At 38.4% G+C, this 458,223-nt stretch overlaps 6 protein-coding genes and 4 pseudogenes across 12 annotated transcripts; all 10 read left to right on the forward strand.

Moving 5' to 3' along the window:
* Positions 1 to 6,209: 6,209 nt before the first annotated feature.
* On the forward strand, positions 6,210 to 19,735 carry SULT1B1 (sulfotransferase family 1B member 1). The gene is made up of 7 exons (XM_056111416.1): positions 6,210 to 6,451; positions 6,734 to 6,862; positions 7,590 to 7,687; positions 10,285 to 10,411; positions 13,935 to 14,029; positions 17,478 to 17,658; positions 19,182 to 19,735. The coding sequence occupies exons 1-7, from the start codon at positions 6,304 to 6,306 to the stop codon at positions 19,292 to 19,294; spliced, it is 891 nt and encodes a 296-aa protein (XP_055967391.1). The 5' UTR covers positions 6,210 to 6,303; the 3' UTR covers positions 19,295 to 19,735.
* A 47,295-nt stretch (positions 19,736 to 67,030) lies between these two features.
* Positions 67,031 to 143,908, forward strand: UGT2A2 (UDP glucuronosyltransferase family 2 member A2). 4 transcript variants are annotated; one of them, XM_056111403.1, is made up of 6 exons: positions 67,031 to 67,748; positions 130,243 to 130,391; positions 134,071 to 134,202; positions 135,492 to 135,579; positions 138,574 to 138,793; positions 142,352 to 143,908. In XM_056111403.1, exons 1-6 carry the CDS (start codon positions 67,031 to 67,033, stop codon positions 142,629 to 142,631), a joined length of 1,587 nt encoding a protein of 528 aa, XP_055967378.1. In that variant the 3' UTR covers positions 142,632 to 143,908. The 4 variants fall into 4 exon arrangements, with proteins under 4 accessions (XP_055967378.1, XP_055967377.1, XP_055967379.1 ...); XM_056111402.1 differs by lacking the exon at positions 67,031 to 67,748 and adding an exon at positions 98,488 to 99,259; XM_056111404.1 differs by lacking the exon at positions 67,031 to 67,748 and adding an exon at positions 123,964 to 124,696.
* Positions 143,909 to 173,802: 29,894 nt separating this feature from the next.
* Positions 173,803 to 249,017, forward strand: LOC130020616 (UDP-glucuronosyltransferase 2B31-like). Of its 4 annotated transcripts, XM_056111212.1 has the most exons (8): positions 173,803 to 173,965; positions 206,498 to 206,585; positions 228,938 to 229,207; positions 230,493 to 230,641; positions 235,334 to 235,465; positions 237,489 to 237,576; positions 244,814 to 245,033; positions 248,587 to 249,017. In XM_056111212.1, exons 1-8 carry the CDS (start codon positions 173,930 to 173,932, stop codon positions 248,864 to 248,866), a joined length of 1,263 nt encoding a protein of 420 aa, XP_055967187.1. In that variant the 5' UTR covers positions 173,803 to 173,929; the 3' UTR covers positions 248,867 to 249,017. The 4 variants fall into 4 exon arrangements, with proteins under 4 accessions (XP_055967187.1, XP_055967188.1, XP_055967185.1 ...); XM_056111213.1 differs by lacking the exons at positions 173,803 to 173,965; positions 206,498 to 206,585 and adding an exon at positions 228,487 to 228,798 and having other exon boundaries at positions 229,150 to 229,207; XM_056111210.1 differs by lacking the exons at positions 173,803 to 173,965; positions 206,498 to 206,585 and having other exon boundaries at positions 228,487 to 229,207.
* A 13,428-nt stretch (positions 249,018 to 262,445) lies between these two features.
* On the forward strand, positions 262,446 to 299,914 carry LOC130020583 (UDP-glucuronosyltransferase 2B31-like; annotated as a pseudogene).
* Positions 299,915 to 302,109: 2,195 nt separating this feature from the next.
* LOC130020615 (UDP-glucuronosyltransferase 2B31-like) lies at positions 302,110 to 324,775 on the forward strand. The gene is made up of 6 exons (XM_056111209.1): positions 302,110 to 302,849; positions 303,952 to 304,100; positions 310,637 to 310,768; positions 314,702 to 314,789; positions 316,670 to 316,889; positions 324,275 to 324,775. The coding sequence occupies exons 1-6, from the start codon at positions 302,126 to 302,128 to the stop codon at positions 324,552 to 324,554; spliced, it is 1,593 nt and encodes a 530-aa protein (XP_055967184.1). The 5' UTR covers positions 302,110 to 302,125; the 3' UTR covers positions 324,555 to 324,775.
* Positions 324,776 to 329,776: 5,001 nt separating this feature from the next.
* On the forward strand, positions 329,777 to 344,790 carry LOC130020771 (UDP-glucuronosyltransferase 2B31-like). The gene is made up of 6 exons (XM_056111453.1): positions 329,777 to 330,517; positions 331,881 to 332,029; positions 334,382 to 334,513; positions 337,726 to 337,813; positions 340,332 to 340,551; positions 344,293 to 344,790. The coding sequence occupies exons 1-6, from the start codon at positions 329,794 to 329,796 to the stop codon at positions 344,570 to 344,572; spliced, it is 1,593 nt and encodes a 530-aa protein (XP_055967428.1). The 5' UTR covers positions 329,777 to 329,793; the 3' UTR covers positions 344,573 to 344,790.
* Positions 344,791 to 347,339: 2,549 nt separating this feature from the next.
* LOC130020655 (UDP-glucuronosyltransferase 2B31-like) lies at positions 347,340 to 390,510 on the forward strand (annotated as a pseudogene).
* A 3,511-nt stretch (positions 390,511 to 394,021) lies between these two features.
* LOC130020772 (UDP-glucuronosyltransferase 2B31-like) lies at positions 394,022 to 416,893 on the forward strand. Its single transcript, XM_056111454.1, has 6 exons — positions 394,022 to 394,795; positions 395,894 to 396,042; positions 401,236 to 401,367; positions 405,717 to 405,804; positions 407,707 to 407,926; positions 416,380 to 416,893. The coding sequence occupies exons 1-6, from the start codon at positions 394,072 to 394,074 to the stop codon at positions 416,657 to 416,659; spliced, it is 1,593 nt and encodes a 530-aa protein (XP_055967429.1). The 5' UTR covers positions 394,022 to 394,071; the 3' UTR covers positions 416,660 to 416,893.
* Positions 416,894 to 422,035: 5,142 nt separating this feature from the next.
* LOC130020663 (UDP-glucuronosyltransferase 2B31-like) lies at positions 422,036 to 434,839 on the forward strand (annotated as a pseudogene).
* Positions 434,840 to 438,740: 3,901 nt separating this feature from the next.
* Positions 438,741 to 457,838, forward strand: LOC130020681 (UDP-glucuronosyltransferase 2B31-like; annotated as a pseudogene).
* The last annotated feature ends 385 nt before the right edge of the window (positions 457,839 to 458,223 follow it).

A 458,223-nucleotide genomic window follows, 5' to 3' on the forward strand; every position in this document is an offset into this window, starting at 1 on the left:
TGTATTCAATATGCCAAACACAGTAATGACAAGTCTCGAAATGGAGAGGTTACTTGGCCCACTTGAGCAAATCGATGAGCAGTGGGAGGACAGCCTGAGCCTGAGAATAAAAATATGTTATTAAAAGCTAATGAAAGTATACACCCTTGTCCATTGTTGTTGATATCTCTATTCATACTTCATAGTTATTTGCCTTACTTATTTTGATGTTCTTACATTTGGTGCAGATATTAATGAGTATTAAATCTTCTTGATGTAATGATTCCATAATCATTATGCAATATACATTCCTGATTACCTTTTAAAGTGGATTTCTAACAGAATTTTTCAAATATCTCCCTTGCACTTTCTCTCATGTATTTCCTCACTTCTATATTATACCTAGTACTATGTGAGGGCTAGGGACCAGGGTCTGATTTTTGATATGCCTGGACAACAATGTAAGATACTTGCATATTCATTTCAGTGTCTCCTCTTCTGAGTTTGCATTGATCTGGTCATCTGGGAATTTGCAGTGACCAGTGACTGCAGCCCCTACAGTACTCAGGTCTAGCAAACCAGGCTCTGAAGCTGGGTCCTTTGCTACAGGTGCCCGACAGTGGCTGTGGTGCTGATATACAGCAGATCAAGATGTAAATGGGAAGGTTCATGTTGGTGTTAGCCCTACAGCAATTGTAGCAGCAAGAAGATGGATGTGTCTATCACAACATTTATGTTTGCTAATACCTTATAGAAATCACAGTGCCAGACTAAAGCAATCCTGGGAAACCCTGAAGTCCAAGAGAGAGGTGTTTGGTGAGGTCTATGGCATCAAATTTGAGCAGGTTTGGGTTGCAATAAAATGTTCAAAATTAAGATTGTAACAGGTTTCTAGTTCCTGGCTGTCCCCAGGTTGCTATATTATGTTTACTATACAATAGCCCAAGGGGCATTCAGTAATTTGCAGTTGAACTTAAGAAAAGACTTCCAGGGATGGAAGAAATACTATTGAGGTTAAGGGGCTTATTTTGAATGCATTAGACCCTGCCTGGTTCATAGCCTGATTTAGCACCAGGTACCACATATGGCTTCCTGAGCACTTCCAAAAGTCCCTCCTGAGCACAGAGCCAGGAGTAGGTCCTGAACACCACTGGCTATAGTCCTAAAAGAGAAACAAAGACCAAAAAAAAGAAAATGAGGAGTGTTGTAGTACAGAAAGATGTCTTGGTAATTAGTTGTGTATGTTTTATATGCACAGGAATATTATTTCTAACACCACATGACTCCCTGAGCACTGCTGGGTAGAGAGTATCCCTAGAGATCACCAAGCACTGCTGTGCCTAATATTACAGAGACAGCTGGGATTTGAGCACTGAAATGTCTGGCCTGCTTAGTCAAGTATCTCAGAAAGTGACCACCAGAGTCTCTAAAGGCTGGTGCTGCATCTCCAGAAGGGACATAAGAAGGACACTTGCATCTAAGTCTCAGAGACGAGGGAGAAAGAAGGCAATGAGAGGTGTGTGGTATGCAGAAGCATTTTTGACTACAGAAAGTGTTTTCTGGTGATAGGTGTGGTGCTGTACTTCCATGTCAACCATTATTTGATAGCACTGTAAGCCAAAAAAACTAAAACGATAATTAAATAATCAATAAAAAAATAATGAGTCAGATTGACCGTACATGGGATAGGGCATTTGACTTGCAGACAGCTGAACAGATTCCCATATGCCGAGCCTGAGCCTGCCAGGAGTGATCCCTGAGTGTAGAGCCAGGAATAAGCACTGACCACCTCTAGGTGTAGCCCCCCCAAAACCAAAAATAAATATATAAATAGCTTTTTATTAAAAGCTTCCCCTGCCAGTAGAGCTTTTCCTGACTCTAGGTGTTCATTCACTTGCATATCACCAAAGGTTGGAATGAGTTTACATTTGCTTAGCTAGGAATAAGCTAAATCATTCAATTGCTCCACCCTTTCTTAACTTGAAATACTGGAGATTACCTGAAGAATTTTCCTTCAGGCTCTTTTTCTGTTCCAAGAAGGATCAAAGATGGTGCCATACAGCAAGTTTCTAAAAAATCATAGAGGTGTATCCTGACACTGGTTAAGACCTCTGAATATTTTGCTTCTAAATAATTTCTTGCATCCCATATAAGATCAAGTATAGTAAAAAATGTGTAACAGGAATATATTTCTAAGCAAAATTTCTCTCTACACATAAGCTTGTTCTCTGTGTATTGGAGATTCAGCATGACACCCTACCCTATCCCCCAGATAAAGGTCCAACGTTGCAGAAATAATTAAAATAACAGAAAATATTTTCTTCAATAAACAGTTTTTCTTTGCCCATTTACGGTGTTCAAATAGTTTTCTCCTTGTATATATGTTCATATGTTTATTTTTTCTATGATAAGGGAACTTTTTTTCTGAGAGAAGAATACACAGAGACCACTTTTATCTTCACCAAAAATTTACCTCATTTATTTATTGAATGGAAAATAATTATTAAAGTAGTTGCATGACCATGTTTAAATTATTATATAAATATTATTTTATTATAAATAACATTAACGTTTCATCATACATTTTAAGCTAATAAAATGTAAAATAGTCCTAAGCCATCGATTAATTTGTAAAGCAGCACAAAAGATTTCATGCAATGATCCCTCAGGTTCCTTTCCTATCCCGTTCTCTTAAATGCTTTGAAGACTGCTGGAACCTTCAGGTCTCAGCAATTTCTGAATTCCCGTACTTCGTGCTACCACCCTAAGCCACTTCCTTCCCCGTGCTTCCTGGTTCTGCCAGCTGTTGAAATATCAGAGCCTGCCTCTGTGTGCACATACATCAAACATTCTATATCTTAACTGCCTGGAAAGTCAGTGATTAACACATTCAAATCAAATCCTTGACCTTTGCTTTTTTCATTGCCAGAAGATTGCCTCGCAGAACTTCCTTTGCCCTGGATCAAGGACCACCCTGATTCCAGACTTCCTTTCAGCAACAGTTCCTTTCAGCAACTTATTGTGAAAACAGAAAAGGGGGATTCAATTGTAAGGTCAAACTTGCTTTTATAAATCTTTTTTCTTGCAGCTTCTGTTCCAGCTTCAAAGTTTTGGGTAAGATTTCTTCTCCACACATAACTTTTAGTCCTTCTCTGTGTACAGGCAGTCCCTTGAGTGAATGCTGTTTTAAACGTATTTGTGATTTGAATGTTTCCCCCTCATTTCAATTTTCTCACAGGAAATTTGGTGTAGCTTATGCTCTGCAGAACCTAGTCAGCTTTCAATGATCATTTTTATACCTGTGTTCACTGGGACTCATCTGAGATATGCTGGAGTTGGGTATCTTCTCATTAAACTGTTACTTTATTTCAGGGAAAAGGAAATCAATGTCAGGTAGTCCCCTCTACTTTTGTCTTCACTCCAGCCCTGCAGGTACATCCACGTCCCTGTGTACATGTGCATTATGGTAAGGGACACTCCAGAATATAGAATATGTTATTTATGTCATTGATTTCAGTTTCTGGAGATTCAGTGTAACCAAAAATTGCTAGCTGGACAATTTGTGGAAATTTTATTTCCTCATTAAAATAAGCCTAATTTTAAAGTAGGATAACTTTATTAGCTTCTCCTAAAATCAGAATTGCTTTATAATTCTTTCCATTTACTCAGTTTGGGCTTGGGGGCATACCTGCTGTGCTCAGGGCTTACTCCTGGTCCTATGCCCGGGGATCACTCCTGGCAGTGTTTGAGCAGCACACGGGGTTCAGGGGATCAAACCTAGGTATGATATTAGCAAGGAAAATTACCTACCTGCTATACTTACATTATGCCCCTAATTTTTATATTTTGAAGTAAATATCTTTATATTTTAAAGCAAACAGACCATCTTCCTGAGTATTGACACAAAATAAAAGATTTCTTATATCTTCCAGAACTTTCCACTGTTCCCAGCACCCCAGGTAGTTTGAAAGTCATCATTAGGTAGTCATGATGAGGCAATGCTGATTCGGCATTAAATATAGACAGGTTTCTAAGCTGGTTACACCCTCTGCTCAGACGTGATGAACTTTGTATTTTGACTCAGCAGCCTTATTTTCATCTTGTTCCTGATCTTCATCCTTCTCAGACAGCACTTTTACATCATACATAACTTCAGTTTGTTTGTTTTTTTTTATCACAGGGAAGTTTGCTTTGTCAAAAATAAATGAATGAATAAATAAGTAGGTGGTCTTTATTCAAATGAGACACAAAAGAGACATTTTCTGATGCTGAGTGTGCCAACACGTTGCAGATTTGCAGAATAACCAAGTGTGATCATATTGCAGATCAAAGGACTCAGGATGCTAAATATACTTCTGTGGTGTTACCTATTTTGTGCATCTTTGTCTACTAACTTGTGCATCTTGACCCAATTCTTTTATCTCATCTACAAATACATATAGAACTCACTTTCAGAATACACAATATAACATATACTAGGTGCTACCAAACAAAAATTATTTTCTGGATAATTAATTTTGATAATCTAAAGCCAATATTGTTAGAGCGTTGCTTAAAAGTCATTGAGTTTCAGGGGCTGGAGAAAGAGAACAGCTGATAGTAAGCTTGCACATAGCCATTAGAGCCATTAGCTATTTGGTTTCCAGCACTTCTAGAAGTGACTTTTTTTTTCATTCAAATAACTTGGGGATTCTTTTAAAATATGTATTTTCTGGATTGAGGGCTGATGGTTTTTGTTTCTAACAAACTCTCAGATGATGCCAATAGTGATTATATGGTACATGTACATGAATTTAACTCAAATAACAAGCATGAATCAATTATACACATATAAAATAATAATACTTCCTTTCAAAGGAATAAAGAAGTAAAAATCAAAAGGAAAGGTTAATGTTAAAAACCCATTGTTTGAGGGAACAAGTGTGTCTATATGGCTTATACCAGAAAATAGGAAAATAAATCTATGCCCTCAAGCACAATCACTTTGAAATCATAGTTGTTATGCATTAAAAAATTAGAAATGAAGTTTTATTACTACCCTATGTTATATAATAATGCAAACAAATAAGAGTTTCATTTACTTTCCTTACTTATTTCAAACTATATAAGCATTCAAATGAGATTTTGCTTTAATATTCAATTTATAAAATCTGTAAAGAGACATTTGCTAAATTGTCTACAAGGAAATGTTGGCATACCAAAAAAAATTAGAAGCAACCATAATACATAGAAAAATAAAATTAATGGAATATCCTAGAAATTTATACTGTAACTAATACAAAACTAAAATGGTCTTTAAAACTGTACTAAGTATGACTAAAATGTTGAAATAAAAAACCCATAAACACTTCCAAAATGATTTTCGCGGGAAGAAAACTACCAATCTGAAACGAAACTTGCCTGAATGTCAGGGAAGGCTGGAGGACTCGTTGAGAGTCCAGCGTTTAGGGCTCTTCCTTTGTGCTTGATCCACACAGGTTCTGACCACATATGGAAGGTCCTCTTAGTACGACCAGGAGGAATCCCTGAGCTCAGAGCCAGGAGAAAGCCCTCAGCATCACAGGGTATAGGCCAAAACAAAAAACAAACAAAAAATAAACTGAATGGGATTAAAAACACATTTCAGAAGAAAAGGCTAGTGAGTTAAATGTATAACAAATGTGATCTCAAAATGGAGCACTAATAAGGAAAAATATTTTAAAATATTACTAAATGATTAGTGAAACATGCAAGTTATTTTTCTCTTGGAAAGTGGCTCTTTCCAAGAAATTTAGTACTGCTGAAGCACACACATGCCAAGTTAAAGTAACACTTAAAATAGCTTCATAGTTCAGTTGTTAAAGCCAGTGACATTGAAAACTATAATCTTAGAAAGTAACTGAGAAAACAATGTATGTACACGTATGTACAAGAACAAACGTTGGAAAGATGATAGATTTCCTAAAAAGAAAAATGAGGTATAATGGAACTATAATGATGAATGGTAGATTTATTTTGTCTTAAATTCAAATACTTCTGTTCTGTGATAGGCGTTTTAAAGTAAGATATGCAAATTCAATTTGTTCAAATTTCAACTAAAGACCTTTGTTCTGTTTGTCACTAAGTCAGTTGCTGTTCTTGTAATCTACAACTTTACACTAGCAAACTACCCTGTGTATTTAGACCTGTTTGCTCAGTGTATTAAAGGTCAATTCTTCCTGGAATCAACTTAAGCTGTCTTAAGAATAACATTAGCTCTTCTGTCTCTGATCTTGGTTATATATTTCTTTTTTATTTCGTTGTTAATAAATGTTGTAGTTAGTATTTCTACAATTTGGTACAAAAATGTCATCCTCAAATGATTTCATAAGAAAAGACCTGAAGATGGTCCATGGTTATCCTATGATTTATGCTTTTGTGGACAATTGGGAGAATGTTGAACAGTTCCAGAGCAGGCCAGATGACATCGTAATTGTCACATATCCCAAATCAGGTAAGTTTTATGAGCCATCAAATTTTATATATGATTTTAATCTCTGTTTCCTGAAAACCAACTTACCTATAAATCAAAAATCATGTTAAAGAAAGTAAATATTTCTCTTTGCATAGACAAATATTTCAAGTGTGTTAAAATTGGCCTTTGGTGCATTTGATATACAGAGCAAAATTGCAGAATTTGGTTTGTAATTGAATATATTAAGATGAAAGATTTCCATCAAGTACATTTCCTTGATATTTGGGTGATGATTACAAACAATTTTGCCTTTTGTCACAGGTACCACTTGGGTTAGCGAAATTGTGGACATGGTTCTAAACGATGGTGATGTTGAAAAATCTAAGCGAGATTTCATCACTGCTAAAGTTCCAATGTTGGAAATGTCCCTCCCTGGATTAAGAACATCAGGTAATAATAACTTAACTGTGAATTACAATTTTGTAATATAGCTTATATAAAAATATATTTAATATATTTAAATTTAACATAATAGCATAATGAAATAAGTAACATTAATTCACATGACATCAGTTATTACATTTGTGATTTGCATTCAGTGGAAATGAAGTAGATTTAGTAAAATAGGATCCAAATTTGTGTAAGCAAAACAATGAAGGAATACAGAGAAACTGCATTTAGTTTATTGTGCCTTCATTTATAATTTATGTATCTTTACATAAAAGCACTACAAAAGATGAAAATATAGGTTAATAACATATGCTACAGTAAGAATATCAATAATTTTGGTACAAAACAATAAAAATATTACAATTATACTTACCAGTATAACTTGGACATACAGAAAATGTATTTGTTAATTACATTTCCTAAGCAGATATGACAAAACTATTGCTCACGAATCCTCATTTTGGAAGTAGAGAAAATGAGGTATAAAGATTGGAATAGTTTTAAATATTTTTTAATGAGTTTAATATAGACTTGGTATTTTAATCCAAGGAATTCAATCTCAAAATATATGCCTTATTTTTATATGACATTGCCTTTTTAGAACAGTCATGTCTATGACTTGTTCAAAATTAATCAGCATTATTTATTTTACAAAAATGTCTTGACATTTTGGTTGAGAAAATTGGAAAATTATAATACTTTTACATACCAAATTACAAATTCTCAGGTATAGAACAGTTAAAGAAGAACCCATCACCTCGTGTTGTGAAAACGCATCTACCAACTGATCTTCTTCCTAAATCTTTCTGGGAGAACAACTGCAAGGTACATTCTGTTCTGAAAGGCATTCTTTAAAAGTCACTTCATTCCTTTAATAACTCACCTTGTAAGTTATGGCCCAAATATTTTATTTATTTGCTACCATGCCTGGCAAGCTACCCGTGACATATTCAATATGCCAAACACAGTAACAACAACTCTCACAATGGAGATGTTAGTGGGCCCACTAGAGCAAATTGATGAACAATGGGAGTACAGTGCTACAGTGCTACATTGCTACTCATTAACATCCCAAATCCATAATTTACATGAAAGTTTACTTAACATGCTTAAATGAGCATGTTTCTAGAGTTCAAAATGTTTAATATATTCACATCATTATAGTTCCGTAGAGTGGTTTAATAATTTTTCTACCACCTATTAATTCTTCTTTCCCCTTCTCCCCTAAAAAACATGATCATTTTACTATATTCATAGTTCTGCATTTTCAAAATCTTTTGTAATTGAAACCTTATAATATATAAACTTTTCAGACTCAATTCTTTAATTTGGTAGCACACATTTAAGTTGTTCCCTGTTGCCCTCTGACTTGAGAAATAATTTCACAATCTGTGTGTGTGTATATATGTATATATTATATATACACATATATGTGTGCGTCATGTGTGTGTGTGTGTGTGTGTGTGTGTGTGTAGCACTGCAGCACTGTCCTCCCATTTTTCATCGATTTCCTAGAGTGGGCACCAGTAACTTCTCCATTGTGAGACTTGTTACGTTTTTGGCATATTGAATATGCCCAAGGTACCTTGCCGGGCTCACCGAGAGGGAGGGAGGAATCGAACCGGGGTCGCTGTATGTAAAGCAAACTCCCTGCCAGCTGCGCTATCACTCCAGCCCGTGTGTGTGTGTGTGTGTGTGTGTGTGTGTGTGTGTGTGTGCGCGCGCGCACATATATATGCATACATATATAGGGATCCCTTAAATATATATTTGAAATAGCATGTTTTATAATAGCATTAATACTATAATATTAGCTTACCATTCTTCTATACCAAACTCATCATCAAGAGGCCATTTATTAGTTCCTCTGAGGTCAACATTTTGGCTGATTTTTCTGTTTTTCTCGCTGTACTTTATGAGAAAAGATCTGATATCAAAGTATTTAATCCATTTTGAAATTAACCTCAGTGTATGATTGAGACAGGGGTGATTTTTTTCAGTTTTTCTTCTTGCCATAGGGATAATCATTTGTTACAGTATCATTTATTGAAGAAACTTTCCTTGTTCTACATAATTAACCTAGCCCATTTACCTTAAATTAACTGTACATATACCTGGATCCTTGCCTCTAAACTCTCAATTTTGCTTCAATCGTCTGAGTAGTCTTTATTTCAGTATTACACAGCTTTTGTTACTATAGCTAATAGTACTTTTCAATTCAGAAAATACAATGCCTCCTGTCTTTATTCTGTTTTCTCATAATTTCTCTGCCAAGTCTGATAGTATTATATTTCCATGTATGTTTTATATGCGAATAATGAGACTTAGCAAGAATATTCTTAGATTTGAGAGTAAGAGATGAACTCTTCCAACATGACCATTTCAAAGTGACTATCTTTTTATAAACCCACCACAGAAAATGAGAGTTTCAATGGATCTATTTCTTCAGTAACATTTGGTATTGTCAAAGTTCTACTCTTGTTTCTGGGGAGGGAGAGATAGCACAAAGGGTTTGGGTAGTTGTCTTGCGTGAGGCACCAGTGGATATGGCCCCCAAATAACTAAATAACAAATGTCCCAAATTTGTCATTTAAATGAGAATGCAGTGGTTCTTGTTTTTATTTTCATTTTTAAAAAATACGATATTGAGCATTTTTCATACTGTTATTTCTCTTTTAATAACTATAGCATTTGTTGTGAAACTCTGTTTCCACTTTTCCCGACTTTGTGTTTTCTCTATCTCTCCCTCCATCCCTATTTCTTCTCTCTCTCCCTCCCACTCTCTTTATCTCTCTCTCCTTTCTCTCTCTCTCCATCTACCTTTCTCATCCTTTCTTGATAAGAAGGGTCAGTCAGTCAGTCAAACTAAATCACAGAAAAAAACTTGACTGAAAAGAAACAAAAACCTTGACTTAAAAAAATAATAAGTAAAATGGTAATTTAACTAAATTGACAGTGTTTGAAAAGGCTGAGTATGACGCAGGAGTAGTCTCTACACACTTGAGTTGAAGGTTACTTGAGTTGAAGCTTCGAGTTTGATGCCTAGCATTGTCACACATGAATAGCGAGATCTGAGCAGCAACACTAATTCTTTGGGATCACCACAGAGTGTATGATTTTCAGAGTGATAAAATAATGGGTAGGGAGTTTGCCTTGCCCGTGACCGACTCGGGTTCAATTCCTCCCTCCCTCTCGGAGAGCCCGGAAAGCTACCTTGGGCGTATTCGATATGCCAAAATCAGTAACAAGTCTCATGATGGAGAAGTTACTGGTGCCCACTCGAGGAAATCGATGAACAATGGAAGGACAGTGCTACAGTGCTTAGTTTGATTGCTACACATATTTTGTAACTTGCTTACGAATTATTTTATTTTCTAAATTTGAATACCTTCCATTTGTTTGTCTTCATTCTCCCCCTTCAGATGATATATTTGGCTCGAAACGCCAAGGATGTTGCAGTATCATTTTACCATTTTGACTTAATGAATAATTTAGAACCCTTTCCTGGAACCTGGGGGGAGTATCTGGAGAAGTTCATGACTGGAAATGGTAGGAGTCCTTGTTCTAAAATTAATAAGTATCTTTATTCTTAACAATAATGTATATAATTATCAGTATTATTTTTCATTTCTAAAAATGTGTTTTAATTCAGTGACAAGATCACATTCAATTGAAATATATAAAAACATCATGTGAGTATCACTTATCACTTAATCACTTAATCCCCGTTATTCATCTATTTACTTGAGCAGGTGCAAGTAACGTCTCCATTCATCCCTGTTGCGTGCTAGCGTGGCCCAATGGTATCTGTTCATTCTAGGAACATGCAAAGCCTCAAATTGATCATTTAGGGTCTTGACAAAGAAGTCTGACCATCTTGTAGGTGGGCGTCCACGTGATCTTTTCATGTCCTGTGGAATCCAATCAGTAATGGCTCTAGTCCAGCGGTTGTCTGTAAACCTCATTACATGTCCAGCCCATCTGATTTTTGATGCCTTGGCAAATGAGACAGCGTCCCTGATTCCTGAGTGTTGACGAAGATCAGAACTCCGGATTCTATCTCTCATTTGAGTGAATCATGATATTCCAAGCATAGCTCTTTCGATTCCTCTTTGAGAGACCCGAATAGCGTTCTCATCCTGTTTTCGTAGGGCCCAGGTCTCTGAGGCATATGTTAATGCAGGAAGAACAGTGGAATCGAAGAGATGTGCTCGTAGCTGGAGGTTCTTTGTCCTCTTAGTTATTTCTTCAACGCTCTTGAAGGCATTCCAAGCCGCTCTCTTCCTCCTGAGCAACTCAGGTGCCAGGTCATTCATCATGTTGATTTCTCGACCTAGGTATATATAACTGTTGCATTCGGAGATGGTGGTTCCGTTGAGAGCGAATGGAGCGTCAGAAACAAGGCTGTTTCTCATAAACATTGTCTTCATAAGATTCAGCTGTAGTCCGACCTTTCCACATTCACGGTCAAAGTCGTTCAGCATTTGTGCTGCTTGGCTGATGTTTGGTGTTATTAGAACGATGTCATCAGTAAAGCAGAGGTGGTGTAGTTGCCGACCATCTATCTTCACTCCCATGCTTTCCCATTCCAGTCGTTGCATGATGTTCTCGAGGGTGGTACTGAAGAGTTTTGGTGAAATGGTATCACCCTGCCAAACCCCTCTCTTGACATGGATGATTACTTCTTTGTAGAATGGTGAGATCCTGGTAGTGAATCTGCAATAGAGCTCATGAAGGAACCTGATGTACTGAGTTTGTACGCCCTGATTGGCTAGGGCTTCCATGACTGCTTCTGTCCCAACAGAATCGAAGGCCTTCTTTAAATCAATGAACGTTAGACAGAGCGGCATCTTGAACTTCTGAGAAACCTCAATGAGCTTAGAAATCGTGTGGATATGGTCGATGGTACTGAATCCTTTGCGGAATCTGGCTTGTTCACATGGTTGTCCTTCATCTAGTGTTCTGCTAATCCTATTCAGGATGACTCTAGTGAACAGTTTGTAGATGACAGACAATAGGCAGATTGGGCAATAGTTGCCAATGTCGTGGATGTCTCCCTTCTTGTATAGTAGTACAGTCCTGCTGGTTTTCCATTGGGATGGAACCTTGCATGCAGACAGGTAGTGTGTGAAGAGTTGAGCCAGTGTATTGATGAGTACTGATGGTAAGTTCTTCAGGTGTTCAGGTCTGATCTTGTCTGGGCCAGGTGCTCTTTGTTTCTTTACCGACGAGATGGCATGTTGGATTTCGGAAGGGAGAACATTGGGAACGACATATCCATCATGTGGAATGTGGTATGTGGGCAAGTGGACATGGCTATTAAAGAGATCTGAGTAGAAGTCATGAATAATCTTCTCCATTGCCCTTCTGGAAGATGTGATAGATCCATCATGATGTCGAAGGGCAGTTATCTTGGTCTTGTAGTTGGTGAAGGACAGGCGGGCATTACGAATGCTTTTCCCAGCTTCTGCCGTCGGTGGTGTCGGTAGCCTTGTCAACACAAACTTAGCCATGAACATTGATTCATTCGAATGCCTAACAACCCGAATCCGAATCAGATGATTACACTTGAATAGATGTGACTCACTACCGGCAGTTTTTGTCTTTGTTGTCTATGCACCAACATCCAGTTATGGTGAAAGAGAAATTGAGAAGTTCTACATGGAGCTGGAGAAGTTATATAAAGAAGATCACACCTTCTACAAGATCATTGTCGGTGATTTTAATGCAAAGATAGGACCAAGAAGATCAGCCGATGAACTCCACATCGGGACCCATGGCCTAGAATGGAACGAACAGGGTGACAGACTGTCTGAGTTCATCATGTCAACCAAGACCTTCCATGGTAACTCACAGTTCCAAAAGACTGAATCTAAACGTTGGACATGGGAGTCTCCCGATGGACGGTTCCACAATGAAGTAGACCACATCATATTCAGTGGGCGGTTTTGCCTAACCGATGTTGCTGTTATCCCAAAATTCCAAACTGGATCAGACCACCATCTCCTTCATGCAAAATTCTACCTCACAGAATGAGGAGAAAAGAATGCAAAGTTTAAGAAGAGGACTCCAGAACGATCACCAACTGGGAGCTCTTTGGCTCTGTTGCGGCAACATGGGAAGAAGCCGTCGTTGACAACATTGATGAGGAATACGTTCGAATGATTCAGCACCTCCATGATTGTGCAAAGAATGCCAAGAGAGCGATAACCACAAAAAAACTGCCTTTCTTCGAACACTCGAACTTATTTGCCAACGTGGCTTGGCACATGCCTCAGGCAACCACAAGCGAACCTCCGAGCTGGCAAAACAATGCAGAAAAACCATCAAGGATGACCTCAAAAACAGGAGAGCAGCAGTGCTGGTAGATGCGGCAGAAGTTGGGAAAAGCATGTGATATACATAATTCAAATAGAATTTTTAAAATCATTGCAAATAATATTGCACGATAGAGTCTGGCAAACTTCCCATGTTGTACTCAATATGCCAAATACCAGTAACAATGATGGGTCTCATTCTCGTAATCCTGAAAGAGCATTGAAATTGCTCTTTTAAAATCTCAGGGCTAGGAAGAAGGAGACGTTACTGGTGCCTGCTCGAGAAAATCAACGAACAACAGGATGATCGTGATCGTGATTGCAAATATATTTTATTAATGGATAAACCTATTGTCATTCATTGGATTAACAAAAATAATTTTGAACTTTTTTCCATGTTACAAATACATTATTAGTTTCTGCTTATAGTACAAATACTTGTCAAAATCATTCAATATGATACACATATATTTACATTATTTGCATAAATATTTCATTTATAAACTTTGTAAAAGAAAGGTTTCCTTCCATGTGAGATTAGTGTTACCTACAGTAGATTAATGCATTTTTATTTATAATACAATTTGTATTTTATATATTTTTAATTGTGTTCAAATCACCTAATTATTTTTAAAATAGTAACCTTATTTAATTTGTTAAATTTCACAAAATGTTTTATAATTTGATTTATTATAATACAAATAAATATCTAATTTGATAAATACTTGTCAAAAATACCATTTTTCTGGTTTCAGTGGCTTATGGTTCCTGGTTTAATCATGTTAAGAGCTGGTGGAAAAAAAAAGAAGAGCATCCAATACTTTTCTTATTCTATGAAGATATGAAAGAGGTAAAATGGAACAAATTGTATCTGACTAACTCTGTCTCTTTCTTTTGTAGCAAAATGTTTGATGTTTGTTATTCAACCTCATCTGTAGAACCCAGATTTATTTATCTAGAAACCTTACCAGATTGTGCAAATATTGCTAAGATAATTCATAATTTTCTGATTATATAATTAATGGCAATCTTATTTCATTATCCTTTCAACTTTATGCTATACTTTGGCCACTTGACCATACTTTCCTTTTGAGATCCTAACCCTGACTTCCATTTGCTTCATTATTGCTCCCTTATTTGAGCAACAGCATAGTGGTAGGGCGTTTGCCTTGCATGCGGCTGGCCAAGCCAACCTGGGTTTGATCCCTCCACCCCTCTCAGAGAGCCCTGCAAGCTACCAAGAGTATCTCACCCGCGTGGCAAAGCCTGGCAAGCTACCCGTGACGTATTCAATATGCCAAACACAGTAACAATAGATCTCACAATGGAGACGTTACTGGGCCCATTCGAGCAAATTGATGAACAATAGAAGGACGGTGCTACAGTGCAGTGCTACCACAATCAGTGTTCAGTAATTTGCTATATTTTGATCATGAATTTCATGTCTACTGTTGACAAAATTTTGCAGGTGCTAATAACATTCATAAAACTTTATTTGTGCACAAACCTGAATCAATTTTATGTTTGCAATTAAAATTAACTTCGCATTTAACATTTTCAAAATTAAATTAATACTCCTACAATTGTAGGATGTAAACTTTGATCCACTCTTCATTAATCACATGATTTATCTGTTCAGTTTCAAAAGTTTCAAAGCAAATTGTTTTCAGCAAATTGTTTTCATTGATTTCCTCTCTTATATTCTGAACATCCTATTGATTCTTATACCCTTTCTACTGCTTCTTTCAAATGCATTTCCTTTTTTTCTATTCTTATTAGCTTTCTCCAAATTTAGGCAAATATAGATATTCATCTAGTCTCCTTATGGGGTATATTTCACACTGTAGCACTGTAGCACTCTCCTCCCATTGTTCATGATTTGCTTGCGTGGGCCCAGTAACATTGTGAGACTTGTTGTTAATGTGTCTGTCATATAGAATGTGTCACGGGTAGCTTGCCAGGCTCTCCAAGAGGGGCGGAGGATCAAACCCAGGTCGCCGGGTTCACTGAGTGCAAGGCAAGTGCCCTACCCACTGTGCTATCGCTTCAGCCCATACTATCATAATATTCTGACTCGGTATTTTGGTGCATTTTACTTAAATTGATCAGGCTCCACCCCCATTCTCTTCTTGCCTTTCCCTCCCACATACATAAATATGAAAATGTATAAAATGTTACTCTAATAAGAAGAACCTTGATAAGTGAATGAAGATTTTCAGATTATGATAGAATGTAGATTATTATCCTAGAACTGACACCCCTGGTACTTAAAGTTAGTGCTTACCACAAAAATAGGAATTCTTTTTGTTTGATTTTTTTTATAAGTAGCTACTATGTGGTAAGTGAATCTGCTTCAGATTTCAAAAAACCCTAAACACATCAGTCAGGACAGTACTCTAAACTGGAAATGAGCAACATCACAGGGTATGTCTGTGAATCTGTCCTGTGGTAAATGTTGATTCATATTGTTGAACAATTGGTTGCTTTAATGAATCATGACCTCAAATTTAAGTTGTATAATATATATCATATCACATGAAAAATGTATTTCTTGTTGTGATTATTTCTGAGAAATTCTCCAGACATTTCTTCTATCTTATCAAAAACTAGATTTTTCTGTTCTGTTCTGCTTTCCATCACAGTTACTTACCTCCCATAGAGAAGCTGGGCTAATCCTTACTTTTACCTCTTTATCCAGAATTTGAGACAATTAATGCCAATTTGCTGATAATACAAATCTGCAAAACAAAGCAGTTGTATAAACTACATTTTAGCTAGTGTTTGGTAATTCAGAGTTAAGTTACAAATTCTCTTAAGAAAGCAAATACATCCATCCTCTGTGCCAAATAATTGTATTCACTTCCTGGCCTTAAATCAAAACCACTCATATTTAGGAAAAGAGAAATTTTAGCTTTGGGATATAATCTCATCTCAGTAGAATGGGAAAAAATGTTGGCCTGGCATTAAAAACCTGCCATATATCATGCTGTGCTCCCATGTGACACTCTAGAAGCTAATTAGTTCCTTAATGAACCATAATACCTCCTTTCAATCAACTCTTATTTACTTAAATTCTGGTCGAATCAATCGCTGTAAACGTATCTGGATATTTTAAATCCCACTTTAATTTATTATGAGCATCACATAGACTGTCATTTCTGTCACACTGTCATTTAAGAAAATTTTAATAAAATAATCATCTCTGCAACTCTGTCATCACTGTCATCCTGTTGTTCATCAGTTTGCTCAAGTGGGCACCAGTAACGTCTCCATTCGTCCTGGCCCTGAGATTTTAGCAGCCTCTCTTTACTCATCCTTCCCAATGGGGCCACAATGGAGGCTCTTTCAGGGTCAGGGGAATGAGATCCATTATTGTTACTGTTTTTGGCACATCGATTATGCCATATGGAGCTTGCCAGGCTCTGCCGTGCAGGCAGGATACTCTCAGTAGCTTACCAGGTTTTCCGAGAGGGAGAACTAGACTAATAAAATAATAATAAAAATAATTATTTATCAAGAATAAAATTTAAAGAGAATTCTAATAACATACATCTGGTTTATGAGTATCTAGATAAGTCAATAAAACCAATAGAAAGAGATATTTATTAGAGGAATATGTTCAGTAAGAACCAGCAGTGCCTGTGTTACTTCTATTGGTCTATAGGCTATCATCATCATTAATACTTCAGTAATGTCCAAATTATTGTGCAAACACCTGAATCATTGACAAATCATGCTTTCAACTTGCCTATGCACCTAAGACAGACATTCCTCATCCCCACCAGTGGGATCGCCTTACCTAACCATATGCATGTGTCCGTGTGCACACAGACACAAAGTCAAAAGAAACATTAAATGTTATTCCCTCCAGGAAACAAAATTGACCTTGATGCCTTTGTGCCATCACTAGAGTTATTTCTTATTAATTATATCCAAGATAAATGAAATCCATACTTGTATTTTGTGAAAATATACTTGAACTTGTCTAAATCGGATCACAAATTAAACTTAAAAGATTTGTGATTTTTCTAAATAGAATGATGCATTTCAAATAATTTTCTTGTACTTTGAATATAAACTAAAATTACAAAAATTACAATACTCATTTTGATAAGTACACATTGTTTTTATCTTTTATGACCAATTAATGTGTAAACAGGAAATGCAAACTCAAAACTCATAACTAAACAAAAGGAATAAAAAGTAATACAACAAAATGTTATGAATGTTTATATTTTTTCATATTATATTAATAATTTACTTTTTCACAATCTGGGGGCATGTCTATTTACTGCTAGAATCCAAAGAAGGAAATTGAAAAGATTGTTAGATTTCTAGAGAAGAACTTGAATGATGAAATCTTGGATAAGATCATTCATCATACTTCATTTGAAAAGATGAAGGACAATCCACTGGTAAATTATACACATCTGCCAAGCACTGTGATGGACCATAGTAAATCCTCTTTCATGCGTAAAGGTAAATATTTTGATGAGTTGTTTCATTTTTTTTTCTTTTTTGTTTTTCTGGCCACACCCTGAGATGCTCAGGTGTAACTCCCAGCTCGGCATTCAGGAGGTGCTCAAGGGACCACAAGGAATGAAGGAAATTAAACTAGGGTCTGTTGCATTGCAAGACAAGCACCCTATCTGCTGTATTATCTCTCAAGCTCCAGGTTAAATTTCCTATTTAGCTGTCTTTTAAACTACCTGAATTACTATTTTTATTGTTATCTCTGCCAATTTCTTTATTCATCTTCAAAGTAAGACATTAAAACTACCTATCATAGAAGTTTCTTAATTGAATTAGAAATTATTAAGTGGAATAATGTATGAAAACTTTTATCTGAGTAACATATTTGATGCATATTTATCCAATCTATGATATGAGAGAAGTGTGTTTTTTCTTTTATTTTTCTTTTTAATTTTTATTAGTTGAAACACCATGAGGTACAGTTGTAGACTTACAAATTTTGTGTTTGGGTATCAGTTATACAATGATAGAGTACCCTTCCCTCTACCAGTGCCTATTCTCCACCTCCAATGCTCCCAGCATCTCTCCCAAACCCACACCCCCTATCCCACCTCACCCCTGTGGCAGGGCATTCTCTTTTGCTATCTCTCTCCTTTTGGGTGCTGTGGTTTGCAAAAGAGTCATTGACTGGCAATCATGTCTGGTCTATAGTGTACTTTCAGCATGCATCTCTCATCCGGAGAGGATCCTCCTAACACCCTTTACTCCCGTCTCTATCTGATCTGCCTTCTCCACCCAGAAGTGTGTTTTTTCAATTACCAGACATTTCAAGTTTTTATTTCTACATTTTCAATATTTGTATAAGACAGCATTGGTTTTCTTTTTTCCCTAGTGATATATATCACCCAATAGAGTACTGTCATGTTTAAGGACACAATATTGAAACTGGGGATAATGCTCAGTGGTAGGATGTATTTTATCCCCAGTGCGAGATCCAGCACCTAAATAAGTGTTCTGCCTTATTTAAAAATCAATGAACATTTTAAGAATGATTCACCAAGATAAAGGATTTGTTTTTATCATATATAAAATGTTTGCACTTAACTATTACAATCTGAATCATAGGAAATACAGAATCTAAATTTAACTTAGAATTAATACAGTGGAGAATCACTGATGAAACAGAACTTTAAACTGAAGAAAATTTTGTATGTTAAAGTTTCTTGTATATGATTTGTGTAAAAATGTTTTAATAATAAATGGAAAAATTATTACATTAAAAAATTCAATATTTTTTATAGCTTGGGTTACTGTGACAGTTAGAGTATTTTTCTTGCACACAGTCAATCTAGGTTTAATCCTCAGCAACTATACGGTCACCCAGCACCACATAAATGGTCCCACGAGTCTGGTCAGAAGAGATACCTAAATGCAGAGACAGGAGTAAGTCCTAAGCACTATAGGGTGTGGCCAAAATCAAAAATAAAATAATTCATTTTTTCATATATTTCTTATTTTTTTATTTTTAGGGATTTCAGGTGACTGGAAGAATTTCTTCACAGTGGCTCAAAATGAAAAATTTGATATTATTTATAAGAAGGAAATGTCTGAAACTACACTTCAGTTCCGCACAGAGATTTAGAGAGTCCTAGTCACAAATGAAGAACAACCAATAATATTTTAAAGAAGGATAGTTCTGACTGCTCTAGGTTGCCAAATAGTTTAATGAATCTGAAAATGTGTTTCAAAGTCTATATTTTAGTACCATTAATGAAACAATTTTTACTTTCCATAGTTTTCATTTTTGAAAATAAATCTCTGTAACTAAATATTTTTTAATAATGTAAAATTTCATGAAAACAACATGAAAGTGCCAAAGGAACTCATACCCTTCCTCCTTAACAACATCCTATCAACAGAGTCTTATTTAGACAGAGACAGTTTGGGTAAAGCTATATTATAAAAAAAAACCACTTTGTAAGAGCATGAAAGGCACATTCACCACCTTAGAGATTAGCTCCTGACTAGACATGAGAAATGTACACTCATCTTTTTCACCTCTAAAGAAGCCCAGAATACCTCCAACTCCCCCCGCCCCGCCACACACACACACACACACACACACACACACACACACACACACACCATTCTCTTCCCTCAGATTTCTCTAAATAAAACTATTGCACTTCAGTATTTGTCTCCTCCTGAAATTATTTCTTCAAATTATGGTGATATTCTTAGAAAACCTGGGCAGCATTTAGGAGTAAACTTTCTTTTCTTGCACAGAACAATTCTTCAATTCAGCTTAAGTCCACAGGGCCCAATAACTTGGATGATGGTAAGCAGTTCACACTCTCTACAGATTAAATGGATTTCAGGCACAGCTAAAAAACTCTCTTGTAGGGCCAGTGGCATGCTAGTTTCCATGCTGCGTAGGCAAATGCAGTGGATTTTAGCATTCAAAACCATCCCAAGGACTTCCCTACGTGACTGAGATGCGTGGAGCAAGAGACAGAAAACCCTCTTTCTCAAGGCACCTTCCTTGCTCCTTACATCACCTAAATCACATGCAACACTTGAAATAGTCAGGAGTCAGGTTCAAACATAATTTGAAGTCTACGCTGGACCTTATTTGAGATGGAATTGAGGAATTGAGGCCTAAATTCTTGGTGGAGCACACTTCCAACTGCAATCACAACAATTACATTGATTTTTGAAATGTGGTTCAATTTTGAATTGCAGTGATGATACTATTTGTCCATAGCACATAATGCATTTTACACAATGTTGGATTTACGTTGATAATATTTCACTGAGAGCCTGGCAAGCTACCAAGAGTATCTTGCCCGCACAGCAGAGCCTAGCAAGCTACCCGTGGCATACTCAATATGCCAAAAAACAGCAACAGTGACGGGCCTCATTCCCCTGACCCTGAAAGAGCTCCCAATACACCATTGGGCTACACTAACATGCGACAGGGCTGAATGGAGACATTACTGGGACTCGCTTAAGCAAATCGAAGAACAATGGGATGACAGTGATACAGTGATATTGTGAATATTTCACTGAAAATTTTCCTAATTTTATGAGAGATTCTGATTTTCTGCCTGAGCACTGTTTTTTTTTTGTTTTGTGTTTATGATGATTTTGCCTTCTTAGGATAATTTAAGGTGTGTTATTACAACTAACATTTTCTGTAACAAGAAATACAGACATAAGACTAGTTGTTCACTTGTGAACAACTGATCTAAGGCTCTGGGTCCAGTAGCTGAGCAGCACAAAGAGATTAGACATTAAAGGATCTGAGGAAGGATCTGACATTTATTCCACCACACACAGTCTTGGGGATAACATTGAACATCACTTGCCTCCAACAGTCAGATGCTAAAATAATGCTCACATTTCCAGGATCTCATTGAGCATGTAGTCACATGGAGAGTGTTTTTAGTGCTGTTGAGACAGTTTCCTCCATCTTTCTCTGGGGTCAGCAGCCTCTCAGCATCCCTGGGCTCTCTGGGTTCATTAAAAGCATCCGAGTTAATTCTGCCATGATTCCACAGTCTTCAAGAATGCTCAGAGGCAAGGAAACAAAGTTGGCACAATGCAAAGGTTTCCCTGCATGCTATCTCCAAAGCTCTGCAGTTTGCCTCTGCCGTCATCACAGAAAGACACTCCTTCAAGAGGCCAAGCATTTACTTATTCCAGGTCTATGGTCACCCATAACGTAATGAAAAATCTAACACATCTTCATTCTTCCTACAGCAAATAATTAATTGGAAGTTTACTGGAATTCACCAGTTGAACCAAAGAAGCTCAGTGATATTTTCTCTGGGAGGTCACCAGTTATTGACTGTAGCACGGTAGCACTGTCCTCCCATTGTTCATCGATTTGCTCGAGCAGGTCCAGCAACGTCTCCATCGTGAGACTTGTTGATACTGTGCTTGGCATATCGAATACAACACAGGTAGCTTGCCAGGCTTTGCCGTTCGAATGAGATACTAATTCACTTGATCACTTGACATCCTGTTACTCATTGATTTGTTCGAACGGGCGCCACTAACAACTCCATTCATCCCTGTCGTGTGTTAATGTAGCCCAATGGCGTATGCTCATTATAGGAACATGAACAGCTTCAGGGTCTTGACGAAGAAGTCTGACCATCTCATAGGTGGGCGGCCAAGCGATCTTTTGATGTCCCGTGAAATCCAGTTGGTAATGGCTCTAGTCCAGCAGTCGTCTCCAAATCTCATTACGTGTCCAACCCATCTGATTTTCTATGCCTTGGCAAATGAGACAGTGTCCCTGATTCTTGACCATCGATGAAGGTTGGAACTCTGAATTCTTTCTCTAATTTGAGTGAAATGTGATACTTCAAGCATAGCTCTTTCGATTCCTCTTTGAGAAACCCGAATAGCATTCTCATCCAGTTTTCATAGGGCTCAGGTCTCTGAGGTGTATGTTAATGCAGGAACAACAGTGGAATCGAAGAGATGTGCCCAGAGTCGGAAGTTCTTCGTCCTCTTAGCTATTTCTTTGATGCTCTTGAAGGTGTCCCAAGCCTCTCTCTTCCTCCTGTACATCTCAGGTGCCAGGTCATTCATCATGTTGACTTCTCGACTTAGGTACACATAACTGTTGCATTCAGAAATGTTTGTCCCATTGAGAGCAAATGGAACATCAGGAACAAGACCATTTCTCATAAATATTGCCTTTGTAATATTCAGCTGGAGTCTAACATTTCCACACTCAGTCGGGCAGCATTTGTGCCACTTGGCTAACGCTTGGTGTTATTAGAATGATGTCATCAGTGAAGCAGAGGTGGTGTAGTTGCCGACCATCTATCTTCACTCCCATTCCTTCCCATTCCAGTCGTCACATGACTTTCTCAAGGGTAGCACTGAAAGTTTCAGTGAAAAGTTATCACCCTGTTTTGATGTCAATGATCACCTCCCTGTAGAATGGTGAGATCCTGGTAGTGAATATGCAATACAGTTCACGAAGAATCCTGATGTATTGAATTTGAACGCCCTGTTTGACTAGGGCCTCGATGACCACTTCAGTCTCAATAGAATCAAGGACCTGCTTTAAATCAATGAACGTTAGACAGAGCGGCATCTTGAACTCCCGAGAATCCTCAATGAGCTTGGTTATCGTGTGGATATGGTTTATCATGCTGAATCCTTTTTGAAAACCAGCTTGCTTGCATGGGTTTCATTCATCTAGAGTTCTGCCAATCCTATCCAGGACAACTCAAGTGAACAGCTTGTAGACGACAGACAACAGGCAGATTGGGTGATAGTTGCCAATGTCGTGGATTTCTCCCTTCTTGTACAGTAGTACAGTCCTGCTGGTTTTCCATTTGGACGGAACCTTGCATTCAGACAGGTATCATGTGAAGAGTTGAACCAGTGTATTGATGAGTATTGATGGCAGATTCTTCAGGTGTCCGTGTCTGACCTTGTCTGGGCTGGGTGCTCTTAGCTTATTTACTGACGAAAGGGAGTGTTGGATTTTGGGAGGGAGAACACTGGGAATGACATATCCATCCTGTGGAATTTGATATGTGAGCAGGTGGACGTGGCTATCAAAGAGATCCGAGTAGAAGTCATGGATAATCTTTTCCATTGCTCTTCTGGAAGATGTGATAGATACATCAGGACGTCAGAGGGCAGTCATTTTAGTCTTGCAGTTGGCGAAGGACATGTGGGCATTGCGATGCTTTTGCCACCTTCTGCCACATCTACCAGCAGTGCTGCTCTTCTCTCTTTGAGGTCTTCATTTATCGCTTCTCTGCACTGCTTTGCGAGCTCAGACTTTTTCTTGCAGTTGCCTGAGGAATGTGCCAAGCCACGTTGGTGAATGAGCTTGAGAGTTTTCAAAGACAGGCATTTTGTTGTTGTTGTTGTTGTTTTGTGGCTATCTCTCTCTCTCAACGTTCTTTGCACAATCATGGAGGTGCTGAACCAGTCGCTCGTATTCTTTGTTAATGTTGTCAATGACGGCATCTTCCCATGTTCCCGCAATAGTTCCAAAGAGCTCCCAGTTGGTGGTCCTTCTAGAAGTTCTCTTCTTAAACTTTGAAGCCCTTTCTCCCCACTCTGTGAAGTAGAATTTTGCACTAAGGAAATGGTGGTCCAATCCTGTTTGGAATTTTGGAACAACAGCAACATCAGTCAGGCAAGACCATCAATTGAATATGATGTGGTCAATTTTTTTGTGGAACAGTCCACCAGGAGACTCCCATGTCCAATGTTTAGTTTCAGCCTTCTGGAATTATGAGTTACCATGGATGGTCTTGGTCAACATGATGAATTCAGACACTCTCTCACCGTGTTCGTTCCATTCTAGATCATGGGTCCCAATATGGAGTTCTTCGACTGATCTTATCAGTCCTATCTTTGCATTAAATCACCAATAACAATCTTGTAGAAGTTGTGGTCTTCTTTATAGAACTTCTCCAGCTCCATGTAGAACTTCTCAATTTCTCCTTCATCATAATTGGATGTTGTGCACAGACAATGAAGATAGAAACTGCCGGCAGTGAGCCACATCTATTCAAGTGTATTTGTCCGATTTGGGATTTTAGGCATTCGTGTAAATCAATGTTTATGGCCAAGTTCATGTTGACAAGGACACCAACATCACCGACACCTCTTTTATCGCATGTTCCGAGGAACAGATCTTCCCCAGTGTCGAAAATGGCATGATGTGATTGATGCCTTCTCATCTCGGTCAGTCCAATGATGTCATGCTTACACCATCAGGTCCTCAATGGATACATCAGATGCCAGCATATGTGCATTGAAAGTCCTGACAGTAATTTTCTCCTTCGTTTTGGCAGCCTAGATCGGCCCTGAGATTTTATCAGCCTCTCCCTCCTCATCCTTCTTAACACTGCCATATTGGTGGCTCTTTCAGGGTCAGGGCAATGAGGCCCATTGTGTTTACTTGTTTTGGCATATTGGAATACACCACGAATAGCTTCCAGGCTGTGCCGTGCAGGCAAGACACTCTCGGTAGATTGTCAGGCTCAATAAAAGGGATAGAGTCTTTTAGGGAGGCCTCTAATCATCCTTGCAGGTGTTCCCATGATTCAAAACATATTTGAACCCAATCAAATATGGTGCAGTTATCTTGTATTAAGTGTTTTATGATGTGTTGGGCAGGCGCTTTGCAGCTGGAAAGCATTCTGGAGCTTGGCGACGTTTGGGTAGTGGAGGTAGTGGATACTAATCATATATAATTAAAGTAGGCCTCTTCACAGAAGAGATAGCACAGAGAGTAAGGCTCTTGCCTTGACTTGGCTGACCTGTATTCAATCCCCAACATAACATATGGCCCCCAAACCCTCCAGGACTGATCCCTGAGCATAAACCTTGTCCACTGCTAGGTGTGGCACAAAAACCAAATAAGTAAAAGAGTCGACCTATTCAGTTGATCTAGTGTTTGTAGTTAAACTTATAGAAAGTGGGTCCTGAGTGAAAAAAAAAAAAACTGGCCCTAAATGAACTCATTCATGCTGGTTCTGGCCAGGCTTAATAGGATTTTTAACCTTCCTTAGTGATTCAATCTGAAACCAACTTGATCAACTCACCAGATTACTCACAGTAATCTATGTTGTAAGAACTATAGCTCTAAGGGGTCAAGCCAAGGTAGAGCACTTGCCTTGCACATAGCTGACCTGGGTTTGATCCTCAGGACTCCATTTGGTTTCCTGAGCACCACTAGGTGTGGCTCAAAAATTTAAATTAACAAAACAAACAAACAAACAAAAAAACCAAGAACCCTATTGCTCACATCTCAATCCTGAAGGAAGTCTTCACTTGAAAAATATCTTATCTTTTACTAATAGCTGCGTCCCACTCTCTTTTTGTCAACATAAACCTCCCTTTTATTTTCTTCATGGTATCTTATAGGCTTTTCTATTTGCTAATTGTTGTACTCAAAGAAAATTGAGGGGCTGGAGTTATAGTACAGCAGGTAGGACGTTTGCCTTGCATGTGGTCAACCAGGGTTTGATTCCCAGCATCCCATATGGTCCCCTGAGCATCACCAGGAGTAATTCCTGAGTGCATGGATCCAGGAGTAACCCCTATGCATCACCAGGTGTGACCCAAAAGAAAAAAGAAAGAAAGAAAATTGAAGAATAACTGACTGGAAAATAGAGGCTTTATCAGCAATGAAACCATGCATGTTGGTTTATCATTATTGACTATTAGTGTCCATCAGGGATGGAAGAGTGAGCAAAGAGAATGAAATTGTGTGTATTGAAAATTAAAATACAAAAAGTAATCTGGGATTTGTTCCTTTGTTTTGGGGTAAGGAAGGATAAAGGGCTGAAATATTAAACAGAGAATGTAAAAAGAAAATAATTTTCCAAAAGAAAACAAATTTCCAAAGAAAAAAGCTTGAAGAAACTTAGAAATTTGAGAAAGTTTGTATATGTGAAAGGAGTTCTGTGAAGGGAAAATGAGCTTTTAAAAAAGTAAATTTATATGGTCAAGCTTGAGGAAAAGTTACAGTACAAAACCAAGGTGAAGGAATGTGTAGTGGGTTTAGAAAAAGAAACCATGGTAAAATTTGATTTTTATAATGATATTATTATAAGGGAAGCCTTTAAACAGTTTCTGCAGAACTGTGCTAATACTTTTGCTTCTATAGGTAAAAGGTAAAGGTAAAGGCCCTCCCGTTGTTCATCGATTTGCTCGAGTGGGCCCAGTAACGTCTCCATTGGAGACTTTGTTGTTACTGTGTCTAGCATATTGAATACATCATGGGGAGCTTGCCAGGCTCTGCCATGCAGGTGAGATACTCTCGGTAGCTTGCCGGGCTCTCCAAGAGGGGCGGAGGAATCGAACTCAGGTCGGCCGTGCTGGCTGCGTGCAAGGCAAACGCCCTACCACTGTGCTATCGCTCCAGCCCTCGCTTAGATAGATAAATCTATAAAAATAGAAAATGAAGGCCTTAAACTGATACTCCAGACTTATCATAACAACACTAAGGACACGTTACAGTACTCATAAAATTGGACACTAAATTATAGAAGCAATGTCTTCCACATGAAACTAAAAGAACCAAATAAATGATTAGTTAAACTATATGTTCCACCTCTACATATTTTCACAGAGTTTCTTTTTGACTGTGACCTATGGCAAATGGGAATATGGCATCTTCTAGTGAGTAAAGTGAAATATTTGCTTTTCTATCTCCTTGGCACTCTCAGGACGGTTTTGATGCTTTATTGCACTATGTTGCCCCACATCTACCTAAATAGACAGTCTTTCCTGCCTGTAGAATGGTCTATCTCTCATCACTTGTATCATTTATATCACTTGTCATCCTGTTGTTCATCCATTTGTTCGAGTGGGCGCCAAGTAATGTCACCATTTGTGCCGTGCTGGTGAGATACTGATGGTAGCTTGCCGGGCTCTCTGAGAGGGACAAACTACATTGCTCTCCTCGGGGAGCTTGGTATTACTTTCTCTGGATCTTGGCCATTGATGAAATTACATGGCATTGGGGGCAGTTTTTTGGGTGTGATTGTCAATCTACTGAAAAATGGGGGATCTCTGTGGAGGGGGCCCAGACCCGATCCAAGCAGCCTTGGAGATCCATCCCCAGGTCCCACATATCTGGGTTCCTCTGCCAGTTCCTTCATATTTGAGGCTCCAAGCATGTGGACAGTGGCCTTGAGCATGGCTGTGGTTCGGTTTGGAGGTTTTTGGCTGCAGGGATTCTGCTTGGGGCAGGAAGGAAACTCAACCCGCTCCCGTCCTAGGGACCCCAATGAAGACAGCCAGGCACGGGGGCAGGAGTTTCCGCCTCATACCAACAAGAAATCCAAAAAGTCACCTATGGGACTCCAAAACTCTCTTTCAGGAAAGTCAAATTTCAAGAGATGTTTTCAATAATAAGAGTAGGTGAAGTAATAACAGATATTGTCACTAGTATTCTACAAAGCTCAGGCACACCTCAAAGGCCAGCTCAAGGAGGGACTAGAAATATTTCTGCTATAGAAAATAAGGAACATCTGAATTTGCAACCAGAGACCATCACCTGAACCCTGTTCTCAGTACTACAGAAAAGGACTAGAGACCAGAATCTCTCCCAGCTCTGGGATGGATGGGTTAGATTCCTTCTTGCAGGGCCACTTCTGCAGAGGCTAAGAGGCATGAGCCTCTTCCAGCTTATCACGCTGACCTGAACTTCACATCTTTCTAAAGCCTGGATAATCCTGATGTGTCAGGTGAAATAGTCATTTCTTTATTAATATGGGTTACTTCCTCTGCCCTTGTCCAATTTTCAGGCCTCGTCATAAATAACTGGGTACCCCGATAAAAAATTCTCTGACCTTACTGTGTTTATGCAAAATAATTAGCCAAGTTTATAAAAAGCAAATGTGGAGAGAAAATTATGTTTTAGCCACTTGCTTTTTTCATAGAAATCAGATTCTAGTTCTACAGAGGTCATTGAACATGTGTATTGTTGCAGGCTTGATTTAAAAGACCCTGTGGACAATCTAGATGAAACTTGATTTTCTGAAGGTAGCAGGCTAGTGCAAGAGAAGACTTGACAAGTTGTGCACATATGCTTTCATTAGTGAGCAAGACAGTGGAAATCCTAAGCCTCCTCTCCTGGCACTATCTGTTTAGCATGGAGAAACTTACCCAGGAAAGGAGAGGAATTTTTTTTTAATTTTTTATTTTAATGAATCACCGTGAGATACATTTACAGACTTTTATGATTGTGTTTCAGCGAAACAATGTTCAAGTACCCACTCCTCCACCAGTGCACATTCCCCACCACCAATGTTCCCAGTGTCCCTCCCCCAACTCCCACCCCTTCCCATCTCTTGCCTCTGTGGCAAGCACAATCCCTCTTAATCTCTCTATCCTTTTGGGTGTTATAGTTTGCAACAGGTAACTAAAAGCCATCATGCTTGGTCCATAGTCTACTTTCAACGTAAATCTACTATCCCAAGCAATCACTCCAACCATCATTCATTTAGTGCTCCTCTCTCCATTCCAGCTACCTTTCCCCTTGCACATGAGATCCGCTATCAAGACGTGGGGCAGAAGGACAGAAATCTTGGCTTCACACAAATATCTTGCAGAGCTTCAACTTTGTTATCCATGTTATCCTCATGGATAACACCTCTGCTGCGACCCTGCTTTATGGTACTGTTAACATTTACTTTTTGTCTCTGTCTACTCAGCATGATTACCAGTTTTGCCAGATCCTGCTTGAAGGCTGTCAAATTCCAGCTACTCCTGACCTCTTAAAAATCATTGGAAAAAAATATTGATGTCTTGTTCTTGATGTTCAAGTGCATCTAAAGGAGGAAAAAAAGAGGAAAATAATTCCCTGTCCTCATCTCAAACAAATGAATAACCAGAGGCAAGGAACTGCCAAGGGTTCATAAGCCTGAGTGATCTGATGTGACCGCAGGATGTGCTCAGGATGTCCTTGGGATGGCCTGGCCTTGCTTTGCAAGTTCAAGATGTACTCATAATGTGCTAATGTCCTTCAGATAGTCCTGACCTTGTTTTGCATATTTGCATGTATTTCATGGTTGAGAATTTTAGCTTTTGCCAGCACACACCACACCCATATCCCCTCCTAAACATAAAACATATCCCCTCCTCCTCCCTTTCCTGCCCATCTACCCCTCCCCTCACGCCCCCACCCCCCCGAAAAACAATTTATCCAAGGCCAAGCCCTTTGGCATGAACTCTGCTGGTCCACTGGGATAATCAGTTCCCCAAACTCTCTGATTGTGTCACTTGGTTTTTCTTTGCTTGGATCAGTGTGAATTCCACATTTCCTATCTTCTTGATTTTGATACATAGGGGTTAGAACAGTGGAGTGCCAAGTCACTCATGGAAGAGGTAGCCAATCAGAATAGATAAAGATGACTGAGGGTGGAATGTGGCAGCAGATATAAGGAGACCCCCCTCATAATCTCCTCTTCACTCTGTCTCTTTCTGCCTCTCTGTCTCTCCAACTCTGTCTTTCTCTGTCTCTGTCCCTCTCTCCTCTCTCTCACTCACTCACTCTCTCTCTCTATCACCCCTCCCTCCTTTTGGGAATTATAGTTTGCAATAGTTACTGAGAATTTATCATGTCTATCACTCTACCTCTTTTCAGCACTCAGTTCTTGTCCAGAGAGGTCATTTTCAACTACCACTGAAGCAGTGGTCTCTCTTCTCTGTCTTAACTGCTCCCAACTTCCACACAAACTGATTGTGTCAAGCTTCCAAGAACCAATCCTTCTGTCCCTTCTTTCTCCTATCCTGGACTTTCAGAATCAGGGAGGGCTGTGTTTCCAGGGAGATGGCCAGTACAGGCGTGCTGTCTTGGTCCAGACAGTGGCCAAATACAGGTTAGCTCAGAGAGCCAGGAGAGCTCAGGTTTAGGCAGAACTTTGACACTCAGATAGTGATGAAGTGCTGAGCACACATGTTCCAATCACATGCATGTGACCATGGCCAGAGACTACAACAGCTGGTATAAGATGACAGGAACTTCTGGGGTACAGCTGAGAGGTCCAGAGCAATGGATACAGGGCACAGGAATCACACTGGCATATGTGGCCAAGGTGGGAGACTGAGGAACATCCCCAGGGAATAGGGAGAGTGATGCAGGGACAGAATTGGACATTGTTTATGGAAAATGGGTAGAATATATAGCACGAGACAGGGCAGTTATTCACTGGATGGAGCAGCATGATGGACAGGACTAGTGATGTCATTCATGGGTAAAGGAACGGCCTGGACAGAAGAGGAGGGACGAGGACCCGTGTACTTTATCTGTACAATAAACTCACTTTCATCTTTTATACAGTTCCCAATAACACACCAGTGCAGAAAACTGCTTTCGTGCAGTTTTATGAAAATAAGTTTTGTGACCTAGCATGTGGTCTTTTTTGGAGAACACTTCATGGAAAAGAATGTGTGCTCCATTTTTTCTGGGGGTGGTGAAGGGTCCTATATATGTCTGCTAGTCTCATGTCTTCTATTTCTTCCTTCAATGTTCGCATTTCCTGGTTGAGTTTTTGTTCAATTTATATATTATGTGGTGAAAGACCTGTACCAAAGTCTCAAACTACTATTTTCCTGCTGTCACTATCTTCCTTCAAGTTTACTGGCAGTTGTTTTAGGTATTTTGATAGTGAAATATACAGTTTTAAATAATCAAAGCTTACTTTCAAATAACACAACTGTAACTCCCATGTTGTATAGTTTTTGACAGTTCTTCACTCCCATCACAAGGTACCTTGTGACACTGCTGTTACTCTCTTTACCTAAATGTTCTAACCATTAAATTATTGCATTGCCATTATTATTTGACTTTGCCTTTAAAATTCCTTATTAAAATGAAAAACAAGAGACTCCCTTTTACCTTCATTGAATTATCTTATGGTGTTCTCTCTCTTTCTGTATGTTAACACAAGTTCCTGATATATAATTCTCCATTCAGTCTGAAGATTATCTTTTTTATATTTCTTGCAAATATAGTCTGTTTTTTTTCCTTAATGAGTCTTTATTCTTCTTTGCTTTTAAGCTTACCTAGGTTAATATGAGTTTTAAGTAATGATATAAAACTTACTAATTGGAAAGGAATTTATTTGGACAATGCATAAAATAAAGTAAGTGACTAATAAGACAGTTTCTTCAAGGCAGTTTGTTCATATGATGAGGACTGGCTGTACTCTACCCTGTTTTCTCCTGTTCAAGGAAAAATAAAACAGCTTGCATAAATCTTAAGGGGATTAAGCAATTTTGAAAACTGGAGAAAAAAAAGAAAGACTAAAATATATCTCATAACTCTTATCACTTATAAATCTTCCTTTACTACTGTGACCATGAATAATAAAATTCTTGAGCTTATTAGAGATATTTGTAAAATACACTTCATGTTACCCCTAAAGATTCTGATAGATGGTCTGGACAGAATTTTCAAATTATGCATTTAATATAAACTAAAAGTTTAATATAAACTAAAATATTTTCAACAAATTGCAGAATTTTCAAATTATGCATTTTATTCAGGGATGGAGAGGAAGTAAAGCAGGAAGGGCTCTTGCCTTGTTCCCAGCCAACCTGAGTTTAATTTCTGTACCCCATGGTCTCTGAGAATAGAGTCAGGAGTAAGCCTTGAACTCTGTCCAGTGTAGCCTAAAAGCTAAAAAGTAAAAGAACAAAAGATGATTCACTGAATGTACTATCTATTCATAGATATAATTAATTAAGATTATTATTTGGGGGTGTGGACAGTAATTCTCGGGGCTTACTCCATGCTCAGCACTCAGAGATCACTCCTGGCAGTACTCTGGGTACCATCTGGGATTCCAGGACTCAAACCCGGGTTGGTCACATATAAGGCAAGCTCCCTATCCACTGTACTAGGTTCCAGCCCTAATTAATTAAGATTACCTGTCTTTAAATGAAGAAAATTGCTAGATAGAGATAGATACATACTTACATACATACATGTAACAGCTACTGATAAAATCTTTTGGAAGTGATCACATTTTTATCAGAATACAAATAAAACTTGAATGTGTCATTTGATATAATTTGAGATAAAGAAGGAAATTCTGTCAAGAATGCATTTAAATATAGAACTTTTAGTTCACCTAACTCCAAACCCAATAAATGTGATGGCAAATTTTTCCAGAATTTTGTTGATTATATGTACAAATTCACTAATTTAAAAATGGTATAAATCCTCTTCATTAATAACATTTTTCCTTATTTTCTGATTATTTCAGAATAAAAGATAAATTTCTAAATAGGTTAATAAATATGAAAACTTAAGTGAAGGTAGGCAAAAAATATTTATTGCCCAGTAATAATGAAGATTTACATGAAAATTAACACCAGTTTCAAAAACTGTGTACAACGACAAATCCTCCCTATTTCATAGATATGTGAAGCTATTTTCAACAAATTGCAATTATCCTTGTTAAGATGAGAACTTTATGTAAAGAAAGTAAGAGAAGTATTTTCTAGCATTGAGTTTTTAATCCCTAATTTAAAAAAAAAACTTTTTTGAAAAGGTAATGTTTCTTTTTGCCTGCAATATGCTGGCAAACCAAATTCTGAGAGCCAGAATTTGATGCTGATGTATTTTGTTTGGCCAGCACAGTTTTCAGTATTTTCATTAGTGCTAAAGGTTTTTTTGGGGGGCTGGAACAATAGCACAGAGGGTAGGGCATTTGTCTTGCATGTGGCCAACCAGGGTTCGAATCCAAGCATCCCATATGGTTCCTTGAGCAGCTCCAGGAGTAATTCCTGAGTGCAGAGCCAGGAGTAACCCTTGTGCATCTCCGGGTAGACCCAAAAAAAGCAAAAAGATAAAAAGATAAAGTAAATAAATTAAAAAATAAATAAATAAATAAATAAAAGTCTTGTTTTGTTTGTTTGAACATCACTTTTAATGAGTTTAAATATCACTAGCTGTGACATACATTTTTCAGTTGAACACAAAATCTTTCTTGTTGCTTTATTTGTTTATGTTTGACTACGAATCTCAAAATATATTATTTTCTGCTTATCCAGAAAAATTTCATCTATGATTTTTCCCTTGGGAATATTTCTTGCCTATATGCCTAATTTTAAAATACCTAATTATACAATTTCAGGTTACAAAATTAAAATTAATTGTTTTCAATTGTTTTTTCATAAAAAGCCAGAAGTGCAATTGCTATTATTATTATTGCAAATATATAATAAAGCAGTTTATTAAAGCAGCCACTGCAAGTCTTGCAGTTAGAGTGCCTATGTACAAATAATGGTCATGCCGCTTAATTATACAATGATTTTTGTCAGACCATTTAATATCTGACTCATTTTCCAACTTTGTAAAAATGAGCACAACTATCGGTACTACTCATTATAATGAGGGTGAAATTAGTAGATTATATGTCTAACTCCTAGTATATAGATTCATATGTAGAAGGCCTCAATATCATATTCTCTTCTCGTTAGTGAACTCAGTTCTCTGAAGAAAATTCATTTAAGATTATTAATGTTACCAAATCGCTCCACCAACTAAGAATGGCCATGCACCACCACCCACGGAATCGAGAAAGAGCTATCAATCTGTCAATCCTGTCCGTGTCCGGGCCGGGTGAGGTTTCCCGTGTTGAGTCAAATTAAGCCGCAGGCTCCACTCCTGGCGGTGCCCTTCCGTCAATTCCTTTAAGTTTCAGCTTTGCAATCATACTCCTCCCGGAACCCAAAGACTTTGGTTTCCTGGAAGCTGCCCGGCGGGTCATGGGAATAACGCCGCCGCATCGCCAGTCGTCATCGTTTATGGTCGGAACTACGACGGTATCTGATCGTCTTCAAACCTCCGACTTTCGTTCTTGATTAATGAAAACATTCTTGGCAAATGCTTTCACTCTGGTCCGTCTTGTGCCGGTCCAAGAATTTCACCTCTAGCGGCGCAATACGAATGCCCCCTCTTAATCATGGCCTCAGTTCCGAAAACCAACAAAATAGAACCGCGGTCCTATTCCATTACTCCTAGCTGCGGTATCCAGGCGGCTCGGGCCTGCTTTGAACACTCTAATTTTTTCAAAGTAAACACTCTAATTTTTTCAAAGTCTCCTGCCCCTGCGCCTGGCTGTTCCTCGCCGGGGTCCCTTGGAGGGGAGCGGGTTGAGTTTTCCTCCCCACCCCGACCAGGGCTCCGGCAGCAGAAGACCTCCAGGACCAGCCACCACCATGCCGAGACCACTCTCCGCACACATGAAGGTACTGGCAGAGGGACAAATCCACGCGGGTTCCGGGGCCGAGATCTCCAAGCCTACTCGGATTGGAGTTGAGCATCCTCCACCCAGATCCTCCAAATTCCAGTCGGCGGGGGTCACACCCACCACCTGGCCCCCTGGCGCCGTGTAATCCCATCAGCGGCCACGACTCAGAGACTATAAAATCCAGCTCCCGGAACCGCGTGGCCGTATTCGCGGCAGCGCGACATCTTATCAGGACATCTTTTTATGACATCTTATTATCTCATTTCTACTTTGGACAAACTTGCAGGCTATCAAATGTAGCCTGCCCACAGGGCAGAGTCTGGCAAACTCCCTGTGGCGTACCAAATATGCCAAATACCAGTAACAATGATGGGTCTCATTCTCCTAAAGAGCCTTGAATATAGTCTCAGGGCTAGGATGAAAGAGACGTTACTGGGGCCTGCTCGAGGCAATTGACAAATAACAGGATGAATGTTACCAAAAAACATGAATGTTACCAAAAATAGCTAAAAAAATAGTTCCCAAAACAGCAAAATTTTGTATAGAAGTAAATATTAGACAACTATATCTAAAAATCAGCATGACATAATGGGAACACATGCCAACAGTGGATTTTCATTTAGATGAAAGACAAAAAGACAAAATTCCACAGTTGAATCTGTTCTATGAAGAAAGAGCCAAGCTTAATATTAAGTCTTGCTTAGTGACTTGTAGTAGAAAATTCTTACTAGGTCTAATAGGTCTACATTTTCAACATTTTAATTCAGTATGTAAATGAGAACTCTAAAATCTTAAAAGAAATCAGTGACCTGATAATTCACTTTGAAAAAAAGCAAAAATTGCTACTGAACAAGTATCAGAAAATATTAGCCAATTATTGTACTATCATATCCTGTCACTTATATTTGACAAAATGAAAATTAAATCTGAATAATTTGACATAACAAACTGTGCAATTAAAAACATACTCAAGATGAAAGACAGGGAAAGAGAGGAAAAGAGAAAGGTGGACAGTGAATGCCAAAAATAGCAACTAAGCGGCTGGAGAGATAGCAGAGCAGGAAAGGCGTTTGCCTTGCACGTGGCTGACCCGGGTTCGATTCCCAGCATCCCATATGGTCCCCTGAGCACCACCAGGAGTAACTCCTGAGTGCAGAGCCAGGAGTAACCCATGTGCCTCACCAAGTGTGACCCAAAAAGCAAATATATATATATATATATATATATATATATATATATATATATATAGCAACTAAGTAGTGAACAATTTTAGGTTTCTGTTTTAGTTGTGTTGATTTTGCCTACTGAGCTGCCATGGGCATGTTTAGTGCAAATATTCATCCAGTGAAATTTTCAGAGATAGTGAGAACATTATGACATGAGTAATAATAAGCTTGTATGCAACGTCATTGTCAAGAAAACAATGCTATTGGATCCAGCATTAAGACTCTCAAACAGGTGGAGTTCATGCCCAGTTCAGTCAGCTTAATCAATTTCTGAATAAGTAGCAGTACTCCTACATTTAAAAAATAATAAAATAAAATAAAAATTTAATAAAAGGAGAATTTATGACCAGAATGGTAGATAAACTGTATGTAACCTTTTATTGTGATAGTACAGAATAATTTGAGATTAGTGTAATGTTCATCTTATTTAAGGAATACTACTTCTTTTGATTGCTTTACATAATTTTTTTCACATAAATTACTAAAACAAAATATTTTCAGTTAAATATTACAATTATTGGTTACAATAAGATGTCACAGTTTTTCTTACTGTATTTCATCAATTTGTAAAGATAAAAGTAAGAGAACTATAGATTTTCATGTTTTAGTATTTAATTAAATGTTTGCTTTTGTCAGTGTGTCATAGTTACTCTTGAATACCTTTGCCCTTTTTATTGTGCTTTCTTTAGTGGTCGGGAAAACAGTTTTTGAAAATTAACTGTGAAGTTATCTTTATTGGACAAAGAAAATATGTTAAACTCAAAAAAAAGACTCTCAAAGGGATACTCTGAAACCAACAGAAGTGAGTCTAATTTTTGCATTTCACACCCACTTTACTAAACACAAAAGAACTCTTACTACCTGTATTCAGTCTGACAAATTAGTTATGAGTTTTTGAAGTGAAAATAATTTTTCTATTACAATGTTACTAAAGATGTATAAAATTTTCAAACTGAATTTTTCTTAATATTTTTTATTTTGCCCTCCTTTTCAAAGACCATGCAAAATCATGGCTTAAAAAGTCACAAAATACTTCAATAAAGGCTTTTCTTTTTCTGTAAATATACCAAGTGTGAAAGATTTTTTTCTTCTTTCCACCTCAAGTGTCCATTGACATACAAGTATGTTCTTGTCTTTTCCTTATCACCACACATACACATAATCCCAGGAATTTTATCACATTTCCAGGTGATTTAAAAACCTAGATTTAATTCATTAAACACTCACAAGAATTAGGGTAGACAGTTTCCTTCTGTAAATTTTGAGCACATCAAGAACAGATGGACAAGGAATGGAAACATATTCTTTCAGCTGTAGCCTGCAATAAAATGTGCTTGGCCTGGGTGTTAATATGAATTTCTTAGATATATGTCAACCAAAATCTACATTGTCACAACTACTAAAACCCCAGATGTGTGTTTGGTGAGATTTATAAAACAACAACTGTAAGACTGAACTTCATGCTTAGAATTATATATTTTGTACTGCCAGTTTCCAAAAGAGGTGACATTTTATATTTCTGTAAAGATCTGGTTGATGGGAACTATTCATCAAGAAATTAAACACTTTCTCACAATAGAAAAAAAAATTGAGCAGATAATGGGGGATTCTGGGCACTATATTGGCAGTACCGTTTCAACATCTTTCTAAACATTTTATCTTAAACCTGAATAGCAAGAATCAAGCAGTACCTTCAGAACTGCAAACTGATTACTAATTTTGCTTAATTTGCTATATGATCAGTAAATATTAACTTTATTTTTCTGTGTCTAGTTTCTTTTCTTTTTTTTACAGTAGGCATAGTCTTATCTTTTTGACTTTAACTCTTACCATGACTCCCCACAATCACATCATCAGTTTACTAACAGTATTATTTAGTATTGCTGAAAAAATTAAGGGTGTCTGCTGGGAAAGCCCCAAGAGAAAGATATAGTTCAAATACAGTGATAGCTTGCATGAAGATTAAGAGAAGCATAGAACCCTTACTGTGACTAAATATGAAACATGCAAAGATGTAAAAGAAGAATATTCAAGATTTTAATATAAATTATGTGCTTGACATAGTGCTATATTTTTCACAATTCTTATAACAGTGCATAATTCTCTTACTCATCCAAGCTGAACATTAGTCAAATTTATTATTCAATAGCCCCCATATGCAAGAAAATATATATATATATTCCAAAGTAAGAAATGGTAGATATTAAAATTTTCAGATAAAGTGCAAAACTGAAATTCATTATTTAAAGTGAAAACAAAATCTCTCACCTTAAATTTAACAAATAAAAGACTCACAAAATCTATTTTTAAGGTATTTAAATCTAAAAGTACCATCTTCAACATATCATTCTTTACCACAAATATATTCATTAATTCCACGCCACAAATAAAAGTTTACTTTCTGAATTTGGTAAGAAAGTGAGATCAAAGGTTTATTAGTGTCATATTTATGCTTATCAGTGCACAGGAAAATAATAAATAAGATGACATTTATTGTTTTATGGCAGAAATTAGGTAAATGATCACTTATTAAGTATAATAGTTATGCAGAAAATGCTTGTAGGACCTATTGTAAACCATATCTTAGTTCTAAACTTCTACCATCATTGAAGAGACTAGAAAAAGGACTTTGATTTTTCCATCAACTGAATAACTTATAATTCAGTTTGTTTTTTATAGTAATTACCAAGAATTAGCTCAGGCAAGCTAAGACCCTAGTCCCTTTAGACTGCTTCTACTTCAGATGACAGGCACAAATGAGGAATCAAAGTTACTCTCACTTTGTAGGCAACTATAAATTCTGGAAGGTTCCCACATATATTGGGAACATTTTTGCTTGCAACGTTCTAAAAAATGTTTTTTTTTAAAGAATGACTCACACAAAAGTCAGGAAAGTACTATACTTAAACATTTATATAAAAACTTCAGCCAAATAGAAAAAAGTAGAAAGCCAAGGTATTGGAGGCAAGAAAGGTATCCACAGAAATCTCAAGCTCTTTATTGACTTAGAATCATCACAACTCATCAGCAATGTGTTCAATTACTTGGAAGGTACTTCATCTTGATCATTTCAGTTTTGGTAATAGTTCTATTACAGATATATGACTGATTTCATTTGCAGTTGTTAATTAAGCACACTCTCTAACTCCTGATCTTACAGGGAATTTCGAGGTGGGGCTAAATTTGTAAGTCTCTAGTGAGTAGAGGTGGGTTTTTTGTTGGTTGGTTGGCTGGTTGGTTAGTTTTGGAAATTGTAAAAAATACAGCATCATGTCAAACACATAAATTGTATTAAGATTTTGAATATCCCTTTACATCTTTGCATGGTAAAGACATAAAATTAAGAGTTTTATGTTAAAGACATTTAAATTAAGTATCTTGAGATGGTAGGTTGCATTGTAGAACTGTCCTCCCGTTGTTCATTGATTTGCTCTAGCAGGCCCAGTAATATCTCCATCTTGAGACTTGTTAGGCTGGAGCGATAGCACAGGGGTAGGGCGTCTGCCTTGCACCCAGCCAGCCCGGCCCCTAGCCGAGTTTGATTCCTACATCCCTCTCGGAGAGCCCGGCAAGCTACCGAGACTATCTTGCCCGCATGGCAAAGCCTTGCATGTTACCCGTGATGTATTCGATATGCCAAACAAAGTAACAAGAAGTCTCAAAAAAATATCTTAAAGTCATTTAATTTAAATTTAGATTTAAATTTAATTTAAAAGACATATTAAAGACATTTTTAATTTAATAACTTAAATTTAATTTAAAAGACATGATAAAAACATTTAAATTAAGTTAAATTTAAGAGTTAAAGAAAAACAAATGAAAGCCTCTGTAAATTATCACCTCATACAAAGGAGAATGAGCTATATCAAAATGATTAGAAACCAGGGATGAAAAGGACATGGAAAAAAATGAAAATCTGGAACATCAGTAACAGAAATGCATATTGGTGCAGCCTATATGGAAAGTAGTGTGAGGATTCCTTAAAAAATAAAAAGGGAGAATTTTTCTAATCTAACATGATCACTCTAGCTTTATTATTGTTGTTGTTTGAATTTTGTTTGGTGGCTACACTTGGTGATGCTCAGGGGTTACGCCTGGCAGTGCACTCAGGAATCACTCTTGGGGGACCATATGGGATACTGGTGACAAGGCAAAGTCCTACCTGCTGTACTATCCTTCCAGTCCCTATAGCTAAATTATGTTTATTTGTTTGTTTTTGTTTAGGGGCCACCTACAGCAGTGCTCAGGGCTTTTCCCTGGATCTGCATTCAGGGATCTTGTAGAACTTGGCAACCATGTGGCTGTGTCAAAGATCAGACCCAAATCAGACTTGACTATATTGTTTTTAAAGCCAATTTAGAGGCTGGAAAGATAGTATGTTTATTGCCTTGAATGTGGCCAATCTGGGTTTGATCCTGGCAACATTTATGTTCTCAGCGCCTCACCAGGAGAGATTCCTGAGCACACACAGAGCCAGGGGTGAGCCCTGAACACTGCTATAGGTGGCCCTCATACAAAAATAAAACAAAAATACTAATTTAAAGGGATTCTGCCCCCCTGTGTTCAGAGCATATTTTTAACAATAATCAACACACAGAGTCTACCTAAATGCCAGTTGACAGAAGATTAAAAAAAAAAAAACCTCAATGTAATACTATCTGTATAAAACACTTAAATGCTACTCTACCATTAAGTAAGATGAATCAGTGTCCTTTGGGACAAAATAGATGGATCTTGAGATAGTTAACCTAAGTGAAATAAGGAAAGAGGGATGAAAAAGACAATAAATACTTTCATTCATATCACTGTATCACTGTCATCCTGTTGTTCATCGATTTCCTCTAGCAGGCACCAGTAATGTCTCCTTCGTACTAGCCCTGAGATTTTAGAAAGTGCCACATTCGAGGCTCTTTCAGGGTCAGGAGAATGAGACCCATCATGGTCTATTGAAAATACCACGGGGAGTTTGCCAGATTCTGCAGTGTGAGCAGGATACTTTCAGTAGCGTGCCAGGTTCTCCAGAGTAAGAACTAGATAATAAGATGTCCACATTCATATGTGGAATATAAATCAGACAAACAAACTGGGAAGAAAAATGTCTATAACTCTAAATTCTCAGCCAGTTACTAAAGTACTTACTCATGGGGAAGGAAAAAAGAAAGCAAAAAGGAGAGAATTGGGGGTGAAGGCATCAAATGAGTATGAACTCATTGAAATTTGGTTGACATTAGGACTTCGGAGTTAAATTTTTGTTATATTGTAAAGCAATGATAAATCAGCTAAAATTATGGAGGGAAATGGCCAGCTATTCTAAAGTGTATTAGACATTTTAGATTTCAGTTAAGGGAAGGCATGTGTATAGCACCATCTCGTGACAAAATTAGGAACTAATGTACCAAAGTAAAATTTTAATACTTTCAAAATTATTAAAGAAAATTGCTTATCTTTTTCTTTTTAGTTACGATCATCTCTTGTAAAATGTATAAAATTAATGCAACATGAATTATTTTTCATAACATTTCAATCATATTTTTTCTATAAATTAAAAGTATAAAATGTTTGGGTGATATATGGTTTTTTATGAATTTGGAAATATGAAATTTAGAATTAAACAGATCAATTATTTATTCATTGCATTCTATAAAATATCAGTATTTTTATATTTAGATTCAATGTATTCGATTACCCAGTCCAAAGGTCCCAGTCCAAATGTATTTGGATTTTAGTGTGCATAAAATATAGTTGGAAGAGGAAAAAAAGAGCCCAATACACAGTAACGTTTTACCAAGAAAGTTTTTAAAATAATGACTTCTAAATCCAATCTCTTCCTGGAAACTGCTTTGTGTATAGTTGGCATCCCTAAATAAAGACAGTGAAATCACTGTCACTGTCACTGTCTTCCCGTTGTTCATCGATTTTCTCGAGCGGGTCCAGTAAAAGTCAATGAAATACAGAAAAATATTTCAGAAGCTTCTGTCCATGATTTAATCATCTTTTCAGGAATACAATGAAGTGCAAAAATGTGTTTAAAAAAAGCTGTAATTTCAGGTTTCATCTGTCTACAAATTCTTCATCTCTCTACCTTTGATTTCTCCACTTAAAAAATAAAATTAAAGTTACATTACTTTTGTGAGATTTCCAAAAACAGTTGTGTGTAAAAGCAGCTTCAAAATTATAAAATACAAGTGTATATTATTTGTATTTTACCTCAAGTACAATCAGATCTCCTTAGAATTCTTTTTACATTTAAGTAATTTGAATTTAGGATTTGCTGCCCCCGTGTGGACGATAGTTTATTTTGACAGTACAGAATCCTAATTTGATTCATTGTATTTTCATGATTTTGCTGACGGAATAATAATAAGTTTCCTACAGGTACTTAAATGCAGACTTTTGCTATATTTATTTAAATATGAGACATAGAACATGGATATATATAGAACATGGGACAAATTCCTTGTGTGTATATCTCTGTGAACCATATGAAGATACATACAACATGTATAGCTGTTTTCCAATGAACAGTTTCTTTGATTATGTAGAAGTAAAGATCTTTTCTGGTAAGATTTATTGCAATAAATAAGTTAGAAGTATAATAATTGAAAGTTTAACTAGATTTCATTAGAAACATACAAGTTTCTGTTAAGTGCTCAAAATAATGTTAAATGATTTTTTTTATGCATTATGTGTCCCTCTTGTGTCTCCTCTTTCTTTCTTCACAATCTGTTAATCAAACAATATATTTTTAAATTTTAGATATTGCAGTTTTTTAGCTCAAGAACTTTAACATACTTTTTAAGGGGGGTTGGAGCGATAGCACAGAAGGTAGGCTGTTGGCCTTGCACGCGGCAGACCCGGGTTCAATTCCCAGCATCCCATATGGTCCCCCGAGCACTTCTAGGAGTAATTCCTGAGTGCATGAGCCAGGAGTAACCTCTGTGCAATGCCAGGTGTGACCCAAAAAAGCAAAAAAAAAAAAAAAAGAACTTTATTTAGATAACTTATTTCTCTACTCACGTGCCAATGCTTACTTCAGATTTTTTTACCAAAAACTACTTTGATGGCTAGTTTAACAAACCTTATTAAACTATGTTTTATCATTTACCTATTAATTCTGTCAGTGTCATGACAGTGAATTTTTCTGCTGGATAAGATGCATATATAAAGTGTTTATATTTGAATTTTGCAAAATACTTCAGAACTTTCCATTGTGAATCTATTGGGTATTGGATTTTTTCAGTACTACCCACCTCTTTCACCCCTGAAGTGCCTGAGAAAAAAATTATGACTAATGGTAAGACAGCTCTCAAACTGAGCCTAAGTGTAATTGTGTTAGAGATGATACTGATTTCTCAGGAGCCATGAACTCAGGCTGCATCAGTCCTCATTCCTACCAAGGCGTTTTTCTCTGCAGCCTTTCTTTTACAGAAAAGAACTTCAGGAGAAGATGAATAACAGAGTGAAACAAGTCTGTTGGCGAATAAAGAGAGAGCAGGAGAGAGGTGTTCAAGAGAGAACATGGGCTTCTCCAGAATGCATAAAAGCCAGCATACAATTGAAGGTGGGGTATGTGGGTCATTTCTCCCAAATGGAAAGATGGCATTCAAGTATGAAAGTTCAGATATCACGAGAGAAGATGCAGGTGACTTGTGCCCACTTCTTCCTCTGTAAAGTAAGTTTATATACAATTTTCCAAACTGCAGCCCACAGTACCTTGGTAGGGTGCTTGCCAAGGGGAAGAGCATGGAGCAGAAGATGGTGTTCTTTTGATATTCTTGGCATGGCCTTTGCTCCAGGTAGAACTCTTCTTCTCCCAGGCGGTTCCAGTAAATTCTTCTCTTAGAAAACCTCCTCTCACCTGGCTGGGAATTCTGCATCTAAATGGCTTTCTGGGCTTCCAAGGTCTTTTGTGACAAAGGTTTCCGTGCCTTCAGGCTGGTTATGGTTTTAGACCGTGTTCTTCCCAACACGCATAGCCAGCGGTCCTCTTTCTTCCAGCATGTGATACTTGCCTAGTTGGGGTAAGTAGGCCTTTACTCCAGAGCAAGACACAGTATTGTGCTTTGTCTGACTTTAAGGTCTTTCTTAGATGTGGGCGTTGGTCCCACCCTTGGCAGGCTCTCATGTCTTCAGCCTATGAACATGACTACTATGAGAGTCAAGCCTGGCATCATCTTATCTCTCAAGTGCTACCTATATCCTACTAATACATATCTGAGTCTCTGTAAACTGGCATCTTTTTACTCGACCCCATATCAGGGCACGGGGATAGAAATCTGATGGGACATAAAAGCACAGGGTTTTATCTTCCCACTGAAGTTGCATAGAAACTTTTGACTTGTTATCCCTTACTGGGTTCCTTGCTAGTTTCCTGCATTCTAATTTGTGCCTGGGAAAAAGGAATCTATTGAACAGCGGCATTATTGTAACCGTGTCCCTCCTTAGCCTTAAAACAATAGTTTTGGGGGCTGGAGGAGTAGCACAGCGGGTAGGGTGTTTGCCATGCACGCAGCCCACCCGGGTTTAAATCCGAGCATCCCATATGGTCCCCTGAGCACCGCCAGGAGTACTTCCTGAATGCAAAGCCAGGAGTAACCCCTGAGCATCGCCGGGTGTGACCCCCCCAAAAAAACAATAGTTTTGCTCTTCAATACTCACCACCTCATTCCTGTTCATAATCTGCCTACTGGTTCTGATGTTTCTTTTCCTATCTCAATAAATTCTCCACATCAGGTATTCAGTCAAAGTCTTGAGAGGACTCAGATTGTCATTATAATTTTTCATTTAAAAAGACTCCATTCTTTTCTTAAGGAAATCTTTGGTGGTGAATTCCTGGTGCCTCTTCATCTTTCATGGACTGCATTTCTGAATCTCAATGGTTTTCTAGTCCCTGAGATGAGTCTTTTGAGTCAAAAGCCTCAGTGCCTTTGGACTGGTTTAGGTTTCAGGCAAAACCTAAAAAGTAAATTAGGTTTTCCCCGACCTAGTTAACTAGGGTTTGCTATCCCCTTGCCTGCAATATCTCACCCATTGTAGATTTTACCCCCTTATGGAAAATATCCACTCAGCGTTTAACCTACCCACAAAAACTACTTTGAGATCTCTCCAGTCTAGAGGATTCTATAATCTCTTCTGAGGACATATCTAAATCTACCTCTCTCCTTTCCTTCCCTTATTTTCCAAAAGACTTGTTTTGCTTCAGAGAAGGATGAAAGAGAGAAACTTTTCAAAGCAATGTATCTCTCACATGTCAGGAAAAAAGAGTTAAATTTTATCAAATATGAATTAGTTCTTAGTAATTCTGTGTATGCCAGTTTATTTTGTTTGTCTTAATTTCATGTCCTTAGATTAAAATGTCCTTAGATTAAAATCTCAACAATGTAGGAAAGTAGTTAATTGTTAAATACAGGGAAAATAATCTTCTTTAGAAGATTATAGTGCCCTATCATTAAACATTATTCCTTCCTTTGATTTGTTTCTCAATATACCACATATATTGCCTTTCAGACTACATTGTATTAATATATACACACATCTAAATCTTTTTGTTTTTCTATAATTATAGATATGGCAGTCTACTGATTTATGGGGAAAAAACACCAAAACCAGTCAATGTCATTTACCTTATTTACTAGTCTCTGCCAGTGTGGTAAAGATCATCTGGCATTCCTTTTCTTAGAACAACATATATATCTAATGCATTGATATGTAAACATATAAGTATATGTCAAATGTATAAATAGATACTATTATAGATATATAAATTACTGTGTTTTGCAGCAAAAAATTATTTAGCTTTAAATTAATAGGAAAGTAAAAGTTTATCTCACACTTTATTTCCCTTTATATTAAATATATTTATCTATATCTGTAGATATGTGTGTATATAGCTATACATATAAATATATTTGCATATATACACATAGATACCTCAAAACACAGAAACATTAATTAAAATGCTATATATACACCTATGTCACTGGAGATCTTAGTACAATATGCAGGACATGGAAGCAACCCAGATGTTTAATACAAGATGAGTAGATAAAGAAGTTTGGGGGGCTGGATAGATGGTATAGCAGATAAGGTGTTTGGTATGCAGCCTCTGGGTTCAGTCCCTGGCATTGCATAATCAGTTTCCCTAGCTCGGTGAGGAGTGATCCCTGAGCACAGAGCTAGGAGAAAGCTCTGATTCAGCCCCCACAAACTGCATCCACCCAAAAATGTTTTCTACATGTACACAATAGAAAATGAGGTCACGTAGTTTGCAACGACATGGGTAGAATTGGAAGGCATCATGCTGAGCAAAATAAGCGAATAAGCAGAGGCAGAAGGATAAATACAGTACAGTATGCTAAGAGTACTCTGTGGTATACTGAGAAACAAATCAAAGGCAGCAATAATATTTATTGATAATTATTCCTGAACACTGCGTTATAGACCAAAAAGTACCATGTTGGAGGGGAGAAGTGAAAAAAATGATTTTCTTGATTAGGAATAACATGAAAACATTGGTAGAGGATCTCCAACACAGGACCAGTGGATAAGTTTGATATATATATATATATATAGCAACATTATTAATGTAGATCAATAAGTAGTGGAGGGGGGTTAGGATAGAGGCAACCTAGGGACAGGAGTGAAGTTGTACAATAACTTTGTACATCAATACTGCAAATGTAACCCTTACTATAACTCTATTACATAAAGTATAATACTTATAAAAATAAATGTTTGATTTGAGGTATTCAATGCTATTTTCTAATCAGAAAAAGAAAAAATTAAAAATCAAAATTATCAATGATGATATTTAAATTAAAAATTAGGTGCAGAGTGATAGTGCAGTCAATAGGGTGCTGGCCTTGCACAGGGCTGACCAAAGTTCAATTACTTGCAATCCATATGGTTCCCTGAGCATTCCCACATGTGATCCCTGAGCACAGAGGAAAAGTAGCCCTGAGCACCACTTGCAGCCTCAAAACAAATGTAAATATACACATATTGAATGAGCTCATTATCTAAACATGTTATGAAAAACTAAGTCATAGGCATAAAACATCAAACACATATATGTATGCATGCACACAAACTGATCCACCTTGACATTTTTGGTAATTGCCAATTTTATTGTTGCCTTCTGAAATAAAGACTCAAGATATAGAATATGATCTAATAAACTGAAAATGAGGATACAATAAATCAAGTAGCACTCATGGTCTCATCTGGGTATGAAGAAGAAAAGTACAGTGTAAGGTTTCCTTAGACCAAATGGTGCCCTTAGAAACAAATGGCAATTAGCTGATGAGATAGTAACCCTTCTGGAATCAGAGATTACTCAGCCCCAGCACAGAAGGCAAAACTTATGACTCACCTGGTGCCAGAAAGCTATGAGGCTCATTTCATTCTTCTTCACATCGACCCCGTGCAAAAAAAAAAAAAAAAAACAGAAGGCCAGGCAAAAGGCACCAGTCCCATTGATCTCTGTTCCCTTTTCCCACCCAAGACAAATTAAAATCCCTTTTAGCCTTTCTCAGAGTGAAGTTCTTCAGTCTTGCTCAAGATTTGTAGGGTCTACTGGGAGCACATACCAATAAATTTCTCCTATTTCTTTACTTTTACTTGTCTCTGTCTCTCTGTCTATACCAGCTGAGGTCAGCGAATACTAGATGTACAACAACATTTTTAACCTGTTCTCTTGTCTTAAAATAGTAAACTATTTATCTGAGATATTAGTGATTTAATGGTGAATAAATTATTCTATAGAATCTGTGCTTATTTTCTTTTGGCAGTACCAAACTTGAACTCTTGGTTTTCTCATCTTGCTGCACTGTTACATCAACACAGTATATCAATGATTTTAGATTAAAGAAAGATTGAATGTATTATTCATAAACCTTAATTTTTCTTAATAGCTGGAAGTTTCTTTGTAGTCCCCCTAAAAGGTGAAATTAATCTATGTAAAAGTTACTTGCCCTGCACAGAGAGCAAGTAACATAATAAGAGGCATGGAAAATTTCAAACACAAGTTCTGATTAGCTTATTAAATGTACGGTCCAAATCAAAGCTTGGAAGAATTTCTTTGTTCTGTCAATTCTCACAGATTTTCTGCTTCATTACTTGAAAACTATAAATTGACTGAGTCATTCACAGACTCTATACTCTATGGGTCTCTATATGCAAAAAATTTTAGTTTCCCCTTGTCAATATTTCATGTGTCTCTTTATCATTGGGTTAATCAAAATGAACCAGAGGGATGCCTTCTGGAAATTTTTTTGATAAATCCATGATTAACAAATAATATATGTAATTATAACATAATTCCAAGTAGAGTTGGACATGCAGAGCATGTGATACTTCTTATATCTTCTAATTTTATCCCCATTACCATCATACAAAATAGAACTGGTGGAACTAATTTCTACTTACAATCTATATGAAATTTATTGCCACATTTGTTTGTTCATTAAAACAATAAATGGAGGGTCAAGGACATGGCTCTTAGTAGAGCATTGTCTTGCCCACGTGACTTCTGATCACATTGCCACCACCACAGCAAAAGCCATAATGAATTGCCAAATCCCATCCAAGTAATTTTTACTGAATGTGACACATTTTGTATACTAAGGAAAATAAAGACTGCATTTATATTTTCTCCAAAATGCTTGCTCAAAGAAAGTTAATTATAATTTGCCCAAGAATTTTGAACGATAATAATGCAAAGCCTTAAAACATTTAATCACACCAGCAAGTCAAACTGTACCTGTAAGGCGAGTGCATCAGCAGCCTGATGGCACCATCAGACTTTCAGATACCCCAAAATTGGTGCTGTGCCTTTGGCCAGACCCCAAAAACTTGAGGCAAAGTTTACCAAGAAAGTAAATGGCCAAAAGTTAGGTATGTGGGAGACACACCAACAAACCACCTCTGACTCAGCTATATAATTGGAGGCATGGCCTCTCTGGTTCCTGATCAAACTGCTGAACGGCCATGATCCCAGAGACTCAGAAACGAATCTCAGAACCCAAAGGCTTTTGGCAGAAATGCCTCCTGTTCCTGCAGTAGGTTACTGGGGCTGGGCCACTCCAGGTGGGAATAGGTTTCGTGCCTTGGCCTGTTCCCTTTGGTGACCCAGTAACCGCCATCCTCCAGAGGCTACTGGACAGTCAGGTTGGGACCTGCAGTGATGAGAAACACGGGGCCTCACCAGATGGGGTAGAACTGGCCCTTTCCTCCCCATCCCAGCGAGACCCCGAGTCACCGCCTACAAACGGCTTCTCTGGTTCCTGATCAATCTGCTTAACGGCCATGAACCCAGAGACTCAGAAACAAATCTTGAAACCCAGCGGCTTTTGGCAGAAATGCATCTGGATCGCATACAAGGTGGCCTCTGCCTCAGAGTTTATTGGAAAGCCAGGTATGAGCCGGCGGTGACAGGGTAACTGCAGTATCATGGGAATGGGGATAGTATCGGCTCATCCTTCATGCCCTACCCAGGTCACTAGTTGCCCCCCACAAGCCGCTCTCTGGCACGGCCATGGCTCCAGAGGCAAAAGGACTTAATCCAGAGCCCGGAAGCTTGCGGCAGAAAAGCGAATAGACCATGCATTAAACTACAGCACCATGCCTCCCTGAGAGGAAAAGGGTGTTGCTCCCTTCTGTGTTTCTTCCCCAACCCTCTGGCAGCAAGGTGGCCACTGACTCAGAGCTTATTGGAAAGCCAGGTATGAGTCGGCGGTGACAGGGCAACTGCAGTCTCATGAGAAGGAGGACGGTACTGGCTCCTCCTTCACTCCCTGCCGAGGTCACGAGTTGCCCCCCATGAGCGGTTCTCTGGCACAGCCATAACACCAGATGTACAGAAACCAATCTCATAATTATCTGGCTCTTTGCAGAAATTCAAAATCATTATATGATTCTCATAACCAGCTATAGAAAACAAAGTACTTCACAATGCCTTTTCAGTAATTCTGATTGTTGGGGGCAGAAATTCTAAACAATAATGGTGCATCTTTTGTTGAAATAATGAATGTAATCAATGTGGAGAAAAGGTAAGTGAATATCATCTGCCTCACAGGCATTGGAAGGGGTGAGAGGGGGTTATATTGGTGTTTTTGGTGGTGAAAAATGAATACTGGTGAAGGGAGAGGTGTTTGATCATTGTATGACCGAGACTTAAATCTGAAAGCTTATTACCTTTTCCCACAGTGATTCAATAGATAAATATAAGAAGAAAAATAAATAAATAAAACTATGAAAAAAAAAGTAAGGTGGAGTTCATGCCCAAATCAATCAGCTAATCAGTGGCTGAATAAATAGCAGTACTCCTACAAAAAAAATTAATCACCTAAATCAGTATGATTTTTAAAAATGAAAATAAAAAGAAGAATCAGCATGATATTCCTGGAATGGCCCTTCTTTTTTTCATTTCTTTCTTTCTTTTTTTTTTCTGGGGGATTGAGCTGGGTTCGGAAAGGGCTGTACCTCATAGTATTTAGGTATAAGCTGGGGGTCACTCCTGACAGTTTTCTGGTAGATCATGAGGTAAAGAATACAGAACTCAGTTTTCTTATGTGAAAAGGATGTGTGTCAGTCCATGAATATCTCTCTCCAAATCCCCAGAGCTGTTTTTTAAAATTATGTATAGAAATTTAGCTCTGATATATATCCTATATTTTGTTTAACATAGCATTTATTATCTTTAAAGATCTCTGAATGACATCTTACTATAATAATTTAATGGTGCTAAATTGAAAGACATTGCTTTTCACACATTTTAATAATAACAAAGTTTAATCATTATAGGTCATTATTTTAAAATCATAAGAATGTATTTTATTGGTGAGAAAAGGAGGTACAACAGAAATCATGATAGAAAATGAAATATTTAATGTAAGTATTTCACAAGTTTTACCTTTGACAAAAGATTACTGCATTTCATAATATATTGGGTAGGGAATGTAAAAAGTAATCAAATCTGTATAAGCTTTTATCCACTTAAGCTCATATTTCTTATCACATTACTTATCCTGCTAGAATTTACTTAAGTTCAACTTCCTAATGGCAAATAAGTGCTATTAAAAGTTCCAGCTGGGAACATTAGGTAAGAAATTTTAAATTTTCTCATGACAAGCAACATATAACCAGTGTATCTTGTACATTTGAACTTACATTACATTTTTTGCTAACATAAATATCAATTATTACAAAGTTGCGGATTAGCTTTTGTTTCAACTATGTCTTTGAAAATCTTTTCGCTTCTATTTTGAAATAATTTAAGGCATGTTTTTCATTTATGTGTTATAATTCAGAGCAACTTTACAGGTATCAAGGAGACTTTACAAAAAATGAAAATCTTGAGAGTTTTATTTAAGTGTTAGTTCTTTATTCTTTTAAAGTGTCATCTCTGACTTCTTTTTCAACACATAAACTAACAAATAAAATTTGTGCTTGTGCACAATGAAGGCAATGAATACCATTGCAACTGACCACTCTGGTCTTTAAAATAAAATATATGTAAGACAAAAAAGTAATGCTTCCCTAAGTATATTGTTTTCATGATATTTTATAGTTGATATCTTAGAGCACATATATATAGACATTTTATAATATCTACATTATAAAGCACACATATACATACAGGTATATATAAATTTTGTCCGAAATAAAAATCGATCTATTCATATAGAGAAATTTAGGCTTCTAAAAAATCCTGCTCTATATGATCAATTGTGGTATGATAAATACTATGAATAATTTTTTGTCTATTTAAGTATACTTTTTTATCATCATTATTGAATAAAAATATTTGCATACCAGCTTCTTTTCAAACACAGTAGGTTATTCTCTGAATTTGCCTGATTACATAGACGTTTTAGTTATAATTATAACTATATTCTCCAAACATTTTCTTGAAAAAGTGGGTAACTTCCTCAGTTCTCTTAGAATTATTAAAACCATGAGTCAGGCCCTAGTATTTGCAAGAGAGCTTTTACAACATCCTAAAACTTTGTATATTTTACTTCATTTTATATTAGATTTAAGAACACAAACATAAAAAATTTATCCTAAACAAATTAAGAAATGGCTTAATTCTGGTCATATTACTAAAAACTTTTTTAATCATAAAGTTTCAAATGTAACGTTGATTTCTTTTGTGCACATTACTTGTCATTCATGTCCAGAAACTTCAGGCTTTGAGATGAGAGTTAAATACTCCTCCTTCATTAGACCTTTCCTAGCCTCATCCTCACACCCTCCCTCTGCCAAAATAAAAACTGGAAACAGTCCTTACACTATAGAGCTCTAAGACTTCTTCCCTTTGTCAATCCACCTGAAGGTACTTGCCAGTTTCTCCATTTAGGAGGAGAAGAAATATGTTTTAAATTTGTTTTTTACTATAGTAATTACATGTCTTGGTTAGTTATTTTCATAATATTTGGCTTACTGATTATTTTAGTATGTATTTATCATACATATTATGCATAAGAACATGTTATCTTTATATATTACTATATGCTGTTACTCATTTTAGTTATATTGTCATATATTATATTTATTATATATTAAACTTATTTGGCTACTTTGGTTATTTTGCTATATTATCTTTGATTTATAAAAGTCTGTTAAATTATTAAAAGTCTGTTTAGTTATTAAAAATTCAGTTTTCAGATTATAAAACTGAAACATAAATCTGAAGAAGCATATTGCTCTTGCTTTTTTTATTTTGTTTGTTTGGGGGTCATACATGGTGATGCTCAGGCTTAACCCTGGCTGTACACTCAAGGATCACTTCTGGTATTGTTCAGGAGTCCATATGTGGTACTAGGAATCAAACTCAGTTTGGCCACACAAACCAAGAACCCTATCCTCGGTGCTATGATTCCCCACCCCAAGAAAAATATTGCTAAACAAGGAGTCTTATACTCATAACATCTATATTATTTTTGTAAAATAATTTTGACTTCAAAAGTCAATGATGATTCCTATAGTTATATATTCAATATTTTTATGTCACTAATAATTTATAAAATGAATATGTATATTAGTAGTATAATTTATCCTATACCTGTTCAGGGGCTCTAAATCAAAGTAGGTACCAAAAAAACATGCAAACTAAATAAAAGAGTATTTTGATTATCCTAAATCTGATCTGATTGTCTAGAATCTGCTTGTAAATAAAATGAATAAGAGAATAGTACATGTTGATGAATCTCAGTACATCATGACAGCAGTTTTAATTTTTCCTGACAAGTAACTACAGAGCATGTGAATACCAACAGGCAGAAATTTTATCCATACTACAAAATACTACCACAGGGTTTGGATTGAAATTCACCCAGGAAACTGTATGATTCTCCTATTTAAGTTTTGAATAGTACTTTGTAAAAGTTAGTAACTTTTTCAATGAAGTAGTCAATGTAATATTTCAGATTATCTTAGGTGATAGCAGCCTCTGAAAACACTCACTAAAAATATACCTGGTTTCAACAGAAATCTATTAAGATAAAAATTTATTTATTTTTAGAATAATTTATTTATTTTTATTTACAGATACATGCATAAGCATGCACAATTTCAACGATTAAGTGCATTAAAATAAAAAATTTTCCATATTTTCCACAGTGAATTAGATACATTTATATTTATTTTACATTTTTTATATAATATAAATATATTTGTGGAGTTTGATAGGTTTTGTAGATTGGTGTCTTAAGGTTAATGAGAAAATGTTGTACAGTCAATGAGGGCAAATCTATATAAGTGACAGATATAGTACCAACAAGGTATAAGGCACTTCCACATGTTCCTTTATTGTATTGCTCTAAAAACTTGGCAAGTTATGTCACTGCTCTCAACAACAATTCCTCTTTAATGTGGGAACAATTCAATTATAATAGCATAACTCACTAACTCTTTTTTTTAAGAGAGATAAATGAGCTTGTTATTTGTAAAATCTCTGATGCACAGTGTTAAAAAAACACTTGCAGATTTAAAGCACTGTATAGATATAACATAGTTTTTTTTTTTCAGAAGATATCTAGTTTTAGAGTAACATTTTTCATTAGAACATTTAAATTAACAATTCTCTCCAAAGAACCCTTTTTCATTAGTGACATCTGTCATTATCTCCTAGGTGTATTACTTGTCCATAGCTCAGTTACTTGTATTGCATTTCTCATTCAGTAACATAAATATTTCCTAAATATCTTTAGGATAACAACTAGAAATTCTATAGTATATAATTTGCTAGCAACGTTACACATATTGTATTAAATTTTGAAAAGCCTTTAACATTAACATCATAAATTTCTTAGTAAGTTCTGGTGTTATCCAAGGTTTCACTCAGATCTGAATGCAGAGTTGAGATATGCAGTAACTTCAAGCAGTTTAATGATAGCAGTTTAATATTTGAGACACAAATAAAGGACATAAGGGTTGATTCAATAAAAGGATCAGATAGCAAGAAAGACAACCAATGGGGCTGAAGCAATAGTACAGCAGACAAGACACTTGCCTTGCATGCAGCAGACTGGGATTTGATCCCTGGCATCCGATAAGGTCCCTTAAGCACTGCCAGGAGTCATTCCTGAGTGCACAACAAGGAGTAACCACTGTGCATTGCCAGGTGTAGCCCAAAACAAACAAAAAAGAAAGACAACCAAGGTAAAGCAATAGTTTGAGCAGTAAAACATGTTACCACTAAACTGTAATAGCATTTGGTAAAGAAAAGGTTGTTTAGGGTACATTGATTCGAATAAAATTGTGAAATAAGTTTTCTTTCCCTTTTTCTTAAAAGGAAGAGAAATTATTTCATGTAACAACTCTCAAGACTTTTACATCAAGCCACAATATGTCGTACAAGAAGATTCTACTGTTATCTGTTCAGATAAGTCTCTTAGGAATCACTCTTGGTGGAAATGTTCTAATCTGGCCAATGGAAGGTAGCCATTGGCTAAATATTAAGATAATTATAGATGAGCTGATTAGAAGAGAACATAATGTGACTGTATTAGTTGCCTCTGGTGCACTTTTTATTTCTCCATCTTCCAATAAATCTCTGACATTCGAAATGTACAAGGTCCCCTTTGGCAAAGAAAGAATAGAAGGAGTGATAAGAAGCTTTGTTTTGACATGGATGGAATATAGACCATCTCCTTCAACAATCTGGAAGTTTTATCAGGAGATGGCCAAAGTCATCCATGAGTTCCACTTAATATCTAGGGAAATCTGTGATGGTGTCCTCAAAAACCCAAAGTTGATGGAAAAGTTGAAGAAAGGCAATTATGGGGTCTTATTATCAGACCCAGTTTTTCCTTGCGGTGATATAGTAGCCTTAAAATTGGGAATTCCATTTATGTACTCCTTGAGGTTTTCTCCAGCATCAACGGTTGAAAAGCACTGTGGAAAGGTGCCCTTCCCTCCTTCCTATGTTCCTGCTATTTTATCAGAACTCAACGACCAGATGTCTTTCACTGACAGAATAAGAAATTTCATCTCCTACCATCTACAGGACCACATGTTTTATACTCTTTGGAAACCTTGGGACTCTTACTATAGTAAAGAATTGGGTACGTAACATTTTTCCCAGTTTTATTATTCTAATTTGAACAAATTTGAAAAGCTTGTGACACCTATTTGCTTCTAGTGACTATTCCTTTTTAACCTTACATATCTATTATTTCCTAAGTCTATCATTTCATGGCAAAAAGGGGAAATTCCAGGAGAAAATATAGTGTGAAGTAGAACTAAAGTGCATTACTTTCTTAGTTTTATGAACTTGATTATCTAAGTATAAAAAAAATCTGGGGAATAATTTAAATACTATATTAAAAATAGTAATTTTCATAAATATTCAGTGGGGAAAATAGGAAGACATTAAGTTTTCTTCAAGTCAATATTAGCATCGGCATATGTAAATAAGCATAAGGGAATCTATACTGATCTGTACAACTGATCATTGCTCATATTTTCTACTCACTTCTTACTACTTACCGTAGACAGGAAGTTTACAACATTTAGTTGAAGTCAATGCTCTCAAAAGTATCAGTCAAGCCAGGAATGTGACTCAGTGATAAAATACATATCTTGTATATATGAGACATGAGTTCTAACCCTGACACTAAAAAAAAAAAAGATGTTGTCAAGAAGAAACGGCAATATGGAACAGATTTCTTTTATAATATGGGTAATATGGGTAATGGAAATACAAACAGAAAGTGCTGAAACGTTGTAAAGGGAGATAGGTATTATGTGTCAGCAGCAATATACTTTAAAACATTAAGTTGTGTAAATGTACAAATAATTTTCTAAACAGTGACTATGGCATTCCCCCAAAACTAAGGATGGAAAAGAAAACAATGGAGTCAAAATACACGGGAGTTCTATGATGATTCGATATTTCTCAAGGTCAAAGTGTAAAGTGGAGAGAGGCAGGAAGAAATGAAGGATTATAATATCAGGATTATTATAATAATGAATTAAAAATTTCTAAAGCATTTTAATGTCTTTATATGCATTAAAATTTATCTAATGAGTAAATGAGAATTATATCAAGGGATGTAGTGTAATAACTATAAAATAATGCTTTAAAAAAATTCAGGTTACACACTCAGCAGTACTCAGGGCTTACTCCAAGCTCTGCACCTCAGGGGTCAGTTCTGGTGAGCCCAGACTTCCCTGTGGGGTGCCAGAAATTAAACCCAGGAAGGCTTCTTGCAGGACAAGAGCCCTGACTACTGTACTATTGCTCTGGACCTGAAATCAAGCTCTTGATAAACAATTTCTACTTATGGATGTGTGACTATGGGGAAACTTCTAGGCCATTTTGTACCTGTAGAGATAAGATTATCTCTAACAGATTCTTTAATTAACACATAAATATTTTTAAATAGTATCTAGGACCTGTAACCATAAATTATACAAAGTAAAACAAATAGAAACTGATGGATAAACAGAGAGGAGTGTTAAGAGCTATAAAATAAAGGAAAATTATTTCAAATTTTCTGACTTCAGTGTGGTAAATGGCATATTTGCAATGCTGACTTCGGAGAGAGAAGATTTAAGAATGGACATAATGTATTCAATTTTAGGCAAGTTGTGTATGAGATACTCTAGGGAGAATCTGGTGTAAACCAGCGAGTGGTGGAAAGATGTGATGAGATCTCTGAGGAAATGTTATGGGTGAGAGATTTAAGCATAACCTGTACAAAATTTGCATATGATGTAACAGTCTTTCTGGTGGTGATCTCATTCCCAAATTTTCAACTTTCCTCTTATCTGCAGGTTATTTTCTATTATTCTGCTTTCACATGTACCATGTTCACAAAAATCAAAATTCAAGTGATTTAAGTTAGACAATGCAACATATCTTATCTACCTACAAAGCTAAAATCAATTACCAATGTATCATTGTACTCATTCTTTCCCTGTGATCTTATTTATGGTATGTGGGGCAACAAAGTATTGCTCAGGAGTTTCGGGGGTCATTCTTGACAGTACTCTGCAGTTTTGTGTTGGTGCCTAAAATTTTAATCCTGTCCTGTGGTACTGAAAAATGCTGAGACCATGGGGATGGGATGTTGGTAAGTGTGTGGGTGGTTGGTCTGGATCACAGACCACAGACCAATTAAACCTGGTGATTTTTGTGAGGCCATATGATGCAGCGGATGGAATCTAGTCAGGCATTGTGAGGCATGTACCCTAATTTTGGATTATCTTCCCTGTCCTTCGTATAGTCTGATGTTGCTATACTCAGTATTTGACCTTGCTTTGGTGATAACCTGACTGGCTTTCGCTTAAAAAGAATGTCAATAAAAATGTAGAATGTTTCCAATTTTTTATAAGGCACACATCTCTATTCAGTCTTAAGGCTTTCACTTAACATGAACATCAACAAAATAATTTGTGTTCTCGCATTTACCTTTTCCCATTAATAAAACTGAGATGCAAAGAACATTTAAAGAATTGAATGATATTGTGCATATAATGTAGAGATTAAAATTTAATCTATTAGCAATGTTATTGAAGTCCATAAAAACATACCAGGTGGCATTAAAAATTACTTAAAGAAAATGTCAAGAGCAATAAATAATATAAAAGCATTTATAGTGATAAAAGCATAATAGTACTAAAACATTTGCCTTAGACACGACCAGCCCAATATTCAGCACCGTACATGGTTCTTTCCACCCCACCAAGAATATTCCCTGAGCATATTGTCAAAAATAAGCTTTGAGAAACACCAAATGGGACTCCAAAATCCACAGCAAAAACAGTTGCTTAAAGATGATCGATTACAATGTGCAAGACAGTAGACCACATATATGTTGAGAAGAGAAATTTCAAGGTCTCTATGTCATTATAGTTATTGGCTTATAGTTTTTTCCTACAAACCTTTGTTCTAAGATCATTATAAAATTTATCTAGGAGCTAGAGGCACAGTACAGTAGGTAGGGAGTTTGCCTTGCACACGGCTGACCTAGGTTCGATCCTGGCATCCTCTATGGTCCCCCAGCACTACCAGGAGCAATTCCTGAGTGCAGAGCCAGGAGTAATCCCTGAACATCGCTGGGTGTGACCCAAAAAGAAAAAATTGTTATCTATATAAATCAAATCAGTTGTCAAAATAGTTATGAAGAACATAGGTAGGAGGAGAATGTGAATTATTTTAGATTGGTAACAGTTACCAAAACTAATCAATCAATTAGGACTGGCCCTGCAAAACAGCAAATGTCATCATCTCCTCTGGGAGATGTTGAAGTCTGACACAAACGCTAAAATAAATATTTACCACTTAGTATAAAATCAAATGCCTCTTAGAATGTAATCAAACACCAAGTTGTTCTGTTATTTGGGGTAACCGTGACAATTTTATGTGACACATATAATCTCTATATGAAGGTAGAATATATATATATAAATATACATATATATATATGGTCAACACAGTAGAGATAAAATTGGGCCCTGAAAGTGAAGATAAAGAAATAGAAAATTTTTGAGGTGGCAGCTTTTAGACCATACCTAGAGATGCTCACGGGCTATTACTGACTCTGCACTCAGCAATTACTGCTGGCAGTGCCTGGGAGACTATATCAATTGTCAGGGATTGAAACTGGATTGGTTGCATGCAAGGCAAATGCCCAACCCAATGTACTATCACCCTGGCCCAGAGGTAGAAATTTTATGAGTGACTAAAGCTGCAAAGATTTACAGGAACTCTTCAAACTCCCCACACATAGCAAAATAACAGGAATTCATGTATATGCACAGCATCTCTGCTAATGTAATAAAAGTTGTTGCTTAAAATATTTTATTTCTTTTTAGATATCATCACATATTTCTTTATCTACTACCTGTTCTGAACCTTGTGATAATAATTGAACCCAATGCTCCTTATTCATATTGATGTTTATTCTAAGATAAACTTCCTCATTGTTAGTAGTTTCATATATACTTGTTTAGTTGTATTTTGCTCCCAGTTAATGCTGATAATAAAATGCTGGTATTACCCCCAAATTTGTAATATGAGACAAATCTTTCTTAACAATTTGCTTGTGGGAATGTAATAAATATCTCTATAACTTTACTTATCCTTTACTAGTGATACTATCTTGTTTCAAATCTAATTATACTCTTCCGACTAAAAATACTATTTAAGCTGTTTTACTTAAACATAATATTCTTGATAGTCAACTATGTGAGGAAAAGTGAACACAGGTTTCACACCCACCCAGGGATGCCAGATGTGAAGAAAAGTGAGTATTGGATGTGGGATGTTGGGGGGATTCCTTGGTACTACACATTCAGTAGCTGGGAGCTGTTTCTCCAGCACAGTAAAATAAAAAGATGGGAACCAAAGACTCATAGGTCAATGGATGTTTAATTCAGAACTGAATAGCATATTTAACTGAGGGTGTTTGAAGCATAGAACTGCATGTAATTGTGATTGATCATTTGCAGAGGTAAAGTGTTTTGATGGAGGCAATTCTTTTGGGGGGGATTAACTCAAAGAGACATTCTGTCTAGACAACATTTGCCCAGGGATGACATACACCTATATAGCTTTTTCTTTCCCTTATTGCTAGTACATATGAAACAATCATATTAACTTTACTTCTTACTAGTATATGCAGTTATTTACTTAAACACAGAAATATAGATTCCAAAATTTAGCTCTCTGGGCTCTGGGGTCCAGGGTTAAAAGCCAGCTGGGCTTTTACAGTAAATTCTAGACTAAATTCTCAGGCTAGTTTAGCTTTTCCTACCTTATGAAGTCTTTTAGGTCACTGTGACTTGTATTAAGAGTGTGCTTTAACATTACTAAACTATCTCATATTAAAGCCAGGGTAGCTTTGCTGCCTGCCCTGGGTCCATCCAGAAATCCCTCAGTGGGATCCAGTTTGGGGGGTGTTTGGAACTATTGCGATTGAAGCCTGAATTAAAAAATTATGAAGAATTCCCAGGAGTTGATATATTTCAGTATCAATTAACTCCAAAATATTAGGATTATAGCATTAACTGTCTGTCTATGTTTAAGCAAAGAACATTGCTTTAGAGTAAAATATAGAAAGGTTATAGGGGAAAGGCATAGCAAGCAACTCAAAGTCCAGAATCACCAGAATGTTTGACTTTATAACCAACCAACCCTGGCTTAGACAATCTAGTGGCTAGCAGAATGAGAGGTAAACAACAAAGGAAAGGTTAAAGATAAACTTGGGGACTAGAAGTGCTTGTAAGACTATTGTAAAATTCTCTGGGAAGAGATAAAGAGGTAATTCACTGATGAATCTTAAAACACTTGAGTTAATGTCAATTAACATGAATACTCAAATTTAAAAGACTAGATAAGAAAAAAAAAGTACTAACATGGATGAGTAATTTTTTTGTGTACTAGATTTTACATATATATAATGATAAAATCAATTCATAAACTTTATCTTTGGTGTGCAGTAATATATGTATCTTTTACTTGAGCATCTATGCTCAAATGAAAGAATTTAAAAATACATATTTCTCATGTCTCAAATATCACACCTGAGTGAATAAATAGGACCACTTTTTGTAAGATTTTGAACTGCAATAAGAAGCTAAGGTTAATCCCCTAATCTTTGCTAATTGGTAGGAATTGGGTTCTTTTGATTAAGCCCCTTAGTATCAGGTTAAAGCTCATGAACAAAATTATAGTGATAATAGTCAATACTGGTTGATATCCTTCAATGTGCTAGATAGAAAAATAAAAGACCAAAATAAAAAAATAAAAGACCAAACCATTACTCTTGGTCAGAGCTTGTTGCTTAGTGGAGGGACACTTGTGTTGCATATTTGAAGTACTGGGAAGAAAAAGGGAGAAAGAAAGAAAAAAGGCAGGCAGGCAGAAAGAAAGAAAGAAAGAAAGAAAGAAAGAAAGAAAGAAAGAAAGAAAGAAAGAAAGAGAAAGACTGAGGGAGGGAGGGAGGGATGGAGGGGGGAAAGAAGGAAATAAAGAAGATATGAAGGATGAGAAAATATTTAGATATACATATATTGAATGTGTTGAAATAAATTCATATAGCTATTATTAGAGAAAAGAGCTTTGAAACTAAGAGAATATTTGACAAAAAAAAAATCCAGCTGGTTTGAGAGATAGTATACTTGGTAAGGTTCTTGACTTGAATGCAGCAAACCAGGTTTCATCAGACACTACAATATGGTCCTCTGAGCCTGCTAAGGACGTTCCTGAGCACAAAGCTAGGAGTACTACTGGATGTGACCCCCCCAAACAAAAAAACCCCACAAATTTCTGGAATAAAAATGTCTCTTTTAAAATTTCAGTTGCAAATCCCTCAACTTTTCAGAGTATTTTAGAGTTAAACATTTTGGATACTGCTTTTTCCATTGTATTTAGTTTTGAAAACAATTATTCTATTTTTTGCCTTTTTAAATTGTTTGAGTGGCGTTTAATTAGAGCAGGTGATCGTTAGATAATTTGCTCTTCCCTTAAGCACAGATCTCCATGTGACCGTTGCCTAGGCTGTTACCTGAGAATCATTTTCTGGTCCTAAGAGAACTTCATAAGCAACCTTTAACTGAAAGTAAAGAAAGGCTTCTGCATATTGCAGATATATTTCCTAAATGCTCAACAGGTAAAATAAATTTTATTTTTTGACTTTTTGGGTCACTTTTGGAAACACACAGGGAGTACTCCGGGCTGAGCACTCAGGACTTACTCCTGGCAGTGCTCAGGGGACCATATGGGATGCCGGGGATAAAACCCAGGTTGGATACTGGCAAGGCATATTTCTACCTACTGTACTATTGCTCAAACTCCAGGTAAAAGAAATTTTTATGTTCACATTAATAACAAAAAAGCCAGTAAAATTGGGAAGGAAGTTAAGAAAATAATGTGTAAATTTACTATCATTTAAATATTTGTGATATATAAACAAATACTTGCCAGCAATAATTTCACCACTCTAGAAACAAGTGGCATTTAAGTCTTGATAATATTTATGTATTATAGCAAATACATAAAGCATCATTTTCTATAAATAATTAGGTGAGTGTAATGACTAGTATCCATAGTATCACATAGTATCATTGTAACATTTCAAATAAATAGTAGTAGAGTATTTTGCAAATATATTAAATGGAAAACGTTAGATGATCCCATACATTATGATTATGATAATCAAATATTTGCATAAATTATGTTTGTGAGCATAGACAATTAATGTAAAATAATGAACTAGAACCAAAATAAATTTTATTTTATGTTAGAGGATAAATATACATACATATATATGTATACACATACACACACACACACACACACACACACACACACACACATAGAGGCATCCTTTCCTTGAAGAGCAATACATTTTATTTTTTTTTGGATTTTTCTCTTTTTTCCCCCTTCCTTCTTCCTAGTTCTCTTCTTTTATTCTCTCCATCCCTCCTTTCTCCGTATATTCCTACTTCTTTCCTTCGATTTTTCCCTCTCTTCCTTTTCCCCTACCTCCCTCTGTCCCTTTCTTCCTCTTCCCTCTTTCCTTTATTTGCTTCTTCATATATTTTATTTTAGATGTGAATTAATCATAAGCTGATAGAATCTTTCAAAGAACTCTAGATCTAGAGTTCCATTTTCTACAGTGATCCACTAACATGATGTAAATTAATCACTATTTGTTAGAATCTTTGAAAGAATTCCAGTTCTAGAGTTACAGTTCCCACAGTGACACAGGAACCACATGATAACCTTAAACCTAACATTTCAAGGGGAATTCCGTATTGAATTCTCAGAGTAAGCTATCACTTTATTTTCTTTACGCTCGATAAAAGAGAATAAGGGTAGCATATATTTTAAAGGTTGCACTTCTTATGGGTATGATATTCACTTGTATATGTGCATTTCTTAAAATAATTAACTTAGGAGTTTTGGCACTGAATATATTGATAGTATGAGATCATCAGTGATTCATCTGGACACTGACTGTGGATACAATTGGGAGTATTTGATGCAAAGTAATAGTGCTTTGGAAGATTACTGACTAAAAAGTAGAAGAGACAAATGAACTGGATTAAATTGATTATTATTAAGTAATATTATTTTTTCATAATATATATGACCAAAATTCATTGAGCACAGACACTTTTCTGAATAGTTAACATGCAATATTCCATTAATTCTCACAATAGAAAAGAATGACCATAATTCTCCTCATTTAAAACTTAGAAGCTGAGTAATTTCCTGAGGTTCTGATCAATAAAGTGATTTTTTTAAGTTTAATGTCAAACTGGATATATTTTTTAAATCTCAAAAACAGTTATTATATTCATCAAAACTATTCAGCAAAAGACTACAACAGGATATCTAAAATTAGACTTTCCAAAGAATAATTAGGGAACTATAAAAATATTCAAGCACTAAAATGAACTTAAAACTTTTAAATTATAAAGAAATTAGCTATTCAAGTTCTTTGAACTATGTGGAGACAGATTTCTAGGGATTTTGGTCTCAATATCTAAGAGAAAATGAGAAATGAATCAGCACAAATTATACCTTAACCAAACTGTGCAATGCTCAATGAGCAGACAAGAAGAGATCTTCAAACCAGGCACGTTCTCAAGGAAATAAATTAACAAATTAAAGTCATTAAAGTAGATAAAATAAAATTCCTATATGATTTTAATTGCATCATACAATATATAAAATATTTAATATTAATTTAATTTTACACAGATGAGCTAAACATTTTCTAGCAACTGTTATATACAAAATATTTTAAATAGTATTTTATTAAGGAAAAATTACTTTGCATGACTTAAATGTTAGTTTCTGGGATATGTTACCATACTAGGCCCATCATCCAGTGGCAGTCATCTTTGGTGTGTTTGGTTTGGTTTGGGTCTTGGCCCCAAACAGTGGTGCTCAGGGCTTACTTGTGGATATCTGCTCAGGGAACACTCCAGGAGGACTTAGGGGATCTATGTGGTGTGTAGGATAGGCTTGCAAGGCATGTGCCTTACCTGTTGTCTCTCAGGCCATGCCATTCACCTTTGGAATAAGATTTTGAGAACTTTAAATATTCACTATTACCATATAAAATCCTTCCCTTTAGAGAAAACAGAGTTTGGGATATAAAATGAAATCTTGATTCAAAGACAGCTGCCTAGAGATAGTACAAGGCTCTTGTCTTGCATGTGACTGACCTTGTTCTCCACATCACACGTGGTTCTCCAAGCATGAGGGGACCCTAAGCACAGAACCAAGTGAGTTTGATCACCCCCAGATGTTTCTCCCAAACAGAGAAAAATAATTAAAACATAAAAGAAAAAAAAACAATATTTCAAGTTGTAGATATTTTCTTCATCTGACTATTTCTGCTTGTGATGCTCTTGCATCAAGGTTTCATGAGCATGTATCTTTTCATTGTTTTTTCAACCTTAAGTTTTATTTACAAATACTGTGTAATCAAATACTCACACTTGGGAAATGCAATATTGTTTTCTGATTTCTACTCTACTAAAACATATATAAACTACTTAATTTAAAACTTTCAAAATAGATGCAACAACATTGAACTAGTAGCTAGAATACTTAGGCATTCACGTAATATCTCTCTTGTTAGCATTCTGACTTTAATATTCCTTAAAAGCCTTTTATTCTTACAAATAAAATGTTGGACCCAATTTTAAAATATTTAAATCTAGTCTCTAGAATTCTAATGCTATTCAAATCTTACTCAATTAATTAATAACAGACTTATGAAATAAATATGTAATGAGTAAATTATTGTTTTATTTTTATCACAAAATCAGACATATTTGTAGGACTTATTTTTAGATAGACATAAATTTAAATTTAGGCTATTTACGTCACCAAGCATAATTTTTTATCTTAATAAAAGTTTTTATTGGCAAATGTGAACAATAATGGACATATGGAAAACTAGAGGATTAATGTAAAGCCTATATGGACCCAATGAAATTAATCACTTTATATCCAAATTTAATTTTAAAATAAATATGTATGTATACATGAATAAATAGAGTTATTTATAAGCTCTTTATATTTTATATTTTCTTCATTAACTTAGATAATGTCCTAAGCAGACCAACTTTTGGGAATCAGGAAGCCTCCTCAGCAGGGCATAGGAACCCAGTGCTCCTCCCCATGGTTATCAGTCAGGTTGCCTGGTGATTCTTGCGCAGAATATAAGGACAATAGGGTGCTTGGGATCAAACCAGCATCAGGTTTATGCAAACACATGTGTCACTCCTGTGCTACTTCTCCAGCCCCAAACAAACAACTGAAGAGTAATATATTGACTTTTAATTCCTCAATTTTCAAAAATAATTAGATAAATTTTGATTTGTGATATGCATCCTATGTTAGATTATGATATCAATTTGATGTTTTGAAGTCCTATTATTATAAAGTTCTAGTGATTAAGAACTAGTTTGTAATTTTGTTCTTTTCATAGGGACCTCAGTAATTTTAGATAAATTTGAGTATTTTCTTTTCTAGTCTTTTGAAGTATCCATTCTGTTTCCTATTTTTTCTAACTTTCTTTCATCTATTTATTCAAGCATCTAAAATTATAAAATTTAAGGTCAATTTAACATACACAGAGAACCTACAATAGTTTTCATTTTCAATTCCTAATTTCCATTCTTTACATCATTTTATTTGTTTGTATTTTGATTTTAATGTTAGCTGTAGCGATTTATAGTCTAGCTAAGTTATTTTTTATGCAGTCACAGACTCATCAAACAAGTATAAACTCTTTCTTGGAGTCAAGCAGTTGACAGAGTAGTTTATAATAATATGCAAAGAAATATAATAAAATGTCATCATTATTTTCTTTTAAACACATTGCACACACACACACACACACACACACACGCAACCCCCCCCCACACACACACACATACACATACACAAATCAAGACTAAATTTGGGTAGTTTTTCAGGGCCAAAGTACCTATAAAAGGACAATTTTTTGAGTTACTGAAGTCTTTGTCTCCCTAGTTTAAAGCCACAAAAGCTCAAAGTGAAACATTTCTGATTCTGAGAATGCTTAATTTCTGTTCAAAAATGTCACATAGGAGAAATTAAGCATTGTCATTGTAACAAGAGAGACAATGGCCAGATGCTTTATTGGAAAAGAAAACTATTACCTACTAAATGTGTGGCACTTACCCAACTAATCTAAAGTATCTGGAAATTTTTGAGCAAAAGTTCTGTAAGGCAAGCTTGTTTTTAATTATCCAAAATGTAAGCCATTGAGAAATGATAATAGTAGTGATAATTTTACAATGGCAAAGTTCTCAAAGTTACAGAGCCAAGACTCCTTACTGTAGAAATTCATTAATCAAATTGTGTTATATTCCCAAATATACAACTATGTTATATACTGAGAATACAACCCAGCATTAATTACATGATTAAATGGAATAACTAACTTTTGCTACACATGCTGGTAGAAAGACTAAATAATGCATGTAAAAATGCCTGGTAATAGAATTACCCAAACTTAAGTTACTGTAAGCTTTTACAAAGTGACCAGTAATAAGAAGATTATTTTCTTATAACCTAATTTTGAAATAAATATCATACTGTATATTTCTAACTCAGTTTTCATCACAGAGCACACAGATAAAAATCTTTATAACCTCATTAAAAAAGGAGTGAATCTCTTCTCTGGTGTGAAATAAATATAATAGTGTATAAAATAACTCAAATTGTTTTTCTTTAATCTATAGATCAATTTGCATACGAATGAGTTTAGCTGCACTAGCAAATATTATTTTCATTTGAAGAAATCTACCTAAATATACTTTGAAAGTTTCTTTTTATTTCAAATATTCTACAGTAAAACGGTTTTCATAATGGATCTTATAATGCCTAAGAAGTTTGTACAGCTGCTGATTTTAAATTTAACTCTGATTGAAATGGTTCTAAGTGGAAATGTGCTGATTTGGCCTACGGATGGCAGCCACTGGTTAAATATTAAGATCATTCTAGAAGAGTTGGTTAAAAAAAATCACAGCGTAACAGTACTTGCTGCATCAACAACTCTATTCATCAAGTCAAATCCTGATTCTTCTGTGAATTTTCAAGAAGTACCTGTTTCCTTCAACAACAACAACATAGATGATTTAATTGAACATATGATAGCTCTTTGGCTAGACCATAGACCAACACCTACAACACTCTGGAGATTCTACAAAGAACTAGGAAATCTACTAGATACCTTTTTCCAAATTAATATACAAATCTGTGATGGAGTATTGCACAACCTTGAATTAATGACGAAACTTCAAAGGGGTGGTTTTGATGTGTTGATTGCAGACCCAGTAACAATGTGTGGGGATCTAGTTGCTGTGAAATTAGGAATTCCATTTATATATACATTGAGGTTCTCCCCAGCTTCAACAGTGGAAAGACACTGTGGAAAAATTCCAGCACCTATCTCCTATGTACCTGCAGCATTGTCAGAGCTTACTGATCAGATGACCTTTGGAGAAAGGGTTAAAAATACCATGTCTTATTATCTACAAGATTATATTTTTCAATCCTACTGGGGAGAATGGAATTCATACTACAGCAAAATTCTAGGTAAGTCTCTAAAATATTTTGGTATCAATGATCTCTATCATTTTACTTAATATTATTAATAGAGTAATTAATACATCCCAGTGCATATGCCAGACTTGAACAAAGATTTACTACACATTTGTCTTTGAAAATTATCTTTGAATAATTAGATAAAAATCTAATGGAGTTATTCATGTGTGTTCTACCATCGCAGTGAAAATTCTTGTATGTCCATAGAAATATTAGCAGCAGTGTATAAAGAAACTTCAAATAAATATTACGGTAATTTTACTAGGATAACTTATGACACTTTCAAAACTATTTGGACAAACTTCTTGATGTAATAACATCATTTATTTTCCCCTTATCCATAGTCTTTAAATTACTTGAAATTAGGCACTGAATGATTAAATTTATAACTTCCTCTGTCATTTACTCTGTTTTCATACTATATCTAGCCTAAATTCTCAGCAGGCTCTAGTTAGTCTCAAGTTGCCTCAAATCATAGTTTTCTTGAGTATTAACAAAATAACGCAAGCTGTTAAGAGGTTTTTTTTTCATGACTCACATGAATCTTTCTAATTTTACTTTTTTATTTTCTCCTCCCTTGGATGTATTCTTGGCTGGATACACCAAAAGCAGCAGAATTTTTATTAGCAGTAGAAATGAACAATTGATGCTTCCAACATTATTTTCTTATGAAAGCGATGCATTTTTTCCCTTTTTTACATGCCTTTCAGCTTTGCTCCATCTTCTTTCTACTTTCCCTCCTTGTTAGCTTTCTTTCTGCAACTAAGTAGGCCCCAACTTATTACCTGCTACTTACTTGTTCTAGGAATTCAGTGGTTAGCAAGATAGGCAAGTGATGAAATTTACACTCCAAAATAAAAAATCAGGAAGTGACTTTTTAAAATTTTTTTTATTATTTAAAAAAAATTTTTTATTAGTGAAACACCTTGAGGTACAGTTATAGAAGAGAGCACCAAATAAAGGGTGTTGTGAGGACCCTCCAGGGTGGGAGAAGCATGCTAGAAGTGACTTTTTTTTAAAGAGAGAAAATTACACTGAATATCTGCTACATGGCAAAATTAAGAGAAGAGATGGTTCTTGGAATAGGTACACAGTTTTATCTAGGCTGGTCTTGAAAAAATTTGTGTTAAACAGTATCATTTAACGAAATTTGCTTATAAGTGGATGGTCATGGAGAGTATCATGCTAAGTGAAATGACTCAGAAAGAGAGGAACCAACAGAATGATTGCACCCATTTGTGAAATATAAAATAATGTAATATGAGACTGACACCTTACTTAGGACAGTAGACACAAGGGCCAGGAATATTGCTCCATAGTTGGAAGCCTGTCTTGTGAGCTGGGGGAGAAGGCAGCTGGAATAGAGAGAGGATCACTAAGTCAATTATGTTTGGAGGAATTGTTTGGGATGGGAGATGTTTGCTAAAAGTAGATTAAAAAAAAACAGGATAGCCTCTCAGTATCTATATTGCGAACCATAATGCCCCAAAGTAGAGAGAGAGAGTATTGGGGGAAGGTGTCTGCCATAGAGGCTCGGGGGAGGGCTGGAAAGGGGAGGGGCGTAATAACTGGGGACATTGGTGGTGGAGAATATGCACTGGTGGAGGGATGAGTGTTTAATCATTATATGACTGAAACTCACACATGAAAGTTTTGTAACAGTATCTCGTGGTGATTCAAGCAAAAAAAAAAAATTAAAAAAAAAACAACAGTATCATTTAAACAAAGATCTAAGGTAAGTGAAGGTCTTAGCCAATAGGTTTCCTGGTGAAAAAATGAGTCAGGCACAGATCAAGGACAGATCTTTGGCAAGCTATGGGTACATAAAATCATTATTTTCAACTTGACCTTAGTCATGACTTTTGTAAACATAAATTGATAGCTTTTCTTTCCATAAATTTGAAATATTATTTGTCTAATATTCTATCATTTAAAAATTTTTTAGTTTGTATTATTTACAGAAGGTAGCACACACTTAAACTTTTAAATTTCATCAGAGTATTGATATAAAATATTTTAACATATCACATATTAATAAGCTTAGACAAAGTAGTTAATTAAATTTTACATATACCTTTAAAGACATAGCAGTTGGCATTTTGAGAGTAAAATCCTATATTTTTATATTCATTATCCTGAATTTTACTATATTTTTTCCTGGATTCTAAAGTCTGGTATTGCTCAATAATATGCTGCCTTAAATTAGATGTCATTAACACTATTAGTTCTCTAGATTAATTTTTTTAGTAATAATGATGACGTTCCATATATACATCACACACTACATATGTCAGGTATTGAATAAAGACCTATATTCTTTAAGTAAGACAATAAAAAAATTAAGAAAAATAATAAAAAGTAAGAAATTTAAGGGTCTTGGAAAGCACATAGGTTCTGGGTTCAAGTTCCACTTTCTAATGATCTGATCTCAGAAAAATAACAAACTGAGTCAGAATGTTTCTCCTATTTAAAATGGACTAGTTTCCTATTTTATTTATAATAAGATAACACCATTTTTTGTAGACATACTCTACTCAATCAAAAAATAAGCTTATATTGCATATACTCAACCTTAGAAGAATTGTGCAATTGAAGGACACTATTCATAAATCATGAATTTTTTTAACATTGAAAGGATTTAGTAAATGCTTGTTGGAAAATAAATACCCGTGAAGGTTACTAAATTTTCTTTCTCAAAGTCAGTGACAATAAATTACATAATATGTGGGAAAGTGCTTGAAAACAGAATTTTCCATGCTTCTCTTTTTCACAAGAGAATAATCTAGTTTCAGAAGTATTACATTTCAAGAAATTAAATATGTTATTTATTTAAATCCTTTATTCGACTCCTTTTACAAAGGAAATTGATCTTGAATGTTTTATTTGACATTGAATTTTGTTATTTAAAAAAAGAATTGGTAGAATTCAATGCCTTTTTGTTTACGATTACATTCTTAAAGTACTAGTGGAACATGAGAATTGCAAACAGAGAAAAGGAGCTGTAACTTTATACCTTATTATTCCTTTGAGCATAGGAGCTCTCATAATATAGAAAATTTCTGTGGAGTTTTCATTACAACAATTGTTCTTCTTTTATGTGGGTAAAGTAGACGAAAAGAAATCCTGATCATGTTAAGTAACAGAAAAAAAAGTTCTATTGCAGAAAACTGAAGTAGAAGCAGCTACAAGCAATCTAACTGTCATGCTTTAAAACCAAGGTGATCTCTCAAAAACCTGGGGCACCTGGAGGCACGCAGAAGGTCTGTGTTCAGTTCCAGGTGTCACATGATCTCTTGAGCCCACCAGGGCGTAGCCCTTTAGCACAGCACCAAGAGTAGATCTTGCGTACAACGGGTGTTGCCTCAAACCAGAATAAATAACAATAACAACAATGATAATAATATATTTAAATCCTGTTTCCTATCAGTCAGAAAATGTTAAAAGTGTTCTGGACATAGCCAAACATCCAGATCACCAATTCAAGTTTAAAATTCTTTTAACTGACAATGAACGTGAATCGTTTGTAATTGAACATACATACCTGAGAATGTGACAATCATTGCTGAAATCCAGGAAGGGATCCATTCATGAATCTTTCCCGGGATAAATGTTCTATTGATTACTTTTAATTACGCTTAATCTGGCATCTCCTCTGGGTTCAGCGAAATCAGGTGCACAGCAAATTTGTTCTCAGAAAATTAGAATTTGCCAGAAATAGCCCCTGCTTCAGCTACACGAAGTCTGAACGTTGCGGTGAAAATAGTTCTAAGGCTTAGTTCCCGTTTATCTGGTCTCCTGGTTTCCCAGTCTGACTCTAATATTCCCAGATCAGTTCAGGAGTTTGGAAAGCATATTAATCTATGAATTTCTTGACCAAGGTAGCCTAAATTTACCTTTTCAGTGATATCTTTGTTCCTTTTCATACCTCCTGTGCCCTCAACCTCAGCAAAGTTAACTTAACTTTGGTTAAGTTTGGTTTCCCATGAACTAACTAACTTTCTCATCCATGGAGGAAAACTTTTTCATTTTATTATTTCTCTTTCACATTTGTATTTTACTATGAATTGCTTTGCACTGAGTTAGACTAATTTTTAAATTATCCCCCTATTCATGTTCCAGATACAGGGTTATTTGTATTTGTTTTTCTGTATGCTACCCCCAATTATAAATTCCCGTTGCCAGACTCCCAGCCTTTCCCAGGAACCTGCCTTCTTATATGCTATTTCCTGTGTTAAATTCTGTGATATTTTTAAGAATACATGTTTTTTATTTACTTTATTTCATTTAAAAAATGTGTCTTTTTTTTCTTTTTCTTTTTGGGTCACACCCAGCTACATACAGGGCTTACTCCTGGTTTTGCACTCAGGAATTGCTCCTGGCAGTGCTCGCGGGACCATATGGGATGCTGGGAATCAAACCCAGGTCAGCCACGTGCAAGGCCTAGCCTATCTCTCCAGCCTCAATATATGTTTTTTTCTATTGTTTCAAATATACATTAGCTTGCTTTCAAATTTTCTGCTGTTAGTAGGTCCCTTCAGCAATTCTGTGACCAAACAAAAATCATTCAGAAACTGGACTTCATTAAGAGTACAAGGAGATAAGGAGCTTTTTTATATTTTAATTTTTAATTCAGCGCCAGTGATTGAACAAGACTGGGAACTCTTTCAATTTTTGGATATGGCAGGGAAAAAAATGAGTTCTGAGTTGTATTAGATTACCCATTGAATGGGAACTCAAGAAATTAATAAATATAATACTAAAATGAACAGTGATCACAGCTTGGTGAATATGATTTTCCTGTTACTAAACCAACAAGACTTATAGTTTCTGGATTAAGGCAGTTGTTATCTTCAACTATCAGAAGAATTCTTGTTTTACCTTTGAAGTCTCATTAAAAAACTCATTGGTTTAACATATAGTAGTAAAAAGATTAATTGTGAAATACATAGATTGTGTATAAACTATTTTGAAGTAAAATAAAAGTCACAGATTTTACATATCATTGCAGTTTCAACATAATAGTTCACCATTCAACTAGTATCCAAATCAAGAAAAAAGACTATTGCATTATAATTTCTCATTCTTATTCCTTCTACCTTTTTCCTTTGTGTGTGCGTGTGTGTGTGTGCGTGTGCATGTGTGTGTCTAAGAGTATATTAGTATATTCTTCTCATATATATATATATATTCAGTCTAATGCTCTCCCAACTGAGCAATAGCACAGCAGGTAGGGCGTTTGCCTTGCATGCAGCCAACATGGTCAACCCGAGTTCGATTCCTCCGCCCTTCTTGGAGAGCCCAGCAAGCTACTGAGAGTATCTCTCGCACACGGCAAAACCTGGCAAGCTAACTGTGACATATTCGATATGCCAAACACAGTAACAACAAAGTCTCACAATAGAAATGTTACTGGACCCGCTCGAGCAAATCGATGAACAATGGGAGGACAGTGACAGTGACTGATTGTTCCATATGAATTTCAGGAGTGTTTTGTCTATTACTTTGAAGAATGACATGGATATCCTTATAGAGACCACATTAAATCTGTATTGTGCTTTGAGGAGTATTGCCATTTTGATCATGTTAATCCTCCCTATCCATGAGCAGGGGATGTGTCTCTATTTCCTAATGCCCTCTTTTATTTCTTGAAGTAGTGTTTTGTAATTTTCTTTGTGTACGTCCTTCACCTCTTTAGTTAAGCTGATCATCAGGTACTTGATTTTCTGAGCCATTATTGTGAACAGAACAGGGTTTATTTTTAATTTCTCTTTCATTATTTTTATAAAAGAAAGCCATGGACTTTTGGGTGTTGATTTTGTAATCTGTCACTTCACTATATAGACCTATTGTTTCTAGGAGCTTTTTTGTAGTCTTTAGGATTTTCTAAGTATCCACAAATAGTGATAACTTGACCTCTTCCTTTCCTATCTGTATGCCTTTGATATCTTTTCCTTGCCTAACTGCTATGGCAAGAACTTCCAGTACTATATTGAATATATGTGGCAAGAGTGGGCAACTTTGTATTGTCCCCGATCTTAGAGGGAAGGTTTTTTGTTTCTCCCCATTGAGAATGATGCTTGCTGTGGGTTTGTGGTAGAGGGCTTTGACTATATTTAAGGAAAGTCACGTCAATGCCCATTTTGCTGAAAGCTTTCATCATAAATGGGTGTCAGACTTTCACTTTGAGTCTGTTTGCTCTGAATATTCCAATGCATTTCTCATAGACAACAGAATGTTCAATTCAATTTTTAATTGATTTTGCCACCTTGTGTCTTTTAATTGGTGTGTTTAGACCATTGACACTAAAAGAGATTATTTCCATGGACCTTTTTCCATATTACTTTAGAGGACTGTTGTGTTTGTGGGACTTGACTTGCCTTCCAGTAGTCCCTTGAGTTTTGCTTTGTAGATCTGTTTTTGTCTATGAAGTTCCTGACCTATTGTTTATCCATGATTTTGTTTATTATTAATTTAAATCTGAATAAGAGTCTAGATGGACAAATTATTCTTGGTAAAACACCATTTACTTAAGTTTTTAAACTAAATCCCAGCATTGTCCTCTGGCTCAGAGGGTTTCATATGATAGGTCTGCTATAAATCTAGAGGATGCTCCCTTCCATGCAATTTCCTTCTTTGATCTTGCTGCTTTCAATATTGTATCTCTACAATATTGGGTATTCATCATTCTGATTAGGATATGTATTAGAGTCTTTTTATTAGGGTCTCCTTTAGCTGGTACCCTTTGGTCTTCTTGGATCAGGATGCCTGCATTCTCCAGCTCTGGGAATTTTTTAGCAATGATGCCTTTAACTGTTACTATCTCATTGTTTTTGAGTCCCTGTTACTCTGGGACTCCAGTGATTTTTATGTTATTCCTCTTGAATTCTCCATTGTGAGACTTGCTGTTACTGTGTTTGGCATATCGAATACATCACAGGTACCTTGCCAGACTTTTCTATGTGGCGAGATACTCTCGGTAGCTTGCAGGGCTCTCCAAGGGGGCAGAGGAATCGAACTTGGGTCGACAGGGTCAGCTGCGTGCAAGGCAAATGTCCTACCTGCTTTGCTATCACTCCAGCACAATTAATAAGTGTATTGTGAAAAATTCCCAAGCAATAAGCATTTATTTCACTGGTTGGAAAAAGTAAGAAATAGTCAATTTGTTCATTCCTAAAAATTTTAAACGTATCTTTAAAAAAGTAAAGGAGAAACATATTTAAGATATCATTTAGTACTCATATATCATTTAGCTAAATTCAAAAATTACTGAACCAGAGCTCTTGGAAGATAAATGAAAACACTAAGTACAAAAAATTAGAAACTAGTCAAAGTAAAACGGATTTTAGAAAAGCAATAATAATAAAGTAATTATAAGATAAAAATAAGACAATAAAATTATGTCGCACATCAATAATCGCTCTAAATATGAAGTATCAACAGACAAGACACAGAGTGAGCATGTGTATCAAAAGTCTGAACAGATTTTTGCTTATAAGAAACAGAATCAAGATTAGAGAAAAACAAAACCCAGTGGTGTGGCAGGAAGATATTTCCTGGAAGATATTTCCTGCAAGCTGGAGGCAGCTTGGGACACAGAATCTACCATAATTGAAGAAATGAGTCACACCAGTAATACATTTGGTTTAACAAAATGATGGCTGCATTGCCTTAATGTCTGGCTAGTCCCACAGGTGGTTGTGGGTTTTCAAAGTGGGCACCACTCATGTCACTGCCAGTTCATTTCTCCCTTACACTATCCTATTGAGGGAAGAAGAGACTAGCCCTCACCTTACTCCGCCAGATTTCTCCGATGTAGTGAGCGGAGGACACTGACAGTGTGTTAGAAAGAACTGCCTCCTGAGTATATAGGACCCATGAGGAAACAGTGTAGAAAAACACCAAGGGATGGATGAAGAGAGGAACCCTGATGCCTCAACAAGGAATGCCCACATACATAATTTTTCTGATAAAGAATTCGGAGAAATATTGTGGGGGTGTTTAATGAACTCAGAGAAACAGTGGCATGGAAATCCAATAAAATACAGGAGTATATGAAAGAAATAGTGGAACAGTCAATAAAATACAGGAGGAAATGAGAACAGAAACAGAAATGGCATTAACAATTCAGTAGATGATATGAATAATTCAATGGATACATTTAACAGCAGAGTAACAATGTCTGAAGACAGAATCAGTGAGCTTGATGATGAGATGCAGAAAACCTCCAGGGAAAAGCAAAAGATGGAGAAAGTCCTCAAAATAACTCAAGGCCAGAAGAGAGAACTATAGTGATAGCACAGCAGGTAGGACATTTGCCTTGCACGCAGCTGACCCTGTCGACCCAAGTTTGATTCCTCTGCCCCCTTGGAGAGCCCTGCAAGCTACTGAGAGTATCTCGCCACATAGAAAAGTCTGGCAAGCTACCTGTGATGTATTCGATATGCCAAACACAGTAACAGCAAGTCTCACAATGGAGACGTTACTGGGCCTGCTCGAGCAAATCAATGAAAAACGGGAGGACAGTGTTACAGCGCTACTTATTAATTGTGCTGGAGCAATAGCACAGCGGGTAGGGCATTTGCCTTGCACATGGTCAATCCGGGTTCGATTCCTCTGTCCCTCTCGAAGAGCCCAGCAACTACCAAAAGTATCCTGCCTGCAAGGCAGAGCCTGGCAAGCTCCCCATGGCATATTTAATAGGCCAAAAACAGTAGCAACAAATCTCACGATGAAGATGTTACTGGTGTCCTCGAGCAAATCGATGAACAATGGAACAACAGTGCTAATTTGGAAACCATAAAACCAGTCAAGTAAATCCACCCAGTCTTAAGAGTAGGGGACAAACAATGACAAGCTTAATTGGGTATCTAAAACACATCAGGCTTTTGTCAGGAAGGAAATATATACCACAGAGATAAAGGTGAAATGGAGAACAATCTGGTCACAGCCACGGAAAAGGATCAGAGATACCAGATGCTGTTCTGGACAGCCAAGGGTCTATCCTGGGCAGTTTAGAGTCTCTGGCTAACAATTTCAGTTTTGCTCTTGTAGCTGCCAGGGATGTCTCTGCCTTCAATGATAGGAGCTAGAAGGAATAATTGTGGGGGTAAATGAAGGAAAAAGCATCTTTTCTTCCCCCATCTGTTGCAGCATTTCCAAAGTATTGATATCTTTTTCATTTTCACCTGAACAAATACTGTAGTGTACTAAGTACCATCAACACTGCTTTCTAGGAATTTGTTCACACATACATGACTCTGTAATTAATTTTTAACTATAGACTTATCCCAGTTGTATTCCACTGTTGTGCTTAGCCAGTAGAGCTGCTGCCAAGGTTTTGAAAATGTGTTTTTTTGGCAATTTGCTGCAGTGGCTCTGGTGACTATTGAAAGGTTTTGGTGTGACTCTGTCACACAAATTCACTAAAAGTGAGAAACTTACAGAGACACTGTGAAGTGATTTATTAATTTTTCAGACTCATATTATTGACAGGCTTTCCACACTAGTCGAAATTTCCAGGTAATCTCTATGAAAAATGACAAAGAAATGTTATAAAAAAATGAATTTTGTAGCCTAGCTACTCAACATGGTGCCAACATTACCACACTAATAGAATTGCAGGAATTAATTCATGAGTTCACTAAATGCCTTAATCTTCACTGCAAGCATGTAGTCTACAAGTTTATTATAAAAAAAAAAACCAGGAGGTAAGTACAGTGAGTAGGGCTCTTGCCTTGGTTTCATGTCATGGACTTGATCACCAGATATAGTTCCCCACTGGTCCTGTCAGGAGTAATCACTGAGCAGAGACAAAAGTAAGCTCTGAATATTGCCAGCAGAGTCTCAAAAACAAGAAAGCAAAAAAAGAGAGAAATTCTAGAGAATAGCTATGATGCAATAACTTTTCATATAACTGATAGTTGAATTACTGGCAGTACATTTCTGTGGATACATTAGATCTCTGAATAAATGCTATGAAAACTCACACTCTTATACTGTGAAAAACATTACCATCTTCTCATGCACTTGCTCCCATAAAAAATGCTAAAAGGAAAATTGGCTTTTCTTGAGTAAACCATTTAAAATCTATATCATTCTAAATTGAAGCAGAATAGCTTCCATTCTCTCTTATAAGTGTTTTTCAAGATACAAAAAAATATTGTGAACTGTTTTATTGTGGCCGTTTATGTTGAGAAGTTTTCTCTTAAGTCTTGGGCTTCTTGACGAGTTTTATGCAGAAAGGCAATAAGTAGAACTCTCTAAAAATATACATCCCATGATATTGAAACATAAGCTTTTTACTTCACTAACTATATATATATGCTATATGTAATTGCCACTTTTGAAACATTTACCTTGTAAGGGTGGAGTGATAGCACAGCTGGTAAGGCGTTTGCCTTACATGTGACCGACCCGGGTTTGATTCCTCCGCCCCTCTCAGAGAGCCCAGCAAGCTACCAAGAGTATCATGCCCACACAGCAGAGCCTGACAAGCTCCCCATGGTATATTTGAAATACCAAATATGGTAACAAGTCTCACAATGAAGACGTTACTGGTATCCACTCGAGCAAATTGATGAACAACGGGAGGACAGTGCTACAGTGCTACTTTGTAAGCTTATTTTCCCCCTAATCAATTTAACAAATTTTATTTTTAAAAATCTTTTCAGAGAGATATCCAATAGGTTTTTTTTGTTTTTTAGTGAAACACCATAAGGTACAGTTGTAGACTTATAAATTTTTGTGTTTGGGTTTCAGTTATACAATGATCGAGTACCCATCCCTCCACCAGTGCCCATTGTCCACCACCATTGATCCCTGTAGCCCTCCCACCCCCGCACCCTATCCCCCCACCCCACCCCACCTCTGTGGCTGAGCATTCCCTTTTGCTCACTCTTTCCTTTAGGGTGTTGTAGTTTGCAATAGAGGTATTGAGTGGCCATCATGTTCTATCATAGTCTCATTCAGCACGCATCTTGCATCCCAAGCAAGTCCTTCAAACATCCTTTTCTTGGTGTTTCCTTCTCTATCTGGGCTGCCTTTTCCCCCAGTATGTGCTGCAGGCTTCCAAGCCCTGGAGCAGACCTCCTGGTTCTTATCTCAACTATTCTTGGGTGTTAGACTCCCATTCTGTTACTTTATATTCCCCAGATGAGTGCAATCTTTCTATGTTTGTCCCTCTCTTTCTGGCTCATTTCACTTAGCATGATACTTTCCATGTAGAACCACTTGTATGTAAATTTTATGATTTCATCTTTTTCTAACAGCTGCATAGTATTCCATTGTGTAGATGTACCAAAGTTTCTTTAACCTGTCATCTGTTCTCGGGCACTCAGTTTTTTTCCAAATTTTGGATTGTGAACAGTCCAGCAATGAACATAGAAGTGCAGATGTCATTTTGACTGTACTTTTTTGCCTCTCTGGGATATATTCCCAGGAGTGGTATTGTTGGGTCAAATGGGAGCTCAATTTCTAATTTTTTGAGAATTGTCCATACTGTTTTCCAAAAGGGCTGAACCAGTCGGCATTCCCACCAGCAGTGAAGGAGGGTCCCTTTCTAACCACATCTGTGCCAACACCCGTTGTTTTTGTTCTTTTGGATGTGGGTCAGTCTCTGTGGTGTCAGATGATATCTCATTGTTGTTTTGATCTGCATCTGCCTGATGATTAGTGATGTAGAGCATTTTCTCACGTGCCTTTTTGCCATTTGGATTTCTTCTTTGAGAAAGTTTCTGTTCATTCCATCGCCCCATTTTTTGATGGGGTTGGATGTTTTCTTCTTGTGGAATTCAACCGTGCTTTGTATATCCTTGATATACAAAGTGGTGCTTTGTATACCCCTTGTCAGATGGGTATAGGATGAATATTCTTTGACTTTAAGTCTGTGTTTTTTCTGATTGTTCAGATGTGTTTCTTGTAGGCAGCAGAATGTTGGGTTCTGTCTTTGAATCCATTTTGCCACTCTGTGTCTCTTAATTGGTGAATTAGGCCATTGACATTGAGAGAGATTATTGTTATGGGGTTTTCTGTCATCTTTTTGTAAGGGTTTGGTGTGCTTGTAAGGATTTCTCTTGTCTTACAGTAGCCCCTTTAGCCCTTCTTTAGGTTGGTTTTGAGTCTATGAAGTTCCTGGTTTGCTGTTTATCCAGAAAATAGTGTACCATTCCTTCGAGTTTGAGTGAGACTTTAGCTGGATCAAGTATTCTTGGTGAAGTGTTCATTTCAGTGAGTTTTTTCACTATATCCCACCATTGCTTTTGGGCTTGGAGGGTTTCCTCTGATAGGTCTGCTGTGAATCTAAGAAGTACTCCTTTTTATGTGATTTCTTTCTTTGACCTTGCTGCTTACAGTATTGTGTCTCCATCCGCAGCCTCCATCATTCTAACTATGATATGTCTTGGAGTGTTTTTGTTAGGATCTCTTTTAGCTGGCACCCTTCAGGCTCCTTGAATCTGGATGCCTGCATTCTCTAGCTCTGGGAACTTTTCAGCAATGATTTGTTTAACCATGGATTTTTCATTTAGAATGTTTCCCTGACCTTCTGGTAATACAATGAGTCTAATGCTGTTCCTCTTGGAATCATCTCCTAGGACTCTGATTTGCTCTAGAGCTATTTTGAGGTCTCTTGCCGTCGTTTGTTGTTGCCTGTAGGCTTCCTGCAGCTCATCTTCCAGCTCACTGATTCTATCTTCAGTTGTATTCATTCTACTGTTGAGGGCACACACTGAGTTTTTATTTATTTTATCTATCATATCTTTTATTCATGACATTTCTGTGCATAGCTTTCTAATTTCTGCTCTCATTTCTTCCTGTATTTTCTCAATTGTTTCTTTCATATCCTCCTTTAATTTACTGGATATCTGTCTCACTGTTTCATTGATTTCATTGAACATCTTCATTACTTCATATCTGAATTCTTTATCAGAGAGCTCCCTTAAGTGAACAATACCTAATGAGGCTTCTTGACTCGTTTCATCGTCCACTCCTCATTGTGGGGATTTGCGTTGTTTCTTCATGTTGGTGTAGTGGTATGGAGACTGCGATGTTACACGAGATTGCTGGGTATGAGTAATATACCTGTGACCTAAAACTACACCATGGACACTTCTGCAGATGCCACCCCCACTTCTGTAGAGGCCACGCCCCCTGCAGGTACCTGGTGTGGGGGGATATAACTCGGGAGAAGGAGAAAACCAGGTGCAGCATTGGGGATGAACAGGAAGAGGCTCAGGAATGGTGGATAGCTCAGAGTTCAAGAAGACGCCTGGGGCATGTGCGCACGGAAAGAGGAGTCCTGGGTTCAAAAAATGACTGACCTGGGAGAAGGAGAAAACCGGGCCCAGTGTTGGGGACAAAAAGGAAGAGGCTCAGGGATGGTGGATGGCCCAGGGTTTCAGAGGACGCCTGGAGTGCATGCATGGGGAAAGCAGAGTCCCAGGTTCGAATAATGACTGACCTAAGAGAAGTAGAAAACCAGGCGCAGAGTTGGGGACAAACAGGAAGAGGCTCAGGGATGGTGGGTGGCCAAGGGTTTGAGAGGATGCCTGAGGTGCATGTACGGGGAAAGCGGAGTCCTGGGTTCGAATAACGACTCTACCTTGTAAGTTTTATAAATACATTATCATTTGATTCGACAGATGATGTTGACTTCTATTTCACCTTCTATTTTTGAAAGCCAGGAAAATATTTAAAAATGATTGGGGTAGATTTGGTAGGGCCGACATAAATAAATGTCACAGAATGGTGGACTGAAAAACATTCACACTGCATTTTTTTTATGATATAACTTCAAGACTAAGTAAGAACTTTCTAAGGCCAGTTTGTCTTAAGACCTCTTTCTTTTGTTCTCCAAATTTTCTGTTGCTGCTGCTGTTCGTTTTGGGGGGAAGTGGGGAATTGGGTCACACCTAATAGTGCTCACCTAATAGTGTGTACTACTGGGGCAGGGATTGCTCCTGAGTGACCAAAACCCTATCAGTTCTGAACAAGTTAAGCACATTAACATCTGTACTATCTCTCCAGTCCCTCTTTTTTCTTTATACCAATTTAAATCAAAAGTTATTTATTTATCATTAGTTTATAATCTATACTATCTCAGGAGTATATTTTCATACCTTCTATCTCTTCCTATTTTTTCTCTCTTTTTCTTCCCTTATAATTGACCTATTTACTATGACCTGTCACATTCTGTCTTCTGTGTATAGGGAACATTTTTGTGTGTCCTTTCTTCTGCTTATTAACAGATCATTTGGAAGAGTTCAAGCTTATGCATATAATCTATTAATAACTTAAAAAATTATCTCCAAATACACTTAGTTCAACTTTTTTAAAATTTTTTTATTAGTGAGACATATGAGGTACAATTGTAGACTTACAAATTTTTGTGCTTAGTTCAACTTTTGAGTTTCAGAGGAACACAATTTAGTCCAATAGCTCTGATTTTCTAATTAATATTTGTTTTTCATAATTAGCTTTAAAGTAAACCACACTAATAATCCTTAGTTTAAAACATGACTTGAATTTATACTATAATGATTTCACAGAAAATTTGTAACTACATGTGAATAGTCCTTGAATGTAGACACATTTCTTTTTGTTTCTTTGTTTCAATTTGGGGGCCACATTTGGTGGTGCTTGGGGGTTACTTCTGGCTCTGCACTCATGGATTACTCCTAGCATATTTAGGCTACTAAAGATCAAACTCTTTTTGCCTACATGCAAGGAAAGTGTTCTTCCCTTCTGGGTTTGAGGTCTGGCCTGAGTGTATACAGGTTGGTTTGTTGTTGTTTTTTAATCATTAATGTGTGGTAAAGAAGATAGAATCTTGGCTCTAAAAGAGATTTATTAAAGTATTACTGTGAATCTTTGGTATGACTAGACTATAAACAAAGTCAACTGGTGTTGAAACACAAAAGTTGAATACAAGTGGAAACAAAAAATTATTATAACATTATAATGTAAAAAAGTAAATTTATACCAGAGTCCAAAGACATACCACAGGGGTTTAACATACTCTCCTTTAAGATAGCCAACCACATTTTTATCCCTAGCACTGCATGTGGTCACTAGAGCAGTGCTAGGGTTTATCCCTGAGCACCAAACCAGGAGTAAGCTCTTAGCACCACTGATGTTGTTCCCAAAATTAAATAAAAATAAATGTACATTAGTCCAAGTGTTTATTGACAGTAGCATTCATCCTTATGTGATTAAGATGCTTTGGAGACAGTAAACAATATATAATAAATTTAATGTAAAGGTAGAAATAGTAGTATTTTCTCCCTAATGCATTTATACTTATATAATATCACTAGCACAGTCAGTAGGGCATTTGCCTTGCATGCAGCCAAGCTGGCCGACCCGAGTTCGATTCCTCCACCTTCGGTTCCTCCGCCCCTCTCAGAGAGCCTGGCAAGCTACCTAGAGTATCTCATCCACATGGCAAAGCCTGGCAAGCTACCCGTGACATATTCTATATGCCAAACACAATAACTAGTGTCACAATGGAGACATTATTGGGCCTGCTTTGAGCAAAATCAATGAACACTGGGAGGACAGTGACAGTCACAGTCCTGTTTTTTAATTTCAAGGTTTTAATTTATTACTTTTATATTTTATTAAATGGTGCCAATATCTTTTCCCTCTTTTCTTCCCTTTGTGTTCTTCATTTTTCTCTCTCTTTCACTCTCTTGTTCTTCTTATCCTTGTGCAGTTACAGAATTTATACATTATTTGTTGAAAAATCTCTGCATTTCCCAACTTAAATGGAATGCTGGCTACATAATTCTCATGTTTCTTTGCTTAAAAAAATTCAGTCATATATATTGTTTAGGTCTTTTGTGTTTTAGAGGACCACATCTGGTGGTACTCAGGGCTTTCTCCTGCCTCTTTGCTCAGGGATCACACACGGCTGGAATTGGGGGACCATGTGTGGTACCAGGGATTAAACCCAGATATGAAGCAAGCACCCTGTCCTCTGTACTATCTCTTTGATCCAAAAACATCACATATCATTTTACTCTACAACTCATAGCCTAAAGATCTATCATCACTGCTTTATTTAAGAATAAGTGATTGTTTTCTAAATCTGATTTGAAATTTTGAGTAGGCATGTTTTAATGGAAATTAAAACTGAACATAAAGAATAGCAAAGTCTCTCCAAGTAACACAATTTTACGTAATTATTCTTTTTTCTACATTATACTGTATTAGCTTGTTTGGAGGTTCTAGCAGAGGCGCGCAGCTACTCCTATACCCTCGACTGAAGACTGGTCCGTCTCTATTCGGGGAAGGCCGTCCTCTTCGACCGAGTGCGCATGTTGGAGCGATAGCACAGCAGTAGGGCGTTTGCCTTGCAGGCAGCCAACATGGCCAACCTGAGTTCTATTCCTCTGCCCCTCTCAGAGAGCCCGGCAAGCTACTGAGAGTATCTCGCCTGAAGGGCAGAGCCTGGCAAGCTACCCGTTATGTATTTGATATGCCAAACACAGTAACAACAAAGTCTCCAATGAAGATGTTACTGGGCCCGCTCGAGCAAATCGATGAACAACGGGAGGACAGTGACAGTGACATACTGTATTAACATTAACTAGTTACATACCAAGGGATAATCAAATATTTTTCTCCGGACAATGCCTAAACATTTATCTAGAGCAATTTCCTGTTCATAATGAATGTACTATATCCAAAACTAATGTAAACTAAGCTGTGGCATTGCCTATTTTCCCCATAATAATAATATGGGAAATAATCTTCATCAAATATCTTTCTTCATAAGTTATATGAATAATTATTATAGTTATATGTATTCTTGTATCATCAAAATTTTGCAACTGAAATACATTGTTTTCTAATTGGACATTTTTAAGTGAAATTCCTACACTGCTCTGCAATATCAGTTAGTGGGCTGCAAATCTAAATCTTTAACAAACGATGCACAAAGAGTTACACACTAGCTTAATGTTTACCATTACAAAAGCAGGAGGTAAATCTAGGGTAAGCCGGTGGAAACAGGTAATAATTCAACTCAAGCCACAGAGCAGGCTAGTTCTTATATGCTGACCACATCAGGCTTTTGTAGAGACTGCATATACACCATAGAGAATAGACATAGAGAGTGAACAAACTGACCATAGCCATGGGAAAGATCAAGGAGACCAGATGACATTTTGAGAACACAGAACTTGTAATGAGAATTGTGATGTTGTTTTCTGTCCATGGTGATAGTGATAGCACTTCTGCTTAGTAGCACACTAGCACTGTCCTCCCATTGTTCATCAATTTACTTGGGCGGGCACCAGTAATGTCTCCATTGTGAGACTTGTTACTGTTTTTGGCATATTGAAGAGTCGTGGGGAGCTTGCCAGACTCTGCCATGAGAGTGGTATAGTATTGGTAGCTTTCTGGGCTCTCCGAGAGGGACAGAGGAATCAAACCTGAGTTGGCTGCATGCAAGGCAAACGCCCTACCTGCTGTGCTATCACTCCAGCCCCTGCTTAGTATATGTTGTTTTTAAAAATAAAATTTTTTTAACAATTCATTTAATATTATTTAACAAATATTAACTATCTGTAAAGTTTTAACTTTAGAACAATTTCAATTATACTATACTTCTGTGCTGGGCAGGGGGACAGCTGCTGTAATGTTGTCTGGAAGATGGATGCGAGCAATTTTGGTGCTTCAGTTTTTCTGCACTACCTGTGGATTCTGTGGGAAGGTCCTGGTGTGGCCGGGTGATGTAAGCCATTGGTTGAATATAAAAATGATTCTAGAAAATCTCGCTGCAAAGTACCATAAAGTGACTGTATTGGTTTTTACAGACTCTTATTTCGTTGACTACCTCAAGCCTTTCATACTAAACTTTCAGATGATCTTCGTGGATAATTGTAAATAAAATGCTATGAAATTAATGGATGAGTTTTTAGATACAATTCTAACATCATGCTAACATTACCACACTGGAATTCAGCAATAAAAATGCAAGAAATGATCTACCTATTCCCTGAATGTTCAAAACTTCAGTGTGAGAAAATGGTCTACAATAAGACCATCATGAAGAAGCTCCAGGAAACCAAGTATGATGTAATGCTTGTAGATCCTATGATGCCTTGTGGAGAGCTGATAGCTGAGTTACTGTCAATATCTTTGGCAGACACTTTTAAATTCCTTATGAGTCATGCTTTGGAGAAAAACTGCAGAAAACTTCCAGTTCCTACTTCCTTTGTTCCCATTCCCATCTCAGGCGTAACAGACAAAATGACCTTTGTGGAGAGAGTAATAAATTTTATGCTTTCTCTTTTATTTGACTTTGGAGTGAAACAAAATTATGAACAACTTTGGGACAAGTTGTATAATGAAGTATTTGGTAAGAAACTCTTCCTTCTTCTAAAATAATTATCACCAATTCTTACATGGTTCAAAAAAGTCTAAGAAAATGAAAATGGTATATGTTTATAAATAATAACTGTTAAGAGAAGGCAAGAAATATTATTCCACAATTAGTTTTTATTTTCAGTCACCTAAACATTTTGTAAGACATCTTAATATTTGTCTGGGTCTGTTGCAGTGTTAACTTCTTTCTGTGCTCAGGGACCATATGAGATACTGAGAATTAAACAAGGTTGACAACATGTAAAGCAAGTACTTTATCCTCTGCACTATTTTCATTACTCCTTCCATCTCCTCCCTTCCTTCCTTCCTTCCTTCCTTCCTTCCCTCCTTCCCTCCCTCCCTCCCTCCCTCCCTCCCTCCTTCCTTCCTTCCTTCCTTCCTTCCTTCCCTCCCTCCCTCTTTCCTTCCCTCCCTCCCTCCTTCCTTCCTTCCTTCCTTCCTTCCTTCCTTCCTTCCTTCCTTCCTTCTTTCTTTCCTTCCCTCTTTCCTTTCTTGCTTTTTGTTAACATTTTGACTTTAATATTATTTCCTTCATTCTGCCTCCTTAGGGGCTGCTATTACTCCTAGCTCTGCATTCTGTGATCACTCTTGGCAGGCTTACAGAACCATATTAGATTCTGGGAATCAAACACAGATCAAGTGTGTACAAGACAATTTCTCTACCCATAGTACAATTGCTCCAGCCCTAATATCTTAAGTTGTTAAATTAGGTTATTTATATGGACTCTTTTTCCCTTCCTGATGAGAGTTTGCATATCTATGAACATTCCTCTTAACAGAACTTTTGTTATGTGCCAGAGGGTCTGGTATCTCATGCTTTCACTCTCATTTGTTTTCAGAAATCAAAAAATTTCTCTCTGATGTTCTCTCTCTGCCCTGGTTGTTCAGTAGGGAGCACTTTAATTTTTAGGTGCTTCAGTTATTTCTCTCTTTCTGTTTGTAATTAACTTCTATTTTTAGTGAATCATGGACTGATACAATTGTTCATAAGATTTCTATCCTCGTGATTTTCTGGAGGTATGTTTTGTGCCCATGATAAGATGACATCTTATTATGACATCTTATCATGTCATTCCTACTTTGGACAAACTGGCAGGCTACCGAATTTAACCTGCTCACACGGCAGAGTCTGGCAAACTCCCTGTGGCGTACCCAATATGCCAAATACCAGTAACAATGAAGGGTCTCATTCTCCTAACCCTGAAAGAGCCTTGAATATGGCACTTTTAAAAAAATCTCAGGGCTAGGATGAAGGAGACATTACTGGGGCCTGCTCGAGGCAATCACCGAATAACAGGACAGTTGTGTTTGTGATTTGTGATGTTTTGTGCCCATCATGTAGTGTATCTTGGAGAATATCCCATGTGCAATGGAGAAGAATGTGCATTCAATATTTGGGGCATGAAAAGTCCTATATACGCTAATAAGCCCCTCGCTTCCAATTTCTTTCTTCAAATCCAGTATTTCCATTCTGAACTTTAATCTAGTTAATGTGTTCAGTGGCAATAGTACAGTGTTGAAGTGTCCAGTTATTTTTGTGTTTCTATTGATGTCTTCCATCAAGTCTATTATCAGTTGTTTTAAATATTTTTTGGGCCCTTATTAGGTGCTTATATTTTTAGGAGTATGATTTCTTCTTGATGTCTATATACCTTGATTTTTAAGAAATTACCTTTGCTATGTCTTATAATTGTTATCAGCCTGAGGTCTGTGTCAACTGATACTAAGATGGTAATCCTGACTTTTTTAAGGGACCTGATTGCTTAACATTTAACCTTGATCTTCCAACATTTAACCTTGAGTCTCACTATTCAAATATATTTCTTGCAGAGAAGAATGCAGAGTTTAATATTTTAATCCATTTTTCCCCTGTGTGTCTTATTTGGTGTATTTAGACCCTTAATATTAAAGAGATTATTATCATGAAATTTTGTTCCATTTCTGCGCGAGTTTGGCATGTTTGTGGGATTTATCTACTTTTTTAATTTGCTTTTTGCTTTTTGGGGGTCACACCTGGCGATGCACAGGGGTTACTCCTGGCTCTACACTCAGGAGTTACTCCTGGCGGTGCTCAGGGGGCCATATGGGATGCTGGGAATTGAACCTGGGTCAGCCGCATGCAAGGCAAATGCCCTATCTGTTGTGCTATCTCTCCAGCCCTGGGATTTATATTCTCTTAAAGTAGCCCCTTTAGTTCATCTTGTAAAGATAGTTTTGAGTCTATAAAGTTCCTGAGATGTTATTTACCCATGAAGTTCTATATTTCCTCAAATCTTAATGAGATTCTAGCTGGATAAAGTGTTCTTGTGAGGCGTTCATTTAATTGAGGTTTGTTGTTATTATTGTTATTGTTGTTATTGTTATTGTTGTATTCCACCACTGTCTTTGGGTCCAGAGAATTTTGTTTGGTAAATCTGCTGTAAATCTTAAGGATGCTCCTTTATATATTGTTTTCTTCTTTGGTCTTGCTACTATCGGTATTCTATTGTTTTCATCCTTTTGATTAGGTTGTGTCCTGGAGTATTTTTATTTGTATCTCTTTTAGCTGGTACCCTTTGGGCCTTCTAGATCTAAGTGCCCTCCAGCTCTGAGAAATTCTCACCATGATGTCTTTGACTGATGCTCCTTCATCAGGGATGACTCCTGGTCCTGTGGAGCCCCATTGATTCTTATTTTGTTCCTCTTGAATTCATCCCAAAGTTCTCTAGTCAATTGTTCATTTATTTTGAGGCTTTTTTCATCTTGTGCTGTTTGGATGTTTTCTACATCTCATCTTGGAGATCACTGGTTTTGTCCTCAGCTATTGTTACTCTACTGTTGGGGTCTTCAAGTGAGTTTTCAATTTCACCTAGCAAACTTTTAAGTTAAATTTCTACTTGTAGTTTGCTTATCTCTGTTATCATAATCTCTTGTGCTTTATTTGCTGTCTATTCCATTGTTTGACTTCTTTAACATTTCCTCTTTAAACTCATTATCAGAGAGGTTGATTGAGTGTTATTACCTACTTGAGTCTTCACAGCCATGGTATTCAATAGCTAATTGTGGTGGGGATCTGCATTGTTTTTCCATTGGCTTATGCAGTCTGGAGGTGTTTGTTGTGTGGTTAGGTTACTAGAGATAGGATATCTTTGCATGCACATGGTGAGATATGAAGATGTGAAGAAATGTGCAAACACATGGCAGCCTGTGCACTTCCCATAAGTGTCCTGACCTGGGGGGGAAAACTGCCATGCTGAGTTTCAAACTGGGATCTGATGCTGCCATGTCCCAGTTTCATGGGACTGTTGCTGAGTAGAGGATTTTTCTTTTTTCACAAGTTTTGTTCCATTTTCTTTCTGCATCCCATCTTAGCGTTCACTCATTCTGCCTTCAGCAGCTGTTACTCTGTGGCTGAGATCTTTCAGTGATGCTTTTGTTTGTTTATTTCATGTGGAGCATGGTGACAGGCACCAGAGATGGTAAGATCTATCCCTGCATAGTGACCCAGTAGGGAGTTTCTGAATACATTTTACAAGTACCAGGAATCTGTTGTTGAGTCCCATCCCCCAAGAATTATTACCTGGCTGCATTACTAACTGCAGCATCTAGCCTTCTCTGAGTTGGACTGGGCAAGGCAGAGTTGGAAAGATGACAGGCCAGTAATGCTAAAATTTATGTGATTGGAGCATCCTCTTAAGCCACAATCCTCTATAAAATATGTGTATAGTTGCCAATAAAGTGAGTGGCCATCAGATGTCTCCTAGAGTGGTTTCTTCAAGCACCCATCATCCTTTGCTTCATGTTTGCCTGGACCCAATGCACAACGTGTCTGGGCACATTGGGGAATAAAGGTCCCCAACAATTTCACCAATAATTTTCTTCAGTTCTGTCATTTCTGCTTATAGTTTTCTCATTTCTGTTCTCATATCCTAGTTGTGTTTTACTTGCTGTCCATTCCACTGTATCTTTGAGCTCATTAAACATCCTCCACATTTCTTGCTTAAAGTCCTTATTGAGAGGTTGTAAAGTTGGTTAATATTGGTTGAATCTTCCGGTTACTGTCTTCACTCTCTATACATGGTGAGGTTCTGTGCTCTGACCCATCGTGTCTGTTGGAGACTTCAGGTAAATTTCTCCATTTTATTGCTTGTGCCCCTCCACCATCTGGGAGCTCTCTGGGTGGACCAGTTGGTCGTTGCTCTCTTGTTCCCTGTAAGAGTTATCCAGCATAATTTGTCATTATTTGTATGAGTTTTCTTGTACTGAGCACAGGAAATATTATGTTCTGTGTGGGATATGCAGGTGAGGTGGAATTTCATGACTGCATTAGTACCCACAGCACAGGGACTGGGTTAACTCACCTACCTAGATATGTGGTAAGGTTGTTTGTGTCTGTTTGTGCACCTGTCAGGCACCCAGAGTCAGTTTTTTTTGCAGGTCGCCCTGACTTTTCAGTGTTAACATTTTACATCACCATTATAGCACAGCGGGTAGGGCGTCCGCCTTACAAGCGGCCAACATGGCTAACCCAGGTTCGATTCCTCCGCCCCTCTCGGAGAGCCCGGCAAGCTACCGAGAGTGTTCGATATGCCAGACACAGTAACAACAAAGTCTCCAATGGAGACGTTACTGGGCCCGCTCGAGCAAATCGACGATCAATGGGAGGGCCTTTACCTTTACCTTTATTATCAAATTATCAATACTTGTAATCACAATTGAAATTATGTCAGTAATCCACTTAATATCCCATTTTTCTGAAGCATGTAGGTAATGTCTGTCCTTTCATTTTCTTGTTCAGTCTGTATTCTCCAATAAGTGACCATTCTCATAAACACTACTAATTAGATATTTTAAAAAGTTATTTCCAAATTTTATTTTTTACAAAATTTCATGATGATAGTGTGAGGTCATAAATTATCATAGAAAATTAAAGAAGTGGTATAATTTCACAGAACATACATACATACTGGACATCTTCTCCCCCCCACCCCTCCACTAATTTCAATCACTTAATTAAGATAGTGTCTGCATCTTAATTATTTCAATTTCAGAATTCCAAGATCAAGCGGCTGAGATACCATATGCTATTTATAATCATCAATAGAAAAGAAAATGTCTGATGTCTTTTCAGCAGGTCTAAGCATTGGGGAAAAATTCCAAATAATAATGGTTGGACTGTTGTTGAAATATTGAATGTAATCAAAGTAGAGAGAATAATGTAGAAATTATCTGCCCCATAGGTAGGGGAAGGGGGCAGAATAGGGATATACTGTGGTTTTTGGTGGTAGAAAATGTGCACTGGTGAAGGCGCGGGTGTTTGATCATTGTATAACCAAGACTTAAACCCAAAAACTTTGTAACTGTTCTCACGGTGATTCAATAAATAAATTTATATATAAAAATAGTGTCTGCACATGTTGGAGTGATAGTAGAGTGGATAGGGCATTTACCTTGCATGTGAACACTACAAAAGCATAGTTTTTGTAGTGTCTCCCTATTTTCTTAGTAATTAATAAGCACCTTTTAGTAGTGTGTTGGGGTTACACAAATCATACAAAAAAGTGTGCAAATACTTTAGGGATACAGTACTACCATACGATGCTATCACCTAAGTGTCTTATCCTGTTTCTTTAGATCCTTTCTGAGGACTCCCTCCCCACTTATCTCAATTATTGCCAGAGTTTAAGATATTATTTTATTGAACAATGTCTATTGTAACATAATGAACTTAGATGTAGTGAATAAAGCAATGCATCTATCTTTTTCTCTTATTGCTCCTTATATCTTTACCCTGATAAAAGTATTTCCATCCCTAAATTTTCAAAGTTACTTCAATTGCCTTCACTGGATTTATAATAGTCCTATCTTTCTGTTTATGATTCTACTTTCAATCAGTTATCACCAGAACGTAAGTATATACTTTATACTAGATTAACTTGTGTATCTTCTAAACAAATATACCCTGAACCTTTAGAGCAACAGAAAAAACTTCATTGATTTAAATTGTTAATTGTATATTTATTTTGAAAAGCTAGATTGATGCAAATTTTCCAACTGAATAAAATATTCAGCAGAAACATATCACACTTATTAGCAAGTGTGATTACTATGCAATAATATTATTTCTACTTCCAAATGATGCCTCTGAAACAGTTAAGTACATAATTATAGCTGCATTTTTATTATTCACTTTCTCCCCAAAGCAGTCTCTTTCTCCTCACTTCATTACTGTCATCTGAGACTCATCTCCCTTACATTGTAAGATAAGTATTGGTTAACTGAGTCATTTGATAAATTATATGTGAATTAATTTTTATTTTTAACTGTGCTTTACATAAACCTTTATGTCCTGAATAGTACATCATACGGTATATACTAATGCTAAAATTGCTGGTTTAAGGGCTGGAGCAATAGCACAGCAGGTAGAGCATTTGCCTTGCATGTGTCTGGCCCAGGTTCAATTCCTCTGTCCCTCTCAGCGAGCCTGACAAGCAGCATACCCGCACAGTCTGGCAAGCTCCCTGTGGCATATTCGAGTATTTGATATACCAAGAACAGTAACAAGAAGTTTCACAATGAAGACGTTATTGGTGCCCGCTTGAGCAAATGGATGAACAACGGGATGACAATACTACTTCAAGGTATGAAATTATTGAAGGAGTTAGGAAAACAACAAACAAACAAACACTGTCCTCCCATTGTTCGTTGCTTTGCTCAAGCAAGCCCAGTAAAATCTCCATCGTGAGACTTGTTGTTACTGTGTTTAGCGTATTAAATATGTTACGGGTAGCTTGCCAGCTGAAGCTGTCACATGAGTGAGATATTGCCTGGCTCTCTGAGAGAGGCAGAGGAATCAAACCCGACTCAGCCAGGCTGGCTGCGCGCAAGGCAAACACCCTACTGCTGTGCTATTGCTCCAGCCCAAAGAAGTTGGGAAGGAATTGGAATATGATTAAATATGATTTGGAAAATTGAGTAAAAATCCTTCTCTGGAGGTTAAAGCTGAACCTAAAGCAGAGTATATAAAGCTCTTCAAAGCGACCTAATTTTAATAATATTTTTCTTTCCTGTACTGTTCTAGTTAACATCCAATTTTTATATACACAGAAGTAATAAACACACATTAAAGTGACCATGAATTATATGTTATGTTATGTCACCTTGACTTCTATACTCATCTGAATGATCTATGAACCCTAAGCTTTGTCTGATTTGTCTGGTGTGGTAACATCTCCTTGGAACATAGCTGAAACTCTATACTTTAGTATACTACCTAAAGTACTTCTCTTGGTTTTCTGAAGGAGAAAATTACTCTAAGTACTTTTTTCTGTGATATCCAAAACTAGTAACTGAGCTATCGTATGACCTATATTTCTGTTCCTCCAGATTATTAATAACATTTGTTCATAAATTATCATCAGTAGAATTACTTAAATGTATTTTCGTATAATCTTTAAAAGCTTAGTAGTAGAAATACATTTTTCTTAACTGAATGATTTTTAACTAAAATATATCCACAACTACATAATGCAAGTTACTGGGCTATAGGCCTAAATTGTTGGGAACTTATGGATAATGAGCTGCAGATGCAAAGAAAGCACTATGTGGCCAGAAACTTGAAGTGTGGATTTAATGTTTGTTTAAAGAAGGGAATAGACTACAGTAGCAGAGCAACGGGAAATGAACAACACAACCACCAGGTGGCAGCATGGTTGGGTTTTGCTGGAGAGAGCATATATACCATACTGAATAGAGAAAACAGGGAAATTTGTCTACAGCATGGGAAAGATCAAGTAGACAGTCAGGTGCTGTTCAGAACAGAGGGATGGTGATGTTCTTCCCAGTTTATTTTTTTATTGTTTCTGTGAATGCTGAGTGGCCATGGTAGCTACTGGGATTGCTGTTGCTTCCTTCCCAGAATACATAGAACACAGGGCCTGTGTCCTTCACTTTGCCCCATATAGATCATCATTCACTCTTAAATAATAAATAAATAAAATCACTTCTGTCACAATTATCAGATAGTACTTAGTCCACACTATTAATCAGGTTAAACGCATGTAATTATAATTCTAAAAAATATTTTTTAATTGAATTACCATGAGATGCACAGTTATAAAGCTGTTAATGGTTGGGCTTCAGTCATAAAATGTTCCAACACTGTCATCTCTTCACCAGTGTACATTTGCCACCACCAATGTTCCCAGTTTCCCTCCTGCCATCAACCTCCACAGCCTAACTCTGTGGCTGGGGCACTTATCTTCTTTCTCTCCATCCCTTCTTTTGGGCATTATGGTTAGCAATACAGGTACTGAGAGGTTATCATGTTTGTCCCTACTTTCAGCAGGCAGTTCTTATCCAGAGTGATCATTTCCAACTCTCTTTGTCATGGTGGTTCCTTCTCTATCCCAACTGCCTTCTCCCCCAGCATTTGAGGCAGGTTTCCAACCTTGGATCAGTCCTTTTGATCCTGGCTTATACTGTTCTTGGGTATTAGTCTCATACTATGTTTCTTTTATATACCACAAATGACTTCAATCATTCTATGCCAATCCCTCTTCTTCTGACTCATTTCACTCAGCACAACACTCTCTATGTCCATCCATTTATAAGCAAATTTCATCGCTTTATTTTTCCTATTAAGTGCACAGCATTCCATTGTAAATATGCAAATGCAGCGTAGTTTTTCTAACCAGTAGTCTGTTCTCAGGCACTTGAGTTTTTTCCAAATCTGACTATTGTGAAGAATACTGTAATTAACATAGAGGTGCATATGGCATGTATGCTGTGTGTTTTTGTGCTTCTGGGATATATTCTCAGAAATGTTATTTCTAGGTTGTATGGAAGCTTAATTTCTAGTTCTTTGAGGAATGCCAATATTATTTTCCAACAAAGTAGGGTAAGTCAGCATTCCCACCAACAATTAATGAGGAGTCCCTTTTTCTCACATTTCCACCAGCACTGGTTGCTCTTGTTCTTTTTGATATGTGCCAGTTTTTGTGGTGTGAGCTGATATTCATTGTTGTTTTGACTTGCATCTCCTTGAAGAATAACAATGTAGGACATTTTTCATAGTGCCTTTTGTCCATTTGTATTTCTTCTTTGAGGAAGTTTCTGTTCATTTTTTCTCCCCATTTTTGACGCTGTTTTTGTTTTTCTTGTAAAGTTCTACCAGTGACTTTTATATCTTGGATATTTACCCCATACCTGATTGGTATTAGGTAAATATTTTTTCCACTCCATGGGCTGATTCTGGATAATGGTAATGATTTCTTTTAATGTTCATAATCTTCTTTAGTTTAATGTACTCCCATTTGTTTATCTTTGCTTCCACTGCTTGATCAGTGGTGTTTCAACTTTAAAGATGACTTTAGAATCATCCATACTGTTTTCCAAAAGGGCTGAACCAGCCCGCATTCACATCAACAGTGAAGGAGTGTCCCTTTCTCACCACATTCGCGCTAGCATCAGTTGCTTTTGTTCTTTTGGATGTGGGCCAGTCTCTGAGGTGTGAGATGGTATCTCATTGTGGTTTTGATCTGCATCTCCCTGATAATTAATTATGTAGAGCATTTTCTCATGTGCTTTTTTGCCATTTGGATTTCTTCTTTGAGAAAGTTTCTGTTCATTTCATTGCCCCATTTTTTATGGGGTTGGATGTTTTCTTCTTGTGGAGTTCAACCAGTACTTTATATATCCTTGGTATCAACCGCTTGTCAGATGTGTATTCGGCGAATATCCTTTCCCATTCTGTAGACTGTTTGGGAATATATCCCAGAGAGGCAAAAATGTATAGTCGAAGTGACATCTGCACTTGTTTGTTTATTGCAGCACTCTTTACAATAGCCAGAATCTGGAAAAAACCTGAGTACCCAAGAACAGATGACTGGTTAAAGAAACTTTGGTACATCTACACAATGGAGAACTATGTAGCTGTTAGAAAAGATGAAGTCATGAAATTTGCATACAAGTGGTACTACATGGAAACTATCATGCTAAGCAAAATGACTCAGAAAGAGAGGGATAGACATTAAAAGATTGCATTCTTCTGGGGGACATAAAGTAGCAAAATAGGAGATTAATACCCAAGAATAGCCGAGATCAGTACCAGGAGGATTACTCCATGGCTTAGAGGCCAGCCGGGCATTCTAGGGGAAAGGGCAGCTCAGATAGAGAAGGGAGCACCAAATAAAGGGTGTTTGGAGGATCCTCCCAGGATGAGAGATGCATGTTGAAAGTAGACTATAGACCGAACATGATTGCTACTCAATGCCTCTTTTGTAGACCACAACACCCAAAAGGAGAGAAAAAAAAGGGAATGCCCTGTCACAGAGGCAGGGTGGTATGGGGGGATGGGGGTGGGAGGGATACTGGGATCCATGGTGGTGGAAAATGGGCACTGGTGGAGAGATGATATTTGATCATTTTATAATCGAAACACAAGCACAAAAATTTGTAAGTCTATAACTGTACCTCATGGTGTCTCACTAATAAAAAAAATATATATAAAAAAGATGACTTTAGCTTCAATGTCATGGAGGGTTCTACCTATGTTTTCCTCCATGTACCATATGGATTCAAATCTGATCTTCAGTACTTTAATCCATTTTGATATGAATTTTGTGCCTGGCACTAAAGAGAGGACTGAGTTTGTTGTTTTTGTTGTTTGTTTTTTTCTTTTTGCATGTTGTTGCCCAGTTTTCCAGCACTACTTGTTCAAGAGGTTTTCCTTGCTCCACTGAACATTTCTTGTTTGTTTGTCAAAGATTAAGTGATCAAATATTTGAAGGTCTGTGTCAGGGCATTCAACTCTATCCCATTGGTCTGTGGATCTGCCCATACTGTTTTAATTACTACTCCTTTGTAGTAGAGTTTGAAGTTGGGGGAGGTTATGGCTCTCATTTTCTCTTTTTCAAGGAGTGCTTTACTTCCTTCTTCGTGGGCGGGGTTTGCTCCTGATAGGGAGTGCATGTAGGGGGTGGGGGGAATATGGTGTTCCTAATTTTCTCCAGAGCCCTATGTCTTGCCTGCTGCTTTAGTGCTTGGGGACCTTATGTGGGCTGGGCAGCATCAAGACAACTAGCTTGGAAATTGATTTTTTTGCTCTGCATTGGTAAAGGTAAGGTAAAGGCCCTCCCATTGATCGTCGATTTGCTCGAGCGGGCCCAGTAACGTCTCCATTGGAGACTTTGTTGTTACTGTGTTTGGCATATCGAATACTCTCGGTAGCTTGCCGGGCTCTCCGAGAGGGGCGGAGGAATTGAACTCGGGTTGGCCATGTTGGCTGCTTGTAAGGCGAACGCCCTACCCGCTGTGCTATCGCTCCAGCCCACTCTTGAAAATTAGAGTGTTCAAAGCATTGGTAATCATCAGAAAGATTCAAGTCAAAACATGAGATAGCATCTCACACCACAGAGACTGGCACACATCAAACTGAACAAGATCAACCAATGCTGACAGGAATGTGGGAAGAAAAGGACGCTATTGGTGTGAATGACGACTGGTCCAGCCCTTTTTTGAAAAGCCATATGGACATTCCTTAAACAAAATAGAAATTGAGCCTCCATATGACCCAGCAATTCCACTTCTGGGAATATATTCCGAGGGTATACAAAAAAAAAAAAAACAGTAGAAATGACATCTGTACCTACATGTTCATTGTAGCACTGTTCACAATAGCTTGAATCTAGAAACAACCCAAGTACCTGAGAATGGATACTGGATAAAGAAACTTTGATACATCTACAAAATGGAGTATTATGCACCTGTTAGGAAAGATGAAGTCATGAAATTTGCTTATAAGTGAATGGTCATGGACAGTATTATGCTAAGTGAAATGAGTCAGAAAGAGAGGGACAGACATCGAGTGACTTCACTCACTTGTGGAATATAAAATATCATAATATGAGAGAAACACTGAGGGACAGTAGAGACAGGACCAGGAGTATTGCTCCATGGTTGGAAACCTGCCTCATGAGCTGGGGGAGAAGGCAGCTGGAATAGAGAAAGGATCGCTAAGTCAATGATGGTTGGAGGAAATGTTCAGGATGGGAGATCTGTGCTGAAAGTAGATAAAGGACCAAATGTGATAACCTCTCAGCATCTATATTGCAAACCATAATGCACAATAGTACAGGACAGTATGGGGGAAATTGTCTGCCATAGGGTTAGAAAGGGGGTGGGGATATACTGGGGACATTGGTGGTAGAGAATGTGCACTGGTAAAGGGATGGGTGTTTGTTCATTGTATGGCTGAAAATAAATCACGAAAGCTTTGTAAGTGCAGCTCACGGTGATTCAATAAGAAAAAATTAATCTTTAACTCTTTATCTATGCCCACTGCACTTTACTCCTGTGTGAAGCAAGTGGGAAGCCTCCTCAAATCAGTGTGTCAAGTCAGGGAGTTGCAGTCATGGCATTTGGAAGATGGTTTTTCACAGTTCTGCTGCTGCAGTTTTGCTGCACTGACCATGGATTTTGTGGGAAGGTCCTGGTGTGGCCAGCTGACATGAGCCATTGGCTTAACATGAAGACAATTCTGCAGAAACTCACAGAGAGAGGCCATGAGGTGACTGTACTGGTTTCTTCAGTATCCTATATCATCGACTATCACAAACCTTCTACATTCAACTTCCAGGTGATACCTATGGAAAATATCAAAGAAAATGCTACAGAAATAATGAATGATTTTTTACACCTAGCAGTTAATATTATGCCAACATTACCGCTCTGGAAATCAGCAGTGAAACTGCATGAATTTGTTGCACATGTTACTAACATTTTTAAATTACAGTGTGAGAATGTGGCTTACAATAAGGCAGTCATGAAGAAGCTCCATGAAACCAAGTATGATGTAATGGTTATAGATCCTGTGATTCCCTGTGGAGAGCTGATAGCTGAGTTGCTGGCAATACCGTTTATATATACTTTAAGATTCTCCATGGGTCACACTTTGGAGAAAAACTGTGGAAAACTTCCAGTTCCACTTTCCTATGTACCTATTCCTATGACAGCTCTAAAAGACAAAATGACCTTTATGGAAAGGGCAAAGAATATGGTGTTTTCTGTTGCATCTGACTTCTGGATCAAACAATACGATGATGAGGTTTGGGACAAGTTGTACAGTGAAGTATTAGGTAAGAAATTCTTCCCTTTTAAAGAAATTATCAAGAGAGTCTTTGTTCCAGGAAAATCTTGAAAAGTGAACAAAGTATAATTAAAAAGTTTTATTTTCTCATATGTCTTTAGAAGTGAGCAGAACAAATTGTCATAAATAACAACTATTGAGAGGAGGCAAGAAAGATCATTCCATGATTACTTTCTATTTGCAGTCAACTAAACATTTTATGCAACTTCTTGATACTTAATAGTGTTATCAATATAATATATAATAAATTACATAAATATAAACATCAATAAAATACAAAGCAAAATTTATTTTCAAATATAAATATCACAAAGAAATGTTTCCACTGAATTTTCACACTGGATCAGGTTTGAATCCATGTTAGTAGAGAATGCAGTAAAAGTAAGATAATCTTACCTGTTTTCATTAGTAAACAAACACCAAGTTATAATTTTTAGTCATGGATTATTGCATTCAAATCTTTATCATTCTGTGTTGAAGCAGAATACCAGTGATTCTTTGCTCTCATAGAAACTGTTTGCAGACTTCAAGAATTCTTTGTGAACTGTTTTGCCATGATTCTTCATACGAAAAGTCTCTCATAGTTTTTATTCTTCTTAGTGAGCATTATATAAAAATGTGAAAAGTAGATGAATTTATATCTTGTCATCTTGTAAGATAAGCTTTTAACATCACTAATTACATATATTAGATATTAAAGTTTTGCTGTATCTAATAAAGAATAAATTTGTTTTGTAATTTTTATATAGACAACTCTCATTTGTTCCTACAAATAACTCTGGTATTTACAAAGTTATTATATTGAAACACTGAGTAATTATCTCCCAGATTATACTAATTTCAGTAGGGTTTTACGTGAGCAAATGATGCATTGATTGTCTAAACACCAAATTTGTTTTTTTCTTCCGATACTTTTTATGAAACAAGTCCAAAACAAAGGTCATGTTTTTTTTATTTTTTCAAAACAAAGGTCTTGAAAGAATAGTTTTCTTTTCTTTCTTTCCCTTTTCTCACCTACACCCCTCCCCCCTTGCCTTTTTCCCTTTTGCAAGGTATTGAGAGGGTAGCCCTCCTACCACGGGGCTTATGCTTGACTCTGTCTGTTAATTTTTCTGTGTGCTCAGATAACCATATGAGATGCTGGGCATTAAACCAAAGGTGACTGCAAGTAAAACAAGTGTCTTAACCCCGTACTAGCTCCCTCATTCTTCCTTTCAATTTCTTTATTACATCCCTCCTTCTTTTTTTTGTTTCCTTCCTTCAACTATACCTAAATTTCATCCTTCATTTCTTCCTAATATGCCTTTTTTTGCATCCTGACTTTAATATTGGGAGCGGGTGAGAGCCCTCCCTGCCCCAAGGGACCCAGCCCCAGCAGCTAACTTCCACTACCCAACCACCGCCATGCTCCAGGCCTCTTTCCACATGATCGAGCTGAGCCTCAAATATGAATGAACATATTCCTGGACACACATAAGACAATACCTACCCATTTTTCATAATTACCGCACCATATTTGATTGTAGGCCACAAATCATAGAGAAATATATATATTCAATATGCCAAAACCAGTAACAATAACAGGTCTTATTCCCCTGACTCTGAAATCATTGGGAAAGATGAGTAAGGAGAGGCTGATAAAATCTCAGGGTTGGGACGAATAGAGACAGAACTGGAGCCAACTCAAGTAAATCCATGAACAATGGGATGACAGTGATACAGTGATAATTTAATATTATTTAAAACTCTTTTTCTATTATTAAACCTTTAATATTATCTAAAAATCTTTTCTATTATTATTAAGTCTTTAATATTATTTAAAACTCTTTAAAATTATTTTAAAATATATTTTTACATATAAAATAATGAATACATATGAGGTGGACCTACATATTCTCCAGAATGTTACTCAAACTTTATAGAACTAATTAATACTACACTCATAAATTGAACAAATATGATACGAGTAAACTGTTGACTTTTATTTATCCTGAAATCAGATGCATTTTGTAGAATCTAATTTTTATATTGAGGAAAATTTCTAGTTATTTATAGCATTCATCATAATTTTATCTTTATATAATCTTTATATAATTCTTGAATTTACAACTGTGAATAACTACAGGCATACATAAAGGAAACCAGAGAATAAATATAATACCTACACATGTCTCATTGAAAATTATCACTTTATAAATGTAATTTGAAAAGTATGCATATTTTAAAATTATATATGCTTTTCTATACCTTGTTAATTCAATTATTTTGTGTTTTCCATTGTTTATTTTTTAAATAAATCACTGTGACACACACAGTTACAAAGCTGTTCATAACTCTGCCTTAATGCTTGTGGTATTTCAGCAAACTCTGAAAAAAATTACACTAAAAAATTAAAAAATGACTCCCTGATTTCCATAAAATTTTAACAAAATCATGAGCAATGGAAGTTGTCAACATATCTTCGAATGTGGTACATAATTTAGTAGGTTTTTAAGTTCTATTATAATTAATGCTAGTAATCCATAACTAATTTATTATTATATTCTACTTACATGAAACTTTAACTTGGACAAATAAAATATTTAATAGGTCACTTGAATTTTTATTTATGGATACTTTTTTTAATTTTTATTAGTGAAACACCATGAGGTGCAGTTGTAGACTTACAAATTTTTGTGCTTAGGTTTCAGTTGTACAATGATCGAGTACCCATCCCTCCACCAGTGTCCATTCTCTACCACTACTAATCCCAGTATCCCTTCCACCCCTTTTGTCCCCCATTCCCACCCTGCCTCTGTGGCAGGTCACTACCTTTTGCTCTCTCTCCTTTTAGATGCTGTGGTTTGCAAAAGAGGCATTGAGTGGAAATCATGTTCGGTCTATAGTCTACATTCAGCATGCACTTCCATCCTGGGCGGATCTTCCCAACATCCTTCATTTGGTGCTCCCATCTCTATCTGAGCTGCCTTTACCCCTAGAGTGTGCGGCTGGCCTCCAAGCCATGGAGTAAACCTCCTGGTATTTATCTCGGCTATTCCCGGGTGTTGCTCTCCTATTTTGTTACTTTATGTTCCCCAGATGAATGCAATCTTCCTATGTCTGTCTCCCTCTTTCTGACTCATTTTGCATAAAATGATACTTTCCATGTAGTACCACTTGTATGTAAATTTCATGACTTCATCCTTCTAACAGATACATAGTACTCCATTGTGTAGATGTACCAAAGTTTCTTTAACCAATCATCTTTTCTTGCTCACTCAGGTTTTCTCCAAATTCTAGCTATTGTAAACAGTGCTTCAGTGAACAAGTGCAGATCTCACTTCGACTATACTCTTTTGCCGCTCTAGGGTATATTCCCAGGAGTGGAATTGCTGGGTCAAATGGGAGATCAATTTTTAATTTTTTGAGAATCATCTATACTGTTTTCCAAAATGGCTGAACCATTCGGCATTCCCACCAGCAGTGAAGGAGGGTCCCTTTCTCACCACATCAGCGCCAATACTGGCTGCTTTTGTTCTTTTGGATGTGGGCCAGTCTCTGAGGTGTGAAATGATATCTCATTGTGGTTTTGATCTCCATCTTCCTAAAGATTAATGATGTAGAGCATTTTTTCATGTGCCTTTCAGCCATTCGGATTTCTTCTTTGAGGAAGTTTCTGTTCATCTCATCACCCCATGTTTTGATGGAGTTGTAAGTTTTCTTCTGGTGGAGTTCAACCAGTATTTTTTATATCCTTGATATCAATCCCTTGTCAGATTTGTATTTGGCGAATATCCTTTCCCATTCTGTAGACTGCTTCTGTATTTTGGTCATTGTTTCTTTTGAGGTGCAGAAGCTTCTTCGGTAAGGTAGTCCTATTTGTCTATCTCTGTTTTCACTTGCTTGGCCAGTGGCGTGACATCTTTGAAGATACCATTAGCTTCAACATCATGGAGGGTTTTGCTGACTTTCTCTTCAATGTACCTTATGGATTCCAGTCTGATGTTGAGGTCTTTAATCCATTTTGATCTTACTTTTGTACATGGTGTTAGGCAGAGATCTGAGCCCATTTTTTTTGCATGTAGCCAATCAGTTTTTCCAGCACAATTTGTTTAAAAAATGGTTTCCTTACTCCACTTTACATTTCTGGCTCCTTTATCAAAGATTAGGTGGTCAGATGTTTGGGGGGAGATGTCAGTATATTCAACTCTGTTCCATTGGTCTGCTGTTCTGCCTTTTTTCCAGTACCATGCTGTTTTAATTATTACTGCTTTATAGTAGAGTTTGAAGTTAGGGTGGTTGATTCCTCCCATTTTCTTTTTCCTAAGAATTGCTTTAGATATACATGGGGGCTTATTTGGTCCATATAAATTGCAGGAGTGTTTGCTCCAGTACTTTGTAGAATGTCATGGGTATCCTGATAGGGATCGCATTGAATTTGTACAGTGCTTTGGAGAGTATTGCATTTTGACAATGTTAATCCTCCCGATCCATGAACAGGGGATATTTTTCCATTTCCTTGTGTCTATTGCGGTATGTTTTGTGTCCTAGCTCATGGTCTATTTTGGAAAATGTTCCATGCAAACTGGAGAAGAATGTGTATTCTTTCTTTTTGGGATGTAGAGCCCTTTACAGGTCTATAAGTACTTTCTCTTCTATTTCTTCTTTCAAAGCCAATGTTTCCTTGCTGAGTTTTGTTCTTGTTGATTTATCCAGAAGTGATAGGGCGATGTTGAAGTCTCCAACTACTATTGTGTTGCTAGCATTGTCCTCCTTAAAATCTGTTAGCAGCTGTTTTAAGTAGTTAGCTGTTCCCTCGTTAGGAGCGTGTCCATGTAAGCATGTGATTTCTTCCTGTTGTACGTATCCCTTGATGAAGAGAAAAAGGCCTTCGCTGTCCCTTCTAATCTTTTTTCAACCTGAAATTAATGTTGTTGGATACTAGTATGGCCACCCCAACTTTTTTGAGAGAGCTGTTTGCTTGCAGGATTGTTTTCTATCCTTTAACTTTGAGTTTGTCTTTGCTCTGATTGTTCAGATGAGTTTCTTGTAAACAGAAGAATGTTGGTTTCAGTTTCTGGATCCATTTTGCCACTCTGTGTCTCTTGATTGGTGCCTTTAGACAGTTGACATTCAGAGAGATTATTGTCATGGGATTTTTTGCCATGTTTCTATAGAGTTTGGTTGTGTTTCTAAGTGTTTTTCTTCTTATCTTACAGGAGCCCCTTAGTCCCTTCTTTTAGATTTGGTTTTGGGTCTATGAAGTTCCTGAGCTGTTGTTTATCTACAAAGTAGTGTACAGTTCCATGGAGTTTGAGTAAGAGTTTAGCTGGATAAAGTATTCTTGGTGAGGCGTTCATTTCATTGAGTTTTTTCACTGTATCCCATCATTGTCTTCGGGCTTGGAGGGTTTCCTCTGATAGGTCTGCTGTAAATCTAAAGGGTGCTCCTTTGTATGTGATTTCTTTCTTTGACCTTGCTGCTTGCAGTATTATGTCTCTGTCCACAGCGTCCATTGTTCTGACTATGATATGCCTTGGAGTGTTTTTATTAGGGTCTCTTTTAGCTGGCACCCTTCTGGCTCCTTGGATCTGGATGTCTGCATTCTTTAACTTTGGGAACTTTTCAACAATGATTTGACTGTGGCTTTTTCATTGGGGTTGCCTCCCTGCCCTTCTGATACTCCAATGATTCTAATGTTGTTTCTATTGGTGTCATCCCCTAGGTCTCTGATTCTCCTTAGAGTCTCCTTTGATCTTTTGCCATTGCTTGTTTTTTCCTATGGTATTTCTGTTGCTCATCTTCAAGCTCACTGATCCTGTCTTCAGCTGTACTCATTCCACTGCTAACGGCACTTACTGAGTTTTTAATTTCGTCCACCGAATCCATTATCTGTGACACTTCTTTTTGTAGCTTTTCTGTTACTCCTCTCATTTCTTCCTTTATTTCCTCTACTAACCATTCTATTGTTTCTTTCACTTCTTTTTTTAGTTTTCTGGATATCTGCTCCATTGATCCTTTGAGTAGATCCTTTAACACCTCTGCATTTCGTCTCGGAATTCTTTATCGTAGAGAGCATATTTGTAGGTCACCCAGGTTGAGGATTTGGAAATCTTTTCTTCATCTTCTCCTTGTAGTGGAGATTTGTGCTGTTTCTTCATGTTGTTTTGGTTGTGTAGTGGTAAAACCCTGAAATTTACTAGCACTGTTCCCTCTTATCATGGGAAAGGATTCTGGATAAGGCCATTCGATGGTGGACACCGTTCTCTCTTTCTAGGGTCTGAGCGTCCTCTTAGGCATTTGTCTTTGGCTTATGATGGGCATCTAGTGAAGCTTTGTAGGAGGTGTTCTTTTAGTATTGGGTTTATACACCTTCTATTGCATACCAGTCTTTTGTTAGAATTGGAGTAGGCCAGTGGATTGTTATTGTATTGTAGTGTAGGTGGCCAGAATTTTTTCCACAGATTTAGATGACAAATGCTGGGGTGAGGTTCCAGAGGGCTGGGGGTGAGAACTGCCCTGGAGAAGGTCACTCCCAGTTTTGAGAAAGTCACGCCCGCTTTTGAGGAGGCCATGCCCCTACAGTGATGTCCACACCCCCAGCCAGTCCAGATGCTAGTCCACAGACCCATTGGGGCAGTGGCAGCACTCCCTGCAGAAGTGGCTGCAGATGCCCCTACCCAGGGGTCTGGCGATTGCGGCTGGGTTTGGGGTTCCAAGTTGGGTGGGGAGTGCACCAGGTGGGTACCCTAAGTCACTTGACTTTTAACTTACTGGTTTTAGTCTCCTTTTCTTTCAATGAGTCAAGACAGCAAAATTTGTTTTTTTGTTTGTTAGTTTTGTTTCTTGTTTGGTTTGGAGGACTGACTAGTAGTACTTCTGCTCTGTACTCAGGGATCACTTCTCAGGGAACCATATGGGATACCTAGGATCAAACCCATTATACTATTGGCCTCCCAGCATGTATCTTTATGATGGTATTTTGCATTCTCAGTCTCTTTTAATATTCATAAATAACATTTACAGTCCTTCATTACCCCCATCCCTGCTACCATCATTTACTCTAAACTAATATTTCTGAGTCCAGAAAGATAGTGAAAGATAGCACAGCAGATAGAGCACTTGTCCTGCATGCAGTTGATCAGAGTTTAATTCCTGGAATCATATACAGTCCCCACCAAGCAACATCAGGAGGAATTTCTAAGTATAAAGTCAGGAGTAACTCCTGAACATTCTTAGGTGTTGTCCACCCCCAAAATTAATATTTCAATGCTCCTCCTAAATTGTAGTACTACACCCAGTCATACTTCTGATAAGTTTCTCTCCAAGATTTCATTAAACAATTCTAGAAATTAATTTCTAACTAAATTAGAAACTTTGGATCTATCCAAATTTCTCTTCTTTTCTGTGATAAGCAAGTGGACAGCCTCTGCAAATAGTGTGTCAGGGAGCTGCTGCCAGGGTGTTTCGAAGATGGGTTCTTGCAGCTCTGCTGCTACAGCTTTCCTGCACTGACTATGGATCCTGTGGAAAGATCCTGGCATGGCCCTGTGACATGAGCCATTGGCTTAACTTAAAGACGATTCTGGAGAAACTTGCAGAGAGAGGCCATGAGGTGACTGCAATGGTTCTTTCAAACACAGTTATCATTGACTATCACGAGTCTTCCATATTCAAATTCCACGTCATCTCCATGGAAAATAACAAAGAAAATGCTACAGAAGTAATGGATGAATGTGTAGATCTAATGTCATGCCAACATTGCCACTCTGGAAATCAGCAATCAAACTAAGGGAATTCATGCTTCAACTTATGGAAGTCTTAAAACTGCAGTGTGAGAATGTGGTCTACAATGAACAGTCATGAAGAAACTTCAGGAAACCAAGTGTGATGCAATGGTAATGGATCCTGAGATGCCCTGTGGAGAGCTGATAGCTGAGCTGCTGGCATTTATATACATTTAAGATTCTCCATGGGTCACACTTTGGAGAAATAGTGTGAAAAACTTCCAGTTCCACTCTCCTATGCGCCTACTCCCATGACAGGCTTAAAAGATAAAATGACCTTTCTGAAAAGGGTAAGAAACTATGTTTTCTGTCTTATCTGACCTTTGGATCAATCAATTTGATTATCAGGTTTGGGACAAGTTGTACAGGGAAGCATTAGGTAAGAAACTCTTGCATTCGAAATAAATCACCAACTGATTCTTAGGTGGTTTTAATTCTAGGGAAAAAATGAACAGAATGTATGTAAGAAATTTTTATTCTCATGTAAACTCTAGAAGTAGGTTCGAACCCACATTAGTAAAGAGAATGTAGCAAAAGAAAGCTACTTCTAGCTTGATTTCATTAGGAAACAGAAACCTACTTAGATGAACTATGATGTTAAATTTAGCATATAAATTACTTTCTCTAAATTTTACTCCAATTTTTTTAAAACTTGGATTATTGCATTTCAATCTATGTTATTTTGCACTGAAGTGAAATATCTGTCATTTTTCTCTCTCACTTAAACTCTTTTCAGACATCAAAGAATTTTTTGTGAACTTTTTTCCCCTGGTTTTCCTTACTGAAAAGTTCACTCATTTGCTTATGCTCTTGCTGAGCACTAGGCTGACTATACAGAGCTCTCTAAAAATTTTATATGATGTTCTATTAAAAGACATACTTTTTGCTTTACTAATTACATTACTATAGACATTCAACATTTAATATTTTAACATTTTTAATAAAGAATGAATTTTCTTTATAATTTTTAATTATACAACTGGTATTTGAGTATATAAAAGATTCTGACATTTAAAATTCATAACATTGAGCATTAGAAATATTGAGTAATTATCTCTCTGATTGTACAAGGTTGGGTAATATTTACATGGGCAAATTTAAATTGGTTGGCTAAAACACCAGTTTGCATTTTTTTCACTGTTCTGTGTAATGCAAGTTTAAGATTAAACTTCGAGGATTCTTTCTCTTGAGACCCCTCTTTTTTTCTTTTTTTCCCTTAAAAAGTTTTTTACTATTTAAATGTCGGCAAAGTGAGAATGCTTGATTCAATTCTAGAATTAAAATTGATCCGATTTTTAAAAAAGCTACGATATTGAAATCTAAAAGTTTAAATCAATTTCTTTGGGTTACAATTGTTACAGCTCACTGGCATTAAACCCTTGTCAAAGGATTTACTAAACTGTTTTTACTAGTTGAACCTTCTGTGACATTGTTTCTGTTGAGTTTGTTGGCTTCTATGTTACTTTCCCATCTAATTTCTTGTGCTCCTACTGGAATATTTTAGTACTGAGGAATTTGGAGGTGTAGTCAGTTGCGTGGTTCAGAGACTTCAGGATCTATGGCCTAGGCCAAAGAATTGACATGGTGATAAGTGTAGGAGGCACATGGCTGCCAGGGCTTCTGAAAGTAAAGGGGGCTGAGTCTGGCTGTCCACCCCCATTTTGAGAAGACCCCAGAGTTCCTGGCCTGGACAGCCCAGTACCTAATTTTTTAATCGTTTGTTATCCTACCACATTGTATTAGTGAAGCACTGGAGTTGAGCTGTTGGTGTGGCAGCAGCGGTGGAATGTGGGTGCAACTGCCAAGGCTTCAGCAGGGTGGGGCTCCAGTCCACCTCCATCCCGAGGGTGCCCCAGAGTTGTCAACTGGGGAGTACTTGTTTGTCTATTAATTTTAGCTTGCATCACAAATTGGTAGAGCAGCGCCAGTGGGTGAGCCAACCTTGCAGTGGTTGTGGGAGAAGGGTGTGGCTCTTTTCTTTATTCTATTTTAGGAAGAATAATTGTGTGGGTGGGCCACAGCTAGAAGTATTCAGGGTTTGCATCTGGCTCTGGCTCTATCTTATTTCCTGTCTGTACTCAGGGTACCATTTGAGATGCTGGCAATAAAACCAAAGTGGACCACATGTAAGGAAAGTGCCTTCGCTCCTATACTATCTCTTTTTCTTCCTTTCACTTTCTTCCTTCCATCATTCCTTTCTTCCTAATCTGAATCATGTTAGCATTCTCAATTTACTGTTATTTAAAATTCAATATCTTCTCTTCCATATGATGTTGATTGTATACAAGCTATAATTACATAGTCCAGAATGATAATGTCACTAAGTTGTTGCTCACACTTAATGAAGTAATTATTATGAAGTCATAAATGGAACAAATAAGTCAAGAATAAATAATTGATATTATTTGTATTATGAATTCAGAAATATTTGTAGGAGCTATCTTTAGATTGAGTAAATTTAAAGTTATAGCTATTTATATCACTAAGCATAATTTCTTGTCTTCATAGTTTGAATTTACAATTGTGAATCATAATAAACATATAGGAAGTCAGAGAATAGCACTGTAGCACTGTAAGATTGTCCTCCAGTTTTTCATCGATTTGCTCGAGCAGATCCAGTAACGTCTTCATTGTGAGACTTGTTGTTACTGTGTTTGGTATATCGAATACGTCATGGGTAGCTTGCCAGTCTTTGCTGTGTGGGCAAGATACTCTGGGTAGCTTGCCGGGCTCTCCGAGAAGAGTGGAGGAATCGAGCCTGGGTCAGAGTATAAATATAATATTTTCATAGATACCAATGAAATAAATCATTTAATATATACACATATATATAACCTATTAATTTCATGATTTGTGTTTTCTTCATTTAGTGTGAAAATTATCTTCTTGTCCCGAAATACTATTTGGGGGGTGGAGCCTGGGGTGATTCAAGCAGGGTTCAGTAACCCTGGTACCCTTTTTCTGATTCTCAGTCAACCTAGTTAACAGGTGAATGCCAAGTCCTAAAGGCTCAGTCACACATGGCTGTGCTATGCTGGCTCTGCAGTGCCTGGAATTATCTGGTCTACCATGAGTTGTCCCCTCCCCCAACAGAGCACTCAGCCATTCTTAGAGGCATCCAAGTTAGCATCAGCGAAGCTCAACGGACTATGTGCTTCTGGGGCTCAAATCAGGATTAGTTTAATGGAAGCCTGTGTCTTAATTTCTCCAATCTCTGAAACAAAAATCACTGAATAGTAAAAAAAGTGATTCTCTGAATTTTTCTAAATTTCTTTACCATTAAAGAAATCATGGTAAATATGAGTTGCTTGCATATTCTTGAATATAATATATAATTGGATCAGTTTTTTTAATTTGTATTTTTTAATGAATCACTGTGGGGTAGTCATAGATTTGCAAATTTTCGTGCTTAGTTTCCTCATACAATGATGGAGTGCCAATCCCTCCACCAGTGCCCATTCTACACCACCAATGTTCCCAGTAATACCTCCCATCCCCCCTCACTCTTCATGCCCTCCACACCTCTGACTCTGTGACGGACACATTCTCTTCTACTCTCTCTCTCCTATACGGTGTTGTGGTCTGCAGTGCAAGTATTGAATAACCATCATGTTTGGTCTATAGTCTATTATCGGCACGCATCTCCCATCCCGTGGGGACCCTCTAAACACTCTTTACTTCTCTATCTGAGCTGTTTTTTCCCCCCCAGCATGTAAGGCCAGCTTCCAAACCGTGGGCCAAACCTACTGATATTTATCTCCACTATCGTTGTGTTAGTCTCCCATTCTGTTACTTTTTATTCCACAAATGAGTGCAATGTTTCTATGTTGGTCCCTCTCTTTCTGACTCATTTCATTTAACATACTCTCCCCATTGATCCACTTATAAACAAATTTCATAACTTCATCTTTTCTAGCAGTTGCATAGTATCCCATTGTGTAAATGTACCAAAGTTTCTTTAACCAATAATCTGTCCTTGGGCACGTAGATTTTTTCAAATTTTTATAAAAAATTAATTTTTATATTATTTTAATTTATTTATTAGTTAAACACTATGAAGTACGGTTGTAGACTTCCAAATTTTCGTGCTTGTTTTCAGTTATACAATGATCGTGTACCCATCCCTCCACCAGTGCCCATTCTCCACCACCAATGATCCCAGTAGCCCTCCCACCCCCCCATCCCGCCCTGCCTCTGTGGCAGAGCATTCCCTTTGCTCTCTCTCCCCTTTAGGGTGTTGTGGTTTGCAATAGAGGTATTGAGTGGCCATTGTGTTTGGTCTATAGTCAACTTTCAGCATGTATTTACATCCTGAGAAAATCCTCCGAACACCCTTTACTTGGTGTTCCCTTCTCTATCAGAGCTTCCTTTCCCCCCAGCATGTGCTGCTATCTGCCAAGCCGTGGAGCAGACCTCCTAGTACTTATGCCAACTATTCTTGGGTGTTTGTCTCCCATTCTGCTACTTTATATTCCCCAGGTGAGTGCAGTCTTTCTATGTCTGTCCCTCTCTTTCTGGCTCATTTCACTTACCATGATATTTTCCATGTAGAACCACTTGTATGCAAATTTTACGACTTCATCTTTTCTAACAGCTGCATAGTATTCCATTGTGTAGATGTACCAAAGTTTCTTTAGCCAGTCATCTGTGCTTGAGCACATGGATTTTTTGCAGAGTCGCACTGTTGTAATCAGTGCTGCAATGAACATATGAGTGCAGATGTCATTTCTACTATGCTTTTCTGCATCACCTGGATATATTCCCAGAAGTGATATTGCTGGGACTAACGGGAGCTCAATTTCTGATTTTTTGAGAATCGTCCATCTGTTTTCCAAAAGGGCTGAAACAGCATTTCCACAAGCAGTGAAGGAGAGTCCCTTTCTCCCGACATCCGCGCCAACACCAGTTGCTTATGTACTTTTGGATGTGGGCCAGTATCTGTGGTGTGAGATGGTATCTCATTGTTGTTTTGATCTGAATCCCTCTTATGATTAGTGATGAAAAACATTTTTTCATGTTCCTTTTGCCCATTCAGATTTCTTCTTTGAGAAGTTTCTGTTCATTTCATCACCCATTTTCTGATAGGGTTGGATGTTTTCTTTTTGTGGAGTTCAACCAGTGCCTTATATATCCTTAACAGATGGGTACTGGGTGAATATCCTTTCCCATTCTGTAGATTATCTTTGTATTTTTGGTCACTGTTTCTTTCGAGGTGCAGAAACTTCTTACTTTAAGACAGTTCCATTTGTTTATATCTGTTTTCACTTGCTTGGCCAGTGGCTTGTCATCTTTGAAGATACCCTTAGTTTCAATGTCATGGAGGGTTTCACCAACCTTGTCTTCAGTGTACCTGATGAATTCTGGTCAGATGTTGAGGTCTTTAATCCAGATCTCTACCTAACACCATTTACTTATGTACATGGTGTTAGGTAGAGATCTGAGCCCATTTTTTTGCATATAGTTGTCCAGTTTTGCCAGCACAATTTGGTAAGGAGGCTTTCCTTGCTCCACTTAACATTTCTTGCTCCCTTATCGAAGATAAGAGGATCATATATTTGGGGTCTGGTGTCAGTATATTCAACTCTGTTCCATTGTTCTGTGACTCTGTCTTTGTTCTAGTACCATGCTGTTTTAATTATTACCGCTTTGTAGTAGAGTTTAAGGTTGGGGAGGTTGATTCCTCCCATTTTCTTTTCCCCAAGAATTGCTCTATCAATTCGTGTGGGTTTGTTGTTCCATATGAATTTCAGGAGTGTTTGGTTCATTTCTTTGAAGAATGGCATGGGTATCCTAATAGGGATGCCATTGAATATAGATAACGCTTTGGGGAGAATTACCATTTTGATAATGTTAATTCTTCCAATCCATAAGTCGGGTATATCTTTCCACTTCCTCATGTCTTCTTTTATTTCTTGAAGTAGTGTTTTGCAATTTTCTTTAAACAGGTCCTTTACCTCCTTTAGTTAAGCTAATTCCAGGGAAATTGTTTTTCTGAGGCATGTTGTGAAGGGTATTGCTTTTTCATGTCACTTTCTTCTCTCTCATTATTTGTGTATAGGAAACCCATGGACTTTGGGGTATTGATTTTATAGCCTGAGACTTTACTATACAAGTCTATTGTTTCTAAGAGCTTCTTAGTAGAGGCTATAGGGTTCTCTTAGTATCATATCATCTGCAAATAGTGATAGCTTGATTGATTTATTCCTTTCCTATCTGGATCCTGTTAATATCTTTTTTCTTGCCTAACCACTTTTGCTAGTACTTCCAGTACTATATTGAACAGAAGTGGTGATAGAGGGCATCCTTGTCTTATCCCTGAACTTAGAGGGAAAAATTTTAGTTTTTGCCATTGATGATAATGCTTGCCATGGGCTTGGGTAGATGGCTTTGACTATATTGAGGAAAGTTCCATCAAAACCCATTTTGGTGAGAGTTTTCATCATAAATGGGTGCTGGATCTTGTCAAATGCTTTCTCTGCATCTATTGATATGATCACATGGTTTTATTTTTTCTTTTGTTGACATGATCTTTTTCATGAGTTGTTGGATTCTATTTGCTAATATTCTGTTGAGGATCTTCACATCCGTGTTCATCTGGGGTATTGGCCTGTTATTTTCTTTGTTAGTGATGTCTTTGCTTGATTTTGGTATTAGGGAGATATGTGCCTCAAATAAACTGTTTTGGAGAATTTCTGTTTCTTCAATTTCCTGGAAAAGCTTGAGAAGAACTGGCAATAGGTCCCCTTTAAATGTTTTGAAGAATTCACTGGTGAAGCCATCTGGACCTGGGCTTTTGTTTTGGGGAAGACTTTTGATTACAGTTTCAATGTCCTTGATAGTAATAGCTCTATTTAGGTATTCCAAATCTTCTTGGTTCAGTCTTGGGAGATTATAAGAATCCAGTAATTTATCCATTTGTCTAGGTTATCTTGTTTTGTAGCATGCAGACCTTCAAAGTAGTCTCTGATGATTTTTTAATTTCTTTGGTTTCTGTTGTGATGTCCCCTTTTCATTTCTGATTTAGTTTATTAGAGTTCTCTCTCTCTTTCTTTGTTAGTCTTGTTAGTGGTTTATCTATCTTGTTTATTTTCTCAAAAAAAAAAACAGCTTTTGGTTTCATTGACCTTTCAGATTGTTTTTGGGTTTCAATGTCATTAATTACTGCTCTAAGTTATTTCTTTTCCTCCACCTGGTTTGGGCTCCTTCTGTTGTCCTTTTCTAAGATCTTGAGCTGCGAAGTCAGGTTATTTATATGGACCCTTGCTTCCTTCCTGAGAAATGCTTGCAGAGTTGTAAATTTTCCCCTTAACCCAACTTTAGCTGTGTTCCATAGGTTCTGGTAACTCATGTCATCATTCTCATTTGTTTTCAGGTATCTTTTGATTTTTCCTTGATTTCCTTCATGACCCACTCATTGTTCAACATTGAGTTATTTAATTTCCAGGTGTTTGATTTGGTTCTCCACATCCATATGTGATTAACTTCTATCTTCAGTGCATTGTGTTCTGAAAAGATAGTTGATATAATGTCTATCTTCCTGATTCTATTGAGGTATGTTTTGTGACCCAGCAGGTGGTTTATTTTGGAAAAAGTTTCCTGTTTACTGGAAAAGAGTGTATATTATTTCTTTTTGGGGTGTAAAGCCCTGTATAGATCTATTAGCCCTTTCTCTTCTATTTCTTCCTTCAAAGACAGTATTTTATTCTTGTTGATCTATCCAGAGGTGATAAGACAGTGTTGAAGTCTCCAAATACTATTGTGTTGCTAGCAGTGTCCTCCTTAAAATATGTTAGCAGTTGTTTTAAGTATTTAACTGGTCCTTCCTTGGGTGTGTATACATTTAAGGAGTATGATTTCTTCCTTCTATACATATCCCTTGATTAATGAAAAATGGCCTTTGCTGTCCCTTCTAATATTTTTCAACCTTATATCTATGTTGTTGGATACTATTAATAGTATAATTACTATTAGTATAATTACCGTACTATTTATAGTATAATTACCTTAAGGTTACCCCGACTTTTCTGAGGGAGTAGTTTGCTTGCAGGATTGTTTTCCATCCTTTGACTTTGAGTCTGCATTTGCTCTGACTGTTCAGATGTGTTTCTTGTAGGCCGCAAAATGATGGCTTCAGTTTCTGAATCATTTTGCCACTCTGCATCTCTTAATTGGTGCTTTTAGACCATTGGCATTGAGAGACATTATTGTCATGGGGTTTTGTGCCATCTCTCTGTCGGGGTTTGTTGTGCTTGTAGGGGGTTTTCTTGTCTTACAGTAGCCCTTTTAGTCCTTCTTTTAAGTTTGGTTTTAAGTCCAGAAGTTCCTGAGCTGTTGTTTATCCACAAAATAGTGTATTGTTCCTTCAAGTTTGACTGAGAGTTTATCCAGATAAAGTATTCTTGGTGAAGCATTCATTTCATTGAGTTTTTTTAATATATCCCAACCATGTCTTTAGGCTTAGAGGGATTCCTCTGATAGGTCTGCTATAAATCTAAGGGTTTCTCCTTTGTATATGATTTCTCTCTTTGACCTTGCTGCTTTCAGTATTGTGTCTCTATCTATGGGATCCATCATTCTGACTTTGATGTGTCTTGGAGTGTTTTTATTAGGGTTTCTTTTAGCTGACACTCTTCAGGCTCCTAGTATCTGGATGCTTGCATTCTCTAGCTCTGGGAACTCTTCAGCAATGATTTCTTTAACTGTGGTTTTTTCATTGGGATTGGCTACCTGTCCTTCTGGTACTCGGATGATTCTTATGTTGTTCCTCTTGGAATCATCCCCTAGGTCTCTGATTCACCCTACAGCTCTTTTGAGGTCTTCTTCAATTGTTTGTTGTTGCCTGTAAGCTTCCTGCAGCTCATCTTCAAGCTCACTGATTCTGTCTTAGGCTGTAACCATTCTATTGTTGAGAGCACCTACTGAGTTTTAATTTTGTTGTTTGTTTTTTATAAATTTATTTATAGAGTCACCATGAAAGCATTTACAAAGCTTTTGGGTTTAGATCTCGGTCATACAATGATGAAACACCTGACCCTTCACCAGTGCACATTTTCCAATACCAAAAACCCCAATATGCCTCCCATCCCATCTTTTCCCCTACCTGCGTGGTAGATGGTTTCACATTACTCTCTCTCTCTTCTTTGATTACATTCACTATTTTGACACCAGATCAAATCCCATTATCATTTGGGATTTTACCCCAACACTCACATCTGCCGAAAAGGAAACATTAGACAATTTGTTTTCTATTATTGATAACAAATATTATACAATGTGGCAAGGCCGTGATAGCAGCTGTGGGATTTTGGAATCCTGAAATCTTAATAGTTAAATCTGGAGGGATTTCTGCCAAAGGCCTCTGAATTGGGAGATTTGTTTCTGAGTCTCTGGAATCATGGTTTAAACAGCTTGTTGAGTAGCTAGAGGATTGTTCCTGTGCAGTGACTCGGGGTCTCATTAAGGCGGGGAGGAAAGGGCATCCCTGCCCCCATCCCCACGAATGAGCCCTCTTGCTTAACAAGTGACTTAAACCACTGAGGTTTTTTTTTATTCACCTACCAAATCCTTTATTCGTGACAATTCTGTTTGTAGCTTTGTTATTTCTGCTTTGATTTCTTTCTGTATTTTGTTGGCTCTCCGTTACACTTTTTCTCTCATGTCCTCCTTTAATTTACTCGATATCTGTTCCATCGTTTCTTTGAGTTCGTTGAGCATCCTCAACATTTGATCTCTGAATTCTTCATCTGAGAGATTACATTTATGGAAATTTCCTGATGAGGCTTCAGGGCTCTTTTCTTCATCCACTCTTCATGGGGAGATATGCACTGTTTCTTCATGTTGCTGTGGTAGTATTGGTGGTGGGTCCCTTCAGGTCATTATCAGTGAACGCCTCTTGCTTCAAGGAAGGATTCTAGATGGGCTTTTTCGTTGATGGTCTCATTTTACCCTTTTAAAGAATACTACCTCTTCAGTGATTCTCTGTGCTTTAGGTGAGGTCATTAGTGTGACTTCAAGAGATGTGATCTTTTTCTTTGAGATTGTTCAATTCTTTGTGTTCACTTTTATTTTCAATGTTTTGGGGAGTATTATAATTGGAATAGACTAGTGGACTATTGGCCTAATGTACTTGGAATAGCCAGGATGTCCTCTATAGAATTAGATAGTAGTGGCTGAGCTGTGAGTCCAAAATGCTGGGACTTGGCACCAGCCTCTTTACCTGTGCAGGAAGCTGCTGGTTGCCTATGTTTTAGCTCAGGTGTTGGCGCTCACTTCTGGTATTTCCGGGGCTGGCAGGGTTTCTCCAGGCAAGGTACTCTGGCGGGACTGCAGTCGGGAAGGGGGCTTCAGGGTCCTAATTGGATCAGTTTTTAATATTTTATTATAGCGTTGATAGTGAGTCATAGCTAGTTTATTATTATGATGATCGAATTACAATGACTTCAATTATTGCACAAATTGAAGAATTTTATAGTTAACTAAGTTTTTTCTTTATAGGGTTTGTTTGTTTGTTTGTTTTTGGAAGGGGACAAACTCAGTAGTGTTTAATGCTTATTCCTAGCTCTGCATTCATGAATCACTCCTGGCGGGGTGCTGGGTACAGTATGCACTGATAGAAATCGAATCCAATTAGGCTAACTGCTTGTAAGGCAAGTGCCATGCTACTCACTATATTGTCACTCTGCCCTAGTCACTTTTTATCAAACAATGATGAAAACAACATATATCTTTATAAAGATATTTAAAGTCTCCCCATTGGCTCTGTAATGTCCATTGAGATAGTTTATAGTTCTTTATTTACCCTACAGCTGCCATCGTTTACTCTCCAGCAATTATTTTAAAACTTTTTCACAAATGTTATAGTACAATGTCCAGTACATACACTGATAAGCTGCACTCCAAGACTGTCATAAAAGAATTCTGGAAATTAATTTTTAACTTTAGATCTATCTAAATAGCACTTATTTCTCTGGTGAGCAAGCCTCTGCAAATCAGTGGGTCAGGGTGTAACCATGGTGTTTGGAAGATGGGTTCTGGCAGTTCTGCTGTTGCAGCTCTCCTCCACTGACTATGGATCCTGTGGAAAGATTCTGGTGTGGCCCGTTGACATGAGCCATTGGCTGAACTTAAAGATGATTCTGGAGAAACTTGCAGAGAGAGGCCATGAGGTGACTGTATTGGCTCCTTCAAACACTATTATCATTGATTACAACAAGCCTTCTGTACTCAACTTCGAAGTCATCTCTATGGAAAATTACAAAGAAAATGCTACAGAAGTAATGGAAGAAACTCTAGATGTAATAGCTAATGTCATGCCAACATTACCACTCTGGAAGTCAGCAATCAAGCTAAGAGAAATCCTGCTTCAACGTACAGAAGTCTTTAAACTGCAGTGTGAGAATGTGGTCTACAATGAAACAATCATGAAGAAACTTCAGGAAACCAAGTATGATGTAATGGTTATAGATCCTGTGATTCCCTGTGGAGAGCTGATAGCTGAGTTGCTGGCAATACCATTTATATATACTTTAAGATTCTCCATGGGTCATACTTTGGAGAAATACTGTGCAAAACTTCCAGTTCCACCTTCCTATGTACCTATTCCCATCACGGGCCTAACAGATAAAATGACCTTTCTGGAAAGAGTAAAAAACTTTATGTTTGCTGTCTTATCGGACCTTTGGCTCAACCAATATGATGATCAGGTTTGGGACAAGTTGTACAGTGAAGCATTAGGTAAGAAACTCCTGCATTCTAAATAAATCAACAGAACCTTAGATGGTTTAATTCTAGGAAAAAATGTACAGAATGTATATAAAAAATGTTTATTCTCTCATAAATCTCTACAAGTAGGTTTGAACCCATACTAGTAACAGAATGTAGCAAAACAAAGCTAGTTCTAGCTTGATTTCTTTAGCAAACAGAAACCTACTTAGATGGTCAATGGTCTTAAAATTAGTAAATAAATTACATTCTCTAAATTTTACTCTAAATATTTTTTAAACTTGAATTATTACATTTCAATCCATATTATTCTGCATTAAAGCAAAATATCTGTCATTTTTCTCTCTCACTTAAAATGTTTTTAAAAATCAAAGAATTCTTTGTGAACTCTTTTGTCATTTTTTTTTTTGGTTATTTTGTTTTCACTGAAAATTTCACTCATTTGCTTAGTGCTCTTGCTGAGTACTAGACAGAATCTACAGAGCTCTCTAAAAATGTTTGTAATGTTCTATTGAAAGATATAATTTTTGCTTTACTAATTACATTACAATATAAATTCAATATTTTAACATTTTAATAAAGAATGAATTTTCTTTATAATTTTTAATTATAAGTAATGTAAGTAAAGGCCCTCCCGTTGATCATCGATTTGCTCGAGCGGGCCCAGTAACGTCTCCATTGGAGACTTTGTTGTTACTGTGTCTGGCATATCGAATACTCTCGGTAGCTTGCTGGGCTCTCTGAGAGGGGCAGAGGAATCGAACTCAGTTCGGCCATGTTGGCTGCATGCAAGGCAGACGCCCTACCCTCTGTGCTATCGCTATAAAAGATTCTGACATTTATTTGGTGTTCCCTTCTCTATCTGAGCTCGCTTTTAACCTAGGATGTGTGGTTGGCCTCCAAGCCATGGAGTAAAATTCCTGGTACTGGTAAAGGTGTTGTGAGGATCCTCCCAGGATGGGAGAAGCATGCCAAAAGTAGACTATAGACCAAACATGATTGTCACTCATTGCCTCTTTTGCAAACCACAACACCCAATGAGAGAGAGAGAGAGAGAGAGAGAGAGAGAGAGAGAGAGAGAACAAAAGGGAATGCCCTGCCACAGAGGCAGGGTGGGATGGGGAGGGGATGGGGGGTGGGAGGGATACTGGGATCCGTGGTGGTGGGAAATGGGTACTGGTGGAGGGCTGGGAATTTGATCATTGTATAATTGAAACCCAAGCACAAAAATTTGTAAGTCTGAAACAGTACCAAAAAAAAAAAAGATTCTGATATTTAAAATTTATAACATTGGGCATTAGAAATATTGAGTAATTATCTCCCTGCTTGTATGAGGTGGGTTGGGTTTACAAGAGCAAATGTAGATTTGTTGGCCATTAATAGATGAATGCAATTTGTACATTTTTCACTATTCTGTATAATGCAAGTTTAAGATTAAGTTCCTTCAGGGACTTTTTCTCTTCAGACCGCCCTTTTTCCCTTTAAAAATTATTTGTTATTTAAATGTAGGCAAAGTGAGAATGTTGATTCAATTCTGAATTAAAATTGATTAGATAAAAAAGCTAGAATATTAAAATCTAATGTTTAAATTAATTTCTTTGGGTGACAATTGTTATAGCTCACCAGGAAGAGTAAATTCTTGATATTATTTTAATTATAAAATCGGTGATTTGTAGAAGCTATTCTTTAGATTGAGTAAATTTAAATTAATAGCTGATTATACAACTAAGCACATTTTTTGTCTTCATATTTTTGAACTTACAAATGTGAATCATAATGAACATATTTGAGACAGAGAACAAGTATAATGTTTTCATAGATACCAGTTTAATTAATCAATTAGTATACTTTTGTATAACATTTTAATTTTATTATTTATATAGCACAGCAGTAGGGCATTTGCCTTGAACGGCAGCCATCACAGGCTAGCTGGGTTTGAAACCTCTGCCCCTCTCGGAGAGTCCGGCAAGCTACTGAGAGTCTCTCACCCGAAGAGCAAAGCCTGGCAAGCTACCTGTGTCATATTCGATGTGCCAAAAACAGTAACAAGTCTCACAATGGAGATGTTACTGGGCCCACTTGAGCAAACTGATGAACAATGGAAGGACAGTGCTATAGTGCTAATATGAAAATGATCCTATTGTCCTGAAGTCACTATTGGGGGGTGCTGGGAGCTAGGGTGCTTTAAGCAGTACTCAGTAAACTAGGGACCCTCCTCATTCTCAGTCAACGTAGTTAATAGATGAATGTGAGGAGGTCTAAGCTCAGGCACACATGGCTGTGCTACTCTGGATCTGCAGTGCCTGGAATTACCTGGTCCACCTTAAGGTGGCCATCCCCCAACACAACATCCAGGTGTCCTCAGAGGCCTCCAAGGTAGCACCAGAAAAGCTTGTTGGACTATGTGCTTCTGGGGATCAAACCAGGGTTTGGCCTGGAATCCTGTGCCTTTTCGTCGGTAAAGAAACAAACAGCACCCGGCCCAGACAAGGTCAGACTGAACACCTGAAGAACCTGCTGTCAGTACTCATCAATACACTGGCTCAGCTCTTCACTCACTACCTGTCTGAATGCAAGGTTCCGTCCCAATGGAAAACCAGCAGGACCGTACTACTGTTCAAGAAGGGAGACATCCATGACATTGGCAACTATCGCCCAATCTGCCTATTGTCTGTCATCTACAAGTTGTTCACTCGAGTCATCCTAAATAGGATTGGCAGAACACTAGATGAAGGACAACCATGCAAGCAAGCCGGGTTCCGCAAAGGATTCAGCACCATCAACCATATCCACACGACAACCAAGCTCATTGAGGTTTCTCGGGAGTTCAAGATGCCGCTCTGTTTAACGTTCATTGATTTAAAGAAGGTCTTTGATTCTGTTGACATGGAAGCAGTCATTGAAGCCCTAGCCAATTAGGGCATTCAAGCCCAATACATCAGGATCCTCCATGAGCTGTATTGCAGATTCACTACCAGGATCTCACCATTCTACAAAGAAGTGATCGTTGATGTCAAGAGAGGGGTTCGGCAGGGTGATACCATTTCACCGAAACTCTTCAGTGCCACCCTCGAGAACATCATACGACGACTAGAATGGGAAGGAATGGGAGTGAAGATAGATGGTCGGCAACTACACCACCTCCGCTTTGCTGAAGACATTGTTTTAATAATACCAAACATCAGCCAAGCGGCACAAATGCTGGCCAACTTTGACCGTGAGTGTGGAAAGGTAGGACTATAGCTGAATCTTATGAAGACAATGTTTATGAGAAACAGCCTCGTTCCTGACGCCCCATTAGCTCTCAATGGAACGACCATCTCCGAATGCAACAGCTATGTGTACCTAGGTTGAGAGGTCAATATGACAAATGACCTGGCACCTGAGCTGCGCAGGAGGAAGAGAGCGGCTTGGAATGCCTTCAAGAACGTCGAAGAAATAGCTAAGAGGACGAAGAACCTCCGGCTCCAGGCACATCTCTTTGATTCCACTGTTCTTCCTGCATTAACATATGCCTCAGAGACCTGGGCCCTACGCAAACAAGATGACGCTATTCAGGTCTCCCAAAGAAGAATAGAAAGAGCTATGCTTGGAATATCACGTTTCACTCAAATGAGAGAAAGAATTCGGAGTTCTGACATCTGTCAACCATCAAGAATCAGGGACGCTGTCTCATTTGCCAAGGTGTCGAAAATCAGATGGGCTGGTCACGTAATGAAATTTAAAGACGACCGCTGGACTAGAGCTGTTACCAACTGGATTCCACGGGATGTCAAAAGACCGCGTGGCCTCCCACCTACCAGATGGTCAGACTTCTTCGTCAAGATCATGAACGATCAGTTTGAGGCCCTTCATGTTCCCGGAGCGAACAGATGCCATTGGGCTACACTAGCACGAGACAGGGACAAATGGAGACGTTATTGGCGCCCGCTCGAGCAAATCGATGACTAACGAGAAGTTAAGTGATAAGTGATTAAGTGATTTCCCAAACTCTGAAACAAATGTCACTGAAAAGTAAAAAAGTGATTCTCTAAATTTCTCAATTTTTAAAGAAATCATGGTTAAACGTGAGATGCCTACATATCCTTGAATGTAGTATATAATATGATCACGATCACGATCATCCTGTTGTTCATCAATTGCCTCGAACAGGCACCAGTAATGTCCCCTTTGTCCTAGCTCTGGTATTTAAAAAAGTGCCACATTCAAGGCTCTTTCAGTGTTAGGAGAATGAGACTCATCGTTGTTACTGGGATTTGGCATATTGTGTACACCAGGGGGAGTTTGCCAGACTTTGTCGTGTGGGCAGGTTACATTCGGTACCCGGCCAGGTTGTCCAAAGTAAGAATGAGATAGTAAGATGTCATGTGAAGAGCTCTGGAAGAGAACAGCGCAGAGTCTCCTGCCCCCGCACCTGGCTGTCCTTGCCGAGCCCGTTGGAGGAGGGCGGGTTGACTTTCCATCCCGGCCCTGAGCAGAGCTCTGGCAGCCAAAGATCTCAAGAACCAGCCACAACCATGCTTAGATAATATGAGCAGTTTTTAATATTTCTTTATAGTATTGATAGATAAGCATGGCTAATTGATTATAATGATGATGATGATGATGATGATGATGATGATGATGATAGAATTACAGTGACTTAATTATTGCACAAATTTAAGTATTTGATAGTTAACTTAAGTCTTTAAATTTTGGGGTTTGTTTGTTTGTGGAGGGGGACACAGTGGTGCTTAGTGCTTATTCCTATCTCTTCATTTATGAACGACTCCTGGCAGGGTTCTGGGTACAGTATGTGCTGATAGAGATCGAATCCAGTTAGGCTAAGAACAAGGAAGGCAAGTGCCATGCTATTCACTATACTGTCCCTCTGCCCCACTCACTTTTTTTCAAATAATGATGATAACAGTATGCATCTTTATGAAGATATTTGAAGTCCCCCCATTAACTCCTTTAATATCCATTGAGACAGCCTATAGTTCTTCATTTACCCCACAGCTTCGATCACTACTCTAAAACAATTATTTTAAATCTTCTTTTTCACAAATGGTGTAGTACTATGTCCAATTCATACACTGATAAGCTGCACTCTAAGACTGTCATTAAGCAATTTTAGAAATTAATTTTTAACTTTAGATCTATCTAAGTAGCAGTTCCTTTCTCTGATAAGTAAGTGGAAAGCCTCTGCAAATCAGTGTGTCAGGGAGCTGCAGTCATGGTGCTTGGAAGATGGGTTCTGGTAGTACTGCTGCTGCAGCTTTCCTGCACTGACTATGGATCCTGTGGAAAGATTCTGGTGTGGCCCTGTGACATGAGCCATTGGTTGAACTTAAAGACGATCCTGGAGAAACTTGCAGAGAGAGGCCATGAGGTGACTGTATTGGCTCCTTCAAACACTATTATCATTGACTACAACAAGCCTTCTGTACTCAACTTCGAAGTCATCTCTATGGAAAATTCCCCAAAAAATGCAACAGAAATAACGGAAGAAATTCTAGATATAATAGTTAATGTCATGCCAACATTACCACTCTGGAAGTCAGCAATCAAGCTAAGAGAAACCATATTTCAACTTACTGAAGTATTAAAACTGCAGTGTGAGAATGTGGTCTACAATGAAACAATCATGAAGAAACTTCAGGAAACCAAGTATGATGTAATGGTTATAGATCCTGTGATTCCCTGTGGAGAGCTGATAGCTGAGTTGCTGGCAATACCGTTTATATATACTTTAAGATTCTCCATGGGTCATACTTTGGAGAAATACTGTGCAAAACTTCCAGTTCCACCTTCCTATGTACCTATTCCCATCACTGGCCTAACAGATAAAATGACCTTTCTGGAAAGAGTAAAAAACTTTATGTTTGCCGTCTTATCGGACCTTTGGCTCAACCAATTTGATGATCAGGTTTGGGACAAGTTGTACAGTGAAGCATTAGGTAAGAATCTCTTGAATTCTAAATAAATCAACAGAATCTTAGATGGTTTAATTCTAGGAAAAAAATGAAAAGAATGTATACAAGACTTGTTTATTCTCACATAAATCTGTACAAGTAGGTTTGAACCCATACTTGTAACAGAATGTAGCAAAACAAAGTTAGTTCTAGCTTGATTTCTTTAGCAAACAGAAACCTATTTAGATGGACAAGGTCTTAAAATTAGCAAATAAATTGCATTCTCTAAATTTTACTCTAAATATTTTTTTAAAAACTTGCATTATTTCATTTCAATCTATATTATTCTGCACTAAAGCAAAATATCTGCCATTTTTTTCTCTCACTTAAACTGTTTTTAAAAATCAAAGAATTCTTTGTGATCTCTTTTGTCATGTTGTTCTTTTTTTTTTGGTCCTTTTGTTTTCACTGAAAATTTCACTCATTTGCTTAGTGCTCTTGCTGAGCACTAGACAGAATCTACTGAGATCTCTAAAAATTTTGTGTAATGTTCTATTGAATGATATACGTTTTGCTTTACTAATTACATTACAATATAAATTCAACATTCAATATTTTAACTTTTTAATAAAGAATGAATTTTCTTTATAATTTTTAATTATACAACTCAAATTTATTGTATAAAAGTTTCTGACATTTAAAATTTATAATATTGAGCATTAGAAACATTGAGTAATTAATCTCCCTGGTTGTATGAGTTTGGGTAGGGTTTTCAAGAGCAAAAGTAAATTGGTTGGCTATTAATAGGTGAATGCAATTTGTACTTTTTTCACTATTTTGTATAATACAAGTTTAAGATTAAGTTCCTTCAGGGACTTTTTCTCTTTAGACCGCCCTTTTTCCTTTTTTCCCTATAAAAAATAATTTATTATTTAAATGTAGGCAAAGTGAGAATGCTTGATTCAATTCTGAATTAAAATTGATTAGATAAAAAAGCTACAATATTAAAATTTAAAAGTTTAAATCAATTTTTTGGGGTGACAATTGTTATAGCTCACCACGAAGAGTAAATTCTTGATATTATTTTTATTATGAAATCAGTGATTTGAGAAGTGATTTGAGAAGTGATTTTAGATTGAGTAAATTTAAATTAATAGCTGGTTATACACCTAAGCACATTTTTGTCTTCATATTTTTGAACTTACAAATGTGAATCATAATGAACATATTTGAGACAGAGAACAAGTATAATATTTTCATAGATAGCAGCGGAATTAATCACATAATATACTTATGTATAACCTTTTAATTGTATTTTTTATATAGCACAGCAGTAGGGTATTTGCCTTGCATGGCGGCCGTCCCAGGCTAGCTGGGTTTGAAACCTCCGCCCCTCTCAGAGAGCCCGGCAAGCTACTGAGAGTATCTCACCCACAAGGCAAAGCCTGGCATGGTACCCGTGATGTATTCGATATGCCAAACACAGTAACAAGTCTCACAATGGAGATGTTACTGGGCCCACTTCAGCAAACCGATGAACAATGGGAGTACAGTGCTACAGTGCTATTATGAAAATGATCTTATTGTCCTGAAGTCACTATTTGGGGGTGTTGGGAGCTAGGGTGCTTTAAGCAGTGCTCAGTAAACTAGGGACCTTCCTTCTGATTCTCAGTCAACGTAGTTAATAGATGAATGCGAGGTCTAAGCTCAGGCACACATGGCTGTGCTACTCTGGATCTGCAGTGTCTGGAATTACCTGGTCCACCTTAAGGTGGCCATCCCTCAACGCAAAACCCAGGTGTCCTCAGAGGCCTCCAAGGTAGCACCAGAAAATCTTGTTGGACTATATGCTTCTGGGAATCAAACCATGGTTTGGCCTGGAAGCCTGTGCCTTAATTCCTGTGCTATTTCTCCAATCTCTGAAACAAATGTCAATGAATAGTAAAAAAGTGATTCTCTAAATTTCTCAATTTTTAAAGAAATCATGGTAAATGTGATGCCTACATATCCTTGAATGTAATATATAATATGATCACGATCACGATCATCCTGTTGTTCATGAATTGCCTCGAGCAGGCATCAGCAGTAACGTCTCCTTCGTCCTAGCCCTGAGATTTTAAAAAGTGCGATATTCAAGGCTCTTTCAGTGTTAGGAGAATGAGACACATCATTGTTACTGGGATTTGGCATATTGTGTACACCACGGGGAGTTTGCCAGACTCTGCCGTTTGGGTAGGTTACATTCAGTAGTCTGCCAGGTTGTCCAAAGTAAGAATGAGATAGTAAGATGTCGTGTGGACAGCTCCTGGAAGAGAACAGCGCAGAGTCTCCTGCCCCCACATCTGGCTGTCCTTGCCGGGCTCCTTGGAGGAGGACGGGTTGAGTTTCCCTCAACAGAGCTCGGGCAGAGGTCTGGCAGCCGAAGACCTCCAGAACCAGCCACAACTATGCTGAGATAATATGAGCAGTTTTCAATATTTCTTTATAGTATTGATAGAGAACCATGTCTAATTGATTATGGTGATGATGATGATGATGATGATGATGATCAGATTACTGTGACTTCATTATTGCACAAATTTAAGTATTTGATAGTTAACTTAAGTTTTTTTTTTAATTTGGGGATTTGTTTGTTTGTGGAGGGGGACACTGTGGTGCTTAGTGCTTATTCCTAGCTCTGCGTTCATGAACGACTCCTGGCAGGGTTCTGGGTACAGTATGTGCTGATAGAGATCAAATCCAGTTAGGCTAAGAACAAGCAAGACAAGTGTCATGCTATTCACTATACTGTCCCTCTGCCCCAGTGACTTTTTTTCAAAGAATGATGATAACAGCATACATCTTTATGTAGATATTTGAAGTCTCCCCATTGGCTCCTGTAATGTCCATTGAGACAATTTATAGTTCTTCATTTACCCCACAGGTACCATCATTTACTCTAAAGCAATTATTTTAAATCTTTTTTTTCACAAATGGTATAGTACTATGTCCAGTTCATACACTGATAAGCTGCACTCTAAGACTGTCATTAAGCAATATTAGAAATTAATTTTTAACTTTAGATCTATCTAAATAGCAGTTCATTTCTCTGATAAGTAAGTGGACAGCCTCTGCAAATCAGTGTGTCAGGGAGCTGCAGTCATGGTACCTGGAAGATGGGTTCTGGCAGTTCTGCTGCTGCAGCTCTCCTACACTGACTATGGATCCTGTGGAAAGATTCTGGTGTGGCCCGTTGACATGAGCCATTGGCTAAACTTAAAGATGATTCTGGAGAAACTTGCAGAGAGAGGCCATGAGGTGACTGTATTGGTTCCTTCAAACACTGTTATCATTGACTACAACAAGCCTTCCATACTCAACTTTGAAGTCATCTCTATGGAAAATAGCAAAGAAAATACTACAGAAGTATTGGATGAAATTCTAGATACAATATCCAATGTCATGCCAACATTACCACTCTGGAAGTCAGTAATCAAGCTAAGAGAAATCATGGTTCAACGTACGGAAGTCTTAAAACTGCAGTGTGAGAATGTGGTCTACAATGAAACAGTCATGAAGAAACTTCAGGAAACCAAGTATGATGCAATGGTTATAGATCCTGTGATTCCCTGTGGAGAGCTGATAGCTGAGTTGCTGGGAGTACCGTTTATATACACTTTAAGATTCTCGTTTGGTCACATTTTTGAGAAATACTGTGCAAAACTTCCAGTTCCATCTTCCTATATACCTACTCCCATGACAAGCCTAACTGATAAAATGACCTTTCTGGAAAGAGTAAAAAACTTTATGTTTTCTGTCTTATCTGACCTTTGGATGAATCAATTTGATGATTTGGGAAAGGTTTGGGACAAGTTGTACAGCGAAGCATTAGGTAAGAAACTCTTGCATTCTAAATAAATCACCAACTGATTCTTAGGTGGTTTAATTCTAGAGAAAAATATAGTGACAGATTTGAATTTATCTAAATTTTTAGTTTTGTATCTATAGTAGATTAGATAATCAACTTTTACATTTTGGTTTTCCAATTTTATTTCCTTTATTTTTTCTAGACTTTGTCACTATATATTGGCCTATAAATATATAATCTCAATGAATAGCTTAAACCTGCTATTTTTTAAAAAATATTATTTTACTACTTACATGTAAAATTTTACTTAGAAAGTTAGTAATCAGGCAGAATGTCACACCATGAAACAAGACATCAAAAATATATGAAAACTTTAGTGGGGGGAGTTGCTTATTTGGAGGTCACACCTTGCAGTGCTCAGGTGTTATTCGTGGTTTTGAACTCAGAAATTATACCTAGTAGTGCTAAGGGAACCCTCTAAGATGCCAGGGGTTGAATAAAGGGAGGTCATATGAAAAACCAGCACCCTATGTGCTATACTATCTCTCTAGCCAACTAAGGATATAAATGTGTTATTATGAAACTTGTGAGGTGACTATCTCCTATAATCTCCATAGGTGTAAATATTAGTGTCCTTGAGAAATATTTGCCCATTACTAAAAATTTTGATAAAAAGTATGTCCACATTATCAGAAATTATTTGATCATATAACCTTATAAACATGTTGTATCACTACAAAGTAATCAAGGAAAGATAATATATTCTACTGTGCATATGATAATCAATTTTGACTTAATCCCTAAGGATTCCTTTTCTTTACATAGTACATTCTTTCTTTATATAAAGACTTCCTTTTTCATTTGCACTAGTCACAATTAATATATGACTTTATAAATACATATATATATATAAAACACTTTAAAAAATATCAAAGTTGTTTCAGTGATTGCACCTCATCTTGCTGTGCTGAGGAGTTTCTCCTGACTCTTCACTCAGGTATTGCTCCTAGTGGGGCTTCAGGGGTCCTTAATATCTTTGGGGAGAAATCAGGTTACCTGCATGCAAGTCAAGCACCCTACCCACTGTACTATCTCTACACCCTTTCAAAAGTAGAGTTTAAAGGTAACACTAAAATAAGTATACAATGTAGGTGACGTGTTGCCTGTGTAAGTCATGTTCCAAATGGAGATATTATTAGCTTGCTCATGAGTTATATGGGAATTTCTGCTGAGAAAAGAATGACAAATAAAAATAACAGAATTTGACTCAGAAAGGTATACTGACATTGGTAGGATTCTTCAACAATCTGACTAAAGTAGATACAAGGAGTGAAAAGTAATCTAAAAATAGAAATCCATTAAGAAGTGATGTGGCATTGACATAAAGGAACCATTCTATGATAAACCATTTCAATAGATAGAAAAGAGTATAAAGTTCATCAATACTTAGAATGTGACTGAATTTTGATTGACTTTATTTTTTCCCAGTATCTTTATACTGTACTTGTTGCTTTACTACCCAAATATTATCCTTCCCTTCTCACATTCCAACGTTTCTTCCTCCTCTTTTCTCTCTTTCCCCTTCCCTTCTTCTTTTCTACCTATTTCTTCTTCATTACTTTAATTTCCCCTTCCTTTTAACATACAGGTATGATAAGAAACATACAGGTAATCTGAACATTAAAATTAAAGTTCTTTTCCAAATATGCTAATAGATTCCACCCAACTTTATTAATTTTTTTAGGAAGACCCACTACACTATGTGAGACGATGGGAAAAGCAGAAATTTGGCTAATGCGTACATACTGGGATTTTGAGTTTCCTCGCCCTTACTTACCTAATTTTGAATTTGTTGGAGGACTACATTGTAAGCCTGCTAAGCCATTACCTAAGGTAGGTCTATTACTATAGAAGATTTTATATGCCTTGGGGTAATTTCTTTATTTTCCTCTTGAATTTTTGCCTCAATAATAAAAGTGTTTTATTCAAAAACTATTTTAAGTCATGAGAATTTCTTATAAGTGCCATCTTTTTTTTCACTTAATATTTGTTTGGGAGGAGAGGAGGTATTTAGACTATACCTGTGGTGCTCAGAGCTTTCTTTCAGTTCTGTGCTTGGGGGGGTCATTCTATCATTTCTGGGAACCATGGGGTGCACGGGATCAAACGGTGCATGCAAAGCAAGCAATGTGACTTCAATATTTTGATAGTCCTTATTTTGATATTTAATCTGAATTTCAAATAGTGTATTAAAACCATCATGGTGACCATATGATAGGCAGGAATAAGAACAGAGAGTCGTGGAAATCACCCATGGGACTGAGGTAGTCTTCCTAAAAAGCATAATAAAATTTTGAAGAGGCACATTTACTCATGCACAATTGCATCATATAATTTTTTGAGTGATAAAGAAGCTCTTGTGAAAATTCTTGAGTAGATTTCTTAAGCTTTGTTAGTGAAAAAAAAAGTATTGTCAAAATACTTGAAATAAAGTAGGTGAACTTTAGATAATGGTTATCTTTACATATATTAAAACAATTTTTAACAAACTTTTTAGAAGATGATTATAAGTTCAGGTTTTAGGGACTGGACAGTTCAGCAGGTAGAACACTTGCTTTGTATTTGGCCTAAACAGGGTTGATCCCAGCACTACATATGAACCCCCTGACTTCACCAGAAGTATCTCAGTAGTTTATAAGTGGTATTTTAAAAATTCATTTGGGTAACACAAGGTTTCAATTCTGACAGAGAGCATTAGAAATAGACTGAGTACTATTAATATAAAGTAGTCATTAGAGAGCTGCAAGGACCCAAAAGCTGAATTGGTTCTTTTTGTCTATGATGTAAAGATTCATGAATGAAAGAAAAAGTTGCAGTGTCAATGACAGTTATTAAAGAATTAATATTGACAAACAAATTTGGGGAAATAGAGTTTAACATTTGGCAAAGATGGTAAAAATCACTGTCACTGTCACTATCCTCCCATTGTTCATCGATTTGCTCAAGCGGGCCCAGTAAAGTCTCCATTGTGACACTTTTTGGAATATCAAATACTTCATGGGTAGCTCTCTAGTCTTTGCCATTCGGGTGGCTCTCTGAGAGGGGCAGAGGAATTGAACCTGGGTTGGCTGGGTCAGCCGCGTGCAAGGCAAACGCCCTACCCCCTGTGTTATCACTCCAACCTATAGTAAGAATATATATCTAATTATTTTAGTCAACAGGGATGACTTGGCAGACCTACTTTCAGAGTTACAGATAAAGAGACCCTGTAAAAGACTCTGTATAAGAGATAAAATTGCAATGTCATAAGATTTCTGGATATCTGTCTAGAGTAAAACTAGGGTCAGATTAAAATTTGAGTTTAGAATTTCATTAAAAAGGCCCTCCCGTTGATCATCGATTTGCTCGAGCGGGCCCAGTAATGTCTCCATTGGAGACTTTGTTGTTACTGTGTCTGGCATATCGAATACTCTCGGTAGCTTGCCGGGCTCTCCGAGAGGGGCGGAGGAATTGAACTCGGGTCGGCCATGTTGGCTGTGTGCAAGGCAGACGCCCTACCACCCTGAACGCGCCCGATCTCGTCTGATCTCGGAAGCTAAGCAGGGTTGGGCCTGGTTAGTACTTGGATGGGAGAATTTCATTATAGTATCTAAATATATTTTTTGTTTTTCCCATTAGTTTACTTTTTCAGAAAAGCCATTGACTATTATTATAGAAGATAACAAGCCAATGCCTAAATAAAGGTACAGAGACAAAGCATATCCTGTGATTCACTGCATAACACCCTTTATATTTCTACTATTTTCCACACGCAAACATTTTAACAAAATTTATGCTGGTGTTTTTACAAGAGGGAAAAGGTATTATTTCCTTTCAAACTCAACTACTAGTAGAGATATTTAGATGGTGTGAAAAAAAATGGCTTATACTTCTGGTGAAAAAGTTATGTCAGTCAGGGATTAAAAACTGCAAAACAGGGGCTGGAGCAATATCAAGGCAGGTAGGGCATTTGCCTTGCATGCGGCCGACCAGGGTTCCCAGCATACCATATGGTCCCCTGAGCACCACTAGGGCTAATTCCTGAATGCAGAGCCAGCAGTTACCACTGTGCATTGGCAGTTGTGACCCAAAAAGAAAAAAAGTAAAAGAATGCAAAACAATGAAAGTGAATCAAATCAAAACTTCATATCATACAGATAAATTTGTAAGTTTTTATAAACATGGGTGTTTATGAGCACATTTTTATGGGTACCTTTTAATCACCCTCTGCATAGAGGAGAAATCAAAATGGGAAAACAATTTTTTGGGATTTCAAAGATATTATCCAAATATTTGATGAGATTAAAAATAGTTGTTTATTTAATCTATTACCTTCTTCTACTTCAATTTTACTAGTCTTAAACTGAAAAACAGTGTTTGAAGAACTACAAATAGTTGTACAAGAAATTTATGACACTCTATATATGGTGACGTTTGCATAGATTTTAATATAAAAAAATCTAAATGCCAAGATAGAGAGATGGCCCAAAGATTAAGGTGTTTGTCTTTGACATTACTGACCTAGGATCAATTCCCATAGCCTATATAGTCCCCTGAGTAAGTACGGCTGGACATGGGCTAGAAAGGAAATAATAGTAAAACATTTTAAATCCAAATCCAGATTTTGTATCTCTCAACATTAAAATTACGTATGAGTAAGAGAGCTTATTTTCATAAATATATATATACATATATATTACCTCCATGCAAAGATTGTTATGATTTCCAGATAGAGTCATATTTTTATAGAATGGCAGATAAATACCATCTGATAACTGTCATCAAAATTACAGCAGAATATGTTCATCACATTTTGATTTGTTACTTTATAGCTCATTTTCAGTACAACTCCTTTTAAACCTATTAATAAGAATAAATGTAAACATGAATAAATATTTTGAATGCAGGAAGTTGGCTCAATTTATCAATAGTTCATTAGATTCCAAATGGGATGCTAAAAATTTATAAGGTATTTTATAGGATCCCTTTTTTGGGATTCCTTCCAAAATATATACTTTAGTTTGCAAAGAACTATGCAGATTCATAAAATTAAGTGTTGGGAATATCAGTTCCATAAAAATCTCTATTTCTTGATTCTTGTTTATTTTGGTTTCATGCATTTATTTTTGATCTTGGTAAATATTTGTCATTGTATTTAGAAATGGATTTTCTCTTGTTTCCTCTTTTTAAAAAAAAATGTTAACACTGGTTTACAAAGTTGTTCATAATACAGTTGCTTCAAGCATTCAATGTTTAAACACCAATTCTACCACAGTATGACCTTCTCTCCATCATTGTCCCTTTTCCCACCAACTCTTCAAACCTGCTCCCTAGCATGTACAGATGACTTATTTGGTACTAAGTTTTTTCTTCTTAGGGACTATAGATGATTCTGTGTGGTGGAGCACAGACTATGCTAACAATGTCTTACGTTTGTCTTCATCCTGCATCTTTCAAAGTGTCATTAATTCTCCTTCCATACCTACCCTGTAATCTTTCTTTTTTTCTTAATGAAATTTTTTTTTCATCTTAGGAAATGGAAGAATTTGCCCAAAGTTCAGGTAAAGATGGTATTGTGGTGTTTTCTTTGGGGTCAATGGTCAAAAACCTCACAGATGAAAAAGCCAACCTCATTGCTTCAGCCCTTGCCCAGATTCCACAGAAGGTCAGTACACACTTGAATCCAGGTCAGCTACTATTTTTCAAGTTGAAAATAGCACTGTAGCATTGTCTTTCCATTGTTCATCGATTTGCTTGAGTGGGCACCAGTAATGTCTCCACTGTGAGACTTGTTCTTACTGTTTTTGGCATATCTAATATGTCACGGGGAGCTTGCCAGGCTCTGCCATGTGTGTGATATACTCTTCATAGCTTGCCGGGCTCTCTGAGAGGACAGAGGAATCGAACCCGGGCCGGACGCTTACAAGGCAAACACCCTACCCGCTGTGTTATTGCTCCAGCCCCTACCAAACAAAAAACAAAACCTGGGCTCGGGAGAAACAGTACAGCAGGTAGGAGCTGGCCAAAAGTTGAAAATAGGGTGGGTTTTATATATTTCACTGACCATAACTGAGACACAGTATAGTAAACAGTTCAACTGGTACTGACTTTAAGTAAAAATTTCTCCAAACACTGAAACAGTGTATTTGGCCCCATTTATCATTTTTATGGAAGAGTATCCTTTTTTGAAGTTATTCATTTTCAGTAAACTGAAAGTGTCAATATCCTAATAGCATTTACCATTAGAAAATTTATTAAATGTACTGACCATTCCCAAAAGTTCTGCAATGTCTGAGACATAAAGTAGAAGAATGTTCAAGGTTACGCTTTACACCTCTGTGTCTTATTAGACCTCCAACAAAGTGTAGTTGATGTAGAGAAACATATTTATGAATTGAATTTCTATAATTAGAAAAGAATAATACTAATGTCAGGTAACTTATATTTTCTAATATACCATATACAATTATCTTTAATTTTTGTCATTACAATTCTAGGTTTCTACTCTTGATTTATGAAATATCCTAGGAGTCTTTATTTCTGCATTAAAGTATGTTCAAAACTCTAAATGTAAATGACACATATTTTACTAACTTACCCTGTTAAAACTTTGAATTTGAGAGTGAGGGATTTAGTCAGAGTATATTTCACACATCTATGACATCCTGGGTTTAATCCAAAATTTTGGATTTTTAATTATAAATGCTTTTATTAAAGATTTTCTTTCTTATTTTTCATTTTATCTGAAATTTGTCTTACAAGGTATCCAAAAGAAGAAAAATAACATTATAACCAAATATTTCACTTAGTAATGTAACAGAAAAAAATATATACCTCATTCTCCTTTTAAAGCATAGGAACGAAGGAAATGTCAAAAATCAGTAATCAGACAATAATTCCAGCTTGAATGGTTGAGCATTTATACTTGAAAAATTAAAACACTTTTTCCCACAGGTTTTGTGGAGATACAAAGGCAAGACACCAGATACATTAGGAGCCAATACTAGACTATTTGATTGGCTGCCTCAGAATGATCTTCTTGGTAAGAAGGGGGGAGCACTATTGTACCATGGATAATGGTAACTTAAGTAACTGTTTCCCACCAAGTAATTCCAACAACTAATAACTTTAAATTTTCACTATTTCAAGATTTTTCTTTTTAATTTTTTAAAAATAAGGCGACTAGCGGCTGGAGTGATAGCACAGCAGGCAGGATTCAATTCCTGAGGACTTCCAGGAGTGCATGTGACAGGAGTTAGCCCTGTGCATTGCTGGGTGTGACCCAAAAAGAAAAAAATAAAATAAAAATGCGGTGACTTGACTTGCTCTAGTGTGAATGTTTGTGACATTTTTCTCTGTCTAGTTGGCTTTTGGTTTGGGAGCCACTATTCAGGGATTACTCCTGCCTCTGTGTTCAGGAATCATTACTGGCAGGACTGGGGGCCATGGCCATGGGGTGCCTGAGATGAGATGAGCTGCACGAGAGGCAAGTGCTTGTCCTGCTGTGCTCTCTTCAGCCCTGATGTTTATGGGTTTTAAATGTACAATGTTACTATACCACAACCCACCCTCAAAGTTTTTCCATAACAGTACCAAGCTCAGTGGTTTATTTCAACTCACTCATCACTATGATAACCACAATTCTTCTGTTAGGGGCTAAGTGTTTGTTTTCACTAGACATTATCTCTTCATTTGTCTATCTATCTATCTATCTATCTATCTATCTATCTATCTATAATCTATCTATCTATCTACCTATCTACCTATCTATCTATCTATCTACACCACATATACACCATCTTTTCACATATATATACATATATATATATATTCCACATTAAAGTGAGGTTAGCTCTTTACTTATTTTTTCTCATGATGTCTTCTTTCATTTGGCATGATAGTTGATAATTTCAGGTTCCTTCAATGTTGTAACAAGAGGCAAGATTTCATTTTTTTCTAAAATCTTAGTACTGGGACCACAGAGACAGCACAAGGTAAAGCAGTCCCCTTGCACACAATCTACTCAGGTTCAATCCTCAGTTCCCAAGTACGGGCAGGAGTAGTTCTTGAGTGCAGAGTAAAAAGTAACCCCTGAGCAGCTCCACGTGTGGTCCAAAATCCCACACACATATACAAAAGCTTAGTATTATTCAAACTTTGTACATGTAAGATGAATACATGTATGATTATTCGCACATTTATCTATTATTGAGTCTTTGAGATTTTTTAAAATATAATGGCTATTTTCAATACCATAGTGATGAACAAAGATTTATATATACTTTAGAGGTTAGTAGTCTTTGTTGTTGTTTTGACCAATACTAAGAATTCTGGATCTTGTGGCAGCTTTATGTTTAATTTATTAAGAAATATCTATATTGCTTTTCATAGAGATTGGATCAACTTACATTCCCACCATTAGTTCATGAGAGTTCCTTTTTTATATAGACCATTCTTACATGTGTGACGTGAAATGGAAAGAACTCAGCACATCATAGTAAAAGGCATATACAACAAATATACATTCAACATATTCAATGCTGAAAAATATTGAAAAACTCAAAACTAATATCAGGTAGAAGACATAGATGTTACTATATAATTCAACATAGTATTGGAAGTCATAACCACATAATTCAGCAAGAAAAATAAATTAAAGGGAAAATTTTCTAAATTGTAAAAACAAGGAGCCATACTGCAGTGAGCAGTGTTATTGCCTAGCACATGGCTGACCCAGGTTCAATCATTGGCACCCTGTATGGTCCCCAAGTCTAGGCAGGAGTAATCCCTGAGTGCAGAACCATGAGTAAGCAAGATCACCACTGGGTGTGATCCCAAAAATCAAAACAACCAATAAACTCATTACTTGTAGATGTCATGATCACAAATGTGAGATACTCCACTGGAATTTTTAGAAACACTAGACCACTATAGTAAGGTGACAGTCTATAAAGCCAATATACAAAATTTATTTCGGGGCTGGAGAGATAGCACAGCGGGTAGGGCGTTTGCCTTGCACGCAGTCAACATGGCCAACCCTGGTTTGATTCCCAGCATCCCATATGATCCCCTGAGCACTGCCAGAAGTAATTCCTGAGTGCATGAGCCAGGAGTAACCCCTGAACATCGCTGTGTGTGACCCAAAAAGCAAAAAAAAAATTATTTCATTTTTATATGTACACAATAACCCAGCTCTGTAGCACTGTAGCACTATCCTCCCTTTGTTCATTGATTTGCTCAAGCCGGCACCAGTAACGTCTCCATTGTGAGATTTGTGTTATTGTTTTTGGCATATCAAATACGCCACGGGTAGCTTGCCAGGCTCTGCCGTGCAGGCAGGATACTCTCAGTAGCTTGACGGGCTCTCCGAGAGGGGTGGAAGAATCGAACCCTGGTTGGCCGCGTGCAAGGCAACCTTACCTGGGTTATAGCCTTACACGCTGTGCTACCCAGAAGTGAAAAAAATCAAGAAATCAGGGGAAAGAAATCTGTCCCACTGGCAGTTGCCTCAAAAAGAATTAATTTTCTAGATAACAGCTTGAAAAGGAGATAAGGAGATAAAACATTTCTATATTAGAAACTAGAATTCAATGTTGAAGAGAATAGACAAAAAATAGAAAATAGTCACAATCATTGATTGAAGAATTAACACCATTCCCAGTTTTAAGGCAAATATAATTTTTAAATGGCCATTATTATATGTTAATTTTTATGTGAGTCATAAAAGGAAAACTTGATTAGGACTAATTATTGTCAAATTTCTGTCTTACTTCAGATATCTTCTCTTCAATTAAGTCTTTCCACAAAATTAGAGTTAGTTAAATTCTCCTCTTCCTGGAATCCTAGTTTCATGACAGTAAGATCCCATATATTCAGTTTTTATATTTAAAAATATTGCTTTATTCTTTGAGCTATCCTACATTTCTCTCCAACTCTATGAATCTTGTTAATGAAATAAAAAATATCACTTTGAGGGTGGGGAGGCGGTGAAAAAAAAGAAAACAAATCCCCCATTTTTTTTCAATCCCTTAATTAGGACACCCCAAAACAAAAGCTTTCATCACTCATGGTGGAACCAATGGGATCTACGAAGCAATTTATCATGGCGTTCCAATGGTGGGAGTTCCCATGTTCGCGGATCAACCTGACAACATTGCTCACATGAAGGCAAAAGGAGCAGCGGTGGAGGTTAACATAAACACAATGACAAGTGCAGACTTGCTCAATGCCTTAAGAACAGTCATAAATGAACCTTCGTAAGTATCACTGGCTTGCAAATTTATGTTACTCTTCATAAGATAATATTATAGCTTGGGGTCCACGTTGATGGTACTTCGTGGGGGGGGGGGGCTACTCATGTCTCTGTGCTTGCGACTTGCTTCTGGCAATGCTTAGAGAGTCAAGTGGTACCTGGGATTGAACCTGGAACCCAGCATGCAAAGCTTGCACTCAGCTTGTGGAGCTATCTCTTCGGCCCCTATAAAGATTTTCTTGTTTGTTTTTGAAATTCAAAACCTTAATCGCCATGTATTCTTGTATATTATTGTGTACATTTTCCACAATTTAGTGTTATTTGCATAATCTTAATATAAAATTAAATTATTATTTTTTACAAAGTGGCTTTTTTTTGCTGAGAGGTAATTGTGTATTTTGGGTTAAAACAGAAAATACTGATGTCTTAAATAAAGATAACAACAACTAAAAATAAATAGTACCTGTATGACATAAGAATAATTAAAAATGTTTCTATCAAAAATACTCTTGCATTTTTAGGCACTTGCCACTAAATTTTCTCCTCTCCAGGAGTTTTTGGCACTTACCACTAAATTTTCTTTCCTCTAAAACCAATCAGCCCAATAAACCAAGTATGAACTCTTTTTCAAAAATGAAATGTGTTATTTAGCTATATTCAAGTATCCCTTCAAAAGAATAAGCATAAAATGAAAATTATCAAGTTTTTTTAGTTTAATTTTTGTATCTTTTTAAGGACATCTATATTTGTCTTTTCTATAAAAATGGCTTCATTATTCCTTAAGATTTGATGTCTCATTTTTCTAATGAATTTCTACTTTTTAAATCTTTCTGAGATTGCCTTAGTCTATAAATTAACAAATTCTCTCTTTCGCATTGCTTGGTGAAAAGAGGTGTTTGTGGTTTTTTTTTTTTAATTATGTTGGTATTTTACTTTTTTTTGTTTCAGTGGAGCAAACAGTTTTTATTTTATTTTATTTTGCTTTTGGGGTCGCATCCAGCAATGTTCAGGGGTTAGTCCTGGCCCTGCACTCAGGAATCACTCCTGGTGGTGCCTGGGGAACCATATGGGATGCTGGGAATTGAACCCGGGTTGACCGCATGCAAGGCAAACGCCCTACCAGCTATGCTATTGCTCCAGCCCTGCAAATAGTTTTTATTGAAATAAATTTATGTAGAAATATGTAAGGGAAGAGAAAGAGGAATATGTGTTCAAGAGAGAACATGGATGGGCCTCTCCAGAATCGAAAGAGAAAGTGCAGAGGGGAGAAATGTGTGTTCAAGAGAGAATATGGACTTAAACAAGCAAGCTAAATTGTATTTTAAAGAAATGTTTAACAGATCTTCCATATCCCTTACCTTTCATCATATCTTGTTTTATAATCTGAATTTTTTAATATTATATATAATATTCACCTTATAATTATAATTCAAATATCTCCTTTTTAAAGTGGGTGCTACAGCTAATAACATTATACACCTGCCATTTTATACTTATCCCAAAATTGTTTAATTTAGTGTCAAAACATGCTTTTTGTTTCGCTCTCAGTATTTATGTATGAGCAGACTTTCATTTCACACATCTTTTTTTTTTAGTAAGACTTTTTTCAAATTTTATTTTATTAAAGTACCACAAGTTACCAAGTTGTTCATTGTTGAGTTTTTGACATACAATATTCCAGCACCAATCCCACCACTAGTATTAACTTCTCTTCACACTGTCCCCAGATTCCCTTTCCTACCACTCCCCAGGACTACCACCACCCCCACCCCCTGCCAGCCCCAGCTGACAGGTTGACAGGAACTTCTTAAGTTTAGTTATTAGAGTTTGAATCTCACAATTTCATTGTTGTTGACTCTGGAATTTAGATGTTTAACTCTATCATTCTTTACCAGCACTGATGTATACCTGAATCCCCTTGACCCCTGCCCCTATTACTTCTCATATATCTGTTACCCCCTTCTCCTTCACTCTATTTCTTTCCTTTTTCCTTTACCCTGTGACAAGGCACCACCCTCCCACTTCAAACTACTGCATTTCCTCATCCAGATACTCTAAGTATTACATGTAAGTAATATCATTCTATCACACATTTTTACTTATCCTTTGTTATTTTTAATAAAGTATATATTTTTAATTTGCTTAGTTTTACTGTTTGTTTGTTTGAGGGCCACTCTTGGTAGTACTCTGGACTTACTCCTGACTCTGTGCTCACTAGTCCTTCAGTCCAAGAAATAAATTTTATTTTTAGAGTCCTATGAACAAGTTAATAATACAGTACACATGCATTTCCTATTTTAAATCTTTCTTTAAAAGGAGAAAATCTTGAACAAAAATATGATGTGTAGCCAAAGGTTTATATTGGTATGCAGTTTAGCTAAAATATACTAGGATGAATTAAGTAAAATCACTGTTTTGACTCTATCTATATTTTCATTTTGCTGTAGCAGAGCAGACTACTCTCAACCACAAGTGAATTGCTCCTGTAGTATCATCTAGTGTACTATGTCTACTGGTATATGATGAACATATGCCTCCTTTCCTATTTTCGACAATATCCTGCTTGGTCTAGGACAAATCTTCACAGGCCATTTTATCTTCACATCCCACATGGGAGGAAAAATATGAGATATTGGCCACATGCAAGGCAAATGTCCTACCTGCTACACTATCATTCTGGCCTCTGATTAAATCTTTAAAGGACAGTTTTCCACAAGATTGTGTTATTCACAAACTTGGTCTTTGACCAAATATTTAAGACTACATTTTGGACAATAAAATTTCTCCTTGAAGGAACAAATAGGCTATATATTGACAATGAGCTTATTTCATTTATAATGTTTGTGTTTGACTGCATTCTGCTAAGAATATATTTCTTCTAGACTCTTCTTTTTTAAGACTGTAAGATTTTATTTTTTTGATTATTAATATATAAACATTAAAAGAATTTAAATAAGTCATATTATAATTTGCAATTTTATTGTTATTACAAATTTTTATTTAACTAAAGAACCATGATTTACAAAGTTGAGTTTTACTGATAGTTGGGTATTAGGCATATAATGTTCTAGTATCAATCCCACCACCAGTGTAAACTTCTTCTACCAGTGTTCCTGTGTCTTCCCACCCCCTATCCCCAACCCTCAATCTGCCACCTTAACAGGTACACTTTATAGTTTAGTGATTGTCATTTAGATATCATATTTCAGCATTGATGAGTCTGTGCTTTGGATGTCTAGCTGTACCACTCCTCCACATTACCAGTACACCCATGTCTCTGATCCCTCTTCCCCATTACCTCATTTTCTCATTTTCTCCCTGCCTTGCCTGCCACCATTACTTTTCTTCTTTGTCTTTCTTCTCCTTATACTATGAGGACAAGGGTAATCTACTATATTACTATATTGCACTTACTATATTGCATTTCCTCATTCAATTTACACCCTTGTCTTTACAGCTTTTAAAATGCTATGAACCCAACAAAGTTCGCAGAACAGCAATTCTTTTTCTCACGATATCAATAAAAATCTTTAATTTCCCGTATGTCTCTTTTTCATACCAGTTATAAAGAGAATGCCATGAGGTTGTCAAGGATTCACCATGATCAACCTCTAAAGCCCCTGGATCGAGCAGTCTTCTGGATCGAGTTCGTCATGCGCCACAAAGGAGCCAAACACCTGCGTCCAGCTGCACATAACCTCACGTGGTTCCAATACCACTCTCTGGATGTGATCGGCTTCCTGCTGGCCTGTGTGGCAGCTGCTCTGTTCTTGGTCACAAAATGTTGTTTGTTTACTTGTAAAAAATTTGGTAAGACAGGAAAGAAGAAAAAGAGGGACTAGAACTTTCTCATTTGGTAACGGCCTAAATTGGCAATCCTATTAATTTTTGCCCAATGGCTTTAGGGAAAATGCCTTTCTCAATCTTATCTCAAAATTCTTTACTTCTACACCTAAGCCTGAAGATAAATTCTAAGAGCCGTCAATTGCATTGACAGGGAAATCCCCTTCTTCCTTTATCCTTCGCCACATGAAAACATCCTTTTCTGCTCACTTTTCTGATGTGACTGTACTAATTATTCTATGCACATTATTTTTATCAAATCAACTTGTTCTTTGTCTTTAACCTTAAATGATATGCTGACAAATGTGTGCTGAATCCCAGAGCTACACAATATACGACTTGAATTTGATAAATTTAGAGAAACTCTCTAAATAAAATTTTAAGTTTACCCCATAACATACAATTCAATAAAACATCAAGGGGAATTTTCTAATGATAATCAGAATTTAGTTTTACATTAAAATAAGTCTTTCTGTTCTCCCAGTATTACTGCTTTGAGTCATAAATTAATATCTGTTAGGGCATTGGAAAGTGCTACCCATTTCTATTGAACACAAAAAGAGCTATGAATAGATAGTCATCAGTACTCTGCATTGTGAAAACATTAATAATAGTGGACAATGTTCAAACTTTTATCAATAATGTATTCTCATGTACAATCTTCAAAAAGGCAGATTAAGTCATTGTTTTTTTTCTCAAGGACAGAGAGTGTCAGCAATATGTTAAAGGTGAAAAGATTATTCTTAAAAGACATAGAAATAATCATTTTATGAAATTTTAAGTTGGCAAAATGATTTATGACTTTAAATTTCAATTAATTATATTTAAAATGACTAATACTCATAATCTATTATCTCCATAAGCAAAAGACTAGATCTGTTAAAAGTAAAGGTTTATTTGATATGAAAATTATTTTATTGCTTTCCAATTTTTAAGTTCTATAAATTTTGATCAACTAAGCATTGTGTCTAGGATATGAGAAATTAACATATTTGTTTGACTATGGATGTGATATAGTAAATACAAATGCAAAACACTTCAAATTTAAATCAGGTTAGGTTTGTATTTGACAAATTAAAAATTAAGTATTCTTCAACTTTTATAAATAAAATAATGCGTAACTATATTTTAAATTTCTGTATTTGAGACAAATGAGTTTGGTTTTCTGTAAATTTTGAAATAATCTTTCATTTCAATATGTTAGATTAAATTTCTATTTAAAATATATACCTTTCTAAAATGCAAATAAATTCTACAACTGATGGTTGAAGGCTCATTATGTATTTGTTAATATTACACTTTACCAGGCCTGGAAAGGGGGGTGGACAGTGTTTGGGGATACTTCCAGCTCTATGCCCAGAAATTTTTCCCTGTGATGCTTTGGGGACCATGTGGAACTGGGATTTAATCAGAATCAGCTGCATTCAAGGCAAACATCTTCCTCCTATTCTATCTCCTTGGCCCCTTGTTAATATCAGTACTTTAAAGAGGTGATTCAGATTGTTATGTTCAGACTTTGATAATTTTATCATGTTTCGAGAAGAACTATTTAAGATGAATCTATGTGAAGTAGGTTTTTTGCAAATAGAATGCAGTGAATCCATTGAGAAATGGTCTGGCCATCCATAGCACTGAGCACTTTAAAAATTTAGACAACGTTTGGTTCCTGAGTTTAGTCATCTGTTTTACAGAGGAGTTAAATCTGCTCAGAGTCCACAATTCATCCAATTTCTACCCTCCTGTTTTCTAATTATCTGCAAATGTCTCCTTTGTGTGTATATCACCAAATTCTGGCCAAAAAAAAAAAATTCTAGGTGATGCTAATCACATTGTTGTAACTGTTTCTTTGGAGAAAGGCTCGAAATCAACTCCCCTTAGCTGCCATTTGTAAAACTGAGATGCTTGGGAGGTCAAACTTCATACTCTGATTTATTTTGTTCATAAATATTGTGTGTCCCTTATTTTCTGGAAGTTTTTGTCAGACTTGAGTTTCCTACATGTTAAGAAGATCCAAATATTTATTTATTTTAAATCACTGGTAAAGGTAAAGGCCCTCCCGTTGATCGTCGATTTGCTCGAGCGGGCCCAGTAACGTCTCCATTGGAGACTTTGTTGTTACTGTGTCTGGCATATCGAATACTCCCGGTAGCTTGCCGGGCTCTCTGAGAGGGGCGGAGGAATCAAACTCGGGTCAGCCATGTTGGCCGCTTGTAAGGCAAACGCCCTACCGCTGTGCTATCGCTCCAGCCCTGGGATAACATATGTCCTCAGTCAGCTTTCTAGTGACTTTAGTGTGGCCTTAAATATTAAGTCACTATCATTGTCACTGTCCTCCCGTTGTTCATTGATTTGCTCGAGTGGGCCAACTAACGTCTCCATTGTGAGACTTGTTGTTACTGTGTTTGGCATATCAAATACGTCACAGTTAGCTTGCCAGCTTTGCCATGCGGGCAAGATACTCTAGGTAGCTTGCCGAACTCTCCGAGAGGGGCAGAGGAATCGAACTCAGATCGGCCGTGTCGGCCGCGTGCAAGGCAAACGCCCTACCAGGCATACATTTACCTAGACTTGCATGCCAGTGATTTAGTTTATCTTTGGTGTTTTGAACAATCACCACATCCGGGAGAGTAATATCTTCTTTGAATTCTGAATCGGAGCCTAAGATTCTCAAGTAGCACTTGTGTAAGCAACTCAAGCACATACTCCTGGTTAGGTGGGGAAGATTATTCTACTACTGAAAAATGCAACCTTGGGCCGGAGCAATAGTACAGCAAATAGGGCATATGCCTTGCACAGGCCAACCCAGGTTTGATGCTCGGCATCCCATATGGTCCCCCAAGCACTGCTAGGATTAATTCCTGAGTTCAGAGCCAGGAATAACCCCTGAGCATCACTGGGTGTGACCCAAAAAAGCAAAAAATGAAAAAAAAAAAGAAAGAAAAAAGCACCTTGAAAATGCTCTGCTGTGTGGACGGGATACTCTCGGTAGCTTTCTGTGCTCTCTAAGAGGGTTGGAGGCTTTTGGGGCAGCCTCTAATCACCTTTACAAGTGGTCCCAGTCATGCATATATGCGGGCAGGAGACTCTTGGTAGCCTGCTGGGTTCTCTGAGAGTGAGAACTAGACAATAAGAGGTCTTCCGGGAGCTTGGTTTTATAGTCTCTGGATCTTGGCCATTGATGGGGTAACACAGCAGTTGGTGGGTGTAACTGTCTAGCTACTGGAAGATGGGAAATCTAGGTGGAGGAGGCACAGTCCCAAACCAAGCAGACTTGGTGATCTCAGCCCCGGGTCCCGCACACCTGGGTTCCTCTGCCGGTTCCTTCATGCATGAAGCCCATCCTAGGGTGTGGAGTGTGGTCTCAGCATGGCTGTGGCTGGGTCTGGGAGGTCTTCAGCTGCCAAGGCTCTGCTCAGGGTGGAGAGGGAAATTCAATCTGCCCCCCTCCGAGGGGCTCCCATGAGGACAGCCAGGTGCGGGGGCAGGAGACTCTGCCTTGTTCTCTTCTGGGAGCTTGGTTTTATATTTACATTTACATATGCTATATATATATATATATATATATATATATATATATGGGATGGAGCGATAGCACAGTGGTAGGGCGTTTGCCTTACAAGCGGCCAACATGGCCGACCCGAGTTCGATTCCTCCGCCCCTCTCGGAGAGCCCGGCAAGCTACCGAGAGTATTCGATATGCCAAACACAGTAACAACAAAGTCTCCAATGGAGACGATCAACGGGAGGGCCTTTACTTTTACCTTTACTATATATGTATATATATATATGCTATTGTAAAACCTATCCAAAAAATGTAAAGCCATTTTCTTTAGAAAAAAATATCGGATGTATGTTAATTTTCCCTTTCAAAGACATTCAGTTAAATAGCATACATGAAATGCTTGGAATCCATAAATACAGCTCTAAATTTTATAGTATTTGACTCATACCAAGAATCAAGGAGTGTTTTAAGTACTATACAGTTAAAAAAGCGAAATTATAGAACATCCTAAAACTTTTCCCTGGAAAGAGTGAGGAGGTTGGTTGGAGTTGACAGAAAAGAAAGAATTCAAGGAGAAAATTCAGGATTATTTTATTTGACCAAAAAATTTAAGGATAAACAAGGTTTATTCACAAAGTATATTCAAGACTTAGCATGGTTTCAAGCATGACATACATAGATAGTCTCAAATTTGATTTTTCTGGAAATTGTTAATAATGGGAAATGTAACATAATTCTTACCTATACTAATTGTGTCATTGCTAATTTATTTAAGGTTTTTATGGAAAAGCATAATTATCTTTGTAAACTCTAACACTGATTTTGAACTAAAAACTACATATTTTATATGTTGCACTCATAACTATTCTTCAAAGTACATTCTGTAAATTTGATCTAAGTACCTGACAGCTTCTGCTTCTTTTCTCCCATTCATCTCAATTCCAGATGAAATTAAAATAAACTTTTATGAAAGTTTTTCTACGTATTCATAGACTTTCCATTAGTCAGAAGCATGTAGCACTGTATCACTGTCCTCCCATTGTTCATTGATTTGCTAGGCAGGCATTAGTAATGTCTCCATTGTGAGACCTGTTGCTGTTTTTGGCATATCAAATACACCATAGGGAGCTTGCCAGGCTTTGCCGTGCAGGCAGGATACTCTCGGTAGCTTGTCGGGCTCTCTGAGAGGGGAGGATGAATCAAACCCGGGTCAGTCGTGTGCAAGGCAAACGCCCTACCCACTGTGCTATTGCTCCAGTCCAGAGTCAGAAGCATGGTCCCCTTAAATATTTCTGAAAACACATGAAATTTATTAAATAGTTTTGCTGATGCTGTCTACGTTTCCATGACTTGAAATTCTATTGCCAAACTCAAGCAGCTTCTACATTGCAATTAATACCAATAGTTTATTATGGCCATTCCTCCAAACTTGTAACTGCATCCCAGTTAATCATAAGTCCTTGTGATCCTTGCACTTAATTATTTTTTTAACAGTTACAAAGCTTTCATGTTTGAATTTCAGTCAAACAATGATCAAACACTCATCCCTCCACCAGTGTATATTTTCCAAGACTCCCCACCCCATCCCATGCCTCCCCCTGCCTCTGTGGCAGACAATTTCCCTATTACTCTGTCTCTACTTTGGGGCATTATGGTTTGCAATACATATACTGAGAGACCACCATGTTTGGTTCTTTATCTACTTTCAGCACACATCTCCCACCCCGAGCGATTCTTGCAACCATCATTGACTTAGTGATTCCTTCTCTATCCTGCCTTTTCCTTTAGCTCATAAGGCAAGCTTCCAACTGTGGAGCAATCTTTCTGGCCCTTGTCTCTACTGTCCTTGGGTGTTAGTCTTATATTGTGTTATTTTATATTTGAATATATAACCTATTCTTAAGTGGACCTCTGAGATTCTCCCAACTATACCTGTTACTTGAATTAAACATAAACCAGAATATTTATCAGAGGTAGTAAAATAGAATTCCAGGTAATGAAAACAAAATGAAATAGTCCTTTGTGTGACAGGAATTTTCTAGCTTATTCTGTCCTAATCTATTCAATGAAGTAAAAAAAATAGAAACCAGGTTATAAAATATAAAGTAAGAAATAAGAGAAATTATATAATCAATGTTTATAAAGTTTAGTTCTCTATAGGAAAAAAGAAAATATGAAACATGAATTTTTCCATCACTGTCATATATAATAGATTATCACTGTCACTGTCCTGTCACTGTCCTCCCGTTTATCGATTTTCTTGAGCAGAACCAGTAACGTCTCCATTGTGAAACTTTGTTGTTACCGTGTTTGGCATATCGAGTACGTCATGGGTAGCTTGACAGGCTTTGCCATGCGGGAAAGATATTCTTGGTAGCTTGCCAGTCTCTCTGAGAGGGCCAGAGGAATCGAACTCGGGTTGGCCATGTTGGCTGCGTGCAAGGCAAATGCCCTACTGGCTGTGCTATAGCTCCAAACCATAATAGATTATATTTTGTAATATTTAAGAATATGTATAAGTGGGCTGGAGCAATAGCACAGCAGGTAGGGCATTTGCCTTGCATGCAGCTGACCCAGGTTCGATTCCTCCACCCTTCTTTGAGAGCCTGGAAAGCTACTGAGAGTATCCTGTCCACACGGCAGAGCCTGGAAAGCTCCCTGTAGTGTATTCAATATGCCAAACCCAGTAACGAGTTCTCACAATGGAGACGTTACTGGTGCCCGCTCAAGCAAATCAATGAACAATGGGAGGACAGTGCTACAGTGCTAGTAAAACACTATATCAAGAACTGCCTCCAGAAATAAAGGATCAATCTTCATTTTCAACACCCAAGACAAAAGCAAAATAGAAAAAGCTTTCTCGGCTTTTCCAAAGTCAGTCATCAAGGTCAAGTCCCAAGATTCCAGATTGGATACCAAGTCTGTGAAATATGCCACAGATGGTGGTATCCAGGAGATCCTCTATGTTTGGGGTCCTTCCTGGCAGTACTCGGGGTATCATGCTGTGCCAGCAATCAAACACAGTTCTCATGCATGCAAAGCACGCACTCAAACTCAGCTGAACTCTTTTTTCAGCCACCAATCTTTATGTTTTTCTTCTTATTTAAAGTGTATTCTTACTCATCAGGCTGGAATGATAGCACAGTGGTAGGGTGTTTGCCTTGCATACAGCTGACCCAGCCGATCCTGGTTTGATTCCTCCTCCCCTCTCGAAGAGCCTGGCAAGCTACCGAGAGTATCTCATTCGCACAGCAAAGCCTGCCCATGACATATTCAATATGCCAAACACAGTAACAACAAGTCTCATGATGGAGACGTTACTGGGCCCACTTGAGCAAATTGATGAACAATAGGAAGACAGTGCTACAGTGCTACATATAATTTATGATGTTGCTTAGTGCTTGGTGCTAAATATTGCAAATATATTAACTCTATTAGTAGTTAATTTATTAATTTGCAGGAAAAAATTAATACATTGAGTCATAATTTGTAGGTAAGAAAACCTAGCACTGCACTGACCTCCCATTGTTCATCGATTTGCTCGAGTAGGCCCAGTAACATCTCCATTGTAAGACTTGTTACTGTGTTTGGCATATTGAATACATCATGGGGAGCTTGCAAGGCTTTGCCGTGCGGGCAAGATACTCTTGGTAGCTTGCCGGGCTCTCCAAGAGAGGCGGAGGAATCGAATCCAGCTCAACCGGGCTGGCTGCGCAGAAGGCAAACACCCTACCACTGTGCTATCGCTCCAGCCTGACCTAAGTACAAGATAAATAATTTTTCAATAAGATATTGGTGAGCAGTTTAGGGGAGAATTTTCTATAAACACATAGAACTTAGTCTCAATACTGTTAAAACTTACATTATGCATTTCTGATTTCTGTATTCACAAATATTTTTTTCCCTCTCTCCCTTCCTTCTTTTATCTTTTTTTCTTCCTCATCTCCCCTTTCCCTTCTTCTCCCTCATTTCTTTCTTTCTACCTTCCTTGTCTCCTCTTTCCCTCCTTTCCTTCTTTCCTTCCCTTGTTGGCTTAATAAGTTCCCTTGTTACCTGTCATGTCTAAAAACCATAATCATTCTAGAAATATTTTTCTCAATCTTTTACCATTCGACTAGTTGGCTCTTTAATAATAGTGCTGTACCCCATCTTCATTTGCAAGATTTTCACCCATGGCTCCCATGGAATATCCTGGGGACCAGGGAGATCATCACACACACACACACACCACACACACACACACACACACACACACACACATGCAGACTTACAATTAATTTTACTTTAAGTCACAAATTTTTCAATTTGGAGTACAAATTATCTAGGAAAGGAGGAAAGTAAAATAGAGAAGCACCTGAGGAAGACTAACTTTAACCCTAGTAAATCTCATGATAGAAATTCATTCCATGTAAACATGAGGAGAAGGTAAAAGAATATGCTTAAACCTTTTTTGAATTTGTAGTATCTGATTAGGAAGTGGGTTATTTGATTCCTGGCAAAGATTTTTTTTCTTTCTTTTGCATTTCTTTCAAGTTCCATGTGTTCTCACATCTTCAGCTGAAGCTACTCAATAATTTTGTTCTTCCATATACTGAGAAACACTGTTCCATTTTACCTATTATTGAATGACACCTAGCCTCAGTTTCAAAACCCTTCTAACATTCCCAGTAGTATGTCCCTTGACTCCTCAAAATTCTTAAACTTTTCCTCCTTCAATGAGGTCAGAAATAGTACATTGGAAAAAAAGCCAAAAAAGAAAAAAAATGTCCACCCATTTAGCTGTGAATGTGCCCAGATATTGTGAATCATTGTGTACCAATTTTCATTTTTAACATTGAACTGGGCTGGAGAGATAGCACAGCAGGTATGCCATTTGCCTTGCACACAGCTGACCCAGGTTCGTTTCCTCCTTCCCTCTCGGAGAGCCCAGCAAGCTACCAAGAGTATCCTGCCCACATGGCAGAGCCTGTCAAGCTCCCCGTGGTGTATTCGATATGCCAAAAACAGTAACAAGTCTCACAATGGAGACGTTACTGGTGCCTGCTCGAGCAAATTGATGAGCAACATGAGGACAGTGCTACAGTACTATAACATTGAACCACCTTCACATAAAGGTAGGAGAGTCTTGTATCATTTGCAGTTACCGTTTCTAGTAAATTATTTGGAACCCTATATATAAAAAGAATTGTTTTGATAGATCCAGAGACAAGGACTAAACCCTTATCAAAGTAAAAACTCTTCAATTAACATAGTTTTATTCTTTAAGTCATGTCCCTAAAATGCAATTCCATAGCCACTGTAGTGGTATGCAGGAAATATTCATTGAAAAATCAATGCTTCCTTTTACAACTTTTATTAATGCAACAATTGTTTAACTTCTTGAATATTGTTTACCCTCTTTGTTTGCTTTCATTGGATATAACTGCTGTTCCATTTGGAAGAGCAAATGAAGTAATTTTACTATATTAGAGACAGTAAAATGGAAATTTTTTATCTTGTTTTAGAGTTATGCATTTGGAGAATAGTCACATTCTTCAAGAACTTTGATCCCTTTTCATCTTTAGCTAATGAGTCAAAGTTTATTAATTTCCCAACCATATCAATAAATCAATTCAATTTTTAAAATGCAACCTTTATGAGGCCTGAAGAGATAGCATAGAGGGCAGGATGTTTGTTTGTCTTGCACAAGAACTCTTGTGACCAGTATGAAGAACTCTTGTGACCAGTATGAACTCTCGTGACCAGTATGAAGAACTCTTGTGACCAGTATGAACTCTCGTGACCCCATATGGTCCCCTGAGCCCACAATGAGTGAATCCTTCTCCCAGACCCAGAAATAAGTAACTGGAAATTACAATTTCCAGGTAACTGGAAATTACAAAAGAAGATCTCAATGTATTTATTTTATTTTTAGGCACTGCAGTGTACAATAGGATGTTCAGGCTTCCAATGCTCTAATTTCACACGCACCCCCAGTGTCCGCATTCCTCACCAGTGCCTCAGTCGTCCCAGCCCCCCATACCAAACCCTCAGAAAACTCATTCTGTAATTATTAGAGTTTGGATAACATGCTGACAATACTGTTGAGATTTGATATACACAGTTATTACCTCTCCAGAGTGTCCAAGACTTTGGATCTGTTTTTATGTCATCTTGACTCTACCTCATCATTCTCCCTCATTCCTTCCCTTACACTGCATTGTCAGTTAGGAAATCCAGGCCAACTGACTGACATAATATGATCCCTCCCACTTCCTTGTCTTCTGTCTCTTTATCCCACACCTATGTGAGAAAACCTCACTTTAGAAAGGGCCTTACATTCAGCGCTCACAGATGGTTTCTTCTTGAGCTCTGCTGCTTTCAATGCTTGTGACATCCTTGTAGATTATATTTGTCTGTAGCATTTTCCACCATTATTTGAAAGTCCGCTGGTATTTAGCTCTAAGCTGTTGTCTTAGAGACCCTGCAAAGTGGTGGTTTATGCAGGTCAATGCATGTGTGTAGAGCACAGTTAGCCCTCATTATTCACCCACTTCTACCCTGCTTATCAAAAACTTTGAGCACAATACTCTCCCTGTAGGGGCTGAAGCAATAGGACAGTGGGCAGGGCCCTTGCTTTGCAGTGGCTGACCTGGGTTTGATCTCCAGCACAACATCTGGTCCCTTGAACACAGCCAGGAGTAATCCCTGAGCACAGAGTTAAGAGTTAGCACTGAATCGTTCCAGGTGTGACTCCCCCCTCCGAAATATAAAATCTTTCCATAAGAAACTTGGACAAACTGGCAGGCTACCGAATGTAACCTGCCCACATGGCAGAGTCTGGCAAACTCCCCGTGGTGTACCCAATATGCCAAATACCAGTAACAATGATGGGTCTCACTCTCCTAACTCTGGAAGAGCCTTTAATATGGCACTTTTTAAAAAATCTCAGGGCTAGGACAAAGGAGCCGTTACTGGGGCCTGCTCGAGGCAATCAACGAACAACAGGATGGTCATGATCGTGATCAATAAATCAATTCAATTTTTAAAATGCAACCTTTATGAGGCCTGAAGAGATAGAATAGAGGGCAGGATGTTTGTCTTGTACAAGAACTCTTGTGACCAGTATGAACTCTCGTGACCAGTATTAAGAACTCTCGTGACCAGTATTAAGAACTCTTGTGACCAGTATGAACTCTCGTGACCCCATATGGTCCCCTGAGCCCACAACGAGTGAATCCTTCTCCCAGACCAAGGAGTAAGTCCTGAGCACTGTCATGTATGGCATTCCCCTCCCCCCCCAAAAAAAGACCCATTTAACTTTGTCAGTATTTTCTGCATTATTTACATTTTACCTTTAACTAGTTTGTTAATTTTCAGCATTGTAATAGCCTATCACATTCAAATACCAAACAGCTCTACACAAAATTTTACATTCCTGTTTAGTACATCTGATAATGGTGGGCCCCACATGTGGCTCATGTGAAGTGGGGAGGAGAAAGATGGTCACTTTCTCCTGGTCCACCTCTGCCACCTGGGATCCAGGATTGCTGGGTTCTTGTCTTGCCTCACGGAAAGGAATTTCAGGAGTAGATAAGCAGTGAAATTAGTTAGTTTTAATTTTGGGGTTTTGAAGGGAAGTAGGGAGAGAAAGTGGGAGAGAGTGGAGAGTAAAGTGCTCAAGAGAGAATCTGGGCTTCTCCAAGGGCAGAGAGATCCCCTACACACATCCCAGCACTGGGCAGGAAAGCATGAAAGTACACATCTCAAGAGGGGAGATGCGGGTGACACATGTGCTCAGGCACTGCATGTGCTGGCCTTATGAGTACAAGCAGCACATGGGCTCAGGCAGCATATATGCACCCTTATTTTGTTCAAGGTGGCTTTATAGGGTTTCTCCAACCTGCTCCCAGGTGGGGCTTCTACCTAAGTCAAAGTCTGTTGCTAAGGCGGTTACCAGGAGGATTGGAAGTAGTGATGGTCTTCTTTGAAATTTCTTTTTTGGTCTTTTCTTTCTGCAGGAATTTCTCTGGGACTGTTGCTTTAAATGGGTGAGGGTCTTATTGGGTCTTAGTTCCTGTTTATTCCTGTTTTCTTCTGAGGATCTTATTAGGCTCTCGCAGCAACTTCGAGGAATTCCCAGGAATTCTTTGCCATTGCCTTGGGAAAGGGCCTTCCCTATCCTGCCTACATCAAATAAAAATAATATTTTAATCCCCTCTCCCCCAAAAAGGAAGAAACAAATGAAAAGGATTCCAATTCCATAATTTCCTTGCCACAACACTTTATTGTCACTGTCACTGTCCTCCCGTTGTTCATCAATTTGCTCGTGCCGGCCCAGTAACGTCTCCATCATGAGACTTCTTGTTACTGTGTTTGGCATATCCAATATGTCATGGGGAGCTTGTCAGGCTTTGCCATGCGGGCAAGATACTCTCGGTAGCTTACCGCGCTCTCCGAGAGGGACGGAGGAATTGAACCAGGCGTGGCCGAGCCAGCTGCATGCAAGGCAAACGCCCTACCACTGTGCTATTGCTCCAGCCCACAGCACATGAAATAAAATAAAACGGTGACTTTAATTTTTCAGTAAATACTGTTTGTGGACCTCTCTACCAGAAATTAAATTCCTTTTTATGAGTTAATGAAGAAATATTTTACTGTATATTTGTATTGTAATAATTTTTATCAGGAATAACTCATAAATTTTTTGTCATCATGATGTCAGTGGGCCCCAAGGTGTCTTATGTGAAGCGGGGAGGAGAAAGACGGTCACTTTCTCCCTATCCACCTCTGCCACCCCAGGACCCGGGATTACTGGGTTCTTGGCTCACCTCACAGAAAAGAATTTCAGGACTAGAAGACAAGCAGTGAAGTAAAACAGATTTTATTTGGAGGTTTTGAAGTGGAAGAGGAAAAGAAAGTGAGAGTGGAGAGTAATGTGCTCAAGAGCAAACACAGACTTCTCCAAGGATGAAGAGAGCCCCTACACACATCCCAGCATTAAACAGGAAAGCATGAAAGTGCACATCTCAAAAGGGAAGATGCAGATGACACACACGTTCAACCACGTGGGAACAAGCAGCACATGGACTTGTGCAGCATATGCACACCCTTCCTTTGTTCAAGGTGTCTTTTATAGGGATTTTCTAACCTGTCCCCATGGGGCTTCTTCCTAGATAGAGCCATTGATGGGGTTGTTGCTAAGTGAGTAAAATTGGGTGCAGCCTTTGAAACTCCTTTTTGTGACCTTTGGTCCTGCTAGATCTTCTCTGGGAGGGAGGGTCCAGTCTTCTCTATTCTGGACTAGCAGAGGGTTAATAAGATTAAAGGAAGGAATTGAGGGTTCTCCAGTAATTTCCTTCAGGCTTTTTTTTGAAAGGAGGTAGGTTGCCCTATACAGACAGGGTTAAGAGAAAATCCTAGGGTGAAATTAAAGGGTTTTCTTTCTTCACCAGGAAAAAGAAGGGGCAAATGGTTAGAGTCATTAGTCCAAATCTGGGGTCGTCATGGAAGATTTTATACTTTATAATTAATGTTCTACCAAAAATGTTTCTATTGAAAATAATCAGTATTTTTAATATATACCTAATATTTTATCAGACTGAAACATATTGCTTGGTAATAAAAGAATACTGAAAGACTTATACAAAGAGACAAAGACCATTAAATCTCAGACTTTTCAAATATTGACATCTTGCTCCTATACACAGAATATTTGAGTTTTTCTTAGTTTAATTTTTTAATTATTAGCTAGCACATGACTTAATATATTGTATTGCCATATTTGAGGTGGAGGCACAGTATTTGGATGGAGGGACAGTATTTGGATATCATCTAGTCATGCCAAGGGTTTACTCCTGGCTTTGTGCTCAGGGATCACTCCCACAGGTGTTCTATGGATCATATCTTGTGTTCCTTTCCTGATTTGAAATGAAAGTAGTTTAAACCCTCTACTATATCTCTCTGGACCCGTATTGAAATTTTGTGTGAAGTTTTCCCAAGCAGTGCTCAGGGGGACAGTAGTCATTCCTAGGTAAACTCATTGTAGTGGCATAGTGCTAATCATGACCCAATTTTCCTTATATACTCTGAATCAATAAATTCTGGAGTAATCATGAGTCCCAAATAATTTTGGCTAGATCTTTCAAAAATTAATTCAGCTAACTGCCTTAGAGAGGAGCCTTTGTTGTAGTGTGAATTACATTTTCTTTGCCAATATGTTCTGGAATGTTTTGTTCTTCAGCTCGTAGATGTAATCCTGTATACCCTTTTATTGCTACTGCCAGAAATTAGGTCTTATGACTTTTCGTTCCCACATTTTGAGAAGTCTTAATGTAATCTGACATTGTCCCCATAATATCTCCTTTATAGAGGTGGATTCCTCTTAGAAGGACTACAGTCTCCGTTGACATTTTCCATAGCAGATAATAAAATTAATCTATCAGCTGCTTCTTGACTCTCTACCTGCCTTTAAAGAGTTTCCTGTAATTTCTTAATAAAGTCCATATAAGATTCAGTAGAGTCCTGCCTAACTGTGGCAAATTGTTGCTTGTGATATCCTTATGTGACATATGAATTGTGTGGAGGAGAGAAGTAACAACCTCAAATAGGAAATCTAAGGCTTTCCCTCTGACCATTCACACCATGAAAACACCTGGGAAAATGAAGGATTGGTGAAAATCTGTTATGCATCTTTGCCTGGCACCAACTTTACATGCCAGCAGCCCCTAAGGGCACCTGTCAAGCTGTACCTAATGTCCACTTGCTCTGCATGGCATGGCAGTTGATTGCTACTACCCAGTTCCTTGGGGAGCCAGGAAGGTTGGAAGGAGGAATTGTTCTTGCCAGAAATGTCAGTCCTGGCCTTTACCTAGGACTTTCCAGTCCATTGTCTTTCTCTCTCAGAAATGAATTACAGGAGGAGACGAACAGTGTAGTATAAGAAATTTAGTAGGAAATCAAGGAAGATCAAAGGAGGTAAGGTAAGATACATGCTCAAGAAAGAAACAGGCTGTTCCAGTGTGGAGAGGGCTAGAATATAGCTCAGTGTTAAAATAGAGAAGTCCACATATCAAGAGCAGAGATGCAGGTGACACGTGGGTGGGCACCATGCATGAGGCAGCAACACATGTGCTTGGGCAGAACATGAACTCATGCAGCAGATGTACTCATGTCCTTATTCAAGTTGATTTTATATACAGTTCTCTCAAACTAAATCATCCCAGATAGGATTATCCAGCCACCACCACCACCCCCACCACCACCCCATCCCCTGCCACACACACACACACACACACACGTGCGTAGTCCATTGCTAAGGTGGTTTCCATGGGGAAATTTGGAGAAGTTGATGGTCTTTTTTCATCTCTCCACCTGCCTTTGTTGCAGAGGAAGCCTCTCCCACCAAGGAGAGTGGTCTAAGCACCTCTCCTCTCATAAACCTCCTGCACTACACCTGGAATTCTGCAGCTTAATGACTTTCTTGGCTTCCAAGAAGGGTATATGGCGTCAAAGGCCTCCATGCATTGTGCTGCTTCTGTTTCAGATTTTGCACCCCCAAACACACGTTACCAAGGTTCCCTTATCTTCTGCCTGCTACAAACTGAAGTTAGTTTCTTTCCAGATGGAATCTTGGGGAAGAGTTTTAGAAATTAATTGTCCAGTTGAATATAAACTTTCACTGGCTAAGAGGCCTGCTTGCAGAAATTTGCCATTGCACTGATGCAATGAATTAATCTAAAGCAATTTGCTCTCCTCCTTCAGTGTTTGAAACAACTTGTTGAGTGCAGGTATCCTTTAATTCTGTAGCATAATCTCAAACTGAGTGGGAGTCTATATAATTTCCACAAGGGTACTCTAACATAAGTATAGAGGTCATGTTGTTCTGATAAGGCCTGCGAAAGTCCCTTACTGAAGAGCTCTGCAGTTCATACATTTGGAGGAGCCTTCTCTTGGTATGTCATGATAGATTGGAAATATCAACTGCTCAAGTCTAGAGAGAAAATGGAAAATCCTCGACTTCTGTATAAAACTTTGAAAATTAAAAAAGAAAAAATTGGAAATTACCTGATTCCCCTCTGATTATCATCTGGTAAGTCAGTTATTAATTGACATATTTGGTGTTGGCTGACCGGTTCTGCATGCTGGGATTTCCTGTTATGTAACTAGAATTATTGATTTTATGTGTTTTTAATTCTGGAGTTAAATACTGTGCATACAAAACCCGAAGTCCTGCAAACATTTATCAGATAAAGTGAATCATGAAGGAGATTTTAACCAAACTCATTTTAGAGATCTGGGAAAATGGGGCCAAATTCTTACCTCTAGTTTTATTAAGGTCTTGGTCTACCAACTACTGGGCAAGTTTACTCAAGAATGTGTTGATTGGGAAGGCCTCCTTTATATTTTCAAAGCTCTATACTGAGGTGGTAGCTGAAATTAACATGTGTTCTTACTAAACATTCTACAAAACCTGGAGGCTACTCAACAAAACATCCATGAATAGGTCTGGGAGATTCTTTGTTTTCCTTGCTCAATCTCTTTCATCTTTTTCAGCATGGGACCCCTTATTTGGGTAAAGAAATTCACCAAGAAGAGACTTATGTCTGTTCGGAAACGACCCTACACTGCCACCCCAAGTCCCCCCAGGACTGAAGGTCAATAGGATCCCAGCCTGGCTTCACCACGCTTAATTTCAACCAGCTCATATGAAATGGAAACCCAATTGACCTTGCACCTCTTAAAGATAAGACTCACCTTTCCAACCCCTGAACTCTTTATACTCTTGATTGGCCTCTAATGACCTGTGCGGGTAATAACCCGTATAATCCACTTCCAAAAGGAGTGTTTGAGTGTTTGAACTTAGAAATAAATTACCTGGGGAGGTCTATGCCAATTTCACTCCTGGGGTGTGGAACTGATTTCAAATGGTGAACTTCCTTCCCAGAACCTTTCCTGCTACAGACGCTTTCTGCTGTGCATTGGCTTGTTAAATTTTCTCAAAATGAGCTTGGACCTCCCCCACACTAAGGGACTCAGCCCTGGCAGCTGAAAACCAGAATTCAACCACCACCTGTTCATGACTGCTCTCCACAAGCTCAGGCCGATCCTCACCCATGGGTGCACCTATTCATGGACCTTAAACCACCCTTACTCCAAGAGTACTGCACCACATAGGGTTTAAAATAAAAGGCAACCAATCTTAGGGAGATTTTTTACATATTTATATCTATATCTGTATCTATATATATGTATAAAAGCACACAAGGTTCAAACATTAACAACATGTTAGAGATCTCTTATAGAAGAGCCAAATGACTCCTGGGTGAAATATTAACAACCTTCACACTTTTTCCTCTAAGGAAACCTTTGTTGTAGCATTTTCAGCAGTTTTTCATAATAAACAATACAAAATAAATTATTTTGGTTCTGCCTTGGGGCAGGGGCTGGGGTTCAGAATGGAAACATCCAAAATATGGTGGTGGGAAGGTGTAATGGTGGTGGAATTGGTGTTGAAATATTAAATGTAATCAAATACCGTGAACTACTTTATAAAATAAAAAAAATTAAAAACGAGCTTGAAACAGATTACTGCTTATATAAACTATCCTCATATCAATAGCCATAAGGCTCTTAACCTTACTTTTCCTAAGGCTGACCATAGGCCCTTGTCTGTTTTGCAAATTTCATCGAAACTGTATCAACTCAGTAAAAGCCTTAGTGCTGAGGAGGAAACTAAAACTCATTGTGGCAGAGGAAAACATGGAGGAAACACTGATTTGATCCTGTGTTCATAAAACCAGTGGGGAATGAGCTTAAAACCTCCTGACATAAGGGACTTTATCTTTATCCTTTACCCAGCTCTCAGAAATAAGGGCTCATCTCTTTATTGTTCCAAGAGTCAGGTGCAACCCATTAATAAGATCATCCCATAAATAAACATAGTTTTACCTGAAATCATGGCAACCTCTTTCCCGCACACCCAATCATGATTGTTTCCCATAATTGCAAGTCAATGGTTTTCCATGACCATAATGCAATGGTTTTCCATGACCATAAGGCAACTAAGCCATTAACTAGCTTGTTTTGCTTCTGTAACTTTCTTTGCACTGCTCCTGTAGCCTCCTACAAATCATATCCATTACCTGACTAGCACTGACACTTGCCTCCCGTTGTTCATTGATTTGCTTGAGCGGGCCCAGGATCTTCTCCATTGTGAGACTTGTTGTTACTGTTTTTGGCATATCGAATACGCCACAGGTAGCTTGCCAGGCTTTGCCGTGAGGCTGAAATACTCTTGGTAGCTTGCCGGGTTCTCCGAGAGGGGTGGAGGAATCAAACCCGGGTCGGCCGGGTAGGCCGCGTATGAGTTTTTTTCCTTTTTAAACTCATCTCTGACTGTACGAGGAGTTTTAAGTTCTTGGGATGTTATTCCTCTTGCAGTCAACTGCTTCTGTAATCAAAACCTTAAATTTGGCCTCTCTAAGTAGTACACATCTGTCTCTCATGAAACTCCCTTCTAACATCTTTTCATCCTGGACTGAAAGGAACACTGACAACATAGGTGTGTATAATGACTTCCTCTACCTCCTGGTTCCTTTCCCTTCTTGACTCTTTGCTGATCATAGCAATTTTCTGGTCTCAGACTCCTGCTAATGCAGAAGCTGCTTTACTGTCAGACTGAAGGAGTCAGTCCCTTTCTCAAATGACTGTAGCATGTGCCCTAGTATCCAACACATCATCAAACTATATTTCCTCGATCTAGAGTGGCATCTTGGCATCATTGTCATTATGAATAGGTGAGACCCAGAAAAATTTTTTAAAAAAAATTTGGAAACTCAAATCCTCTTTCTTCTCTTTATCCTTGACTTTGGGCACATGCTGTGCTATCAGAAGCATTTGAGCTATTTTCTATCCCTTTTCAATGGTTGTAAGACTTTGAATGCTAATCATGATCTTAATTCTCCTAATAAACACTGAATCAATTAATCCTGAAGTAAACTGATTTAGGCCAGATTTTTCAAAAATTAATTTAGCTAACTTCTTTGGAAAAGAGTCTTTATTGTAGTGTAAATCACATTTTCTTTGCTAGTTTGATCTGCAGTTACTTGTTCCTCAGCTGGTAGATTTCATTCTGAACTCTCAGTTGTCACTACTACCAGTAACCACATCTTTAAACTTATGAAATTTGACATGGGTCCCATATGTCTCTTACACAGGGCTCGGTTCCTCCCCAAAGGTATACAATCTGCTTTGGCAAGTTCCATAGTAGACAATAAGATTAACCTATCAGCTTCTTCTTGACTCTATCTGTCTCTCAAGAGCCTCCTGTAATTTCTTAATAATATCCATAGAAGGCGCAGAAGAGCCATGCCTAACTGTGGCAAATTGTTGCTGCTTGAGGATCCTGTGTGACTTATGTGTTGTAGAGAAGAGAGAGGTGACAACCTCTAGCAGGAAATCTAAGCCTTCCCCTCTCACTGCCATTCACCACGTGAACATATGAGAGGTGGAGGACTGGAAAAGTCTGTTATGAACCCATGCTTGTCACAGCCTTCGCATCCAGCTGCCCCGAAGTGCAGCTGTCAATCTCTACTGAATGTTCACTTGTTCTATGTGCCATTGTGCCTCTCCCACCAGAGACCCAGCCACCTGTCCTCTCAGGAACTTCCTGCAGTACTCCTAGAATTATGCAGATCAATGGCTTTCTTGGCTCCTAACAAGGGTACATGGCATCAAAGGCATGCATTGGGCTGCTTCCAGTTCAGACTTTGCACTTGCAAACACACTTTACCAAGGTTCCCCTATCTTCTGTCTGCAACAAACTGGTTAGGTTCTTGCCAGATGGCATCTTGGGGAAGAGTTTTAGAATTTAGTTGCCCAGTTGAATATAATTTTTCACTGGCTAAGAGGCCTGCTGTGCAGAAATTTGCCATTACACTGATGCAATGAATTTATCTAAGGCAATTTGCTCTCCTCCTTCAGCGTTTTGGAAACAGTTTATTGAGTGCAGGTTTCCTTTAATTCTGCAATACAACCTCATACTGAGTGGGTGTCTATATAATTCCCATAAGGGTACTTTAACATAAGTATAGAGGTCATATTGTTCTGATAAGGATTGCAAAAGTCCCTTAGTGAAGGGCTCTGAAGTCCATACACTTAGAGGGCCTGCTAATAATTATTTTTTTATCATCTAGTAAGAATCCCCTTTCTGTATCTACTGACGAGTAAGGGACTTCATGACTGAGAGAAAATTGCTCAGTTCTAATTATTCTTTCTTGCCTCTCTCAAGTGAAGTGATCTATAAAAATTAGATCCAAGATGCACAGACTGAGTATTTTGTAAAGGGAAGTGACCTAAACACCAGATTCAAATGGATCTTAGCCTAAGGTATGGGCAGAGTTTGCATAGTGAATACTGTGCTTTCTAGGCCAAAGGATCGAGAACTAAAAGTCAAGGATGAGCTTGGTTATCAAATATCTATTCCCACCACAGAGGCCCCAATAGTGTTTGAGTATCATGGAAGTCTCCTCTCTGGTGTGTCATGATAGATTGGAGATATTAACTGTCAAATTTAGAGAGAAGGTTGAAAGGTCTTGGCTTCTGTATTGAACTTTGACAATTAAAACAAAAATTTGGGTAATTACCTGCTTCTCCTCTGACCTTCATCTGGTAATCAAACATATTTGGTATTGACTGACTGGTTCTGCACACTGGGGTTTCCTGTTATGTAACTTGAATTATTGATATTATATGTTTTTTAATATTGAAGTCAAACATTGTACATACAAAATCTAGAGTCCCACCTATGTCAGGCAAATGAATTGAACCATGGAGGAGATTTTGACCAAACTCACTTTAGATACCTGGGAAAAGTGGGCCAATTTCTTACCTCTAGTTCCACTGAGGTCTCAGTGCACTCTCTTCTGGAAAGTTTCACCCCTCAGGAGGATATTGTTCAGGTGGCCTCCCTCTTTATTCCCAAAACTCTGTACTGAGATCCTCACTGAAATTCATAATGTTTTCTGACTCAAACTTCTACAAAACTTTTAGGCTATTCTACAAATGTTTCAAAAACAAAACAAAAAATTCCAATTTTCACGGTAAGTACTGTAGCACTGCACTGTCTGTAGCACTGTCCTCCAATTGCTCATCAATTTGCTCTAGCAGGCACCAGTAACGTCTCCATTGTGAGACTTGTTGTTAATGTTTTTGGCATATTGAATATACCACGGGGAGCTTGACAGGCTCTGCCGTGCAGGCGGGATACTCTCGTAGCTTGCCAGGCTCTCCGAAAAGGAATGGAGGAATCGAACCCAGGTCAGCTGTGTGCAAGGCAAACGCCCTACCCACTGTGCTCTCGCTGCAGCCCTCCATCAGACCTCGGCTGGTCCAATGGTAGTGGGTTATCAACTTATTAATGCTAGGACTGGAACATTATATGACAGAAACCCAGTTATGAACAACTTTGTAACTATGTATCTCACTGACAAGGAAAGTAAAAAGATATCATCACTGATTGCTAATAAGTACTATTTTCAGAAAAATTACAGAAATAATTGGAGAGTAGAGTTAGAAATTTAAGGAAAGAATATACACACATGGTGGACTGAAGAGATAGCTCAAAACTCAGGCACTGTCTAGGTCTTATGACCACTGAAATGAACAGAGAATAGCTCAAAGGCTTCTGATAACACAGCATGTGCCTGGAATCAAGGATTTGGGTTTATAAATTCTTTTAAAGAAATTTTCTGGGTCTCACCTATTCACTGTATCACTGTATCACTGTCATTCCGTTGTTCATCGATTTGCTCGAGCAGGCACCAGTAATGTCTCCATTCGTCCTAGCCCTGAGATTTTAGCAACCTTTCTTTTTTTTTTCTTAAATTTTATTGAATCACCATGAGAAAGTTACAAGCGTTTATGTTTGGGTTACAATCATACAATGATCAAACACCCATTCTTCCACCAGTGCACATTCCCCATCACCAATCTCCCCAGTATACCCCCTCTTCCCTCCCCTCCCCCTGCCTCCATGGCAGACAATATTCCCCATACTCTCTCTCTACTTTTGGGCAGCATTGTTTTCAATACAGACATGGAGAGGTCATCATATTTGGTCCATTATCTACTTTCGGCACACGTCTCTGATTCCTCCAGCCATCATTATCTTAGTGATCCCTTCTCTATTCCATCTTAGCAGCCTCTCTTTACTCGTCCTTCCCAACAGTGCCACATTGGGGTCTCGCCTACTAGTAATGACAATGATGCCATGATGCCACTCCAGATTGAAGAAATACATTTTGATGATGTTTCGGATACTAAGACAGCTGCTACAGTCATTTGAAAGCAGGACTAGCCCCTTCAATCTGACAGTGAAGCAGCCCCCTCATTAGCAAGAGTCTGAGACCAGAAAATAGCTAATTTCAGCAAAGACTTAAAAGTGTAAGAAACAAGGAGGGAGAGGAAGCCAATATACACCCCAATTTCATGAATATTCCTTTCAGTTTCAGGGGACAGATTCTTATAACAATTTCATGAGTGACAAAAGTGCATCACTGACAGTGGCCAAATTCGGGGTCTTGATTACAGAAGCAATTGATTGCAAGCAACTAGCATCCCAAGAACACAAAACCCATAGTACAGTCAGGGATGGGTTTATAAAGGAAAACCTCACCTCTTAGTCAGACAATGGGTACAATAAGTAAGAGGCTGCAGGAACTGTGGTCAGCAAAGAAAGTTACAGAAGGAAAATAAGCTAGCTAATCAATGATCTGCCTTATGGCAAGAAAATTATTGGCTTACTATTAAGGAGGATAAACATGATTTGTCATGATTCCAGGAGATTAACAGTTTACAAACTACTTGTTAATGGCTGCACTTGTTAAAGGGTTACACCTAACCCTTGGAAAAATGAAGATTCATGCCTTTCCTCTTGATGCCAAGATCCTGTTGATCTTCACATATATGGGGGATACTCAGGACAGCAGTGTAGGGGCCTTTCCAAGAAGGAGTAAGTCCCTCCTTCATAAATTTTCTTTACGCAAACAAGAGTCTCTATGCTGGAAAAGATGGAAGAGATTGGAGAAAGACAAAGGAAGAGTCTTCCAGAGCAGTTTATGGATGAGCAGCTTCCAGGTTTTGTAGAAATTTAAGTAAGATAGAATTGTGAATTTCAGCTATCATCTTAGTACAGAGCCTCTGGAATAAAGAAGGAGGAAGGTGTCCCAAACAATATCTTCTTAGAGATAAAACTTGCCCAGGAGGGTGTGCAGTGAGACTGTAATAGACAAAGATTTAGGAAATTAGCCCAGTTTTCCCAGGTCTCGAAAATGAATTTAGCCAAAGTCTCCTTTGTGGTCCAATTCATTTGCTCAACCTGTGCAGAAGCCTGGGGTCTGTATATATAATGCTTAACTCCAATACATAAAAACATAAAATCAATAATTACAGTTACATAACAGGAATCTTCAATGTGCAGAACAGGTCAAACAACACCAAACATGTCAAATGATAACTTATTTACCAGGGAGTAGATCAAAGAGTAGGCTCTTACTTTTTAGAAAAAATTTCAAAATTTATCTATATTTTTTATTGAATCACCATTACATACAGGGTTACAAAGCTGTTGATGGTAGGGATTCAGTCATACAGTGTCTCAACACCCAACACTACACCAGTGTTCATTTCCCACCACCCATGTCCCCAGTTTTCATCATGCCACACTCCCCGCGCCTGTCTCTATGACAGGCACTTTTCTTCTCTCTCTTTCTACTTCTCTCACACACACTCTCTCTGTCTCTCTGTCTCTGTCTCTAGCTCTGTCTCTCTGTCTCTCTCTCTCTCTATGCATTATGGTTTGCAATACAGATACTGAGAAGTTATCATGTTTATCCCTTTACCTACTTTTAGCACACAGTTCTTATCCAGAGTGAACATTTCCAATGATCATTGCCATAGTTTTTCCTTCTCTTATCCCAACTGCCTTCTCCCCCAGCACTTGAGTCAGACTTCCAACGTGGACCAATCCTCCTGGTCCTTATTTCTACTAACATTGGGTATGAGTCTCACATTATGCTTGTTTTTAACATATCACAATTGAGTACAATCATTCATGTCTGTCCCTCTCCTTCTCATTTCGCTCAGCATGATACTCTTCATTATAAGCAAGTTTCATGTCTTCATTTTCCCTAACAGCTTCATAGCATTCCATTGTGTACCATAGTTTCTTTATCCAATCATCTGTTCTTGAGCACTCAGATTGTTTCCAAATTTTGGCTATTATGAGTAGTGCTGCAACGAACATAGAAGTACAGGTGGTGTTTCTTCTATGTGTTTTGGGGCTCCCAGAGTATATTCTCGGAAGTGGTATTACTGGATCAAAATGGAGCTCAATTTCTAGTTTTTGGATAAATGTTCATACTGTTTTCCAAAAATGCTAGACAAGCCAGCATTCCCATCAACAATAAATGCCTCCCGGCATCTGCTCCAGCACTGGTTGTTCTTGTTCTTTTGGATGTGTGCCAGTCTCTGTGGTATAAAATATCTTATTGTTTTTATTTGTATCACCCTGATGATTAGTGATATAGAGCATTTTTTTCATGTGCCTTTTGTCCATTTGAATTTCTTCTTTCTGTAAGTTTCTGTTCATTTCTTCTCCCCATTTTTTATGGGATTGGATTTTTTTTCTGCCAGTGCATTATATATATGAGATATTAGCTCTTTATCAGATGGATATTGCATGAGCAATTCTTTCCAATCTTTGGTTTTCTTTGTATCTTGGTCACTGTTTCTTTTGAGGTGCAGAAGCTTCTTAGTTTAATCCAGTCCCATTTCTTTATCTCTGCTTCCACTTACTTGGTCAGTGGTGTTTCAACTTTGAAAATTACTTTATAATGCCCTAAATTGTTCAGCTCACATTTCCTCCATGTATCTTAAGGATTCAGGACTGATGTTGTGGTCTTTAATCCATCTTGATCTGACTTCTGGACCTAGAATTATAAAGGTGGCTGAGTTCAATTTTTTTCTTTTAACAATAGTTTTGAGTCTATGAAATCCCTGTTTTTGTTTATCTGAGAAGTAGTGTATTGTTTCTTCAAATATGAATGAAAGTCTGACAGGGCAAAGTATTCTTAGTGAGGCATTCATTTCATTGAGCCTTTTCTCTATATTCCATCATTGTCTTTGGGCCTGAAGAGTTTCACTGTAAGTCTACTGTGAATCTTAGGGATACTCCTTTATAAACAAATTTGTTCTTTGATCTTGCTTCTTTCAATGTTCTCATCATTCTGATTACATATGTCTTGGTGTATTTTTATCTGAATTTCTTTTAGCTGGTACACTTTGGGCCTCATGGATTTGGGTGCATGCACTCTTCAGCTCTGGAAACTTCTCAGCAATGATAGCTTTGACAGTTGCTTCTTCATCAGGGTTCTCTTTCTGCCCCTCTGTTACTCCAGTTATTCTTATTTTATTCCTCTTGACTTCATCCTGATGCTCTCTTGTCATTTGTTAGTTTATTTTAAGGTTCTTTTTCATCTTCTGCTATTGTCTGGAGAGTCTATGCACCTCATCTGGAAGTTCACTGATTCTGTTCTCTGCAGCCTTTACTCTGCTGCTGAGGCCTTCCAGTGAGGTAATTTTTTTTCACTTACCAGATTTTTTGGATATATCATATCTGCTTGTATTTTTGTCATTTCTGCTCTCATATCCTCTTGTATTTTATCAGTGGTGTGTTCCATCGTTTCCTTAAGCTCCTTATGTATCCTTAACAGTTCCATTCTAAATTCCTTATCAGAGATATTATATAGCTAATTGTTACTGGTTGGGTCAACTGGGCTAGCTTCTTCACTCACTAAACCTTGTGGGTTTCTGCATTGTTTTACCATTGTAACCTTTGCAATTTGAAGTTGTTTCTATTGGGTAGTTTTAGGGTACCTGTTAGAGAAGAGTGTCTCCTCTGTGTTCCAAAGTTGGCCCTGATGCCATGCTAATTGGCTCCCAACCTTTTGCTCTTCTTTTTAAATTTTTGTAGGTTCTGTACAGAAACCAAGACCATTCAATATTCTCTAGTGACTTCAGCAGAAGGTATTTCTAATTCATTATGAGACACCAATAGGGGATATCTGAGTGATCACTAAGAAAATCAATCTCGTACTTTTATCTAGAGATCTAAATGGACTTTCATGTTACTCAATGACTGTTCTGGCCACTGCACTAGGAATAGATATTTGATAATCCAGCTACACCTGTGACTTCTAGTTCTTTGATCCTTTGGCATATAAAGCTCAGTTATCACTATGCAACTACCTCTTCTCAGAATCTAGGCCCAGATCAAGCTGGATCTGGTGTTTAGTTTGTTTTTCTTTATAAAATAGTCATTTCTGTAGAATTTGGATCTAATTTTTAGAAAAAGGCAAGTGACCAACATACAGTTTTTCTCTTAATAGAGATAACCACAGTGATGGGTTGTTTACTTTTGAAATATATTGCTTATCACTTTGCATGAGCACTGTAAGAAATATACAGACTCTCTTTCTTTATAACTTCAGTGGGATAAGGAGCTAGAGATTAGAGCAGGAGGACTTTCCTAGGATATATCTTGTCATAGTTCCCACACTACAGGCTTTAGGCTTATTTGTTTTAACTTGCCCTAACTCTATAGGGTCCCTTTCAATTTTGAGTCCGAATTGCTTCATTTTTCCTCTGAGTCTCACAATAATGCTCTTGATGTGACACTTTGAACTTCTAGTGTCAAAGCCAGAATAACATATCACTAGACCCGGATTCCTCCAGGACCACAGTGGGGATCCATTCTGAGGAGTTAGGAATTAAGGCCAACTTCAGGGTTACTAAAGCTTAAGTTAATGTGATGAGTGCACAGAGGTTTAAGATCACTTGTTGTCATGATTCACCCAAAATACTGGCAGTTTGGAGTTATTTAATGCCAAATCATTTATTGCAAAGTAGTAGCATGTCAGTCTTCCTGTTTTTATGCAAACAAGACTTTGCCAAGAAGCAAAAGCCTACAAAAGGCATAAAGTCAAAAGAAAAGCAAATATTTGCTTTACATCATGATATTGTCCTCTTCATTGCTGCAGGTAATTAACTTTAAGCCAAACCAGTTTTTTAAATCACTTAAAATAGACACATTGTATTATCTCAAACCAAATTGTCTAAATTTATACTCATCAGTAATTCATTTATTCTCATGCAAAAATTTCAATTGCTTAATGATTATTAAAAGTCTAATTCTTATAACATAAGTTTGCACAAAACTTGCATATAAGTTATTATGAAATTTTATTTAATCACACACTTAATCAGAGTAACAGTTGCTAAAAACAGCGTAGGGGGCGGAAGTGATGGTATAGCTGGTAGGTTGCTTGTCTTGCATGGGTTTGAACCCTGGCATACACATGGTCCCTTGAGCACCATCAGGAGTAATTCCTGAGTGCAGAGCCAGGAGTAACCTGTGATTTAAAAAAAAAGCAGTGTAAAATTAAAGATTGCATGTAAGATAAATTCTATTAAAAATCAAGACTATGTTGACATGGTCTATGAAGTGATTCCAGCACTGAAAATTTCTTGACTTCTTTAATTTTCTTAAAAGAATCATTATGATGACCAAAATTCTCTTTATCAGTCCTCTTTTCACACAGTTTCTCAACTTATTGTGTTCTTTTCACTTTATTATCTCTATCAGAAGAGAAATTTTTCCATACTCGCTTTAAATTACAGTTCCTTGTCCTCCCTTATCTAGAAAAACAAATTTTCACATGCAATTTTCTTCATCTTCAGTACATAGATCATGTAGTCTTACACACAGTTTAAGACTGTACCTTTAAAGCAACCTTTAGAAATGCACAAGTTAGAGAAAAATGACAAATTTTTAGATTGCTTTTGTTTAATTCTTTTATTAAGGACCAATTTTCACTTGAGACTGAACTTCTCTACCAAAATTTTTTAAATACTACTTCCTTTAATCTTAAATACATTTTTGCTCTCCGTTACTCTCAAGTTTTATTCATAAAGCACTTAGAACTTTTAGCTCAAAACATCAACTTCCTAATTTCAAAACTGTAGGTAGCATAAAATAATGAACAGAAGTCATCCAGGACATCACTTGGAGCATATAAGTGTTTCTACTTGTTTGACTGTTTGAGGATGTACCTGTTGGGCATTTTCCTCTTTAACTGAATTGCCTTAAGATATTTATTTTTTTTTTTTAATTTATTTATTGAATCACCGTGGGAAAGGTTACAAAGCTTTCAGGTTTAGGTCTCAGTCATGCAAATATCAAACACATTTCCCTTTACCAATACTTTTTTTTTACCATGAAGAACCCCAATAAAACCCCACCCCCCACCCCTCCCAGTCCCTGTGGGGCAGATGAATTCTAGTTAACACTCTATCTGCTTTGATTAGATTCATTGTTTCAATAAAAGATTCGCCACTATTATTTAGAGTTTACCCCCCCCCCCAAATCAGACATGCTGAAAAAGCATTGTGAAGTGATTTGCTTTCTACAGCTGGGTTCAAGAATTAAATGTTGGTTTTGGATTTCTGCTATTTTACCTATTGACCCTGGAAGTATTTATACTGAAAGTCAGATAGTTAAGAAATTGGTTTCTGTGCTCTGGAGTCGTGGCCGTGCTGGAGAGCCGCTAGTGGGGGGCGACTGGTGGCCTCGGTAGGGCGTGAAGGGCGGACCGGAACGCCCCCCTTCCCATGAGGTTTTAGTCGCCCCCACTCCCCCGGCTCATACCTGCTGTCCACAAGGCTCCCATGCGGCCACCATCTTTCTTTCCAGAGAGGAGAAGGCGACTGGGACAACACCCTTTCCCCTCTGGCAGACATGATGGCCTGGATTAACGCATAGTCCTTTCACTTTTCTGCTCCAAGCTGCCGGGTTCTGCATTAAGTCCCTGTGCTTCTAGGGCTGTGGCCTTGCTGGAGAGCCGCTCGCAGGGGGCAACTGGTGACCTCGGTAGGGCGTGAAGGACGGACCGGAACGTCCCCCTTCCCATGAGGTTTTAGTCGCCCCCACACCCCCGGCTCATACCTGCTGTCCACAAGGCTCCCATGTGGCCGCCACCTTTCTTTCCAGAGGGAGGAGGGCGGAAGGGACCAACACCCTTTCCCCTCTGGCAGACATGATGGCCTGGATTAAAGCATAGTCCTTTCACTTTTCTGCTCCAAGCTGTTGGGTTCTGCATTAAATCCTTGTGTTTCTGGGGCTGTGGCCGTGCTGGAAAGCCGCTTGTGGGGGGCAACTGGTGGCCTCGGTAGGGCGTGAAGGACGGACCGGAACGCCCCCCTTCCCATAAGGTTTTAGTCGCCCCCACACCCCCGGCTCATACCTGCTGTCCACAAGGCTCCCATGTGGCCGCCACCTTTCTTTCCAGAGGGAGGAGGGCGGAAGGGACCAACACCCTTTCCCCTCTTGCCTTAAGATATTTATAAGTACAAAGTTGTTGGGTTTCAGTCATACAATGTTCCATCACACATTCCTTCACCAGTGTACATTTCTCACAACCAATGTCTAATGGGACTTTCTTTCATAGTCAAAAACTATTGCTTTTCTTTCCAGACAGTAGCATGTACATCAGAACAGCAGAGCATACTTTGAGTCTATATATTAACTTAGCTTTAGGGCTCTGATCAGAGTATGAATGTGGCTAGGGGAGCTAAACATTTTGGGGATAGATACATTCTCCACTGCAAGAGAAAGTGACTACTTCTTATCTGGAATTGCAGGTTTCTTCTTCCGCAAAACAACTGTCATCTGAGAACAAAATGAAGTTTATATTTTCCAGATTTTTCAGAAGGCTATGGAATTTCTATCAGGTCTACTGGCATGTGTTTTCAGGTGTTTTATTTTGTTTTGTTAGACCACATCTGGCTATGCTAAGAGCTTACTACTAGCTCTGTGCCTAGGGATCATTCCTGGCAGGGTTCGGGAAACCACAAATGATGCCAAGGCTTAAATCTCAGTCATGTGCTAAGGCAAATGCCCCACCCACTGCAATATTGTTCGGGTCACTTTCAGGAGTTTAGGAAAGAAAGTGTTCTAACTGTGAGAAATTTAATAACTGGGCATAGGTAGTAAGGAACCTGAATTCATGGTAGTATATGACTTTCAAGTCACATCTGTACTTTTCAATGGGCGTGCATGATATTTGAGGAGACAACTGTCAGGCTGTCAGAGGTTACCCTTGGTTTCTAGAAGGGACACAACTTGTTGAGGTGTATGGATGACCACGTTTCCTCCTAGATTCAATTTGAAGGCCTCCCGTGCTAGGAGGCAGGGAAAATGCCATGGTCACACTGTTTGTAATCAGTTGGCCTGAAAATAATTACAAAAAATATCACTGATTCAAAACATCAACTTCCTAATTTCAAAACTGTAGGTAGCATAAAATAACGAACACTGATTCTGTCAATTTATCCCTCTAGGAGAGCCCGGCAAGCTACTGAGAGTTTCCCGCCCGCACGGGCAGAGCCCGGCAAGCTCCCCAGGGCATATTTGATATGCCTAATACAGTAACGACAATAGGTCTCATTCCTCTGACCCTGAAAGAGCCTCCAATCGTTGGGAAAAGATGAGTAAAAAGAGGCTGCTAAAATCTCAGGGCTGGGAGGAATAGAGACGTTACTGGCATCCACTCGAGTAATTCAATGATTAACGAGATGACAGCGATACAGTGAAACAGTGATTCTGTCTGAGAAGCAAGTTTCAGAGTGCGCTACATTTTAAGGTATTGGAGTGATTAAGTCTACAAAGTGATTTAAGATGGAGTGTCTACTGACATTTTACAAGGAAAACTTAAGAACCCTCTGTCATTAAAAGCCCTAAAGTAACAGTCCATGGGAGACTTGTTGATCATGTTCTCGTATTATACTCAAAAGCAAGGAGATATGAGAATCTTCTGCTAAGGAATGCATAAATCTGGATGAATGAAGCACTCAGGTGATAGAGAAATGTTACACAAGGTTATATAGGTTTGGGGACTGATGGGTGGATTGGAATAATGCATTGATTATCATTCTTAATTCCTGCACCATCCTACATTCCCTACCAAATGTTCTTATTTATGCCAAAATTAGAGGGTTGGAAAAATAATAATAATATGATAATTATTATAATAATATAATAATAATTATAATATAGCAATAAGCAGAGGAATTCACAATGCCTCCAAAATCCATGAGCTAAGAGTTGGTCCATTATTAGCTGAAGACCTGCTTTAGCTTCTGGTTTTAAGGCATCTGAAGATCTATTTGGGAAATGACAGTAATTCTTGAGCTAGTATATGCTAGTTTTGCTTTTAAGGCTCTCCCTGGAGTGCTGCCTGCCCAAATGGAATTATCCATTTTTTTCTAATTCTAGTCCTCATTTTCAAAAAAATAAATAACCATACTTGTGTGTATACCCGTGGGTGGAGCGATAGCACAGCGGGTAGGGTGTTTGCCTTGTAAGCCACCAGCCTGGACGAGCCAGGTTCGATTCTTCCGTCCCTCATGGAGAGCCCAGAAAGGTACTGAAAGTATCTCGCCCGCAAGGCAAAGCCTGGAAAACCACCCGTGACGTATTCAATATGCCAAACATAGTAACAACAAGTCTCACAATGAAGACATTACTGGGCCTGCTCGAGCAAATCAATGAACAGTAGGAGGACAGCGCTACAGTGCTACAGTGCATACTTGTGTGTACAGAAGTTTTTAGTACACAGAAGCTTTTGAGACTAAGCATGTAGACGTTAAAGAAAATCTCTGGCCCAGAAATTATACAGAGTATCACTAACCACTGCAGTGATGGAAAAGGTGGTCACTCCACAAGCAGCAAACCAGGTAAGTACAGCATCAGGTCACATGGCTTTCTGTGGCCCCCAATAACTTGATAGATGCTTCAGGATAGGGATTCAGAACAGGAATTTAAAACTTCACCAGTCAGTCCATTGTCCTAAAGGAAGAGATTATCTTATCGATCATTCCAGTGTTACTCTGGTCTCCTCCTCGGTGTTTTTGATTGTCTACAAGCCTAACAAATCATTCTGGACTGTGACTCTCCTACTGTGTCCTTCAACTCTGGGCAAGTTTTTCAGCCAGTGATTTCCACACTTTGGGCAAGGTCCTTTGGGGCCTCTTGCGTGGCATGTTTGGGCATTCATTTTTCCAATGCCCTTCCATGACTCCTTTTTGAGGAGCCATTGGGGAAAGCCGAATGTGGCTGGAGCAGTTTTCAGAGCTGTGATCAAGAAGTTGGCTCTTCTTTGCCCCTCTACTGCTGCTTCAGTTCAGAGCTGTGATTTTGTGGGAGCCAATACCAGTAGCTCATTCAGGCTAGCCAAAGGGACATAAAGACTGCTTCTAAAGGCTTTAGATGCTAACTGGGGTTGCCCGTGTATGAAGTGATCCTTAAGAGTTTCCTTTAAGTAGAGTCAAGGTTCTTAGGCAGTATATTTCTTGAAAGTCTCTCTAAGTCTTTCAAAAAAGATGGTAGATTTCCCACTAGGGTCTTGTTCAGTGGCAGCTAATTTGAAGTCAACTAGGGACGTTGGTCTTACATATTATGAGCCCCTCCATGAGACAAAGTTGATAGTGTTCCAAGAATCTTACATCATCCTCCAAATTGCAATCCCCTTGTGAATAGGTCCAGGACAACAACTCCTGATGCAAAGAAACAGCCATCAGATATAGCTAATCACCAAAGGATTCTGCTTTGTCTAGGACAGGTGCTTCTCATTTAATGTCAGGACTTGATTGAAAATGAACATCAGGTATTTCTAGATGATTTCAAATATTTGTGCCAGACTCTGAAAGCCCTCAGAGTGCATGTCAGGAACATCTGAAAAATTTCCCAGATCAAAATTCATTTGCTTTAAGTATTTTTACGAGAAAAAAATCAATCCAGGCTTAGCCAGAGTGATCCCTGGAGGGAGAAGAGAGGTTTTGGGAGCCTGTGCCTTGCTAGATGCTGATGAGCTCAAGTAAGGGAGAGAAAACCCCTTCTTAGAAAGGAGAGAATCATGACTGCAGGCCCTAAAGAGAAAGACTTGACCGCAGGGGGCCCCTCAGAGGCAGGTTTCAGATTTGCAGCCAATATAGTCAGACCCAGCTGTTATTTTTTTGCAAACATTGGGTTTTTTTTTTGCAAATACAAGAAGAAGCGATAGACAAAGGGAACCTCCATAATCTTTTTATTGGCCTGAAAAGATGATCTAGCTCCAATAAAGTAAGATAATGTATGGTAATATGTTCTGTCCACTTAATTTTCCTATTAGCATTGTGGCCAGACCTTAATAGAAGAGGTTTCTTTTTCAGTTCATTTGTGACTGTAGCACTGTAACACTGTCCTCCCATTGCTCATCAATTTGCTCGAGCGGGCCCAGTAACGTCTCCATTGTGAGATTTGTTGTTACTGTGTTTGGCATATTGAATACATCACAGGTAGCTTGCCAGGCTTTGCTGCGCAGGCTAAATACTCTCAGTAGTTTGCCGGGCTCTCCAAGAGGGGCAGAGGAATTGAACCCAGCTCGGCCGGGCTGGCAGCTTGCAAGGCAAACACCCTACTTCTGTGCTAAAATTCTTCACAAGAATTCTCTTTCTTCCAATTTGGTAACAATTTTCCTAACATGTTGGAAGGAAGAACCAATGTGATTGCTTTAGCACTTGTTCAGAGTACACAAAAAAAGACCAAGTAACAAAACAATAGACTACTGAATGTTTCTGTTTCACTTGTAAAAGTTGTGACGATGGAAATTTCACATATTGTGATTTCTGACTTATCTCAGGTACCAGAGCAAATTATAATGTGTGACAGGGTAGAGTGGTACAAAGGTTTATTTTATGAAAATATTTTGAATTTAACATTATTATAAAAATTTAATATATTTTAGTGCTAGAAGGTGAAGATTTGGAATTAAAATAACTTGGGCAGGTACAGAAATCACCAGACCTACCCTGTCATATATTTCTTTATCTTGCAATATTTTAAGGGCACAGTAAAAAGCAGATGAACTAACAAAAGTAAAACTTTAATAGAAACCTTACACAAGAACTAAACTCTAGTTGGATAATCCATTTTTTTTTTACTTTCAAGTTTGGAAGAAATTTGCTGATGATGCAAGCTAGAGAGAAAATGTTCTTGCTCATTGAAGGGACTTCTATTTCCAAAGTCAACTAAAAAGAATTTTTATTGTGTAAAAGCTGAAGAAAATATAATGAATTAATTAGAAGCAAACTGAGCATTAGAAAGCATTAATTATATTGCTCCCTGTAAAACTTAGCTATGTGAATGCTGCATGGATGGATCTAAATAATATCATCTGAGTAAAGTTAGTCAGAAAGAGTGGGGCAGATATATGGAACAAGAAACATTGTGAGGAAATAAAAAATGACCAAAGGCAACAGAAATTGACAAACGGCCCTGAGGAGGAAGTTAACTGTGGCAGGGAGACGAATGTGGAAATGGAAGTTGGGGGTGTAGGGGGCAGGATTTGGATGACGCACTAGGACAAAGGTGGAAAGTAGCAAAAGCTCTTGTAGATGGTGTGGTGCTGGAATATTATATGCTTAAAAGCCTACCATTAATATAGTATCTTAAATAACAGAGCCTAAAATAGAATGTACAAAACAATTTAGCAACATATTAATCTTAAACTACTATACACATATATATGCATATATATAGTACTACATTTTCTTGGGGTTTTTTTGTTTCATCTCTCTTATTTTTTAATTTTTATTTTTAATTGAATCACAGTGAGATACACTGTTATAAAGTTTTTCATGATTGGATTCCAGTCATATGTAATGTTTCAACACCTGTCCCTTCACCAGTGTACATTTCCTGCTAGCAATGTCCCCTGTTTCCTTCCTGTCACTCTTCTCCCAGCCAGTCTCTCTCTACGAAAGGCAGTTTCCTTCTCTTCTCTCTCTCTCTCTCTCTCTCTCTCTCTCTCTTTCTCTCTCTCTCCCTCTTTCATTTTGGGTATTAAAGTTTGTAATACAGATACTGAAAGTTTATCATGTATATACCTTTATTTACTTTCAACACTCAGTTTTGTCCAGTGTGATCATTACCATCATACTTGTTCCTTCTCTGTTCTAATTGCTCTCTACCCACCTTTACACACACACACACACACACACACACACAGACACACACACACACACACATTTGTGGAGACCAGTTATGTCTGCTGACCTAAATTTTACCAGGTCTTGAATATTAGTCTCGTACTACTTTATTTTATATCCCACAAATGAATGTCATCTTTCTATGTCTGTCCCTCTCCTTCTGACTCATTTCACTCAGAATAATACTCTCCATGTCCATCCATTTATAAGCAAATTTTATGTCTGCATTTTCCCTAAAAACTGTGCAGTTCTATTGTGCAGATGTACCATAACTTCTTTTTTAAAAAAAATTTTATTGATTCACCATGAGATATAATTGCGAGCTTTCATGTGTGAGTTACAATCACACAATGATCAAACAACCATCCCTACACCAGTGCATATTCCCCATCACTTATATCCGCAGTATACCCCCACCTTTCCCACCCTCTCACTGCCTCCATGGCAGACAATATTCCCCATTGCTAGGCGTATTAATAATTGGGTTCCAGTCATATATAATGCCAAAAACAATAGCAAGAAGTCTCACAATGGAGACATTACTGGTGCCCGCTCGAGCAAATTGATGAACAATGGGATGACAGCGCTACCGTGCTACTCTCTTTCTACTTTTGGGAATAATGGTTTGCAGTGTAGATACTGAGAGGTAATCATGTTTGTCCTTTATCTACTTTCGGCACACATCTCCCATCTCAACTGATTCCTCCAACCATCATTTTCTTAGTGATCCCTTCTTTATTCCAGTTGTCCTCTCCCTGCCCACTCGTTAATCAGGCTTCCAACTATGGAGCAATCTTCCTGACCCTTCTCTGTACTGTCCTTTGGTGTCAGTCTTGCGTTATGTTATTTTATACTCCACAAATGAGTGCAGCCCTTCTATATATGTCCCTTTATTTCTGACTCATTTTACATATCATTATACTCTCCATGTTTATCCACTTAGAAGCAAGTTTCATGACTTCATCTCTCCTAACAGCTGCATAGTATTCCATTGTGTAAATGTATCAAAGTTTCTTTAATCAGTTGTCTGTTCTTGGGCACTTGGGTTGTTTCCAGATTTTGGATATAGTGAACAGTGCTGCAATGAACATACGGTAGAGATGTCATCTGTACTATGATTTTTTGAGCCTCGGGATTAAAGATCATAGCTTCTTATCCAATCATCTGTTCTTGGGCACCTAAATAGTTTCCAGATTTTTGCTATTCTAAATAGTGCTCAATGAACAAAATGTACAGATGCTGTTTCTTCTGTGTGTTTTGGGGCTCCCGTGATATTGCTGAATCAAGTGGGAGCTCACCTACTAGTTTCTTTAGAAATGTCCACATTGATTTGCATCTCCCTTATGATTAGAAATGTAGACTATTTTTTCATGTTCCTTTTGGCCTTTTGGATTTCTTCTTTGAGGAACTTTCTGTTCATTTCTTCTCTTAATTTTGATGGGATTTAATGTTTCTTCTTCTAAAATTCTACGAGTGCTTATATATCTTTAATCAGATGGGTATTGGTTGAATAATTTTTCCCATTCCATGGGCTGTCTCTATATCTTGGTCACCACTTTTTTGAGGTACATAAGCTTCTTGGTTTAGTGTAGTCCCATTTGTTTATCGTTGCTTCCACTTGCTTAGTCAGTGGTGTTTCAATTTTGAAGATGACTTTAGCTTCAATATCATGAAGGGTTTTGCCTACATTTTCTTTCATGTACTTTATGGATTCAGGTCTAATATTGAGTTCTTTAACCCATTTGATCTGACTTTTGTGGCTGGCATTAGATAGAGATCCGAGTTCATTTTTTTTTTGGAATGTAGCTGTCCAGTTTTCCCAGCTCCATTTGTGCTTTTTTTGCTCTACTTCAAATTTCTTGCTCCTTTATCAAAGATTAAGGAATCGTATATTTGAGGGTCTGTGTCAGTATATTGAATTCTATTCCATTGTTATGCGGAGTCTATCTTTAGTCCAATATCATTCTGTTTTAATTACTATGGCTTTGTAGTACAGTTTGAAGTTGGGGAAGATGATGCTTCTCATCTTCTTTTCCCCCAGAATTGTTTTCGCTATGTGTTGTTTCCATGTGAACATGGGAATATGTTGCTATATGTTGTTTCCTCAGAACTGTTTTTGCTATGTGTTGATCTCATATGAATTTTAGGAATGTTTAGTCTATTTCCTTGGAAAATTTCATTTTATCCTTTCAAGGACAGCATTGAATCTCTATAATCCCATTTTGAAAATGTTTATTCTCCCAGTTCATGTGCAGGGGATGTGTTTCCATTTCCTTGTGTCCTGTTATTTTGTGAAGTGGTGTTTTGTAAGTTTTCTTTGTACAGATCCTTTACATTTTTAGTTAAACTGATTCTAAGGTAATTAATTCCATGAGGAACAACTGGAAATGGAATTTTTTAAAATAACTTTCTTCTCTTTCATCATGTTCATATAGGAAAGTCATGAATTATCGATTTTATAATCTGAAACTTTACTATACAAAACAATTGTTTCTAGGAACTTTTTGGTATAGGATACTTTAGGTTTCTCTAAGTATATTATCATGTCATCTGCAAATGGGAGAGGATGACTTCTTCCTTTTCTATCTGGTTGCAATTGATATTCCTTTCTTCCCTGACTGCTATGGAAAGATCTCGAGTAATATATTGAATAGAAGTAGTGAAAGTGGGCAATCTTGTCTTGTGATTGATCTTAGAAGAAAGCTTTTAGTTATCGCCCAAGAGGATGTTTGCTCTGGGCTTGTGATAGATGACTTTGACTACATTAAGGAAGTTCCTTCAACTCTCATCTTGTTGAGAGATTTTATCATGACTGGGTGCTGGATATTGTCAAATGCTTTCATTGCACATATTGATATGATTATATGATTTTTTCTTGTATTGGTATGGTGTATTATATTGACTGACTTGCAAATATTAAACCATCCTGCATCCTAGCAATGAGTCTTATTTAATCATGGTGTATGGCCTCTTTGATGAGTCATTGGATTCTGTTTCCTAGTATTTTGTTAAGGATCTTTGCATCTGTGTTGATTGGGGATATCAGCCTGTAATGTTCTTTTTTGTTTTTTCTCTGTCTTATTTTAGTATCAGGGGTTAAAATTGCCTCATAAGGGAATATTTAAAACAATCGCAAATGTATTCTAAGGAGGACATTGCTAGCAACACAATAGTAGCCAGAGACTTCAACATCATCGTATCAACTCTGGATAGATCAACAAGAACAAAACTCAGCAAGGAAATATTGGCTTTGAAGGAAGAAATAGAAGAGAGAGGGCTAATAGATCTATAAAGGGCTTTACACCCCAAAAAGAAAGAATACACATTCTTCTCCACTACACACAGAACATTTTACAAAATAGACCACCATGTGCTAGGCCACAAAACATACCTCAATAGAATGAGGAAGATAGAAATAGTATCAACAATATTTTCTGACCATGATGTACTGAAGATAGAACTGAATCACACAGAGACATGGAGAACCAAAACAAACACCTTGAAATTAAACAACTCAATTCGCCCCTCTCGGAGAGCACGGCAAGCTACCGAGAGTATTCGATATGCCAGACACAGTAACAACAAAGTCTCCAATGGAGACGTTACTGGGCCCGCTCGAGCAAATCGATGATCAACGGGAGGGCCTTTACTTACTTTACTTTACTTTAATATTGAACAACAAGTGGTTCAGGTAGAAAGTCAAGGACAAATCAAAAGATACCTGGAAACAAATGAGAATGAAGACAGGAGCTACCAGAATCTTATGAGATGCAGCTAAAGGCATATTAAGGGGAAAATTAATAGCTCTGCAAGCATTTCTAAAGAAGGAAGAAAGGGCCCACATAAGCAACTTGACTTTACAGCTCAAGATTTTAGAAACAGACCAACAAAAGGAGCCCAAACCAGGCAGAAGGAACAAGATCATAAAAATTAGAGCAGAACTCAAAAATATGGAAATCAAAAACACAATGCAAAAAATAAATGAAACCAAGAACTAGTTCTTCGAGAAAATAAACAAGATATATAAACAGCTAACAAGACTCACAAAGAAAGAGAGAGAGAAAAAAACCCTAATAAACCGACTAAGAAATGAGAAGGGGTCTATCACAACAGAAACCAAAGAAATTCAAAAGATCATCAGACACTACTTTGAAAGTCTGTATGTCACGAAACAAGAGAACCTAGAAGAAATGGATAAGTTCCTGGATTCCTATAATCTCATAAGGCTGAATCAAGAAGATCTAGAGTACCTGAATAGAACTATTAACATCAAATAAATTGAAACTGTACTCAAAAGTCTTCCCAGAAACAAAAGCCCAGTCCAGCTGGATTCACTAGGGAATTTTTCCAAACATTTAAAGAGCACTTATTGCCAGTTCTTCTCGAGATTTTCCAGGAAATTGAAGAAATAGAAACTCTTCCAAACAGTTTTTATGAAGCCCATATCTCTCTAATACCAAAAGGAAACAAAGACACCACAAGAAAAGAAAACTACAGGCTGATATCCCTAATGAACATGGATGCGAAGTTTATCAACAAAATACTAGCAAATAGAATTCAACAACTCATCAAAAAGATCATACACCATGACCAAGTGGGATTCATCCCAGGGATGCAAGGATGGTTTAACATTCGGAAATCAATCAACATAATTCATCATATCAACAAAAGAAAAGATAAAAATTATATGATCATATCAATAGATGCAGAGAAATCATTTTACAAGATCCAACACCTGTTTAGGATGAAAACCCTTGCCAAATGGGTGTAGAGGAGACGTTCCTTAATATAGTTTAAGCCATCTACCACAAGCCTACAGCAAGCATCATGCTCAATGGGTAAAACTGAGAGCTGTTCCTCTAAGATCAGGGATGAGACAAGGATGCCCACTCTCTCCACTTCTGTTCAAATTGGTACTGGAAGTACTAGCAATAGCAGTTAGGCAAGAAAAAGATATGAAGGGCATTCAGGTAGGAAAGGAAGAAATCAAGCTCACTATTCACAGATGATATAATACTCTACTTAGAGAACCCTAAAACCTTTACCAAAAATCTCCTAAAAACAATAGACTTGCATAATAAAGCTACAGGCTAAAAATCAATACCCAAAAGTCCATGGATTTCCTAACCGCAAAAAGTGGGAGAGAAGAAAGTGACATAAAAAATTCCTTTCACAATTGCGCCCCAGAAAATCAACTACCTAAAAATTAGCTTAACTAAGGAAGTAAAGGACCTGTACAAAGAAAACTACAAAACGCTGCTTCAGGAGATAAAAGAGGACGCGAGAAAATGGAAAGATATCCCCTGCTCCTAGATCAGGAGAATTAATATTGTCAAATTGCAATACTCCCCAAAGCATTATACAAATTCAATGCAATCCCTATAACGATACCCATGACATTCTTCAAAGAATTGGAGCAAAAACTCCTTAAAATTCATATGCAACAATAACTCTCCACAAATAGCTAAAGCAATTCTTGGGAAAAAGAAAATGGGAGGAATCAACCTCCCTAACTTCAAACTCTGCTACAAAGCAATAATAATTAAAATAACATGGTATTGTAACAAAGGCAGAGCTGCAGACCAAGGGAACAGGATTGAATATACTGACATCTCCCCCCAAATCATCTAATCTTTGATAAGGGAGGAAGAAAGGTGAAGTGTTGTAAGGAAAGCCATTTTAGCAAATTGTGCTGCCAAAACTAGACAGCTACATGCAAAAAAAATTGGCTCAGATCTCTGCCTAACACCATGTACATAAGTAAGATCAAAATGAAATAAAGACCTCAATATCAGACCAGAATCCATAAGGTACATTGAAGACAAAGTGGGGAAAATCCTCCATTACAATAAAGCTAATGGTATCTTCAAAGGTGTCACACCATTGGCCAAGCAAGTGAAAACAGATAGAAAAATGGGACTGGGGCTGGAGCAATAGCACAGCGGGTAGGGCGTTTGCCTTGCATGTGGCCGACCCAGGTTCGATTCCCAGCATCCCATATGGTGCCCTGAGCCCTGCCAGGGGTGATTCCTGAGTGCATAGCCAGGAGTAATGCCTGTTATCACCAGGTGTGACCCAAAAAGCAAAAAGAAAAAGAAAAAAAAAAGAAAAATGGGACTATCTTAAACTAAGAAGCTTCTGCAGCTTAAAGAAACAGTGACCAAAATACAAAGAGAACTACAGAGTGGGAAAGGATATTCACCCAATGCCCATCTGATAAGGAGCTGATATCAAGGATATACAAAGCACTGGTTGAACTCCACAAAACAAAAACATTCAACCCCATCCGAAAATGGAGCAATGAAATGAACAGAAACTTTCTCAAAGTAGAAATTCGAATGGCTAAAAGGCACAAGAGAAAATGCTCTACATCATTAATCATCAGGGAAATGCAGAAAAAAACAATGAGATATCATCTCACGCCACAGAGACTGGCCCACATCCAAAAGAACAAAAGCAAGTGGTGTTGGTGTGGATTTGTGGAGAAAGGGACCCTCCTTCACTGCTGGTGGGAATGCCGACTGGTTCAGCCATTTTGGAAAACAGTATGGACAATTCTCAAAAAATTAGAAATTGAGCTCCCATTTGACCCAGCAACACCACTCCTGGGAATATATTCTAGTGAGGCAAAAAAGTATAGTTGAAGTGACATCTGCACTTGCTTGTTCATTGCAGCACTGTTTACAATAGCTAATCTGGAAAAAACCTGAGTTCCCGAGAACACATGACTGGTTAAAGAAACTTGGTACATCTACACAATGGAGTACCATGAAGCTGTTAGAAAAGATGAAGTCATGAAATTTATGTACAAGTGGTACTACATCAAAAGTATCATGCTAAGTGAAATGAGTCAGAAAGAGAGGGACAGACATAGAAAGATTGCATTTATCTAGGGAATATAAAGTAACAAAATAGGAGACAAACACCCAAGAATAGTCGAGATAAGTATCAGGAGTTTCACTACATGGCTTAGAGGCCACCTGCACATGCTAGGGGAAAAGGTGGCTCATATAGAGAAGGGAGCACCAAATAAAGTGTGTTGGGAGGATTCTCCCAGGATGGGAGATGCATGCTGAAAGTAGACTATAGACCGAACATGATAGCCACTTAATGCCTCTTTTGCAAACCACAACACCCAAAAGGAGAGAGAGAACAAATGGGAATGCCCTGCCACAGAGGCGGGGTGAGGTTGGTGGGATAGGGTGGGGGTGGTGGTAAGGACATTGGGAACACTGGTGGAGGAGAATGGGTACTGGTGGAGGTATGTGTAAATGATAATTGTTTCACTAAGAAAGTTCATAAATTTATATGAAGTTCGTAAGTTTATAACTGTACCTCACGGTGATTCACTAATAAAAAAACTAAAAAAAAAAATCACGTTTCTATTTGAGAATAAAACGTCACCAAGAAAAAAGAGAGAGAAATAATCTGGGCTGGCCTGTCTAAACTTTTTCAGCTTTGAATCTCTGTCAGTTACAAGTATGGTATACGTGGCCATTTTGAAGGACTTGTTTGCTTGAAGAATTCTTTTCCAGCCTTTGACTTTGAGTCCGTGTTTGCTCTGGCTATTCAAGCATGTTTTTTTTAGGCAGAGTAGTATTGGCTTCAGTCTTATCTTATTTTTATTCATTTTGACCCTCCGTGTCTCTTAATTATTCTATCTAGACCATTGACATTAACAGAGATTGTCATGGGGTTTTGTACAATCTTTCTGTAGAAGTTTGTTGTGTTTGTGGAGTTTGTTTTGTATTGCAATTGACCTTTCATTCCTTCTTTTAAAGTTGATTTTGAGCTATGAAGTCCTTGAGCTACTTTAATCCATGAAGTTTTGATCATTCTTTCAAAATCTGAATGAAAGTCTGGCCCAGTACTCTTGGTGAGGTGTTTATTTCATTGAGTTTTTTCACTACATTCCACTACTGTCTTCAAGCTCAGAGGGTTTTACCTGATAAGTCTGCTATAAACCTAAGAGATGCCCATTAGTACATAATATCTTTTTTCTCTATGGTATTCATTGCTCTGATTAGGATATGTCTTGGGGTCTTTTTAAAAGGGTTTCTTTAGCTAGTATGTGTAGGGCTCCTTGGATCTGCATCCCTGTGAACTCCAGTTTGGGAGCTTTTCAGCAACAATATCTTTAGCTGTCACTACCTCATTGGGTTTGCCCTTCTGTCCTTCTGGGACTCCAACGATTTTCATGTTGATCCCCTTAAATTCATTTCATAGTTCTCTTGCCTGTATTTGAGCTACTTCGAGGTCTTTTCCATCTTCTGCTGTCGTCTATAGGAATTTTTGGCTTCAAACTCACTGATTCTGTCTTCAGCTTTTGTTACTCTATTGTTGAATAGTCGAGGTAAGTACCAGGAGGTTCACTACATAGCTTAGAGGCCGTCAATTGAATGTTTCATTTCATCTACCAAATTTTTTATTAATGATACTTTTGTTTGTACTTTTCTTATTTCTTCTCTAATTTCCTTTGTATTTTATTGGCTGTCTGTTCCATTGTTTCTTTGGGCTCATTAAATATACTCACCATTTCATCTCTGAATTTTTTATCAGAGATCATATATGTGGGCATTCTTTGTTGTGGCTTCAGAAACTCCTATCTTCCCTATCTTCATCCACTCTTCTGGTGGGGATCTGTGCTGTTTCCCTATAATGTCTACGGTATCCTGGAGGTGGATCCTTCCAGTACCCTTTCAGTGTCCCTTCTCACTGTCAGGGAGGACTCTGGGGGAAGTCAGTGGGTGATGGAATGTATAAAATCTCCGGTGGCGGCCAGAGGGTGGCCCTGACTGCTCTTACCCTAACTGCCTGAGTTCGGATGGACCTGGGATATTCCCCCAGTTTGGATGGCCGGGCCATGGGGCAGATGGTGGAGGAGTTGAGGGCCAAGCCAGTTGGTTGATCAGTTTCCGTTTATTCCATTCTCCCCACATGGTGCCCAGTCTCTCTGAGCATCCTATTCTAGTCTCACATTGCCCCTCATTCCCGTCTTCTCCTATCTCTCCCGCTCATCTCTTCATGCTCCATCTCGCAGCCTGGGCTTTCTCTCTCCAAGTGCCTGCTCCTGTATTCTTCTTCTACATCCTTCTCTCTCTGTTCCTCTTGCTAGTCTAGTCTCTCCACTCTTCATCTTGCTGCCCTGCTCTGTCTCTCATCCTCTCCAACTCTCTTCAGCTCTCTAACTCCCCAGCACTCTGGGCTGACACTGCACTCAGTCTGGTAGCCAAATCAACATAAGAAAGCCTTTCCTGAGGGTCCACCAGGTTCAAAGGAAACACCACCTAAGTGGTATTGCAAAGCCCTTCCTGACTGCCCAAGAGAAAAATACCTCCTAAGGCGTTTTTCTCCTTTCCTCAGTTCAATAACTCTATCAACATCTTGCTCAAGCACTGGACTCCCATTGTTTGTCGATTTGCTTGAGTGGGCCCAGTAATGTCTCCATTGTGAAACTTGTTGATAGAGTTATGTTGATTTGGAAATCCACCTCCAAATACACAAAAATACGGTGAGTGCAAAAATCAGTGCAACCCCAATCTAAAAGTAACAGTAATTACTGTTACAGCAATTAATTAATTAATTAATACTGTTACAGTGAGTAATTACTGTAACAGTAATTACTGTCACAGTAATTAATTAATTAATTAATACTGTTACAGTGAGTAATTACTGTAACAGTAATTACTGTCACAGTAATTAATTAATTAATTAATACTGTTACAGTGAGTAATTACTGTAACAGTAATTACTGTTACTTTTAGATTGCGGTTGCACTGATTTTTGCACACACCGTATTTTTGTGTGTTTGGAAGGTACCTAGATTGTAGTAGGGGCTAGTCAACTATTGGCCTAATGTGGTTGTGTTAGTCAGTTCGCTCTTGAGAAAGTTTCTTATAAGAGGCCAAGACATGGATCTAGTGGAATACGGAAGGGAAATTAACTGGTGACCACTCCACTTAGGAGCACCGTGTTCACCTGTCTACCTGTGGGGGAAGGTCCTCACATTGGCAGAGATCCTGGAGTCACAGTTCAAATCCTATTGTCAGTGTTTGTGCTTCTGAAAAATGCAGGAAATTTCCCCTCATGCCTAGGTGATTTTCTGGGGGGCAGCAGCTGCAGGGAATGGTGATGTGTTCTTCTTCCTGGTGATGTATTCTTAATACAGCTCACTGTGAATCCTGATGTACTAAGTTTGAATACCCTGTTTGGCTAGGGCTTCGATAACCACTTCAGTCTCAACAGAGTCAAAGGCCTTCTTTAAATTGATGAACGCTACACAGGCAGCATCTTGAACTCTTGAGAAACCTCACTAAGCTTGGTCTAGGTGCAGATATGGTCAATCGTGTTGAATCCTTTTTGGAACTCAGCTTGCTTTCATGGTTGTCCTTTGTCTAGTGTTCTGCCTATTCTATTCAGGATAACTCAAGTGAACCACTTGTAGACAATGGAAAACAGGCAGATTGGGCAATGGTTGCCAATGTTATGGATGTCTCCCTTCTTGTACAACAGAATGGTCCTTCTGGTTTTCCATTGGGACAGAACCCTTGCATTCAGACAGGTAGCATGTGAAGAGCCAAGCCAGTGTATTGACAAGTACTGGCAGCAGATTCTTCAGGTGTTCAGGTCTGATCTTGTCTGGACTGGGTTCTGTTCACTTCTTTACTGATGAAATGGCTTGTCGGATTTCTGAAGGGTGAACATTGGAAACAACATTTCCATCCTGAGGAATTTTGTATGTGGGTATATGGATGTGGCTGTCGAAGAGATCCAAGTAGAAGTCATGGATAATCTTCTCCATTGCCCTTCTGGAAGATGTGATAGATCCATCAGGATGTCAGAGGGCAGTCATCTTGGTCTTGTAGATGGAGAAAGACAGGCGAGGGTTGCGAATGCTTTTCCTGGCTTCTGCTGCATCAGTCAACACTGCTATTCTTATCTCTTTGAGGTTTCCTTTACCGTTTCTCAGCACTGCTTTGTGAGCTTGACATTCGCTTGTGGTTGCCAAAGGCTCGCGCCAAACCACGTTGGCAAATGAGCTCAAGAGTTTCTGAAGATAGGCGTCTGTTTGTGGTTTTTCCATTCTCAGCATTCCTCACATACTCATGGAGGTGTTGATCCAGTTGATCTTATTTCTCGTCGATGTTGGATGTTGTCAATGATGGCATCTTCCCACTTGCAACAATAGTGCCAAAGAGCTCCCAGTTGGTGGTCATTCTGGGAGTTCACTGCTTAAACTTTTTAGCCCTTTCACCCGCTCCATGAAATAGATTTTCACACAGAGACAGTGGTCCTATCCCTTTTGGAGTTTTTGGACAACAGCAACATCGGTCAGGCAAAATTGTCAATTGAATATGATGTGGTCAATTTTGTTGTGGAATTGTCCACCAGAAGACTCCTATGTCCAACGTTTATATTTGGCCTTCTGGAATTGTGAATTACCATGGATGGTCTTGGTTGACATGAACTCAGTCATTCACCGTGTTCGTTTCATTCTAGGCCATGGGTTCCTATGTGGAGTTCATCAGGTGACCTTCTTGGTCCTATCTTGGCATTAAAATCACCAACTATGGTCTTGTAGAAAGTGTGGTCTTCTTTATAGAACTTCTCCAGCTCCACGTAGAACTTCTCAATTTCTTCTTCATTGTAGTTGGATGTTGGTGCATAGATGATGAAGATAGAAACTGCTGGCAGTGAGTCACATCTTTTCAAGCATAATCGTATGATTCGGGTTGTTAGATATTCTAATGAATCAATGATCATGGTCAAGTTCGTCTTGACAAGGACACCAACACGACCAATGCCTCTTTTGTCTAATGTTATGAGGAACAGTTCTTCTCCAGTGTAGAAAATGGCGTGATGTGATCAATGCCTTCTGTCTCAGTCAGACCAGTGATGTGTCATACTTGATCTTCTGCACTTGCACCATAAGGTCCTTGATGGATGATTCTGATTCCAGCATATGTGCATTGAAAGTACAGACAGTCATTTTAGTCCATCTTCATTTTGGCAGCCTAGTTCGGCTCTGAGATTTTATCAGCCTCTCTTGCTCATGCTTCTTAATGCTGCCATATTGGGGCCTCTTTCAGGGTCAGAAGAATGAGACCCATTGTTTTTACTGTTTTTTGCATATAGAATACGCCACAGGGAGCTTACCAGGCACTTGTGAATTACTTGTGAATTTTATATTTTATTTGTAAATCTTTGTAAAGATTTAGTTCTGAACAGGAAGCTAAAGAAAAAATTACAAGAAACAAGGTTTGATGTCATTTTTGCAGATGCTATTAGACCCTGTGGTGAAATTCTGGCTGAAATGCTTAAAGCCCCTTTAGTGTACAGTCTCCGCTTCTCTCCCTGATATGGAATTGAAAATTATGCTGGAGGATTTCCCCTCCCACCATCCTATCTACCTGTTGTCCTGTCTGAATTAAGTGACCAAATGACATTTATAGAGAGGGTTAAAAATATGATTCATGTACTTTATTTTTACTTTTGGTTCCAGACAGTCACAATCAATCAATCACAACCATCCTGTTATTCGTCAATTGCCTCGAGCAGGCCCCAGTAACGTCTCCTTCGTCCTAGCCCTGAGATTTTTTTTAAAAAGTGCCATATTCAAGGTTCTTTCAGAGTTAGGAGAATGAGACCCTTCATTGTTACTGGTATTTGGCATATTGGGTACGCCACAGGGAGTTTGCCAGAATCTGCTGTGTGGGCAGGTTACATTCGGTAGCCTGCGAGTTTGTCCAAAGTAGGAATGAGATGATAAGATGTCGCGCGGCCGCATTCGCGCCAGCGCGCGCTTCCGGGAACTGAGTGTGATAATCTCTGGATCCTGGCCGTTGTTGGGGTTACATGGCAGTTGGTGGGTGTAACTGTCTAGCTACTGGCAGGTCCAGACCCAAACCATGCAGGCTTGGAGATCTCAGCCCCGGGTCCCACACACCTGGGTTCCTCTGCCAGTTCTTTTATGCGTGAGGCTCATGCAAGTGTGTGGAGAGTGGTCCCAGCATGGCCTTGGTTCCAGACAGTATGTGACAAAAATGGGATGAGTTGTATAGTGAAGTGCTAGGTAAGTCATGTATCAGTTGGAAATAAGATGTCTTAAATGTCCTAATACCTTGACAAGTAAATTTTCCACCTTACTCACTGAACTATCTCTCCAATACCTTGGAACAGTGAATTATTAAAACTGATGAACCTAAACTGACTAATTCTTATTATTCAACATCCATGGTTTGCATTAGAGTCCCCTCTAGTATAATGGTGTAGTTTTTGACAATTTATGACATTTATTATATGATATGTTTATTATGTTTGATAATTTATGGAATGATTATTATACAGTGACAGCATAGCATTTGCCTTGCACGCAGCCTACCTGGATTTGATTCCTCCACCCCTCTCGAAGAGCCCGGCAAGCTACTGAGAGTATCCTGCCCGCAGGGCAAAGCCTGGCAAGCTACCCGTGATGTGTTTGATATGCCAAACACAATAACAAGTCTCACAATGGAGACATTACTGAGGCTTGCTCGAGCAAATTGATGAACAACGGGAAGACAGTGCTACTACAGTGCATTCTAAGATTTTTCTTTATTATACCTATTTATAATCTTTGTTTTGTTAATCTCTTTTATTTTTAAAAGCAAATATTAGAAGCATAATATCTTGTTCAAAGAGGATATGTCTATTGAAGAGTTACACAATTTTAGCACAGCTCTACTGAAACGTTGAAAAAATTATTTTTCTTCAGTTTTCTTATGTAGAATTGAAGCTATTTTGCCTGATTACTTGAAGACACCATTCATTCTGAAGAGAACCTTTATTTCAATCAGTACCAACAAGTTTACCTTCTAATAATTACACATTCTCTCACTACTATGTAACCACAAATCATCTCTTTCAAACCTAAAATCTTTTTGAAAAGAAACGATACAAAATATTCATCTATATTCTTTTAAAATGATATTCGCTAAAGAAAGAATCAAAGATAAAAGGCCACTGCTAAGTGCATATATTTTGTAAATATTTCCAACATGTTTTGCACTAGATTTAACATAAAATAATAAGATTTTAACATAAACCAATTTGGTAGTAAATATAAATAATTATCCCATAACCTCAAATAAAAATAAAACTTTAATTTACTTGAAAATTCTAGGGCCAAGGAAATATCTTGTTAAATGGTTAAGCTCCACAAGCACCTGTGGGAATGCCCACAGGTGTGTGGAACATGAATACAACTGTGTGGAACATCAATAATTTGATGATCTTTACATCTTGTACTACACAACTTTTCAGAATATACAAATGCATGTCTTCATTCCTATAGTTTATTTTGAACAATTACTCATGATTGTGAATAATATAATCATGTGATATTAGAGATGAGAGTATTAAACAGACTGGTATACAAATAATTATTCCAATAACAAAATTATTTTATTAAGAAATAGAGAACATAGATTGGAGAACACTTTTATGGAGCGATCAATGTCTCTTTAGAATGTCTCTCAGTTCTGCCAGAGGTAAAAACATCACAACTTCATCTAGAAGATAGAAAGTATACTGGATCCTCTGCTTTGCTAATTTTATGTGCAGAGCCTGGCAAGCTCCCCGTGACGTATTTGATATGCCAAACACAGTAACAACAAAGTCTCCAATGGAGACATTACTGGGCCCGCTCGAGAAAATCGATGATCAACAGGAGGGCCTTTTACTATGTGTAGGAGTGTATTCCTTCTAGTCATAAATATTTCAGGTGTTTCTGTGTGTTTGGGAGTCACTCTCAGCTGTGTTCAGGGATTACTCCTGATTCCAGACACAGGAAGTACACAAAGGACCATACAGAGTTACAGGGATCACTCAGGAAAGCCATGTGAAAGGCAAATGACCTATACATCGTATGCTGTACATCTCTCCAGCCATAGTCAAAAACAATTTAAATTCATTGTTTGTTTATTAATTTTCAAAAGTTTTTTTCACTTTACCAAAGGTAAATATACATGAACCACATGCAAATTATAAAAGCATATTATACCAGTAGCACTGTAGTACTGTCCTCTCACTGTTCATCAATTTGCTCAAGCAGGCACCAGGAAAGTCTCCATTGTGACACTTGTTGTTACTGTTTTAGCCATATCGAATATGCCACGGGGAGCTTGCCAGGCTCTGCTGTGCGGGCAAAATACTCTCAGTAGCTTTCCAGGCTCTCCGAGAGGAGCAGAGGAATCGAACCTGGGTCAGCTGTGTGCAAGGCAAATGCCATTACTCACTATGCTATCGCTCTGGCCCATTACAGCAGTATCTTAGGTATATTTTTATCACAGATGATAGAATTGAAACTGTATTATTGAATGGAGAGTATGTTATATCATACCAAGTTCTGTTCGGAAATTTTCCTAGAATATTGACTTTACAAACTCTCATTCTTTATTGTCTGTGTTTTCCCCCCTTTTCTCTGAGGAAGACCCACTAAATTATCTGAGCTGGTGCGCAAAGCTGATTTCTGACTCATTAGAACATAGTGGGATTTTCAGTTTCTTCACCCATTCTTACCAAATTTTGAATTTGTTGGAGAACTGCACTGCAAACCTGCCAAGCCCCTGCCTAAGGTCAGCCTGGTCCTGTTGTTTTATTTGATTTCAGTTTGTAGATTTCTAGTTTTGCAACCTAGCTAGATAAGACAGATACTCGCCCTCCACGAGCTGCTCTCTAGCACAGCCATGGCTCCAGAGGGACAAGGACTTAATGCAGAGCCCAGCAGCTTGTGACAGAAAAGTGAATGAACCATGTGTTAATCCACGGAACTGTCCCTCCCCGGGAGGGAAAGAATGTCACTCTCTTCCACCTTCCCCCGTCCCCACCCCAGCAGCAAGGTGGCCGCTGCCTCAGAGTTTATTGGAAAGCCAGATATGAGCTGGCAGTGATGGGGCAACTGCAACCTCATGGGAAGGGGACCATTCCCAGTTTGTCCTTCACGCCATACCAAAGTCACGAGTTGCCCCCCATGAGCGGCTCTCCGGCACGGCCATGGCTCCAGAGCCACAAAAACCAATCTCATAATTATCTGGCTCTTAGCAGAAATCCCTCCAGACTTAATAAGTAAAATATCAGAAATCCAAAATCATGTGGCTGCAATAGCAGCTGCGCAACATCATATGGTCCTCATAACCCGCTATAGAAAACAAATTATTTCACTATGCCTTTTCAGAAGTTCTGATTGTTGGGTGGAAACACTAAACAATAATGGCACATCTTTTGTTGAAGTGATGAATGTAACCAAAGTACATAGAGAGTTAAGTGGAAATCATCTGCCTCTCGGGCATTGGGAGGGTTGGGAGGGGGGGTATATTGGGTTTCTTGGTGGTGAAAAATAAGTACTGTGAAGGGAAAGGTGTTTGATCATTGTATGACCAAGAGTACCAAAGTTTCTAAAACCAGCCATCTGTTCTCGGGCACTCGGTTTTTTTCCAGATTTTGGCTATTGTGAATAGTGCAGCAAAGAACGTAGAAGTGCAGATGTCACTTCGACTATACTTTTTTGCCTCGCCGGGATATATTCCCAGTAGTGGTACTGCTGGGACAAATGGGAGCTCAATTTCTAATTTTTTGAGAATCATCCATACTGTTTTCCAAAAGGGCTGAACCAGTCAGCATTCCCACCAGCAGTGAAGGAGAGGCCATTTCTCACCACATCCACGCCAACACCAGTTGCTTTTGTTCTTTTGGATGTGGGCCAGTCTCTGTGGTGTGAGATGATCTCTCATTGTTGCTTTGATCTGCATCTCCCTGATGATTAGTTATGTAGAGCATTTTCTCATGTGCCTTTTAGCCATTTGGATTTCTTTTTTGAGAAATTTTCTGTTCATTTCATCACCCCATTTTTTCATGAGGTTAGATGTTTTCTTCTTGTGGAGTTCAACCAGTGCTTTGTATGCCCTTGATATCAACCCTTTATCAGATGGATATTGGGTAAATACCCTTTCCCATTCTGTAGATTGTCTTTGTGTTATGGTTATTGTATCTTTTGAGTGCACCTTCTGCACGAAGCTTCTTAATTTAACGTAGTCCAATTTGTTCATCTTTGTTTCCACTTGTTTGGTCAGTGGAGTGTTGTCTTTGAAGATAACATTAGCCTCAATATCCTGGAGGGTTTTGCCGACATTATCTTCAATGTATCTTATGGATTTTGACCTAATATTGAGATATTTAATTCATTTTGTGCATGTAGTTTACCAATCTATTTTCTCAAAGAACCAGCTCTTGGTTTCATTGAGCTTTCAGATTGTTTCAACATGGTTTCCATGTCATTAATTTCTGCTCTAAGTTTTATTATCTCTTTCCTTCGGCCAATCTTGGATTCCTTTTGTTGGTCTTTTCCTAAAATCTTGAGCTGTGTGGTTAGGTTATCTATTTTGGCCCTTTCTTCTTTCCTTAGGAATGCTTGCAACACTATAAATTTTCCTCTTAGCACTGCTTTAGCTGCATCCCATAGGTTCTGGTAGCTCGCATCTTCATTCTCATTTGTTTCCAGGTATCTTTTGATTTCACCGTTGACTTGCTTCCTGATCCACTCGTTGTTCAACATTGAGTTGTTTAATTTCCAGGTGTTTGATTTGTTTTTCGATGTCTTTGTGTGATTCGCTTCTATCTTGAGTGCATTGTGTTCTGAAAAGATTGTTGATAGTACTTCTATCTTCCTGATTCTATAGAGGTATGTTTTGTGGTCTAGTACATGGTATATTTCGGAGAATGTTTTATGTGCACTGGAGAAAAATGTGTATTCTTTCTTTTTGGCGTGTAAAACCCTGTACAGGTCTATTAGCCCTCTCTCTTCTATTTCTCCCTTCAAATCCAATGTTTCCTTGATGAGTTTTGTTCTTGTTGATCTATCCAGAGGTGATAAGGTGATGTTGAAGTCTCCAACTACTATTGTGTTGCTAGCAATGTCCTTCTTAAAATCTGTTAGCAGTATTTTTAAGTACTTAGCTGGTCACACGTTAGGTGTGTATACATTTAAGAGTGTGATTTCTTCCTGTTTTATGTATCACTTGATAAATAGAAAACGGCCTTGGCTGTCCCTTCTAATCTTTTTCAACCTGATATTAATGTTTTTGGATACTAGTAGGGCTACCCCAGCTTTTTTGAGGGAGCTGTTTGCTTGCAGGATTGTTTTCCATCCTTTCACTTTGGATCTGTGTTTGCTCTGATTGTTCAGATGAGTTTCTTGTAGACAGCTGAATGTTGGTTTCAGTTTCTGGATCCATTTTGCCACTCTGTGTCTCTTCATTGGTGAATTTAGACCATTGACATTGAGAGAGATTATTGTCATGGGGTTTTGTACCATCTTTCTGTAGGAGGTGGTTGTGTTTCTAAGTGTTTTCTTTCTTATCTTACAGGAGCACCTTTGTCCCTTCTTTTAGATTTGGTTTTGAGTCTATGAAGTTCCTGAGCTGTTGTTTATCTACAAAAAGGTGTACCGTTCCATCAAATTTGAGTGAGAGTTTAGTTGGATAAATTATTCTTGGTGAGGTGTTTATTTTATTGAGTTTTTTCACTACATCCCACTATTGCCTTTGGGCTTGGAGGGTTTCCTCTGATAGGTCTCCTGTAAATCTAAGGGGTGGGTGCTCCTTTGTATGTGATTTTCTTCTTTGACCTTGTTGCTTGTAATATTGTGTCTCTGTCCACAGCATCCATTGTTCTGACTATGATATGCCTTGGAGTGTTTTTATTAGGGCCTCTTTTATTTTTTTTTAATTTTTAATTTTTTAAAAAATTTTATTAGTGAGACATCGTGAGGTACAGTTGTAGACTTACAAATTTTTGTGCTTGGATTTCAATTATACAATGATGAAATACTGGCACTCTTCTGGCTCCTTGGATCTGGATGTCTGCATTCTTTAACTCTGGGAACTTTTCAACAATGATTTCTTTGACTGTGGCTTTTTCACTGGGGTTGCCTCCCTGTACTTCTGGTACTCCAATGATTCCAATGTTGTTCCTCATGGCATCATCCCCTAGGTCTCTGATTCTCCTTAGAGTCATTTTGTTTCCCATTGCTTGTTGTTCCCTATGGGATTTCTATTGCTCATCTTCAAGCTCACTAATCCTGTCTTCAGCTGTATTCATCCTACTGCTAAGTGCACTTACTGAGTTTTTAATTTTGTCTACTGAATCCTTTATTTGTGACACTTCTTTTTGCAGCTTTTTTATTTCTGCTCTCATTCCTTCCTGTATTTCTCGACTATCTGTTCTATAGTTTCTTTCATTTCTTCCTTTAGTTTTCTGGATATCTCCTCCATTGATTCTGGAGTAGATCCCTGAACATCCTCTGCATTTCGTCTCAGAATACTTTATCAGAGAGAGCATATTTGTGAATAACCCCAGTTGAGGATTCTGGACTGTTTTCTTCGAATTCTCCTTTAATGGAGATTTTCGCTGTTTCTTCACGTTTTTTTGGTTGTCTAGAGGTAGAATCCTGGAATTCACTATCACTGTTCCCTCTTATCGTGGGAAAGGATTCTGAATAAGGTCAGTCTATGGTAGTCATTTCTAGAGTCTGACCTTCCTCTCAGTTAGGCATTATTCTTTGGCTTATAACAGGCATTGAGTGAAGCTCTTTCAGATTGGGCTTGTACAGCTTCTTTTGTACTGGTCTTTTGTTGGAATTGGAGTATTCGAGGAGAATATTCTTGTGTTGTAGTTGAGGTGGTCAGAAATTTTTCATAGGTATTAGGTGATAAAGGGTGGGATGAAAGTCCAGAACGCTGGGAATGGGAAATATAACTGCAGTCGCATAAGCAGTCATCTAGCCGGGAGAAGGCCACGCCCACTTTTGGGGAGGCCACACCCCTACGTAGTGGCCATGCTCCAGCTGATACCAGGGACACTCCCCCCCAGGAACCTGGAATGGAGGTCCCAAAGAGGTGGATGGGGAGTCTGGCTGCGCTCTGGCAGGTGTTCCCCAATGTGTCCTCTGGTTCCCTGGTGGAGGAGCTCCAGGGGGGTCTGGGGATGGAGGGAAGAAGAGGCGCACAGGTCATGGGAAAGAGGAACGTTCCCCCAACACATTTTTATCATGAATGAATACTGAGGACCAAATTCAGGTGACAAAAACAAAAATCTCTTATGAGATATCTAGACATCAAAACTTACAAACAAAATGTAGAATGATCATTAACATGGAATAATGATGGTTAAACGGAAATTATTGTTTTATATTTTAGATTTCAGTTGTGTTATAATAAGAGTCCTGGAGGTTATTTACATAACTATGGGAATATAAATCATACCAAAACTTGTGAATTATTTATTTAGAATGGCAATGTACAAATGTAATCTTATTCAGTCTCTATGGAAAACAGAATTGACCCTTTGTAGGAAAACAAAAACATGTACAAACGTAGTCTTATTTGGTCTCCACGGAAAACAGAATTGAACCTTTGTAGAAAAAATAAAAAAAAAACTAAAACTTGAGTTTCCATGTAATCTAGTGATTTTAATTTCTTAGCCTATACCCCAAGAACATAAAAAATTATTCAAAAATATGCACACCTATGTCATGGCCTGTCCACTTAAAGTAGTCAAAATGTGAAAACAACCCATGTACATCGAAAGAAGTTGGGGTTTATAGACATAATGAATGAAATAAATAAAAAACATGAAAAGCATATATTTGCAACAGATTTTTGGACTTTGAAAAAGAATTGAGATTACCAGTTGTTGGTAGAAGAGAGGAAAGGAGTGGAACTGAGTAAATGTGACTTGAGGACGGTGATGGGGTTTAAACGATGATGGCGGAGCAGTAGGTATCCGAAAGCACAAATGCAAACACTGTTTCTACCATCTTGTCTCAACTATGAGAAAAAGGGAGAATTTCTAAGCTGGCAAATTTCATGTCTTGAGTATTCAACCATTTATTTTTAAAGGTCATAAACAATTTCTAAAATACTTGATGTTCTCTCCTTATACAATTTTTATAACAATTCTTATTATGTTTTATATTATTTTGTCCTTCAATAATGGGGCAAATTCATTCATTACAGGAAATGGAAGAGTTTGTCTGGAGCTCTGGAGAAAATGGTATCGTGGTGTTTACTGTGGGGTGAATGGTCAGTAGCATGCCCGAGGAGAGAGCCAATGTGATTGCATCAGTTCTTGCCCACATTCCACAAAAGGTTATGCAATATTAACACACAATGTGTAACAAGTAATTAATGATGTGTCTGGTGAATCTGTAATGGTGTGACTATAAAAACAACACATGAATGCTCAATTGTGATGATAAGTCTGATTTATCTTACATATCAATTCTAACAAAAATGTATATGACAGTTGCTAAAATCATGCAAACTTTTAAACCATAATAACTTGACATTAATAGTGAGATATATTTTATGGGTAAAGTTAGGTCAATGGTTATTATAATAACATTTTGGGGTAGAAACAGAAATAGCAAATTCTTCCCTGTCATGTGTACAATTTAGGAGAAAGTATGATAGGATAAGCACTGCAGATGTTACCAGAAAGGAATTAAATTTTAACATAGCCTTAATCAATGATTAATAAAATATTAGTGGTGTTTTGAAACAAAACTATTAAATCTTTCTGAGTAAAAGTTATGAATATAAGAATCATCATTATATAGCTTCATTCAAATCTCAAGATTGCTAAAATTGTTTAGAAGATGAAGGTAAGAGAGGAGTAATTAAAAAAAATAAAAAGTCAACAAAAAAGTGAACAAAAATATGCCTACTCTGGGAAAACTGAAGATGTACTTCACACCACAAACCGTTTAAAATTTATTTATTGATTGATCGGGGCCAAGATCTCCAAGCCTACTCAGATTTGGGCGGAGCATCCTCCACCCAGATCCTCCAAATTCCAGTAGGCGGGGGTCACACCCAACAACTGGCCCCCTGGCACCGTGTAATCCCATCAGCGGCCAAGACTCAGAGACTATAAAAACCAGCTCCCGGAACCACAATAAGATGTCTTATTGTGACATCTTATTATCTCATTCCTACTTTGGACAAACTGGCAGGCTACCAAATGTAGCCTGCCCACATGGCAGAGTCTGGCAAACTCCCTGTGGCGTACCCAATATGCCAAATACCAGTAACAATGATGGGTCTCATTCTCCTAAAGAGCCTTGAATATAATCTCAGGGCTAGGATGAAGGAGACGTTACTGGGGCCTGCTCGAGGTAATCGACGATTAACAGGATGATTTGTGATTTTTGATTTGTGTGATTGATTTATTCTTTTGGTTTGGGGGCCACATCCAGTGGTGCTCGGGGCTTATTCCTGGCTCTCACTTAGAGATCACTCCTGGAGGGGCTTGGGGGATTATTTGTGGTGCCAGGGATTGAACACAGGTCAGCTGTGTGCAACTAAGTGTCCTGCCTACAATGCTATCATTCCAGCCCCAACATCTACTTTTTTAGTCAATTTTTTTATATAGTTCTTGCTTGTCATCTGTGTTCATATTTGAAGAGGATATAAAGTCACTTAAACATGCACATAACAAGTAAAGATCTTTCATTTGTTTACTATAATTCATATTTAAAGAATTTCTGGGTAAATTCCCAAATAAGAATCTTTTGGTAATGTACAAGAAAGTTTTTGGCTATAGGTATTTAATCTAATGTCTATTTAATTAATTATAATTATGCTATAATGATAGGTGGTTGTTATAGTGGTAAGTGGAATGAAGTGATGACAATTCTGGATTTTTTCTCTGTTTATTCCATTATTTATAGACAATTCCTTCCTTTTTTTTTCCCCTTTATTTTATTTTATTTTTTTTAAAGTTGTAGATTTACAATTTTTTGTGCTTTGGTTTCAATTATACAATGATCAGATACCCATCCCTCCACCAGTGCCCATTTTCCACCACCATGGATAATATCCCTCCCACCCCCATCCCCCCCATCCTCCCTGTCTCTGTGGCAGGGCAATCCCCTGTGTTCTCTCTTTCCTTTTGGGTGTTGTGGTGTGCAAAAGAGGCATTGAGTGGCAAACATGTTCAGTCCATAGTCTACTTTCGACATGCATCTCCCCTCCTGGGAGGATCCTCCAAACATCCTTTATTTGGTGCTCCCTTCTCTATCTGAACAGCCCTTTCCTCTAGGATACCCGGCTGGCCTCTAAGTTATGGAGTAATCCTCCTGGTGCTGATCTCAGCTATTCTTGGGTATTAATCTCATACTTTGTTACTTTATATCCCCCAGATGAATGCAATCTTTCTATGTCTATCCCTCTCTTTCTGACTCATTTCGCTTAGCATGATACTTTCCATATTGTACCACTTATATGTAAATTTCATGACTTCATCTTTTCTAACAGCTACATAGTACTCCATTGTGTAGATGTACCAAAGTTTCTTTAACCAGTCATCTGTTCTTGGGCATTCAGGTTTCTTCCAGTTTCTGGCTATTGTAAAGAGTGCTGCAAGGAACAAACAAGTGCAGATGTCACTTCGACTATACATTTTTGCCTCGCTGGGATATATTCCCAGGAGTGGTATTGCTGGGTCAAATGGGAGCTCAATTTCTAATTTTTTGAGAATCGTCCATACTGTTTTCCAGAAGGGCTGAACCAGTGGACATTCCCACCAACAGTGAAGGAGTGTCCCTTTCTCGTCACATCCACGCCAGCATCGGTTGCTTTTGTTCTTTTGAATGTGGGCCAGTCTCTGAGGTGTGAGATGGTATCTCATTGTGGTTTTGATCTGCATCTCCCTGATGATTAATGATGTAGAGCATTTTCTCATGTGCTTTTTTGCCATTCGGATTTCTTCTTTGAGAAAGTTTCTGTTCATTTCATTGCCCCATTTTTGGATGGGGTTGGATGTTTTCTTCTTGTGGAGTTTAACCAGTATTTTGTATATCCTGGATATCAACCCCTTGTCAGATGTGTATTCGGTGAATATCCTTTCCCATTCTGTAGACTGTCTTTGTATTTTGGTCACTGTTTCTTTGGAGGTGCAGAAGCTTCTTAGTTTAAGATAGTCCCATTTATCTATCTCTGTTTTCACTTGCTCGGCCAGTGGCGTGGCATCTTTGAAGATACCATTAGCTTCAATGTCATGGAGGGTTTTGCCAACTTTATCTTCAATGTACCTTATGGTTTCTGGTCTGATGTTGAGGTCTTTAATCCATTTTGATCTTACTTTTGTACACGGTGTTAGGCAGAGTTCTGAGCCCATTTTTTTGCATGTAGCCATCCAGTGATGCCAGCACAATTTGTTAAAGAGGCTTTCCTTATTCCACTTCACATTACTTGCACTTTTATCAAAGATTAGATGATCATATGATTGAGGGGAGATGTCAGTGTATTCAACCCTGTTCCATTGGTCTGCAGTTCTGCCTTTGTTCTAGTACCATGGTGTTTTAATTATTACTGCTTTGTAGTACAGTTTGAAGTTCGGGAGGTTGATTCCTCCCATTTTCTTTTTCCCAAGAATTGCTTTAGCTATACGTGGGGGCTTATTGTTCCATATAAATTTCAAGAGTGTTTGCTCCATTTCTTTGAAGAATGTCATGGGTATCCTTATAGGGATTGCATTGAATTTATACAATGCTTTCGGTAGTATTGCCATTTTGACAATGTTAAGTCTCCCGACCCATGAGCAGGGGATATCTTTCCATTTCCTCATGTCCTCTTTTATTTCCTGAAGTAGCGTTTTGTAGTTTTCTTTGTGCAGGTCCTTTACTTCCTTAGTTAAGCTGATTCCTAGGTACTTGATTTTCTGGGGCACAATTGTGAATGGGATTGTTTTTTTCATGTTGCTTTCTTCTCTCTCACTGTTTGCGTAAAGGAAAGCCATGGACTTTAGGGTATTGATTTTATAACCTGCAACTTTACTATACGAGTCTATTGTTTCTAGGAGTTTTTTGGTGGAAGTTATTGGGTTCTCTAAGTAGAGTATCATATCATCTGCGAATAGTGAGAGCTTGATTTCTTCCTTTCCTACCTTAATGCCCTTAATATCTTTTTCCTGCCTAATCGCTATTGCAAGTACTTCCAGTACTATATTGAACAGCAGTGGAGAGAGTGGGCATCCCTGTCTCGTCCCTGATCTTAGAGGGAAGGCTCTCAGTTTTTCCCCGTTGAGGATGATGCTTGCTGTAGGCTTGTGCTAGATGGCTTTAATTATGTTGAGGAAGGTCCCCTCTATACCCATTTTGGCTAGGGTTTTCATCATAAAGGGGTGCTGGATCTTATCAAATGCTTTCTCTGCATCTATTGATATGATCATATGCTTTTTATCTTTTCTTTTGTTGATATGGTGGATTATGTTGATTGATTTCCGAATGTTAAACCATCCTTGCATCCCTGGGATGAATCCTACTTGGTCATGGTGTATGATCTTTTTAATGAGTAGTTGGATTCTATTTGCTAGTAGTTTGTTGAGGATCTTTGCATCTGTGTTCATCAGGGATATCGGCCTGTAATTCTCTTTCTTTGTGGTATCTCTGTCTGCTTTTGGTATCAGTGTGATATTTGCTTCGTAGAAACTGTTTGGAAGTGTTTTTGATATTTCAATTTCGTGGAAAAGCTTAAAGAGCATTGGGAGTAAGTCCTCTTTAAAGATTTGGAAGAATTCACTAGTGAATCCATCTGGGCCAGGACTTTTGTGCTTGGGGAGACTTTTTATTACCATTTCAATTTCCTTGATGGTGATAGGTCTGTTCAGGTATTCCAGGTCTTCTTGGTTCAGCCTTGGGAGTCTGTAGGAGTCTAGGAATTTATCCATTTCCTCGAGGTTTTGATGTTCCATGACATAAAGCTTCTCAAAGTACTCCCTGAGGATCCTCTGAATTTCTGTGGTTTCTGTTGTAATGACCCCCTTTTCATTTCTGATTCGGTTTATTCAGGGTTTTCTCTCTCCCTTTCTTTGTGAGTTTTGCTAGAGGCTTATCGATCTTGTTAATTTTCTCGAAGAACCAGCTCTTGGTTTCATTGATCTTTCGGATTGTTTTTTGGGTTTCCATCTCGTTAATCTCTGCTCTGAGTTTTATTATTTCCTTTCTCCTGTTCGGGTTGTGCTCCTTTTTTTGGTCCTTCTCCAAGCTCTTAAGCTGTGAGGTTAGGTTACTTATGTGTGCTCGCTCCTCCTTCCTGAGGAATGCTTGTAGAGCTATAAACTTTCCTCTTAACACAGCCTTTGCTGTGTCCCATAAGTTTTGGTAACTCGTGTTCTCATTTTCATTCGTTTCTAGGAATCTTTTGATTTCCTCTTTGATTTCCTGTCTAATCCACTCGTTGTTCAATAGTGCACTGTTTAATTTCCAGGTGTTTGATTTAGTTTTCTGTTTTTGTGTGTGATTTACTTCTAATTTCAGCGCATTATGGTCTGAGAAGATTGTTGATACAATCTCTACCTTCTTAATTTTATGGAGGCATGTTTTGTGGCTCAGCATGTGGTCTATCTTGGAGAATGTTCCATGTACACTTGAGAAGAATGTGTATTCAGCTTTTTGTGGATCAAGTGCCCTGTATATATCTATTAAGTCCCTTTCTTCCATTGTTTCCCTCAAATGAAGTATGTCCTTGCTAAGCTTGAGTCTGGTTGATCTATCAAGAGGTGACAAAGCAGTGTTGAAGTCTCCCACTAGTATTGTGTTGCTATTGATGTCTTTTTCCAAATCTATGAGTAGTTGTTTTAAGTACTTTGCTGGTCTCTCATTAGGTGCATATACATTAATTATTGTAAGTTCTTCCTGTTGTACAGATCCTCTGATCAATAAGAAATGGCCTTCACTGTCTCTTATGACCTTTCTCACTCTGAAATCGATGTGGTCTGATATTAGGATGGCTACCCCAGCTTTTTTATGGGAGCTGTTTGCCTGTAGGATTGTTTTCCAGCCTTTGACTCTGAGTCTGTGTTTGCTTTGACTATTGAGATGCGTTTCTTGCAGGCAGCAGAATGTTGGGTTCAATTTTCTAATCCATCCTGCCACTCTATGTCTTTTAATTGGTGCGTTTAGCCCATTGACATTGAGAGAGATTATTGTTATGGGATTTTGTCCCATTGTTCTGTTAAAATTTGGTGTATTTGAGGGGCCTTTCTTGCCTTAAAGTAGCCCATTTAGTTTTTCTTGTAACCATGGTTTTGAGTCTATAAAGTTCCTGAGCTGTTGTTTGTCTGTGAAACTGTGTGTTGTTCCTTCTATTATGAATGAGAGTCTTGCTGGGAAAAGTATTTTGGGGGAGGCATTTATTTCATTGAGTTTTTTTACTATGTCCCACCACTGTTTTCGGGCTATGAGGGTTTCATCAGAAAAATCAGCTGTGAATTTTAAGGATGCTCCTTTGTAAGAGATTTCTTTCTTTGATCTTGCTGCTTTCAGAATTTTGTCTCTGTCTAAGGTTTTGGTCATTTTGATCAGAATGTGTCTTGGGGTATTTTTATTCGGATTTCTTCTAGCTGGTACCCTTCGGGCCTCCTGAATGTGGTTACAAGTTTTCTTCAGCTCTGGAAATGTTGTAGCAATGATGTCTTTGACAGTTTCTTCTTCATCGAGGTTTTCTTCCTGTACCTCTGGGACTCCAATAATTCTTATGTTACCCCTCTTGGCTTCATCACGATGTTCTCTTGCCATGTGTTCCCAAATTGTGAGTCTCTTTTCCATTTTCTGCTCTTTTCTGGAGAGTCTCTGAACTTCATCTTCGAGCTCACTGATTCTGTTCTCAGCCGCTCTTACTCTGCTGCTGAGGCCTTCCACTGAGCTTTTCAATTCGCCTACGAGATTTTTCAGGTCTGACATTTCTGATTGCATTTTCCTCATTTCTGCCTTCAGATCCTCTTGTCTTCTATTGGCATTGCTTTCCATTGTTTCTTTTAATTCCCTAAGCATCCTAAGTAGCTCCCTTCTGAATGCCTTGTCAGAGAGGTTGTCTAACACTACAGTACTGTTGGTGTCATCTGGGCTAGACTCTTCAATATGAATGTTTGGTGGGCTTTTGCGTTGCTTTACCATTGTGAGAGGTGTGGTTTAGTCCTTCACGTTCAGTGTTACTATTCTGCTTGATATACAGTGTGAGTTAAGATAGGCTTATGAATTATTGGCAACTGTGTTTTAGTGGCTGAGCTAAAATAGAGAAGTTTCCATCTAAGAAGTTAGCTTATGGTTCCTATGGCACATGTAGTGGGAAAATATTTCGCGGCCGCGTTAGCGGCCGCGGCTCCGGAAAGAGTCCCTGGCACTGGGCAAGGAGTTGGGAATGTCTCCTGTTTGGAATTGGAGCCGTTCAGCTTTGTTGCCCAGAGCTGGGCCTCTGTGCCCGTCCCACGCAGATCAGGGGTTGAAAACCGGCTGTCTAGGGGCTGTTTCTAGCTGCGCGTGCCCAGAGAGGAGACAATTCCTTCCTTTACTATGAGGATATCCAAGCACAAAATGTGTAACAACGTTATTTTTTTTAATTTTATTGAATCACCTTGAGATACAAAGTAATAAAGTTGTTCATGATAGAGTTTTTGTCATACAATGTGTAACAATATTCTGTACTCATAAAAAATTGCTTCCTGAAGATTATTTCTTATACATTGCCTGTAGTTAGCAAGCAAAAAGGCAGTGCATTTTCTAAACAGAAATTACTTTATAGGAAATCGTTATTTATTTACCTAATTAATTTATAGTATGGACCAGCTATTTAAAATCATATAATATAAATTTCTGATAAAATAGTTTATCGTAAGGTATATTTAAGTAAATTTTTTTCTGTAACCCTGTGGGGAAAAAAGTTGTGCTTATGACATTGAGAGATGAGATAATTATGATAAATATCTACAATAAATATGTAGTTCTTACTAATTTCATACATTCTCTGAATTGAATTACAAAGTTTATTATTAAAAAACTTATCTGTTAAATGGCTCTGTGAGAAACACTATTATTGTATGCACATTTTTAATACAAATATAAGCATACAGTGAATCCACTTATATTATACCATAGTATTTTATTTAGGGGAGCAGGGCATACCTAGTGATGCTCAGAAACTATTCCTAGTTCTGTTCTCAGGGATCATCCCTGGCAGTACTTGGGGGGCCATATGGAATGCTGATGATCGAACCTCAGTTCGTTATATGCAAGTTAAAAGCCCTACCCACTGTCCTATTGCTCTACTTAACGTGTTTTCTATAGAATCTCTTGTGAGCTTAGCATTTGAACATACTGTAATTTTGACATTTGACTATTAGATTAACACATTTTCTTAATATTCACAGGTTATATGGAGATTTGATAGCAAGACGCCAGATACTTTAGGGGCAAATACTCGACCATATAAGTGGATCCCCCAGAATGACCTTCTTGGTAAGTTTCTGAAACATAAATACTGATAGGAAAGTAATTCCAAATAGATTGTCAATAATTCGCAGGGAAACAAGATTATTATGTATTTATTAGCTAATAATAACTAGTATATGCTTACTTATTATATGCTTTTTTATTATATAGACTCTTGCTATTATTTTCGAAGACCTCAATGGAAATTTGGTTATCACTAATCACTGTCCTCCCATTGTTCATCAATTTTCTCGAGCGGACCCAGTAATGTCTCCATTGGAGACTTTGTTATTACTGTGTTTGGCATATCGAATTCGTCACGGGTAGCTTGCCAGGCTTTGCCGAGTGGGTGAGATACTCTCAGTAGCTTGCCAGGCTCTCCGAGAGGAGCGGAGGAATCGAACTCAAACAACAATCATGGTGACTGAGTGCAAGGCAAATGCCCTACCCGCTGTGCTATCACTCCAGCCCTAGTTATCACTAATACTATTACTGTATCATAACTCTAACGCATAGTTGCCCATTATGTAGTTTTATATATATTTAGAAACCTAAATTTAAAAAAACATGCTTTAAATATTTTCATAGGAAAATTAAAGAATGAAAGTAAAGCACAAAGCATACAGTGATATAGTTTTAAGGACTGGAGTGCATGCTTCAGATGCTCAAGGCTCTGTGTTTGGTCCTGACATCACATGAGCACCAGACCCTGTTGAATGAAGCCCTGAACGAAGCCACAGATCCCAGCACTGCTGCACCTCTTAGCAGGCACAGAAGCATCAGGCCCTTGCTACCTAGCCAAACATTAGGAGACCCAGAATTAAATTAATTACTTTGTAAAGTACAAATAAAACCACATGGAAAGATGGTAGTATTAGAAAATGTTCTTTGTCTATGTGTGTTAAACATATTTTTACCCTTGTAGCACATTAGGTAGCAAAAATATTTAAAGATACACCAAAGTAATGGCAAACTGCCTATACATGCCACGTGCTATAATCTTCACCATGGCCAATCTCATCAGATATGCCAAAATAAATTAGTCTGTAGTTTTTATATAGCAAAATTTACTGAGTCTCTATGACATTCTATTATTCTAAGAACACCTGAAAATAGGCTCTTGTGAACAATGAATAGAATTTAGTGCCATATTTGTTCTTTTAAAAGTCTTCAATTTCTGTCCAATGTCCTAATTTTTAATCCTGGCCTTTCTAGTAAGTCAAAGTTTATGTCTGAGTATATTTTTATACCCACTAAGTCTTTATTTACTTACTTGTTGATCAGGCAAAAACATTAAAACTAGATTAATAATGAATATAGGGGCTGGAGTATAACACAGCAGTAGGAAATTTGCCTTGTACATGGCTCACTTGGGTTCAATCCACAGCACCCCATATGATCCTCTGAACACTAGCAGGAGTGATCCCTGAATGCAGAGCCAGGAGTAAGCCCTGAGAATCCTCATGTGTGGAAAAAAATCTCTTTTAATTTGATTTGTTCACCTGAAAAACTTGGTTTTATTTTGTAACTCAAAGTAAAGAGGTATTCTTAATTTATGTATCTAGCAAACTGAAATATTCCATCTCTGAGATCTAAAAAATACATTAATTTTGTGTAAAACTGTCACTGTCACTGCCCCCCCCACACACATTGTTCATCAATTTTCTCAAGCGGGCTCAGTAGCGTCTCCATTTTGAGACTTGATGTTACTGTGTTTGGCACATTGAATACGTCATGGGTAGCTTGCCAGGCTTTGCTGTGCGGGCAAGATACTCTCGGTAGCTTGCCAACCTCTCCAAGAGGGGCGGAGGAATTGAACCTGGCTCGGCTGGGCTGGCTGCATGCAAGGCAAACACCCTACCACTGTGCTATCGCTCCAGCCCTATTATCTGACTATAATGTCTACATCAATGTCTTATTCTATCCGTTCATTTCATCCAGAATCATGATTATTTCCAAAATTTCACCTAATGGTAGATCACCCAAAAACCAAAGCTTTCATCACTCATGGTGGGACCAACGGCATCTATGAGGCAATTTGCCACGGGGTCCCTATGGTAGGCATTCCTCTGTTTGCGGATCAGCCAGATAACATCGCTCACATGCAGGCCAAGGGCGCAGCTGCCAGGGTGAACTTTGAAACCGTATCATGCTCAGATTTGCTCAATGCACTGAAGACAGTCATCAATAATCCTTCGTGTGTATCACTACATTTTAATAGAGAATATCTATAGATGGGTAATTTTCTCAATTGTACGTCTTAGTTTTGGAGATTAATTAAGAAATTGCTAACATGACTAAACCCATAATAAGTGAACTGTTTTTCTCAAACATTTATGAAAATCTTGCATTTTAGCCCCATTGACTTAGAGGTCAATTGCAACAATTGTAACAATTATTGCAACAATTTGCTCTGTGAACAAGTGTAAAGATCCTTTAGGTGATTGTAAGAGAACAGTTTTACAACTACTGCAAAAACAGTCTATTCTAATAGAATAGACTTGATATTACATCTTAGATTCCATTTTATTTGTAAATTTTTTCTAACTATAAAATTCCAATTTAAGTAAACTATCAATGAAGATCCCCCAAATATAGTGTTGCATTTGTTTTTTGGGGGGCTTTCTTTGGGTCACACCTGGCGATGCTCAGGGGTTATTTCTGGTTCTGCACTCAGGAATTACTCCTGGTGGTGTTCTGGGGACCATATGGGATGCCCGAAATAGAACCAAGGTCCCCAGAGTGCAAGACAAACGCCCTATCCGCTGTACTATAGCTCAGGCCCCTATAGTATTGCATTTGTAAGCCAACGATTTACTTTGATTCATATATAACATTTAAATGGGTAAACAATTTGGATAAACAATTTACTGGGGTATTTCACGTCTTTCAGTGTGTCGTTTGGGGCTCTTCTTTAGATATAAGGAGAATGTGATGAAACTTAGGGCAATTCAACGAGATCAGCCTGTGAAGCCTCTGGACGGGGCCATCTTCTGGATCGAGTTCATCATGCGCCACAAAGGACACAAACACGTGCGTCCAGCTGCGCATGACCTCACATGGTTCCAGTACCACTCTCTGGATGTGATCAGCTTCCTATTGTCCTGTGTGGCGGCTACCCTGTAGCTCATCACCAAATGCTGCCTGTGCTGTTGTTTTCTATTGTTTTCTGGTGTTTTCTAAAGCAGGGAAGACGGAAAGAGGCATTAGTTGCATTTGAGCTCCCAAGCTGCTCTCTTTCACAGACAGGACCCCTACGGTTTATTTCAGAGAGAAAAGGGTGCATGTTTCTTTTCCCTGGTGACAAAATTACTCTCATGTTAAGTTGTCATGTCAAAATTTTCTCTCAAACTATTTACCTCCATTTGAGGTCAGAAATATGTGATCTTGAAAGAAAAAAGAAGCAGCAGCCAATAAGTGAAAATAAAATATATGCTTAAATACTGAAATTCATTGATTCCATTTTTTTAAATGTACAAAATAGTCACTTAACTTAAATCACTTAACTTCCCGTTAGTCGTCGATTTGCTCGAGCGGGTGCCAGTAACATTTCCATTTGTCCCTGTCGTATGCTAGTGTAGCCCAATGGCATCTGTTCGCTCTGGGAACATGAAGAGCCTCAAACCGATCTTTCATGATCTTGATGAAGAAGTCTGACCATCTGGTAGGTGGGCGGCCACGCGGTCTTTTAACATCCTGTGGAATCCAGTCAGTAACAACTCTAGTCCAGTGGTCGTCTTTAAATCTCATTACGTGACCAGCCCATCTGATTTTTGACACCTTGGCAAATGAGACAGCGTCCCTGATTCTTGATCGTCGACGGATGTCGGAACTCCGGATTATTTCTCTCATTTGGGTGAAACGTGATATTCCAAGCATATTCCAAGCATAGCTCTTTCTATTCTTCTTTGGGAGACCTGAATAGCGTTCTCATCCTGTTTGCGTAGGGCCCAGGTCTCTGAGGCATATGTTAATGCAGGAAGAACAGTGGAATCATAGAGATGTGCCCGGAGCCGGAGGTTCTTCATCCTCTTATTTAGAGAAGGATGTACAAAATAATACAAATAGCATTGAGCCAAAATGATGTTTAGTTATAAAGTTTGTCGCAGGTCTTTTCCATACAACTCCACTATAAATGTGGTACATTAGAAAAGAAATTAGAAGGAATAAAGTGCAATAGTAGAGTATTGTTAAATAAAAAAAGGCTCATTTAATGTTTCTCAAATCAATCTGGTGATGCACATAACAACAAAGGGCACATAATATGCATTTTATGGCAGGAAGAAGTGAAAACTAAACAGCAAACAATTAAAATTTTAAAAAGATGCTGATGAAGAGGTAATTTACAGAAGCAAAAAAAATGAATAATGTATAAACTGATTAAAGATATCAATATTTTGGAAAGGTGAATATTTCAAAATAGAGTGAAAATATACTTTAAAATTAGTGTCTCCCTAAACTTAGGATATATGCTCAGAGCCTCAGAGTAGTATTGTTGGACTATAATTTTCATTTTTGCATTTCATCATCCTGTTATTCGTCGATTGCCTCGAGCAGGCCCCAATAACGTCTCTTTCATCCTAACCCTGAGATTATATTCAAGGCTCTTTAGGAAAATGAGACCCATCATTGTTACTGGTATTTGGCATATTTGGTACGCCACGGGGAGTTTGCCAGACTCTGCCCTGTGGGCAGGCTACATTCGATAGCCTGCAAGTCTGTCCAAGTAGGAATGAGATAATAAGATGTCATAAAAAGATGTCCTGATAAGATGTCGCGGGGCTGCGAATGCGGCCGCGTGGTTCCGGGAGCTGGATTTTATAGTCTCTGAGTTTTGGCCGTTGATGGGATTACAAGGCGCAAGGGGGCCAGGTGGTGGGTGTGACCCCCGCCTACTGGAATTTGGAGGATCTGGGTGGAGGATGCTCGACTCCAATCCGAGTAGGCTGGGAGATCTCGGCCCCGGAACCCGCGTGGAATTGTCCCTCTGCCAGTACCTTCATGTGTGCGGAGAGTGGTCTCAGCATGGTGGTGGCTGGTCCTGGAGGTCTTCGGCTGCCGGAGCCCTGGTCGGGGCGGGGAGGAAAGCTCAACCCACTCCCCTCCAATGGGCCCTGGCGAGGACAGCCAGGCGCGGGGGCAGACTATAATGTAATTGTTATTTTCTTCAGAAAATACTATGCAGTTTTTCCGCAGAGGCTAAATTAATTTTTATAACCTTCAGCCATATTCTGGTATATATTTTTCCTTTGATCCTCACCAACGCTGCTTAAGTCTTTGTGTTATAAGTCATTTTTTGTAGGTGTTTGATATGTCATTGCAGTTCTTATTCACATTTCCATAATAATAAATGTTTGAATATTTTAAATTTTTTTCTATTTGTTATGGGAGCATCTGTATGTTTTCTTTGGACAAATTATATTTTCTGGTCAATTGCCCTTTTTTTAATGAAGTAACTTATTTGGGGGTGTAGGTTATCAAATTATTTAGATACTTTGACTAGTACCTCAATTCCATTTAAGATCAAGGATTTACATATACATTCTCTTTTATTTACTCTTTATGTCTAACCATTTTTTGTCTCTTTCCTTTTTGATGGTCTCATTTGTTGTTTTTCTCAATACAGTGAGAAAATTTAACCAAATTGTCAATTTGGTTTTTAGATAAAGGAGAACAATAGACTCTTACATCCTTGAAGTCTTTTCTGAGCTTTCATCATTATGCTTGAATGCAGGGGAAATCCCCCACTTCTTCCATTTCTGCTGTAATATAAGTAAGTAGTGGTAAGGGTGAGGTAAGGGCTGGAGCAATAGCACAGCAGGTAGTTCGTTTGCCTTGCACAAGGTCAACCTGAGTTCGATTCTTCCAGCCCTCTCAGAGAGTCCAGCAAGCTACCAAGAGTATGCCACCCACATGGCAGAGTCTGGCAAGCTCTCCATGGCATATTCGATATGTCAAAAACAGTAACAATAAGTCTCACAATGGAGACGTTACTGGCGCCTGCTTGAGCAAATCTCTGAGCAACAGGATGACAGTGCTACAGTGGTAAGGGTCTAGTTTCGTGCACTCTTCAGTGACTGTATATGGTCGCAATGTGCAGATTTCCCTCAGAGATTGGGCTGCTACTGGGCATTTGCTGTCACAAGTTGATTGACCTTTAACAAATATCTGATCATGCTATACCAGATAGTCCCTGCTTGACTATTAATATGTTATCCTCCCACTAACTTGGGTTCATTTTGATTCTATTTCTGAAGAATTTTTATTTGCCTTGGTCCTCCAAAGAGGACCGGTATCTGGTAAATGCTGTGTTTGCTTGAACCAGGCTGTGTGGCAGGCACTAATGGCCAGTAAAGCATTCAAGAATTCATGTCCCAGAGTTGGGCCTGCCTAGACTCCTGCTAAATTGTTTAAGCAAATCGAGATCCATCTCCTAGAAAGCCGGTTTTCTCCCCTGATCTGCGTGGGACGGGCACAGAGGCCCAGCTCTGGGCAACAAAGCTGAACGGCTCCAATTCCAACCAGCCCGCCCCCAAGGGTCTGGGACCCTCTTTGGGCATACGCAGCTAGATCCATCTCGTAGAAAGCCGGTTTTCTCCCCTTATCTACGCAGGACGGGCACAGAGGCCCAGCTCTGGGCAACAAAGCTGAACGGCTCCTCATTCCAACCAGGAGACGTTCCCAACTCCTCGCTCAGTTCCAGGGACTCTTTCCGGAGCCGCGGCCACATTAGCGGCTGCGAAATATTTTCCCACTACATATGCCATGCTCGAGCGGGCCCAGTAACGTCTCCATTGGAGACTTTATTGTTACTGTGTCTGGCATATCGAATACTCTCGGTAGGCTGGAGCGATAGCACAGCGGGTAGGGCGTTCGCCTTACAAGCGGCCAACATGGCCGACCCGAGTTCGATTCCTCCGCCCCTCTCGGAGAGCCCGGCAAGCTACCGAGAGTATTCGATATGCCAGACACAGTAACAACAAAGTCTCCAATGGAGACGTTACTGGGCCCGCTCGAACAAATCGACGATCAACGGGAGGGCCTTTACCTTTACCTTTTACATATGCCATAGGAACCATAAGCTACCTTATTAGATGGAAACTTCTCTAGTTTAGCTCAGCCACTAGAAACACAGTAGCCAAAAACTCATAAGCCTATCTTAACTCACACTGCATATCAAGAAGAATAGTAACAGTGAACGTGAAGGACTAAACCACACTTGTCACAATGGTAAAGCAACGCAAAAGTCCACCAAACTTTCTTATTCACGAGGCTAGCCCAGATGACACCAACAGTACTGTAGTGTTAGACAACCTCTCTGACAAGGAATTCAGAAGGGAGCTACGTAGGATGCTTAGGGAACTAAAAGAAACAATGGAAAGCAATGTCAATAGAAGACAAGAGGATTTGAAGGCAGAAATTAGGAAAATGCAATCGGAAATGTCAGACCTGAAAAATCTCGTAGACGAATTGAAAAACTCAGTGGAAGGCCTCAGCAGCAGAGTAAGAGCTGCTGAGAACAGAATCAGTGAGCTCAAAGATGAAGTTCAGAGACTCTCCAGAAAAGAGCAGAAAATGGAAAAGAGACTCACTATTCGGGAACACATGGCAAGAGAAGATCGTGATGAGGCCAAGAGGGGTAACATAAGAATTATTGGAGTCCCAGAGGTACAGGAAGAAAACCTTGATGAAGAAGAAACTGTCAAAGACATAATTGCTACAACGATTCCAGAGCTGAAGAAAACTTGTGACCACATTCAGGAGGCCCGAAGGATACCAGCTAGAAGAAATCCGAATAAAAATACCCCAAGACACATTCTGATCAAAATGACCAAAACCTTAGACAGAGACAAAATTCTGAAAGCAGCAAAATCGAAGAAGGAAATCTCTTACAAAGGAGCATCCTTAAAATTCACAGCTGATTTTTCTGATGAAACCCTCATGGCCCGCAAACAGTGGTGGGACATAGTGAAAAAACTCAGTGAAATAAATGCCTCTCCAAAAATACTTTACCCAGCGAGACTCTCATTCATAATAGAAGGAACAACACACAGTGTCACAGACAAACAACAGCTCAGGAACTTTATAGACTCAAAACCATGGTTACAAGTACAACTAAATGGGCTACTTTCAGGCAAGAAAGGCCCCTCAAATACACCAAATTTCAACAGAACAATGGGACAAAATCCCATAACAATAATCTCTCTCAATGTCAATGGGCTAAACGCACCAATTAAAAGACATAGAGTGGCAGGATGGATTAGAAAATTGAACCCAACATTCTGCTGCCTGCAAGAAACACATCTCAATAGTCAAAGCAAACACAGACTCAGAGTCAAAGGCTGGAAAACAATCCTACAGGCAAACAGCTCCCATAAAAAAGCTGGGGTAGCCATCCTAATATCAGACCACATCGATTTCAGAGTGAAGAAGATCATAAGAGACAGTGAAGGCCATTTCTTATTGATCAAAAGATCTGTACAACAGGAAGAACTTACAATAATAAATGTATATGCACCTAATGAGAGACCAGCAAAGTACTTAAAACAACTACTCATAGATTTGGAAAAAGACATCAATAGCAACAAAATACTAGTGGGAGACTTCAACACCGCTTTGTCACCTCTTGATAGATCAACCAGACTCAAGCTTAGCAAGGACATACTTCATCTAGGGGAAACAATGGAAGAAAGGGTGTTAGTAGATATATACAGGACACTTCATCAAAAAAGAAAGCTGAATACACATTCTTCTCAAGCATACATGGAACATTCTCCAAGATAGACCACATGCTGGGCCACAAAACATGCCTCCATAAAATTAAGAAGATAGAGATTGTATCAACAATCTTCTGGGACCATAATGCGCTGAAATTAGAAGTAAATCACACACAAAAACAGAAAACTAAATCAAACACCTGGAAATTAAACAGTGCGCTATTGAACAACGAGGGAATTAGACAGGAAATCAATGAGAAAATCAAAAGATACCTAGAAACAAATGAAAATGAGAACACGAGTTACCAAAACTTATGGGACACAGCAAAAGCTGTGTTAAGAGGAAAGTTTATAGCTCTACAAGCAATCCTCAGGAAGGAGGAGTGAGCACACATAAGTAACCTAACCTCACAGCTTAAGAGCTTGGAGAAGGACCAAAAAAAGGAGCACAACCCGAACAGGAGAAAGGAAATAATAAAACTCAAAGCAGAGATTAACGAGATGGAAACCCAAAAAACAATCCGAAAGATCAATGAAACCAAAAGCTGGTTCTTCGAGAAAATTAACAAGATCTATAAGCCTCTAGCAAAACTCACAAAGAAAGGGAGAGAGAAAACCCTAATAAACCGAATCAGAAACGAAAAGGGGGTCATTACAACAGAAACTACAGAAATTCAAAGGATCCTCAGGGAGTACTTTGAGAAGCTTTATGCCACGGAACATCAAAACCTCGAGGAAATGGATAAATTCCTACACTCCTACAGACTCCCAAGGCTGAACCAAGAAGACCGGAATACCTGAACAGACCTATCACCATCAAGGAAATTGAAATGGTAATAAAAAATCTCCCCAAGCACAAAAGTCCTGGCCCGGATGAATTCACTAGTGAATTCTTCCAAATCTTTAAAGAGGACTTACTCCCAATTCTCTTTAAGCTTTTCCACGAAATTGAAATATCAAAAACACTTCCGAACAGTTTCTATGAAACAAATATCACACTGATACCAAAAGCAGACAGAGATACCACAAAGAAAGAGAATTACAAACCGATATCCCTGATGAACACAGATGCAAAGATCCTCAACCAACTACTAGCAAATAGAATCCAACTACTCATCAAAAAGATCATACACCATGACCAAGTAGGATTCTTCCCAGGGATGCAAGGATGGTTTAACATTCGGAAAACAATCAACATAATCCATCATATCAACAAAAGAAAAGATAAAAAGCATATGATTACATCAATAGATGCATAGAAAGCATTTCACAAGATCCAGCATCCCTTTATGGTGAAAACCCTAGACAAAATGGATATAGAGGGGACCTTCCTCAACATAATTAAAGCCATCTACCACAAGCCTACAGCAAGCATCATCTTCAATTGGAAAAAACTGAGAGCCTTCCCTCTAAGATCAGGGATGAGACAAGGATGCCCACTATATACACTGCTGTTCAATATAGTACTGGAAGTACTTGCAATAGCGATTAGGCAAGAAAAAAGATAGTAAGGGCATTCAGGTAGGAAAGGAAGAAATCAATCTCTCACTATTCGCAGATGATATGATACTATACTTAGAGAATCCAATAACCTCCACCAAAAAACTCCTAGAAACAATAGACTCGTATAGTAAAGTTGCAGGCTATAAAATCAATACCCAAAAGTCCATGGCTTTCCTATACGCAAACAGTGAGAGAGAAGAAAGCAACATGAAAAAAACAATCCCATTCACAATTGTGCCCCAGAAAATCAAGTACCTAGGAATCAGCTTAACTAAGGAAGTAAAGGACCTGCACAAAGAAAACTACAAAACGCTACTTCAGGAAATAAAAGAGGACATGAGGAAATGGAAAGATATCTCCTGCTCATGGGTCGGGAGACTTAACATTGTCGAAATGGCAATCCTACCGAAAGCATTGTATAAATTCAATGCAATCCCTATAAGAATACCCATGACATTCTTCAAAGAAATGGAGCAAACACTCCTGAAATTTATATGGAACAATAAGCCCCCACGAATAGCTAAAGCAATTCTTGGGAAAAAGAAAAAGGGAGGAATCAACCTCCCGAACATCAAACTGTACGACAAAGCAGTAATAATTAAAACACCATGGTACTGGAACAAAGGCAGAACTGCAGACCAATGGAACAGGGTTGAATACACTGACATCTCCCCTCAATCATATGATCATCTAATCTTTGATAAAAGTGCAAGTAATGTGAAGTGGAATAAGGAAAGCCTCTTTAACAAATTGTGCTGGCATCACTGGATGGCTACATGCAAAAAAATGGGCTCAGAACTCTGCCTAACACCATGTACAAAAGTAAGATCAAAATGGATTAAAGACCTCAACATCAGACCAGAAACCATAAGGTACATTGAAGACAAACTTGGCAAAACCCTCCATGACATTGAAGCTAATGGTATCTTCAAAGATGCCACGCCACTGGCCGAGCAAGTGAAAACAGAGATAGATAAATGGGACTATCTTAAACTAAGAAGCTTCTGCACCTCCAAAGAAACAGTGACCAAAATACAAAGACAGTCTACAGAACGGGAAAGGATATTCGCCAAATACACATCTGACAAGGGGTTGATATCCAGGATATACAAAATACTGGTTAAAATCCACAAGAAGAAAACATCCAACCCCATCCAAAAATGGGGCAATGAAATGAACAGAAACTTTCTCAAAGAAGAAGTCCGAATGGCAAAAAAGCACATGAGAAAATGCTCTACATCATTAATCATTAGGGAGATGCAGATCAAAACCACAATGAGATACCATCTCACACCTCAGAGACTGGCCCACATTCAAAAGAACAAAAGTAACCGATGCTGGCGCGGATGTGGCGAGAAAGGGACACTCCTTCACTGTTGGTGGGAATGTTGACTGGTTCAGCCCTTCTGGAAAACAGTATGGACGATTATCAAAAAATTAGAAATTGAGCTCCCGTTTGACCCAGCAATACCACTCCTGGGAATATAACCCAGAGAGGCAAAAATGTATAGTAGAAGTGACATCTGCACTTGTTTGTTCATTGCAATACTCTTTGCAATAGCCAGAAACTGGAAGAAACCTGAATGCCCAAGAACAGATGACTGGTTAAAGAAACTTTGGTACATCTACACAATGGAGTACTATGTAGCTGTTAGAAAAGATGAAGTCATGAAATTTACATACAAGTGGTACGACATGGAAAGTATCATGCTAAGCGAAATGAGTCAGAAAGAGAGGGATAGAAATAGAAAGATTACATTCATCTGGGGGATATAAAGTAACAAAATATGAGATTAATACCCAATAGCTGAGATCAGCACCAAGAGGATTACTCCATAACTTAGAGGCCAGCCGGGTATTCTAGGGGAAAGGGCAGTTCAGATAAAGAAGGGAGCACCAAATAAAGGGTGTTTGGAGGATCCTCCCAGGAGGGGAGATGCATGTCGAAAGTAGACTATGGACTGAACATGTTTGCCACTCAATGCCTCTTTTGCAGACCACAACACCCAAAAGGAGAGAGAGAACACAGGGGATTGCCCTGCCACAGAGGCAGGGGGGGATGGGGTGATGGGGTGGGGGGGATATTATCCATGGTGGTGGAAAATGGGCACTGGTGGAGGGATGGGTATCTGATCATCGTATAATCGAAACCCAAGCACAAAAAATAGTAAATCTACAACTGTACCTCATGGTGTTTCACTAATAAAATTTTTTTTAATTTAAAAAATTGTTTAAGCAAATCAACTAAAGACAGAGCATTTGCATAGAAAACATATGCAAGCACTGTAACACTGTAGTACTGTCCTCCTGATGTTCATCAATTTGCTTGAGCGGGCCCAGTAACATCTCCATTGTGAGACTTGTTACTGTTTTTGTCATATTGAATACACAACAGGTAGCTTGTCAGGTTTTACCATGGGGGCGGGATACTTTCAGTAGCTTGCTGGGCTCTCCGTGAGGAATGGAAGAATCAAACCTGGGTCGTCCGTGTGCAAGGCAAACGTTCTATCTGCTGTGCTATCATATGCAAAAAGAAGAAAATTTTAATTGAGTCTTTTTTGTCTCCACTCTGAAGAGTCATGAAGCAGTATCCATGGCTGAAGCAGTATCTTTGCCTTTTACCTTTTGGGCTTATTTTACTCTGAAGCAGCTACTGTTAGCTGATTTGCTACTCTAGATTTCTCTGCTCAGAATGGAGAATGAAGACTATTGACTTTTGTGTTGCTTCAGGGAGTAAGAGAGTTAGGTTAACCAGTCATCTGTTCTCGGGCACTCAGGTTTTTTCCAGATTCTGGCTATTGTAAACAGTGCTGCAATGAACAAACAAGTGCAGGTGTCACTTCAACTGTGCTTTTTTGCCTCTCTGCGATACATTCCCAGGAGTGGTATTGCTGGGTCAAATGGGAGCTCAACTTCTAATATTTTGAGAATTGTCCATACTGTTTTCCAAAAGGACTGAACCAGTCAGCATTCCCACCAGCAGTGAAGGAGGGTCCCTTTCTCCCCAAATCCACACCAACACCAGTTGCTTTTGTTCTTTAGGATGTGGGCCAGTCTCTGTGGTGTGAGATGTATCTCATTGTTGTTTTGATCTGCATCTCCCTGATGACTAATAATGTAGAGCACAGCACCCAAAAGGAGAGAGAAAACAAAGGGGAATGCCCTGCCACAGAGACGGGGTGGGATGGGGAGGATGAGGGAGTGGGAGGGATACTGGGATCGTTGATGGTGGAGAATGGGCACTAGTGGAGGGATGGGTACTTGATCATTGTATAACTGAAACCCAAGCACAAAAATGTGTAAGTCTACTAATGTACATCATGGTGTTTCACTAATAAAAATTTGAAAAAGAGAGAGAGTTGGGTTAAAGGTTGGGCATGGCTAAACAATGAGAACAGAGTCCAGGGATACCAAGTCCAAAGCTCTGGAGTGAAGTTACTTATGTGACATACTATTAATAATGGTTTGTCAGACGTTGCCCAAGAGTCAATATTTGAGCTTCATTTACCAGAAACAACTATATCCAGGGCTTGTAGATAGGAGGGTTGCTCAGGAAAGCAGGCCACCAGATTATTTTATAGCCCTGTTATAGACCTATGAAAGATAGGTCTATAAGGTTCCCTGTGTTTGAATGGGAACTCCCAAAAAGACCCATTCTCCCTCATGCCGATGTAAGGATACAGGATTGTTCTGATTAGTCAAAACTAAAGCATGAGCAGAAGTCAAAGAACCCTTTAATGTCAAAGGAAAGGTCATATTTGAGGACCAATGTAGAAAGTTTCTCCCCTCCCCAAAGAGCTCAGGCTATCAATGTAAATTGAGATATCCAAGTACATAGTATCACGTGATGCCCATGAAAGATCTAAATTATTGTCAGGTTGCAGCAGCTGCCTTATTAAAGATGAGTTCAGTTTCTTTTATTGGAGAGGCTTCTAGATTTGACAGTAAGAATGTGACCTAAAATTTTTACTCTTAAATAGGAATTTTTACTATTCTCTTGAAAAGCCTCATAACCACAGTGGTAAAGGTCGGAAAAATTTTACAGCATTTTGGTCCAACCATACTTTGGAATGGCTGCAATTGACAGGTGATCCACCTATTGAAAAGGTGCTGCGTTTTTCAACTGTAAAGAGAAGAAAACCTTTCCCAGGACGTGGCCAAGTTGATGGGCTCAGTCTTGAATTCCTAGAGGAAGCACTGTCCAGGTTAACTGTGTTAACTTCCCATTCAAAAGCAAATAGATCTAAAGACTCCAAATCAAAGTATAGGGGGATGGAGAAGAAAACCTCTTTTAGGTATGAGGCTGAAAATTCAGAGAACGGTTGGAAGAACTTGGTCTAAGAAAGTATGTGGGTTGGGTACCATACAGTCTTTGGTACCACCAAGTTATTAATTATTCATAAATCCTACAGTAGTCAATAGAATCCAGTCAGGATAGGAGAAATACAGAGGGAATTAGAAGGCCAATGGAGTTTGGAGGTAAGAAAATGTCGATCTTCAATATTTCTTAATTTGCTTTGATTTATTTATCTTAAGGGGTGAAAATTAGTTGGCTTCCAGACTGGTGCACAGAAGATACAGGGGCCCAACAGACAATTCTTGGCCAACGAGAACAGTGGTTCAGTACAAAGGACATCAAGAATGTGAAACTACTGGGGACTGTGGTTTCAGAGATATCTGGGTCATTCAAGTGATGTTGGAGCCCTCCTTGGTCTCAGGGGGTGACTCCAGGCTTGCACCCAGCAATGCTCAGAGGACCATGTGGTGCTGGGAATCACACCCCAGTTGAGAGTATAGCCGCTATAGTATCTCTCACTCCTGTTTCTAGTTAAAAGGGGTGTTACAGTTTACTGGGGGATCTTGGTGATCCTTTTAGTGGTATATGAGGAGAGGTGGCAAAAAAATCTTTTCCTGAAACATAAATGTTTCAGACTTGAAGAGGAACTCCTAACATACTTGGGAGCTTTGTGAACTGTGTTAGGTTAGATCATAGTTGTATTGTAGTGCATCTTCTGAAGGAAGAGTAGAGAGTGTCACAAGATCAGAAAAGAATATGAAAATATTTAAATATTTAATTAATGTACAAGGAAATAGTGAGCTGAATTGTCCTATATGGGAGTTCCCCTCAATGCCTTTGTTTTTGGGTAGGGCGTTTTCCTTATAGGAGGTCGACCCAGTTTCAATTCTTCCATCCCTCTGAAAGAGCCCGGCAAGCTACCAAGAGTATCGTGCCTGCACAGCAGAGTCTAGCAAGCTCCCTGTGGCATATTCGATATGCCAAAAGCAGTAACATCAATTCTCACAAAGGAGAAGTTACTGGTGCCCACTCAAGCAAGTCAATAAACAATGGGAGGACAGTGCTACTTAATTTTCAGAAAGTTGTTCACAATAATGAATTACATTCAATATTTAAATACCAATTCTACCACCATTACACCTTCTCACCACCATTATTTCGAATCTTCCCACCACCAGTTAAGCCTGCCCAACAGGCAGATGCTAGAATTTTCCCTCAATCCCTATAAATAACTGAGAGTGGGAGATTTTCTATGAGAGTTAAATAAGGCCAGAAAAATGTGGCCCTGGTTTTGAACAATAAATTTATATTGGCTCTTGTGACTTATGGCATGTTTCCATTGTAGCAAACAGGAACCTGCCCAATGTCTGTGTTCTTTCTCTTTCAGAATGGAAATCAAAAGTGTCCTTCTGTGACCCAGTAAAAGTGAACTTTAGCTCCTACTTGTTGCCAGAATGCAGGTGGTTAATTAAACATGGGGTAGAGTTGAACAATGTTACCAAACCGTTGCTAGCAAGGGAGATGTCCCCTTTCCAAATCCCTGTTTGTTTGTACCTGAGACAAGCACCTGACAGTATGAGCAATCCTTTTGAAAGTGTGTAGATTGGTGATAATGGAAGCACATAGGCCTCACCTGCCCTGGTGACAAACTGATGGTGCTGGCTCCTTTGGGCCGGTGTCTGAAGGGGACAAGATACAACCACTACTGCCATAAATTGATCCCAGTGCCTAACTCCTTCCCTTTTTGTTGTTGTTGTCTTTTCTTTTCCTACTTTTCTTTTTCCTTACTAGCTGTTTCTTCTCTGTTAATGAGCACCTTGAAAGAAGTGTCCAATAAGATAGGGAAAGGTGTTTTTGTTTCCTCTTCTAGGATTTGTAACCATTGTCTGGCAAGTGTTTACTTGTGAAGTGAATTGCTAGAATAGTTGGTATTTCTTTCTATCAAGGTCTAATTTGGTATATTGCCTCATACCTTCAGTTAGAGAAGAAGGTGCTTTAGCAACATCCCAGAACTTAATAAACTGATCCAGCCCCTTTGGAAAACAATGTACATTCCACAAAAAACTAGAAACTGAGCTCCCATTTGATCTAGCAATACCACTTCTGGGAATATACCCTGGGGGTCCAAAAATACAGCAGAAACTCCACCTGCACTCCTGTGTTTATTGCAATATTATTCACAACAGCTATAATCTGGAAACAACCTGAGTGTCTGAGAACAGATGACTGGGTAAAGAAACTATGGTACATCTACACAGTGGAATAATACACAGCAGTTAGGAATAATGAAGTCATGAAATTTGCTTATAAATGGATGGACATGGGGAGTATCATGTTGAATGAAATGAGTCAGAAGATAAGGGACAGATATAGAATGACTGCATTAATTTATGGTATATAAAAATATGTAGTAGAAGACTAATTTCCAAAGCTAGGAAAAACAAGGACTAGGAGGACTGGTCAATGGTTAGAATCTCCCACAAGTGTATGTTGGATGAAGGGCAGGGAAGAGAAGGGACCTGTATGACAATAATAGTTGGAATTGATAGCAATGGACATGAACTGAGTGTTAAAAGTAGGTAAAGGGATATATATGACAACCTTTCAGTATCTGTATTGCAAACCACAATGCCCAGATTTGAGTGAGAGAGAGAGACAGGGTGGGGGGAAGGGAGAGGGAAGAGGTAGTGAAGGAGAGAGAAAGAGAGAGACAGAGACAGAGACAAAGACAGAGAGAGAAGTGCTTGGGGGTGAGGCAGACAATTTCCCCCCACACTTTGTCTCTACTTTTGGGCATTATGGTTTGCAACACAGTTCCTGAGAGGTTATGATATTTGGTCCTTTATCTACTTTCAGAACACATCTCCCATCCCAACTGATCCCTCCAACCATCATTTTCGTTGTTATCCCTTCTCTATTCCAGCTGCCTTCTCCCACTGCTCATGAAACAGGCTTCCAACTATGGAGCAATCTTCCTGTCCCTTGTGTCTACTGTCCTTGGGTGTCAGTCTCACCTTATGTTATTTTATACTCCACAAAAGAGTGCAGTCCTTCTATGTCTGTTCCTCTCTTTCTGACTCACTTCACTTAGCATGTTATTCTCCATTTCTATCCACTTATAAGCAAATTTCATGACTTCATCTCCCCTAAAAGCTGCATAGTATTCCACTTTGTAGATGTACCAAAGTTTCTTTATCCAGTTCTCAGACACTCAGGTTGTTTCCAGATTTTGGCTATTAGCAACAGTGCTGTAAAGAACATATAGGTACAGATGTCATTTCTACTGTGCTTTTTTGCACTCTCGGGATATATTCCCAGAAGTGGTAATGCAGGGTCATATGGAAGCTCAATTACTAGTTTTTGAAGGACTGTCCATATTGTTTTCCAGAAAAGCTGGACCAGTCAGCATTCCCATCAACAGTGAAAGAGCGTCCCTTTTCACACACATCCACTCCAGCACTGGTTGCTTTTGTTCTTTTGAATATGTACCAGTCTCTGTGGTGTGAGATGATATTTAATTTTTGTTTTGATTTGAATCTTCCTGATGATTAGTGATGTGGGGCATTTTTTTCATGTGCCTTTTGACCATTTGTATTTTTTTTTGAGGAAGCTTCTGTTCACTTCTTATATTTTGACAGAGTGGGAGGTTTTTTCTTCTACAATTCTACTAGTAATATTGTATATCCTGGATATTAATTCCTTCATAGATGGGTATTGAGTAAATATGTTTTCTGATTCCATGGGCTCTCTCTCTATTTTAGTCACTGTTTCTTTTGAAGTGCAGAAGCTTCTTAGTTTGATGTAGTCGCATTTGTTTGTTTGTTTCTATTTGTTTCGTCACTGGTGTTTCATCCCTAAAGATGCTTTTAGCTTTAACATCATGGAAGGTTCTGCCTACATTTTCCTCCATGTCTGAATTATGAATTCATGTCTGATGTTGAAGCCTTTAATCCACTTTGATCTGACTTTTGTGCCTGGCATTGACAGAGAACAGAGTTCATTTTTTGCAGGTAGCTATCCAGTTTTCCTAGCACCACTTGTTGAAGAGGCTTTCCTTGTCCCACTTCACATTTCTTGCTCCTTTGTCAAAGATTAAGTGGTCATATATTTGAGAGTCTATGACAGAATATTCAAGTGTATTCCATTGGTCTGTGGGTCTGTTTCTAGCTCAATATCATGCTGTTTTAATTATTTCTGGTTTGTATTACAATTGGGGATGTTGGGGAAGGTGATACCACCCATCTTCTTTTTCCCAAGGATTGCTTTAGCTCTTCGTGGGGGTTTATTGTTCTATATGAATTTCAGGAGTGTTTTGTCTATTACTCTGAAGAATGTTATGAGTATCCTGATAGGGACCACATTAAATCTGTATAGTGCTTTGGGGAGTATTGCCATTTTCATCATGTTAATCCTCCCTATTCATGATCAGGGGATGTGTCTCCATTTCCTAGTGTCCTCTTTATTTCTTGAAGTTGTGTTTTGTAATTTTCCTTGTATATGTCCTTCACCTCTTTGGTTAAGCTGATTCCAAGGTACCTGATTTTATGAGCTACTACTGTGAAAGGGATGGAAACAAAATATCTTCGACAATCTACAGGAGACGGGCCTAAAAATGTGGCCATGGCATATTCATCAGGATTTATAAATGAAGCTATCTTGGGAGAAAGTCAAAAAAGCTTGGATTTTGGAATTTTGGTCTACATCTCTAGTTTCTGGCAATAAAGATCTAACTGGAAGAGAGTAATCATTATCATGAAACCATATGGCCAATGTCCTGTAGAGCAGCTGGGATTCCTGATCTGGATGGTTATGAGATGGACAAACCTCATTCATGTAATATTAATTACTTTATTCTTTAGTTTGTGAACTGAATTCATACTAGTTTGTCAGAATGCAGCCTAAGGTGAGGTCCTGGGAACGGATAAAAGCCTAAGGTGAGGTCCTGGGAATGGATAAAAGAGAAACAGCTTTGCCTATCTTTGGTGGTCTGGCCTAAGGCATCCGTCCCTTACATAGAGCCCAAGTATGATCCCAAGTAAGTCGAAGTGGCATCTAACCTACTTTATGTCACATGTCACTACTTTGAGGATTAACCTGCTAGACTTGTTCTAATTACTTCCCAGGTGACCAGTCTTATGACTTTCTCAAATAAAATAAGGCATATGGGGCAGAGGTGACTCATTGATTTATCTGTGAAAAATGAAGTGCTGCCTACTAATCAGGAAACTATATGGGAGCTCAAAAAAAAAAGATAGAGTACAGAGAAGAAAAGGGAAGAGACAATTTCATCTTCAGCAACCGAAAATGGCAGAGGGAACAATCTGTAACCTGACTGATTTGTAGACTTGTCAAATGTTTTTCTCAAGTGTTCATAGAGCTGAGGGAAGGAAAAAGAAAAACAATGATATCAAGTTGTGGCTGAGTTAGAGAAGCATCAAGGAGTGAGGAAAAGGATCCCTAGCACTATGGGGCTATAGGGAGAGACCTGTCAACTGATCAGGTATGCCAATTCATGATTCCATCAGAGATCCAATCAGGAATCCCCTCATCCTAGTGAATTCTTCTCTGTACAGAGGTGGAATAGAAACAGTCTCTAACTCTTCTGGTATGTCAGCCAAAGGAGAAATTCACAAATCAGACAAGCTTCAGAATGCTACCCTGATAGAGACTTCTGTTCTTAAGCTGATCCAGTGAGATTCTTCTATCCTGAAAAGGAAGCAAGAAAAAGGCAGTAGAAAGGAGAGAGCTGCTTGTTTAAACCCCCTTGTTTGGACACCAAAATTAAGGTAGAACTCAAACCCGGAACCTTCTTCAAGTGGTTGAGTAGGTGAAATAATCTACCAGGAAAGTGAGTTGGATATACATGAACAAAGTAAGTTTCTTCAAGAGAAAAAGCATATGTTTCAAGCTGACACACTGCAGGTCTCCAGAATAAGTGGTTTCAACATTTTTCTGAAATGCTTTTTATTGTATGTCTCTAAACTGCTTAAGTGGGAACTTTCTGCTTTCTATGGATTAGTTAATTCAGGAAATGGTGAGCAGGATATCTATAGCCAGTTCTGGAAAGGGAGTGAGTAGTTTATAAAATGTTCTGAACCAAACATGAGAATAATGAGATGTATACAAAACATTTTGAGCATATCTTGGGATGAAACAGTTTAGTCAACTCTAGGAATCTGAGTGACAACAAGAAGTATAGAATATCCAAGATATTCTGGCAAAGGATACTCTGGGAAAGGGGCGCAGGTGTCTAATCTATTTTTAGGAATTTAGTAGCAAAATGAAGTGTTACAGGGATCTCTGGGCATAGCTAATTTTGTGATCAGACACAGTTTAGATAGTAGAACCTGACTAAGCATGTCAGGTATTTTAGAATGATAATTAAGTTGTGCATCTTTCTCATGGATGTTATTCTAGACCACTTTAAACACTGTTATAAATATATAACCACACATATTTTTAATATTATGAACTACTTTCTGATAATAACTGAAGTTCTCAAGGGGAAAAAAGGAAAAATTGAATTGTTTCATGGACTGTGTTGTAGAGATATTGGCACTTTGCAGGTGGATATAACATGATATTATTTTATCTCTGAAACATATAAATAGATTTTTGTAATGCAAATTTTTGCAATAAATGAGTAACAGAGGTAGAAAATATGAGACATCAAAGTTCTCAATAACAGGAGACAGCATTGAGCATGATTCAATTTTCAAGACGTCAAAAATTGGTCAAAACTATAAGGAATAATATTTTATTAACTGTTGACTAAAGATTATAATAAATAAGTATTAAAGTGTTCCATTAAAAGTGTAAAGGCTTACTTTGAGTATGAAGAAAATGATCTTACATTGGTAATCATGGTTGTTACACACTTCCTTAATACAGTAAAAGCCTCTAAATTCTACATTTTATAATAAGCAATTTGATGTATGAGAATTGTATACTATTATTATAAGAAGAAGAAAATGAATTATTAGTGTTTTTAAAAAACAATGTGAACCAAGTTCTTGACTCAGCATTTTCAAGACATTGCCATTGTTCTGTACAATAGTTTTTGCCTTACTTCCTCTGTCAAAGAACAGCACATAATGTTTCATCTCATCTCTACTACTCTTGACATATTTCTAAAATATAGGTGGTTTGCTTATGGAAGTTCATCAGCTTATAAGTTGATGAAAGCATTTGTAATCTTCAAACACTGACCAAATATATTTGCTTATAAACAAGTTCTTCTACCTCTGGAGTTTTTTACTGACTTGTGGTATGTTGACTGATCATATGATTTATTTGCTTTAGGTATGGGAGTTATATTTTTCTTTCCGTATTTGTTTCCCTTTACATATAAATAAGAGGTATGATAGCAGAAAACAGTAGTAGATTCAAAATCAAATTACATCCTGCCAGGATGTCAATAAAATGGGTTTCAGTTTTTCTGCTACTAAAGCTGGGTTGTTACTTTAGTTGTGTGAGTTGTGGAAAGGTGTTGGTGTGGTCCATGGAATACAGCCATTGGATCAACATAAAGACAATCCTCGAAGAACTCATCCAGAGAGGCCATGAAGTCACTGTTCTGACATCTTCCGCTTCTATTTCTGTTTATCCCACCAAATCATCTGCTATTAAATTTGAGATCTACCCAACATCTTTATCTAAGGATGACTTAGAAGTTATTTACAAAAAATTTGCAAATTTATGGACATATAAACCAAAAGACACAATTTGGACATATTTATCAAAAATGCAAGATGTCCTTTGGGACTATTCTGATGGTGTTATAAAGCTTTGCAAAGATGCAGTTTTGAACAGAACATTGATGACAAAACTACAGGAATCAAGGTTTGATCTTGTTCTTTCAGATGCGGCTGGACCATGTGGAGAGCTGCTGGCTGAGTTACTTAAAGTACCTTTTGTTTACAGTCTCCGCTTCACTCCTGGTCAAAAATATGAGAAGCATATAGGAGGACTTCCCCTCCCACCATCTTATGTACCTGTTGCTTTGTCAGAATTAAGTGACCAAATGACGTTCTTGGAAAGGGTGAAAAATATGATGTATGTACTTTATTTTGACTTTTGGTACCAAGGTTTTGATACAAAGAAGTGGAATCAGTTTTATAGTGAAGTGCTTGGTAAGTAATGTTTCCATTGGAATGTGAATTTTTATGAATATAAAGTCTAAATAATTTAGTCTTTATAAATGAGACTATAAAAGGTAATAAAAAAAAAGCTTCCTTCAGAACCAGAGTAATAGTACAGTGGTAGGGCATTTGCCTTGCACAGGGCCTACCCAGGTTTGATCCCTGGCATTCCATGCAGTCTCCCAAGCAACACCAGGAGTAATTCCTGAGTGCAGAGTCAGAAGCAACCCCTGAGTATCGCCAGGTGTGCCCCAAAAAGCCAAAAATATTTAAAATGCTCTTTAGTATCACAATTTTTATGGAATAACTAAAACTTTAGGATGAACTTTACAGTGCTGTGACCCATAATGGTACTGGGAAGTCCAGGCAGTCATATCACCAAGGGAATGACTAAAATGCATCTTGAAGCACTTGAATTTCTGTTATTATTTATGAGCTAGCAATAGGCTTTACTTTATATGGAAATTTGAGACCCACAGCAGTATTGAGTAGAAAATACATGGTTCTCAAGAAAAACAACATACCAAAATTTAAAACCATTTTATTTAGAATCAAAAAGGAATGAAAATGAAAAGTGAATTTGTGTAAATTCTCATTCCCCCAAATAAGCATAATAGCTTCCTACATAATATGGAGGATCATTCTCTCAGATTTATTCTCCAGGTTTAAAGCATTAACTTCTATGGAGCAGTTAGCATGGCATATTGAGCCCTGTTTTTTGCTGCTTTATATATGCAGAGTCATACATTATCTAATAATACCTGTATCTGTGGGGTCGGAGTACTGCAGGTAGGGCATTTGCCTTGCATGCAGTTGAACTTGGTTTGATCCTTGGCTTTTCTTATGGTCCCCTGAACTGACCAGGAGCAATTCCTGAGTGTCGAACCAGGAGTAACTCCTAAGCATGCCAAGTGCGGCCCAAAACACCAACAATTTTTAATAGTCATATCTATTTCTAAAATATCTATGTAATAGTTCAAAAATATTTTATACTTTAAAATAAATGAGCCATATTCCTATAGCATCTATATATGTGTATATAATATAGTTGTTTCACAGGTGTATGTTTCTCATATAGATTGAGACATGATTCTCATATAGATTGAGACATGAAAAGTATTCCATTTGCATTATCAAGCCAAGGTAGCTTTATATGTTCTACAACATCATACAAAGACCTTTTCAGAAAATTTTCTGAAAATTTATATTCTGCATACCAAAAAACACTTCAGTTTCTTGTTGTGGTTTTTGTTGTTGTTGTTGTTGTTGTTTTCAGGAAAACCCACCACATTACATGAAATGATGCAGAAAGCTGAAATCTGGCTCATTAGAACCTATTGGGACTTTCAGTTTCCTCACCCAATCTTACCAAATTTTGAGTTTGTTGGAGGACTGCACTGCAAACCTGCCAAGCCTCTGCCTGAGGTAAATCTGTTTGTTTTTGAGTTTATTTTACTTCCCAGTAATTTAGTTAAAAGGAAGATTGTAATTGAAAAACATGCATGTGTGCCCCAACATAATTTGTCACCAAAACAAAAGTTTATTTGCTGTCACTCTGTCACTGTTACTGTCCTCCCGTTGTTCACCGATTTGCTCGAGTGGGCCCAGTAAAATCTACATTGTGACAATTGTTACTGTGTTTGGCATATCGAATGGGGAGCTTGCCAGGCTTTGCCGCGCAAGCAAGATACTCTCGGTAGCTTGCCAGGCTCTTTGAGAGGGGCAGGAGAATCGAACCTGAATCAGCCAGGTTGGTTGCGTGCAAGGAAAACGCCCTGCCCCCACTGTGCTATCACTCCAGCCCACTGTCACTCTAATATTTAGAAAGAATCTTCAGGGCCAATTAAGCGGGTAGCGTGATGGCCTTGCCTGTGTCCTTCCAGATCCCCAGAACCCCAAATGGTCCTCTGAGCACCACCAGAAGGGGTCTATGAGCACAGAGCTAGGATAAGCCCTGAGCATTCCTGGGCATGCCATTTGCCCCACAACCCACCACACACACATAATAAAGTCCTCTTCATTTGAGAATCTTGCACTTGCCATCAAATATTGCCATTTACATAGGGTTTTTTTGCTATGAACTTGTTCTGCAGCAAATTTCACCAACAGTGCATTACAGAATGTGGTACTTAACATCACAACTTAGTATAAAAGGAAATGATAGGGTAAAGTACACTGCATTATATAGTAGAATTTTTAATTGGCTTGTATATTATAATCCAACAATTTCTGTCTATATCTTAAAAGTACCCACACTATAATACTGGCAAGAAAATATCTTGGTTACTATAGAGAATAACATATCTTGTCATGCAGAGCAAAATCTAATGTGGTCTACCATATCAAGATACCATATCTTGAAAATGCAGCTAAAACCTATAGCCATCATCAAATCATTTTATAATGTTTAAAGACTACACTTTTTTATCTTCAAATCAATAGAAACATACAGCTGAGATTGTTCCCAATATTTCAAAATATTGCAGAATAATTTGCATATAAAATTAATACATTTAAAGTTTATATCATGGTTATTTGAATGACATATCTTTTGTGGTGGATTCCCCTCTTCAAATTAATAAATATATGGGATCAAAGAAAGGTTGACTTCAGGCTAGGCAAGCACCGTGTTCCCCATACTATCCATGGTCCCTCAGATGGTTTTGATTCAGTGCCTGAAAGTATACACTGTTGACAGAAGAGGCTGAGATCCCAACTTCTTCTCAGACTTTCCCTATCATGAACTAACCAGTACCTGCCCTGCCTGTGTGAGCAAGACAACTTATCAATGTACAAATACTCAGGATTAGGAAGTAATTTTTACACAGACCCCTATCTTCATCACATTAGCTAAAGGCTGAGGGTAACTATGGTATTTACACTTGCAAATGACTAGCCTTGACTGGTGTGCTTGTCAGCATCTACGGTGCTAAACTAGCTTGGGTTTGGGCAAGAGCTATCAATGTAAGATCCTAAATTCCATGTCCTAGCTAATGTGATGAAGACGTGAGGTCTGTGAAGAAATTACTGAGATCATAATCCTGAGTATTTCAAATAAAGATTAAATAATTAAATAATAATAAATAATTTATAATATATTATTATATATGGGCTGGAGTGATAGCACAGCGGGTAGGGTGTTTGCCTTGCAAGCGATAATATATCATATATAATAATATAATGATAGCTGTCTTTTTCACCTTGCTTTGATCCCAGGTTCATCTTGGAGGACATATAGTCCCCTGAACAATGCCAGGAGTAACCCTGAGCACAGAGCCAATAAAAGTCATGAGTTCCAGTCTGTATGTGGAGTCCAACACCCCAAACACAAACACACAAATGAACAAGCCAGTCTCAGCGGCCACAAAAACAAATGTTTAACAGTTCTGGAAAGCTACAGTAGAGTCACTGTCATCAGCACCCAAGGACAGTTTTGTACTTGGCCAGGCATCAAGAAGGAAAAAATAATGTGTGTACAAAAAAAGCCTGGCTTTAAAGCAGGGTTTGGGCAGGTTACAAGTTATCAGCAGCAGTCAGATGGTGCGTACACATGTGGAGGCTGTGAAAACTGCTCTGGGTCATATTTTTGAGCAAATTGAGGCACACTTCCAACTGACTCTCAAGTTGTGCTCAGCGTCTATATCCTCAGACAATGTTTCAGGGGAACAGAGCAAGTCCAACAGAAACCGAGGGTCACCATATTGGTTATCTCTGCACATCTGAGAAGCAGCCTTAGTCATGACTGACAGCCACTAGGTGTGCGTGTTATGAGTGATAAGGGAGTTTCATCAAATTTTGGGTCCAGCTTAGCATAGCCGGGCTGGAGCGATAGCACAGCGGGTAGGGCGTTCGCCTTACAAGTGGCCAACATGGCCGACCCGAGTTCGATTCCTCCGCCCCTCTCAGAGAGCCTGGCAAGCTACCAAGAGTATTCGATATGCCAGACACAGTAACAACAAAGTCTCCAATGGAGACATTACTGGGCCCGCTCGAGCAAATCAACGATCAACGGGAGGGCCTTTACCTTTACCTTTACCTTTAGCATAGCCAGGTAGGTAGACTTTGGTCTCTAGCACTCTATTCGGTAAAAGTGATAGTCCAGAGACCTAGATAGCCACTAGTGGGCCCAAGATGAGGTGGGTATAAAAGCAAATTAAGGCCTCGAACCCTTCTGGTGAAAATGGGTACAGTAGACTTACAGGGCAGAGAGTGACGTCTGAGTCAATAGAGAATAATTACAGGAATCAGGGACACCTTGCTAAATTCTTATGGTTAGGGAGGTCTTTAGGTTAAGTTTTGCCCACAATATTATCTTACTTGCTAGCAATCAATGAAGTTATATATGAAAAAAGGAGCGATAGCACAGCGGTAGGGCATTTGCCTTGCACGCAGTCAACATGGCCGACCCGAGTTCGATTCCTCCGCCCCTCTCGGAGAGCCCGGCAAGCTACCAAGAGTATCTTGTCCCCACGGCAGAGCCTGGCAAGCTACCCGTGATGTATTATGTATTCGATATGCCAAACACAGTAACAATAAAGTCTCCAATGGAGACGTTACTGGGCCCGCTCAAGTAAATCGATGAACAACGGGAGGACAGTGACAGTGATGAAAAAAGGTAAAAATTCAAATAAAGGAAGCATCCATATGAATTTAACTATAGCGATAACACAGAAGGTAGGGAGTTTGCCTTGCATGTGGCCAACCCGGGTTCAATTTCTCAATCCCTCTCGGAGAGTCCGGCAAGCTACCAAGAGTATCCCGCCTGCATAGCAGAGCCTGGCAAGCTCCCTGTGGTGCATTCAATATGCCAAAAACAGGAACAAGAAGTCTCACAATGGAGACACTGCTAGTGCCCACTGAGCAAATCAATAAACAAGGGGAGGACAGTGCTACAGTGCTACATCTTGTTTTAAAACTTACAAGTAATAAGTTGAGTAACTGTTACCAGACAATGATAGAGAGTGTATTGGGAATTATTCTGGTACTCAGGGAACCACATGAAATGCTGGGGATGGAACTATAGCACAGCGGATAGGACATTTGCGTTGCATGTGACTGACCTGGATTCGATCTCCAGCATTTCATATGGTTCCCTGAGTACTTCCAGGAGTAATTCCTGAATGCAGAGCCAGGATTAACCCCTGTGCATCGCTGGATGTGACTCCAAAAGAAAAAAAAATTAAGTTAAAACTTCAAGGGTCATGGCAATGGAAAGATAGGTCAGTGGTTAGGGTACTTGCATCCCCATGAATTTCTATCCTCAGCACCCTCGGCACTGCATCTTCATGTCATCACATTGAATTGCTGGCCCAGTTGTCTGAAAGTCATCAGTAGGTAACCAAATTCCCAAGCAATGAAGCAATGTTTAGAATCCTGGCTGCCTCCCAATAAATACAAAGACTTGAACTCCCAGAGGGGCCAAGAAATTTCACTTTGGCATCTACCCATGAACACAAAGCAATCACGCAAAACATCTACACATCTATGTTCATTACTACTTTATTTACTATTGTCAAATTATGGGAAGTAGATAATGACAAAACACTTTAAACACTGAATACAGTATGAGGTTATTAACTGATGAGAGGAGAAAGTGTGAAGGAGAAATAGAAATGATGACTAGCATTAGGAAAGTGGTGGAGAGTCCGGGGCATTTTGATTGAGGTGCAAGGGCACAACTTCTGTATACAAAAATCAAAATTGTAAATAATACTGTATTGATGTCATCTCAACTACAAAAAAGGAATGTCTACAATGAATAATGTCATGTTTGTGTGTTTAACAATATTTTAAAAATATTACTCCAAAAGGGGCTGGCGCAATAGCACAGCAGGTAGGGCGTTTGCCTGACATGCAGCCAACATGGCCGACACAGGTTCTATTCCCAGCATCCCATATGATCCCCTGAGCACCACCAGGAGTAATTCCTAAGTGCATGATCCAGGAGTAACCCCCGAGCATCGCCGGGTGTGATCCAAAAAGCAAAAGAAAAAAATATATATTACTCCAAAAATTTCTAAAATGTTATGTGTTTTTCCTTTGTATTTATAGTAGTCATTTTGTTATTGCATTATACTATTTTGAGTTTCAATGAAGGAGTAAATTTTTTCTTCACAGGAAATGGAAAAGTTTGTCGAGAGCTCTGGAGAAAATGGCATTGTGGTATTTACTCTGGGGTCAATTGTCACTAGCATGTCAGAAGAGAAAGCCAATTTGATTGCATCGGCCCTTGCCCAGATTCCACAAAAGGTTAGACAATACTTATATAAAATGAATTTAAAAATACTGATAATGTGTCATGAAATCTTTAAATTTATGTTTATAAATTTCGTATGTTGATGGTAAGTTACAAAACTAAATATGATTTACCTAAATTATTAATTCAATACAAAATATATATAATAATTGCTAAAGTAATAGAAAGGACACTTCAGAAGACCAATTACTTCAAAATAACATTAAAAGCATAATTCAGTATACTTAGAAGGTACAATGTAATAACTGGTTATTATAATGACTTTTGGGGCAGAAACACCAAAATTCTTCCCTGTTCTTGCAGGGAGAATTATATCTTTTCCTTGCAGAATCTGAATACAGGATAAACATTAAAGAGGTTGTAATAAAGAAAATAAATTTTAGCTGAAACAATCAGGAATTGGTAAACTATAAAAGGCATTATAACAATAGTACTATGTGTGAATTAATGATTCCTTTCCTCAAAAATGTAAAGTAAGATTATCCCATCTGTTTTTCAGTATACAATTTAGAAGGCCAACTGTCAAGGCTACTAAGCTTTTTCCGAAGTCCGAAGCCAGCCATACTGGTTTTGAATATGAGAAAGTAATTAGAAACATGGAAAGAAACTGGTCTAGCATGGGAAAATTGAATACTCCATTTATTAAACTTCTTAGTTAATTAAGTTTTATCATATAAAATACAACTACAATATCTGGCTGGCTGTGTATCACTTTTTACTTTTTACCTATTAGTTTTGCTTATCATATGCATTTATGTTCTACTGACAATAATAAGTTAACGAAACCATAGCACAGATTGTCTATCTGTACATTATAGTTTAGATTTAGAGGAACTCTGGATAATTTCAATACTAATATATGTTAATTTTGGACATGGAGTAAATAGGACATAGGTATCATAAAAGTTAATTATATTCCGTTCTAGAGTGCATTGTATGTATATTTGTTAATGTCATTGGGATAAACTGGTTTCAAATTGGAACTTTTCATTATTCATTATAAGATTTAGACAAAGCACACTTACATCTTTCCTGCATTTCAAATATTTCCAATATTAAAAAGTATAATAATGTACTTGTTATCAGGAATATATAAAATACATTGGGAATATATACCCCACTAATGGGAACATATAAAAAGTGTTTAGTATTTTTTCTCATAGTGTGCCTGATAATAATGAAAATTATTTAATGCTTTTCCTAAGCAGAAAATACTTATTTTTAATAAACTGTGAATAAAATGTTTTATTCTCTTGGGTAACTAATGTTATAGATAAATCTTTATAAATAAAAAAGGAATACTTTACTAATAAAATATCAAACTTCAGGAGCACAAAATATAAACAAACTTATGTGACACTGAATAAAATGTATCATACTTTATTAGAAGGTGAGATAATTAAAATAAAGGAAAAGTAAAAGATGTGTAGATATTACTAATTTCTTACTTTGTACTAAGTTTTGAAAATCAGAAATCTTTCAAATGCATAAATTGGCTATTTATAATTTCAGCTGGAGCGATAGCACAGTGGATAGGGCATTTGCCTTGCAAGTGGCCCGACCCGACCAACCCAGGTTCAATTCCTCCACCCCTCTCGGAAGCTACCGAGCAAGCTACCGAGAGTATTTCACCAACAGCAAAGCCTGGCAAGCTACCCATGATGTATTTGATATGCCAAAACACAGTAGCAAGTGTCACAATGGAGTCATTACTGGGCCTGCTCAAGCAAATTGATGAACAATGGGAGGACAGTGACAGTGATAATTTCAGCTATTTAATGTACCATTGTAAAATAACATACATTCATTTATATTGTGCTTAATATAAAATAAGTTTATAGTGTACCTATTTTATTATACCAGTGTGTTAGTAGTTCTGTTCTTATGCTTCGTTTTCTACTTAAATAGCTTCTGTAGAAAAATTTAACTAGATTATCTCTTAATATCTTAGAATTTGGACAAACCGTAATTTTAAAGTTTAATTGTCTATTAACAAATATTCTTAACACTATTTAGGTTCTCTGGAGGTTTGATGGCAAGAAGCCTGACTCTTTAGGGGCAAATACTCGTCTGTATAAGTGGATTCCCCAGAATGACCTTCTTGGTAAGATTCTAAAATACAAACTCTGAAATGAGTACAAATTCAACCATAATTATATCCATTCACAAGAAAACAAAATCACTATTTGTTAGCAAAAACTACATCAATAAATTTAACTACCTTATATTTAATTTTCCAGTCCTATCGTGGGAAAAAATAAAATAATATTTTTGACACTTTCTAATACTTGATTATTTCCAAAGACCAAATCAAAATACCTTTATTTCAAGTATAATTAGTTTTCACAGATTATTTTCCATCAGTTTCATGGATTAAGCTTGTATGCTATTTTCCCACCTTCTTCTGCCTCTTCTTTCCTCTTTCAATTTTTCTTTACAGGTTTTCAGCACCACTGAAAGCTAACAACTATTCTTTATTGCCAGTGACTACTTTTTCTACAAAATACTTCCAGAATATTTTTTAGAAAATGAACATTTCAAGGAAAAAATTATCTTTACTTCCTCTGATTTCAGTATATTTCCTATAGACTTTAAGCTTTATACCCTAGACTCAGTCATTTTACTATTTCTTTCAAGAAACCCAATGGAAATTTTTATCTTCATCATTCTATTGCCCTCAGAATTAAAAGGATATCCTTTTAAAAAGATATCCCTATCTTAATATAGAGTAAACCAAACAAAACTCCATAGTTTAGGTATTTTCATAGAGTGAATAATGAATGCAAAAAAAACACAAAGATTCTAGAAATACGATATAGAAGTTCCAGTTGTGCTTATTGAAAATCATATGGGTATTCATTATATTAACTTCACAACTGAAATTCCAATTCTGTCCCTCAGCACTCATTTCATTATTTCACTATTTATTTTTAAATTTAATCAGCCATATTTTTTCAGTTAAAGAGATTTTTACGTTCTCATAATGTTTTCCTTAATGATAAAGTTTATTGTTGATGCAAAAGTAAATATTGTTAGGAAAATCTAACTAGTTTGATCGTACTTAGCAAGGGCACTGATCTATATCCTCGTCAAAATAATTTAATATATATTATTATTTTGGGGGGCACTCATATTTTTGCTATTGGGAACTATGCTGTAATGAACATAGGCATTCATGTATCTTTCTTGAATAGGTATTTTGAGACCTCTAGAGTAGATGGTAAGATGTGGAATTTCTGAGTCACATGGAAGTTTAATTCCTAGTTTTTTGACAAGTATCCATATTGTTTTTCTAAGAAATTGTACTAGTCAACATTTCCAGTAACAGTGAATATGGATCCTTTTGTTTCACATCCTCACCAACACCAGTTATTTTTGTTATCTGTGATGGGAGGCAATATCACAGGTGTGAGATAATATGTTATTATTGTTTTGCTTTGAAATTCCCCAATTATATATGATATAGAGCATTTTTAAATATACCTTTAGTTATCTATGTTTTATTTGAAGAAGGTTATGTTCATAATTTCCCTCTATTTTTTGATTGGGTTATTTGTTTCTTGTAAAGTTCTACAGTGCTTTACATATATATACATATGCATTTTTTTTTACCTGAGCATCTACTCTACCAGTTGGGCCATATATAGCCAGCCTTCACAATTGTAAATAACATAAGGAGATTGGGCAGATATGTAGGTAGCTAGATAAATCAGTGACCAATAGATAAGAGCTATGAATAGTACATAAACATATTGGCGAACAGATAAATTTGCAACTGGTTCAATTTACGTGGTGGAACACTTTGGGGCTTTATGTAAATTCTTCACAGCTTGAGGTTACTACATATTATCTTTAACCTAAAACAATGCTTAAGACAAGCCACTTGACTTTATTATTTAATACTGTTCTCATAAACATATTTTGATATATTAGTTTTCATACATACTTTCCTGCTCTCACCTTCTCTATCTGCAATAGTTTGTGAACTTGCTGTTCCTGTCAAATTGATCAACAGGAAATATGATTTAGCTGACATCTATAACTGACTCAGTAAAACAGTGTGATATTTGATACTTGTGTGATTTTAAAATAGAAGTATCACTTAGAATCCTTAGATCCTAGAATAGTTAGGATCCATAAAGCCTTTATATTTCAAAATAAACTGTACATTTTGAAATTATTTTTTAAAAATGGTATTTCTCAAAAAATCGTATTTCTAAATTCTTATTTTAGTTATACTGAACTGAACATCTAACAGACTAATAACACAGGACCTTAATTTTTACAAGCTTATTGTATAAGATTTCAATACACTAATGTTAGAAAATTAATGCATGAGGAGTTTCTGAGAAGGTTGTATCTCCAACTTTTAAATTTTGGGTATTTTGTAACATTGTATTTGAGAAATTTCTAGTATAACTAAAAGAATTCCAAACTTTGGAAACTATGACAAGTCTGCTGTAGTTTTTTTTCCATGCTGAAGAATTTGGTCCCACCCAATTTCTTTTATTCAAATCAGACTTATGAAATGATTACTGCTGACAATTAATTTTGGGGTTTTTTTTGCATTTTTTATTATTAGTGAAACACCATGACATACAGTCAGTAGATTTACAATTTTTTGTGCTTGGGTTTTGATTATACAATGATCAAATACCTATCCCTCCCACCCCCATCGCCCCCATCCCACCCTGCCTCTGTGGCAGGGCAATCCCTTGTGTTCTCTCTCTCCTTTTGGGTGTTGTGGTCTGCAAAAACGTCATTGAGTGGCAAACATGTTCAGTCCATAGTCTACTTTCGACATGCATCTCCCCTCCTGGGAGGATCCTCCAAAAACCCTTTATTTGGTGCTCCGTTCTCTATCTGAGCAACCCTTTCCCCTAGAATGCCCGGCTGGCCTCTAAGCTATGGAGTAATCCTCCTGGTACTGATCTCAGCTATTCTTGGGTATTAATCTCATATTTTGTTACTTTATATCCCCCAGATGAATACAATCTTTCTATGTCTAGCCCTCTCTTTCCGACTCATTTCGCTTAGCATGATACTTTCCATGTTGCACCACTTATATGTAAATTTCATGACTTATCTTTTCTAACAGCTACATAGTACTCCATTGTGTAGATGTACCAAAGTTTCTTTAACCAGTCATCTCTTCTTGGGCATTCAGGTTTCTTCCAGTTTCTGGCTATTGTAAAGAGTGCTGCAATGAACAAAGAAGTGCAGATGTCACTTTGACTATACATTTTTGCCCCTCTGGGATATATTCCCAGGAGTGGTATTGCTGGGTCAAATGGGAGCTCAATTTCTAATTTTTTGATAATCGTCCATACTGTTTTCCAGAAGGGCTGAACCAGTCGACATTCCCACCAACAGTGAAGGAGTGTCCCTTTCTCACCACATCCGCGCCAGCACCAGTTGCTTTTTTTCTTTTGAATGTGGGCCAGTCTCTGAGGTGTGAGATGGTATCTCGTTGTGGTTTTGATCTGCATCCCCCTGATGATTAATGATGTAGAGCATTTTCTCACGTGCTTTTTTGCCATTCGGATTTCTTCTTTGAGAAATTTTCTGTTCATTTCATTGCCCCATTTTTGGATGCGGTTGGATGTTTTCTTCTTGTGGAGTTCAATCATACTTTGTATATACTTTGTATATCCTTGATATCAACCCCTTGTCAGATGTGTATTCGGCGAATATACTTTCCCATTCTGTAGACTGTATTTGTATTTTGGTCACTGTTTCTTTGGAGGTGCAGAAGCTTCTTAGTTTAAGATAGTCCCATTTATCTATCTCTGTTTTCACTTGCTCAGCCAGTGGCGTGGCATCTTTGTAGATACTATTATCTTCAATGTCATGGAGGGTTTTGCCAACTTTGTCTTCAATGTACCTTATGGTTTCTGGTCTGATGTTGAGGTCTTTAATCCATTTTGATCTTACTTTTGTACATGGTGTTACGCAGAGTTCTGAGCCCATTTTTTTTGCATGTAGCCATCCAGTGATGCCAGCACAATTTGTTAAAGAGTCTTTCCTTACTCCACTTCACATTTCTTGCACCTTTATCAAAGATTAGATGATCATATGATTGAGGGGAGATGTCAGTGTATTCAACCCTATTCCTTTGGTCTGCAGTTCAGCGTTTGTTCCAGTACCACGCTGTTTTAATTATTACTGCTTTGTAGTAGAGTTTGAAGTTAGGGAGGTTGATTCCTCCCATTTTCTTTTTCCCAAGAATTGCTTTAGCTATTCTTGGGGGCTTATTGTTTCATATAAATTTCAGGAGTGTTTGCTCCATTTCTTTGAAGAATGTCATGGGTATCCGTATAGGGATTGCATTGAATTTATACAATGCTTTCGGTAGGATTGCCATTTTGACAATGTTAAGTCTCCCAAGCCATGAGCAGGGGATATCTTTCCATTTCCTCGTGTCCTCTTTTATTTCCTGAAGTAGCGTTTTGTAGTTTTCTTTGTACAGGTCCTTTACTTCCTTGGTTAAGCTGATTCCTAGGTACTTAATTTTTGGGGGGACAATTGTGAATGGGATTGATTTTTTTCATGTAACTTTCTTCTCTCTCACTGTTTGCATATAAGAAAGCCCTGGACTTTTGGGTATTGATTTTATAACCTGCAACTTTACTATACAAGTCTATTGTTTCTAGGAATTTTTTGGTGGAGGTTATTGGGTTCTCTAAGTAGAGTATCATATCATCTGCGAATAGTGAGAGATTGATTTCTTCCTTTCCTACCTGAATGCCCTTAATATCTTTTTCTTGCCTAATCGCTATTGCAAGTACTTCCAGTACTATATCGAACAGCAGTGGAGAGAATGGACATCCTTGTCTCGTCCCTGATCTTAGAGGGAAGGCTTTCAGTTTTTCCCCATTGAGGATGATGCTTGCTGTAGGCTTGTGGTAGATGGCTTTAACTATGTTGAGGAAAGTTCCCTCTATACCCATTTTGGCTAGAGTTTCCATCATAAAGGGGTGCTGGATCTTGTCAATATATATATATATATTATTTTTATTATTGTATTTTTGTAAATTTTTTTGTTATAAATATTTTTGTAATACTAAAGATCAAATCCAGGATCTCACACATTCTAAGAATATGCTCTGTTGCTTTATAAGTCTCAGATGTTGATTTAAGGTATTTTACAGTACACATATCAATATGCAGATCTATTACGCTAATACTATTAATTTATGTATTTATACATAGTATACTAATCTATACAGATATTCAATGTTTGTATACACATAGTTAAGTATATATATGTATTCATTGTGCAAAAAATTATTGCTTGCATGCAAAACAATAAGGATTAGAACACTAGAAAATAATCAAATTTAGAAGATACGGATTCTTATTTTAGCATTTGATCTTTTAGTTTTTTAAGAAATTTTATTGAATTAACTGTGAGATACAGTTACAAACTTCCATGATTACGTTTCAGTCAAGCAATGCTCGAGCACCCATCTGTCCACCAGGGCATATTTTCCACCACCATTGTTCCCATTGTAGCACCTGCCACCCCACTCCCTGCCTATGTGGCAGGAATAATCCTTCTTTTTTTCTCTAATTTTGGGCATTATGATTTGCAATACAGATTCTAAGAGGTTATTGTGTTTGGTCCTTGGTCTACTTTCAGTGCACATTTCCCATCCTTGTTGATCCCTCCAATCATCATTTACTTAGTGGATCCTTCTCCATCCCAACTGCCTTTTTCCCCAGCACGTGGGGCATGGTGTGATCCTCCTGGCTCTTATCTCTATTGTCCTTAGGTGTTAGTCTCTTATTATGCTACTTTATATTCCACAATTGAATGCAGTTATTCTATGTCTTTTCCTTTCTTTCTAACTAACTTCACTTAGCATGATACTCTACGTGTCCATACACTTATATCTAATTTTGTAATTTCATCTCTTCTAACAGCTGCATAGTATTCAGTTGTATAGACATACCAGAGTTTCTTCAACCAATCATCTGTCCTCATGCATTTGGGTTTTTTCCAAGTCAAGTTCTGGCTATTATAAATTGTGCTGCAATAAACATACAAGTGCAAATGTCATTTCTACTGTATTTTTTTGCATCTTTGGCATATATTCTCAGATGTAATATTGCTGGGTCATATGGAAACTCAATTTCTAGTTTTTGAAAGAATGTCCATATTGTTTGCAAAATGTGGACCAGTCGGCATTCTCACCAACATTGAATGAGAGTCCCTTTCTCCCACATCCGCACGAACACTGATTGTTCTTGTTCTTATTGATGTGTACCAGTTTCTGAGGTATAAGATGATAACTCATTGATGATTTGATTTGCTTCTCCCTGATGATTACCGATGTAGAGCATTTTTTCATGTGCCTTTTGGCCATTTGAATTTCTTTTTTGAGGAAGCATTTGTTCATTTCTTCTGTCCATTTTTTGATCAGGTTAGAGGGTTTTTTTCTTGTAAAGTTCTACCAGTGTCTTGTATTTCTGGATATTAAACCCCTATCTTATGGGTATTGGGTAAAAATTTTTCCCATTCATGGAATCTTTCTGTATTTTAGTCACTGTTTCTTTTGAGGTGCAGAAGCTTCTTAGTTTAATGTAGTCCCATTTGTTTATATATGTTTCCACTTGCTGGGTCAGTGGTGTTTCATCTTTAAAGATGCCTTTAGCTTTAATGTCATAGAGGGTTCTCCCTACATTTTCCTCCATGTACCTTATGGAATCAGGTCTGGTATTGAGCAACTTCAATCATGAGGCTTGGTGATTTTCTGCATTGTTTTACCATAGTGATCTCGGTGTTTTGGAGCTTTTTTTCCTCCTGTTATTGTATGTTATGGCCCCTGCAATTGAGCTATCTTTGTGAATTGCCGTGACTTACTGATAAGTATGAGTGAGACCTGGGATAACTAGTACCTCAAATGTGTGGTGCAGAGAGAATAAGTTCTTGGCATCCTCATGGTTTTGTGGTTAGGGTTTAGAAGGTATGCCGAATGAGTAGATGGGGGAGCAACAAAAGGAGTCCACAAACCTGATGGAGGAAGTTTTTGAAGAGGGGTGGAGGCAAGGAGGAGGATGTATATCACTATTTTTAAGATAACACTTTCTCTCATGTTGTCTCCACTTCTTGACTTCTGGCCAGGTTTTTTCTATTATATAAAGTGTTGTTTTAAAATTTAACCTGTAAAACTTGTTTTTATTTTCCAACTATAAGTTTTCCATGTTCTTTATTTATTGCTCTAGCAGGATTCCATCAGAGCCTTATTTCCTAGCAAGGATTCCATCAGTGTCTTGTTTGGCCCCTTGATATTATTTCTCTGATTAATGATTATTTCCTAAAATTCACTCAATTTTAGGTCACCCCAAAACCAAAGCTTTCATCACTCATGGTGGGACCAACGGAATCTATGAGGCAATTTACCACGGGGTCCCTATGGTAGGCATTCCTCTGTTTGCGGATCAGCCCGATAACATCGCTCATATGCAGGCCAAGGGCGCAGCTGTCAGGCTGGACTTTGAAACAATGTCAAGTTCAGATTTGCTCAATGCATTGAAAACAGTCATCAGTGATCCTTCGTGAGTATCACTATACTTTAATAATAATACATAGTGATAGGTCTTTTGTTAACTGTTTTATGACATTTTAATATTGAATATGACATTAACATGTTTAGACACATAACCAGTGTGATTTTTTAACTATTTACTTAAAATTTAAATTTATATTTGAATTTGTTTAAAAAGCAACAAATTTATCTCTACAGTTTTCTATTTAAACAATGAAAATATTTATATGAATTTATAAAAGAACATTATTGCAAATGCTATAGAACACACGGAAGTAATGAATGCAGACAGACATTACATTTACATATATATTTCTAATCAAATTCTAAAACAGAAAATATTTTTTTCAATAAACTTCATTTAATAGTTTGATTATATTGAAAGTCTTTCTAAGTAAGTTTATATATAAAATGCAACTGAACTATACCCTGAATATGTACAGTATGTTATAGAGTTATGAAAATAGCACCATAATCTAAATTTAAGAATTTTTCAAAGTCCTCCAAAATCTCACATATCAGTCCAGAGAGATAGTACAGCAGTTATGATGCTTCCCTTACATGCAATGGATCTAGGTTGGATTCCTGACACCACGTATACTCCCCCAGCACAGTCAAAAGTGTCTCCTGAATGTAGAACCAGGGTAAATCCTGAGCATTTGCCAAGTCTGGTTTAAAACACAAAAACAAAAATCTCACACATAAGACACTTCCCATTTTACCACCATAAGTCAAACATTAATCTATAGTCTGTCTTTATAAATTATCGTTATATGGATTTTTCATACAAATAAAATCCTGCAAAAAATTAAGTTGTTTAAATTAACTTTGTTTAAAGTAATGCTTTAGGTACTGGAGTGATTGCACAGTGCGTAGGGCATTTGCTTTGCATGCGGCCTATTCAGGTTTGATTCTCATCATCCCATATAGTCACTGCCAGGAGTAATGCCTGAGTGCAGAATCAGGAGTAACCTCTGTACAACGCCGGTGTGACCCAAAAAGCAAAAAAAAACAAACAAAAAATAAAGTAATGCTTTATTGCTTCATTTATGCGTTAATTTTATACAAAGTTGACTATGGATTGGATATACCACTCTTATTTATCCATTTATCACACATTTACTTTTTTTTTCTACTTTTAGCCAAAAGAGTAATTTTTATCACCCGTTTCGTTAGACAACTGAGAATTTCCCAGTGAGGACCCCTTCACAGAAAACCCTACAAACATACTAGAATAATATATGATATATAAATATATAAATCACTGTCTCTGTCCGCCCATTGTTCATCAATTTGTTTGAGTGGCCCAGTAACACTGTGAGACTTGTTACTGTGTTTGGCATATCGAATACGTCAAAAATAGCTTGCCAGCTTTTGCCCTGCGGGCGAGATACTCTCAGTAGCTTGCCAGGGTCTCTGAGAGGGACAGAGGAATCTAACTCGGGTCGGCCGTGTCAGCTGCATCGGATATATGTAAAAAAATGCAGATCAAATTATGTGATGAAATGAACAAAGATATTGCAGCTATTAATCTAGAATATAGAATGAAAAAACTATTCCTAAAAATAAAGACAAGTATTTTATAATGGCACTCGTCAAATTATTATACATCACATTAAAATCTTTAAATATTAAAGAAAAATGGCAAAAGATAAAACCAGCATACAGGTCTATAGTCACAAGAGAAAGCTTTTAATTGTCATTCTCAGTAATATAGAAAAAATATGCCAGAATAGTGGGATTATCTCTACAAAATATAATCTTGCAACCTGAAAGATTTAAAAGAAGAACTGAATGCTTAATATTTTCTAGAATTTAGCAATAATGAAATTATGAAATTGAATATATGATGAACAATAAGCCAACATCCATTAATTTTTAGAATATGGATTATAAACAGTATATCTTCTCAATGAAATCGACTTTCTGAATTTCACTTAGAATTCATCCTATGGAAAGATAATTAAAAGGTCTTGATAGATGGGAAATTAATATACATCTAAACTGGAAGTTCTACAACACCCAAAAGGAAAGAGAGAACAAAAAGGAATGCTCTTCCCTAGAGGCGGGGTGGGGTTAGGATTATGGAGTGGGGTGGGTGTGGTGGGAGGGATATTGGGATCATTGGTGGTGGAGAATGGGTACTGGTAGAGGGATGGATACTCAATCACTGTGTGACTGGAACACAAGCACAAAATTCTGTAAGTCTGTAACTCTACCCCATGGTGATTCACTAATAAAAAATAAAAATAAATAAATTGGAAGCTCCCAGACTCACTTGACAAAGTACAAGCTTTTCAGAAGAAAAATTATTCAGCACTCCTCTTGAAATTTCTCTTTCTAAACTTAAAAGCAGGAAGTCCCATCGTTGCATCCAAAGCTCCATACAGCATCCACTAGTGCCCTAGATGATTCTAGGGCCATCCCAAAGGGACAGTATCATCACTTGGGAACCGCTTTAAGTCCCTCTTTTAGGCGTATGTCCAGAAGAAATAGAGAAATATAGAGCTAAAGTTGTGTATAAGAAGTTTTTAACAGTTTGATTCTAATAGGTTAAAACATTGTCAGCAACAAAGAGGAATAGAGAAATATAGAGCTAAAGTTGTGTATAAGAAGTTTTTAGCAGTTTGATTTCTAATAGGTTAAAACATTGTCAGCAACAAAGAGGAAAATGATAATTAAATGAAGGAAAACTAAAGTGTTATTTTCATGAATTTAAATGACAAATTACAGGAAGTGAGACAGAAAGAGAACAATTATGTTCATATTATAGGACTTAAAAAATAGCAACCTAAATTCCAAAAGTTGGAGAGGCAATTAATACATGTTAGATCAGTGATCAAAAGAGTCCAAAAGACAAAGTGATTATTGATTGTTTATAGTATCATAACAATATCTTATTAGTAATTATAGTATTATACCAATACCATCTGTTTTAATTCTAGCAGCTTTGTAGTACAGTTTGAAGTTGGGGAAGATGACGCCTCCCATCATCTTTTTCCCAAGCTTTAGTTATTCCTGGGGGTTTATTGTTCCCCATGAATTTGATCTATTTCTTTGAAAAATGTCATGGGTATCCTTATAGGGAACACATTGAATCTGTATAATACTTTGGGGGATACTGCCATTTTGACGATATTAATCTTTCCAATCCATGGGCAAGGATGTGTGTACATTTACTCGTGTTCACTTTTATTTTTTGAAGTAGTATTTTGTAGTTTTCTTTGTACAGATTCTTCAAAGTTTTAAAATTCCGGTTGAAATGTATACTGGGGAAGAGATGTGTGTTGGAATATTGTTTGACGGAACCGAATCATGCACATCTTTGCAACCGTGTATGTCATGGTGATTCAAGTAAAAAAAAAGGAAAAGGAAAATAAAATTCCAGTTGAAGTGTTAAACTGCCAACAAAGACCTCCCAAATTGACATTCTCCCATATTGCATGTGTAATCCTATGACATTTAGTTTCATTCACAGGTGTAACACTCAAAAATCCTTTATGATAAAAATTTACTTCGGCTACTTAACTTTTAAATATCTTCTTTTTGTTTCCCTCCCTTAGCTATAAGAAAAATGTAATGAAATTAAAGGCAATTCAACGAGATCAGCCAGTGAAGCCTCTGGACAGGGCGGTCTTCTGGATCGAGTTCGTCATGCGCCACAAAGGAGCCAAACACCTGCGGCCCGCCTCCCACCGCCTCTCACTGCTCCAGTACCACTCTCTGGACGTGATCGGCTTCCTGCTGGCCTGTGTGGCAGCTGCTCTGTGGCTCATCACCAAATGCTGCCTGTGCTGTTGCTGGCTGTCTTCTAAAGCAGGGAAGAAGGAAAAGAGGCAGTAGTTGCATCTGAGGCCCCAAGCTGCTTTCTCTCACAGACAGCACTCTTCCAGTTTATTCCAGAAAAAAGGTGAAGGGCCTGGATCCATTTCTCCTCAGAAACAAAATATTTTTTCAGAATTTATTTTTTAAATTTATAATTTGCTTATCAATTATTGACCACCATTTAGAGTTCTAAACATGTCAGTCTAAGGAGAAAAATAAAGGAAAATAAAATATATTTTATATTAAACTATATTATTAAAATTTTTAAATTATACAAAATTACTGACACAATTAGCTGTTTTTTTCCTTTTTGGGTCACAACAGGTGATGCTCAGGAGTTACTCCTGGCTCTGCACTCAGGAATTACTCCTGGCAGTGCTTGGGGGACCATATGGGATGCCGGGAATCAAGCCCTGTTCGGCCGTGTGGAAGGCAAATGTCCTATCTGCTGTGCTATCACTACAGCCCCGGCACAATTAACTTTTGATATTGTCCATGAGCACATAAGCAGTTAATCATTGACAGTACTATTAGCACTATTACTATGTACTATTACTGTTTTGGCATATTGAATACATCATGGTTAGCTTGTCAGGCTTTGTTATGCAGACAAAATACTCTTGATAGCTGGCCGGCTTTCCGAAAGGGGTGGAGGAATCATACCGGGGTTGGTTGTGTGCAAGGCAAGTGCCCTACCCGCTGTGCTATGGCTCCAATTACTGGTGCCCACTAGAGCAAATCGATGAACAACAGGAGGACAGTGCTACAGTGCTACTTACTACGCACTATTTTGTACATTATTGTGTATATTGAGTATACTATTATATGATTTTGATCGTATTCTTGTATAGTCAGTAGATGCACAGAATATTTTATTGTGGACTAAAGTATGAAGTTAGTTTTTAAATTTTACCACTCTACTGTAAGCACTGCATAAAATAATTCATGTTTCTTCAGAAGCCTGTTGTTTCAATCCTCTCACTAACCTAACAGAAAACATTAAATGATTTGACATGAAAAATAATGTAATCATTAGCTTTTAAATGTAATCTCAATGTGATTGAACAATATTGATAGGTTTTTTTGAAATACGAAGGTTTCCTATATTGTCTGAATAGATTAGTATTATTTTCCCAGAATATATTTTATCTGGGGAACATACCTGGCAGTGCTCAGGGACAACTCCTGGTTTATAACTTGGAGTCACTCTCTGCTCTGTTGGCAGAGCAGTCACTCTGACTTAGCAACATCCAAACCAAGCACTTTATATAGCTGAGCTATCCCCTGACCCCCAAATTCTTGAACTCAACCTAAAAAATACACAGTCGATCATTAGATTGTGATCAAAGTGGTTAAACTTGAGTGACAGACACCTGTCTTTATATGTCAAAATCACCTATAGTCATGTAACATTCTTACAATAAACATTTTCTGGCCTAAGACAGAGATTTATTTTATAAAAAAAAGTTAGCCTAGTGATAAGGAAATTTTAGGAAGTTTGCCTCAGTATTTCTCATGAAATTTCTGTATTCACACGAAAAACTTTTAAGAAAAAGTAGATACAATAAAATACAATAGTAAAATATTCCCGTATCAGGCGTTCGCCTTACAAGTGGCCAAGATGGCCGACCCGAGTTCGATTCCTCTGCCACTCTCGGAGAGCCCGGCAAGCTACTGAGAGTATTCGATATGCCAGACACAGTAACAACAAAGTCTCCAATGGAGACGTTACTGGGCCCGCTCGAGCAAATCGACGATCAACGGGAGGGCATTGCACTGTAGGACTGTCCTCCCGTTGTTCATCAGTTTGCTCTAGCGGGCACCAGAAATGTCTCCATTATGAAACTTGTTACTGTTTTTGGCATATCAAATACACCACAGGGAGCTTTCTAGGCTCTGCCGTGCAGTTGGGATACTTTCGGTAGCTTGGGCTCTCTGGGACAGAGGAATTGAACCCGGGTTTTCTGCGTGAAAGGCAAACGTCCTACCCACTGTGCTATTGCTCCAGCAACATCATTATAATAGGTGTAATTAATGTTTTCAAATTCGTTTGGCAATTTATATAACTACAAAAATTTGATATGCATCTTATTTCAAGAAAACCTAAGATGTAACAGTGAACAATCCTAAGTCAGAAAAAGATGTAGATGAAAAGTTAGTTCACAGGAACAAAAATGCTTTGATAATTTGTGAACAGATAAATGATACCAATATTTTGGAAATGTAACTGTCTGTAACTTATTTTTACCAAAGAATGTTATATTTTAACATTATAAATTAAAAATTCAAAAGTATGTTGAGGACGCATGCACAGAATAATAGGGAAAGGTTGGGAAAAATTTTATGCAAATAAAGATAAATTAAAAGGCTGGGGTTGCTATAGTATATGAACAAGTGGTCTTTGCATGAAAGATTTTAGTAATAAGAAGGCTAACTAATAAAAGTAGAAAGCAAAATGCTAAGATAGGACACAATTTTTCATTTTTTATAGACTAATCATTGGTTTACAATTTTAAGGAAATTCTAGGCATCAACATAACTCCACTGCAACATAACTCACTGCAAATTTTTTTTTAATTTTTATTAGTGAAACGCCATGAGGTACAGTTGTAGATTTACAATTTTTTGTGCTTGGGTTTCGATTATACAATGATCAAATACCCATCCCTCCACCAGTGCCCATTTTCCACCACCATGGATAATATCCCTTCCACCCCCATCCCCCCCATCCCACTCTGCCTCTGTGGCAGGGCAATCCCTTGTGTTCTCTCTCTCCTTTTGGGTGTTGTGGTCTGCAAAAGAGTCATTGAGTGGCAAACATGTTCAGTCCATAGTCTACTTTCGACATGCATCTCCCCTCCTGGGAGGATCCTCCAAACACCCTTTATTTGGTGCTCCCTTCTCTATCTGAGCTGCCCTTTCCCCTAGAATGCCCGGCTGGCCTCTAAGCTATGGAGTAGTCCTGGTGCTGATTTCACCTATTCTTGGATATTAATCTCCTATTTTGTTAATTTATATCCCCCAGATGAATGCAGTCTTTCTATGTCTAGCCCTCTCTTTCTGACTCATTTCGCTTAGCATGATACTTTCCATGTTGTACCACTTGTATGTAAATTTCATGACTTCATCTTTTGTAACAGCTACATTGTACTCCATTGTGTAGATGTACCAAAGTTTCTTTAACCAGTCATCTCTTCTTGGGCATTCAGGTTTCTTCTGGCTATTGTAAAGACTGTTGCAATGAACAAACAAGTGCAGATGTCACTTCGACTATACATTTTTGCCTCTCTGGGATATATTCCCAGGAGAACTCAATGCAAATTTTTACTACTCTTTCTACCAAAGTTCTAGTGTCACGATGTCACCAAAAAAATCTGTTTATTCATTTTTAGTATCATCCTCTCATTTTCCTCTGGTAGCAATCATGATTTTCACCAAGTCTAGGAGATAACTATCCAATTACTTGACAGTTCATCCTCATACAAATTGAGTCATATCATCTGATGTGGAAGTCATTCACTTCATTTCTTAACTGAGTTCTCTCACTTTGTCATCTGTTTTCTTCACCCCCCAAAACACTGTCTTAACTTATTTTTAATAGCTGAGTCATATCTCTCTCTATATATATTTATGTATATCAGCTTCTTTCTTCCGCAATCTATTGTTTAGTGTTTAGGTTGATTCTATGTATTGTGAACAGTGCTATCAATTTGGAGTGCAATTGTCCTTTAAATTAGTGTTTTCCACATTTTTTTAATTTTTAATTTTATTTTTATAAAGTTGTTCACAATAATTTATTACATTCAATATTTCAACACCAATCCCACTACCATTTACCTTCCCACTACAATTATTTTGAATTCTTCCAACCACCACTCAAAGCCTGCCCCAATAGCAGGCCATAAATAATTTTTGTATTGCTTGCTATAAATAATCTAAAAATGATCACAATAATTTTCCTTAGAAGAAAGTATGTGAAGATTGTTGTGTCTCATCCTGGAGCCATTAAGTCCTGTCTAAGCAATTACTAACATGTTATTGCCCTGTGCACTAATTTTTTTTTCAATTGAGACTGGTTGCCTTCTACTTTATACCACATCTAATGTGGTGTAAGGTATGAGATGTCGCTCCATGAATTCTAAAATTTTAAATAGGGTGATACAGCTGGCGTTAAATTTTTAACTGGATGGTGACTTTTCAGACTGGAGGCATCTCTGCAACTTGTTGATCTCTTCCAATATTTATTTGTGAGTCTCTGGATCATGGCCATTAATGAGCTTTTACAGCACCAGGGGCAGTTTGTGGGTATGACTGCCAGACTCTTGGAAGAACAGGGGAATGGGGGGAGGTAGCCCATCCACGAGTCCAGGAAAGCCTGGAGATTTTGTTCACCAACCCTGCATGCCTGAATTTTTCAACAGATTCACTCATGGATGAGGCTCATCCAAACCTGTGTTTTCCACAGTTTTAATACTTAGAAAAATACTAAAAACTAAGTTCCCATATGATCTAGCAATTCCATTTTTTTGGCATCTACCCCCAGGACCCAAAAACTATATTCAGAAGAAATATTTTTAATTAAGAATTTAATTTAATTTAGTTGATTTATTAATAGTATTATTTTTCTATCATTTAGATAAATGCCTAGGGGTCACCTTGCTGGGTTCATTAAAATTTTTCTTTTTCTTTTTTTTTCTTTTGCTTTTTGGGTCACACCTTGCTATGCTCAGGGGTTACTCCTGGCCCTGCACTCAGGAATTACTCCTGGTGATATTCAGGGAAACATATGGAATGCTGGGACTAGAACCTGGGTTGGCCACGTGCAAGGCAAACGCCCTACCAGCTGTGCTATCGCTTTAACACCTTATTTTTTATTTTCTTAAGTTATCTCCACAATGTTTCCACAGAGAATAGACCAATTTTTAAAACCACCCCACCATATTACGGAGTTTATTTTTTCTCCCATCCTCACCAATACTATTTTGGTCTTTTTACTATAACCTGTTCTCATTGATGTGTGGTGATGTATCATTGTGGTTTGGTTTGGATTTCTGTAATAATAAGTAGAACTTAGCCTTTTTTCCCCACTTGCTATAGGAGCATCTCTGCCTTCTCTGGACAAGTATCTTTTCTAGCCATTTGCGATTTTTGAATAGGTAACTTGCCTTCTTTTTGCTGTTGGGTTTTGTAAGTTATTTACATATTTTAACTAGTACCTACTTTTAAGATTGATTATTTGCAAATATCTGGAGGCCCAGTTTGATCTCTCAGTTAGGAGAGTCATACCCTCACTCCAGTACAGAAGCAAAATGGCTCTTACAAGTAAATATATTTTAGTGCACCATCTCTACCCTCTCATTCTGCCCAGCTTTCTCTTATACAGAATGGTCACTTTAATACCATTAGCTAGCAATTTCAAATTTAATTCTAAACTCCCAAATCACACAGTGCTCTTCATTTATCTCTCTAATCTGCTAAAATATCTCATTCCCTGAGATCTGAAGGATCTTTTTTATGTAAATGATGTATGATATGTAAAATAAAAAATCGTGCATTAATATAAAATAATGACATCTACAACCATTTAGTGCCTTATATTGTCTATCAATCGAATTCTTGTTTATTAACAACATCCTGAAGTTCATCCAATCTTAGGCTAACTCAAAACAATATCTTTTGAAACTCAGGAGGATAAATGAGTTCATCCACCATGAGAGCCCTAAAGTGAACTTTCCTCTATTTGAAGAAAAGGCAGTAACTTTGCTCCTGTGAAAGAGAAGGGAGTAGGTGTCAGACTGGTCTTGGAAATAGTGTCATGTACAGATTTTCTTAATCATTTGAGTATGATCATTAATTATTCTTCATGCTTATTGAAAATTTTAAACATATAGATTTTTTTATATCTAGTATAAGCTTCATATTCCTATTAAAAGCATAGTATGTCAGGGGCCAAAGAAATACTACGGCAGTCAAGGCACTTGCCATACAGCAGCGTGTGTTCCTCAAACCAAAAACCAAATAAAGGATGAAATATTTAGTATGCTTTAACCAATTTTAAACCTTCAAAACAGCTTTCTCCCAAGCAAATATAGTGCATTCCTTCATAGTGCGATGCCTTAATTTACAGTTTTGACAATGAGAATAATTATATTCCATAATTTTCCATGCAAACAAATGAAAATGTTTCATAGATAATTTAAAGTACACTTAAACTATATTATATTATCCACAAATGGAAACAAATAATAACCACACATTATAAATCCTATATTCATATTAAATATAATGACATATAGTAAAATTAATAAAATTTAAGTGTTTAAATATGTTACTTCCGATTGTATCATACTAGGAAACCTGAATCAATTTTCTGTTTCTATAAATCACAATGTTTTCATAGAAGCACAGTCATATAAAATAAATGGTCTTTTTCAATTAGCATCTTCAGTTGATATCTGATCTTTTCTTTTTCTCCAAGAGGTTTTTTACTGGTAAAAATAAAAAAGTATTATGCGGTATGGTCAGATAGTTTTATTATTCACTTACCATTCACAAACAGATTGAATATTTCCATGTTTGACTATTGTAAATAGAGCAATATATGTTTTTTTCCTTGGGACTTTGTTTTTGATTTTTACCACACCACTGTACTCAAGTCTTACAATGGGTATCTGCTCAGGGACAAATCCGGGTGGGTCTTGAAGGGCTATATATGGGGGACAGGATCAAACCCCTGAATGTTGTATGCAAAGTAATCACCTTACCTTACTTAACCTACTGTTTGATCTCTCTTATGTAAACATACCTTTTTATTTCTCTCACTTCTCAATGTAGAAATGCTTGGTGAAATGGGAACTTTATGGAAGTTCACCATTCACATCTGACTGTCTAGAATGAAATCTAGTAAACATTTTCAATACTTATTACAAAGAAGATGGAATTTAAAATGGAGTCTTTTGAGATAAATCCATTACACATGGAGCCTTTTGAGTAAATCCATAAACGCTCTCACAATGACACAAGAAACGAAGACTCTCAGCTGCACAGAATAACCAATGACCATGCCAAGGTGAATCACAAGATTTCCAGTAAAGATAAACATGGTAAGCCCCTTTAAAAATGTCTTATAGGTGGAGTTCATGCAAAATTCAGTCAATCTAATTAGTGGCTGAATAAATAGCAGTACTCCTACATTAAAAATAAAGAAAAATGTCTTGTAAATAAGCATCGTGTTACTGTGGTGGTATATTAAAACCTGAAGAGAAAGCTTTGCCCAAACTGATTAAGTATTAAAGTTTCTTAATGTTTCTCTATTTTTTGCATGTAAGCTCATCTGTTTTGTGTATTTGTGTGTGTATGTGTGTATGTGAGAGAGAGAGAAAGTGTGTGTGTGTGTGCAAAAGTGATCTGCATAAATAACTCATTCATGAGGGGTCAAAGATGTGTATATATTCCCGCCCTCTGACTATTCGTTTAAATTTTATATTATCACAGTCTGCCTCCATGCTAATTTATTATTTACCTACTCATCCTCATGAGCTATCAGCCACAAAGGTGTAAATATTTACATTGTATTAGGAGTACAGTATTGCAACATTATACTACCACTGAAGAACAAATATGCCTCTAAGAGACACCTGGTTCCCAATAAGTTTTTTTTTATTTGTTGAATCACCGTGAGAACAGTAACAAAGCCTTTCAGTTCAAGTCTCGGTCAGTCATACAACGATCAAGCACCTTCCTTCAGCATTGCACATTTTCCACCACCAAGATCCCCACTATACCCCCACTCCTACCCACTCCCCACCTGTGTGGCAGATTTCCACTTTACTCTCTCTCTCTCTCTCTCTCTCTCTGTCTCTCTCTCTCATTCAATCACTTCACACTTAATCACTTAACTTCCCATTAGTCGTCGATTTGCTCGAGCGGGTGCCAGTAACATCTCGATTTGTCCCTGCCGCGTGCTAGTGTAGCCCAATGGCATCTGTTCGCTCCGGGAACATGAAGGGCCTCAAACCGATCGTTCATGATCTTGACGAAGAAGTCTGACCATCTGATAGGTGGGCGGCCACGTGGTCTTTTGACACCCCGTGGAATCCAGTCAGTAACAGCTCTAGTCCAGCGGTCGTCTTTAAATCTCATTACGTGACCAGCCCATCTGATTTTCGACACCTTCGCAAATGAGACAGCGTCCCTGATTCTTGATCGTCGACGGATGTCAGAACTCCGGATTCATTCTCTCATTTGAGTGAAACGTGATATTCCAAGCATAGCTCTTTCTATTCTTCTTTGGGAGACCTGAATAGCGTTCTCATCTTGTTTGCGTAGGGCCCAGGTCTCTGAGGCATATGTTAATGCAGGAAGAACAGTGGAATCAAAGAGATGTGCCCGGAGCCGGAGGTTCTTCCTCCTTCTAGCTATTTCTTCGACGTTCTTGAAGGCGTTCCAAGCCTGCTCTCTTCCTCCTGCGCAGCTTGGGTGCCAGGTCATTTGTCATATTGACCTCTCAACCTAGGTACACATAGCTGTTGCATTCGGAGATGGTCGTTCCATTGAGAGCGAATGGGGTGTCAGGAACGAGGCTGTTTCTCATAAACATTGTCTTCGTAAGATTCAGCTGTAGTCCTACCTTTCCACACTCACGGTAAAAGTCAGCCAGCATTTGTGCCGCTTGGCTGATGTTTGGTGTTATTAAAACAATGTCATCAGCAAAGCGGAGGTGGTGTAATTGCCGACCATCTATCTTCACTCCCATTCCTTCCCATTCTAGTCGTCGCATGATGTTCTCGAGGGTGGCACTGAAGAGTTTCGGTGAAATGGTATCACCCTGCCACACCCCTCTCTTGACATCAACGATCACTTCTTTGTAGAATGGTAAGATCCTGGTAGTGAATCCGCAATACAGCTCACGGAGGATCCTGATGTATTGGGCTTGAATGCCCTGATTGGCTAGGGCTTCAATGACCGCTTCCGTCTCAACAGAATCAAAGGCCTTCTTTAAATCAATGAACGTTAAACAGAGCAGAATCTTGAACTCCCAAGAAACCTCAATGAGTTGGTTATGGTGTGGATATGGTCGATGGTGCTGAATCCTTTGCGGAACGCGGCTTGCTCGCATGGTTGTCCTTCATCTAGTGTTCTGCCAATCCTATTTAGGATGACTCGAGTGAACAAGTTGTAGATGACAGACAATAGGCAGATCGGGCGATAGTTGCCAATGTCATGGATGTCTCCCTTCTTGAACAGTAGCACGGTTCTGCTGGTTTTCCATTGGGACGGAACCTTGCATTCAGACAGGTAGCGAGTGAAGAGCCGAGCCAGTGTATTGATGAGTACTGACAGCAGGTTCTTCAGGTGTTCAGGTCTGACCTTATCTGGGACAGGTGCTGTTCATTTCTTTACTGACGAAATGGCATGTCGGATTTCGGAAGAGAGAACATTGGGAACGACATATCCATCCTGTGGAATTTGGTATGTCGGCAAGTGGACATGGCTATCGAAGAGATTTGAGTAGAAGTCATGGATAATCTTCTCCATTGCCGTTCTGGAGGATGTGATGGATCCATCAGGACATCAGAGGGCAGTCATCTTGGTCTTGTAGTTGGCGAAGGACAGGCGGGCGTTACGAATACTTTTCCCGGCTTCTGCCACATCTACCAGTACTACTGCTCTTCTCTCTTTGAGGTCTTCCTTGATCGCATCTCTGCACTGCTTTGCAAGCTCGGACGTTAGCTTGCGGTTGCCTGAGGCATACGCCAAACCACGCTGGCGAATTAGCTCAAGAGTTTTTGAAGATAGGCGATTTTTTGTGGCTATCTCTCTCTTGGCATTCCTCGCACATTCATGGAGGTGCTGAACCAGTCAATCGTATTCCTCATCAATGTTGTCAACAATGGCATCTTCCCATGTTGCCGCAATAGTACCAAAGAGTTCCCAGTTGGTGGTCATTCTGGGAGTTCTCTTTTTGAACTTTGCAGCCCTTTCTCCCCGCTCTGTGAAGTAGAATTTTGCACGAAGGAGACGATGGTCCGAGCCCGTTCAAAATTTTGGGACAACAGCGACATCAGTCAGGCAAAACCGTCGATTGAATATGATGTGGTCTATTTCGTTGTGGAATCGTCCACCGGGAGACTCCCATGTCCATCGTTCAGATTCTGCCTTCTGGAACTGTGAGTTACCATGAATGGTCTTGGTCGACATGATGAACTCAGAGTGTCTCTCACCCTGTTCGTTCCATTCTAGGCCATGGGTCCCGATGTGAAGTTCTTCAGCTGATCTTCTCGGTCCTATCTTGGCATTAAAATCACCCACAATGATCTTGTAGAAGGTGTGGTCTTCTTTATAGAACTTCTCTAGCTCCATGTAGAACTTCTCGATTTCTCTTTCATCATAATGAGATGTTGGTGCGTAGACAATGAAGATAGAAACTGCAGGCAGTGAGCCACATCTATTCAAATGTAAACGTCCGATTCGGGTTGTTAGGCATTCGAATGAATCAATGCTCTTGGCCAAGTTTGTGTTGACAAGGACACCGATGCCTCCAACACCTCTTTTATCGCATGTTCCGAGGAACAATTCTTCTCCAGTGTCGAAAACGGCATGGTGAGATTCGTGCCTTCTCGTCTCGGTCAGACCAATGATGTTGTACTTGATCATTCGCGCTTGTATCATCGGGTCCTCAATGGATGCATCTGATGCTTGCGTACGTGCATTGAAAGTACAGACGATCATTTTTGTCTTCCTTCGTTGTGGCAGCCTAGGTCGGCCTTGAGATTTTGCCGGCCTCTCCTTTCTCATCCTTCTCAGTGCTGCCATGTCGGTGAAGCCTTCAGGGTCAGGTGAATGAGACCAGTTGTAGTTACTGGTTTTGGCATATCGAATACACAACGGATAGCTTGCAAGGCTCTTCCGTGCGGGCGGAATACTCTCGGTAGCTTGCCAGTCTTTCCGAGAGGGATAGAGGCTTTTGGGGCGACCTCTAATCACCCTTGTAGGTATTACCATATCTGAACCCTATCAAATACGGTATGACAATTCCGGAAGATAGGTATTTAATGTCTTATGATGTGTCGCGTGGCCGCTTTGCGTCCCGGAGTGTGGCGACGGCTGGGTAGTGGGAGTAGTGTCGATAGTGAAAGTCTGCCAGTGGGGTATTTATCTGGGTAGGGTGGGTCTCCTGTGCACAATTCGATCCCTGGGTGGTTGATGGAAGCAGACAGGGCAGGGTAGGGTGGGGCTCCTGATTAGAATCCCTTTGTCACCTGTTGTTGGTGGGAGCAAGCAGAGAAGCTCTGTCCCTGGGTCCGCCGAGCCTGGAGTCTAAGGTCTCAGAGAGTTCCGCTTATCTTGTTCTGTGGGTCTTCAGTCATGCGTGGGTCTCGGCCGGAGCTGCCACGGGGGTCCGGAAAGCATCCTGGAGTGTGGCGACGGCTGTGGTTGGTGGGACCAAGCAGAGAAGCTCTGTCCCTGGGTCCGCCGAGCCTGGAGTCCAAGGTCTCAGAGAGTTCCGCTTATCTTGTTCTGTGGGTCTTCAGTCGTGCGTGGGTCTCAGCCGGAGCTGCCACGCGGGTCCGGAAAGCATCCTGGAGTGTGGCGACGGCTGGGTAGTGGGAGTAGTGTCGACACTACTCTCATTCAATATTACAACAAAAGACCCACCATTGTTATTTGGAATTTTCCCCAACATTCAGACCTTCCAAAAAGACATCATTAGAAAAATAGTTTTCTAATGTTAATTATGAGAGCATATGACGTTGTGTGGCCAATATAGCAGCCACGCAAATTTGAATTTCTAATATTTTAGTAATAAACCTAGAGGGATTACTGCCAGAAGCCCCTGGGTTCTGAGATTGGTATGTGTGCCTCTGGGTTCATGGTCGGTCAGAAGCTGGAGGAGGCATTTGTGAGTGGCAACCCAGAGCATTGTCATGGCAGGGAACAGGGCCAATTCCACCCCCCATCCCATGAAGCACCACGTGCCTCCTCAATGCAGTCACATACCTGGCTGTTCATTAGATTCTAAAAGATGCAGGACACCATGTCGCTGTTGCAGAGGGAGACAGGCAGATGGACAGACACCCTTCCCCTCCCAGGGCGGCATAGCACCATAGTTAAATACATAGCTCAGATGTATTACAGTTGGGCATTATCTTTTGCTCAGATTTTCCCAAAACCATTCAAGCCTGATTTTCAGGGACAAATGCTGGATAATTTACTTTCCATTGATCACTTTGCATATCAGAAAATAGTGCATACACGGCAGCATGGTTCAGAAAAATTGTCCTGGTACCTGCATGCCAGAGCCATGCTCGTAGAAGCTCATGGTCACCGGGATTCCATCTGGAGAAGGAGGGAAGAGAGCACCTACGCCATCTGGGACCTCCTGGTGATATCGGCTCTGTTTGGGGCCTGGAGCATTCTCTGGGAGCTGTGGGGCCCTCCAGATGATTTTCTTCTTTGCTGCTGTGTGTCTAAGTTCTACTTATTAAATCCTATAATAATTTCAGTTAGCATCATAATCTAATAATTTGTTTTTCCCTTGATTTTTAAAAAAAAATCCACTTGCTAGTGGGGATATGGTGCTGGCAGCAGGTCAATCTGTACCTGTGAGGTGACTGCATCAGCAGCCTGATGGTAACATCAGACTTTCAGATACCCCAAAATTGCTGCTGTGCCTTTGGCCAGACACCAAAAACTTGGGGCAAAGTTTATCAAGAAAGTAAACGGCCAAAAGTTAGGTATGTGGGAGACACACCCACAAACCACCTCTTGCTCAGCTATATAATTGGAGGCATGGCCTCTTTGGTTCCTAATCGAACTGCTTAATGGCCATGATCCCAGAGTCTTAGAAATGAATCTCGGTACCCAAAGGCTTTCGGCAGAAATGCGTCCTGTTCCTGCAGTAGGTTACTGGGGATGGGCCACTCCAGGTGGGAATAGGTTTCGTGCCTTGGCCTGTTCCCCCTGGCGTCCTGGTGACCACCATCCTCCAGAGGCCACAGGACAGTCAGGTTTAGCCTGCAGTGACGAGACACATGGGGCCTCACCACATGGGGATGGGGCCAACTCTTTCTCCCCATCCCAATGAGATCCCGAGTTGCCCCCTACAAACTGCCTCTCTGGCTCCTGATCAAGCTGATTAATAGCCATGATACCGGAGACTCAGAAACACATCTTGAAACCCAGCAGCTTTTGGCAGAAATTAATCTGGACTGCATACTAGGTGGTCACCGGCTCAGAGCTTATTGGAAAGCCAGGTATTAGCTGGCAGTGATGGGGCAACTGCAGTCTCATGGGAAGGGGGGCAGTACCTCATAACTTGATGAAAGTATTCTTAATCTTCAAACAGATATTGAACACATATGCTAATAAGAAAGGTCAGCTAAGTTTTATTTTGCTGAAATGTGCTGACTATATATTTGCTTTTGACAAATGTTGTATTTTAATTTCTTTAATTTGCATTTTAACTTTCTTAAGTTGTATTTTAAACACTTTAAGTTTTATTTTAAAATTCTTATTGATTTATACTGGGAGAGAAATACAAGTAAATGAGACAGAAAATAGTAGTTTTCAAAAAAAAATCTCACTTTCTGCCATTATGCCTATGAAATGGATTTCAATTCTTCTGCTGCTAGAGCTGGGTTGTTACTTCAGTTGTGGGAGTTGTGGAAAGGTATTGGTGTGGCCCAAGGAATACAGCCACTGGATCAACATAAAGACAATCCAAAGAACTTGTTCAGAGTGGTCATGAAGTCATGGTTCTGACATTTTCAGATTCCTTCTTGTAGATCCCAACAAAACATCCACTATTAAATTTGAGATTTACTCAACAGCTTTCTCTAAGTATGGTATTAAGGGGAGCACTGTCCCCCCATGTTCATTGATTTGCTCGAGTGGGCCCAGTAACATCTCCATTGTGGGACTTCTTGTTACTGTGTTTGTCATAATACGTCAAGGGTATCTTGCCAGCTTTACTGTATGGGCGAGATACTCTCAGTAGCTTGCCAGGCTCTCTGAGAGGAGCAGAGAAATCAAATCCAGATTGACTGGGTAGGCCGCGTACAAAATAAACACCCTACCTGCTGTGCTATCGCTCCAGCCCAGTATTAAGGGTACTTTCAAGAAAATCATCAATACATAGGTATATGATATGCCAAAAATTTCATTTTTGGGATATTATTAAAAAATACAAGATACTTAATATTTTTTAAAAGCTTTGTGGTTTTCAACAAGAAACTAGTGAAAAGGCTACAGGAATCAAGATTTTATGTCGTTTTTGCAGATGCCACTGGACCCTGTGGTGAGCTTCTAGTTGAAGTACTCAAAGTCCCTTTAGTGTACAGTCTCCGTGCCTCTCTGTGCTCAACATTTAAAAAATATGCCAGAGGACTTCCACTCCCACCTTCCTATGTGCCTGTTGTTTTGTCAGAATTAGATGATCAAATGACATTCATGGAGAGAGTGAAAAATATAATATATGTGCTATATTTTGACTTTTGGAACCAGTTATTAAATGAGAAGAAATGGAATATGTTTTATAGTGAAGCACTCAGTAAGTCCAATTTCACTTAATAATATTTCTTAAATATCATAATATCTGGGAAAGTTTCTTTTATCACTGTAAATGCATAAAGATTTAGATTTTATACACTAATAAAATGTCATACAAAATGTCTGTCATGCTCACAATTATGAAAAGACTTAAAATTTAGCATTAATTTTAGAGCATTCTGACCCATAGTTACTAGCACATTCTACAGACTAATATGAAACAAGTTTAATAATTGTACATGTCAAAGTATTTAAAAATCCATTATTATTTATTTGTTTTCTGGAGACTTTTTAATATAGACACTTGAGACTCTTGGGGATGTTGAGTAGAGACATACAGTCTTCAAGAAAAATTATAAACTCACTCCAACAATAAAAGTATTTCATTTAGAAATGAAAAAAAAGCAAAGTTGGAGAATGCATTCATGGAAAGAACCATAGTCTCATTCCACAATCTGGGTAAAACTTCCCCATAAAATTTACAGGGCTCTCTCAATTCTGAGAGAGAAATAAAGATCACCAACTCCTACAGGAATGCCTGGTACATTTTGTCCTGGTTTTTGTTAGTTCACCATTGTAGGATATATCCTTTGAGTCCCATTAACAGTATACTTGATTTCTTGGTTTTGAGTTCATCGAGAGCACTGCATAGAGGATCTTCCTGGGTCTGTGCTAAGGAATTACTCTGACGTGCTCAGGGACCATATGAGGTTGCAAGAATAGAAACTGGTTGTCCATATTCAAGACAAGTTTCTATACTGTAAACCTGGCCCTGATTCACAAACATTTTTAGATGATTTATTGATATTTTAAACATATCTTTTTCTATTTTATTCTATATTAAAACTGTATGAAACACATGCTTGCAATAGGTAAATTCTATGCATGATTACAGTTGCATCACAAGTATATATTTTATGGTAGATGACTTGAAATTAAAACTTAAACATACCTAGATAATTTGCACTATTATCACCTGTGCAAAACCACAAGAGATACTGCACCTTTGACTCCACTGTATAAAGATCATGTCAGAAATTTTCTTGGGATATTCACATTTCTTACTTTCATTATGTATACACTTATGACTTACTTTGTTTTGGTTTTGGTTTGGTTTGGTTTGGTTTGGTTACCTTTCAGGATAACCTGCTAAGATACATGAACTAATGGGTAAAGCTGATATCTGGCTCATTAGAACATACTGGGACTTTAAGTTTCCTCTCCAAATTTTGAGTTTGTGGGAGGATTGCACTGCATACTTGCCATCCCCTGCCTAGGGTACGCCTGGTCCTGTTGATCTGTTTACTTTGAATTTCATCATCAGAAATCAAGCTAAAAGGAGAGTTTATTTAAAAAGACATAATTATATAATTATGCATCAATAAATTACCTGTAACAAAATCTAAGGATTACTTGGTATCCTTCTAATATTTTTTAAAAGAAACTTTATTTGGGTTTCTAGGATATAGGTTATATATAAATAAATGTCTATATAAATATATTTATTTTTATATATAATATAAATATATATAATATATAATATAAATATATAATATAAATATTATATAAATAAATAAATATATAAATATATAATATAAATATGTTTGTATATTTATATAGATATTTTTATATAATATGTAAATAAATATCTGTATAAATATATATTTATATAGAATATAGGGTTCATCAGCTATAACCATTTGAATGGTTCTTTTTAGCTATGCACCAAGTTTATAGTAAATCTCATAACAAAGCCTAAAGAACATTACTTTTAACAACAAATGGATGGTGCTGGAGTAGGTGTACAGCGAGTAGGGCGTCTGCCTTGCACACGGCCGACCCGGGTTCGATTCCCAGCATCCCATATGGTCCCCTGAGCACCGCCAGGAGTAATTACTGAGTACAGAGCCAGGAGTAACCCCTGTGCATTGCCAGCTGTGACATCCAAAAAAGCCATAAAATGGAATACAAAAGAATGCATGGGCCAAAGTGCACGTAGTGTGTACTCTGTGTGTATGTGTGTGTGTGTGTGTGTGTGTGTGTGTGTGTGTGTGTGTGTGTGTGTATCATGAAAGAGCTTTTCAGGCTGCAAGTTACTAGCAGCCAGTAGACAACCATCATTGCAGAGACAAGTATGTGACTAGCCAACAATGCAGGTGTATAGTTAGGAGCAAACTAAGGCTTTTCTTCCCCCTGCTATAAAGCTGCAGCCCCGAAGAGTCTGTGTGTCGAAGATAAGAGGCAGGGCTAGCACAGATCAGTGGCTCACCATTTTGATTATATGTGCCCTTCTGGAGCCAGTCTAGATGAGGTCTGATAGCAAACAGGTGTGCTTATTGTAAGTTCTCGTGGGCAGCTTCGTAGCACATTAAATTTTTACCATATGGGACTTAAGCCCTTATTTTCTCTAATTGCTGCTGGATTCACCAGTGGCTGCGGATCTCTGCGACTACTACCATCTAGTGGAAACCAAATATTCATGATCAAAACCCCCTCAGCCTGCTAATCTGGGAACACAGCGTCTTGAAGCTGCTGCCCCTTACTTGATAGAAGCCAGATGACATCAACAGAGGCTTATCTGTTTTTCCGTTAGACACAACAGCCTTAATATTTTTCTCTTCCCTCACAGAGAGTCCACCTATTTGTCTTGGATAGGTGGATCTGTGCTCAGCTATTTGCTGTAGGGACTGTTCATTGGAGCAAAATATCCAGAAATTGATTGAAGCTATTTTACCCAATTGTGGGGGGGAGGGAATCACAGCATGAAAGGCACAGTCAGAGAGACAGTAATGCAAGCACAAAGGAGTTTTATTCCAGTTAACTGGGGTCAGCTATCTCACCCACAAAGTGGTCTCTTGATTGTGACCCCGATCTCCAAGTGCAAGCAGTTTATATAGGTTCCAAAGTTGAGCAAGTGCTATGATAATAGTGACCAAGCAATAGTCCTCATTGATTAGTCAACATTTGATAATAGTTTCTATTTTTGCCAAAAAAGTGGAAGAGTGACAGTCAGTCAGTTTCTAGTTGTTCCCCAAAAAAGGTAATAGTGACCCCCTCATGACCAGTCATATTATCTAGCAGTTCCTTACTAGAAAGTCCAAGTTTAATTTCTGGGGAAAAGAAACTTAGGCCTACTCAAAACTTAATGTTAGCTGTGGCCTCTCATGGCTGCAGTCTGGCTCTGGTTCTGGCTTTTGGGTACCTAACAAAGCTTTCACCAGGAGTTTTTCCAACCAATAATTCCAAACTCCCTTTTTTATCCTTAGAATCTCTTCAACTTGTTTAGACTGCAGGGACAAGTAACAGGAAGAGGAAAGTGAAAATTATTGATCCGTAGTTATAGAATCTAATTTTATAAAATAAAATAATATTCTAGATATTATTTGCACAATTGTAGAATATGGTGAGCACTACTAGAATGAATATGTTTAGAACCTTCCCTATTGCCAGAAATGTAACCCGGTTCACGCACCTTGGAAAACAGTATACATACTCCTTTAAAAATTGACACATACTGAATAGGAGTTTCAGCACAAAAGCAAAGGTGAATGCTTTGCATGCTCAGATCCTGGTTCAATCACCAGCACAAACTCATGAGACATCTCTTCTGGCAGCTTTGGTGGATCCTGAGCATTTCCTGGTGATTCCCTGAAGTCTTTCGGAGCACAGCTCGGGGAGTTCATGTAATTCTTCACACTGCAGAGCACTTCATAAGACGCTTGCATTGAACTGTTGGCTAGACTGGCCAAAGATCATTCAGAAGAACTCCTGGCCAGCTTAGAAGCACTTGACAGACATCCCTAAATTAACTTAGCTTCACATGTGACCCAGGTATTTTATTCATGTGCACATACCTAAGAACACAAGCATGTTAATTAAATATATACATACACAACTATGTTCACAGCTTCTCTGTTTATGATACCCAGTTTCTAGAAAATGTGGGATGATGCAAATGCTTGAAAACTGAATCATCAATGAGGGTCTCATGTGGTGGCTGAGAAGCTGGTGAAAGAGGATGGAGGGACAACCTGAAGTGACACTGGGGAAGTGGTAGAAGGTCTCAGGCACTTTGACAGAAGAGGAAGGGCAGCAATCTTGCATGCCTAAAAGCATAAATGCAATATTGTAAATATGTTTAAATCAATCAGAAAGAAAATAATGTCTACATACATACATATATGCATACATACCCGCATACCTGGGTTCCTCTGCCAGTTCTTTCATGCATGAGGCCCGTCCGGACGTGCGGAGAGTGGTCCCAGCATGGCTGTGGTTGGCTCCGGAGGTACTCAGCTGCTGGGGCTATGCTAGGGGCAGGGGGCGGGGTGGGGAGCGAAACCCAACCCTCCCCCCTCCAAGGGGCCCCAGTGAGGACAGCCAGGCGTGGAGCAGGAGACTCTATTATTTCTTGCCTATTGTCTGAACCCCATCAAATATGGTGTGTTAATTATGGAAAAAGGGTAGGAAGTGTGTTGTGATGGAAAGCGACCTAGAGCATGGCAGCAGTTGGGTAGTGGAGGTCGGCTGCCAGGACTGGGTCCCTTGGGGCAGGGAGGACTCTCATCCACCCCACTCTGAGGTGCCCCGAGTGAAAAAAGGCTGGCATACAGTCCCACGCATTTTTTATGGTAACTTAAAACTTCTTCCCTAGTAATTTTGAAAAGAAACTATTCAATTTGCTTTATTACTGTGCAGTTCATAAAACTTTCTGGATTAACAAACTGCCTCCACATTCCCAAGCCACCCATAATGGTTTTGAACTAGCAGAAGGAACTAGGGATATGAAAAAAAGCCGATCAAAAAGGTATAGTTGAAGTGACATCTGCACTTGATTGTTCATTGCAGCACTGTTTACAATAGCCAGAATCTGGAAAAAACTTGAGTGCCCGAGAAGAGATGACTGGTTAAAGAAACTTTGGTACATCTACACAAAGGAGTACTAAGTAGCTGTTAGAAAAGATGAAGTCATGAAATTTACATAAAGTGGTACTACATGGAAAGTTTCATGATAAGCAAAATGAGTCAGAGAGGGATAGACAGAGAAAGATTGCATTCATCTGGGGAACATAACGTAACAAAATAGGAGACTAACACCCAAGAATAGCCAAGATAAGTACCAGGAGGTTTACTCCATGACTTGGTAGCCAGACGGTCATGCTGGGGGAAAAGTCAGCTCAGATAGAGAAGGGAGCACCAAATAAAGTGTGTTGGGAGGACCCTCCCAGGATGAGAGATGCGTGCTGAAAGTAGACTATAGACCAAACATGATTCCCACTCAATGCCTCTTCTGCAAACCACAGCACCCCAAAGGAGAGAGAAAACAAAAGGGAATGCCCTGCCACAGAGGCGGGGTGGGATGGGGGAATGGGGGCGGGAGGAACACTGGTATCCGTGGTGGTGGAAAATGGACACTGGTGGAGGGATGGGTACTTGATCATTGTATAATTGAAATCCAAGCACAAAAATTTGTAAGTCTACAACTGTACCTCATGGTGTTTCACTAATAAAATTGTTTTTTTAAAAAAAGAAAAGAAGCCAATAAGAAACAAGGCTAATGTAAGAAAATGGTGATGCACTGCAGATCATCAAAATTCCTAATGAATTAAGTTCTGTCAGATAGAATACACCTACAATATCTGGCTAAGAATCACTTTATATTCACTATTGTAGCTCTTTCTTAACCTCTGTGTTCATTTTATTGCTGAGGATCTAGAGTGAACAAAAGCACAGCAAATAGAGATTGACAATTTTTACATTCTACTTCAGATTGTGAGGATTACTGCTTAATTGTCACATCAGATTCTATTGGTATTGGATACAGAGAAAGTTGGCTTGAAGTACCATTAAGAAAGTGGTTTTTTTGCTGTATTGCAGATATGCTAATAAAGTAAAGTAAAGCGGAGTGATAGCACATGGCAGATATGCTAATACTCAGTGAAAAATATATGATCACAATTATTCCTTTTCACTATCCATTCCATTCTTTTATCACCAACGCTGACTCTTTTTCTACATTTTAACAATGCTCAACTGTTCAACTCTCAGTGAACATATATAAAAAATTACTTCCTGAATATTTTTTTCATAGTGGACCTGAACTACTAGGGCAAAATTTATCTAATATATTTTCTAAAACGGATATGTCCATGATATAATAAATTATGATAAAATATGATTTATTCTCTTGAGCAATTGATGCTATGCAGCAATCTTTATTTAATCCTAAGGTATTTTTGATAATAAAATAATGAATCTATGGATATAAGTCACTTGATCACTTGACATCTCATTATTCATCCATTTGCTTGAGCGGGTGCCAGTAACATCTCCATTCGTCCCTGTAGCGTGCTAGTGTAGCCCAATGGCATCTAACTCACTCCAGAAAAATGAAGAGCCTCAAACCGATCATTCAAGGTCTTGACAAAGAAGTCTGACCATCTCTTAGGTGGGCGGCCACACAATCTTTTGGAATGTCCTATGGAATCCAGTTGGTAAGGGCTCTAGTCCAGCGGTCATCTTCAAAACTCATTACGTGCCAGCCAATCTGATTTTCGATGCCTTGGCAAACAAGACAACATCCCTGATTCTTGATCATCAATGAAGACGGGAACTCCAGATTCTTTCTCTCACTTTGAGTGAAGCGTGATACACCAAGCACAGCTCTTTCGATTCCTCTTTGGGAGACCCAAATAGCATTCTCATCCTGTTTTCGTAGGGCCCCCAGGTCTCTGAGGTGTATGATAATGCAGGAAGAACAGTAGAATCAAAGAGATGTGCCCAGAGCCAAAAGTTTTTCATCCTCTTAGCTATTTCTTCAATGCTCTTGAAGGTGTTTCAAACTGCTCTCTTCCTCCTGTGCAACTCAGGTGTCAGGTCATTTGTCATGTTGAGTTCTCGACCTAGGTACACATAACTGCTGCATTTATGGATATAAGTAAAATACTTCATTTTAAACTTAATTTTAAAAATCATACAATAATGAAAACCAAACCGAAAACAAGGGCTAAAGGGGCTACTATAAGACAAGACAAATCCTACAACCACAACACACCCTTACAGAAAGATGAAACAAAACCCCATAACCATACTCTCTCTCAATGTCAATGGTCTAAATTCACCATTTAAGAGACACAGAGTGGCAAAATGGATACAGAGACAGAACCCAACATTCTGCTGCCTAAAAGAAACACATCTCAACACTCAGAGCAAACATAGACTCAAAGTCAAAGGATGGAAAACAATCCTGCAAGCAAACAGCTCCTGCAAAAAAGCTGGGGTGACCATACTAGTATGGGACAACATTAATTTCACCTTGAAAAAGACTAGAAGGGACAGTGAAGGCTATTTTCTCTACATCAAGGGATACATACAACAGGAAGAAATCACACTCTTAAATGTATATGCACCTAATGAGGGAACAGCAAAATATTTAAAACAACTGCTAACAGATTTTAAGGAGGACATCACTACCAATACAATAGTACTTGGAGACTTAAACATTGCCCTATCACCTCTAGACAGATCAACAAGAACAAAACCCAGCAAAACTCATTGGCTTTGAAAGAAGTTATAGAAGAGAGAAGGCTTATAGATCTATACAGGGCTTTACAGCCCAAAAAGAAAGAAAACACATTCTTCTCTAGTGCACACAGAACATTTTCCAAAATAGACCATGTGCTAAGATACAAAACATACCTCAACAGAATCAGGAAGATAGAAATAGTATCAGCCATCTTTTCAGACCATAATGCACTGAGGATAAAAGTGAATCACACACAGACACGGAGAACCAAATCAAACACCTGGAAATTAAACAATTCAATGCTGAACAACGAGTGGGTCAGGAATGAAGTCAAGGACAAAGTAAAAAGATACCTGGAAACAAATGAGAATGAAGACACGAGCTACCAGAACCTATGGGATGCAGCAAATGCCATACTAAGGGGAAAATTTATAGCTCTGTAAGCATATCTTAGGTCTGTAGAAACGATGCACATAAACAACTTGATCTCACAGCTCAAGACCTTAGAAAGGGATCAACAGAAAGAGCTTAAATCAGGCAGAAGGAAGGAGATCATAAAACTTAGAGCAGAAATCAATGACATGGAAACCAAAGAACAATCTGAAAGATCAATGAAACCAAGAGCTGGTTCTTCGAGAAAATAAACAAGATAGATAAACGACTAGCAACATTCACAAAGAAACAGAGAGAGAGAGAACCCTAATAAACTGAATCAGAAATGAGAAGGGGGATATCACAACAGAAACCAAAGAAATCCAAAATATCATCAGAGACTACTTTGAAAGTCTGTATGCCATGAAACAAGAGAACCTAGAAGAAATGGACAAATTCCTGGACTCCTATAATCTCCCATAGCTGAATCAAGAAGATCTGGAGTATCTGAATAGACCTATTAACATAAACAAAATAGAAACTGCAATCAAAAGTCTTCCCAAAAACAAAAGCCTGGGCCCAGATGGATTCACTAGCGAATTTTTCCAAACATTTAAAGAGGACCTGCTGCCAGTCCTTCTCAAGCTTTTCCAGGAAATTGAAAAAATGGAAACTCTCCCAAACAGTTTCTATGAAGCCCATATCTCTGTAATATCAAAAGGAAACAAAGACACCATGAGAAAAGAAAACTACAGACCAATATCCCTGATGAACATGGATGCTAAGATTCTCAACAAAATATTAGCAAATAAAATTCAACTACTCATCAAAAAGATCATACTCCATGACAAAGTAGGATTCATCCCGGGGATGCAAGGCTGGTTTAACACTCTGAAATCAATCAACATAATCCACCATATCAACAAAAGAAAAGATAAAAATCATATTATCATATCAATAGATGCAGGGAAAGCATTTGACAAGATTCAGTGCCCATATATGATGAAAACCCTAGCCAAAATGGGGATAGAGGGGACTTTACTCAATATAGTTAAATCCATCTACCACAAGCCTACAGCAAGCATCATCCTCAATGGCGAAAAACTGAGAGCCTTTCCTCTAAGATAAGGGATGAGACAAGGATGTCCACTCTCTCCACTGCTGTTCAATATAGCACTGGAAATACTTGCAATAGCGATTAGGCAAGAAAAAGGTATTAGGGTCATCCAGGTAGGAAAGGGAGAAATCAAGCTCTCACTATTCGCAGATGATATGATACTATACTTAGAGAATCCTAAAACCTCTACCAAGAAACTTCTAGAAACAATAGGCTTGTATAGTAAAGTGACAAACTATAAAATCAATACCCAAAAGTCCATGGCTTTCCTATATGCAAATAGTGAAAGAGAAGAAAGTGACATGAAGAAAACAATCCCATTTACAATTGTGCCCCAGAAAATCATGTACCTAGGAATCACCTTAACTAAGGAAGTAAAGGACCTGTACAAAGAAAACTATAAAACGCTACTTCAGGAAATAAAAGAGGATACGAGGAAATGGAAAAATATCCACTGTTCATGGATCGGGAGAATTAACATTGTCAAAATGGCAATACTTCCCAAAGCACTGTATAAATTCAATGCAATCCCTATTAGGATACTCATGGAATTCTTCAAAGAACTGGAACAAACATTCCTGAAATTTATATGGAACAATAAGTCCCCACAAATTGCTAAAGCAATTCTTGAGAAAAAGAAAATGGGAGGAATCAACCTCCCTAACTTCAAACTCTACTACAAGGCAGTTTTAATTAAAACAGCATGGTACTGGGACAAAGGCAGAGCTGTAGACCAATGGAACAGGGTTGAATATACTGACATCTCCCCCCAAGCATATGAGCATCTAATCTTTGATAAGGGGGCAAGAAAAGTGAAGTGGAGCAGGGAAAGCCTCTTTAACAAATTATGCTGGCAAAGCTGGATAGCTACATTAAAAAAATGGGTTTAGATCTCTGCCGAACTCCATGTACAAAAGTCAGATCTAAGTGGATTAAAGACCTCAACATCAGACCAGAATCTATAAGGTACATTGAGGAAAAAGTTGGCAAAACCCTCCATGACATAGAAGTTAATGGTGTCGTCAAAGATGTCACACCACTGGCCAAGCAAGTGAAAACAGAGATAGACAAATGGGACTATCTTAAACTAAGAAGCTTCTGCACCTCAAAAGAAACAGTGACCAAAATACAAAGACAGTCTACAGAATGGGAAAGGATATTCGCCAACTGCACATCTGATAAGGGGTTAATTTCAGGGATATACAAAGTGCTGGTTGACCTCCACAAAAAGAAAACATTCAATCCCATCAAGAAATGGGGAGATGAAATGAATAGAAACTTTCACAAAGAAGAAATCCCAATGGCTAAAAGTCACATGAGAAAATGTTCCACATCATTAATCATCAGGGAGATGCAGATCAAAACCACAATGAGATATCACTTCACACCACAGACACTGGCCCATATCCACAAGAGCAAAAGCAACCGGTGCTGGCGGGGATGTGGCAAGAAAGGAACACTCCTTCACTGTTGGTGGGAATGCCGACTGGTTCAGCCCTTTCGGAAAACAGTATGGATGATTCTCAAAAAATTAGAAATTGAGCTCCCATTTTACCCAGCAATACCACTCCTGGGAATATATACCAGAGAGGCAAAAAAGTATAGTCGAAGTGTCATTTGCAATTGTCTGTTCATTGCAGCACTCTTTACAATAGCCAGAATCTGGAAAAAACCTGAGAGCCGGAGAACAGATGACTGGTTAAAGAAACTTTGGTACATATACAAAATGGAGTACTATGTAGCTGTTAGAAAAGACGAAGTCACGAAATTTACATACAAATGGTACTACATGGAAAGTATCAAGTTCAGCAAAATGACTCAGAAAGAAAGGGATAGACATAGAAAGATTGCATTGATCTGGGGAACATAAAATAACAAAATAGGAAACTAACACCCAAGAATGGCGAGATTAGTACTAGGAATTTTACTCCATGGCTTGGAGGCCAACCACACATACTAGGGGAAAAGGGAGCTCAGATAAAGAGGGGAACACCAAATAAAGGTGTTGGGAGGATCCTCCCAGGATGGGAGAAGCATGCTGAAAGTAGACTATAGACCAAACATGATTGCCACTCAATATTTCTTTTGAAAACCATGACACCCAAAAGGAGAGAGAGAACAGAGGGGAATGCCCTGCCACAGAGAAAGGGTGGGATGGGGGGGGATGGGGGCTGGGAGGGATACTGGGATCTGTGGTGGTGGGAAATGGGCACTGCTGGAGGGATGGGTATTTGATCATTGTATAATTGAAACCCAAGCACAAAAATGTGTAAGTCTGCAACTATACCTCATGATGTCTCACTATTAAAAAAAAATTTTAATAAAAAAAAGATAGGCTGGAGCAATAGCACAGCGGTAGGGCGTTTGCCTTGCACGCAGCCAACATGGCCGACCTGAGTTCGATACCTCCGCCCCTCTCGGAGAGCCCAGCAAGCTACCGAGAGTATCTCGCCCGCACGGCAGAGCCTGGCAAGCTCCCCGTGACATATTCGATATGCCAAACACAGTAATAACAAAGTCTCCAATGGAGACATTACTGGGCCCGCTCGAGCAAATCGATGATCAACGGGAGGGCCTTTACTTTACTTTACTTTAAAAAAAATCATATAATCGTGGGACGGGCACTGAGGCCCAGCTCTGGGCAACAACGCTGAACGGCTCCAATTCCAACAGGTACAGCCCGCCCCCAAGGGCCTGGGTCCCTCTCTGGGCATGCGCAGCTAGAAACAGCCCCTAGAAAGCCGGTTTTCAACCCCTGATCTGCGTGGGACTGGCACAGAGGCCCAGCTCTGGGCAACAACCCTGAACGGCTCCAATTCCAACAGGTACAGCCCGCCCCCAAGGGCCTGGGTCCCTCTCTGGGCACGCGCAGCTAGAAACAGCCCCTAGAAAGCAGATTTTCAACCCCTGATCTGCGTGGGACAGGCACAGAGGCCCAGCTCTGGGAAACAAAGCTGAATGGCTCCAATTTCAAACAGGAGACGTTCCCAACTCCTCGCCCAGTGCCAGGGACTCTTTCCGTAGCCTCGGCCGCTGACGTGGCCGCGAAATATTTCCCCACTACATACGCCATAGGAACCATAACCTAACTTATTAGATGGAAACTTCTCTAGTTTAGCTCAGCCACTAGAAACACAGTAGCCAATAACTCATAAGCCTATCTTAACTCACACTGCATATCAAGCAGAATAGTAACAGTGAACGTGAAGGTCTAAACCACACCTCTCACAATGGTAAAGCAACGCAAAAGCCCACCAAACTTTCATATTGAAGAGTCTAGCCCAGATGACACCAACAGTACTGTAGTGTTAGACAACCTCTCTGACAAGGAATTCAGGAGGGAGCTACTTAGGATGCTTAGGGAATTAAAAGAAACAATGGAAAGCAATGCCAATAGAAGACAAGAGGATCTGAAGGCAGAAATGAGGAAAATGCAATCAGAAATGTCAGACCTGAAAAATCTCGTAGGCGAATTGAAAAGCTCAGTGGAAGGCCTCAGCAGCAGAGTAAGAGCTGCTGAGAACAGAATCAGTGAGCTCGAAGATGAAGTTCAGAGACTCTCCAGAAAAGAGCAGAAAATGGAAAAGAGACTCACAATTCGGGAACACATGGCAAGAGAAGATCGTGGTGAAGCCAAGAGGGGTAACATAAGAATTATTGGAGTCCCAGAGGTACAGGAAGAAAACCTCGATGAAGAAGAAACTGTCAAAGAAATCATTGCTACAACATTTCCAGAGCTGAAAAAAACTTGTAACCACATTCAGGAGGCCCGAAGGGTACCAGTTAGAAGAAATCCGAATAAAAATACCCCAAGACACATTCTTATCAAAATGACCAAAACCTTAGACAGAGACAAAATTCTGAAAGCAGCAAGATCGAAGAAAGAAATCTCTTACAAAGGAGCATCCTTAAAATTCACAGCTGATTTTTCTGATAAAACCCTCATGGCCCGAAAACAGTGGTGGGACATAGTAAAAAAACTCAATGACATAAATGCCTCCCCAAAAATACTTTTCCCAGCAAGACTCTCATTCATAATAGAAGGAACAACACACAGTTTCACAGACAAACAACAGCTCAGGAACTTCATAGACTCAAAACCATGGTTACAAGAACAACTAAATGGGCTACTTTAAGGCAAGAAACGCCCCTCAAATACACCAAATTTTAACAGAACAATGGGAAAAAATCCCAGAACAATAATCTCTCTCAATGTCAATGGGCTAAACGCACCAATTAAAAGACATAGAGTGGCAGGATGGATTAGAAAATTGAACCCAACATTCTGCTGCCTGCAAGAAACGCATCTCAATAGTCAAAGCAAACACAGACTCAGAGTCAAAGGCTGGAAAACAATCCTACAGGCAAACAGCTCCCATAAAAAAGCTGGGGTAGCCATCCTTATATCAGACCACATCGATTTCAGAGTGAGGAAGGTCATAAGAGACAGTGAAGGCCATTTCTTATTGATCAGAGGATCTGTACAACAGGAAGAACTTACAATAATTAATGTATATGCACCTAATGAGAGACCAGCAAAGTACTTAAAACAACTACTCATAGATTTGGAAAAAGACATCAATAGCAACACAATACTAGTGGGAGACTTCAACACTGCTTTGTCACCTCTTGATAGATCAACCAGACTCAAGCTTAGCAAGGACATACTTCATTTGAGGGAAACAATGGAAGAAAGGGACTTAGTAGATATATACAGGACACTTCATCCACAAAAAGCTGAATACACATTCTTCTCAAGCGTACATGGAACATTCTCCAAGATAGACCACATGCTGAGCCACAAAACATGCCTCCATAAAATTAAGAAGGTAGAGATTGTATCAACAATCTTCTCAGACCATAATGCGCTGAAATTAGAAGTAAATCACACACAAAAACAGAAAACTAAATCAAACACCTGGAAATTAAACAGTGCACTATTGAACAACGAGTGGATTAGACAGGAAATCAAAGAGGAAATCAAAAGATTCCTAGAAACGAATGAAAATGAGAACACGAGTTACCAAAACTTATGGGACACAGCAAAGGCTGTGTTAAGAGGAAAGTTTATAGCTCTACAAGCATTCCTCAGGAAGGAGGAGCGAGCACACATAAGTAACCTAACCTCACAGCTTAAGAGCTTGGAGAAGGACCAAAAAAAGGAGCACAACCCGAACAGGAGAAAGGAAATAATAAAACTCAGAGCAGAGATTAACGAGATGGAAACCCAAAAAACAATCCGAAAGATCAATGAAATCAAAAGCTGGTTCTTTGAGAAAATTAACAAGATCGATAAGCCTCTAGCAAAACTCACAAAGAAAGGGAGAGAGAAAACCCTAATAAACCGAATCAGAAATGAAAAGGGGGTCATTACAACAGAAACCACAGAAATTCAGAGGATCCTCAGGGAGTACTTTGAGAAGCTTTATGCCACGGAGCATCAAAACCTCGAGGAAATGGATAAATTCCTAGACTCCTACAGACTCCCAAGGCTGAACCAAGAAGATCTGGAATACCTGAACAGACCTATCACCATCAAGGAAATTGAAATGGTAATAAAAAGTCTCCCCAAGCACAAAAGTCCTGGCCCGGATGGATTCACTAGTGAATTCTTCCAAATCTTTATTTTTTTATGAGGTTTTTTTTTTATATTTATTTATTGAATCACCATGGGAAAGGTTACAAAGCTTTCAGGTTTAAGTCTCAGTCATGCAAATATCAAGCACATTTCCCTTTACCAAAACTTATTTTTTACCATGAAGAACCCCAATAAAACCCCACCCCCGACCCCTCCCAGTCCCTGTGGGGCAGATGAATTCTAGTTAACACTCTATCTGCTTTGATTAGATTCATTGTTTCAATAAAAGATTCACCACTATTATTTAGAGTTTATCGCCCCCCCCACCCCCCGAATCAGACATGCTGACAAAGCATTGTGAAGTGATTTGCTTTCTACAGCTGGGTTCAAGAATTATATGTTGGTTTTGGATTTCTGCTATTTTACTTATTGACCCTGGAAGTATTTCTAGTGAAAGTCAGATAGTTAAGAAATTGGTTTCTGTGCTCTGGAGTCGTGGCCATGCTGGAGAGCCGCTAGTGGGGGGGCAACTGGTGGCGTCGGTAGGGCGTGAAGGGCGGACCGAAACGCCCCCCTTCCCATGAGGTTTTAGTCGCCCCCCCAGTCCCCCAGCTCATACCTGCTGTCCACAAGGCTCCCATGCGGCCGCCATCTTTCTTTCCAGAGAGGAGAAGGCGACTGTGGCAACACCCTTTCCCCTCCGGACAGACCTGATGGCCTGGATTAACGCATAGTCCGTTCACTTTTCTGCTCCAAGCTGCCGGGTTCTGCATTAAGTCCTTGTGCTTCTGGGGCCGTGGCCGTGCTGGAGAGCCGCTCACGGGGGGCAACTGGTGACCTCGGTAGGGCGTGAAGGACGGACCGGGACGCCCCCCTTCCCATGAGGTTTTAGTCACCCCCATACCCCCGGCTCATACCTGCTGTCCACAAGGCTCCCATGTGGCCGCCATCTTTCTTTCCAGAGGGAGGAGGGCGGAAGGGACCAACACCCTTTCCCCTCCGGGCAGACATGATGGCCTGGATTAACACATAGTCCTTTCACTTTTCTGCTCCAAGCTGCTGGGTTCTGCATTAAGTCCTTGTGCTTCTGGGGCTGTGGCCGTGCTGGAGAGCCACTCGTGGGGGGCAACTGGTGACCTCGGTAGGGCGTGAAGGACGGACTGGAACCCCCCCCTTCCCATGAGGTTTTAGTCACCCCCACTCTCCCGGCTCATACCTGCTGTCCAAAAGGCTCCCATGCGGCCGCCATCTTTCTTTCCAGAGAGGAGAAGGCGACTGGGGCAACACCCTTTCCCCTCCGGACAGACCTGATGGCCTGGATTAACGCATAGTCCGTTCACTTTTCTGCTCCAAGCTGCCGGGTTCTGCATTAAGTCCTTGTGCTTCTGGGGCTGTGGCCATGCTGGAGAGCCGCTCGTGGGGGGCAACTGGTGACCTCGGTAGGGCGTGAAGGACGGACCGGAACGCCCCCCTCCCCATGAGGTTTTAGTCGTCCCCACTCCGCCAGCTCATACCTGCTGTCCACAAGGCTCCCATGTGGCCGCCATCTTTCTTTCCAGAGGGAGGAGGGCGGAAGGGACCAACACCCTTTCCCCTCCGGGCAGACATGATGGCCTGGATTAACGTATAGTCCTTTCACTTTTCTGCTCCAAGCTGCTGGTTCTGCATTAAGTCCTTGTGCTTCTGGGGCCGTGGCCGTGCTCCAAACTTAACTATGATTTTCAGAGAGAAACGGTGGGTCATTTACTTCCCATGGATCACTTTGTGTACAGAGAAATGTCGCGCGGCCATGTGAGCGGCCGCGCGGTTTTGAGGAAATGTCCAAGTTCGCGCATACTCGAGCTGTGGTTGTAGAGGCTTCTGGTCACCGCGGTTCCATCTGGGGGAGACGGGATGCGGTACCTACCCCATCTGGGGCTTCCCGATGATCTCGGCTCTTTTTGGAACCTGTTTTTTTTTTTTCCTTTGGGATCTGTGGATCCCGCCCTCCATGTTGTTCTTCTCTTTGGCTGAATGCTGTCAATATGGCGCTGGGGGGCGGGCTGTGGGCGTGACTTCCGGAATCTGAGGTTACCTGGGAGTTGCAGTCCTGGAGATTTGAGGAAAAGTCCAAGTTCCCGCATACTCGAGCTGTGGTTGTAGAGGCTTCTGGTCACCGGGGTTCCATCTGGGGGAGGCGGGATGCAGTACCTACCCCATCTGGGGCTTCCCGATGATCTCGGCTCTTTTTGGAACCTTTTTTTTTTTTCCTTCGGGATCTGTGGATCCCGCCCTCCATGTTGTTCTTCTCTTCGGCTGAATGCTGTCAATATCTCTTCCAAATCTTTAAAGAGGACTTACTCCCTATGCTCTTTAAGCTTTTCCACGAAATTGAAATATCAAAAACACTTCCGAACAGTTTCTACGAAGCAAATATCACACTGATACCAAAAGCAGACAGAGATACCACAAAGAAAGAGAATTACAGGCCGATATCCCTGATGAACACAGATGCAAAGATCCTCAACAAACTACTAGCAAATAGAATCCAACTACTCATCAAAAAGATCATACACCATGACCAAGTAGGATTCATCCCAGGGATGCAAGGATGGTTTAACATTCGGAAATCAATCAACATAATCCACCATATCAACAAAAGAAAAGATAAAAAGCATATGATCATATCAATAGATGCAGAGAAAGCATTTGATAAGATCCAGCACCCCGTTATGATGAAAACCCTAGCCAAAATGGGTATAGAGGGGACCTTCCTCAACATAATTAAAGCCATCTACCACAAGCCTACAGCAAGCATCATCCTCAATGGGGAAAAACTGAGAGCCTTCCCTCTAAGATCAGGGACGAGAAAGGGATGCCCACTCTCTCCACTGCTGTTCAATATAGTACTGGAAGTACTTGCAATAGCGATTAGGCAGGAAAAAGATATTAAGGGCATTCAGGTAGGAAAGGAAGAAATCAAGCTCACACTATTCGCAGATGATATGATACTCTACTTAGAGAACCCAATAACTTCCACCAAAAAACTCCTAGAAACAATAGACTCGTATAGTAAAGTTGCAGGTTATAAAATCAATACCTAAAAGTCCATGACTTTCCTATACGCACTGAGAGAGAAGAAAGCAACATGAAAAAAACAATCCCGTTCACAATTGTGCCCCAGAAAATCAAGTACCTAGGAATCAGCTTAACTAAGGAAGTAAAGGACCTGTACAAAGAAAACTACAAAACGCTACTTCAGGAAATAAAAGAGGACATGAGGAAATGGAAAGATATCCCCTGCTCATGGGTCGGGAGACTTAACATTGTCAAAATGGCAATACTACCGAAAGCATTGTATAAATTCAATGCAATCCCTATAAGGATACCCATGACGTTCTTCAAAGAAATGGAGCAAACACTCCTGAAATTTATATGGAACAATAAGCCCCCACGAATAGCTAAAGCAATTCTTGGGAAAAAGAAAATGGGAGGAATCAACCTCCCGAACTTCAAACTGTACTACAAAGCAGTAATAATTAAAACAGCATGGTACTGGAACAAAGGCAGAACTGCAGACCAATGGAACAGGGTTGAATACACTGACATCTCCCCTCAATCATATGCTCAGCTAATCTTTGATAAAGGTGCAAGTAATGTGAAGTGGAGTAAAGAAAGCCTCTTTAATAAATTGTGTTGGCATCACTGGACGGCTACATGCAAAAAAATAGGCTCAGAACTCTGCCTAACACCATGTACAAAAGTAAGATCACCTGATCCGCGTGGGACGAGCACAGAGGCCCAGCTCTGGGCAACAAAGCTGAACGGCTCCAATTCCAACAGGTACAGCCCGCCCCCAAGGGCCTGGGTTCCTCTCTGGGCACGCGCAGCTAGAAACAGCCCCGAGACAGCCGGTTTTCAACCCCTGAGCCGCGTGGGACGGGCACAGAGGCCCAGCTCTGGGCAACAAAGCTGAACGGCTCCAATTCCAACAGGTACAGCCCGCCCCCAAGGGCCTGGGTTCCTCTCTGGGCACGCGCAGCTAGAAACAGCCCCGAGACAGCCGGTTTTCAACCCCTGAGCCGCGTGGGACGGGCACAGAGGCCCAGCTCTGGGCAACAAAGCTGAACGGCTCCAATTCCAACAGGTACAGCCCGCCCCCAAGGGCCTGGGTTCCTCTCTGGGCACGCGCAGCTAGAAACAGCCCCGAGACAGCCGGTTTTCAACCCCTGAGCCGCGTGGGACGGGCACAGAGGCCCAGCTCTGGGCAACAAAGCTGAACGGCTCCAATTCCAAACAGGAGACATTCCCAACTCCTCGCCCAGTGCCAGGGACTCTTTCCGGAGCCTCGGCCGCTGACGTGGCCACGAAATATTTTCCCACTACATATGCCATAGGAACCATAAGCTAACTTCTTAGATGGAAACTTCTCTATTTTAGCTCAGCCACTAGAAATACAGTTGCCAATAACTCATAAGCCTATCTTAACTCACACTGCATATCAAGCAGAATAGTAACACTGAACGTGAAGGACTAAACCACACCTCTCACAATGGTAAAGCAACGCAAAAGCCCACCAAACATTCATATTGAAGAGTCTAGCCCAGATGACACCAACAGTACTGTAGTGTTAGACAACTTCTCTGACAAGGAATTCAGAAGGGAGCTACTTAGGATGCTTAGGGAATTAAAAGAAACAATGGAAAGCAATGCCAATAGAAGACAAGAGGATCTAAAGGCAGAAATGAGGAAAATGCAATCAGAAATGTCAGACCTGAAAAATCTCGTAGGCGAATTGAAAAGCTCAGTGGAAGGCCTCAGCAGCAGAGTAACAGCGGCTGAGAACAGAATCAGTGAGCTCGAAGATGAAGTTCAGAGACTCTCCCGAAAAGAGCAGAAAATGGAAAAGAGACTCACAATTCGGGAACAGATGGCAAGAGAAGATCGTGATGAAGCCAGGAGGGGTAACATAAGAATTATTGGAGTCCCAGAGGGACAGGAAGAAAACCTCGATGAAGAAGAAACTGTCAAAGACATCATTGCTACAACATTTCCAGAGCTGAAGAAAACTTGTGACCACATTCAGGAGGCCCGAAGGGTACCAGCTAGAAGAAATCCGAATAAAAATACCCCAAGACACATTCTGATCAAAATGACCAAAACCTTAGACAGAGACAAAATTCTGAAAGCAGCAAGATCGAAGAAAGAAATCTCTTACAAAGGAGCATCCTTAAAATTCACAGCTGATTTTTCTGATGAAACCCTCATGGCCCGAAAACAGTGGTGGGACATAGTAAAAAAACTCAATGAAATAAATGCCTCCCCAAAAATACTTTTCCCAGCAAGACTCTCATTCATAATAGAAGGAACAACACACAGTTTCACAGACAAACAACAGCTCAGGAACTTCATAGACTCAAAACCATGGTTACAAGAACAACTAAATGGGCTACTTTAAGGCAAGAAAGGCTCCTCAAATACACCCAATTTTAACAGAACAATGGGACAAAATCCCATAACAATAATCTCTCTCAATGTCAATGGGCTAAACGCACCAATTAAAAGACATAGAGTGGCAGGATGGATTAGAAAATTGAACCCAACTTTCTGCTGCCTGCAAGAAACGCATCTCAATAGTCAAAGCAAACACAGACTCAGAGTCAAAGGCTGGAAAACAATCCTACAGGCAAACAGCTCCCATAAAAAAGCTGGGGTAGCCATCCTTATATCAGACCACATTGATTTCAGAGTGAGGAAGGTCATAAGAGACAGTGAAGGCAATTACTTATTGATCAGAGGATCTGTACAACAGGAAGAACTTACAATAATTAATGTATATGCACCTAATGAGAGACCAGCAAAGTACTTAAAACAACTACTCATAGATTTGGAAAAAGACATCAATAGCAACACAATACTAGTGGGAGACTTCAACACTGCTTTGTCACCTCTTGATAGATCAACCAGACTCAAGCTTAGCAAGGACATACTTCATTTGAGGGAAACAATGGAAGAAAGGGACTTAGTAGATATATACAGGACACTTCATCCACAAAAAGCTGAATACACATTCTTCTCAAGCGTACATGGAACATTCTCCAAGATAGACCACATGCTGAGCCACAAAACATGCCTCCATAAAATTAAGAAGGTAGAGATTGTATCAACAATCTTCTCAGACCATAATGCGCTGAAATTAGAAGTAAATCACACACAAAAACAGAAAACTAAATCAAACACCTGGAAATTAAACAGTGCACTATTGAACAACGAGTGGATTAGACAGGAAATCAAAGAGGAAATCAAAAGATTCCTAGAAACGAATGAAAATGAGAACACGAGTTACCAAAACTTATGGGACACAGCAAAGGCTGTGTTAAGAGGAAAGTTTATAGCTCTACAAGCATTCCTCAGGAAGGAGGAGCGAGCACACATAAGTAACCTAACCTCACAGCTTAAGAGCTTGGAGAAGGACCAAAAAAAGGAGCACAACCCGAACAGGAGAAAGGAAATAATAAAACTCAAAGCAGAGATTAACGAGATGGAAACCCAAAAAACAATCCGAAAGATCAATGAAACCAAGAGCTGGTTCTTTGAGAAAATTAACAAGATCGATAAGCCTCTAGCAAAACTCACAAAGAAAGGGAGAGAGAAAACCCTAATAAACCGAATCAGAAATGAAAAGGGGGTCATTACAACAGAAACCACAGAAATTCAGAGGATCCTCAGGGAGTACTTTGAGAAGCTTTATGCCACGGAACATCAAAACCTCGAGGAAATGGATAAATTCCTAGACTCCTACAGACTCCCAAGGCTGAACCAAGAAGACCTGGAATGCCTGAACAGACCTATCACCATCAAGGAAATTGAAATGGTAATAAAAAGTCTCCCCAAGCACAAAAGTCCTGGCCCGGATGGATTCACTAGTGAATTCTTCCAAATCTTTAAAGAGAACTTACTCCAATACTCTTTAAGCTTTTCCACGAAATTGAAATATCAAAAACACTTCCAAACAGTTTCTACGAAGCAAATATCACACTGATACCAAAGGCAGACAGAGATACCACAAAGAAAGAGAATTACAGGCCGATATCCCTGATGAACACAGATGCAAAGATCCTCAACAAACTACTAGCAAATAGAATCCAACTACTCATCAAAAAGATCATACACCATGACCAAGTAGGATTCATCCCAGGGATGCAAGGATGGTTCAACATTCGGAAATCAATCAACATAATCCACCATATCAACAAAAGAAAAGATAAAAAGCATATGATCATATCAATAGATGCAGAGAAAGCATTTGATAAGATCCAGCACCCCTTTATGATGAAAACCATAGCCAAAATGGGTATAGAGGGGACCTTCCTCAACATAATTAAAGCCATCTACCACAAGCCTACAGCAAGCATCATCCTCAATGGGGAAAAACTGAGAGCCTTCCCTCTAAGATCAGGGACGAGACAGGGATGCCCACTCTCTCCACTGCTGTTCAATATAGTACTGGAAGTACTTGCAATAGCGATTAGGCAGGAAAAAGATATTAAGGGCATTCAGGTAGGAAAGGAAGAAATCAAGCTCTCACTATTCGCAGATGATATGATACTCTACTTAGAGAACCCAATAACTTCCACCAAAAAACTCTTAGAAACAATAGACTCGTATAGTAAAGTTGCAGGTTATAAAATCAATATCCAAAAGTCCATGGCTTTCCTATACGCAAACAGTGAGAGAGAAGAAAGCAACATGAAAAAAACAATCCCATTCACAATTGTGCCCCAGAAAATCAAGTACCTAGGAATCAGCTTAACTAAGGAAGTAAAGGACCTGTACAAAGAAAACTACAAAACGCTACTTCAGGAAATAAAAGAGGACATGAGGAAATGGAAAGATATCCCCTGCTCATGGGTCGGGAGACTTAACATTGTCAAAATGGCAATACTACCGAAAGCATTGTATAAATTCAATGCAATCCCTATAAGGATACCCATGACATTCTTCAAAGAAATGGAGCAAACACTCTTGAAATTTATATGGAACAATAAGCCCCCACGAATAGCTAAAGCAATTCTTGGGAAAAAGAAAATGGGAGGAATCAACCTCCCGAACTTCAAACTGTACTACAAAGCAGTAATAATTAAAACAGCATGGTACTGGAACAAAGGCAGAACTGCAGACCAATGGAACAGGGTTGAATACACTGACATCTCTCCTCAATCATATGCTCATCTAATCTTTGATAAAGGTGCAAGTAATGTGAAGTGGAGTAAGGAAAGCCTCTTTAATAAATTGTGTTGGCATCACTGGACGGCTACATGCAAAAAAATAGGCTCAGAACTCTGCCTAACACCATGTAGAAAAGTAAGATCAAAATGGATTAAAGACCTCAACATCAGACCAGAAACCATAAGGTACATTGAAGATAAAGTTGGCAAAACCCTCCATGACATTGAAGCTAATGGTATCTTCAAAGATGCCACGCCACCGGCCGAGCAAGTGAAAACAGAGATAGATAAATGGGACTATCTTAAACTAAGAAGCTTCTGCACCTCCAAAGAAACAGTGACCAAAATACAAAGACAGTCTACAGAATGGGAAAGGATATTCACCGAATACACATCTGACAAGGGGTTGATATCCAGGATATACAAAATACTGGTTAAACTCCACAAGAAGAAAACATCCAACCCCATCCAAAAATGGGGCAATGAAATGAACAGAAACTTTCTCAAAGAAGAAATCCGAATGGCAAAAAAGCACATGAGAAAATGCTCTACATCATTAATCATCAGGGAGATGCAGATCAAAACCACAATGAGATACCATCTCACACCTCAGAGACTGGCCCACATTCAAAAGAACAAAAGCAACCGATGCTGGCGTGGATGTGGCGAGAAAGGGACACTCCTTCACTGTTGGTGGGAATGTCCACTGGTTCAGCCCTTCTGGAAAACAGTATGGACGATTCTCAAAAAATTAGAAATTGAGCTCCCATTTGACCCAGCAATACCACTCCTGGGAATATATCCCAGAGAGGCAAAAATGTATAGTCGAAGTGACATCTGCACTTGTTTGTTCATTGCAGCCCTCTTTACAATAGCCAGAAACTGGAAGAAACCTGAATGCCCAAGAACAGATGACTGGTTAAAGAAACTTTGGTACATCTACACAATGGAGTACTATGTAGCTCTTAGAAAAGATGAAGTCATGAAATTTACATACAAGTGGTACAATATGGAAAGTATCATGCTAAGCGAAATGAGTCAGAAAGAGAGGGATAGACATAGAAAGATTGCATTCATCTGGGGGATATAAAGTAACAAAGTATGAGATTAATACCCAAGAATAGCTGAGATCAGCACCAGGAGGATTACTCCATAACTTAGAGGCCAGCCGGGTATCCTAGAGGAAAGGGCTATTCAGATAGAGAAGGGAGCACCAAATAAAGGATGTTTGGAGGATCCTCCCAGGAGGGGAGATGCATGTCGAAAGTAGACTATGGACTGAACATGTTTGCCACTCAATGCCTCTTTTGCAGACCACAACACCCAAAAGGAGAGAGAGAACACAGGGGATTGCCCTGCCACAGAGATGGGGGGATGGGGGGATGGGGGTGGGAGGGATATTATCCATGGTGGTGGAAAATGGGCACTGGTGGAGGGATGGGTATCTGATCATTGTATAATTGAAACCAAAGCACAAAAAATTGTAAATCTACAACTTTAAAAAAAATAAAATAAAATAAAGGGGAAAAAAAAAAAGAAAAAAAAAAAGAAATTTTAGCACCACACCCTCAAAAAAAAAAAAAAAAGTAAGATCAAAATGGATTAAAGACCTCAACATCAGACCAGAAACCATAAGGTACATTGAAGATAAAGTTGGCAAAACCCTTCATGACATTGAAGCTAATGGTATCTTCAAAGATGCCACGCCACTGGCCGAGCAAGTGAAAACAGAGATAGATAAATGAGACTATCTTAAACTAAGAAGCTTCTGCACCTCCAAAGAAACAGTGACCAAAATACAAAGACAGTCTACAGAATGGGAAAGGATATTCACCGAATACACATCTGACAAGGGGTTGATATCCAGGATATACAAAATACTGGTTAAACTCCACAAGAAGAAAACATCCAACCCCATCCAAAAATGGGCAATGAAATGAACAGGAACTTTCTCAAAGAAGAAATCCGAATGGCAAAAAAGCACATGAGAAAATGCTCTACATCATTAATCATCAGGGAGATGCAGATCAAAACCACAATGAGATACCATCTCACACCTCAGAGACTGGCCCAAATTCAAAAGAACAAAAGCAACCGATGCTGGCATGGATGTGGCGAGAAAGGGACACTCCTTCACTGTTGGTGGGAATGTCCACTGGTTCAGCCCTTCTGGAAAACAGTATGGACGATTCTCAAAAAACTAGAAATTGAGCTCCCATTTGACCCAGCAATACCACTCCTGGGAATATATCCCAGAGAGGCAAAAATGTATAGTCGAAGTGACATCTGCACTTGTTTGTTCATTTGCAGCACTCTTTACAATAGCCAGAAACTGGAAGAAACCTGAATGCCCAAGAACAGATGACTGGTTAAAGAAACTTTGGTACATCTACACAATGGAGTACTATGTAGCTCTTAGAAAAGATGAAGTCATGAAATTTACATACAAGTGGTACAATATGGAAAGTATCATGCTAAGCGAAATGAGTCAGAAAGAGAGGGATAGACATAGAAAGATTGCATTCATCTGGGGGATATAAAGTAACAAAGTATGAGATTAATACCCAAGAATAGCTGAGATCAGCACCAGGAGGATTACTCCATAACTTAGAGGCCAGCCGGGTATCCTAGAGGAAAGGGCAGTTCAGATAGAGAAGGGAGCACCAAATAAAGGATGTTTGGAGGATCCTCCCAGGAGGGGAGATGCATGTCGAAAGTAGACTATGGACTGAACATGTTTGCCACTCAATGCCTCTTTTGCAGACCACAACACCCAAAAGGAGAGAGAGAACACAGGGGATTGCCCTGCCACAGAGACAGGGGGGATGGGGGGATGGGGGTGGGAGGGATATTATCCATGGTGGTGGAAAATGGGCACTGGTGGAGGGATGGGTATCTGATCATTGTATAATTGAAACCAAAGCACAAAAAATTGTAAATCTACAACTTAAAAAAAAATAAAATAAAGGGAAATTAAAAAAAAAAGAAAAGAAAAAAATCATATAATAAAGAATGGTGAGTTAATTACAATAACTAGGAAGGAATACATATGGGCCTTAATAAATTCATACTACCTTTAATAAATTCATACTACCTTATCATTTAATTTTGAAAGTCTGATATTTCATATATGCATTAAATGATTATTTATAATCACTATTCTTTATGTGGGCTGGAGCGATAGCACAGCTGTTGGGTGTTTGCCTTGTGCACAGCCAGTATGGCTGAGCCAGGTTTGATTCCTCCACCCCTCTCAGAAAGCCCGGCAAGCTACCGAGAGTATCTCAATACTCTCACCTGCACAGCAAAGCCTGGCAAGCTCCCCATAACGTATTCAATATGCCAAACACGGTAACAAGTCTCACAATTTGTTGTGAGATGTTACTGGTGCCTGAGCACATCGATGAACAACTGGAGGACAGTGCTACAGTGCATTCTTTATCTATCGATGTGAAACATGACATTTATGTTTTCTTGAATATAAAATAAGCACTGTGCATGCATTTTTATTTTAGTAGTGTTTTAGCAGTGTTTACTTTAAATGCCCCTTTGACTATTGAAGTACCTTCTGTAGAAGATTTGTAAATGTAACTTAATTATCTTTTGTGTTCTTAGCATTGAAACATACTAATTAAGGATTTAAACTTTAAAGTTTAGTAGGTTAACACCGTTTTCTTAACATTTATAGGTTCTCTGGAGGTTTGATGGCAAGAAGCCTGATACCTTAAGTGCGAATACTCGGCTGTACAAATTCATCCCCAGAGCCCATTGCCTTCTTGGTAAGATTCTGTAACACACACTAAAATGAAAATAAATTCAAATGAAGTGATAGTCCATTCACAGGAAATTAAAAAAGCTAAACATTTATCAACAAGTATTCGATCAATTAAATTTAACTACCTTATGTTTATCTTTCCAGGAATATGTTAAGATGGTAATAATAATTTTTTTATTACCAGTACCTTATTTTAGGAATATGTTCATAGTATCTTTCATGAAAGGTGGCAAAGTGAGAAAAAATCCTAAGAGGAAGATTTATGTATTTATTTAGCAAACATTCATAGTTGTAACAAAACTTGAGCTACTCTTGGTACTTTGCTAGGCTTCTGAAGAAAATAAATATGCTCTCATTTACAAACAATTGTTCTTCTATTTATAAATAAAATTTAAAAAAACTATTGTGGGAGACAGTGATAGTACATGATAAGGTACTTGCCTTTCACACTGAGGGCCAGATTTGATTCCCAAGCGCTCTATATGGTCCCTGAACCGCACCAAGAGTGATCCTTGAGTTCAGAACCAGAAATTAGCTCTTTGCACTGCCAGGTATGGTCCAAAAATCAAAATATTAATAATTTATTAGTTGACTGATTAAAAGCAAGGAAGAAAGGAGGGATGGAAGGAAGAAAGGAAGGGAGGGAGGGATGGAAGGATGAAGGAAGGAAGGAAGGAAGGAAGGAAGGAAGGAAGGAAGGAAGGAAGGAAGGAAGGAAGGAAGACTTTTGAAACTGTATTATCTCTTCCTACCCAATTTTTTTTAACAATAACTACTATACAGTCCTTTCTAAAATATCACATACTGTGAGGCAGGAATAATAGTAAAAGTGGAAAGAAAAATTGTCTTGCATGTGGCTGACCAGTTTCCACCTTTCACATCCCTAATGGTCCCAGATGCACTGCCAGGAGTGATCCCTGAGAGCAGCCTGGTGTGCCCCCAAAACCAAACACAAACAAACTAAAAATAATGTAATCTGGTTATCAAAATCACATGAAACAATGATATCGATGTGCCTTTTGATGGTGCAAAAGTAAGTTTCCTAATGTCAAATTATTGTTGAACATAATTATAGAAGTCTCAGTAATGCATTCCTGAAAATAAGGATGACATGCATGGCATCACCTTCACCATGAAAGCTTAATTCACCTCAGTATTCATTTTCTTGTTTCATTGCTTTTAAGTAAAAATTACTTTCCTGACATCTCCATTTCTAGGAGATTTCAGTTACAGAAAATGTTTTCTCTTAATTTGTTCACCAAAAAAAATTGTTTATATTTACAATTCAAAATACTCAGTGCTCTTTGCCTATTCCTCTAATGGACTAAAAGAATTCTGGACCTGAGATCTAAAAACAACATTTATTTTGCATAGACTATGTTATCTGAATATAATGATAATATCAGTGCCTTACTCCGCCACTTCAATTTAGTAAACAGATGTCTTATTATTTCCTAAAATTGACTCGATTTTATGTCTTCCCAAAACCAAAGCTTTCACCACTCATGGTGGGATCAACAACATCAAGAGGCAATTTACCACATGGTCCCTGTGGTGGGCATTCCTCTGTTTGCGGATCTGCCCAATAACATCGCTCATATGCAGGCCAAGGGAGCAGCTGTTAGGGTGGACTTTGAAACCATGTCAAGCTCAGATTTTCTCAATGCATTGAAGATAGTCATCAATGATCCTTCGTGAGTACCACAATATCACTGCATCACTGTTGTCCAGTTGTTCATCGATTTGCATGAGCAGGCGCCAGTAACATCTCCATTCATCTCAGCACTGAGATTTTAGCATTCTGTCATTACTCATCCTTCCCAATGTTGCCATATTGGAGGCTCTTTCATGGTCAGGGGAATGAGACCCGTTATTGTTATTGTTATTGGCATATCAAATACGCTACAGGTAGCTTGCCAGGTTCTATGTGCAGGAGTACTATAATACTTTAACAAATAGTGTCTAGTATCTATACAAAGGAACTTTTGTCAATGTATTTTTATGTCATTTAAAAGATTAAATGTGCAACGAATAAGATGAGTAAGCCCATTTCAATGTAATTTTTTCTTAATCATTTATTTAAAAGGTTTCTTTCCTCTTTATTTTGTTCTTTTTTCTTACAGACTTAAAAAATTTCGTGCTTATGTTTCAGTCATACAATGATCGAGTATCCATCCCTCCACCAGTGCCCATTCTCCACCACCAATGTTCCCAGTAGCCCTTCTGCCACCCCCCACCTCAACCTCCCTCCACCCTGCCTCTGTTTCAGGCACATTCCCCTTTATTCTATCTCTCCTTTTGTGTGTTATGGTTTGCAATACAGGTAGTAAGTGACCATCATGTTTGTTCCGTAGTCTACTTTCAGCATGCATCTCCCATCCTGAGAGAGCCCTCCAATTATCATTTACTTAGTGGTACTTTCTCTATCCCAGCTGCCTTTTCCCCAAGTATGTGAGACTGACTTTCAGCCATGGAACGATCCTCCTGGCCCTTATCTCTAGTATCCTTCAGTGTCAGTCTCCCATTCTGTTACTTTATATTACACAAATAAGCACAGTCATTCTATGTTTGTCCCTCTTTCTCTCACTCATTTCACTTAACATGATACTCTCCATGATGATCCACTTATATACAAATTTTATGATTTCATCTTTTCTAACAGCTGCATAATATTTCATTGTGTATATGTACCAAAGTTTCTTTAACTAGTCATCTGTTCTTGGGCATTCAGGTTTCTTCCAGATTCTGGCTATTGTAAATGGTGCTGCAATAAACATACAAGTGCAGATGTCATTCTACTGTATTTTTTTTGCATCTCCAGAATGTATTTCCAGAAGTAGTATGTGCTGGGTCAAATGGGAGCTGAATTTCTAGTTTTTTAAGAAACATCCATATTGTTTCCCAAAACAGCTGAACCAGTTGGCATTCCCACCAGCAGTGAAGGAGAGTCCCCTTCTCCACACGTTCACACCAACACAGGTTGCTTTTGTTCTTTTGGATGTGTGCCAGTTTCTGAGACATGAGATGAGATCTCATTGTTTTGATCTGCATCTCCCTAAAGATTAGTGAGGAAGAGCATTTTTGGATGTGCCTTTTGGCCATTCAAATTTCTTTTTGAGAAAATTCCTGTTTATTTCATTGCCCCAGTTGCTGATGGGATTGGATGCTCTCTTCTTGTAGAGATCAACCAGTACCCTGTATATCCTTGATATTAATCCCTTATCAGAAGGGCATCACTGGAGCACTATTCTCCCATTGTTCATCAATTTGCTCAAGCAAAAGTTCCCATGATTGTCACCCATTGCCTCTTTTGCAAACCACAACACCCAATAAGAGAGAGAGAACAAAAGGGAATGCCCTGCCACAGAGGCAGGGTGGGATGGGGGAATGGGGGATGGGAGGAATACTGGGATCCATGGTGGTGGGAAATGGGCACTGGTGGAGGGATGGGCATTTGATCATTTTATAATTGAAACCCAAGCACAGAAATTTGTAAGTCTACAACTGTAACTTATGATGTCTCACTAATAAAAAAAAATTCCCTCAATTCCCATTTTGCTGAGAGTTTTCATCATAAATGGGTGCTAGATCTTGTAAAATGCTTTCTCTGCTTCTATTGATATGAACTTATGGTTTTTATATTTTCTTTTCTTGATATAATGGATTATATTGATTGACATATAAATGTTAAACCATGCTTGAATCCCCTGGATGAATCTCTCTTGGTCGTGGTGTATAACCTTTATAATGAGTTGTTGGATTCCATTTGCTAATATTTTGTTGAGAATCTTTGCACCTGTGTTCATCAGGGATATTGGCCTGCAATTTTCTTTTTTTGTTGTATCTCTATTTGCTTTTGGTAGGGTGATATATGCCTCATAGGAACTGTTTGGGAGTGTTTCTGTTTCTTCAATGTCCAGAAAGGCTTAAAAAGAACTGGCACTCAGTCCTCTTTAATTGTTTGGAAGAATTTGCTAGTGAATACATCTGGACCTGGGCTTTTGTTTTGGGGAAGACTTTGGATTACTGTTTCAGTTTCCTTGATAATAATAGATCTTATTAAGATATTCCAAATCTTCTTGGCTAAGACTTGGACAGTTATATGAATCCAGAAATTTATTGATTTCTTCTAGGTTCTCTTGTTTCATGGCATACAAACTTTCAAGGTAATTTCTGATGATCTTTTGAATTTCTTTGGTTTCTGTTATGATGTCCTTCTTTTCATTTCTGATTTGGTTTATTAGGGTTCTCTCTCTCTCTCTGAGTTTTGCTAGGAGTTTATCAATGTTGCTTATTTTTCTCAAAGAACAAGCTCTTGGATTCATTAATCCTTCGAATTGTTTTTGGATTCCTTTTTTTGTTTGTTTTTTTGGTCCTTTTCTAAGATCTTGAGCTCTGAAGTCAAGTTATTTATGTGAGGCCTTTCTTCCTTTACTTCCTTCCTGAGAAACGCTTGCAGAGCTATAAATTTTCCCCTTAACACTGCTTTAGCTGTGTCCCACAAATTATGGTAGTTCGTCTATTCATTCTTGTTTGTTTCCAGGTGTAAGATAAGATAAATCTTCCTTGATTTTCTCCATGACCCACTCGTTGTTTGACATTGAGTTATTTAATATCCAGGTGTTTGATTTGATTCTCCATGGCTGGGTGTGATTAAATTCTATCTTCAGTTCTTCATGGTCTAAAAAGAGAGTTGATACAATTTCTATCTTACTGATTCTATTGACACATATTTGGCCCAGCACCTGGTCTATCTTGGAAAATGTTCCATGTGCACTGGAAAAGATTGTGTATTTGGTTTTGGGGGATGGAAAGCCCTGTATACATCTAATAGCCCTATCTCATCCATTTCTTCCTTCAAAGTCAGTACTTCCTTGCTGAGTTTAATCTTGTTGATCTATCCAGAGATGATGAGGTGGTATTGAAGTCTCCAGCTACTATTTGTTGCTACCAGTGTCTTTCTTGAAATCTATTACCAGTTGTTTTAAGTATTTTGCTGGTACCTCATTAGTTTCATATATGTTTAGAAGTGTGATTTCTTCCTGCTGTACATATCCTTGATTGTTAAAAAAAATGGCCTTCCCTGTACCTTCTAATCTTTTTCAGCCTGAAATCTATGTTGTCGGAAACTAGGATGGTCACCTCGGCTTTTTTGAGTGAGTTGTTTGCTTGAAGGATTGTTTTCCATCCTTTGACTTTGAGTTTGTCTTTGATCTGACTGTTCAGATGTGTTTTTGTAGGCAGAACAATTTTGGATTCAGTTTTTCAATCCATTTTGCCACTCTGTGTCTCTTAATTGGTGCATTTAGACCATAGTCATTGAGAAAGATTATTGTCATGGGATTTTGTGCCATCTTTCTCTAGATGTTTCTTGTGCTTTAGGGGTTTTCTCTTATCTTACAGTAGCCCGTTTAGTCCTTCTTTAATATTTATTTTTAGTCTATGAAGTTCCTGAACTGTTTATCCATGAAATAGTGTATTGTTTCTTTGAGTCTCAATGAGAGTTTAGCCAGATACAGTATTCTTGGTCAGCCGTTCATTTCATTGAGTTTTTTCACTATATCCTACCATTGTCTTCAGGCTCTGATGGTTGCCTCTGATAAGGCTGCTGTAAAGGGATGCTCCTTTGTATGTGATTTCCTTCTTTGACCTTGGTGCTTGCAGTATTGTTTCTCTATCTGTGGTATTCGTCATTCTGATTATGATATGTCTTGAAGTTATTTTTTTTAGTGTATCTTTTAGCTGGTACCCTTTGCACTCCTTAGATCTGGATGCCTTCATTCTCCAGCTCTGTGAACTTCTCAGCAATGATATCTTTAATTGTTGCTACTTCATTGGGATTGCCTCCCTGTCCATTTGGTATTCCGATGATTCTTATGTTTTTCCTCTTGAGTTCATCCGGTATATCTAGATCTGATTCACCCTAGAGCTATTTTGAGGTCTTTACCCACTATATGTTGTTCCCTGTATGCTTATCTTCAAACTCATTGATTCTGTATTCAGCTGTTGTCATTCTGTTGTTGCAGGCAACCGTTGGGTTTTTAATTTCATCTAATGAATCCTTTATTAGTGACACTTATGTTTGTAGCTTTCTTATTTCTGCTCTGTTTTCTTCCATTATCTTTTTTATTTTATTGAATCACCATGAGATAGTTATAAGCTTTCATGTTTGGGTTACAATCATACAATGATCAAATATTTGATCATTGTGTTGGTGTCATTGTCAACACAAACTTGACCATAAACATTCATTCGAATACCTAACAACCTGAATCGGATGATTACACTTGAATAAATGTGACTCACTGCTGGCAGTTTCTATCATCATTGTCTATGCACCACCATCCAATTATGATGAAGTTGAAATTGAGAAATTCTACATGGATCTGTAGAAGTTCTGTAAAGAAGGTCACACCTTCTACAAGATCATTGTCAGTGATTTTAATGCCAATATACGACCAAGAAGATCAGCTGAAGAACTACACATCAAGACCCATGGCCTAGAATGGAATGAAGAGGGTGAAAGACTGTTTGAATTCATCATGTTGACCAAGACCATTCATGGTAACTCATAGTTCCAGAAGGCCAAACCTAAAGGTTGGACATGGGAGTCTCTCTGTGGACAGTTCCACAAAGAAACTGACACATCATGTTCAATTGACAGTCTTGCTACACCGATGTCACTGTTGTACCAAAATTCCAAACGGGATAAGACCACCGTCTCCTTCGTGCAAAAGTCTACTTCAGAGAGAGGGGGAAAAGGGCTGCAATGTTTAAGAAGAGAACTCCCAGAATGACCACCAACTGGGAGCTCTTTGAAACTATTTCGGCAACATGGGAAAATGCCATCATTGACAAAATTGACAAGGAATACGATCGAATGGTTCAGGACCTCCATGACTGTGCAAAGAACGCTGAGAGAGAGATAGCCCCAAAAGATACCCGTCTTCAAAAACTCTCAAGCTCATTCGCCAACATGGCTTGGCACAAGCTTCAGGCAACCAAAAGCAAAAGTCTGAGCTTGCAAAGCAGTGCAAAAAAAGAAATAAAGGAAGACCTCAAAGAGAGAAGAGCAGCAGTGCTGGCAGATGTGGCAGAAGCTGGGAAAAGCACTCACAATGCCCACCTGTCCTTCACCAATTACAAGACCAAGATGACTTGGTCATCCGACATCCTGATGGATCTATCAATCTTCCAGAAAGACAATGGAGAAGATTATTCATTGCATCTACTCGGATCTCTTCAATAGCCACGTTCACCTGCCCACGTACCAAATTCTGCAGGATGGATATGTCGTTCCCAAAGTTCTCCCTTCTGAAATCCAACACGCCATTTTTTTCAGTAAAGAAGCGAAAAGCACCTGGCCCAGACAAGGTCAGAACTGAACACCTGAAGAACCTTCCACAAGTACTCATCAATACACTGGCTCTACTCTTCACATGCTACCTGTCTGAATGCAAGGTTCCGTCCCAGTGGAAAACCAGCAGGACTGTACTACTGTACAAGAAGGGATACATCCATGACATTGGCAACTATTGCCTAATCTGCCTGTTGTCTATTGTCTACAAGCCGTTCACTCGAGTCATCCTGAATAGGTTTGGCAGAACACTAGATGAAGGACAACCATGCGAGCATGCTGGGTTCCACAAAGGATTCAGCACCATCGACCATATCCACAGGATAACCAAGCTCATTGAGGTTTCTCGGGAGTTCAAGATGCTGCTCTGTCTAATGTTCATTGATTTAAAGAAGGCTTTTAATTCTGTTGAGACTGAAGCGGTCATTGAAGCCCTAGCCAATCAGGGCATTCAAGCCCAATACATCAAGATCCTTCACGAGCTGTATTACTGACTCACTACCAGGATCTCACCGTTCTACAAAGAAGTAATCATTGAGGTCAAGAGAGGGGTTCAGCAGGGTGGTACCATTTCACCAAAACTCTTCAGTGCCACCCTCGAGAACATCATGCGACGACTGGAATGGGAAGGAATGAGAGTGAAGATAGATGGTCGGCAACTACACCACCTCCGCTTTGCTGATGACATTGTTTTAATAACACCAAACATTAGCCAAGCGGCACAAATGCTGGCCGACTTCGACCGTGAGTGTGGAAAGGTCGGACTACAGCTGAATCTTACGAAGGCAATGTTTATGAGAAATGGTCTCGTACCTGACATTCCATTCACAATCAAAGGGATGACCATCTCTGAATGCAACAGTTATGTGTACCTAGGTCAGAAAGTCAATATGATGAATGACCTGGCACCTGAGTAGCACAGGAGGAAGAGAGCATCTTGGAATGACTTCAAGAACGTCAAAGAAATAGCTAAGAGGATGAAGTACCTCTGGCTCAGGGCACATCTTTTCGATTCCACTGTTCTTCCTGCATTAACATATACCTCAGAGATCTGGGCCCTACGAAAGCAGGATGAGAACACTATTCAGGTCTCCCAAAGAGGAATCGAAAGAGCTATGCTTGGAGTATTACACTTCACTCAAATGAGAGAAAGAATCTGAAGTTCCAACCTCCGTGGACGGTCAAGAATTGGGGACACTATCTCATTTGCCAAGGCATCGAAAACCAGATGGGCTGGACATGTAATGAGATTTGGAGATGATCGCTGGACTAAAGCCATTACCAACTGTATTCCACAAGACGTCAAAAGATTACATGGCCACCCACCCATGAGATGGTCAGACTTCTTCATCAAGACCCTGAACGATCGATTTGAGGATCTTCATATTCCTAGAATGAGCAGACTCCATTGGGCTACATTAGCACGAGACAGAGACGAATGGTGACGTTACTGGCAACCACTCAAGCAAATCGATGAGTAACAGGATGTCAAGTGATCAAGTGATCAAGTGGCATATAGGCAAGAGAAATAAATGTAAACCTAAACTGCTGTGTAGTATGCTTTTAACTTTAGTTCAAACACACAAAACACCTTTTGATGCACATAAATAAGTGTTCATTCCACAAAGGAAAAACATACGCTATTTTTATGGAAGTAAAATGACAAACAAAAGAAAATAAACAGCAATGAATGTACAAAGAGCACAATTAAGTTTGTACTGTAGAATCTACATGAGAATACAAACATAATCTATTCTGTTAAACGCTATGAGAATAATTAAGTCAAATAACATTAATGATTAAAAGTGTTCAATATAAGGATGTGCTTATCAGTAACTAGTAGTTTTATCATTATATTCACTTCCCAGTAACTTTCTAACTCACTTTGAGATTATCATTCTTTAACTAGAACATACACACTTGTTATTTAGTTTATCCTTTAATACCTGGAATATTTTTGTGTGAATATGCAGAACAAAGTAACAAAGAAGCACTTGTGTTTCATAAATGGAGAACAGGGGTGCATGTTAGGCCCTGGGTTCAAGTAAAGACTAGTGAAGAGTCTTCTCATTCATATTGACATCATTCATCTCTAAATATACACTTCAAGAAGACTATTTAAAAAGTTATTGCCACTGTGGAATTTCCAGCTTCAATAATGGAATATATAAGTTATTCTAAGAATAAAGTTTTAATATTTGTCTTATACTCCTTCTTCATTGTAAAATAGCTGTAAGTTTAAAATTCCTATTTAACACTTAACTGCCAGTGAAGGCCACCCAAATATGCTGCTGCATCCATAATCCTATGACATCAGCTTCATTCATAGGAGTGACATTTAAAATCCCTCAAGGAACACTTCAGCAATCTCACTTCTCTCAATGTGCCCTTTGGGGCTCTTCTTTGGGTATAAGGAGAATGTGATGAAACTCAGGGCAATTCAACGAGATCAGCCAGTGAAGCCACTGGACAGGGCGGTCTTCTGGATAGAGTTCGTCATGCGCCACAAAGGACCCTAACACCTGCGGCCTGCCTCCCACCGCCTCACCCTGCTCCGGTACCTCTCTCTAGCTGAACTATGTTGATCCCCATATGATCCCCAAGTCTGTCAAGATTTAACGCTGATCATAGTCAAGACTGAGCCCTAAGAACTTTAGGTAATTCCCCCTAAAATGCATAAATGTACATATATGCAATGAAATTCAGTTGTTTAAGTATGATATTTCCCTTTTCTCCATCTAGGAAGTACTGAATATATTTTATATCTAAGCATGTTATCTTATTATGATATTCTGGTAACAAATATATAAAAAATAGCCTTTTGATTTCAGCGTCTTTCAGCTAACCTAGGTATTTTATTTTCCTAGAAGTGGTCTTTTAGCTGAAAAAAAAAGTTGATGCACTATAGTCATACTGTCTTTATCCATCATTCATCATTTGAATGCATCCATATATGACCTTTATGAGCATTAAACAGCATGTTTTATTCACTGGTGTTGTTTTATCATGAGGGCACACCAGTTGTGTTCAAGACTTGTTACTGGACCTATGCTCTGGTAGATATTTGAGGACCCTCTATGGTACCAAGGATCAAACTCCGCTGAGCTGGGGGCCCCTTTCCTGCTGTGTGGTTTCTTTGGTCTGCAATATGTGTTCTCACATGAATCAGGAAGCCACAACTGCCAATTATCATGCTACTTTTCTGCTGTTTTCTCTTCTCTCTGCCCATATTGAAGACTTGTGTCTTTAGGTGGGTACTATATTGACATGGCAGATATACAGAGGGGAAAGAGTCCTTGGGGGGTTTTACATTGAAGTTATAATGCCAGCCACTAGGTACCCATGACTTGGGATGAGGATGGAAAACTCCTGCTACTTACAATTCAGACAATGATAAATCCCAGATTTTGACAGTGTGTTGAATAGAGCCTTGTGCCAGAAAACTCCAGGGCTCACAGAATCTAAGTTACCCTCTCCCTTCTGGAAATGTGTTTCTGAGCTGTGTCCTCACTGCCCATCAGCACCCATTCCACTCTCAGGGATGCTCAGCACTCTCTCCAGCTAGTCTTGGTCAAGGAAAGGTACAGAACTATTCCCAATGGGGATTTTTGTATTTTAGGTAAGAAACACTTTCACTTCACAACCTCTCTCCCATCAAGACCCTACATTCACAACTTCTTTATCAACTCTGTGTTGGATATTTGGCTGCTTCCAGGTTTTATATAGTAAATAGCATTACAATAAACATAAATGTGTACATACTAAAGCAGTATTTGGCAAACTTTGATTATATATATAGGAGTGGACTTCTTTGATTGAGAAATACTCATACCTTTCATAGAGTTCACCACTTTAGACCCAATTCACATTAATAACGTAGGGGTGGTCCTATGACCACAAATTTATCATCTGTCATTTTGATATAAACCACTCATAAAGGCTTGTTCTTAATAGAGAGATGAGATTTAATAGTCTCTAACTTACATTTCATATATAAGACCTGAATTAAAATATTTTTCTGTGCCCTTTGACCTTCTTTGTAACTCAGTTATACAGTGGAAGAAAACTGTATGGGTCAGGGAACATTTATGGAGTTGTTGTGGGAATCATATGGCACCTGAGCTGAACCGGTACCGTCAATAGTCATGTGGTTAATTACATGCAGTGAATCCAAGTTCTATCCCCAGCATGGCTTCTGGTACCCCTAGTACTGCCAGGAGTAACTGCTAATCTAGGAGTGAACCCTCAGTAATGCAAGGTGAAGGAAAAGAAAAAAAAAAGCAAACACAAAATCCCAGAGTACACCTGAAAAACCACATGTAGTGTCACGAATGAAAACCAAGTCAGCTGATTGCAAGCTAAGTAACTTGCCTGCTTTACTAACTCATGCCCCCCCCCCAGCAAATAAAACACGTACTCAAGGCATCACTTCTAAGAAACTCATATTAAACTAGGCAATAACTTCTGATTGAATTAATTTGTCATGAAACAGTGTACAGTGTAATCTCATTAACACTACCCTTAACAGTCTTACAAAAATATCATGTAATATTGGTAAATTGAACACTAGGTCATTTCTCTATGAAAGTCTTCATAATCTTCAAAGAGATATTGAATACATTTGCTCATAAATGTATTCAGGCGACCTAGACTTTGAATTATGTCCTCATTTGAACTGATTGATAACGTTTTACATTTGATTTTGACATAAGTTATACATTAACTTCTTCACAGAAGAAAAATATCAACACTAAGACTGGAAATAGTAGTGTGAAAATAAGTCTCACTTCTGCATAATGCCTATAAAGTGGATTTCAATTCTTCTGCTGCTAGAGCTGGGTTGTTACTTCAGTTGTGGGAGTTGTGGAAAGGTATTGGTGTGGCCCACGGAATACAGCCATTGGATCAACATAAAGACAATCCTGGATGAGCTTGACAAGAGAGGCCATGAAGTAGTTGTTCTGACATCTTCAGCTTCCATTCTTGTAGATCCCAAGAAAACATCCACTATTAAATTTGAGATTTACCCAACATCTTTATCTAAGGATGATTTTGAGGATGTTTTCAAGAAACTCATTGATTTATGGACATATGATATGGCCCAAATATCATTCTTGACATATTTTTCAAAAATGCAAGATATCACTTGGGAATATTATGATGTAATTGAAAAGCTTTGTAGAGATGTAGTTTTTAACAAGGAACTGATGAAAAAGCTACAGGAATCAAGATTTGATGTCGTGTTTGCAGATGCCGTTGGACCCTGTGGTGAGCTTCTAGCTGAAGTACTCAAAGTCCCTTTAGTGTACAGTCTCCGTTTCTCTTTTGGCTCTACACTTGAAAAGTATGCTGGAGGACTTCCACTCCCACCTTCCTATGTGCCTGTCGTTTTGTCAGAATTTAGTGACCAAATGACATTCATGGAGAGAGTAAAAAATATGATGTATGTGCTCTATTTTGACTTTTGGAGCCAGATGTTCAATGAAAAGAAATGGGATCAATTTTATACCGACGTACTAGGTAAGTCACTTAGTAAGATTTCTTAAATATCATAATACCTGGGAAATTTTTATCACTATAAGTGCATAAAGATTTAGGCATTATACACTAATGTAATATCTTATAAAATGTCTGTCGTGCTCAAATTATTATGAAAAGACTTAAAATTTAGCATGAATTTTTAGAGCATTATGACCCATAGTTACTAGCACATTCTATACAGTGATACAAAACAAGATTAATAATTGTACATGTCAAAATATTTAAATATCCATTATGATTTATTTGTTTGAGGGAGGCTTTTTAATATAGACAATTGAGAGTCTTGGAGATGATAATTTGAGACATGGTGTTCAAAAAAAATTATAAACTCACTCCAACAATAAAATTATTTCATTTAGAAACAAAAGAAAAACAAAGTTTGAGAGTGCTTTCATGGAAAAAACAATAGTCTCATTTCTGAATCTGAGTAAAACTTTCCCATATAATTTAGAGGGCTCTCTTGATTCTGAGAGAGAAATAAAGATCACAAACTCCTACAAAGAATGCATGGTCCATTTTGCCCTGGGTTTTGTTAGCTCATAATTGCAGGATATACTCTTTTGAGTCCCATAAAAATTATACTTGATTTCTTGGTTTTGAGTCCATAAGGAGCAGTGCCTAGAGGTCACTCCTGGGTTTGTGCTCAGGGATTACTCTGAAGTGTTCTGGTACCATATGGGGTTGCAGGAATAGAAACTGGTTGTCTATATTCAAGAAAAGTGTCTGTGCTTTCACTCTGGTCCTGATTCACAAGCAGTTTTAAAATATTTATGGATTAATTTTTTCTATCTTTTTTCTATTTTTCTATTTTATCTATATAAAAATGTGTGAAACACACGCTCTGAGCATGTAAATTCTATGCATGGATTACAGTTGCATCACTAGTATACATTTTATGATTGATGACATGAAATTAAAACTTAAATATATCTAGATAGTTTTCATCAACAAACCGTAAATCCTATTGCACCTTTGACTCCATTGTAAAAGATCATGACAGAAAATTTTTTGGGATATTCACATTCCTTATTTTCATTGCCTAAAAATTAATGATTTACTTTGTTTTTTTATTATCCTTCAGGAAGACCGGCTAAGATGTCTGAATTAATGGGCAAAGCTGATTTCTGGCTCATTAGAACATACTGGGATTTTCAATTTCCTCATCCAATCTTACCGAATTTTGAGTTTGTTGGAGGACTGCACTGCAAACCTGCCAAGCCCCTGCCGAAGGTAAGCCTGGTCCTATTTTTTCTGTTTACTTTAAATGAGCAGAGCCCTGGCAGCTGAAGACCTCTGGGACCCAGCCACAGCCATACTGAGGCTACTCTCCACACACTAGGACGGGCCTCACGCATGAAGGAACAGGCAGAGAGATGACATGAAATTAAAACTTAAATAATCTAGATCATTTGCATCTTCAGAAATGAAGGAAAAAAGGAAAGTTTATTGTTACTGTGTTTGGCATATCCAATACGTAGCTTGCTAGGCTTTGCCATGTGGGAGGAACGCTCTCAGTAGCTTGCTGGGCTCTCCAAGAGGGGTGGAGGAATTGAACCCAGGTCAGCCGCATGCAAGGTAAACGCACTACCCGCTATGCTATCGCTCCACCCCATGAAAATAAGTGTACGACAATATTATTTGAAACAAGATATCAACTTCATACTCCCTTTAATATTCAAAAAACCCTTCATTTGAGTCCCTAGGATTTGACATCAAGCATTACCCTTCGAGTGGCTATACTTAGTCATAAAAGAAGTCTGTAGAAACTCTCACAACAAGCCTATAAAACATAGCTCTTAACATCATATGGAATACAAAATAATACATGGGTGAATCATAGTGGATATATAGACAAATATAGATAAATATAGATAAAGATAAAGGTAAAGGCCCTCCCGTTGATCGTCGATTTGCTCGAGCGGGCCCAGTAACGTCTCCATTGGAGACTTTGTTGTTACTGTGTCTGGCATATCTAATACTCTCGGTAGCTTGCCGGGCTCTCCGAGAGGGGCAGAGGAATCGAACTCAGGTCAGCCATGTTGGCTGCTTGTAAGGCGAACGCCCTACCCGCTGTGCTATTTAAACAAGTATATTAAAACAAGTATATTAAAAAAAATATAGATGTATAGATTTATTTAGATACATAGATACAGATATATATAGATTTATATAAACAGATTACATTGTGTTATAATAGAAAAGTTTAATAATTTTTTATGTCTAAAAACTGCCCATCATATAACATTGGCAATAAGATAACTTTGTGACTGCAAAGGATGAGATGATTTGTGCTGGAAAGAGAATACCTAATATGGTCTAAAATAAAAGCAGGTTTTTTTTCTTCGCTATTTGGGTCACACCTGATGATGCTTCAGGGTTACTCCTGGTTCTGCACTCAGGAATTACTCCTGGAAGTGCTCAGGGGGCCATATGGGATACCAGGAATTGAACCTGGGTCGGCCACATGCAAGACAAATGCCCAACCCGCTGTGCTATCATTCGAGCACCAAAAACATTGCATTAAGATATAATTTAAAATCAGTATCCATTAAAAAAAGTTGTTTTATAATATTTTAAGTTTGGTCTACTTTCCATCAGCAGCAACATAAAACTGAGATTGTATTCAAGATACTATTTCCTTAAAAACACAGCTTACATATAAAATAGCCTTAAAGCATATATCCTGATAATCAGAGTGAAATAATGTGTAATCCTTCTCTCTGCTAATTACCTAACACACGCATCATGGATTTGTTAGCTTGCCTCTTTATGAACATCAGTGTCGGTGGACTTCTGACCTTGAAAAGATAAGGCTCTCTCAATGGTGCGGATATTCAGACATTTGGAGGAGCAGACAGCAAGGACAGGCATAAGCTGCATGTCTAGCCTGTAACCCGTTCCAATATAAACACTGTACCACGTGCAACATTGTCTCCTGAGCATTGTCTGGAGTGATCTCTGAATAGAGAATCAAGAGCAATCTCTGAATATAACCCCAAACCAATGAGGCTGGCAAGGAGGAGGGGAGCACAAAACCCCAGTTCAACATACAGAAACAAGTCTGGTTAAGCCATTTTCCAACTATGTAATATATCAGGTCTTGAAAAGAACCAAGAATTCATGTCATAAACACACATAGACATCCATAAACCTGGTTACACAACCATGAAAGGGTTAGACAACCTGAGAGGATTTATTTCAGCCTGCAAGTTACCAGCAGCCAGTAGGCAGCCATAGATGCGAGACAAGTATCTGACTGTTACACCCTTGCAGTGTTAGGTTTAAGGGCAAGTGAATAGGATTCATTCCCACCTGGCTATAAAGGAGTATTCAAATAGTGTTTCACTAATAAAATTTTTTTTAAAAAAAAGCAGTATTCAACAATGCTTTGTGTCTCAAGAGATGGAAGAGGCTGAGCACAAACCAGTGGGTCACCATGTCAGCTATATGTGCTCTTCTGAGAGCCAGTCTAGATGGTGTCTGTCCACAACTGATAGGCTTATTATTACTTTTCAGAAAGCTTCAAGAAATTGTGATCCCCGTTGAGCATGCTGAGGGGGCTTGATCAAGAGTATGTGGATTCCACTGGGTGGTGGTACTTACTGAGGCCTGCAGCCTCTCTGGAATGCAGCAGCAGTTAAGAGGGAGTTAGGGTTAAGTATCTAAATAGTAAAAGTTGAATGCACTGCAAAACTTTCACAGAGACAGAATCACAACCCCTGAAACCATGTGAGGACGCGATAGGAATTGGAAGCCTTTACAGAGTTTTCAGGGAGGAGCTGTATAGGAGTGCTTTGTCTTGGCACTGTGACTTACTTACTATTAGTCAGATGACCTTTGGCAGAGGCTAATCTGCTTTACACTAAATACAGCACAAAATCTCTTAGATTTTTCTTGGATAGGTGGAGCTGTGTTCAAATATTTACTGTAGAGATTGTTTCATTGGAATTAAATACACAATAAAGGCTTAAATAGTTCACCAGAATCTTTCTAACCAACTCCAAGCCTCTTTATACCCTAAAGTTTCTTCCTTCAATTAAACTGCAGGTACAGGGACAGGAAGAGTGAAATGGAAATTATTGACTTGGGTTTACAGATTCTGCGGCCAACATGGCCAACCCGAGTTCGATTCCTCCGCCCCTCTCGGAGAGCCCGGCAAGCTACCGAGAGTATTCGATATGCCAGACACAGTAACAACAAAGTCTCCAATGGAGACGTTACTGGGCCCGCTCGAGCAAATCGACGATCAACGGGAGGGCCTTACTTACTTACTTACTTACAGATTCTAATATTAGAAAATAAAATAAAAATAATGTTATTTTTAAATTATTTTTCTACATATTATTTGCACAATAAAAGGGCATTATAGTTAGCCCCACTTGATCACTTGATCACTTGACTTCCCGTTTATCATTGATTTGCTCAAGCGGGCGCCAGTAACATCTCCATTTGTCCCTGTCGCGTGCTACTGTAGCCCAATGGCGTCTGTTTGCTCTAGGAACACGAAGAGCCTCAAACCGATTGTTCATGATCTTGATGAAGAATTCTGACCATCCGGTAGGTGGGCAGCCGGTCTTTTGACATCCCCTGGAACCCTGTCAGTAACAGCTCTAGTCCAACGGTCATCTCTAAATCTCATTATGTGATCAGCCCATCTGATTTTTCACACCTTGGCAAATGAGACAACATCCCTGATTCTTGATCGTTGACGAAGGTTGAAACTCCGGATTCTTTCTCTCATTTGAGTGAAACGTGATATTCCAACATAGCTCTTTCAATTCTGCTTTGGGAGACCCGAATAACATTCTCAACCTGTTTGCGCAGGGCCCAGGTCTCTGAGGCGTATGTTGATGCAGGAAGAACAGTGGAATCAAAGAGATGTGCCCGGAGTTGGAGGTTCTTCGTCCTCTTAGCTATTTCTTCGATGCTCTTTTATTTTTTTATTTCTTTTTAAGATTTTTTTTCCTTTTTTTTTCCAAGCTGCTCTTTTCCTCCTGCGCAGCTCGGGTGTTAGGTCATTTATCATATTGACTTCTCAACCTAGGTACACATAGCTGTTGCATTCAGAGATGGTCGTTCCATTGAGAGCAAATGGGGCGTCAGGAACAAGGCTGTTTCTCATAAACATTGTCTTCATAAGATTCAGCTGTAGTCCGACCTTTCCACACTCACGGTCGAAGTCGGCCAGCGTTTGTGCCACTTGGCTAATGTTTGCTGTTATTAAAACAATGTCATCAGCAAAGCGGAGGTGGTGTAGTTGCCGACCATCTATCTTCACTCCCATTCCTTCCCATTCCAGTTGTCGGATGATGTTCTCGAGGGTGGCACTGAAGAGTTTCGGTGAAATGGTACCACCCTGTCGAACCCCTCCCTTGACCTCAATGATTACTTCTTTGTAGAATGGTGAGATCCTGGTATTGAATCCGTAATACAGCTCACGGAAGATCTTGATGTATTGAGTTTGAATGCCCTGATTGGCTAGGGATTCAATGACCGCGTCCATCTCAGCAGAATCAAAGGCCTTTTTTAAATCAATGAACATTAAACAGAGCAGCATCTTGAACTCCCGAGAAACCTCAATGAGCCTGGTTATTGTGTGGATATGGTCAATGGTGCTGAATCCTTGGCGGAACCCGTATTGCTCGCATGGTTGTCCTTCATCTAGTGTTCTGCCAATCCTATTCAGGATGACTCCAGTGAACAACTTGTAGATGACAGACAATAGGCAGATCAGGTGATAGTTACCAATGTCATGGATGTCTCCATTCTTGTACAGTAGTACAGTCCTGCTGGTTTTCCATTGGGATGACCCTTGCATTAAAACAGGTAGCATGTGAAGAGCCGAGCCAGCGTATTGATGAGTACTGATGGCAGGTTCTTCAGGTGTTCAGGTCTGACCTTTTCTGGGACAGGTGCTGTTCATTTCTTTACTGATGAAATGGCATGTCGGATTTCGGAAGAGAGAACATTGGGAACGACATATCCATCCTGTGGAATTTGGTATGTCGGCAGGTGGACATGGCTATCAAAGAGATTTGAGTAGAAGTCATGGATAATCTTCTCCATTGCCATTCTGGTAGATGTGATGGATCCATCAGGACGTCGGTGGTCAGTCATCTTGGTCTTGTAGTTGGTGAAGGACAGGCGGGCATTAGGAATACTTTTCCCAGCATCTGCTGCATCCCTCTATGATTGTGTGAGGATCGCCAAGAGAGAGATAGCCACAAAAAAATGCCTGTCTTCGAAAACTCTTGAGCTTATTCGCCAACGTGGTTTGACGCATGCCTCAGGCAACCGCAAGGGAAGTCCAAGCTCACAAAGCAGTGCACAGATGCGATCAAGGAATACCTCAAAGAGAGAAGAGCAGAAGTGCTAGTAGATGCGACAGTTAGCACCACTAGACTCAATATATTTAGAAACTGCCCTGTAGCCAGAAATGTTATGTGGTTCTTGCTCAACGAAAATGGTATACAAACATTTAAAAATTAAAACAGCAGGGACAGGAGATGCAGTACAGAGGCAAAGGTGAATGGTTTGCATGCCCGGACCAAACAACACATAAATCTGAAACATCTCTGGGGACAGCCCTGGAGGATCCTGAGCATCTCCTGCGGATTCTCTGGAGTCTTCAGGAGCACATCTGGGGAGGTTCATGTCACTCCTCACACTGCAGAGCACTTCCAAATGCCCTTTCATTGAACCGTTGGCCACACTGACCAAAGATCATTCAAAGAGCTCCTGGTCTCCTCATCACCACTTGTGAGAACATGCTCTCCCAAGGTGAAACTTTACCTCTCATTCACTCAGTGATTTTGGTCCTGTTCCTGGACCCAAGAACACAAGCTCTTTCATTAAAAATATATGTGGACACCTATATTCACGGCTGCTATATTCACGATACTTCATTTTGGCAAACTGTGTTATGAAAACAAACTCTTGAAAATTGTAAACATAAGTGGGGTTCACTTGTGGTGGCTGAGAAGCTGTGAGAGAGGATGAAGGTATAACCTGATGTGACACTGGGAAAGTGGTAGAAGGTCTCAGGCACATTGACAGAAGCGGAAGGGCAGCAACCTTGCATGCCTAAAAGCATAAACGCAATATTGTAATTATGTAAAATCAATCAGAAAAAAATTGCCCAAATTCGTGGGACTAGTCAACGTGGATAACCAGGAGAGAGTGCATGAATGGGAAACGAGAGAGAGAGAGAGAGAGAGAGAGAGAGAGAGAGAAGAATGGGAGTAAGTCAAGATTCTGATCAAACTCAAATTTATTTCTCCCAAGCTAGCCTTATATAATTGATTACATGAGGAAGTGTGAAAAATGGGAAATTAACAAAGCATGCAGATTTTCAATAAATCATGGTGTGAGCCCTACTGGTGGGCTCATGGCAGTTATCCCAGGCATAGCTCAGAAACTTACGCAATGTATTTTAACATTTTTTCAAGAAGAGATTAGTTCTTAAATTGCAGGTCAGTCTGTACTGACATTTTGGCTCCTGGCAAAAAATTATGTCTACAATGATAATCATTTGTGTATTAGACAATAATTTTTAAATATCTCTTTTACTCTAATAGAAACATTAAAATGTTTTATTCATGTACTTCTCTGAAGAACACCTTTAGATATCATTTTGTGTGCTACTGGGTTTGAACAAAGATGCTCACCATTGCAAGCCAACTGCTCTATACCTGAGTCACTACTCTGCCCCAATAATGTATGACATTGTCTTTCTCCCCATGAATTAGAAAACTCTTTCTTCCTAGGAAATGGAAGAGTTTGTTCAGAGCTCTGGAGAAAATGGTATTGTGGTGTTTACTCTGGGGTCAATGGTCAGTAACATACCTGAAGAGAAAGCCAATGCGATTGCATCAGCCCTCGCCCGGATTCCACAAAAGGTTAGAATCAAGTAAAAGTACTAATAATGTGTGAAAGTTGTAATTGTATACTAAGGTTTATGAAAGATACTTGTATATTAAAGGTTTATAATTATAAACCTGTATAGTCTATAATTTGGGGTCAGAGATTGCATGTAGCAGTCCAGTTTTCCAAGTACCACTTGTTGAACAGGCTTTCTTTTCTCCAATTCACATTTCTTGCTCCTTTGTCAAAGAGTAAGTGATTATATGTTTAAGTGTCTATGAAAATATATTCAACACTAATGCTTTGGTCTGCAGTTCTGTTTCTATTCCAACACCACACTGTTTTAATTACCACTGCTTTGTAGTATAGCTTGAAGTTGGGGAAAGTGATGCCTCCCACATTCTATTTCCCAAAGATTGTTTCAGATATTTGTGGAGGGGTTATTGTCTCACATGAATTTTAGGAGTGCTTTTTCTATTTCTTTGAAAATGTCATGGGTATCCTTATAGGGACCACAATGAATCTGTACAATCCTTTAGGGAGTTTTGCCATTTTGATGATGTTAATCCTTTCAGTCCATGAGCTGATATGTCTCCATTTCCTCCTGTCCTCTTTTATTTTTTGTCTAAGGTTTTGCAATTTTCTTTGTTCAGGTACTTCACCTCTATACTTAAGCTGATTCTGAGGTACTTGATTTTCTGAGGCACTGTTGTGAACAAGTTGTTGTTTTTTAAATATCTTTTTCTTCTCTTTCATTATTTGAATGTAGGAAAATCATGGACTTGGGGGTATTGATTTTGCAACCTGCCACTGTACTATACAAACCAATTATTTCTAGGAGCTTTTTTGAAGAGTCTAGGGATTTTCTAAGTATAGTACCATGTTATTGCAAATCGTGATAGGTTGGCTCCTTCCTTTCTTATTCAGTACCCTTGATATCTTTTCTTGCCTACCTGCTTGACAAGAACTTCTAATTGTATATCGAATAGAAGCAGTGAGAGTGGAAAACCTTGTCTTGTCACAATCTTAGAGGAATAGCTCTTAGTTTTTCCCCATTTAGAAAAATGCTTGCTGTGGGCTTGTAGTTAATGGCTTTGATTATACTGAGGACAGCTCCTTCAACTCCTATTTTGTTGAGAATTTTGATCATGACTGGGTGCTAGATCTTGTCAAATGTCCCTTCATTGATATTATCATATACTTTCTATATTTTCTTTTATTGATATGGTGAATTATGTTGATTGACTTGCAAATGTTAAATCATGCTTTCATCCCCCAGACAAATCCTACTTGGTCATTATGTATGATCTTTTCGATGAGTCTTTGACTTCTATACCCAGTGTTTTGTTGAGAATCTTTGTATCTGTGTTCATCAGTAATATATGCTTGGAATTCTCTTTTTGTGTTGTCTGCCTCCTTTGGGGATCAAGGAGATAAGTAACCTCATAAAAACTGTTTGGAGTGTTTCTGTTTCTATAATTTCCTGGAAAAGCTTGAACACGATTGGGAGTAGTTCCTCTTTAAAAGTTTGAAAGAAGGCACTAGTGAATACATCTGGGCCAGGACTGTTGTTTGGGGCGAGATTTTGATTGCTATTTCAATTTCCTCCATAATGATAGGACTGTTCACGTGTTCCAAATCTTCATAAGGTCAGTCTTGGGAGATAACAGGAATACAGGAACTTACCCATTTCTTTAAGGTTCTCATTTTTCATTGCATAAAGATTCTCAAAGTATTCTCTGATGGTACTTTAAATACCTGTGGTTTCTGCTGTGATATCCCCTCTTTCATTTCTAATTTTGTTTATTGGGATTCTTTCTCTTTCTTTCTCTGTGAGTCTTGCTAGAAGTTTATCAATCTTGTATTTTCTCATCCAACCAGCTCTTGATTCCATTAAGCTTTTGGATTGTTTTTTGGGGCTTCCAGTCTATTAATTTCTGCTCTAAATTTTTTTCCTGCCACCTGCCTGCTTTGGACTGCTTTTGTTAGTTATTTTCCAAGATATTAAGTTGTGAAGTTAAATTACTTTTGTAGGCTTTCCCTTCCTTTCTGAGAAATGTTTGCAGAGCTATAAACTTCATTCATAATACTGCTTTTGCAGTGTCCCATAAGTTTTGGTAACCCGTGTCTTCTTTCTCCATTGTTTCCATGAATCTTTTGATTTCCTCTAAGAGATTGGTTGTTCAGTTGTGAGGTATTTAATTTTCAGGTGTTTAATTTGATTCTCCATTTCTGCATGTGACTCACTTATATTTTCAGTGCATTATGGTCTTAAAAGATCACTGATATAATGTCTATCCTTTAAATTTTATAGAGCTATGTTTTTTGGCCCAGCATATGGTCTCTCTTGGAGAATGTCCCTTGCACATTGGATAAGAATGTGTATTCAGCTTTTGGGGGATGAAATCACACACAAACACACACACACACACACGTGCCCGCAGACGCACACACACACAAAGTCCCTCTCTTCCACTTGTTTCGTCAAATAAAGTATGTCCTTACTGAACTTTAGTCTGATTGATCTACTGAGAAATGATAAAAGGGTAATTAAATCTCAAACTATGGTATTGTGTTCCTATCAATGTCTCTTTTCAAACCTCCGAGCAGTTATTCTAAATATTTTCTAAATATTTTATTGGTCCCTCATTAGGCACATATACATTTATGACTATGAGTACTTCCTGATGATCAGATCCCCCAATCATTAAGAAATCATATTCATTGTCTCGATATAGTTCTTTCTTAACCTCTGTATTCATTTTATTGTTGAAGATCTGGAGTGAACAAAAACATAGCATATGGATTGACAATTTCTACATTTTAATTCAGATCATGAGGAATACTGGGTAATTTCCACATTAGAATCTATTGCTCTGGATACAGAGAAGTTTCTGAACATCCCATAGAATCTGAGAAATGGTAGTGGTACCTTTAGCTGTGTGCTAATAGTCAGTGGGCGGGAAAAATCATAATCTTGATTGCTTTTCACTATCCATTCCATTTTTAGAGTCAATATTCACTCCTTTCTATATTTTTGCAATTTTATGCTCTAAAAATTTTAATGTTTCAGCCTGAATATGTAAAAAATTACTTTCTTAATATTTTTCTCATAATGAATCTGATATTAGAAGGGAAAAAACAAACAAACACTGTCCTCCCATTGTTCATTGATTTTGCTCACGAGGGTTCAGTAACGTCTCCATTTTGAGACTTCTTATTACTGTGTTTGCATATTGAAAACATTGCAGGTAGCTTGCCAGGCTTTGGCGTGAAGGCAAGATACTCTCGGTAGCTTGACGGGCTCTCCAAGAGGGGCAGAGGATTCGAACCCGGCTCGGCCAGGCTTGCTGTCTGCAAGGCAAACGCCCTACTGCTGTGCTATCGCTCCAGCCTATTTTCTGAGATAAACATGTACATGATTATTTAAAAATTATTGATAAAAATATTATTTACTCTAGGGAGCAATTTATGTTATGCAGCAATCTTTATTCAATCCTAAAGTATTAGTTGATAATGAAATGAGTCAGATCTGACAATGGATATTAGTAATTACTTTTTCTAAATATTAATTTAAAAATAAAATCATAATAAATGGTCAGTAAATTACAATAACTATAAAGGACCATGTGTGTACCTTAATAATTTTATGCTATCTCATTAAATGTTGAAAGTCTGAAATTTCATAAATGCATTAATTGATTATTTATAACACAATAACCTGACGTACTGATGTGAAACATATATTTATATTTTCATGAATATACAATAAGCACTGTGCATGTAATTCTATTATAGTAGTGTTCTAACAGTATTTACTCGAAATGCCTCTTTGCCTATTGAAGTACCTTCTGTAGAAGAATTCTAAATGTAACTAAACTATCTTTTGTGTTCTTAGCAATGAAACATGCAAATTCAACATTTAAAATTTAACTAGTACATTGACACGTTTTCCTTAATGTTCATAGGTTCTCTGGAGGTTTGATGGCAAGAAGCCTGATACTTTAGGGGCGAATACTCGGCTGTACAAATGGATCCCCCAGAATGACCTTCTAGGTAAGATTCTCGAACACGCACACTGAAATGAGAATAAATCCTGCTTGAGTGACATCCATTCACAAAATATGAAAATTACCAAACATAGCAACAAAATTCAATCAATAAAATTTAACTAACTTATTTAATTTTCCAGGTCTATGTTGGGAGGGTGATACGTACTAGTTAACATTTTCTAATGTTTATCTCCTTGTCGCCAATTCAAGGTATCTCACTTCAGATGTAATTGTTTACCACAGACAATTTTTCATCAATCCTAAATTAACTCTGTCTTCTAGTTCAGTCTCCTGTTTTAATCGTTCCTCTTTTTTGGCAGTCTTCAGCACAGCTGAAAGCTAACAGCGACTATTTTCTACTAATATCTACATTTCCTCCAGGAAAATATCCATGATCTTTCATGAAATGAACATGTCATGAGAAATATGTCATCTTTCTTTTCCTATAATTGCAATTTATTTCCTGCATACCTTAGACCTTCTATCTCAGGCAAAGTTGCTTTAATTTTTACTCTTAAGGAACACTATGAAAATTTTAACTTTAATCTTTTTCTTGCCCTCAAAATTATACAGCATCATTACTCCTATGTAGTTTTGTCAATATTGACTAAAATGAACAAAAACCCATGCTTTAAATATGTTCACAGAATAAAGAAAGAATGCAAGGTAATGCAAAAGCTGCAGTGATCGGAGTTGGGATACATAAGTTGCATTTTCAGTGGTCTTAGTAGGATTCCTAGCATCACAGGGTCCTATAGAACACTTGTGACAGTCCTGTGTGCCCCAGCCCAGCAGCATTTCATCACCTGCCCACTATATCTAATCCTCCCTGTCTGGCCAATACCACTTGAATAAACAGCCTGCTCTACAATCAGGACGTCTACAGAAAACGATCATTATTTTTTCAGTAAGTGCCCTGTAATACATTAAGAGGTGGCAATGTGAGGAAAAGTCCTAAAAGCAAGGTCTTATACGCTTATTTATAAAACATTAATGGGTTTAAAAAAAACTTGAGCTACTCTTTGTACTTTTCCAGGCATCTGAAGGAAAACACTAAAAAAATAAAATGACTTTGTGATACACACCTGAAATTCATACATAATATTATAATGCCTGTCACTTCAAATACAAAATAATCAATTAACTGAAAACTCTAGAGAAGTAATAAAACAAAATATATAAGGAAGCACAGTTACATAGATGACTCGTGTACAAAGAAAATTTATGTTAATGTTACTTTCTTTGAGAAATTGCATCTCTTTCAGTATATTATTAATGAAGCAAAGTCACAGAGACCCGACACACACAACTTGACTCAACACACAAGACTTGGTCCTAGAGATCACCCACAGTGACCCTGATGCAGAGGCAAGAGAAACCATAGCATAGCCATGCGTGTTCTAAACTGTCAAGCCAAAAAGAGAGAGAGAGAGAGAGAGAAAGAGAGTGACAAAAAGGAAAGAAAGAATAAGTTAATTTGTTTGTCAAAATTCAAATTGGAACTGTACTATCTCTTCCCATAATTTTTTTAGAATAGCTAATATACAAGCCTTCCTTATAAATGCTTTGGGGCAGGACAATAGTCCGGTGGAAAGTTAAGTTGTCTTGCATGCTTTTGGTTTCACCACTGCATCCCAAGAGGTCCCCCCTGCACTGCCAGAAGTAATCCAGAGAGCAGCCTGCAGTGTCCCAAATACCAAAACAAACAAATAAACCAAAAATCACACAATCTGCTTATTAGTATCACATGATGTAATGGTACCATTTCAATGATCAGTATAAGAGAATTAGTTCTTATGAAGTTACTGTTGTATATAATGTAATATCACAATATAGAAATCTCAGTAGTGAATGTCTTATTTCCTAAAATTCACTCTATTTTAGGTCACCCCAAAACCAAAGCTTTCATCACTCATGGTGGGACCAACGGCATCTATGAGGCAATTTACCACGGGGTCCCTATGGTAGGCATTCCTCTGTTTGCGGATCAGCCAGATAACATCGCTCATATGCAGGCCAAGGGCGCAGCTGTCAGGGTGAACTTTGAAACCGTATCAAGCTCAGATTTGCTCAATGCACTGAAGACAGTCATCAATAATCCTTCGTGAGTATCACAATACTTTAACAAATAATATCTATGCATTGGGACTTTTGTTAATGTATATTTATTCATTTAAAAGTTAAATGTGCAATGAAAAGATGATGAAGCCCATCTCACTAATATTTTAACCATTTATTTAATAGTTTCATACACCCATTTAAGCTATAAATGTAAATGATTACTGTTAAAGCTTGCAGATTAAGCCATGTAAAGTTTTATAAGAAATTGGAGAATATTCCAAATGCCATAGAAATCTCAGAAGTAGAGAATGAAGAGCTTAAATTTAAATAACTACTTCTAGTCAGAGTCAAATTCTGAAATGGTTATATGGTCAATCTCAATAAGTAACATCAAATGGTTTGCTTATATAAAAGTATTTTCCCAATACAGATAGTTAATGGATAGCGTTCACCTAAAGTATATATTTTGAATAACTACAGTAAAACTTAGGATATTTCAAAAGTCTCACACACTTGAGGATGGAGAGATACCACGGTGAGTAGGGGTCTTGTTTGCATGCAGCTGACTTGGTTCCAATCTCCAGAATACTATATATGGTTCCCTGGGCATTGGCAAGAACAATTCCCAATCTCAGAGCCAAGAGGGAACCCTGAGCACTGCTGGCTCTGTCTGAAGAACAAACAAAACAAACACACAAAAAAACTTATACACACTGTGGGACACTTAGCACTCTCCAATCTCATCAAACATCAGACTATATTCTATATTTATCAAATATTCTAGTAGGGTCGGAGCGATAGCACAGCAGGTAGGGCGTTTGCCTTGCACGCAGCCAACATGGCCGACCCGAGTTCGATTCCTCCACCCCTCTCGGAGAGCCCGGCAAGCTACCGAGAGTATTCGATATGCCAGACACAGTAACAACAAAGTCTCCAATGGAGACGTTACTGGGCCCGCTCGAGCAAATCGATGATCAACGGGATGGCCTTTACCTTTTACCTTTACCTAGTAGGGTCAGAAAGAGAGGGACAGACATAGAAAGATTGCATTCACCTGGGGAACATAAAGTAACAAAATAGGAGACTAACACCCAAGAATAGCTGTGATAAATACCAGGAGGTTCACTCCATGACTTGGTGGCCAGCCGCACACTCTAGGGATAAAGGCAGCTCAGATAGAGAAGGGAGCACCAAATAAAGGGTGTTAGGAAGATCCGCCCAGGATGGGAGATGCATGCTGAAAGTAGACTATAGACCAAACCTGATTGCCACTCAATTCTTCTTTTGCAAAACACAGCACTCAAAAGGAGAGAGAACAAAAGGGAGTGACCTGCCACAGAGGCAGGGTGGGATGGGGGGATGGGGGATGGGAGGGATACTGGGATTAGTGGTGGTGGAGAATGGGCACTGGTGGGGGGATGGGTACTCGATCATTGTACAACTGAAACCCAAGCACAAAAATTTGTAAATCTACAACAGTACCTCATGGTGTTTCAGTAATAATAATTAAAAATAAATAAATAAATAAATAAATAAATATGCACATTAAAACAGACCTACCATTAGGTTATAAATATTAGTAAATACAAGATTTAATCTATAATCCTGACAGTGAAGGATGTCTACATTTTTCAGAAAAAGTAGCTATTGCTTAATTAAAACAATAATTGTTTCCTGTGAACTAAAATATTTTCATTTCTAAAAAATTATTCTAGTAGGAACATTGCATACAAATGAAATCTTGTCAAATATGTAGTCATATGCATTTAGCTTTCTTTATTTAACATAATATACTTTTTTGCTTCATTCATGTGTTAATTTTATCACTGTATCACTGTCATCATCCGGTTGTTCATCAATTTACTCTAGCGGGCGCAAGTAAAGTCTCCATTTGTCCCAGTCCTGAGATTTTAGCAGCCTGTCCTTACTCGTATTTCCCAGCGTATTAGAGGCTCTGTCAGTGTCAAGGGAATGAATCCCATTATTATTACTGTTTTTGGCATATCGAATATGCCACGGCTAGTTTCCAGGCTCTGTCATGTATGTTTGAGCTGGAGCAATAGTACAGCGGGTAGGGTGTTTGCCTTGCAAGCTGACAACACCAGTTCAATTCCCAGCATCCCTTATGGTCCCCCGAACACCATCAGGAGTGATTCCTGAGTACAAAGCCAGGATCAACCCCTGAGCATCGCCAAGTGTGACCGAAAAAGAAAAAAGTGTTAATTTTATACAGCTGAAAAATAGTTCTGGCTATTAAAAATAAGTAATATATCACATTACTTATCCATTAATCATACATGAGCTTTTATTTTTTCCACTATGATTTTTATGAACAATTTTATGCAATTTTTGTCATTCAACAAATGTTTTCATTTCTCTGGACATATTTCTGAGAGCAGTTTTCCTTGGTTATCACTGGCAGTTTTCCTTGGATATCACTGTATCACTTCATTCCATTGGTCGTCAAATTACTCCAGCAGGTGCCAGTAACGTCTCTATTCCTCCCACCCATGAGATTTTAGCATCTCTTCTTACTCGTCTTTTCCCAATTATTTGAGGCTTTTTCCGAGTCAGGGGAATGAGACCTGTTATCATTGACCCAGTGACGCAGGGAGCGAGCCCCAGGGCCTCTTGATTCTGGTGCCAAGCACCCAGTTGTGAGGCAATCGGGCTCAACTTGCTCCAGGGACAGTGCCAGGTGGGGAGTTTGCTGGGGTGGTACACCTGTCAAATGGTAACTCAGGTGTCCTAAGACGAGCTCAGGGAAGACAGAAATGTACCGTGGAGCAGAAGGGTAAAAGCTCGCTTGATCTTGATTTTCCGTACGAATACAGACCCAGACTGTGAAAGCGGGGCCTCATGATTCTTCTGACCTTTGGGGTTTTAAACAGGAGAGGTCAGAAAAGTTACCACAGGGATAACTGGCTGGTGGCGGACAAGCGTTCATAGTGACATCGATTTTTGATCCTTTGATGACGGCTCTTCCTATCATTGTGAAGCAGAATTTTTTGGATATATGGTAACATTTATAAAGAAATGTCTATCTGAAGTCCAGAAACTTTTGCTATTTTATTTTTCTTTTAATTTTATATACTACAAAGTAATTCACAATATTTCATTACATTTACTATTCAAACAGCAATCCCACAACCATTACACCTTCCCATCACCATATTTCAATGTTTCGACCCCAAATCCAAATCACTGCCCCAAAGCAGAACCGAAATAATACATTATGTTTTTTTATGTTTTTTTTATGATAAACCACTGAAAATGCTACAAAAGAGTATCCTTAGGGGAAAGAGTGTGGAGATTGTTGTATCTCACCCAGGGGCCATTAAGCCCTTCCATAAGAGATTTCTAATTTGTGTTAAGTGTTGAGACTTGTGTGTATATATATATGTATATATACATACATGTGTATATACATGTATATATATGTATATATATATATATTATATGGGCTGGAGCGACAGCACAGCAGGTAGGGTGTTTGCCTTGCATGCAGCCAACATGGCCGACCCGAGTTCGATTCCTTAGCCCCTCTTGGAGAGCCCGGCAAGCGACTGAGAGTATCTCGCCCGCACTGCAAAGCCTGGTAATCTACCCGTGATGTATCCGATATGCCAAACACGGTAACAATTGTCACAATGGAGACGTTACTGGACCCGCTCAAACAAATCGATGAACAACAGGAAAACAGTGACAGGACAGTGATATATATTATATATATAATGTGTATTTCCCTCTAATACTGGTTGCCTCCTACTTTGAACTCTATCAAATGTAGTGCAGTAACCTTGGAGTGTGGATAGGGTGTGTGGGTTGAAGTATCATGCAGCCTTGAACCAGGAATAGATTCACTTTTGGGTGATACTCGGCCCAGGTGTGTGGAGAGCCACCTAAGCATGGTGGCAGTTGAGTGCTGGAGGTTTTAGGCTTCAGGGGCTGGGTCCCTTGGGGCGGGAGGAGTCTCACCTGTCACACTCCGGGGTGTCCCAAGGAAACAGCCTGGCATGAGGTCTCATGGCGTGGTTATGGCAATCATCATGTTATGCTCCCTCCAGGGGAGAAGGACCGACTTTTTGATATTTTAAACATTAGCTGTGAGACTTTTCCACACAGTGGCCAAAGCGTTTTATCAGAAGTCTTTTCTATTAGCACAACACCAGTAGGCACATATGGGTTTTCAGTTGTAGCATTGCTTTGAATTTTTCTTATACTTCAGTTATTAAATATCTTTCCATATGACTAAAGCATCATATATTCTCTTCTAAAAAATACATATGCTAAATTTTTACAAACTTTAAACCCAGTGTTTGTTTGAACCCAGAAAGAAGAGTTGATATTCACATTAAGAAGTAATATTGCTTCTTAGGACTGTAGCACTGTCCTCCCATTGTTCATCAATTTGCTCGAGAGGGAACAGTAACATCTTCATTGTGAGACTTGTTGTGACTGTGTTTGGCATATCGAATACATCAATGGTAGCTTGAAATGCTTTGCCATGCAGACGAGATACTCTGAGTAAGGTTGCCGGGCTCTCAGGGAGGAATGGAGGAACCGAACTCTGGTCAGCCTCGTGTAAGGAAAATGCCCTACCTGCTGTGCTACTGCTCAGCCCATTATAATTAATTATGTAATGAAAATAATGAAAAAATGCGGTACATTATTTCAAAGCATTTCCCATTATGAGCAAGTGATAATTTTGGATTTTTACTGTATTCATAGAAACAAATATGGTTTTATGTATGATAATATAAATGTTAAATGTTTATGTATTTTAAGGTATTCCAGTTATATATTTCACATAACGTGATAAGATTTGTAACGTTTAGTACAGCATTCATCAATTTAAAATGTATTTCTACTCTCATATTACAGCTGAATTAGAGCAATACTAAAAAATTTATTTTCTGAAAGAAAATTTTTATTAATTTAAAATATCAAAAGAATGAGTAGTATTAAAAAATAAAGGAAACTGGAAATATAAAAAGGACTACAACGATATAGTACATTTTAATAGGCATATATGGCATTAAATCTGTCCAGAATAAATTGCATAAAAATTTCAAAGTTGTCACAGGGTAATTAAAAATACACAAAATGTGATTGATAATACATACTTTTAATAAGAGCACACGCACAATTAAGAATTGCACTAAATAATGTTAATTAAAAAAGTGGGAAATGATCAACATCAAAGTAGCTGTAAAATAATTTAATAACATACTAATCTAGAATAATTTAGGCAAGAATGGTTACAAAATTAAATGCAAATAATTTATAATGATAAATGAACGGCTTCATAATTTTCTCTGGTAAAAAAAGGAGAACGGCTAAAAGATAAAAAAAAGTAACCATTTGTCATTAGAGAAAACTTTATTTTTTTATTTCTTTTGTTTGTTTTAATTTTTATTAGTGAAACACCATGAGTTACAGTTGTAGACTTACAAATTTTTGTGTTTGGGTTTCAGTTATACAATGATCGAGTACCCATCCCTCCACCAGTGCCCATTCTCCACCACCACTGATCCCAGTATCCCTCCCACCCCTCATCCCCCCATCCCACCCTGCCTCTGTAGCAGGGCATTCCCTTTTGTTCTCTCTCTCCTTGGGGTTGCTGTGGTTTGCAAAAGAGAAATTGAGTGGCAATCATGTTCGGACTATAGTCTACTTTCAGCACATATCTCCCATCCTGGGCAGATCTTCCCAACACCCTTTATTTGGTGCTCCCTTCTCTATCTAAGCTGCCTTTTCCCCTAGCATGTGTGGAAGGCCTCTAAGCCATGGAGTAAACCTCCTGGTACTTATCTCGGCTATGCTTGGGTGTTAGTCTCCTATTTTGTTACTTTATGTTCCCCAGAAGAATGTAATATTTTATGTCTGTTCCTCTCTTTCTGACTCATTTCACTTAGCATGATACTTTCCATGTACTACCACTTGTATGTAAATTTCATGACTTCATCTTTTCTAACAGCTACATAGTACTCCATTGTGTAGATGTACCAAAGTTTCTTTAACCAGTCATCTCTTCTTGGGCACTCAGGTTTTTTCCAGACTCTGGCTATTGTAAAGAGTGCTGCAATGAACAAATAAGTGCAGATGTCACTTCGACATTTTTGCCTCTCTAGGATATATTCCCAGGAGTGGTATTGCTGGGTCAAATGGGAGCTCAATTTCTAATTTTTTGAGAATCATCCATACTGTTTTCCAAAAGGGCTGAACCAGCCGGCATTCCCACCATCAGTGAAGGAGGGTCCCTTTCTCGCCACATCCCCGCCAGCACCGGTTGCTTTTGTTCTTTTGGATGTGGGCCAGTCTCTGTGGTGTGAAATGACATCTCATTGTGGTTTTGATCTGCATCTCCCTGATGATTAATGATGTGAAGCATTTTCTCATGTGCCTTTTAGACATTTAGATTTCTTCTTTGAGAAATTTTCTATTCATTTCATCGCCCCATTTTTTGATGGGGTTGGATATTTTCTTCTTGTGGAGTGCAACCAGTACCTTGTATATCCTTATTATCAACCCCTTGTATTCGGCAAATATCCTTTCCCAGTCTGTGGACTGTTTTTGTATTTTGGTCACTGTTTCTTTTCAGGTGCAGAAGCTTCTTAGTTTAATATAGTCCCATATGTCTATCTCTGTTTTCACTTGCTCGGCTAGTGGCCTGACATCTTTGAAGATACCATTAGTTTCAATGTCATGGAGGGTTTTGCCGACTTTGTCTTCAATGCACCTTATGAATTCCTGTCTGATGTTGAGGTCTTTAATCCATTTTGATCTTACTTTTGTACATGGTGTTAGGCAGAGATCTGAGCCCACTTTTTTACATGTAGCCGTTCAGTTTTGACAGCACAATTTGTTAAAGAGCCTTCCCTTGCTCCACTTCACATTCATTAGAGAAAACTTTAAATGAATTCTCAATAACATAAAATTTGTAAGAATAATGAGATTTTTCCTAAAATTTTGGCCAAACTCAGTTTGAGATTGTAATCTGCATGATATAAAATAATTGAAAACCTAATTTATTTCAAATATTCGTACGTGGACAATAAGTGAAGATGCAGTTAATTTGAAAAATACAAGTGGTGTACGGTGTATTTTCTTAATCAAGTCAGTATATCAATCAATCAGTTAATCAAATCAATAAGAGATTATCGGTATAAGAAAATAAGATAAAGCATATTTAATTTATACTCCTTATTCATTGCAAAATAGATGTAAATTTAAAAATTCCTATGAAACTCTAAACTGCCAATGAAGGCCACCCAAATATCCTGCTGCATCCATAATCCTATGACATAGCTTCATTCATAGTGGTGACATTTAAATGCCCTCAAGGAAACAGTCAAAACAAACAAACAAATTGCTGAAGTTAGCAATCTCACTTCTCTCAATGTGCCTTTTGGGGCTCTTCCTTAGGTATAAGGATAATGCGATGAAACTCAGGGCAATTCAACGAGATCAGCCAGTGAAGCCTCTGGACAGGGCGGTCTTCTGGATTGAGTTCATCATGCGCCACAAAGGAGCCAAACACCTGCGGCCCGCCTCCCACCGCCTCTCCCTGCTCCAGTACCACTCTCTGGACGTGATCTGCTTCCTGCTGGCCTGTGTGGCAGCTGCCCTGTGGCTCATCACCAAATGCTGCCTGTGCTGTTGCCGGCTGTCTTCTAAAGCAGGGAAGAAGGAAAAGAGGCAGTAGTTGCAGCTGAGGCCCCAAGCTGCTCTCTCTCTCACAGGCAGGACTTCTCAGGATTATTCCAGAAAGATTATTGCACAAAGAAGCTGGATTCATTTCTCCTCTGACAAAAAATCCTTTTCTAAATTGATTTCTTACTTTGAAATTTGCTTGTCAATTATTGACTACCAGTTAGATTGCAAAATATGTATTCCAAGATGATAATAAAGGTAAATTAAATGTTTTCTGTGTTATATGTGATTGGTTGACAATGGGTTGTCCTTGCTCTTCCTGCAGATTTATTGATCTACTCCCACAACAGTGCCTCTAAGGCACACCCAATTACATCAGGCATTAATAATTCTATATTGCTTTTCTCTTTCGTTTATGTCACTTTCACGGTTTAGGAAATGGCCTGTTTGTACAGAAACAGGAACACAACTGTTATGAAATGGGAGTTTATTGAGTCCAAAATAATATTTACTCCCGGGCATCCATATTTGCTTGACTTAAGCCTCAGCTGTCCTTAGTTCCTAGCACTCCAAAGCAGGGTCCCAACAAATGGACTGGATGGACCCAGAGCAAGCTGTGAGATACCTTGGCATGAAAAGGAGAAAGACGTAGACTAGATGACGAGGATGACTGGGAGTTAGGACTATGAGAATATGATGAGACAAGAAAGAAGATATAACAAAGTGGAGGACTTCGAGGTCTATATGAGGAGACTAGGATGATGGAACTATGATAACAGGGACTACGACTAAAACTATGACTATACTTGTGCAGTAAGGGGAGAGACCACACTACACTCAGGAGGAGAGAGATATAAACTGACTGCCCACCAGCCTGGGTCTCTGGCCCTGTTTCTTTGTTCCCTCATCTTCCATCCACTGCTGCCAGGGGCTGGCCTGAGAGGAAGCTCTCAAACAATGAACACTCGCATTCTATGTGTTTGACCCTCTGCACTCTGAACCTTTTCTTTTGAAACTCAAAATATGTAATGAGGTATATTATTCAATATTTTTTGAAAAACTGTATAGAAATTATGAAGATAAATTTCATTTTCAAAATTCACTAGGGGCAAATTACCAATTTTAAACAATTATTAAAGCTATTATATACAATATTATTGCTTATGATTGTGTATATTACTGTGGATATTATGTATACTGTTTTATGTGTGGAATAACACTGTTGTGTACTCAGTATATTAAGGGTATATCTACCCTTTTGGACTTACAGATGTAGTTTTGAATTTTACCATCGTATGTTTAAAAGTATATAAAATAATACACATGTTTCTGTTTTAGGGGTTATTAATGATGCTTGGCATTTGTGTGTTTCTGTGAGTTTAAAGAAAAATCTTTTGTTCAAGAAATAGCACCTTGAGCGCAAAAAATAAAGGAACTATGTGCACAAGAGAGAATATGGATTCTCCAGAATGCAAAAAGCAAACAAAAAAGTAGAAAAAAATTCTCCATAGGTATTATGAAGAAAGAAGAAAGAAAAGAAAGGCCCTCCCGTTGATCATCGATTTGCTCGAGCGGGCCCAATAACGTCTCCATTGAAGACTTTGTTGTTACTGTGTCTGGCATATCGAATATGTCACGGGGAGCTTGCCAGGCTCTCCGAGAAGGGGGGAGGAATCGAACTCGGGTCGGCCATGTTGGCTGCGTGCAAGGCAAATGCCCTACCGCTGTGCTGAAATATGTTATTCTTTCATATAGTACAAGTTATAAACTGCATTTTAAAATGATTATATTTGATATGTTTTAGCCCAGCTTAAATCTTTAAAATAGCTTTTCTCCAAAGCAAATATCTACTTCAAATCTGCATCTTACAGCACTGATGATACAAACAATCGCATGCCACAAAAATTCTCTACAAATAAATAACAAATTTCCCTAGGTAATTTAAATACAAATACTTTAAAATCTTATGGCAACATTCACAGAAAAAAAGTAAGAAAGAACTAGAAGTTATAGAACAATTCTTAACAGAGGCCAGAAAGACATATTGGTAGGGTGCTGGCTAGGTATAAGCTGAATCAATTCATCCCAGAACCCTAATGATTCCCAAGTCTATCAGGATTGATCCCTGAAAACAGTCAAGAATGAGCCCTAAGAATTTCAGGTACGTCCCCCTAAAATACATGAATGTAACTATATGCAATGAAATTCAAGTATTAAGTATCATATTTCCCATTTTTTCCATTAGGAAGCCCTGAATCAATTTTGTATCTCAGCTTATTTCCTTATTATGATTATTTTTGATAACAATATTATAAAATATATGGCTGAAGCGATAGCACAGCGGTAGGGCGTTTGCCTTGCATGCAGCCAACATGGCCGACCCGAGTTTGATTCCTCCGCCCCTCTCGGAGAGCCCGGCAAGCTACTGAGAGTATCTCACCCACACGGCAGAGCCTGGCAAGCCACCCGTGATGTATTCGATATGCCAGACACAGTAACAACAAAGTCTCCAATGGCGATGTTACTGGGCCCGCTCGAGCAAATCGATGATCAACGGGAGGGCCTTTTTTTACTTTTAGCTTCTCTCAGATAACCTAGGTAATATATTTTTCTAGAAGTGACATTTTAGCTGAAAAAAAAAACATTGGTACATTATAGCCATTCTGCCTTTATCCATCATTCATCATTTGAATGCATCCACATATGACCTTTATGAACATTGAACAACATATTTTTATTAACTGGTGATTTTATTAACTGGTGACCATCTCCGAATGCAACAGCTATGTGTACCTAGGTCGAGAAGTCAACATGACAAATGACCTGGCACCCGAGCTGCACAGGAGGAAGAGAGCAGTTTGGAACGCCTTCAAGAGTGTCGAAGAAATAGCTAAGAGGACGAAGAACCTCTGGCTCCTGGTACATCTCTTTGATTCCACTGTTCTTCCTGAATTAACATATGCCTCAGAGGCCTGGGCCCTACGCAAACAGGATGAGAACGCTATTCAGGTCTCCCAAAGAAGAATGGAAAGAGCTATGCTTGGAATATCACGTTTCACTCAAATGAGAGAAAGAATCCCGAGTTCCGACATCCGTCGACGATGAAGAATCAGGGACACTGTCTGGTTTGCCAAGGTGTCAAAAATCAGATGGGCTGGTCACATAATGAGATTTAAAGACGACTGCTGGACTAGAGCTGTTACCGACTGGATTCCACGAGATGTCAAAAGACCGCGTAGCCTCCCACCTACCAGATGGTCAGACTTCTTCATCATGATCATGAACGATTGGTTTGAGGCTCATCATGTTTCTAGAGCGAACAGATGCCATTGGGCTACACTAGCACGCGACAGGGACAAATGGAGACGTCACTGGCGCCCACTTGAGCAAATCGAGGACTAATGCGAAGTTAAGTGATTAAGTGATTAAGTGGTGATTTATCACGAGGGCACACCAGTTGTGTTCAAAACTTGTTACTGGACCTATATTCTGGTAGATATTTGAGGACCCTCAAAGGTGCCAAGGATCAAACTCAGCTAAGCTGGGGGCATGAGAGACACATTTCCTGCTGTGTGGTTTCTTTGGTCTGCAATATGTGTTCTCAGGTGTACCGGGAAGCCAAACTGCCAATTATCACACTACTTCTCTGCTGTTTTCTCCTCAGTCTGCCCAGAATGAAGACTTGTGTCTTCAGGTTGGTTAGATTGACATGGCAGCCATATAGATTGGAGAGAGTACTTTGGGGGTTTTACACTGAAGTTATAATACCAGACACTACGTACTGATGACTTCAGTTGGGAACTGAAAAATTCTGCTACTTACAAGGCAGACAATAATAAATCCCAGACTTTGTCAGAATGTGTTGAATACGAAGGCTTATAGCATTGTTCCAGAAAACTCTGGCTTAAATAACCTGAGTTACCCTCTCCCTCCTGGAAATGTGTGACTTATCTGTGTCCTTGCAGTCCGTCAACGGCCATTCCACTCTGAGAAGCTCAGCACTCTCTCCAGCTAGTCTTGGACAAGGAAATGTACAAAACTTTATTCCAGATTGGGATTTTCGCATTTGAGGGACTAAGGAACATTCTCACTTCACACCCTCTCTCCCATCAAGACCCTGCCTCCACAACTTCTTCATCTGTTCTGTGTTGGCTTCTTGGATGCTTCCAGAGATTTGTATGGTAAAAAAATATTAAAATAAACATACTTGTGTACATACCAAAGCAGTCTTTGGCATTCTTTGATTACATACATAGAAGTAGATTTTTGTGATTGAGAAATACTCATAACTTTCATAGAGTTCACCCCTTTAGACCAATTCACATTAATAAAGTGGGAGTGCTTCTATTGCCCACAGCTCTACCCTCTGTCCTTTTGATATAAACCTCTCATAAAGGTCTGTTCCTACTAGTGAGATGAGATTTCAGAGTCTTTGACTTGCATTTTACTTATAACATAAGAACTGATGTGCAATATGTTTCTATACCCTTTGATCTTCTACATATCTCAAATTTGGATAGGGTATGTTGAAAGAAAACTGTGTTATTCAGGTAACATTTATGGAGTTGCTCGGGGAATCATATGGTACCTGAGCCGAACCAGAGCCAAATGAATAATACAGTGAAATCAAATATATACTTTGCTTGCAGTCAACCCAAGTTCTATCGAACCATCAAACTCCTCCCACTGACAAAAGTAACTTTGCAGTGCCAATCCAAAAGTAACCCCATAGAATTTAAAATGTATCCCAAAACAAAAACAAACACAAAATCCCAAAGTACATCCGGCCTACCACATGTAGTGCCAAGAACCAAACCCAAGTCAGCTGCTTGCAAGACAAGTCACTTGTCTACTACACAATCTCATAGTACCTCGACAGTGTTTATAAAAACAAAGCAAACAAGTTTTCAAAGCATTACTTTTCAGACATGCTTATAAGTTAGAAAACAGAATTTGCTTGAATTAATGTGTCCTGAAATGGTACAATGTCATCTAACTACCACAACCCTTAACAGTCTTATAAAAATATCATGTCATGTTGGTAAATTGCACACTATATCATTTCTTGATGAAAGCCTTCCTAATCTTCAGACATATTGAATACATTTACTCACAAACCAGGTCACCTAGACTTTGAAATTTCTATGCAGTTGAAATGTGCTGATTGATGCCATTACGCACTTGATTTTGAAATAAGTTATCTATCAACTTCCCTATTGATTTGTTCATTGGACAAAAATATAAACAACGGGAACAAAAGTAGTTTTCAAAAAGTCTCACTTTTTGGCATAATGTCTATGAAATGGATATCAACTCTTCTCCTGCTAGAGCTGGGTTATTACTTTAGTTGTGGAAGTTGTGGAAAAGTGCTGGTATGGCCCACAGAATACAGCCACTGGATCAACATAAAGACAATCCTTGAAGAACTTGTCCAAAGAGGTCATGAAGTCATTGTTCTGACATCGTCAGCTTCCATTCTTATAGATCCCAAGAAAACATCAACTATTAAATATGAGATTTACCCAACATCTTTATCTAAGGATGATTTTGAGGGTCATATCAAAAAACTCATCAATTCATGGACATATGATATGCCAAAACAATCATTTTTGACACATTTTTCAAAAATGCAAGATATCATTTGGGAACTTTGTGATGTAATTGAAAAGCTTTGTAGAGATGTAATTTTCAACAAGGAACTGATGAAAAAGCTACAGGAATCAAGATTTGATGTCGTGTTTGCAGATGCCGTTGGACCCTGTGGTGAGCTTCTAGCTGAAGTACTCAAAGTCCCTTTAGTGTACAGTCTCCGTTTCTCTTTTGGCTCTACACTTGAAAAGTATGCCGGAGGACTTCCACTCCCACCTTCCTATGTGCCTGTCGTTTTGTCAGAATTAAGTGACCAAATGACATTCATGGAGAGAGTAAAAAATATGATGTATGTGCTCTATTTTGACTTTTGGAGCCAGATGTTCAATGAGAAGAAATGGAATCAGTTCTATAGTGAAGTACTAGGTAAGTCAGGTTACTCTTGATAAGATGTCTCAAATATCTTAATACCCGGGAAAATGATTTTATTACCATAAATGCATAAAAACTTAGATTTTATAAACTATTTACCTGTTATTAAATGTCTGTCATTCTCACAATTGTATGGAAAGACTTAGAGCTTAAGATAAATTTTAGACTACTATGACCTATAGTTACTATAGAACTTTCAAGATGAACATACAAAATAAGTTTAATAACTGTAACTGTCAAAGTATTTAAATACCAATTGTTATCTGTTGGCAGTAGACTTTTTAAAATAGACATTTCAGACTCTTTAGGATATTGAGTAGACATATTTAGGCTTCAGCAAAATTAAAAACTCATTCCAACAATAAAATTACTTTATTTTGAAACAAAAGGAAAGTGAAGTGAAGAGTGTATTCTTGGATAGAACCACGGTCTTATTCCTGAATCTGGGTTAAAAACTCCCCATGTAATTTAGAGGACTTTCAATTTTGAGAGAAGGATGAAGATCAGTCTCTCCTAGAGAATGCATGACCCATTAAGTCCTGCTCTTTGTTAGCTCAAAACTGCAGGGCATTCTCTTTCAAGTCCCATGAGCAGCATATTTTATTTCTTGGATTTGAGTTCATGCCCATCAGTCTCTAGTGTTTATTCAAGAGCCTGAGTTCAGGGATTACTCCATGAGATTTTCAAGGGGTTGAAATATATGGGATTGAGGGACAGAATTGATTGTCTGTGCTCAAGACAAGTGCCTTACTTTCTATGTCTCTATGGTCCTGATTCATAAACACTTTTAAAAGGAGATTTATCGATAGTTTTTTAAAATATTTTTTCTATTGCATGCTATATAAAGATGTGTAAAACTCATACTTAGAAGATGTAAATTATATACATCGTTTAGAGCTATATACAAGTATACATTTTATGGTACATGAGATGTAGCACTGTAGCACTGTCCTCCTATTGTTTATCGATTTGTTCGAGCAGGCTCAGTAACGCCTCCATTGTGAAACTTGTTGTTTTGTGTTTGGCATATTGAATACGTCATGGTAGCTTGCCAGGATTTGCCGTGCATGTGAGATATTCTCAGTAGCTTGCGGGGCTCTCCGAGAGCGGTGGAGGATTTGAACCTGGACTGGCCAGGTTGGCCGCGTGCAAGGCAAACTCCTTACCCACCGTGCTATCACTCCAGCCCACTGCTAAGATAAAATAGATCATTTGCATTATCAAACCACAGTTTATATTGCACTTCTTACTCCATTGAATAAAGATCTTGGCAGAAAATTTCTTGGGATAATCACATTCTTTATTTACATGACCTAAACTTTTATGATTTACTTTGTTTTATTTTGTTATCCTTTAGGTCGACCCACTAATATTTATGAACTAATTGGGAAAGCTGATATCTGGCTCATTAGAACCTACTGGGATTTTCAGTTTCCTCACCCAATCTTACCAAATTTTAAGTTTGTTGGAGGACTGCACTGCAAACCTGCCAAGCCCCTACCTAAGGTAGGCCTTGTCCTGGTTGTTCTCTTTACTTTGAATTTTATCATTAGAAATCAAGCTAACAGGAGAGTTTATTTTTTAAAAATTCTTAAATATGTGAAACACAATGCAAAATTTTCTTGTTCTCTTTAATATTAAGCAAAAAACTCTGTATTTTACATAAACTGTAACCATTTGAACGGCTATTTTCAGTCACTCACCAAGTCTGTAGCAAATCTCACAATATTTCTAGAACATGGTTTTTAGCATTGTATGAAATACAAAAGAATACAGGGGTAAAGTACACAACATATATGTATACATATATATGAATATATTTGAAAACTTTTATTTTGCTATAATATACAAGTCTAATAATTTCTCTATGTTCAAAAACTCCCCATCATGTAACAATGGCAAGAAGATAGCTTTTTGAACACAAAGTATGAGATGATTCATGATGGAAAGAAAAAAATCTAATATTTTCTAATGTGAAATCATTCTTTTTTCCTGGCTTTTTGGGCCACACCAGTGAAGCTCAAGAGTTGCTCTCAGCTCTGCATTCAGGAATTACTCCTGGTGGTGCTCAAGTGACCTTATGAGATACTGGGGATCGATCCTGTGTCAGCCACATGCAGAGAAAATGGCTTCCCTGCAGCATGATCATTCCGATCCTAAAACCATTTCTTTCAGATATAATTTAAAATCAGTCCATTACAAAATTATTTTACAATATTTTAAGACATTGTCTATATCGTATTGGTAGGAACATAAAACTGAGAATGTATTCAAAACACTATTTCCTTTAAAAAAAAAAGAGCTTATATATAAAATTCTAATAGCCTTAAAGGATATTCCTAATGATTTGAGTGAAATATTGTGTGAACATTTTTCTCTTCTAATTACCTAACACACACATCATTGATTTGTTAGCTTTCCTCTTTGTGAACCCAGAGGTGGTGTACTTTTGACCTTGAAGAAATAAGGACCTCTCGATGGTGCATTCAGGCACAAGCAAAAAACATTGGGGGAGGAGACAGCAAGGACAGGCATAAGTTTTTTGTCTAGCTTCACTCTTGCACCACATTTGATTGCAGTCTCCTGAGAACTGTCTGGAGCGAGCTCTGAATAAAGAGCCAACATAAATCTCTGAATGAAAGCCCTGATCACCACTGGTTGGGTTGGGATTGCTTCAAATCCCAACACCAAACCTGCAAAAACAAGTCTGGTTGGTCATTTGCCAATAAGCCAATACATCCGGCCTCTAAAAAACCAAGAATTCACTGTCATAAACATACACAGGTGGTGGTATTGGGTCTGAATTTCAGATCCCCTTTTGTAAAGAGACTAAGTCAGAAAATTATAATGCATAAGCAAAGGAATTTTATTACTAGGTCGAGCTAGGGTCCAAGTCTTACTCAACACAGTGGAGTCTTGACAAGGACCCTGACTCCAAGTCACAGCAGTTTATGGAGGTTTCAAAGTTAAGCAAGCACTATGGCAATAGTGGTAAGGAAACAGTTAAACAATACCAGTAACAGTGATAGTTTATGGTTACATAGGCTACTCATTCTTTACCTTTCACAAAAGACAATCTCTGGGGCATTTTGACTGGGAGCATAGGGATTGAAGAGCCCACCTACTGGGCCCAGGAACTTTCCCAGGGGTGCTTTCAGGTTGGCTAGTTACACATTGTTTCATTGCTGGGAAACTATGTCTGTTTCAGTTCCTGGAACTGAACCTGAGGTCCACCTGATTTTTCTCATTTTGCTGCCTGTTACAGGGTCAGTTTAGCTTATACAATGGGAAGGTATAATAGTGGTGGGATTGTTGTTTGAATATTAAATGAGAAGGCTTTTCAGGCTGAAAGTTACCAGCAGCCAGTAGGTGGCCATAGTTGCAGAGACCAAAATAGTGACTAGCAGACCCTGCAGGGGTATGTTTAAGAGCAACCTGAGGATTCATTCCCCCCTGCTCTAAAGCTGCACTCAAGAACAGTCTGTGTCTTCGGGATAAGAGGCAAGGCTAGCACATACCAGTCGGTCACCATTTCAGTTCTGAGAGCCAGTCTAGATGAGGTCACAAAACAATTTCTGTGCTTAGAGATGTCATGGGCAGCTTCCGAAAGCTGTGTTTCCTTCCAGTTTAGCAGTCTGAGGGGGGGTTGAGCATGAGTATTCGATTCCACTAGGTGGCGATAGTTGCAGAGACCTGCAGCCACTGGTAAATCCAGCAGCACTCAAAGGAAATTAGAGCTTCAGTCTGGTAAAAATTGAATGCACTACAAAACTTGCACACAGAGAGAATCACAACTCTGGCTCAATAACATGTGATATTATCTTGCTACCCATAAAGGAGAAAATTCTTTCTTCCTAGGAAATGGAAGAATTTGTTCAGAGCTCTGGAGAAAATGGTATTGTGGTGTTTACTCTGGGGTCAATGGTCAGTAACATGCCTGAAGAGAGAGCCAATGTGATTGCATCAGCACTCGCCCAGATTCCACAAAAGGTTAGAATCCAGAAAAAATACTAATAATGTGTTAAATTTGCAATTTTAGATTTATGGCTTCTAAAAGATGTTTGAATATTTATGGTTTATAATTATAAACCTGGATAGTTTATAATGGGATTACACGTTGCATAAAAAAATTGTAAATCTTAATGGTAAGTCTGTTTTATCTCTAATGAAATACAAAATATACATGAGGGTTGCTAAAGTTAAACAAAGGGTGTTGTTGAAGACCAATAACATTGCAGTAACATTGAGAACAGAATAAAATATAGTTAAGAGGTTCAACATAATCATTATTATGATATAATTAGTACAGGTTCAGAAATACCAAATTCTACCCGTTATTTGTACTGGATAGATTTTAATATTCTTGAGAGTATGTATGAGAAAACACTGGAAATATTATCAGAAAATAATTGAACAGCAACTGTAGTCAGGAATCTGTAGGCAATATGGCCTCATGTAATATGTCCTGTATGGTAACATAAACTCCTTTCCCAGTAATGTTGAAATGAAGCTGTCCAATTTGCTTTTCAATGTGCAGTTCAAAGAACTGTCTGTTTCAACAGGCTCCCTCCAAATTCCAAAGCCACCCCCATTGGTGTTACACTAGAGGAAGAAAGTAGGAATATGAAAAGAAGCCAAACAGAAAGAAACGAGGCTAGTATGAGAAAACTGTGATGTACTCCAGATCATGAAAACTCCTAATGAATTAAGTTCTGCCAGGAATCACTTTATTTTCACCAATATAGTTCTTTCTTTCTTTCCTTAATTAAATATTTTTATTGAATCTCCATGAGATATAGTTACAAAGCTTTCATGATCAGATCAGTCATTCAATGTTCTAACACCCATCCCTCCACCAGTGTACATTTCCCACCACCAATATCCTCCTGACATCACCCCCAATCATGCCTTTATGACAGGCAATTCTCTCTCTCTCTCTCTCTCTCTCTCTCTCTCTCTCTCTCTCTCTCTCTCTCTTATTGTTTTGCTTTTTGGATCACACCCAGCAATGCTCAGAGGTTACTCCTGGCTCTGCACTCAGGAATTACTACTGGCTGTGCTTGGGGATCATATGGGATGCCAGGGAGGGGAGGGGAATAGACCCTAGAGTTGGCTGTGTGCGAGCAAATGCTCTACTTACTGTACTATCTCTCAGGTTCCCTATCTCTCCCTTTCTTTCTCTCTCTCCCTATCTCTCTCTATCTTCTATCCATAAATATATATATATATATACATACTTCTCTCTACCTGTCTCTTTCTCCTTTTGGGCACTATGGTTTGCAAAACAGATACAGAGCAGCCATAATGTTTGGTACATTAGCCACTACCCACTTTCAGTGCACATCTTCCACCCAGAGAAATACCTTCCAACCATCACTGTCAAAACGGTCCCTTCTGTACTCCAACTGGCTCCTCCAGGTTTCGAGATAGGCTGCCAACTATATACCACTCGTCTCGTCCTTTGTTTCTACTCTTCTTGGTTATAAGTTACATACTATGTGTTTTTTTTATTCCACAAATGAGTACAGTAATTTTATATCTGTCCTTCTCCTGCTGTCTGATTTCACTCAGCATAATACTCTCCATGTCCATCCAATTATAAGCGAATTTCACAACTTCATTTTCCAAACATAGATGCATAGTATTCCATAGTGTAGAAGTACTGTAGTTTCTTTAACAAGTCGTCTGTTCTCATGCACTCAGGTGGTTTCCAGATTCTACTAATATGAACAGTGCTGCAGTGAACGTACAAGTACAGATGTCATTTATGCTGTGTGTTTTGAACTCCAGGGGTATATTCCCAGAAGTGATATTGGTGAATCATTTAACAGTTCTATTTCTAGTTTTTTAAGGAATGCCCATATTGTTTTCCAAAAAGACTGGACCAGTTGGCATTCCCACCAAGAATGAATAAGAGTCCCTTTCTTCCTGCATCCACCCCAGCTCTGGTTGTTCTTATTCTTTTTGAGGTGTGCCAGTTTCTGTGGTGTGAGATGATATCTCATTGTTGTTTTGATTTGCATCTCCCTGATGATTAGCAATGTAGAACATTTTTCATGTGCCTTGGGCTATTTTCATTTCCTTTTTGAGGAAGATTCTGTTCATTTCTACTCCCCATTATTTGATGGGGTTGGATATTTTTTCTTATAAAGATCTACTAATGCCTTATATATCTTGGATATCAACCCCCTATCTGATAAGTATGGATAAATAATTTTTCCTATTCTATTCCATAGGGTGTCTCAATATCTTGGTGACCATTCCTTTTGAGGTGCAGCAGCTTTTTAGCTTAATGTATTTTCATTTGTTTCTTTTTGCTTCCAGTGCTTAACTGGTAGTTTTTCATCAATAAAGACATATTTAGCTTCAATGTGATTGAGGGTTACCTATGTTTTGCTCCATATACCTTATGTATTGAGGTATCATATTGAGATCTTTAATCCATTTTGATCTGACGTTTGTTTATGGTATTAGAAAGAGGTCTGAGTTCTTTGTGTGTGTGTGTGTGTGTGTGTGTGCGCGCGCGCGTGCACGCACGTGCATGTAGTTGTCCAGTTCTCCAGTACCACTTGTTGAATAGGCTTTCTTTGCTCCACTTCATATTTCTTGCTCCTTTGTACAAGATTAAATGATCATATACTTGAGGGTGTGTCAGTATATTCAACTCTGTTCCACTGGCCTGCAGGTCTGTTTCTATTGCAACACATTGCTATTTTAATTACTACTAATTTATAGTACAGCTTAAGGTTGGGGAAGGTGATGCCTCCCATCTTTTAATTCCCAAAGATTGTTTTAGCTATTCGTGGGAATTTATAAAAATATCAAATAATAATGATAGTCAGTTAATTACAATAAATATAAAGGAATATATATGTGTCTTAATAACTTCATTAAGTTATAACCACATTAAAATTTGAAAGTCCAAAATTTTATAAATGCATTGCTTTATTGTTTATAACCATGTTACCTGATGTATCGATGTGAAACACATCATATTTATATTTTCTTGAATAAAAAATAAGCACTGTGCATGTATTTCTATTATAGTAGTGTTCTAGCAGTATTTACTCTAAATGCCTCTTTGTCTATGGAAGTACCTTCTGTATTACTAAACTCTCTTTTGTGTTATTAGCAATGAAACATGCAAATTCAACATTTAAAGTTTTACTAGTAGATTGACATGTTTTTCTGAACATTCACAGGTTCTCTGGAGGTTTGATGGCAAGAAACCTGATACTTTAGGGGCAAATACTCGGCTGTACAAATGGATCCCCCAGAACGATCTTCTTGGTAAGATTCTGGAACACGCGATATCCATTCGCAAGAAATGAAAATTACCAAACATGGCAACGAAATTCAACTGATAATATTTAACTGTTATTAATTTTTCCAGGTCTATAGTGGGAGGGTGATTGATACATACTAGTTGGCATTTTCTAATGTTTATTTCCTATGGCCGAATCAAGGTATTACATTTTAGATGTAATTGTTTTCCACAGACAATTTTCCATCCATCCTGAATTAATTCTGTCTTCTAGTACAATCTCCTCTTTTTTTTTTTTTTTGCTTTTCTTTGGCATTACACAGAGGTTACTCCTGGCTCTGCACTCAAGAATTACTCCTGGTAGTGCTCGGGGGACCATAGGGGATGCTGGGAATTGAGCCCGAGTAGGCCGCGTGCAAGACAAACACCCTACCAGCTGTGCTATTTCTTCAGCCCATCAACCTCCTCTTTCAATTCTTTCATCTTGTTTAGGGTCTTCAGCACAACTGAAAGATAACAGCCACTTATTTTCTACTAATGAGTCTATTTCCTCTAGGAAAATATCCATAGTATCTTTCATGAAATGAACATGTCCTGAGAAATATGTCATCTTTCCTTTCCTATAATTGCACTTTATTTCCTGGATACCTAAGACCTTCTATCTTGAACAAAGTTGCTTTACTATTCCTCTTAAGGAACACAATGAAAATTTTAATCTTTTTCTTGCCCTTAAAAAGGTAAAGCACCATTACTCCCTATGTAGTTTTGTCAAAAGTGACTAAAACGAACAAAAACCAATACTTTAAATATGTTCACAGAATAATGAAAGAACGCAAGGAAATGCAAAAGCTGCAGGGTGATAGGAGTTGGAATACATGAGTTGCGTTTTCAATGTTCTCAGTGAATTGCTGACCTCAAAGGGTCCCGTAGTAACAGTTATGTCAGTCCTGTGTACCCCAGCCTAGCAGCAGTTCATCACCTTCCTACTATATCTAACCCTCCCTGTCTGGCCAATATCACTGGATTAAACGGTCTGCTCCACGATCAGCACAGCTACAAAAAACCGATCACTGTTTTCAGTAAGTGCGCTGTACATTAAGAGGTGGCAATGTGAGGAAAAGTCCTAAAAGCAAGTTCTTATATTTATAAAACATTCATGGTTTTCAAAAAAAATAGCTACTTTTTGTCTTTTCCAGGCTTCTGAAGGAAAAGATTTCCTTCATTTAAATGACTGGTCCTCCTATTTATAAGGAACAATAGAAAAGAAACTATTCTGGGGCCAGAGTGACAGTACAGATGAAAGGGTATGTACCATGCAAACTGAGAGCCCATGTTCTTTCCCTGCATCCCATATAGTGGGCTGGAGCCATAGCACAGCCGGTAGGGCATTTGTCTTGCAGGAAGACTCTAGATCGATTCTTCTGCCCCTCTCGGAGAGCCCGGCAAGCTACCGAGAGTATCTCGCCCCCACGGTAAAGCCTGACAAGCTACCTGTGGCGTATCTAATATGCCAAGCACAGTAACAACAAAGTCTCACAATGGAGATATTACTGGCCCGCTCAAGAAAATCGATGAACTACGGGAGGACAGTAACAGTGACAGTGATTGCATATAGTTCCTCAGCCACAATAGAGTCGTCCCTCAGTGCTGAACCAGGAACAAGCTCTGAACACTGCCTGGTCTAATCCCAAAATCAAAATTCTAGTACTACTTGATAAAAAAATGAAAACTATAAAAATAAAAATATAAATAAAAAATAAAGCGACATAAATGCATACATAATATTATAATCCTTGTCACTTCAAATATTAAAATGATCAATTAACTGAAAAGTCTAGACAGGGACATTGTAATAAAACAAAATCTATAAGGAAGCAGAGTTACATAGATGACTCATGTACAAATAAATTCACGTTAATGTCACTTTCTAGAAGAAGTAGCAGTTCTTTTGTTTATATAATTAAAGACGCAAAGTCACAGAGAGCCAACACACACAACTTGATTCCACACACAAGACTTGGTCCTAGAGATCACCCACACTGACTCAGATGCGGAGGCAACAGAAGCCCTAGCACAGCCACATGAGCCTAAATAGCAAAGCAAAAAAGAAAAAGAAATAAAAAAGAAGAAGCAAATTTGTCAAAATTCAGATTGGAACTGTACCATCTCTTTCTTCCCATAATTTTTTAAGAATAGCCACAATACAAGCCTTCCTTAAAACTGCTGTGGAGCAGGACAATAGTCCAGTGAAAAATTAAATTGTCTTGCATGCAGCTGACTTTGTTTTCACCACTGCATCCCAAAACGTCCCCTGTGCACTGCCAGGAGTAATCCAGACAGCATCCTGCATGCCCCCAATACTGAAACAAACAAATAAACCAAAAGTCACATAATCTGCTTATCAAAATCACATGATGTAATGGTACCATTTCAATTATAATTATAAGAGAATTACATACTTTGAAATTACTGTTGAATTCAATATAATATCGCAATAGGAAGTCTTAGTAGTGAATTTATTTCCGAAAATTCACTCAATCTTAGGTCATCCCAAAACCAAAGCTTTCATTACTCACGGTGGGACCAACGGAATCTATGAGGCAATTTACCACGGGGTCCCTGTGGTGGGCATTCCTCTGTTTGCGGATCAGCCTGATAACATCGCTCACATGAAAGCCAAGGGAGCAGCTGTCAGTGTGGATCTAGAAACAATGTCAAGTTCAGATTTGCTCAATGCGTTGAAGATAGTCATCAGTGATCCTTCGTGAGTATCACAATACTTTAACAAATAATATCTGTACATAGCGACTTTTGCCAATGCATATATTTATGTCATTTAAAAGATTAAATGTGCAATGAATAAGATGATGAAGCCCATCTTACTAGTATTTTTCAAACATTTATTAAATAGATTCACCCATTTAGTTACATTGTAACAGACTACTGTTAAAGCCTGCATCTTAAACCATGTAAAGATTTATTAGAAATTGCAGAATATTCCTAATGCCATAGAAATCTAGTAGTAGAGAATGAAGGTTGAGCTTTGTGTGCATATATATACATATATATGTAACAAAGGTATATTTCCCCCCAAAATTGGTTACCTTTTACATTGAAATCTATCAAATGTGGTGCAGTGCTCTTGGAGTTAGGGTATGGTGTGTGGTTTGAAGATTCAGGTGGCTGTGAACCAGGAATAGATTCTAGTGGCTGATGTTCAGCCACAGTTTCTGGAAGGAGACCGTGAGCTTGGCAGTCATTGTGTTTTGGACGTTTTTGGCTGAGGATGCTGATCCCTAGGGGCCGGTAGTGGTTTCTCCCATCTGACTCCCAGACACTCCAAATGAAACATCTTGGCACGGGTCTGGAAGCATGGTTATGGCGAGCATGTTATGATCCTTCTGAAGAATAAGGACCAACGAACTTTTGGTATTTTAAACATTAACTGTGAGATTTTTCCACATTGCGGCCAAAGTATTATATCAGAAGTCTTTTCTATCAGCACAATCCCAGTAGGCATATATTAGCTTTCAGTTGTAGTATTGCTATAAATTTTTCTTATACTTCAGTTATTATCTTGTCATATGACTAAGGCATCATATATTCTCTTCTAAAAAATATTTATACTAAATTTTTAGAAAATTTAAAGCCAGTGTTTCTTCGAACCCAGAAAGAAGAGTTGAGGTTCACATTAAGAAGTAATATTGCTACTTAATATTAATTATTATAATTCATTAATGTTAGAGTTCAAACCAAGCATGTAACTCTGACTACTGAACCAGAGTTCTGGCCCTTGTATGTTCATTTTTTATTATTATCCATTTTTGGGGTCAGACCTGTCTGTGCCCAGGGCTTAATCTTGGCTCTGTGCTCAGGGACAGAGCAGACTACCTACAGACTTGAGGGATATTATGTGATACTAGGTCAGAGTTACATGCTTGGTTTGAACCCAAACACCACATGGTCCCACAACATCACCAGGTCTACTCTTGGGGGTGGGGAAGGGTGCCCAGTGACACTCATTGTAGTCTTAGACTCCCCCAGCACTACAAGGCCCCAGTGGCAACTGACCCCAGCCCAGCTGACTGAGTATCACAGGGTGTGACCTCCAGATACCCTTAGCAATGCTCTAAAAGCCCCAAGCAAATACACAAACCATGATTACAAAGGGGCTGGAGCAATAGCACAGCAGGTAGGGAGTTTGCCTTGCAGGAGGCCAACCAGGCTTAACCTAGTTCGATTCCTCCACCCCTCTCCAAGAGCCCGGCAAGCTACCGAGAGTATCTTGCCCACACGGCAAAGCCTGGCAAGCTACCTGTGACATATTCAATATGTCAAACACAGTAACAACAAGTCTCACAACACAGACGTTACTGGGCCCGCTCAAGCAAATCAATGAACAACGGCAGGACAGTGCTACCGTGCAATTATTAATGTAAATAATGACAGAATCCAGTATGTTATTTCAAAACATATCCCATTATGAGCAGGTGATAATTCTGGTTTTTGACTGTATGCTTAGAAAAAGATATGGTTTTATGTATGATAATATAAATGCTAAATGTTTATTTACTTTGAAGTATTTCATGGTATGTATTTCATGTACTGTCATAAAATTTGTAGTGTTTAGTACAGCATCCATCAATATCAAATGTATTGCTACTCTCATATTATTGTTGAATTAGAAGAATACTTAAAAACTTAATTTTCTGGCAGAAAATTATTTTTAATTTAAGATATCAAAAGGACATGTAGTATTCAAAAACATAAAAGAAATTGGCAGTATAAAAATAACTACAATGGTATTGCACATTTAAATAGGCACTCACTGGCATTAATTCTGTCCAGAAGAAATTGCATAAAAATATCAAAATTGTCATAGGGCAATTAAAAATACACTTATATATGGTTAATAAGACAGACTTTTTAAAAGAGCACCTGAAGAATTAAAGAATTATACTAAATATTGTTAATTACAAAAGCAGAAAATGATCAACTTCAGAATAACTGCAAACAATATAACAATCAACAATCTACTAATCAAGAATAATTTAGGCAAGAATGTTACTAAAATAAATGCAAATATTTTATAGTAAAAAATGACCTACTTCTTAAGGGACAATTGCCTCGTAACAAAAGGTGAATGGCTAAAAGATAAAACCAACATGTAACCATTAGCCATTAGAGAAACTCTTAAATAAAATCTCAATAACATAAGATTTTCCAGAATACTAGGATTTTCCTAAAATCTTTGCAGAACACAGAGATTGTAATCTGCATGATATAAAATAATTGAGAACCTAATGCATTTCAAAAATTCGTACAAGAACAGTAAGCCAAGATGCAGTTACTAAGAAAAATAAAAGTGATATACAGTATATTTTCTTATTCAAGTGAGTGTACTGAATTTCAAATTATCAGTATGAGAATAAGATAAAGCATATTTATCTTATATTCCTTATTCATTGCAAAATAGTTGTAAATTTAAAAATTCCTATGAAACTCTTCGTCCCCCACGCCCCACCAAGGTCGCCAGCTGCCCCCCACGAGCGGCTCTCCGGCACGGCCACGGCCCCGGAGGCACAAGGACTTAGCACAGAGAACCAGCCGCTTGGAGCAGAAAAGCAAATGGACTTGTGTTGATCCGCGCCACCAAGCCTGCCCGGAGGGGGAAGGGCGTTGACCAGCCCGCCTGCTCCTCTCTGGAAAGAAAGATGGCGGCCACACGGGAGCCTTGTGGAAAGCGGGTTTGAGCCGGGCTCGGGGGAGCGGCGGGGACCTCATGGGAAGGGGGGCTTTGTGGGCCGTCCCCCACGCCCCACCAAGGTCGCCAGCTGCCCCCCACGAGCGGCTCTCCGGCACGGCCACGACTCCAGGGCACAGAAACCAATCTCTTAACTAGCTAACTTTTAATAGAAATTCTTCCAGGGTCAATAAGTAAAATAGCAGAAATTCAAAACCGCGCGGCCGCTATCGCGGCCGCGCGACCTCATTTTATTCTTAAACCAAGTTGTAGAATGCAAATCATTTCACAACGCTGTTTCAGCATGTCTGATTGGGGGGGGGGGGTGGGTCGTAAGCTCTAAACAATAGTTGTGCATCTTCTATCGAAATAATCTATCTAGTCAAAGTAGATAGAGTATTAACTAGAACTCATCTGCCTCACAAGAATTGGGAGGGGTGGGAGGTGGGGGTCTATTGGGGTTCGGGGTTAAAAATGAGTATTGGTAAAGGGAAATGTGTTCGGTATCTACATGACTGAGACCTAAACCCGAAAGCTCTGTAACTTTTCCCACAGTGATTCAATAAATAAATAAATTATATATAAAAAAAAAAAAAAAATTCCTATGAAACTCTAAACTGCCAGTGAAGGCCATCCAAATATACTGCTACATCCATAATCCTAGGACATCAGCTTCATTATAGGGGTGACACATAAAATCCCTCAAGGGAACACTTCAGCAATCTCACTTCTCTCAATGTGCCCTTTGGGGCTCTTCCTTAGGTATAAGGAGAATGCGATGAAACTCAGGGCAATTCAACGAGATCAGCCAGTGAAGCCTCTGGACAGAGCCGTCTTCTGGATCGAGTTCGTCATGCGCCACAAAGGAGCCAAACACCTGCGGCCCGCCTCCCACCGCCTCTCCCTGCTCCAGTACCACTCTCTGGACGTGATCGGCTTCCTGCTGGCCTGTGTGGCAGCTGCCCTGTGGCTCATCACCAAATGCTGCCTGTGCTGTTGCCGACTGTCTTCTAAAGCAGGGAAGAAGGAAAAGAGGCAGTAGTTGCAGCTGAGGCCCCAAGCTGCTCTCTCTCACAAACAGGACCCTTCTGGTTTTATTCCAGAAAGAAGGTAAAGAACCTGGATTTATTTCTCCTCTGACAAAAAAAAAACCCTTTTTTGAATTGATTTCTTGTTTTGAATTTTGTTTGTCAATTATTGACTACCAGTTAGACTGTTAAATATATCATTCCAAGAGGAAAATAAAAGTAATAAAATGCATTCTGTGTTATATGTTATTGGTTGACAATGGGTTGTCCTTGCTCCTCCCGCAGATTTATTGATCTGCTCCCACAACAGTGCCCCTGAGGCACACCCAATTCCATCAGGCATTAGTAATCCTATATTGCTTTTTTCTTTTGTTGTGTCATGTGCACGGTTTAGCAATGGCCTGTTTGTATAGGAACAGAAACACAGGTCTTATAAAATGGGGGTTAATTGACTCCAAAATAATATTTATTCCCGAGCATCCAAATCTACTGGACTGCCCTTCGTTCCTAGCACTCCAAAAGCAGGGTCCCAACAAAGTAACTGGATGTATCCGGGGCAAGTTTTAAGCTACCCTGGCATTGAAAGGAGAAAGACATAGACTGGATGACGATGATGATTAGAAGTAGAGGACTATGAGAATACAATGAGACAAGGAAGAACATATAAGGAAGTGGAAGACTATGAGGTCTACGAGGAGACTAGGATGATGGAACTATAATGATGGGGACTTGAACAAAACTATGACTATGCTTGTGCAGTAAGGGGAGAGACCGCACTATGCTGGGGAAGAGAAAAATATAAACTGACTGCCTACCAGCCTGGGCCCAGGCCCTGTTTCTCCATTCCCTCATCTTCCATCAGGTACAGCCATGGGCTGGCCTGGGAGGCATCTCTGGAACACCGAACACTCGCATCCCACATGTCCCACACCCCGAAACCCATGCCTTTTCTTTGGAAACTCACAATATGTAATGAGGTATATAATTCTGCTCTGGCAGAGATTTTAGGACCCTCAATGGTGACAAGGATCAAACTCAGCTGAGCTGTGAGGATGACAGATACCTTGTCTACTGTGTGATTCATTTCGGTCTGCAATATGTGTTCTCACATATACCTTTAAGTCACAACTGCCAATTATCATTCTCCTTCTCTGCTGTTTTCTCCTCACTCTTCCCAGAATAAAGACTTGTGTCTTCAGGTGGGTACTAGATTGACATAGCAAACATACAAGGGGGAGCGATTACTCTGGGGGTTTTACGATGAAGTTGTAACGCCAGCCACTATGTACCTATGACTTGGGATAGGGACTGAAAAATCCTACTACTTACAAGGCAGCCAATGATAAGTCTCAGACTTAGACACAGTGTGTCGAACAAGGCAGGTTAGAGCCTTGATACAGAAAACTCCAGGGCTTAATAAATCCAGTTACTGTCTCCCTCCTGTAAATGTGTGACTGAGCTGTCCATAGCTCCCATTCCACTCTCAGGTGCTCAGCACTCTTTCCAGCTAGTCTCGGTCAAAGAAATATCCAAACTCTACTCCCAAATGGGATTTTTGCACTTGAGGAACTAAGAAACACTCTCACTTCACACCCTCTCTCCCAATAAGACCCTGCCTCCACAACTTCTTTATCTATTCTGTGTTGGCTTCTTGGCTGCTTCCAGGTTTTTGTACGGTAAATTGTATTATAATAAACAGACATGTATACATACCAAAGCAGTCATTGGTAAACTTTGATTACATACATAGGAGTGTATTTTTGTGATTGAGATATACTCATACCTTTCATAGAGTTCACCCCTTTAGACCCATTTCACAATAATAAAGTAGGGGTGCTCCCATTCCCCCAAATCTAACCACTGTCCTTTTTGTATAAACCTCTCAAAAAGGCCGGTTCTTAATAGTGAGATGAGATTTCATAGTCTTGAACTTGAATTTCACTTCTAATATGACCTGATGTGCAATATTTTTGTGTCCTTTGACATGCTATATATCTCAAATTTGGATGAGGCTTTTTGAAAGAAAACTGTGTTGTTCAGGGAACTTTATGGAGTTGCTCTGGGAATCATATGGTACCTGAGTTAACCAGAGCCAATGGAATAATACCGAGAAATCGGAGATATGCTTTGCTTGCAGTCAACCCAAGTTCTGTACACAGCATCCACTCTGGTCCTCCCAGCACTGACAAAAGTAACTTTTCAGTGTCAATATTAGAGTGACGCCTTAGAATGGCAGGTGTCTCCCAAAACAAAAACAACACAAAATCTGAGAGTATACCTGGCAAAACACATGTAGTGCCAAGAAAGAAACCCAAGTGAGTGGCTTGCAAGAAAATTCACTTGTCTACTGCACTCTCATGACATCTCAACAGTGTTTGCAAAAATAAAGCAAACAAGTTCTCAAAACATCACTTTTCATTCATTCTTATTCAAATAGAAAACAGTTTTTGCTTGAATTAATGTGTCATGAAATGACAGTGTCATCTCACTACCATTACCCTTAACAGACTTTTAAAAATATCATGTAATGTTGGTAGATTGCACACTAGGTCATTTCTTGATGAAAGCCTTCATAATCTTCAGAGATATTGAATGCATTTACTCACAAACCATGTCACCTAGACTTTGAATTTTTTATGCAATTAAAATGTGATTATTGATGACATTACGTACTTTCTTTCGAAATGAGTTATACATTAACTTTCTTATTGATTTATTCCTTGGACAAGAATATAAGCAACAGGAAAAGTAGTTTTTGAAAAATTCTCACTTTCTGCCATAATGTCTTTGAAATGGATATCAACTATTCTCCTGCTAGAGGTAGGTTATTACATTACTTGTGGGAGTTGTGGAAAAGTGCTGGTGTGGCCCACAGAATATAGCCACTGATTCAACATAAAGACAATCCTTGAAGAACTTGTCCAAAGAGATCATGAAGTCATTGTTCTGACATCTTCAGCTTCCATTCTTATAGATCCCAACAAAGCATCAACTATTAAGTATGATATTTACCCAACATCTTTATCTAAGGATGATTTAGTGGGTTCTTTAAAGACACTCATTAATTCATGGACATATGATATTCCAAAACAATCATTTTTGTCATATTTTTCAAAACTACAAGATACACTCTGGGAATATCTTGATGTAATTGAAAAGCTTTGTAGAGATGTAGTTTTCAACAAGAAACTGATGAAAAAGCTACAGGAATCAAGATTTGATGTCGTGTTTGCAGATGCCGTTGGACCCTGTGGTGAGCTTCTAGCTGAAGTACTCAAAGTCCCTTTAGTGTACAGTCTCCGTTTCTCTTTTGGCTCTACCCTTGAAAAGTATGCCGGAGGACTTCTACTCCCACCTTCCTATGTGCCTGTTGTTTTGTCAGAATTAAGTGACAAAATGACATTCATGGAGAGAGTGAAAAATATGATATATGTGCTCTATTTTGACTTTTGGAGCCAGATGTTTAATGAGAAGAAATGGAATCAGTTCTATAGTGAAATACTAGTAAGTCAGGTTTCTCTTGATAATAAGATGTGTTAAATATCATAAGACCCGGGAAAATGACTTTTATCACTGTAAGTGCATACAAATTTAGATTTTATAAACTAATTAGATGGCATAAAATGTCTATCCTTCTCACAAATGTTATAGAAAGACTTAGAGCTTAAGATAAATTTTAGACTACTATGACCTATAGTTAATATAGATATTTCTAGATGAACATGCAAAATAAATTTAATAACTAACTAAAATATCCAAAGTACTAAAATGTCCATTGTTATCTATTTGTTTGCATTAGGCTTTTTAATATAGACACTTCATACTCTTTAGGATATTGAGTAGAGATATATAGACTTCAGCAAAATTGAAAACTCATTCCAACAATAATATTATTTTATTTTGAAACTAAAGGAAAAGAAAGTGAAGAGTGCATTCTTGGATAAAACCACAGACTTTTTCCTGAATCAGGGTTAAAAACACCCCATATAATTTAGAGGAATCTCAATTTCTCGAGTAGGAAAAGATCATCAACTCCTAAAGAGTGCATGACCCATTAAATCCTGCTCTTTGTTAGCTCACAATTGCAGGGCATTCTCTTTCAAGTCCCATGAGCAGCATATTTTATTTCTTGGATTTGAGTTCATGCCCATCAGTGCCTAGTGTTTATTCAGGAGCCTGAGTTCAGGGATTACTCCATGAGATTTTCAAGGGGTTGAAATATATGGAATTGCAGGGACAGAATTGATTGTCTGTGCTCAAGACAAGTGCCTTACCTGCTATGTCTCTCTGGTCCCGATTCATAAACACTTTTAAAAGGAGATTTATTGAGAGTTTTTAAAATATTTTTCTATTGTACTCTATATAAAGAAGTGTAAAATACATGCTTAGAACATGTAAATTATATACTTCGTTTAGAGTTGCATCACAAGTATACATTTTATGGTAGATAACATGAGATAAAATAGATAATTTGCATTATCAAACCAGAGGTTATATTGCACCTTTGACTCCATTGTGTAAAGATCTTGTCAGAAAATTTCTTGGGATAATCACATTCCTTATTTACATGACCTAAACTTTTATGATTTACTTTGATTTTTTTTTGTTACCCATTAGGAAGATCCACTAATATTTATGAACTAATTGGGAAAGCTGATATCTGGCTCATTAGAACATACTGGGATTTTCAGTTTCCTCATCCAATCTTACCAAATTTTGAGTTTGTTGGAGGCCTACACTGCAAACCTGCCAAGCCCCTGCCTAAGGTACGCCAGGTCCTGTTTACTTTGAATTTCATATTTAGAAATCAAGCTAATAGGAGAATTTATTTTTTAAAAAATTCTTAAATTATTTCAATGCAAACTTTGCTTGTCTCTTTAGTATTAAAAAGACTGAAGTTGACATTATTGTAACCAATTGAGTAACTATTTTCAGTCACGCACCAATTCTGTAGTAAATCATAAAAAAATGTTTCTAGAACATGACTTTTAGCATTATATAGAATACAAAAGTATACATGGGGTAAAGAACACAATATATATATACATATATATGAATATATGGGAAGACTGTTCATTGTGCTATAATATAGAAGTCTAATGATGTCTCTATGTTCAAAAACTCCCACCATGTAACAATGGCAAGAAGATAACTTTGTGAACACAAGGTAAAGGTAAAGGTAAAGGTCCTCCCGTTGATCATCGATTTGCTTGAGCGGGCCCAAGTAACGTCTCCATTGGAGACTTTGTTGTTACTGTGTCTGGCATATCCAACGCGTCACGGGGAGCTTGCCAGGCTCTGCCCTGCAGACAAGATACTCTCGGTAGCTTGCCGGGCTCTCTGAGAGGGGCGGAGGAATCGTACTTGGGTCGGCCATATTGGCTGCATGCAAGGTAAATGCCCTGCCGCTGTGCTATTGCTCCAGCCCTGTGAACACAAAAAATAAAAAGGCCCTCCCATTGTTCGTTGATTTGCTCGAGCGGGTCCAGTAATGTCTCCATTGGAGACTTTGTTGTTACTGTGTTTGGCATATGGAATACGTCACAGGGAGCTTGCCAGGCTCTGCCGTGCGGGCAAGATATTCTCGGTAGCTTGCCGGGCTCTCCGAGACGGGCAGAGGAATCGAACTCGGGTCGGCCACGTTGGCTGCGTGCAAGGCAAACGCCCTACCGCTGTGCTTTGTGTGAACACAAAGTATGAGATAATTCATGATGGAAAGAAAAAATCTAAATGGTCTAAAGTGAAATCATTTCTTTTATTTCTTAGCTTATGGGGCCAGACCAGTGATGCTAAAGAGTTCCTTCAGCTCTTTACTCAAGAATTACCCCTGGTGGTGCTCAGGGGACCATATAGGCTACTGGGGATCTAACCTGGGTCAGCCACATGCAAGGCAAATGCCCTACCCACAGCACTGTCATTCCAGTCCTAAAGTAAATCCTTTCGAAGATAATGTAAAATCAGTATCCATTACAAAATTACTTTAACTATTTTAAGATATGGTCTATATCGTATTGGCAGCAACATAAAACTGAGATTGTATTCAAGATTCTATTTTCTTTAAAATAGTATATATATACATATATATAATATTCTTTAGTCTTAAAGCATATTCCTGATGATTTGAGTGAAATATTGTGTGAAGGTTTCTCTCTTCTAATTACCTGACACATGCATCATTGATTTGGTAGCTTAACTCCTTGTGAACCTAGAGGTGGTATACATTTGACCTTAGAGATAAAAGGGTCTCTCAGTGATGCATGCATTCAGGCACAAAAACAAAACACTGGGGGAGCAGATAGCAAGGACAGGCATAAGTTGTTTGTTAAGTTTCAAACTCACTGCACCACATTTGATTATGGAACCCTGAGAATTGTCTGGAGTGAGCTCTGAATAAAGAGCCAACATAAATCTCTGAATGAAGCCTCTGATCAACACTGGTTGGGGTTGGGATTGGTTCAAAAGCCCAGTCCAAACATACAAAACCAAGTCTGACTGGCTAATTACAAACAAGACACTACATCGGTCAAGAAAATGACCAAGAATTCACTGTCATAAACATACACAGGTGGTGTTATGGGGTCTGAATTTCAAATCCCATTTTGTAAAGAGGCTGGAGCTATAGCACAGCGGGTAGGGCATCTGACTTGCACGCAGCCAACATGGCCGACCCGAGTTCGATTCCTCCGCCCCTCTCGGAGAGCCCGGCAAGCTACCGAGAGTATTCGATATGCCAGGCACAGTAACAACCAAGTCTCCAAAGGAGACGTTACTGGGCCCGCTCGAGCAAATCGATGATCAACAGGAGGGCCTTTTTTTTGTAAAGAGACTAAGTTGGCAAATAATAATGCATAAGCAAAGGAATTTTATTACTAGGTAGAACTAGGGTCCAAGTCTCACTCAACACAGGGGAGTCTTGACAAAGACCCTGACTCCAAGTAGCAGCAGCTTATGTAGGTTTCAAAGTTAAGCACTGTGGCAATAGTGGTAAGGGAAGAGTTAAACAATAGTTCCCAGTGACAGCGATACTTTATTGTTACATAGGCTACTCATTCTTTACTTTTCACAAAAGAGGATCTCTGGGGCATTTTGACTGGGAGCATAGGGATTGATGAGCCCACCTACTGGGCCCAGGAACTTTCCTTGGGGTGCTTTCAGGTTGGCTAGTTACACATTGTTTCATTACTGGGAAACTATGTCTGTTTCAGTTCCTGGAACTGAACCTGAGGTCCACCTGATTTTTCTCATTTTGCTGCCTGTTACAGGGTCAGTTTAGCTTATACAGTGGGAAGGTATAATAGTGGTGGGATTGTTGTTTTAATATTAAATGATATCAAATATAGTGAAGTACTTTATAACAAAAAAAATAAAAATTTTAAATAACCAAAACACACATACAGGTGTCCATATACATGGTTAGACAAACATGAGAAGGCTTTTCAGGCTGAAATTTACCAGCAGCCAGTAGGTGGCCATAGTTGCAGAGACCAGAATGGTGAGTAGCAGACCCTGCAGGGTATGTTTAAGAGCAACCTGAGGATTCATTCCCATCTGCTCTAAAGCTGCACTCAAGAACAGTGTGTGTCTCAAGGATAAGAAGCAGAGTTAGCACACACCAATGCGTCAAAATTTAAGTTCTGAGAGCCAGTCTAGTTGAGGTCACACAATTCCTATGCTTAGAGATGTCATGGGAGCTTCCTGAAACTGTGTTTCCAATTTAGCAGTTTGAGGGGGGTTTAATCACTTGATCACTTGACATCTCATTACTTATCGAGTTACTCAATCAGGCACCAGTAATGTCTCCATTCATCCTGTTGCATGCTAGTGTAGCCCAATACCATCTACTCGGTCCAGGAACACAAAGAACCTCAAACCAAGAGTTCAGGGTCTTGACGAAGAAGTTTGACCATGTCGTACATGGGCGGTCACTCGATCTTTTGTCGTCTCATGGAATCCAGTCGATAATGGCTCTAGTCCAGCAGTCATCTCCAAATTGCATTATGTGTCTAGCCCATCTGATTTTCAATGCCTTGGCAAATGAAGCAGCATCCATTATTCTCAATCGTCAACAAAGGTCGGAACTCTAGACTCCTTCTCTCACTTGAGTGAAATGTAATACTCCAAGCATAGCTCTTACAATTGCTCTTTGGGAGAACCTGAATAGAGTTCTCATCCTGTTTTCATAGGACCCAGGATTCTGAGTTGTATGGTAATGCAGGAAGAACAGTGGAGTCGAAGAGATGTGCCCAGAACCAGAGGATTTTCGTCCTCTTAGCTATTTCTTCGACACTCTTGAAGGCATTCCATGCTGCTCTTTCTCCTGCTAAACTCATGTGCCAGATCATTCATCTTGTTGAATTCGCGAACTAGGTACACATAGCTGCTGCATTCAGAGATGTTTGTTCTTTTGAGAGCAAATGGAACATCAGTTCATTTTTTCATGAACATTGTCTTTGTGAGATTCAGCTGCAGACTGACCTTTCCACACTCATTGTCAAAGTTGGCCAGCAGTTGTGCACCTTGCTAATATTTGTTGTTATTAGAACATCATTATACAATGATGTTATCAGCAAAGTGAAGGTGGTATAGTTGCCTACTGTCTATCTTCACTCCCATTTCTTCCCATCTTGTTATCACATGATATTCTCGAGAGTTGCACTGAAGAGTTACACCCTGCCAAACCCTTCTCTTTACGTCAATGATCACTTCCTTGTAGAATGGTGAGATCCTGGTAGTGAATCCGTAATACAGCTCATGGAGGATCCTGATGTATTGATTTTGAATGCCATGTTTGGCTAGGGCTTGATGACTGCTTCAGTCTCAAAAGATTCAAAGGCCTTCTTTAAATCAATGAACGCTAGACAGAGCAGCATCTTGAACACCGAGAAAACTCACTGAGCTTGGTTATTGTGTGGATATGGTCAATCCTGTGGTTGGTGGGAGAAAGCAGAGAAGCTCTGTCCCTGGGTCCACTGAGCCTGGAGTCCAAGGTCTCAGAGAGTTCCGCTTATCTTGTTCTGTGGGTCTTCAGTCGTGCATGAGTCTCGGCCGGAGCTGCCACGCGGGTTCGGAAAGCGTCCGGGAGTGTGGCGACGGTTGGGTAGTGGGAGTAGTGTCGATTGTCTGTCATCTACAAGTTGTTCACTTGAGTCATCCTAAATAGGATTGGCAGAACACTAGATGAAGGACAACCATGTGAGCAAGCTGGGTTCCGCAGAGGATTCAGCAGCATCAACCATATCCACACGATAACCAAGCTCATTGAGGTTTCTTGGGAGTTCAAGATGTCGCTCTGTTTAACGTTCATTGATTTAAAGAAGGCCTTTGATTCTGTTGAGACGGAAGCGGTCATTGAAGCCCTAGCCAATCAGGGCATTCAAGCCTAATACATCAGGATCCTCCGTGAGCTGTATTGCGGATTCACTACCAGGATCTCACCATTCTACAAAGAAGTGATCGTTGATGTCAAGAGAGGGGTGCGGCAGGGTGATACCATTTCACCGAAACTCTTCAGTGCCACCCTCGAGAACACCATGCGACGACTAGAATGGGAAGGAATGGGAGTGAAGATAGATGGTCAGCAACTACACCACCTCCGCTTTGCTGATGACATTGTTTTAATAACACCAAACATCAACCAAGCGGCACAAATGCTTGCCGACTTTGACCGTGAGTGTGGAAAGGTAGGACTACAGCTGAATCTTACGAAGACAATGTTTATGAGAAACAGCCTTGTTCCTGATGCCCCATTTGCTCTCAATGGAACGACCATCTCCGAATGCAACAGCTATGTGTACCTAGGTCGAGAGGTCAACATGACAAATGACCTGGCACCCGAGCTGCGCAGGAGGAAGAGAGCGGCTTGGAACGCCTTCAAGAACGTCGAAGAAATAGCTAAGAGGACGAAGAACCTCCGGCTCCGGGCATATCTCTTTGATTCCACTGTTCTTCCTGCATTAACATATGCCTCAGAGACCTGGACCCTATGCAAACAAGATGAGAATGCTATTCAGGTCTCCCAAAAAAGAATAGAAAGAGCTATGCTTGGAATATCACGTTTCACTCAAGTGAGAGAAAGAATCCAGAGTTCTGACATCCGTAGACGATCAAGAATCAGGGACATTGTCTCATTTGCCAAGGTGTCGAAAAAGAACCAAAATAACGGACATAACAAGTAAACTCCATAGTTCTGGTTCATAGCCATTTTATGTTAATGGTAAATTGACAACTGAGTTATCATTTTTGTGGCTATTAATATATGTTATTGAGGAAAAATTTCTTTTTTATGTTGAATTTGTATATTTGAGAATAAATTTAAGGCATTTAAAAAATAAAAGAAAAGAATATTCTATGTATTATTTGCACAATTAAGTGGAAGATAGCTAACACCACTAGACTGAATATATTCAGAGACTTCTCTGTAGCCAGAAAAGTTATGTGGTTTGTGCTCAATGAAAATAGTATACATTCATTTAAAAATTAAAACATAAGGGTCAGGAGATGCAGCACAGAGGCAAAGGTAAATGGTTCAAGTGCCTGGACCCTGGCTTAATCACAGACAACACATAATTCTGAAACATCTCTGAAGGAAGCCCTGGAGGATCCTGGGCATCTCCTGCTGATTCTCTGGAGTCTTTAGGAGCATAACTGGGGAGGTTCATGTCACTCTTCACACTGCAGAGCACTTTCAAATGTCATTGCATTGAACCGTTGGCCACACTGACCAAAAATCATTCAGAAGAGCTCCTGGTCTCCTCAGAACGACTTGAGAGAACATGCCCTCCCAAGGTGAAACGTTACCTCTCTTTCACTCAATGATTTTATTCCTGCTCCCGTACCTAAGAGCGCAAGCTCTTTCATTAAAAATATATGTGCATGCTTACATTATAGCTGCTATATTCACGATACTCAGCTTCAAGAAAAACTGTGATGACAACCCTTGAAAATTGTAAATATGAGTAAGCTTCTCATGTGGTAACTGAGAAGCTGGTGAAAGAGGATGGAGGGACAACCTGAAGTGACACTGGGGACATGGTATAAGGTCTCAGGCACTTTGACAGAAGAGGAAGGGCTGCAACCTTGCATGCCTAAAAGCATAAATGCAATATTGTAAATAAGTTAAATCAATCAGAAAAAAAGTAATGACTACAATACGAATTATATGTTTGTAATTAGAAATAATTTTTAAATATCTTATTGTAAACAAGTTAAATCAATCAGAAAAAAGTAATGACTACAATACAAATGATATATTTGTGATTAGAAATAATTTTTAAATATCTTTTTTATACAATAAAAAGGTTAAATGGTTTATGCATGTACTTTCCTGTAGAACACCTTTAGAGATCGTTGTGTGTGTGGCAGGTTTGAATAGAGTCTCACACGTGCAAGCCTTCTTACGCTCTACCTCTGAGCCACAACTCTGGCCAATAACATATGGCATTGTCCTGCTTCCCATGAAGTAAAAAATTCTTTCTTCCTAGGAAATGGAAGAGTTTGTTCAGAAGTCTGGAGAAAATGGTATTGTGGTGTTTACTCTGGGGTCAATGGTCAGTAACATGCCTGAAGAGAGAGCCAATGTGATTGCATCAGCCCTCGCCCAGATTCCAAAAAAGGTTAGCATACACAGAAAGTCCTACTGATATATCTGTTACGTTTTTAATTCTTTACAAATTTCTACTTTACAAAAGTTTTATAAATTTGTATGGCCTAGAATTGGAATTAGAGATCACATACATAACACTCTAAATATAAATGATAAAGTCTGCTTTATCTGAGTAATTCAATACAAAATTTACATGTTAGTTGTTAAAGTAAAACCAAGGGTACTGCTGAAGACCAAAACACTGCAGTCACATTGAGAGAGAATAAAATACACTTAAGGAAAACAATGTAATCATTATTATACTAGTTATCCGTGCAGGTACATAAATACCAAATTCTACCCTGTCATTTGTTCTGTAGAATTGTTATTCCTGCAGAGTTTATAAATATGAGAAATCACTGTATCACTGTATCACTGTCATCCCGTTGATCATCAAACAACTTGAGGGGCACCAGTAATGTCTCCATTTCTCCGAGCCCTGAGATTTTAGCAGCCTCTTCTTACTCCTCTTTTCCCAACAATTGGAGGCTCTTTCAGGGTCTGGAGAATGAGACCTATTGTCGTTACTTTATTTGGCATATCGAATATGCCACGGGGAGCTTGCCAGGCTCTGCACGTGCGGGCAGGACACTCTCGGTAGCTTGCCAGACTGTCCAAGAAATATGAGTAAACACTGGAAATGTTATCAGAAAATAATTGAACAGCAACTTTAGTCAGAAATCTATAAAGCAAAATGGCCTCATATAATATGTGCATGTATGGTAACATAAAACTCCTCCTCTATAATTTTGAAATGAAACTATTCAATTTGCTTTTCAGTGTGTAGTTCAAGGTAAAGGTAAAGGTAAAGGCCCTCCCATTGATCATCGATTTGCTCGAGCAGGCCCAGTAACGTCTCCATTGGAGACTTTGTTGTTACTGTGTTTGGCATATGGAATACGTCACGGGGAGCTTGCCAGGCTCTGCCGTGCGGGCGAGATACTCTCAGTGGCTTGCCGGGCTCTCCGGGAGGGGCGGAGGAATCGAACTCAGGTCGGCTATGTTGGCTGCGTGCAAGGCAAATGCCCTACCGCTGTGCTATCGCTCCAGCCCTAAAAGTAAAGTCCCTCCCGTTGATCATCGATTTGCTCGAGAGGGCCCAGTAACGTCTCTATTGGAGACTTTGTTGTTACTGTGTCTGGCATATCGAATACTCTCGGTAGCTTGCCGGGTTCTCCGAGAGGGGCGGAGGAATTGAACTCGGGTCGGCCATGTTGGCTGCATGCAAGGCAGACGCCCTACCCGCTGTGCTATCATGCAAGGCAGACGCCCTACCCGCTGTGCTCCAGCCCTGTGTAGTTCAAAGTCAGAAATTTTATAAATGTTTTAATTGATTACTTTAATAAAATCACTTCATTTATCAAAGCAAAACCTTATATTTATACTTCATTGAATATAAAATAAGCACTGTGCATGTATTCCTATTATAGTAGTATTCTAGCGGTATTTACTCAAAATACCTCTTTGCCTATTGAAGTACCTTCTATAGTATAATTCTAAAGGTAACTAAACTATCTTTTGTGTTCTTAGCATTGAAACATGCATATTAAACATTTAAAGTTTAACTAGTAGATTGACAGTTTTTCTTATACGTTCTCTGGAGGTTTGATGGCAAGAAGCCTGATACTTTAGGGGCAAATACTCGGTTGTACAAATGGATCCCCCAGAATGACCTTCTTGGTAAGATTCTGGAACACACACACTGAAAGGAAGATAAATCCTATTCGAGTGACATCCATTCACAAGAAATGAAAATAACCAAACACAGCAACAAAATTCAATCAATAAAATTTAGTTAACATATTTAGTTTTCCCAGTATACGGTGGAGCGTGATAGTACTCACAAAATCACATAATTTGCGTTTCAAAATCACAAGATGTAATGGTACCAATGGACAATTTGGTGGTGCAAAAATGAACTGCTTATTGTGAAATTGCTATTGAATACAATGTAATATCACAATGTAGAAGTCTCCATAGTCCATTTCTGAAAATCTCGATGACATGACTACATTAACTTCACCATGAACTTCACCTCATCATTCATTCAATTGTTTTATTACCTTGAAGTTAAATTTACTCTCCTGTATTCATCATTTCTAGGTTATTTCAGTTACAGAAAATATTTTCTCTAAATTTGTTCATCAGGAAAATTTGTCTCATTTCCAACTCAAAATGTTCAGTGCTCTTTGCCTATTTCTCTAGAAGAACAAAAGGATACTGGTTCTGAGATCCAAAAAACATTTGTTTTTAATAGACGATGTTTTCGAGAATACAATGATTATATGAGTTCCTTGATTTGCTATTTCAATTTAGTAAAACAATAGTTTGCTATTTCCTAAAATTCACTCCATTTTAGGTCACCCCAAAACCAAGGCTTTTATCACTCATGGTGGGACCAATGGAATCTATGAGGCAATTTACCACGGGGTCCCTATGGTGGTCATTCCTTTGTTTTGGGATCAGCCCGATAACATCGCTCATATGCAGAACAAGGGAGCAGCTATCAGGCTGGACCTTGAAACAATGTCAAGTTTAGATTTGCTCAATGCATTGAAGAAAGTCATCAATGATCCTTTGTGAGTATCACAATATTTTAACAAATATTATCTATGCATAGGGACTTCCGTTAATGTATATTTTATACCATTTAGAAGACTAGATGTGCAATGAATAAGATGATTAAAACCATCTAACTGATATTTTTAAACTTTTTTAATAGTTCTTTTGCCCATAAATTTATAATGTAACAGATTACTGTTAAAGCTTTCAGTTTAAGTCATGGAAAGATTTATAAGAAATTGAAGAATATTCCTTATTCTATATGCCATAGATCTCACAGAAGTGGAGAATGAAGAACTTAAATTTGAATAACTACTTGTAGTCAGATCCAAATTCTGAAATGTATATATAGTCAAACTCAATAAATAACATCTAACAGTTTGATTATATAAGTGCTTACCTAATACAGATAGTTAATATATAACATTCAACTAAAGTATATATTTTTAAAAACTGCAGTGTTAAAGAGTTTTGAAACCCTTATAAAAGTAAAATGTGGTAAAATAGTAAAACTCTCACAGACTTGGGGCCGGAGAGGTACCATGGTGAGTAGGGGTCTTGTCTTCACACAGCCAACTTTGTTCCAATCTCCAGAATCCCATATATGGTTCCCTGGGCATTGTCAAGAGCAATTCCCAAGCTTAGAGCCAGGAGAAAGCCCTGAGCACTGCTGGCTATGTCTGAAAAAATGAACAAAATAAACACACACAAAACTCTTACACACACTGTAGGACACTAAGCACTCTCCCACCCTAATCAAGCATCAATCTATATTCTATGTTTATCAATTACTCAAATGAGAACATTTCATACAAATGAAATCATGTCAAATATATAGTCATATACCTCTAGCTTTCTTCACTTAACATAATATACTTTATTGCTTCATTCACGTGATAATTTTGTACTGCTGAAAAAATAGTCTTTGGCTTGGCTATATCATACCACATACCCATTAATCATACACGAGCTTTTGTTTTCTTCCACTATGACTTTTATGAACATTTTTGTGCATTTTTTTGTTGTTCAACAAGTGTTTTCATTTCTCTGGGTATATTTCTGAAAGTAGTTTTTCTTGGATATATGGTAACATTTATAACAAAAAGTCAATCTGAAATCCAGAGTTTTTCTGACATTCTAAATGTTAGTTTGAGATTTCTCCACACTGAAGCCAAAGTGTTTCTTCCTAGGTATCTTATATTAGCATAATCCAAGTAGGCATAAATTGCTTTCCAGTTGTAGTATTGACTTAAACGTTTTATACACCATTTACTAGACATTACTAAATATTACTAAATATCTTTTCATTTGATTGAGGCATCATATACTCTTCTCAGAAAAATATATATTCCAAATTTTCACAAACTTCTAATCCAGTGTTTGTTCTTCATAGTGAGTATCAAAACTTCAATCTATACAATGAAATAATTACAGAGTCCAGTATATGATCATTTCAAAGAATTTTTCCATTGTGAGCAAGTTAATAATTATTATTTTTTTACTGTATCCTTAAATGCAGATGTGGCTTTATGTAGGATGACATAAAGGCTAGAGGCTTTTTGTACCTTAAAGGAATATAATGTGGTGAACTTATAATTTTTAACTCAGTATCCATCAATTTAAAATGTATTTCTATTCTCTAATGCTATTAATTCAATAGAGAAATACTTAAAAAACTTATTATCTGGAATAAAATTTAATTAATTTAAAATGTTAAGAAAACAAGGACTAGGATTTTAAAAAAAAGAAGGTTGGTGATATAAAAAGAACAACAATGTTATTGTATATTTAAATAACCATGTTTTTCATTAAATCTTTCAAGAATAAATTATATAAAAATTCCAAAAATGTCACAGTGGAATCTTAAAATACACTTATATGTAATTGATGAGACATAATTTTTTATTTTTATTTTTATTTATATTAGTGAGACATCATGAAGTACAGTTGTAGACTTACAAATTTTTGTGCTTGTGTTTCATTTATACAATGATCAAATACCCATCCCTCCACCAGTGCCCATTTCCCACCACCATGTATCCCAGTATCCATCCCACCCTCAAACCCCTCCCATCCCACCCTGCCTCTGTGGCAGGGCATTTCCCTTTTTTTCTGTCTCTCTTATTGGGTGTTTTGGTTTGCAAAAGAGGCAATGGGTGACAATCATGTTTGGTCTATAGTCTACTTTCAGCATACTTCTCCCATCCCAGAAGGATCCTCCCAACACCCTTTATTTGGTGTTCCCTTCTCTATCTGAGCTCCCTTTTCCCCTAGCATGTGTGGCTGGGCTCCAAGCCATGGAGTAAAATTCCTGGTACTAATCTCGGCCGTTCTTTCGTGTTAGTCTCCTATTTTGTTACTTTATGTTCCCCAGATGAATGCAATCTTTCTATGTCTATTCCTTTCTTTCTGACTCATTTCGCTTAACATGATACTTTCCATGTAGTACCACTTGTATGTAAATTTCATGACTTCGAGACATACTTTTTTGTACAGTATCTCAACGAGATCAGCCAGTGAAGCCTCTGGACAGGGCCGTCTTCTGGATCGAGTTCGTCATGCGCCACAAAGGAGCCAAACACCTGCGGCCCGCCTCCCACCGCCTCTCCCTGCTCCAGTACCACTCTCTGGACGTGATCGGCTTCCTGCTGGCCTGTGTGGCAGCTGCCCTGTGGCTCATCACCAAATGCTGCCTGTGCTGCTGCCGGCTGTCTTCTAAAGCAGGGAAGAAGGAAAAGAGGCAGTAATTGCATCTGAGGCCCCAAGCTGCTCTCTCTCACAGACAGGACCCTTCTGGTTTATTCCAGAAAGAAGGTGAAGGGCCTGGATCCATTTCACCTGTGATAAAAAATAGTTTTCAGAATTAATTATTTTACAATTTGTTTATCAATTATTGACAATCAATTAGAGTTTTAAATGTCATTTCATGGAGAAAAATAAACGAAAGTATAACATATTTTATGTGTTATATGTATTGAGGTATATAATTCTATTTTAAAAACTTTTTAGAATTCTTTTTCATTATTGCTATAAGCAAATAAATACTTCTATATCTAATGCTAAGGTATGTACTGAAGTTCTCTCTCTACCCCTGAGACGCCCTTGTTCTCTCTCTCTCTCTCTCTCTCTCTCTCTCTCTCTCTCTCTCTCTCTCTTTCTTCCCCCCGCCCTTGTTCCCTCAAGACTTCAAAATAAAAAAATAAAAATAAAATCTATTTTAACTTCAGTGCTCATCTATCCCTGAAATTCTTTTCTGTGAGAGAAAGGCGAGTGTGAAGTCTAGGGCTGACTTCCCTTTCCTGCAAGGGGCAAGGCTCACTTAAATCTCATATCAGAGCTACATTTCCCCGCTGTTTCTGGTGGCAGGAGTGGGTCAGCAGCTACATCTTCTGGGAAAAAATCATTCATTCTGTTTACAGTACTATTTAACCTTTGTGAATGCGTAGTCTCCGTGAGGAGGCTCCTTCTCCCTCTATGTCTCCTGTGTTACCAACAAAAGTGGAGAGGACACAAGGAAAACCCACTAGCGAAAATACTTGAAGATTCTGGGGGACTATAGCATAAATCCATTTCACAGGCTGAGTCCTTTCCCTCTATCTTCTCTCAGTCCTGGAGGGAACTGAGATGTTACTGAGGTCAGCTGACAGGCTCTGGTCTCAGCCCATTTAAGAACAGCAGAAAAATTCTCAGTTTAAGGTAGTCCCATTTGTTTATATTTGTTTCCTGATGCGATCCCAGGGTTGCCCAGGGTGCAGTGCAAAGTTCTCTGAAGGATGATCTGACAACTTTTAGGACCCTTGCCCAGGTATGGAGTGACATATACTCCTGCAACTTTTAGGTCTCCCTTGACAGGGAATTCCGTGGCATCCCCTTCTACAAACTTTAAGGGATTAAAGGCTCATTGGAGAAGTTACAGCAGGTAATAAAAAGAGACAGATGGAGATGTAAGCCAGAGTGATTTTAAAAAAGAAAAGAAAAGAAAAGAAAAGAAAAGAAAAGAAAAGAAAAGAAAAGAAACCTTCAAAGAAGTTTAATGGCGCTTGTGAAACAGAAAGCCCAAGATCGCCTACTTTTGTGCAAAAGAACAAGCCAGGCTATCTGGCGATGCTCAGGTTTAACTCCTGGTTCTCAGGAGTCACTCCTGGCGATGCTCTGTGGACCATATGAGATGCCAGAGATCAAACCCAGCTTGAACGCTTGCAAGGTAAATGCCCACCCCACCATACTATTGCTCTGGCACCTCCTATTCCTCCTTCTGTTGATTAGTATACCTTTATATTTTAAAGTTTTTTTAGGCAATGTTTAGCTAATACAAGAATTTAAACTCGCCTTCAGCTACAGAGACTCTTTTGTATGATTTTTAATCAGATATTTAATTAATTTTCATTCAAAGTCATTTTGATGTGAAGTCTAATGCCATCTTCTCACGTATGTCTGATACTTTTTAGTTCCTTGTATTCTGTTCTATTACCTTATCTTATAGAAGCTTATTTTTTAATGATGATTTGCTCTGATTCTCTGGTTTTGAGATTTTCTAAATCTAATATGTTTTTGCATTGTGATTATGAGATTATCATGAGATTAATATAAAACTTTTTATTAACATACCTGCTGGTTTTATACTGAGAACAACTTAAATTTGATGGCATTATGGGTTCACCATTTTACTGCCTACTTTTTAAAAAAATTTTAATGTTGGTGTACTGCTATTTATTCAGCCATTGATTAAGCTGACTAATGTGGGCATGAACTCCACATTACTTTTTTAAATACATAATGTTAATTTTTTCTTATTATTTTTAATCACCGTGAGATGCAGTTACAAAGCTTTCCGGTTTGAGTTTCAGTCATACAATGATAAATTGCACTGTTAGTGTTTTCTGATTTTCAGTGCTTATTTTTCTTGGACAGCATGTTGCATATATTTCATTTTACTACTTTTTCTTTCACATTTCATAACTTTTCATTTTTCTTCTAAAGCAGATATAGTTAATTTTTATCTTGCTTTCCTGGAAAAAATTTATATTTTTTCCAGGAAATATATTTATATTTCTCTTCCCATTTGTAACAATCCCTTTGCTAAGTAAAGCATTTCAGTTAACTAAACATTTCTTTCTTCCTTTGTACAGTTCAGTAAACATTTGCTCAGAAATCCACTGATTGTCTTATGAGGAAATTTAGGTTACATTCTTCTTTTCTAATTTAAGATTCAGTTATTTTTGAGTTTTATTTATCATTGTTGATTAAAATAAAGGGTGACTTTACGAATTTTACAAATAAGTATTCTTTTATTACTCCCTCTAACTATGAAGTTCTCAGTCACTTTTTAAATTTTTGGAAGGGGTGAGAAGATGTTGAGGCACACTCAGCAGTACTCAGCGATTATGCCTTGTTCTTTTGGGGTCATTGCTGGTGCTATTTGTCAGACATTGTGCAATGCTAAGAATGGAACCAGGATCTGCTATATGCAAGGCAGGTGTCAACCCCTGATTTACAAGGCAACATCTAATCCCTGTACTCTCCAGCCTCTGTTACTGCTTATTTTATAGTTATTATCTGTCCTCTTCTCCTTATTTGCATCCTTCTAGAATTTCAGTAATTAAGTTAGGATTTTGTGCTTTCGTCTTCATATATATGTATACGTACATACACAAACACACACATAAATATTGCTGCACTAGGGATTAAGCTCCAGATCTAGGACTCAGATATGCAATCAAGCTATTGACATCAGACATGAATGTTTTATGATGTACTTAGGTTTGCATCATCATTTTTACCTTCTGGCTCAGTTATTTTGAAATTTCCCTACTCTGACTCAGTTGTTTCATTTGTTAAGTCTACTCTTAAGTTAGTATCTTTTATTTCATAACTATAGTATTGTAGCACTGTCCCCCCAGTTGTTCAACGATTTGCTCAAGCGGGCCCAGTAACGTCTCCATTGTGAGACTTGTTGTTACTGTGTTTGCCTTATCAAATGCATCACGGGTAGCTTTGCCGGGCGAGCAAGATACTCTCGGTGGCTTGCTGGGCTCTCTGAGAGGGGTGGAGGAATCGAACTCAGGTCAGCCAAGTTGGCCCCGTGCAATGCAAATGCCTACCCGCTGTGCTGTTCCCACATACAGAAAAGAAAAAAGAGTTTAGATGCAGATCTTATGCTCTTCATCAAAATTAACTCAAAATGAGCAACAGACCAAAATGTTAAATGCAAAATGATAAAACTTTTAGAAGATAACATAGGAGAAAATCTAAGAGGAGCTTTAGGTATAGTTATCACACTATGAAATATTACTCAACACAAATATAACATGAGAGACGAAGCCATGAAAAGTCTCAAACACACATTAGTAAGTATAAGGACCCACTCTGAAAAAAGCTACATGTTCTGCAAATACATCATCTTTGGAAAAGGCAACACTATGAAGAGAGTGAAAAAAGATGAGAGATTCTCAGCTCCAAGGGCCGAGTTTTCTGAAACTCATTTGGCCTGATGCCTCTTTTCATAACGAAAAACATTCAGTGCCTCCCACCCCATCAAAAATCCATCTTCTTAATTCAAAAAAATGCCCTCAATTGTGCATGAGGATACAACTGGCACTGCCCCGTCATCAGTCCTGTTTTCTCAAGAGAGTTAGTGTGGACCACTTTGGGGGAAGATGAGGTTAAGAGATAAAGGAAGCATGAACTGAAAGAACACAGAGGATTTTTAGAGCAGTGTAAGTGCTCCATAAGATCACATTTGTGGAAATCTAGAGAATGCACATCACCCGGATCAATATCCCTGTCCCAACGTGAACGATGTGTTAACGCTGTGGTGTGATGATGTGAGTTTGTGTGCTACAGTACGTGTTCCTCGGTGGCTAAGAATGTTGGTAATGGGAGAAAATGTGTGAGGTTGATGAGCGTCTGAGAATCTTTTGCTCAAATTGTCTGTAAACCTAAAATTGCCTTAAAAAATCATTATTAAGAAGTTAACACATGACCCAATAATTCTTTCCTTCGATATATATATATATTGGAGAAATGGAAATACAAGTGTACTAAAAATTTACATGCAAATCTATTAATAGCAAGATCTATTATTTAGGTGCCAAAAATTCAAAATAGTTCAAACTTTTAAGAGGTTGATCAATGAAATAAATTTTTTCCATAGAGTGGAATGGAACACTATTCAACACTCGGAAAAAAAAACGAAAATGCTGATTCTCTAATATGAATGATCTCAAAAACGGTATGCTGTATTAAAGGAGGGAGATGATACAGCATATTATATAAATCCAGTTACATGAAATGTAAATGTAATTTAATTGAAATGTAATGTAAATGTAAAAAAGGAAAATCAAGAGAAACAGATTTGGAGTGGCAGAAGGAATTTGGGAACCTTCTGTACTTGCATTTAATTCTGCTTTGAGCCTGCTCTAAAATATAAGGTCTGTTAATATAAAAGTAATAGCATTGTCGGCTTTCAGTGAAAATAAAAAATCAAAGAACTGTCCTTGAAGATGGTGGTTCTGCACCTCTCCCATATACTCAACCCACTCAGAAGACTATCAATTCCACCTTCAAAACAGACTTAGAATCCATAGGTTTTCAAACACATCCATGGCCACACCCTGTTCAGCTAGTTTTATAATGTTTTTTGCACTATAAGGCAGCCCCTCTCCATCTACTCTACCTAAAATATCTCTTACCCTTTACACAGAAGTCAGCGTGATAATTAAACCCATTGCTTTAGTCCCTAAAGAACTACGATCCTGACACTGGCTTTTCAATTCACCTAGAAAATACTAACCCACTGTTAAAATCCTCTCTTATAACCGTGGTGGTGGAAAATGGGCCCTGGTGGAGGGATGGCTACTCGATCATTGTATAACTGAAACCCAAGCACAAAAATTTGTAAGTCAACAACTGTACCTTTTATTAGTGTTTCACTAATAAAAATTTAAGAAAAAAAGAAAAGGTGCTTTTTATGTGTTATCTGAAGTGAAAATTCAATAATTATTTACATGTACATCTTTTATTTTTCCAGCTTTACATAAACAGGTGCAAGTTTAATTCCATAAAAATTTATGCTATGGCTTTGTAAAATTCTGTAATAATTTAGGCTTAAATTTGTTTGCTCATATATGTATGTTATATTAAAAATTATTACTACAAAGATAATATTACCCTAAACATAAAATGATTTTACTCAGCAATGGTAGAAAAGAGGGTAGATTAGATAATATATAATGATAAGACCTGTATTTGCTTTACTGAATGCAAGGCTAACAACCCTTTATATAATCTTGGTAGGACATTTCTCTTCGTTCTGCCAGAAGGAAAAACATCTTGACCTCCAGTAGAAAATCCAAGGTATTTCGAATCCTATAGTTTGTGGATCTACATATTCAGGAACGAATTCTTTCTAGTCTCATGAACGCATTAAATGTGTCTGTATATTAAGTTTTAAAAACTCTTTTGCATTTCATCTTTTGCATACATGTGATAGCCACACGTACATTTAATACAGTTGTATATGTATATTGTATCTCAGGTACAAATTTTATTATGTATACATTATAATTTACATTATCAAAATACCGCAGGCCCTAGAATTGAACTACTGCCGCACTGCCCAGGATTCACTAGCAGGGGCCCCTCAACTCTTAAGCACTTCTGGTAAAACCCCCACTCTCTACTCCCCGCCCCCAGAAAAAAGAGGGATAATTTCTATCTGAAAATAATTGTACAACTAGAAAATTTCTGTATTAATTTCCACATATTGTATAAGACTTATCAAAGTCATACAAATAACCATATGTACAAAGTTCTTTATTAGTATATAATTTCAAAGTTCAGTAATAATCACAAATATTACTAAATAATAAACTTTATTAAGGTAACATTGAATTCTATTATATATTTTTGGAGGTTATTAATAAAAGTCAGTATGTGTCCCTACTAAATTAAGTTCATCACTAGAAGTCTAAATCTGGGGGCCGGAGCAATAGTACAGCAGGTATGGCATTTTTCTTGTACCTGGTCAACCTACACTCAATCCCCAGTATCCCATATGGTCCTCCATACCCCACTAGGAGTAATCTCTAAGTACAGTGCCAGGTGTAAGCCCTGAATAGCACCAGGTGTGGCCAAAAACAAACAAAAATTTTCTCTTTCCCATCATCAGAAACTTATTATTGGCCTTGTCAATACTGCTCAGAATCACTCCAGCTTAGCAGTCAGTCATCTTGCGAAGGAGAAATATTTATAGAGTCCAGAGTCAATACTAAAACACTGAATCTGGAACTGACACACAATACACTGAAATTGGTAAAGCAAGCAATAGTCAACTTTCTCAATGATTTACGTCCCAAGTTACTACTATAGATTTTGTCAACGCATGATGGTAAGATTCAAATTAATGAAAGTCATGACTTTCTTTTAAACTAAAATTTATAAAAGTATACTGAAGTCTGACAAGAATAAGCTTAAAGTAGGTCCAGTAGGCCTGCAGCTCTTGGTTATAGCAGTAGCTCTCATTCCAGTTAGCCTGAAATATCCACACATGTATTTGAACATTGAAAACTAACATGCACAAAACCGGAGTGGAGATAAGCAAAGAGATTCACAGGCTGGTACATGTCATTAGCAACCACAATTATCAGGTCTAACTCTGTAGAGACTGAGGGTATTATATCCCCCCAAACTAACTGACTTTTAGGTGTGCCGGCGCAGTCAAAAGTAAAAATGGTGGTGGCAAGGAGATAGTACAGCAGGTAGGGTACTTGCCTTGCTGACACAGGTTTCATCTCTGGCATGCCATGTAGTTCCCTAAATTTCATCAGGAGTAATCCCTAATGCTGAGCTAGGAGTAACCCCTGAGTATTATTAGAGTATCCATCCCCTGCCCTAAGCCCCTACCCCCTCCACCTCAATAAATAAATAAAGGAGTGAATTCTGTGACCAAATGCCGAGTACTTGAATTTTAGGTTTGCTGTATGTGGGTCGGTTCACCCACCTTCTACGGGAAATTCAATAGTTTAGATCTGTCCACAGTCTAGAAGTAGACAGATGAAATACAGGTGTTTTACAAAGATAGGGTCTGGGATAGCTGTGGAGAGCACTATAGAGGTCTACATCTAGATTCTTCTTTTCCCATTATTACTCCCCTCCCATCTGCAACACTGATCAATGACAATTTTCAGTCTTCTGATTGCCCTTCCCTTCTCCAGCACAGCCATATAAACAAAGAATTCCAACACTGAATCTATATCGCAACCTTCAGGAAAACAAAAGATAATAATCCAGATAAAAACAATTCAGCAGGCAATCATTGTGAAAATCCGATGAAAGAGAAAGGGGACAAAAGTATAAAGACACAAATTTAAGACTATATGCCATCATAATACCTAAAAATTAACAAACAGATTCTCAGAGAAAAGCAGATCCAAGTCATAAAAAATGAAGAGTACATCTTCTCCACTAAAAAAAAAAAGATTGAAGATATTTTAACAATTCCTAACATGCTAAGTATGAAAAGCACACTGAATATTCAGTCGAATATGGGAAGTATAACAAGCAGATTCAAGCATGAATGGGAAATGTTTGAAAATAAATATGAAAAAAGAAAGCAATAACTCAAAAGAGGGAGAAATTAAGATTCAGAATAAAATAAAGACTTCCTCATCTTGGAGCTCGTCAATCTTTGCTCAGCTCCTGCTACTGCTATTATGTGTGCAGGTCTGAGCTTCTATTAACTTTTTATATCTGCTACCATTTCTTTCCATTCCAGTTGCCGCACGACCTTCTTGAGGGTGTCACTGAAGTTTTGGTGAAATGGTATCATCCTGCTGAACCCCTCTATTCACATGGATAATCACTTCCTTGTAGAATGGTGAGATCCTGGTAGTGAATCCATAGTACAGCACACAGAGGATCCTGATGTATTGAGTTTGAACGCCCTATTTGGCTAGGACTTCAATAACCACTTCAGTCTCAACAGAATCAGAGGTCTTCTTTAAATCAATGAAAGTTAGACAGAGCGGCATCTTGAACTCCCAAGAAACCATTTGAGCTTGGTTATCTGTATACCTGAAACAACTCTATTATGAACATTTTTTAAATCACAATGCCATAATAACAATAAATAATACAGTAAATAATAATAAAATAAAGTAACCCATGAGAAATTTAAGACACCATTAGAGAATCTAAGTTTTTATATTTAGCATAACAGGCACCCCAAAAGTAAAGAGAAAATGAAAGGCATTTAGAATCCTTATTCAAGAAATAGTTGAGGACTTCAAAAACTGAACGCTCTAATCACACATGTTCAGCAAACTGAGAGGACACACAAACAGTTGCACTCAGAATTACCTACACCAATGTTGGAGTTCTTCCTTGCACACCTGGTCCATTGAGCTAGTGGGAAAGCTCCAACCACCAGCCTTGAAGAAGAGTGAGATGTTGCCAAGGGAACCAGCATTCCCTGAGATTAGCGTGCTTCCATGGCCTTGCAATTGCCAATGGCCAGGAGTTTGAGATAAGAGGAGCCAAAACCTGTGGTATCTGTAAAGCTCATTGTTCCATCTGTGCATTAGTTCATAGAAATCTCATGACACCTCAGAACACTCCATCCCATCTAACCCAAGTAACCATAGAATTCATCTTCCTCTTCCTGTCTCATGATCCACACATAATACAACCCTTTCTGCCCCTCTATATAATTATTATCCTCCCCAATAAACTTTGTCATATGACCAGCAGTCTGTGACCTGCATGGATGGTATCTTCCAGCTTATTCATGGCATGCGTATCTTTAAGCCATCAGCCAAATATCACATTAGTGTCTCCATGTTCGCAGGTCTTTGCAAGGTCACAGGACAACTACACACCAACCTGCATCATCATTAAATAATCAGACATTACATAAAGAAAAAATACTGAAGATTTAAAGGGAAGAAAACGTAACAAATAAATATATCTTTTATCAGACACTGATAGAACTTTTTCCAAGAATATCATTTATACTTAGTATTGCTTACAAATAAATAAACAATAATTAATAATTATTAAAGAGGGAAATCATAAATTAACATGCTGAAAGATTAAAATTACTAGCTAAAAAATGTTTTGGCTGTCCTGCGAATTTATCATTCAAATATGATGAAGAAATTCAAGAATTTTTTTTTTGAAAATTGAAAGCTAAAGGAGCTTACACCAAAAGACTTGCTCTAAAATAAATATTGAAATTCTTCTGCATAAAAAAATACAAAAATTGAGAAATATTTCAACAAATACAAAATAGAAGCATAAATGAATATAAGAAATCAATAAAGCATTAGCATAATAACAAAATATGCATAATGAAAGAACTCAATACCAGCAATAAAAAGACTTTCAAACATAGAAAGCTTGGCACATACTTTATGATAATCACAAAAAAAATATTGAAACAGAAATACTTCAAAGTAAATAAAATCACCTCTGGCGAAAACCCAAATAAAAGTGTAGATTTTAAAAAAATGACAGAACAAAGGTAAAAAATGTAAAAATAAAAAAATAGTAATAAGTAAGCAGTAATTAAGCCTTTATAACAGTCTAAAAGTGAATTATCTGAGGTAATCATTCAAAAGACACAGAAGTTAATTCCTTACAGTATGATTCCTAAACTAAACAAAAAATGTGTCCTTTCCCATGCCACCCCCAAGTACCACTATTACAAAATTTTCTACAGAAATTAAAATAACTTGTTCAGGGTGAATTAAAATATCAGAATCCATTCAACACATTTTTGCCATCCCCTTAAGCAATGCTAGTAATGCATTTCAACATAAAAATCAGAAATAAAAATCAGAAAGCCCACAACTTAGCAAGTCTTTTACAGGTACAAAAATCCTAGTGAGGCAGTGTTGCCACATTCGTAACTATAAACAGACAAAAATCAACGAGCATTTGAGAAAAGCTAAAATGTATGCACACATCCTAGACCAAACAGAATCAGTGAACAAAACAAAAATTTCAAAAATTCAAAAAGTCTAACTTTTTGAATTACTTTTTGAAACAATTAAAACTTTATTCATATAAAAAGACAAAAATAAGGAAAAAGGGCAAGACTCCTCTATTTTCTGCCCCTTTTACCCAATCTTGATACAATTAAAAAAAATTGTCCCTAGCATTGTCCAAGGGTCACTGCCAACAATCCTTGGTGGCTCAACAATCAACAAAGCCAAACCCCACAGTGTTGTCTGCAGGCTCAGGGAGGAGGGGAGGGGCAGGTCTGTACTTAGTGCTGAAGAACAAAGTAAGCACCGAACACCTGCAAGGCATGCAATCATACCTTTAAGCTGTCAACTCAGCCTCATCATACTTTTCTACCATTTTTTCCTCTCTAATTTTCTCTTTGGTGAGAACCTCCTGTGTAGTTAACATCTGACAAGGGCTATCTCTGTTTCTGCCCTTAGGTTCATTTGGCAGCCCTGCACAGAATGTTAGCACCCTTAGCTCTAGCACAAGCAGAATCCAGCAGTACTTCATCGCCAAGGAAGGAGTCCTTTGAGTGTACTTCATGTAATAAAAGGCAGCATTCCCGAGGACTTAAGTCTCTATTGCTCACAGTGATCATCAGCTTAGTAACAGACTTTCCTCCCTTCCTGTTACCCATTTCTGCTCCTTACTCTAACAACTTAGCATTTTTCAAAATATACTTTGATTCTTACCATGAACTCGATTTGTTGAGAGTACAGATTGAGATCATTTGTATCACAACAGGCGCTAAAAAATCTAACTTGCAGGATAATGGTGCGAACTAGATGATTTACTGATAACTGGCAATGGCAATCTCACGGTTGATGATATGAATGATGGAGATTATGCCCAGCATTCAGCAAAACCACAATTTGTACGATGCACACAGGAGTGAAAAATTCAGATGAAGCACACGGGGAAGGTAAAGTGCTATTGGACACCATGAGATACCGTGGAAATTATAGTTTATAGAATGTCAGTGGCATTGAAGGCTTGTAAAGGGAAAATGACACTCAGTTTAAATATCAAATCTAAATACACAGTTTTTGTCAGAAGTTCTCCTTGGCAGTATATGTAAAGACTCTTTTTCTGTGGCTAGAGAAAATACAGGCATAATTTCAAAATAGCAGAACTCAAAAGGAGGCAACTCAGAACCTCAGAAGCCCTCTCAATGAAAACACACAGGTGGAGAGAAAAATAGGACACGATACCTGGGGTAAAGATTATTATCTTTTCTTTTGTTGATATGATGGATTATGTTGATTGATTTCCGAGTGTTAAACCATTCTTACTCCCTGGGATGAATCCTACTTGGTCATGGGGTATCTTTTTGAGGAGTAGTTGAATTCTATTTGCTAGTATTTTGTTGAGAATCTTCACATCAGTGTTCATCAGGGATATCGGCCTGTATTTTTCTTTTCTCGTGGTGTCTTTGTCTCCTTTTGGTATTAGAGAGATATGGGCTTCATAGAAACTATTTGGGAGAGTTTCCATTTTTTCAATTTCCTGGAAAAGCTTGAGAAGGACTGGCAGTAGGTCCTCTTTAAATGTTTGGAAAAATTTGCTAGTGAATCCATCTGAACCTGGGCTTTTGTTTTTGGGAAGGCTTTTGATTATAGTTTTAATTTCCTTGATGTTAATAGGTCTATTCAGATACTCTAGATCTTCTTGAGTCAGCACTGGGAGATTATAGGAGTCCAGGAATTTATCCATTTCTTCTAGGTTCTCTTGTCTCATGGCATAAAGACTTTCAAAGAAGTCTCTGATGATCTTTTGGATTTCTTTGGTTTCTGTTGTGATATCTCCCTTCTCATTTCTGATTCGGTTTATTAGGGTTCTCTCTCTCTGTTTCTTTTTGAATGTTGCTAGTGGTTTATCTATCTTGTTTATTTTCTCGAAGAACCAGCTCTTGGTTTCATTGATCTTTCGAATTGTTTCTTTGGTTTCCAAATCATTGATTTCTGCTCTAAGTTTTATGACCTCTTTCCTTCTGCCTGATTTAGGCTCTTTCTGTTGATCCTTTTCTAAGGTCTTGAGCTGTGAGGTCAAGTTGTTTATATGCATCCTTTCTTCAGACCTAGGATATGTTTGCAGAGCTATAAATTTTCCCCTTAATATGGCTTTTGCTGCATCCCATAGGTTCTGGTAGCTCGTGTCTTCATTCTCATTTGTTTCCAGGTATCTTTTGATTTCATCCTTGACTTCGTTCCTGACCCACTCGGTGTTCAGCATCGAGTTGTTTAAATTCCAGGTGTTTGATTTGGTTCTCCATGTCTGTGTGTGATTCACATCTATCCTCAGTGTATCATGGTCTGAAAAGACAGTTGATACTATTTCTATCTTTCTGAATCTGTTGAGGTATGTTTTGTGGCCTAGCACATGGTCTATTTTGGAAAATGTACCATGTGCACTGGAGAAGAATGTGTATTCTTTCTTTTGGGGGTGTAAAGCCCTATATAGGTCTATAAGCCCTTTCTCTCCTATTTCTTCTTTCAAAGCCAATGATTCCTTGCTGGGTTTTGTTCTTGTTGATCTATCTAGAGGTGATAAGGTGATGTTGAAGTCTCCAAGTACTATTGTGTTGCTTGCAATGTCCTCCTTAAAATCTGTTAGCAGTTGTTTTAAATATCTAGCGTTCCCTCATTAGGTGCATATACATTTAAGAGTGTGATTTCTTCCTGTTGTGTGTATACCTTGATGAAGAGAAAATATCCTTTGCTATCCCTTCTAAACTTTTTCAACCTGAAATTAATGTTGTCGGATACTAGTATGGCCACCCGGCTTTTTTGAGGGAGCTGTTTGCTTGCAGGATTGTTTTTCATCCTTTAACTTTGAGTGTGTGTTTGCTCTGACTGTTGAGATGAGTTTCTTGTAGGTAGCAGAATGTTGGGTTCTGTCTCTGTATCCATTTTGCCACTCTGTGTCTCTTAAATGGTGAATTTAGACCATTGACATTGAGAGAGATTGCTGTTATGGGGTTTTGTTTCATCTTTCTGTAAAGGTGTGTTGTGGTTGTAGGGTTTTTCTTGTCTAATAGTAGCCCCTTTAGCCCTTGTTTCAGGTTTGGTTTTGAGTCTATGAAGTTCCTGAGCTGCTGTTTATCTAGAAAATAGTGTACCGTTCCTTCCATTTTGAGTGAGAGTTTAGCCAGACAGAGTATTCTTGGTGAAGCATTCATTTCAGTGAGTTTTTTCACTATATCTCACCACTGCCTTCGGGCTTGGAGAGTTTCCTCTGATAGGTCTGCTGTGAATCTCAGGGGTGCTCCTTTGTATGTGATTTCCTTTTTTACCCTTGCTGCTTGCAGTATTGTGTCTCTATCGGCAGCATCGATCATTCTAACTATAATATGTCTTGGAGTGTTTTTGTTAGGGTCTCTTTTAGCTGGCACCCTTTGGGCTTCTTGAATCTGAATGGCTGTATTGTGGAGCTCTGGGAATTTCTCGGCGATGATTTGTTTAACCATGATTTTTTCATTGGGATTGTATCCCTGAGCTTCTGGTAGTGCAATGATTCTAATGTTGTTTCTTTTGGAAACGTCTCCTACGACTCTGATTCTCTGTAGAGCTATTTTGTGGTCATTTGCCACTGTTTGTTGTTGCCTGTTGGCTTGGTGCAGCTGATCTTCCAGCTCACTGATTCTTTCCTCTGCTGTGGTCATTCTATTTTTGAGGGCGTGGACTGAGTTTTTTATTTCATCTATGGAACCTTTGATCCCTGACATTTCTGTGCATAGCTTTCCATTTTCTGCTCTCATTTCTTCCTGTATTTTGTCAATTGTGCGATCGATTGTTTCTTTCATGTCCTCTTTCAATTTACTGGATATCTGTCTGACTGTTCCATTGAGTTGATTGAACATCTTGATGACTTCATATCTGAATTCTTTGTCAGAGAGGTCCCTTAGGTGACTAGCACTTACTAAGGCTTCTGGGCTCGTTTCATCGTCCTCTTCCTGCGGCGGGTATTTGCGTTGTTTCTTCATGTTGGTGTGTCGGTGTAAGGAGTAGATTTCTTGGTATGAGTATACTACTTGCGGCTGCCTGCGGAAAATTTGACCACGCCCACTGCTTAAAAGCCACGCCCACTTCTAAAGTGGCCACACCCCCATGGGTACCTGGTGTGTGTCTGTGGTTTAAAGACTGGGTGGGGAGAAGAGACCAGTTCAGTTTGGGCGACGCAAAGGGACAGGCAGAGAGGCTCAGAGCTGCTTTGTGTCCCAGATCCAGAGGACGCCTGCGGGGCTTGCAGGTCAAAAGCCGATTCCTGGACTCGAATGCTGGCGGGCGGGCGGACTGACCTGGATGGGGAGGAGACCAGTGGAGCAGCATTGCGGGTTGGCGGGCAGGATGGGGCTCAGGTTCGCTTTTGTTCAGGGGTCCGAGAGGACACCTGGGACTTTGCAGGGCGAAAGCCAGGTCCCAGACTCCACTTTTGTTCTGTTTGATGTGTGCTCGTCTCTGTGGTGTGTAATGATATCTCATTGTTTTAATCTGCATCTCCCTGATGATTAGTGATGAAGAGCATTTTTTCATGTGTCTTTTGGCCATTCTAATTTCTTATTGGAGACAAGTTTCGATTCATTTCATCACCCCATTTTCTGCTGCGACTGAATTTTTTCCTCTAGCACCTTATATATTATTGATATTATCCCCTTATCAGATGGGTGATTGGGTGAATATCCTTTCCCATTCTGTAGACTGTCTTTGTACTTTGGTCATTGTTTCTTTTGAGGTACAGAAGCTTCTTAATTTAAGATAGTCCCATTTGTTTATCTGTTTCCACTTGCCTGGTCAGTAGCGAGTCATCTTTGAAGATATCTTTAGCTTCAATGTCCTGGAGGGTTTTGCTGACCTTGTCTCCAACGTACCTTATAGATTCTGGTCTGATGTTGAGGACTTTAATCCATTTTGATCTGACTTTTGTGATGGTGTTAGGTAGAGGTCTGAGTCCATTTTTTTGCATGTAGCTGTCCAGTTTTGCCAGCACCATTTGTTAAAGAGGCTTTCCTTGCTCCACTTTATTTCTTGCTCCCTTAGCCGAGACTAGATGATCATATATTTGAAGGTGTAAGGATATTCAACCTACTCCATTGGGCTGTGGATCTTTGTTCCAATACCATGCTGTTTTAATTATTACCACTTTGCAGTAGTTTGAGGTTGGGGAAGGTGATGCCTCCCATCTTTTTTGACCCAAGAATTGCTTTAGCTATTTGTGAGCCCTTGTTGTTCCATAAGAATTTCAGGAGTGTTTGATCAATTTATTTGAAGAATGCCATGGGTAGCCTTATAAGGATTGCACTGAGTTTGTATAATGCTGTGGAGAGTATTGCTATTTTGACAATGTTAATTCTCCAAATCCATGAGCAGGGGGAATGATATTATCCCCTTATCATATGGGTGATTGGATGGGTGATGGGTGATTGGTTTCCATTTCCTTGTGTCCTCTTTTATTTCTTGAAGTAGGGTTTTATAGTTTTCTTTGTAGAGGTCCTTTATCTACTTCACTAAGCTGATTCCGAGGTACTTGATTCTGAGGCACGATTGTGAACAGGATTGTTTTCTTCATATCACTTTCTTCTCTTATTATTTGTGTATAGGAACGGCATGACTTTTAGATCCTGATTTTATAGCTTACAACTTTACTGTCACTGTTACTGTCCTCCCATTATTCATCGATTTGCTCGAGCAAGCCCAGTAATGTCTCCATTGTGAGACTTGTTGTTACTGTGTTTGGTGTGTTGAATATGTCACAGGCAGCTTGCCAGGCTTTGCCGTGCGGGTGAGATACTCTCAGTACCTTGCTGACTTTCCAAGAGGGGCAGAGGAATTGAATTCGGGTCGGTCAGGTCGGCCTTGTGCAAAGCAAACACCCTACTGCTGTACTATTGCTCCAGCCACATATATCTCTCACAACTTTACTATATAAAGTCTAATGTTGCTAGAGCTTCTCTTGCAAGAGGCTTTAGGGTGCTCTAAATATAGTATCATAAGACTTGAGAATTTACTAAAATCAACTGATTACACTAAACCACAAAACAGGGGCATGTAAATCAGTTTCTAATTGAAAATCATTCAGATGATTATCAGTTCAAAATGGCATGGGGAGAAATAGAGTGATGTCATCTTCACTTTCTCCCCCACTAGATATTTGACATTGCATTACAGATATGAATATCACCCCCTCCCCAACGTTTTGTTAAAAACATGCACAACACTTTCATGAAACAAGAAATAAACCGTTACAAAAATCAATTTCTGCAGGTGGCAGACAGGAAAAGACACTCGACTCCTCCTCACCTTTCTTTAGGCCCAGTGGTGCTCTGGGAACCATGGGTTTTCAGTGATTTAACCCAGGTTTCCAAGATGTAAAGTTGATATGCCTGGAGTCAGCAAGATAGTATAGTGGGTACAGCACTTGCACACAGCAAACATGGTTTCAATGACAGCATGCCTGAGGGTCTCCTGTGTCCTCCCAGGAGTAAGTCCTGAACACTGTCAGCTGTGGCACACACACACACACACACACACACACACACACACAAAATCAGGGTGCTCCAGCCTTTTGAGTCATCACACTGTCAACAACTGAAGACTAGACATTGGAGAAAACAGATCGTGCACAGGGAGCAGTGGGAATGTCAGAGAAGGCTACTCAACTGAGAACATAGAATATATTTATACAATGGAATACTATATCGCTATAGAAAAAAGGCAAATTGTTGCCATATGCAATGAAGTGGAAGGAGTTTGAGGGAATCAAATGAAATAAATCAGAAGGAGGAAAAATAGTATTGGCTGATTTCATTTGTGTGCAAGAATTGACGACTAGACATAAAATAAAGACAGTGGTCACTGACATTACAACAAAGATTACCTAGAAAGAAAGGATATAAGATAGAGAAGTAATCTTTTAAAAATAAATCAGTTTCCGGGGCTGGAGTGATAGCACAGCAGGTAGAGCGTTTGCCTGTCACGTAGCCGAGGAGTTCCATTCCCAGCATCGCATATGATTCCTTGAGCACCCCTTTGCATCACTGGGTGTGACCCAAAAAGCAACATAAATAAATTAATCAGCTTAAGAAAAAGTATTTTTAAAGTCTACAAAATAGTCAAGAATTTACAACTGTTTTAATTACATTTAAAATTTAACTTTTATATCAAAGACTATACCATGAACAAAATAAAGTCAACATCAGTGGAGAACTATAAGAGTAACACTATAAACGATAGCCACAGATTTTTATAAAGAAACAAGACAAAAATTAGGCTATTAAGAAAACCAGAGAATAATGGAAGCTGGGAGATAAAAATTGTGAAACATATTTCTCCTATAGAAACCCTGGGTTTGATTGCCAGCATCCATGAGAAAAAAATTTTACAAGTTTCAACCAATTTATGAAAATTATTCAAATTTATATGTCGTTAAGGAAATGCAATACAAAATTAAGTCTCCCCCACCCTCCTGATTGCAGAAATGTAAGAGCTTTATAATTTGTATTATTGTTAAGCGTCTATTGTAAACGCACAAAACTCATTTTATATACATTGTACAGATATTCAGGGAACAAGTTGGCAGTGTGTCTGAAAATATAGAATAATCAAAAGCAGTATCATTTCAGGATCCATCAGCGCTATTAAGAGGATAAAAATAAATTCATGACATTATTCACAATAACAGTTGTAAAAGAAACACTTGTAAATTTCCTAATAGTCCAAAAGTATGAATAAATTGATAATTTACAACATGAAGTGATTTACAATAAAGACTATCCAATACGTACCAATATAGATGCCAATACATTAAGTGGTAAATTCACTGAAATATTTACAGTATATATAGAAGGATAACTATAAACCATATTAATGATTATCAATATAAAAAAGTCTGGAATAAACATTAAAATAATAGCAGGCCATTTATGGAAATTCAATTGGAAAAAGACACAAGTCACATTTGAAGCATGTAGTTATTAATCTTATTCAAGGCGCATATATTCATGGATCATTGCATTAAGTGCTTTTGGTATTATACTATTACTTTACATAAAGAAAGAAAACCCCAGAAGACAAATCCCAGAAGACAATTTGCTCATAACAGTTTTTGATTTGACTTTGTCATAATTCATTCCCTTGTTCACTGCTCCCTTATTTTATACTCTTGAACAGCAAATGGGTGTTCTCATTCTCCCAGTCCCGTATTTATCTCTAACCATGAATTTATTGGTACATTCTCTTTGAATTTGGATTTCATCTCCATAAATTTCAACTACTTGAAGGCAGATGGTCTCTTAAAAATTATGTATCAAAGGGTATGTTTAAGAAACGGTAAAATATCATCATTCTTTCTGTAACATGTGAACTGGACTTTTTTTGAGTCGACAAACTAAATTGAACCAATTACGCCCTCTTGAGGCAAAGGTTGAATTGGTTTATTCCGTAATTTAAAGTCAATTTAAAGTCAAAGAATTTAGAGAAATTATGATATATTTTTAAAATATTAATTCAGAAACTGGAGCGATAGCACAGCGGGTAGGGCGTCTGCCTTGCACGCAGCCAACATGGCCGACCCGAGTTCGATTCCTCCGCCCCTCTCGGAGAGCCCGGCAAGCTACCGAGAGTATTCGATATGCCAGACACAGTAACAACAAAGTTTCCAATGGAGACGTTACTGGGCCCGCTCGAGCAAATCGATGATCAACGGGAGGGCCTTTACTTTTACTTACTTAATTCAGAAACTGGAGAGACAGTTTATCAGTTAAGGCCCTCGCCCTGCACAAGGCCAACCCAGGTTTCTTCCAGGGCACCCTGTATGGTCCCTGAGCATCACTAGGAGTAGTTCCTAAATGCAGAGCCAGGAGAAAAACCATAGCACCACCAGGAGTGGCTCCCAAACCCCCCAAATTCCACCTATTTCCATGTATTTCCATAGGAGGATTGAGAGAGAAACTGTCCAAGAAAGGTTCTAGTTGAAGTATCGTGGGAACTTCTAAGAGTGATCCATGCCTGACATGGTCAAGTTTAAATATTAAAATTTTAATCTTGTTTAGGGTTGAAGAGCAGTACCCCAGGTAGAATACTTGACTTCCGTGCGGCCAATCCAAGTTTGTTCCCTGAGCAGAGTCACCAGATGTGACCCAAAAAAACCCAAACCACAAAACAAACCAAAAACCCCTTTAATCTTTTCTTAAAAGCCAGCTTCATCAAAAAACAAGATTCAAGACTGCGGAGAATGGGCTGGAGCACAGTACAGTGGGTAGGGTATTTCCCTTGCAGACAGGGGTTCAACCCTGAAATCCCATGAGATCCTTTCAAGCCTCCCTAGGAATGATTGCCAAGTAGAGCCAGGGGCACCCTGTATAGTGACAAAACACACTCAGGCCCCCGCCTACACCCCCACAAAAGAGGGGAGGGGGGCTAGATATAAGTACAGTAGGCTAGGTACTTGCCTTGCACTGTGGTCAATTTGGTTTTGATCCCTGGTACCACATACAGTTCCCTAGTCCCAGCAGGAATGATTTGAGTGCAGTCAAGGGTAAGCACTAAGCACTGTCAGGAGTCGCCCCCCTCCCAAAAAAGCAAAATCACAACTGCACACTACCATTTCATATAATGTAGTAAGTCACGTGCAATTATAATATAAACAGACTATAATATGAACTTAAAATACTAAAATACTATCATATAAAGGTGAATAAATAGAATTTGTTAAACAAACCACACTAGCCAGAAAGACTTCCTATTTTAAAAAGATGTATCGTTTACAGAAGACATTCAAGGAAAGTTACTGTTCATTATCACATCAAATGATGAGGATAATAACTGAATGAAAAGTACTCTCCTTTCCATTTGTAACATTTGCCAGTACTCTCCTCAAAGTAGGAGGTACAGCAATTCATACAGATTTTAACACAATGTGGCAGCAATACAAGTAAATGACTATATGAGATTGGATATATTTTGTTAGCTGACTTTGTAAACAGAAACACCTATTTACAATAATAATTTGTACAGTTATAAAGTGAAGGCTCTGGTACCAAAAGAAAGGAACTAGCCATTTCATTTCCCTAGAATATTACCTATTAAGACATATGCAGGAAATTACCAGAATTTAAGCAGTCTGTGTTTCATCATGAAGAACAGAATTTAAACAATACAAAAGATTAACACTTTCTAATAAAAACATACTGCAAACGACTCCCTAGCCTGCCATAGGAATAAAAACTGAACAAAACTCAGTAAAACCTGATATAAATTAAATGCCATATTTAATTTATCTATAGATTTCTAAGCAGTACTCTCACACTTCTGCCTCTAATGCACTTACTACTCTTTTATCTCTGTATCTTGCTTCGTGTGGTACAGGATGATGTCCTGAGTAAGGGGGATGAGCTTGAGGAGGTGGCGCATGGTGCTGATAATAAGGATGGTGTGGAGGTTGTTCCATTCCAGGGTAAGGAGTCTAAGAAAAGAAAACTACTTTTGTAAGCATTTCCACACACACAGCAAACAACCCATTTTTAAAATTCAACTAGCCCAACTACTATGCAAGCAAAAATCTTAACCTGTACTAATGACAAAATACTTTAACTAGTTGGATAGCATAAAAATTCTTCAAAATATACTTTCCAGGGGCCAGAGAGATCGGACAGTGGGCAAGGCGCTTGCCTTGCATGTGACTAAGCCATGTTCAATTCCTGAAACCCCATATGATCAGGTGGCCCCACTGACGCCCACCGGGAGTGATCTCTGAGTACTGAGCCTGAAGTGATCCTGAGCACTGCCAGGCATGCCCTCTCCCCACCCCTACCCCCTCCAAATACCCTTGCCATTTGCTTTTGGAAATATATTCATAAAAATATATAATAATATAATGTTTATATAATAAAATATATTATAAAATATAAAACTTTTAAATATTTTAAGGTTTGACAACCTTATGCTTACAAAATCACTCAAATACCAAAAATGTATCAACAGCTTCAACAACATTTACTCTGAAGAGGAACTGTCCTGAACAAATATAAATCATCTAATTCTCACAGCAACCTTATGAGATAGCTACTATGGTTCAAAGTTACAGGAGGGAAATGCGGCACCAATTGGTAGGCAACTTTTTTAAAGTTCACACTGTTGGGATGGGGGGTTGCTCTAATAAAACAAACATTTTTGCTCTTGAATCTGTCACTTTAACCACTGTGCATAACATATTTATTTTATGAAGAAAATAACAAAGACCAAAATGTCTCCAGAAGCTGATGAACCTAAGTGCCGTTATAAAATGAGGGTGGTCATTGTTTGTGGTTTGGGACAGAATTTGGTGCTTGGGATGGAAACATCCCAAATATGGTGGTGGGAAGGTGTAATGGAGGTGGGATTGTTGTTTGAATATTAAATGTAATCAAATACTGCGAACTACCTTATAAAATGAAAAAATTAAAATAAAGAATTAAATAAAATGAGGCTAACTGATTGCTTTCTTAATTTGTATAAAGGTAACATTAAAGATTCTGACTTCTTGGCATCTACAATTGTTTGTTCATTGCAGCACACTTTACAATATCCAGAATCTGGAAAAAACCTGAGTGCCCGAGAACAGATGACGGGTTAAAGAAACTTTGGTACATTTACACAATGGAGTACTATGGAGCTGTTAGAAAAGAAGTCATGAAATTTACATACAAGTGGTACTACATGGGAAGTATCACGTTAAGCGAAATGACTCAGTAAGAAAGGGATAGACATAGAAAGATTGCATTCATCTGGGGAACATAAAGTAACAAAATAGGAGACTAACACCCAGGAATGGCCAAGATTAGTACCAGGAATTTTACTCCATGGCTTGGAGGCCAACCACACATGCTAGGGGAAAAGGGAGCTCACATAGAGAACGAAGCACCAAATAAAGGGTGTTGGGAGGATGCTCCCAGGATGGGAGAAGCATGCTGAAAGTAGACTATAGACCAAACAGGATTGTCACCCATTGCCTCTTTTACAAACAACAACACACAATAAGAGAGAGAGAGAGAGAGAGAGAGAGAGAGAGAGAGAGCAAAAGGGAATGGCCTGCCACAGAGGCAGGGTGGGATGGGGGGGATAGGGGGTGGGAGAGATACTGGTATCCGTGGTGGTGGAAAATGGCACGTGTGGAGGGATGAGTATTTGATCATTGTATAATTGAAACCCAAGCACAAAAATTTGTAAGTCTAGAACTGTACCTCATGATGTCTCACTAATAAAAATAAAAAAAAAAAAGATTCTGACTTCTAAAAACATCACAGAATTTGGGGAAAATCTTTTAATTCTAGTACCCTAAGTAAAACAAAACAAAACAAACTCTAGTTGAAGGAGCAGGCCACATTACAGGCCACATTACGCAATAACTTCATTAAATTATAACCACATTAAATTTTGAAAGTCCGAAATTTCAGAAATGCATTAATTTATTATTTATAACCATTTCCCTGATGTGTTGATGTGAAACATATCATATTTATATTTTCTTGAATATAAAATAAGCACTGTGCATGTATTTCTATTATAGTAGTGTTCTAGCAGTATTTACTCTAAATGCCTGTTTGCTTATGGAAGTACCTTCTGTATAACTAAACTCTCTTTTGTGTTATTAGCAATGAAACATGCAAATTCAACATTTAAAGTTCTACAAGTAGATTGACATGTTTTTCTGAACGTTCATAGGTTCTCTGGAGGTTTGATGGCAAGAAGCCTGATACTTTAGGGGCAAATACTCGGCTGTACAAATGGATCCCCCAGAACGATCTTCTTGGTAAGATTCTGGAACACGCGATATACATTCACAAGAAATGAAAATTACCAAACATGGCAACAAAATTCAACTGATAAAATTTAACTAAGTTATTTATTTTTCCAGGTCTATAGTGGGAGGGTGATTGATACATACTAATTGGCATTTTCTAATGTTTATTTCCTATGGCCGAATCAAGGTATTACATTTTAGATATAATTGTTTTCCACAAACAATTTTCCATCCATCCTGAATTAATTCTGTCTTCTACTACAATCTCCTCCTTTTTTTTTTGCTTTTTTTATGGCATTGCACAGAGGTTACTCCTGGCTCTGCACTCAGGAATTACTCCTGGCTGTCCTCGGAGGACCATATAGGATGCTGGAAATTGAACCCAGGTAGACTGTGTTCAAGGCAAACGCCCTACCAGCTGTGCTATTTCTCCAGCCCATCAATCTCCTCTTTCAATTCTTTCCTCTTCTTTAGGGTCTTCAGCACAACTGAAAGCTAACAGCCACTTATTTTCTACTAATAAGTCTATTTCCTCGAGGAAAATATCCATGCTATCTTTCATGAAATGAACATGTCCTGAGAAATATGTCATCTTTCCTTTCCTATAATTGCAGTTTATTTCCTGGATACCTTAGACCTTCTGTCTTGAACAAAGTTGCTTTACTATTCCTCTTAAGGAACACAATGAAAATTTTAATCTTTTTCTTGCCTTAGAAGCGTAAAGCATCATGACTCCTTATGTAGTTTTGTCAATATTGACTTAAATGAACAAAAACTAAAACTTTAAATATGTTCACAGAATAATGAAAAAATGCAAGGAAACGCAAAAGCTGCAGGGTGATAGGAGTTGGGATACATGAGTTGCGTTTTCAATGTTCTCAGTGGATTGCTGACCTCAAAGGGTCCCGTAGTAACAGTTATGTCAGTCCTGTGTACCCCAGCCCAGCAGCAGTTCATCACCTGCCTACTATATCTAACCCTCCCTGTCTGGCCAATATCACTGGAATAAACAGCCTGCTCTATGATGAGGATGGCTACCAAAAAATGATCACTATTTTTTCAGTAAGTGCACTGTAATAGATTAAGAGTGGCAATGTGAGGAAAAGTCCTAAAAGCAAGTTCTTACATGCTTATTTATAAAACATTCATGGTTTTCACAAAAAAAAAAAATTAGCTACTTTTTGTCTTTTCCAGGCTTCTGAAGGAAAAGATTTCCTTCATTTAAATGACTGGTCCTCCTATTTATAAGGAACAATAGAAAAGAAACTACTCTGGGGCCAGAGTGACAGTACAGATGAAAGGGTACTTGCCTTACAAACTGAGAGCCTATATTTGTTCCTTTCATCCCATAAAGTGGGCTGGAGCAATAGCACAGCGGGTAGGGCATTTGTCTTACATGCAGACCCTAGTTCGATTCTTCTGCCCCTCTCAGAGAGCCCGGCAAGCTACCGAGAGTATCTCGCCCCTACGGAAAAGCCTGAGAAGCTACCTGTGGCGTATCTGGTATGCCAAGCACAGTAACAACAAAGTCTCACAATGGAGACGTTACTGGGCCTGCTCAAGAAAATCGATGAACCACGGGAGGACAGTAACAGTGACAGTGATCCCATATAGTTCCTCAGCCACAATAGACTCATCCCTCAGTGCTGAGCCAGGAACAAGCTCTAAACGCTGCCCCAAAATCAAAATTGTAATACTACTTAAAAATAAATGAAAACTACAAAAATAAAACTATAAATAAATTAAAAATTAAAAAATAAAGGGACTGAAATTCATACATAATATTATAATGCTTGTCACTTCAAATATAAAAAGGATCAATTAACTGAAAAGTCTAGACAGGGACACTGTAATAAAACAAAATCTATAAGGAAGCATAGTGACATAGATGACTCATATACAAAGGAAATTCATGTTAATGTCACTTTCTAGCAGAAGTAGCAGTTCTTTTGTGTATATAATTAAAGAAGCAAAGTCACAGAGACCCAACACACACAACTAGATCCCACACACAAGACTTGGTGCTAGAGATCACCCACACTGACTCAGATGCGGAGGCAACAGAAGCCCTAGCACAGCCACGTGAGCCTAAACAACAAAGCAAAAAAGAAAAAGAAATAAGAAACAAAGAAGAAGCAAAATTCTCAAAATTCAGATTGGAACTGTACCATCCCTTTCTTCCCATAATTTTTAAAGAATAGCCACAATACAAGCCTTCCTTAAGAATGCTGTGGGGCAGGACAATAGTCCAGTGAAAATTAAATTGTCTTGCATGCAGCTGACTTTGGTTTCACCACTGCATCCCAAAATGTCCCCCGTGCACTGCCAGTAGTAATCCAGACAGCATCCTGCATAGCCCAAATACTGAAACATAACAAATAAACCAAAAGTCACATAATCTGCTTATCGAAATCACATGATGTAACTGTACCACTTCAATTATAATTATAAGAGAATTACTTACTTTGAAATTACTGTCGAATTCAATATAATATCGCAATAGGAAGTCTCAGTAGTGAATTTCCTATTTCCCAAAATTCACTCAATCTTCAGTCATCCCAAAACCAAAGCTTTCATTACTCCGGAGGGACCAATGGGATCTATGAGGCAATTTACCATGGGGTCCCTGTGGTGGGCATTGCTCTGTTTGCAGATCAGCCTGATAACAGCGTTCACATGAAAGCCAAGGGAGCAGCTGTCAGTGTGGATCTAGAAACAATGTCAAGTTCAGATTTGCTCAATGCATTGAAGACAGTCATCAGTGATCCTTCATGATTATCACAATACTTTAACAAATAATATCTATACATAGCGACTTTTGCCAATGCATATTTTATATCATTTAAAAGATTAAATGTATAATGAATAAGATGATGAAGCCCATCTTACTAGTATTTTTCAACCATTTATTTAATAGATTCACCCATTTAGTTACATTGTAACAGGCTGCTATTAAAGCCTGCATCTTAAACCATGTAAAGATTTATTACAAATGGAAGAATATTCCTAATGCCATAGAAATCTCAGAAGTTGAGAATGAAGATTGGGCTTTGTGTGCATATATATATGTAAAAAATGTATATTTCCCCCCAAAATTGGTTGCCTCTTACATTGAACCCTATCAAATGTGGTGCAGTGCTCTTGGAGTTAGGGTATGGTGTGTGGTTTGAAGATTCACGCGGCTGTGAACCAGGAATAGATTCTGGTGACTGATGTTCAGCTACAGAGTCTGGAGAGCGACCGTGAACATGGCATTCGTTGAGTTTTGGAGGTTTTTGGCTGACGATGCTCGTCCCTTGGTTCCGGTAGTGGTCTTACCCATCCGACTACCAGACACTCCAAATGAAACATCCTGGCACGGGTCTGGTAGCATGGTTATGGCGAGCATGTTATGCTCCTTCTGAGGGAGAAGGACCAACCAACTTTTGGTATTTTAAACATTAACTGTGAGATTTTTCCACATTGCAGCCAAAGTATTGTATCAGAAGTCTTTTCTATCAGCACAATCCCAGTAGGCGTATATTGGCTTTCAGTTGTAGTATTGCTATAAATTTTTCTAATACTTCAGTTATTATCTTGTCATATGACTAAGGCATCATATATTCTCTTCTAAAAAATACTTATGCTAAATTTTTAGAAAATTTAAAGCCAGTGTTTCTTTGAACCCAGAAAGAAGAGTTGATGTTCACATTAAGAAGTAATATTGCTACTTAATATTAATTATTATAATTAATTAATGTTAGGGTTCAAACCAAGCATGTAACTCCTGACCACTGAACCGTAGTTCTGGCCCATGTATGTTCATTTTTTATTATTGTCCATTTTTTGGGTCAGACCTGTCTGTGCCCAGGGCTTAATCTTGGCTCTGTGTTCAGGGACAGAGCAGACTCCCGGCAGACTTGAGGGATATTATGTGATGCTAGGTCAGAGTTACATGCTTGGTTTGAACCCTAATACAACATGGCACCACAACATCACCAGGTCTACTCTTGGGGGCAGGGAAGGGTGCCCAGTGACACTCATTGTAGTCTTAGACTCCCCCAGCATTACAAGGCCCCAGTGGCAACTGACCCCCAGCCCAGCTGACTGAGTACCACAGGGTGTGACCTCCAGATACCCTTAGCAATGCTCTAAAAGCCCCAAGCAAATATACAAACCATGATTACAAAGGGGCTGGCGCAATAGCACAGCAGGTAGGGCGTTTGCCTTGCAGGAGGCCAACCAGGCTTAACCTAGTTCGATTCCTCCACCCCTCTCCAAGAGTCCGGCAAGCTACCGAGAGTGTCTCGCCCACCTGGCAAAGCCTGGCAAGCTACCTGTGACATATTTGATATAACAAACACAGTAACACAAGTCTCACAATGGAGATATTACTGGGCCCGCTCAAGCAAATTGATGAACAATGGGAAGACAGTGCTTCAGTGCAATTAATTAATGTAAATAATGACAGAATCTAGTATGTTATTTCAAAACATTTTCCATTAGGAGCAGGTGGTAATTCTGGTCTTTGACTGTATACTTAGAAAAAGATATGGTTTTATGTATGATAACATAAATGCTAAATGTTTGTTTACTTTAAAGTATTTCATGTTATGTATTTCATGTACTGTGATAAAATTTGTAGTGTTTAGTATAGCATCCATCAATTTCAAATGTATTGCTACTCTCATATTATTGTTGAATTAGAAGAATATTTAAAAATTTATTTTCTCGAAGAAAATTTTTTTTAATTTAAGATATCAAAAGAATGTGTAGTATTAAAAAACATAAAGGAAATTGGCAGTATAAAAATAACTAAAATGATATTGTACAATTAAATAGGCACACACTGACATTAAATCTGTCCAGAAGAAATTGCATAAAAATATCAAAATTGTCATAGGGCAATTAAAAATGCACTTACATATGGTTAATAAGATAGACTTTTTAAAAAAGGACCTGAAGAATTAAAGAATTATACTAAATATTGTTAATTACAAAAGCGGAAAATGATCAACTTCAGAATAACTGTGAAAAAATGTAATAATCAACAATCTACTAATCTAGAATAATTTAGGCAAGAATGTTACTAAAATAAATGCAAATATTTCATAATGATAAATGACCTGCTTTGTAAGGGACAATTGTCTCATAAAAAAAAGGTGTATGGCTAAAAGATAAAACCAACATGAGACCATTAGCCTTTAGAGAAAATCTTAAATAAAATCTCAATAACATAAGATTTACCAGAATAATAGAATTTTCCTAAAATCTTTGCAGAACACACAGATTGTAATCTGCATGATATAAAATAATTGAGAACCTATTCATTTCAAAAATTCCTATAAGAACAATAAGCCAAGATGCAGTTACTTAGAAAAATACAAGTGATATATAGTATATTTTCTTAATCAAGTGAGCATACTGAATTTCAAATTATCAGTATAAGAATAAGATAAAGCATATTTATCTTATATTCCTTATTCATTGCAAAATAGTTGTAAATTTAAAAATTCCTATGAAACTCTAAAGTGCCAGTGAAGGCCACCCAAATATACTGCTGCATCCATAATCCTAGGACATCAGCTTCATTCATAGGAGTGACATTTAAAATCCCTCAAGGAACACTTCAGCAATCTCACTTCTCTCAATATGCCCTTTGGGGCTCTTCCTTAGGGATAAGGAGAATGCGATGAAACTCAGGGCAATTCAACGAGATCAGCCAGTGAAGCCTCTGGACAGGGCGGTCTGGACAGGGCGGTCTTCTGGATCGAGTTCGTCATGCGCCACAAAGGAGCCAAACACCTGCGGCCCGCCTCCCACCGCCTCTCCCTGCTCCAGTACCACTCTCTGGACGTGATCGGCCTCCTGCTGGCCTGTGTGGCAGCTGCCCTGTGGCTCATCACCAAATGTTGCCTGTGCTGTTGCCGGCTGTCTTCTAAATCAGGGAAGAAGGAAAAGAGGCAGTAGCTGCATCTGAGGCCCCAAGCTGCTCTCTCTCACAGACAGGATCCTTCTAGTTTATTCCAGAAAGAAGGTGAAGGGCCTGGATCCATTTCACCTCTGATAAAAAAAATTCTTTTCTGAATTGATTTCTTGTTTTAAAACTTGCTTGTCAATTATTAACTACCATTTAGAGTTCTAAATATGTCATTCCAAGGAGAAAAATAAAGGAAATAAAATTATATTTTATGTGTTGTATGTATTGAAGTATATAACTCAGTCTTTTAAAAATGTACAGAAATTCCTGAGATAAATTCAATTTGCAATATTGCTATGGACAAATAAGAAATTATAATCTATTATTAAATATTTTATTAATAATATTGATGCTTATTATTTTGTACATAACTGTGTATATCATGTATTCTGTTTTATATGTGCAATAACATTATTGTGTACTCAGCATACAAACAGAATATTTACCTCATTTTAGACTAAAGCAATGCAATTTTGAATTTTGACATTCTATGGTAAAAATGTATAAAATAATTTACGTGCTTCTGTTTTAGGGATTACTAATGATATTTTGCATGTATGTATGTATGTATGTGCATGTGAAGAAAAATGTTTTGTTCAGACAAAACTTAGAGATTTGATGGGAGATAAAGAGAGACATGTGCTCAAGACAGAACATGTGTTCTCCAGAATGCAAAAAGCAGAGAATCTCAGTTATGGTCCTCTTGTTGTTCATCAATCTGCTCGAGAGGACCCAGTAATGTCTCCATCGGGAGATTTGTTGTTACTATGTTTGGCATATTGAATACATCACGGGTAGCTTGCCAGGCTCTGCCCTGCGGGCGAGATACTCTCCGTAGCTTCCGGGCTGTCCAAGAGGGGCGGAGGAATAGAACATGGGTGGGCCATGTTGGCTGTGTGCAAGGCAAACGCCCTACCGCTGTGCTATCGCTCCAGCCCAGAAAATGATTTTTCATGGGTGTTACATATTTAAATATATTATTTTAACATATATAAAAGTTATACATCGACTTTTAAAGTGATTATGTTGAATATGTTTTAGGTCTACTTAAATCTTTAAAATAGGTTTTCCCACAAGAAAATATCGACTTTAGATCCGCATCTTATAGCACTAAAGATGAGAACAATTACGTGCCATAAAATATTCTCTTCAAACAATTAAGAGTTTCCATAGGCAATTTAAGTAAGTACATTTTAAAAACCTATGAAAAGATTTACAGAAAAAAAAGTAAGAACTACTAGTTATAAAGCAAGTTTTTGCATGAAATGTAATTATAGAGGCCAAAAGAGAGTGTTGGCCTTGCATATCGCTGAACAAGGTTGATCCCAGGACCCCATATAAAATCCAAGTGTGTCAAGATTGAACCCTGAGCATAGTGAAGACTGAACCCTAAGAACTTTAGGTAATTCCCCCTAAAATGCACAAATGTACCTATATGCAATGAAATTCAGGTGTTTAAGTACGATATTTCCCTTTTCTTAGATTTAGAAAGTCCTGAATCTATTTTGTTTCTAAGTATATTACCTTATTATGATATTCTGGTAACACATATATATAAAAGATAGTCTTTTGATTTCAGCATCCTTCAGCTAATGTAGGTATTTTATTTTCCTAGAAGTGGTCTTTTAGCTGAAAAAAAGGTTGATACATTATAGGCATACTGTCTTTATCCATCATTCATTATTTGAATGCATCCGTATATGACCTTTAAGAATATTGAACAACATGTTTTTATTCACTGGTGTTGTTTTATCATGAGAGCACACCAGTTGTGTTCAAGAATTGTTACTGGACCTATGCTCTGGCAGAGATTTGAGGACCCTAAATGGTGCCAAGGATCAAAATCAGCTGAGCTGGGGGCACCTTTCCTGCTGTGTGGTTTCTTTGGTCTGCAATATGTGTTGTCATGTGTACCAGGAAGCCACAACTGCCAATCATTACTCTCCTTCTCTGCTTTTTTCTCCTCACTCTGCCCAGAATGAAGAATTGTGTCTTTAGGTGGGTACTAGATTGACATGGCAGACATACAAAGGGGAGAAAGTCTTTTGGGGGGTTTGCACTAAAGTTATAATGCCAGTAACTATGTACCCATGACTTGGGATGGGAATTGAAAAATCCTACTACTTGCAAGGCAGACAATGATAAATCCCAGACCTTGACACAGTGTGTTGAATATAGCCTTGTGCCAGAAAACTCCGGGGCTCACAGAATCCAAGTTACCCTCTCCCTCCTGGAAATGTGTTTCTGAGCTGTGTCCTCGCTGCCCGTCAGCACTCATTCCACTCTTAGAGATGCTCAGCACTCTCTCCAGCTAGTTTTGGTCAAGGAAAGGTACAGAACTATTCCCAATGGAGATTTTCGCATTGTAGGGACTAAGAAACACTCTCACTTCACACCCTATCTCCCATCAAGACCCTACCTTCACAACTTCTTTATCAACTCTGTGTTGGATACTCGGCTGCTTCCAGGTTTTTGTATAGTAAATAGCATTACAATAAACATATATGTGTACATACTAAAGCAATCTTTGGAAAACTTTGATCATATATGTAGAAGTGGAATTGTGTAATTGAGAAATACTCACACCTTTCATAGAGTTCACCACTTTAGACCCAATTCACATTAATAAAGTAGGGGTGGTCCTATTGCCCACAACTCTATCCTCTGTCATTTTGATATAAACCACTCATAAAGACCTGTTCTTAACAGTGAGATGAGATTTCATAGTCTTTAACTTGCATTTCACTTATAAGATCTGATTTGAAATATTTTTCTGTGCCCTTTGAGCTTCTGTATAACTCAGTCATACAGTGGAAGAAAACGGTATGGGTCAGGGAACCTTTATGGGGTTGCTGTGGAAATCATATGGCACCTGAGCTGAACTGGGTTATTGTCAATAGTCATGTGGTTAGTTGCATGCAGTGAACCCAAGTTCTGTCCCCAGCATGGCCTCTAGTTCCCCTAGCACTGCCAGGAGTAACTTCTAAATACTAATCTAGGAGTGAACCCTGAGAAATGCAGGTGAAGAGAAAGAAAAAAATAAAAGCAAATACAAAATCCCAGAGTACACCTGGACAACCACATGTAGTGCCAAGAATCAAACCCAAGTCAGCTAATTGCAAGCTAAGTAACTTACCTGCTGTACTAACGCCCCCCCCAACAAAGCAAAACAAGTGCTCAAGGCATCACTTCTAAGAAACTCATATTAAACTAGACAATAACTTTTGCTTGAATTAATATGTCATGAAACAGTGTACAGTGTCATCTCATTACCACTAGCCTTAACAGTCTTATAAAAATATTATGTGATATTGATAAATTGCATACTAGGTCATTTCTCAATGAAAGTCTTCATAATCTTCAAAGATATATTGAACACATTTGCTCATAAATGTATCCAAGTAACCTAGACTTTGAATTATGTACTCAGTTGAACTGATTGATAACATTGTACATTTGATTTCGACATAAGTTATACATTAACTTCTTTACAGACCTATGTCTTCAAGAAAAATACAGACACTGAGACTGGAAATAGTAGTCTGAAAATAGGTCTCACTTTCTGCATAATGCCTATGAAGTGGATTTCAATTCTTCTGCTGCTAGAGCTGGGTTGTTACTTCAGTTGTGGGAGTTGTGGAAAGGTGTTGGTGTGGCCCATGGAATACAGCCATTGGATCAACATAAAGACAATCCTGGATGAGCTTGTCAAGAGAGGTCATGAAGTAGTTGTTCTGACATCTTCAGCTTCCATTCTTGTAGATCCCAACAAAACCTCCACTATTAAATTTGAGATTTACCCAACATCTTTACCTAAGGATGATTTTGAGGAAGCTTTCAAGAAACTCGTTGATTTATGGACATATGAAATGCCAAAACAATCATTTTTGACACATTTTTCAAAAATGCAAGATATCACTTGGGAACTTTATGATGCATTTGAAAAGCTTTGTAGAGATGTAGTTTTCAACAAGAAACTGATGAAAAAGCTACAGGAATCAAGATTTGATGTCGTGTTTGCAGATGCCGTTGGACCCTGTGGTGAGCTTCTAGCTGAAGTACTCAAAGTCCCTTTAGTGTACAGTCTCCGTTTCTCTTTTGGCTCTACATTTGAAAAGTATGCCGGAGGACTTCCACTCCCACCTTCCTATGTGCCTGTCGTTTTGTCAGAATTAAGTGACCAAATGACATTCATGGAGAGAGTAAAAAATATGATGTATGTGCTCTATTTTGACTTTTGGAGCCAGATGTTCAATGAAAAGAAATGGGATCAATTTTATACCGATGTACTAGGTAAGTCACTTAATAAGATTTCTTAAATATCATAATACCTGGGAAATTTTTTATCACTATAAGTGCATAAAGATTTAGACATTATGCACTAATGTAATATCATATAAAATGTCTGTCATGCTCAAATTATTATGAAAAGACTTAAAATTTTGCATGAATTTTTAGAGCATTATAACCCATAGTTACTAGCACATTCTACATAGTGATACAAAAGAAGATTAATAATTTTACATGTCAAAATATTTAAATATCCATTATGATTTATTTGTTTGCGGGAGACTTTTTAATATAGACACTTGAGAGTCTTGGAGACGTTTATTTGAGACATATGGTGTTCAAGAAAAATTATAAACTCACTCCAACAATAAAATTATTTCATTTAGAAACAAAAGAAAAACAAAGTTTGAGAGTGCTTTCATGGAAAAAACAATAGTCTCATTTCTGAATCTGAGTAAAACTTTCCCATATAATTTAGAGGGCTCTCTCGATTCTGAGAGAGAAATAAAGATCACAAACTCCTACAAAGAATGCATGGTCCATTTTGCCCTGGGTTTTGTTAGCTCATAATTGCTGGATATTCTCTTTTGAGTCCCATAAAAATTATACTTGAATTCTTGGTTTTGAGTCCATAAGGAACAGTGCCTAGAGGTCACTCCTTGGTTTGTGCTCAGGGATTACTCTGAAGTGTTCTGGGACCATATGGGGCTGCAGGAATAAAAACTGGTTGTCTATATTCAAGACAAGTGTCTGTGCTTTCACTCTGGTCCTGATTCACAAGCAGTTTTAAAATATTTATGGATTAATTTTTTAATTTTTTTCTATTTTATCTTATATAAAAATGTGTGAAACACATGCTTTGAGCATGTAAATTCTATGCATGGATTACAGTTGCATCACAAGTATACATTTTATGATAGATGACATGAAATTAAAACTTAAATATATCTAGATAATTTGCATCAACAAACCGCAAGTCCTATTGCACCTTTGACTCCATTGTAAAAGATCATGACAGAAAATTTTTTGGGATATTCCCATTCCTTATTTTCATTATCTAAAAATTAATGATTTACATTGTTTTGTTTTGTTATCCTTCAGGAAGACCGGCTAAGATATCTGAACTAATGGGCAAAGCTGATTTCTGGCTCATTAGAACATACTGGGATTTTCAGTTTCCTCATCCAATCTTACCGAATTTTGAGTTTGTTGGAGGACTGCACTGCAAACCTGCCAAGCCCCTGCCGAAGGTAAGCCTGGTCCTATTTTTTCTGTTTACTTTAAATGAGCAGAGCCCTGGCAGCTGAAGACCTCTGGGACCCAGCCACAGCCATGCTGAAGCTACTCTCCACACACTAGGACGAGCCTCACGCATGAAGGACAGGCAGAGAGATGACATGATATAAAAACTTAAATAAATCTAGATAATTTGCATATTCAGAAATCAAGGGAAAAAGAAAGTTTGTTGTTACTGTGTTTGGCATATCCAATACATCATGGGTAGTTTGCCAGGCTTTGCCATGTAGGAGGAACGCTCTCAGTAACTTACTGGGCTCTCCAAGAGGGGCGGAGGTATCGAACCCAGGTCAGCCTCATGTACTACCCGCTATGCTCCACCCCATAAAAATAAATGTAGGACAATATTATTTGAAACAAGATATCAACTTCATTTTCCCTGTAATATTCAAAAAACCCTTCATATGAGTCCCTAGGATTTGACATCAAGAATTACCCTTTGAGTTGCTATATTTAGCCATAAAAGAAGTCTGTAGAAACTCTCACAACAATCCTATAAAACATGACTTTTAACATCTTATGGAATACAGAAATAATACATGGGTGAATTATAGTTGAATATATATAGTAATATATAGGTGAATTATCTATATACAAATATAGATAAATATAAATGTATAGATTTATATAGATACATATATGTAAAGATATATATATAGATTTATATAAAGAGATTACATTGTGTTGTAATAGAAAACTTTAATAGTTTTTCTATGCCTAAAAACTGCTCATCATATAACATTGGCAATAAGATAACTTTGTGACTGCAAAGGATGAGATGATTTGCGCTGGAAAGAAAATACCTAATATGGTCTAAAATAAAACCTTGGTTTTTTTTCTTCGCTATTTGGGTCACACCTGATGATGCTTCAGAGTTACTCCTGATTCTGTACTCAGGAATTACGCCTGGAAGTGCTCAGGGGACCATAAGGGATGACAGGAATTGAACCTGGGTCAGCCACATGCAAAACAAATGCCCAACCCGCTGTGCTATCATTCTAGCACCAGAAACATTGCATTAAGATATAATTTAAAATCAGTATCCATTAAAAAATTTGTTTTATAATATTTTAAATTCAGTCTACTTTACATCAGCAGCAACATAAAACTGAGATTGTATTCAAGATACTATTTCCTTAAAAACACAGCTTGCATATAAAATTCTAATAGCCTTAAAGCATATATCCTGATAGTCAGAGTGAAATAATGTGTGATCCTTCTCTCTTCTAATTACCTAACACACGCATCATGGACTTGTTAGCTTACGTCTTTGTAAACATCAGTGTTGGTTGATTTCTGACCTTGAAAAGATAAGGCTCTCTCAATGACGCGTGCATTCAGATATTTGGAGGAGCAGACAGCAAGGAGAGGCATAAGCTGCCTGTCTAGCCTGTAGCCCATTCCAATATAAACCTTGTTCCACATGGAAACATTGTCTCCTGAGCATTGTCTGGAGTGATCTCTGAATAAAGAACCAAGAGCAATCTCTGAATACAACCCCAAACCAATGAGGTTGGCATGGGGGGGGGGGGGGGCACAAAACCCCAGTCCAAACATACAGAAACAAGTCTGGTTGGCCATTTTCCAACTATGTAAAATATCAGGTCTTGAAAATGACCAAGAAGTCACGTTATAAACACACATAGTCATCCATGAACCTGGTTAGACAACCATGAAAGGATTAGACAACCTGAGAGGATTTAGGCAGCCAGAGATGCAAGACAAGTATCTGACTGTTACACCCTTGCAGGCCTAGGTTTAAGGGCAAATGAATAGGATTCATTCCCACCTGGCTATAAAGGAGTATTCAAACTGTGTTTCACTAATAAAAATTTTAAAAAAGCAGTATTCAACAACGCTTTGTGTCTCAAGAGATGGAAGAGGCCGAGCACAAACCAGTGGGTCACCATGTCAGCTATATGTGCTCTTCTGAGAGCCAGTCTAGATGGTGTCTGACCATAACTGATGTGCTTATTATTACTTCTCAGTTAGCTTCAAGAATCTGTGATCCCCACTGAGCATGCTGAGGGGTTTGATCAAGAGTATGTGGATTCCACTGGGTGGTGGTACTTACTGAGGTCTGCAGCCTCTCTGGAATGCAGCAGCAGTAAGAGGGAGTTAGGGTTAAGTATCTAAATAGTAAAAGTTGAATGCACTGCAAAACTATCACAGAGACAGAATCACAACCCCTGAAACCATGTGAGGACGCGATAGGAATCAGAAGCCTTTACACAGTCTTCAGGGAGGAGCTGTATAGGAGCGCTTTGTCTTAGCACTGTGACTTACTATTAGTCAGATGACCTTTGGCAGAGACTAATTTGCTTTACACTAATAACGGCACGATTGTATATGTCTATTCCCTCACAGAAAGCTCTTCTATTTTTCTTGGATAGGTGGAGCTGTGTTCAAATATTTACCGTAGAGATTGTTTCATTGGAATGAAATGCACAATAATGGCTTAAATAGTTCACCAGAATCTTTCCAACCAACGCCAAGCCTCTTTATACCCTAAAGTCTCTTCCCTGAATTAGGCTGCAGGTACGGGGACAGGAAGAGTGAAATGGAAATTATTGCCTTGTGTTTACAGATTCTAATATTAGAAAATAAAACAGTATTATTTTGTAATTATTTTTCTACGTATTATTTGCACAATAAAAGGGTATTATAGTTAGCACCACTAGACTCAATATATTTAAAACCTTCCCTGTAGCCAGAAATGTTATGTGGTTCATGCACCATGAAAATGGTATATATATGATTAAAAATTAAAACAGCAGGGGCAGGAGATGCAGTACAGAGGCAAAGGTGAATGCTTTGCATGCCCGAACCTAACAACACATAAATCTGAAACATCTCTGGGAGCAGCCCTGGTGGATCCTGAGCATCTCCTGCTGATTCTATGGAATCTTCAGGAACACAGGTGGGGAGGTTCATGTCACTCTTCACACTGCAGAATACTTCCAAATGTGCTTGTATTGAACTGTTGGCCACACTGACCAAAGATCATTCAGAAGAGCTCCTGGTCTCCTCAGCACCACTTGAGAGAACATGCCCTCGCAAGGTGAAACTTTACCTCTCTTTCACTCAATGATTTTATTCCTGCTCCCGGACCTAAGAACACAAGCACATTCATTAAAAATATATGTGCATGCCTATAGTCATGGCTGCTTTATTCACAATACTTCATTTTGGCAAACTGTGTGATGACAACAAACTCTTGAAAATTGTAAACATAAGTGAGGTTCACTTGTGGTGGCTGAGAAGCTATGAGAGAGGATGGAGGTACAACCTGATGTGACACTGGGAAAGTGGTAGAAGGTCGCAGGCACATTGACAGAGCGGAAGGGCAGCAACCTTGCATGCCTAAAAGCATAAATGCAATATTGTAATTACGTAAAATCAATCAGAAAAAAGTTGCCCCGACCCGCAGGAATAGTCAACGTGGATAACTGGGAGAGAGTGCGTGAGTGGGAAAAGAGAGAGAGAGAGAGAGAGAGAGAGAGAGAGAGAGAGATAAAGAGAAGAATGGGAGCAAGTCAAGATTCTGATCCAAGCTCCAAATTTATTTCTCCCAAGCTAGCCTTATATAATTGATTACATGAGGAAGTGTAAAAAATGGGAAATTAGCAAAGCATGCAGATTTTCAATAAACCATGGTGTGAGTCCTAATGGTGGGCTCATAGCAGTTATCCCAGGCATAGCTCAGAAACTTACACAATGTATTTTAACATTTTTCCAAGAAGAGATTAGTTCTTAAATTGCAGGTCAGTCTGTACTGACATTTTGGCTCCTGGCAAAAAATAATGTCTACAATGATTGTCCTTTGTGTATTAGGCAATGATTTTTAAATATCTCTTTTACTCTAATAAAACATTAAATTTTTTATTCATGTACTTTTCTGTAGAACACTTTTAGATATAGTCTCTGAGTCTTGGCCACTGATTGGATTACATGGCGCCAGAGGGCCAGTTGGTGGGTGTGACCCCCATCTACTGGAATTTGGAGGATCTGGGTGGAGGATGCTCGGCCCAAATCCGAGTAGGCTTGGAGATCTCGGCCCCGGAACCCGCGTGACTTTGTCCCTCTGCCAGTACCTTCATGTGTGCGGAGAATGGTCTCAGCATGGTGGTGGCTGGTCCTGGAGGTCTTTGGCTGCCGGAGCCCTGGTCAGGGCGGGGAGGAAAGCTCAACCCACTCCCCTCCAAGAGGTCCCGGTGGCGAGGACAGTCAGGTGCGGGGGCAGGAGACTGCACTGTTCTCTTCCGGGAGCTGGTTATTATAGTCTCTGAGTCTTGATGCCGTGTAATCCCATCATCGGCCAACACTCAGAGACTATAAAAACCAGCTCCCAAAAGAGAACAGTGCAGTCTCCTGCCCCCGCACCTGTCTGTCCTCGCCGCCGGGGCCCCTTGCAGGGGAGCGGGTTGAGCTTTCTTCCCCGTCCTGACCAGGGCTCCGGCAGCCAAAGACCTCCAGGACCAGCCACCACCATGCTGAGACCACTCTCCGCACACATGAAGGTACTGGCAGAGGGATAAAGTCACGTGGGTTCTGGGGCCGAGATCTCCAAGCCTACTCGGATTTGGGCAGAGCATCCTCCACCCAGATCCTCCAAATTCCAGTAGGTGGGGGTCACACCCACCAACTGACCCTCTGGCGCCATGTAATCCAATCAGCGGCCAAGACTCAGAGACTATAGAAACCAGCTCCCAGAATCGCGCGGCCGCATTTGTGGCCAAGCGACATCCTATTATGACATCTTATTATCTTATTTCTACTTTGGACAAACTGGCAGGCTACCGAATGCTGCCTGCCCACACGGCAGAGTCTGGCAAACTCCCCGTGGAGTACCCAATATGCCAAATACCAGTAACAATGATGGGTCTCATTCTCCTAAAAGCCTTGAATATAATCTCAGGACTAGGATGAAGGAACCGTTACTGGGGCCTGCTCGAGGCAATCGACGATTAACAGGATGATTTGTGATTGTGATTTGTGACTTGTAGATATCATTTTGTGTGCTACTGGATTTGAACAAAGATGCTCACCATTACAAGCCAACTGCTCTATACCTGAGTCACAACTCTGCCCCAATAATGTGTGACATTGTCTTTCTCCCCATGAATTAGAAAACTCTTTTTTCCTAGGAAATGGAAGAGTTTGTTCAGAGCTCTGGAGAAAATGGTATTGTGGTGTTTACTCTGGGGTCAATGGTCAGAAACATGCCTGAAGAGAGAGCCAATGCGATTGCATCAGCCCTCGCCCGGATTCCACAAAAGGTTAGAATCAAGTAAAGGTACTAATAATGTGTTAAAGTTGTAATTGTATACTATGGTTTATAAAAGATACTTGTATATTAAAGGTTTATAATTATAAACCTGTATAGTCTATAATTTGGGGTCAGAGATTGCATGTCCAGTTTTCCAAGCACCACTTGTTGAATAGGCTTTCTTTTCTCCAATTCACATTTCTTGCTCCTTTGTCAAAGAGTAAGTGATTATATGTTTAAGGGTCTATGAAAATATATTCAACACTATTGCTTTGGTCTGCAATTCTGTTTCTATTCCAACACCACACTGTTTTAATTACTACTGCTTTGTAGTATAGCTTGAAGTTGGGGAAGGTGATGCCTCCCACATTCTGTTTCCCAAGGATTGTTTTAGCTATTTGTGGGGGTTTATTGTCCCACATGAATTTTAGGAGTGCTTTGTCTATTTCTTTGAAAATGTCATGGGTATCCTTATAGGGACCACAATGAATCTGTACAATCCTTTAGGGAGTTTTGCCATTTTGATGATGTTAATCCTTTCAGTCCATGAACTGATATGTCTCCATTTCCTCCTGTCCTCTTTTATTTTTTGACTAGTGTTTTGTAGTTTTCTTTGTTCAGGTACTTCACTTCTATAGTTAAGTTGATTCTGAGGTACTTGATTTTCTGAGACACTATTGTGAACAAGTTGTTGTTTTTTAAATATCTTTTTCTTCTCTTTCATTATTTGTATGTAGGAAAATCATGGATTTTGGGGTATTGATTTTGCAACCTGCCACTTTACTATACAAAGCAATTATTCCTAGGAACTTTTTTGAAGAGTCTTGGGGATTTTCTATGTATAGTACCATGATATTGCAAATCGTGATAGGTTGGGTCCTTCCTTTTCTATTCAATACCCTTGATATCTTTTCTTGCCTACCTGCTGTGACAAGAACTTCTAATTGTAGATTGAATAGAAGTAGTGAGAGTGGAAAACCTTGTCTTGTCACAATCTTAGAGGAACAGCTCTTAGTTTTTCCCCATTTAGAAAAATACTTGCTGTGGGCTTGTAGTCAATGGCTTTGATTATACTGAGGAAAGCTCCTTCAACTCCTATTTTGTTGAGAGCTTTGATCATGAATGGGTGCTAGATCTTGTCAAATATTGTCCCTTCATTGATATTATCATATAGTTTCTATATTTTCTTTTGTTGATGTGGTGAATTATGTTGATTGACTTGCAAAAGTTAAACCATGCTTTCATCCCCCAGACAAATCCTACTTGGTCATTATGTATGATCTTTTCGATAAGTCTTTGAATTCTATACCCAGTGTTTTGTTGAGGGTCTTTGTATCTGTGTCATCAGTAATATATGCTTGGGATTCCCTTTTTGTGTTATCTGTCTCCTTTTGGTATCAGGGAGTTGAGTAACCTCATAAAAACTGTTTGGAGTGTTTCTATTTTTATAATTTCTTGGAGAAGCTTGAACAGGATTGGGAGTAGTTCCTCTTTAAAAGTTTGAAAGAAGGCACTAGTGAATACATCTGGGCCAGGACTGTTGTTTGGGGCGAGATTTTGATTGCTATTTCAATTTCCTCCATAGTAATAGGATTGTTCAGTTGTTCCAAATCTTCTTAGGTAAGTCTTGGGAGATAATAGGAGTACAGGAACTTACCCATTTCTTTAAGGTTCTCATTTTTCATGGCATAAAGATTCTCAAAGTATTCTCTGATGGTACTTTAAATACCTGTGGTTTCTGTTGTGGTATCCCCGCTTTCATTTCTAATTTTGTTTGTTGGGATTCTTTCTCTTTTTTTCTCTGTGAGTCTTGCTAGAAGTTTATCAATATTGTATTTTCTCATCCAACCAGCTCTTGATTCCATTAATTTTTTGGATTGTTTTTCTGGGGGCTTCCAGTCTATTAATTTTTGCCCTAAATTTTTTTATTTCCTGCCACCTGCCTGCTTTGGACTGCTTTTGTTAGTTATTTTCCAAGATATTAAGTTGTGAAGTTAAATTACTTTTGTAGGCTTGCCCTTCCTTTCTGAGAAATGATTGCAGAGCTATAAACTTCATTCATAACACTGCTTTTGCAGTGTCCCATAAGTTTTGGTAACCCATGTCTTCATTCTCCATTGTTTCCATGAATCTTTCAATTTCCTCTAAGCCATTGGTTGTTCAGTTGTGAGGTATTTAATTTTCAGGTGTTTAACTTGATTCTCCAGAGTCTCGTTCGTTATCGGAATTAACCAGACAAATCGCTCCACCAACTAAGAACGACCATGCACCACCACCCACGGGATCGAGAAAGAGCTATCAATCTGTCAATCCTGTCCATGTCCGGGCCGGGTGAGGTTTCCCGTGTTGAGCGATAGCACAGCAGGTAGGGCGTTTGCCTTGCACGCAGCCAACATGGCCGACCCGAGTTCGATTCCTCCGCCCCTCTCGGAGAGCCCAGCAAGCTACCGAGAGTATCTCGCCCACACGGCAGAGCCTGGCAAGCTCCCCGTGATGTATTCGATATGCCAGACACAGTAACAACAAAGTCTCCAACGGAGACGTTACTGGGCCCGCTCGAGCAAATCGATGATCAACGGGAGGGCCTTTACCTTTACCTTTACCTTTAACTTGATTCTCCATTTCTGCGTGTGACTCACTTATATTTTCAGTGCATTATGGTCTTAAAAGATCATTGATATAATGTCTATCCTTTAAATTTTATAAAGCTATGTTTTTTTTGGCCCAGCATATGGTCTCTCTTGGAGAATGTCCCTTGCACATTGCATAAGAATGTGTATTCAGGTTTTCAGGGATGAAATGCCACACACACACACACACACACACACACACACACATGCACTTGCAGCCACACACACACACACAAAGTCCCTCTCTTCCACTTGTTTCCTCAAATAAAGTATGTCCTTACTGAGCTTTAGTCTGATTGATCTATTGAGAAATGATAAAGGGGTATTTAAATCTCAAACTATGGTATTAGGTTCCTAACAATGTCTCTTTTCAAACCAATTCTAAATATTTTATTGGTCCCTCATTAGGCAAATATATATTTAGGACTATAAGTACTTCCTGATGATCAGATCCCCCAATCATTAAGAAATCATATTCATTGTCTCGATATAGTTCTTTCTTAACCTCTGTATTCATTTTATTGTTGAAGATCTGGAGTGAACAAAAGCATAGCATAGGGATTGACAATTTCTACATTTTAATTCAGATCGTGAGGAATACTGGGTAATTCCCACATTAGAATCTATTGCTCCGGATACATAGAAGTTTCTGAACATTCCATAGAATCTGAGAAATGGTAGTGGTACCTTTAGCTGTGTGCAGATGTGCTAATAGTCAGTGGGGGAAAAAAATCATAATCTTGATTGCTTTTCACTATCCATTCCATTTTTAGAGTCAATATTCACTCCTTTCTACATTTTTGCAATTTTATGCTCTAAAAAATTTTAATGTTTCAGCCTGAATATGTAAAAAATTACTTTCTTAATATTTTTCTCATAATGGGTCTGATATAGAAGGGAAAAAACAAACAAATGCTGTCCTCCCATTGTTCATCGATTTTGCTCTTGAGGGCTCAGTAACATCTCCATTTTGAGACTTCTTATTACTGTGTTTGCCATATAAAAAACATTACGGGTAGCTTGCCAGGCTTTGGCGTGCTGGCAAGATACTTTCGGTAGCTTGACAGGCTCTCTGAGAGGGGCAGAGGAATCGAACCTGGCTCGGCCAGGCTGGCTGTGTGCAAGGAAAACGTCCTACTGCTGTGCTATCACTCCAGCCTATTTTCTAAGATAATTATGTACATGATTATTTAAAAACTATTGATAAAAATATTATTTACTCTCTGGAGCAATTGATGTTATGCAGCAATCTTTATTCAATCCTAAGGTATTAGTTGATAATGAAATAATGAGTCAGATCTGACAATGGATATTAGTAATTACTTTTTCTAAATATTAATTTAAAAATAAAATCATAATAAATGGTCAGTGAATTACAATAACGATAAAGGACCATGTGTGTACTTTAATAATTTTATGCTATCTCATTTAAATGATGAAAGTCTGAAATTTCATAAATGCATTAATTGATCATAACACAATAACTTGACATATCGATGTGAAACATATATTTATATCTTCATGAATATAAAATAAGCACTGTGCATGTATTTCTATTATAGTAGTGTTATAGCAGTATTTACTAAATGCCTCTTTGCCTATTGAAGTACCTTCTATAGAAGAATTCTAAATATAACTAAACTGTCTTTTGTGTTATTAGCAATGAACATGCAAATTCAACATTTAAAATTTAACTAGTGCATTGACACGTTTTCCTTAATGTTCATAGGTTCTCTGGAGGTTTGATGGCAAGAAGCCTGATACTTTAGGGTCGAATACTCGGTTGTACAAATGGATCCCCCAGAATGACCTTCTTGGTAAGATTCTGGAACACGCACACTGAAATGAGAATAAATCCTGCTTGAGTGACATCCATTCACAAAATATGAAAATTACCAAACATAGCAACAAAATTCAATCAATAAAATTTAACTAACTTATTTAATTTTCCAGGTCTATGGTGGGAGGGTGATACGTACTAGTTGATATTTTCTAGTGTTTATCTCCTTGTCGCCAATTCAAGGTATCACAATTCAGATGTAATTGTTTACCACAGACAATTTTTCATCAATCCTAAATTAAGTCTGTCTTCTTGTTCTATCTCCTGTTTTAATCTTTCCTCTTTTTTGGCAGTCTTCAGCACAACTGAAAGCAAACAGGCACTTTTTTCTACTAATGTCTATATTTCCTCCAGGAAAATATCCATGATCTCTTTCATGAAATGAACATGTCATGAGAAAAATGTCATCTTTATTTTCCTATAATTGCAGTTCATTTCCTGGTCTCCTGGATACCTTAGACCTTCTATCTCGGACAAAGTTGCTTTACTTTTTATTCTTAAACAACACTACAAAAATTTTAATTTTAATGTTTTTCTTGCCCTCAAAATTATACAGCATCATGACTCCTTATGTAGTTTTGTCAATATTGACTAAAATGAACAAAAACCCATGCTTTAAATATGGTCACAGAATAAAGAAAGAATGCAAGGTAATGCAAAAGCTGCAGAGTGATCGGAGTTGGGATACATAAATTGCGTTTTCAGTGGTCTTAGTAGGATTCCTAGCATCACAGGGTCCTATAGTAACACTTGTGACAGTCCTGTGTGCCCCAGCCCAGCATCATTTCATCACCTGCCCACTATATCTAACCCTCCCTGTCTGGCCAATACCACTGGAATAAACGACCTGCTCTACAATCAGGACGCCTGCAAAAAAACGATCTTTATTTTTTCAGTAAGTGCCCTGTAATACATTAAGAGGTGGCAATGTGAGGAAAAGTCCTAAAAGCAAGGTCTTATGTGCTTATTTATAAAACATTCATGGGTTTAAAAAAACTGGAGCTACTCTTTGTACTTTTCCAGGCATCTGAACAAAAAGATTAAAAAAATAAAATGACTTTGTGATACACACCTGAAATTAATACAAAATATTATAATGCCTGTCACTTCAAATATAAAATAATCAATTAACTGAAAAGTCTAGAGAAGTAATAAGACAAAATATATAAGGAAGCACAGTTACATAGATGACTCGTGTACAAAGAAAATTTATGTTAATGTTACTTTCTTTGAGAAGTTGCATCTCTTTCAGTATATTATTAAAGAAGCAAAGTCACAGAGATCCCAACACACACAACTTGACTCCACACACAAGACTTGATCCTAGAGATCACCCACAGTGGCCCTGATGCAGAGGCAAGAGAAACCCTAGCATAGCCATGCGTGGCTAAACTGTCAAGCCAAAAAATAAAGAGAGAGAGAGAAAGAGAGAGAAAAAAAGAAAAGGAAAGAATAAGTTAATTTGTTTGTCAAAATTCAGATCGGAACTGTACTATCTCTTTCTTCCCATCATTTTTTAAGAATAGCTAATATAAAAGCCTTCCTTAGAAATGCTTTGGGGCAGGACAATAGTCCGGTGGAAAGTTAAATTGTCTTGCATGTGACTGCTTTTGGTTTCACCACTGCATCCCAAAAGTTCCCCCATGCACTGCCAGGAGTAATCCAGAGAGCAGCCTGGAGTGTCCCAAAAACCAAAACAAGCAAATAAACCAAAAATCACACAATCTGCTTATCAGTATCACATGATGTAATGGTACCATTTTAATTATCAGTATAAGAGAATTAGTTCTTATGAAATTACTGTTGTATATAATGTAATATCACAATATAGAAATCTCAGTAGTGAATGTCTTATTTCCTAAAATTCACTCTATTTTAGGTCACCCCAAAACCAAAGCTTTCATCACTCATGGTGGGACCAACGGCATCTATGAGGCAATTTACCACGGGGTCCCTATGGTAGGCATTCCTCTGTTTGCGGATCAGCCAGATAACATCGCTCATATGCAGGCCAAGGGCGCAGCTGTCAGGGTGAACTTTGAAACCATATCAAGCTCAGATTTGCTCAATGCACTGAAGACAGTCATCAATAATCCTTCGTGAGTATCACAATACTTTAACAAATAACAAATATCTATGCATTGGGACTTTTGTTAATGTATATTTATTCATTTAAAAGTTAAATGTGCAATGAAAAGATGATGAAGCCCATCTCACTAATATTTTAACCACTTATTTAATAGTTTCATATACCCATTTAAGTTATAATGTAAATGATTACTGTTAAAGCTTGCAGATTAAGCCATGTAAAGATTTATAAGAAATTGGAGAATATTCCAAGTGCCATAGAAATCTCAGAAGTAGAGAATGAAGAGCTTAAATTTAAATACTTCTAGTCAGAGCCAAATTCTGAAATGATTATATGGTCAATCTCAATGAGTAACATCAAATGGTTTGCTTATACAAAAGTGTTTTCCTAATACAGATAGTTAACTGATAGCGTTCACCTAAAGTATATATTTTGAATAACTACAGCAAAACTTAGGACATTTCAAAAGTCTCACAGAATTGAGGCTGGAGAGACACCATGGTCAGTAGGGGTCTGGTTTGCATGCAGCTGACTTGGTTCCAATCTCCAGAATACCATATATGGTTCCCTGGGCATTGTCAAGAACAATTCCCAACCTCAGAGCCAAGAGGGAACCCTGAGCACTGCTGGCTCTGTCTGAAGAACAAACAAAACAAACACACAAAAAAATCTTATATACGCTGTAGGACACTTAGCACTCTCCACTCTCATCAAACATCAGACTATATTCTATTTTTATCAAATATTCTAGTAGGTCAGAAAAAGAGGGACAGACATAGAAAGATTGCATTCACCAGGGGAACCTAAAGTAACAAAATAGGAGACTAACACCCAAGAATAGCTGTAATAAATACCAGGAGGTTCACTCTATGGCTTGGTGGCCAGCCGCACAGTCTAGGGGTAAAGGCAGCTCAGATAGAGAAGGGAGAACCAAATAAAGGGTGTTGGGAAGATCCGCCCAGGATGGGAGATGCATGCTGAAAGTAGACTATAGACCGCACATGATTGCCACTCATTTCCTCTTTTGCAAACCACAGCACGCAGAAGGAGAGAGAACAAAAGGGAGTGCCCTGTCACAGAGGCAGAGTGGGTTGGGAGGATGGGGGGTGGGAGGGATACTGAGATTAGTGGTGGTGGAGAATGGGCACTGGTGGGGGGATGGGTACTCTATCATTGTAAAACCCAAGCACAAAAATTTGTAAGTCTACAACAGTACCTCATGGTGTTTCACTAATAAAAATTAAAAATAAATAAATAAATAAATATGCATATTAAAACAGACCTACCATTAGGTTACAAATATTAGTAAATACAAGATTTAATCTATAATCCTGACAGTGAAGGATGTCTACATTTTTCAGAAAAAATAGCTATTCCTTAATTAGAACAATAATTGTTTCTTGTGAATTAAAATGTTTTCATTTCTAAAAAAAAATTCTAGTAGGAACTTTGCATACAAATGAAATCTTGTCAAATATGTAGTCATATGCATTTAGCTTTCTTTATTTAACATAATATACGTTATTGCTTCATTCATGTGTTAATTGTATCACTGTATGGCTGTCATCCGGTTGTTCATCAATTTACTCTAGCGGGCGCAAGTAAAGTCTCCATTTGTCCCAGTCCTGAGATTTTAGCAGCCTCTCCTTACTCGTATTTCCCAGCGTATTAGAGGCTCTGTCAGTGTCAAGGGAATGAATCCTGTTATTATTACTGTTTTTGGCATATCGAATATGCCACGGCTAGTTTCCAGGCTCTGTCATGTATGTTTGAGCTGGAGCAATAGTACAGCGGGTAGGGTGTTTGCCTTGCAAGCTGACAACACCAGTTCAATTCCCAGCATCCCTTATGGTCCCCCGAACACCAGCAGGAGTAATTCCTGAGTGCAAAGCCAGGAGCAACCCCTGAGCATCGCCAAGTGTGACCGAAAAAGAAAAAAGTGTTAATTTTATACAGCTGAAAAATAGTTCTGGCTATTAAAATAAGTAATATATCACATTACTTATCCATTAATCATTCACGAACTTTTATTTTTTCCACTATGATTTTTATGAACAATTTTTTCCATTTTTTGTCGTTCATCAAATGTTTTCATTTCTCTGGACATATTTCTGAGAGCAGTTTTCCTTGGATATCACTGGCAGTTTTCCTTGGATATCACCATATCACTTCATTCCATTGGTCGTCAAATTACTCCAGCAGGTGCCAGTAACATCTCTATTCCTCCCAGCCAAGAGATTTTAGCATCTCTTCTTACTCGTCTTTTCCCAATTATTTGAGGCTTTTTCTGGGTCAGGGGAATGAGACCTGTTATCAATGACCCTGTGACACAGGGAGCAAGCCCCAAGGGGCTTTTTATTCTAGTGACAAGCACCAAGTTGTGAGGCAGTCGGGCTCAACTCTCTCTGGGGACAGTGCCAGGTGGGGAGTTTGATGGAGCGGTACACCTGTCAAATGGTAACTCAGGTGTCCTAAGGCAAGCTCAGGGAAGACAGAAACGTACCGTGGTGCAGAAGGGCAAAAGCTCTTTTGATATTGATTTTCAGTACGAATACAAACCCAGACCGTGAAAGCGGGACCTCACGATTCTTCTGACCTTTGGGGTTTTAAACAGGAGAGGTCAGAAAAGTTACCACAGGGATAACTGGCTTGTGGAGGACAAGCGTTCATAGTGATGTCAATTTTTGATCCTTTGATGTCAGCTCTTCCTATCATTGTGAAGCAGAATTCCTTGGATATATGGTGACATTTATAAAGAAATGTCTATCTGAAGTCCAGAAACTTTTGATATTTTATTTTTCTTTCAATTTTATATACTATAAGGTAATTCACAATATTTCATTACATTTACTATTCAAGCAGCAATCCCACTACCATTACACCTTCCCATCACCATATTTCAATGTTTCGACCCCAAATCCAAATCACTGTCCCAAAGCAGAACCGAAATAATACATTATGTTTTTTTTTTTATGATAAACCACTGAAAATGCTACAAAAGAGTATCCTTAGGGGAAAGAGTGTGGAGATTGTTGTATCTCACCCAGGGACCATTAAGCCCTTCCATAAGAGATTTCTAATATCTTAAATGTTAAATGTTGTTAAATGTTGATACTTGTGTGTATATACATACATATGTATATATATATTATATATATTATATGGGCTGGAGCGACAGCACAGCAGGTAGGGTGCTTGCCTTGCATGCAGCCAATATGGCTGACCCGAGTTTGATTCCTCCGCCCCTCTCGGAGAGCCCAGCAAGCGACTGAGAGTATCTCGCCTGCACTGCAAAGCCTGGCAAGCTACCCGTGACTTATCCGATATGCCAAACACGGTAACAATTGCCACAATGGAGACATTACTGAACCCGCTCGAGCAAATCGATGAACAACGGGAGGACAGTGACAGGACAGTGATATGTATATTATATATAATGTATATTTCCCTCTAATACTAGTTGCTTCCTACTTTGAACTCTATCAAATGTAGTGCAGTAACCTTGGAGCGTGGATAGGGTGTGTGGGTTGAAGTATCACGCAACCTCGAACCAGGAATAGATTCACTTTTGGGTGATACTCGGCCCAGGTGTGTGGAGAGCCACCTAAGCATGGTGGCAGTTGAGTGCTGGAGGTTTTTGGATGCAGGACCTGGGTCCCTTGGGGTGGAAGGAGCCTCACCTGTGACACTCCGGGGTGCCCCAAGGGAAACAGCCTAGCGTAAGGTCTCACGGTGTGGTTATGAAGAGAGTCATGTTATGCTCCCTCCAGGGGAGAAGGAGCAACTTTTTGATATTTTGAACATTAGCTGTGAGACTTTTCCACACTGTGACCAAAGCATTTTATCTTTGGTCTTTTCTACTAGCACAACACCAGTAGGCATATATGGGTTTTCAGTTGTAGTATTGCTTTGAATTTTTCTTATACTTCAGTTATTAAATATCTTTCCATATGACTAAAACATCTTATATTCTCCTCTGAAAAATACATATGCTAAATTTTTACAAATTTTAAACCCAGTGTTTGTTTGAACCCAGAAAGAAGAGTTGATGTTCACATTAAGTAATATTGCTTCTTAGGACTGTAGCACTGTCCTCCCATTGTTCATCAATTTGCTCGAGGGGGAACAGTAATGTCTCCATTGTGGGACTTGTTACTGTGCTTGGCATATCAAATACATCAAGGGTAGCTTGAAAGGCTTTGCCATGCAGACGAGATACTCTCAGTAGCTTGCCGGGCTCTCAGAGAGGGATGGAGGAACAGAACTCTGGTCTGCCTCGTGTAAGGAAAATGACCTACCTGCTGTGCTTCTGCTCCAGCCCAATATAATTAATTATGTTATGAAAATAATGAAAAAATCCGGTACATTATTTCAAAGCATTTCCCATTATGAGCAAGTGATAATTTTGATTTTTTACTTTATTCTTAGAAACAAATATGGTTTTATGTATGATAACATAAATATTAAATGTTTATGTATTTTAAAGTATTTCATGTTAATATATTTCACATAACGTGATAAGATTTGTAACGTTTAGTACAGCATTCATCAATTTAAAATGAATTTCTACTCTCATATTATGGTTGAATTAGAACAATACTTAAAAATTTATTTTCTGAAAGAAAATTTTTATTAATTTAAAATATCAAAAGAATGAGTAGTATTAAAAAATAAAGGAAATTGGCAATAAAAAAAGAACTACAATGATATTGTACATTTTAATAGGCATATATGGCATTAAATCTAACCAGAATAAATTGCATAAAAATTTCAAAGTTGTCACAGGGTAATTAAAAATACACTAAATGTGATTGATAACGCACAATTAAAGAATTGCACTAAATAATGTTAATTAAAAAAGTGGGAAATGATCAACATCAGAATAACTGTAAAACAATTTAATAACATACTAATCTAGAATAACTTAGGCAAGAATGGTTACAAAATTAAATGCAAATAATTTATAATGATAAACAAATGGCTACATAAAGGACAATTTCCTCTGGTAAAAAAAAGGAGAACAGCTAAAAGATAAAACCAATATGTAACTATTTGTCATTAGAGAAAATTTTATTTTTTTATTTTTGTTTGTTTGTTTTTAATTTTTATTAGTGAGATACCATGAGGTACAGTTGTAGACTTACAAATTTTTGTGTTTGGGTTTCAGTTATACGATGGGTACACCAATACCCATTCTCCACCACCACTAATTTCAATATCCCTCCCACCCCCCATCCCCCCATCCTACCCTGCCTCTGTGACAGGGCATTCCCTTTTGTTCTCTCTCTCCTTTGGGGTGCTGTGGTTTGCAAAAGAGGAAATGAGTGGTAATCATGTTCGGTCTATAGTCTACTTTCAGCACGCGTCTCCCATCCTGGGCAGATCTTCCCAACACCCTTTATTTGGTGTTCCCTTCTCTATCTGAGCTGCCTTTTCCCCTAGCATGTGCGGCTGGCCTCTAAACTATGGAGTAAACCTCCTGGTACTTATCTCTGCTATTCTTGTGTTAGTCTCCTATTTTGTTACTTTATGTTCCCCCAGATGAATACAATATTTCTATGTCTGTCCCTCTCTTTCTGACTCATTACACTTAGTATGATACTTTCCATGTAGAACCATTTGTATGTAAATTTCATGACTTCATCCTTTCTGACAGCTACATAGTACTCCATTGTGTAGATGTACCAAAGTTTCTTTAACCAGTCATTTGTTCTCGGGTACTCAGTTTTTTTCCAGATTCTGGCTATTGTAAAGGGTGCTGCAATGAACAAACAAGTGCAGATGTCACTTTGACTATACTTTTTTGCCTCTCTGAGACATATTCCCAGGAGTGGTGTTGCTGGGTCAAATGGGAGCTTAATTTCTAATTTTTTGAGAATCGTCCATACTGTTTTCCAAAAGGGCTAAACCAGTCGGCATTCCCACCAGCAGTGAAGGAAGGGTCCCTTTCTCGCCACATCCATGCCAACACAGGTTGCTTTTGTTCTTTTGGATGTGGGCCAGTCTCAGAGGTGTGAGATGATATCTCATTGTGGTTTTGATCTGCATTTCCCTGATGAATAATGATGTTGAGCATTTTCTCATGTGCCTTTTAGCTATTTGGATTTCATCTTTGAGTAAGTTTCTGTTCATTTCATTGTCCTATTTTTTAAAAATTTTTATTAGTGAGACAACATGAGATACAGTTGTAGACTTACAAATTTTTGTGCTGGGTTTCATTTATACAATGATCAAATACCCATCCCTCCACCAGTTCCCATTTTCCACCACCACGGATCCCAGTATCCCTCCCACTCCCCATCCCACCCCCATCCCACCCTGCCTCTGTGGCAAGACATTCCCTTTTGTTCTCTCTCTCCTTTTGGGTGTTTTTGTTTGCAAAAGAGGCAATGGGTGACAATCATGTTTGGTCTGTAGTCTACTTTCAGCATGCTTCTCCCATCCTGGGAGGATCCTCCCAACACCCTTTATTTGGTGCTCCCTTCTCTATGTGAGCTCCCTTTTCCCCTAGCTTGTGAGGCTGGCCTCCAAGCCATGGAGTAAAATTCCTGGTACTAATCTCAGTCATTGTTGGGTGTTAGTCTCCTATTTTGTTACTTTATGTTCCGCAGATGAATACAATATTTCTAGTCTGTCCCTCTCTTTCTGACTCATTTTGCTTAGCATGATATTTTCCATGTACTACCACTTATATGTAAATTTCATGACTTTTAGTCTTTACTAACCACTAAATAGTACTCCATTGTGTAAATATACCAAAGTTTCTTTCACCTATCATCTGTTCTCAGGCAGTCAGGTTTTTTACAGATTCTGGCCATTGTAAAGAGTGCTGCAATGAACAAACAATTGCAGATGTCACTTCGACTATACTTTTTTGCCTCTCTGGGGTATATTCCCAGGAGTGGAATTGCTGGGTCAAACGGGAGCTCAACTCCTTGTTTTTTGAGAATTGTCCATACTGTTTTCCAAAAGGGTTGAACCAGTCGGCATTCCCAACAGCAATGAAGGAGGGGCCCTTTCTCGCCAGCACCGGTTGCTTTTGTTCTTTTGGATGTGGGCTAGTCTTTGTGGTGTGAGATGATATCTCATTGTGGTTTTGATCTGCATCTCCCTGATGATAAATGATGTGGAGCATTTTCTCATGTGCCTTTTACCCATTTGGATTTCTTCTTTAAGAAAGTTTCTATTTACTTCATCGCCCCATTTTTTGATGGGATTGGATGTTTTCTTCTTGTGGAGTGCAACCAGTACTTTGTATATCCTTGATATCAACCCCTTGTCGGATGTGTATTCAGCGAATATCCTTTCCCATTCTGTAGACTGTCTTTGTATTTTGGTCACTGTTTCTTTTGAGGTGCAGAAGATTCTTAGTTTAAGATAGTCCCATTTGTCTATCTCTGTCTTCACTTGCTCAGCTAGTGGCATGACATCTTTGAAGATAGCATTAGTTTCAATGTCAACTTTGTCTTCAATGTACCTTATGGATTCCGGTCTGATGTTGAGGTCTTTAATCCATTTTGATCTTACTTTTGTACATGGTGTTAGGCAGAGATCTGAGCCCACTTTTTTACATGTAGCCGTTCAGTTTTGCCAGCACAATTTGTTAAAGAGGCTTCCCTTGCTCCACTTCACATTCATTAGAGAAAACTTTAAATGAATTCTCAATAACATAAGATTTGTAAAAATAATGAGATCTTTCCTAAAATTTTGGCCAAACTCAGTTAGAGATTGTGATCTGCATGTAAAGTAAAGTAAAGTAAAGTAAAGTAAAGTAAAGTAAAGGCCCTCCCATTGATCATCAATTTGCTCGAGCGGGCCCATTGGAGACTTTGTTTGATCCGCATGATATAAAATTATTTTTTCAAATATTCATACGTGGACAATAAGCAAAGATGCAGTAAATTTGAAAAATGCAAGTGGTATACAGTATATTTTCTTAATCAATTCAGTATAACAATCAATCAGTAAATCAAATCAATAAAAAATTATCAGTATAAGAGAATTTGCTCGAGCAGGCCCAGTAACATCTCCATTGGAGATTTTGTTGTTACTGCGTTTGGCATATCGAATACATCACGGGTGGCTTGCCAGGCTCTGCCCTGCGGGCTAGATACTCTCGGTAGCTTGCCGGGCTCTCCGAGAGGGGCGGAGGAATCTAACTTGGGTCGGCCATGTTGGCCGCTTGTAAGGCAAATGCCCTACCGCTGTGCTATCGCTAAAGCATATTTATTTTATACTCCTTATTCATTGCAAAATAGATGTAAATTTAAAAATTCCTATGAAACTCTAAACTGCCAGTGAAGGCCACACAAATATACTGCTCCATTCAAAATCCTATGACATCAGCTACATTCATAGGGGTGACATTTAAAATCCCTCAAGGGAACAATCAAAACAAACAAACAAATTGCTGAAGTTAGCAATCTCACTTCTCTCAATGTGCCCTTTGGGGCTCTTCCTTAGGTATAAGGAGAATGCGATGAAACTCAGGGCAATTCAACGAGATCAGCCAGTGAAGCCTCTGGACAGGGCCGTCTTCTGGATCGAGTTCATCATGCGCCACAAAGGAGCCAAACACCTGCGGCCCGCCTCCCACCGCCTCTCCCTGCTCCAGTACCACTCTCTGGACGTGATCTGCTTCCTGCTGGCCTGTGTGGCAGCTGCCCTGTGGCTCATCACCCAGTGCTGCCTGTGCTGTTGCAGGGTGTCTTCTAAAACAGGGAAGAAGGAAAAGAGGCGGTAGTTGCATCTGAGGCCCCAAACTGCTCTCTCTTTGACAGGCAGGACTTCTTGGGATTATTCCAGAAAGATTATTGCACAAATAAGCTGGATTCATTTCTGCTCTGACAAAAATTGCTTTTCTGAATTGATTTCTTATTTTGAAATTTGCTTGTCAATTATTGACTACCAGTTAGATTGCAAAATATGTCATTCCAAGGTGATAATAAAGGTAAATAAAAATGTTTTCTGTGTTTCACGTAATTGGTTGACACTGGGTTGTCCGTGCTCCTCCCGCAGATTTATTGAACTACTCCCACAACAGTGCCCCTGAGGCACACCCAATTCCATCAGGCATTAGTAATCCTATATTGCTTTTCTCTTTCTTTTATGTCACCTGCACAGTTTAGCAATTGCCTGTTTGTACAGAAACAGGAACACAGCTGTTATAAAATGGGAGTTAATTGACTCCAAAATAATATTTACTCCCGGGCATCCATATCTGCTTGACTTAAGCCTCAGCTGCCCTTAGTTCCTAGCACTCCAAAGCAGGGTCCCAACAAATGGACTGGATGGACCCAGAGCAAGCTGTGAGCTACCTTGGCATGAAAAGGAGAAAGACGTAGACTAGATGACGAGGATGACTGGGAGTTAGGACTATGAGAATACGATGCGACAAGGAAGAAGATAGAACAAAGTGGAGGACTTCGAGGTCTATATGAGGAGACTAGGATGATGGAACTATGATAACAGGGACTACGATTAAAACTATGACTATGCTTGTGCAGTAAGGGGAGAGACCACACTACACTCGGGAGGAGAGAGATATAAACTGACTGCCCACCAGCCTGGGTCCCCAGCCCTGTTTCTTCATTCCCTCGACTTCCATCCACTGTTGCCAGGGGCTGGCCTGAGAGGAAGCTCTCAAACAATGAACACTGGCATCCCATGTGTTCGACCCCCTGCACCCTGAACCTTTTCTTTTGAAACTCAAAATATGTAATGAGGTATATTATTCAATATTTTTTGAAAACTCTATAGAAATTATGAAGATAAATTTCATTTTCAAAATTCACTAGGGGCAAATTACCAATTTTAAACTATTATTAAAGTTATTATATACAATATTATTGCTTATGATTGTGTATATTACTGTGGATATTATGTATACTGTTTTACGTGTGGAATAACACTGTTGTGTACTCAGTATATTAAGGGTATATCTACCCTCATTTTGGACTTACAGATGTAGTTTTGAATTTTATATTGTATGTTTAAAAGTATATAAAATAATGCACATCTTTCTGTTTTAGGGGTTATTAATGATGCTTGGCATGTGTGTATTTATGTGAGTGTAAAGAAAAAAGTTTTGTTCAAGAAATAGCACCTTGAGGGCAAAAAAAGGAACTACGTGCACAAGAGAAAATATAGATTTTCCAGAATGCAAAAAAAATAAAAAGTAAAAAAAATTCTCCATAGGTATTATAAAATGAAATATGTTATTCTTATATATAGTACAAGTTATAAACTGCATTTTAAAGTGATTATATTTTATATGTTTTAACCCAACTTAAATCTTTAAAATAGCTTTTCTCCCAAGCAAATATCTACTTTGAATCTGCATCTTACAGCACTGATAATGCGAATGATTACATGCCACAAAAACTCTCTACAAATAAATAACAATTTTCCCTAGGTAATTTAAATACAATCACAATCACAAATCATGCTGTTATTCGTCGATTGCCTCGAGCAGGCCCTAGTAATGTCTCCTTCATCCTAGCCCTGAAATTATATTCAAGGCTCTTTAGGAGAATGAGACCCATCATTGTCACTGGTATTTGGCATATTGGGTAAGCCACGGGGATTTTGCCAGACTCTGCCGTGTGGGCAGGCTACATTCGGTAGCCTGCCAGTTTGTCCAAAGTAGGAATGAGATAATGAGATGTCATAATAAGATGTCGGTTCCGGGAGCTGGTTTTTATAGTCTCTGAGTCTTGGCCGCTGATGGGATTAGACAGCGCCAGGGGGCCAGTTGGTGGGTGTGACCCCCACCTACTGGAATTTGGAGAATCTGGGTGGAGGATGCTCGGCCCCGATTCGAGTAGGCTTGGAGATCTCGGCCCCGAAACTCGCGTGGCTTTGTCCCTCTGCCAGTACCTTCATGTGTGCAGAGAGTGGTCTCAGCATGGTGGTGGCTGGTCCTGGAGGTCTTAGGCTGCCGGAGCCCTGGTTGGGGTGGGGAGTAAAGCTCAACCCGCTCCCCTCCAAGGGGCCCGGCGAGGACAGCAAGGTGCGGGGGCAGGAGACTACAAATACTTTAAAATCTTATGGCAACATTCACAGAAAAAAAGTAAGAAAGAACTAGAAGTTATAGAACAATTTTTAACAGAGGCCAGAAAGACATGTTGGTGGGGTTCTGGCTATGTATAAGCTGAATTAATTCATCCCAGAACCCCAATGATCCCCAAGTCTATCAGGATTGATCCCTGAAAACAGTCAAGAGTGAGTCCTAAGAATTTCAGGTACATCCCTCTAAAAAACATGAATGTAACTATATGCAATGAAATTCAAGTATTTAAGTATCATATTTCCCATTTTTTCCATTAGGAAGTCCTGAATCAATTTTGTATCTCAGCTTATTTCCTTAGTATGATTATTTTTGATAACAAGATTATAAAATACAGTTTTTTTATTTTAGCTTCTCACAGATAACCTAGGTAATATATTTTTCTAGAAGTGATATTTTAGCTGAAAGAAATAACATTGGTACATTATAGCCATTCTGCCTTTATCCATCATTCACCATTTGAATGCATCCACATATGACCTTTATGAACATTGAACAACATGTTTTTATTAACTGGTGATTTTATTAACTGGTGACCATCTTTGAATGCAACAGCTATGTGTACCTAGGTCGAGAAGTCAACATGACAAATGACCTGGCACCCAAGCTGCTCAGGAGGAAGAGAGCGGCTTGGAACGCCTTCAAGAGTGTAGAAGAAATAGCTAAGAGGACGAAGAACCTCCGGCTCCGGGCACATCTCTCTTTGATTCCACTGTTCTTCCTGAATTAACATATGCCTCAGAGACCTGGGCCCTACACAAATAGGATGAGAACGCTATTCAGGACTCCCAATGAAGAATGGAAAGAGCTATGCTTGGAATACCACGTTTCACTCAAATGAGAGAAAGAATCCGGAGTTCCGACATCCATCGACGATCACGAATCAGGGACGCTGTCTCGTTTGACAAGGTTTCAAAAGTCAGATGGGCTTGTCACATAAAGAGATTTAAAGATGACCGCTGGACTAGAGCTGTTACCGACTGGATTCCACGGGATGTCAAAAGACCGCGTGGCTGCCCACCTTCCAGATGGTCAGACTTCTTCATCATGATCATGAACGATTGGTTTGAGGCTCTTCATGTTCCTAGAGCGAACAGACACCATTGGGCTACACTAGCACGCAACAAGGACAAATGGAGACGTTACTGGTGCCCGCTCGAGAAAATCAACGACTAACGGGAAGTTAAGTGATTAAGTGATTAAGTGGTGATTTATCACGAGGGCACACCATTTGTGTTCAAAACTTGTTACTGGACCTATATTTTGGTAGATATTTGAGGACCCTCAAAGGTGCCAAGGATCAAACTCAGCTGAGCTGGGGGCATGAGAGACACCTTTCCTGCTGTGTGGTTTCTTTGGTCTGCAATATGTGTTCTCAGGTGTACCAGGAAACCACAACTGCCAATTATCACACTACTTCTCTGCTGTTTTCTCCTCAGTCTGCCCAGAATGAAGACTTGTGTCTTCAGGTTGGTTAGATTGACATGGCAGCCATATAGATTGGAGAGAGTACTTTGGGGGTTTTACACTGAAGTTATAATACCAGACACTACGTACTGATGACTTCAGTTGGGAACTGAAAAATCCTGCTACTTACAAGGCAGCCAATGATAAGTCCCAGACTTAAGACAGTGTTTTTGAACAAGGCAGCTTAGAGCCTTGATCCAGAAAACTCCAGGGCTTAAAGAATCCAGTTACTGTCTCCCTCCTGGAAATGAGTGACTAAGCTGTCCATAGCGCCCATTCCACTCTCAGATGCTCAGCACTCTTTCCAGCTAGTCTCGGTCAAGGAAACATATAAAACTTTACTCCCAATTGGGATTTCTGCACTTAAGGAACTAAGAAACACTCTCACTTCACACTCTCTCTCCCAATAAGACCCTGCCTCCACAACTTCTTTATCTATTCTGTGTTGGCTTCTTGGTTGCTTCCAGAGATTTGCATGGTAAAAAAATATTAAAATAAACATAGTTGTGTACATACCAAAGCAGTCTTTGGCATTCTTTGATTACATACATATAAGTAGATTTTTGTGATTGAGAAATACTCATAACTTTCATAGAGTTCACCCCTTTAGACCAATTCACATTAATAAAGTGGGAGTGTTTCTATTGCCCACAGCTCTACCCTCTGTCCTTTTGATATAAACCTCTCATAAAGGTCTGTTCCTACTAGTGAGATGAGATTTCAGAGTCTTTGACTTGCATTTTACTTCTAACATAAGACCTGATGTGCAATATGTTTCTATACCCTTTGACCTTCTACATATCTCAAATTTGGACAGGGTATGTTGAAAGAAAACTGTGTTATTCAGGTAACTTTTATGGAGCTGCTCTGGGAATCATACAGTATGTGAGCCAAACCAGAGCCAAAGGAATAATACAGTGAAATCGAATATATGCTTTGCTTGCAGTCAACCCAAGTTCTATCGAACCATCAAACTCCTCCCAGTGACAAAAGTAACTTTAGAGTGCCAATCTAGAAGTAACCCCTTAGAATTTAAAATGTATCCCAAAACAAAAACAAACACAAAATCCCAATTACATCTGGCCTACCACATGTAGTGCCAAGAAATAAACCCAAGTCAGCTGCTTGCAAGACAAGACACTTGTCACTTGTCTACTACACTATCTCATGGTACCTCGACAGTGTTTATAAAAACAAAGCAAACAAGATTTCAAAGCATTACTTTTCAGACATGCTTACTAAGCTAGAAAACAGAATTTGCTTGAATTAATGTGTCCTGAAATGGTACAATGTCATCTAACTACCACAACCCTTAACAGTCTTATAAAAATATCATGTCATGTTGGTAAATTGCACACTATATCATTTCTTGATGAAAGTCTTCCTAATCTTCAGACATATTGAATATATTTACTCACAAACCAGATAACCTAGACTTTGAATTTTCTATGCAGTTGAAATGCGCTGATTGATGCCATTACGCACTTGATTTTGAAATAAGTTATATATCAACTTCCCTATTGATTTATTCATTGGACAAGAATATAAGCAACGGGAACAAAAGTAGTTTTCAAAAAGTCTCACTTTTTGGCATCATGTCTATGAAATGGATATCAACTCTTCTGCTAGAGCTGGGTTATTACTTTAGTTGTGGAAGTTGTGGAAAAGTGCTGGTATGGCCCACAGAATACAGCCACTGGATCAACATAAAAATAATCCTTGAAGAACTTGTCCAAAGAGGTCATGAAGTCATTGTTCTGACATAGTCAGCTTCCATTCTTGTAGATCCCAAGAAAACATCAACTATTAAGTATGAGATTTATACAACATCTTTATCTAAGGATGATTTTGAGGGTCATATCAAAAAACTCATCAATTCATGGACATATGAAATGCCAAAACAATCATTTTTGACACATTTTTCAAAAATGCAACATATCACTTGGGAACTTTATGATGTAATTGAAAAGCTTTGTAAAGATGTAGTTTTCAACAAGAAACTGATGAAAAGGCTACAGGAATCAAGATTTGATGTCGTGTTTGCAGATGCCGTTGGACCCTGTGGTGAGCTTCTAGCTGAAGTACTCAGTCCCTTTAGTGTACAGTCTCCACGCCTCTTTTGGCTCTACATTTGAAAAGTATGCCGGAGGACTTCCACTCCCACCTTCCTATGTGCCTGTCGTTTTGTCAGAATTAAGTGACCAAATGACATTCATGGAGAAAGTGAAAAATATGATACATGTGTTCTATTTTGAGTTTTGGAGCCAGATGTTCATTGAGAAGAAATGGAATCAGTTCTATAGTGAAGTATTAGGTAAATCACGTTACTCTTGATAAGAAGATGTCTCAAATATCATAATACCTGGGAAAATTTTTATTACCATAAATGCATAAAAACTTAGATTTTATAAACTAATTACTGTTATTAAATGTCTGTCATTCTCACAATTGTATAGAAAGACTTAGAGCTTAAGATAAATTTTAGACTACTATGACCTATAGTTACAATAGAACTTTCAAGATGAACATACAAAATAAGTTAAATAACTGTAACTGTCAAAGTATTTAAATATCAATTGTTATCTGTTTGCAGTAGACTTTTTAAAATAGACATTTCAGACTCTTTAGGATATTGAGTAGACATATTTAGGCTTCAGCAAAATTAAAAACTCATTCCAACAATAAAATTACTTTATTTTGAAACAAAATGAATGTGAAGTGAAGAGTGTATTCTTGGATAGAACCACGGTCTTATTCCTGAATCTGGGTTAAAAACTCCCCATGTAATTTAATCGACTCTCAATTTTGAGAGAAGGATGAAGATCAGTCTCTCCTAGAGAATGCATGACCCATTAAGTCCTGCTCTTTGTTAGCTCAAAACTGCAGGGCATTCTCTTTCAAGTCCCATGAGCAGCATATTTTATTTCTTGGATTTGAGTTTGTGCACATCAGTGTCTAGTGTTTTTTCAGGAGCCTGAGTTCAGGGATTACTCCATGAGATTTTCAAGGGGTTGAAATATATGGGATTGAGGGACAGAATTGACTGTCTGTGTTCAAGACAAGTGCCTTACCTTCTATGTCTCTCTGGTCCTGATTCATAAACACTTTTAAAAGGAGATTTATTGATAGTTTATCTAAATATCTTTTCTATTGTATGCTATATAAAGATGTGTAAAACTCATACTTAAAAGATGTAAATTATACACATCGTTTAGAGTTGCATACAAGTATACATTTTATGGTACATGAGATGTAGCACTGTAGCACTGTCCTCCTGTTGTTTATCGATTTGCTCGAGCCGGCTCAATAACGCCTCCATTGTGAAACTTGTTGTTACTGTGTTTGGCATATCGAATAAGTCATGGTAGCTTGCCAGGATTTGCTGTGCGGGTCAGATACTCTCGGTAGCTTGCAGGGCTCTCAGAGAGGGGTGGAGGAATTGAACCTGGACTCACCAGATTGGCCGCATGCAAGGCAAACACCGTGCTATCACTCCAGCCCACTGCTAAGATAAAATAGATCATTTGCATTATCAAATCACAGTTTATATTGCACCTCTTACTCCACTGAATAAAGATCTTGGCAGAAAATTTCTTGGGATAATCACATTCCTTATTTACATGACCTAAACTTTTATGATTTACATTGTTTTATTTTGTTATCCTTTAGGACGACCCGCTAATATTTGTGAACTAATTGGGAAAGCTGATATCTGGCTCATTAGAACATAGTGGGATTTTCAGTTTCCTCACCCAATCTTACCAAATTTTGAGTTTGTTTGAGGACTCCACTGCAAACCTGCCAAGCCCCTACCTAAGGTAGGCCTTGTCCTGGTTGTTCTCTTTACTTTGAATTTTATCATTAGAAATCAAGCTAACAGGAGAGTTTATTTTTTAAAAATTCTTAAATATGTGAAACACAATGCAAAATTTTCTTGTTCTCTTTAATATTAAGCAAAAAACTCTGAATTTTACATAAACTGTAACCATTTGAATGGCTATTTTCAGTCACTCACCAAGTCTGTAGCAAATCTCACAATATTTCTAGAACATGGTTTTTAGCATTGTATGAAATACAAAAGAATACAGGGGTAAAGTACACAACATATATGTATACATATATATGAATATATTTGAAAACTTTTATTTTGCTATAATATACAAGTCTAATAATTTCTCTATGTTCAAAAACTCCCCATCATGTAACAATGGCAAGAAGATAGCTTTTTGAACACAAAGTATGAGATGATTCATGATGGAAAGAAAAAAATCTAATATTTTCTAATGTGAAATCATTCTTTTTTCCTGGCTTTTTGGGCCACACCAGTGAAGCTCAAGAGTTGCTCTCAGCTCTGCATTCAGGAATTACTCCTGGTGGTGCTCAAGTGACCTTATGGGATACTGGGGATCGATCCTGTGTCAGCCACATGCAGAGAAAATGGCTTCCCTGCAGCATGATCATTCCGATCCTAAAACCATTTCTTTCAGATATAATTTAAAATCAGTCCATTACAAAATTATTTTACAATATTTTAAGACATTGTCTATATCGTATTGGTAGGAACATAAAACTGAGAATGTATTCAAAACACTATTTCCTTTAAAAAAAAAGAGCTTATATATAAAATTCTAATAGCCTTAAAGGATATTCCTAATGATTTGAGTGAAATATTGTGTGAACGTTTTTCTCTTCTAATTACCTAACACACACATCATTGATTTGTTAGCTTTCCTCTTTGTGAACCCAGAGGTGGTGTACTTTTGACCTTGAAGAAATAAGGACCTCTCGATGGTGCATTCAGGCACAAGCAAAAAACATTGGGGGAGGAGACAGCAAGGACAGGCATAAGTTTTTTGTCTAGCTTCACTCTTGCACCACATTTGATTGCAGTCTCCTGAGAACTGTCTGGAGCGAGCTCTGAATAAAGAGCCAACATAAATCTCTGAATGAAAGCCCTGATCACCACTGGTTGGGTTGGGATTGCTTCAAATCCCAACACCAAACCTGCAAAAACAAGTCTAGTTGGTCATTTGCCAATAAAAAAATACATCCGGTCTTGAAAAAACCAAGAATTCACTGTCATAAACATACACAGTGTTGGGTCTGAATTTCAGATCCCCTTTTGTAAAGAGACTAATTCTGCACATGGTGATGCATAAGCAAAGGAACTTTATTACTAGGTCGAGCTAGGGTCCAAGTCTTACTCAACACAGTGGAGTCTTGACAAGGACCCTGACTCCAAGTCACAGCAATTTATGGAGGTTTCAAAGTTAAGCAAGCACTATGACAATAGCGGTAAGGGAACAGTTAAACAATAGTTCTTAGTAACAGTGATAGTTTATGGTTACATAGGCTACTCATTCTTTACCTTTCACAAAAGACAGTCTCTGGGGCATTTTGACTGGGAGCATAGGGATTGATGAGCCCACCTACTGGGCCCAGGAACTTTCCCAGGAGGTTCAGGTTGGCTGTTACACATTGTTTCATTGTTAGGAAACTAAGTCTGTTTCAGTTCCTGGAACTGAACCTGAGGTCCATATGGTTTTTCTCATTTCTGCTGCCTGTTATGGTGTCAGTTTCGCCCATGGAGTGGGAAGGTGTAATGGTGGTGGGATTGTTGTTTGAATATTGAATGATATCAAATATGATGAACTACCTTATAACATAAAAATATAAAAATTTTTAAAAATCCAAAAGCACACACAGGTGTCCATATACCTGGTCAAACAAACATGAGACAGCTATTCAGGCTGAAAGGTACGAGTAGCCAGTAGGTGGCCATAGTTGCAGTGACCAGAATGGTGACTAGCAGACCCTGCAGGGTATGTTTAAGAGCAACCTGAGGCGCATATGCTGTCTGAGCTCATGTGCTGCTTGTGCCCACGTGGCCGAGCACATGTGGGCTGAACACATGTGTCGCCTGCATCTCCCCTCTTGAGATGTGTACTTTCATGCTTTTCTGTCTAATGCTAGGATGTGTTGGGCATGCCCATGGCTGACATTTCAACAATGTCCATTCGGAAGTAGTGTTACACAGAGAACCCACCATATTAAACTGAGTCACAACTCGTGGAGTCCAAGAAATAAATTATTGACATCTACAGAATGAAAGGAGAACAATTTCTCAAACAGGGGTAACCATATTCTTGACTTTCAGATGAATTGCAAAGACAGATACTCTTTTTTTTCAAAAGAGAAAATGCTGCTCATATATCTACCTATAGCTTAGCAGACTACCAAAAGTGTCCTGCCCACACGGCAGAGTCTGGCAAACTCCCCGTGGTTTATTCAGTATGCCAAAAACCAGTAACAATGATGGGTCTCATTCTCCTGACCCTGAAAGAGCCTTGAATGTGGCACTTTTTAAAATCTCAGGGATTGGACAAAGGAGACGTTACTGGGGCCTGCCTGCTCGAGGCAAGGATGTGTGTAGGGGCTCTCTCCGCCCTTGGAGAAGCCCGTGTTCTCTCTTGAGTATGTTACTCTCTCACTCTCTCACTCTCTCCTCCTCCACACCCTAAAAGTCCTCCAAATAAAATCTATTTATTTCAAAAAAAAAAAAAAAGAGCAACTTGAGGATTCATTCCCAACTGCTCTAAAGCTGCACTCAAGAACAGTCTGTGTCTTGAGGATATCAGGCAATCCTAGCACACACCAGTCGGTCACCATTTCAGTTCTGAGAGCCAGTCTAGATGAGGTCACACAATTCCTGTGCTTAGAAATGTCATGGGCAGCTTCAGGAAACTGTGTTTCCAGTTTAGCAGGCTAACGGGGTTTGAGCATGAGTATTCGGTTCCACTAGGTGGCGATAGTTGCAGAGACCTGCAGCCACTGGTAAATCCAGCAGCACTAAAACGAAATTAGAGCTTCAGTCTGGTAAAAATTGAATACACTACAAAACTTGCACACAGAGAGAATCACAACTCTGGCTCAATAACGTGTAATATTATCTTGCTACCCATAAGGGAGAAAATTCTTTCTTCCTAGGAAATGGAAGAATTTGTTCAGAGCTCTGGAGAAAATGGAATTGTGGTGTTTACTCTGGGGTCAATGGTCAGTAACATGCCTGAAGAGAGAGCCAATGTGATTGCATCAGCCCTCGCCTAGATTCCACAAAAGGTTAGAATCCAGAAAAAATACTAATAATGTGTTAAATTTGCAATTTTAGATTTACGGTTTCTAAAAGATGTTTGTTACTGTGTCTGGCATATCCAATACTCTCGGTAGCTTGCCGGGCTCTCCGAGAGGGGCGGAGGAATCGAACTCGGGTCGGCCATGTTGGCCGCTTGTAAGGCGAACGCCCTACCCGCTGTGCTATTGCTCCAGACACAGTAACAACAAAGTCTCCAATGGAGACGTTACTGGGCCCGCTCGAGCAAATCGACGATCAACGGGAGGGCCTTTACCTTTACCTTTAAAAGATGTTTGTATACATATGGTTTATAATTATAAACCTGGATAGTTTATAATGGGATCTATGTTTTGCTCCATATATCTTATGTATTGAGGTATGATATTGAGATCTTTAATCCATTTTGATCTGACTTTTGTTTATGGTATTAGAAAGAGGTCTGAGTTCTTTGTGTGTGTGTGTGTGTGTGTGTGTGTGTGCGTGTGTGTGTGCGTGCATGTAGCTGTCCAGTTTCTCCAGTACCACTTGTTGAATAGACTTTCTTTGCTCCACTTCATATTTCTTGCTCCTTTGTACAAGATTAAGTGATCATATACTTGAGGGTGTGTTAGTATATTCAACTCTGTTCCACTGGTCTGCAGGTCTGTTTCTATTGCAACACATTGCTATTTTAATTACTACTAATTTATAGTAAAGCTTAAGGTTGGATAAGGTGATGCCTCCCATCTCTTATTTCCCAAAGATTGTTTTAGCTATTCGTGGGAATTTATAAAAAAATCAAATAATAATGATGGTCAGTTAATTACAATAACTATAAAGGAATATGTATGTGTCTTAATAACTTCATTAAGTTATAACCACATTGAAATTTGAAAGTCCAAATGTCATAAATGCATTGCTTTATTATTTATAACCATATTACCTGATGTGAAACATATCATATCTATATTTTCTTGAATATAAAATTAGCACTGTGCATGTATTCCTATTATTGTTGTGTTCTAGCAGTATTTACTTTAAATGCCTCTTTGCCTATGGAAGTACCTTCTGCATAACTAAACTCTCTTTTGTGTTATTAGCAATGAAGCATGCAAATTCAACATTTAAAGTTCTACAAGTAGATTGACATGTTTTTCTGAACGTTCATAGGTTCTCTGGAGGTTTGATGGCAAGAAGCCTGATACTTTAGGGGCAAATACTCGGCTGTACAAATGGATCCCCCAGAATGATCTTCTTGGTAAGATTCTGGAACACGCGATATACATTCACAGGAAATTAAAATTACCAAACATGGGAAAAAAATTCAACTGATAAAATTTAACTAAGTTATTTATTTTTCCAGGTCTATAGTGGAAGGGTGATTGATACGTACTAGTTGGCATTTTCTAATGTTTATTTCCTATGGCCGAATCAAGGTATTACATTTTAGATGTAATTGTTTTCCACAGACAATTTTCCATCCATCCTGAATTAATTCTGTCTTCTAGTTCAATCTCCTCTCTTTATTTGCTTTTTTTGGCATTGCACAGAGGTTACTCCTGCCTCTGCACTCAGGAATTACTCCTGGCAGTGCTCGGGGGACCATATGGGATGCTTGGAATAGAACCCATGTAGGCCGCGTGCAAAGCAAACGCCCTACCAGCTGTGCTATTTCTCCAGCCCATCAATCTCCTCTTTCAATTCTTTCCTCTTCTTTAGGGTCTTCAGCACAACTGAAAGGTAACAGCCACTTATTTTCTACTAATGAGTCAATTTCCTTTAGGAAATGTCCATGGTATCTTTCATGAAATGAACATGTCCTAAGAAATATGTCATCGTTCCTTTTCTATAATTGCACTTTATTTCCTGGATACCTTAGACAAAATTGCTATCTTGAACAAAATTGCTTTACTATTCCTCTTAAGGACACAATGAAAATGTTAATTATTTTCTTGCCCTTAAAAGCGTAAAGCATCATGACTCCTTATGTAGTTTTGTCAATATTGACTAAAATGAACAAAAACCAATGCATTAAATATGTTCACAGAATAATGGAAGAATGCAAGAAACGCAAAAGCTGCAGGGTGATAGGAGTGAGAATACATGAGTTGCGTTTTCAATGTTCTCAGTGGATTACTGACATCAAAGGGTCCCGTAGTAACAGTTATGTCAGTCCTGTGTACCCCAGCCCAGCAGCAGTTCATCACCTGCCTACTATATCTAACCCTCCCTGTCTGGCCAATATCACTGGAATAAACAGCCTGCTCTATGATCAGGATGGCTAACAAAAAAGATCACTATTTTTTCAGTAAGTGCACTGTAATAGATTAAGAGTGGCAATGTGAGGAAAAATCCTAAAAGCAAGTTCTTACATGCTTATTTATAAAACATTCATGGTTTTCACCAAAAAAAAAATTAGCTACTTTTTGTCTTTTCCAGGCTTCTGAAGGAAAAGATTTCCTTCATTTAAATGACTGGTCCTCCTATTTATAAGGAACAATAGAAAAGAAACTACTCTGGGGCCAGAGTGACAGTACAGATGAAAGGGTACTTGCCTTACAAACTGAGAGCCCATGTTTGTTCCTTGCATCCCATAAAGTGGGCTGGAGCAATAGCACAGCGGGTAGGGCATTTGTCTTACATGCAGACCCTAGATCGATTCTTCTGCTCCTCTCAGAGAGCCCGGCAAGCTACCGAGAGTATCTCGCCCCTACGGAAAAGCCTGAGAAGCTACCTGTGGCGTATCTGGTATGCCAAGCACAGTAACAACAAAGTCTCACAATGGAGACGTTACTGGGCCCGCTCAAGAAAATCGATGAACCACGGGAGGACAGTAACAGTGACAGTGATCCCATATAGTTCCTCAGCCACAATAGACTCATCCCTCAGTGCTGAGCCAGGAACAAGCTCTAAACGCTGCCTGGTCTAGCCCCAAAATCAAAATTGTAATACTACTTAAAAATAAATGAAAACTACAAAAATAAAACTATAAATAAATTAAAAATTAAAAAATAACGGGACTGAAATTCATACATAATATTATAATGCTTGTCACTTCAAATATAAAAAGGATCAATTAACTGAAAAGTCTAGACAGGGGCACTGTAATAAAACAAAATCTATAAGGAAGCATAGTGACATAGATGACTCATATACAAAGGAAATTCATGTTAATGTCACTTTCTAGCAGAAGTAGCAGTTCTTTTGTGTATATAATTAAAGAAGCAAAGTCACAGAGACCCAACACACACAACTAGATCCCACACACAAGACTTGGTCCTAGAGATCACCCACACTGACTCAGATGCGGAGGCAACAGAAGCCCTAGCACAGCCACGTGAGCCTAAACAACAAAGCAAAAAAGAAAAAGAAATAAGAAACAAAGAAGAAGCAAAATTCTCAAAATTCAGATTGGAACTGTACCATCCCTTTCTTCCCATAATTTTTAAAGAATAGCCACAATACAAGCCTTCCTTAAGAATGCTGTGGGGCAGGACAATAGTCCAGTGAAAATTAAATTGTCTTGCATGCAGCTGACTTTGGTTTCCCAAAATGTCCCAAAATGTCCCCTGTGCACTGCCAGGAGTAATCCAGACAGCATCCTGCATAGCCCAAATACTGAAACATAACAAATAAACCAAAAGTCACATAATCTGCTTATCGAAATCACATGATGTAACTGTACCACTTCAATTATAATTATAAGAGAATTACTTACTTTGAAATTACTGTCGAATTCAATATAATATCGCAATAGGAAGTCTCAGTAGTGAATTTCCTATTTCCCAAAATTCACTCAATCTTCAGTCATCCCAAAACCAAAGCTTTCATTACTCCGGAGGGACCAATGGGATCTATGAGGCAATTTACCACGGGGTCCCTGTGGTGGGCATTGCTCTGTTTGCAGATCAGCCTGATAACAGCGTTCACATGAAAGCCAAGGGAGCAGCTGTCAGTGTGGATCTAGAAACAATGTCAAGTTCAGATTTGCTCAATGCATTGAAGACAGTCATCAGTGATCCTTCATGATTATCACAATACTTTAACAAATAATATCTATACATAGCGACTTTTGCCAATGCATATTTTTGTATCATTTAAAAGATTAAATGTGTAATGAATAAGATGATGAAGCCCATCTTACTAGTATTTTTCAACCATTTATTTAATAGATTCACCCATTTAGTTACATTGTAACAGGCTGCTGTTAAAGCCTGCATCTTAAACCATGTAAAGATTTATTACAAATGGAAGAATATTCCTAATGCCATAGAAATCTCAGAAGTTGAGAATGAAGATTGGGCTTTGTGTGCATATATATATGTAAAAAATGTATATTTCCCCCCAAAATTGGTTGCCTCTTACATTGAACCCTATCAAATGTGTTGCGGTACTCTTGGAGTTAGGGTATGGTGTGTGGTTTGAAGATTCACGCGGCTGTGAACCAGGAATAGATTCTGGTGGCTGATGTTCAGCCACAGTGTCTGGAGAGTGACTGTAAGCGTGGCAGTTTGGAGGTTTTTGGCTGAAGATGCTGGTCCCTTGGGACAAGTAGTGGTCTCACCCATCTGACTCCCAGACACTCCAAATGAAACATCCTGGCACGGGTCTGGTAGCATGGTTATGGCGAGCATGTTATGCTCCTTCTGAGGGAGAAGGACCAACCAACTTTTGGTATTTTAAACATTAACTGTGAGATTTTTCCACGTTGTGGCCAAAGTATTATATCAGAAGTCTTTTCTATCAGCACAATCCCAGTAGGCATATATTGGCTTTCAGTTGTAGTATTGCTATAAATTTTTCTTATACTTCAGTTATTATCTTGTCATATGAGTAACACATCATATATTCTCATCTAAAAAATACTATGCTAAATTTTTAGAAAATTTAAAGCCAGTGTTTCTTTGAACCCAGAAAGAAGAGTTGATGTTCACATTAAGAAGTAATATTGCTACTTAATATTAATTATTATAATTCATTAATGTTAGAGTTCAAACCAAGCATGTAACTCTGACCACTGAACCATAGTTTTGGGCATTGTATGTTCATTTTTTATTATTATCATTTTTTGGGTCAGACCTCCCTGTGCCAGGGCTTAATCTTGGCTCTGTGCTCAGGGACAGAGGAGACTCCCAGCAGACTTGAGGGATATTATGTGATGCTAGGTCAGAGTTACATACTTGGTTTGAACCCAAACACCACATCGGCCCGCAATATAACCAGGTCTACTCTTGGGGGCGGGGAAGGGTGCCCAGTGACACTCAGTGTAGTCTTGGAGTCCCCCAGCACTGCAAGGTCCCAGCGGCAACTGACCCCCAGCCCAGTTGACTGAGTACCACAGGGTGTGACCTCCAGATACCCTTAGCAATGCTCTAAAAGCCCCAAGCAAACATACAAACCATGATTACAAAGGGGCTGGCGCAATAGCACAGCAGGTAGGGCGTTTGCCTTGCAGGAGGCCAACCAGGATTAACCTAAATCAATTCCTCTGCCCCTCTCCAAGAGCCCGGCAAGCTACCAAGGGTACTGCAAAGCCTGGCAAGCTACCTGTGACATATTCAATATGCCAAACACAGTAACACAAGTCTCACAATGGAGATATTACTGCGACTGCTCAAGCAAATCGATGAACAATGGGAGGACAGTGCTACAGTGCAATTAATTAATGTAAATAATGACAGAATCTATTATGTTATTTCAAATCATTTCCTATTATGAGCAGGTGATAATTCTGGTCTTTGTATACTTAGAAAAAGATATGGTTTTATGTATGATAACATAAATGTAAATGTTTATTTACTGTAAAGTATTTCATGTTATGTATTTCATGTACTGTAATAAAATTTGTAGTGTTTAGTCCAGCATCCATCAATATCAAATGTATTGCTACTCTCATATTATTGTTGAATTAGCAGAATACTTAAAAACTTATTTTCTGGATGAAAATTTTTTTTAATTTAAGATATCAAAATAATGTGTAGTATTAAAAATCATAAAGGAAATTGGCAGCATAAAAAGAACTACAATGATATTGTACATTTAAATAGGCACACACTGTCATTAAATCTGTTCAGAAGAAATTGCATAAAAATATCAAAATTGTCATAGGGCAATTAAAAATACACTTACATATAGTTAAGACAGACTTTTTTAAAGAGCACCTGAAGAATTAAAGAATTATACTAAATATTGTTAATTACAAAAGTGGAAAATGATCAGCTTCAGAATACTGTGAAACAGTGTAACAATCAACAATCTACTAATCTAGAATAATTTAGGCAAGAATGTTACTAAAATAATTGCAAATATTTCATAATGATAAATGACCTACTTCGTAAGGGACAATTGTCTCGTAACAAAAGGTGAATGGCTAAAAGATAAAACCAACATGTAACCATTAGCCATTAGAGAAACTCTTAAATAAAATCTCAATAACATAAGATTTTCCAGAATAATAGGATTTTCCTAAAATCTTTGCAGAACACAGAGATTGTAATCTGCATGATATAAAATAATTGAGAACCTATTCATTTCAAAAATTCGTACAAGAACAATAAGCCAAGATGCAGTTACTAAGAAAAATACAAGTGATATACAGTATATTTTCTTAATCAAGTCAGCACACTGAATTTCAAATTATCAGTATGAGAATAAGATAAAGCATATTTATCTTATACTCCTTCTTCATTGCAAAATAGTTGTAAATTTAAAAATTCCTATGAAACTCTAAAGTGCCAGTGAAGGCCACCCAAATATACTGCTGCATCCATAATCCTATGACATCAGCTTCATGATAGGGGTGACACATAAAATCCCTCAAGGGAACACTTCAGCAATCTCACTTCTCTCAATGTGTCCTTTGGGGCTCTTCCTTAGGTATAAGGAGAATGCGATGAAACTCAGGGCAATTCAACGAGATCAGCCAGTGAAGCCTCTGGACAGGGCGGTCTTCTGGATCGAGTTCGTCATGCGCCACAAAGGAGCCAAACACCTGCGGCCCGCCTCCCACCGCCTCTCCCTGCTCCAGTACCACCCTCTGGATGTGATCGGCTTCCTGCTGGCCTGTGTGGCAGCTGCCCTGTGGCTCATCACCAAATGTTGCCTGTGCTGTTGCCGGCTGTCTTCTAAAGCAGGGAAGAAGGAAAAGAGGCAGTAGTTGCATCTGAGGCCCAAAGCTGCTCTCTCTCACAGACAGGACCCTTCTGGTTTATTCCAGAAAGAAGGTAAAAGACATGGATTCATTTCTCCTCTGACAAAAAATCCTTTCTGAATTGATTTCTTGTTTTGAAGTTTGCTTGTCAATTATTGACTACCAGTTAGATTGCAAAATATGTCATTCCAAGATGGAAAAAAAGGTAAATAAAATGTTTTGTGTGTTATACTTAATTGGTTGACACTGGGTTGTCCTTGCTCCTCCCGCAGATTTATTGAGCTACTCCCACAACAGTGCCCCTGAGGCACACCCAATTCCATCAGGTATTAGTAATCCTATATTGCTTTTTTCTTTCGTTATGTCACTTGCACGGTTTAGCAATGGCCTGTTTGTATAGGAACAGGAACACAGCTCTTATAACATGGGACCCCAAATTAATATTTACTCCCGGGCATCCTTACCTAATGGACTGCCCTTCGTTCCTAGCACTCCAAAAGCAGGGTCCCAACAAAATGACTGGATGTATCCAGGGCAAGCTTTAAGCTACCCTGGCATTGAAAGGAGAAAGACATAGACTGGATGACGATGATGATTAGAAGTAGAGGACTATGAGACTACGATGAGATAAGGAAGAACATATAAGGAAGTGGAAAACTTCGAAGTCTAGGAGGTGACTAGGATGATGGAACTATGATGATGGGGACTTAAACAAAACTATGACTATGCTTGTGCAGTAAAGGGAGAGACCGCACTACGCTGGGGAAGAGAAAGATATAAACTGACGGCCCACCAGCCTGAGCCGGGGCCCTCTTTCTCCATTCCTTCATCTTCCATCCGCTACTACCATGGGCTGGCCTGGGAGGCATCTCTGGAACACCGAACGCTTGCATCCCACATGTCCCAGCCCCCGAAACCCATGCCTTTTCTTTGGAAACTCACAATATGTAATGACGTGTATGATTCAATTTTTTTAAACTGCATAGAAATTACTGAAATAAATTTTACTTTCAAAATTTACTATGGGCAACTAAGCAATTTTAAACTATCATAAAATTATTATATACAATATTATTGTTTGTGACTATGTGTATTACTGTGGATACTATGCATACTGTTTCATGTGTGTAATAACACTGTTCTGTACTCAGTATATTTAGGGGATATCGACCCTCATTTTTGACTTACCTATGTAGTTTTGAATTTTACCATTGTGTGTTTAAAAGTCTATAAAATAATGCATGTGCTTCTGTTTGAGGGATTCTGATGATGCTTGGCTTGTGTGTTTCTGTGTGAAGAAAAAAGTTTTGTTCAAGAGACATTTAGCGACCTGATGGGGGAAAAGGAAGGATATGTGCTCAAGAGAGAAGATGGATTCTCCAAAATGCAAAAAGCAGAAAAAATAAGTAGAAAATGACTCTATGGGTATTAAAAAATAAAATATATGATTCTGGTATACTGTATATTACACTTTGCCTTTTCAAGTGATAATTTTAATGTTTTAACACAACTTAAATCTTTAATCTAGCTTTGCTCCCAAGCAAATATCTACTTCAGATCGGCATCTGACAGCACTGATGATGAGAACAATTACGTGCCACAAAAATTCTCTACAAATAAATACAAATTTATTCTAGGTAATTTAAATGAGGATACTTTAAAACACGGGCTAAATTTATAGAAAAAAGTAAGAAAGAAGTAGAATTTATAGAACAAATTTTAACAGAGGCCAGAGAGACACATTGGTACTGGCTATGCATAAGCTGAATCAATTCGGTCCCAGAACCCCAATGATCCCCATTTTTGTCAAGATGAATCCCTGAGCACAGTCAAGTGTGAGCCCTAAGAACTTCAAGTAAGTCCCCCGAAAATACATGAATGGAACTATATGCAATGGAATTCAAGTGTTTGAGGATAATATTTCCAATTTCTCCCACTGGGAAGCCCTGAATCAACTTTGTGTCTCAGCTGATTACATTATTATGATAATTTCTGATAACACAATTTTATAAAATGTAGTCTTCTGATTTTAGATTCTTTCAGATAACCTAGGTATTTTGTTTTTCTAGAAGTTCCCTTTTAGCCGAAAAAAAAAGTTTGGCACATTATACTGATACTGCCTTTATCCATCATTCATCATTTGCATGCATCCATATATGACCATTATGAACATTGCACAACATGTTTTTATTCACTCGTGTTGTTTTATCATGGGGCATTACAGCTGTATCCATGACTTATTACTGGACCAATGCTCTGGCAGAGATTTGAGGACCCTCAATGGTGCCAAGGATCAAACTCAGCTGAGCTGTGAGGATGACAGATACCTTGTCTACTGTGTGATTCATTTCGGTCTGCAATATGTGATCTCACGTGTACCTGGAAGTCACAGCTGCCAATTATCACTCTCCTTCTCTGCTGTTTTCTCCTCACTCTTCCCAGAATAAAGACGTGTGTCTTCAGGACGGTACTAGATTGACATAGCAGACATACAAAGGGGAGCGAGTACCTTGGGGGTTTGACGATGAAGTTGTAATGCCAGCCACTATGTACCTATGACTTGGGATAGGGACAGAAAAATCCTACTACTTACAAGGCAGCCAATGGTAAGTCCCAGACTTTGACACAGTCTGTTGAACAAGGCAGCTTAGAGCCTTGATCCAGAAAACTCCAGGGCTTAAAGAATCCAGTTACTGGTCTCCCTCCTGGAAATGTGTGACTGAGCTGTCCATAGCACCCATTCCACTCTCAGATGCTCAGCACTCTTTCCAGCTAGTCTCGGTCAAGGAAACATACAAAACTTTACTCCCAATTGGGATTTCTGCACTTGAGGAACTAAGAAACACTCTCACTTCACACTCTCTCTCCCAATAAGACCCTGCCTCCACAACTTCTTTATCTACTCTGTGTTGGCTTCTTGGCTGCTTCCAGGTTTTTGTATGGTAAATTGTAATATAATAAACAGACATGTATACATACCAAAGCAGTCATTGGTAAACTTTGATTACGTACATAGGAGTGGATTTTTGTGATTGAGATATACTCATACCTCTCATAGAGTTCACTCCTTTCACATTAATAAAGTAGGGGTGCTCCTATTGCCCACAAATATATCCACTGTCCTTTTCATATAAACCTCTCAAAGGCCGGTTCTTAATAGTGAGATGAGATTTCATAGTCTTGAACTTGCATTTCACTTCTAATATGACCTGATTTGCAATATTTTTGTGTCCTTTGACATGCTATATATCTCAAATTTGGATGAGGCATTTTGAAAGAAAACTGTGTTGTTCAGGGAACTTTTATGGAGATGCTCTGGGAATCATATGGTACCTGAGTTAACCAGAGCCAATGGAATAATACAGTGAAATCAGAGATGTGCTTTGCTTGCAGTCAACCCAAGTTCTATATACAGCATCCCCTCTGGTCCTCCCAGCACTAACAAAAGTAACTTTTCACTGTCAGTATTAGAGTGACGCCTTAGAACGGCAGGTGTCTCCCAAAACAAATACAACACAAAGTCCTAGAGTACACCTGGCCAAACACATGTAATGCCAAGAAATAAACCCAAGTGAGCGACTTGCAAGAAAAGTCACTTGTCTACTGCACTATCTCATGACATCTCAACAGTGTTTGCAAAAATAAAGCAAACAAGTTCTCAAAACATCATTTTTCATACATTCTTATTGAAGTAGAAAACAGCTTTTGCTTGAATTAATGTGTCATGAAATGTCAGTGTCATCTCACTACCACTACTCTTGACAGACTTTTAAAAATATCATGTAATGTTGGTAGATTGCACACTAGGTCATTTCTTGATGAAAGCCTTCATAATCTTCAGAGATATTGAATACATTTACTCACAAACCAGGTCACCTAGACTTTGAATTTTTTATGCAGTTAAAATGTGATTATTGATGACATTACGTACTTTCTTTCGAAATGAGTTATACATTAACTTTCTTGTTGATTTTTTCCTTGGACAAGAATATAAGCAAAAGGAAAAGAAGTTTTCAAAAAATTCTCACTTTCTGCCATAATGTCTCTGAAATGGATATCAACTCTTCTCCTGCTAGAGCTAGGTTATTACCTTACTTGTGGGAATTGTGGAAAAGTGCTGGTGTGGCCCACAGAATACAGCCACTGTATCAACATAAAGACAATCCTTTAAGAACTTGTCCAAAGAGGTCATGAAGTCATTGTTCTGACATCTTCAGCTTCCATTCTTATAGATCCCATCAAAACATCAACTATTAAGTATGAGATTTACCCAACATCTTTATCTAAGGATGATTTAGTGGGTACTTTCGAGATAGGTGTCAATTTTTGGATGATGGATATGCCAAAACAATCATTTTTGGCATATATTTCAAAAATGCAAGATATGCTTTGGGAATATTATGATGTAATTGAAAAGCTTTGTAGAGATGTAGTTTTCAACAAGAAACTAATGAAAAAGCTACAGGAATCAAGATTTGATGTCGTGTTTGCAGATGCCATTGGACCCTGTGGTGAGCTTCTAGCTGAAGTACTCAAAGTCCCTTTATTGTACAGTCTCCACGCCTCTTTTGGCTCTACACTTGAAAAGTATGCTGGAGGACTTCCACTCCCACCTTCCTATGTGCCTGTTGTTTTGTCAGAATTAAGTGACCAAATGACATTCATAGAGAGAGTGAAAAATATGATGTATGTGCTCTATTTTGACTTTTGGAGCCAGATGTTAAATGAGAAGAAATGGAATCAGTTCTATAGTGAAGTACTAGGTAAGTCAGGTTTCTCTTGATAATAATATGTGTTAAATTCCATAAAACCCAGGAAAATGAATTTTATCACTGTAAGTGCATACAAATTTAGATTTTATAAACTAATTAGATGTCATAAAATGTCTATCCTTCTCACAAATGTTATAGAAAGACTTAGAGCTTAAGACAAATTTTAGACTACTATAACCTATAGTTCACTTCCGGGAGCTGGGTTTTAGAGTCTCTGGGTCATGGCTGTTGATGGGATTACACGGCGCCAGGGGGCCAGTTGGTGGGTGTGACCCTGCCTACTGGAATATGGAGGATCGAGGTGGAGGATGCTCAGCCCCAATCCGAGCAGGCTTGGATATCTCAGCCCCGGGACCCGCATGCCTTTGTTCCTCTGCCGGTACCTTCATGAGTGTAGAGAGTGGTCTCAGCATAGTGGCGGCTGGTCCTGGATTAGGGCTGAGCATCCTCCACCCAGATCTTCCATATTCCAGTAGGCAGGGGTCACACCCACCAACTGGCCCCCTGGCCCCGTGTAATCCCATCAATGGCCAAGACCCAGAGACTATAAAACCCAGCTCCCGGAAGCATTTGCAGCCACACGACATCTTATTATCTCATTCCTACTTTGGACAAACTGGCAGGCTACCGAATGTAACCTGCCCACATGGCAGAGTCTGGCAAACTCCCCATGGCGTACCCAATATGCCAAATAACAGTAACAATGATGGGTCTCATTCTCCTAACCCTGAAAGGGCCTTGGATATGGCAATTTTTAAAAAATCCCAGGGCTAGGCTGAAGGAGACGTTACTGGGGCCTGCTCTAGGCAATCAACGAACAACAGAATGGTCATGATCGTGATCGTGATAACCAATAGTTAATATAGAACTTTCTAGATGAACATACAAAACAAATTAAATAACTGTAACTAAAATATCCAAACTACTTAAATGTCCATTGTTATCTATTTGTTTGCATTAGGCTTTTTAATATAGACATTTCATACTCTTTAGGATATTGAGTAGAGATATATAGACTTCAGCAAAATTGAAAACTCATTCCAACAATAAAATTACTTTTTTTGAAACTAAAGGAAAAGAAAGTGAAGAGTGCATTCTTGGATATAACCACAGACTTATTCCTGAATCTGGGTTAAAAACTCCCCATATAATTTAGAGGACTCTCAATTTCTCGAGTAGATAAAGATCATCAACTCCTAAAGAATGCATGACCCATTAAGTCCTGATCTTTGTTAGCTCAAAACTGCAGGACATTCTCTTTCAAGACCCATGAGCAGCATATTTTACTTCTTGGATTTGATTTCATGCACATCAGTGTCTAGTGTTTATTCAGGAGCCCGAGTTCAGGGATTACTCCATGAGGTTGTCAAGGGGTTGAAATATATGGGATTTCAGGGACAGAATTGATTGTCTGTGTTCAAGACAAGTGCCTTACCTGCTATGTCTCTCTGGTCCCGATTCATAAACACTTTTAAAAGGAGATTTATTGATAGTTTTTTAAATATTTTTTCTATTTTATTCTATATAAAGAAGTGTAAAACATGCTTAGAACATGGAAATTATATACTTAGTTTAGAGTTGCATCAAAAGTATACATTTTATGGTAGATAACATGAGATAAAATAGATAATTTGCATTATCAAACCACAGGTTATATTGCACCTTTGACTCCATTGTGTAAAGATCTTGGCAGAAAATCTCTTGGGATAATCACATTCCTTATTTACATGACCTAAACTTTTATGATTTACTTTGTTTTATTTTGTTATCCTTTAGGACGACCCGTTAATATTTATGAACTAATTGGGAAAGCTGATATCTGGCTCATTAGAACATACTGGGATTTTCAGTTTCCTCATCCAATCTTACCAAATTTTGAGTTTGTTGGAGGACTGCAGAAGACTGCACTGTTCTCGTCCGGAATCTGGATTTTATAGTCTCTGAGTCTTGGCCGCTGATGGGATTACACGGCACCAGGGGGCCAGGTGGTGGGTGTGACTCCCGCCCCGCTGGAATTTGGAGGATCTGGGTGGAAGATGTTCGACTCCAATTCGAGTAGGCTTGGAGGTCTCGGCCCCGGAACCCGCGTGGCTTTGTCCCTCTGCCAGTACCTTCATGTGTGCGGAGAGTGGTCTCAGCATGGTGGTGGCTGGTCCTGGAGGTCTTCGGCTGCCGGAGCCCTGGTCGGGGTGGGGAGGAAAGCTCAACCCGCTCCCCTCCAAGGGACTCCGGGAAGGAACACCCAGGCGCGGGGGCAGAGACTGCACTGTTCTCGTCCGGGATCTGGATTTTATAGTCTCTGAGTCTGTTCATTGTGCTATAATATAGAAGTCTAATGATGTCTCTATGTTCAAAAACTCCCACCATGTAACAATGGCAAGAAGATAACTTTGTGAACACAAGGTAAAGGTAAAGGTAAAGGTCCTCCCATTGATCATCGATTTGCTTGAGCGGGCCCAGTAACATCTCCATTGGAGACTTTGTTGTTACTGTGTCTGGCATATAGAATGCGTCACGGGGAGCTTGCCAGGCTCTGCCGTGCGGACGAGATACTCTTGGTAGCTTGCCGGGCTCTCCGAGAGGGGCGGAGGTATCGAACTCGGGTCGGCCATGTTGGCTGCGTGCAAGGCAAACGCCCTACCGCTGTGCTTTGTGTGAACACAAAGTATGAGATAATTCATGATGGAAAGAAAAATCTAAATGGTCTAAAGTGAAATCATTTCTTTTATTTCCTGGCTTGTGGGGCCAGATCAGTGAAGCTCAAGAGTTCCTTCAGCTCTGTACTCAGGAATTATCCCTGGTGGTGCTCAGGGGACCATATAGGCTACTGGGGATCTAACCTGGGTCAGCCACATGCAAGGCAAATGCCCTACCCACAGCACTGTCATTCCGGTCCTAAAGCAAATCCTTTCAAATATAATTTAAAATCAGTATCCATTACAAAATTACTTTAACTATTTTAAGATATGGCAGCAACATAAAACTGAGGTTGTATTCAAGACTCTATTTTCTTTAAAATAGTATGTATATACATATATACACAAATATATAATATTCTTTAGCCTTAAAGCATATTCCTGATGATTTGAGTGAAATATTGTGTGAAGGTTTCTCTCTTCTAATTACCTGACATATGCATCATTGATTTGTTAGCTTAACTCCTTGTGAACCCAGAGGTGGTATACTTTTGACTTGAAGACAAAGGGGTCTCTCAATGATGCATGCATTCAGGCACAAAAACAAAACACTGGGGGAGCAGATAGCAAGGACAGGCATAAGTTGTTTGTTTAGCTTCAAACTCTTGCACCACATTTGATTATGGAACCCTGAGAATTGTCTGGAGTGAGCTCTGAATAAAGAGCCAACATAAATCTCTGAATGAAACCTCTGATCACCTCTGGTTGGGGTTGGGATTGGTTCAAAAGCCCAGTCCAAACATGCAAAACCAAGTCCGACTGGCTACTACAAAAAAGACACTACATCAGGTCAAGAAAATGACCAACAATTCACTCTCATAAACATACACAGGTGGTGGTATTGGGTCTGAATTTCAAATTCCCTTTTATAAAGAGACTAAGTCAGAAAATTATAATGCATAAGCAAAGGAATTTTATTACTAGGTTGAGCTAGGGTCCAAGTCTCACTCAACACAGTGGAGTCTTGACAAAGACCCTGAATCCAAGTCACAGCAGTTTATGTAGGTTTCTAAGTTAACCAAGCACTATGGCTATGGCAATAGTGGTAATGGAAGAATTAAATAGTAGTTCCCAGTAACAGTGATATTTTATGGTTACATAGGCTACTCATTCTTTACCTTTAACAAAAGACAATCTCTGGGGCATTTTGACTGGGAGCATAGGGATTGATGAGCCCACCTACTGGGCCCAGGAACTTTCACTGGGGTACTTTCAGGTTGGCTAGTTATACATTGTTTCATTGCTGGGAAACTAGGTCTGTTTCAGTTCCTTGAACTGAACCTGAGGTCCACCTGATTTTTCTCATTTTGCTGCCTGTTACAGGGTCAGTTTCGCCCATACAGTGGGAAGGTATAATGGTGATGGGATTGTTGTTTGAATATTAAATGATATCAAATATAGTGACGTGCTTTATAACATAAAAAATAAAAAATGTTAAAAAATCAAAGCACACATACAGGTATCCATGTACATGGTTAGACAAACATGAGAAGGCTTTTCAGGCTGAAAGTTACCAGCAGTCAGTAGGTGGCCACAGTTGCAGAGACCAAAACGGTGACTAGCAGAACCTGCAGAGGTATGTTTAAGAGCAACCTGAGGATTCATTCCCACCTGCTCTAAAGCTGCACTCAAGAACAGTGTGTGTCTCAAGGATAAGAACCAGAGCTAGCACACACCAGTCGGTCACAATTTCAGTTCTGAGAGCCAGTCTCGTTGAGGTCACACAATTCCTATGCTTAGAGATGTCATGGGGAGCTTCCTGAAGCTGTGTTTCCAATTTAGTAGGTTGAGGGGGGTTTATCACTTGATCACATCTCATTACTCATCGAGTTACTCAATCGGGTTCCAGTAATGTCTCCGTTCATCCTGTTTTGTGCTAGTGTAGCCCAATGCCATCTACTTTGTCCAGGAACACAAAGAGCCTCAAACCAATTGTTCAGGGTCTTGACGAAGAAGTCTGACCATCTCATACATGGGCGGTCACTCGATCTTTTGTTGTCCCATGAAATCCAGATGGTAATGGCTCTAGTTCAGCAGTCATCTCCAAATTGCATTACGTGTCCAGCCCATCTGATTTTCAGTTCCTTGGCAAATGAAGCAGCATCCCTTATTCTCGATTGTCGACAGAGGTTGGAACTCCAGATTCCTTCTCTCACTTTAGTGAAGTGTAATACTCCAAGCATATCTCTTTCAATTGCTCTTTGGGAGAACCTGAATAGCGTTCTCATCCTATTTTCATAGGGCCCAAGACTCTGAATCGTATGTTAATGCAGGAAGAACGGTGGAGTCGAAGAGATGTGCCCAGAACCAGAGGATTTTCATCATCTTAGCTATTTCTTCGACACTCTTGAAGGCATTCCATGCCACTCTCTTTCTCCTGCTAAACTCAGGTGCCAGGTCATTCATCTTGTTGAGTTCTCGACCTAGGTACACATAACTGCTGCATTCGGAGATGTTTGTTCTGTTGAGGGCAAATGGAACATCAGTTTGTTATTTCATGAACATTGTCTTAGAGAGATTAAGCTGCAGTCTGACCTATCCACACTCATGGTCGAAGTTGGCCAGCATTTGTGCAGCTTGGCTAGTGTTTGGTGTTATTAGAACATCGTTATAGAACAATGTCATCAGCAAAGCGAAGGTGGTGCAGTTGCCGACCATCTATCTTCACTCCTATTTCTTCCCATCTAGTTGTCACATGATATTCTCGAGTATGGCACTGAAGAGTTACACCCTGCCAAACTCTTCTCTTTACGTCAATGATCACTTTCTTGTAGAATGGTGAGATCCTAGTCGTGAATCCGTAAAATACAGCTCATGGAGAATACTGATGTATTGAGTTTGAATGCCATGTTTGGCTAGGGCTTTGATGACTGCTTCAGTCTCAAAAGATTCAAAGGCCTTCTTTAAATCAATGAACACTAGACAGAGCAGCATCTTGAACACCCGAGAAACCTCACTGAGCTTGGTTATCGTATGGATATGGTCAATCCTGCTGAATCCTTTTCAGAACCCAGTTTGCTCTCATGGTTGTCCTTCATCTAGTGTTCTTCCAATCCTATGCAGAATAACTCGAGATAACAGCTTGTAGATGATAGACAACAGGCAGGTTGGACAATAGTTGCCAATGTCGTGGATGTCTCCCTTCTTGTACAGTAGAACAGTCCTGCTGGTTTTCCATTGGGACTGAAGCTTGCGTTAAGACAGGTAGCATGTGAAGAGCTGAGCCAGTGTATTGATGAGTACTGACAGCAGGTTCTTCAGGTGTTCAGATCAGACCTTGTCTGAGCTGGGTGCTGTTCACTCCTTGACCAACAAAATGGCATGTCAGAATTTGGAAGGGAGAATGTTGGAAACAACATATCCATCCTGCAGAATATGGTATGTGGGCAGGTGTACGTGACTATTCAAGAGTCTGAGTAGAAGTCATGGATAATCCTCTCCATTTCCCTTCTGGAAGATGTGATAGATCCATCCGGACGTCAGAGAGCAGTCATCTTGTTCTTGTAGTTGGTGAAGGACAGGCGGGGATTACGAATGCTTTTTCCAGCTTCTGCCGCATCTGCCAGCACTGCTGCTCTTCTCTCTTTGAGATCTTCTATTATCACTTCTCTGCACTGCTTTGCGAGCTCGGACATTAGTTTGTGGTAGCCTGAGGCTCACACCCAGCCAAGTTGTCAAATGAGCTCCAGAGGGGCGTTTGAGCATGAGTAATTGGTTTCCACTAGGTGGTGTTAGTTGCAGAGATCTGCAGCCACTAGTGAATCCAGTAGCACTAAGAGGAAATTAGAGCTTCAGTCTGGTAAAAATTGATTGCACTACAAAACTTGCACACAGAGAGAATCACAAACTCTGAAAATATGTGAGGGACACATGAGTAATTGGAGCCCTTTACTGAGTCCGTCAAGAAGGCATGCAGGAAATGTTTGTGCTAAGCACTATGACTTACTTGCTGTTAGTCAAATGATTTTTGGCAGAGACTAATCTGCTTTTCTGATAGACACAAATTTAATATTTTTCTCGTACCTCAAAGACAGCTCACCTATTTTTCTTGGATAGTTGGAGTTGTGCTCAGCTATTGGCTGCGAAGAGTTTATTGGAATGAAATGTCGAAAAAAGTTTTAAGCAGTTCACCAGGATTTCAACAATCAGTAACTCCAAACCTCTTTATACCCTAAAATCTCTTCCTCTTATTTGCAATGGAGGGAATGGGAATAGGAAGAGTGAAATGAAATTATTGCTCTGTTTTTACAGATTTTAGAAAATTTAATTTTAATATTAGAAAATATGTTCGAGGGGGGTGTCAGTATATTCAACTCTGTTCCAGTGGCCTGCTACTCCGCTATTGTTCCAGTACCATGCTGTTTTAATTATTACTGCTTTGTAGTAGAGTTGAAATTAGGGAGGTTGATTCCTCCCATTTTCTTTTTCCCAAGACTTGTTTTAGCTATTTTTCCATACAAATTTCAGGAGTGTTTGCTCCATTTCTTTGAAGAATGTCATGGGTATCGTAATAGGGATCACATTGAATTTGTACAGTGCTTTGGAAGCAAGAAATGTGAAGTGCGGTAAGGAAATTGTGCTGGCAAAACTGGACGGCAACATGCAAAGAAATGAGCTCATATTTCTGCCTAACACCATGTACAAAAGTAAGATCAAAATGGATTAAAGACCTCAACAGCAGACCGGAATCCATAAGGCACATTGAAGACAAAGTCGGCAAAACACTTCATGACATTGAAACTAATGGTATCTTCAAAGATGTCACGCCACTCGAGAAAGGGACACTCCTTCACTGTTGGTGGGAATGTCCACTGGTTCAACCCTTCTGGAAAACAGTATGGACGATTCTCAAAAAATTAGAAATTGAGCTCCCATTTGACCCAGCAATACCACTCCTGGGAATATATCCCAGAGAGGCAAAAATGTATAGTCGAAGTGACATTTGCACTTGTTTGTTCATTGCAGCACTCTTTACAATAGCCAGAAACTGGAAGAAACCTGAATGCCCAAGAACAGATGACTGGTTAAAGAAACTTTGGTACATCTACACAATGGAGTACTATGTAGCTGTTAGAAAAGATGAAGTCATGAAATTTACATACAAGTGGTACAATATGGAAAGTATCATGCTAAGCGAAATGAGTCAGAAAGAGAGGGATAGACATAGAAAGATTGCATTCATCTGGGGGATATAAAGTAACAAAGTATGAGATTAATACCCAAGAATAGCTGAGATCAGCACCAGGAGGATTACTCCATAACTTAGAGGCCAGCCGGGTATCCTAGAGGAAAGGGCAGTTCAGATAGAGAAGGGAGCACCAAATAAAGGATGTTTGGAGAATCCTCCCAGGAGGGGAGATGCATGTCGAAAGTAGACTATGGACTGAACATGTTTGCCACTCAATGCCTCTTTTGCAGACCACAACACCCAAAAGGAGAGAGAGAACACAGGGGATTGCCCTGCCACAGAGACAGGGGGGATGGGGGGATGGGGGTGGGAGGGATATTATCCATGGTGGTGGAAAATGGGCACTGGTGGAGGGATGGGTATCTGATCATTGTATAATTGAAACCAAAGCACAAAAAATTGTAAATCTACAACTTAAAAAAAATAAAATAAAATAAAGGGGAAAAAAATGAAAAAAAAAAAAAGATGTCACGCCACTGGCCAAGCAACTGAAAACAGAGATAGACAAATGAGACTATCTTTTTTTTTTGGTTTTCTTTCTTTTTTTTCCCCTTTATTTTATTTTTTTTAAAGTTGTAGATTTACAATTTTTTGTGCTTTGGTTTCAATTATACAATGATCAGATACCCATCCCTCCACCAGTGCCCATTTTCCACCACCATGGATAATATCCCTCCCACCCCCATCCCCCCATCCCCCCTGTCTCTGTGGCAGGGCAATCCCCTGTGTTCCAAATGAGACTATCTTAAACTAAGAAGCTTCTGCACCTCAAAAGAAACAGTGAGTAACATACAAAGACAATCCACATCCGACAAGGGGTTGATATCAAGAATGTACAAAGTACTGGTTGAACTCCACAAGAAGAAAACTTCCAACCCCATCAGAAAACGGGATGATGAAATGAACAGAAACTTCCTTAAAGAAGAAATCCAAATGGCTAAAAGGCACATGAGAAAATGCTCTACATCATTAATCATCAGGGAGATGCAGATCAAAACAACAATGAGATATCATTTCACACCACAGAGACTGGCCCACATCCAAAAGTACAAAAGCAACGGTGTTGTCGCGGATGTGGTGAGAAAGGGACCCTCCTCCACTGCTGGTCGGAATACTGACTGGTTCAGCTCTTTCGGAAAACAGTATGAACGATTCTCAAAACACTAGAAATTGAGCTCCCATTTGACCCAGCAATACCACTCCTGGGAATATACCCTGGAGAGACAAAAAATGGTCCTACATGGAAAGTATCATGCTAAGCAAAATGAGCAGAAAGAGAGGGACAGACGTAGAAAGATTACATTCTTCGGGGAACATAAAGTAACAAAATAGGAGACTGACACCCAAGAATAGCCAAGATAAGTACCAGGAGGCTTACTCCATGACTTAGAGGCCAGCCGCACACTCTAGTGGAAAAAGCAACTCACATAGAGAAGGGAGCACCAAATAAAGGGTGTTGGGAGGTTCCTCTCAGGATGGGAGATGCATGCTGAAAGTAGACTATAGTCAAAACATGATTGCCACTCAATGCCTCTTTTGCAAACCACAACACCTAAAAGGAGAGAGAGAACAGAAGGTAGTGCCCTGCCACAGAGGCAGTGGGATGGGCAGATGAGGGGGGTAGGAGGGATACCGGGATTAGTGGTGGTAGAGAATGGGCACTGGTGGAGGGATGGGTACTCAATCATTGTACAACTGAAACCCAAGCACAAAAATTTGTAAGTTTACAACTGTACCTCAAGGTGTTTCTCTAATTAAAAAAAAAAAAAGACAGAACCAAAACAACGGACATAACAAGTAAACTCCATAGTTCTGGTTCATAGCAGTTTTATGTTAATGGTAAATTGACAACTGAGTTATCATTTTGTGGCTATTAATATATATTATTGAGGAAAAAATATTTTTTGATGTTGAAGTAGTATATTTGAGAATAAATTTAAGGCATTTAAAAAAAAGAAAAGAATATTCTATATATTTTTTTGCACAATTAAGGGGAAGTAGCTAGCACCACTAGACTGAATATATTAAGAGCCTTCCCTGTAGCCAGAAATGTTATGTGGCTTGTGCTCAATGAAAATGGTATACATACGCTTTAAAAATTACAACATAAGGGGCAGGAGATGCAGCACAGAGGCAAAGGTGAATGCTTCAAATGCCCGGACCCTGCCTTAATCACAGACAACACATAATTCTGAAACATCTCTGGGGGAAGCCCTGGAGGGTCCTGACCATCAACTGCTGATTCTCTGGAGTCTTTAGGAGCATAGTTGGGGAGGTTCTTGTCACTCCTCACACTGCAGAGCACTTCCAAATGCCCTTGCATTGAACCCTTGGCCACACTGACCAAAGATCATTCAGAAGAGCTCTTGGTCTCCTCAGCCCCACTTGAGAGAACATGCCCTCCCAAGGTGAAACTTTCCTCTCTTTCACTCAATGATTTTATTCCTGCTCCCGTACCTAAGAGCGCAAGCTCTTTCATTAAAAATATATGTGCATGCTTACATTATAGCTGCTTTATTCATGATACTCAGCTTCGGGAAAAATTGTGATGACAATCCTTGAAAATTGTAATCATGAGTGAGCTTCTCATGTGGTAACTAAGAAGCTGGTGAAAGAGGATGAAAGGACAACCTGAAGTGACACTGGAGAAGTGGTAGAAGGTCTCAGGCACTTTGACAGAAGAGGAAGGGCAGCAACCTTGCATGCCTAAAAGTATAAATGCAATATTGTAAATAAGTTAAATCAATCAGAAAAAAAGTAATGACTACAATACGAATCATATGTTTGTAATTAGAAATAATTTTTAAATATCTTTTTTATACAATAAAAACATTAAACGGTTTATGCATGTACTTTCCTGTAGAACACCTTTAGAGATCGTTGTGTGTGTGGCAGGTTTGAATAAAGTCTCACACGTGCAAGCCTACTTACTGCTCTATCTCTGAGCCACAACTCTGACCCAATAACATATGACATTGTCCTGCTTCCCATGAAGTAAAAAATTCTTTCTTCCTAGGAAATGGAAGAGTTTGTTCAGAAGTCTGAAGAAAATGGTATTGTGGTGTTTACTCTGGGGTCAATGGTCAGTAACATGCCTGAAGAGAGAGCCAATGTGATTGCATCAGCCCTCGCCTAGATTCCACAAAAGGTTAGATTCCAGAGAAAGTACTACTGCTTTATCTGTTAAGTTTTTAATTGTTTACAAATTTCTACTTTACAAAAGTTTTATAAATTTATATGGCCTAGAATTGAGATTATAGATCACATACATAACACTCTACATATACATGATAAAGTCTGCCTTATCCAAGTAATTCAATACAAAATTTACATGTTAGTTGTTAAAGTAAAACCAAAGGTACTGCTGAGGACCAAAACACTGCAGTAACATTGAGAGAGAATAAAATATACTTAAGGAAAACAAAGTAATCATTATTATGCTAGTAAGTTGTGCAGGTACATAAATACCAAATTCTACCCTGTCATTTGTACTGTAGAATTGGTATTCCTGCAGAGTTTATAAATATGAGGAATCCCTGTATCACTGTATCACTGTCATCCCATTGATCATCAAACAACTCAAGCGGCGCCAGTAACGTCTCCATTCCTCCAAGCCCTGAGATTCTAGCGGCCTCTTCTTACTCCTCTTTTCCCAACAATTGGAGGCTCTTTCAGGGTCAGGAGAATGAGACCTATTGTCGTTACTTTATTTGGCATATCGAATATGCCACGAGGATCTAGCCAGGCTCTGCACATGCGGGCAGGACACTCTGGGTAGCTTGCCAGACTCTCCAAGAAATATGAGTAAACACTGGAAATATTATCAGAAAATAATTGAACAGTAACTTTAGTCAGAAATCTATAAAGCAAAATGGTCTTGTGCTTGTATGGTAACATAAAACTCCTCCTCTATAATTTTGAAATGAAGCTATTCGATTTACTTTTCAGTGTGTAGTTAAAAGTCAGAAATTTTATAAATGTTTTAATTGATTACTTTAATAACATCACTTGATTTATCAAAGCAAAACCTTATATATATACTTCATTGAATATAAAATAAGCACTGTGCGTGTATTTCTATTATAGTAGTGTTCTAGCAGTATTTACTCAAAATACCTCTTTGCCTATTGAAGTACCTTCTATAGAAGAACTCTAAAGGTAACTAAACTATCTTTTATGTTCTTAGCATTGAAACACGCATATTAAACATTTAAAGTTTAACTAGTAGGTTGACAGTATTTCTTAACCTTCATAGGTTCTCTGGAGGTTTGATGGCAAGAAACCTGATACTTTAGGGGCAAATACTCGGTTGTACAAATGGATCCCCCAGAATGACCTTCTTGGTAAGATTCTGGAACACACACACTGAAAGGAAAATAAATCCTATTCGAGTGACATCCATTCACAAGAAATGAAAATAACCAAACATAGCAACAAAATTCAATCAATAAAATTTAGTTAACATATTTAGTTTTCTCAGTATATGGTGGAGCATGATAGTACTCTCAAAATCACATATTTACTTTTCAAAATCACAAGATGTAATGATACCAATGGACAATTTGATGGTGCATAAATGAACTGCTTATTGTGAAAGTTATTGAATACAATGTAATATCACAATGTAGAAGTCTCCATAGTCCATTTCTGAAAATCTCGATGACATTACTGCATTAACTTCTCCATGAACCTCACCTCATCATTCATTCCATTGTTTTATTACCTTGAAGTTAAATTTACTCTCCTGTTATTCCTCATTTCTAGGTTATTTCAGTTACAGAAAATATTTTCGCTTAATTTGCTCATCAGGAAAATTTGTCTCATTTCCAACTCAAAATGTTCAGTGCTCTTTGCCTATTTCTCTAGAAGAACAAAAGGATACTGGTTCTGAGATCCAAAAAACATGAGTTTTTAATAGACGATGTTTTCGAGAATATAATGATTATATGAGTTCCTTGATTTGCTACTTAAATTTAGTAAAACAATAGTTTATTATTTCCTAAAATTCACTCCATTTTAGGTCACCCCAAAACCAAAGCTTTCATCACTCATGGTGGAACCAATGGAATCTATGACGCAATTTACCACGGGGTCCCTATGGTGGGCATTCCTTTGTTTTGGGATCAGTCCTATAACATCGCTCATATGCAGAACAAGGGAGCAGCTATCAGGCTGGACCTTGAAACAATGTCAAGTTTAGATTTGCTCAATGCATTGAAGACAGTCATCGATGATCCTTCGTGAGTATCACAATATTTTAACAAATATTATCTAAGCATAGGGACTTTCATCAATGTATATTTTATACCATTTAGAAGAGTAGATGTGCGATGAATAAGATGATTAAACTCATCTCACTAATATTTTTAAACATTTATTTAATAGTTCTATTGCCCATAGATTTATAATGTAACAGATTATTGTTAAAGCTTTCAGTTTAAGCCATGGAAAGATTTATAAGTAATAGAAGAATATTCCTAGTGCCATAGATCTCACAGAGGTGGAGAATGAAGAACTTAAATTTAAATAACTACTCGTAGTCAGATCCAAATTCTGAAATGTATATATAGTCAATCTCAATAAATAACATCTAACGGTTTGATTATATAAGTGTTTTCCTAATACAGATAGTTAATAGATAACATTCACGTAAAGTATATATTTTTAAAAACTGCAATGTGTTAAAGAGTTTTGAAACCCTTATAATAGTAAAATATAGTAAAATAGTAAAACTCTCACAGACTTGGGGCCGGAGAGATACCCTGGTGAGTAGGGGTTTGTCTGCACACAGCCGACTTGGTTCCATCTCCAGAATCCCATATATGGTTCCCTGGGCATTGTCAAGAGCAATTCCCAAGCTTAGAGCCAGGAGAAAGCCCTGAGCACTGTAGGCTATGTCTGAAAAAGTGAACAAAATACACACACACAAAACTCTTATACACACTGTAGGACACTAAGCACTCTCCCACCCTAATCAAACATCAATCTATATTCTATGTTTATCAATTATTCAAATGAGAACATTTCATACAAATGAAATCATGTCAAATATATAGTCATATACGTCTAGCTTTCTTCACTTAACATAATATACTTTATCGCTTCATTCATGTGATAATTTTGTACTGCTGAAAAAATAGTGTTTGGCTTGGCTATATCATACCACTTACCCATTAATCATACACGAGCTTTTGTTTTCTTCCACTATGACTTTTATGAACATTTTTGTGCATTTTTTTTGTTGTTCAACAAGTGTTTACATTTCTCTGGGCATATTTCTGAAAGAAGTTTTCCTTGGATATATGGTAACATTTATAACAAAAAGTCAATCTGAAATCCAGAGTTTTTCTGATATTCTAAATGTTAGTTTGAGATTTCTCCACACTGCAGTCAAAGTGTTTCTTCCTAGGTATCTTATATTAGCATAATCCAAGTAGGCATAAATTGCTTTCCAGTTGTAGTATTGATTCAAATGGTTTTTTGGGGGGTTTTGGTTTTTTTTTGCTTTTTGGGTCACACCCAGCAATACACAGGGGTTCCTCCTGGCTCTGTGCTCAGGAATTACCCCTGGCAGTGCTCAGGGGACCATATGGGATGCTGCGAATCAAACCTGGATTGGCTGGGTGCAAGGCAAACGCTCTACCCTCTGTGCTATTATTCCAGCCCCAGATTCAAATGTTTTTATACACCATTTACTAAACATTACTAAATATTACAAAATATCTTTTCATTTGATTGAGGCATCATTTACTCTTCTCAGAAAAAATATATATTCCAAATTTTTACAAACTTCTAACCCAGTGTTTATTCTTCATAGTGAGCATCAAAACTTCAATCTATACAATAAAATAATTACAGAGTCCAGTATATGATTTCATTTCAAAGAATTTTTCCATTGTGAGCAAGTTAATAATTATTATTTTTTACTGTATCCTTAAATACAGATGTGGTTTTATGTAGGGTGACATAAAGGCTAGAGGCTTTTTGTACCTTAAAGGAATATAATGTGGTAAATTTATAATTTTTAATTCAGTATCCATCAATTGAAAATGTATTTTTATTCTCTAATACTATTACATCAATAGAGAAATACTTAAAAAAAACTTATTATCTGGAATAAAATTTAATTAATTTAAAATGTTAAGAAAACAAGGACTAGGATTAAAAAACAAGAAGAAGGTTGGCGATATAAAAAGAACAACGTTATTGTATTTCTCAATAGCCATGTATTTTCATTAAATCTTTCTAGAATAAATTACATAAAAATTCCAAAACTGTCACAGTGGAATCTTAAAATACACTTATATGCAATTGATGAGACATACTTTTTTAAATTTTTATTTTTATTAGTGAGACATCATGAGTTACAGTTGTAGACTTAAAAATTTTTGTGCTTGGGTTTCATTTATACAATGATCAAATACCCATCCCTTCACCAGTGCCCATTTTCCACCACCACGGATCCCAGTATCCCTCCCACCCCCCATCCCCCTTATCCCACCATGTCTCTGTGGCAGGGCATTCCCTTTTGTTCTCTCACTCTTATTGGGTGTTGTGGTTTGCAAAAGAGGCAATGGGTGACAATCATGTTTGGTCTATAGTCTACTATCAGCATGCTTCTCCCATCCCAGGAGGATCCTCCCAACACCCTTTATTTGGTGTTCCCTTCTCTATCTGAGCTCCCTTTTCCCCTAGCATGTGTGGCTGGCCTCCAAGCCATGGAGTAAAATTTCTGGTACTAATCTTGGCTATTCTTGGGTGTTAGTCTCCTATTTTGTTACTTTATGTTCCCCACATGCATGCAATTTTTCTATGTCTATCCCTTTCTTTCTGAGTAATTTCGCTTAACACGATACTTTCCATGTAGTACCACTTGTATGTAAATTTCATGACTTCGAAGTTGAGACATACTTTTTGGTACAGTATTCATCAATTTAAAATTTATTTCAATATATTGTAAAAGTGGAAAATAATCAATTTCAGAATAACTGTAGAACAATGTTACAATACTCAAATCTAGAATAGGCAAGAATAGTTATTAAAATAATGAAAATCTTTCCTAATCTTGAATAATCTACTTCATCAGACTCATTTATGTCTGTAAAAAAAGACAAAACAGTCAAAAGATAAAATCAACATATAGTTATCAGTCATAAGAGAAAATTTTAAATGAATTCTCAATAGCATAAGATTTGCCAGAATAATGAAACTGTCCTAAAATTTTTGCAAAACAAAATTAGAGAATGTAGTCTATATGATATAAAGTAGTTGAGAACCTAATTTGTTTCAAAAACTGAGACATGGCCAATAGTTCATTTTCTCAAAATCTTGGAAATGTATATGCACTTAAATCAGATGTTCCCAAACTTGCATGGCTTCCCATACACTTCTCAGAGGAAAATTACTCAGCACCCCTCTTAAAATCTACCTACCTAAGCTCACAAACAGGAAACGGCCCTCAGTGCTTCTCATGCTATTGAAATTTCCAGGGACCCCTAGGAGCAGTAATGAGTGAAGTGGGGACAAAGGGCAGTATTACAAGTTTAGGAAATATCATCAAATGTAATAATGAAGTTTTACTCACATGAATGTTAGCTCTGCAATTTCCTTTATTTGGCATATAGGCAAGAGAAATAAATGTAAACCTAAACTGGTGTGTAATGTGCCTTTAACAAATTTACTTCAAACACGCAAAGTACTTTTTGATGCACAAAAATAAGTGTTCATTTCACAAAGGAAAAAATATGCTATTCTTATGGAAGTAAAATGACAAAAATAAATAAAAAAGAATATACAAAAATATACAAAGAGCACAATTAAGTTTGTACTGTGGAATCCACAAAGGAATACAAGCATAATCTATGCTGTAAAATGTTATGAGAATAATTAAGTCATATAATATTAATCATAACGAGGGTTTAATATAAGGATGTGTTTATCAATAACTAGTAATTTTAGTGTTATAATCACTTTCCAGTAACGCTCTAACTCACTTTAAGATTATCATTAGAATTAGAACATGCACACCTGCTATTTAGTTTATCCTTTAATACCTGGGATATTTATGTGTGAATGTGTAGAACAAAATAACAAAGAAGCAGTTATGTTTCATAAATGGAGAACAGGGGTGCATGTGAGGTCCTGGGTTCAAGTCCCAGCACTAGATGGAATTCCTGGTACCACATGAAGCGATGCCCCAGCACCAAGTCTAGAGTAGCCACTAAGCACACAAGAGTATGAATTTCTCTCTCCAATAAATATCCACAAGAAAAGTAATTACTGGTTCCTGGAGAGATAAAAAATGTGCAAGCACAAAAAGTAAATATATAAGGTCTAGTGAAGAGACTTCTCATTCGCAATGGTATCATTCATCTGTAAATAGATACTTTAAGAAGATTATTTTAAAAGTTACTTCCACTGTGGCATTTCTAGCTTCTAATAACGGTATATGCAATTCCTTCTAAGAAGAAAGCTTTAATGTTTGTCTTATACTTCTTCATTTTAAAATTCTTCTAAGTTTAAAAATTCCTTTTAGATCAAAACTGCCAGGGAAGGCATTATCAAGTGTTATACAGTATATTTTCTAAATCCAATCAGGTACTGAATTTCAAATTATTAGTATAAGAGAATAAGATAAAGCATATTTATCTTATACTCCTTCATTGCAAAATAGTTGTAGATTTAAAAATTCCTATAAAAATCTAAACTGCCAGTGAAGGCCATCCAAATATACTGCTGCATCCATAACATAAGATTTACCAGAATAATAGGATTTTCCTAAAATCTTTGCAGAACACAGAGATTGTAATCTGCATGATATAAAATAATTGAGAACCTAATTCATTTCAAAAATTCGTACAAGAACAATAAGCCAGATGCAGTTACTAAGAAAAATACAAGTGATATATAGTATATTTTCTTAAGTCAGCACACTGAATTTCAAATTATAAGTATGAGAATAAGACAAAGCATATTTATCTTATATTCCTTATTCATTGTAAAATAGTTGTAAATTTAAAAATTCCTATGAAACTCTAAACTACCAGTGAAGGCCATCCAAATATACTGCTGCATCCATAATCCTAGGACATCAGCTTCATTATAGGGGTGACACATAAAATCCCTCAAGGGAACACTTCAGCAATCTCACATCTCTCAATGTGCCCTTTGGGGCTCTTAGGTACAAGGAGAATGCGATGAAACTCAGGGCAATTCAACGAGATCAGCCAGTGAAGCCTCTGGACAGGGCGGTTTTCTGGATCGAGTTCGTCATACGCCACAAAGGAGCCAAACACCTGCGGCCCGCCTCCCACCACCTCTCCCTGCTCCAGTACCACCCTCTGGATGTGATCGGCTTCCTGCTGGCCTGTGTGGCAGCTGCCCTGTGGCTCATCACCAAATGTTGCCTGTGCTGCTGCCGGCTGTCTTCTAAAGCGGGGAAGAAGGAAAAGAGGCAGTAGTTGCATCTGAGGCCCCAAGCTGCTCTCTCTCACAGACAGCACCCTTCCGGTTTATTCCAGAAAGAAGGTGAAGGGCTTGGATCCATTTCACCTCTGATAAAAATAGTTTTCAGAATTAATTATTTTACAATTTGTTTATCAATTAGAGTTCTAAATGTCATGTCATGGAGAAAAATAAAGGAAAGTATAATATATTTTATGTGTTATATGTATTAAGGTAAGGTAAAAGGTAAAGGCCCTCCCGTTGATCGTCGATTTGCTCGAGCGGGCCCAGTAACGGCTCCATTGGAGACTTTGTTGTTACTGTGTTTGGCATATCGAATACTCTCGGTAGCTTGCCGGGCTCTCCGAGAGGGGTGGAGGAATCGAACTCGGGTCGGCCATGTTGGCTGCGT

Source organism: Sorex fumeus, unplaced genomic scaffold (assembly GCF_029834395.1).
Source record: "Sorex fumeus unplaced genomic scaffold, SorFum_2.1 ptg000013l, whole genome shotgun sequence".
Classification (NCBI taxonomy): Eukaryota; Metazoa; Chordata; class Mammalia; order Eulipotyphla; family Soricidae; genus Sorex; species Sorex fumeus.

Bases quoted from the DNA above. Each gene is read 5' to 3' on its own strand.
- LOC130020615 (XM_056111209.1), top strand. From the start codon at position 302,126: ATGCCTATAAAGTGGATTTCAATTCTTCTGCTGCTAGAGCTGGGTTGT. The intron at 310,769-314,701 runs GTTAGAATCAAG...TAATGTTCATAG, and splicing joins TCGCCCGGATTCCACAAAAG to GTTCTCTGGAGGTTTGATGG. The intron at 314,790-316,669 runs GTAAGATTCTCG...ACTCTATTTTAG, and splicing joins CCCCCAGAATGACCTTCTAG to GTCACCCCAAAACCAAAGCT.
- UGT2A2 (XM_056111401.1), top strand. From the start codon at position 127,793: ATGGTACCTGGAAGATGGGTTCTGGCAGTTCTGCTGCTGCAGCTCTCC. The intron at 130,392-134,070 runs GTAGGTCTATTA...TTTTCATCTTAG, and splicing joins CTGCTAAGCCATTACCTAAG to GAAATGGAAGAATTTGCCCA. The intron at 134,203-135,491 runs GTCAGTACACAC...TTTTTCCCACAG, and splicing joins TTGCCCAGATTCCACAGAAG to GTTTTGTGGAGATACAAAGG.
- SULT1B1 (XM_056111416.1), top strand. From the start codon at position 6,304: ATGTCATCCTCAAATGATTTCATAAGAAAAGACCTGAAGATGGTCCAT. The intron at 6,863-7,589 runs GTAATAATAACT...ACAAATTCTCAG, and splicing joins CCCTGGATTAAGAACATCAG to GTATAGAACAGTTAAAGAAG. The intron at 7,688-10,284 runs GTACATTCTGTT...CTCCCCCTTCAG, and splicing joins TCTGGGAGAACAACTGCAAG to ATGATATATTTGGCTCGAAA.
- LOC130020616 (XM_056111210.1), top strand. From the start codon at position 228,487: ATGTCAATAAAATGGGTTTCAGTTTTTCTGCTACTAAAGCTGGGTTGT. The intron at 229,208-230,492 runs GTAAGTAATGTT...TGTTGTTTTCAG, and splicing joins GTTTTATAGTGAAGTGCTTG to GAAAACCCACCACATTACAT. The intron at 230,642-235,333 runs GTAAATCTGTTT...TTTTCTTCACAG, and splicing joins CTGCCAAGCCTCTGCCTGAG to GAAATGGAAAAGTTTGTCGA.
- LOC130020771 (XM_056111453.1), top strand. From the start codon at position 329,794: ATGTCTATGAAATGGATATCAACTCTTCTCCTGCTAGAGCTGGGTTAT. The intron at 330,518-331,880 runs GTAAGTCAGGTT...GTTATCCTTTAG, and splicing joins GTTCTATAGTGAAGTACTAG to GTCGACCCACTAATATTTAT. The intron at 340,552-344,292 runs GTGAGTATCACA...GCTCTTCCTTAG, and splicing joins ATAGTCATCAGTGATCCTTC to GTATAAGGAGAATGCGATGA.
- LOC130020772 (XM_056111454.1), top strand. From the start codon at position 394,072: ATGCCTATGAAGTGGATTTCAATTCTTCTGCTGCTAGAGCTGGGTTGT. The intron at 394,796-395,893 runs GTAAGTCACTTA...GTTATCCTTCAG, and splicing joins ATTTTATACCGATGTACTAG to GAAGACCGGCTAAGATATCT. The intron at 396,043-401,235 runs GTAAGCCTGGTC...CTTTTTTCCTAG, and splicing joins CTGCCAAGCCCCTGCCGAAG to GAAATGGAAGAGTTTGTTCA.